Genomic DNA, 552,346 nt, shown 5'->3' on the forward strand with positions numbered 1-552,346 from the left:
AAATGCAACATCTTCGTATGAATGAAAAGAATAACCGTGTTCTCTTATGCGTCAAGGCACTCGATGTACTCTACCCGCGGCACTCCAATGGGAAAAGTTTCCTCAATTTGTTTTTGCAATGCCCCTACAATCGAGGCAATGTCAGCTTATAGCTCATTAAATTGTAGCGCCTTGCCTCTATGAATGTCCTACTGTGATGACGTTTATTCGAGCCGAGAAGTCGCAGCGAGGTCGCAACGGAAAGTGGGCGTACGGCAAGTCTGGCAGAGGCGGCACAAACTCTCGCGCAAGCAGAGCACGGGCTTTTTGTTGTCTTCCGAAGGCGCATACGCGTTGGTGCGTATGCTCCACTACAATACCCCCGGGATGAAGGGTAGCCATCCTGGCGACTCAGGGAGTAGGCACAATGATGGGGTCGTAGTAGGGCTTGAGACGGTCGACGTGTACGGTCTCGCGTCCTCGACGGCGCAAATCTGGTGATTGTGTTAACGGCTCGATGATGTAATTCACCGGGGAGGTCGCGTCAATGATACGGTACGGACCATGGTACCGGGCCAGAAGTTTGGAAGATAGGCCAGGAACGTGCGGGGGCACCCAAAGCCACACAAGGGAGCCAGCACGAAATGTAGGAGCTATGCGGTGAGCGTCGTCGTGTCGAGTCTTTTGTAGACCTTGAGCCTCACTTGTCAGAGACCGAGCCAACTGACGGCAGTCTTCCGCGTATCTGGCGACTTCCGAAAGCGGGGAGCACTCAGATGCATCAGGGCGGTACGGTAGTATAGTGTCGAGGGGGTGGGAAGGTTCGCGGCCGTACAATAGAAAGAACGGAGAAAAACCGGTAGTCGCTTGCGTCGCGGTGTTATAAGCGAAGGTAACAAAGGGCAATACAGCGTCCCAGTTAGTGTGGTCGGAGGAGGTGTACATCCTCAGCATGTCGCCAAGTGTGCGGTTGAACCGCTCAGTAAGACCATTTGTCTGTGGATGGTATGCGGTAGATTTCCGGTGGATAATGTTGCATTCAGCGAGGATAGTTTGGATGACCTCCGACAGGAACACTCGACCCCTATCACTGAGTAATTCCCGCGGAGCACCATGGCGTAGAATGAAGCTGCGGAGAATGAAGAGTGCAACTTCGTGGGCGGTCGCTGCCGGTAGAGCTGCAGTCTCAGCGTAGCGTGTCAGATGATCGACTCCGACAATAATCCACCGGTTTCCAGAGCTACTATATGGGAGTGGGCCATAGAGGTCTATACCCACGCGGTCGAATGGGCGAGCCGGGCACGGCAGCGGCTGTAACATGCCGGTAAGGTGCCGCGGAGGTGTTTTGTTCTGTTGGCAAGTGGTGCAAGACTGAATGTATTTCTGCACAAAACGATACATTCCTCGCCAGTAATAGCGTTGGCGCAGCCGTTCGTAGGTTTTCAGGACACCTGCGTGAGCACTTTGGGGATCTGCATGGAAATTCATGCAGATGTCAGAGCGCATATGAGTTGGGACAGCAAGGAGCCACTTCCGACCACCAGGCGTGTAGTTGCGGCGGTACAGAATGTTGTCACGTAAGGAAAAGTGGGCTGCTTGCCGGCGTACCGCTCTCGTGGAAGGGACAGAAGATGGATCGGTAAGGTAGTCGACTAACAAGGCAAGGTATGGGTCTTTACGCTGCTCCGAAAGCATGTCAGTGCTGTCGAGTGGTGACAAGGTGGTAAAAGGGGGTGACAGAGAAGCCACATCTGGTGTTAATGGCGATCGGGAAAGTGCATCGGCGTCCGCATGCTTGCGACCGGAACGATATACGACACGGATGTCGTATTCCTGCAATCGAAGTGCCCAACGGCCCAGACGTCCGGACGGGTCTTTCAAGGTGGACAGCCAACATAGAGCGTGGTGGTCTGTGACCACATCGAAAGGACGGCCGTAAAGGTACGGGCGAAACTTCGTAAGCGCCCAGATTATGGCCAAACACTCCTTCTCTGTCACGGAGTAATTCAATTCAGCCTTCTTAAGAGCGCGACTTGCATAAGCGACTACGTATTCGGTTTGGGTACCTTTCCGTTGTGCCAAAACTGCGCCAAGACCAATGCCGCTTGCATCAGTGTGAACTTCTGTGGCAGCAGTGGGGTCGTAGTGGCGAAGAATAGGTGGCGAGGTCAGCAGGCGGCGCAGCTGGTGAAATGCGTCGTCACATGCAGGTGACCATGCAGATATACCTTTGCTGTTGGAAAGCAGACTAGTCAGAGGTGCAATGATGGACGCGAAGTTGCGCACGAAGCGACGAAAGTAAGAGCAAAGACCAACGAAACTTCTTAGGGCTTTCAGTGATGTGGGCATGGGGAAGTCAGCGACAGCTCGAAGCTTATCGGGGTCCGGAAGAACACCGTCTCTTGTGATGACATGTCCCAAGATGGTTAGTTTGCGGGCTGCGAAGTGGCACTTCTTGGTGTTAAGTTGTAGGCCTGCAGAAGCTAGACACGCCAGAACCTCGTGGAGACGACGAAGATGTGTCGGGAAATCAGCTGAAAAGACTACGATGTCATCTAGGTAACACAAGCAAGTTTTCCACTTGTGGGCCCGCAATATGGTATCTATCATGCGTTCAAACGTCGCAGGCGCGTTGCAGAGCCCAAATGGCATGACTTTGAACTCATACAGGCCATCTGGCGTTACAAAGGCTGTTTTAGGGCGATCACATTCAGCCATTGGCACCTGCCAATACCCAGAACGCAGATCCAAGGATGTGAAGTACTCGGCGCCTTGTAAACAGTCAAGAGCATCGTCTATTCGTGGTAGCGGGTAGACGTCTTTCTTTGTAATCTTGTTTAAGCGGCGATAGTCCACGCAAAATCGAACGGTGCCATCTTTTTTCTTTACCAGAACCACGGGTGATGACCAAGCGCTTTGAGAAGGCTGTATGACTCCACGTTTAAGCATGTCATCTACTTGCTCCGTAATGACGCGGCGCTCTTCGGCAGAAACGCGGTAAGGACGCTGTCGCAGAGGCGAATGTGAGCCGGTGTCAATAGTATGAGTGACAGTCGTGGTGCGGCCCAAAGCAGGTTTCTGAAAGTCGAAAGAAGAGCGAAACTTGTTAAGGAGAGCAACAAGTTGGCTGCGATGCGAGGGGGGAAGGTCTGCGTCAATAGCATCGTCGAAGGCTGGTGAGCTTGATGGCTCAGACGCCTGAGTGATTGCGGCAATCTGACATGGCGTTTCGTCGGGAAGAATAATATCATTGATATGGTCGACAGGTTGCACATATCCTAACGTTTCACCACGAAGCAAGCCAATGGGGTAGTTGCAGTGGTTGGTAACCAGCATTACGGTTAAACCAGACGCAATCGTAAGAACGGCAAATGGGAGCACGATGCCCTTGCGTTCAGTAAAAACAGGGGATGGCGTAAATACCACCGTGGCGTCAGGTTGCGCCACACATGAAAGGCTAATAGGGACTGAAGCTTCCGGAGGCAAGGTGATGTCGTCGTCGGCGATGAGTTTGCAGAGCAGTGGTGAATGGTCGGGCGATGGAAACTCACAATTTGGCACTAGGGACACTTCCGCACGGCAACAATCGATGATAGCTTCATGACCTGATAAGAAATCCCAACCCAGGATGAGGTCATGAGAGCAAGATGGTAGTACGAAAAATTGGACGATGTACAAAACGTCTTGGATGACGACGCGCGCCGTACACACAGACGAGGGCTGAATGCGTTGCGCGCTAGCCGTGGACAGCACGATGCCACAGAGAGATGTGGTCACTTTCTTCAATTTGCGACAAAATTTTGCGTTCATCACAGAAACGGCGGCCCCAGTATCAATTAACGCTTGTGTGGCGACTCCCTCAACATTGACATCAACAACATTTTGCGGCGAAAATGGAGGCCTTGATAATTGCGCAGAAGTTGCAGTTCTTGCCTCTGGAACTGCACCTATTAGTTTCCCTCCTCAGGAGGTGGTCTACGACGCATAGGAGATGGTGATCGGCGACGAGGAGATGGGAAACGAGAAGTTGATGGGCGACGATCCGAGTCAGAGTGCCTCTGTTCGTATGCAGACGAGGTGGCCTGCTGCGACGCATAGGTAGGAGTTCCAAAGGAGGCGTACGCAGGTGTGGGACGGCGGCGGCAGTAGCGTGCAATGTGGCCAGCGATGCCACACGCGAAGCAGATAGGACGGTTGTCATGGGTGCGCCACTCATTAGATTGACGGAAAAAGCGAGGTGAGGGCCTGTAAACCGGTGGCGCTGCCGGAGGAGTTGGAGCCGATAAGGCGACTGGATGCGGTGGGGGCCGCGCGACCACAGCTGCGTAGCTGAGAGGTGAAGGCGGCGCAGTTGGTGCGTAGCCAGCAGTTGAGAGATCAGATGGCACCGAAGTGCACGGGTAAGAGGCCGGAACTGTAGGGAGTGCATTGCAAATTTCAGTGCGTATGGCCTGCTGCATATTCGAAGGGAGGCTTGTCGTGGGCGCGTCACTATGCGGCAGCAGGGAAAGCTGTCGGGCGACTTCCTCCCTGATGAAGTCTTTAATCTGGTTCGACAGAGTTCCTTGGTGAACGTTGCCATTGGTGAGTGCGACGGCCGAGATGGAATCTGGTGATGGAACACTCTGTCGGGCGATGGAACGCTGACGACGCAATTCATCGAAGCTCTGGCACAGGCTTACGAGGACCGCCACCGTGGTCGGGCTCTTCGCCAGCAACATCTGGAATGCGCCATCCTCGATGCCTTTGAGAATATGTCGAATTTTCTCTTCTTCAGGCATGGATGAGTTAACACGCCTGCAGAGGTCGAGCACATCCTCAATATAGCTAGTAAAGGTCTCACCAGGTTGCTGGGCTCGGTGGCGCAGACGCTGGTCAGCGCGGAGCTTGCGGACCTCTGGTCGGCCGAACGCTTCGGTCACGAGGGTCTTGAAGGTGGACCAGCTGGCGATGGCGGTTTCGCGGTTGGTGAACCATAGCTTGGCGACGTCAGCCAAGTAAAAGATGACATAGGCAAGCTTGGAGTCGTTGTCCCATTTGTTGCTGGCACTCACGCGTTCGTACAAGGAGAGCCAGTCTTCGACGTCTTGGTCACCACTGCCGCTGAAGATTGGTGGGTCCCGCTGACGGGTAGCACCGGGGCAGGTCGACGGGGCAGCCGATGGTGCTGGCTGGGCTGGGACGGGCTGGTTGGCGACTGCGTCAGTCATGTTTCGCGGTAGTCTTTCAGGCAACTTGCGAGAGCGGAGCTCCAGGTCTTCTTGGGGATCTCAGCACCCTCCACCAAATGTGATGACGTTTATTCGAGCCGAGAAGTCGCAGCGAGGTCGCAACGGAAAGTGGGCGTACGGCAAGTCTGGCAGAGGCGGCACAAACTCTCGCGCAAGCAGAGCACGGGCTTTTTGTTGTCTTCCGAAGGCGCATACGCGTTGGTGCGTATGCTCCACTACACTACCTTCGATCAAGCAACTATGTCGAGTGATGATGTCATCGTGTGACGCTATATGATGACAACAAATATGTTGGTGATAAGTAATGTCAATCCGACATCATGCTGTGGCATCAAATGGCCTTCTTCATCACGAGAGTGGACGTTTTCAATGCATTTTACGGGTGAATTTTTGGTTTAATGAGGCAGAAACATCCATGGCACACAAATATATTCTTTTCACATCATCGTAGGCTTCGATATGATCTGTTTGAATAGTCGTTTTTTTTATGCCACGAGGCTCAGATGTTTCCCTCATATTATATGTCATCTTCAGAGCTCCGCATGCGTAAAAAAGGGAGACTTCTTATTAACCACTATTTGTGCGGGCCATTGCTTTATAGATCAACTTTCCCAACCAGTATCATAGAAGGCACAAGGAGTTCTGACATTATTGTTACAAAATAGAACAGTCATCATAGAGCAGGTAGCCATTTTCTGTAAAAAGTTTGGTGATGCATCGTATTGGTCACTAGCCTCAGTGAAGCCGTTGGCATTGGTGACAGAAATCTAAAGATGAACGGGTATCTGAAGGAATCTAGTAAAGATAGTCACACTATTGGTGTATTATGTGTACAGGGCGTCCCAGCCAATAAGGACGACACCTGCGTGCTCTAGAAAGGCTGCACTGTTGTATACTAGTGTGCATAAAGAACCTGATTTCAATTCGTCTTCAATGAGAGTGAAATATGTTATCAACGTTTATTAGCCAACTTTCTTTTTTTTTTGCTAAAGTCGGTAAAGCATCTAATCTGTGTTACTTCGTATCGGGTATGCCCGCATCAAAGCATTTATTATTTTGCCGAAATTTACACGGCTGTTTGGAGGGAGAAAAAAATGGCAGACCCCACGTACAGAGGCTATCGATGATACAAAAAGCATGAATGAGGAAGGTAGATATGTCCCTTTAAAATCAGCACAACGTTACGACGCAGCTGTAAATTATGCCGTACATGACTCATGTTATGATTATCATGTTTGAGCCTGGCATTTGTGTTTCTGGTCCATACACTTCACGTAATGCCATATCTGGTATATGCGAAACTTTGGAAACGACCGTGAGCGTCCTATGAGCGTGCCCTGTACTCATATTTTACATGATATGCATATGATAATTATTATGATTGCACATGCCATTTAACTTTTCGTAAATTTGGTATATATGAAGCTGGTGAAACTGCCGTGAGCATGCTATATGTGTAGCATGTAGTCATGTTTTTACATGACACGCACGTCATTATCTATAATTTCGAACGTGTCATTTGCCTTTGTCGTCCATTCAAGTCACTTATTACCAAATTCAGTATATGTGGAGCTATAGCAAAACGACCACGAACACATCACAAGCGTGGCATGCAGTCATATTTTCACAGTACATGCATGCCAATATTATGTATGGACGTGTCATTCACCAACTTTGTCCTTTCACGCCACTTAGTACCAAATTTCGTATAAGTGAAGCTAGAAAAAATGGCCGCGACCGCATTACGAGCGTAGCATGTAGTCATTTTTGACATCTTCTTTAGTTTTTTGATGATGATAGTATTTTTTGGGGACCTTAGTCGCAAAAATTTTGATCTGTCTGTCTGTATGTCTGTCTGTAGGTATGTTTGTCTGTTTGTCCACACCTAATATATGTTAAAAGGCACCAAAGTGACCAAATGATACTCCAAACGGCCGGCCCCATCCGCAGCGCCCAACATTATTGCTCAAGACTCAGCGTTCATACTTGTGCGATTGTCAATTAAAAAGCAAATATTGTGCATATCTAAGGCACTATAACAATACGTCAATATTATGCATGTGTATGTTTTTACTAAAAAAGCATACATAAATAATTGTAAGAACCATAGCCTTCATCACGCTGCGCTGACCATGTACCGCTTGCACAAAAAGGTGAGTGTTTCCAACGCTTTGCCCAGACGACACAGTGGTGGCACCTACCCTTCGCCTTGTGTACTACACGTGATCACCTAAGAGGCGAGCTCACACGTTATTCACTTTGTTTTCCAGCATAACTGCCAGATAGCGCTCATCTCTCACAAAATAGAGCAGTTATCATATAGCAGGTAGCCATTCTCTTTAAAAAGTTTGGTGGTGCATCGGATTGGTCACTAGCCTCAGTGAAGCCGTTGGCATTGGTGGCAGAAATCTAAAGATGAACGGGTATCCGAACGAATCTAGTAAAGATAGTCACACTATAGGTGTTTTATGTTTACAGGGTGTCCCAGCCAGTAAGGACGAGACCCGTGTGCTCTAGAAAAGCCCCACTGTTGTATACTAGTGTGCACAGACTACCTGATTTCAATTTCTTCTATAATGAGAACAAAATATTTTATCAACATTTATTAGCGAACTTTCTCTTTCTTGCTAAAATCGGTAAAATTTAATCTGTGTTAACTCGTATCGTATATCCCCACATTAAAGCATTTATACTTTTTTCTTTAATTTTCACGGCCGTGTTGTGCGAAAAAGTTAGCAGATCCCACGTACAGAGGGGATCAATGATATAAAAAGCATGAATGAGGAAGGTAGATATGTCATTTTAAAATAAGCACCACGTTACGACGCAGACGTAAATTATGACGTACATGACTCAGGTCATGATTATGATATGATGTTTGAGTCTGGCATTTGTATTTCTGGTCCATACACGTCACTCAATGCCATATTTCATATATGCGAAACTTGCGAAACGACCATGAGGATCCTATGAGCGTGCCATGTCTACGTATTTAATGACTACGAAAACACCATGAGCGTGGCGTGCAGTCATATTTTCACATGACACCCATGTAATTATTATTATGTATTGACGTGTCATTTACCAACGTTGTCTTTTCACACCACCTAATACCGAATTTGGTATAAGTGAAGTTAGCAAAATGGCCGCGAGCATGTAGTCATCTTTTGCATCTTTTAGTTTATAAAGATGATAGTCTTTCTTGGGGACCTTCGACGCAAAAATATTGGTCTGTCTGTCTGTCTGTCTGTCTGTCTGTTTGTCTGTCTGTCTGTACGTTTTTCTGTTTCTTCATTCCTAATGATATTCGAAAAGGCACCAAAATGACCAAACGATACTCCCAAACGACACACTCCATCAGCATCGCCCACCAATATTGCTCAAGTTTCAGTGTTCATACTCATGCGATTGTCAATTAAAAAGCAATTATTGCGCATTTCTGAGGCACTATAACGTACAGCACATCAATATTATGCATGTGTACGTTTTAGTAGAAAATGCATGCATAAATAATTGTAAAGACTGTAGCATTTATCACGCTGCGCTGACAATGCAACGCTTTCACGAAAATGCGAGTGTTTTCGACACTCTGCTGAGACGACACGCTGGTGGCATCTACCCTTCGCCTTGCGTTCTACACGTTATCACCTCAGAGACGAGCGCGTACGCCAACTACTTCGTTTTTCAGCATAACTGCCAGAAGGCGCTCAAATCTCATGCGTGGCGAGACTTGAAAACTTTGGCGGTACAATACATCATCGTGGAGCACGAATGAGCGATGGGACTGATTGGAAGATGGTGATTTGAGGCGCTCAATGATAGCTCGCAAGGACGCATCATGGCACTGCTTGTCACCGGCGCATGTCATTTGCGAAAGAGAATGGCGCGAGGCTCGGTATTGGTGTCAGGCATAGTGCTTGACTCAGCGGCCGGGTAGCGGGACAGGCAGTCTGCGTCCTGTTGTAGGCGTCCGGACTTGTACGTCACCGTGTAGGTATACTCTTGGAGTCGCAGAGCCCAGCACCCGAGCTGGCCAGTAGGATCCTTCAGTGACGTAAGCCAACATAGCGCATGATGGTCAGTTATCATAGAGAAATTAGTGCCATGTAAATATGGGCAGAACATTGAGACTGCCCAAACAAGAGCAAGACATTCACGCTCTGTAATAGAATAGTAGCGCTCAGCAGCTGTGAGGAGGCGGCTAGCGTAGGCGACAACTCAGTCGTGTCTCCGTTGGCGGCTCCAATTCCGTGACCACTAGCATCTGTTCGAACTTCCGTCGGAGCGAATGGGTCAAAGTGAGCCAACATAGGTGGAGTCGTCAGTAGCATGATAAGGTGAGAAAAAGCAGCATCTTGGTCGGTACCTCATGTAAATGACGTTTTTCTTCAGAAGCTCTGTGAGGGGTCAAGAGATAGTTGCGAAATCTCTCACAAACCTTCTAAAATAGGAGAAAAGTCCTACAGAACTCTGGACATCTTTGACTGACTGGGCTACAGGAAAACTGGTGACTGCATGAATTTTCTCTGGGTCCGGCTGCACACCAGAAGCGTCGACAAGGTGGCCCAACACTCTAATTAGCCGGCTTTCGAAGTGGCACTTCGACGAGTTTAATTAAAGGCGTGCAGTGCGAAATATGTCGAGAATAGCTTACGAACGCTGAAGGTGGGTCTCATGCACTCGAACGTGGCTGGGGCGTTGCATAGTCCGAACGGCATAATCTTGAACTGATATAGGCCGTCTGAAGTTTCAAATGCAGTCTGCTTTTGGTCTTTTTCGTCGACAGCAATCTTCCAGTAGCCGGAACGTAGGTCTATTGTAGAAAAGTATCAGGCGCTGTGGAGACAATCGAGAGCGTTATCGATGTGGGGTAAAGGGTAAACGTCCTTACTCGTGATTCTATTCAGATGACGGTAATCCACGCCGAAGCGCCATGTGCCATTTTTCTTTTTAACCAGCACAACGGGGGACGCCCAAGGGCTCGAAGAGGGTTCAATAATTCCTTTGGCTAACATTTTGGTGACTTTTTGTTGAATTACTTTACGCTCGGTGGCAGACACCCGGTAGGGTCACCGATGAATGGTATGAGAATCACCTGTGTAAATGCGGTGCTTGACGAGTGAAGTCTCGCCGAGTGTACGGCTGTCGAAGTCAAATATGTGTGCGGTATGAAGCCAGAAGGCGGCATAGCACAGCTGATTTCTCAGGATTGAGGTCCGGGGTGATTATGGAGTGTGAAGCCGCATCGAGGCACGTGGCATCCTGCGAGTGATGTGAGTGCTCGGGACATACGTCTGCCGTAAAACGGGTGGCGTGGTGGTCAATTAGGGGCTTAGCATGGCGACCGAAATTCCTTGGGGTAGCACTTGTTTTATGAAAACGAAATTCATAACAGGTAAATATGCTCCGTTAGAGGCCATGGTTACGATGAAGTGTGGGACAGTAATGTCACGCGCCAGGAGAACATCAATAATCGGCGTCACGATATAATCACCATCGAGTCCGGGAGAGGGTGTTGCCGATGAATGTGAGAGCTTTAGGCGGCATTCGGAAGAAGTCAGTGGCGCAGAGGCTGTTCGGGAGTTCAGGGTGAGAATCCGGGAGAAGAGGAGGTTCTAGGCAGAGAGCACAGGCAGCACAATCTATCAGGACAGAATGCGTCTATGGGAAGTCCATGTCGAAGATTAGGTCGTGCGGGCAATTTTCACGTACCGTAAATAAAACTGGGACATGGCGTTCGGCAATGCTGACACGAGCGGTACACATCCCAGTGATGGCCACAGTTCCACCATCAGTGACACGCAGGGCTTTAGTTGCTGCAGGCGTGTGTACTGTTTGAGCAGGCGACACAGACGATCACTCATTATGGACACTTGAGCTCCGGTATCAACTAACGCCGTCCAAGAAATACCGTCCACATACACATCAATCAAGTTCGTATTAGTGGGGAGCGTCAACGGAGGATTTGGATCAGTCGCAAGTGATGCAGCACTACCTCCCGGAGCTGCATGATTTAGTTTTCCGTCCGAGAGGATCCATAGTTGACCGGCGACGGAAAGCGGCGTGGTTGGGGCGATGGGGCATGGTGGCGTTGAGGTGATGGCGAACGAGCGGTGGAGTGGCTGTTAGGGACGTCATAAGAAAGGTACACACGACTGGGCGAATACCGACGGGAGTCCCCGTATGGGCGAGAAGAGGTAAAATGGCTCCAGTTCGAGGGCCTCCAAGTGCTGCGGCAGTAGCGGGAGATATGGCCAACTCGGTGGCAACGGAAGCAGATAGGCTTGTCGTCTGCAGTTCTCCATTCCGCCGAATTGGGGATCGCGGAAGAAAATGTGACTCATGGCGTGGTGCATTTGTTGTCATTGTTCTGGAGACGGGTTGTCGGGAGACAGAGCAGGTTACAGGAATACCGAGCTTTCCAATTCCCTGCCTCACGACGGTTTGAATAACAGAGACTGCCGGAGGCGTTTGTGCGGCGCCATGGTCGAGCGGATGTGGAGGAAATGGTGCTGGACTTGACGCCTCTAGCTCCCGTCGAATTATTCGTGTCACGCTGTCCTGCATGGGTGCTGCGGCACCGGGATTGGTGCAGGTGGATGCAACAGCCGTATTTGGTAGCTGCGTAAATTGAGGCAGAACACGACCGCTTTTGGTTGTTTCGAAGTGGCAGCATTCCTTGATAGTCATATAGTGGTCGTGACGTTAGTGTAGACGAGCAAGTTGAAGGGGTCGTCCACGATGCCCTTGAGTATGTGGCCCACCTTGTCACTTTCTTTCATATGCTCGTCGACTTTTTCGCACAACGCGAGCACGTCCTGTATGTACGTGACATACTACTCTGTTGAGGACTGCGCATCAGTGGCGAGTTCTTTTCGCGCTTCCATTTGGCGACCGGATGGGTCCCCAAAGATGTCGCGTAGTCTCCCCTTGAAGGTATCCCTGCTGGTCAGCTTTGTCTCATGGGCGTCGAACTAGACCAGTCTGGTGCCGTCCAAGTAGAATGTCACGTTGGTGAGCATCATGGTAGGGTTCCATCTGTGTGTCTGGCTAACACGCTGGTACATACAGAGCCAGTAGTCAACGTCAAGCCCAGGTTGTGCGGAGAACGTAGCGGGATCACGGGGGGTGGGTATCTTCAGGTATGTAGGGGCTGGAGCTACAGATGGAGACGCTGACGGGCTGTTGTCATTGGTAGCCATGGTCGGAGACTGAACCGTGCGGCCACTACGAAGCTTCCTAGTGAAGACGGGGAACGTTACACCTCCATTAAACAAGTTACAGAAAAGAAGAGACGCCATATCGATGAGGCTGGGGATTATATATATTCAAAACCAGCGGTAATGGCGTGAGCAGTTCACCAGCGATCGAGCGGAGACAACCCTTCGTGTTTCTCGCTAGGCACACACGCGTGTCACCCCCTAGAGTATCAATATACATGCATATAGCAATATTGTATAACCAAGTATTGCATAATAAATGTGCACGTATAATTAATTACTCCTCTCTGGTAATGTCCAGATGTTCACTCTGTTGGTTATTGTGTACAAGCTTTTGCAACAGAAAATACTTTGCCGTTCAGCCATTGGAATAGACGGTGAAATAAAATATTCCTCAGCATAACCAAATTTATAGCAAGAATTACCATATTTTCTCCTTCCAGAGATGAATTTTTCTTTTTATTGTGGACGTAGGCGCTGTAAAAAAGCTCATTTTTACAAGTGCTCATGAAGTAACGCTGTGAAAATAGTAGCATTGTTAATTTCGCAAATAAGTAGTTCGGATTGTTCATGAAGTCTACCTTAGCCGAAACTGCGAATAGATATAAAGGCAGTAAATCAGTAAAAAAATGTTGATATAAACAGCTATGCATTCAGGTCCGCTTTTAATTTACAATTGTAATGACGTGGTCATATTGTACGGAGTAAGAAGGCAGGGAAGCGTGCATTCGAACATGACTGAAAATAATACAGAGTGGCATTAGGCGCACAATAAATAGCAATTAGGTCCTCTGAGCCCTCCGAACCCCCTTACTGGTAAAGCAAGCCCTCAGCACCGACCCACCCGGTTCGTCTAAGTAACAGGTATTCATCTGGTAATAAGACATATAGCATGTTCGACATATTTTCGAAATATACTTAACTCAAGCAGTCTGGGACGAGTTCTCTGGCCGTCCTTTATTCGCTTGCGGGGTGACATTCAAAATGAATAGATGGTCTGGTGTCATCATCATCATCATCATCATCATCATCATCATCATCATCATCAGCCTGACTACGTCCACTGCAGGACAAAGGCCTCTTCCATGTTCCGCCAGTTAACCCGGTCCTGTGCTTGCTGCTGCCAATTATTACCCACAAACTTTCTAATCTCGTCTGCCCACCTAACCTTCTGTCTCCCTCTAACCCGCTTCTCTTCTCTGGGAATCTAGTTAGTTACCCTTAATGACCAGCGGTTATCCTGTCTACGCGCTACATGCCCGGCCCATGTCAATTTCCTCTTCTTTATTTCAACTACGATATCCTTAACCCCCGTTTGTCCCCTAATCCACTCTGCTCTCTTCTTGTCCCTTAAGGTTACACCTACCATTTTTCTTTCCATTGCGCGCTGCGTCGTCCTCAATTTAGGCTGAACCCTCTTTGTAAGTCTCCAGGTTTCTGCTCCGTACCTAAGTACCGGCAAGATACAGCTGTTATATACCTTCCTCTTGAGGGATAGTAGCAATCTACCTGTCATAATTTGAGAGTGCTTGCCGAATGTACTCCACCCCATTCTTATTCTTCTAGTTACTTCAATCTCGTGGTTAGGCTCTGCGGTTATTACATGCCCTAAGTAGACATAGTCTTTTACAACTTCAAGTGCACTATTACCTATCTAGAAGCGCTGCTCCTTTCCGAGGTTGTTGTACATTACTTTCGTTTTCTGCAGATTAATTTTAAGACCCACCTTTCTGCTCTCCTAGTCTAACTCCGTAATCATGAGTTGCAATTCGTCCCCTGAGTTATTCAGCAATGCAATATCATCGGCGAAGCGCAGGTTACTAAGGTATTCTCCATTAACTCTTATCCCTAACTGTTCCCATTTTAGGCTTCTGAAAACCTCCTGTAAGCACGCGGTATAGCATTGGGGGATTGTGTTCCCTGCCTTACACTCTTCTTGATTGGTATTCTGTGTCTTCCTTTATGAAGCACTATGGTAGCAGTTGATTCCCTGTAGATTTTTTCCAGAATGGTTATATATACTTCATCTACGCCCTGATTCCGCAGTGTCTGCCTGACGGCTGATATTTCTACTGAATCAAACGCCTTCTCGTAATCTATGAAGGCTATGTATAGTGGTTGGTTATACTTTGAGCATTTCTCTATTACCTGATTGATAGTATGAATGTGGTCAATTGTTGAGTAGCCTGTTCGACATCCTGCTTGTTCCTTTGGTTGATTGAATTCTAATGTTTTCTTTACTCTGTTAGCAATTACCTTCGTAAATAGATTGTACACTACAGAGAGCAAGCTGATCGGCCTGTAATTCTTCAAGTCCTTGTCATCTCCTTTCTTAAGTATTAAGATGATGTTAGCGTTCTTCCAAAAATCTGGTACCCTTCCCGTCAGGAGACACCTCGTAAACCGGGTGGCTAGTTTTTCTAACACAATCTGTCCTCCATCTTTCAGCTGATCTGATGTTACCTGATCATCACCAGCAGCCTTGCCTCTTTGCATGCTATCCAAAGCTTTTCTGACTTCTATTATTACTGGTGGGGTGTCATCTGGGTTACTGCTAGTTTTTACAGTATTAAGGTCGTGGTTGTCTCGGCTACTGTACAGATCTCTGTAAAACTCCTCCGCTATTTTAACTATCCTATCCATATTGGTAGTTATTTTGCCTTCTTTGTCCCTAAGTGCATACATCCGACTTTTGCCTATCCCAAGTTTCCTCTTCACTGCTTTGACGCTTCCTCCGTTTTTCAGAGCGTGTTCGATTCTCTCCATGTTATACCCTCTTACGTCGGATACCTTACGCCTATGACTTAACTTCGATAGCTCTGCCAGTTCTATTTTGTCTGTTGTACTTGAGATATTCATGATTTGACGCTTCTTAATGAGATTTTTTTCTTTCCCGGGAAAGCTTGACAGTGTCCTGTCTAACTACCCTGCCTCCAACTTCCACTGCACACTCCGTAATGATACTCGTTAGATTATCATTCATTGTATCTACGCTAAGGTTGGTTTCCGCACTAAGAGCCGAGTACCTGCTCTGCAGCGACACTCTGAATTCCTGTACTTTCCTTCTCAAAGATAGCTCATTGATTGGCTTCTTGCGTAGCAGTTTCTGTCGTTCCTTCTTCAAGTCTAGGCGAATTCGAGACCGTACCATTCTATGGTCACTGCATCGTACCTTGCCAACCACTTCCACATCCTGCACGATTCCTGGGTGTGCAGTCATTAGAAAGTCTATTTAGTTCTTATTTTCGCCATTAGGGCTCCTCCATGTCCACTTGCGGTTTTCTCGTTTTCGGTAGAAAGTATTCAAAATCTGCAAATTATTGTGTTCTGCGAATTCTACTAGTAGCTCTCTTCTGGCGTTTCTAGTGCCGATGCCATAATCTCCTACTGCCTGGTCTCCAGCCTGCGTCTTCCCTACCTTTGCATTAAAGTTGCCCAACACTGTAGTATACTGTGTTTTTACCTTACTCATTGCCGATTTCATGTCTTCATAGAAGCTTTCAACTGATGCGTCATCATGGCTGGATGTAGGCGCGTAAGCCTGTACTACCTTCATCTTGTATCTTTTATTCAGTTTAATTACAATACCTACCACTCGTTCATTAATGCTATGGTATTCCTCTATGTTGCCAGCTATGTTCCTGTGAATTAGGAACCCCACTCCCAGTTCTCTGCTGTCAGCCAAGCCCCGATAGCAAAAGACGTGCCCATTATGTAGCACCGTATAGGCGTCATCTGTCCTCCTAACCTCACTGAGTTCTATTATATCCCATTTAACACCCTGTAGCTCCTCGAATAGTACAGCTAGACTTCCCTCACTAGATAAGGTTCTAGCGTTAAACGTTGCCAAGTTCAGGTTCCAAAGGTGGCCTGTAGTCCAGAGATTCTTAGCACCCTCTGCTGCGTTGCACATCTTACAGCCGCCGTGGTCAGTTGCTTCGCAGCTGCTGGGAACTGAGGGCCGTGAGTTATTTGGCGTATGCATGTGGGAGGTAGTGGCCAGACACTGCACCAGGGTGGCCATTCCTTCTCTTGTGAGGGAGTGTGTTCCCGGCGGTGGAAACCGGTGAGGCCGCACCTCAGGCCTCTTAATGCAGTTCCATCAACACGCGGATTTTTTTTCGGTTGGAACTGCGCGGCACCGGGATGTGAACCACGGACCTCTTGCATGCGAGGCAGATGCTCTAACCACTATGCCATCGCCGCACCCAGATATTTATTTTCTTAATGTTGGTTTCAGCGGTGTATCAGTCAAGTTTGTGGTTGTTTTTATAAAAATGTTTTATTGAAATGATATTTCTGCTGATTACCCCCTTAATTAAGGGTCTAGAGAGTACAGAGTTGGTCCTCCGATTAGCCTATGGGGTGCTGTTTATTGATATATTAAGCGGACAAAATTTCAATTCCTTTGTGAGGTGATGTTACCAAATAAATTTTTTTAGTGATTAGGATTAATTTTGGTCACGAAATATTTCCGGTACTATTACTCCTGTCCCGATGAATCCTGAGCGGCGACAGGTCTACAATTAGGGTTTTCCACTGTATGAGTTAGAAGTTTCCCGGTAGGTTATTAGCAAAGTTAAAGGCGATCGTAAGAGAAAAAAAAACAAACACCTTGTTCATGACCTCGATCTGACGGGCGTACCTTTCTCCCGAGCAGTGAGCCATCCTCCTCCTCTGAGCGAGGGAAGACGCGGGCGCCACACGTTTATTAGCGGTTTCCGTTATAATCTTTCTAACTCTGTATCTTCCGGTTCCCTTAAGCTATCAAAATTATCTTTACACGGAAAAAACCAGACTGTTGTGTTCTAAAAGAAGATATAAGCTATTTTTCGGTGGCGTTTGTTGCTCCTTTTGAAAGCTTGTTTTAATGAAATGAGCTTTTTGCTGATTACCACCTTAATTAAGGGCCTAGAGTGTACGAAATTGGGCCTCCTGGTAGCCTGGGGGGTGCAGTTTATTATTATATTAAGCGGACAAAATTTAACTTCGTTTGCGAGGTGATATTACAAATTTATTCTTTTTAGTAATTAGGCTTAATTTTGACTGCAGAATAACTCTGAAACGAATAAACCTAGCCTAATCAAACTTCCGTAGCGTCAGGTCTACCCCAAGGCCTTTCAACTTTATAAGTAAGAAGTTTCCCGGTAGAATATTACCGAAGCTACAAGCGATCGCAAAAAACACGTGGTCTGACTGTTGTCCTTTTCACAGATTCACACTGTTTTTCGCTCCTAAAATTTGAAATTTTCATTTGCAATAGCGGTATTTGTAGCGGTTGAACTCCTTGGATCTTCACAAACAAATAGACACCACTCTTACTCTCCTAGAACCAAAATTGCTAAAGTTATAGGCAGATATGTGCAGAGCTCACTTGCGTAGTAAACTTGAACGCATTTTCATTGTCCAATTCAAAGTTTGTGAGTGGGTGCTCTAAAATAATAAATGCTACTCAGGAATACCCTCACATGAGCTTATGATCTCCGCGCAAAGAAAACACATGAATGTAAGAATGTAGATGGTACAGCTACACTCGTCAGCATTCTTATTGCCAATAATCAACAGTGTGTCCTGAAGCAACGTGATTGACGCCAGAGTAGCGTAGCGTTGGGCTCTGTAGGCGCAATGTCAACTATGCATACCGGCATGGTCTCCAAACACACCAACGTATTCGCGACTTCAACTAAGCGCTCACCACCTAGCAGTCACGTTTGAAACCGGTGATAACAGGGTCAACCTTGAAAGCAAAGATGTTACCACGTTGAGCTCGTATATGTTACTCCGCTGTGCTCGTATTGCCACAGAGATTGCTCCTACTAATTATTTTACAAAGAGGACCAACGGGATGCTATGTGAGCGTCTACAGTGCCTCGCAACTAACCAGACGCTATGTGAGCGTCTACGGTGCCTCGTATCCAACGAGACGCTATGTGGACGTCTGCAGTGCCTCGCAACCAACGAGGCGCTATGTGGGCGTCTACTGAGTCTCGCGCCTGCTCACGCATCTTTGGGCAGAGCAGCTCATGCCTCGGATGGAGGAGCACGAGCTGGGAAGACTGAGGGAGGAGTTGTTCAGAAAGGGACATGTAGGTGGAACGCTTGTAGCAGACTCTTCTTTGTGACATAGCTACTTTTCTGGGCACAAGTTCGCCCTCAATAAATCATTGTGTGTGTTCCCCCTCTTGTATTACGTGACATCCTGGTGGTGGTGCGGGGTTTGATTTGAAGTCCCCTTGGCGCAAGATAAAGAAGCCCTGACCCCCAGCGATTGGAGCCTGGCGAACTTACTCCAGTACACCAGCGTTCAAGTCGCCGCCTCCCAGGTGAGTCACCTGAATTCGGACCACTCCTCACTACTGCAGCAACACGGGCAGCGGTAACCACCAATTTCAGAGAATTGGCCAATCAAGCTTCAGAATCTGAGCTCATCGTGTCGCCCCCGTGCTTACCTGAACCCTTCCACGGTGACGCGCACGAAGATGTGAAAGACTGGCTGGAGTATTTTGAGCGGATCGCAAGGACTAATGCCTGGGATGAGGCCAGGAAATTGGGCCGCGTGTACTTTGCGTTGGAGGATGGAGCGCAAATATGGTTTGAGAACCACGAAGGGGCAATGGCGACGTAGGAAAACTTTCGGCAGCAGTTGCTTGCTGCGTATGCCAGCCCGTATCGCCGGGAAAGGGCAGAAATTACCCTTCAATTAAGAAACCAACGCACGAACGAGAGTGTCAGCATGTATATTGAGAACATGTCCCGCCTCTTCAAACGAGCCGATCCGAAAATGACCGAAGAAAAACAAAGTGCACCATTTGATGCGTGGAGTCACACAGGACTCATTTTGCAGGTCTGGTTTGCAATCCTCCTCGTACCGTTGCTGAATTCCGCATAGAAGAACATAGAAAGAGCACTGCAGCAGCGTGCCCGTCACTACAATCGTGATGCTGGTAGTGAGCCCGCGGGCGTCCTTTTGGCGAAGCGAGACAGCAGCAACGAGACGCTGAGGGAGCTGGTGCGTTCCTTTGTCAAAGAGGAGCTTCGTAACATTCTTCAACCGCAGGTAATGCCGACAGTTTCATCTCTCACATCCGTCATCCGTGATGAAGTTTGGCAAGCCATTCTTCAGCCGGAACCAGAAGTGCAACCTCTTCGACTTCAACAACCCCTGCAGGAACGCCATCTATCAACGTACGCAGGCGCTTTACGCCAACCTGCCGTCCACAATGCCTCGTTCGCGACTCCCGGTGCCCGCCAGTCAGCTTCGACCAGCCCACCTTTTCTTGGAGAGCAGAGTCCACGGAAAAGCGATGTGTGGCGCACACCTGACAGGACACCGCTCTGTTTTCACTGCGGAGAAGCTGGACATCTTTACCGACACTGTCCATACCGAAGGGTCGGTCTGCGTGGGTTTTCTGTGTATGCTCCATGCCCGCGTAATGGTTAAAGGCCTATAGAAATAGAGGAGTACCTTTCAAGGCACGGATCTCCAGCCGCTAGCTTCCAGCACCAGCGAAGGTCACCAGTACCGAATCGTTATCGATCGCCAAGTCCGCGACGTTCAAGTTCACCACCCGATTCACGAAATCATCGGTCAACAAGCCCGCGTCAGGAAAACTGAAGCCAGCGAGCTGGGGAGGCAAGGCCGCTGATGTCCGACAGAGCAAAAATCCTCCGTCAAGGCCCCAGCGAAGCAGCGACGAGCAGAAAATGAGGACAAATATAAGTAAAGAAAAAATTTTTTCAGACTTGCGTGTTACTATGAATGGGCGGGAATTTAACGTATTGGTTGATACTGGTGCCGATTATTCAGTCGTAAGCTATGCAATCGCAAAAGATTTGAAGAAAGTTTTGACGCCTTGGAGTGGACCAAAAATACGCACGGCTGGGGGCCATCTGATAACACCTCGGGGAAGATGCACCGCCAGGACCGGCATTCAGGGTGCCACTTATGTCGCTGATTTCCTAGTTCTGCCAGAATGCTCGAGAGACGTAATAATCGGAATGAATTGCCTGCTAGATAACGGCGCCATAATAAACCTGCAGAATTCTAGTATTTCTTTTTCGACAAAGCTGGCCATAGACGAGGAGACGGGAAGTTCTGCGTTGCGTGTTATCGACGGCGACGTAACCGTGCCACCACGATGCAGCGTCCTGGTTCGCGTAAGGAGTGATGCATTCGTCGACTCTGAAGGAATAGCGGACAGCAATGTCGAGCTTCTGCTAAAGAAAGGTATTTGCATAGCTCGAGGCAATATTCGCTTACGTGGTGGGCTTGCTAACGTACTGCTCACTAATTTCGGAAATGAAGTTCAGCATGTCACGAAACACACTGCCATCGCTTTTCTACACAGATTTACTGAAGCTACCGATTTATGTGCCATTGCATCAGAGCCGCCTTCTTCGGAAACTACGCATGACCTTGGAACATCAGTTTCAATCAGCCGAAGTCTATCGCCAACCGAGAGGAAAATCTTGGAAGACCTGATAGATGAATTCGCAGAATGTTTTTCCACCTCATCAAAAGTACGTCGCACGCAGATCGTGAAGCACAGGATTATAACAGAGGAAACAACCAGGACAGTGTATCAACACCCTTACAAAATTTCGCCGAAAGAACGAGAGGTTATAAAGAGCCAGGTGCAGGAGAAATTGCAGGATGATGTTATTCAGCCATCTTGCAATTCGTGGGCATCGCCGGTAGTTCTCGTGAGAAAAAAAAGACAACACGTTGAGATTCTGTGTAGACTACCGGAAACTAAACAACATAACCAAGCGGGATGTATACCCCTTACCGCGTATTGATGACACATTGGATCGGCTACGGCACGCCAGATATTTCTCTTCGCTCGACTAAAAAGCGGATATTGGCAAGTCAAATTAGATGAAAGAGACCGTGAAAAGACCGCTTTCGTAACCCCGGATGGCTTGTACGAGTTTAAAGCACTACCTTTCGGCATCTGTTGTGCGCCAGCAACATTCCAGCGCATGATGGACAGTGTCCTCACGGGGCTGAAGTGGCAGTCATGCCTAGTCTACTTGGACGATGTTGTGGTATTTTCTGCGACGTTTGACCAACAAGTAGAGAGACTGCGGTCAGTGCTTCAGCTACTCAGTCGGCCAGCTTGACAATCCAACCAGAAAAGTGCCAGTTCGGCTCCGACAAGCTTCGTTTTCTGGGACACGTAATCAGCGTGGAAGGTGTTGGCCCTGATCCTGACAAGACTGCGGTGGTCGCAGAATTCCGAAAGCCCAGAGACAAGAAAGAGGTGCGTCGATTTTTGGGCTTATGCGCTTACTACAAACGATTTGTAAAAAATTTCTCGAAAATTGCCGAACCTCTAAACAAGCTCACAAAAAACGAAGAATCGTTCGCTTGGGGTGCAGAACAAGAATCAGCTTTCAACGAATTAAAGCAACGTTTGCAAAGCCCGCCGATCCTTGCCCACTTCCACGAGACCGCTGACACAGAACTCCATACCGACGCAAGCAACATTGGTCTCGGCGCAGTACTCGTACAATGGCAACATGGAGAAAAAAAGTGATAGCTTACGCCAGCCGAACCCTCTCAAAAGCCGAAAAAAACTATTCCACGACAGAAAAAGAGTGTTTGGCAGTGGTAATGGCTATCAGCAAGTTCAGACCATACCTCTACAGAAGGCCGCTCTGTGCAGTTAGCGACCACCACTCACTTTGCTAGCTGGCGAACTTAAAAGACCCATCGGGACGTCTTGCCAGATGAAGCCTCCGACTGCAAGAATACGACAATACTGTAGTATACCGATCTGGGCGAAAATACAATGATGCCGATTCCTTATCACGCTCGCCACTTGGCTCTACTCCTTCAGAAACAGACAACTCGACACTTCTTTGTGTGATGGAAGACTCAGATGTTGCGGAGCATCAACGAGCTGACGCAGAACTGCTCCCATTGATCGAACACCTCGAAGGGCGTGCCTGCCAGGTCCCACGTGTATTTAAGAGAACATTATCTTCATTCTGGCTCTGTGAAAGTGTACTATACAAAACGAATTTCGGGCATAGCAAAGAGAAGTTCTTACTCGTCGTTCCGTTAGCAAAGAGACCCGAAATCCTAGAAGCTTGTCATGATGAACCATCGTCTGGTCACTTGGGCGTCAGCCGGACATTTGCAGAATTCATCAGAAGTATTACTGGCCCAAGCTGCTGGCGTCCGTGAAACAATATGTGAAGACATGTCGCGAATGTCAAAGGCGCAAAAGACCACCGCTGAAGACGGCCGGCCTGCTCCAGCCCATAGAACCGCTTGCTACACCATTTGAACAAGTTAGAATGGATCTTCTTGGACCCTTCCCAATTCCATCATCTGGCAAGAGGTGGATCGCAGTTGTCGCCGACTACTTAACGTGGTATGCTGAAACCGGCTGCCTTTAGCGAGGAACGGCAGCTGAAGTAGCCAAGTTTTTTGTGCACAGCATAGTTCTTCGACATGGCGCCCCAAAGGTAGTAATCACCGACCAAGGAGCAGCCTTCATGTCAGAGTTGATGCAATGTTTGATGATAATGACGAACACCAGCCATAGAAAAAGCACTGCGTACCATCCCCAAACGAATGGGTTAACGAAACGCCTAAATCGCACGATCGCTGACATGCTGTCGATGTACGTGTACTTGGAGCATAAAACGTGGGATGAAATCCTGCCTTACGCAACGTTCGCCTATAATACGGCCCTCCAAGAGATCACCCGCGTCACCCCATTTCAGCTTGTCTAAGGTCGCATAGTCAATTCAACTCTCGACGCCATGCTCCAAGTCGACAATGACCACTACGAGCCACCTGACATTGACGAATTTCTGCAGAAAGCTGCAGAAGCACGCCAGTTGGCAAGGCACCGAATAGGTCAACAACAGTTCAAGGATGCGGACTACTACAACCTGCCCCGCAGGAAAGTCAAGTACCAGCCAGGTAATAAAGTATGGATCTGGACACCAATACGACACCACGGCCCGTCAGAAAAGCTCCTTCGACGGTACTTTGGTCCATACAAGGTCCTTCGCCAGCTAAGTGACCTTACTTATGAAATAATCCCTGACGAACAAGAGCACTCGAAGCGGCAAAACCACGCGGAGGTCATCCATGTTGTCCGCATGAAGCCATACCACGAAAGAGAATGAAACATCTACCCCCTCGACTATTAACCTTCCGAGTTCACGCATCGAGACGATGCGCATTTCGGAGGGGGAGTAATGCCACAGAGAGTGCTGCTACTAATTATTATACAAAGAGGACCAACGGGACGCTATGTGAGCGTCTACAGTGCCTCGCAACTAACAAGACGCTATGTGCGCATCTACAGTGCCTCGTAACCAACGAGACGCTATGTGGGCGTCTGCAGTGCCTCGCAACCAACGAGACGCTATGTGGGCGTCTACTGTGTCTCGCGCCTGCTCATGCATCTTGGGCAGAGCAGCTCATGCCTCGGGTGGAGGAGCACGAGCTGGGAAGACTGACGGAGGAGTTGTTCAGAAAGGGACACGTAGGTGGAACGCTTTTAGCAGACTCTTCTTTGTGACATAGCTACAATTCTGGGCACAAGTTCGCCCTCAATAAATCATTGTGTGTGTTTTCCCTCTTGTATTACGTGACAATATATCCTTCATATTTTACCATGTCGCACTCGCGAGCCCAAAAAAGAAGAAAGCGATGTCCAAATACATTTACGGTGTATCGCGATGCCATGCATGGCGATGTAAAATTGGCAAGGTATTGTTCCGTCACTTCCCGAAAGATGTAGACAGTGCATGACGGTGAATGGTGCAAATCTGGAAGTTACACATACGAGATAAGGTGATGGACACCACGCTTCTTTGTTCAAATCAATGCGCTCGCAAACACTGAATGCTTCTCGGTGAGTACACCATTATCTATCGTGTGGGCATTCTTAGCAATAATCCGGCATCATATGCACAAATATATGCGAAAAAGTCAAAACATAAACGCGTGCAAAGCAGTTTAATTGGCGTTTCGCTCGGGGTCCAAGCTCCTCAAAATAAAGTGTATAGCAACGTTACCGTTAATATATACATGTCCATATCAAGCACAGTGAACGAACGCTGACCACAACTGATATATAAACGTCATCGATGAAAACGTGTGAACAGCTCGAGAGAATTGCTGATGCAAATGATACACTGATGATGCTAACAGTATACACGTGTAAAAAAAGTAAAACCGGAAAGCTGAAAGCACTAAAATACAAAGGCACAAAAACTTCACAGTTCAATGAATAATGCAAGTACACTTACTATCACTAAGTCGATTACAGAGACAAGCAACCTAATTTGCCAGCGCATTCATTTAAACCAAACGCGATGGTATCAAACTTGTGAATTAGGAAGGATTTCCAGGCTTGCCAGTTATAATTAGAGGAAAGTCAGGTTTAAGTAACGTAACCTTGAGATTATTATAAGAGTGACCGGGGAGATGCACATAATTTGATATGCGCAGGTCCGACAACGTGTTAGTGTGTGATTTATTATTGTTAAATCATATTCAGAAAGGGCCTTCTGTTTGTCTAATATACTGTTTGCCGCATATTGTACATTCAAGCATATAAATTAGGTTTTCTGTCAACGTCAAAGTCACCTTTATTTTTAAACGAAATGTTCAAGACTTACTAGTGTCCTATTGGGAAGTACACATATGGGCACATACCTTACAGTGCGGTTTGTGGCATGGGTGGCATCCGATAGCGCTAAGGCGGGCAATCTTAGATAATGATGATGATGATGATAGTATGTCGCGAAGGCTTCTAGCTTGGCGGTACACTGCTCGGGGTGGTTCAGGAAAGATGTGTTTCAGGTGCTCACTTTAGATGAATATGTTATGGTGCTTGTTAAGTACAACCGATACGCGTGGGACTATTGAACAGCGGGTTAGCACTAGGTTTGTCTGGGATGGCTGAGTAGGGGGCTTCGCGGTGTAGAGAAGCGTTCTTCGGTCACATGTATCTGCACGCTGGATTGTATTGTCAACTAATTGCGGTGAATACTCTTGCTTCAACAAGGCGTTTTTAAGTGTTGCACATTTTTTTTAAAATTAGATGGGCTAGAGCAGATTTTTTCAAAGCATAACGATTGCCTATACGGAATGCTGGTCTTGCAGTATTTAACCTGGCTTCTGTCGAAATACATATACTGTTGTCGACCTGTCGGCTTTTTATAGAGTGTTGTTTCTTGTCTATAACGGAAACGGCCACATCAAGAAAGTTAATGGTGGACGCAAAATACACATGTAAAAATGATAGTGGTGGCTTGTCATTGTTAAAATCATTTATGAATGAAAGAAGCTTCTGTTCACCTAGTGGCCTAACAAGGAAGACGTCACTGACGAAGCATTTGTAATAAAATGATTTAAACGTCTGCTTCATCTAAAACCTATTTTCCAGGTGACCCAATATTATCTTTGCGTAATTTAGACCTATACGTGTGCCCATCGACGCTCCACTGATTTGGATGTGTGTATCATCAAATTGAAAGTTATTAGGGCCTAAATTAGGTATAAGCAGAGTTGCTAACGTGCTACTGTCAATCATTTCTTCGTAGGATTCGACGACAGCCCTGACGCCGTCAACATGCGGAATATTAGTGTAAACAGATGCTACACCAAGTGTCATCAATAGGATGCTGTGACATAGTGATGTCAAGCATATCAGACAGGAAATGAATAGTGTTTTTCACGAAAGACGGGAGTGTAGCCGGGATATTGCTGATGAGAGAATCTACAAAACTGAACAAGTTTTCCGTAACAGTAACTATACCGGAAAATATAGGACGGCTAGGATTGCCTTCCTTTTGTATTTTTGGTAGCAGGTAAAAGCATCCCGCTTCCGCTTGAAGTGGAAGAAGTGAATGAATTGTGTTGTCAGCCAGTTTTTCTTTGTGTAATTAGGTCTAGAATAGTGCATTTGAGCAATGACTTATGCTCTTCTGTGGGGTCATGATCAAGTCGTTTATAAAACCAGGTATCTGATAGCCGCTTGTGGGCCTCTGCAGTATAACCGGACCTATGTAGGACTACAACATCACCACTATTATCTGCTTGCTTTATGATAATGTCAGGGCGAGATGACAACAAATTTAGGGCTCTAGGTTCGCTAAAGGAAAGATTGTGGTGAAAATGTAAGCCTTATTTATATACTTCCATAATGCCACGCTGATCAGCTTTAATATACGTATCTAGGCATCTATCGCGTTTGGAAGGTGCCAACCAGTGTTTGCGTGAAGGCAGCTTGTTTTATATTACTTTTGTTTGGCTTGTCATGATAATAATCACGTAAACGCAAATCACAGGCAAAATTGTCTAAAAATTTAGCAGTTGAAATTCACTGCGTTCACCTGTAGTTGGACAAAAATTAAGGCCACGACTAAGAAAGCTACGTTCATCAGTCGGCAGCGTTGTGTCTAAAATGTTAACAATGTTGCTTTGCGGTTGGTTTATGGGATCCCCACGAGATCGAAACTTCGGAGAATCGGGGCACACTACTGCGGGATGGTTAACTAAAGCGACTGCAGCTGCGGATTTGCTTGCCCTTCTTTTACTGCAAGGAGGACAAAATATGCCGTGGCGGGATAATTTCTTCTTTTTTTTCGTGGTAATGTCATGACGCATTTTAGATGCTAATGAATCAAGTTCAGCCGACTCATCTGATGACAAGTCTGAATTAGCAAGAAGCGCGTTTTCTTATTTTATAAGACGCTCACTGGAATGTGTACAATGATCTAACACACACGAGTAAGCTCTAAAGGAACATCTTTAGAATGGCATTCCATCTGGATGAAAGCAGTTTTGACACGTCAGACAAAGCAGGTTTTACACAAATGTGGAGACCTTTTGAAGCGACCGATGCAGCTAGGTAGCTATTCAATGTGTCAGTGTGTAGATAACAGTGGACCTTTTTTTTAACTATCTTCATTTAGCTTTAAGAACCCTTTAGAACTGAGAAACGTAGCATTACCGGCAGTGAAGGTTTGTCATTTGGCTGGCGTTGCCTGGACGGCTTGGGCGTAGGTACTGCGAAGCTCCTAGCGCCGAAATTTAATGGAGGCCCCCGTTGGGCACAGAGCTGAAGTTGAACGTTCAAGCGGGGCAGCGAGTGTTGCGGAGCCTTCCGGACGATACTTCGAAGCATTGTTTGTATACGACCGTTGCGTCTTGTGGTGGATGGGCGGTGATGCATTTTCAGAAGGGCTTCAATTGACTGTCTGGCCTAATGGAGGCGTCGAATTGGAAGGTTTGTTCATTCCGGCCGTTTCCTTTTACGTCGCTGAAAACAACTGCTTAGAGTGCAGTCCGAGCAGATGCGAGACGTAACGTTGAACTTCTTATAAGAGAGGCAGCGTATGTGGGAAGCCATAGAATAAACGCCTTCAAAAATTGAGTGCACACCATCTGCGGCTAGCACCCCGTGCAAGGGCAGCCATTCCAAGCAGTGATCAAGAAATTATACTAGTCGAGAATGTGCGCAATTTTTTTTTCACCAATTCGTTGAAATAGTATGCTTATTCGTTGAAGCAACGAAGGATTGTCGCATTGGAATATCGCTTTCGGCGGTTCGTGGTTCTTGGCAGTGTGAGTCTGGTCTAGATCCTCCGAATAAAAAGCCGACACAACGACAACAATATTTCTGTTTCGACAGAAGCCAGGTTAAATACTGCAATACCAGCATTCCTTATAGCCAATCGTTACGCTTCAAACGAATCTGCTCTAACCCATACGACTTTCAAAAACATTGTGCAACACTTGGAAACGCCTTGTTGAAGCAAGAGTATCCACCGCAATTGGTTGACGACACGATCCAGCGCGCAGATACAAGTGACCGAAGAACATTCTCTATGCGGCGAAGCCACCTACTCAGCCATCTCAGACAAACCTAGTGCTATTCCACTGTTCATCAGTCCCTTGTGTATAGGCTGTACTTAACAAGCACCTTAACATTCTCATGCAATGTGAGTGCCTGAAACACATCTTTATTGAACCACCTCGAGCTGTGTACCGCCAAGCTAGAAGCCTTCGCGACATGCTATCATTTTCATCATTACCTAAAATTGCCCGCCTAAGTGCTATTGGATGCCATCCATGCCACAAACCGCGTAGTAAGGTATGTCTCCATATGTGCACTTCCCAACAGGTCGCCAGTTTGTCTAGCACATTTCGTTTAAAAATTAAGGTGACTGTGACAACAAAAAAGTAATTTATGTGCTTGAATGTACAATATGCGGCAAACAGTATATCGGACAAACAGATGGCCCTTTCCGAATACGATTTAGCAATCATATATCTCACGCTAACACGTTGCCGCACCTGCGCATATCAAATTATGTGCATCTCCCCGGTCACCTTTTTAATAACCTCAAGGTTAGGTTACTTGAATCTGGCTTTCGCTCTAATTTTGACAGAGAAGCCCGGAAGTCCTTTCTAATTCACAAATTTGATACCATCACGTCTGGTTTAAAAGAATGCGCTGGAAAATTGGGTTGTTTGTCTCTGTAAAATACTTAGTGATAATAAGTGTACACAGATTGTTCGTTGAACTGTGAGGTTTTTGTCTTTGTATTTTGGGCTTTTAGTTTTCCGATTGAACTTTTTTTACGCGTTTATACTTTTAGTATCATCACGGTATTATTTGCATCAGTCATTCTCTTGAGCTGTTCACACGTCTTTTCATCGAGGACGTTCTTATATCAGTTGTAGTCAGCGTTTCTTCACTGTGATTGCTATGAACATGTATATATTAACGGCACTGTTGCTACACACTTTATTGTGATGAAGCCGGGACCTCGAGTGAAACGTCAGTAAAACCACTTCGCACGCGCGTCTGTTTTGACTTTTCCGTATATATATATATATATATATATATATATATATATATATATATATATATATATATATGGGAAAGAAGTGTATACCTAAGGGCTAGTTTTTCCGTGTTTTGACACAATACTAATAAGATCTAACAGACAACAAGGCCAAGAAATGTATAGGGGAAGTTATTAGAACAAATGAAATGTAAATAGGAAGAAAGAAAAGTGGGTGAAAAAATAACCAGCCGTGAGCAGGAATCGCACCTACGACCTTCGAAAAACGCATTCGATGCTCTAACGCTCGAGCATTGAACGCGTTATTCAAAGGTCGTAGGTTCGATTCCTGCTCACGGCTGGTTATTTTTTCACTCACTTTTCTTTCTTCCTATTTACTTCCCCTATACATTCCTTGGCAGTATTGTCTGTTAGATCTCATATATATATATATATATATATATATATATATATATATATATATATATATATATATATATATATATATATATATATATATAAATTATCAGGTTCAAACATTTTTACTCATGCAGTTTTGAGTCGTGGAATATGGACTGGCTCCAGCAGTTCAAATGGTTAAAGACTTTCACTGAATAGTAAAGAGATGAAACAGGCATGTCTGCTTATATCTTCCCTGTTTGTGATTGTAGAAACTTTCATGTCACAGTTAGGCGCCTTGCTTCTGCGATTCGTAACTTCTTCAGTGTGTCTGCTCGATTCCCGTTTATTCCAATACAAAGAGATTTCTCCAAATAGGCTGGCATTTCAGGCTAAATTTTTTTATTCAGGCAAATAAAACAAGGTTTTATACGAGTAACCCATGTACTTCTGGCGCTTCTGATTCTCATTTCATTTTGAAGGTACTCGCATGTTTTACACTTCAGACAAGAGCAAGCCTTTATGAGGGCAGTATATTGAGGTATATTGAGTATTTTGAGCGAATAGAATGGCCCTTAACTGTTGATGACCACCCTATACGACCAATTGTACTAACACGTTTTATCAAGCATATACTGTTTGTTCATAGTGGCTAATGGTCGTGGAGCATTATATGTTTGCAGGGTAGTGCAGTGTAGCATTTGGCTAGGAATGGTACCGGCTGTGTTGGCTGCGGTGTTCTTGGTGCTCTTCTATGTAGTGTTGATTTCATTTGTAATATATGTACTTTGTTATGAGCCTTGTCTAGCACATCGCGTGAGTGATTTCACTAGACAGGTATTTTCTTTATGTAACCTAACTGGTGAATGTAGTCAATGTTGCATCTATAGAGCCTCTCTTACGCCTTTCCTGTATAAGTATCATTCATTCTTTACGAAGCCGCGGGTTATGACTATTGTACTATATTGATATTGCTAGCTCTCTGTGTGTTTTCTGTAGCGCGTTGTTTTACTTTTGTACTTGATTGATAGCATCGTGACTTTGCAGTTGTTTTTACTGAAAGCATAGTGCATGGTAAATCTATTGCTAGGATGAACTGTTTCGTAATGGTTAACAACTGCGTTTAATGAAGTGATCCATTGCTTCCACGTATAACGCACGTTGCGTATTTAGGAGACATAAGTTGAGCGTTTTAATAAATTTTACTTCAAAAGCTATTAGTTCAATTGTGCCATCAAAACGTCGCCATATGCTGAATCAGAATTAGTTTTCATACAAACGCTGGAAATCTGTCCGTACTATGACATGTCAAATTCAATATACCTAGCGAGGAGACGAATTTCCGAAATAAGACGCAATCTTCAGCCTTTTTTTTCCTCGCTTTATGTCTAGTTCTTCCAGAGGTTAGTCAACTGAGGCATTACTGATTCAGTTAACATCAAATTGTTTGAGAAACCTATGATGACAGTTTTCTGTTCTGGCATATTGTTAAAGCTTAAAACACAGTTCTCAAATACGACCTGCTTTCTGTAGCGTTTCTTGTTACTTTGTATATCCTGCATTTCATGAAGATGGCGAAAAGCGCATGACGATGGCTAGAACATATTAGAATAAAAAATTGTGACAGAAAGGAACATCGCCAACGGTTGTTGCCAAGTTCTTATTTTCGGGGTTATCGATGCTGCTGGCCCCGCCGTGGTGGTTTAGTGGCTAATGTACTTTGTTTCTCACCCGCAGGTCGCGGGATCAAATCCCGGCTGCGGCGGCTGCATTTTCTATGGAGGCGAAAGTGCTGTAGGCTCATGTGCTCAGATTTCGCTGCATGTTGAAGAACCCCAGGTGGTTGTAATTTCCGAAGCGCTCCACTACGGCATCTCTCATAATTATATGGTGGTTTTGGGACATTAAACTCTACATATAAATCAATCGATTGACGCTGCTGAAAGCTAAGAGCGTTTATACGGTTAGGGCTTGAGTGAAGCTTCACTTGATATGCCTTGCTTGTAGACGAAATCCATGAATGTGCAAGTCATGAAAGATTTCAGTTTTTGTACTGGCTAATCTGATCCATAGACTCCATAGCCGTGTGATCAGCTTTCCGATAGACTATGGCAAGCGGCGCCAGCACATTTCCAGATTGAGAGCGAAGGAGACCATGGAGCTTAAATGCGATAAATTGAACCAAGTCTTAACAACGGCGGAAGAGCTACAGTTGACATGTTTGTTTAAGAAGGAGCTTTGGTATATCAATGTCCATAGCGCTGTACATAAACAACCATGAAGGCATGGTGCTTGGTCAGAGTGGCGGTTAAGTAACTTGTATAGACGTAAGGCGGCCATTTGCTTTGACTTCTATTCAGCTGTATATCTCTGATGGTTATACAACCTACGATTTCCATTCTCCCATGCCAGCCGAAATGTCTGAAACCCTCGAGAAGTTCAAGTTAGAGACTCAGGAAATACGTCACTTTGCCACTGCAGTAGAGGTGTCTGACGGTTAGCTCTTAAACAAAATGGTCCTTGCATAACAAGACCACTGTCTGGGCTGTCTGACTATCCCAGAGGTATTTAGCATCTGCTATAGACCTAGCATCTAAAACAGCGCGGTGCTAGTCTGCGTACACTGTTACCACTTGCCAACGCTGCATTTCAGCATGCTTATACATTATCCTTGATTGAATCATTATATAAATCCGCCTATTCTAAGAACAGATCGATTCTTAATTGATATCACGGTTTATCACACTTAAGACTCAGTGAACTAACACCCAAAATAGCACAATATGCTGCTGTATAGAAGCTTCCAGTATATGCCAGTTGGATGATAAATTTTAAAAGTGATTGGAAATCGAAGGACGGCGGTTTCAGGAACTTGCTCGGCAAGCTTCTTATACTCGCGCCTTGTCCTGCAGCAGCGGTGCCGTGCACACTTTATGTTGATTTCTAAAATTCTGTCGGTACGTGCAATTTGTTTTTCTTCATCTGAAGCTCACACATGTCAAACATCTTCGTTACCACTCGGTGCCGTCATGGTAGTATCAACTCGGGCTCGCTGTGCCCACGGCCTGCGGTTAGAGCTCGGGAGGCAGAAGCGAAGAAAGCTCGCCATCAAGAAAGCGCGTAGCTGCGGAGCAGCAAAGAAGCGAGGTGTGTGCCATAAAGCAGACGCTGCGGTCGGAGTTCCCGAAGGAGAAGCATATCGAAAGTTGTGGCAAAAAAACCCCGAAGAATGGAAGGCGTAGGTTGCCGCTGCCTAGTGCCTGAAGTAGTCGCTACCTGATGTAGGCGGTGCCGATGCACAATTCAAGTGCGACTTTTTCAGCCACACGTGCGGCAGAGCTACAAATTGTGCAACTGGCTCTGTATCTGCAACAGCATGGCCACAATCGCAAGCGTCCACGACGGAGAATCTCGCGCCAACACCATCACAGTCCTTCAGTGAGAGTTCTCTGTTTTGCTATGCCCTCAGCCCCGCCCCCAAACTAGAGTTAGTACATACTTTGCAATGCGCCTGAAGGCTCTCTGCTGGCGGGAAGCGATCCTATGATGAGTATTACGCATAGGTACCAATATCCTCTCAAGCCCCTTGATATGAATGTTCTGAACCCCGTTGATGAGTGCTCTTTAGCTCCATGTCAATATCGGAGTGCCGTGCAGTTCATACGTGAATTCTAGTTCGCAGAGTTTTTTGTACCACGCACAGTATTACGCAAATAATGGTTGATGCAAGGTCGATCACCTCACACCACCACTCTATGCACTACGGCAAGAAAGGAGGTAGCGAACATTCAGCAATTCCTGTCGGTTGGGAAAGCACTATGGTTCGTCATGCATTAGTTTGACGAACAAGAGTTCATCCGGTGAAAGTGGCACGGGGAATACATCCGTGCGTCGTATCATTTCTTATGCGAATTCAGGGATTGATCATCCTTCTGTAGTCATCTTGGATTGATCTGCGAGCCACATATAGGCCGTGGGCATTGCGAATATGGTGAAAGGTGTGAGATAATGGTACTTGGTGTCTTCACTAGATTGGTGAACGGATGGACGAACAAGCGTACATACAGACGGACAGAGAGAAAAACAGACGGACGGACGGACAGAGGGACAGACGGGAAGACACACAGACAGACAGACAGACAGACAAACAGACAGACAGACAGACAGACAGACAGGCAGGCAGGCAGACAGACAGACAGACAGACGGACTGACTGATGTGTGGACGGATTGAATGGAGAGACAGAGAGACAGACGCACGAAAAGACGGAAGCACGAATGGAAGGATGCTCGGACGGACGGAAGCAAGATCTAACAGACAGACGGAAGCACGTATGGACTGATGAAGGCTTAACCCCAGTCATCATCATTTGCTCCGTGAATATGGTTTGATCTTATTTATTCCTTCGCCCCTCTCTTTAACATATATCGCTTGTAGAGCACAGATGTCGTTCAAGGAACATCGCAAAAGTGCACGAAGTGGCTTATAAATGAGCGACTATCTTTGCAAACAAAGCCTCTGAGCATGTGATGAACTCCTTAGGCCCTCAAGCATAGAAGCAGCTGCGTATCGTGACTACCGTCAGCCTATCATTTATTATTCTTGTGGCTGCAGGCGAACATTCACTGCACATTGGGTATTTATTCGTGTTAAAAAGGCTATTTCGAGCATTTGCAATAATAAACCATGTTCGATCCTCAATCACAAACCAATTATTGGTTGTAAGCAGTGTGCGTCAGAGTGAATAATTATGCACAGTTGAATAACAGTTCTGTAGTGTTGGCTTACCACGTTCACTTCTGCATGACAGAAGGATAAATGATAGCCTTACATCAACCTTGCGTGCAATAATAGAAGATTATGAAATCACTTTTCTTTTTAGGAATACGCAATGATGAAGTTGCCAGATTGATAGCTAAAATCTTAAGGAGACTAAAACGTGCAGAAGCCACAGGCAAAGTGATATAGATATTACTGCTGTTATATATACACAAAATTGAATTGTTCAAACTCATTACTAAACTTCTTCCAACTGCTGTCATGAGGAGGGTCTAAAGTTTAGACGACCAAAACGATTAAATGATATTAAAAATGCATTATGGGGACACCTAAATGCTCAGAGAAGTGCATATACGCAAATGAACCACATTAAAAAAGTGAAATTGAGGCTGTTGCAACGAGGATATCTAAACCAACGCGTAACTTTTAATATGGTGCATGTTATGTGATATTTTCCACATATTTGACGAATATACTTAGCTATTGCGTAATGTTCCTTATATCATGATACATATGTTAGCTCATGGCTTCATTAATTCGTTTTTGTAGAACAATAGGTTATTTGTCGCTTGACGATAACTGTTCAATGACATAGTGAGCGTATTATTAGCCCTCAAATGGAAGAGTCCATACTGCTGTATTACAAATGAATTCTGCGCAACCCGCACAGTGGCGGCAAGGTAATAAAAAAAAGAAGACAACCACCCATTTGTAGTAAGAAGTCACAATGAAATCCATACAGATTTCTGAAAAACCGAACATTTCAGTAACAGTAAAATTTGTCCTGGTACGAGTATTACACAGCTAGCATAACATTGTGACAAAATACGCATAGCCGATAATAATAATAATAATAATAAAATAATAATAGATTCGCAGCATCACGCACTGTAAACTCTTGCATTTGCCTTTTTTTTCATTTAAAGTGACCCCAACGAATAATACGTGCACTCTCGATCGTAAATGAAGCTTTTAATTAGTCTAGAAATACCCTTTTCACGGTAGTACAGCTGATAGGTTGATTCACCTATCCGGTGTGACCACACATTCGCAGCACCTGCTAAGGTGAACATGGCATTTTCTTCTGGTAAAAATCAATTACGTTTTGCACAGAATAGCGCAGAAAAATCAACTAAGCAAGGCTGAAGAAGTGTTTTTGAAAAATGCTGCACTTAACACGCATGTTTCAGAAATGTGTGATTTTGCAACAAATTCTAAATAGCTGTGAGTTTTATGAGGATCTGTCTTCTCGCAGGCTGCACTCTTCGTTGTGCAGAAGTTAGCTATCGGGTAACAATGGGACCATTAAGCTCGCAGAATCGACTAAGAAAAGGTGAGAATTTTGTAAGAGTGATTTGGGTCGCACTCTACTAAGCTTAATTATAAGAAGTTCAAAACGTACTTAATGCGTGGCCGAAAGAGTGGAGTGTTCTATGCCAGTCAAGCACACTTCAGAAAACGTTTGGTTGTCTGAACATTGATTGAGCACCAGTGTAATGCATTCTCACCTAAGCGTACGGTATTTCTTGTATAAAACCTATAAGTATGCTTGAGCTTCAAGCCTTCTGATTAGAGACGCAGAACAAATCAGAAGAATCCACAATTGACAGACAGCAACCACGTTTTCGTCCCGCCAAGGCTGCCTACCTACTGAAAAAATAAATCTTAATTTCACAAGTGCTTCGATGATAGAATTTTTTCTCGTTTCTAGCATGCTTTCAATAATTTTTTTGAAGGTGGGGGTTTTCATTTCCCCAGTGGCAGTCAACGTTAATTGTTTTCATCCTAACATTTCGCCCCTTACTTCCCTTCTCCAATCCTCACGTTGTCCTTTGCGTCGTCCTTCGAGGTCCTATTTTTCAAGAACGCCAGCCGCGTCAGTAATTCAATGAAGAACAAATATCACATCCAAGAATGACGAAGTGCCTTCAGTAAGTATGTCTTACGAATCATACTACGCCCAGTCTGTCTGAAACATTTATGGATGTTCATATAGTTTATTTAGTTCATTTTGTTTTTTTTGTATGCAATGGCTGCTTTTCTTTAAAAAAACATCGTATAGTAATGCAAAAAGCCTCTGACTGTTTGCTTACAAATAATGACAAACTGAACAATGAATATGTTAATTTTGTGTTTTATTTTTAAATAATTTTTCTGACAATTCACGATGCAATAACACTTAAAACTTCTGACCACTTCAGTTCATGAGCGTGCTTAGAGATACATGGGCTAACATGGCCTCAGCATAAAAATTTACAGCAATCCCAAAACCTTTCCAGTGGTATTTAACGGGGCATAAGCTAACTGTCAAAGCATTTCTATTTTCAAGACAATATATTCTTCAAATATGTGATTGATGAGAACATATGCGTAGAACCCACGAGAATCAGAACACACGTGCAGCTTTGAGGCACTATTCAATAAAGGGCAAATAACATTGAAAGCACTAGTTAGGGGTCGCACTCTGTCAACGTTTACGTCATCAGCGATTCTCATCGGTAACAAGAATGCTAATGGTTACGCATCACTTAGAGACAGAGAGGTAACTTATTGGAAAGCAGAAAGTTAGGCCTGATCTAGTGCGCTCTAGCTAGCTACTGTACAGAGCAAAATTTGCCTCAGTGACGCATCCTAGCTGCTGCTCGCTAACTTAATTTAGTGAGTGTCGCAAACAGCTTTTTAATTGCCCGCGCTCAGCGGACCCTTTGTACCAAGTTATGAGCACTCAACTTCAATTTTTCGCTCTTTACTCCACCGCTTTATTGCTGACAATGTTAGTGGAAAAGTCTACATGCCCAAATGGAAAAGTAAGTATGCTGATATGAGTTCAGAAATATAAAGCTTTGTGATTTTTTACTTACACATAGGCAACCAATTTGGCAGATAATTCACTTCTTTCCAAACAATTTACGGAAACTGTATCGCCGAAGGCAACTTATATATTCTTTGGAGCTCAGCACCGCTATACCACGTGGAGTGGGATACAAGAGTAGTTCCGATGCGAACTTAGTAATAACATTTATTTGCGTCTGTTTTATACACAGCTGACGCGTGTTAGTTTGGTAAGCCTGACTGTTTAGTACACTAGGAGCTTCAATTACCACTAGTGAGAAATACGGGCATTCACAGCCCGTAATTAGCAGTCTACAGAAGTTTCATCATCATCATCATTAGCGTGACTTCGTCCGCTGCAGGACAAAGGCCTCTCGCATGTTCCGACAGTTAACCCGCTCCTGTGCTTGCTGCTGCCAATTTATAACCGCAAACTTCTTAATCTCATCTGCCCACCTAACCTTCTGTCTCTCCCTAACCCGCTTGCCTTCTCTGAGAATTAATGTCCAGCGGTTATCCTGTCTACGCGCTACATGTCCGGCCCATGTCCATTTCTTCTTCTTGATTTCAGCCATGATATCCTTGACCCCTGTTTGTTCCCTAATCCACTCAGCTCTCTTCTTGTCCCTTAAGGTTACACCTACCATTTTTCTTTCCATTACTCGTTGCGTCGTCCTCAATTTAAGCTGAACCCTCTTTGTAAGTCTCCAGGTTTCTGCTCCTTAGCTAAGTACCGGCAAGATACAGCTGTTATATACCTTCCTCTTGAGGGATAGTGGCAATCTACCTGTGATAATATGAGAGTGCTTGCCAATTGTGCTCCAGCCCATTCTTATTCTTCTAGTTACTTCAACCTCGTGGTTGGGCTCCGCGGTTATTACCTGCCCTAAGTAAACAAAGGCTTCTCCCATGCGTGGAACTTTTACAACTTGAAGTGCACAATTACCTATCTCGAAGCGCTGCTCTGTTCCGAGGTTTTTGTACATTACTTTCGTATTCTGCATAATAATATTAAGACCCACCTTTCTACTTTCCTTGTCTAACTCCGTAATCATGAGTTGCAATTCGTCCCCTGAGTTACTCAGCAATGCAATGTCATCGGCGAAGCGCAGGTTACTAAGGTACTCTCCACTCTTATCCCTAACTGTTCCCATTCTAGGCTTCTGAAAACCTCCTGTAAGCACGCGGTAAATATTATTGGGGAGATTGTGTCCCCCAGCCTTACAGCCTTCTTGATTGGTATTCTGTTGCTTTCCTTATGAAGCACTATGGTAGCAGTTGATCCCTTGTAGATTTCTTCCAGGATGTTTATATATACTTCATCGACGCCCTGATTTTGCAGTGTCTGCACGACGGCTGATATTTCTACTGAACCAAACGCCTTCTCGTAATCTATGAAGGCTATGTATAGTGGTTGGTTATATTCTGAGCAATTTTATATTACCTGAGTGATAGTATGAATGTGGTCGATTGTTGAGTGGCGTGTTCGAAATCCTGCTTGTTCCTTTGGTTGACTGAATTCTAATGTTTTCTTTACTCTGTTAGCAATTACCTTTGTAAATAGCTTCTATACTACAGAGAGCAAGCTGATCGGCCTGTAATTCTTCAAGTCCTTGTCATCTCCTGTTAGCGTTCTTGTTAGCGTTCTTCCAAGACTCTGGTACTCTTCCCGTCAGGAGACACCTCGTAAACAGGGTGGCTAGTTTTTCTAACACAATCTGTCCTCCATCTTTCAGCAGATCTGATGTTACCTGATCCTCAACAGCAGCTTTGCCTCTTTGCATGCTCTCCAAAGCTTTTCTGACTTTTTCTATTATTACTGGTGGGGTGTCATCTGGGTTAGTGCTAGTTCTTATAGTATTAAAGTCGTGGTTGTCCCGGCTACTGTACAGATCTCTGTAAAACTCCTCCGCTATTTTAACTATCCTACCCATATTGAAGTTATTTTGCCTTCTATGTCAATTAGAGCATATATCCGATTTTTGCCTATCCGAAGTTTCCTCTTCACTGCTTTGACGCTTCCTTCGTTTCTCAGATCGTGTTCAATTCTCTCCATGTTATACCTTCTTACATCGGATACCTTACGCCTATTAATTAACTTCGATAGCCCTGTCAGTTCTATTTTGTCTGTTGTACTTGAGACTTTCATGATTTGCGCTTCTTAATGAGATTCTTTGTTTCCTGGGAAAGCTTGCCAGTGTCATGTCTAACTATCCTGCCTTCAACTTCCACTGCACACTCCGTAATGATACTCGTCAGATTATCATTCATTGTATCTACGGTAAGGTTGGTTTCCTCACTAAGAGCCGAGTACCTGTTCTGAAGCGAGACTCTGAATTCCTGTACTTTGCCAATCAGTGCTAGCTGATTGATTGGCTTCTTGCGCATCAGTTTCTGCCGTTCCTTCCTCAAGTCTAGGTGAATTTGAGACGTACCATTCTATGGTCACTGCATCGTACCTTGCCAACCACTTCCACATCCTGCACGATGCCTGGGTGTGCACTCATTATAAAAAGTCTGTATCGTCCTTATTTTTGCCATTTGGGCTCCTCCGCCTCCACTTGTGGTTTCCGCGTTTTCGGTAGAAAGTATTCAAAATCCGTAAATTATGGCGTTCAGCGAATTCTACTGGTAGCTCTCCTCTGGCGTTTCTAGTACCGATGCTATGATCTCCTATTGCCTGGTAACCAGCCTGCGTCTTCCCTATCTTTGCATTAAAGTCACCCATCAGTATAGTATACTGTGTTTTTACTTTACTCATTGCTGATTCCACGTCTTCATAGAAGCTTTTGAGTGCAGCGTCATCATGGCTGGATGTAGGCGCGTAAGCGTGTACCACCTTCATCTTGTATCCTGTATTTAGTTTAATTACGATACCTACCACCCTTTCATTATTGCTGTAGTATTCCTATATGTTGCCAGCTATGTTTCTGTGAATTAGGAACCCCACTCCCAGTTCTCTGTTGTCAGCCAAGCTCCGATAGCAAAGGACATGCTCATTCTGTAGCACCGTATAGGCCTCATCTGTCCTCCTAACTTCACTGAGCCCTATTATATCCCATTTAACACCCTCTAGCTCCTCTAATAGTCCAGCTAGACTTCCCTCACTAGATAAGGTTCTAGCGTTACGCGTTGCCAAGTTCAGGTTCCAATGGCGGCCTGTCCGGATCCAGAGATTCTTAGCACCCTCTGCTGCGTCGCAGATCGGACCGCCACTGTGGTCAGTTGCTTCGCAGCTGCTGGGGACTGAGGGCCGTGAGTTATTTGACGTATGCATGTGGGATGTAGTGGCCAGATACTGCACCAGGGTGGCCAATCCTTCTCTGGTGAAGGAGTGCGTTTCCGGCCGTGGTTACCGGTGAGGCCGCACCCCAGGCCTCTTATTGCAGTTTCATCACCGCGCGGATTTTATTTTTTTATCGGTTGGGAACTGCGCGGCACCGGGACTTGAACCGCGGACCTTTTGCATGCGAGGCGAATGCTCTAACCACTACGCCATCGCTGATTGCGATGGCGTAGTGGTTACAAGTAAACTCTACAACTCTACAGGTAAGTCCATTAAATATGAGCCCACGATCAAGTTTACAATTTTATTGCCACATGCACTAATGCAAGCATCCTCATAAGCCCAGTTCCCACTGATATTGGTATGTGATCTCAGGTAATGCAAAGAAATCATGAGAGAAGCATGTAAGTGGGTGTACCTTTGTTCCTTTTATTTTATTTATTTGAAATGAAGCTGAATTTAATTGAATTGCCTTTATTTGCTTATTTAAAATAGTATCCTCAGGTATAAACATATTGAAGGAACTGATTGCAATATAATTTTAGCAACTACTTCACAGTTACAGGTAATAAAACTTAGATTTACAGGTTTTTAGAAACCGAGCTCTCCAATATACACAAAATTCACTTCTGCAAGCATAAGTACTACAGCTACGGAGACACACAGTATCCCTGTGGCTGAATACATGGTGCAAATGAAAGCTATTTAGTTTTGAATTTAAAATAATATTTACAGTCATTTATGCACCTGACTTGAACCTGGGAATATGTGATAATTCATTCACTTACAAAATCAATATATGATTTGCAATCATACAGCAGTCATTTACCAAAAGCTATATGAATGATGGCTTGGTATGATTGTTTATCATTTGAAAGACTTCATTAGGTTTTTCAGTCTGTAGGCAAAGAAATTTTTAGCTTAATTGCAGCTACCTTTTAGCAATCTGCTGTGCCTTCACAGCAGATGCCAAGGAATCCATACCGAAAAGACAAGTAATATAGCAGTTAATGCTGTCTAAATAAGTGGAGTCTGTGAGCATGATGTGAGGCTTATCTAAAATGCAGAGGTAAGTTCAGGCAATATTACTATGCCAGTAATAACTGCTTGTCTTTTCCACCAAGTATTTATTAATAAATATTGCATAAAACAGGACACGCTTCATAAAGCGGTTGCTTTATTCTTAGCTATGAATTATTTTCCAAAAAATAACCTCTTAGTAAGAAAATAAGAAAATCATACAGAAGTTTATTCATTAAAAAACTACGATTGCTCAGAGTTGATCGGCAAATTCATTGTGATGGCTTCCGCAGATAAAAGAGACGACTAGAATTCATGTGCAGAAAACTGAAAGGCCATCGTAGAAGTAAGCAGATAACAATCATGCTCAGCAGGGTGCTGATAGATTTGTGAACGTTCTGGAATGTAGCAAGGAACGGCTGCTTAAACAGTGAGTGGTTAATACAGCCTCAACGTGAGAGCAGGTGAACTAGTGAGCGTATGACGAGCCGTCACCACAAGAGCGACGACGACGAAGTTGCGCTTGAGCTGCTGCACACGTTCAAGCCGAGTTTGAGAGAGGAAAGTTGCGCCATTTATAGTCAATTATTTGCAAACGACTCCAAAGTACTATACATTGGGTTGCAAACGCATTATGTCGCTCCCCTACTGGCAACCCAAAAATCTTACGTCAACGTTGAACCTGCTCGTACTTCTGTTAATCCGCGGAGGTTTATGACCACCATCAATTATTTGTTGAACGTGGCAGCAGGTAATTCCAGCTGACTGAGAACACCACGCCCAGCAACAAGGGTTGGCAGTATAGACACACAAAATATCACGACGCCGAGTTAGAGGTACTTCTGAGTATTTGTTTTTCTACATCAGAATACACTGCAAAAAGTATTTATATATAACTAGCTAAATATATTACAATGTATCGACTATACCACAATGCAGCGCCATACGCGGGTATCGTTAATGCTTTTTTCGGAAATTAGCTGATTTGTTTCATGGGGGCAACAAGACATTTCCGATCTAAGTAAAGATGTTCTACTGGTCAGAGACACTGTGACATCAGTGATGGATTCCCCACATACACATATTAGCGCATCTTGCAAACAATAGTCGCCACTGGTGGCAGAATTGCGGAAATAATATTTTCGTCTTCTAAGAAAGGTATAGCCCCTCAAGGCAAGAGACCCCTTTCCGTGAGCTAATGAATTATGTGATAATGCTGAACCAACGCTGGCTAAACTGCAGTCAATGGAGGATCTCTTCTGGCTTTAGAGACTTTAGTGCTACGATCTTTTATAAGGTGTAATTCAGCTTCTATAAGCTACAAATGTAGCGCTACGGCCTTCACATGAGCGAGGCCATCCAAGCTACGACTAAGGTCGTCACCACAGACATGCCTGTGTAGGAAAGATGAACATCAAACTGTGTCATTCTCTCGAGGCGAAGCAGTCTGCCCTGGCCAATTGGAAAGGGCAGCGCCTCAATTTCAGGCTGTGCAAAAGTCTTACCGATGTCAACAAAAGTGCGGAGAAATGCTCCATGCTCTTCTCTAAGCAGCAATGGGACAAGATTTGCAATTGGGCCGACAAACAGATGTGGAGGGCAGGTCCTTAGAAGCGCCTAAAGCCCATGTTGCTTGACACCACTAAATCAACCAAAATGCGTAGACTGACTCACATATTTCATGCAACTATTCAAAAATCTTCGGACAAGTATGTAGTGGCAGAACTTATTGGGAACGACCAGATTTCGCCTCCGGCCCGCCATTTCCTGCCTCCGTATACGAATCGCGTGCAAATCAGAATTGGACGCAGAATTTGGAAGCGAGGAGAGCATTGAGCAGCAATGCATGACTTAAACACCAGGACAGGCCCGGTGCAGATAAGATCACGAACAAGGCTTTGTGAAACAATGATACCAGGTCGGTGGAGTACCTGACGGATGTCGTGAAGCAGGCGTGGCAGAGTGGTCGGGTCGTGGAGACGTGGAAGTCGGCCAACACCTTTCTCGTTCCCAAACCGGGAAAACCTCCCAGCCATTGGTGATTTCTGGCCCATCTCTCTCACCTAATGCATGCGTAAGGTGGCCGAACATGCCATATTGATCAGGGTTACCGACTAGCTCGAGGAGACATTTATCTCCATAACGTTAGAGGCTTCAGGGTGGGTCTTCGACGCAAGCCCAAGAAGCTGATCAAAGGTAATTTAGAGACACCAACACAAAGAATTTAAGAGGCATACCGGGGATGACTTGAAGGGGGCATCCGACAACGTTCTTTATCACTTCGTGCTTAATCAGACCTCGAGCCCTGGGCTTGGCAAGCGCTAACACGACTAAATGATATCATTCTTGACTAATAGAATAGCCCTTTTCAAGATGTGTGATCTTGCTCTGGATGCCATAAACCTTCTATTCAAATAGACGCCAGAAGGTTGAGTGTTATCAGTGGCCCTGTTTAGTCTCGCTGTGGTTGGATTGCCTCGAAAACTCTTCAAAGTCGATGACAGTGGTAATACTATCTATGCCGACGATATCGCAATATGGTGTACTAGGGGCAGCAATAATCAAATAAAGGCCATGGTACAGGAAACCATTGGATTCATGGAGGTCACTCAAAACCAACAAGACTTTAGTGCTCTCCATGAAAACCGGAACTGCTTCTGCACAGACCCAAGTCCAAGTGCTGCAAACAGAAAGGGTACCAACTATCAGAGGACGTCGACACGACTCTTGGGATAGGTGAGGGTAGCTTGATCCCCAGGGTAGACTGCCTTCGTGTTCTGGATTTCACATCCCATCGAAGGGCTCCGATAACCTGACGTTTGAAAATTCACCACAAAAACTGACTATGCTATCAGACTGATACGAGGGGTTGCCAACAGGGAACAGAATCTTTCAGAAGACAACTTCGTAAGGGTGGTGCATGTTTTTGTGATGGGTCACTTCACCTATCTTTTAGCCTTGCACAACTGGCAGAGGTTGGAGCGTGACAAGCTCCACACGTTCTTCAAAAAGGCCGTCAAGAGAGCCCTCGGGCTTCTCATATACACAAGCTCGGAGAGACGGCATGCACGGCATGCTTAACAACACGCACTAATAAAAGGGGCACAAAAAATTTTTGGAAATGGATGAATAAATTGAACACAACGAACTAAGACTTCATTCAGGGATAAGCCCAGGAGAAACCTTTCTTGTTCGAAAAATTCTAGGGAAATTCGAAAAAAACCCTATGCAGACGTTCCTCTTGCTGTGTCCGAGAGAAGACGCTGCAAATAAAAGAATGCTTTGAGAATTAGGAATAATGCTTCGAGTTCTGAATAACATTTCTAAATGCTGTTTTGTTTCCAAAAGCTCGTGAAACGTAGGCAAGAAAGAAAAAATTATCAATGTTTTCAGGCTCCTGACAGTAAAAGCAAAGGAGAGATGGCACTTGAACAGACCTGTGTTAAGAAGAATTCAATTAGGAAATCCAGAAACAAAACTTTGTGAAGCACATTTTAAATTTTCGGGTGGGGCATCAAATAATTATTACTTCAAGCACAAGAAAGATGACCATATTTTTGAACTAATAACGTAATTTTCATGGAATCCGGATGCAAAGACGATCTACAGAAGGGCCTTCGTAAAAAAGACGGTATTAGTTACCATGAATATATCAAGACAATATAGATACCTCCTTGCGAGGGCTTCAGCCACTTCGTCTATAAATATGCCTCGATGACCTGGCACACATACTCACTGCACTGTACTCAAGTATTTAGAGAATAAAGAAGCCGAAACTTTTTTTATGGATGTCCATACGAAGAGCTAATCAGCAAGTATACCAACTGCCTAATCAGTTACAGGTATGGCGGTAAACCGGGAGTTCATTTCCAGGCCCACGACAATGATGTTGGCGCATTCATTCATTTGCTGCCATTTTGGCACCCGTACATGTGGCATCTTTTATTAGCTGTGACGAGTTATAGCAATCACGTGAAACCATTCGATCTGAAGAAATCCTGCCTTATTTGGGTCTATAAAACTCTATCAGGCTGGCCTATAAAGAATTGTCATTTTCCGCTTCCAATTCCTTGAGACCGCATTTGTAAATCTCTTCGTGATCGATTTTATAAAACACTTCTTCCATAATAGAGCTTGATGACTATTAAAGTGACGTTCTGAATTGGGCAGCGCAGATTTTCGTGTAGAGCAGCATTATCCCAAGTTGGTGCTTGCTCGAGAAGAGGTAAGCAAGATTCAATAGCCTCAGGCTGGGAGTTGACAGGATTACTGAAATCCGTGAAGTCATCTATTTTATTTCTAGCCAGCAAGAATTTGCGTCAACGTTTGTAAAACAAAAAACTGATTGTCCGAATTGGTAGTTTCTTAGCTTTCGGTTGTTAGGAATGAGGATAGTTTGTTCTCAATGGAAGATCGCAATGTTTCTAGTCAGCGCCAGTTCATCATCAGAAGGCCCCGGACACAACTCAAAAGACCTTCTTAACAAAGAGATAAAAAGACAATGCACTATATAATAAGAAGTGATCAAAATGAAAGCAAAGTTGGGGCAGGTTACCAGCAGAAAAACCTCGACCATCAAAACTGAACAAGTATGCGTTTTGAGATAGCATAGCACCTGTGCAAGGAAAAGTCAGCTGTTAAGTATTGTCTAGTGCTGTTGATTTGATTGACATGTGGGGTTTGACGTCCCAAAACCATCATATAATTCTGAAAGACGCTGTAGTGGAGTACTCCCGCAATTTTGACTAAATAGGCTTCTTTGACGTGCACCCGAATCTGAGCACATGGGCCTACAGTATCTCCGCCTCCATCAAAAATGCAGCCGCCGCAGCTGGGATTCAAAACCACGAGCTGTGGGTCAGCAAACGAGTACTTTAGCCCCTTAACCACTAGAGCGGGGTGGTATAGTGCTGTTTCAACTTTCCCTATTGAGCAGGTGGGTTGAAACATCGGCAGGTGGGTTCGCAACATTGGCGCTTGTTCGCAATCATTCGTTGCGAACAAGCGCCAATGATAATTGTACATTTTTGATCATCGTTCTGTGATTTCAGGAGTGAGTTCACGGACACTGCGCGTGCATGTGTTTTTGTTTTCCAGCACGGGCCAGCCAGAGATCGTTCACCTCACAGTCCTAGCAGATATCCGGTAAGTTGTATTCGAAGTATTGTATCCTTGAGGACCAAAAAAAGCGTTTTTTTGCAATACAAGCCAGACACGAAACGCGAAAAGAAGAAAAGCCTTAAGGGTGAGCCAATAGGCTACAACGTTTTTTGCGGAGCCTAAACTGGCCCGATAATTCTTGGAGAAAGTCACAGCGATCATACATGGCGAATATTGAAGCACTAAAGGCTATTCCGTAATGAAAACTATTTTCAGCGCCCCTGTCTGCCGCATGTGCAATGGTTCTCGTACGCGAAGTGATGTAACCCTGCCCAAATCTGGCTAGACCAAGTGAACAGGCTGGTAAGATTACGCATGACAATTAGGTGGCACGCTGAGGAGGATCAACCGTTTTGTAGGCAGATGTACAGATAGGACTGGCGGCCGTACCGCCCGTACCTCTTTCAAGAGGTGAATTCTTAAGACGCACTGAAGTCTACATGATACCAATATACACAGCGACACCATATAGGCTCGCCACCTAATTATTGGCCATGAAGTAAAAAAATATACTTCAGCTCGCTAACCGTCCATGAATGGTGCTTTGCGAAATCCTGGGCCTGCTACAAAAAGGTGCATTCAGTTCAGTGACGTATAAACAAAACTGCACTCCGACATATGTATGAAGCCAGTTTCGTGGGTTTGCCGCTAGCCAGTAGGACCATCGGTGTAGCGCGTTTCTGAATATTTCTGGAGGTGATTGTTTGCAAACGTAACACGCCATCAATATGTATGCTGTCAGGCCTACAGAGTGGCTTCTGCAAGGAAACAGAATCATATAACACGCCATTCAATATCGTTTGTGTCACAGCCATGCCTAAACTCTTGCAGGGCCAACGCAATTCATGGCACTCTGATGTTGCAGGTTCGATCAGAAGGATGAAAAAATCAATATCGACAAGAATGTACACTATAATTTTCAGTGGTGAAGAATTTCACGTTCCAGAATTTTTCTTGAAAAACAACGCTGTTCAAAAGTAGCCGCTTAAGCAGAAGGGAAGTTAGCAGAGAGGTGGAATTTATGGCAGTAACTGGTCGTTTCATCGCTCGAACAGTGGCGCTTCACTGACCAACCGCAAGCGAGTTGGCGGCAAGCGTTGCTGCATAATGTCCACAATATTTTATGACAATCTTGTAGAATCAATACACAAGAAACCTGGAATTTTATATTTCTCTTGATTAGGCATACAGGTCATTCAATCTAGAGTTATTTATGAGGGATAAATATTATTCGGAAGTGCCGGGACGTGATGTACAACACCCTGCAGTTGTGATAGCAGGTGTTAGTTAACCGTTACTGTCATATTCGCTGTTTTCACTGGGGCCTACGTTCAGTGAAATTGCTTTCTCGCAAGCAAAAGTTCTGTTAATATTAGTGGTGAAAACAATCTCAAGAACTTCCTCTATTGAACGACTTCGACCCTTTCTCTTCACCACGCTGTCTGGACGCGAAGATTTTTCTCACACTTTTACGAGAGAATATTTCTCCTCGCAGGCACCAGTTTTTTGTCGCAACACATATCTTGTGCTTGCACTGTATCCTATGCATGTTCTCATGTAAGGTACACCTAATTGCATAACGTCCATGAAAAAGCTCGGAGATCCCACGTACAGTGGGAATCGATGATGTGCGAAGCACAAATGAGAAATGTAGATGTGTCACTTCAAAATCAGCCAACGATAAGATGTGGAGGTAAATGATGCAGTACATGACTTCCGTGTCATGATTTTATTGTTTGGATGTGTCAGTTACCTTCATCTATTCACGTCACGTGATACCAAATTTCATATATGTGGAGCTAGCAAAACAGCCGCGAGCCCGCTATAAGCGTGGTATGTTGTCATGTTCTCACATGACACGCTTGTCAGGGTTATCATGTTTGCACCAGTCATATATTTCGCTATTAATTGACGGCACGTAACACTAATTTTGGTATATCTGGAGCTAGCGAAACGGCCGCTAGCGCATCATGAAGGGCCCATGATGCTCCAATGAAGCGTTGACGCGCACCCACGCTGGGCACACGAATGAATGTGAATGAATGCTGGAAACGCGAATGAATGGAAAACCTTATTAGAAATATTTTTTTTTGGTGAAGGTGGCACCCTATAGTCTGACGTTAGACGCGACCAGCGTCCGTCACGTGGCCTGATGGCAACCGGGGCAAAATGTGATATACTGCCTTTAGCGCCGATGTGTTACGCAGACAAAACTGTGTCTCCCTAATTTCGTGACGGAGGAACGCCAGACGCGCTGAAACACACATGCGTCGAAGCAACGTAGCGTGGCGGCGCCACGAGTATAAGGTGGCACCGGCACCTGGCGTGGGAACGCTAATGTGACGCGACTAAATAAACGCCGGCGAGTATGCGCTCCGCCTCACGTCGAAATGTATTGGCGCCTTGACTGTGGCTGTAGCCATGTTCTAACATGACACGAATCTTTTGATTATCAACTTTGCACCAGTCACATACCTTCGTCATTAATTCGCGTCACGTAATACCAATTTCGGCATAAGAGAAGCTAGCGAAACGCCCGCGAGCGCATTATCAGTGTGGCAAGTAGTCATGTTGTTACAGGACACGCATGTCGTAATTATCATGTTTGGATGTGTCATTTACCTTTGCCGTCCGTTCGCGTCACGTAATACCGAGTTTAGTACATGTGAAGCTTGCGAAACGGCCGCGAGCGTATCATGAGCGTAGCATCTATGACGATAGTTATAGCGCGAGAACAAAACGACGACACAGAGACAAGAAGGACACGAGAGACACTTCTTGTCTCTGTGCCGTCGTTTTGTTCTTGCGCTATAACTATCGCCATGCCATACCAACTAGCCGAAGCTGCCACACTTCTAAGTAGCATGTAGTCTCGTCGTTTCATGACAAGCGTCTCATGTTTGTAATGTTTGCACTAGTATCATACCTTCGCCATTCATTCACGTAACGTCATACTAAATTTGGCATAACTGAAGCTAGCGAAACGGCCACAACTGATCATGAGCGTGGCATGTTGTCATGTTGTTACAAGACACGCATCCCATGATTATCATGTTTGCACCAGTCATATACCTTCGTCATTCATTCTCGTTCTGTAATACCAAATGCGTTATGTGGGACGCTAGCGAAACAGCCGCGAGTGCATCATGAGCGTGGCATGTGGTCATATTGTTACATGACACGCATGTCATGATTATTATATTAGGGTCAGTCACTTGTGTTCGCCATGCAATCATCCCATACCATACCGGTTTTGACACTTGCGATGTAAATGAAACCACCGCAAAATTTGTAGGACTACGAAATGTCAATGAAGACATTCATGACATACATGTCATGATTTTCATTTTATGAATTGTCACATATGTTCTTCATACAGTCATGTTAAGCCATATCAAGTTTGGTATCGATACCATTTTCTAAACGGTCATGATAGGCAAAAGTCGTAGGTGGCTAGATAGATAGATAGATAGATAGATAGATAGATAGATAGATAGATAGATAGATAGATTGATAGATAGAGAGATAGATAGATAGATAGATAGATAGATAGATAGATAGATAGATAGATAGATAGATAGATAGATAGATAGATAGATAGATAGATAGATAGATAGATAGATAGATAGATAGATAGATAGATAGATAGAAACGCTCAAAGTCACCAAAGTTCGCTAAAGAATTCTTCGCATTAGAAATTTGCCAAACAGACGATGGCTAGCTTCGTCGGTGGGCAGTTAGCTCCACCGTGTTCACCACCTGGCTCCATCGTATGGCAGTGACTAACAGAAAAGCCATCGCCCGCGCACGCAACGAAGAGACATTGGCGCAACTGATACCTCCGTTCCCTGAACATAAAAACTTGATATTTTAGTCATTTGTTTTTCTTTGTTAACTAGAAGTAAATTTTGAACAAAATATGTGTTATTAGCGAACTTCGTCGAATTTGAGCGTATCTATCTATCTATCTATCTATCTATCTATCTATCTATCTATCTATCTATCTACGACTTTTATCTCTTCATGCTGTTTGGATATTGGTATTCGTACCGGAATCAATATGGCTTAACATGACTGTATGGCGAGAATGAGTGACTAGTCATAACAAGAAAATCATGGCATGTATATCTTAAAAGTTATGATTTACATTTCATGGTCTTGCTGCTCTTGTGGTGTTTACGTTCACATGAGATGTTTCAAGACAGGTATGATATGACATTGCAGCATGGTGAACACAAGTGACAGATCGAAACATGATAATAATAACATGCGTGTCATGTAACAATATGACTACATACCAGGCTCATTATACGCTCGCGGCCGTATCGATAGCTCCACCTATATGAAATTTGGTATTACGGAATGTGAACGGATGACGAATGTATTTGACTGGTGGAAACAATAATCTTGAGATGCGGGTGATGTAAGAACATGACTACATGCCAACCTCAATGCGCCAGTACACTTCGATGCGATGTGACCCGGCGCACGTGTACGCCGGCGTTAGTCTCGTCACGCCGGCGATGCCACGCCAGGCGCCGTCATGCCTGCCATGTACATGCAGGCGCATGCCAGGCCGCGTTGCTTTGACGCATTCGCGTTTGTGCACCACGCGCGGCCTCTATTCGTCACGAAGAGAGGCTGACGTAGTACTGTCTGGGTAAAGTCTTCAGCGCGAAATGCAGCATGCCGCATTTCATGTCGGTTGACGCCGGACCGCGCCGACGGACGCTGGTCGGGCTGGTCGCACCTGGAATCAGACTATAGACGAGAGTACGTCTCAGGCGCCTTCCCTCACTCGCAGAGACGGAATAAATTTTTTGGAACTGCCAAGGCGCGCCCCGCTATTATGACATGCAGTGGCTCTGGGAGTTCACACTGCGCCCGCTTATAAACTGGGATCTTGGTACAACTGGGCTGTTGCGCTGTTATCGGTTGTAAACTAGCGTAAGAGCCCTGCCGTGGTTGTCTAGTGACTAAGGTACAATGGCCCACTGGTCGCGCGATCCAATCCCGGCGTCGGTGGCTGCATTTCCGATACAGGCGAAAATATTGTAGGCCCGTGTGCACAGATTTGGGTGCAGGTTAAGATCCCCGGGTGGTCGAAATTTCCGGATCCCTCTACTACGCCTTCTCTCGTAATCATATGGTGGTTTCGGGACTTTAAACACCAGATATCAATCGACATTCAACGCAAGAGAAAGAGATTGCTGAGGACTTCTTTGAAGTTTACAGCTCATCGCGCAAATCGTGAGAGTGCGGCGTTTTGCGATTGCACATCTACAACAAAAAACGCTGAGCTCGGTCGTGCTATAAGATATAATCGCAATCAGCAAGAAAAACTACGAGAACAAGTGAAGTGTACGAGTGAGTATACTTATTCCGCTAATGGAAGTGTGACTCCAGCTGTCCACTCTACAGCAGCGATTTGTGTGCAGTATGCCTGTAGTATGCGGCACAAAACTGCTGCCGGTACCCTTTCACAGGCCGCATGCCAATAACAGGATACGTATTACGACTCACGCGTGAATGCACGCACCGCGCATGTTTAGTACAACTGTATCGGCCTACTATCACGATGAAAAGAGATGTGAACGGCGCGGAAAGTATCGCTTTCGACTCGGTCGAACTGCGACATGCCTTGACTGTCACTAGGCAAATCCACATGGGCTTTCGGCTGGCGTAAACGTAGCATTATAAAATCTTGTTCTGGCTGGCACTTTTGCACTTCTTGTGTGATTCGAGTGCCCGGCAGGACTGGCAACTGCTACACATGTGGTGCATTATCGTAAGCCGTATTCTAGCGGTACGTACACTGCGGCTTACAGCACAAGCTCTACCTTGTCAGAACCAAGGGACGCCGCAGATAACGCTGTTCGAGTTTCTTTCAGTCGGATAATACGTACCTGATGATGTTGCTTCCGCAGTCTGCAATGCACACGCTTAAGACTTCCCGGCCTGTCGAGAGAGGTCTTCTGGACGTTTCACACAAAATCAGCATAAATTTCCAGCCCAAGAACAGCGCGAAACCTGATTACAGCCGCACTCGGGTTGTGAAGTTTTGTGTTTGATTTGCAGAGCATCTGCTCGCGTGCCAGTTGAGGGTGTTTCTTCGCCGCGCTTGCAACAGATGGCGCCACGCGCTTTTCCATGTGGCAGCAAGCACTGAGTTCGCTGTGTTCTGGTGTAAAGAGGGCTCACGTTTTCTAGCGTTGCGTCGCTGCGGCCAGCGTGCGCACGCGTCAACATTAAGTCGGTGTATATTGGACCCTTCAAGATTCACTCGGGGCCGTTTCGCTATAGCTCTACATATACCATATTTGGTGTTAAGTAACGTCAAAGGATGACGAAGGTATACGACTGATGAGAACATGATAATAATGACACGCGTGTTATATAAAAACATGACAACATACCACGGTTATGATGCGCTCACGACTGTTTCAATAGCTCTCAATACACAAAATTTGTTGTCACGTGACGTAAATAACCAAGAAAGTAAATGACACGTTAAATCACAATACTTATTACATGCGTGCTCGCGGCCATTTCGCTAGTTACACTTAAGCCAAATTTGGTATACCGAGACGGGATTGGACGACGTATGTAAATGAGAGGTCGAAACATGATAATCGTGAATTGCGTGTCTTGATAAACATGACTGCATGCTGCGCTCATAGCGTGCTCGTGGCTGCGTCACTAGCTAAACACATACCAAGTTTTGTATCAGAGACGTGAATAGATGACGAAGGTAAACGACACGTCCACTCTTGATAATCATGAAAATGAACTCTTGTATGGCATAATTTACCTCCGCCTCGTAACGTTGTGCTGATTTTAAAAAGACATATCTACCTACCTCATTCGTGTTTCGCATATCATCGATTCCCACATTACGTGGGATCTCCCAATTTTTTTAATTAACCAATATTGTATAATAACAAAATTAGTTTTGCAATAATAATCAGAAGTTTATTTCGATATGATAGACGTGCTGAGAGCAAATTGAATTTACGAATACAAGAGTGCATGCGTGAACGTCTCTTAATACAACCAAAAAAGAAGGAAAGATGGCAAACGGTAGAGGGGATGGGTAACAATTACGTGTATCAAAGACCAGGTCGGTAAGGCTAGGGTGGTCACGCTTTCTAAAAAATCTCTGCACAGTAAAAAACACACCACCAAAAACCTGATAAAACTCCACAGAACAGTAAATAAAAATTGTTTTCATTGTTTTCCCCTGAATGGTAAACGCACTTCAGTGAAACGTGCTTTCCGAAAGTGCATGTAAGGCATTTATAAAATCTATACCGGGAAGATGGCAACTGCACAATAACTTATGTGCCGTTAAGAATCACCATTTACATAAAACTATAGTTTGCAATATTTACTTTTCTATTATATAGATTCCTAATGTATTGCTAACTCATTTCCAGACTGACCCCACCCAAGGTCCTGGAGATATCAGTCACCGAGGGGTCCAGGTGAGTTTTTTCTTTTAATGAAAATTTTGTAATAAGTTATGCTGACCGAAACTTGTAAGTAACTGTGCCGGAAATAAGGTTCATAACCGAGGCATGACACGAGAAGAGACCAAACGAGTGCAGATAACAGTGTATGACTTTTTTCGTACGTGTGAATTTTGTATATATACTGGTCAACACACACAAAAATAATGCCGACAATGAAAACAAACAATACATTGCAGCAATGTTCATTATCACTTCAACGTACAGTAAGCAAAACAGGTTTTGCTCGTTTAAGAATGAAATGAATCGATAGCCCACTATACTGTTACTGTTTTATTTCAACTGTTCAAAACAATTTATAACATAAACTGTCGAACGTTTTTGGATAGAATATGTCTAGATTGAAAGAAATATCTACGATCAGTATCTCTCTTTCGCCGTATATATATATATATATATATATATATATATATATATATATATATATATATATATATATATATATATATATATATATATATATACATATAATAAGGGAAAGAAGTGTATACCTAAGGGCTCGTTTTCCGTGTTTTAACACAATAGTAATGAGATCTAACAGACAGTAATACCAAGGAAAGTACAGGGGAAGTTCTTAGAACCAGTGGACTGTAAATAAGAAGAAAGAAAAGTGGATGATAAAATAACCAGCTCACGGCTGGTTATTTTTTCATCCACTTTCCTTTCTTCTTATTTACATTCCATTGGTTCTAATAACTTCCCCTGTACAATCCTTGGAATTACTGTCTGTTAGATCTCATATATATATATATATATATATATATATATATATATATATATATATATATATATATATATATATATATATATATATATATATATATATATATATATATATATATATATATATATATATATATATATATATATATATATATATATATATATATATATATATATATATATATAAAGTGTGTGTATATATACTGTGCTGGCATGCAATAGCAGTGACACGGAGAGAGTCCGCAGATATCACAGAGTGCGCCGAGGAAGCATACCTTGCCCTGGGCCGAACGTCTATCGGTACAATCTTTGTCAAAGCTTGCTTGCTTATACACCAGCAGAATCAGTCAGAGTTTGGCCACGTGTGCGACGGGGCGTCAATTCTTGAAGAAACTTTTACACCGATAATAAGTCTCTCTCTCTCTCTCTCTCTCTCTATATATATATATATATATATATATATATATATATATTTATTTATTTATTTATTTATTTATATATATCTATATGTATATATAGTCAAGTAGATCCTCCATGAGCGGTGACAACGTGGTTTGTTTTCACGCTTCAGCAAAGAGTCTGCGTTTCGGCCTAGAGTGTGGCCTTCATCCATCCTGATGAAGGCCACACCCTAGGCCGAAACGTCGAAATAAACCACGTTGTGACAGCTCACAAAGGATCTACTTGAGTCAGAGTAGACAGAGGGTAGAAGGAGGAGAGCTGTCTTGCTCAGTAGAAGAAAAAGAGAGCGAGGAAAGAAAGTTCAAGGAAAAAGAAATTAGTAGAGACATAATAGACAAGAAGAATGAAGAAGCGTATGGTAAATAGACAGAGGGTTAGACAAAGGTATGAAAGAAAGAGAAAATATAGTAACCAACATACGCAAGCAAGGGGGAAAACCGAATAAAGAGGAAAGAAAAGACAAAGGTGAAAATACCAAACAAACGAGACACAAAGAAGGCCACTAATGTTTTGTGTGTACCTCAACCCCTTCATGCACGGAATGCCATATTTGGTGGGAAAGAAAGCCATATTTGGTGGAAAAGAAAGTTTTATTGAAAAATTGGCGAAACATTTCCATAAAATAATTTTTGCGCAAGAAAGAAAACTCCACATTTTCAGTTTAAAAGATATAAAGTGATCACCTGAGGTGACCAATTTGCAGTTAGATAGTGCTGGTCTCTTTCTGTGAAAGTACAGCTGTTCACTTCTCCATTCCTCAGCTTTAGTTACTCATAGAACATGCTCACGTGCACCTTTAACTGCATAGTAAGCAAACATTATACCACAGAGCCACGTCACTGCTGCACATTAAACTGATGAGAACAGCAGGTATACTTTTTTATCTATGAGAAAACCACTGGTCTATAGTGCTCATCACGGCTCGAGTATGACGGCGGTCCGAAAAAAGCAGTTGTGATCTGTCGCATGGAAGCCCTGACGATGCGGCGTCATCTCTGTCAGATTGCGTAAAGCTTTAAAAAGTTTGGGGACCCTAACGCTTTGCCTTTAGGAGTTGAATGCGATAATAATATTCTGTTCCTAGTGCTTACTTCAAACACTTGGTGCATGAAACATTTTCAAATTTTCTATGCACCCACTGCGTGGTCTTAAAGAAGTAGGCGCATTAGGGTGTGTGCCTTTTGTAGTCAGGTACCAGCTTTACACCATGAAGCCATTATTATAATCACATATTTTCACGCCCACCGGTAATGAAAGCTTGTACCACGCATTATTATTGCAATGTTTTATGTTGCATTGTGAAGCATGTATACAGGACGCATGTGTTTGTTAAGCGCGAAACCTACTGTCATTGCATTTCTAAACAGAGGAAGTTATTTTCACTATTTTCTCTAGCCGAGGCAGTGCCATGTGATTGAACGAGCCGGGTTCGATCCCCGCTTGGACAAAAATAACCCTGGTTCAGTCCGCACTCCAATTCAGGAGTTTTGTACATTCATTCATTTTATTTGCATCATTCTAGATTTTTCGTTCATGCATAAGATGATTATTCACTAACAACCAACGATGCCAGCACTGGTACTGACGCCGACGACGCAAAGTTTGTGAACCGAGTTCTTTAACGTTATTGCATTGTTATGCGTTATTGAAAATGGGACATGCTGGGCTGACGTGTTTTACAAAAACAACACAAAGAAAAGGTTGTTACGCAGCTGACCTTCGTGAAGAAATTATAAATGAGTTGGCCGGTTAGCGGTGACTTGCCTATTCTCCTTTGTGCGAAGCTTTGCAACGCGTACTGCAAAGCTCCCACATTGCCAGCTGCCTTGCTATAACCTATATTGCACGCTTTGACAGAGAAACCGACAGTCCGGTGAAGGTCATCTTTATAGGCTCATGAACGTAGCGAAAGTGAGGTCAGCGTGAATCTTGCGCGCCTGTAGCGATTGTGGTGGTGGTATTTCGCTAATATTTACGTCATTAATCCGGTAAATACATGGCCGTTTTCCACGCAGACATATTCACAAGGACTTTAACTTATTCACCTCAGTAAAAAGTTTATTACATGGAATTATATTAGACAATGTACCTGATTAACCTTTATTGTTAGCTATGCGCTTTCCAGCCTGGCTGTCCCCAAATAGGCAGATGTCCCACAATTAGACCTCAAAGCAGTTTACCGTAAACGTAATTAGGCACTAATTGGTATAAGACAATACTACCACAAGATATGTATTGTTGCCACGTAAGCAGAAAGGCGGGGGTGCAGACATCGCCACTGCCTATATTGTTCATAAGCAGTCGTGTACGCGCACCAATATAGAAAAAAAAACAGGTTCACGAACATCATCGAGATAAAGGTAAGATAGTAGCAAACTGTTAATTCAGAGCCTTCTGGAGCTTTTTTTTATTAGAGAAACACAATAGCTCTTTGTGAGAGTGAACACGCGAACCTGCGGCCTGCGCTCTGCTGCCGTTGCCTAGCGCACTATCCAGGGGGAGCTAAAGAAAGCATGTTCGCTTCTGGCGACATCGCTCATTGAGATACCGTGGCATATTCTAGCAGCGCTTGTCTTTTTACTCTGTTCGCCAATAGATGGCACCCAAAGCAGACGTATTTTCCTTAGCTGTCGTTTTATGGGGCTGTAGACAGCGGCCACAGAACGCAGGCCATGCCCTGGGGTGTTCTCTTCCCCTGAGCTTTTGAGCATTGCCCACCAAGCCAATTAGCCGCTTTTAACGCAACACAACGGCAAAAAATGAGAATACTTCAAGGAGAGAGAGAGATGTAGAATTTATTAATTTTCGGTAGATGGCTGAGATCGGCTCCCACTTAGGGCCAACGGAGAGCCTGTGTCTCCCGGCAACTTGCTTGGCCTGCTGGATCGCCCAAATTTGCTAGTCCAGGCACGAACTGAGCAACGCAAGGAGGTTTAAGAAAAATGCTAGAGTGGGAGCTTTCCCAATGCTTTACAAGCAGTAGTGAAGCCAGCTTTTTCCCTCCAAAGATATGAGAAACATGCTATTTTATTTCGAAAACTTAATTCGAGCGTGAAAACTTGACTTGATCACTCACACATGCACACACCCATGCATAAAACGCTGTGTGTGTTTTATGCAGGTGTGTGCGTGTTTGAGTGTTCGGGTCAAGTTTTCGCGCTCGAATTAGCTTTTCGAAATGTTCTACCAAGTAGCCCAACAAGTTCTTTTAAACTGCTATTTTCTGGTGTGCCCACTCAGATATCTCGTGGCTTTGATAATTTGGTATATCGGCTACTTTAATTAAAAATTAAAAGATACCTGTTCCCGAAAAAAAAATATTCCGCAGAGACTAGTATCGGTGTCGTAATTTCCAATGAGGATTGCCTTTAATTCAATGCTTACTAAAGAAAACTAGTAACACAAGACGCACTTTGAGCATATGTGTCCCTAAAAGAATGCCACGTTAAACTCGTTCGGCGTGCGAGGAAAACGCTCCTTCTGAATCGCTGACCGTCAACAGCTCATCATGCCCCTATAGGATGGTCGCCGCTGCCGCCAATTACGATTGGCACGGCTTCACTTCTGGGCAAGAATTTCCACTCCAGCAGTTTTATGGACGAAGCTCTTTATAGTGGCACCCGTTCGTCCCTCGTAGTCGTTGTAGTATGTAACTAATATAACATTTTGACCTTCAAGGTGGTGCCGTTAAGAGATTACTTCTGTGCGTTGTTGAACAACAAAAAATAGTGCTCAATGTACATGACAATAGCTAATAATGGGGTATGAGAGACAGGAGCATTTGGCTTTCAGTTAACGCGCACGCTGCGATCCCCTTTAGCAGCCATTGGCATGCAGATCGAGCACTATCTGATAAGAAAGAGTTGCTACGTTATACTCGCTGGGTGTGACCTCCTTAGCGTTAGAAAGGTTTAACGAGTGTTGAGCAACAGTGACATGAATACAATGAACTAGTATATACCATGAACTCGAGGTGGTTAAAGGTGGCAAGCAGATATGAAGCGCAAGCCATAAGAAAGTAAAAGCCGAATTCTCCTGTCTCTCATTTTCCATTACCAGTCATTGGCACGTACATTGAGCACTATCTGACAGGAAAAGGTTGCTACGTTATACTTCCTGGGCGTAACCTCCTTAGTTTTAACAATGTTTAGCGAGCGTTGGGCCGCATTGCCATGAATACGGTGAGCTCGTTTATACCATGAACTCGAGGTGGTTAAAGGTGGGAAGTAAACCCGAAGCCCAAGCCGTAAGAAAGTGTGCGTGTGCCACCTCTCGTTTAGTCCTCGGAATGTCCGCTGGATGGCGGTGCTTCTGTATATATATATATATATGAACGAGAGGACACACGGACAGATGCATGGATGGACGCATGAACGGACGCAGGGGCGGATGCATTCACGAACGCAGGGATGGACGCACGAACAGACGCACGCATGGACGGGCGGATGGGCGCATGGACGGTCACACAGACGGACAAAAGGACAGACGGAAGCAAGAACGAATGAACGGACAAATGCTCCGCCCCATTCTGTATCATTGACTCCGTGGATATGCTACCATTTTTTTATAACCTGCTTGGAATACGTGTTTGTGCGCAATGAACCGTTCTGTGGATCTTTCTTCTGCTAATATGTTGTGGAAAACAGGCACCAGGGCGCCAAGAATTGGCATTTTAAACTTGACGGCTGATGCGGTGCGCCCATTCTGGTATTTGAAAATTGTCACCCTTCCGCATAGTAGGTTGAGACGCACAAGTGGTCACCGCTCTCAGGTAAAATTGCATCACCGTGCCATCTGAAGATGGCATATCGTAGCGTGCCTGCGCGTCCTTTCATTTTCACAGACATGTTTTCGTGGTCAGTTGCAGGGATCTGTCTGATTATATCTGGAATTATACCGCAAGGGTACTTACTTGGTTTGCATCTTACGCGCTCTGTTTGATGGGTGCCAGGTTGGCTTGCAATGCACAAAGCCTATGCTGCCCGAATACTGAGATCACATTAGTTGTCTTCTGTGCATGTTAACTCAAATAAAGAAACAACTGTGTGTTCTGAGAAACGATCAAGAGAACTCAAAACGGGGAGGCACCCAGTCGAAACTTTGCTTCAGTTTAAAAATTGGCAGATATCACGTACAGTGGGAATCGATGCTATGCGAAGCACGAATGAGAAAGTTGATACTTAACTCTAAAATCAGCACTACGTTAAGATGTTGAGGTAAATGATGCCGTACATGACTTTTGTGTCATAATTATGATGTTTGGATGAGTCGTTTACCTTCGTCACCTATTCACGTTTCGTAATATCAAATTTAGTACATGGGGAGCTAGCGAAATGGCTGTGAGCACGCTACAAGCATTGTATGTTGTCATGTTCATACGCGACACGCGTGTCAGGATTATCATGTTTGCATCAGTCGTATATTTCGTCATCAATGACGTAACACCAAATTTGATATATCTAAAGCTAGCATAGCGGCCGCGAGTGCATTATGAAGGCCCATTATACTCTAAAGTAGCGTTGATGCGCGTGCACACAGGGCACAGCGACGCTACACTAGCGAAACGTGAGCACTCTATAGTTTGACGCCATGCGCGACCAGTGTCCATCGGTGTGGATTGGCGGCAACTGGCGCGAAATGCGACATGCTGAATTTCTGGCCTATGCGTTAACCAGAGAACACTGCGTCTCCCTCTTTTTGTGATGGAAGGACTCCGGACGGGCTTAAACGCGCATGCATCAAAGCAACGGAGGGTGGTGCGCGCCTGCGAGTATATGGCAGGACCGGCGCCTGGCGTGGCAACGTCCAACGTTTATAGTAAAATATCTATAAACATTGGCAACGCCAGCGTGATGCGACAAAATAAACACCGGCGAGCCCGCGCACCACGTCATGTCGATATGCATTGGCGCCTTGACTGTGGCAAGTAGTCAGGTTATCACATGACTCGCATCTCAAGGTTATCATATTTGCACCAGTCACAAAGCTTCGTCATCCATTGGCGTCACGTAATACCAAATTTGGCATATGTGAAGCAAGCGAAACGGCCAAGAGCGCATCATGAGCGTGGCATGTAGTCGTGCTAGTACATGACGCAGATATGATTTTCAAATTACGGTCTGTCGCTTGTGTTTGCCATGCAATCATGTCATATCATACCAGTTTTGCAGTATGCCATGTGAGCGAAAACACCGCAGGAGCTGCAGGACCATGAAACATAAATCATGAAGTTCATTACATGTCATTATTTTTATGTTATGACTAGTCAGCAATGCTCTTAATACAGTCATGTTATGCCGTACTAAGTTTATTATCAATATCATTATTGAACCGGACAGGAGAGCTAAAGGTCGTAGGTGGCTAGATAGATAGATAGATAGATAGATAGATAGATAGATAGATAGATAGATAGATAGATAGATAGATAGATAGATAGATAGATAGATAGATACGCTCAAAGTCACCGCAGTTCGGTAAGAAATGCTTCGCATATAAAAAAAAACGCCATAAGAGGAGCTCCGACTGGACTTTTTAACTGTTTATAAGGGCAAAGGAAGCGGCGTGTACCTTCATTTGCTCTGATAGAATTTCTTGAAATAAACATTTAGCTGAGAATATCTGCCTGTCTTTGTCAATTTCTTGAATATTGTGCTATTCTACTTTCAACCTTCCAGACACCAACGTCTGGAGAGCGTAGTCCCTTGCGGATCTGCGGCAAGTGTTTTCCCCAACCCAAAATATAAGATCTGCTGTGTAGCACGAAAGTGTTGCGCAAGGTCTGAGTGGAATGAATCAAAAAGACGTTCCATGGCATTACAAGATCGCGAATATCTTAGTGTTACCGATGTCAGATCTAGTGGTAATTGAGATGTAGATCCAATAAACTTTACGAAGGAGGTCAAACTGATTTTGTTATTTTCTTCAGGACAATTATGTAGCTTTTGATGCTGCATCGCATCTCCTTCTACGTAGTAAACATAAAATGTGGAATAAAATTCAAGTGTGCTAATATAGACTGAAAAGTATGCGGAGCCTCGTCAGTATTGTGCTGTTTTGAAAGGCGGGGACACCAAGTACCTTGAACTGACTTCAGGGTTTATCTTGAGGCGCGTTCGCACTTGGCCTCGAAGGAAGGAAAAACAACAAAACTCAACCAGAAATGCACTCGATTCACTGCCTAAGTGGCCGAAAAAACCACGCAGCGTCCGACGCCATAATATGGGCAGGTCCCATATACAGTGGCAATCCCACATACAGTGGATGTAAGTGAGTAGTCGAATGTTTCTTAAAGTATTATACAACATACCTGAGTCTGTGCTAAACGAACTCTAATTTGATATAACGTGCACCTATTTCATCAGCCAAACCAAAGTAAGTTCTTAAAATGAAGAACTAGTAACAGCAGTTCACAAAAATTGACGCAGCACATGTGTGAATTCACCCAGATATATTTGCATGCAGAAATCTAGTGAGGCAGCATATGTTTCATAAACTTTAAACTAAAGACTAGCTCCACTAGCGCAGCCCTTTCCCACAGCCCCGCTGCGGTGGTCTAGTGGCTAAGGTACTCGGCTGCCTACCCGCAGGTCGCTGGGTCAAATCGGCGCTGCGGCGGCTGCGTTTCGGATGGAGGCGGAAATGTTGTAGGCCCGTGTGTTCAGATTTGGGTGCAGGTTAAAGAACCCCAGGTGGTCAAAACTTCCGGAGACCTCCACTGCGGCATATATATTAATCATATCGTGGTTTTCGGACGTTAAACCTCACCATTTAATCAATAATTCTTTTTCCTTATTAGAACATTCTACTTACAGTGCAGCAAAGTCACTTGAGTGTCGCTAACCAAATTTAAAAGGCTACTGTATTGCTTCTATTCCTTAAACTGGAAGACTATGCTGTTCTCAGTCATGAATTGCAGAGCTATGTACATACAACTTGCCGAAAATATGTCTTCGGTAAAATATGGGTCACTATACAATTAGTACTGTAACTATGTAAATAGCGTTGTCAAAATTATGCATACAACCATGCTTTTGTGCTTACAGCCGTTGCTAACTCTTCAATATCATGGTATACTCTTTTCAGTCTACAACATCATTAAGCCCAACGCCTGGTCCTAGTGTGGTAAGTGTTTCACTCCAAGAAAATTATGTTATTATTTAGGGTATTACAATATTCCCTATATTGTCTATTACTGATGCAAACCGGGATCACATTACTAAAGTGGTTTTTCACACTTATACTTATTGTGCGTGACTCCTGCCACCTGAAAAATAACCTAAAACTACTTTAGACGAGAATATTGAAACAACACTAAAAAACAGGACCGTTGACTTTACAAAATATTATGGCCTATCCGCCCAGCGAATGATGATAAGTTGGCGAAGTAGTGGGGACGTTTTGTAGTATTGTCCGTCACTCGTTGCGTAGACCACTGACGCGTGGAAAGGAGTTTCAAGTGGCGTAAAATAGTATGCAATGTTTATTGGTCAGAACTTGTGTGCTGTATGCAGTTGTCCATTTCGTTTTGCCTTCAATATTGTCGCTTTGTGGTACCGGTTATACTCTGGACTCGACAAAGTCGAGGTCTTCGCACGTTCCACTTAAAGTAGTTGGTTGTCTCTAGTCTTACGAAACAAGATGCGGGCGGCTCTTTTTGGCAGCTTTGGAATGAAGTAATGAAGAAGCTCAAGTGGAGGAAACTGTAAACTGGCGTTGTGGCTTGACTTCTTCGCAAATGCGGCAGCACTGCACACACTTTGTAGGGCATATTCAAATCGATGAGGCTCTGCCAGTTGGACAAGGCAACGTGAAATAATGTGCACTTTCTCCAAATAGTAGTCCACAAGGTGGTCGTTGTGTGAGTGGGTGCACCTCCTGACTATGTCCTGCCATTACAAGAGTGCAACTTTGTCTCCAAACTGGTTCTCGAAGTCTGTCGGGAAACTTTATGACATCAACCGTACTGAAACTGCAAGCTATGCAGAAAACACCGGATGTTGTGAAAACTGCTCTACTGTTTTCACAACACAAAGCACTTGCGTACTTGAAGTAATAACCGACTGCTTAGTGTTCACGTTGGGTACGCCAGACGGTCGAAGGTGGTTAGCGTTATCATGAAGAAAGCGTTCAGCCAATTAAATCTTCGCACCAGTCGTCTCCAGTTGACGGCACGAACGTTCTGTGCATATAAACTATGTTTAAAACCCGTGGAAGTCTCCCACAGGGGTCTTCCACCAGTTTGTGAGTGGCAGTGTGGTCGACGGGCTCAATGCAGGCGAATGCAGCTAGGCTGGCACATGATACCAAACATCAACCCTCACGAAATGAACTAGTGGCTCTCGTTTCCGTGGCGTGGTTCGTAATTGACTGCAGCAATTTTGAGGAAACGCGATGGGGACACGGTTATTATATAATGAATACTACTTCAAACGGCAGGGGCTATGGCATCAATACAGTCATGGTATACGTTCATGCCTGGTAACAACTACGAAAAAGCATCAAGACTAGCTCAAAATGTAAAACAGGTCTGCCAGAACAAGCGCAGCTTTATTGCATACAAGGTGTGTTGCTTCTGTCTGACATTGGTTTGCGGCTGTGAGTTGAGCAAAATGAACAATTTCATTCTGCATATGTTGAATGCTGTGGTCCTCACCATCATGACCACGTGACTAGCTTAAATCATATTTCCCACTGTCATGCTCAGTGGAAATTCCAAAAAGGCATTGCCCCACGGATTGTTACAAGATGTAGCAGATATCCGAATACAAAGACGTAACCACCAGAACAGACGCTCCTTTTTTAGGCGGATGTACGTCCAAAATGGTTAAAATATTTTGATGAATGGCGTACTAGAGTCCTATCAAAGTTTTTAACACGTGAAAATATTTAAGAGGCACACAGCTTCAAGCATACGGGCTCACTTCATCGAAAACCTAGCCCAGCTCAATGGCCGCGATACTGTCTGTGAATATTAGGCTAAGCAGTACAGCATCTTCAATGCTGCGCTGCCAGAGGAGCAGGAGTCGATTTTAAATAGCTCAAGCGGGATGAATTTAATAATTATATACATAAGTAAAGGCAATGTCATGGCTTCCTGCAGGTTTCTTTCTTTTTTGGCATTTTTAAAAGTAAAAGAGAATAAAATAACCAAATAACAGAAAGAGTTGTCTTCATCAGTTGGCGATAGCTACCCGTTCCCGCTTGATTTTTCGTAAATAAATATCAAGGCTATATTTTGCCGCGTATCTGCTTGCTTCGCTGCAAACGATAGTGAAAGACAATATTGTTTTATCGGAAGGTGCTGCTGCCAACGTAGACGCTATCTGGCAGTTATGTAGGAAAAACAACATTATGTGGAACAAATAGCCGTTGGTACTGGGTAGCACTTATTCATCATGTGTCGAAAAGTTCAGCGCAGCATAAGGAGGTGTAGCGTTTATTTTCCAAATTACGAACCAATAATTTTCTAATAAACAATCCCAACACGTTCTGCTTATGTTGTCGCACTTAGAATATGCCCAATGTTTGCTTTTCATCCGACAATGTCTGCAAGTTTCCAGCTAAGGATGACAATGTCTACAGATGAAGATGGCTTGGTGTTAAGCAACTGCCTAAACTTTAGCCGTGTGGCTGAAGCATTTGGGAAACAAAGAGAAATACAAACAGCCCAAAATTTCTGCGTTGATGTACCCCAAAAAGCACTATATTCCTCCGTAGCTTTTAAAGTCCTATATCAGGTATGAAAAACGTACTTGCATTAACAAATAAAGCGAATAGTCGCATGCTTTCTCTGAGAACAAGGCCATATTTTTTATCCAACTCAGTGCTCAGTAATGCAGGTACAATTCAAGTCACTGTGTATAGGTCACTGCTTTAGCACACAAAGACCACGTGCTTTGAATATAGTTGATGTCATTTTAAGCTAACCGTTACTGCGACACAACCCCAACATTTCTCTGGCAGTTCGTTAGGTAAGCAAAACGCATATGTACCATAGAATTTTCTAAACATGGTTATACATCTCTACTAGTTTGGTCAATAGAGGAAAGCCAGGTGGTCTGTTTTCTGGAAATTGTCTTCCTAGCTTTATGCGAGCATCTTCATAGTTTCTTTAAAGTTAAGGGGGAATAATTTATCATGCGTGCAGTAGTCTACTTTATGAGGACGTTGGTAGCAATTGATCAGTCAGCTGCACTTCTCCACGTCAGGAAAACGTACCAGAGTGTGATAGAAAGCTTCTTTATCCTGATATCACATCTACCTATGCAATCAGTCAAACTAAATTGTGTTCTCGTCACCAAGATGTAGTGATGTAGTACCTGCAGTTTACGACATATTGTGACAGCAATGCATGTCTGAAATCACGAAGGTAAAAAAACGGCCCCGTATCGGCATGTCATCTGCAAATGTCGTCAAAAGACGATAGTCTTGTGTGTGCAGAGAGGGAAGAAAACGTTTATTTGATGTTCTGTGCAAGAGAATCGGTGAATGGTACTCCAGAAACGCTGCATTAGAGTGTCTCGAGCGTGCAGTGGAGGCGAACGAGCGTATCAAGTCACGTCACACGTGAGACTTGAGCGCCTTCTAGTAGTTTCTTTTGGAAAACAAAGAGCGTGGCCGTGCGCGCCCGTCTGAGAGGTGATAAGGTGTAGAACACGAGGAGACGGGTAGGTGCCACCACCATCTCGTCTTGGCAAAGCGTTGGAAACCCTCCCCGTTCCGTGCAAGCGTTGCAGGGTAAGCGCAGCGTGATAAGCGCTACTCTCCTTAAAGTTACCTATGTATGCGTTTTCTAGTAAGAGATGCATATGCAGAATTTATGCGTGTTGTTATGGTGCCCCAGACATGCCCAATAATTCCTTTTATTGACAATTGCACACGCATGAACGCTCGATCTTGAGCAAAATTGGTGGTCGCTGCGAATGGGGTCGCCGTTTGAAGTACCCGATGCCAGTAAGAGTGGACAAACAGACAAACGTTCAGACAGACAGACAGACAGACAGACAGACAGACAGACAGACAGAGAGACAGACACACCAAAATTTTTGTGTCGAAGGTCCCCAAGAAACACTATCGTCTTTAGTACAGCCAGAAGGGTAATACCTTGGAAAGGCTACTGCAACACTTTAAGCCTGTCCTCTTCTGAGACACGTTGTGTTGAAGTGCAGGCAACCTTTCAAGAAAACATTTATTCAGTAAACTATGGGTTACTCCACAAGAAAAAAAAAACTAACCTACGCGACCGTAGATACTAAAAAAGAATCATGGTTGAAGGTCTTCTATGACCTACGGTCAATCTTTCTGTGTTTCCACATTACTCCGATACTCTCACTAACTCTGGCCCCTCCTTGCGGCAAGGTTAATTTTTACTAATGGCATAGTGAGGACATATAGCCCTGCATCTGTGAGTCTAAATGTTCTAGTTTGTAGAAGCGCCTAGACTCATAGCACACTGTCAGCCTACCGCGATAAGTCAGTACTGATGCGAAATCTGTGTGTCATCAAACAAAAACATTGCAAAACCTCTTGGTTTGTTGTTTATTTTACATGGCCTTGGGCACAGCACTTCTGCACCCTTAATCTGCAGCCACGTAGTTTTGGCTGTGCAGACATGCAACTATGTTGCAAGCTGAATCCAAAGTACGAGGGCGTTCCGATAAATACTCAGCCTTCAAATGAAAAATAAAGGCTTTGGATTGACATTCATTAATTTCTTAACATAGTTCCCTTTTACCTTTATACACTTTCCATTCCGATACTCCAACTTCTTGATCTGGCTAGAAAAATGTATTTTCGGCTGAACTGCATAGTAGGCTTCTGTGGCGGCAAGCCAGAGGTGACCACGTCTACATTCAACTAAAACTTTAGTGCGGTGAGTGACATTTTTAAATTGATAACCAAGAAAAGTGCTATTCTTGTTTTCCTGCTTGCAAAAGTATCCCCGGGCCAAAACAGAAAAAAGCGCTGGTTTAAGCACCACTTTTTCATTTAAGGAACCAGTTTGTTCAGTTTGGCCGTGGCAACAGTTCAGCTGTGAGCTAGCACGTTGTAATGATAGAAAAGCACCTCTTTTTCACAAAGTGTGAACGTTTTTCGCAATACGTCACTAAATCCACCCAGTAATTTGGCTTAAAAGGACCCTGTCACCCTTTTGTCTTTCTGAACGTCGTCGACGAAGCTAACACCTATAGAATGTATTAAAACGGTGGCCATCATCTTTGTGCCCGATGCTACAGTTTCCACCGTCTTCGGAGCCGGTTCCCCGAGTGCACCCGAACGTTTTGACTATTATTTTTCTATGGTGTGTACCAGTCCGTCCATTTTTGTCAACAGTCACAAAACAACGCTGGAACGCCTTCGAATTACGCTTAAAAGGATTTAAACACTGCTTTAAAGTGCTCTCGAGGACGCACTTGTTGTCTGAAGAGAGCGAACGCGGCTCGTATCGCGTTCACAGCTTTCTCATGCGCGAAATATCTGCAAGATTTGATCGACGCGGTCTTTTAGGATTCTGTCTCAGCTAACTAGCGCACATTCAAATGGCGGGCTGACAGTACGAGGTCGTGGATTTTTGCCACGCTATTGGTCATTATAGCCCTTTGTGTGGTCCCAAACACATAGTCACATGCTTTCTCTGAGAACAGGTTAATCATTTTTCCTCAATTAAGTGCTCAGTAATGCAGAAAAATTGAAGTCCCTATGCCGAAGCGGCTGCTTCCTGACACCCAGGCTACGTGCTGTTAGTTTTGTAGGTGTCACAATGAGCTAGTATGACTCAACAAGAACATTTCACCATCAGTTCTTTAGGTAAGCCTAACAGAGAGGTACCATAAACTTTCTATCCATGGTTACATTTATAATTGTTTGATGTGTGAAGGAAAGCCAGGTGGTGTTATTTCTGAAAGTTGTCTTCTAAGCTTGATGCGAACACGTTGATGTTTCAGTAGAGCTTAAAAGAATCAATTTATCATGCAGTCAGTAATCTAGTCTTTAAGCAATTGAGCAGTTGTTTACATTTCTCAACATCTCAAAAACATACCAGAGTGTGGCATAGACAATCTCTATTTTGACATTACATGCATCTATTCATTGACTGAAATTGAACGGGAAATGTAAAATAACGTACGCAAAGCTACATAGACAGCATGCATTGCGCAATTCAAAAACTAAAACGCTGCGCCAGTCAGTGAGCCTAACACCAGTTTTGGAATACTTCAATTGGAGCGCAGCAATGCAGTCAGAGGATACTAATTTTCAAAGGCTCTTGTTACACTTCGAAGCTTATCTGTTCTCAAACGTTTTGTGAAAGTTTATGCAACCTTTCCAGAAATCAAGTATTCGGTAAACTATACGCCACCCTGCAATTTTTGCTGTAGAATTGTAATTATGGCTGTATTAAAGATATGCACAATCTTGTCTTTTTTCATACAGGCATCAATAATTTCACATTGCATTTTTTTGTTTTTTAATATGCTCAGCGATTAAGCCCCATTCCTGGTCCAAGTGGGGTAAGTGTTTTATTCCAAGATAAACTACGCTGAAATTGGGGCTCCGAAATGTTTTTTGTGAAGTTTTAGCTTGGTAGTTGTGCAAGCTTGGCTTACAACATAAAGCGTTTAGGCGGACTGGTGCGAATTGTGCCTGACTCTACCTGAGCAAAAGTTTATCTATACCTACTTGAACATGCAGGGTTAGGATACGCGCTGGCTGGAAATAGTCTAACGGTAACTGTCTGCGCCCTGCGGAAGACCGTGCGTGGGAGGGGGAGTACCCATCTTCAGAGATGTAAACCTTATGTTATTGCTTTAAATGTGAGCGAGCGTTCCCCGCGAGGCAGAGGGACTGCGAAGGTGGCGCAATCAGTGAGTCCTTAAGCGGAATCGTGTGCGCCCTCGTTAGGGTTACAGGTAGAGCCCTCAACTGACCTGAGGGGAGCGGGAAGCCAAATGAAAAATGGGGCGTGGCACTCTTGACGCTTTCGAGAATGCGGAGGGCCTGAGGGGCTACAATCCTCGTTTCATAGGATTCTATAGCTGCCTCGCAGTCACTGTATATTGACTCTCTGCGACTATTTAGCATAGCCAGCGCAATTCTACCTTGTTCAGCTATAATGGGGTTCGATGTTGCGTACCGTGGCGGAGCAAGTAAGCCGGGAATTCGAGTCAACGAAGGAAACAGCGAATGCCTTTTGTAGGACATATCTCGCAATATCCACAAAGTTTGTGTGAAGGAAAACTACCAATCGGCGAAGAAACCACACCGAACGCCGTTTTTGATAACACAGGCGCGAAACGTTTGTAGATATACTTTCCTGTGATTTGTTGTGCCCCCGCTCAATGAATCTTTCTCACACAGCATAACTGATTGTGACGACACCATTTCTACTGTGCTGCCGGTAGAGTCAACTGGACGAGAAGGTGTCGCTGTTTCGTTCGATGTATAGTGCGGGTCGCACATACTTGATGCGTGCCTCCCGTGGCAACTCGAGCAGGTGAGTTTGACGTGGCAAGAACGTGCCAGATGTCCTCGCGACGTGCATCAATGGCAGTGGTTGTCTTGCGCAAGCATTCCTTTCTTCGAATCGATGGCAAGGTTCGCGTCACAAGCGCGGGTGCCATGTTTCTTCGACTTGCAGAAAAAACACTTACCCCAGCTGTTCGATGTGCTGTGTAGTACGGAAGCCGTGCTGGTGCTGCTGCGTCGAGTCCTCTGTGCACGGTCATCCAGCAGTCGGTCATTGAAGGGCTTGCACTGCTCCCGACTTTCTAGCTCTATACGTGTATAGGTGAGCAGCTCCTTCAACTCCGCATCAGATGTAGCAGCTGCCACGTTTGGGCCTCAATAGAATTGAGGCCCAAACCGGCGAATACGTTGCGGCCCAGTTTCGTTCCCGAAAGCCGGAGCAGCTGTTAGCGCTCTTGCAGCTCGATTATCTCTTTGAGTGTATTGTAAACACTAAGCTTGAACAGGTTTTCAGTGCGAGTGCTTACAGGCAAGCTGAGCTCAAGCTCAAAGACCTTTCTTATAAGAAAAAAGAGCTTACTCTTCTGAGTAACATGGCAATTATGCATGTCTGCCGAGTACGAAAGGTGGCAGAGCACAAACTCTTGTATGGTACAGGCGATATTGTCTTCCTTGATTCGCCAGTGTATGTTGATGATCCTCCGGATGATGCCAAAAGCTCTTCTGGTCTTGGTATTCTTCTGTCTGAGTGTGGCTCTGTTAGCGCCGTTAGACTCGATATACATCCTCAATACTCGAACGTGTCCCTTCAGGGCTCTGGGGACCCGCCATCATTGAAAAACCATATTTCTCTTTGAGACGCAGGTATCTAGTCATTGAGCCCGCCGCTTTAGGGTCTTTTCTTGTAGAGCAGGAGTTTCGCATTTGATATGGAGCACGTGAGTTTGTTAGGACGGAGGAAACGTTCGGTCTCAGCGATTGTTCGCTGTATGGCTTTCCCAACTTGGTCACGGCTCCAGCCGGTGCACCAGATGGATATATAATCGGCTTAGATGGTATGATTGATTTTTTGGACCTTCGAGAGCTCCGTGTAGAGGCCGCTGACCACGATGTTGAATAATGTTGGTGAAACAACTAAGTTGTAAGGCATGGCGCGTGAACTGAGGGTGAGCTCTTGCGAGAAGTACCTTTCTATCTGCAGCTTGGTTGTTTTCTGGCTAACCAAGGATCTCACAAAGTCATCGACTCTTTCCTAGCCCTAGGCTGGCAATAAACTGAAAAATGAATTTGTGGGAAATGTCGAAAGTCTTCTGCAGGTCTCATCGAAAGATGGCTCTGGTATGTCCCGTGTTCGTGTCGATGATCTGATGCTTTATCAGCTTGATGGCGCCCTGTGTGGTGAGTCCAGCTGTGAAACCAATCACACTGTAGGTGTACTTGTCATTAGTCTCGAGGTGCACCTTGAGGCGGTTCAGCAGGGAATACTCTGTGACCTTACCGACCGAATCGGTTGAAGAAATTGGTCCTAAAGTATCTATTCCTGGTGCTTTGCCAGGTTTCAGGATTATCTATTATCAATAAATCAATCGATCATTCAACCAAATTTTTTATTTCACTATTTTCCACACAAGGCGAAAAACAGAAAACTAGAGAAAAAGCCGAACTTCATCGGCTTTATTACCGTGTAGGCCGTCTTCCACTGTGCAGGGATCTCTCGTGCGCACCACACCTTATTAATCTTTTCGATGAAAGAGTCGATAGAGTCTTCATTAAAGTTCTTTGGCATCTTATTATGTACTCCACGAGGGCCAGGAGGGATTTGCCATTTAGGAAGAAGAAAGCCTGTCGATTCTCGGCCATAGTAAAGTCCTGGTTCAACTCCGGCACACCTTACTCGGGATATAATAATAATAATAATACGTTTATTTCATCAACATTGTGTACATGATGTCAGCGGCCCGCAGTAAAAGCTGCAAAATCCGAGGATCAAAAAACAGCTTGACTGAGCTGCTGACCCCTAACTTGGCGAACAGCAAGGATTCAATAATAAAAAAAAACACAACCAAATGTGCATAACATGACAGAAAAAGAAAAATGAAAGACACAATACAAGAAAGTACACTTTTAAGGCACAGAAATCGCGAGCAAACAGATAACAGGAATTATGAAAGAAAAAATGATAACAACTCTTTATTTGTCAATGTTTCAAGGGGTGCGTTTTTAACTGCGAAGCTATTGAGCAGTCGCGGAAGCTGGTTTTCCAGGGTTTGCGTGCCGTAAGTTGTTCTGTATGTTTGAACGTGCCATATATCTGTATTTCTTGTTCTGCATATATGTTTTATGTTTTCGCGGTTCTAGCAGAGCAATCTTACGAAGTAGAAATGTACTATACTTGATTTCACGCTTGAAGGAATGACAAAGACGATACTCATATAATTTAGTTACTCGCACAATTTCGTGCTTGGTGAAAAGTTCGCTTGTTGTGTGAAAGTAGTCAACAACGATATGAAGGTAGTCAACAACGATCGCACTTAGAGGATCTCAAAAAATGGTGCCAATAACATTTTAAGCCGATGCGAAAATTTTTACCATCTTAAGAGTAGGTTCTGTAGGTGCAGCCTACTGTTTCGACTGTTCTTTTGTCAAGTGTCTTTCAGTAGATCTATGTTTTATTGACGCTCACAAATCAAAGCTAAAACTCCGGCGGATTCAAACACTGACCTCACTTCGGAGCTTCAAACAATGCTCTGAGGTGATGTTGTGGACGCGCTAGTTGCCCAGAGTTAAAAAACACTGCTTGCATGGTGCCAAAAGCTTTCTTATGCCGAAAATTTTATGCAGGGTAATATACATGAGGCCATTATAGATTCTATCTCAGCTAACTTGCGCACATTCAGTCGGCGGTTTGTGAGTAAGAGGTCGTGGATTTCTGCTACGTTATCGGCCATCATAGTTTTTTGCGGGGTTCCTGGGCGAGGCTCATCAAGAACCAACGTGCGATCGCGTTTAAAACTGTTGAACCAATTGTGACAGTTGCTATAAAAGGAGAACACCTACCATAGACACCATTTAGTCATTCTTTGATTTTTTGTGGAGTTTCGTTTTATGAACCAAGAATTGATTTACCACCTCATCTCTTTTTTTTATTTTAACAAACGAACAAAAATTACCTGCTTCCTCAAGCTGGCAAAACAAAATCGTGTGCCAGATTGAACTAGTTTCTTGCAGGTGCCTGTCTAACAAAGCCCAATCAACGTCGGTATATGTCTCATTGAGTGCGTGGAGCTTTGGCAGTGAAGCTAAATACATATCGGTCCGCCCTCGTAAGAAGTGCTTTCTGCAAGCAGATTCGAACTTTAGGAGATCTATGAGAGAGTCGATATTTCTTGGAAGCTGGTGATCTAATTGGCTCCAAGATTAGAATCAACAACATATCGGATGTATTCATTTTTTTATCTGAGGACCAATTCATCTTTTCCAACAACCTACTTGTGACTAATGCACCAGTAATTTCAGTCATTTTCTCAAACGACTGGTTCCTCATACCAAGCCTACGTGCTATGAATTTTCTTGGCGTCACGATAAGCTTACTGCTACGTTGACGCCACACCAATTTTTCAGTGTCAATTCATTCAGTAAGCAGAGCAGAGATGTATTATGAATTTTTTAAACTATATTATATCTATAATAGTTAGCCGAATAGAGTGAAGCAAGGAGGTGTGTGTTCTGAAGCTTGCCATTCAAGCTAAATGCGAACTTCTTTATAGGTTCTCTAGAGTTAAATGTGGCTATTTCGCCAGGCGTGCAGTATTGCAGTCGTAAAGCAATTTAGAAGTAACTGGGCAGTCGCTTTCTTTTCCTAACACAGTAAAAGCATACCAGTGTGGCATAGCTAGACAGGCTGCATTTCGATATGAAACGAACCTACTTGATGAGACGAAAAAAACAGGTTCTTGTGACCAAGAAGTAGTCCCTGAGGGTGAAACATTTTGTAACAACATCAACTCTGTGAAAGTTGTAAGGTACTAACTGACTTTTAAATTCACTGTAATGGTTCAATTGCATCTACTTGACGACTGCAGTGTTCTCAGACAGACTTTGTGAAAGTACATGCAACCTGGCCAGCAAACATGTCTTTACTGAAATAGGGTAACTAGACGATCCTTACAACTTTGTCAATAGTGCAGGTAAAATGATGTACACAATAGTGCCCTTGCTGCATACAGGCGTTACTTATTCTAAATTGCCAAAATCCACTCTTTTCATGTTCTGGTGCCATTAAGGCCACTCCTGGTCTAAGTGGCTCAAGTGTTTCATCCCAAGAAAAATTGTGTTTATATTGAGATTGTGAAAATGTTTCTTAATTGTCTATATGGTACGAGCGCATATCAGACTGGATAAAAGCGGACAGTTACACTGGTACAAATTTCGCATGATTCGCACTATGTCTAGAATCACGTATTCTTAATTTAGGGAACACGAGTTAAACTCGCCTGTACGATACCCAGAACTTTGCCCACTTGTCTTAATCGAATTCATTAGGAAGGGCAAACTCGCCTGTACGATACCCAGAACTTTGCCCACTTGTCTTAATCAAATTCATTAGGAAGGGCGGATCTTTATAGCACACCAAGAAGCCACGGCTCCTCAGAGTAATCTTTTTCTGATTTGCTCTTCATTATAGTATAGCGTTCTAACATCTAGCAATGAAGTAGCGAGAATAGAATGACATTTAGACCGAGATAAATATAGAAATAAGAAAACATAGACAAGAACAGAGGCAAGCAATAGATTTGAGAAAACAAAGAATAAGACCACATTTCTTTGAAATCGAAGTTATTCAATGCACTTGCAGGGAATGTGACTGTTATTTAAACGTTTTATTTAGTGAAACCTTGCCAAATACTCGAAAAGTATGTACAAATGTGCACTAGTATTTATGTCGCCATCTTTTCAAGATGGGTTGGCGTTCAAGAAGAGGTAAAAAATTATTATATTAGCAAACAAAAACTTCTGCGTTTAAGTATTTAGAGCTAATGTCTTCACTAAAATCAGCAGAAATACGGAAGGCCATTGAGCAGCACTCTCCGTGGTTTGTTTTCTGTTTTTTGTGATTTTCTAGACCGATAGGCCGGCTTTCCCTAGCGATATTTCTCATGGCGTATTCAAAGTGGCAGGCTAACGAGAAGCTGAGAGCAAGTATGTTTTCATTCCTTGTTGCTTATTTTCGCATTATTCAATTTTCAGCAAAGAAGCCCCGCCGTCGCCGGAGGTGCCTTGATTACTCGTGTATGTCCTTCATCTTTTTGTAACTAGGTACTTATTTGTGTTCAAAGAACACATAGAATAAATATTAAATGGTACACGTCACGTACCACGAAAATACTGGCGCAATGAAACCGCTTGTGCCAGTGTAATATTATTGTTAATGGCCAATCGCATATACCCAGTATCATTGATTGATTGATTGATTCGTTAGGTTTAACGTCCCAAAACCAACATATGAATATGAAAGATGCCGTAGTGGAGAGCTACAGAAAGCTTGACCACCTGGGTTTTTTTGACGTGCACCCACATCTGAGCACACGGGCCTACCACATTTTGCCTCCACCGAAAATGCAGCCACTTTGTACACAATATTATGCAACACAAACAGAAAAATATACAATTGGAAATATAGGAGACAAGTGCTGATTCGAGGGCATCAACTAGTCTTTTGTGAGAAGGAGATATTGGGCAGCATTAAGCAGTGCACGAGGAAAACCACATGACAAACCACAAATTGGCAACGATCGTTAAAAATAACTTGAGACACTTGAGCTGCCAAGACAACGAATTGTATGTGCTAACAATATATTGAAATATTACACGAGCTAATACTACCAGTCAACGTCTTTATTGCCTGGTGTGGTGCAAATATATGAATTTTTGGTAGGAGGAAAGGCAGTCGCTTTCGCGAGTGCAGTAGGCTGGGTTGGTTGTTTCCTGAGACTTTTCTGAACCATTGGCACATGCTTTTTACCACTCATGTAAGAAATAAAAAAAGGCGAAGTAAAGAAAGTCCTCAGGACTTCTCATGGCTTCACGAAGGGCGCTCGTAATAGCGAACAGTCCTGAGTGTGCATATTTATTAACAATAATACAAGTGCATTAGGTGTACTTATTTAGTAAGGCGAAGCCTACTGCGATTCATAAAAAGTAAAACGTAACGTGTGTAAGCTCAAGCGATTTATTCCTCCTTTAGTTAGATTAATTGGGTACCAGTTAAGCTGTCCAATGTGGTGTACGTTGCAGTCTTTTTATGTGTTTATGAAGCTTTCAAACATGAAATGTCCCCGGAAACAAAGTGCAGAGTGGCAGCTTTTTCTATAAGGCTACCATTCGTATGTCGCAGCATTGAAGAAGGCATGTCGGCTTGAAGAGAATTAGCCTAAATAGGCACCCGATTTTCTAAATATTTTTCATGGTTTTCAATTTACTTCCTTCCCCGACTTCTCTCCTGATGTCACGCCTACGTGTGACGTACAAGTGAATTATGAGCGAACATGTTGAACTGGTCTCAAATTTATTAATCAGGTAAATATCAGTGAATCATCGTGATTGGCTTGGAAAGTTGCTCGGTGACACCGAAACTTTGTTATATCTGCGTGATTTGAGATGAAAAAAGGAAAAAAGCACTTTATAAAAAACACACGCATTTCTTTTTTCTCATGACACTTTAACAAATATCAGTTGTCTAGTCATAAATTCAACTATAATAGGGGTGGTAATGAAGAATTTGTGACCTCCTGGAAAGCAAAACATGATTTCAGCAAGAATACGCAGTTTTGAAGAAAATTTGTATATCATTCCGCAAGCTCTAAATAGGTTGAGCCAGCGTTTTGCATACGTTAATAAAAAGCAGAAATGGAAACCTTCGATAACCATTTTTTCTCTCAATAGACTTACAAATTCTGTTAGTACTGCACAGAAAGGCCGCCCTGAAATTATTTCATGTTCGTTTTCACCGATCCCAAATATCCTTATCCATCGCGAAAGATGTACACGATGGAGATTTATAACCAGAAGAAGGTGCAAGACTCTTAAGAACGAAACAAGTTTTTTCAAGCATGTAAATACTTTCTGATATTACGTTCAAACAATGTGCTTAAGACTGGCAAAATTATTCATGTAGGAGCTTAAAAAGTAGTAGCTCAAATAAACAGATAACTATTTACTGGCATGATAATGCATTACTTATTGACAACTACAACGAGTTAACCTAATAAATTACGAGAAAGTAATGCAAACTTAACTGGAAAGAGAGAAGTGCAAATGAAGAATAAACCCAAATCGGAAAAAATGCACAGGTTTGCAGGCTCCGCAGCAGTCATGAATAGATGGACAAGAACAACGACATGAACTCAGGGATGCTGACCAAAACTACGTAGCAGTACAGAGATATTATCTAAATGAAATTATGAAAACATTTATTGGTAATATAGATAGACTTATTGACACTATTATTGCAGTAAACACTCATTCTAAGCTTTGCATGTTACAGCAGCATACATTTTACCTAGGCCATGAAAAGATGAATTTCAGGCGTTTTTGTGATAAAACTATAACTGACTAAGGCCTAGGCAAAAGTACTGCTTAGATGTTATTACCATTTTGCATATTTATGTAACTGTGACACAAAAAGTGAGCTTTTCATTGAGCTGCAAAAATTTTTTAGATGTTTTATTACTGTACTTTGCAAGCCGCTGTCCATTCAACATAGCAAGTGCTAAGCTTGAATAAAGCTGGAATGAACTGTACAATAGGCACTTGCCAAGGGAATAACAATGAACTAGTAGGAAGTGCGAAAGTACAAGAATTCAGAGTAAATCCTCAAAATGGATTCCAGCCTCTGAACTAGGCAACCGACCTTACCGTTGACACATTGAACGGTCATCTAATTAGTATCACGAAAGAGTGTGCAATCAAACTTTGAGGTAGAGTCACTAGGCAAGACACTGGCAAACTGGCACATGAGAAAAAAAATCTCACTAAAAGAAAACAAATTGTGAAAGCCTCAATAGGAGCCGCCAAAATAAAGCAAGTAAACCAGTAGAGCTTGTGAAGTTATTCTATAGGGTTAACGTAGCCCACATAAGAAAGTATAGCATGGAGAGAATTGAGCACGCAAAAGTCGGATGTATGCGTTAAGGGACTAAGAAGAAAATGTTATAACCAATACGGATTAGGTAGTTGAGGGGACGGAGGAGTTCGACGGAGAACTGTGCAGATGCTGAAAGGATGAGCATGTATCATAAGAAGCAATGATCGCCTGGAGGAATTCGAAACCATACCAGTGTCAACAGTTGAAGTAAGGAAAGACCTAGAAGCAATGCAAAGTGACAAGCGGCAGGAGTGGTCAAGGTAATAATAGACCTGATGAAAAATAGATACATTGTGTTAGCAAAACTTGGCACGTGAAATTCGAAGTGTCTTTCGACGGGAATGGTACCAGAATCTTAGACGAATGCCAACATCATTTTGATTCATAAGAAATAAGACGTAGGGCTTTAAAACCTACAGCCAATAAGCTCTACAAAATTTACTTTGTATCCACAGCCGCTTTAGTTTTTCATCAACAAACGACAGAAACAACATAACGCAAGGAACAATGATCTCTCCAATGTTATTCGCCATGTGTTTAAAGGAGGTGTCCAGTACCTATATTGGGAAGCGTTTGGGTTAAGTGTTATTAAAAGTATCTTAGAAAGCCGCAATTCACTGGTGACATTGCATTGATGAGTAACTCAAGGGATGAGTCAAAGTGGGTGATTACTGAATAAGTGAAGCAGAACATTAGGCCTGAAAAGTTTTATGCGCAAAACTAAAGTAATGTGCAACAGTATCGGCATAGAACAGCACTTTCTTATAGATTGAGAAATGCTGCAAGTTGTAGAGGAATATGTTTTCTTAGCACATGTAGTAACCGCTGAGCCAAACGTAAAAAGTTAAATACCTGGATGAGTATGGATGGGGTGGATTTGATTCGGCAAGCATTCTCAAATTTTACACGGAATTATGCCACTAACTCTGAAGAGAAAGGTTTAAAACAGCTGCATCTTGCCAGTAATTAACTGCGGAGCAAAATCTCAACAATTACAAAGACGGTCCTGCGTAAAATAAAGACAACCAAGCTAGCGATGAAAAGGCAAACAATAGGCGTGACCTCAAGAGACAAGAAGAGAGCAGGGTAGGTCAGGCAACAAACCGGGGTGAAGGTTACTGTAGATGAAATCAAGATCAAATAGACTTGAGCCAGGCACGTACCACATAGCAGCAAAACCGCTAGTCCTTAGGGGAGCTGATGGTTTCCCAAAGAAAACATATGCTCGAAGGAGAGACAGGAAGTTGGTTGGACTGATTAGATTGAAAATTTTGCAAGTATAACATGGCAGCACAAAGCACAATACAGGGATGTTTGGCAAATTATGGGAGATAATTTCACCCTACTGTGACTGATATTAGGCTGATCATGCTGTTTTTTTTCAGAGGGTCCGTTTTTCATTCTTATCTTGCCACGGTTCAGCAGCTTTGAGGAGACGTGAGTCTCTACAAAACGAAATTTGTAATACGTTGTGCGCGCAATGAGGTGCGACCACTTCATGTTAGTATCCAGTTATTTATTGTTTTTCGTAGTCGACACGTCAGCTTTTGATCTTGAATGACTTCTCATGATGTATAAGAGTTTTTGCCTCACTGAGAGCATGCATAGTAGCTTAGAGCAATGCACATGCTTTTGATCTTCATTAGTCATTACCGGTTTATTACTTTTTGAGCTTAAAGCCCCCTAAGAACCACTGGTATCAGATTAGTTCCCGCAAGTCATTTGTCCTAATTATGCTTACGTGCTCATAAATGTATGATGCCCCTGGTGGACAATGACTACATGATAACACAATGTGTACTACAAAAAAGAGCACTGGGGCAACAACAGAGCTGTTTTAGGCGCATTACTCATTGTTTATGGAAACTTTTGTGTAGCCATCAATGTAAAAATGGGCCAATTGCACCAAAAGAGATAAAGCATAACTTCCTTTTTTTAAATCACTTTACAACGTTTTTCAGATACCGGGTAGCAGTATGTCGTTTCAGATAGCGTGTAGCATATAGCGTGTAGCAGCTTGGTATGTTACATGGATTAGGTTTATTGGCGAGCTGCTCCTCTGTGACAGTGCGACACTCAGTCGATTGCTCCAATCAGGAAACGCATTCATTCCTGTCAGCTTAGTACGTAATAAGGTCTTTTTTATGCGCTCTCTTTTGAGGTGGTAGAGCTTTTATAATTGTTCTTATATAAGCCGCCTGCTGGCTTAAGTTAACAAGAAGAAAATTCAAACGAGTGGCCATGTCTTCACAAAGCGATTTTGTAAATGCAAAGTGCACGGAACACACACTATTTTCTATAACTACTTCTTTATCCATCTATTTTGATAAATGTGCAAGTTATGCCTATCTACAGAAAAGTTATTCACAAGATGTCCATGTCTAACGATGAAATGCTCATGTTTTCCGTCATTAGATGGACACTAAAAACAAATATAGAGTGGACGTTGCTTTCTAGAAAAGCGGTACGGAAACCTGTAGTACTACTTATTTGTGGTTCAAGGAAGTGCTTAGTTCAAGAAAAAGTGACGTTTTAATGGTTTTGAACCACGTAAGCGCACCTAAAACTACCCGCATGAAAGCGGTATTTGGGATACCACTGTTTGCCATGACAACATTGCCCGTCTTTACTGCACGATGACCGACACTAGTTGCAGCAGGGTGAAGTAGTGTGCGCCACAGTAGCAACAACGGCCACTGAACATATGTCAAGACGTTATTTAAAAAACGAAACAAGAAAAAATGACCTCGTATTTGCATGTAACACTTCCAATGTCATCGAAAGACGATAGCCTTGTGCTGGAGAGAGAGAAAAAAGAAAGATTTATTTGATGTTCTGCGCAAGAAAAGCAGCGAATAGTATTCTGGAGGCGCTGCATTAGAGTGACTCGACCGTGCAGCGGAGGCGAACGAGCACATCAAGTCACGTCATGGATGGTTGGATGGATGGATGTGGTTGTACCCTTTAGATCAGGCATCGGCTAACGCCACCTAGGCGTAATACTTAGTTAACTAACCTTAAGCTTGACTGATGGGATTCCAGGTGAAGGCAAACGCACGAGAGGTTGACAGAAAGTTAGTTGGGTCGATGAGAATAAAAAGCTTACAAGTATAAAATGGCAGCAAAACAGACCAGACTAAGTTGATTGGCAGATTATGTGAGAGGCCTTTTTCGTGCAGAATGACCCAGTCAGGCTGATGATGATGCTGAGGGATGTTTTGAATGAAACGTTCTCCATTAGTGGGTGCAGTTTTTATTATTTCGTCGCCACTGTTCGACATTCTTGTGAAGACGTTTGTGTACAAAACAAAGTGAACAAGACGTAGTGCATCTCGTGCATAATTAGGTTTTATAAAAGGAAGTTATATTTATGTAATTCCATGATTGACACGTCGGCTTCTCACCACGAGAAGCTTCTCATAACGCAAGGAATGTTTTTTGTCTCACCGATAACATGCATAGTAGTTGAGGGCAATGCATGTGCTTCGAATCTTCAATGCTGAATGCAGTTATATTCCTTTTCAGCCTGGAAGCTCTCTAAGGTTTGGAGGCATCAGAATCAGTCCGGCAAGTAATTTTTCCTTTTCTGAACTACCTACTCACTGATGTTCGAAGCGCGTTGTGCAAAATGACTGCATAATAATATTTTATATACCACACAAACAACACCGGGGCTTAAGCAGAGCAGTTTTTTGGATGTAAGGTTCATTCTCAATGAGAAATTTTTGATAGCCATCACTATGAAATCGCACCAAATAGCCCGAAAGAAGATGTGGCATATTCCTTTTTTTTCATTCAAAGCGGTGCACAGTTTCAATTATTATATAATGTGTAGCGTGTCACACACGTACGATGACAACCACAGGACAATTTTTCAAGAAAGGAGTAAAATGAGGAAAAAAACAATTGACACTCTAGGAATAACGAAGCAATTACGATAACAATAAGTTACAATAATTAGGTTAAGTAGTAAACTGATCCGCTATCTGGCAGTGCTCCACTCAGAGAATTTTTCTCATCAGGAAACACACTCGCATCTGGGAGCATGGTAACATTCGTATGGTCTTTTCTATGGACACTATTCCTAAGTGGTGCACCTTTTATAAGCACTCTTAAAAAAACTGCGTGGCAGCGGAACTAGGGATTGAGAAAATGCTAATCATTAACCGTGTCTTTCCCAATAGCTCTTGTAACAGTGCAGTGCACAGAACGCCCACAACCTTCTATAACTACTTGTTTATCCGCCTATTTTGACAAGTCTTCAAGTTATTCCTAATTATAGAAATTGAATTAACAACAGTCGCATTTAAAAACGATATCATGCTCATTTTCACTGTCATTAGAGGGATGCTAATGGCAATATTCGAGTTTACAATACTTGCTGGTATACTAGTACAGAAACTCGTTTTGACACCTGTGAGTCGAGGAAGTGCCTATTTTGAAATATGTCACGTTTTAATGGTCCGCATCTCATTAGCGCTCTTTAAATCACCCGCCTGAAGGTGGTCTTCTTGGTATCACTGTTGCCCATTCCGAAATCGCTCGCCTTTATTGCTTGACAAACAACACCATTAGCAGCAGAGAGAAGGTAGTGGGAGTCACAGCGGCAACAACGGTCATTGAAAAATTTTCGGCAATCATGGAGGCCATCTAGGTGCTTTTTTTGAGCACCTAGTCCCCGAAAAAAGGCACCACCTATTTAGCCTTACCAGCGGAAACCGTAACTTTTGAACCACTCTCGTCATTCCCCATAGTAACCAGTCGGCCATTTCATACTCTAAACAAAAACTGACAAGCAGCACTTTATTACATCTCTTGAGGCACGGAAGGTTCTTTGTGTTAATGGAGCTAGTTTGATTACTAGTGATTATTTATAGTCGAACGCTTTCACGTAACCAGGTCATTTCGTAAATGTTGCATTTGGGGCACACTATTTGTGATACATTTCGCTTGGTTTCTAGATAAATAAGGCACTGCTGTTCATAATAATGCCGTTTTAGACGTTGTTATACATTCATTGAGCTTTCATTTTGACATAAATTTTCATTCACCTTTAGTGTACTTTTAAGGTGAATTCTCTCCGAGTTAGCTTCTTCTCGCCTGTTTGTGTACCACAGAGATAGTTTTTGCATTGAGAAGGTAAAATACCGGTTGCCAATTCATCAACATCAGCGCTGCTGCAAAATCATTGTAATAAGATGAATCCATTAGGCCAATTGTCAACACACACAAAGAAAATGGAGGAAAGTTCTGTATTTTCATGGAAGTTTTATTACTGTACATAACAAGTCTTTTTCGAAAGCAGCGTATTCCATAATTAAGAAAATAAATCGGCAGATCTCACGTATTTGGAAATCAACGTTATGTGAAGCATGGGGAGGGACAGTGACCGTGTAGCAATTTTTTTATTGATCGACATATCATGAATTGACCGCTAAATATATTGTCACGGGGTCGCGTCGTGGCCGAAGACAGGAGACTTCGTGTTGGGATTTAACTGTTTATTTTGGGGAACCTGTGCCCAGTAAACGGAAAGTCCGATTACAGCAGCAGTCTTGCACAGATAGCAGTCTCGGACTGATAGCGGCGAACGGAGCGTCGGCCTTCGTTCAACAACTGACAAGCGGCGAAGCGCGTCGGCATTTATACTCTTGCTGTCGAATGTTCTAGCGTTATCGCTGGCGGTGGCGTAGGTTCCAGAACAATGTGTACCGTTCGCACAGTGGGCGTGATCTTATCAAAATGATCTACTACAGTCCGGAACCTTCTCGAAAACTGCAGGTGCGGTTTGCGCTGAGTATCGTGTGGTGTTTTGGGATGATAACGAAAACTTGGGAAATGGAACGTGGCAATATGTACGATTGTTTTACGTACAAACATTTCTTGCAGAGTTGCATATGTTTGTTTATCCAGTATTTTGCCCTTGCGCAATGATGCCAACTGGAACATGCGTATAAGCAGCACCAGAAGTTGGTATGAAGCTGCTACATAAACCGATTTCAGCGCTTAGAACCTAAACACAATAGAAGTTAACCTGACGTGATGACTGTATCGAAGGAGTGCATATGCATTGTTTATAAAATTGGGCAGGTAGCACTGCAATTACTGTCGACATTTCACGAAAATTTGCGTCAATTTCAACAGTAGTTCCGAGACCTGGCGTGGATCTTTGGTAGAATGCTTCATTGCCACGCAGAATTATTTGGTTGAATTCCAGCTGGAACCTTCACATTTATTCTATGCCTTCTTTTGGTCGACGCTACCGATTTCGTGCATTGCTTAACGCTTACGCGTTGAAACTGCCCTTGGGTGTTCTCGTCGTTCCAGGGTTGCAGATGTTTGTTTATCCAGTTGTTTGCACTTGCACAACGATGCCAACTGGAACATGCGTATGTGCATGTTCCAGTTGACCCTTAGATACTAAGTGTCAATCACCTGTGGCACTTACCCACATACCAGTGGAACATGCCTGGCCGTGGGTATGTGCCACTGTATGGCGGAAAATGTTTAGTTATGTACGAGGCAGGATTGCTACATTATGGACGTCTTCACCAGCGCTTCATATTCGTCAAACCATCTTACCCTTCCTTGCTAATTTTGGTTCACGCGAAGTATAGGAGGTGACCACGAGAGCACCCAAACGTAAGAGGCTAGATGGAGGGATAGATATATAGATAGATACGCTCAAAGTCGCCGAAGTTTGCTGAGAAATGCTTCGAATTTAATATAATCTGGGCCAAATATTTTCCCTTTCCATTTTCGCAAAACATGCTTGTATTTTCAAACGAATGGGGCAACACATTGCTACCAACGCCTGAAATATTCTGAGTAATTGTTCTCTTTATTGCAAGGTAGTCCACGGATAACTTTATTGTGCACACAACGGTGCCAAGTTCTCATACGTTGTTGGGTATCACTTGTCTCAGCTTCTGGCGGCGTCTGCGCAGAGCTGATAGACGAAGTGCACAAAGCGATGGTGACTCAACGCAAAGTTTATGTACAGTATTAGCAGAGGCATTATAAATTTGGCACTGAGGCAACAACTTAACGACCTCGCACTGAGGTGCCACCATAATCCGGAATTGCTTTGGTCACTCTTTCTGTCTCTTCGCGCCATTTAGTTGTTTTAAATACCTTTGGGAACCCTTGTATCAGTTCCAAGCCTCCAGTCAGGAGTCGGCTGTGGCCGCTGGCTGGATTCGGAACCGTCGGTGAGGGGGGCTCTCCGCGCGTTTCTAAGACGCGCCGCAAGAGATGCCCTTGATTGCATCAGCCTTGCTTACTCGCTGGTTTTGATGATAACCGCATAAGCCTTTCTATCGATCGTGACGCCACTTGCTTCAGACGATACAACCTTGAATATTTTGTAGAAGCAATGAACTTTGGTTTGGACTCCCATGCATAACGGCGCCGAGATAGTGTAGTATGATAGTCCCATTTCATATTTAAACAGTATCTTGTAACACTGCCCAAATTGTTCAAGTTAGTAATCAAAAAGAAGTTTCCAAGGAAATAAGTAATATTCATGGCCTCTCAAAATTTAGCTTATCAACCATTATAAAGCCGGCACGAAAAAACAAGCCCCAGAAACGGCTAGGGACAATACATTACAGAGAACAATGCAAATGAGTACAAAGAGCACAAACGTAAACAAAAGCAAAGGTTGCACCAGGTACAAAACGCTCGTGGGAGGCAATTCATGTCTAGTGCAAAGATGCCATTACATGCGCACAGCGAAAAATATTTATTCTTTTGAACTTTATTCATCTTGGAATTATTTGCATTGAAATAGAAAAGCATTCTAAGTACTGCATAATGTATTTGTACGTAATTTATTGTGATCATGAAGAAGTTGAATTTTAATTTGATTGATAGATATGTGGCGTTTAACGTCCCAAAAACACCATATGAATATGAGAGACGTCGCAGTCTAGAGCTCCTGAAATCGCGACCACCTGGGGTTTTTTAACGTGGAATAAAACTTTATTACACGGGCCTACAGCATTTTCGCCACCATCGAAAATGCAGCTACCGCAATCAAGATTCGTCGCACGACCTGCGGGTCAGCAGTCGTGTATTTTAACCGCAAGGTGACCACGTTGGGGCAGGTTGTCTGGGGAAAACTATTTATTGTGTGTCAACTTGTAGAACGCAGCGGAAACCCAAGAAGCGCTCTCTTGCTTGCCTACGCAGCTCGTCACTTCTTCCTCTCAACTGGTTCAGTCCTCCATAATCCCATCCCCAGTGCCGAAGGCGCATGTAGTCGTGGCCGCTTCTTGTAGGTACAGCGTGCCGTTGTCTGCTAGGAGAGCACGCATATTTTTTGAACACTTTATGGTATTCGTCAATATGAATAAATTATAGTGAAAGAGAAGCCGCTTCCACCAGAAGGGACCAAATCTGCAATATTTATATTTACGCGGCCAATGCTCTCCCATGTGCGCTATGGGGGCAGTCACTCCATCATTGAATAAGAAGTCTTCGCCAAAGCACCTTCTGTGATAGATTCAAGCTGAGGGTCTTTTTCTGAATGATTTCATGTCTTGTGGTATTATGCGAAGGTTTATTGCTCACCTGCCGACTACATAAAATCACCTGAGTCGTCACAGATTGAAAATATGTTCCACACTTGCTGCTGCGATGACTTCGAGAGGCACTTTCCAGCACTCATATGTTCGAATCCGTAGAAATACCCTATCACTTGGCAGAAAGAATGACCAATAATATTCATGAATCGTTAGAGCATCTTATGTCAACCGAAGTATGCAAGTTGGATAGTTTCAGCAGGACATTGTCTTTGTTTCCTCGAAAGTTGCTTGCAACATATTTCACAATGTCAACAATCCACTTCAAATACCACAATCATGCCCCCTACAGCTTCTTTGGCTTCATATTTTGCTGATTTTACTAAAGCAATTAGAACGCACTCAACGAACCCTAAAAGTACCTGGTAAGCTGCCCAGTTAATAAATAAAAAGCGTGTGATCTGAGACGCCAGCTGCAAAAAAAAAAGAGCGTTACAAAGTCTGCACCACATGCTCCGCCGCGGTGGTCTAGTGGCTAAGGTACTCAACTGCTGACCCCCAGGTCGCGGGACTGAATCCCGGTTGCGGCCGCTGCATTTCCGATAGAGGCGGAAATCTTGTAGGCCCGTGTGCTCAGATTTGGGTGCACGTTAGAGAACGCCAGGTGGTTCAAATTTCCAGAGCCCTTCACTATAGCATCTCTTATAATCATATCGTGATTTAGGGACGTTAAACCACAAATATCAGTCAAAGTCTGCGTCACGATGAAGTACGGCGCTTACTAAGATTTCAAGTATTCCGTGCACATGAATAGTCGATAAAGTGGACAACAGGCGAAGCACCGCTGTAGCTCAGTTGGTAGAGAATCAGGCGCGCAATCTCTAGTTGGCAGGTGCGGCTGCCGCCATTGCCCAACTTTGACTTCGTCCAATTTGCTTTCTTCACAGCAGCTTGAAAAGTGCTACAACACCTTTACAACAATCAGACTGATGTACCCTCTACGCTCTTTTACTTCATTATCTTCTTTTATGCACATTACGATTGCATCATACTTATGAAGTGTGCCTTTTGTATGTAGAAAACGTGTTATTGTGCAAATACTACTGAATCTTTTTAGGCACCTAGTTGAATTAGGCATTAGTCGAAGTTTTATTTTATGAATCTGTGTCCTAATAACAATGCAATTATTTTTTTCAGCCTTCAAGTCCTTTAACTCTGGACAGTGTCATGATCGGTGGAGCTTTGGCAAGTTTTTTTATTCCAATACAAATATTGCAACATTTACGGTAAAACAAATGTTCTAAACATCAACCTGTTATGTGTCGTTAGTTGAGAGCACGACACAAAAAATAGTGGGGGACCCTTAGGCTTCGCCTTTAAGAGTTGAACGCGATAGTGAAATTAGGCCCGTAGTGTGCCCCTCAAACGTCAAATGCATGCTTATTGATATGTATTGTTACATACACACACACGCACACAGCAGATTGTACAAGCGTGCGCGCTAATGGTACATACAGGTCTTTGATCTAAAGCAAGACTCGCATGACCTGCAAGTCACACGCACCGCGCTCACCATCTGGAGGCCATAAAGCGTCTCACAATGCCTCACAAATAGCAGCACATTATCTAGCGCTTGCTTTTGCTTGGTCAACGCCTCTGGAAAGGCATGATAAGTTTTCTGCTAGATGGACATGATTGTTCATTTTTACAGCTGTTTGAAAGTTCCTGTGTGTTTTTAGCGACGATGGCTACACTATCCCGGCTTACTTCGACGTAGCTTGAGGCCTCCCAAATGCGCCTACAAATTGCCGAATAGGCTCGTTTTCGTCGTGACACCTGTCGAAGGAAATGCGCTAAAGGGGCCCTAGAACACGTCTTCAAGTAACCATGGAATGAATTCTTTTGGAGAGCTTATTGCCTCATCAATTTAACGCCACGAGAAGTTTAACCCCGTGTTCACAAATGCTCCTCGACTCGACTTTCACCCTTCACTTCATAGAGTTGACGACTGCACCGCTGCTCAGATGAAAATGACGCTGTGCTACTCAAGAATAGCAGCAAATTATCACTAATATGCAGTAAATTGCCCTGCCTTGAGATGACGCTCCCATCGGCTTTCTCAAGTGAAGGTGGAGCGTTGAGTGAAGGGGAGTTCTAGAATAAGAGGGTAAGAATCCGTCCAGTGTGAGTGAAGTTACAAATATTTGTCGCGTGCTCCAATTGTATTATCTCACCTCTCGCCCTGGCGAAAGCGCTGGAAGCTAAGCAGGAAGGGGTGGCGGGGGCAAAAAAAAAACACGTAATCCACACCTCATGACCTTGAGCACTTTTTTTTTTCTTCGCATGCGTGTTTTCTTTTCATTGTGATCGCTTGGCCACGCGTGAACAAGTGGCGGCCTTCCGCGGTGATCTCTGTAACTTGCTTTTTCTCTCACAGAAGATTTTTCGCTCGCAACCAATGGGGCCTACACTGACGGCAGTATTTCTGTGATCCCAGCTTTGTAATGCTCTTGCGTTAAAGCGGTACTATTACCAGTGCAAGATTGGTATCATTCAGATAAGTAGGTGCGCATGCGATCATCACACAGGAATGAGGTGGAGTATAAGTGTCACGGTAGAAACTCAAACCAAAGATTCACTCATTGCAGTGAACATTTTTCCAACTGTAAAAAGACTCAAAACAGCTCAGGCCAATACATGACTTTCAATTCGCATTTCAATTATTTCCCCTATCACACTTTATCTCTATAAGTCCCACAGTATTATAATTATTACATTGAATATAATACCTTGCTAAAGGTACTATAGGTGTCATTGTAGGCAGCTATTGCAGATTTGATATGTTATCAAAAAGGAATAAGGACTTACATATTATACGATAGTAAATAATAATTTGCTACAAAAACTAATTAGGGTTTGCCTAAAAGAAAATTTCATTCACATTGATCTCAAAACGAACTGCAAAAGGAGAATAAAAAGAGCCAGACTTTTCTAACAATTTTGTAAAGGCACAACTGTTCGTTGGCATTACAGGGTTAGAGGCGCGAAGGCTTTACATAACAGGGGGTACATACAGAGGTTCCGAGACAATACAATAAATGTAATTGGAAAATTTTCAAACAAATGTAGCATCCAGTACACAGGGACACTTTCACACGTTATGGTAGACGCATATTGTGACAGCAAACCACACGTCTTCTTTTGCGAAAATTCTCTTGTTATGAGAAGAAAGCAAGGCTATCAAAAAACGCTTTCGAGAGTTTTTCGTTAGAGAAGAAGGAGTTATTCGTCGCCTCTGTAAGACCAAATTGGTAGGCAATGCTACATGTGTGATCTAATCTCGAAGATTATCGCACTAGGTGCAATAAGATGCGTATCTCTTGTATGTGACTGATGAATTAAACAACAAGCTGCAAACACCAGGAAGCGTACAAAGTAATTTGAGGGCTCGAAGTGTCAGGGTGCGTTTCGAAGCACCAGTACTAATATATGATGAGTAATAGAATTTTTTAAACGTGTTGCGTGGGGTTGTATTGCTTGTATTTTTTCTGGAAGATATCGTTACGTGGAAAATAACAGTAGTCAGTCCACAGCCACAACGCAGCTCACCGACAACGTCCACTTCTTCACTCTCAGTCTGAGGCACCTTTAGGGGTATGTCCCACTTTGCCCTGTTTCAGTCAGCCAAAATCACATAACACAATCCCCGGCAGCAAAAGCGCCAACCCGGTGAGCTTACGGAGCCACAGCAGGAGCAGTGAGATAACGCTTGAGCCTTGATACGTAGACAATGTCCCGGGACAGCAGAGTAGAAGAGGTTGATTGATTATCAGGGACAATTTCATATGTAGTATCGGTCACTCGTCGAAGCACGCGGTATGGGCACGTGAAACGAAAAAAAAGTTTCTCTGAAAGGCCCACCTGCATTATTACGAAACGACTTCTGGCTATTTCATTTGCGAAGCTAGGTTTAAAGTTAACCACAGAAAATGTTCTAAATTTTAGTGCCTCTGTTTTTGGAAATTGCCACAGAGATGCATTCGATGTGGTGTGTAATTTTATTCAAGACTCTAAACGTTTTTCAACATAAAGCCTACGTTAACAGGTACTCAAAAAAAAAAGAAAACGTGTCGAAAAGTAATTTTTAAATCCGGATAAATCTGTGACATACCAAATTAATCGTGTTTGGCAAAAGCAGCTGTCTGGTCGGCTCCCAAAATCAAGGTATAGCTATTAGTGTCTACTTTCTTGTTGATTTTTTTCTCTCTATCTGAATCTTTGTTTTTTTTTAATATACTGTCTTCACTCTACTACTCCCCCCCCCTTTCTTTGTTGTAAGAGAGAGAGAGAGAGAGATAAAGATACAAGGTAAGGCAGGGAGGTTAACCAGACGCACATCCGGTTTGCTACCCTGCACTGGGGAAGGGATAAAGAGGAGAAAAGAGGTTGCAGAAAGATGAGAAGGTACACACAATCACGAGCACACTCGGGGAGCACACACAGTTTACAGGCGGTCGCTCAGGTTTGTTGACTTAAGGTAAAGTAGCAGTGCTTTAGTTGCTTTCTGCGCAACTGAGGCAGATGCCCAAGGTCCTAGTATCTTCTGCACACAAATGGTCCGGGGTCAAGTCGATTCAAAACCATCCGTAGCTGGCATCGCTGTGTGTCGTAGCAAGCGCAGCAGCACAGGACGTGTTCGATGGTCTCTTCATCTCCGCAGTAGTCGCATGTAGGAGTGTCTGCCATACCAATGCGAAAGGAGTACACCTTTGTGAATGCAACACCCAACCAAAGGCGGCATAACAGTGTCGCATCGGAGCGGGAAAGTTGTGATGGTAGCTTTAGCTTGAGCGAAGGATTCAGTTCATAAAATTGACACCTTTGGAAGCTGGTAGACGACCAGAACGTGCGTGTGAGATCTCGAGCCAGCAGGTAAAGTTGTCTTGCTGCATCATTCCTTGATAGAGGAATCGGGACTACACGGGTTTCTTCATGAGCTGAGCGGGCTGCATCATCGGCTAATTGATTTCCGGTAATACCGATATGTCCAGGCAGCCATTGATATATAATATCATGCCCTCGTGCTAGAGCTTCATGATGGCAATGTCTTATTTCTTGTACCAGTTGGTCATGGCTCCTCCTACGCATGGCAGACTGCAAACTTTGAAGCGCTGCCTTCGAATCACAGAATATGACCCATTTTCCTGGACGTTCTTGAACGAGATATTGTAATATATAGTGCAGTTATCGTCCATATGAGACTACATTATCTCTTGGCCAATCCCCCAGTGTGGGTATGAGCCATGGATTCTAGGCTAGAAACAAACAAACAAACAAAGACCCGCATGTCGCCTAGGGGACCAAAGAAGAAAGAACGAAGGAACCTTTCGGAAAATGTTCTTCGTGATGCCGCTCGTCGTAATGATGCTTCTGCAAGTCTTGGGACACCAATAATCTGCTCCGGGCAAACTGACGAGCATGGTCAGCTCGGGTAATAGCGTCGCGTGCATATTTAGAAGTAGACTGCGCAGTGGCTGGCAGGAAGTTATTCAACAGCACTGTTGGTTCGCGTCCAAACAGAAGGTAAAATGGCGAGTGCCCAGCAGTGTCATGCCGGGAGGAATTGTATGCGAACGTCACATAGGGTAGTGCAAGGTCCCAATCACGATGATCGGCCGTGACGTATTTCGATAGCATGTCTGTCAGGGTGCGGTTTAAACGCTGTGTAAGCCCGTTTGTCTGGGGATGGTACGATGTCATGAGCTTATGTCGGGTAGGGCAGGAACGCAGGATATCGTCACCTACTTTCGAAAGGAACGTACGGCCTCAATCTGTCAGCAGTTAACGAGGGGCTCCATGCTCTAAAGTGAGATCGCGTAATAGAAAATCAGCGACGTCTGTAGCACAGCTTATTGACCTGGCTCGCGTAACTGCATAGCGGGTCGCGTAATCTGTAGCAACAGTGACCCACTTGTTTCCGGAGGCGGATGTTGGGAAGGGACCGAGAAGGTCCAAAGCAACACAAAAGAATAGCTCCGATGCGATGTCGATGGGCTGAAGATACCCGTAAGGGAGTTCTGATGACTTTTTGCGACGCTTACAAATTTCGCAAGCGTTGAATTAACGACGTACGGAGCGTGAAAGGCCAGGACAATAGAGGAGGCTTCGCACATGGTCATATATGTGCGAGAGACACCAAGGTGACTCACGGTTGGCGTGTCATAGAGCTTGCGTAGGACTGTGGAGCACAGGTGCTTTGGTATGACCAGAAGTAGGTCGTGACCATTGGGCGATAAATTACGCCGATATGAGGTGTGGTCCTCTAAGGTAAACATGCGAACAGAAGCGTCTTGCGCTGAAGATGCAAGCTGTTGTATTAGGCGGCCGATATCCGGTTGGCGAGGCAGCTCGTCCCCGAGATAAAGCAGCTGGGAGATGGAAAGGACGCAACCCGCAGAATCAGTGCTCGTAGGATCGCAGTCGCGACAGCGTAGCGCGCCAGACAATCCACATCTTTGTGCAGTTTTCCTGATTTATACACTACGGTGTAAGAATACTTTTGGAGGCGGAGTGCCCAGCGGGCGAGACGACCTGTGGGATCTTTGAGGGAGGCGAGCCAGCAAAGAGCGTGGTGGTCGGTGAGAACTATAAATGGTTGGCCGTATAAGTAAGGGCGATATTTTGCGACTGCCCACAACAGCGCTAGGCATTCGTGCTCTGTGATGGATTAATTGCGCTCCGAGGGGGTCAGCAACCTGCATGCATAAGCTATCACGCGATGCTGCCCACGTTTTCACTGAACCAACACAGTGCCTGTTCCGTAACCACTGGCATCGGTGCAGACTTCGGTCGGGGCCGTAGGTTTGAAATGAGCCAGAACAGGAGAGGGAGTGAGCAAAGTGGTCAGGTCGGAGATTGCTGCTGCTTGCGAGGGACCCCAGGTAAACGTCTCATCTGGTTTGAGTAAATTTGTTAGGGGCCGAGCAATTTCCGCGAAGTTCTTGATGAACCTCCGAAAGTAGGAGCAGAGCCCCACAAATCTGCGGACATCTTTGGCAGTTTTCGGCACAGGAAAGTCCTTCACAGCTCGAACTTTTTCTGGGTCAGGCTGTACGCCGTAAGTGTCAACATTATGTCCATGTATTGTAATGCGGCGCCGACCGAACCGGCACTTGGATGAATTCAGCTGAAAGCTAGTGAGATAGAATACATCAAGAATTTCGGTCAGTCTCTCAAGGTGCGCTTCAAAAGCGGGAGCAAATACAATCACGTCATTCAGATAACAAAGACATGTAGACCACTTGAATTCATTGAGCAGGGAGTCCATCATTCGTTCAAAGGGGGCGGGGGCATTACATAAGCCGAAAGGCATGACTTTGAATTAGTAGAGGCCATCGGGTGTTACAAAAGCCATCTTTTCTCGGTCCATAGGGTCCACGGCAATCTGCCAATAACCAGAACGAAGATTGATAGAAGAAAAGTAGGCGGCACCATGGAGGCAATCAAGGGCGCCGTCAATTCGGGGCAGAGGGTATGCGTCTTTCTTGGTGATGTTGTCAAGGTGGCAATAGTCTGCACAAAATCATCCCGATTCGTCCTTCTTTTTAACTAATACCACCAAAGATGCCCAGAGACTGGAGGATGGTTCAATAATGTCCTTCGCTCGCATCTTGTTCACCTCCTTCTGAATGATGCTCCGCTCAAAAGCAGACACTCTGTAGGGACGGCGGTGAACATGGTTGGCATCCCGTGTGCGTATGCGATACTGGACAAACGACGTCTGCCCTAGAGGTCGGTCGCCAAAATCGAAAATATTCTGGTAGGCCTCGAGAAGATGCTGTAAGGCTTCAACTTGCGGAGGCGGAAGATCAGTGGCAATCATGTCTACAATTTGACGGCTGCCCAAATGTGTTGCGAGTGGTGTGCGCTGCGTTGAAACAAGGGTGTCTAAAGCAAGCACTTCAGTTTGTGAATCGAGCGACGGACTTAGGTGGGCCACAGAAATGCCTTGTGGAAACACATGACTGATGTAGCCGAAATTTGCAAGTGGTAGGCAAGTTCTGTTATCTGTGATGCTGAGCGCCATGTAGGGAACTGCAACATTGTTCGCAAGGAGTACGTCGGTGAGAGGCGTAGCGTAATAGTCACCATCGGGCGCAGCTGGTGAGCACAAAAAATCTATGTACGTCCCAGTTTTGGAGGGCAGGTGAACAAAGTCGCTGCATTGTAATCGGCATGCTGGTTGGTACGGGGCGTCACTGATTTGTGGCAGTTAAAGGTGGAGCACACAAGCGGAGCTATCAATCAGAGCAGAATTGGCAGCAAGAAAATCAAGGCCTATAGTATGAGGTCCTGGGAACATGTTGCAAGCACGGTAAAAAAGAGGACCACTTGATGACCGGCTACGGTAAGTTGAGCTGTGCACATACCGACGACAGAAACTCTTGCGTCATCTGCAACTTGGACGACACAGGTCAAGGGACCCTCTTCATGCGACGACGAAAATGCGAACAGACGTGAGCGCTCGTATCAATCAAAGCTTTAACAGGTGTGCCATCAACAAATACTTCAAGGGTGTTCCGGTTCAAACGTAAGGGCATCATAGGATTTTTCGGGTAAGGTCGACTGGACAGCTTCACGCCCAGAAGCTGCGCAACCTAGTTTTACGGTGACAATCGGCGGTTAACAATGGCGAGGGAGAGCGGCGACGCGTATTTGAACGAGAAGGGTGGCTTTGAAGCGGCGGCGGCGACGACGGGACAGGGCGGCTGTAGTCCTCAGGGGCAGTAAATGCTGTAGACTCAGTGCAGGTCGGATAATGGTAGTTCGGTGGACGGAATTAGTTACTGTAAGCGGGGCACGAGCCAGAAGGCATAGATGGCCAATGGCTGCGGCAGTAACGAGCGATGTGTCCTGCGCGACTACAGCGGAAGCAGATTGACTTATCATCAGCTGTCCGCCATTCAGACGGGTTTCTCGTTCGAATAGAGTACGGATGGCGACGTCTCATGTCCACAGAAGCTATCGAGGGATCAGTATTATCCAGGATGGATGCAGTGGACAAGATACCCAGGTTAGCAAATTCCTGGCGGACAACAGCCTGGATCAAGGAGACAGCTGGCGTTGGGGCGTTGGCAATGTCGGTTTGTTGGCAGCCGGGTAAGCGGCCTCGAGTTCACGTCAGACGATGCGCGTCACGTCTTCGGTGTTAGACGGATGACAAGAAGTGGCTTCGCTAGACGACGTTACAGCGGTGTTGGGTAGGCGCTGGTACTGGTGCAAAATGCGTCGACTCTTCGCCTGCTCGAGACGGCGGCACTCTTTGATAACGGCGACGATGGTCGTTACGTTCATAAATACAAGCAGGCTGAACGCATCGTCTGCGATTCTTTTTAAAACGAGCGAAATATTGTCTGCCTCAGTCATGCTGGGATCGGCCCTTTGACACAACGCTAAGATGTCTTGAATATAAGCCAAGTAGGGCTCAGTGGACGTCTGTGTACGCACGGCGAATTGCTTTCGGGCATCAAGCTGTTGACCAAACGGGTTGCCAAAAAAGGTCACAGAGCTGTTGTTAAACATTTTCCAGCTTGTGATTTCGTGCTCGTGGGTCTCAAACCAGATGCGAGGGGTCTTGTCAAGATGGAAATGTTATTTAGAAGCATAACGGTTGGGTCCCAGCCATATTTCTTGCTGACACGCTCGTACAAACTAAGTCACTTGTCCACATTTGCGTTGTCCTCTCCAGTAAAGGTACCGGGATCACGGGGTTCCGTTAGGGCGATGTACCGGGTTGCTGTCGTTGCCGAGGTAGGTGGCGAAGACGTATCCCCACCCGGAGTCATGGCAGCAGACTTAAGGAGGCATCCACTTCGTAGCTCCGTTGTCAAAAGAGCACCTAGCACTTCCACCAAAATGTTACGTGGAAAATAACAGTAGTCAGTCCACAGCCACAACGCAGCTCACCGACAACATTTACTTTTTCACTCTCAGTCTGAGGCACCTTTATGGGTAGGTCCCACTATGCCCTGTATCAGTCAGCCTAAATCCCGTAACAATATGACTGTGATGTGTGCCAAGTGAATGACGCGTACTCAAGCTTCGGTCGCACATACGTCAAGTAAACACGTTCAGGATGTCAACGGAAGTGGATTTGAGATTTTAACATTTCGCAACCAAGTGTGCGTGATGCCTCAGAACTTATTGTTTGAATATGTAATACTCCTGATAGTAATGGTGTTAAGTATACTACTAACTACTTGTGACTTTCGGATATTGCGATGGGAGACAAATTTATGTGGTATGTATGTTGAATCGTAGTGCATTCTCGGGAGGCTCTGATTGGTTTGCATTTAGGCTAGTTTCATGGCATGAACCTCTGCTCATGCCATGTAGCGGTATTGTCCAAATCATATTTAATAGCAGTGATATCATTCAAGTCGGGAATTCAGGTATGAAATGCGGACGCATCGCCAAAAGGCGAAGTATTGTTTTTTTTTCTTTTTCGAAGCTATATGAAGTGATACAAGTATCTAAAGTAGGCTCCGCTAAATCTGTCTGGTGACCATTCATAGAGGTGCACCAGCCACGCGATCAACGCGATCGCTAGCGAAGGTGGCTTTTCGTAGTGTCACAGTGTTTCGCCAGCTGCAACTTTTATTCAATAAAAAGGCCTCATTACGTCACTGGTAAAAGCAGGTGGCGTAGCAAGCTAGCATTGCCACTATGCCGCTCCGGCCACCGTGATGAGCCCTATGAGCTCGCACTGGCCACTGGCGATGCAAGGAATGTGTTTTGCAGAAAATAAAGGGTGCTGGAAAAATTCTCAGTTCAAATTGTCTCCTGTGCGTCAGACGATCGCAGCATTCAAAAGACTATTGCTACAGGGTAAACACTCATACGAGGTGGAGGTACAGAGTAAACACACCGCTGCCCATGCAATGCGAGCAATCAAAAGAGCGTCTGTGAACCGCTTCTTTAGTTCAAGTCTGTCACTCCGTAGCGTAAACTGCGCCAATAGTGGGCACATATTGTTGGGCGTGTGAAAAATAGCAATGTTTAAATGTGCACAACAGCTAATATTTCGTGACCGCCAGCAGTTATTCGTTCTAAAGCTGCACCATTATCTGCGGGGAGGCGAAGTGGCAGAATGCGGTAGCGCTTACGTGCCTCTGTTCTTCGCCGGTGCAGTTTTCTGAGATTGTGTTTTGTAGAATTTTGTTAATGATGAAATTTTTTACAACTTTGTAGAGCGCTGATAAAATATACAGTGTGTTGCTTACGCCCATACTAAAACATATAGGTAGTCTAAATGGTCGTGTTATACTTGTTTCAGACTCCACCGTAATCTAGGCCCATTCCCGAAACACAAGCGCAAAAAATCACACTGGTGCTGAATATGTATGAATGGATACACAAGATGCGTTACTTTATTTGACATCACAAAACCTAAATAGATCTAGGGTTGAACATAGAAGATGACTTTGCGCTAAAATAAACATTCCTTGTCATCTGTAGCAACATAATAGTGCAAAAAACCACATTTTGGCGACCCCACAAGGGAAACCTGTGGTGAGAAAATTGTTTCGCCACACGGGTGCTTTATAGACAAAAAAAGTTATGCGCAATGGTCTTCGGTTACGGAACTGTCAGTAGCTACTCGAGTGCTACTGCAGTGGTCTCGTATAAGTTGATGCGAAATGCCATAGGTCGGCGTAATAAAAGGTGGCATTGCACGTTGCCCAACGCCAGATAGACAAAGAGTCTGAAGTCTTCCACTATGGCGTGCCTCGTCATCATACAGCGGCCTTGACGAATGATAACCGAGGTCCAAGTGAAAATAAAGCGATATTGAAGAAATTTTTCGCTCTGAGATAAATTGCTCAATTGATGAATTCAAATGATTTGCCAGAAAAATGGTGCATTGACAACTCTTCTTTTACTTGTTCAACAGACATGGGTTAATTTTCGATGCGGCAAAAGTAAGTTCTGAGTCGGAACTTGCTAAACTTGAACGTGTTTTTACGTCATGAGTATTTAACTCGTTTTGTGTATTTTTGCCAGATTACTTAACGAATTTTAAAACATTAATATTTCGGGAGGTTAAATTTGCTATCCCTCATCGAAATACAGTGAGTGTGCGTGGCATACAGTATCATAATGGCTACTTACGCCACCCTAATCATTGATTAAACGATTCTCATGTAAGAAATGCAGTTGATTAGGAACCGCTTATTTTATTTGCGTTCTTCGAACAGAATTCATGTTTTAAAATACATGAGTTGAAGTACGTGGCATAAACTACTAAATTGTCTTAGTTCGCAAAATATGACCCAGAGTTGTACTGGTATTCTATCACACAAAAGGGATCCTATGAAGGTGCCGGCTGAGGATGCTCTTAAATCGTGCTTGTGCGCTTTGGCTGTTTGTGCAAAAATTATAGTGCAACCGTTACAAAATGTGCTTATCGTCTTCTTAGGGTTAAGAGAAACCCAACAACATCAACATTTGGGCGTGGGCTTCTATGCTTTTGAACTTTACCAAAAAGACGCCGGCTAAACCAGCGCGACGTTCAACGGAATTCGCGCCAGTGGCATAGTGCCAGTGGCTTGGTTTCGAAGCAGCTTGCCGGAGTGTGAACTGGCACTCTGAAGGCAGTCATCACGAATTCAGTACCGAAATCCATGTCGCAAATCACTAATGTCAATCATGAGCCCGTCTCTATTCATTTACGATCACCAATCACTCATGGACATTTGGGAGCGCAAAGTAGTGGCCGCAACGCTCAGGCCAGCCGACAGCCACATTTGATGATCGTGGAATACGCAATAGCAGGCGATCAAACGTGCGTGCCTTCGAAAGCATTGTTTAAACATGCCACTAACGAAATGATTCTTGTGCAACGAACGCACCAGCCAATGCTTCTACGTTGAAAGACCATGCTGAGGCTGCCAAGCAAAGATTTCAAAGTTGTAACTACATCAAGACATCCTATAAAGCTATAGAACATTGGCCTCGCTAAATATCTCTAAGTCTAAATAACAATGCACTCTATTGAAAATACCTGTAGAATAATTAAAGCCAGCATAAGCAGGCAAATCCTACCGTTAGCTGGAAGTACATAAAATCCAGACGTACAATATTCACTTACTAGTGGTAACCTGAATTAGAGCGGCTGACGCATCCAACCGTGGCGGCATCTGCAAAGCCTACACGGACGAATCCTACAAATATGTTTATGCAGAAGTATTGAAGAAAAACTCTGACATCGTTATCGTAAATGCCAAAAGATTAGGCGCATCAAGACACGTGGTAATCAGCTTTGCCAGCCAGGCCTCCTGCCATGATTCGCTACGGATATTTCACTTTGGAAGTATATCTCTTCCATAAGATGCCTGCTTCTACTTCAAGAAGCTAGAACACCACACTTACGTGTTTGCTGAACGCTGAACGCGCAGTTCGCTTAACGAACAGTGCAGCTGTCACACTGGTGTAGTTGTTGCGGTGCTCAAATTGTAACACCCTGGTGGAAGCATGAAACGTTGTCCAAGGAGGCCGCATTTTCCTGGAGCTGAGAGTGTAATGGTAATTTAGGTAAAGGCCTAACAGCCGATTACCGATCTCGACAACAGTACTGATCTCCATAACAGACTCCACAACAGACTACACGACAGACTTCATCATGAGGGCATTACAAAAACTGTGATTTAATAAAATTTCTAATAAAAGAAAAGTAACGTGGCCGTCTTTCTTGCACATTACCCGATATTCTGCTAAACAATGTGGATTGTCGTCACATGTGCACGTTGAATGTTCAAAATGTTACAAGTGCTTAAAATTGAGAACTACAAACTTCAGCCACCAAAATATCAAGGATACTGCAACGCACGGTTGAAACAAAGAAGAAATTATGAAAATAAAGAAAGAAATATGAGCTATGCTAAACAAGAAAGATAGCACGACAAGGCCGCGATTCATGAACTGAACCACATTGTGGTTTAGGCATGCAATCGAAATCTTCAATCTTTTCCACCAACGACACCAAAGGGTCTCCGAACAGGCGCTGAGTGGCAAAAGAAATCTTTGTCTTCTTTATAAACGAACAGTGTCCCGCTCCAGGGCATAAAATGTGGATCTAGATAATAACTTCCAAAGGACATGTCATCTGCTAAATATCATTACTAGAACTACTTTTGCTGCAAGCTTATGCACAACGCAGCTAAACAATATATGCAGTTCAGCTTATGTCAATTTACGCATCTCTCATTCCACACTGTCATGTTATACCATAAGTAAAGTCTGCACTGTAAAGTCAAGGATTAAAAAAAGTCTAGTTTTTTTCATCCTTAACTTTGCAGTGCAGCCTTTACCTTAAAGTATGTATGTTCCTACCCTCACAAGCTTCTCCGAATAATAAATAATATTTTTAGTCGCCGCAACAATTAGGCTGCTTTTCTGGCGCAAATGGTTTCTTCCTTCCTATTGTGGCAATTCATGCTTACTATATGGTGCTTATTTTGCAGGGATTCGCAGCAAGCATAGAATTTCAATGCAACCTACTGTACTAATCACTGTTCAATGTACTAATTTGAATCTACTTCAGCTAAGCTATATATCCAGCTCTAATTTTGTCCGTCTAGGTATCTGTCATTACAAATTGTCATGCGATACTCTTTTCAGTCACCGCTACAATTAGGCCCCTTTCCTGGCCCAAGTGGGGTAAGTGTTTCGATTATCAAATGATTTCCTGCATGTCACGTGGTGTTTTTTCTTATTTTGTAGAACTTGCAGCAAGCGTAGTCTTTCAATTCAATACACTCTATTTCTGCCCAATCTGATGACCTGCGTTCTCACTCATGTAAACAATATATGCAGTTCTGCATTCATTCGTCTTGGTATCTTCCATTCAAAACTCTCATGCTGTACTCCTTACAGTAGGCGTTACGTATAACCCACTTTTCTTGCCCACGTGGGGTGATTGTTTCTACAATCTTGTCATTTCCCGCATGTCACGTGGTGTTTTCTAATTCGTGCGGATTGGCAACAAGTAGAATTTTAATGCAATCTACTTTATTACAGCCCACTTTGATGAACCGCGTTCTATTTCAGCTGAACATTATATGCAGTTCTGCGTTTGTTTGCCTAGGTATCTCCCATTCGAAACTGTCATGTTGTACTCTTTTCAGTCACCACCACGATTAAGCCACTTTCCTGGCCCAAGTGGGGTAAGTGTTTTTACAATCATGTCATTTAGTGCATGTCACGTGTTGTTTTTCTTATTTGGTACGAATTTGCAGCAAGCGTGGAAGTTCAACGCAATGAACTCAATTACAGCCCAGCCCCACCGCGGTGGTCTAGTGGCTAAGGTACTCGGCTGCTGACCCGCAGGGCGCGGGTTCGAATCCCGGCTGCGGCGGCTGCATTTCCGATGGAGGCGGAAATGTCGAGGCCCGTGTGCTCAGATTTGGGTGCACGTTAAAGAACCCCAGGTGGTCAAAATTTCCGGAGCCCTCCACTACGGCGTCTCTCATAATCATATTTATTTTATTTATTTATTTATAAATACTGCGATCCTTCAGCTGAAAGATCATGGCAGGGTGGGAAAAAAATGTTCGAGAATCGGTACATACAAAAAAAATAATGAAAACACAATAAATCGTACGATTTGAATATACAAGGCGAAGGTTCACAAACGCTTATTTCAACAAATTTTTCGAGTAACATAACACATAATAACGTAACACGTAGAATACGGGTTATAGACTAACACAATAATTACAATAAAACAAATAATACAATGCAATGTGTAGTGATGGTTTAGGCGATGCTGTTTTCAAACAATGACAGTTTCTTCTGTAAAATGACATCATTTGTCAGGCTATTCCAGTCATTAATAGTTCTAGGGAAGAACGAATACTTGTGGCAGTTAATCCGTGAAGGTAAAGGAGTTATCGTTTTACTATGTCGCTTGCGAGTTGCGTAACCGGAAGAATACCGAAGAATGCCTGCATTGTCAACATTTAAATGACCATTTATTAATTGATAGAAAAACTTAAGCCGGCAAGTGCGGTTTCTGTCCACAACGGGTTGCAGACCGCTTTTTACCAATAATTCAGATACGGATGTTCTACCGTAGGAGTTATAAATAAAACGTAAGCCCTTGTTCTGCACTTTTTCTAATTGATTAATGTTACGTTTAGTGAATGGATCCCATATTATTACAGCATATTCCAACATTGGACGAATGAGTGTTTTATATGCCAACATGCGTACAGACGGGGTAGAATATTTTAAGGATCGCTTTAGAAAAAAAAGTTTCCGTAGACATTTACCTGTAGTTATATCGACGTGTTTATTCCAGTTTAGATCATTAGTTATCCATACTCCAAGGTACTTGTATTCTGCAACTTCTGTAAGATTGACGCTATTTGTGCCGTACTGATAACATAAAGGATTTTTCTTTAGTGTTATTTTCATATAAACAGTTTTGTTGTAATTAATTGACATTTGCCATTCCTGGCACCAAGAGACGACCTTGTTGAATTGATTATTGAGCCTTATCTGATCTCCAGCAGTTGATACCTTCGTGTATAATACACAATCATCAGCATAAAGCTTTACACTTACAGAAAGGTCATTCGTTATATCATTTATGTATAATAGAAAAAAAAGAGGTCCGAGGACCGAGCCCTGAGGTACGCCGGAATCCACAGGAAGTTTGCTGGAACAACTGTCATTAAATGAAACAAATTGTTGCCTGTTTTCAAGATACGCTCGTATCCATACTATAAGTTTCGGATTTTTCAAGATATATTGCAATTTATGAAGTAATTTTTTATGTGAAACTTTATCAAAGGCCTTTTGGAAGTCCATAAAAATGGCATCTAGCTGTTCACCTTCATTTAGTGCGGTAGCAAAATCATGGATGGTTTCAACCAGCTGTGTAGTGGTAGAATATCCACGTCTAAATCCATGCTGCGCTTTTGTTAGTACTTTGTGTTCATCAAGAAATGTAACAATCTGTTTGTGAATTATGTGCTCGAGAATTTTACAAGCTGTAGAGGTTAACGAAACTGGTCGATAATTCTTTATTTGAGTTTTATCACCTGCTTTGTGTAGAGGCTTAATTCGAGCAATCTTCCAGTCCTCAGGGAGTACACCTTCGTTCAAAGACCTAGTATATAACACACACAAATATTTCGCGCACCACTCTGCGTACCGTTTTAAGAAGGCAATCGGTATCTCATCTGGTCCAACAGATTTCTTAACATCCAGATTTAGCAATAAATTAAAGATACCCTCTTCAGAAATAGTGACATCTGATATTGGTGGTAGGTTCGCATCGAAAGGTGGGAGATGATTATTATCTTTTGTATAGACGCTGTTGAAATAGTTATTAAAGGCCGTACAGACAGCTTTTTCATCACTCTCTAATTTTCCATCTAAAAGAAATACATCGGTAGAGCACGTGCCCGGAGTGACCTCTTTCCAAAATTTTCTTGGACACGTTTTAATAAATGACGGCAATTTTTCGTTAAAATACTTTTCTTTGTCACGAAAAGATTTTTCTTTAATTTCTTCACGTATATTGCAAATAGTTGTTTTTAAATTAGGACTGTTAGCCTTGTTCGACCTTTTTTTTAACCGTTTCAACTTTCGCTTCAGCTGTAACGTCTCTCTTGTTATCCAGGGATTGTGATTCTCTACTTTCTTTGTAATTAAAGGGATAAAACGCTGCACACAATCTTCAATCATTCTCTTAAAGCAAAGCCACAGATCTTCAACGCTACGATTACTTGCATTGAAATGATCATATTAAAAGGCCAGAACATCAATTATAGATTCATCATCTGCTTTTGAAAAATTGGGAAATTTCTTCACCATCCTCTGCTGACTAAGTTCAACTCCCTTTAGCTTTAGTACCACAGCCTTGTGATCCGATATGCCATTTGTGACGCTGCACAACATGCTTTCTTTTATATTGCCACTTACAAGATATATATCTAGGATAGATTTCGTCCCCTGATCTATTCTGGCAGGGTCGGTGACTATTTGCGTCAAATCATATTGAAACATTATATCGGATATTTGAGTATCCGCAGCTTGACATGGGTCTGATATAAACGTTTCCCAAATCATATTTGGCATATTAAAATCTCCCGCTATGATTAATTTATCTTCAGTTTTTACGTGACAATGAAGGTAATCCTTAAGCTTTGCGATAACATCAAGGGAAGCATTTGGTGGCCTGTAAACGACACCAAGAAGATATTTAATATTGCCAATATACACTTTACAGAAGATGCTTTCTATGTCTTGAACGTCTGGCATTTTTACGACACGTGTATTATTCCTAAAAAGAATAGCAACGCCCCCTCCCCTCCCATTTCGATCCTTACGGAACACTCTGTAATTTTTCGGCACAAACTCACTATCAAAAACATCATCTCGTAGCCATGTCTCAGTTAGTAATACAATATCTGGGTCATGTGCTAAAAGCATGCCTTCCAACTTCTCAGCCTTATTAACAATACTGCGGCAATTTACATTTAACACCACTAAGCATCGTTCATCTAGTTTCCCCGAACCTTAATTTGGTTAGATAACTTATATCTTGTATTCTTATTATCATCCCAGCAAAAAAACTTTCCATCAATGCTTATTTTGTCAAAAACTAACTTCACTTTAGATCCACTTGCACGCTCGCGCGACGAACTTTGCCACAACTTTTTTCTGATATCACGTACACGAGCGGAAAAGTCTTCACTTATCGACAGCTCGGTGCCCTTCAGCTTGGAACACCTCTGCAGAATAGCTACCTTGTCTCGGTAATCGAGTATTTTTATAATTACTGGGCGTTTTTTGCCATTCTTTTTTCCCAATCTGTGACATCTTTCTATGCCCCTGACATTCACTCCCAGCTTTCCCTCAAACAAGTCCTTTTTTATTGTTTCAGTAAGGTCAGCAGTCGTTTCATTAGCTTCTTCCCCTAGGCCAAAAACAATCAAGTTATTTCGTCGACTTCTGTTCTCTAACTCGTCAATTTTTTGACCGCGAATTCAAAGTCTTTCTCAAGCTGTGTTGCTCTTTGCTTTAAGTCGTTTACATCTGTTTTCAGTTCAATCAAAGGTTTTGTCTGTATTTCGACGGAACTCATCCTTTCAGTCAAGCTAGCAACTTCTTTTTCGATTTTTTCTTGTTTTGATAAGACACTGTTCATCATATCAGTGATGTGTTTTTGTCCTGAAAGAAGCTGCTGCAGTATTTCTTTATCTGAAGGGCCTGGGTTTGCTTCAATATCCCCGCAAACTAACAAATCCACGCCAAAAGCACAAATGCATGAAAAAAAGCTGCCAAGTGGGCGTGGCAGCAACACTAAAAAGCGGTTTTCACTGCGGTAACATGGCGTAGGCAAGTAGGAACTAACCTGCACCACAAAGACGAATGGTTTGGTGAGCATTTCACCCTGAGTGCCGCTGCCTGGCCCACTGAAGTTCGACGGAGGTACGTGGCTTCTTATAGCCGTTGGAAGGTCCGAGGTTGCTGACGTCACCGATGTTGGCGCATGCGTCGGAGTCGGGACTAAGGAAAGGGCGGCTTCTTCGATAAGACAACGGTGACCACGCAGCGGAATCTCGATGCCGTGAAGCTCCTTATAGCCATATGGTGGTTTTGGGACGTTAAACCCCACAAATCAATCAATGAATTACAGCCCAATCTGATGAACTGCGTTATATTTCAGCTGAAGAATATATGCAGTTCTGTGTTTGTCTAAGTATCTCCCATTCTAAACTCTCATGTTGTAATCTTTTCTGTCGCCACTACGGCTAACGCACTTTCCTGACTCAAGTGTGGCAAGTTTTTTACGATCATGATATTTCCTGCATGCCACGTGGTGTTTTTCTTATTTCGTACGCATTTGCAGAAAGCGTTCAATTTCAATGCAATCCACTTTCTTACAGAACAATCTGATAAATTCTGTTCTATTTAAACCAAACAATATATGCAGTTCTGCGTTTGTTTGCTTAGGTATCTCCCATTCGAACCTGTCATTGTGTACTTTTTTCAGTCGCCACCACGATTAAGCCCCTTTCCTGGCCCAAGTGGGGTGAGTGTTTCGATTATCAAATGATTTCCTGCATGTTACGTGGTGTTCTTCTTATTTCGCTGAATTTGCAGCAAGCGTAGGATTTCAATGCAATACACTTTATTACAGCCCAATCTGATGACCTGCGTTCTATCTCAAGTAAACAATTTATGCAGTTCTGCGTTCGTTCGTCCAGGTATCTTCCATTCGAAACTCTCATGCTGCACTCCTTTTCAGTCCGCGCTATGTATAACCCATTCTCCTGGCCGAACTGGGGCAATCGTTTCTACGATCATGTCAGTTCCTGCATGTCACGTGGTCTTTTTCTAATTCGTATGAATTCGCAGCAAGCACAGAATTTCAATACAATCTACTCTATTACAGCCTAATCTGATGAACTGCGTTCTATTTCAGCTCAACAACATATGTAGTTCTGCGTTTGTTTGTCTAGGTATCTCCCATTCGAAACTGTCATGTTCTACTCTTTTCAGTCACCACCACGATTAACCCACTTTCCTGGCCCAAGCGGGGTAAGTGTTTCTACGATCATGTCATTTATTGCATGTCACGTAGTGTTTCTCTTATTTCGTACAAATTTGCAGCAAGCATAGAACTTCAGGCTCAATGCACTCAATTACAGCCTGTTCTGATGGACTGCGTTCTATTTCAACTAAAGAATATATGCAGTTATGCGTTTGTCTAGGTATCTCCCATTCTGAACTGTCAAGTTAATCTTTTCAGTCACCGCTACGATTAACCCACTTTATTGACCAGAGTGGGGCAAGTTTTTCTACGATCATGTCATTTCTTGCATGTCAAGTGGTGTTTTTCTTATTTCGTACACATTTGCAGAAAGCGTTCAATTTCAATGCAATCCACTTTGTTACAACCCAATCTGATGGACTGCTTTTTATTTCAGCTAAACAATACATGCAGTTCTGCGTTTTTTGTCTAGGTATCTTCCATTCAAAACTGTTCTTTTGTAATCTTTTCAGTCACCGCTACGATTAACCCATTTTCCTGGCCCAAGTGGGGCAAGTGTTTCAACCTACTGGTTCTTTCTCTGTTTACAATCGTTGACCCTTGATGATACCCGGCTTCGTCCACCGAAGCGCTTGAATAGCATCGGTGGGCAAGAAGAGCGTTTGAAAATAGCCTATCAAAATTTCTACACTTGCAGTCGAGCATTTGGCAAAATATATTCAAATAAATGTTCTTTCGAAATACATAAAAACTACAAGAGATTTACATGAACATTACGTACGTTCTTTTTATCTCAAAAACTTATAGAAAATTGTCCATATGCCTGAAAAAAACGTGAAAACTTTGTTCCAGTTTCAACGTTACGAGCTAGTAAATGAGGTTACCGGAAGCTTTTTGGGGCACAACGCTTGCAATCTTGAAACTGTTTATAGTGACAATTCATTCATGTCTCAAGGTGTTTTCTTTATTTCAATGAAACTCGCAACAACCGTAAAACACTCTAAATAAGAAAATGAGCGGTCTAAAACTTTAAATCAGTGGCTTCTCAAGCCAATGTACAGTTTTCCACATATACCAAAACTTCTCTCTGACCTCCCTTAGTTTAAAATAATGTATGAAGCTCTATGGCGAACCAGGTTTAACTGCTGCATAGGCGGTACTCAGCAGAAACTCGCTAGCAGAAGCTCCCTGTGTCGGCTTTGCGAGTTGAGAGAGAGAAATAGGAGAGGAGAAAGAGAGAAGAGACGCGCATGTACAGTGGAGGTAAAACTCCCTGGGGAGAAATGGTTAGAGGAGAAGGGGCAGTGAGCATAGGTGAGCAGACGCTCACAGCGTCGCTGTTGCGAAGAGAGAGGATAGAGTTCAGAAGAGAAAAGGGAGGGGGAGTGGACGCCCTTGCAGGTTGTAGAGAAGATGTTGAGAGAGGAACGTGCAGCTGTTGAAGAAAAAGAAGGAGGAGAGTTTCAAATGCGTAAGGTGAGTGTGTACTCCGACGTCACGGGACATAGACCCGAGCAACAGGTGCTCCACATCTACAAAGTTATTGACACATGCACATTGTTCATGAGTGCGTATTAGGTAATTAGTTTGGAGCTCATTTGAGCTTAAGAAATGGAGGGCCGCAAACTCCTGCTATAATCTGTGCGTAGTCACCAATAACGAAAGCTAAGAATGTTATACTGCTCTTGTGCAAAGTTAGTGTGGACTTTACGTAAATATCAAGATGAAGAAAATGCTTTGACTGTTTTCTTGACGTATCTGATAATCCCGCTTTCAGTTACATCATACAATTTTCCGGATTGTTCAAACTCAAATTCTTGATATTTTAGTATCTTAAAGGTACCACTGGCTTGTAATAGTTTTGTTTCTCTTTCGAAACCATGCGTTCCCTCTTTACTTGTTTGGAAGGGGTTAGGAAGCCTTCATTGAAATAGAAATACACGGTTCTGGGCGAAGTTAAAATATTTTCTTGAATGCACGAGAATCTCCAGGGAAACTTAGTTCATGGAAATGGCTGGGGGATTGGTAAGATCTTCATTGAGTTTTTTTTCTTTCAACAACAGTAATATGTGCACTCTCGAGAGGTTTTGCTATCGCCGTCGCCGTAAATATGAAGTTCCACTGAAGCCTTAATTGAAAAATCATCCCATGCAACGTAGGTTCAACCCGCCTGTATTAGGGTGACGTCACTGACGCGGGACACAGCTAAAGCAGGGAAACATGTCTGCCATGTCCGCCACATAGACGGCGCAAGTGATAACACGTCCCGTGTGCAAGGACTGGCATTGATTATTCCTCGAGTAGAGAGGATGTACTCTGCTCTCTTTGACCTATAATGAAAGAACTCGGGCGTAGAGGGGCAGCTGTGTTCCTTCAGCAGCAACATTTAGTTTTGATATACTCTTCCACGCACTGTGTTGCGTTCCCCCACTATGCGTTCACTCCATTGGCTGCACGCATATCACCTTTCCGTCAAGAGCGGCTGCGTTTGCTTTCATCCCGGAGCTAACGTAACGATGGCCCTTGGCTTAGTTCGCAATGCGTTGTTTAGCTGTATCTAGACAAAATACAATCATAAAGTTTGAGCCACCGGTTCACTGGACGGTTATAGCTCTCAGAATGAGGCAGCGGTCCCTTTTGGTTTCCTCTCAAAGAAGACAGCGACCCCGAAATGACCTGTTCAGATAAAATCTCCACCTATCTTTGTCTCTCTCCCCTTTTACATATTCGCACTATAACGCAGTGTTCATTTCTCTTGTCAGCTGCTCATTTCAAAATTTGCTTAGTGTGTTCAACCCCACTGCGGAATGGGTAACATCGCGTTTTAATGATGATGCACAGCTGCGGCTTGACAGCCATTTTTATTGTCAGGTCGGGTTCCATTTTCTGTGCTTGGTGGTGGGTGGCTGCCACTGTGATAGTGAATTCTGACATTCCCGAGTATAAATGCCAAGGTGTAACCTATGGAGTGGTAACACTTCATCGGTTACACTCTGCTTTATTCCGATTGATAGAACACAAATCGCCGATTCCAGGACTAGTCCCTGCCCTTGTAAACTTTTATTCGGTAACATTTCTATCTCAAATACTATAAATCATGTGCACTATGCTTTTAAAGAATTTATTATGTGTGGTTCTGAATAGGGCTGTGCTCAACAGAAAAAGAGAGCCATAGCAGTTTTTTACGTATTCTTTGAGATAAAAAATCTTTATGACACACACTTGCTGGTAAGAAATAAGGGAAGCCTCTCACACATATATGTACATGGTAGAATGTTGACGATATTGCGGCGAAAGTTATTAGTTCAATCGTGCAATACGAGTCCAAGTGGCGATTGTTTTGGGACGACTATTTTCACACAAAACACTAGTGGCATTAGGTGGATTGTAGAGCTTTAATCTATTTGTTGTACAAATCAAAATTTTGATTTTCCGAATTCCAAGTAGCGTGCTTAATGCAACACATTTTGCGGTTGAACTAATATCAGTTATATTCTTTTCCCCTAAAATTTCTACCAACAGCTGTAGCTAGCCATCAAAATTGTTCCTAAGTTTGCTGACGAGAACGAGCTCAGACTGTACACACAAAAAGAGTACAGATTCATGCTTATTGCGACAAACTGAGAAATGAACGAACTGGTATGCATTTTCATAAGGAGCTTTGAATATCGTGTGAACAGAACTCCCTGGTAAAGCAATTATGTTCATTTTTTGCCAATACAAACTGATCTCATGCACTCAGTGCATATTCGTAAGCGCCTAATTGCTTGCGCAAGGCCCTCACTTGTTTTTATGGTCTAAGGGTGACACACAGAACATTGGAAACATAATTGTTGTTTTAATTATGTACCGAATAATTATAAATCTTGCTATAAAAATATAAAGCTGTGAAGATTTGCTTGACTAAGCTTTCTTCTGGAGTATCGCCTTCAATTTTTACAGCAATCTCCTGCCTCAGCACCTGAAGTGGTCCTTCCTGGTCCAAGTTGGGCAAGTGTTCTTTTGTTCTGTGGCATATTTTTTCACCTATTCCTAACAAGCTCATGCAGTAGTGCTCTAATACAATATATTAGAATCTGCAGCCCACTCCATAACGAAAATAAACAGTGGCACAATCAAGGCCACGTGGATCGAACACAAAGAACGAACGCTGACACACAGTCAGCGCTTCCACTCTGTAGTTAGTTTTATGGCCCTGCAAATTTGCGCAAATCCGTAACAGTATGTATATCTAAATTGTTTAGTAATCCATACAGCATATTGTAAGTTCACCTAATAACACTTGTGTGGTAACCCGTTTGCGGGCGAACGCTCTGTTCTCTCCCTTAGAGGCTATTCTATAGTTGTCGGTGAAGAAAATTCTTTCTTGAAACAGCTGTGTTTATTCACCAAGGTCTGAAAAATCTCGTACCAAGACTAATGAATCGTAAGGCTCGGAAAAAAAAACGCCACGAGTAGTGTCACATTTAGATACAAATAAACAAACTATATACTAGTGCTTAAAAATGATTAATAACCAACCCGAGAACAACGTTATAAACAGCTACTGGTGATCGACGAGGATACCTACACGCTTTCGAAAGAGGCAAGAAAAAGAAAAAAAAACTCAAGATGCATCCCGAGTTCATGTCGGTGGGTGGAAGTGAAACTGGTAATTACCTGGATTCTGGGATAAAAAATAAATGAACAAACTGACTTCTTCTCAAGACACCTGTAGTATTAGCCAGTGGGGAAAAAACAGCCTACAAGATTTGCAAGATGAAGCATTGTAACCCTGCACCGTCATTTACGTAGAAGTTGTGTGTAATATGAAACAATACTATTTAGCCAAAAAGAAGAGCCTTGACTAAGCAAACTGATTGTAACCGGTGCTGCGTCAAGTATAGTTCCTTTATTCTTAACTTTGTTGCTATTGTCACGGCCTTTTACAAATGGTCTATGGAAATAATAGGTACTGTTTTGTTATTACCTAACTTGTGTTCTTTTTCTTAAGTATTGCGCTACACTTCTTGAAAACTTGGTGGTCTCCGATTCCCCGAACAGGTACTTCACACTCGGCAACTGTTTCATCTAATAACTGCTAAGTGATAAGTCATCATGCAATGCTCAATTAAAGCATGCCAAGGAATATCTCTGAGCATAGACATGCTAGCACAATTCTTACAATTGTAACTGTACAGAGACGTCACTGCCTGCAAATTTTCAATACAAATATGCGCGCTTGCTGCAGTATCTGAAAAGGTAATTAATAAATCCTAATTATTTACACCACTGGCAGTCACAATAATTTTCTCTCTTTGTGCCCCCCTGGATACGTGTGTTATCTTAAAGGGCCGTTTTCGTGTTCTTCCCACTGCTGAACTTATAGAAAAGGAGAAAGTTTAACTTAGGGCAGCCGGTATAGCGGAGGGCAGGAACCACACAGTAGTCCTAGTAGAGAAACTGCTTGTAGCCTTAACACACGACAATATAGATCCCATCAAACACACCATTCTTGAAATTCTTCCTGCCACAAAGATGGATCAGAGCCTTTTCATTGCGAACATTTAGAGTCCGCTGACGAACTTTTTCACGAGCTTCGATTAACTATTTTGTTCTAAAACAACAATCACTACGGCAGACCTTCCTGATGATATAGTGCGTGCCGTCCACTTATCACCATGGACAGGCACGCGTATATGCCCAGAGCAGCCCGCTAAAATTCGTTTCCTTCCACTCGCGACAATTGGGCGACACGCACTATACTGACGTGAATTCTTGCCTTTGTTCAGGTTGCATTTTGCGCTGACAGTACTTCCGAAAGAAGTGAAGAAATGTACGACAGATCACAAGCTCGTAGTAATGTAATATTTTCGTGTGTACCACCCTGCTTGCATTACCACAAAACTGACAAGAAATAAACCAATGTCCATTACAAAGCGAAACACCATCTGTTGAGTTCGTGGACGAATCTACTTACTCCTACAAGAATAGGACAAAAAAAACAATAAAACAATGTGGTGCCCATCTTGTTTGCTATAGCAAGATACCCCAACTGTGATATCACAAGCACAGCAAGAATATTTCAAATGGAGTAGACTAGATATGAAGAAACCCTAGGAGGTGACCTCTGCTAGTTGCAAATGAACGTAGCCTACGAAAGGACACTCCTCAAGACAGGTAAAGAGTATATCACGGACAGAACCGCTTTCCATTGAGAAGAGCTCACATAATGGATTGAAAACAATGAGGAGTGGACAAAACCTACAGCAGAAAAATCGCGGAACTGCACGAAAAAAACTTAACAGTTTTAAACAAGCAGTGCACCTCCACCTGTTCTACCTGTGGGAAACCCGTGAAAGCCATATCCAGCTATCGAAGTATCAGAAGGCAAACATGATCTTAAAAAACGAATAGGGAAGTCTACCAAGGCACAACTAGAACAAGATGTACAACTCTCTAAGAAGTATTTGGTACCCACAAAAGCTGCCACAACAAAATTGATAAAACCTGACAAAGTTCATCCACAATTACGTAATCTAGCAAGGCGAAAATCGGTTAGAATAAATAAGAGGTGATAGGAGCTACCCAAGCTGAAGTACATATAGCTGAGGAGCTGAATCGCACACATGCAAGATAAATAATGAACTCGATCACCCGTTCACACTGCAAGTTATTCAAATGCAATATTCAAACAACACATTTCAGTCCCTTGCAACCCACACTCAGGTTCATCCTACGAGAAATCAAATGTAGAAAATTCAACCATCGCAATTCTCAAGTCACAGAACGACTGTAAATTAAAGTTTGCATATCTTTCAACCTTAATGCATCATTAGTTGTTATGTGCAATGTCAGCACAAGGAGCGATGACCATGAATACGACATGCTTTCGCCAGCCCAGGCTCTCACCAAAACCTGCCTGTCGCAATTAGCTGCTCCTTCTCCAACTTTTATTATGTAAGAACACATTATATTCATTTGGTAACTTGGTCAACCTTCATGAACTAAAACAATCAAGTAGTTTTTCAGTGGAGCCTATAGTATTTCTTGGGCTGTTTTTCCATATGTTTGTATCGACAGAACCGCATTTCAGTGCGCGGGCACGCCCGCTGTACTGTAAAATCGTCACTTTCGCGAGAACATATTACACCCTATAATCAGTCCTGTAGACTGGTATTTAAAAAACAAGTCATCACGAAACCTTTGTAAGTTCTCACCATCAGAGAAAGCAGAAAATCGCTACAAAATAAAAAATGCCAGTGAGAGCCGACAAACAGTGGCTGCTCCTACGTTCATTTTATGTTCTTTTTAGTGTTAAAATATGAATACTTCAAAGCGCTTTGTTCTCATGCCAATATGTGCATTTTATTCTGTGCTTTCAATCGTTGGTTTGCGTCTAATTAGGACGCGAACGTTATATTGAATGTATATTGTACATATCTTTACTGTGTGACTTCTAATGTTGATACCAAATCTCGTGTACATTGGATTAAAAGATTGTTTCACGAACACTTCGCCATCTTCTAACGTAGTGTAGTGGATAGAGTACTCCGCTGGGAATAAGAATAGTTAGTTGGGAAAGACAACATTGTAGAGCGCAGAGCCACTGGTAGGTGGTGGTAGTTGGCAGCGTCATATGTCATTGCGAAGTGCACAAAACACCGGCTTTTTTGTGCATAGGATCAAATTGTCAGCACAGCGTAATAAACTCTAGAACATTAAGAAACACGTATCTCTGCATTTTCAATTATACGAACACACCACCTAATAAGTTTGTTTCGATTTCATGCGTCATATAAGCTGAATATTTGCTTTTTGATCGATCATGCTCATATTTGTGAACCCGGCAGCCATATAAATATAGTTGGTTATCCTTCTAAAAAGTTCTTACAGTTATGCTGGGTGGCTGATTTTTGTGACAGAAAAACAAATGAACAGAGAGCAAAAAATTTCTTTGTTCGAAAATCCAAAGACAGGATATCGTCTTTAATAGCACATATACTTTATTAAAGTTTTATAAATGGCAATTTTTCGCTTTCAGGTTTATTTACGTGGCCGCAGCCCTAGCATCTTCTCCAACGTCAATGTTTAATTCGTGTCTAACATGTGCAGTTCTTCTCCGAGTCGCCGTCAAGGTGTATTATGTTTTTAACATTCTAGCAATGGGTGATATATATACTCCTCGTCTTGGCAGAGAAAACTTGCAACCATGTTGCACATTGAGCCTACCAAGAAAGAATGTCTTGGCTATAATATGGGTAACTTGACCTTTCCTGCTGTAACTTTGTCAATTTTGCTGTCAAAATGATATATGTTATCACGTTTCTTAATTAGGCGTTACTTATCCTAAACTATCATTCTGTACTTTTTCAGTCTCCACCACCATTAAGCCCTGTTGCTGGTCCAAGTGGGGTAAGTGCTTCTTCCTAATATAAACTACGCTAATATTGTGTTTTATAGAATATTCCTCATATCGCCTACTTCTTATGATTGCGAAGGGAACACACAACACTTAAGTGGACAATCACACTTGTACTTACGGTGCATACTTCACAGTAGTTGAAGATTTACGTATAACTACTTTACAAAAAAAGAATCAAATAAGGCTAAGAAACTCAATCATTAGCCTTGCAAGGCACGACCATGATTCTGCGTAATTTTTTTTAATATTTCGCGCCACCGTGTTCGTACGGTAAAGCTAACGCGATACTATTAAGACTTGAAGGATGTACCAAACTAGGACGCGCTCGCTAAGACTTGTTTGGATGAAACTGTGCATCAAGATTTTTTTCCAAAGTTGCCGATATTTTCCTGTTTTCTTATACTTTGACTCACGTGTCACACTCATATACGAGTTTCCAATAGAAGTTGCGTCAGCCACTTACAGATAAACAGAATTCCTATGGTTTTTATATTAAGTTTGGAATGAACAAATTCATTCATCATCATCACCTCAAAAATGTCATGTCTTCTTTTTGGTGATCCACTAGCTCTTTTAAATACCGCTACAATTATTGCATGTACAATAGATTCCATAAAGCTGAACAAACATTGGTTTATCAACCACGCTCACAAGAGTTGTATGAAACCGACAATCTCTGTAATTTGCGGTAACGACTCATTCGTTTCGACCTGTAAACTAGGACTCCTTGATCCATTCGAGCCCTGCATCTTAATTCAATGGGGTTGCACACAATGGTCTAGTGCCTTTTTTTACAATTCGAACATAGTGGTGGCAGTCTCTAGAGCGATTCCCTTAGATTGCGTATTTGGCACATCCGGCGCTTCCAAGGTGATTCCCTAGCACGGAATTATTGGAAAGGACATAACTGTGCCACGTGCGCTTATAATCACGCGGCTGATCAAAGCAGATGCCGTTGGTAGAGCGTGGTGAACCATGCTTGGTGATTTCGTACACCAGGAATATAACCATCCAAAAAGGCACTTGACTTGCGAGCCTTTAGCTTAATATGAAGCAACCATCACTGGAAGGTTGTTTGTAGCGCGATTAACGCGGCTAATGCAGAGCGTCGAGCCAGTTCCCAACCAGTCAACTATTCAATTCAATCAGTTTCGCGAAGGTGAATGCGGAAGACTCGCACACAGGAAAGAAAGGAGACTGCTTCGTTCTCAAGGTTCAAGAGCAGAGTCTTCAAAGTCGCCCTTTTAACGAAAAAAAAGGGAAAGCTTGACCGGAAGAGCGTCTTGCAAGAATTACGTGAAGCGCGGTCGTCTGAGTTTAAGTCATTGTTGGCATGCACGTGTGCCATTAAAATGAAGGCTTACCATGTTTGCGGCACGGAGACGAGCATATCCTCCCCCGCTATAAGTCATTACTGAGTATTGTTATGATGGCGGAGCGCCTCGATGTCGCATGCATACCTGGTCAGCACACAGGGCCTGACAGTGTCCGGCCAACTGCGCCAGTTAATTTCATCCTCCTTGACTAGCTTCTACACTAGCATAGAGCGAAGGTGTTTGAGGTTCAGAATGGGCGCACCTTAATGACTCCAGTGCACTGTGGCAGCACGAAGGAAGAGCCGTAATCCAGTGAAGAGACGCTTCAATGTAGCGCTCTGGCGTCTTCTGCCCAAGTGCAAGAACGAACCTCTGGTCCTCATTTCACATTCAAACACACCCCTTTCAACCCTCGGTTGAACAAAGGCTATCCATACAAGCCAATCACACGTGTGGGCTCGCAACGCCACAACCAATCACAACAACACTTTCATAACAGGCACTGCATTGGTGAAAACCACGTTGCGAAATATAAAATGATAGCTTCTAAGCCTGTTACACTCTCTCCAAAGTCAGGCAGTGCTGGCCTTCGTCAGCTGACCTTTTGTTGGTAGCAGTTCTCACGCTCGAACTCCGTCATCTCTGTCAATAAACATTGCTTCTTAGAAGCCTCCTTAAGCGCAGTGAGTACGCCGTCAGTTCTTGTGCGCTGAACAGGTGTGCATGTGACAGTGAGGCACCCCGCCATCCTAACAAAACTCGGTAATGACGCATAGCGGGGGAGAATAAGCTCGTCTCCCTGCCGCAACCATGGTCAGCCCAGTGGTCACAATGCTGCTTCCTCTGCCTCCTCAATGGCAAACGTGCATGCCAACAATCTAAGACGACGACTTGACGTGATTCTTGGAAGACGCGCTTCCGGTTAAGCATTCCTAATTTTCGTTCTAAAGTGGGGCGAATTGGACGGCTCTGGATAGTTTTCAGAAACCGAGTTCAAAAATCTAGGTGCATGGTAGAAGGTTGACGATATTGCTGTGAAAGTTGTTAGTTCAATCGTTCGTTACGAGTCTGAGTGGCGAATGTTTTGGGATGGCCATTTTCGCACAAAACATGAGCGACATCAGGCGGTTTGTTGAGCGGTAAACTTTTCGTTGTAAAATGAAAAATTTGATTCTCCAAATTCCAAGTAGTGTCTTTATTGCAACACCTCATGGGGTTCAACGAATATGAGTTACATTCTGTTCCCCCTTAAATTTAGAGCAACAGCAGTAGCTAGCCATTAACAATGTTCTTAAATACGCTGGTGAGAGTGGGCTCAGGCTGTACGCAAACAAAAAAAAAGAGATTCGTGATTACTACGAGAAATTGAGAAATTTACCAACTGGTATGCATTTCTGAACAAGGCTTTGAAGTTCGTGGGAACAGAACCCTCTGGCAAAGCAAGTATGGTCGTTGTTGCCAAGATAAACTGATCTCTTGCACTCAATGCATGCTCGTAAGCACCCAGTCGCTTGCGCATGGCCCTCACTTGTATAAATGGTCTAAGGGCGACACAGTGAACATTGAAAACCTAATTGCTCTTGTAATTGTGTACCGCTAAATTGTAAATCTCGTTAACAAAAACATGAAGTTGTGAAAATTTGCTCAACTAAGCTTTCTTCATGAGTATCGCATTTACTCCTTCCAGCGATCCCCGGGCTTAGCACCCGAAGTGGTCCTTCCTGGTCCAAGTTGGGCAAGTGTTCTTTTATTATGCGGCATTTGGTGAATTGTTGGGTGTAGCACAATCGAAGTTTATATTCTATGCTGAATTTTCTTTCACCTGTTCGTAACAAACTCGTTCAATAGTGCTCTAATACAATACATTATAATCAGCAGCACACTCTTTTGTGACAATAATCTGGCAGACAATCAGGGCCCCGTGGAGCAAACACAAAGGACAAGTGCTGACACAGAGTTGGCACTTACACTGTGTGGTTTGTTTTTATGGATCTTCATTTTAGCCCCAACTCGTAACAGTATGTACATCTAAATTGTTTAGTAACCCATACAGCAGACTGTGTGTTCACCGAATAACATTTGTGCTATAACCCGTTTGCAAACGAGCGCTGTGTTGTCTCCTTTCTAGGCTATTCTATAGTTGTCGGTCAAGAAAATGCTTTCTTGAAGGAGCTGCGTTTATTGACCTACGGCTGAAAATTTGCGAAACAAGAACAATGAAACGCAAGGCTCGGAATGAAACGCCACGAGTAGTCCACATTTAGTGAAGAATAAACAAACTATATACTAGTGCTTAGAAAGCATTAATAAACAACCCAAGAACATTTTATACACAGCTACTGGCGATGTTCGTGGAAGTCTACACGCTTACGAAAGAAGCCAGGGGAAGAAAAAAACTCAAGATGCATCCCGATTCTATGTTGGTGGGTGGCAGTGAGACTGGCAGTAAGATTGATTCTGGAATCCAAAGTTAAATGAAGAAACTTCTTGAACGACACCTAGAGTATATGCCAGTGGCGAAAAAAATACAGTGTAAGAGATCTGAAAGATAGGGCATTGTAACCCTGCACCTTCATTTATGTAGAAGTTGTGCGTCATATGAAATAATATCTCTTTAGCAAAAACAAGACTCTTCACTAAGCAAACTGATTGTAAGCAGTGCTTCGTCATGTATAGATCATTTATTCCTAACTTTTATGTTATTGTAACAGTCTATTACTAAGAATGCATGGAAATTATTGCTAGTGCGCTGTTATTACAACGCGTGTATTTATTTTCTTGACAATTGCGCTACACTCCTTGAAACCTGGGTGGTCCCTAAGAACCCTAACAGCTGGTTCTGTATTAGTTTCATCTCAAGAATGCTATGTGATATGTCATCATGCAATGCTCAATTAAAGCATGCCAAGGAATATCTCAGAGCATAGACATGCTAGCAGAATCATTACAAGCGTATTTGACCAGAAACATTATTGCCAGCAACTTTTCAATACATATATGCCCGCTTGCTGCAGTAGCTGTAAAAGGTAATAATAAATCTTAGTTATTTCGACCAATGGCAGTCACAATAATTTTCTCCTTTTGTGTCCCCCTGGATACGTAAGTTATCTTCAAAGGTAGTTTTTGTGTTCTTCCCACTGCTGAATTTACAAAAAACGAGAAAGGTTAACTTTGATAAGCAGGTATAGCGGAAGGCAGGACCGACAAAGTAGCCCTAATAGAAAAACTGCTCGTCGCAATACCACAAAACATCGTAAATTTCATCAAACACACCGTTCTATAAATTCTTCCTGCCAAATGGAGGATCAGAGCCTTTTCAAAACCAACACTTAGAGTCGGTTGACGAAACCTTTCACAAGCTTCGATTTACTATTTTGTTCAAATGAAACAATAACAGCGGCAGACCTTCGTGTTGATATAGTGCGGTCCACTTATCACCGTGGACAGGCACGCGTATATTCCCAGAGGTGCCCACTCATATGTGTGCCCCTGTCACTGGTGACATTTGGGTGACACGCACTATACCATCGTGAATTCTAGCCGGTGTTCGGATTGCATTTCGCGCTGATAGTTCTTCTGAAAGAAGTGAAGAAATGTATAGCTGGACACAAACTCGTGATTAAGAGAGACCAACATATGATTATGAGAGACAACTTATGATTACGAGAGACACCATAGTGGAGGGCTCCGAAAATATTGACACCGGGGTTCTTCAACGTGCACCCAAATCTGAGTACACGGGCCTACAAAATTTCTGCCTCCATCAGAAATGCAGCCGCAACAGCCAGAATTTGATCCTGCGACCTGTGGGTCAGCAGTCGAGTACCTTAACCACTAGACCGCCGTGGCGGGGCCCACAACAATAAGGCACAGTGAACAATAAAACTATGTGGCACCAATCTTGTTTGTTATATCAAGATACGTCTACCGTGATATCACATTTGCAGCGAGAATATTCCAAATGGAATAGATAAGATTTGAAGAAACTCTAAGATGTGACCCCTATTAGGAGCAAATGGATGTAACCTAAGGAAGGACACTCCATAAGATTGGGAAAGAGTACATCGTGGACTGAACCTCATTTTATTAAAAAAAACTCACACAATGTTAAGAATACATTGAGGTGTGGACAAAACCTCAGCAGAAAAAGCGCTGAAGTGCGCAAAAAATAACAGCTCAAAAAAACAAACAGTGCACCCCACATTATCCTTCTGTGGGAAACCCGCGGAAGCCTTATCAATCGATTGAAGTATTACCATTCAAACAAGGTCTTAAAAAACGAACAGAAAAGTCTACCAAGGCAGAACTAGAACAAGATGTACAGCTCTCTAAGAATTATTAGGTACCCACAAAACCTGTCACAACGGAATGGATAACCAACTCCGAAAGGTCCTGACAAAGTTCATGCACAATTACGGGGGCTACGAAGGCGAAAGTTCGTAAGAATAAATAGGAGCTGATGTGAAGTACCCAACCTGAAGTAAATATAGCTTTGGAGCTGAATCACACATGCACCCTAAACGATGAACTCGATCGCCAGTTCACACAGCAAGTTATTTAAATGCATTGACTAAACTAGAACGAAACGGGACCCTAGCTAGGTAAAGACCGCATAAATCAGAAGTTACTATGCAACCTAGGCAAGAATCAGGGAGATTACTTCCAAAAGCTAGCAAAGACAGCTGGAAAAGTGGGACAGTTGCACCACTCCGTATAGACGCTGAGATTCTCGTGATTTTCAAGCTAAACGATCCCCTTGGAATATTAAATATGCAACTCATGTTCCTGACATCCTGCTTCTGTAAGTGGTATCAACATACGCTCCTCAACAAGGTTCATACTTGAAGGAAGTCAATGCCTTTCGGGCACGATGTATGAAATCCGCCATCAATTATCAGTGCAAGGCATCTTGTTGCAGCTAAAGGGGCGCATCCTCGACCGCCTAGGCAAGCGCAGTAAGAGCACAGTCGTGGCATTGGATGTCCAAAGAACACTGGACGATGTTTTTCATTGCGCGGTATTGTGGGACCTCCAGGACACGCACGGTGAGGAAGGAACATACCGTTGCAGACAACACATTATTACCACCGGAACAGGAGCATAGTGCCTTGGCATTCTGAAATCGGACCATTTTTAAACAACAAAGAAACTCCTCAAGGCTCTGTTCTCTCACCGCTACTTTTTTTAATATTGACTTGATAATTCTGCGGATATATTGAAAGGAATGCAGGTGATCTAACCATTTGGACAACCGTCGGCTCTCCCGCACCTCAGCAAAATTCACTCCTAGAGGTAGTCGACCACACAGAAATCTACCTCAACACTCGTGGGCTCATATCTGCGCCAGACAAGTTGGAGCTTCTTCCGCTCAAAATAGAAGACGGGGACGACCAGCAACAGGGAGAATCCCAGAACAAAAGTTTTGGATGAATGAAGTGCACATAGCTCAGAGTTCTTGGTCGCTCGTATTCACCATGGATCCTTATTCTACACTTCCACGAAGGCAAATCGAGCGAAGCTGTATTACCGAAGCTTCAAGAAACCGCAAAGAAAGTTCGAAAGTTGGTACTCACGTGAATCAAAGAAAAGGCCCGGCTTGGAAGAAAAAGAAAAAGTCGAAATTATGCACGCACTTATCATCAGTAAAACTACATAGGAACCTTTTATTAGTACCTCAAGGATACAGAAGTTGAAAACTGAATACACTCATATGAAAAACGACTAAGACTGTCAGAGATAGGGTTCTTTGAACGGGTTTCCGCACAGTGAAGACTTTTCTAAGTTCTCCGCAACACCACGGAGAAGTTCTTGGAAGCAACCCAGTCAATCAACTCGAACGGTTTAGACTTACTGAAACAGGGTGAGTGACACTTGAAAAATTGGCCTATTTTGAAGCCATGGAACAATACGACCTAAAAAAGGATATCCTGAACAGCAATTAAACAACAAATCTCAGTCCCTTGCATCCCACACTAAAGTTTGTCCTACCGAACCTCAAATGCGGAAAATTGAACTATCACAAACAGCGGCGCTGAGATCGCTGTTTCCTAGAGCTCGGACCAGCGAGTCTTTTATTGCGCACATTGGCTGTAACCCTGTACATGTTGCCGGTGATTTTTTCTTTAAGCACACGCAATACAAAAGTCACAAAACGACTGTATGTTGAAATTTGCATTTATGTTAACCCTAATGAATTATCACTTGTTCTGTGCGATATCGGCCTAGAGTGAGATGACCATCAATCCGACGTGCTTTCAGCCGCCCAGGCTGTCACCGAGAGCTGCTGGTTGCAATGTAGCTGCTCCTTCTCCAACTCCTATGTGTGAACGCGTAACGTTCTTTCAGTAATGTGGTGCGCCTTCATGAACTAAAACAATCGAATACTTCTACAAAGAATTTGATAATACTTTATTGGGCTGTTTTTTACATGCAGGTATTGACAGAACCGCATTTTATTACGCGGGCTCGCCTGCTGTACTGTCATGTCATCGCTTGCGCGAGAACATATTATTCTCTCTATTGAGTCCTTTACACACGTATTTATTGAACTAGTCATCATAAAACTTTTGTGAATGCTCACCAGCAGAAAAAGCAAAAATTCGCTATGAAATAGAAAATGGAATTAACAGCCGACAAACAGTGACTGCTCCTATGTCCATTTGATGTTTTTAGTGTTAAATTGTGAATTCTTCATAACACTTTGTTATCTTGCCAACATCTGCGTATCATTCTGTGCTGTCAGTCTTTGGTTTGGGTCTAATAAAGGCGCGAAGGTTATATTGAATGTAGGATTGTACATATCCTAACTGGGACTTCCAAAGTTGATGCCGAATGGTGTATGCGTTGGATAAAAAGTTGTTTTACTAACACCTCGCCATCTTCTGGCATAGTGTAGTGGATAGAGTACTCCGTTGGGAATAAGATGATCAGTTGGGAAAGAGAAGATTGTAGAGGGCAGAGCCACTGCTAGGTGGTGGTAGGTGGCAGTGGCATATGTGATTGCGAAGTGCAGAACAAGAAGAACATAAGGTTTATTTGTCGAATCGAGACGATTTGAGTCTGGTGTTTTTTAGTGTGCCTGGGCACTTACCGCGGATGTGGTTCCGAGACCATGTCTCGAAGCGGCTTCCTCGGCACGCTACACGGCCCAGAGTTGTGCTGTCAGGTTCGTGCTGAGAAGTGCGACCATCCAACGCGAGCGAAGGCTGGTGATTGAAGAGTGGGACGAATCGGCACTTTTCAAATTGTTTATTAGGCCCTGACCCTCCCACAGCATGTTACTAAGGGTGACAACCTTGCCACATGACGTGCATCTGTTAGTAGTGTATATGTCTTGATACATGGCGTGCATGAGTCTGGGGTTTCTGTATGAATCGTTTGTAATTGTCTGAAGTGTAACGCTTGTGTTATGTTTAGCCCTTCGTGAGGGGACGGGTATATGCGTCTTTGTAACTGGTAATGTGTGGTGATGTCTTGAAACCTGGTCATGCGATCCTCCAATGCCCATATGTCTGCAGTTCCCCGCCGGGGCTCGTCGTCCTCCGGTGATGCTCGGTGAGTGAGGCCTCGAGCAACGCGGTGAGCCGCTTCGTTGGGGGCGCTCAGTCCGGTGTGTGCCCGGATTCATAACAGGTGCCTTCGGTTATCGAACTCCACCTCTCCTGGATGTATGGGATGTCGTTGGAATATGCGAAACGCCTCTTGCGAGATGCGTCCGTTGGCTAAATTGCAAATTGCTGTGTGCGAATCAATAATCACGTATGTGGCATTGGTCTGTGTGAGGGCCAGTGCTATAACCGCTTCCTCTGCGGCTCCACCGTGTGCCGTGTTCACAGTGAGGCTTGTGATGTATTTGCCGCGATGGTCAGTAACTACCCCCACGAAACTATTTTTATTTGTATAACGCGCGGCATCAATGAAAACCGCTTCATTGTCGTTGGAGCAGGTTTGATTGATATGTGAGGTTTAACGTCCCAAAACCACTATATGATTATGAGAGACGCCGTAGTGGAGGGCTCTGGAAATTTAGACCACCAGGGGTTCTTTAACGTGCACCCAAATCTGAGCACACGGGCCTACAACATTTCCGCCTCCATCGGAAACGCAGCCGCCGCAGCCGGGACTCGAACCCGCGCCCTGCGGGTCAGCAGCCGAGTACCTTAGCCACTAGACCACCACGGCGGGGCTTGGAGTAGGCTTGAGTAATGCGTTGTGCCTTAGCTTTACGCCGTCCCGTATGGTGTCGGGGGTGCCTGTTGCGAGGCAATGGGGGTACGTGTACTTGCTCGCGTACCGATCTTGGAATTTCGACTTTGATGCCGTGCTGCGTATGGCACGTGATGCCGAGTTTTTCGAGTAGGTGTCGGCCTGGGCGGGCCTTGGATATGCGCTTGAGCTGGGAAACTTGTTGTGCCCCAACGAGTTCGCCGAGGGTGTTATGCAACACTAGCTCCAGGAGTTTGCAGGTGCTAACTCCGGGTGCCAATCCCAACGCGAACTTGTATGTCTGGCGTATAAGGGCGCTAATCTTGTTTTTTTCCGCAACTGTACATTTGTGAAACGGTGCCGTGTACGTTAGTTGTGAAATAACACAGGCTTGTATGAGTCATACGACGCTGCCTTCGCGCATGCCCGCATGTTTGTTCTTGATGCGTCGGATGAGTTGCATCGTGCTGGTGGCCTTTGCCATTATCTTGCGCAGTGATTCATCATTGCCGCCGTTCTGCTCAATCATCATCCCTAGTACCCGGTTCTTCCTTACCATTGGGATTCGTGAGCCGTTTGATGATGTTAGAATGATTTCTTGTTCTTCTGAAGGTACGTAGTCTTTGGGTGGGAGTCCCTTTTGCACCGATCTATATAGCAGTAGTTCGGATTTTTTGGCCGAGCAGGTGAGTGCCGTACCTACGAGGTAATGTTCAGAAAACATCGGCTTTTTTATGCACAGCATCGAATTGTCAGCGCAGCGTAAGAAACACTAGGGCGTTTCCGGCAGTTTAACTGTCATAAAAAAACACTAGGGCTGATTCGTGTGACAGGAAAAACAAATGGACAGAGAGACGAAAATTTCTTTATTGAAGTCTCACAAAACAGGATATCGTCTTGAATAGCACATATACTTTATTAAACGTATATTAAGGGTAATTCATCGCTTGGAGGTTTATTATACGTGGCCGCGGGCCTAGCATTTTCTCCAACGCAAATGGTCTATTTGTGTCAAGCATGTGCGGTTCTTCTTCTAGTCGCCTTCTATGTGTATTATGTTTTTAACAGTCTAGATAAGGGGTATATACATCCTCGTCACCTCGGCCACGCAGACATGCAACCATGTTGCACACTGAACCAATACAGAAAAAATTGTCTTCGTAATATTATGGGTAATTAGACATTTCTTACTGTAACTTTGTCAATTTCGCTGTCAAAATGATATATATCATCGCGTTTTTTTTTATATAGGCGTTACCTATACCGAACTATCATGCTATATTTGAACTAGTATAGCGCATTATGGGGAAAAAGAAACGGCTGAGCAGAGCGACACAAGAGAACAGAGCGCTAACTTCCAACTGAGCTTTATTGTCAAACTGCATCAAATATATAGACCGGCGCAAGCATACAAAACCACCCTAACGCAACGACAAGATAACACGCAACATCACACCGTCACATATCACAGATTCATAGGCGGTTATCCTGATTAAGGAAGGCCACTTCATGTTTAGATAAAACCAAAGAGGGAGCACTGATACACGTGCTGCCAGCTCTTGCTATACAATGCGCTTCTATAATTTCTCGAGTTAAATGTGACGGGTGCTTTTTGCCACTTCGCGTTGATCAAACATAGGGGTACATCCACAATCTCGGCAGTGAATTCCAATGTGGCCCTGGATTGCTTTGTGAACATTATAATGGTGTTCTTTTAGCCTTTCATTAGGGCATCGCCCCGTTTGGCCGAAATACCACATACCATATGAGAATGGAATCGCGTAAACAACCCCCGCTACACACGGCACAAACCGAGTTTTGTGCTTAGTTGTGCAACCAGTGGTACGTGATTTGAGAGGGTTGACTGCTTTGCAAAGCCGCTGTAACTTATCCGGCGCTAAAAACACCACTTTGATGCTAGATTTCTCCCCTATCGTTTTTAGCCGGTGGGAAATGTCATGCACATAGGGTAAAACTACGGGTCTTTTACGGTCGTTAGATTCCGGCTGAGCCTCAGAGTTGCAGCCTTTCTTTATCTGTTTTAATAGCTTTTCAGCTATAGATGCCAGTAGGATAGCTGCGTACCCAGCACTCAAAAGCCTTTCAGCTTGAGCTGCAAAGCTGCGCTGCATGACATGATGACACGATTTCCTAAGAGGATTGATGAGAGAAAGATTCGTGATGCTGCGCTTAACTAACTTGGAATGGGAAGAGTCACAGGGTAAAAGAGGTTTTCCATTTCTAGGTTCAAATAGCCAGCACACATGGTCAGGTGAAAGAATTACATTCAAATCTGAAAAGCGTAAGCTATTGTCCACTGGCAACTCGTGAGTCAATAAAAGCGGTTTAAAACATTCTTTAATAGTCATTACCATATCGTCGGTTAGTTGCTGGCAGGCAGCGTCGCTGCAGTCAATGAAAATTAAAAAGTCGTCTACGTAACGACATATTTTGGTGACAAGATTTTGGTCCAGCATGCTCATCAGCAACCGGTCATGATGTCCAAGGTATATGTCACTAAGGATCGGGGCGAGGCATGACCCGATGCAGACACCACTATTCTGTATGTATTTACAATCATTAAAAGACACAAAAAACATAACTTTCTGGAACATAACGACAGGGGCTTAAAAGCACTTTCGGTCGATATAAAAGATTTGTATTACTCTTTGCCGCATGAGAAGTTGTTACAGTGTGTTGACAATGCCATTGACTCATTTGGTGCTGTAGCCTTCCAGAATCTCACGGGTGTCCATAACAGTAACCTCTTAGAGCTGCTGTCCTTTTACATCCAGTCGACTTTTGTGTCTTTTAATGATTGTAAATACATACAGAATAGTGGTGTCTGCATCGGGTCATGCCTCGCCCCGATCCTTAGTGACATATACCTTGCACAACATGACCGGTTGCTGATGAGCATGCTGGACCAAAATATTGTCACCAAAATATGTCGTTACGTAGACGACTTTTTAATTTTCATTGACTGCAGCGACGCTGCCTGCCAGCAACTAACCGACGATATGGTAATGACTTTTAAAGAATGTTTTAAACCGCTTTTATTGACTCACGAGTTGCCAGTTGACAATAGCTTACGCTTTTTAGATTTGAATTTAATTCTTTCACCTGACCATGTGTGCTGGCTATTTGAACCTGGAAATGGAAAAGCCCTTTTACCCTATGACTCTTCCAATTCCAAGTTAGTTAAGCGCAGCATCACGAATCTTTCTCTCATCAATCCTCTTAGGAAATCGTGTCATCATGTCATGCAGCGCAGCTTTGCAGCTCAAGCTGAAAGGCTTTTGAGTGCTGGGTACCCAGCTATCCTACTGGCATCTATAGATGAAAAGCTATTAAAACAGATAAAGAAAGGCTGCAACTCTGAGGCTCAGCCGGAATCTAACGACCGTAAAAGACCCGTAGTTTTACCCTATGTGCATGACATTTCCCACCGGCTAAAAAATATAGGGTAGAAATCTAGCATCAAAGTGGTGTTTTCAGCGCCGGATAAGTTACAGCGGCTTTGCAAAGCAGTCAACCCTCTCAAATCACGTACCACTGGTTGCACAACTAAGCACAAAACTCGGTTTGTGCCGTGCGTAGCGGGGGTTGTTTACGCGATTCCATTCTCATGTGGTATGTGGTATTTCGGCCAAACGGGGCGATGCCCTAATGAAAGGCTAAAAGAACACCATTATAATGTTCACAAAGCAATCCAGGGCCACATTGGAATTCACTGCCGAGATTGTGGATGTACCCCTATGTTTGATCAACGCGAAGTTTCAAAAAGCACCCGTCACATTTAACTCGAGAAATTATAGAAGCGCATTGTATAGCAAGAGCGGGCAGCACGTGTATCAGCGCCCCCTCTTTGGTTTTATCTGAACATGAAGTGGCCTTCCTTAATCAGGATAACCGCCTATGAATCTGTGATATGTGACGGTGTGATGTTGTGTGTTATCTTGTCGTTGCGGTAGGGTGGTTTTGTATGATTTCGCCGGTCTATATATTTGATGCAGTTTGACAATAAAGCTCAGTTGGAAGTTAGCGCTCTGTTCTCTTGTGTCGGTCTGCTCAGCCGTTTCTTCTTCCCCATAATGCGCTATACCAGTCCAAGTACGACGAATCAACTCGCTCAATCTTCAACACTTGTGGTATCATGCTATACTTTTTTCAGTCTCCACCGCCATTAAGCCCTGTTTCTGGTCCACGTGGGGTAAGTCCTTCTTCCCAATATTGTGTGTCATAAAACATTCCTCATATCGCCTACCTCTTACGATTGCGAAATGAACTCAGAACACTTAGGCGGACAATCACACTGGTATTTACGGTGCATATTTCAGACTATGTGAAGATTTACGTACAGCTACTTTACAAAAGAAAAATGAAATAACGCTAAGAAACAAAATTATTGGCCTTGCAAGGCACAACCATGATTCTGGGTCGTCAAAGATCGACAGTTAAGCTAATCGTGTTTGCGCAGCAGGTCACAATTTTCGATAAATTTGTCAATTTTTCCCGCCACCGTATACTTACAGTAATGCTAACCCGATGCAATTAGGACTTCAATGGTGTACAAAACTAGGATGTGCTCGCTAAGACTTGTTTGGATAAAACTGTGCATCAAGATTTATTTTTCCAATGTGGCCACTATTTACCTGTTTTCTTCAGCTTTGACTCGCGTGTCACACTCATATACGAATTTTCAGTGAAAGTTGTGTCAGCTGCTCACAGATAAACAGAACTCTTGTGATTTTTATATTAAGTTTGGAATGAACGATTTCATTTATCATCATCGCCTTGAAAATGTCCAGTCTTCTTTTCGATGATCCACTAGCTCCTTTAAATACCATTGCATTCATTGCGTGTTCAATGAATTCCATGAAACTGAGCACACATTAGTTTATCACCCACGCTCAGAAGAATTGTAGGAAACCGACGTTCTCTATATTTTGCGGTAAAGGCTTATTAATTTTGACCTGCAAACTAGGACTCCTTGATTCAATTGAGCCCTGCTTTTTAATTCATTTGGGGTTGCACACGATGGTTAAGTCCTTTCATTACAATTCAGACAATGTGGTGATAGTCTTTAGAGCGATTCCCTTGACTGCATATTTAGCACATCCCATGCTTCCTAGGTGATTTTCTAGCACGGAATAATTGGAAGGACATAACTGTGCCACGTGCGCTTATCATCACAAGGCTCATAAAAGCAGCTAACGTTGGTAGAGCATGGTGAACCATGCTTGGTCGGTGATTTCGTACACTAGGAATATAGCCGTCAAAAAGCACTTGACTAGCGAGACTCCATGTTAGTATGAGGCAACCATCAGTGTCATGTTGTGTGCAGCGGAAATAATGCGGCTGATGCAGAGCGTGGAGCCAGTTCCCGACCCGTCAACTATTCAAGCCGAGGGTTTTCGCGAAGGCAAACGCGGAAGAACCGCGCACGAAAAAGAAAGGAGACTGCTTCGTTCACAAGGTTCAAGGGAAGAGCCGTCAAAGTTGCCCCAGTTTAACGAAATAGGGAAAGCTTAACCGGAAGCGCGTCTTGCAAGAATCCAGTGAAGCACGGTCGTCTGAGTTTAGGTCATTGTTGACATACACGTGTGCCATTGAGAATGAAGGCTTACCATAGTTGCGGTACGGAGACGAGCTTATCCTTCCGCGCTATAAGTCACTACGCAGTATTGTTATAATGGCGAAGCGCCTAGCTGTCGAATGCATACCTGGTCCGCGCACAGGCCCAAACGATGTCGGGCCAACTGCGCCAGTTGGCTTTTTCCTCCTTGATTAGCTTCTACGCCAGCTAAGGAGCGAAGGTTTTTAAGGTTCGGAATGGGCGCCCCTCAATGATCCTAGCGCACTGGGGCAGCGCGAAGGAAGAGCCATAATTCAGTGAAGAGACGCTTTAATGTAGCGCTCAGGCGTCTTCTCAGGTGCAAGCCTGAACCTCTGCTCCCCATTTCACATTCAAACACACCCGTTTCAACCCTCGGTTTAACAAAGGGTATCCACACAAGCCAATCACTCGTGTGGGCTCACTCGTGTGGGCTTTCATACCAGGCACTTCATTGGTAAAAACCACGTTGCGAAATATAACATGAGCGGAGATAGCTTCTAAGCGTGCCACGCTCTCTCCAATCTCAGGCCGTGCTGGCCTCTGTCGGCTGACCTTTCGTTGGTAGCAGTTCTCACGCTCGAGCTCCGTCATCTCTGTCAAAAAATACTGCTTCGTAGAAGCCTCCTTATGCGAGGTGAGTACACTGTCAGGTCCTGTGTGCTGACGAAGAGTGCATGTGACAGTGAGGCACCCCGCCATCCTAACAACACTCGCTAATGACGTAGAGCGGGGGAGAATAAGCTCGTCTTCTTGCCGCAACCATTGTCAGCCCAGTGGTCGCGTCCCTGCGGCATTCTCAACAGCACACGCGCAGGCCAACAATTTGAGACGACGGCTTGACGTGATTCTTGCAAGACGCGCTTCCAGTGAAGCTTTCCTATTTTTCGTTCTAAACTGGGGCGAATCAGACGGCTCTGCCCGTGAACCGTGTGTGTGAAAGAGTCTCTCTTTATTCCCGTGCGCGCATCTTCGGCGTTCGCCTTTGAGGAAGTAATTGGTTTCATTAGTTGACGTGTTGGGAACTGGCTCCACGCTCCCCTTAAGCCGCATTATTTCCGCTGCTCACAACGTGCCACTAGCAGCTGCCTCATACTAGCTCTCCACCTCTATGTCTACGCGATGAAGTAGCTCCTGGACTACCTCTTCCGATGACAAGCGTCTAGACACTGGTTTGCAGCATTGTCTTGAAGCACCCCCCCCCCCTATACGTGAATACCTCTACCGGCATGGTTGCGTAGGATAGTTCCGAGCAACCAAGTGCAATAAATCCTCTCATTTTCATTAGGACAGTGTCCAACAGGTTCGGCAACGAGGCCACGTCACTGGATGAATTTATTTACCTGTGCGTTTGCAAGTTCGCCAATCATAGTTGTTCAATTGTGTTCTTGTTTCCACATAAGTATATGTTTGTTAAAAAAGCGCTGGCGTGTTTGTAGGGCCCCTTCGTTGCTTGAATGCTATTGATGGCCTTCGATGCCTTTCCAGTTACATGGTTCTTCAATATAGTTGAACCATTCAATGTTCATCAGTATCAAGGTTTCATGAAGGCCGTCCTTGAAAGTTGCACATGCACCAGAAAGCTTGCCGTAGCATTGGGCGTTCATTCAAATGAGCATCTCAAAATTAGAAAGAAGAGAGCCGATGAGCACATATCTTATCTGACAGCCAAAGACATTGGTTTCCCCTTTGGTGGTACCAGCAGCGTCGTAATCATACTCTGATATGGAGGCAAAATCTTCTTCAATTTATTCATTGGTGAGGTGCGCTTCAAGCTGCACCCGCCGGTCATCGTCGCACACCTTTGAACTTTGGAGCTCCACACGAAAATCCGACGACGTAAAATAGTTGGTGTCGATGAGTTGTCATGCTTCATTTTGTAGGCACGCCTCCAGAGCTTGCTAAGTTTTTTTTTATTTCCTTGGATGCCCTCCATCTTCGTTGCGGGTGAAGTCTTTTCGTGGGGTCGCTTGGATAGCGTAGTCAAAAGCTTCAGGCGCCATGAAATGTTGAATAAAGGAGTCTTCGCCGGCAGTTTGGAGCAAAACTAAGGTTAGGTAACTGAAAAAAAGTCACGGAACATGGTTTTATTAGCAAGGTGTAGCAAACTTTTGGCTCATACTCACCCCGGGGAATTTGTAAATGTCGGGTAGTTGCATTTTAGCGCGCAGTTTGTTTTTTTTTGGTTGTTTGTAGCCTAGAATCTATGGCTCATACCCACTCTGGAGGATTGGCGAAGAGAACAGAGAACATAAAGTCGCATATGAACGATAACTGTCTCATATGTCGATAACTGTGTGGGACCAAGCCACTTTGAGGACAACGAGTCATATCTCGGCTTTTACACACCCCAGGACGATAAATCAGGTCTCAATTGAGTCGTTAAAATCCGGAAATAGCCGTAGAAAAAACAGCGAACGCCCAATTCAACTGAGAGCGTCAAAAGAGACTTATTCAGAAGACACAATCAGTGTTGCCGGACTGCTGTCACTGCTTGAGCTGGGTTTGGCGAAACAGCTTCAACAGCGAATTAAGCTCACCGGAACTGCTCCACCACCTTTTAGCCAATAAGCACAGATTATTCAAACTGCGGGAGCGGGAGCGGCTGCGTCAGCAGCACGGGTAAGTGAGCTCTGCACATATCTACCTATAACTTTAGCAATTTTGGTTCTAGGAGGGTCAGAGTGGTGTCTATTTGTTTGTCAAGATACACGGAGTTCAACCGCTACAAATACTGCTATTACAAACGAAAATTTTAAATTTTAGGAGCGGAAAACAGTGTGAATCAGTGAAAACAACAACAGTCGGACCACGTGTTTTTTTTACGATCGCTTGTAGCTTCGTTAATATTCTACCGGGAAACTTCTTACTTATAAAGTTAAAAGTCCTTAGGGTAGACCTGACGCTACTGAAGTTTGATCAGGCTAGGTTCAATAGTTCCAGAGTTATTCCGCAATCAAAATTAAGCCTAATCACTATAAAGATTAAATTGGTAATATCACCTCGCAAACGCATTTAAATTTTGTCCGTTTATATAATAATAAACCGCACCCCATAGGCTACCAGGAGGCCATATTCCGCGCACTCTAGGCCCTTAATTAAGGTTGTAATCAGCTAAAAGCTCATTTCAATAAAACAAATTTTCAAAAGGAGCTACAAATGCCACCGAAAAATAGCCAATATCTTCTTTTAGAACACAACAGTCCGGTTTTTTCCGTGTAAGAATAATTTTGATAGCTTAAGGTAACCGGAAGATACAGAGTTAGAAAGAATATAACGAGAACCGCTAATAAACGTGTGGCGCCCGCGTCTTCCCTCGCTCAGAGGAGGAGGGTGGCTTACTGCTCGAGAGAAAGGTACGCCCGTCAGATCAAAGTCTTGAACCACTGTTTTTTTTTCACGATTGTTTTTAACTTTGCTAATAACCTACCGGGAAACTTCTAACTCGTACAGTGTAAAGACCTAGTTGTAGACCTGTCGCCGCTCAGGTTTCATCAGGACAGGAGTAATAGTACCGGAACTATTTCGTGACCAAAATTAAGCCTAATCACTAAATAGAATAATTTGGTAACATCACCTCAAAAACGAATTTAAATTTTGTCCGCTTAATATAATAGTAAACAGCACCCCATAGGCTAATCGGAGGCCAAACTCCGTACTCTCTAGACCCTTAATAAGGTGGTAATCAGCAGAAATCTCATTTCATTCAAACATTTTATAAAATAACCACAAACTTGACTGATACACCGCTGAAACCTACATTTAGAACATAAAAATCCGGGTGCGGCGATGGCGTAGTGGTTAGAACATCCGCCTCGCATGCAAGAGGTCCGTGGTTTAAATCCCGGTGCCGCGCAGTTCCCAACCAAAAAAAAGGAAAGAAAAGAAAAAAATTGGCGTGTTGATGGAACTGCATTAAGAAGCCTGGGGTGCGGCCTCACCGGTAACCACCGCCGGGAACGCACTCCCTCACAAGAGAAGGATTGGCCACCCTGGTGCAGTATCTGGCCACTACCTTCCATATTCTTACGTCAAATAACTCACGGCCCTCAGTCCTCAGCAGCTGCGAAGCAACTGACTACGGCGGCGGTTAGATCTGCATCGCAGCAGAGGGTGCTAAGAATCTCTGGACTACAGGCCGCCATTGGAACCTGAGCTTGGCAACGTTTACCGCTAGAACCTTATCTAGTGAGGGAAGTCTAGCTGTACTATTCGAGGAGCTAGTAGGTGTTAAATGGGATATAACAGGGCTCAGTGAGGTTAGGAGGACAGATGAGGCCTATACGGCGCTACAGAATGGGCACGTTTTTTGCTATCGGGGCTTGGCAGACAGAAGAGAACTGGGAGTGGGGTTTCTAATTCACAGAAACATAGCTGGCAACATAGAGGAATATTATAGCATTAATGAAAGGGTGGTAGGTATTGTAATTAAACTGAATAAAAGATACAAGATGAAGGTAGTACAGGCTTACGCGCCTACATCCAGCCATGATGACGCTTCAGTTGAAAACTTCTATGAGGACGTTGAATCGGCAATGAGTAAGGTAAAAACACAGTATACTATAGTGATGGGCGACTTTAATTCAAAGGTAAGGAAGAAGCAGGCTGGAGACCAGGCAGTAGGAGATTATGGCATCGGCACTAGAAATGCCAGAGGAGAGCTACTAGTAGAATTCGCAGAACGCAATAATTTGCGGATTTTGAATACCTTCTACCGAAAACGAGAAAAACAGCAAGTGGACATGGAGGAGCCCTAATGGCGAAAATAAGAGCGAAATAGACTTTATAATTACTGCACACCCAGGAATTGTGCAGGATGTGGAAGTGGTTGGCAAGGTACGATGCAGTGACCATAAAATGGTACGGTTCGAATTCACCTAGACTTGAGGAAGGAACGGCAGAAACTGCTACGAAAGAAGCCTATCAATGAGCTAGCACTGACAGGGAAAGTACAGGAATTTAGAGTGTCGCTGCAGAACAGGTACTCAGCTCTTAGTGAGGAAACCAACCTTAGCGTAGAAACAATGAATGATAATCTGACGAGTATCATTACGGAGTGTGCAGTGGAAGTTGGAGGCAGGGTAGTTAGACAGGACACTGGCAAGCTTTCCCAGGAAACGAAGGACCTAATTAAGAAGCGTCGAATCTTGAAAGTGTCAAGTACAACAGACGAAATAGAACTGGCAGAGCTTTTGAAGTTGAATAATAGACGTGAAGTATGCGATGTAGGAAGGTATAACATGGAGAGAATTGAACACGCTCTGAAAAACGGCGGAAGATTCAAAGCAGTGAAGAGGAAACTTGGGATAGGCAAAAGTCGGATGTATGCACTAAGGGACAAAGAAGACAAAATAACAACCAATATGGATAGGATAGTTAAAATAGCGTAGCAGTTTTGCAGAGATCTGTAGAGTAGCCGAGACAACCACGACCTTAATACTATAGGAACTAGCAGTAACCCAGATGACACCCCACCAGTAATGAAAGAAGAAGTCAAAAAAGCTTTGGAGAGCATGCAAAGAAGCGAAGCTGCTGGTGAGGATCAAGTAACATCAGATCTGCTGAAAGATGGAGGAAAGATTGTGTTAGAAAAACTAGCTACCCTGTTTACGAGGTGTCTCTTGACGGGAAGGGTACCAGAGTCTTGGAATGACGCTAACATCATCTTAATACATAAGAAAGGAGATGACAAGGACTTGAAGAATTACAGGCCGATCAGCTTGCTCTCTGTAGTGTACAAGCTATTTACAAAAGTAATTGCTAACAGAGTAAAGAAAACATTAGAATTCAATCAACCAAAAGAACAAGCAGGATTTCGAACAGGCTACTCAACAATCGACCACATTCATACTATCAATCAGGTAGTAGAGAAATGCTCAGAGTATAACCAACCACTATACATAGCCTTCATAGATTACGAGAAGGCGTTTGATTCAGTAGAAATATCAGCCGTCATGCAGACACTGCGGAATCAGGGCGTAGATGAAGCATATACAAACATTCTGGAAGAAATCTGCAGGGGATCAACTGCTGCCATAGTGCTTCATAAAGAAAGCAACAGAATACCAATCAAGAAGGGTGTAAGGGAGGGGGACACAATCTTCCCAATGCTATTTACCGCGTGCTTACAGGAGGTTTTCAGAAGCCTAGAATCGGAACAGTTAGGGATTAGAGTTAATGGAGAATACCTTAGTAACCTGCGCTTCGCCGATGACATTGCATTGCTGAGTAACTCAGGGGACGAATTGCAACTCATGGTTACGGAGTTACACAAGGAGAGCAGAAAGGTGGGTCTTAAAATTATTCTGCAGAAAACGAAAGTAATGTACAACAACCTCGGAAAGGAGCAGCGCTTCGAGATAGGTAATAGTGCACTTGAAGTTGTAAAAGACCATGTCTACTTAGGGCAGGTAATAACCCCAGAGCCTAACCACGAGATTGAAGTAACTAGAAGAATAAGAATGGGGTGGAGCACATTCGGCAAGCACTCTCAAACTATGACAGGTAGATTGCCATTATCCCTTAAGAGGAAGGTATGTAACAGCTGTGTCTCGCCGGTACTTAGCTACGGAGCAGAAACCTGGAGACTCGCAAAGAGAATTCAGCTCAAATTGAGGACGACGCAGCGAGCAATGGAAAGAAAAATGGTAGGTGTAACCTTAAGAGACAAGAAGAGAGCGGAGTGGATTAAGGGACAAACGGGGGTTAGGGATATCATAGTTGAAATAAAGAAGAGGAAATGGACATGGGCTGGGCATGTAGCGCATAGACAGGATAACCGCTGGTCATTAAGGGTAACTAACTGGATTCCCATAGGAGGAAAGCGGGTTAGGGGGAGACAGAAGGTTAGGTGGGCAGATGAGATTAAAAAGTTTGCGGGTATAAATTGGCAGCTGCAAGCAGAGGACCGGGTTAACTGGCGGAACATGGGAGAGGCCTTTGTCCTGCAGTGGACGTAGTCAGGCTGATGATGATGACGGACGATAACTGTACTATTGCTTACAACAAAAAAGGGAGTGGTAGAGTGAAGACTTTAAATTCAAAAAAAGAAACCGAAGATTCATATATGGAGAAAAAAATCAAAATAAAATAGAAACTGATTGCTATACCTTGATTGTGGGAGCCGACCAGAGAGCTGGTTAAAACAGAATAATTTGGTATGTCATGGATTTATTCAGATTCGAAAATCACTTTTCTACCCGTTTTTTTGTACCTGTAATTGTGGGATTTTGTTGAAAAACGTTTAGAGTCTTGAATAAAATTACTCGCCGCGTCAAATGCATCTCTGTGGCAATTTCACCAAACAGAGGCACTAAAATTTAAAACATTTTCTGTGGTTAATTTTAAACCTAGCTTCGCAAATGAATTATCTAGAAGTCATTTTCTAATTAATGCATAAAACCGACATGAGCCAAAATAATGTTCAATAGTTTCTGATTCTTCGCAAAACGGACAAAGAGGGGAAGTGTCAGACCAGCTCTGTGTAAATAAAAATTTATTGGGGGGACACGACACTGGCATCTGAAGTATATATCTAAAGTTTTTTTGACGGACTCCACGGAGCTTTCCATGGAAATTTCATGTGCTGATGATCTATTCATTGTTTGACATTTTCTAAACTATCTGTAAAATAGCGAATTTTCTATATCTAACCCCTGATAAGTATTCTAACTCGGCAAGTACTGAAATGACTGGTCCTTCAAGCGATGCTCGTGCCAAGGCATCTGCCAATTCATTCAATTGTAATCCGCTGTGATTTGGGACCCACACTAAATTGAGGAGTTTTAAATGCAGTGGTGCAACTGTGCAAAACGCAGCTAGGGCTCAGTTGCATTTCTAACTCCTTTGTTTTCAAGCGTGAACTCTCTTTGTTCCTGTTCCCCTTGTCATTGTGGTACATATTCAATTTAAAAAAGCGGCCAATAATTCAGTGGTTTTATCACAGTATATATATTTTAGAATATTGTGGGTTATTTATTTCAAAAATTACAGATTACCTAGACAATTGTTGTACTTGTATAATGTGCCTATCTATATAAAACATTCCTCTCCGGCCCACACCTCGTTTTCTTCTTTCTCGATTGAATAATCGAGAATAATCAACAAAGCTGACACAAAGGACAAGTGATGACACACAGTGAGTGCTTTCGCCGTGTAATTTCTTTTAGTGGCCATGCAATTTTGAGCAGTCTTGTGACAGTGTAAATAACAAATTTGTCCAGTCATCCACACAGCAGGCTGTATGTTCACCGTAGAACACTTTCGCGATAATCTGCTTGGAGACGAGTGTCTCTTTGTCTCCTTCCGTTGTCCTTTCGTGTCCGTATGATACTACTTCCTAAAAAAGCTACGTTCTTTCACTAAAGGCTGATAAATTATCTGACTAGGCGGGTGAAACGCAAGGCACAGATGGAAAACCACACGGCCGACACGGAATGCGCAGCTTAGTGACAGCGAGAACTGTAACAGCGACTGTTCAGTCTCTTCATGTATTGAAGGCCCTTTTAGGTAACTGCTGCAAGCACATTTGATGAGTACCCACTGCGCGAAAAGTCATAACTTTCATGTTGTAGGGAGGCACTCACTATGCCAAGCTTCGTTATTTTTCTATAAACCGTAGTACCAGCTACTTACTTACAAAAAAATTGTGAAATTTTCTTAAGCTTTAGCTTACTACGTTGATGAATTATGCCTGTAGCCTTTCTAAGTGGTTGGAGTATTTCACGAATCAATCGTTAAGTCATTCGAATTGTGTGAGGCGTGGCTGTGCCTTTTCAATCCTAAAACGCTTTATTACTCATTATACCGCGATTGCTTTCACAACACCAAGCCCGCCTCACTCCGGTTTGCAAAGAAGTTTCAAGCACTAGCGTAGCAGTGATGTAGAATACTCGGGTGGCACGCTGGAGACGTGGGCCCGTGTGCCATTGTGCTCTTGGTGCTTTTTCATTTCGTAGTTTTTTGCCACTTCGCGCAATGATGGTTACGCACACCGGCGGTGGCAGCTGTGGCGGCCATTCACGGTGCACGCGATGCTTCTTGTGATCTCGAAACAGCTTACGCTGTAAAATGCCCTGGGCAGTCAAGAATTAGCAATAAATAAATACAGAATATATTTGTGCTTGAAGAAACATGGAAAAATAATCCACAAAAACACAGCCACTGCTGACCCTCGAGGAAGCCTGCATGCTTCCGCAAGAAGCGATGGGAAGAAAAAAAAACTCAGCAATCATCCCGAGTGCATGTCAGTGGGTGACAGTGAGCATGCTAATTTTTCAACTCTAGAATCAAAAATGAAATCGAGAAAGTTTGACTTGACAAGACACCTGAAGTATATACCAGTGGTAAGAAAAAAAAAACAAGCCTACAACGCCTGCAAAACGCCGTATTGTAATTCTGCACATTCAATCTACGTAAAATGTATGCGTCGTACGAAAAATTTCCTATTCATCCGATAACAGCGGTTCTTTTAGCACACAGATTGTACACGGTTCTGCGTCTTGTACTGCTTGTATATTATTGCCTTGCATTTTTTTTGTCATTATACTTTACACATTTCATGAGACTAATGATAATTTGTGTTTATTATTTTGTTTGTGTTCAATTTATTGATAATGGCAGTACACTTTTCAGCCTCAATGGCCGCCAAGTCCTAACACGGGTAGATCAAATCCGGTAAGTGGTTTATTCTATTGCACGCTATATGTTTTGTCAGGTTCAGGTATGTTGTTTCATAATGCCCCAGGCGCCTAACGTCTGCTACTTTATTGGGATCTAGCTTAGTCCTCGGAAAGCCGTTGGCGCATCTCATCGCACGCTGCTCCACAGTAATTAAAAACTTCGCGATTGCTTCAGACCATTCTGTTGAGGGTGACTGCAAAGCAACAATAACTGTGTTTTTAATAGAGCTTACGCAAGTCGCAACGATTACGTGAAGGATAAACGAGCGTATAGAAAAGTCGAGACACTTCAGAGAAAATGAAGTGCCGACCATTGTCTGAGCTTGGCACTATTATTTAAAGCAGTACTGCTTGTTGTTTGTCTTTTACTTTTGCTAAGGCTAAGTACAGCAAACAAAGAAATTTCATTTTTACCGGCTTCAGAATCACACCCTTCATTGTCAAAGCCTCATGACTGTAATAAAACCGGGGTAGTGCAAGTAGTGCAAGTGAAGGTAGTGATGAAGGTAGTGCAAGTGACAATTCAATATGGTTACCTTTATATTTACGAGTATGTATACCACGCAACATGTAGTGATCAGAACAAAAAAAACTGTTCAAACGAACGTGGATTGCTTTCGTGGCGAACAAACATAACTGAATACGAGGAATGATTATCTAATTTTAACAGACTTATCTCTTTAGGTAGCACACTTGCCTTATGGCAGCAGGTAAGTCATAGCGGTAAGAATATTTGGGTAAATCCGCATGACAATTGTCCTAAAGAATACGCCATATAATATGAATGTAAACAAAATTTCTTTTGCGATATGAGTTGAAAGAAGAAATAATGACGCATTGAGTTCAACTAACCGAGTACGTGATTCGATGTTTGCACGTTTGGATCCCCACAACGAGAACTGGATTATTGTTTGTTCACACCAGGGTTCCGGGCTATCTTGCGCGTTCATCTGCCTAATATCATGCCGTCAAATGGCTTCACGCATGCATATTCACGTATATGTAAGTCATATGCATTATGAAAAAGCCAAAGGGTGCAAAAAGGGTGAGTTTGAGAGGAGGAGATAGGCTGCAGTGCAATATATTACAGCCAATCATGAAATCTCACAACCGAAGCCATGTAGAGTATAGCTATGCATATTATACTATTCAAACGAAGAGAAAAGGGAAGTAAGTGTGACAAGGAGGCACAGAAGAAAGGGAGAGTATAGATACTTGCTTCACTTAGGATACTACCGCATAGTATGTAAAAATAAAAGCGCAAAGTTGAAGGCCCTTTTTTTGTTACAATATTAATGAGAACTTGTTACCGACAACTATGCTAATGAAAGTACAGGGAATATTCTTGCAAAGTATTTTCACCCAAATGTTGGTTCAGTAGACTTGTAAATTAAATTCATCATCTGCGGAATGTCCCTTTAGATCGTTATCCGATACGACACCATTTAACGATGTTAAATTTGTGGTGCGAAGTGATGGTAATGGGCTGATCACCGAATGTTGTTAAGTTGCACAGTTTCTGATATCGTAGATGATATTTAAATTCAAAGAACAGGTCACCACTTGTAGTTCTGTTGGCTTGTTAGCCCGCGCCTGGTGTTTCCATGATATACTTTGATACAAGGCAAGGGTGATATATCTCCAGCTTTCGTTTCTTCACTCTGGCACTGTATATTGTAACAAGTGGGAAAGTTGTCTAACTTAGTGAGCAGTAGTTCAGATATTGCGTCGGTGCACCGCCTCTTTGAGGGGCAGTCTTCTCGGAAGGAGTTAGGTGACTCCATCAATCATGCTATTGATTCGGCAGCCTTGCCAGCAGCCCTCCACGGAGCTTAACTATAGGGCACTACGAGCCGCGGTGAAATTGTGGGTGCCAGTTTACAGGTACGCTATGGCCTAATATATCTAATAAAGTTTAAGGCTATACAGTACGTTTACCATTGCAACCCAGAGAAAATGGAATGGAAACGAAGTCAGTCTAACAAGTTTTTTTCAACGTTTTCGATCTTCCTTCGTTGAAGGAAGATCGAAAGAGCCAAAAACGAAAAAGGAGGGAGAGATTGAGACAGGAAAAGACGACGACTGATTCCACCTGGATGGTCCAGCCTGGCGTGCCCTCAACGTGCCCTCTCCAGCAGGAGCGGCAGCGTTTGCTTCCATCACGGTGCCAAGCAAGCGATGGCCCCTAGCATACTTCGCAATGTGTTGTCTAGCTGTATCTAGACAAAAGAAAATCATAAAATTTGAGCCACAGAGTCACTGGACGTTTATGACTCTCAGATGGAGGCAGCGGTTCATTTGAGCTTGCGCCAGAAGAAGACAGCGCCCCGAAAGGGTCTGTGCTGAGTTGGGGGCTGTGTTGGGGGCTGGCTGGTCCCGACGAAGGAGAAGAAGAAGACGGCCGACGGAGACGTACGCGGCCGGCGGGGACGCCGACCAGCCCGAACACGCGGGTTGGCGCGCAGCGCCGAAGAGCACTTTATGGTTACCCAACACACCGTACTCCACGGTTACCCAACACACACTACTTTATTTTACAGTCGCCTTGAAATCCTAGATGCAGAGCGGCGCCCCCTGGCCTCCTCACATGTCATTCCGAAACCAAAACTGAAAACACAGAACACAACAATCATCCCCTCCTCAAAAAAAGTTCACCTATACACAGTTGATATTTATACAAGATCGATACCAACACATTTTACAAGGTGTGTACATTAGAACACATGAAAATTCAGAGCATGGCACACCGAACTCACACACTACGCGTCCTGAAAATGCACTGATAAACAAAAAAATGTACACAACTGTTCCGAACAAGAGTTCTACATCACGTAGTTTTTGAACCGACGCGGCTTCTGCCGCTTCCACTTAGGGCGGGTCCTTTTGGATGTAGAATCAGGTGTGTCTGCTCCTTGGTCACTTGTGCTCTGTTGTGACACATCAAGAGCAGTAGAAGATTGTGAAGGCTCTGAACTAGCGTTAAAATTCGCGGTCTCATCTGAGCTCGCAACATGAGCTTCGGAAGAATTTGGTGGACCGGAGTCCGGTTTAACGGTCTCAGCCGTATTTGAAGGTTCGAAGTGAACCGTATGACTTGGTGTACATGAACCAGTGACACCGACTGGTAGCTCCTCCCCCCTTGAAGAAGAAATGCCTGTACATGGAGGCCACATGTAACAGTCTGATGCGTAGTTGAAAGGCGTGGACGGAACGTGATGAGGAAGACTTTTAGGTGTTGAAGGCGAATCCGTATGAAACATAACAAGGCGCGAAGCATTCCAGATGTTACCATCACTTAGGTGAAAAGAAGTGGGGCTAACCTGGCCTAAAACTTTGTAAGGATCCCTATACTTGGGGCGCTTGCCTGGCACACGAACCTTGACTAGATCGCCAGTGCGAACTTTGAACTGCTTTGCACCTCGACGGGTTTCGGCATACTTTTTCATTGCTTGTTGATGAGATAAAACCCTGGTACTTATTTGATCAGGAGAAGACACTGCTATGTTACGAGGCAAAGAGACTATGTCGAGAGCAACTCGCGGTTGCCTACCGTGGAGAAGTCGAGCAGGAGACACTCTAGTGGTGCCTTGTGGTGTGAACCTGTATGAAGCTAAACATTCAGTCAAGACTTGCTTGAGGGGACGGTGCTCTAATTGGGCGATCTGGATATGATGCTTCAGAACGCGATTAAAGCGCTCGATTTGCCCATTTGATTGGGGATAGAAAACTGATGACCTCAAGTGCTGAATTTCTCGTTGTGAAAAAAAAAAGCCTCGAAATGTTGGGACTGAAACTGTGGACCATTGTCAAAAACAATGGCATCAGGAAAACTTTCCCGGCTGAAGATTGAAGACAGAAACTCAATGATGACCTCAGAAGTAACCGTATGTGTGAAACAAAGCTCTGGCCATTTGGAATGGTAGTCAATGAGAGAAACAAGGAACCGGGCATTTTGCGGAACATTATGCAAAGGACCGATGATGTCCATGCCGAGTTTCTGCCAAGGCCGATCAGGCCACTGGACTGGCTGCAACGGAGAAAATGCAGGTTTGGCAGACTTGTCAGCTGCCTGACATATATGGCAGTTGTAAACTGCATGCTCGACCTGCTTTTCTAAGGCCTGCCACCAGTACCTGTCTCGGAGATTCGGTTTGGTGCGGACAATGCCTGGATGGGCCTCATGGGCAAGCTGTATTAGCTTGTTACGGAAAGAAGCAGGAGGAATCACGCGTTCATCGCGGAAAAGCAAGTCCTCGACACAAGACAGTTCCTGTCGGACTGCGAAGTAAGGCAAGAATTCAGAAGCAAGAGCACATTTGGAAGGCCATCCTTCAAGTGAATATTTGAGAACTTGAGACAAAGTGGAATCTGCAGCTGTAGCTGCCTGAAGCTCAGCTTTAGTAATGCAGGAAGTAACTAATGAAACAACTTCCTCATCCCGCAATTCAGTAACCGGTATCTGAAGAGGAAGGTGCGACAGTGGATCAGCAACCACGTTATTAAAAAGCATTATAATAATGAACACTGAAATTATAATACATGAGTTTGGCACACCAACGAGAAACGTGAATGGGGCGGCGGCCTTCGGAGCCTGCAGAAAGAAGAGCAAGTAGTGCTTGGTGATCTGTACGTAATGTGAAGTGCCGGCCCCACAAGTAAACATGCCAATTCTCAAAGGCAAAAAGACACGCGAGAGCTTCACGCTCTCTTACTGAATATCGGCGTTCAGCAAGGGTCAATGTACGAGATGCAAAAGCGATAGTGATCAGCTGATCACCTCTGAGTTGTTGAAACACTGCTCCAAGTCCAACATCGGACGCATCCGTCGTGATGACAATGGGAAGCTTTTCATTGAAAATACTAACAGCTGGCATTGAGGGCAGTATTAACTTAACTCGAATGAAGCTCTGTTCAGCTTCAGCTGACCAGTTAAAAGGCTGTGCTTGACGAAGTAGAATACGCAGTGGTTCAATCACATCAGCATAGTCAGGAACAAACTTGGCATAATAACCAACAAGACCTAAAAATGATTGCAAGGTTTTGGCATCTGTAGGCCGTGGGGCATTGACAGTGGCCGGAACTTTACATTCAACAGGTGTCAAGCTGCGGGAACTGGTATTATGTCCGAGAAATTGAAAGTCATTCACAGAAAATATGCACTTGTTATTAAGTTTCATACCACATTCACTGATGCGGTTGAGAACAGTATGCAAGTTAGCATCGTGCTCTTCGCGAGTACGTCTCTACACCAAAATGTCATCCAAGTAACAAAGGGCGCCGTTACAACCCTTAAAAATAATTGACATCATTTTCTGAAACACTGCAGGGGCAGATGCAAGCCCAAAACACACGCGGCGAAACCGAGACAAGCGTTCGTGCGATACAAATGTGGTTAAGTCTCTACTGCACTCAGAAAGTTCAACTTGGTGATAAGTGGACGCAAGGTCCAGCTCGGAGAAACATACCGCTCCGGGGAGCTCATGAAGCAGTTCTTCAATGTGAGGAAGTGGAAAACCATCCACGACCATTGCCTTGTTCGGTTCTCGTATGTCGACGCATAGTCGAAGGGATCCATCTTTTTTCTTGATGACGACTAGTGGAGAAACTCAGTCGGAAGCAGAGACAGGCTCGATGATTCTGCTGGCTTGAAGGCGAGATAGTTCCAGAGAGACTTGCTCACGGAGAAGAAGAGGAATGCGGTGCAGCTTGGCACGCACAGGGCACACATCTGGTCGACGCATCACTTTATGCACAAAACCGCGCACACAACCCAGTTCACGGGAGAACAGGTGGTGGTATTCAGAAGGCGCGTTGGCCGGAAGATCATCTTGGACGTCGACTTGAGCACACGTCATAGACGCACCGACGATGTTGATGGACAAAGCCGTGATGGCATCACGTCCAAAAAGCGAGCTGCCATTGGCTGTTACATAAAAAGTAATGGAAGCAAGGCGACTGCGATAGGAGACTTGAGCTGTAAATTTACCTAAATTATATCAATCGTTCCCATAGAATTTGTTTGTAGAACGACGTGTGAAGGCAAAAGCCGAATGTTGGAAAAATGACTATGAAAGTCAGCGGCACCGATTAAAGAGACTGAGGTACCAGTGTCCGCGAGAAATGACAAGGGCACATGGCCCACTGAAGCTACCCTAGCAAACATTCTGATAGAAAAACTGATAGGCTATCAGGTTATTGACAGTTGTATAAGTCTATGAGTGTATCAGTCTATAGCTGTATCAGTATATGAGTGTATCAGTCCATCAGTGTATCAGTCTATCAGTGTACCAGTCTATCAGTGTACAAGTCTATCAGTGTACCAGTCTATCAGTGCACCAGTCTATCAGTGTACCAGTACTCGTGTGCCAGCCTATAAGTGTAGCATTCTACTCTGATAGGCCCACAACCGAATCGGTGCTTAGCCAACTGGCAGGTGCACCGCTACATCAGAGCAAGCAGGACACAAATATGAACACAGAAATCAAACAAAATATTTTATTTGATGTGCCATTCCTTGGTTAATCTTTTGATTTCATAAAGTCATTAATTTTGTTTGCCAAAGCTTTATTAAGGAGCTTCTTTATTTGCTGAACCTCTCCAATTAGAACGGCGTGCTTCAAAACAATGGTTGAAGAAATCTGCATGATCAAAACAAAGCAAGTTACAGGCACTTATTAGGTGACAAATATGAGCACTCTAAATAGAGGAGTCAATATGACAAGGAAATAAGTAGGAGTGCTACCAGTCTGCCTCTCTAATATTGTTTAAAATTAGTTTGTGGATTCTTGCATAAAAGTACCCAGCTCCAGTAGGCAAAAGCTACACTTGAAGCTTTAGTAAGTAATTATAACACAAGTTGGCAGTGAAACCTCGGCTGATTACGTGCGAAATGGAGCCACCAACTTCCCTGAATTTTGGTCAGATTGCAAAATTTCACCTACCTGAAAACAAGGCATATGTTTCTTTCTCCAAGGGAGATTTCGCCTCCCCTTTAGACCGATTGGAGGCTGCGTCAGTAACACTTCTACCGACTAGGCCTGCTGTATAAAAACGGCAACGGCCACCCCACGAACAAAACGGGTCTGTCTTTTTAAGCCTATGGGGTGATTGTACAATCTCTTGGGAACGGCAATTCCTTTGCTCCGATGCACCTATAAAAGAAGTCAAAGATGATGTGCAAACATTAGTTTGTCTATGCACATTTTCTCATTAAAGCAAAGCAATATATCTTCAAGACAAAGCATACTAGAGTTTTATGATACCTCTCTGTCAGTGGGCACATAATTCATAAGCGTACAGCCTCCCTCACACTTGAGTGGGCTACTTCAGGGCTGTCTGTGGTCGCTGTGGTGGTTCCAGCGTGGCAGCACATAGTGGTGGCAAAGGTGCTAGTCGTTTCTGTTCTTGAGGCTTGCGGCTGCAACACTCGCAAAGGACAAGGTTCTTTGCTGCAATGAAAAAGTAGAGTGTGCAGAAATAAAGTATATTGCACCCTCAATCGTCATGGTAGCATCCTAGGTGTGCATGGTGAAATAATATATATGATAAACCTAGCATGCAGTTGAGATATGCAGTTAAAGTGTAATGATACGTTGCATGTCACGTCTCAAAACTATGGTGTGATTTTAGGGGATGCCGTAGTGGAGGGCTCAAGAAATTTTGACCAAGTGGTGTTCTTTTTACTATCCACCACACTGTGAAAGTTGTAAAAGCACTTTTTCAAGTGATTAGAAAAACATGCATGTATCCATGCCACCCATGAACTTACATTGCATTCTGCTTTTAAGCAAACTTGCACGCTATAAGAATAGGGCAACTTGCTGCTGCATACAACCCTAGCAGCAGTGCGTTACAACAGCTTATGAAGAAATGATAAACCTGGTTGGAAATTTTCGCAGCGAAGGGCATTTTCCAGTAGGCTTATTCTTTCTAATGCTTTTTTATTTTGAGCCCTGAGCATATATGTTCACTTCTTTCAGAAGCTCTTTCTCTGTTCTTTTTTTCAGCAATAGCAAACAGCAGGCCTCCCTGCTGCTTCTTAAAACGGTTGCTGACGTGCTTTGTCTTCTGCTTAACAGCAGCTTGACGTCGTGTTTCTTACAACTGCAAACAACCCAACACACAAATTTCACTGCTAGTTCGCAAGCACAAACAGGGCGTATATCTGCACAAGAAAAAATAATTTTAAACCTGTCAACTGTACAAAAAAATGTGACTAAGCTGCGCTCATACCACGATAGAATAAAATAAAATAGCTCTTCAGCATACTGCAACTTTACTCACACCTTCAATACGACGTTCCGGCGCCCGCGCAGTAGTGGAGCAGCGATGCTCTGATATATTCGCTAAGGGGGCGGGGAGTATATCAGAGCATTGGTGCTTCATGTGTGACACGGCACCACGTGCAGAGCAAAATCGGCTGTCGATTGTAATTGCGCCGCAGTAGCATATCAGCCGCAATGTCAACGATAGCCAAACTTGGCTGACGGTAATAATTATGCTGCAAGTAGCATATCAGTTGCAGTGTGACCAATTGCAACTTACTTTTTAAACGACTCGTTGTCCACTTTATTTGAACTGCAGCTATCGGAGGAGTCGCAATCGGGTCTGCGGAATGGAGGGTCGTTTTTCTGTTGCATTCTTTGCATCATCCTCGGTGCCTAAGAAAATATGACCAGTAAATAACTTCAGAACGACTGCTTCTTCCTCTTTGTTTTTGTATTGGGAATACAAGAGGCGCGGACTTACCGTAAAGCCTAATCACTTGAGCGTGATAGTGGCCGCAGTGCGTGCTATCCTTCCAGAACACCCGGTACCAATTGTGAGGATCAAAATTGGCTGTATCCTTCGGATTGATGTACTTACATGCACTTACCAGGACTATTCATTTTTAATTATTATCGCGAAACCAAACTTCTTAGAGAACTGCGAGTTTACAGGCGCGATAATGAGCAATTAAGAGACGCAACAATGTTCACATGCACTACACACGCACCAAGGCCGCCACGAACTTGCTATTGATGACGATGGCAGTGGCATTTGTGGATCTTCCAAGTAGTTTATGCAACCACGAGTCCACGACTTCTTCCTCAAAACAACGCAATTTAGTTTTTGAAAACAAAAGTATTTATTTGCAAAACATTTACTTCATGTTTCAACAACCTTAGAAGGTAATTTTTTTAGAGCTCACAGCAAATTATCTATAAACAATGAATGCAATTACTGTGAAATGGTGACGCTGTGCATAGCCTCCGAGATGGCAAACGCGCAATGACGGGAGCGCAGCGGCAATTTCAGAGGTCATGCGCTGTGTCACCATATTCGCGTTGGTTAGGCTAGGTGGCGTTAGCCGCTGCCCAATTGGAAGGGTACACCCATATCAATCCACTCATCGATTTATCTATCACATTATTATGGCTACTATCATCTAGCCATAATGGCAGTCAGCGACCACCATGGCGACGACCACCTTCCTCCATGGCGACCACATACAATACACCTTCACCACGCGAGGGGTTCTGTAGAGTCACTACCTCGCGCCGGGATCCCACGGCACATGTTTAGGCACTGCGCCGTGCTCCCGACAGGGTTGCAGAAATTAGGTGCCTTTTCTCATGTTCTAACCACTACCACCACCACCACATGTTATAGTTAAAGACAAAATCCGCGCCGCGTGCTTAATATTCAAGGCACAGCAAGCAGGTTGTGAATGTGAAGCCTTGGTCGATGTAATCAATCTTTACCCGTTCTCTTATTATCAGTCCCGCAGCCTCACTTTGCGTGGACACCATCAAGCGCGCTACTTGAAGTTTGTGTCAAGTTTGACGAGAGAAGGATTCAACTCAACCCCAGGCTCGATCAAAAAGAAGAAAAAAACGCTATTTGGAGCCTGGATCGCAATATGTAGTACCTCGGACAAGGAACGGTGGAGGCGCAGTCGGCCAACCAGCTACACTCAGCAAGAGCATTCCTCAGTCTTTAGCTGGTAATTGATGTTCTGGAGTAGCGGCCTTCAACACGTGAAGTCTGAGTGATGCGCATGGTGACAGCAATGAAAATCCTGATCCAGACGACACTTACGGCTTCGAGGAAAACTCGCTCAGCGATTCCGACCGGACTGCAGATGCGGCTCGCGACAATGTTGGCATGAGCGACACTTTTTAAATGCAACAATGACATGTATTTTACACTGGTGCATGTCAATAAACTGCCAGGCTCTGTGTGTGCGCTCATGTGTGTGAGGCTTACATCAAAACTATTCAAGAACTCATCTCACATTGGTATTTGCTCAGAAACAGAGAAAAAAGGTTGTGCTTTTACCAAAGGATGTCGCCAGTGTGTTTGCACATAAACGTTGGATGTGTTTGCTATGTTGCTGATGTACCAAGCTTGTTTAAAACTTGTGGCATATATAGCCAGTCTAATATGAGTTTAGCAAGGTAAGACAGCTTAATGTTGGCTTGATCCCTTCTATTGTTGTTCTCTTCACAACTGAACTTTTCTCATGGTAGGCAGTTCCTTGTGTGTGTGTGTGTGTGCGTGTGTGTGCGTGCGTGTGCGCGTGTGTTTTGCAGTCCAATGCTTTGGCCTTAATTAGTACATGGTTTTTGATTTATCAATCTTGCGAGGATTACAGGCAAGTAATATAGCAGGTCTGTGCCACCGCTTGGGCTTTGTGAAAAGACACACCAGTGAATAACAGATGCTGCTATCAACATTTCAGTCAAATCTTGCAGCTGCTAGTGACTTTTTTCATATAGATGACTGTGCTCACTTCGAACTTTCGGATGCCTGTATGTGGTGTAAAACAACTGAAAGCATGCGATTGGCCTATAGCCAAAATAAATCAAGAGCAGCGTTTTAATCGAATGTGCTTCTTGCCACAGTGTGCTGCCACATGCTGGCACTGCTGTTTAAAATCTTCTAATATCGCGTAGTCACACTCGCACATGGGAATGGCAACACGAAAAAGCTACTGTGCATGCTCTAGCTCATAATTTGTGCTTATATATCGCACTTCTTTACTGCCATTCCTCCCTGTAGTTTTCGGCGCTGCTTGTTGGGACCGACGAGAAAAAAAAAGAAAGTGGTTGAAGTGCGCAATAAACCCCTCAACTTGCTTTGAAATATTTCTGGCAGTGGATTCGCGATGCATTAGGTTTTGATGATGAGGTCAATTAATGATTACTCAAAGGAGCATTTCATTGTTTATTTAAATTATCTCATCCAGTATAGATTATGACACTAATGTAGTGGCTCGTCATTAAAGGCAAAGTATGTGGGAGAGACAGCTGGGGTTGGCTTATGTTGTGAAACGAAGAAACTGCAGCACAAACTGAGGCTTTCGAATCCACGCCGTTTGGAGAAATTATTGTATCAGCAAGCTCATTTGACAGTAGTGGACTGATTATTAAGTTATCTCCCTTGGAATGTTTACTGGCCCTATAACTTAAAATTTAGAAATTATGTTATTATTGATCTGTGATGAGAAGTTTTGTTTGTACTCTTTCAAGTTACGTTTATACTGTCATCTGATAAGCTTTGGATACTAGTATCTTGAAATTTCTAGACGTCATCTATCATTGTCAGCATTAACTGTGTTGCTGTCTGGCACCTGCAATCCCATTTGTACACAGAATGAAGCGTTCATCTAGGCTGAAAGCTGCTTTGCATATTTAAAGCTAAGTTTGTCAATTATGCACCACCATAAAACATTGTACATTTTGTTGTACGCATCCAAAAGCTGCCAGTTGCACTCTTTGAGTCATCATATTATTTCACAATATGGTCGTCAAGTGTTCATCAGAAAACACTGATACACTAATACACATCCAGAAATGACCAATGACGTATATGTGGGCAGTGTGTTAAAAAAAGAAGTACCATTAAAATGACAGTAATGCATCTTGAAGATCCGATAAATAAACAAAAGACTAAAAACCTAAAGGCGAATATATGCCATAGAAATGACCAATCAAACTTATTCAAAAGATGGTAGCACTGGTAAGACTGTGTATCAGTCTGATATGAGACTGGTAGCACTGGTAAGAAAATGTAACAGACTGATATGAATGTCTAGAAGAACTGGTAAGACTTTGTATCAGTCTGGTACAAGACTGGTATAACTTATAGGAAACTGTATCAGACTGATTCAGACCTCTATCAGAATTTCCGCTAGGGTACGATGCTGGGCTCTGACGTAGTGTGGAGGCCATCCACATTTAGAACAGTGACCGTATTGGTTTGTACAGTGCTCGAAGGAGCGGACGAAAAACTGGTTCGGGAAGATTTGCAGGACGGGACTTGCATACGGACTGAAAATGTCCGATTTTTCCGCACGCAAGACAAGTGCGGTTTCTGCGGGACACTGCAAAATTGGCTTAATGCCGAGCCGATCCGCAACGAAAGCAATGCGTGGTTGCGCTTCGAGAAGAAAATTGCGAACGCGAGTTAGGAGCTCGGTTCTGTTCCGGAAACCCAGAGTTTGGCGGAATGGGGTCGCCATATTGCCGGCTTCCTCGCCCCCGCGACGCAGAGAGGCCGCCATGTTGGCCACCACGGAAGGACTGTGCAGGCGGGCGTCCATGTTGGCCGCCGCGCCGAGGCGAAGATGAAGGGCCTCCATGTTGACGCGTCCCGTGAAACAAAGAGCCACCGCCTTGGCCCCCCGCAGCAGAAAGTTGCTGCACTGAATGCGGGGCGAATTGCTCCAACTGGGAGCGAATAAGCTCGTCCTCTCGCGCAATCGACAGGGTTTCGGATAATGAAATCGAGGACCCTTTTTGAAGATTGCGGCAGCGGACAATTTGCGAGGCTACCCCGGTGAAAAGCTGATGGCGGATCATATCGTCCTCGAGCGCGCCGAAGCCGCACGACGCGGCAAGCGTTCGAAAAGAAGTAATGAACTCGGTGACTGGCTCGCCAGGCAATTGTCGTCTTTCTTGGAATTTTACGCGTGCGAGATAATTGCACGAGACATCTTTAAAATGGTCATCGAAAAGAGCAACAGCATTCTTGAAGGCATCGCCCGACGCTGGCGTCAGCGATGCGTTGGTGGCATCCAAAGTATAGAAGAGCTTTAACCCTAACCCGGCAGGGCCCAACGAGTTGAGCAGCAGGGCCTTGCGACTCTCGGGCTTGCTGGCGTCCTCCCCGGCCACGTCTGCGTAGGCCTGAAACATCAATTTCCTGTCCACCCACGGAAGTGGTGGATCTCCGGGCGAATGAAGAAATAGGGGAGGTGGAATAGGAGACGCCATTTCAAGCAAGAAGAATGGAGAGGTGCAGATGAGAAGAAAGTGACGCCAGTACACTGTTTGAAGAAGGCGACAGAGGTGGCGTAGCTGAATGAAGAAGGAATGAATCGACGCAGCACGCAGCAGCTACCTTGCTGGGAACAAATAGCGTCTAGGGTTAGCAGGGTAGGTCCGTTAAAAGCAGGACAAAGACAAACACGGAGAATGAAACGGGTTCTTACACGTCCTCGTCACCATTGCTGTGTTGGGGGCTGGCTGGTCCCGATGAAGCAAAAGAAGAAGACGCTGACGGAGACGTACGCGGCCGGCGGGGATGACGACCAGCCCGAACACGCGGGCTGGCGCCAAGCGCCGAAGGAAAGAACAACAACAGCACTTCTCGGTTACCCAACACACACTGTTTTTATTTTACAGTCGCCTTGAAATCCTAGATGCCAGAGCGGCGCCCCCTGGCATCCTCACATGTCATTCCGATACCGAAACTGAAAACCCAGAACACAACAGTCTGTTCAGACATAATCTGCAGCCGGAATTTTCTGTCTCTCTCCCTGTTCACGTATTTGCATTATAACACAGTGTTTACCTCCCTGTGATATGCTCATTTCAAAACTTACTGAGCGTGTTCAACCCCACTTCAGCGTGCGTAACATCGGGTTATAATGATGGTGCACATTTGCGGCTTGAAAGTCATTTTTAATGTCAGGCCAGGTAACATTTTCTGTGCTCGGTGGTGGATGGTGTTAGGTTCGACGAGCGGTCCTCTTTTAGGTTGGCGCCGGGATAAAAAAAAATGCATCCGCTGCACTATATAAAGATAAGGAGGAGCTCCAAGACGCTCGGCTGGTTTTCGTCTACTGGGAGGCAAGGCCACGACACCGTGTTTCCGCTGACAACGGAAGTTGGACTGCACGCTGTGCGTCTCTGAATGATGGGCCACCGACGCTCGAATCAACACCAGATATCTAGGCCATGGCCCTCGGAGATGCTGAGCAAGCGACCACCGTCCAACATGGCATGGGTCGTTGGTCGACCCGAACACCCCGCTCGTTTGAAGCAAGCTTCGTTGGAGGAGGCAGTATTGATTGATTGATATGTAGGGTTTAACATCCCAAAACCACCATATGATTATGAGAGACGCCGTAGTGGAGGGCTCTGGAAAATTCGACCACCTGGGGTTCTTTAACGTGCACCCAAATCTGAGCACACGGGCCTACAACATTTCCGCCTCCATCGGAAATGCAGCCGCCGCAGCCGGGATTCGAACCCGCGACCTGCGGGTCAGTAGCCGAGTACCTTAGCCACTAGACCACCGCGGCGGGGCGAGGTGGCAGTATCACCGCGACCATATCGTGTTTGTGTTGTGTATGTGTGCATGTTAAGGGCAGTGCCACCATGATGACGCTCGAAAGGACTTGATTGATTTGTGGGGTTTAACGTCCCAAAACCACTATTTGATTATGACAGATGCCGTAGTGGAGGGCTCCGGAAATTTTGACCAACAGGGGTTCTTTAACGTGTACCCAAATCTGAGTACACGGGCATACGACGTTTCCGCCTCGGGCATACGACGTTTCCGCCTCCATCGGAAATGCAGCCGCCACAGCCGGGATTTGATCCCGCGACCTGCGGGTCAGCAGCCGAGTACCTCAGCCACTAGACGACCGTGGCGGGGCACGCTCGGAAGGACTGTAAGATTTGTCATTAGACAGCGCGATCTTGACCCATTTACCGATCTAGGGACCTGGGGAGAAAGTACTCTATATAAAGAGCCCCCCAGCACATTCGGAGGCACTCTAGAAATACATACTAAGTGAATAAAAACTCCCTTCATGTCTCTCTTCCTCCTGTCTCGGCGTATCAATTCCAAATCCCCGGTGCTGGGAAGGCCAGTCGCAACAGTGGCTGCCACTGTGATAGTAATTCCCGACATTTTCGGGTATAAATGAGAAAGTGTAGCCGCTGTAGTTCATGAAACGACAGGCACTGCTCTGTTTCGATTGGCGGAGCGTAAGTTGCTGCTTCCATGCCAGGTCCCTGCTGTTGTAAACTTTCATTTGGTACCATTTGTAGCTCAAATACTACAAATTTTGTTCACCATGCTTTTACAGAATTTATCATGTGTGAGTTTGTGAATAGCGGTGTGCTCAACAGAAAAAAAAGGGGAGGCTTAGTAGTAATTTTGGTAGTCCTTGACATAGGACATCTTCATGGCACAGACTGGTTGGTAGGAAATAAGCAAGCTATACACATATAAATGTACATGATAGAATGTTGACAATATTGCGGTAAAAGTTACTAGTTCTATCGTTTATTACGAGTCCGAGTGGGGAATGTTTCGGGACCACTATTTTCGCGCAGAACACGAGCGGCATTAGGTGGATTGATGGGCTCTGAATTTTTGGTTGTAAAATGAAAAATTTTATTCTCCAAATTCGTAGTAGCGTCTGCAAAACATCACGGAGTTCAACAGATATCAGTTACATTCTGTTCCCTTTAAAATTTGGAGCAACAGCAGCAGCTAGCCATCAACAATGTTCTTAAATACGCTGGTGAGACTGGGCTCAGACTGTACGCACACAAAACAGAACAGACTCGTGCTTACTATAAGAAATTGAGAAATTAACCAACTGGTATGCATTTTTGAACAAGGCTTAGAACCTCGTGCGAACAGCACCCTCTAGTAAAGCTGATATGGTCATTTGCCAAGATAAACTGATCTCTTGCACTCAATGTATGCTCGTAAGCACCCAGTCGCTTGCGCATGGCCCTTATTTATATTTATTGTCTAAAGGTGACACAGTGAGTATTGGAAACTTAATTGGTCCTGTAATTGTGTACCGTTCAATTATTATTTTGTTAACAAAAACATAAAGTTGTGAAAATTTCTTGGACTAAGCTTTCTTCATGAATATCGAATTTACTCATTACAGCGATCCCCCGGCTTAGCACCTGAAGTGGTCCTTCCTGGTCCCAGTTGGGCAAGTGTTCTTTTGTTATGCGGCGTGTTTTTACTATGGTGAATCGTTGAATGTAGCACATTCGAAATTCCTAAGGTATGCTAAATTTTTCACCTGTTTGTAACAAGCTCGTGCAATAGTGTTCTAGTACATATATTAGAATCTGCAGCACACTGTATTGTGAAAATAAACTGTGAGACAATTTGGGCCACGTGGAGCAAACTGAATTTGGACCATTCTTAAATTAAGGAACTCCTCAAGGCTCTGTTCTTTCCCTACTACTTTTTTTCCTGAATAAATCAGCGAATATATTGAAAGGAATGCAGGTGACAATCTACACCTTATATGAAGATGACCTAACCATTTGGACAACCGTTGGCTCTCCCGCACGTCAGCAGGATTCACTTCAAGAGGTAGTCGACCACACAGAAATCTACCTCAACACTCGTGGGCTCATATCTGTGCCAGAACAGTCGGAGCTTCTTCCGCTCAAAAAAGGAGACGGGGACGACCGGCAACAGGGAGAATCTCAAATCAAAAGCTTTGGTTGAATGAAGTGCACATAGCTCAGAGTTCTTAGTCACTCGTATTCACCATGGATTATTACTCTATATTTCCACGAAGGCAAATCGGGCGAAGCCCTATTATCAAAGCTTCCAGAAACCACAAACAAAGTTTGAAAGTTCGTTTTCTTGTGCATCAAAGAAAAGGCCCGGCTTGGAAGAAAGAGAAAAATTCAAAATGGTGCACGCACTTATCACTAGTAAAAGTACTTATGGAACCTTTTATTAGTAACTCAAGGATACAGAAGTTGAAAACTGAATACACTCATAAGAAAGACGACGAATGCTGTCATAGGGTTCTTTGAACGGGTTTCCGCACAGTGACAAGTTTTCTAAGTTCTCCCCAATACCACGGAGAAGCTCTTGGAAGCAACCCTAGTAAATCAACTCGAACGGTTTAGACTTACTGAAACAGGGTGGGTGACACTTGAAAAATTGGCCTATTTTGAAGCCATGGAACAATACGACCTAAAAAAGGATATCCTGAACAGCAATTAAACAACAAATCTCAGTCCGTTGCATCCCACACTAAAGTTTGTCTTACCGAACCTCAAATGCGGAAAATTGAACTATCACAAACAGTGGCGCTGAGATCGCTGTACCCTAGAGCTCGGCCCAGCGAGTCTTTGATTCCGCACATTGGCCGTAACCCTGTACATGATGCCGGTGGTTTTTTCTTTAAGCACACGCAACGCAAAAGTCACACGACTGTATGTTGAAATTTGCATTTATGTTAACCCTAATGAATTATCACTTGTTCTGTGCGGTATCGGCATAGACTGAGATGACCATCAATCCGACGTGCTTTCAGCCGCCCAGGCTGTCACCGAGAGCTGCTGGTCGCAATGTAGCTGCTCCTTCTCCAACTCCTATGCAAGAACGCGTAACATTATTTCGGTAATGTTGTCCGCCTTCATGAACTTAAACAATCGCATACTTCTACAAAGGATTGTATAATACTTCATAGGGCTGTTTTTTATATGTAGCTATCGACAGAACCGAATTTTAGTACGCGGGCTTGCCCGCTGTACTGTCATGTCATCGCTTGCGCGAGAACATATTAATCTCTATATTGAGTCCTGTACACACGTATTTATTGAACTAGTCATCAAAAAACTCTTGTAAATGCTCAGAAGTGGAAAAAACAAAAATTTGCTATAAAGTAAAAAATGGCAGTAACAGCCGACAAACGGTGGCTGCTCCTAAATCCATTTGATGTTTTTAGTGTTAAAATTTGAATTCTTCAGAAAACTTTGTTATCTTGCCAACATTTGCGTATCATTCGGTGCTGTCAGTCTTTGGTTTGTGTCTAATTAAGACACGAAGGTTATTTTGAATGTAGGATTGTACATATCTTGACTGTGCGACTTCTAAGGTTGAGGCCGAATGGTGTGTACGTTGGATAAAAGTTGTTTTACTAACACCTCACCATCTTCTGTCATAGTGTAGTGGATAGAGTACTCCGTTGGGAATAACATGATCAGTTGGGAAAGAGAATATTGTCGAGCGCAGAGCCACTGCTAGGTGGTGGTAGGTGGCAGTGCCATGTGTCATTGCGAAGTTCAGTAAACATCGGCTTTTTATGCATAGCATCAAATTGTCAGCACAGCATAAGAAACACTAGGGCGTTTACGGCAGGTTTATTATTTGCTTTTTCTTCAGTAATGTTCACATGTGTGAAGCCAGCAACATTATAAAGATAATTGGGCGTTGAACTAAAAAACGCTTAAACATCCGGTGGGCGGCTGATTCGTGTGACAGTAAAAACAAATGGACAGAGAGACTAAAATTTCTTTATTCAAGTATCGCACAACAGTATATCGTCTTGAATATCACAGAGAATTTTAAAGGAATATAACGGTAATTCATTGATTGGATGTTTAGTCTACGTGGCCGTGGGCTTAGCATTTTCTCCAACGTAAATGTCTAAATCGTGTCTAGCATGTGCAGTTTTTGTTCTAGTCACCGTCTATGTTTATTATTTTCCTAACAGTCTAGCAACGAGGTATATACATCCTCGTCGCCTCGGCCACGGAGACATGCGACCATGTTGCATACTGAACCAACAGACAAAAAAATGTTTTCGTAAAAATATTGGTAACCAGACATCTCGTACTGTAAATTTGCCAATTTTGCTGTCAAAATGATACTAATCATCACGTTTTTTTTATATAGGCGTTAGTTATTCCTAACTATCATGCTGTACTTTTTTCAGTCTCCACCGCCATTAAGCCCTGTTGCTGGTACTAGTGAGGTAAGTGCTTCTACCCAATATAAACTACGTTAATATTGTGTTTCATAAAATATTCCTCATATCGCCTATCTGCTACGATTGCGAAGTGAACTCACAACACTTAAGCGGACAATCACATTGGTACTTGCAAAGCATATTTCACACTATGTTGAGATTTAGGTATAACTACTTCACTAAGAGGAATCAAATAACGCTAATAAACACAATCATTGGCCTTGCAAGGCACAACCATGATTCTGGGTCGTCAACAATCGACAGTCAAGCTATATGTGTTTGCGCAGCTTGTCACAATTTTCAATAAATCTGTCAATATTTCGCGCAACCGTATTCTTACGGCAAAGCTAACGCGATACTATTAAGACTTCAAGGGTGTACAAAGCTACGATGCGCTCGCTAAGACTTGTTTGGATAAAACGGTGCATCAAGATTTTTTCCAAAGTGTCCGATATTTCTCTGTTTTCTTCTGCTTTGACTCACGTGTCACACTCATATACGAATTTCCAGTGAAAGTTGTGTCAGCTGCTCACAGATAAACAGAACTCTTGTGATTTTATATTAAGTTTGGAATGAACGATTTCATTTATCATCATCGCCTTGAAAATGTCCAGTCTTCTTTTTGATGATCCACTAGCTCCTTTAAATACCATTGCATTCATTGCGTGTTCAATGGATTCAATGAAACTGAGCACACATTGGTTTATCACCCACGCTCAGAAGAGTTGTAGGAAACCGACGTTCTCTATATTTTGCGGTAAAGATTTATTCATATTGACTTGCAAACTCGGACTCCTTGATTCAATTGAGGCCTACTTCTTAATTCATTTGGGGTTGCACACGATGGTGAAGCGCCTTGCTTTACAATTCGAACAATGTGGTGGCAGTCTTTAGAGTGAATCTCTTTTACTGCGTTGCTCCTTTTAGTTGTGTGCCAACACAACTTTTAGTCTGAGTTTAAGTCATTGTTGGCATGCACGTGTGCCATTGAGAGTGAAGCCTTACCATGCTTTTGGCACGGAGACGAGCTCATCTTCCCCCGCTATAAATGATTACCGAGTATTGTTATGATGGCGGAGCGCCTCGCTATCGCACGCATACCTTGTCAGCGCACAGAGCCTGACGGTGTCCTGCCACCTGCGCCAGTTAATTTCTTTCTCCTTGACTAGCCTCTACACTAGCTAAGGAGCGAAAGAGTTTGAGGTGCGGAATTTGTTCCCCTCAATGACCCGAGTGCACTGAGGCAGCGTGAAGTAAGAGCCGTAATTCACTGAAGAGACGCTTTAATGTAGCGCTCAGGCCTCTTCTTCTCAGGTGCAAGCCCGAACCTCCGCTCCCCATTTCACATTCAAACACACCCCTTTCAACCCTCGGTTGAACAAACGGTATCCACACAAGGCAATCACACGTGTGGGCTCGCATCGCTACAACCCATCACAACAACACTTTCATAATAGGCATGGCATTGGTAAAAACCACGTTGCGAAATATGACTTTAGCGAGGATAGCTTCTAAGCGTGTCACACTCTCTTCAATGTCAGGCCAAGCTGGCCGCCGTCGGCTGACCTTTCGTTGGTTGCTGTTCTCGCGCTCAAGCTCTGTCATCTCTGCCAATAAACATTGCTTCATAGAAGCCTCCTTAAGCGCTGTGAGTACGCCGTCAGGTCCTGTGCGCTGACCAAGTTTGCATGTGACAGTGAGGCACCCTGTCATCCTAACAACTGTCGGTAATGACGTAAAGTGGAGAGAATAAGCTCGTCTCGCTGCTGCAACCATTGTCAGCCCAGTGGTCACGTCCCTGTGGCATTGTCAACGGCACACTTGTATGCCAACAATTTGGGACGAGGGCTTGACGTGATTCTTGCAAGACGCGCTTCCGGTAAAGCTTTCCTACTTTTCTTTCTAAACTTGGGTGAATCGGACGGCTCTGCTTGTGAACTGTGTGTGCGAAGGAGTCTCTTTTCATTCCCATGCGCGCATCTTCGGCGTTCGCCTTTGTGGAAGCAAACGGCTTCATTAGTTGACGGGTCGGGAACTTGCTCCGCGCTCTCCATCAGCCACATTACTTGCGCTACACACAACATCCCACTAATAGATGCCTCATACTAACTCTCCACCTCCAGGTCTACGCAATGAAGTAGCTCCTGCACTACCTTTTCCGATGACAAGCATCTAGACACTCGTTTCGCTGCAATGTCTTGAAGCACCCCACCTATACGGGAAGACCTCGACGAGCATGGTTGCATAGGATAGTTCCAAGCAACCGAGTGCAATAAATCGTCCGATTTTCATGTGCACAGTGTCCAAAATGTTGAGCAACGAAGCAACGTTTCTTGATGAATTAATTGACTTGTGCGATTACAAGTTCACCAATTACAGTTGTTCGGTTGTCTTCTCGGTCCCACATAAGTATATGTTTCTTTGAAAAGTGCTGGTGTGTTCGCAGGGCCCCTTATTTGCTTGAATGCTATTGATGGCCTTCGATGCCTGTCCAGTTACATGGTTCTTCAAAATACTGGAACCATTCAGTGTTCATCGGCATCAGGTTTTCATGAAGGACATTCTCGAAAGTTGAACATGCCCCAGAAAGCTTGCCGTAGCGTTCGGCTTCCATTCAATTGAGCATATCAAGTTTATGAAGAAAAGAACCGATGAGTGCGTATCTTATCTAACAGCCAAAGACATCGCTTCCTCCAATGGCAATACCAGCAGCGTTGTAATCACACTCTGCTACGGAAGCGAAATTTCCTTCAATTTATTAATTGCTGAAGTGTGCTTCAAGCTCAAATCTGAGCACCCGCTGGTCACCGTTGCACGTCTTTATACTTTTGAGCTCTACAAGAAGATCCGACGACGTAAAATAGTTGGTGTCGATGAGTTGCCATGCTTCATTTTGTATGCGCGTGTCCAGAGCTCGCTAACTTTTTTTGCTTTCCTTCAATGTCCTCCATCTTCGTTGCGGGTGAAGTCCTTTCGTAGGGTCACTTGGATTGCGTAGACCAAAGCATCAGGTGCCATGAAACGTTGATTAAAGGGGTCTTCGCCGGCAGTGTGGAGCAAAACTAAGGTTCGGTAACTTGAAAAAGTTAAACAACCTGGTCATTTTAACAAAGTGTAGCTAACGTTTGGGTCATACCCACCCTGGGGAATTAGCAAATGTCGGGTAGTTGCGTTTGGGCGCACAGTTTGTTTGTTTGTTTGTTTGTTTGCAGCGTAGAATCCATGGCAAATACCTACTCTGGGGGATTGGCCAAGAGAACCTATTCTCTCATATTGATGATAACTGCACGATTGCTTACAACAAAAAAGGGGAGAGTTGTATAGTGAAGACAGTATATTAAAAAAAGAAAGAAACCAAACATTCAGTTAGTGAGAATAAAATCAACAAGAACGTAGAGACTAATTGCTATACCTTGATTTTGGGAGCCAACCAGACAGCTGGTTTTGCCAAACCCGAATTATTCGGTATGTTACGTATTTATCGGGATTCGAAAATCACTTTTCTACCCGTTTTTTAGTACCTGTAAACATGGGATTTATGTTGAAAAACGTTTAGAGTCTTGAATGAAATTACACACCACGTCAAATGCATCTCTCTGGCGATTTCCCAAAACAGAGGCACCAAAATTTAGAACACTTTCTGTGGTTAAATTTAAACCTAGCTTCGCAAATGGAATATCTAGAAGTCAATTCCCAATTAATGCTTAGTTCTGACATAAGCCAAAATAATGTTCAATAGTTTCTGATTCTTCGCAAAATGGACAACGGGGGAAAGTGTCGGACCAGCTCTGTGTAAAAAAAAGAGTTTAAGGTGGGGGACACAGAAGCGTGATCTGAAGATTATAATTTCAAGTTTTTTCGACAGACTCCACTGAGCTTTCCATGGAAATTTGAGGTGCTGATAATCTGTTCATTGTGTGATAATTTCTAAACTATCTGTAAAAATAGCATATTTCCTATATCTAACCCCTGATAAGTATTCTAACTCGGGAAGTGCTAAAATTACTGGTTCATCAAGTGATGCTCGTGCCAAAGCATCTGCCAATTCATTTAATTGTACTCCGCAGTGACCTGAGACCCACACTAATATGAGGAACTTTGAATGCGGCAGTGCTAATGTGTGGAACGCTGCTAGGGCTCAGTTGCATCTCTTACTTTATTTCTTTCAGAGCGTGAACTCTCTTTGTTCCTGTTCCCCTAGTTGTGGTACATACCCACTTTAGGAAATCGGCCAATAATTGAGTGGTTTCATCACTATATATAAATATATAGAATACTGTGGGTTATATAATTTAAACATTACAGATTACCTAGAAAATTGTACTTGTATTATATACATATCTATAAAAACATTCCTCTCCTGCCCACATATCGTTTTCTTCTTTCTCGACTGAATAATCGAGAATAATCAACAAAGCTGACACAAAGGACAAGTGACGACACACAGTGAGCGCTTTCGCCGTGTAATTTCTTTTGTTGGCCATGCATTTTTGAGCAGCCCTATGAGAGTGTAAATAACAAATTTGTCCAGTCATCCACACAGCAGGCTGTATGTTCACCGTAGAACACTGTCGCGACAATCTCCTTGGAGACGAGCACCCCTTTGTCTCCATCCGTTGTCCTTTCGTGTGCGTATGATACCACTTCCTAAAAAAGCTACGTCTTTTCGCTAAAGGCTGATAAATTATCTGACTAGGCGGGTTAAACGCAAGGCACGGATTGAAAACAACATGGCCGGCGCGGAATGCGCAGCCTAGTGACAGCGAAAACTGGTAAAGCAACCTTTCAGTCCCTTTAGGTACTGAAGGCACATTTAGGTAACTGCTGCAAGCACATTTGAAGAGTACCCATCACGCTGAAAGTCATAACTTTCACGTTGTAGGGAGGCACTCACTATGCCATCCTTCGTTATTTTTCGATAAACCATAGTACCAGCTACTTACTTACAAAAAAATTGTGAAATTTTCTTAAGCTTTAGCTTACTACGTTGATGAATTATGCCTGTAGCCTTTCTAAGTAGTTGGAGTATTTCACGAATCAATCGTTAAGCCATTCGAATTGTGTGAGGCGTGGCTGTGCCTTTTCAATCCTAAAACGCTTTATTACTCATTATACCACGACTGCTTTCACAACACCAAGCCCACCTAAGGCCAGTTTGCAAAGAAATTTCAAGCACTAGCGTGGCTGTGAGGCAGAATACTCGGGTGGCACGCTGGAGACGTGTGCTTGTGTGTCCTTGTGCTCTTGGTGCTTTTTCATTGCGTAGTTTTTTGCCACTTCGCGCAATAGTGGTTACGTACACCAGCTGTGGCGGCTGTGGCGGGCATTCACGGTGCATGCTACACTTCGTGTGATCTCATAACAGCTTACGCTGTAAAACACCACTGGTAGTCAAGAATCAGCAAAAAATAAATACAGGATATGTTTGTGCTTGAAGAAACATGTAAAGGTAGTCCAGAAAAACACAGCCACCGCTGACCCTCGAGGAAGCCTGCATGCTTCCGCAAGAAGCGACGGGGAGAATAAAAAACTCAGCAATCATCACCGAGTGCATGTTGTTGTGTGACAGTGAGCAGGGTAATGCGTTCAGCTCTAAAATCAAAAACTAAATTGAAAAGGTTTGACTCAACAAGGCTCCTGATATATATACCAGTGGTTAGAAAGAAACAAGCCTACAACGCCTGCAAAAAGATGTATTGTAATCCTGCGTATTCAATTTACGTAAAATGTATGAGTCGTACGAAAAATTTCCTATTCATCCGAAAAGAGCAGTTCACTTAGCACACAGATTGTACACGGTTCTGCGTTCTGTAGTGCTTGCTTATTCTTGCATTTGTTGTTTTTGTTGTTCTACTTTACACATTTCATGAGACTAATCATAATTTGTGTTCAGTTTATTGATAATGGCAGTGCACTTTTTTCAGCCTCAAAATCCACCAAGTCCTAACACGGGTAGATCAAATTTGGTAAGTGGTTTATTCTATTAGATGCTATATGTTTTGTCATGTTTAATTATGTTGTTTCGTAATACCCCACGTGCCTAACGTCTGCTACTTTATTGGGATCTAGCTTAGTCTACGAAAAACCATTGGTGCATCAAACGCTGCTCTGCAGTGTTTGAAAACTTCGCGATTGCTTCAGACAATTCTGTTGAGGTTGCCTGCAAAGCAACAATAACTGTGTTTAAAATAGAGCTTACGCAAGTAGCAGTGATTACGTGAGGGTTAACCGAGCGTATAGCAATGTCGAGACAATTCAGAGAAAATGAATCGCCGACCATTGTCTGACCTTGGCGTTATTATTATAAAGCAGCACTGCTTGTAGTTTGTGTTTTACTTTTGCTAAGACTAAGTACAGCAAACAAGGAAGTTTCATTTTTACCGGCTTCAGAATCACACCGTCCATCGTCACAGCCTCATGACAGTAATAATACCCAGGTAAAAACGAGAAGCGAGTACGAGACGACATGAAGGTAGTGAAAGTGACAGTTTATTATGGTTATCTTTATATTTACGAAAATTTATACCACACAATATGTAGTGATCAGAACAAAAAGAACTGTTCAAACGAACGTTGAGGACACTGCTAGGAGCCACGAAGTGCAGACGTGTTTCGCGTCGGCTTCGTAACTTTGCTATGGTTTTGGTGGTTTGTCTAACTCATCGTGGAAACCATTCTCGTCATCGATCAGCGGAAATTTCAAGGACTCCTCTATCACCAAGTTTGCCAGGTGGGCCCTCTTTTTGGCCGCTTATCGGAGCCTTTCCCTCCGCTACGCTGGCACGAACGCCATGTCCAGCGTCTCTACGTACTGTGCCATAGCCCGGCCGCTGCGGTGGTAGGGCTAGTCAGCCTGAAGTGTCGCCGGACCTCCTCGGAGCTCCAGATTTCCAACAAAATCACACCAGGCCTTTCCAAGAGATAAATGGATGTCGTCTTGGTAGAGGGAGAAGAGATTCGGTCGGAAGATTTCGGCGAAGGAGCAGGATGGTGCAGCGTCCGGAAACAAAACAGGCCGATGGCGCGTACAAGTCGGCGCAAAAGCAGCAGGCGAAGACGCAGCAAGTGACGGCTGCCGCATCGACTACAGGAATAGCCCCAGCGGCGGCCACGGCTGCGTATTACAAGAAAAGGTGTGCCCGTCCATTGCGGCACCTCGCTAAGGCGAGTCGAATGCCAGAGCTCCCAACCACCCGATGATTTGAAGATCATCATGCGCCCTAGAGATGGTTTCAACGTTGCCGAATATGGAATAGATCGCCTTTCTTGCTGCCTACGTAACGCGGCGGGTATGGCAGAGAAGCAGCTAGAGAAGATTGCATCTGCCTCAATGTGATGCAAAATGTTGTTGTACTCAGAACACCGTCAGCAGACAGAGCCACACGCTACGGAGCCATCAGCAAGCTTTGCATCGGTGGCAAAGAGTTCGCTGCTAATGCTTATCAATTCGCCCTGCGAAACACTTCAAAAGGCCTGATTAGGAACATTTCCAAGGATGAGAGCCCGGCGGACATTGGTAATAACTTGGTGACGCAGCGCAACTCCCGGGTGGTGGACGCTAAGCGCATGGGCACCACGGACAACATAATCATATTGTTTGACGGCTTCCACGTACCCAGACATGTTTACTATGGACCTATGCTTGTCAGATGCTCCCTGTAAAGGAAGCATATCGACGTGTGCTATGAGTGTGGCAGGCTGGGACATCGCTCTGACGTGTGCCACAACCCGCAGGACAAGATATGCCGGGGCTGTGGCAGCAAAAAATTCCCAAGCATTTCCCCGAGGGTGAACATGATTAAGTTCGCATGCACGGGGTGATACAATGAGAGGTATTTATTAATTCGCACTATTATATTTATTATTCACACTATGGTGCCTTTATGGTGTAATGGTTCCTGGGAATCGCAATTTGATCACACGGGGGAGTTTACGTTAACTCACTGGCGAATGCCAACGGATTTTAACTTTACTCCCCCTCATAGCATCACCCCGAGCATTCGCACTTAACCATGTTCACCCTCGGGGAAATGCTTGGGAGTTCTATTACTGATGATGATGATTAAAGTTTAATTGATCAATCTAAGTGTTGTTTGTTATGAAGCATTTGTACACAGATACATTATATACGAAGTATTATTTATTTACGCTTCACGACGCGTCCGGACGAGCAAAGTCCAGGGCTCGCACCCTCTCCCGCGCGGCACGTTCACTGGCTGGAACGGCTTCGGGAACGTCCACTCGCCGTTGACGATTGCGAGCGGCGTCTTAAAGCCGGCCTTCATCGCCCTTCTCCGCCTGACGCTTGCGTTGTCGTTCCGCTTCTTGGGCCGCGTTCGCGGCTCGATGCTGACGCCTCATCTCGGCCTCGCGAGCGCGCAGTTCACCATCCGCTGCACGCTTCGCCCGCTTGTCCTCGGCCTCGCGAGTGCGAAGTTCGGCATTCTCTGCACGCTTCGCCCGCTTGTCCTCGGCCTCGCGAGCGCGCAGTTCGGCATGCGCTGCACGCTTCACCCGCTTGCACTCGGCCTCGCGAGCACGCAGTTCGGCATCCGCTGCACGCTTCGCCCGCTTACGTTCGGTCTCACGAGCCCTCCGCCGTGCCGCCTTGTCTTCCAACGTCGAGGAAACCACCGCGGTACCGTCACCTCTAACGACGGGCGCAGTGCTGGCATTCGGTTGTACTGCATTCGTTGTTGATGGTAGCGTTGCCTCCGGGACATCCATCGCACGACCCGCTGTCGACGGGAGACTGAGAGAGAAGGCGGGCGCGCGAGAGAGAGGGGTGCGCGCGCAGCTGCAGCGAGCGAGGAGAGTGGAGGAGCGAGCGAAGGGGGAGGGTGTATAAGGCGCGTTACTGACACCGATATCAGCGTCGCGTCCATGGCTTATTCGGTAGAGCGTCGCGCTGTGGCCCGCCAAGTCCTCTTTCTTTTAAAGATAGAGAGAAGACTGCGGACGCCGCCGACAGCGGTGGATGGTTTGGGGTCGCTTATAAAGTGTATTCACTTAAAACCCGCCGTCTGACCATCGATGTGAGCCGCGGTATCAACTGTGCGGCAAAGGCCACCTCACAGGAGACCGCAGCTGCAAAGCGAGATACAAGACTCCGTACATAGTCAAGCGTCGCCAACTAGAGCGAAGACAACGCGAAGAAGAGGAAGCGGCCGAGGTGTACAGCAGCACATACAGCAGCAGCATCGGCTCAGGAGGCAACGCAGGTCACTACGGTCATTATCCATCGTTTGAAAATAATTCATGTAACGGCAGCCCAACAAGTCGTTCGACTAGCCGAGACGCAAGAGGCGGCAGGGGGAACGCCAGTCCCGTTCTCGCAGCCGCACACCGACGCCTAGAAGCACGTCGAAGACGCCTGATGGTGCCGATCCAGGTACCGCAGCCTTTAACCAAGGCACACAAAGTCTGCAGCACCGGACGTGGCGGCAATCGCAACAAGGGCGCATGAGCACTGGGCAACAGGTGAGATGGGCGGATGTCGCCGCTTTTCCCGCTGGTGGCGTCGCTTCCGCGGATCGTTTTCTTGGTCCCGCCGTTGGTGGCGGTGGTGGGAGCGAGCTGGAGCAAGCAATAGGGCGAGCGCTAGAACAACGCTTAGGACTGTTACAATCGATAACTTTTGAGCTTAAACGGGAAAACGCTATCCTCAAAGCGGAAAATTTTATGTTAAAAGACGAGGCTCCACAATCGCAACCTTCGCAGCAACAAGTGACGCCGCTTCCACCTTCGTCGCTTAGGTCCTCAACTTCCACGCGACCCGGGGCGGCGGAGATGGACATGAACGATGAGAGCGGTTCGGGGGAAGAGGCAGACGGCCAAGACGACCGCCCGTGTACCGCGAAAAGAATTGCACTACATCCTGTGACATCCGAACCCCCCGGCAAAGTGAACGTTATGAGCTACTACAAAAACGCATCGATATTATAAAAAACAGCCTCGATGAGCGTTTTGGAAACCATGTGGCGCAGATGAATGACATGTTAAACGGTGCAATAACTAAACTGTCTGAGCAAATGGCTCAAATGCTCACCGCGCATGTGGCGCGCATAGAAAACAGGGAAGCCCGACTGCCGCTGGCTGCGGGCAGACCGATTAGAACGTTAAACAAGCCGTCCGCTAGACAGCAACCGAGTCAACAGCAAAACACGCTGACAGACGCAGAGACACCAATTCAGCCAAACCCAAGTCGCCTTGACGGCGATGGGTCAAATTAAATGTAACTGTCACCACGGCTAGACACGCACATAATCGCACTAACACTAGCCAACAACAGTATAAGATCTGGCAGTGGAACTGCCAGGGTTATAGGCGGAAGCGGGGCAATCTAGAGCAATATATTTGCGGCCGCGCAACGAAACCTGATGTTATCCTTTTACAGGAGACAAATTTTCCGGCAAAACTTGCTGATTACAAAGCCATAAACGCGGCAGCGACTGACAGCAGACAGAGAAAACAACGGGTGACATCCCGCTCACATGGCGGGTCACCGGAAGTGGCCGTGGGACGCCGGCGGCGGGGCGTTCCGCTCACGTCCTTGGTGCGCCCGTGGTCGCCACCGTCACGCTCGCCGTCTCCGGCACCGGTCGTCACCGTGCTTGTTAGACGTAACGTCATAGTGGCGTAGCGTGAGCTTGAGTGTGCAAATATACCACACGTTTTCGTAGAATTAATTCCTAGGCGTGGGCAAGGACTGTTTGTCCTTAACGTATACAGTAAACCCACGTTGCAGCACCGATTTGGGGAGCTGCTCCGGATGGCGAGCACGGCCGCCAACGGGGAAGCTCTGGTAGTTGCGGGTGATTTTAATGAACCGCACGGGGCCTGGGGATACATGCGTGAAACGCCTAAAGGCAAACACCTTTGGGAAGACTCGCAAGACCTACGGCTTGAACTCGTCATGCAAGAGGACTTGGAGAGTGACCACTCGCTTATAGAGATTATAATTGACACGGGCCCGAGTAATCGTGGAGCATGCTCAAAAGGCAACGGCCGTAAACTTAAACTGGTAAAGTGGGACATGTTCCGGAAGAAACGAGAAGAAGGAGGGCGCGGCGACGAGCCGATCACGAATATAGACGAATGGACTGCGACGCTCAATAGGGACGTAGATGCGGCAACGTGTGACATTCCGCCCGAGGCGAAGCTTGAAGTAATCGACAGCCGGCTGCTACATATTTGGGAAGCAAAGCAAGCCCAACTTAAAGGGTGGAAACGCCGAAGACACAACCGGGCATTGCGAAAACACATGGCACACTTAGACAGACAGATCAAGGAACACGCGTTCAAAGTATGTATGGCACAGTGGGAAGACACGTGTAATGGCTTGGAGAAGCAGATGCGTGGGGCAGGTGCTTGGCGTCTCTTTCGGCATCTCTTGGGTCCGGAGGAGACTCAGGTTGCCCAAGGCCATAAAACTCGGAGACTTGTTAAAGATTATGAAGGTGCGAATATCCTCGCCGCAATGTGAGACCGTTACTTTAAGGCGGAAGACAGCGCCCAACACCCTGATTACGATGGAGTTGATAATGATAAATTAGACGCAGACTTTATCGAGGCAGAAATTCAGGCAGTCCTTGTCAAACTTAACTCTCGGTCGGCGCCCGGACCAGGCATGGTTACCAACAAAGCTCTCCGAAACTTAGATGATCCGTCAATCTCCCGTTTGGTAACTTACGTCAACGAGTGCTGGAGAGACGGCTCCCTTTCCGAAGCGTGAAAAAGAGCTCGAGTTGTCATGATACCTAAACCAGGCAAGCAAAATGCGCTTGATAATCTGAGGCCAATTTCGCTTACGTCCTGTGTAGGAAAAGTCATGGAGCACGCAGTTCTTATTAGGGTAACCGACTTTCTCGAAGACCGTGGCGCATTCCCGCACACCATACTGGGATTCCGCCGCAATCTCTCCGCACAGGATGCCCTACTTCAGCTAAAGCACCACATTGTTGACGACACTACGAGCTCCACCAAGGTGATTCTTGGCCTGGATATTAAAAAGGCATTTGATACCGTCAAACAACAATCGATACTGAAACAAGTTGAGGCATTAGTTCTAGGTCGAAAATTGTACAATTAAATACCTGATTTTCTTGCAAGCAGGCGCGCAAGTGTTGTGATCGCCGACCAAGAGTCACAAGATTTTGAAATGGGCTCGACGGGCACGCCAAAAGGCCTCCGTAATATCACCATTACTTTTTAATTTAGTGCTAATGGGGCGACCAGAGAAATAAATGGAAATACCCGGACTGTATCACAGTATATACACGGACGATATCACCGTCTGGGTTCCCGGAGGAGATTGTGACGGTCACGTCGAGAGAACGCTACAGGCGGGAGTAGACAAAGTTCAGGAGTACTCGCAAGGAACGGGCCTCGAGTGCTCAGCAACCAAGCCTGAACTTTTAATATACAATCCCACAAGCAGAGGTCGCAAAACCCCACGTGGCGAGGAAAGGGAATTCTTCAAAATACGTGTTCTGTTGGCAGACGGCACTCCTATACCACACGTAGACGAGATTCGAATTCTGGGTGTACACATACAGGCAAATGGCCATAATGGTGAGACTGAGCGCCGACTCCGTCGTTCAGTAGACGACGCGATCAGACTTTTGCGTCGTATCACAAATAGACGTAACGGTATGCGCGAACACTGCGCGATTCGTCTCGTGCAGGCCTACGCAATAAGCCGAATAACATACGTTGCCCCTTACCTCAAGTGGATAGGCTGAGAAAAAAAACAAAAGCAACTGCAAGATATGAAAGGCTTTTAAGAGAGCTATCAGCCTCCTTATCAGCGCAAGTACCGAAAAATCTCTAGAGCTCGGACTTCACAACTCACTCGACGAGTTAATTGAGGCCCATTACATTGCGCAATACGAACGCTTAACCAAACCAAAGACGGGTCGCCACATCCTTGATTCGCAGGGCATTAGATATAACGCTCAGCAAGGAGAAAAGGTGGAGGTCCCTACCTCAGTCCGCGACCGCTTGATCGTTCCGCCGATTCCTAGGAATATGCACCCGATGCACCACATCGGACGGCTTAACGAGCGTGCTAGGCAGCTTCAAAAGAAGTTTGGCAACAGTAAGGACGTGGCATACGTAGACGCCGCGAGATATGGAGAAGAGAGAAGAGCCCAAGCAACTGTGGTCGTTGACCATCAGGCAAAACGCCTCGCGAGCGCCACAGTGACGACGGCACACACGGAGGTGGCCCGAGAAGCCGCGATAGCCTTAGCACTCGCCGTAGAGCCGCATGCAGAGATTGTGATAAGCGACTCGCAGGCAGCAGTCCACAGTTTCGCGCGCGGCCGTGTCACGCGGGAAGCGGCACGCATCCTTCAAATGTGTTGAGATGGCGACTCGACATCGCGCTCACAACCCCAAATTCCCACGGTTTTTCTCCGATGGACCCCGGAACACACCAACGTTCCGCTCGCGGGGAATGAGGCGGCCCACGCCGCGGCTCGAGGCCTCACTCGCCGAGCCACAGCTTACTATGTGGCCGCCGCCTCTGACTCCGAGAGCGGGGCGATGCATCTGCTGGATTAAGGCACTTTTATAAGCACGCAGCTACAAGATTCACAATGGTCATGGGGTGATTGTCTTACAACGTTCCGTGACATCACCCAACACTACAGGCTCGAAAGGCGTAGGTTCCCGCCACCGCACGAGAAATCGAACAGGCGAGATGCCTTAAGCTTTAGCTTACTCCAAACCCATTCCTACCCTAGCTCGGTGTTTCTACGCCACCTCTATCCGAATATATACCCCACTGATATATGTAAAGCGGGCGGGCACAGAAACGCTAAGCCACATGCTCTGTGAATGTGCCGGCGATGACAGACGTGAAAACGCCACCAATCGCGATGCGCCTATAGCGGTCGTCAATACCAAATCACAAGAAGCCTCGATGTCACTCGTTCCTGCCGTCGCCCCGGCTGCGAGAGCCGCGGGGGACCTTCTTCGTCCGCGGCGCCGCCACTGGGAGGCGGCCCTTTAAAGCCCAGAGCTGAACTACCAACTCTGGGCCATCCGGCAAACTGAGGATGCCGCCCGTGTCCAGGGACTACGAGCCGCCACCTAAAGCTACCGAGACCAAATTGCCGGTCCATTGGTCTAATACAGTCTTTTCTCTCACTCTCTCTCAAACGAACGTTGACGGCTTTCGTGGCGAAAAAAAACATAACTGAATGCGAGGGATGATGATCTAATTTTAACTGACATATCTCTTTAGGTAGCCCCTTTAGCTTATGGTCGCAGGTAAGTCATAGCAGTAAGAATATTTGCGGAAATCAGGATAACAATGGCCTAAAGAGTACGCCGTATAAATTGAATGTAAACAAAACAATAACAATTGTGTTAGGAGTTCAAAGAAGCAACAATGACGCATTGAATTCAACTACTTGAGTACGTCATTCTATGTTCACACGTTTAGATCTCCACGATGAGAACTGAAATAACACTTATTCACACCAGGGTTCCGGGCTATCTTGCGCGCTCCTCTGCCTTATATCATTTTGTCAAATGGCTTCACGCACACATATTCACGTATATCAAAGTCATATGCATTATGAAAATGACAACGGATTCAAAAAGCGTGAGTTTTAGAGGAGGAGATAGGCTGCAGTGCAATATATTACAGCCAATCATGAAATCTCGCAAGCGAAGCCATGTAAAGTATAGCTATGCATATTATACTATTTAAAGGGAGAGAAAAGAGAAGGAAGTGTGACAAGGAGGCACAGAAGAAAGGTAAAGTATAGATCATTGCTTAACTTAGTATACATTCGCATAGTATGTAGAAATACAGCGCAAATTTGAAGGCTATTTTTATTTGTTACAATATTATTGAAAACTTGTTACCAGACAGTCATGCCAACAAAAGTACAGGGAATATTCTTGCAAATTATTTTCGCCCAAATGTTGGTTCACTAGACTTGTAAATTAAATTCATCGTCTGCGGAATGTCTCTTTAGATCGTCATCTGATACGACACCGTTTCACGATGTTAAGTGTGTGGTGCGAAGTGCTGGTGGTGGGATGATCACCGAATGTTGTTAAGTTGCGCAGTGTTTGATATTGTAGATGATATTTCAATTCAAGTAGCAGGTTACCACTGGTAGTTCTGTTGGCTTGCTATCCCACACATGGTGTTTTCAAAATATACTTTGATACAAGGCAAGGATGATATATCTTTAGCTTTCGTTTCTTTATTCTGGCAATGAATATTGTAACAATTGGCAAAGTTGTCAATCTTAGTGGGCAGTAGTTGAGAGATTGCAACGGTGCACTACCTCTTTTAGAGGCGCTCAATTCGGAAGCAGTTAGGTGACCCCATGAATCACGCTAATGATTCGACAGCCTTGCCAGCCGCCCTCCACGGAGCTTAACAATAGGGCGCTACTAAACGGGGTGAAATTGTGGGTGCCAGCTTACACGCACACTATGGCCTAATATATCTACCGAAAGTTAAGGCTATACACTACGTTAACTCTTGAAACCCAGAAAACAAAAGAATGAAGACGAAGTCATTTTAATGACTTTGTTTCAACGTTTTCGATCTTCCTTCGGTGACAACAATGATCAAAAGAGCCTAAAACAAAAATGAAGAGAGGGATGGAGACAGTAAAAGGCGACGACTGATTCCACCTGGGTGGTTCAGCCTGGGGGCGCCCTCAACGTGCCCTCTCCAGCAGGAGCGGCTGCATTCGCTTTCATAACGGAGCAGAGCAAACGATGGCCCCTGGCATACTTCGCAATGCGTTGTTAGGTGTACCTAGACAAAACAAAATGATAAAGTTGGAGCCACAGAGTCACTGGACGTTTATGGCTCTCAAATGGAGGCAGTGGTTCATTTTAGCTTACGCTAAAAGGAGCCAGCGCCCCGAAAGGGCTTGTTCAGACATAATCTGCAGCCGATTTTTTTTGTCTCTCTCCCTCTTCACATATTCTCATTATAATGCAGTGTTTACCTCCCTGTCTTCTGCTCATTTTAAAATTTGCTGAGCGTGTTCAACCCCACTTCGGAATGCATAACATCGGCTATAGTGATGGTGCACAGCTGCGGCATGCAAGCCATTTTAATGTCTGGCCAGGTTCCATTTTCTGTGCTCTGTAATGGGTGGTGTTGCGTTCGGCGAGCCCTCCCCCTTTATGTGGGCGCCGGGATCAAAGAAATGCAGCCGCTTCATTTTGTGAAGATAAGGAGGAGCGCGAAGAAGCCCGGCTGGTTTTCATCTTCTGGGAGGCAAGGCCACGACACCGCGTTTCCGCCAAACACGGAAGTTGGACCACCACGCTGTGCGTCTCTGACTGATGAGATGCGGACGCTTGAATCAACACCAGATATCTAGGCAATGGTCCTCGGAGACGATGAGCCCACGACCACTGTCTGACATGGGTGGTTGGTCGACCCGAGCACCCCGCTCGCTTGAAGCAAGCTTCGTTGAAGGAGGCAGTATCGACGCGAGCATATCATGTTTGTGTTGTGTATGTGTGAATGGTAAGTGCGGTGCCGGCATAATGACGCTTGGAAGGACTGTAAGACTTGTTATTGGACAGCGCGGTCCGGACCAATTTCCCAATCCAGGGACCTGGGGAGAAAGTTCTCTATATTTTGAGCCCCCCAACGCAATCAGAGGCGCTATTGAAATATATACTATGAAAATTTAAATCTCTTCATGTCTCCCTTCCTCCTGTCTCGGCGTCTTCATCACGGATCTCCGGTGCTGCAAGGACCAGTCGCAAGAGTGGCTGCCACTGTGATAGCGATCCTGACATTCCCGGGTATAAATGACAAGATGTAGCCGATATAGTGGATGAGACGACAGGCGCTGCCCTGTTTCGATTGGTGGAGCATAAATTGCCTCTTCCATGCCCGGTCTATGCTGTTCTAAACTTTCATTTGGTAATATTTGTATCTGAAGTACTATAAATTTTGCTCACTAGGCTTTTACAGAATTTATCATGTGTGAGTTTCTGAATAGAGATATGCTCAACAGAAAAAAGGGGAGCCATAGTAGTTATCTTGGTATTCTTTGTCATAGAAAATATTTGTGGCACAGGCTTGCTGGTAGGAAATAAGTAAGGCATTCACATATATATGTACATGATAGAATGTTCATAATATTGCGGTGAAAGTTATTAGATCAATCGTTCATTATGAATCCGAGTGGTGAATGTTTCGGAACAACTATTTTCGTACAGAACACGAGCGGCATTAGACGAATTGATGAGCTCTAAGCTTTTCGTTGTGAAATGAAAAATTTGATTCACCTCATTCCTAGTAGCGTCTTTATTGCAACACATCATGGGGTTTAACAATTATCAGTTACATTCTGTTCTCCCTAAAATTTGGAGCAACAGCAGTAGGTAGCCATCAACAATGTTGTCATATAAGCTGGTGAGACTGACCTCAGACTGTACGCACACAAAAAAGAACAGATTCGTGCTCACTACGAGAAATTGAGAAATCAACCTACCAGTATGCATTTCTGAACAAGGCTTTGAATCTCATGCGAACAGCACCCTCTGGTAAAGCTGATATGGTCATTCTTGCAAAGATAAACTGATCTATTTCACTCAATGCATGCTCGTAAGCACCCAACTCGCTGGCGTATGGCGCTCACTTGTTTTTATGGTCTAACGGCGACACAATGAACAGTGGAAACCTAATTGCTCTTGTAATTGTGTACCACTCAATTTTAAATCTCGTTAACAAAAACGTAAATTGAAAACTTGCTTGACTAAGCTTTCTTCATAAGTATCGCATCTACTCGTTACAGCGATCCCCCGGCGTAGCACCTGAAGTGGTCCTTCCAGGTCCAAGTTGGGCAAGTGTTCTTTTGTTATGCGGCATTTTAAATATGGCGAATTGTTGGATGTAGCACAACTGAAATTCCTATGGTATGCTCAATAATTTTTCACCTGTTTGTAACAAGCTCGTGCAGTAGTGCTCTAATACAATATAATAAAATCGGCAGCACACTCTTTTGTGAAAATAAACTGTCAGACAATCAAGCACACGTGGAGCAAACTGAAATTGAACCATTTTTAAACAACAAAACAACTCCTAAAGGCTCTCTTATCTCACCACAACTTTTTTATTATTGCCTTGATATTGCTGCGAATATAATGAAAGGACTGCAGGTGACAATCTACACCCTATATGCCGATGACCTAACCATCTGGACAACCATCGGCTCTCCCGCACCTCAGCAAGACTCATTTCAAGAGGTAGCAGACCCCACAGAAATCTACCTCAACACTCGTGGGCTCATATCTGCGCCAGAAAAGTCGGAGCTTCTTCCTCTCAAAATAGAAGACGGAGACGACTGGCAACAGAGAGAATCCCAGAACGAAAGCTTTGGTTGAATGAAGTGCACATAGCTCAGAGCCCTTGGTCGCTTGTATTCACCATGGATCCTTACTTTATACTTCCACGAAGGCAAATCGGGCGAAGCCCTATAACCGAAGGTTCAAGAAACCGCAAATAAAGTTCTAAAGTTAGTACTCACGTGCATCAAAAAAAAGGTCCGGCTTGGAAGAAAAAACAATTCAAAATGATGCACGCACTTATCATCAGTAAAACTACCTATGCAACCTTTTATTAGTAACTCAAGGACACAGGAGTTGAAAACTGAATACACTCATGAGAAAGACGACTAAGACTGTCATAGCGTTCTTTGAACGGGCTTCCGCACAGTGACGACTTTTCTAAGTTCTCCACAACACCCCGGAGAAGCTCTTGGAAGCAACCCAAGTAAATTAATTCGAATGGTTTAGACCTAATGAAACAGGGTGGGTGACACTTGAAAAATTGGCCTATTTTGAAGCCATGGAACAATACGACCTAAAAAAAGATATCCTGAACAGCAACTAAAAAACACATCTCAGTCCCTTGCATCCCACACTAATGTTCGTCTTACTGAACCTCAAATGCGGAAAATTGAACTATCACAAACAGCGGCGCTGAGATCGCTGTCTCCAGAGCTTGGCCCAGCGAGCCTTTGATTTCGCACGCTGGCCGTAACCCTGTACATGATGCCGGTGGTTTTTTTTTTAAGCACATGCAATTCGAAAGTCACAGAATCACTGTATAGTAAGGTTTGCATTTCTGTCACCCTAATGAATTATCACTTTTTGTGTGCGGTATCGGCATTGAGAGAGATGGCCATGAATGCGACGTGCTTTCAGCCACCCAGGCTGTCGCCGAGAGCTGCTGGTCGAAATATAGCTGCTCCCTCTCCAACTCCTATGTAAGAATTCGTAACAGTCTATCGGTAATGTGGTCCGCCTTCATGATCTAAAACAATCGAATACTTCTACAATGGATTGTATATTACTTTGTTGGGCTGTTGTTTATATGTAGGTATCGACAGAACCGCATTTTATTACGCGGGCTCGCCAGCTGTGCTGTCATATCGTCGCTTGCGCGAAAAACATATTATTCTCCGTATTGAGTCCTGTACACACGTAGTTATTGAACTAGTAATCATAAAAATTTTGTAAATGCTCACCAGCAGAAAAAGCAAACATCCCCTATAAAATAAGAAATGGCCATAACAGCCGACAAACAGTTGCTGCTCCAATGTCCATTTGATGTTTTTTTTTAGTTTTAAAACTTGAATTCTTGAGAACACTTTGTTATCTTGCCAACATCTATATATCATTCTGTGCTGTCAGTCTTTGGTTTGTGTCTAATAAAGACGCGAAGGTTTTTTTGAATGTAGGGTTGTACATATCTTGACTGTGCAACTTCTAATGTTGATGCCGAATGGTGCGTACGTTAGATAAAAAGTTGCTTTATGAACACCTCACTATGTTCTGGCATACTTTAGTGGATAGAGTACTCCGTTGGGAATAAGATGATCAGTTGGGAAAGACAAGACTGCAGAGCGCAGGGCCACTGCTAGGTGGTGGTGGGTGGCAGCGCCTAATGTCTTTGCGAAGTGCAGAAAACACCGGCTTTTTTGTGCATAGCATCAAATTGTCAGCACAGCGTAATGAAAACTATGGTGTTAAGAAACACGTATTTACGCATTTTGTACTAAACAAATACACCACCTAATCATTTAGTACTGATTTCGTGCATCACAAATGATAATTATTTGCTTTTCGATAGATCATGTTCACATGTTTAAACCCAGCAACTATATAAATATGATTGGGCTCTGAGCTGAAAAACGCTTACAGAATCGCTGCGCGGCTCATTCATGTGACAGAAAAAAAAACAAATGGACAGGGAAAATTTCTTTATTCAAGTATCACTTAACAGAATAATGTCTTGAATAGCACTTATACTTTAAAGGTATAGTAACGGTAATTCATTGCTTGGAAGTTTAATCTATGTGGCCGAGAGAATAGTGTTTTCTCTAACGTAAAGGTTCAAGTCGTGTCTAGCATGTGCGGTTCTTGTTCTAGTCGCCTTCTATGTGTATTATGTTTCTAACAGTCTAGCTACGGGGTATATACATCCTTGTCGCCTCAGCTCAACCAACACAGAAAAAAATGTCTTCGTAATAATATGGGTAAATAGACATTTCTTACTGTATCTTTGTCAATTTCGTTGTCAAAATGATATATATCATCACGTTTTTTTATATAGGCGTTACTCATTCCAAATTATCATGCTCACTTTTTTCAGTCTCCACCCCCATTAAGCCCTGTTGCTGGTCCAAGTGGGGTAAGTGCTTTTTCTCAATATAAACTACGTAGGCGGACAATCATACTGGTACATAAGGTGCATATTTCGCACTATGTGAAGATTTACGTATACCTACTTTGCAAAAGAGGAATGAAATAACGCTAAGAAACACAATCATTGGCCTTGCAAGGAACAACCATGATTCTGGGTCGTCAACGATTGACAGTCAAGCTATCCGTGTTTTCGCGGCATGTCATAATTTTTGATAAATTTGTCAATATTTTGCGCCACCTCATTCTCGCGGTAAAGCTAACGCGATACTATTAAGACTTTAAGGGTGTGAAAAACTATGTTGCGCTCGCTAAGACTTTCAGAGTAAAACTGTGCATCAAGATTTTTTTCTAAAGTTGCCGATATTTACCTCTTTTCTTCGGCTTTGACTTACGTGTCACACTGATATACGAATTTTCAGTGGAAGTTGTGTCAGCTCCTTAAAGATAAACAGAACTCCTATGGTTTTTATATTAAGCTTGGAGTGAACGATTTCATTTATCACCATCGCCTTGAAAATGTCGAGTCTTCTTTTTGGTGATTTACTAGCTCCTTCAATTAGCACTACATTCATTGAGTGTTCGATGGATTCCATAAAGCTGAGCATACATTGCTTTATCAACCACGCTCAGAAGAGTTGTAGGAAACCGACGTTCTCTGTATTTTGCGGTGACGAATTATCCGTTTTGACCCGTAATTTAGGACTCCTTGATCTTGCCTCTCTTTTCAATTCGAATAATGTGGTGGCAGTCTTTAGACCGATTCCCTTAGACTGCGTATTTAGCACATCCGGTCCTTCCTAGGTGATTCTTTAGTACGAAAGAATTGGAAGGACATAACTGTGCCACGTGCGCTTATCATCACGAGGCCGATCAAAGCAGATGCCTTTGGTAGAGCGTGGTGAACCATGCTTGGTCGGTGATTTCGTACACTAGGAATATAACCGTTCAAAAAGGCACTTGACTAGCGAGCCTTCAAGTTAGTATCAGTCACCCATCAGTGGCATGTTTTGTGTAGCGCAATTATAGTGGCGGATGCAGAACGTGGAGCCAGTTCCCGACCGGTCAACTATTCAAGCCGATAGGACTCGCGAATGCGAACGTGAAAGACCCGCGCACGGGAAAGAAAGGAGACTGCTTCGTTCAGAAGGTTCAAGAGCAGAGCCGTCAAAGTCGCCCCAGTTTAACGAAAAAAAGGAAAGCTTAACCAGAAGCGCGTCTTGCAAGAATCACGTGAAGCGCGGTCGCCTGAGTTTAAGTCATTGTTGGCTTGCACGTGTGCCGTTGAGAATGAAGGCTAACCATGGTTGCAACACGGAGACGAGTTTATCCTCTCGCGCTATAGGTCATTGCCGAATATTGTTATGATGGCGGAGCGCCTCGTTGTCGCGTGCTTACCTGGTCAGCGCACAGGGCCTGACGGTGTCCGGCCAACTGCACCAGTTGATTTCTTCCTCCTCGACTAGCTTATACAGTAGCTAAGGAGCGAAGCTGTTTAAGGTTCGGAATGGGCGCCCCTCAATGACCCAAATACACTGTGGCAGCACGATGGAAGAGCCGTATTTCAGTGAAGAGTCGCTTTAGCGTAGCACTCAGGCGACTTCTGCTCACGTGCAAGCCCAAACCTCCGCTTCCCATTTCACGTTCAAACACGCTCCTTTCAACCGTTGGTTGAACAAAGGGTATCCACACAAGACAATCACACGTGTAGGCTTGCATCGCCACAACCAATCAAAACATCACTTTCATAACAGGCACTGCATTTTTAAAAACCACGTGGCGAAATATAACATGAGTGGGGATAGCTTCTAAGCGTGTGTCAGACTCTCTCCAATGTCAAGCCGTGCAGGCCTCCGTCGACTGACTTCCGTTCGTTACCGTTCTCACGCACGAGCTCCGTCATCTCTCTCATTAAACGTTGCTTCGGAGAAGCCTTCTTAATACGCGGTGGGTACACCGCGGGGCACTGTGCGTTCACCAGGTGTGCATGCAACAGTGAGGCGCCCCGTCATTTTAACAACACATGGTAATGATGTATAGTGGGGGAGCATAAGCTCGTCTCTGTGCCGCAACAATCGTCAGCTAAGTGGTAGCGTCCCTGCGGCATTCTCAACGGCACACGTGCAGGCCAACAACTCGAGACGATGGCTTGACGTGATTCTTGCAAGACGCGCTTCCGATGAAGCTTTCCTACTTTTCGTTCTAAACTGGGGCGAATCGGACGGCTCTGCCCGTGAACTGTGTGTGCGAAGGAGTCTCCTTTCATTCCCGTGCGCCCATTTTCGGCGTTCGCTTTTGCGGAGGCAATCGGCTTCATTAGTTGACGGGTCGGGAACTGACCTCGCGCTCTCCATTAGCCGCATTGTTTACGCTACACACAACGTGCCACTAATGGATGCACCATACTAACTCTCCACCTCCACGTCTACGCAATAAAGTAGCTCCTGTACTACTTTTCAGATGAAGGCGTCTAGACACTCGTTTTGCAGCGTTGTTTTGAAGCATTTCACCTATACGTGAAGACCTCGACGAGCATGGTTGCATAGGATAGTTCCGAGCAACCGAGTGCAATAAATCCTCCAATTTTCATGTGAACAGAGTCCAACAGGTATAGCAACGAAGCAACGTCACTGGATGAATTTGTTACTTGTTCGTTTCAAAGTTCGCCAAGAATAGCTGTTCGATTGTGTTCTTGTTCCCACATAAGAATATGTTTCTTAGAAAAGGGCTGGCATGTTTGTAGGGCCCCTTCGTTGCTTGAATGCTATTGATGGCCTTCGGTGCCTGTCCAGTTACATGGTTCTTCAAAATAGTGGAACGATTCGATGTTCATCAGCATCAGGTGTTTATGAAGGCTGTCCTTGAAAGTTGAACATGCCCCAGAAAGCTTGCCGTAGCGTCGGGCTTCCATTCAAAGGAGCATCTCAAGTTTATGAAGAAGAGAGCCGATGAGCCCGTATTTTATCTGACAGCCAAAGACATCGCTTTCCCCTGTGGCAGTACCAGCAGCGTTGTAGTCATACTCTGCTACGGAGGCACAATCTTCTTCAAATTATTCATTGGTGAAGTGCGTTTCAAGCTGCATCCGCCGGTCATCGTTGCACGCCTCTATACTTTCGAGATCCACACGAAGATCCGACGACGTAAAATAGTTTGTGTCGATGAGTTGCCATGCTTCATTTTGTAGGCACGTGTCCAGACCTTGCTAAGTATTTTTTTTTTTTGCTTTCCTTGGATGCCTTCTATCTTCGTTGCGGGTGAAGTCCTTTTGCGGGGTTGCTTGGATTGCGTAGCGCAAAGCTTCAGGCGCCATGAAATGTTGAATAAAGTTGTCTTTGCCGGCAGTATGGAGCAAAACTAAGGTTAGGTAACTGAAAAAATTTACAGAACCTGGTCATTTTAGCAAGATGTAGCGAACTTTCGGCTCCTACCCACCCCGTGGAATTCGCAAGTGTCGTGTAGTTGCATTTGGGCGCACAGTTGCATTTCTTTTTTCTTTCTTTTCCAGCGCGACCTTTCTTTGTTCTTGTTCCCCTAGTAACTGTAGTACATACCCACTTTAAAAAATCGGCCAATAATTGAGTGGTTCCATCACATTATTAAATTTTAGAATACTGTGGTTTATATAATCAAAAATTGCAGATTGCTTAGACAATTTTTGTACTTGTCTAATGTGCATATCTAATAAAAACTTTCATCTCCTGCCCACACTCTTTTGTCTTCTTTCTCGATGAAATAATTGAGAATATTAAACAAAGCTGACACAAAAGACAAGGGACGACAGAGTGCTTTCGCCGAATAAATTCTTCTGTTGGCCATGCATTTTTGAGCAATCCTACGACAGTGTAAATAACCAATTTGTCCAGTCATTAACACAGCAGGCTGTATGTTCGCCGTAGAACACTTGCGCAATAATCTGCTTGGAGACACGCGCATCTTTGTCTCCTTCCGTTGTTCTTAGGTGGCCGTATGATACCACTTCCTAAAAAAGCTACGTCCTTTCGCTAAAGGCTGATAAATTATCTGACTACGCGGGTGAATCGCAAAGCACAGATGGAAAACCACTTGGCCGACGCTGAATGCGCCGCATAGTGACAGTGAAAACTGTAACAGCGACCGTTCAGATCCTTTAGTTGCTCAAGGCACTTTTTTGGTAACTGCTGCAAACACATTTGAAGAGTACCCACTACGCTAAAATCAAAACTTTCATGAAGTAGGGAGGCGCTCCCTACGTCATCCTTCGTTATTCTTCGATAAATCGCGGTACCACCTACTTACAAAAATTTTGTGAAATTTTTTTAAGCTGTACCTTACTACGATGATGAATTATGCCTGTAGCCTTTCTAATTGGTGGGAGTATTTCACGAATCAATGGTAAACCCATTCGAATTGTGTTAGGTCTGGCTATTCTTTCGATATCCTAAAACACTTTATTACTCATATTACCGCGATTCCTCTCACGACACCAAACCTTCCTAAGGCCAGTTTGCAAAGGACTTTCAAGCAGCAGCGTGGCTCTGAGGTAGAACATTCGGGTGGCACGCTGTAGACCTTCGCTCGTGTGCCATTGTGCTCTTGGTGCCTTTTAATTGCGTAGTTTTTTTTTCCCTTCGCGCAATAGTGGTTACGTACACCGGCGATAGCGGCTGCTGTGGGCATTCACGGTGCACGCGACACTTCTTGTGATCTCATAGCAGCTGACGCTGTAAAATGCCAGGGGTAGTCAAGAATTAGCGAGAAATAAATACAGGATAGATTTGGGCCTAAATAAACATATAAAAATAGTCCAGCAACTTTTTACACGCAGCCACTGCTGATGCTCGAGGAAGCCTGCATGCGTCGGCAAGAAGCTACTGGGATAAAAAAAAAAAAAACTCAGCATGCATCCCAAGGGCACGTCGGTGTGTGACAGTGAGCATGGTAATACGCGCAACTCTACAATATAAATTGAAATCAATGAACTTTGACTTGACAATCCATCTGAAATATAAACCAATGTTAAGAAGAAAAAAACAAGCCTATAACACCTCCAAAGAGGCGTATTTTAATTTTGCGTAATCAATTTACGTAAAAATTGTGCGTTGTACGAAAAATGACCTATTGATCCAAAAAAATGATTTCACTAAGCAAACAGGATAGTACACAGTTCTGCGTTCTTTACAGCTTGGTTATTCTTGAATTTGTTGTTTTTGTCGTTTTTCTGTACACATGTAATGAGACTAATGATAATATAAGGTTATTATTTTGCATGTGTGAAGTCTTTTTGATAATTGCGGCACACTCTTTTCAGCCTCAATGGCAGCCAAGTCCTTACTCGGTAAGTGGTTTATTCTACTGCATGCTATATGTTTTGTCTGGTTCAGGTATGTTGTTTCATAATGCCCCAGGTGCCTAACGTCTGCTACTTAGTTGGGATCTACCTTAGTCCACGAAAAACCGTTGGCGCATCTCATCGCACGCTGCTCCGCAGTGTTTCAAAACTTAGCAATTGCTTCAGACGATTATGTTCAGGTTGCCTGTAAAGCAACAATAACTGCGTTTACAATAGAGCTTACGCAAGTCGCAGCAATTACGTGAAGGATAAATTAGCCTATAGAAAAGTCGAAATATTTTAAGAAAAATGAAGTGCCGACCATTGTCTGAGCTTGGCGTTCTTATTATAAAGCAGTACTGCTTGTTGTTTGTCTTTTATTTTTGCTAAGGCTAAGTACAGCAAACTAGGAAGTTTCATCTTTACCAGCTTCGAATCACACTATTCATCGTCAAAGCCTCATGACAATAATAATACCCGGGTAAAAACGAGAACTGAGTACGAGACGACATAAAGGTAGTGAAAGTGACAATTTATTATGGTTATCTTCATATTTACGAATATGTATACCACACAATATGAAGAGATCAGAACAAAAAAAAAAACTGTTCATACGAACGTTGATGGCTTTTGTGGTGAAAGAACACAAGGGATGATCTAAATTTAACTGACATATCTCTTAAGGTAACACACTTAGCTTATTGCAGCAGGTAAGTCATAGCGGTAAAAATATGGGCGGAAATCCGCTTGACAACTGTCCGAAAGAGTACGCCGTATAAAATGAATGTAAACAAAACAGTATCTTTTGTGTTAGGAGTTCAAAGAAGCAAAAATCACACATTGGAATTCAACTAACGGAATACGTAAATTGATGTTCGCACGTTGGATCCCCACGACGGGAACTGGATTAACACTTATTCACACCAGGGCTCCAGGCTATCTTGCGCTTTCATCTGCCTAAAATCATGTCGTCGAACGGCTTCACTCATGCATATTCACGTATACATCAAAGTCATATGCATTATGAAATAGCCAAAGGGTGCAAGAAGGGTCAGTTTAAGAGGATTAGATAGGCTGCAGTGCAATATATTACAGCTAATTATGACGCCTCGCATGCGAAACCATGTGAAGTATAGCTATGCATAATGTACCATTTAAAGAGAGAGTAAAGGGAAGTAAGTGTGACAAGCAGGCACAGTAGAAAAAGAGTATAGACTATTGCTTAGCCTAGGTAACTACCGCATACTATGTAGAAAGAGAAGCGCAAATTTAAAGGCCTTCTGTTTATTTGTTACAATTATATTGAGACCTTGTTAACAGACAGCCATGGCAAAGAAATTACAGGGAATAATATTACAAATTATTTTCACGTAAATACTGGTTCAGTACAGTTGTCGATTAAATTCATCGCCTGCGGAATCTCCCTTCATATCGTCACCTTTCGGTGTCGTATGAGACCGTGAAACGGTCTCATATGACACTGTATCACGATGTTCAGTGTATGGTGCGAAGGTATGGTGATGGACTGATCACCGAGTCCTGTTAAGTTGTGCATTGTCTGATATTGTAGATGATATTCTGATTCGAGGAGCAGGTTAGCACTGGTAGTTCTGTTGGCTCTGTAGCCCGTGCCTGGTGTTTCTATGATATACTTTGATAAAAGGCATGAGTGATATAGCTCTAGCTTTCTTTTCTTTACTCTGGCACCGAGTAATGTAACAATTTGGAAATTTATCTATCTTAGTGGACAGTAGTTCAAAGGTTGTGTCAGTATACCACCTCTTCGAGGGGCGATCAGTTCAGAAGGGGTTAGGTGACCTCATGAAACATGCTATTAAATCGGCAGTCATGCCAGCCGCCCTCCACGGACCCTAACAATAGGGTGCCACGGGACGCGGTGAAATCGTGGGCGCCAGCTGACTCGCACACTATGACCTAATACATCTATCCAAAGTTAAGGCTATACACTATGTTAACCCTTGCAACCCAGAAAAACATGGAAGGAAAACGAATTGATTAGATGACAAGAAAGAGCGAAAGAGCCAAAAACAAAAGTGAAGGGAGGTATGGAGACAGGAAAAGGCGACGGCTCATTTGACCTAGGTGGTTCATCCAGGAGCTGCCCTCAACATAGAGCAGAGACCAAAGGGGTGTATTTTCTCTGCCGGTGCATGTCAAATCACTCGGAAGTGGCATCACCTACAGGATCCCGGTTTTTGCGTACACGGCTCTGCTACGCACAGCTAAGCGTTGGAGAGTTACGAAACCCCCTTTCCCCGGTCAGATCAGGTCCACGGTGTCACTACGAGTTCTATGCATTTTGAGAGCCCGGCTCTTAAAGCTCGAGGCAAAATGCTGGTCTCCTAGAGAAATCCTTCCTACTGTTTTTCAACACGTGCCGTGGCTTTTAAGTCGCGCCAACCCACGCAGACCATCTGCGTAGCCACTGCGTGAGCCGAATGTGGGCGACGTAACGAGCGCGCTTGTACCGTGGATGTTTTATCCAGCTTGGAGCTTCATTTCTAGCACAGAAGTTTCGAGCTTCTTTTATCGTTTGTGACAGGCTTCGCTTGTACTCCACTGTGTCGATGCGAAGGAGATATTTTAGATAACTCACGAAGGTCACAAAAACCACCTAAGATAAAACGATTTTGCTGTTTTTTTAACTTTACACTACATGTGTACGAAGAAAAAAAGGGACATTGTGCGAAACAAAAAAGAACAGTACAAGATACTGTACTCCGAACAAATATACAGGTGCGGAAACTCTAAATACAAGGTGGTATTCGTTATATATTCCAGCCTAATAATTTTATTTTCACCTCAAGTACTACATTATAGCTTAAAGAACGGTCACTACAATATATATGAATTCTTGGCCTAGGTCACTGTGAAATGAAATTGGTTCTTCCAGTGCGCTGCAGTTTTTGTACACTTTACAGTTACTAGGTATTGTTCGAAACAAATGTCTATCGACACACACTGCCTTGAAATCATATGCTTGCGTATATTCTTCGGTCCTGATTATCGTGCCGTGGTCTTTGCAGCCGCTGCTCCGTGACACATTGCGGATTTTGGCGCCTCGTCCAGGTGAGGTAAGTGCTCTGTTCTAATGATCTGTGGGTTCTATCTGATGTTCAAAGAATTGACTTTATACAACGCCTTCGCAGCGTTTTTCACCTAATGAAGTAGCAGGCGCCTTGAACATACAGAGTCACGCGGCCCGTGAACCTCTCGTTTACAGCCCGTGTTTTGCGCATGTTCGTTGTATACTTTTTTGTATTATCTCGATAAGTATGTTCGTGAGCTACACATGCATGACAGATCTAAAGCATTTTTTTCGTGAGGCACACTCTCTGGGTCATCACGTGTTGATATAATATCTTAAAAAAAGGCTGTGTTTGAGAATCAACCTGCAGGTTGCAGTTATATTGAAGATCAGCATCAACGTGTTATTGAAGTCTTGGGCCAAGACCTTCTTCAGAAACCACACGCACTAGAGATGTGGCAAAGGTTTTCTTTTAAATGGCAACGTGTGCAGAAATTGTAAAACTACCCTTCCCCTCACTTTAGGCCTTTACAGGACTAAATTGTGTCATTGGAGCCTGCAAACTGAATTAACCTTGAAACCCCTGAAGTACAGAGAAAGATATGAAAAGCTGGTGCACAGAGAGTGCACCAATGCATCGCAAATAAAACTCCATTTTTCTCCTTTGATGTCAACAGCCTGCACGCATCGAATGCAAGCGTGCACTTGCTGTACGGCCAACAGATAGCGCATAACAGATTGGCAGTTCGTACATCTTTCAGTTTGATTGAAACAGCATACTTGTTACGACAACGGTGTGGCTATAAGAATTCTTATATCCCTGCCTGTTGCTAAGGGGTTCCAATGAATGCCGTGGTATGGTTACATTTTCGAAGAGCCAAGTTCTCGTTCTCACAAATTTCAGGCTGTAGCCGCAAATTCTTAACGTAAGACTCGATATATTTCTGAGGATTGTTTCACACACAGAACTAGTTATCAGTGTGATCACGACATAGTAGTGAAAGCTTCAGAGGTGGTTAGGTGGTTTTGGTGCTGGAATGCTGAACTCATGGAGGCGGGCTTGACTTCCGGCAGTAAAGGCAGTTCAATGGAAGCAAAATGGTAGTGTTTGTTATGAACTTTTTAGACGCAAGTCGAGCTCGCACAAGGAAAACATTTCCGGGGACCTTGTCCACAGCACCCAAAATTATCCTACGGCTGTTTTTAGGATGTCAAGCTCCAACACCTATGGTAATAGGCATTTAAAGTTGGAAGGTGATGGGTCAAGAAACGCCAATGTCAATATGCTGAATTAGATATTAGAATGTGCAACCAGAACGAGTACAAAGAAAAACACATTTCAGTTGACCCTACGACTTGCCTTTACATATTTGAATAGTTCAACTATTCGGTAATGCCAAATGAACTTATGGCTTAATGAGTCGCAATATTAAGCGAAACCCAACGACAATACCAATAAATGGCGCTTTTGGCGCACAATATTTGTGATGCTGGTTCTTAGATCCACATCGCTTCAGTTTTGCAACATTAGGATTGCATAATGGGCAAACATTTAAAAGTGAATTACACATGAACTGCAAGTGTGATCAGTTTAGGTAATCAAGACGACACAGAAGAGAGAATCTCAAACTTCAGAACACCATGGTTTTCGTGTTTCACTTTTGTGTTTTTTGTGTTCGGAACAATCGAACGTGCAATATTGTTGTAGAAACTTGTCACGCCTCAAAAACACGTCACATCCTAATTGACGAGTTCTTGTGAATTCTGGTTTCTTCGGTAATGGTAACCATGTGCAAAATTCAACATCAATGCATGCTAACCAGCTGCATTAGTCGCATTTGTTGTGGATACAATGTGTTTGACCTCATGCTTTTTTGCAAAATAAAATGTGAGCAGATGCTATTGTACTTTCGAAATAATATGTAAATAAATCTAGGCCTCATGTAAAACAGGTGACTTACTGTTTTATAAGTGCAACGACATAGTAGAAATCGCTGCTGACATAAAAAAAGCTCCAATGGGCACTCTCATCGCATATTTTAAAGACTCTCTCCCAAAAACTTTGGCTGTTAACATTCATTATTAAACTGAAAGCAATCAAAATGAATTTCACCCGAAGTTCACTATATTTGTTCTAGGGGCAATGATTTCAGATTCCACTGTTCCTATTCTTGTATTCTAAGCATCAATACAAAGTAGCCACCAAACATGGACAATGAATACACATAGTGATCCACGGAAGGCCAATGAGTTTCGCTGATGCACTCCAGAAAAATACAACAATTGGAGAATTTCAACACCAAGGTCCAGTGCTCAATTCATATGCCAACTAAATATTTCTGTCACTTTGCAACACTTTCGAAATAAAGTGTTCCAACGGAATTAAGCAATAAACATAATAAAAAGTAAATAATTTTCTTAATCTAGGTATATCAGCGGAAAACTACGTTCGAGCAGCCCATACAACGCGTCTTTCATGCAGCATTATGAAACAGATTATCACAGGTGGTTAATAAAAGAAGTACTGCTATTGTGAACCCATAGTTTTATGCACTCACGTCCAGGGTTCCTTATTGATTTTGATTGTCTCCATGTTTCAGCCTGGGTCAGAAGGCAATCCCGGAACTATCGAGCCTGGTCCAACTCAGGCAAGTGGTGTTCTTTATAAATCACAGCCACGAACATCTGCGTGATACTTGCGGCGTTGTCTTTCTTGTGGCAAAAGGCATCTTCCGATGAGTACAAACATAATTATGGCAGTATTTATATAAAACAACACAATTACATTTTTTCCATTTCTGATAGCCAGTCGAGTCATTAGAGTGAATTTATGCCCTTCCTTCGAATAGTCTATAGCCACTTTAAATATGAAAACGTGACCACTGGTAATCAAAGCGGAGCGCAGATTTAGCCTTCGCTGTTATCAACCGTTCATTTAGACTCTCCACTTCGAGGCCGCTTGTCGTCGCTCGTTAATTCTTCTCTCCCAAAGCGAGGGAAACAGCGTCGTCGTTGAGGGTGTTCTCAAAGCGAACAGTAGATGCGCTGTTTGGTGTGTTGCTTTGGGTCTCACCAGCTAAATTGGCCAGATTCGCCGCAAGCTTAATTTGCCACAAGAAATTGGCATGCTGGTGCTACGATGCAGATTCGTTCAATGCGAAGCATTTTTTTGGATCGTCAGCGACTTTGAGCGTATCTATCTATCTATCTATCTATCTATCTATCTATCTATCTATCTATCTATCTATCTATCTATCTATCTATCTATCTATCTATCTATCTATCTATCTATCTATCTATCTATCTATCTATCTATCTATCTATCTATCTATCTATCTATCTATCCACCTATGACTTCTAGCTGTCCTGGCAGTTCCAATAATGATATTGATACCTAGATGTGTACGGCATAACATGACATTAGGCTGAGCATAGGTGACTAGTCATAACAAGAAAATGAACACATACATGTCATGAATGTCATGATTTACACTTTATGGACTTGCTGCTGTTTCGGTTGTGTTCTTCACATGTCATGTTGCGAAACAGGTATGGTGTAACATGACTGCATGGCGAACACAAGTGACAGACCCTAACATAAAAATTTTTACATGCGTGTCATGTAAAAACATTGCTACATGCGAAACAATGGTGAGCTCGGGGCTGTTTCGCTACCTTCACAAATACCAAATATCGTATTACGGGACGTGAATAAAACATGAAGGTACGTAACCGGTTCAAACATGATATTCATGGGATGTGTGTCCTGTAAAAATATGACTACATGCCACGCTCATGACGCGTTCGAGGCTGTTTCGTTAGCTTCATGCATAACAAGCTCGTCGTTACGTGACGCAAATGAATGACGAAAGTAAATGACATATCAAAGCATGCAAATTATGAAATTCGTGTCATGAAGAAGCATGACTACATGCCCCACTAATGGAGCTTTTCATATTTTGAAGTATACAAAACATGGCATTATGTCACATGAATGGAATAATAAGTTATGTGACTGCAGTAAATATGATAATCGTGAGATGCTTGCCATGTAACAACCTGACTAAATGCCACGCTCATAATGCACTCGTGGTCGTTTTGCTTGCTTCACATATGCAAAATGTGGTATTACGTCACGTCAATAGATGACAAAGATATGTGACTGGTTTAAACTTGATAATCATGAGATGCATGTCATGTAACAGCATGACTGCATGTCATGCTCATAATGCGCTCGCGACCATTTTGCCAGTTCACATATACCAAGTTTTGTATTACGTCACGCGAATGGACCAAGAAGGTAAAGGACACGTCGAATTATGATAGTCATGAACTGTGTGTCATGTAATAACATGGCCACGTTCCACACCCACGAAGCGTTCGCGGCCATTTTGTTAACTTCAAGTACACCGAATTTGGTATTATGTCACATGAATGGATGACGAGGTAATGTGACTGGTGCAAATATGACAATCACGAAATGCGTGTCTTGTAAAACATGACTACATATCATGCTCATGATGCGCTCATGGCCATTCCGCTAGCTCCACATATACAAAAGTTTTGTGTTACGTGGCGCGAATGGACGACAAAAGCTTATGACTCGTTCAAACATGCTAATCATGATATCCATGTCTTGTAAGAGCATGATTGATTGATATGTGGGGTTTAACGTCCCAAAACCACCATATGATTATGAGAGACGCTGTAGTGGAGGGCTCCGGAAATTTCGACCACCTGGGGTTCTTTAACGTGTGCACCCAAATCTGAGCACACGGTTGTAAGAGCATGGCTACGTTCATGATGTGCTCGTGGGCGTTTCACTTCACATGTACAAAATTTGCTATTGCATGACTTGAATGGACCACAAACAAAAATGCCAAGTGTAAACATAATACTAATGTGATGGAAGTCATGTATGGCATAATTTACATGCAGACCACTGCTGAAGCTTGTAATGCAAATGTCAGCAGTGCCGTCGTTACACGACTATAACAACATACTTGCATCTTATCTAGATACCTGGGTGCGCAAAACATTTCTACTTGTGTTTACTCTGTACTACTTTCATGCGCCTCGTCAGGTTGTGCTGATTTTAATAAAGTGTCATAAAACCTCCCTTACTCTTGCTTCGCATATCATCGATTCCCATCATGCATAGGATCTGCCATTTTTTTTATTGCCTCCTACTTGCAAAGCTTAAGACACCGACGTCTTTTTGCCACGGGTCACGTCAAATCTCGTGAGTTATTGAATATGGCAGCGCCAGAAATTAAAGTGCCACCAGTGAGGACGTCAAATCTTACTTAGATCCGAAACTCCACTTACCGCTTTACCACTGTCTTGACTTTCATAAAGAACCAGTGGAGTCAATCCCGCCCTTTGTGTCATAACGACGAAGACAGTGTCCCGTATTTTTCATATTTTCTCTGTTTCTTCAGCCCTTCACTTTAAGTCCTCTGCCGGAATATATGGAAAACACTCTTCAAGACACTGTCAAATGAAGGCAACTACATTGTTGTCAAAAAGACAGCATGAAAATATAACAATCCCTAGAATACGTCTACCGTTTATGTCCGACAGAGCACATGACATTCACTGAAATTACGTGATAATGAGAAATCATGAAAGAAAGAAACATCGTCTATGGCTATCGACATGTTCAGTTTTTTTTCGATGTTGCCAATGCTGTCAACAACTAAGAGCGTTTAGACGGCTAACACGTGAGCGCAGCAGCCATTAACACCTGCGCTTACGATAATGGATGAATAAGTATTGAAAGAGTTTCACTCTTCTATACTGGCTACGCTGATTCACAGATTCCACAGGGCTGCAACCAGCTTACAAATTACACTACACAAAGTGGTGTCGCCATAACTTGAGATGACATCTTGCACAGGGGAGCACACAGGTGGAAAGCAAGAAGTTGAATTACGTGACTGAACAACTTTCTATCTAGTACTGGCATGTTTGTCTTCAAGTTATTTTGAAAGCTTTTGCCTAGCAGTGCTATTACGACATATTATCAGCAAGCGTGAATAGGCAGTGTTGAGCTTGGCAACAAGAGCACCTAAGTAACTTGCAATATTGTATTGAGGCTATTTGTTTCGAATCCTCATCTGCTGCGAAGATCTGATGATTGACCAGCCTACAATTTGCCCTCTCGTTTTCCAGCTAACATGTTCGAAGCCCTAGAGTAGTGCGCTTTAAAAAACTAATTAAAAATGTGAACTTTTGACTAGAACACATGTGTCTGATGGCTAGCTCTTGGACGAGATTGTCGCTCCAGAACAAGATTGTAGGTCATCACCACTTAAATGACAATACAGTTCTAGAGGCTGATCCAGTACCTTTGATTGAATTAGGATTGCCGAATATAACTATGTCGGAGCGTTTTGACTCTCTATTGCTTTCGTGGTTTCTTAGACTTTAGGTGCAGCCTAGGGCACCACGACGAATACATACTCTTCCTATAGGGGGCTTTCGAGTATGTTATGCCTTCAAATAATAAACTCCATTAACTCTTCCTAAAGCCTAGAGAGTTTCGTTTCAGGAGCTTCTTCGGCAAGCTCATGCTCGTGCCTTGCGCAGTGACGGTGGCTGTTTTACAGTCGCTAGAATAGTAAAGTGTGACAAACGTGCCTGCTAGTGCGTAGCGCCTTGAAAGAAAACCGTTGGAAGAACAAGTATCTGAACCTACAGAAATATCTAGCGGGCTTCGACAGGGATGTTTCTTGCCACCTTTGTTGTTTCGGTTGTATCTACAGGGGCTAGAAGCCAAATTATGGGGGAGTTGACTCGGCTTCAGCCTCTCTTTTGCCAAGCAAAGGAAACACAATGAACAGTCATTACCAGCCTTTATGTATGCAGATGATATTGTATTAATAGCCGAGAAAGAAGAAGATCTGCAGGGATTGATAGACATCTGTGGTAATGAGGAAGATAGGTTAAATTTGAAGTTCAGCTGGGAAAAATCGGAAATCAAGATCTTTATTGACGATAAAGGCAGTGAGCATAGGATACATGAAGTCACGCTAGAAATAGTGGATATATACAAATATTTGTACGTTGGAATAAATGACGGTGCTGAGTATTTAAGGGAGCATCAAAGACGTAATGACTAAGGGCACAAGGAACGCAGCTGTGATGAAAACTAGGGCACTGTGGAACTACAATAGGTATGACATTGTGAGACGGATTTGTACAGGTTTCATGGTCCAGGGTTTGACGTTCAGCAATGCGGTCTTGTGCAAGAGATGAGAACTTCAAGCAAGATTGAAAATTAAACAACGTTGCATAGGTAGACTTCCTTTGAAAGTGCACGGAAATACCCTAAGTCAGGAGGTACAGGGTGACATGCGATGGACATTGTTTGTTTGCAGGAGAGCTTGCAGCCGGGTAGAATTTGAGGAGTGATTGAGAAAAATGGGAGAAGAGCATGGGGCTACGAACTTTTTCAGCTACTTGTACATGAAGAATGTTGATACTAAATGGAGGAAGTGAACTCAAAAACTGTCAAGCAAGTATTTAGACAACAGCAGAATACCAAGCCAAAAGGATGCATCGGTTGAGAAGAAGGCGAATGAAACAGAGAGGGACATGTGAAAGATAGGAATGCTTACGAAATAATCACTGGAGACCTACTAAACCTTGAATCGGGAAATTTCAAGGGAAATATCTACGATAATTCTCGGCGAAGTTCTTTCTTCTTTGAGGCTTGAACGGGAGTATTGTGGACCATGATCTACCGAGCGAAATACGAAGGCAAAGACACGGTATGTAGTGCGTGTGGAGAGGAGGAGGAAATGGCTGAACATGTCATAAGGTTCCGTAAAAGGCTCCGCCCTGTAGCCGACGATAATGGCGCCGAACTCTTCAAAGCATGGGTGTTTAGGGACAGTTAAGGCAAACTAGACGTTAAAGGGGTAGAAATAACCAGGAGGAGGCCAACTGATTGGTGGCTACAATCAAGGCGCAAGTGAAATTCAATCCTTAATCAAACAGTGATGGTACTTAACTTTATGTCTAGGGGGCTTGAGCCACCACCAGATCTAAAGGGCACATCTGGATACATTCATGCATTCATCCTACGTTACCCAGGGCGGCGCTGCGCTGCGCAGAGACGGAAATCAACCACGCGCACGGGCAATGTGAAGAAGTTAAAATATAATTTATTTCTCGTGCATGACGTCAAATGGCGACTGTGCAGATATGTTAATTAGCTTCTGAATCTACAAGATGCCTACGCAGTTGTTCGACTGAACTGAAATATTGAAAGGATGCCAAAAGTCAGCGTGTGATGGCATGAAAGATGTATTCGTTGTGAAGTGGTAGAACAGTGGAACGGGGAACGCAGTTGTGAGTCATTGCTTGCAACACCTTCCACAGCGAACCATCATTTCCTCATGCACTCATCTGAAAATAAGGCGCCATTTTTCATAACATGCATAGCTCGCTATGGCTGCTTCTGATAAGACCATAGAGTTTCAAACAATAATACCTAACGCAAACTCATTATCAAACCCAGAGACGACAATCAAGAGCGGACTCTTGATGGAAACATTTTATTTTTTGCACACTGGTCATACAACGCTTTTCCGAGTAGTGACTCTGGTGTTTGCATTCTTATTATTTTATTGCGCGTCTTTTTTATCTACAAAAAAGGTGTTATAGTTCACAAGCGCAACATAGAACATTGTTTCCATTGGCTAGGTGACTTGCGTATGCGTTAAGTGCTTTCTTTTTTCACGGGAAAATGCTCGTTCCTTGTGTAGTGCCTTGTGTAACAATGAAAATGGTTGAGCAGAAAAAACTAGCTCACTTGAAAACTGAGGCTCGAACTATGTTGTGCGCACATCAGTGTGACACCTTTTTTTCTGAGCAGAAAACAAGCTTACTCTCCTAAGCTGTCACTGTGAAGTTGGTTGTAGCTAAACCACTTTGATAAAGTGATTTCAAGGGTGTCCACAAATGCGAAGAACTTTTCTGAAAGGCCTACCCATAGGCATCTGCACGAGGAGGCAGAGGGGGAGAGAGCCCCTTCTATAGTCAATCAGCTGGGAGGGGGGCGCTAAATCTGCTCTACACATTGATTAGGTGCACTCTTTCAGTCACCTAAAAGGGGGGTGCAAAATCTGCCTTATACACTGATATAATGGAGAGAAGGGCGCAGCAATGACCCCCCTTCCCACCTGAACGGGAATCCTGCACACGCCTATCGCTTTCGATGGGGACGATTTCTCGCCCTTCACAGTGTGCTCGAAGTGCAGTACCTCTCGTCGAAGTACAACTCGCACACAGCCGAGTTTTTTTGAAGCAGCTTGTCAGCGCGCGGAATCACTTTTCACCACAGCGCTACCAGAGCTTTGTTGTTTGGAATGCCGAACATTGCATGCTTCATTTTAGATAACTCGTAGCCCATAGTGCACCCCGAGGCAAGCAATGGCTTTGTTCTTGTGACTTGAGAGTGCATACAGTAGCCTTGGTGTCAGAGTGCCACCGCACAAAAAGAAACAAGAATGAACGCGCCTGACGAAACTGTCGGAAACGCGCAAACACCGTATAAATGACTGCGTGCGCCCCAACACGGCCGCTTCGCCGAGGCTTTAGTGCACTCCGTAGGCTCCACTAGCCGCTCATCACACTTCCCTATTCTAGCCACTGTAGCCGTGTGTACACTTTTTCGATGACTTCAGAAATTCAACCAGCGCGTTCGCTTTCTTTCGCTTTGCCGAGAGCTCACGCAGTTAACAATATTTTTCATCACTCGGCCACCTGGACACCTAAAAACCAAAGTGGCAACAGGGCGGCTTCCCACTAAGTCCCTGTGGCGACATCTCAGGAAGTCTTTAAGCGAAGGGAGCTCATTGCACATTCATGTTTTAAGACAAAATTGTAAAAGTTTGTAATGAGCGTATACCTGGTTAATTTTCTTAATTTTCTATGTCTTGCTTTGTTTGTAAAAAAATTTTCGTAGTGTTCTTGTGACTTGTTCTTTCATTATTCGTATTTTGTCTTTTTCTTTGTATTAACGTAGGAGGCCCCGCCTGCGGTTCACTACCTTGGGACATTGTCATGCATACTTACATCTAATGTACTACACTTCTGACGCGACTAAAAAAAATTTATTTATTGATTGATTGAAACCCACCAACTCGTTAACAAGTCTTCCTACAGAAAAGGTATCATCAAGAATCACCCGTACAGACCTGGCTCAAACAACTGGAATAGTAACTATTATAGGAATAGCTTAAAATGAATATTGACATGAGCCGCCTCGTGCTAGAAGAGAGATAATGGGAAGGTCATCAATACCGAGTTCTATATAGGAATTGATGGCCTTGATGATTTTTTACAGGCTTCCACCACACTCAACGTCATGCTGATCCCTTGGCATCATAGTTTGCTGACCATTTAGTAGTTATTATTATAAGCGAACGAGTCCCTGAACTCATCAAGAGACGATTTTGTTTGTACTTTGTGACATAACATGCCCTCTGTAGTTGTTATGTATATATCACTCAAAGTGTATATGGCACTATAATCTATATGGCACTATAATATGCAAAATAATTATTGTGCGTACAATATCTGTATAGGGACGTTGCCGCGTCTATAAATCACGGTGGATGGGTACGGAGGATTCGCGGCTTACTCAATTCCCTGAAGTACAGTGCAACTTCTCCATGGCTTACGTGCATGCGGCCTATACAGATTCTCACGATTCCGAGAAATATTTTGAATAAAATATAATTGCTCTTGAGAGGTTCTATGGCTCTACACTTTCCTTCATGTAATAAAATCTAACGGGTTGAAAGGTCAAGTTATTTCATTTCACTGTTGGCGATGGTAATTTTTGTTCTAATATTGACAAGCTCTGCAATGTTGCGGAACTTTTATCTGCACAATAACAAGTGTGTACAGCATTGCGTGTAACTCAAAGTGCCACTAACCCAATTACTCTGTAGAGGTGTGAAGTTGATTTGGTGAACCTGAGCTGAAAGTTTGTTGAAAATAGCATAATGAACAGTTCAACTGCAACCGCTAAACTATAAATACTTTTTCAAATGGCAATATTACGTAGTATGTGCCTGCTTCTAATTCCTTTCACTAATCGCCGTATCTTCCTCATTTCAGAAATGGATGGCCGCAGCATTCTACGGTGGCTTGATTCCTGTTGAAAGGGCAAGTCTTTATTTACTCAATCTGTACAATCAAAAATAGATGTTCAAACGAATTACTACTTTATTCGTTTGTCTAATTTTATACTGATTAAAAATTGGACCAATTGTTATGAGTCAGCACTTACATAATTGATTTGATTGGTATGTGGGGTTAAAGTCCCAAAATCACCATACGATTACGAGAGACACCGTAGTGGAAGGCTCTGGAAATTTAGACCACCTGGGGTTCTCTAACGTGCACCCAAATCTGAGCGCACGGGCCTACAACATTTCCGCCTCCACCGGAAATGCAGCCGCAGTAGCCGGGATTCGATCCCGCGATTTGCGGATCAGCAGCCGAGTACCTAAGCCACTAGACCGCCGCGGCGGGGCATAAAAATTGTGTAAAGTTGCCAAAAACAGAATTGTTGTTTTCGAGGCATTGAGTGTGAATGCAGAAAACTGGCTATTCGTGCTAGAGTAACTGATCTTGATAATAAAAAAAACTTAACATTGAAGTTCACAGAGTTAAACAAGACAAAAATGAGGGTCTGGTTGGCAAAATAAACGAAATTGCGTGCAAACTGCAGAACGCCCCCTGCACTGAGCAAACTGTCAACTCGATTCACAGACTTCAACAGTTAAATAACACGCTCCAAGAAATTATCATGTTTCTTTAACCAGGCAATAAGAGACATAAGGCTTCAGTAAAGGAAGGCTTTGGCTGAGAGCCACAAAGGGCTCTTCATGCCGGAAAACTTGACTGCGCAAGATAATTGATGCTATATGTGGTGTAACTTCGCAAAACTACCATACGATTATGGGAAAGGCCGTAGTGGAGGGCTTTGGAAATTTTGACCATTTGAGATTCTCTAACGTGCACTCCAAATCTGAGCACACGGGCCTACAGCATTTTCGCGTCCATCGAAACTGAAGCCGCTGCCGCCTGGATTTGATCCCGTGGCTTGCGGGTCAGCAGCCATGTACCTCTGACATGAGACCATTACGACAGGGCGACAGCGCAAAATCAGATGCTTCAAATAGTGGCGAAAGAGGGCGTGCGACTAAACAACTTTTGTTTTGCAAGGCACCAGGCTGAAAAGATATTTGTGCGAAAGAGCAAAGGGGAGCGAGCGCACATGATACGGTTGGCTGCTGATGGGACTAAGATGTTTTTTTGAGAACGAAAAAGAATACTGCTGCTAACATGGATGCATTCTCACACTCTAATACGTAGTTCTCAAGGAACCCTCCCGATAATATATGCGTGCAGAGCAGTGTCGTTCTAAACTGCGTGTACATAAATTGCCAATCTGCGAAAAACAAAGAAAAGATGAACTTGACGACCTATTCATCAGCCTGAACTTTAACGCTCAATTCATAATGCTTTCTGAGACGTGGTACAATGACTTAGATACCTTGCTGTCCTCCAAGATATAGGTGCTTTACGAAATTCCGAAAAATCTTACGTTGGCGCCGGGTCAGCTCACTTGTGTGCAACTCAAATATTGCAAAGTATGTTGACGAATTTTACTTTGTTACTGAAGACTATAAGATGCTGTCAGTATTATATGCGCATACAGTTTATTTCATTGCCTACAGACCTCAACGTCATCTGCAAGACTTTTTGTATTTTTTGAGAAATTTTGAAAGCACGTTTTTCAATTTAAATACAAGTTGGTTTGCCGTGGTGATTTCCATCTGAACATGTTTACTGACTAGTTTAACACGTGATTTCAATTTGCTTTTGGAAACTTATGGATGATTTAATGCTATCAACAGGCCAACAAGAGTTAGGTATGAAACATCGACATTCCTTGACTTCTTAATTGCTAATCTTAGGACAACTATAGTAATGGTGGCACTATACCTCATAGCTTAAGCAGTCATGTGCCTTTATTTATTTTTTCTTAAACGAAAGCCTAAAAACACCTCGAAGCATGTCTGTTCGCGCAAATTATTACGGAAGACAGACTTTTAAGCCCTTGCAATGACTTGCGTCGAATGATGTGGAATGAAGTTTTTGCCGGTACAAGTGCTTGTGGCGCTTATGATGTTTTTCTGGAAACATTTGTTCCATACTACGATAAACGCTTTCTTTCCTGTCGAAATGTTTGTCGCGTCAAGGATTCGTAAACCATGGGTGCAAGTGAACTCTTTGTAAAAGTAATAGAAAGGCAAAGCTAGAAAGGCAATATCAGAAAGGCAATAATAAAAAGGCGAATTCATCGCGTTCTGGAAATTAGATGATCTCAAACATTTCAAGTAATTTTGAAATGGCCTTTCTACGGAATTACTCAGTGCCAAAACGGCCTATTACAAGTAAGCCTTGTCACCTTATCGCAATCCCAGCAATAAAACTTGGCATTACTTAACTTCTTGTTAAACAGAGGGTCCATTCCAAGTGCATATATGAGTCTCACTTTGGATGGAATTATAATACCCGAAGATAAAACGACAAACCATTTCATTGATTACTTTACTAACCTTCCATTTAGAAATGGCAATGAAGATGCAAGCTGTTTCTTGAGTTAAATTGCGAGTGTTCAATCCTTCTGCATCCTTGATTGATTGATTGATTGATTGATATGTGGGGTTTAACGTCCCAAAACCACCATTGAGAGACGCCGTAGGGGAGCGCTCCGGAAATTTCGACCACTTTGGGTTCTCTAACGTGCACCAATCCCGCAGCCTGTGTGTCAACAGCCTAGTACCTTAGCAATTAGACCACTGCGGCAGGGCGTTCTACATTCATGAACTAATGCAAATTGTATTGCAATATTTTCTTGACTAAATATTAACAACTCTTGTGATGCGGATAATATCAAAATGAAGCCTGTAAGCCTCGGTGTAGACATATTCCCAATGGTACTTGCACATATACACAATATGTCTGTCCTATGAAACTTTATCACAAAGAAAGCAGATTGCGAATGTAGTTGCGCTATGTATACCGCGAAAATACCATGCTATCTAATTAAAGACTGGTACCCTTTTTTTGCAATAAGTCTAGAAAAAATTATATTTTTTAGAATCTCTGATGTAAGACTGATAGTTCGGCTAGTTGGTGATACTTAACGCACGGTAACAGCGCACGTACATACGTGAAGAAGAGTCTCTCAACACGGCCCCTAGCAGGCCTTTGTGTGTATGATCTGTATGTTTATCTTACGTGTTCAGACAAAACGTATATTTCAATAAATCTTTGTGTCTCTTCTTCAATAAAGTTTGTGTCTCTTCTCTTGGTCCCGTGAACTTGTGCGCTGTTACCGCCCATAAAGAATCTCTGACTTTCTGGACAAACATAGCCTGATAACTATACATCACCATGGCTTCCGTAAAGATAGATCAACGCTGCTTGCTCAGCTGGAACAAAAAGAATTTTAAACAATATTGAACAACGGTCGTACACAATGGGAGTGTTTGTTGATTTTTAAAAGATTTTGGCTCTGTAAACCATGAACTGCTCATAAATCTAGATTGTTATGCTATAGACAGCATCGCTTTAGATAAATTGAGGTCTTACTAAGGTAATAGACAACAGTTCATGCAGATCTATAGCGGTAAATTAGAAGTTAGTTCAGGTATTGTCGTCGTGCCCCAGAGAAGTATTCTGGAGGCTCCTGTTCTTTAATACTTCTATTTATGATATTGTAAACATTGATGACAACACACGCTACGCGGGCTGCGCGTACGATAATACGTTATTATCTTAATCTAGCAGTCCAGCCGAAACGGTCGCAAAAGCGAATGCAGTTTTGAAAAATTTACACTCATGGTCGCTCGATAACGGTCTCACCAATAATTCTGCAAACACCAAAGGCGTGTTGTTTCACAGTAAAAAAACACGTGTGTAATCTTTAAAGACGATTTATTCCGAATCATATCCAAAATCGAAATTCTTAATTTTCTAAAACTGTAAGGCGTTATGCTTGATCAGAATATAACTTGATGTAGCCATACTGATTTTCTTACAGGAAAGTTCTCGCAAATCATGGGCAGTGTGTATTATTTAAACTACCTTCCTCGCTCTATCAAGTGCCTAATTTATAATTCCCTCTTTGTTTGGCCACTTCAACTCTTGTTACCTAGCATTATGGAGAACCTCTCAAATTAATATAGAGAGGCCCTACGTTATGCAGAAAATGGTCTCTTTGAGCTAATTTCAATAAAGCACGTGAATTTTCTTCAGCATTCTTATTTCAGTATTTCAGCATACCGAAGGTAATGACCCTGTTAAAATACCGCTTAGTACTTGTGTACTGCGCACACACTGACATGCATTACCTGACGCAGCATGAAGCTGCTCATAATACTAGACAACGAGAGTATTGGTTGGTACCGCGTTCCCGTACCAACTACTGTTCACATGTGTTACGCGCAAGACTACCCCGTCTTCTAAATGCCCTGACTGTTGGTGGCATTGACATTTCGTCATGTTCTTCACGCGCAATTCTTCACTTTTGTTATTGTAGCATCCCTTCAATTTTTTTCGTGTTTTTAACAACTTTTCTTATGTTTTATGATATGTATTTAATAATTTCAGTGCAAGTTTAAAGCCTTTTTGAAAGTTGTATTGCGTACCGTTCTGCTGCTCCTTTGTTTTAGGGCTGATAAAACAGCTATAGCGGCCTTTTCCCTAACGTCCTTTACAGCACTGTTTTGGTGTTGTGGGAACTAAAGCATTCATTCATTCATTCATTCATTCATTCATTCATTCATTCATTCATTCATTCATTGGTTCATATCCACCACTGTTCTGTCACAACATTGTTGGTAAAGGGCAGTAATGCATCATGACCGCGTCATTCCCGATTAGCGCTTTCAACGCACCCTTTCTAAGCGTCTGTCACATTCGGCCAGTTTGTAATTGAAGTGCAAATTTTATTGCATTAACACAACCCCGGGTTCAAAACTTAGCTTAAATGTCGGTGGCATTCACAGCATTCATACATAACAAAAGATAGCTTTACAACACAGACCGACTTTGCCTGTCTTCAGCTCAGCGTTCTCCTGATACTTTCGCCCCGCGGAAAATCCCGGACGGCAAAATGGAAGAAATGACACCATTGCGTTTTCCTGTGTTCGGGAAGTAGTGGTCAATAACTGCAACAAGCCGTGAGCATGCAACCATAGCCCAAGTTTGGTGTCAAATCAGTCCCGCTCTTCTGGCTGCCATATCGCTTTTTCTGGATCCGCTCTCATGTACTACAGCTACCACCAGCATCCATGTTCATAAAGGTCTGTTTAATTGTTATGATGTTCGTTAGTCGTCAGGATGAAGATGCATGACTAAGCGACAAATTGGGTGCATCCACGTTAGACTGTGCTACAGTTACAATTGCAAACACCGTAAGGCATTGTGTGAGCTATCTTAAGATGAACTACTACTTTAAGGACACATTACACTTTCCCGTCATACGGATTACTATCACAGAGGAATCAATTGACCATAACTTTAGAGCTTGTGACTTGTATCTTTGGACGTCAGAACGCTTTTATGAAACTGTAAGAACCAGTATAAATCAACCGTATATTTACAGTTTATGACAAGCATGTTGGGACCTCCAATCTCTTCCTATCAAGTTGGATTGGTCAGTAGATATGTGATTACCTGCTGAATTCAGTATGCACGCTTTTATGCTCTAGGGACACTGGCAGCTTTGCTCATGTGCAAGAATGCACGAAGTGTAACCTGGGACGCTCTCTCGCTCAGTGTACTCGCCAGGATGACCAGCTGTCTGTTCCCGAGCTTTCGTATTGAAGGGGTTTGCTCTGGCTGCTTCCATGTTTTTTGCTGTTTTTTCGGGGGAGGGGGGGAGTGCTACAACCAGTCAACAGCTCTGACGCCTAGTTTCGGGACAAATGGTATATTGCCTTCGAGCCGCAGTAGAGCGTCGACTCTGTTACCACCTCAACCTGGAAGGCGAGAACAACCCCAAGCAACGGACACAAACAATCAACGTAGTAACGACACAGACCAGCGTCGCCGAGGAAGCAGGACGTTGTAAAGTCATTGTTGAGGGGAAGCCATAGGATGGTGACGAGAAGATTGATACACGCGCAGGTCACGTGGCTGTAACACTGCCAGTCCTAAGCCATTCATTGGCTCAAAGACAAGCCCCAGCAACATTGTCGCGCTGAGCACATCGTCTTGTCAGAGGTCTCTTTCCTGGCGGCACGAAGAATAGTAGGAAATATTCGGCATTTTATGAGGAGCAAACATTTGCTAAAAGAGCCAGTGAATATTGTGAAAGACCAGTGATCTGTACCTGTACATGTGTCAACACCTCTCACCAATTCGCGTCTCACACACCACGGTCAATGAAGGAGGAGGGAATAGTGCTGGAAAGCCTTATTGCTTCAGCAAGATAACGACATGAAGGCCGGCCCGCGCCGCACTCAAAGATGACGGGTTGGTGCTTTCCATGACAGCACTGTTTTCCTTGGGTATTGGGGGCAAAGCGTGCTTTTTACCGCTGTCTCTTGTTGTCGGCTGTCGCCGATCACCAGCCCACTACCCTCACTCCTCAGCTGTCAAAAGCTGAGGAAAAGTGTAATAGTTTTAAGTTTTTAAACCCTGGAGAAGATTGACGACCTGTGCCAAACATAGACCGCCTGTGACGCAGCCGATTCGTCATTCGAGCAGTCGCAAGCCTCATCACGTCCCGAAGTTCTACAAGCGGCAATCCTCCTCGGGCTAAACTGCAAGTCGTCTTGATTGACCGGCAGGGCGAAGAAGCGACACTTGCCATTCTGCAGACATTTGGTAGCTCCAAACGTTCCTGCACCTAACAATACTGACCTGCGCAATTCAAGCTCCAGTGTCGCTTCAATCCCCACAAAAACACAGTGCCGCGGAGTCGCATCGTGCTCTTCACTTGTTATCATACCTACATGTTTTGCATGATCAGTCACTAACACAAGTGCTTATTCGGACTTCTGGGGACAAAATCATCCACAATTTTCGAACATTGCTTTAAAGGTCAGCATCGATTTTCCTTTCTCATGTATTTTCTAAATATTATAGGGTGTATTCAATAGTTAACACTAATACCGAGAGGGGATGTGAATGTAAAACTTCGGTCATTTGTACACCCTTGTTAAACAGAAAAACCTAAAGGCTGAATGCACTCAAATTAGAGAGGTAGGCATCATGTAGCAAGCGCACATGTTACTCATGCTTCAATTCCCATAATCTCACCGCGTCTGACAAAATCTTTAAGCGGAGCTTTTATAGGCTCCCGATCTTGGCAGGGACAGTGGTATACTCCACAATAAACGTGGCAACTGGGAGCGTACCAAATGTGACCCTTGTAAAGTTGTCCTCAAAAGTGCGCCGTTCACACGTATGATCATATATGCCATTTTCAAATAAATAATGCTGCCTTGATTTCAGGCTTGTTGGGGGTGTCGATGTCAGACATGACAATCGGATATTTTATAGACGTAACACGTCAAGTCAAGCTGATGCCTGATTTTTATGCTGCCTGAAGCTGAATTTGTGACCATGGTTGAGACATGTAGCAACATGAAGGTTTCGCTGCTTAGTAGCTCGGTTCTTTGCATGTAAAAATAAAAATGTTAAAGTGGTTTTGCGTCAAGAAATACAACAGAAAAAAATGCTATTGCAGGTCATTCATTAGGATGAAAGGCTTCACTTGTACCTTTTTCTCCGACGGGAAGACGATTGTAATCTTGTCTGGCAGTGCACAGATTTGCTCCACATGTTACTACAGCAGAATAGTAATTTCTCCTTCATGTCATCATGTTCGTAAGTCTTGCTCAAGTCCGGTCAATTGTTCATTTCACAACTACACATTGCAAGTTTTGTGTTGTTGGTCACAGTATAGTAAAAGTTGCAACTGTATAGGCCACATCATTGTGTGCATAAGTTCCATCTCTATCTCAACTAGAAACTCCAAATCCTTCATAGCAAGCATCCGACGTTGACTCGGACGCCATCGAACATATTTTTCATACTGGCTGTGCATTGTACTACCTAATGACCATAGTGTTATTAAATATAGGCATTCGCAAAATTGGGTGTGAGCAAGATACGCATAAATAGGTTGCCCCATTGCAAAGCGCCAATGTAACTGTGCGCGTCTTCACGTTTGGCCATATACAACACAATTATGTCGTTTACTGGGGCCAAGTACAATTAAACTGTATAGTTGTTGTTTTTTCGTTTTGTAGTTTTTTTCTTTATGATTATGTATCCGTACTTCACACTTCTTCTTTGCACTTCCTACAATGCGCTTTTTAGACTAAAATAACACCGTCGCGCTGCAGGTGCATGAGTCCACTAATGTGTTTCATAGCGTTTGCTTGCTGGTTTACGGTGCTGATCACTGGACGACGATCCAGCCAGATAAGGTCTCTTGAAATCTGCACTCTATAACGGCTGCCGATGCAGCACTGATGACACTTCAAAGATAGTGCATTCCTAACGTTGTGGCTATGGCTCCTATCGGCAACAAAACAGCTTCATTCATTTCTTTTATCGCCATCATACTGAAACTATAGCTGAGAATTGTAAATTATTGAAGGAACACATTTTCTGGATAGATAATACTTTGAGTGTTTGATAATTATTCCTTTCACAAGTTATGTATTGTTGGAAACAAAACATCATAGATTTTTCTTCTTTACTGTGCTTCTGTGCGTTTTTCTTTCGTCATCACTATAGCTGAGGATCAAGAACGAAAAATGCTCCAAGCGTACCATCTGCGAAGAAGGGACATGTTGCCTTGACTTCGGCGGCGTACGTAAACGATGTAGACCACTAGGAAAACGTGGTGAACATTGTGTAAGGTGGGCTATTACTACTGTGTACGTCGGCGTTTGCCCCTGTGATCCAAACGAAGGTAACATATATTTTGTATTATCGTTTATATGGCGACAAGCCAGAGCTTTCCTCGTTAACTTGTGTCATATATAGCTTGATATAAGCAAGCAATAGAAACGCTTTTCACTATCAACTTGATTCAAGATGCAAGAACTTGTTAATAAAAACATACATAGCAAAATTTGCAGCTTTTTCAGAAGCCTTGCGCAACACATAAATAAAATATTCTTTGAGACATTGGTGTTTTCACCACTATTTGACCACGTGTAATGACAGAAGTACTTGTAATCTTTGAGAGCGTGAACCGGCACAAAAAGGGCCCTAATGCGACGATTGCGTTTCTACTGTGCAACGTGGCTAAATGTGAAAGAAAAGTTTTCTAAACGTACCGCTGAAAAGAAGGTCCTTAAGTGCACCCACATTGAAAAATTTTCAGTTACTTTCGTAACTGAAAATACTTATATCGTATATATGTGCCACGCAGCACGTTTACTCGAAACTGTCGCGCCCAGTGAATCTGGGGCAAGTCAGGCCACCTACCGCAGTGCTTAGATAGAACTCGGTACTGCTTCGGAAAAACAGTTATCAAGTGAACCATCCCATGCGATTAAATTGTTCACCATATAATTTTATATTAACATAATTAACGCTAGAAAGACTTTTTATAAAGTTGAGCAGCAAGCAATAGCCATGTATAGAGGGCCCCGTTATTATACCACAATAGGCCGCTATGTTTGAACTCCACACCACCGTTCAGAAACCGGCTATTGTTTTTGAAATATAACGGAAGCTCCTGTAAAATTGAGAGTGCCGACCTTCTCAACTACCACTGTTTGTGAACCAATGTAGTCGATGTCTTTGGTTAGCCCGTGTTGCTCCCAAAACAACCTAATTCACACAAAAACGTTGTTTTATCTCGTAGTACGTGGCCCTAAGTCAGAAAAATGAAAAAGAAATGCTGCGTAATAGGCTATGCGATGACTGCTCGCATGGCCCATAAATTTTCTTCAGTCTGTTGATTAACGTTGTTGACGCTAAATATGGTATATCTGCTATTGCTTCATCGGGTTCACAAGCAGCACCTTGGCATCTGCCTGAGTTCATCACAACAAAGCTGAAAAAATTCCGATCCAAACGGGTTCACACACAGTTACAGACCCCAAACTGTACGCAATTATCTACAAAACCTGCACTCTGTGATTTTAACACCATATATTTTACTGTTAAAACTTGACTGCTAGCGGAAAAATCAAGAATGAGGAGATATTTTTAATCATCACACCAAAATAACCACGCGCGACGCCAGAAATATGATTGTATATTTGTATCATCACAACATAGGATCGAATAAATATTTTGGTACGTTTTTATGATAGGCCTGTGGCACCACGAAATGACCGCGTACGTAATTTCTATCTAATAAAAGCTTTAATAGCCGCCTATCAACATCAGGCGATTATAGTTCACGGCTTAAACACATAGACGCTTCAACTCCTTAGGTCTTACGGAGTTTCACCGCGTGAATGTCCATATCAAATTTCTTGACCCGCGTTTTTATTTTCACGCGTTTTCTCGCTTACCAGACGTCGTGTCGCGCAGTGTTTTCGGAATAATAAAATTTTGCTTTATACTAATACGCAAAAATCATTTAGCTTTCTTCCGTTCCTTTAAGCTTTATTTTTGGTTAAGCATCCTCTGTGGCTCTCTGTGTGAATGGACAGGTGGTTAGTCGTCAAAACCCAAATTTAAGCGGCCGGAAATGCCGCCATTGTTAAAATGACACATTTCCTCCGAATCTTCATAGCCAAACAAATCACGCGTTTCACAGGACGAGCCGGCCGGTACCCTAAAAAGCCACGACAACACTTCAAATCTAAAAATGACAACTGCTTCGTCTCAGAAGTTGAGGAGAACCCGTCCTCACGAGTGCTGGCTCTAGAGCGCCGTCAACGCAACCACCTAATAAAGAAACCCTTAAACGTTTTTTTTTTAATTTTATCAGGGATTAGGCTAGAGCAACTATCAAAGCATTCGCACCCCAAGTTTTTCGACATGCCTTGTGCCTAGAACGAACATTTCTATCATACCCTTCTTCTCACCTCTACCTGGCCTCCTCAACTCGCGAGGCACACTGATGTCACTGGCTGTCACGAGCGCAGTCGACGATTCGAGCTTTTACCTCTCTAGACCCGGAAGATAGCATGTCGAGAGGTTATGCGCAGTCTGGGAGTCATTCGCACAGTGTGCCGCGCAGCTCTCACGGCACGCTGGTGGACGAACATCGCAGTGTGGTCCATATATCTGCTCTGATAGGTGCCTCCTCTTCTCCGGCCAACCTTCCTTCTGCGAATTTTACAGCCCACGACGGCCAATCAGATCATGAGCCATGATGATTCAAGTGGCTCGAGCATGCTGCTCTGTGAATCGGTGGGTGAAAAGGCGTTTGGCCGAGTAGCAGCGATCTGCAGTGATCTGGAGCGATCCGCCACAATCGCCGCTTTGAAGCTTTGTATTAAATTATGCGGTTTACGCACAGACCTCAAACTGGTTTCTAAATGACCGTTAGGACTTGATGTACCGGCTCAATTTGTTTTTACAGAATTGGCTAAACCGTTTCAGGGTCACTCTTACTCCACTGTTCATTGCAGGGACTCTTACCAATCGGAGATTCACGTGATTTATTTCAGCATATCGAATCCAAATCACTCAATAGAATTGCCGGGGCTTTAGGGCTCACACAAAGCGTCCATACCTTCAGCTTTTCCTAACAACATTTGAAAATTCTTCTACTCTGGTAATCTTCAGGAGCCAGGGAGTACTGCGACGCTCACAAAGAATCCTACATTTCAGCAGGGATTTTATCCTGCATCTGCGTGCTAAAATTATAGCGCCAACCTATTTATTTTGACCTAGACACAGAATTTGTAGGTGATGGTTACTCTGCTTCCGCTGCGTAAACAGAATGATTCATCGTAAGTGCTAAACATTTATTGCGCTCTGCGACTAGCCAACATTACATACGCCAATCTTCTTTGCCGCGCCTTATTGGCTGCTGGCAGTGACAAGAGAGGGATCGCCTGATGTTTGCGGGCGATTTCAAGTTCTTCAGTAGCCTTTGGGGGTTCGTGCGTTAAAAAAAAAAGTGGTCTTAAGTTGGCGGAGGTAATGTCCACGCTGGGTCTTACTTTGGACGTCGCCCCTGCCCACCAACTCGCGTGCATAACTTTGCGACTCAGGACACATGTCCACATCTTATGCTAACAAAAACTTGCAGTATGTGTCTTGGGTATACACCAAAGAGACAGTCGGCAGGGAGCAATGTTTGCTCAATGCAACTTTTTGCTCGCACCCTTTGGGAAGATAGTTGGTTCGACAACTATGCACCAATAAGTTCACCATTGCGGTAGAAGAAGACCATGCTTGGTGCCAGCAACTGGTGTCCACTTTTCGCTCTATACAAATGCACATTGAACTCTCGAAGGTAACTATGGTGGCATATAACTACCTCCTTCACCTCTGGATGGTCTGGCACAGTGTCATCTGCGTGATGGTGCAGGCCTTACCACAATAAAGAGCCGGAAATTCGCATAGCCAAGCTCACGTACTGAGCGACACAATACACGGCTCAGCTCGCTGACTCGAACTGGAGGGACCGAAGCGACATGAATGCTTTACAACTAAGTGTACAGCCGCAGTACCAGGCGCGTTTTGGCTCTTTTAAAATCTTACCTGAACTCGAACAAAGACGCGAAATCATCTTCGACGAGTGTTTCACAGTGTTATTGCATCCACTGAAAAATTCACAAGAGCACTCCGAAACTCCTATCTATGCACAGCGGGGCTTCTGAGGACTCGCATACTTGTATGCATGTACCAAGAATACGGAGCTGCATCAACTGTTTCACCTATGTGACCTAAAGGCGGCCATGGCGAAAATTGAGCGAGAAACTGCACCATAAAGGATAAAATCACCTTAAATTATTATCCAACCTTTCTGAGTATGCCTACACTATGCTGTTTTTACACATCAATTCATTTTGGATCAGAGAAAGACCCCTCCCGATGGACTGGAAGACCGCACTGGGGACCATCATCCCCAATGCAGCCAAAGCCAATAGCTTGGACAAACTGTGCCTCATCTTCCTCACTTTCTTAGGGAAGAAGATATAACGAAGAAGGCAGTGCTTGATAGGTTGTCCATGTTTCTGGAAGCCAAAAATCTATTGCAGACACAATGTTCGAGTTCTGCCCACACCGGCCCGCATCAGGATATATAGCTTCAGCGTAATACTGAGAACATGAATGAGATCCAGTATCCCGAAATGACAAAAGTGTGCTCGCTTTGGATCTGAAGGGGGCCTTCGATATAGTTATTCGAGACTTTATCCAAACACATCTCTCACAGATTCAATTTAGTCGAAACACATTCAACTACTTTAGGCTGCTTGAAACCAACCGACAATCACACATTCGCATTCAACGCTGGGAACATGACCTTTAATAATTAGCCATGAAGGCGGCCCCAGAAGTAGCTGTCCTCTACATACTTGAATTTAATATTGCAATGTTAAAACTCCCCAAGGTGGCCAAAGCTCAAAGAATGCAGCAAGCTTTACGCGATTACTCACCATATGGGCTGAATATTGTCAGAATAGCTGAAGTGTGTATGTACATTTTTGAAGATTCGAAATAGTTTCTACATGTGGGCCCTCTTCCGCCTAACATGCCCTGAAACAGCCACAGTGGGCGTCGCATTAGGTGGGCAGGAAGACGCCTTGGCTGACCACCATGGTCACCAACTCAGAGTTTTCGACGTGGCCGCGTTCAGGCCGAACCACGGAAGTTGGTGCATGGTCGTGGTCGTCCGCCACAACACCGCAGTAAATCGATTCACCTTTCGTGCACCTAACGTCATGCACGTGGAAGATATTGATATTGAGCTAGCCGCTGCAGATCCGGACTGAACGCGTGCCAGCTGCAGTACTGAACAAAGCTACCTTCCGTACTTGGCCTATACTAGTATGCAAAACAGTGACCACTTAGGTGCCTCCGTGCTCCGAATGATCGTTTGGCCTCCGGCTCACACGGGCCTCGATGATAAGGAGGATGCCAGTGCTGCTTGCTGTCCGTGCACTCAGTCTCCAGGCATCGTTCTTATCCCGAACAACCCGGAGCTCGAGAGCACTTCGGTTCACACCTTGAAAAAAAAAAAACCCGCTAAATATAACCAATCCAGCCATGACAACAATGCAAAACAATGTAAAAGCCCCATGATAACGAAGGAGCGAATCCTTCATCTACTTTACACCAAAGCTGTCTTTTGCCCGGTAATCCTAAAACACTTCCACTCCACTTGCACGAACAATGTCCGCACTGTGAGTAAAATTCCTGTGATACTGTCTACATAGTGTGGGTGTGCCGAAAAACATCGAACCTCATGTAATGGCCCAACGGGCCTTGAATGAGCGTGCCCGGGGTGCGGCCGACGCCAATGGTTTACCCTAAAGAGGATCCCAAGTAATGTTTGTAACCGGCAGTCCCATAAATACCACTCCCTAATCTTCCTGTGTATAACCCCTGCAATTGAATGTTTTTCAACGTTTTCAAGTGTGGATACATTGTAGTTGAATAAGGTAGAATGCTGGGCCAGTTGGTACAACATAATGTGGAAATTTATGAGCGCACAAGGTAGAAGCAAAAATCACTTGACAGGAAAGACGCTCAACTTACAATTCAACTTTTATTAAAGAACATTCAGTGCACGAAAACACAAACGCGCAGGCGCAACCAGATATCACTTCAAGGTGCCACACCTTCCCCCCCTCAAAAAAAAAATCTAAAAAACATGCCACGCTGTTTTTACTGAGTACTTCAGTGGTTGTGCACATAATGTCCTGCAGCTGCGGAGAAGTGTACATCGGCGAGATGGGTCGTTGTTTAAATGATCGACTCCAAGAACATGGGACTTCCTTCAAGGTTCTAGCAGGTGGGACGCAGTTTTCAATGCACCACAGGGATTGTGGGTGCAATCCACAGTTTGGCAGAACGAAAATTCTGGGCAAATATAAACACAGATTGACCACAGAAATCCTGGAAGCAGAAAAGATTAGGGCGAAAGCAAGTACGTGTATAAGTGGTCCCTCGGTAGCATTAACTGAAAAAGAGGTGCCTTTTTTGAGCTGTTGAAGTAGATACACATACCTTGTTCTTTTCTTTTTCTTCTTTTTTTGAAGGGGGACGCCATTTTGAGGTGTTAGTTGGTTGCACCTGCGTGTTTGTGTTCTCGTGCAATGAATGTTTTCTAATAAAAGTTCAGTAGTAAGTTGAGCGTCTTTCCTGTCAAGCGGTTTTTTCTTCTATCTTGTGCGCCCATATCCTTGTGGACACGTAACCAGAAAAAAAAACAATTCCTATTCATTTGTCATTTTGGTAATCAAGAGCAGTATCGATATCTTATTGCAATTTCATTCACCCGTCCTCCTAATAAATGAGCAATATATGATTGAAAAGAAGGACTTTGCTATGTAAAAAAATGTTTGACATATTGTACAACATGACCCACCCAATTTTCCTACCGTCTTGACTGTCTTGGCCCTCGCAGAAGTGAAATTCGTGACGGTGGCCTGTTAGCTGATGAGAGTTTGAAACCCTGGTTTGAGGCGTCGGGAACGTGGAGTTCAGAGAGAAGTCGCAGGCTGAACCCAATGGACCGGTACACAACATGAGAATCGAGAGAGTAGTATTAGCTTCGGGCGTAGCTGTGTATATTTGGAAGGAGCTGTCGAGGGAAGACCCCACGAGCCGAGCACACGTGGCCGGCACGATGGTGCAAAAAAGTATGCTTGGGAAAAATATTTCTTTTACTTTTACTATGTTAGCAAGAAAAGAAGAAAAGTATGAAAATATGTTCATCTTTTTCAGGTACCTGCCAGTTTGGTATTTGCATGTAGTTGGCGTTCATGAATTGTTCGCCCAATGACGTGCGGATGAATTAAACAGGCGTTGAAGTTATTCGCAACTTATGGGTCTTGAAGTCACTCCTTCTGTGTCCTGGTTTAAAGAATAAAGTGAATGTTGTTCATTAGGCCTTACATAATTTGCACTGACTGATGCCTTGAATAAAACGCGAGCGCATCTCACTTCCAACAAAATGTACGAGACTTGACGTTTCAAATTTATCATCATTTTTATTGGCGTGACTAAAACCACTGAAGGACAAGTGCCACTACTATGAGTCGCCAATAATCTTGGTGTGGTGCTTTCTGCTCGTACTGCTTTGGTTGTTATTTATGCGTGCCTCTTTAGCATGAAAACTGAAGATGCTACAAATAAAACACTTTTTACTAGCTAATTTTAGCAAAACTAACTTTGGCAGCGGACTTTAGCAAAAACTTTCGCACAATTTTTTCTCGCACACAGATAGCAACTGGAATGGTGCTCCTGAAACCATATTGCCGTCCTGTTTTTTTTCTTGAATCGCTAGTGGACATTTATTTCTTTTTTAATGTGGCATATTGGCATACACTTCTTTTTTTTTATAAATTTTCTTTCAAGTAGCAAATTTTCTTGCGCAATGATTGCTTATATATAAAGAATTCTGTTTATTGATTCGAACTTTTAGCCTGCAGTATCACGAAGCACTTACACAGAGATACGGACTGGCCGAGCAACACAATCACGATACCTGATTGGCATGCTGCATCACAATACACACGCCTATGCCTACCCAATGACAAGTTAGCTGAAGCATATAATGCGTTCTGCGGACGGTACAAAAGATCACAGTACCACAAATACAACATCTTCGTATTAATCAAAAGGATAGCCATGTTCTCTTATGCGTCAATGTACTTGATGTACTCTACCCGCGGGCCTCCAATAGGAAAAGTTTCCTCAATTTGTTTTTGCAATGCCCCTATGATAGAGGCAATGTCAGATTATAGCTTATTAGATTGTAACGCCTCGCCTCTATGAATGACCTACCTTCGATCAAGCAACTATGTCGATTGATGATGTCATCGTGTGACGCTATGTGATGATAACAAATATGTTGGTGATAAGTAATGTCAATCTGACATCATGCTGTGGCATCAAATGGCCTTCTTCATCACAATAGTGGACGTTGTCAATTCACTTTACGTGTGAAGTTTTGTGTTTAGTGAGGCAGAAACATCCATACCTCACAAAAATATCCTTTTCACATCAACATAGGCTTCGATATGATCGGTTTGAATAGTCATTTTTTTATGCCACGAAACTCCGATGTTTTTGTCCTATTATATGTCATGTTGAGAGCTCCGCATGTGGAAAAAAGGGAGACTTCTTATTAACCACTATTTGTGTGGGCCATTGCTTTATAGATGAACTTCCCCAACCAGTATCATAGAAGGCACAAGGAGTTCTTACAATATTGTTACAAAACGGAACAGTCATCATACAGCAGGTAGCCACTCCCTGTAAAAAGTTTGGTGGTGTGTCGGATTGGTTAGTAGCTTCAGTGAAGCCGTTGGCATTGGTGACAGAAATCTAAAGGTTAACGGGTATTTGAAGGAATCTAGTAAAGACAGTCACACTATTGGTGTTTTATGTGTACAGATGTCCCAGCCAATAAGAACGAGACCCGCGTGCTCTAGAAAGGCCGCAGTGTTGTATATTAATGTGCACAAAGAACCTCATTTCAATTCTTCTGTAATGAGAGTGAAATATGTTATCAACGTTTATTAGCCTGCTTTCTTTTTTTTTGCTAAAGTCGGTAAAGCATTGAATCTGTGTTACTTCGTATCGGGTATCCCCACATTAAAGCATTTATTATTTTGCCGCAGTTTACGCGGCGGTTTTGAGGGAGAAAAAAAATGGCAGACCCCACGTACAGAGGCAATCGATGATACAAAAAGCATGAATGAAAAAGGTAGATATGTCCCTTTAAAATCAGCACAAAGTTACGACGCAGGTGTAAATTGTGCCGTAGATGACTCATGTTATGGTTATCATGTTTGTGCCTGGCATTTGTGTTTCTGGTCCATACACGTCACGTAATGCCATATCTGGTATATGCGAAACTTTCGAAACGACCGTGAACGTCCTATGAGCGTGCCATGTACTCATATTTTACATGACATGTATATCATAATTATTATGTTTGCACATGCCATTTAACTTCGTCGTAAATTCACGTCACTTAATTCCAAATTTGGTATATATGAAGCTGGTGAAACGGCCGTGAGCATGCTATGAGTGTAGCATGTAGTCATGTTTTTACATGACACGCACGTCATGATCTATAATTTCGGACGTGTCATTTGCCTTTGTCTTCCAATGAAGTCACGTAATACCAAATTCGGTATATGTGAAGCTATAGCAAAACGACCACGAACACATCATAAGCGTGCCATGCAGTCATATTTTCAAAGTAAACGCATGCCAATATTATTATGCATGGACGTGTCATTCATCAACGTTGTCTTTTCACGCCACTTAGTACCAAATTTCGTATAAGTGAAGCTAGAAAAAATGGCCGCGACCGCACTACGAGCGTAGCATGTAGTCATCTTTCACATCTTTTTTAGTTTTTTGAAGATGATAGTATTTTTTGGGGACATTCGTCGCAAAAATTTTTATCTGTCTGTCTGTATATCTGTCTTTAGGTACGTTTGTCTGTTCGTCCACACTTAATGGTATTTTAAAAGGCACCAAAGTGACCAAATGATACTCCAAACCGCTGACGCCATCCGCAGCGCCCAAAAATATTGCTCAAGACTCAGCGTTCATACTTGTGCGATCGTCAATTAAAAACAAATATTGTGCATATCTAAGGCACTATAACAATACGTCAATATTATGCATGTGTATGTTTTTACTAGAAAAGGCATACATAAATAATTGTAAGGACCGTAGCATTTATCACGCTGCGCTGACCATGTAACACTTGAGCAAAAAGGTGAGTGTTTCCAATGCTTTGCCTAGACGACACGGTGGTGGCACCTACCCGTCGCCTTGTGTACTACACGTGATCACCTCAGAGACGAGCTCACACGTTACCCACTTTGTTTTCCAGCTTAACTGCCAGATAGCGCTCATGTCTCACGTGTGGCGTGACTTGAGGCGCTCGTTTTTCTCCGCTGCACGCTCGAGGCACTCTAAGCGCCTCCAGAGTACCATTCACGGATTTTATTGCACATAACATCAAATAAACGTTTTGTTTATTCCTTCTAGACGCAAGACTATCGTCTTTCGATGAGGTTTGCAGTATAACAGGCAGATACGGCGACAATTTTTATTCCCCATTCCTAGCTACACAGAAGCTCATACACAAATCATGTATGCAGTAACAATATATTCCCCTTCTTTTTTCTTCAGAAAACCATAATGGCTAACTGGATATGAGGTTGCTTGTAGTAAAAAACTATTCATGATTGCAATTGAGGGTTCCTTAAAATTACCTAGTAAATACTACCAACACAAAAATTGGTCGGTAGCTTGAAATTCTCATTGGATTATTATTTATGTCTATTATTCAAGCCTTGTATAATTTGGACCTTTCAGGTCATTTTCTAGGTTATTAGGATAAGACAATAAATCAGATTTGTAATGCGCAATCGTTTATTGAGGACATATTTATTATCGTCGTTATCTGCGAAAAGTTGATTTTTAACCTGTATATAAAATCACTGTTTTGAGAGAAAAGTGGGTGTAAAAGAGACAGACTTTGATATATAAGTAAGAGTGTTATTCAATGCATCGTAAGACTCAGGTGTATCACCAAGTGGTTTACCAACATTGACAAAGTACTTATTAGGCGCACAAGCTATATCCAAACAACGCAACTTTCCGTCCAGCATGCTTATCTCGTTCCACACTAGTATATATCTCTTTCGTTAGATTAGTTACTTCTCTCAATACTTTAGCACTGTCATTTTGGATTCTCCTAAAACCCTCAATAAAATACTTTTTCCTGTATAATTCGTTGCTTGTAATGTTTCGTTACCTATTCTACTGTTTTAGGAGAATAAGATTCCGATTGTAAATTAAAGAGCGGTACGTACGTTTCGTTCTGAGTGCAGATTTCTTTTTTTTCATGTAAATGTTTCCTCAATCACGACTTTCTGAACTTCTTCCTATTTACTGTTCTTCTACTTAGTGATCGACAAAGCGTCATTATAGGCATTGAAAAACTTTCTAACAGATTCTGAGTATGCAAGGATTACTCTATGTATACTGCATATGGTAAGGCAGTTTATATTCTAAATGAAGCACTGAAACGTTTTAAAACTCTTACCATATACTTGTCGCATCATACATATATAAATTAACCTTGCGTTTGCGTACTCTGTTATAAAGCAAAAAAAAATTAAAGTATGGTCTCTAATATTCGAAATCGGTAATTCAGGCTCAATATTACGTGGAATAATGTTTCTAACACAAACTTCTAAAAGAGGAGCTGCATCAACAGTAATTTTATTAGGCAAAGTAACGTGATTGTAACATGCGAATGATGCGATAAACCAAATGCACTGTTGAAATAGGCAGTGCAGGGCTGTGTGTGAAGAATGAAAAGCAGTGAGGCTGCTGGCCTTTTGCTCACGCTTTTTTGCCTACCTTATTGTCAAGTCCCATCATCTGAGCCGTTCGATCCTTTTCCGCCCATTGTCAATTGTACATATGAACATGCTGTGCTTTATTCATTCTAGTTCTCTATATCTCCCGCATTTTTTTTCTTTCAGCCTATTTTTCTGGTTCTTTCTTTGTCTGTCTCTCTAAATTTTTTTCGCACTCTTTTCTACATGAACGCAGTGCTAAGGTTCTGCTAAACACTTGATTGGCTACCACGTCAGGAGAGCCGAATTTTTTGATGCTGGACTTGGCACCTTCGCTCTCGGGTGCGAATGCCTCCTATCCAGGAAAAGCTATTCTTTGTATTTAGGTGCTCTTCTTTTCCTATTTCCTGCTCTTCTCGTCTTCTCGTGCCTTTCTTCGTTGAAAGTTATCTTTCGATACTCACTATCAACCATTCAAGTTATTGCAGACTAAAGCAACAAGTATGCCAGCAACTTTTGAAAGCAAAGCAAGCAATTAATGAAACGTGGCCTCGTTCTACAAGATGAATACTGGTACGCAACAGAAGCATCTCTGAGCTTAAAACATTCGGCAGCGTGGAACTCGCAGCACTGTCATAGCTTAAAAGGACCCTGAAACAGTTATGATGATTTTTCACAAACACATTGGGCCGGTAGACCAAGTCTCAAGGATAGATTAGAGACCAATCTGAGCTCTCTGCATAAACTATGTAATTTAATACAACGCTTTAAAGCTGCGAATCGGTCCAGAGTGCTTCAGATTGCAGCGTCTTTTAAACGCGTTTTCGACCGCCCATACACCAAGCGACACGCGCTGACAAACAGACTTCATCGTTTTCAGGTGATTTGATTGGCTGTGGAGCGCGCAGCACAGACTGCCGGTATCGGATCGGTGGCGGCATTTACGCGCATGCAGTCTCACGCCACAACTTGACGCAGGCGCCGTGAAGGCGCAGCTTCGTACCCGAGAGCTCGAAAGAAGAGTTGAAAGCAGATGAGGGTGAAAGGCGGAGCGGAAGAGGTGGGTACTTTGTTAGTACTCGTACCTCTGTTAATTATGGGTGTTTGGATTGAACTCTGGTGCCAATGATTTGCTCCAGTAGTGGTCTAATCAAAAACGGAATGTGAAAAACCGTTTCAGGGACCCTTTAAGCATGAATATAGGGCCTTCCTTGTGAGTGGGCGTCTTTAAATGTGGGAAACTGATAATTTGTAATGAGTATAAAGCTGAGCTGTCATTTTGTGCTTGCAAGTTTGTTTTTGCGTTGACGTGAACGCGTGACCACCATTGTTTCAAATATCATTTGCTGAAAAGCATCAGTCAGTTCACGGTTCGAAGGTTGGCAACCGGCAAAAGCGAAGCCCGTGCTCCTGTCTCAGCTCTCATCCACATATACAAGTGGTCATCAGTTAGTACGTCATCACAGTGGCCGGTCACACAATATTTTGGATCTATGAGTGCGTCAGCACAGCGCCAGGTGAAATCTATACTAGACACGGAAAATGAGATTACATGCCCGCAGGTGTTTTATTTTATTTCACTACCAAGATATTCAAGACATTCCTCATGCAAAGCGTTTTCCTCTAAGATATCTTTCCAACGAGCACAAGGCATGTATGTGGTTCATCTAATTCGGAGTTTGCAATCGATGGTGTTTAACCTAGTAATTAGGACTCTTCGCTTTGGAACGCAGTTGTCTTGGTTCAAACCACAGTACGTGTAAAATTCTCCCACCGTCGCAGAGAGCACACCGATGCGCACCAGTTTATCTCGCCACGACATGAAGGTTGTGAAGAAATCAGCCTAGATGCTTCTAAATGCAAAAATGTGCCCTCAAGGGCGCAAGGCTTTTCTTGTAGACTGCTTGCTTCCCGAAGTGTCTTAAGACGTTATCATACAATAAGCCTTGGGTTTTAGAGACATCATTTGAATGCTAGAAAGCTCCGCGGTAAACTTATGAGCAGTTCGTTAGAACATTCGTGATGGAAACATAGGAAGAATAAATGTCAATTCTAGGAATAAGTCATTCCGCAGCAGGGCGAAAAACAGGGATTGCAAATCGTAAGAAAAATGTAATTTGAATCGACACCCTATTTTGTGGTTTTTTAAAACTACTGTTCTTTCAGGCATCATAGCTTAAAAAGCATCATATCGTAACACCAAATATTGCCTGATAAACCTGCGCGGATAATTGTTTACTACTTTCCGGTAATGTCCAGGATGCATTCACTCTGTTGGTTATCGTGTGCATTTCATTGCAACAGAAAATACCTTACCATGCAGCCAACAGAATAGACTGTGAAATAGGACATTCTTCAGAATAATCAGATTTATAGCAAAAATTATCACGCTTTCTCGGTCCAAAGATGAATATTGTTTTTTATTGTGGAGGTAGGCGCTATAAAAAAGCTAATTTTTAATAGTGCTCATGAAGTAACGCAGTGAAAGTGGTAGCATTGTTCGTTTTGCAAACAAACACTTTTCATTGTTCATGAAGTCTCCCTTAGCCGAAACTCCGAAGAGATATAAAAGCAGTAAATTATAAATAAATGCTTATATATAAACAGCCATGCATTCAGGGCCGCTTTTAGTTTTCAATTGTAAGGACGTGTTCATATTGTACGGAGCTAGAAGGCAGGTGAGCGTGCATTTGAACATGCCTTTGAAAATAATACAAAGCGGCATTAGGCGCACGCTAAATAGCAACTTGGTCACAGCGTGGCAGTGGCAGCTGCTGTCAATTGACTGCTGTCACCTTCTCTATCCCTCTTATTCTCCGTACTGAGCAAGCAAGCCTTCAGAACCGACCCACCCAATTCATGTAAGTAAAAGGTATTCATCTACTATTAGAACATGTAGCAGGTTCCACGTATTTTCGAAATATACTTCACTCAAAGCAGCCTGGGACGAGTTCGCTGGCCGTATTTTATTCGCTTTGCAGGAAGACATGGCAAAAGAATAGATGTTTTGGTGTATTGCGTGGTTGACCCGAACGTATTTTCATTATGCTATCCAAAGTAAGTGAATGGGCCCTTCGAAATAATAAATACTACTTATGAATAGTCATCCCTCACGTGACCTTATGATCTCTGCGCAAGGAAAACACATAAATGAAAGAATGTGGATGTTACAGCTACACTCCTCAGCATTCTTAATACCAGTGCTCCACAGCGTGTCCTGAAGCGCTGTTATTGACGCCAGGGTGACGTAGCTTTAGGTTTTGTAGCCGCAAAGTCACCTAAGCATACCGGCATGGTCTGCGAACCGACCAACGTATTCGCGTTATCAACTAAGCACTCACCACTTATATGCCCCGTTTGAAAACGGCGCTAAGAGGGTAAACCTGGAAACTAATTATGTTATTACGTTGTGCTCTTACATCCTTTATTTTTGCCATGTCGCACTCGTGAGCCCAAAATAGAAGAAAGCCATGTACGATTACAATCGCGGTGTAAAAATGGCATCGTATTGTTCCATCACTCCCCGAAGAATGTAGATAGTGCACGACGGGAAGCGGTGCAAATCAGGAAGATACTTATACGAAATATTGTTATGGACAATACGCTAGTTTGTTCTAATTAATGCGCTCGCCACCACTGAATTTCCTCGGTGAGTACACCATTATCTGGCGTGTGTCCAATCATATCAATTTCGGGCTCACGTGGTCACGTATATATACACGTAGACGCACCTGCGACCACAAACACACACACACGCACACCCACAATATATATATATATATATATATTTATATATATATATATATATATATATATATATATATATATATATATATATATATATATATATATTGTGACGGAGCGAGGTCTTGGCTTACAGGACAGCGTCCACCGAGAGTCGGCAGCCGAACAAGATGTCTGAGTTGCCTCTCGTGCAAGCGCCTAACGCACAGGCGTCTTCTTTATCTTCGCTAAGTGCCACGCTTGCTCCTGTCGATGATGCACCGTAACATCACTCCCCTGCGGCGGAAGCGCCGTCACGGCGCTTAGTACAGCGGCGACGAACGAGGAGGGTGATACGGTTTCAGTCTGGAAACGTGTACAACGTCTGTCTGGAGTGAGGTGGTCGAAAAGGCATTGTTTAGGGGTGCGATCTCGTAGCTCACGTCACTAAGTTGTCGTAACACTTTGTAGGGGCCATGGTAGTGTGATAGTAGCTTCTCTGATAAGCCGACTTGGCGGTTTGGTGTCCAGAGAAGTACCAGAGACCCCGGCGAGAAGTGCACGCTTTGGTGGCGACTGTCATAGCGGTCTTTTTGCTGCGCTTGCGACAAGTGCAGCCGATCACGGGCAAGCTGACGGGCTGCATGGGCTCGAGAAACGACATCGCTGGCGTACTCAGTAGACAAGGGGGCAGCCGAAGGAAGGAGCGTGTCAAATGGTAATGCTGGATGTCGGCCAAATAGCAAATAACTCGGCGAATAACTAGCTGTGTCGTGCCGTGAAGAATTGTACGCGAACGTGACAAAGGGGAGTGCTTTGTCCCAGTCACGGTGATCTGGCGAAATGTACATTGACAGCATCTGCGTCAGCGTTCGGTTCAGACGCTCGGTCAATCCATTTGTCTGTGGATGATAAGCGGTGGTAAGCTTGTGCTCAGTGGAGCAGGCGTGGAGAATATCATCCACAACACGTCAAAGAAAGTACCTTCCTCGATCAGTAAGCAGCTGCCGCGGAGCGCCGTGATGAAGAATGACTTCATACAAGAGAAAGTCAGCGATGTCAGTGGAACAGCTTGTCGGCAGTGCTTTAGTGATGGCAAAGCGTGTGGCGTAGTCTGTGGCGACTGCAACCCATTTATTTCCGGAGGTGGACGTAGGAAACGGGCCCAACAGGTCAAGGCCAACACGGAAGAATGGTTCCGTTGGTATGTCAATGGGCTGTAGGAGGCCAGACGGTAGCACAGAGGGGCGCTTGCGGCGTTGGCAGCGGTCGCAAGCAGTGACGTAGCGAACCACAGAACGATACAGTCCGGGCCAGAAAAAGCGACGTCGCACACGATCGAAGGTACGAGAGACGCCTAGGTGACCGGCTGTAGGTACGTCATGTAGTTGTTCGAGAACGCTGGTACGCAGGTGATGGGGAAGCACGAGTAGTAATTCCGGGCCATCAGCGTTGAAGCTGCGGCGGTACAGTATGTTGTCGTGCAGTTCGAACAGGCGAACGGAAGGGTCTGTCGGAGCAGAGGTCAGACGCTCGATAATGGAGAGTAACGACGGGTCACGTCGTTGTTCGGTGGAGATATCACCCAAAGCGTGGATGGAGAGAACGTAGGGGTCTGAATCAAGGTTTGTCAAGTCGGGCGTTTCAACCGGATAACGTGACAAACAGTCTGCGTCTGTGTGGAGGCGTCCCGACTTGTAGTGGACCACGAATGAGTATTCTTGCAGACGGAGCGCCCAGCGACCAAGACGTCCAGATGGGTCCTTTAGCGATGACAGCCAGCAAAGAGCGTGATGGTCCGTAACAACGGAAAAAGTTCGGCCATACAGGTAAGGCCTGAATTCCGCCACGGCCCACACTAAAGCTAGGCATTCACGCTCAGTGATGGAGAACTTCCGTTCCGCAGGTGAAAGAAGACGACTGGCGTAAGCAATCACGCGGTCTTTCCCGTGCTGTCGTTGGCCAAAGACCGCTCCAATTCCATGGCCACTGGCATCGGTCCGAAGCTCTGTAGGTGATGCTGGGTCGAAATGGGCCAGTACTGGTGGCGTAGTCAGCAGATGAATAAGAGCCGAAAAGGCGTCCGCTTGCTCTATACCCCATGCGAAGGGAACGTCCTTCTTTAAGAGATCAGTAAGCGGTCGAGCGATGTCGGCGAAGTTGCGGACAAATCGACGAAAATAGGAACATAGCCCTACAAAACTTCGGACGTCCTTGGTTGAGCGTGGTTCAGTAAATTGTTGTACTGCTCGCACCTTTTCAGGATCTGGTTGAACACCTACGGCACTGACAAGGTGGCCGAGTATGGTGGTTTGGCGACGTCCGAAATGGCATTTTGCAGAATTGAGCTGGAGAGCAGCTCTTCGAAAAACATCCAGAACAGCTGACAGACGTGTTATATGGCTGTCAAAGGTGGGCGAAAAGACGATGACATCGTCTAAATAACATAAGCAGATGGACCACTTATATCCTCGGAGAAGGCAGTCCATCATGCGCTCGAAAGTTGCCGGCGCATTACACAGTCCAAACGGCATGACTTTGAACTGGTAGAGGCCGTCAGGTGTAACGAAGGCGGTTTTTTCACGATCCATAGGGTCGACGGAAATTTGCCAATAGCCGAATCGAAGGTCGATAGACGAAAAGTATTGGGCACCATGGAGGCAATCGAGGGCGTCATCAATCCGAGGCAAAGGGTAGACCTCTTTGTGGGTCACTTTGTTTAAATGGCGATAGTCCACGCAAAAGCGCCAGCTGCCATCTTTCGTATGAACGAGCACGACTGGGGAGGCCCAGGGACTGGATGAGGGTTCTATTACGTCTTTAGTAGTCATTTTATCCACTTCATTTTGGATTACTTGGCGTTCCTTGTGAGATACGCCATATGGACGCTGCCGTATAGGACTGGCATTACCAGTGTTGATCTGGTGAGTCACTGCAGTTGTTTGGCTGAGAGGGCGGTGGTCAAAGTCGAAAACGTCTCTATATGATGTTAGCAGACTACGGAGGCTGGCAGCTTGCACTGCAGTGAGGTCGGGAGCAATCATCTTGTTAATGTCATCTGCAGGCAGAGTGTAATTGCGGCCAAGACAGGGGGATGTAGTATCGGTGTCCAAACCAGTAACGTTGCAGCTGTCAAGTGGAGATAGGGTGGCCAAAGACATGTCTTGCGGAATAACTTGAGTCAAGAGACTCACGTTGAGTAGTCGTATAACCACTGTATTATTAGCGACGGCGACCACAGTGTGAGCAAGGGCGACGTCTCGGGCCATCAGTACGTCGACTATAGGAGTGACGAGGTAGTCACCGTCGGGCACATGACGTGAGCACGACAAAGTGACATATGTAGCAGCTTGCGGAGGCAAGCGAACGTGGTGACGAGAGCGTAAACGGGGAGAATAGTCTGCTGGAAAATCGGCAAACTGCGGCAGTTCAAGCTGGAGAGCACCAATGGCACAATCAATGAGCGCAGAATGACGTGACAGGAAGTCCAAACCAAGTATTAGGTCCTGAGGACACATTTCAATGACGGCAAACTGAACTAATGTAGGATGACCAGCAATAGACACACGGGCCGTGCACATCCCTTGAACATCAGGGGTCCTCCCATCAGCGACACGAAGTTTGTGGGAAGCGGCAGGCGTGAGCACTTTATGTAGGCGTCGGCGAAGGTTCGCACTCATTACAGAAATGTGCGCTCCAGTATCTATAAGGGCAGAAATAGGCACACCGTCAACGGCAACGTCTAACAAATTTTGTCTCGTCGGAAGCGTCAAGAGAGGTTTTGTGGAGGGAGTCTAAGATGCAGCGTCACCTCCGGGCGCTGCACCGTTTAGTTTTCCGGGTAGGCAGGAGCGGGGTTGAATGGAGATGACGGCCTGCGAGTCTGCGGTGAGCAAGACGACCGGCGACGTCCTGGAGGCGAACGCGACTGATGACCATGCGGTGACGGAGATCGGCTGTTGAACCTTCTGTAGTTGTTTTGCGGAGAAGGCTGCACGGCAGACGCGAAGCGGGTGCTGTCCTGTCGGTAGTGAGGTTGAGATGAAGTCCGAGGTGGCGAGGACCAGCGGTAATTGCAGTAACGGACGACATGACCGATACGGTGGCAATGAAAACAAATTGGTCGATTGTCGACGGTTCTCCACGCCGCAGGGTCGCGAGATCGGGCCGCGAACTGCTGCTCGCGATAGGACGAGGGTGGACGCCATGAAGCTCGCTGCGGGCAGGGCAAAGCGCACACCGAGGGAATACCTATGCTGGCGAGTTCTTGGCGGACGATGGCTTGAACCATGTTAGCAGTGAGTGGGGTGGTGTCACTTGCAGCGGTGTAAGCCGGAGCAGAGGCAATGGCTTCAAGTTCGCGCCGAACAATTCGGGTCACCTGATCCGATGAATCTAGAGGTGGTGGCTGTGTTCTTGCACGGTCTTCGCAAGATGATGTTGCAGCCGTATTCGGAAGGCGGGCGAACACGCTGTTAATCCGCCGGCTCTTCGCTTGCTCAAAGTGCCGACATTCTTTTATAATGGCGTCCACTGTAGAAAAATTTTTGCAGATGAGGAGGTTGAATGCGTCATCCGCAATCCCCTTAAGAATATGTCCGACCTTGTCAGCCTCCGGCATATCGGCATTGGCTTTGCGACACAACGACAACACATCTTCTATATAGGAGACGTAAGACTCGGTCGAGGTCTGCGCCCGAGACGCGAGCATTTTGTTCGCGGCCATTTTTCTTCCAATCGGCTTTCCGAACAGGTCTAGCATTTTCTCCCTGCACACTGCCCAAGTCACAAGTTCTGTTTCATGGTTCTCATACCACGATTTGGCGGTTCCCCTAAGATAGAATAACAGGTTTGCCAGCATAAGAGTCGGGCCCCATTGGTATCGAGTACTCACACGTTCGTACTCTGCCAGCCAATCTTCAACGTCAACTTCATCTGGATCGCCGGAACCGCTGAACGTGCCAGGATCCCGCGGGGGTTCGAGCACAAAGGTTGTGGTCGCAGAAGGAGATGTAGTTACCGCATCATCTCCGGCCGCAGGAACACCAGGAGCAGAGGCAGACGCCGTACCCTCCGTCATCGTTGTGGAATGACCTTTCAAACGTCGGCCGCTGCGAAGTTCCGTTGCGAGGCGGTTGCCCAGCACTTCCACCAAATGTGACGGAGTGAGGGCTTGGCTTACAGGACAGCGTCCACCGAGAGTCGGCAGCCGAACAAGATGTCTGAGTTGCCTCTCGTGCAAGCGCCTAACGCACAGGCGTCTTCTTCATCTTCGCTAAGTGCCACGCTTGCTCCTGTCGATGGTGCACCGTAACAATATATATGATTCAAAAAAGAAATTCTGTGGGTCCGGTGCAAATATAATTAAAAATAAAGGAGCACACGTACGAAAATTTGATAATTGTTTACTCTACGTTTCGGCCGCGGCACGGCCGAAACGTAGAGTAAACAATTATCAACTTTTCGTACGTGTGCTCCTTTATTCCTCATTATATATATATATATATATATATATATATATATATATATATATATATATATATATATATATATATATATATATATATTAGGAGTAATCATTCAATGGGCCAGTTAGTCTTCGTGAAGGTATGGGATATGGCACAACGGGAGCGTTGTCAAAAAGGATAAATATATTTATTTGCCAACAGTTTCGGTAGGGTCCTCCCTACATCAGGAGATATATATATATTGAACGAGGGTCTCGTAACGGGGGTCATTGAACGAGGGTCTCGTAATGGCAGACTTTGTGTGTTTTGGTTGAGTAAAAGGGACAATTATTCAGCTGCCCGCTCATAATAAGCTCACGTGCTACGTGACGCCAAACATGCGCAAAAGAGTGTTCTCACACTCGTCGTTTGGCTTATAGATGGCGCTGACTGTCACTCCTACTTCTAACTTCACATATAAACCCAAAAAAAGTGGATGGAGGGAAGGCCGCTGTGGTAGCTCAGTGGTTAGAGCATCGAACGCGTTATTCGAAGGTCGTAGGTTTGATTCATGCTCACGGCTGTTTATTTTTTCATCCACTTTCTTTTTTATTTACGTTCCATTGGTTCTAATAACTTCCCCTGTACATTCCTTGGCATTACTGTCTGTTAGATCTCATATATATATATATATATATATATATATATATATATATATATATATATATATATATATATATATGTATGTATGTATATATATATATATGTGTGTGTGTGAGGGGGTGCGTATGTGTGTGTGTGTGTGTGTGTGGTCGCACGTGCATCGCGTGCCAATAGGCACGTTCGTTCGTATATATGTATATAATGTCGCGTTACTTGGTCAAGTTCTGTTATCGCCCGCTACAATGTAAGTATTTCTCAGCACAAATAAGCGCCTGCAGTGTTTGACAAACTTCAGGGCTGTCGCACTAAGCACATATATAATAGACTACTATGGAACCTACCTGGCTGCTAGCAATAACGCTAGAATATTTAACGGGACTTGCTTGAATCCCGACGTGCTTCACCGCTTATGAGTTATTTTAAAGCTGGTGCTCTGTTCGCCGCTATCAGTGCCAGTGTGTAACACTGTAATCTGACTTTCCGTCACTGCCCACAAGAACCATGGTCTACTCCCTTCGTCAACGTGACGACCCCGTGACAATGTAATGTGCCTGAGTTGGTAGCATGCATAATGCGCGGGCATATATTTGCAATGAGTATCGCCTACTCCAAATACGAACAAGCAAGTGTTTGGAAGCACACGATTTCAGTCATTAGAAACTTCCTAACATGATCGCGAAAGAAAAAAAAGGAGCACTTCTATTACAATCGGAGCAGCGATTTGCCTTATCTCGAGATACACTGGCCCAAGCGTGGCTCCATTCTGTACTCTAGTGAACGGTATCCGTAGTTATCTTTTGACCGGAAACGGTACTCAATTTTATGTAGAAGTAAAATAACTTTCGAATAAATCATTATTGATTGATATGTGGGGTTTAACGTTCCTAAACCACCATATGATTATGAGAGACGCTCGAATAAATTATTACTCTGTTACAAAATGGAATATGCTTCATCTCTGTGTGACCCCAGTCAAGAAACAAGCATTCATCAGCCTCAATCTATCCAGAGTCAGACTGCTTGTTTCATTCTCTGTAACTGTTATCGCACCTCCAGCGCCACTTTCATAAAACAAACTTTATCATTACTACAGCTTTTACAACGTAGAGAAATGTCTCGCCTCTGATTGTTCCACAAGATATAATATGACAATTCAGTGTTGCAAAATAAATTAATAACCCCTTGTTTTTTACCTAGCCGCCCGAAAACATCATCGTCGTAAAGTTGGAATTCCCACATACCACGCCAACATTTTTACAATTCATTCATCCCTCTACGTCAGCAAGTAGGAATCACCTTCCCTGATCTGTAGTTGAGATTAGTGATAACTCTAAGCGTGCCTGTGACTAACTTGTTGTTGCCATACTTTATTATGATACCAGTATTTCCATTCTTCAGTTGAGCTTCACTTCCTGCTTTTCTGCTCGTCGGTATCTTGGCATATTCTACTGCAACAATGCAATATTTTTTTGTTGATTGTCGCATGCTTGCGCTTGAGTGTCATTTCGTTCACTTGACTCTTTTTTGTTATAAACCTGTTATCGCTGCTATTTTAAATACATGCGCTCAGTTAATATACCTTGCGCAATGTCCCTTTGTTTTCCTTCAGTTATGTAAGTAACTAATATTTTTCTCGATTTTTGAGTATTTTGTGTTAAAAATTAATGTTACGCAGTCCCCTCTGTATTGCTCTCGGGCTTTGAGGGTGCTGAAATAAAAGAATATATAAAGAAGTATGGACCATCTTTTTGAAGGAAACCATGATGAGATACAAAGCAACAGTGGTGCTGGAAGACCATCTTGAAGCGGAACTTATTTGGCCTTTACTCGGTAAACGTAGTTTTCAAACGGAAGGACAGGGGAGAAGTTTCGTGTAAGTTTCGTTGCAGATAATGGCCGAAAGAGTGCACTCGACGTGTGGTCGAGCTTTGCGTGCGGTGAAAAGAGTGTAGTGAAAGATGAATGTGTTGCGAGCGGGCGGAGGAGGAACACCACTCAGGTGTGTGTTGAGGGTAGCTGGCAGCTGCTGCAGGCGAGCAAGTGAGAGACGTCAACGTGCAGCTTTGACTTGACCTAGTTAATATCATTCCAACAACTGCGGCAGGAAAAAGTGCGGCGCGTTTGCACGAAGACACGGTGGGACTGCGTTACACAGGATAGTCAAATACTTGCTTCGTATTTGATAAATGGCATACGTGCATCGCCAGCAGGCGTCAAAGCGTAAAAACCTCGAAAACTGTTGAGGTCTTTCCTGCAGCAGTGTAAAAACGCAGCTCCAAAGTCTCAGCACCTCTCTAAGAGGCCCGCGCCACATAGGCAGTCGCCCTTTAGAGCCTCGGCCTCGCTGGACAGGTTCTTCAACTTGGAGTAAATCTGATGCAGTTAGGCGAAAAGGCTCGATGTTTGGACGCACAGCGCATCTGTTCCCGCTGTTTGGCAAGTAAAATCCTTTTCACAATGAGACTGAGGGGCCCGCGACCAGCTACCCATCGCCTTTGACAAAGCAACGTGATCCGACGCCACAACCAAGAAACATCAGCACAGCGATAAACAAAAGTGCCGTGTTAGCTCTGGCAGGCACAGCTATCTTTGTTTTTTTTACCAGTGTTACCACCACACAGAGCGTTTTCTGCAGTCGCGAATTACATCAGCAACAGGACCGAGCGCTTCTCGGCTGGTATCAGTTGCAGTAGTCGAAGTGGCGCGTCGGAGTACTCTAAAGCATTCTAAAGACAGTACCTGGGTCGTGTGTCCTGCACTATCGTTAGTAATTTAGTTGTGAACACAAACTACCCATAATGAATAGGAGCCGCTGAATATTACCAAAATACTGAAAATATAGATACCAGCATTGCTCACTGCTCCCGTGCACGCGCGATTCGGCATATCGACTTGAGTAGGTATCTGTTGTTTCCTGTCTGTGTATACCCAGCCGCCCTGGACAACTGATACAAATTATTTACGAGGGCAAGCATCTTGCATGTTTGGAGACAATGTAACAAAAATATCTGATGTTGGAGAGTAATTCAAAGAAGGCGCTTGCACCATAAACAAAAATTATTTTATCTCCCACAAAAGAGAACCATGTGTAGATGCGTATCTGTGGGTGGTATTGCTAAGGACGTGTTCACACTTGGCCTCGAAAAAAGGAGAAGCAGCGAAACTCACCAAAACCCGGGTCGTTTCACCGCCCAAGTGGCCGGTAAACCACGCAGCGCGGCCATTGCGTGAAAACCAATTTTCCTACCACGCGAAAGCCAATCCTGTTTCCGCTTCACGGCTTTGGTTGCGCCAGATCAAACCACGTGGTCAAACCATCAGATTCAACATGGCGACAAAGGCGTTGGCGGTGGCTCGCATCAGCTGTATTCACAAATTACCCGTGCAGCAGGACGAAGCGTGACGGCCTCAAGGAGTAAGCGTTGATCGAAAGCCTGGCTTAGATCGCAATCGCTGAGAATTCCGTATTTAGGTGGTGCAGCAGCAGCGGTCAGCATGCCCAAATGTGCATCACGTTTTTTCACAGCCAGATGAACTCACCACCGCCAGTACATTTGTTCGTGTCGTTTCTGCTGGCTTGTGTCCAAAAACAACGTTGGAAAAGGTGCGAGCTGTATATTTTAACTACTTTGCGTGAATGACTAGAATTTGGTAGAAAATTTTGTGATGGAAAAAACAGACAAAATCGAATTATGTTTCAAGGAAGTGACGACAGTGGCGACGGGATGGGGTACGACAAGTGTGAACATCGTCGTAGTTTTCTGGCCACTTTAGCGTTTTTTTTTTCGATGCTCAAGTGTGAACGCGCCCTTATAGTGGCGGCGACATTGACGCAGGTGCTAATCGAGGCGTTGCGCATGAGAGAAACCTGGGGAGGCACGAAGCACGTAGTGATGAGCCGATGTTTCTTACTAAAACATGGCAATCGCTGCTACTTGGCAGAGAGAGAAAGAAAATTCCGATAGAACATAGACACCCACAGTCCACGCTCAGGTAACGCGCGGGTTCCAAATTTTTATTTTTCAACAACGCGCAGAGGAAATCTCTCATCGGCCCCAGTTTGTAGGTTAGGACCCATTGCATATCTAAGCGGCGTGGCCAGTGAGAGGTTGTGCAGCGCGAGCAGTCAGTTTTTAAAGACGTTAGTCTTTCTTGGGATACTTCGTTTAGAAAAAAATTATTTACAGCATGTACAGAACACAAATTTCAACGCAAACATTTTGGTCTGTCTCCCCGTTTTTCTGTTCATCAAGCGAAATGGCTCAAGTACGCCCACATTCACAGTGGTCACCAATATTTCTCTGCTTTCTGCATTCGTACTTGTGCAATTGTTCAATAAAAAGAAATTATTGCGCACATGGGAGGCACAATATCAACATATCAATGCTCTGTGGTGCGTCTCTTTATACTACAAAAGACATTCTTAAGTAATTCTAAGAACTTTAGCCTTTGTTACGCTGAGCTGGAAATGCGACGCTATGCACAAAAAGGAGAGTTTCTTATGTTTTCGTAAAACAATACTGTGTTGCCACCTACCTTGAATTTGAGAAAATATGGCCTCCAACCTTGTGCATGCACGCTGCCCGCTCGCTACAAAGGAAGCCATCTTTTCATTTTCTGAGATTACGGCTTAATGGCGTTCATGTCTCACGGAGCGTCTGCGGATTCTCAATTACTAATTTACTCGCGCAATACATCGGGAAATAAATGTATTATTCACTCAAGACGGAAGACTATTCGCAACTTTCACCGCCTAGAGAGGACGTTAGTTCAAGCTCAACAAGGCTGTCGTTTGGGGGATCGTGCAGCCGACGCGACAGCAGCCGCCGCCTGTGTGCCCGTTACTTTGAACTGCGTTGTATTTTCGACTGCAGCCACCATGTTGTCTTTGCGAAGAAGGTGATTGACTCCAGCATGTATATTCGACACTGTTGAGAAACGCGTGTGCGCCGTATATTAAAGGAAAAGAAGTTTTGAGCGCCGGACATATCGTCTGCTGTGGTGTGAAGGAATGCACGCACAGCTTTGTGAACGCTGCTCGTGCCACGGCCGGGGAAGATCGAGCGGCTGCGCCCGTGCAAAGCAGGAAACCTCGTTTTTGACAGCACGGTGTCTTCACAGCGGCATCCAACATATCTCGCGATTCTTCTAGCTCAGAAAGCAAACGATGAAGAGTGAATCATTGCTTCTACAAATCAGTACCTGTCTGACTTCAGAATAACCGTAGTAGAAATTGCCAGTGACAACATATAAATCACCAGCGAACCACCAAAGTGAGGCCGACTGAACGCTGGCATGGGCTGGCTTCCTGGGCATCCCCTAAACGACAGTTATGACGGATGCCGCATGGCGACGCCACCATCTGTGAAAGTTTTGAATTGCCTTTCGACAACATTTGCAGTCAAACAAGCAGATATGGGGCCGATTCTGTCAATGAAGAAACTCGCTAGCAGACACTGCCTGAGTCGGCATTGCGAGACGAGAGAGGAGAGTGGACGCGTATGCGCAATGCTGGTGTACTGCGTCGTGCTCTCGACTAGGCTGCTGAAATTAGGTGCCTTACTTCTCCTCTAACCACTATCACCACCACCACGCCCAAGGGAAGAATATCTAGAAGAGAGGAGGGAGCAAGCGTAGGCAATGCCGCATAGATGATTTCAGGCCTGCTGAAACGTCATCCCATTAAGGCTAGTGTGCTTCGCTCGACAGACGTGCCTACGCTTGCTCTTCATGCCTGACAAAACTTTTTAGTCGCGTGCAGGTGTCATTGTTGGCAACTCGAAAATATTATGCTTTATCGCCATAGTGCTAGAGGGCTCGTGTCGCAGAAATTCCGCCGTCGGCGTCGGCACCGTTGGTTGTGAGCGAAACATTGTGAAAAAAGCGAATAAGATAAATAATAAAATTTTCGGTTCCAATAAGGATTGAACCCGGGCTGTTCGCGTGGCAAGCAGATGTACTACTACAAACCCACGATGTTGCGTGCAGCTCGGTCAGAAAACACTATATTAATGCCATGTAGTGGAAGGAGTCTCCTTAACGCAGTTTATTAGACCGGTGTCACGACGAAAATGAGCCAATTCGACGATTTTAAGGCGCATTTGGGAGGCCATCAAACTACGTCAATAAATGCCGGGACAGAGCAGCCATCACCGCTAAAAACACAGAGGAAGTTTCAAACAGCTCTAAAAATGGACAACTATGTCCATCCAGCGGAAAACATATGTCTTCCCAGGGGCGTTGATCAAGGAAACAGCAACTCGTAGATAATGTGTGTTTGTGTGTGTGTGTGTGTGTGTGTGTGTGTGTGTGTAACCAAACAAGCTAATAAATAAGCACTTAGTGTTAGAAGGACCAATAGGCGCTGGATTTCGCCATCGCGTTCAACGCTTTGGGGCAAAGCTCACGGGTCCCCCAATTTTTTTTTTCGTCCTTGAGCTGTAGCGTAGATATTTGATGTACTTTGTGCACTGGATATTCGCAATTTCACCGACTTCAAATCCGAATGGTTTGGCGATGCTACGTTGTGCACTGTCGCGACAAATGAACCGAAGTTGTCAGCGTTGTCGTTTCCTAAGAACAACCAAAGAACGAAATGGGATCGTGTCATTCGTCAAGCTCACGTGAACATCTGTTTTCTTCGTGACCTGAAGGAACCTGTCTCCGTACTGCATAATTACAAATTGTTCCAATCGGGCCATCTCCACCATGTTCTGTTCTTGCTTTAAAATGAAGGCATCATGTGTGTGTTTGCCTTGTTAGCGTAAGACTTTGTAATAAAATAATCCATGTGCGTGGCAGTACATTCTCGGAAGAGGCGTCTTTCGTTAGGGTCGGAATACAATTTGCTATTGGCGTCAAGCGCTGCGGACTTCTTGCATTATATATGTTCACTTGGTTGAGAACAGTGCAAGAAATGCTGTTGCAATGCCTAGTGCATCGGTTTTGTACATAGGATTTTGTTGCCGTTGTTCCAACAACTCCATTGCCGTATTATAATTGTGCGGCAGTCTTGCCAGCATCTTAGCCTAACATGTTTCTTCGAAATTCAGATGCGTGTTAACAGTTACAATAAAGCACTTGCTTAAACTGTTTTTAGGTGTGTGAGCTCTACGGCAAGGTAGCATATTTCAGAACCACCATCATATATACCGATTAAGGAACCAGAAGTGCAGGAGGAGCACTCACGAATGCTTCACGGTGTATTCTATACCCCGTACTAACATTTTTTCAAGGCCCTAAGTTAGAGGAGCGATACGCACCACTGCTAGAGAGAAACAGAAACGCTGCTCCTTGTCTCGATCACAAAAGATCTTTGTGAAATAAAAGACTTTGTTTTTGTTTGAAGTGGTCATCCCCCTCATATTGTTCTGAATAACATTGTCGTGGAAGCAGTACAGACTCTCCTGAATGATTACTTGTTTATCAGACAGATGTTTGGAGGAGTACAAATAACTGTGCAGAAACTTTAACAATGGGTAAAAACAGTCTCTCTGTATGTTCTAGATAGTACCTGTGTATGTGTTGTGAACAATGAATAAAAGTTACCCTGTTTATTTCATCAATTTGGTAGTCCACAAACTTTTCTTATATAGATCAACCAGACGTTCGATAGCGCACATTCTTTCAATTTTTCGTGGAAGAAATGACTCACAGATAACACTTTAAATGCTTTCAAGCTTACAACTGTGCCTGAACCAGCCTCTATTCAGTCGCAAAAGGCCCAATAAACATAATAAGCATGTAAAACTCACTGCGAAGGGATGACAATGGTGGCAATAAATGAACAGGCTCCCGTAGGTGCACTCGCTCAGGCAAAACGAGTGGCAAAACGAAGGCAGTAAGCATGGCTGAAACTATTTTTTAGGTGGCGTTGGTGTAAATAACCAGACGCTTCGTGCGATAGCGTTGCGCTGCTAAGGAGGGGGAGCGAGCGCAAGCTGGTTGTAGGCGAGAAGTGAAGAGATAACGCGCGGATGTTGAAGAGAGGGAACGAGGAGGGTCACGCATTGGCAATGTAAGTTCGGCCCCCGACAACAACGTGGGACATTCCGCCGTTATCAGCAACGTTACTAGATTTGTCTTCAGTTTGCAAACTCCGCGACGAGGCGGCGAAATGCGGTGCCTTTCGTTTTCCGCTCCCTAGGTGGCGCTTGCGATGCCATTTGACTGGTCGCCGCGGCGTAATGAATCTCATGCACAGTGTTAAACGGAGTTCTTGTGGTTAATTTGGCGTTGCGGGAGTTATTTTCTGTGATAGTGCACTAAGCTTATTACGAGTGGGCAATTAAAGAATCCGTTGTGCGGCTAATGCGCTGTCACATGGCAGAGATGTGAGTGCGATGCCTGAATTTCGCGGGCATTGCGTTACTTTAGCCGTATTGCGCTCCTGTTCGTTAAAAGTCAACCAGACATATTAAAAAATGTTGCAGTGGGCTTAATGGTAAATGCTGGAGGTCTATGTACTTGAAATCAGGTGCATGTTAGAGAAACCACAGGTGGTTAATATTTTTCAAAGCTCTTCAACACCACGTGCTTTGTAATCGTATAACATTAGTTATTGTTATATGGTGAGACACACACCACATTAATTTGTTGCCACCGGCAATATTGGAAGTGTAAAGCCTAGAACAACTTGTTAGTTCCAGATAACTCAAATTTACGATCCGAACGTTCTTTTTTTTTAAGGAAAGATAGCCCACAAAATAAATAAATGCGTGTCCCTTATAAGACTGTAATATGCAAAATACAATGAGTTCAGCAAAGTCTATTGAACACAATATATTGAACGCTACAAAAAACAAACTGGAAGTCACTTTTGTTCACGCGGTATCAAAATTACTTCATCACGTAGTATCAAAACTACTTCACCGCGAACATTGTGCACGTAGTTTTTTAATATATCATCCTTCTGGAAGTGGAGGTCACACACAGCGCAAGGTGTTGAAAGTTTCTTATTCAATCTCGGTATTGCTCGTTGCCACTGTTGAAGACCCACCTCAGCAACGGGTGGCTTGAAAAAATGCCTTTTTCTGGTCGCAGATTTCGTTGAGTCGTAGCCGCTTCGGCAACCAATGACAAAGCAGCGAGGCATGTTTTATAACATCGAAAAACTGTCACACGACAAATGAGAGCTATGCAGCTGACACCCGGCACGATAACACAACAGAGGTGATAGCAAGTGAGACACAACGTCAATTGTCACCATGATATCCCCGTAAGCAGAAGTGGGAGCACAAACTGTGCGAGTGTCATCGATCTCGCTGAAACAAACAATGATAGCGATTTTCATGGAACACACTTGCACTATACTTTCACGCTACGAAGAAGTGCCTGCTGTTTTGCTTCGCCGGCGTGGTCGGTGGCGTGCGCCTAACTGCCGTGATCCCCGTCAGACCGGTCAAAAAACGGCGAGCGCGCCCCCTCGTGGTGGTGCATACAAGGGTGACACATGCGGCGGCGCAGTTTGCAAGCTGAAAGAAGAATTTAGTAACGTTGGTTATCAGATGCTTTGTGTAGCACTTTGTGTAGTACTCGTGATTTTGCCGGCTGACACTACTGTGCTTGAACAACGCCTCCTAGAAAAACTATGCATGGAACGTCACTCTGTTTTCAATTGGTAGCTTCCTACCAGCACAAGATCTCGGAGGCCATGCCTCCTGCCGCGTGTTGCGTGCGTACGCCGCCTGTGACCTCTCGTCTCCGTAGCCCTCAATCACGTCGTTGCCGTACCGCTCCATCACGTGACATAACAGCTGCTCGGAGGCAACTGTGAGAGCGTTGGTGCGTTCGCAAGGGGCGGCCGCCAAAGGCGTTCGCCTCCGTACCGGAGAGGGGAGTGTAAAATCTGAGGGTGCGGCGCCACATTCCCAGCTCTCGTTCCAGGCAAAAATTTTTCAGAAGGCATTGGCTCGAATTATGTGCGTGGCTGTTGGGGCATATCACGCCATCCTGCCGGAGACCTTGTTGACCAGTAGCGGCCACACTGAGGTCAAAAGCACTTCCACCTGTAAGTGAGAATGACTGACACTACACACCGGTGCCCCATTGTGTAGTGTCAGTCGTTCAACAGCCCTTAGACGACGGACGTAAACTGCTTGGTTGAGTCAGTGGTTCTGCCAGAAGGCCTGAAGCTTGCGTCAATCAGTGCATCTGACTGGCCACCATGATTGCTCTCGGTGATTCTTGAGGTGGGGAACCTTGCAATACTTGTTCACCGAATTGAAAACTTAATCATTGATTGATAAAGTGGTTACTACCGAAGAGCATCGTATGCTTCTAGCAATCCAGTTAAAATGTGAGCCATTCTTCAACTTTTCACCGAGTGATTACGTGCCCTTGGTTACCGCGTCTCGTACTCATCCCAGGATTAACAGAGGAGTAGAACATTCCATCAGTCAAAATCCCTGCACACTAAGGCAAATTTTGTTAATTGGGTTGTAGTTTGGACCTCAGCCTTAGGGAAATCATGATTCTGCCACAGCCAATTATACCTTAGGTGAACGCGACCAGGTCTAACAAATTGCCCCCACTGATTACCTCGAAGCAAAAACTTTAGTAAGCACATTTACACCTTACCAGCCAACCATTAGACTTCACAGGGCACCTCGGTGTAGTAACATTTAGTCCTCACATTTACACTTTAAGAAGCAACATTTAGCCCTCACATATATACCTTAGTGTGCAGCATTCAGTGCTAAAATTCTCACATTCGCGGGTGACCGGTAGTTCCCACATTTCCACCTCAGCGAACTAATGGTTAGTAGGCGGGCGGACGTATAGATGGACGGACAAACCGACAAACAGGCTTATTGATAGATAGAGAGATAGATAGGTAGATAGATAAATAGATAGATAGATAGATAGATTGATAGATAGATAGATAGATAGATAGATAGATAGATAGATAGATAGATAGATAGATAGATAGATAGATTTAGAGTTCTGCAATCCTTTTGCTGCCATTAACGGCGCAAGAAGATATTTCTGGTATGTGTAGCAGTGTCATTGGTATTGGCAGGTACAAGCGACTAGTTTTCATTGCGCTCGACATAGTTTTTTTTATTTTACCATCATCTATGAAATACATGATAGTCGTTTAAAGTACTCGTCACACTTCCTGTTCACCAAAACAGAGGAGTTTTTTTAGCAAAACTTTGCTGCGTCACGAGGAGTGTTTATTTCGTTGGCTCCCCCTTTTTGCTGCTTCCTGGGGTGCCGCAATACCAGGCGCGACCACAACCAAATAGGGATTTAACGATGCGGTGGTTTCACGCCAACGTGTATAGGCCTATCTCATACAATAAACTATCACAGCATCGTGCAGTCATCACCGACCAGCCTTATCTAGTTCGGCAATCTGTACTCTAGTAGAGGTTGTCGAGCTGACTTTCCTGTTAGCGATGTTCCAACCCATGCCTGCATCTATATGAACCCACGATTGTAATTAATCCATTCAGCTATTGAGGCGTGCCGACGCTAAACTGGGAAATCACGGTTTGTTCTCCAGAAGGTAGAAAGTAAACAGAACACGAAGTTTTGCGATGTGAAATGAAGAAACAAAAAAGAAAAAAAACAAACGTTCACGTGAGGCACACACACGTGCCACCTCATTTTGTCGATGAGTGAATTACTCCTCAATTTTCTTTTCTGAATGCTTCAGCTCTCTTTCGTGAGCTAACATTGGTCATTACTTGAATTATTTGCCGATTTTGGCACGTTTAGTGACCTGAATGTTGCTATTTAGTACACTTGAATATCTCTTTTCGAAATAACGGACAAAGCCCCATAACTCTTGACAGGGCATTTAATTTCACTCCAATTTTTTTGCAGCAGTTAACAGTTGGCACAGTTTTATAAGTGGAAAAGCTTGCGCGCTGCATCGCTCTGTCACAGAATCTGAGCTTTAAGTGTGAGTAGTCTAGTGTTCGTGAGAAGTACGTTTTTTTCATTCGACTGTAGCAAGAAGCAGTAATTTTTTTATTTATCCGCACTTCCTTATAACATAGACTGCTGAAATAGCATTGCTTTCCTTTTTGTGACATCACTCTGTTCTTTTGCATGACTTCAAAATTAGTGACAATTCTTGTACAGAAAGGATGTTATCATGTGAAGGCAGCTTGGTGTGATCACCATCGTCAGTCTGTCATTTCTTACTCATTCTGGCTGTGGACGAATGTCCACAACAGGATATTCGTTGTATAACACAGACTGGCGTTGACATTACATGCACAAATATAAGATCATGACCTGCCTTTTTCTTTCAAGACTTCAAAGTAATCAAGTTTCTAAGTTTATGACTGAAAGCGTAAGAAGACTAAAAGATACAACAGTGAGACGAAGCGTTATAGATTTTCCCGTATCTATAAAGGCACGTTTACATCTGAGCGACACGACGCTGACACCAGCCCACCGAAGACACAAGGCAGATGCAAACAAGCAGCCGATGAGCCGCCCGCCGACAAGGCCATCAGACCTATGGTCACACTAGGCCGACAACAACGATGAAGCCTCAAACGACAGCATTTGATCGTAGTGTTACATGATGAGACACCGAAAGTACCAGCAAAATGAATTAGCAGACCTGCCATCGTCGTCTCCTCGGGAGATCGGTGGCTGAGCGAAAATTTGCCTCGCGTCTTTGTTTCAAACGATCACGGAGCGGTAATCTTAGGAGAGTAAACAATGTCCTCCACGAGGCATCCGCGGCGTCTGAATAGGCAGCTCGACCACCCAACAGAAGTGTTTCCTCCGCTTCTCTATTGTGTGCAGTACCCCAGTCTCTCGTTACCTTGGTATATGGATGGGGCGGCGCTGCATAGCCGGAGAGGTACAATGGCACAGTGGGGAGCATGACTGAAAATGAGATAAAGGTGCGCAAGTTTAGTTGGTGTCGCTGCGTGTGCCTCCACTGTATAGCTACAGAATTTGCCAACAAAAAATTGTGAGCATGAAAAGGCACGGGCGGAGTCTTCGAGAGACCACTCACGGACTGTTTGTGTTTTTGCAGTATGCATAAACCGAAGACGAGAGAAAAGACACGTCTAAGAACAGCCCGTAGACCATAATTGGTGTCGTGGCTCTCTAGTGTAAACGTGCCTTTAGTACGCAACGTCAAAATCTTCCAATCTATTACTAACCATCTACCAACTGCTGCTATGGAAAAGGTTCAAAATATGAATGGTCAGAACAATGAAAATGATAGTTAAAATACATGGCAAAGACACTATCTCAGCGATATGCATATATGCGAATGAATTCATTTTACAACTGTCAAAGTGAGGCAGTTTGGCGACAATTTTCAAACACCCATGAGACTTGTCATATGGCTCCAGTTATAATGTCATTTTTCACATATGTTACGTATATATATTTCTATTGCCTAATCTCTGACATTATTTGATGTATATGTAAGCTCAAGTAGTCAAGTATACACTTTAGTAGAACAATGCGGAATTTGTCATTTAAGAATAACTCTTCCATGACATTGCGGATGTATTATTAGCCGTGGAACTCGAAAGTAGGTACTGTGTTATTACATATCTGTCACCTCATTGTCATTGAATACGCATAGCTCATTATGATAGTAATAATAATGATACAATATTATTATTAGTAGTGTTGTCTTTCCAGATGTGGACTATAAATTTTTCCATGTGCCTTTCACTCAATTTGAAGTGACTGTAACCACCAATTCATGTACTTTCAAGACGAATCAAGCGTTCATATTGTCTGGCAACATTCTCGCAAAAATCAAGCACTCAGTTTATTTCACTAATCTTGAGTGGTGGCAGATTCACGGCGCCTGCGGCGCTTCATAACGATTTTTCGGTGTAAACAAAATAGAGTGTGTATATAAAAGCACCTGAAAAGTTACTAAGTTTTAGGAAATTTAAAAAAATGATTTTGCCTCGTAGCGTGCAATCAAGATAGGATTTCTAATTGCCAGTAAAACTTCTTTGATGTGGCTCCTTGCAGGCTGCATTCTTCATTGTGAAAATGTCTGCATAGAGCATAGTGGGACCATGATGCGTTTCCTGAAGCTTTTAGAATTGTCAATCCAGATTGGCGTTCTATCTTACTGGAAGTAAATGAACAGTTACTTCCAATCATGAATAATTTCATTTAATAGTCATAACACCCAAAGGGATGAAATGGGCTACAGAAATGCCTTCATAGGCCGATACTATAGATCTTCATGTACACTGGATTGGAGATTGATTGATTGATTGATTGATTGGTTTGTAGGGTTTAACGTCCGAAACCACCTGGGGGTTCTTTAACGTGCATCCAAATATTTTTTCTGCCTCCATCGGATATGCAGCCGCCGCAGCTGGGATTTGAACCCGCAACCTGCGGGTCAGCAGCCGAGTACCTTAGCCACTAGGCCACCGCTGCGGGGTGGTTTGGAGATAAGTTCACGTTGTATGGAGAAGATTAGCACCGATGAAGCACTCATGCGCATGTCGAGGAATCAAAAGCTGCCTAGAAAGCAGTCAGAGCAGTGATGCGGGCTTGTTGGCTTGCGTCCATATTCGTAGTGGACAGAATAACCAGGCGGAGACGCAGAAAGAACACATATCTTGGATGGGCGGTAGACATAAACTGATTTCTATTTACTATATTGCCCGTTGTTTCTTATGTGTTGACTCATCAACATGCCGCACAGCAACCAGAAGGGTGCCCAAAAAAATTTGAGCACTGCCAATAAGTGACTTTTTTCCCTGGCGGTGGAAATTGAGAAAAAAATAGAGCAACTAGTATTCGAATGCGTGGTATTCCGCATATATGTTCACGCATTGGTAGGTTAGTTTTTAAGTAGCCTGTTTGGGCGTAGGCCTAGCTGAGGACATTTTCTGCGTGAAGGTTAACAGCGATAACTGACTTCGGAACACACTGCCCTACCTGTCAATCCCTGTAAAACGTCATTCATGGTCCGCAAATGCTGTTGCTTTGCGAGTGCAGCCTCGCTTACTGGTCATAAGATTGACACGGAATCCGTTAGATATAATAGGATGTTTTCTTTTTTCATTCTTAATTAAGTGCATCTCCCTAAAAGACAGGAAGAGAGTAGGTCACGGAAGAAAGGGAGATCAAGGAACATGGACCGGGCACGTAGCGCGTAGGCGGGTAACAGCTGGTCATTCAGTGCTGACGAAATTCGAAGAGAAATCAAAACACTTGAAGGGGAATGACAGTAGGGTGAACAGGTGACGAAAAGAAATGCGGTATTATAACGTATCCACAGAAATTGAAGGAGGAGGTCTATTGGCAAAACATAGGAGAAGCCTTCGCACTAAAGTGGGCGTTGTCATATTGCTAAGGCTGCTGCTGCTGCTGATGATGATGATGATGGTGATGGTAAAATACCGTTCTTGATGCATTTTTGAGCAGACCACGTGATTTTCGAGGATTCACGTTCTACCACTTGCCCTGATGATCCAGCTCACAGAACTTGTCTGAGAGTGAGCGGCAATTTCGGAAGTGTGATTTGGGTCAGGCCCCCCTCAGCTTATCTTTGCTCAGTTTAAATCGTATTAAATGTGTGAGCAAAACTTTGGCATGTTTGCTGAAAATCGAGCACACCTGCGAAAAGCCTATATGTTTGCACACTGAGTTACACCAATTTACAGTGTTTCCAACTTGGCGTGCGTTATTTCTTATATAAAACTAACTAATACACAGTGAAAATGTTTACACCCAAAAGGGTGTAAAAAGGGTGCTTTTACGAGAAAGCATCCTTTGCAACACCCTTTATAACCCATAAATGGTCGATTGAAAAAAACCACCCCTTTGTTTGGGTGCTTCCCTCGATAGCACCCTAAAATAGGCTCTAAGGAAGCTTTTGTGCCTTAGAAGGGTGTAGGTGACGACTCATCAGATGAAATATGCAGCATAATAAGAACACACAATTATAATATTTGAGAATTTACGTCTCAAAAACCTCGATATGATTATGAGGGTCGTCGTAGTGGAAAGCTATAGAGATTTTGACCATTTGGTGTTCTTTAATGGGCGCTGATATCGCACAGTGCACAGGCTTCTACATTTTCGCCTCCATTTTATTTCGACTGCCACGGCCGGCATCGAACCCGCGACCTTCGGATTGGCGGCCGAGCAGCGTAGCTGCTGCACGAATATGTGGACCTTGCGTTAAATGACGGCCAAGACTTAGAATGTGTGAAGGTGCTCTCCGAACACAGCAGAATACCAACAGAAGCAAATCGCGTTTCTTCTATAATGGCAATTAACTGCAATCCACGTTACGAAAGCTCACCTTAGCGTTGGTTATAAGCTACATGTTTGCTATGGATTATATACATGAACATAATGTTCGCCCGAGTATGGGCGTGTATGCATGAGCCTGCGCATGTGTTCGCGTGTAAGCGCGATTGTGTGTACACCCATGCATGTATGCGTGCGCGTGTATGTGCGAGTCCGTGCTTGTGTTAAGCGTGCCTGTGCACATGTGTACGCCCATGCATGCGTGCGTTTACGGTCGCGTGTGTGTGTGGCCGTATGTGTGTATACGTGTATGTGTGTGCGCCTGTGAATAAGTATGCGTGTGTATTAGCCCGAGCGCCCTCGAATTTCGTGTGTGTGTGTGTTTGTGTGTGTGTGTGTGTGTGTGTGTGTGCGGGGAGGGGCACTGCTTCTTAGTGTTTAAGGTCCCACATATGTTCAGACTGGGAGTCTATATGGGAGGTGGCTTAAGGAATGGTGGTGGTCAACGCACTGTACACGGACTATTGAGTACATGAAAAACAGCTGCACATTTTCGTACCTCATCGTTGCTTACGAACTTACTGTGGTAGCTGATTAGGTCCGCTGAGGCGCTTCTATGCTCGAAAACGTGGGTTATGACCAATTCACACGGAAAGCTGTCACTGCACTTATGCAAAACCATCGTTTATATTAACAACGTTTAACAAGAACGTGCCCTGCCTTTGCTACAGGTGCTTAGCTAGCTTATTTGGCAACCATCTGGAATTATGTGCTCATCATGTGGTCAGAAAAAAGTTTGTTATAACAACTTCGGCACGTTTGGCGGTGCGTGACAAGCCTTTTAAACATCCTCGACTGTGGATTAATTTGTTTCAGCTTCGACTACGCATTCAGTGTTTGCGGCACAGTTCGCGGAATTGCCAGACACAGACAATGGGAAAAGAAATTCCTCTGGAAAAAGGTGTAGCGATGCTCTCCCACTAATGCCACCGAGGACGAAATAATTATTGCTTCTGGCCATTCCATGGTGCACTTTGTTTTCCGCAAGTTTTGATTCACGATTTTTCGCCCACTGCAAACGCATTCCGTCAAAATACTCAAAGAACCCGACGCTAGTAAGTAACCTTCGTCGCTGTGCGGCTGGCTGGAAGAAGAGTTCCCATTTACAAGGAGTCATTCTTGAAGCACAATTCGATTGCCTTCCGCGTCGAACCGCCGTCCGCCGTATGCGCCATAGCGTTTGCCTTTCGGCGCTGTCATGGCGGGTTTCCCGCTCTCCCCTCCGGCTCAGCCCGGCCAGCGTTGTCCCCCCCACGGCGGTGTAGATAAGCGAATAGTTGCGTCACCGAACACCTGCGTCGACAGCTGCGGCGCCGCCGCCAGTGCCTCCTCCTTCTCTCTCTAAACATTGCTCTCTCTGTCTCATCCGTCTTTCAAATGCGTTGCGTTGGTCTGGGGTCTTGGTCACTGTGTGAGTTCTAGCGAACAGGCGCATCTTCATTGGTGGTCACGCATGACACCGCGTTCAAAGTGACGCTCGGATTAAGCAATATTCATGGAGCGGTGCACACGGACAACATGGGCCTGTTAACGGTGAGTGTACTTTTTCGTAGGTAGTAATCATACAGCGCTAGCTGGGCGCCTGCAGCAGCTCTGCCAAAGTAGGCTGCCAGCCATTTACAACAGCATGCGTTCGTGGGCCTGTTGCAGATGCCCGATTAAACGTGTGACTTAACGAGTTCACACTGCTATGCACGATGTTGTGTAAGTGCCTGCATCACTCATAGAGTGAGTGATGTGATCTCTTAACAAGGGCGCGATTCGTTGCTGATCGCACATTGTCTCTACACTGCTCAAAGTGATTAATATTGTTTCATTAAGCGCTTTAGGCTAAATCGTAACAACATTTCTATTAATGGTCCCGCCGTGGTGGTCTAATGGCTAAGGTACTCGGCTGCTGACCCGCAGGTCGCGGGTTCGATTCCCGGCTTCGGCGGCTGCATTTCCAATGGAGGCGGAAATGCTGTAGGTCCGTGTACTCAGATTTGGGTGCACGTTAAAGAACCCCAGGTGGTCAAAATTTCCGGAGCCCTCCACAACGGCGTCTCTCATAATCAAATGGTGGTTTTGGGACGTTAAACCCCACAAATCAATCAATCAACACTTCTATTAATACGCAAATGTGCAGCGTGCTTCAGTAGAAGTAAGCGTAACAAAAGAAAAAGAAAAATTTATGTACAGAGGCGCACTGTACAAAATAGCTTTTTTTTTGCTTAAAGACGGTATAAGGTGCTGATATTCCGCGATGCTTCCAGAACGTGCGCGTCGGTATTTTAAAATATTTAGGACACGTGTCACCAGCAACAGAAAAAGATCCAGTAGAATTCCGAAGGCGCGTTGTTGTGGCCATCGCCGTGCATTGTTTTCCCTCGTTTATGTTTGCTGTTTTCGTGCTTTGCTTTCATCTGCGATAACGTTCGGCGTTATAACAGAATCGAGAGAGTATACGTGACTGTGGGAGCTATGTGCGGTAACTCTAGCACAAGCCATGGCCGCTGCAACGTAGACGGCGTCCGCGCGCGTTGGTGTCGTTCGAGCGCTCCTACTTGCTTGATTGTGTTTAACTGAGTATTTAGGCACGGGTTACGTTTGTAAATCCCGTGGTCAATAATCGCTAATAGCGTGCCCCTGATTGCCATCAGAGGATGGGCTTGGTTGTTGAAATATTCCAGACGCTTTTTCTGAAAGCAAGTTTTGAAGAATTTTTTTTCAAAAGAAATACTTTCATACGTGCTAGGCAGTGCCTATTGCAGATTGATTTGATTGATTTGTGGAGGTTAACGTCCCAAAACCACCATATGATTATGAGAGACGCCGTAGTGGAGGACTCCGGAAATTTGGACCACCTGGGGTTTTTTAACGTGCACCCAAATCTGAGCACATGGGCCTACGACATTTCCGCCTCCATCGGAAATGCAGCCGCCGCAGCCGGGATTTGAACCCGCAACCTGCGGGTCAGCAGCCGAGTACCTTAGCCACTAGACCACCGCGGCGGGGCAACCCTATTGCACACCCGCAACTCTTTAAAAAAAACTGGACGAGCTATCACATCTTTTATCAAATTACAATGAATTAAGATGATTTAATTAGAGATGACGAATTACCGTGCTAGCTTAGGTGCACAAATATATGTTCGCAGCCCTACGTCTAGAAAGCAGGCAAATAGGAAGCACAGCGTCCAATTTCGATTAGATACCATTGATGGAGCTTCTTGTGAGAGTAGAAAGAACGAGAAAATTGTTCATTTTGGATGCCCTTACAGAGGCAGTCAGAATTGCACTGATTGCTGAATTGTCACAATTCCTCAGATTGTTAGAGGCGTGATTAAAGTCGTTAAATCTTTTACTTTTTTTGCAGACCTCTTCGCTAGTGCCACGCCCAAGATCATTTGTTGTCATGTGAAAGAGAAAGCAGAGATGCCGTCACTGTTTGTGCATGAAGAGGTAAGTTTCTTGTGCGTTTTGATTAATGCTACATGTTCAGAACGTTGTGCTTTAAGAATTGTTTTTCGCACTGGCTCACTACCCTAGAAGGAATTTGATTCTTAGGTGAGTTCAGGCTTTCGTAAGTGCCATTTTTGAGCTGTAGTCTTACACTTCACCTCAATTCAGGAATTTGCAGTATGCTGAAAAACTCTTATCTTCATCAATCTTTATCATACGAAATTATTTTAATGTATGGGTTCTATGCTTCGAGTTCAGTGTAATGTCAATTGCACGCCATTTCAAAGGATACACACTACACATTCTTCATATATGGTGCTGCCAGAACAGCACGAACATCCCTTTATGAGAAGTCATATTTGCTCTTATTACAGGATGAGAGGGTGCCGCTGACGTCCTGCGTAGTCTACCGCGGCCCCAGCCTAGAGCAGGCCTAGTTCCTGAACCTCCACGTGGATGACAGAAACATTTTCTGTGTCTGTAATGACGAAGAAGGAGTGACAGCACTGATGAGTTGATTTTTTTAATTTTCAACATTGTCTACGGCCACAAGGCCTTTAACAACCACAGTGATTGAGTGGCTTTTTCTCGGCGTGAGTTTGGAGTTTATCAAAGAAGTTGTTCAGGCGCTACAACGCTAAAAATTTTAGTGTCCCAATGCCAGAACAACTTTTTCTAGTGTGGTCATGGTAGATGAACAAGTATTGTTATTTGTGTAAGTTATTTTGCTTAAATATAGCTGGACCATTCCGTGCCAAACGTCCCAGCCACTTTGACGACCATCCGAAATGTATTTGAAAAAAAAATGTGCTGATTACTGCGTTGAAAACAGTGAACTGCTAGAATATTTCAGCAAGAAAAAAAAACTTTTGTTCATGTGGCTGGCTAATAACTTCCTGGCATAATGGTGTCTGTGTGCTGTTTGTGGAAAATTTTGTTTTAAAACTACCGCTTATTTTTATAAAGCGAATTCGGTCTACCTGTTAAGTAAATGTGCTTCTGTAAGGTATTTGAAGCTCAATAATAATATTGCAATTTTTGCCACTTTCGCTTTTAGGAATAAAACGAAAATGTGTTATGTTTGCATTTTTATTGCAATATTTCACTTTGTATGAATATCTGAGCAGTGAATACTTTCTCCACAGATGGTATATTTTGAGGAAAAAAATGTCTTTTGACCTCTCAAGCTGCTGAAATATACGAGAAAATATCACGAATTTCACAAAACCGTGATTTTTGTCCCTATTGAGATGCAACTTGCTTCATGTTGTGATACAGTGAAAACTCATCATTATAACTAAATTGTACGAAAATGAAATTCTTTCTATAATAAAAAGCTTATCGCAAAAAGGACAGGAAAGAGCGCTGTCAACTAAATTTTATTGAAGGTGTTACGAGCATTTTTATACCGAGCAAAAGAACAGGGCTCATCTGCAACAACAGATGTGTGACCATGACAAAATAATTTTAACCGAAAAAAGATTACTGTTTTTCGGAAACGATAAGTGAACGTGTACTGATGCATTAATCCTTGGCCTTCCTGATAAAGAGTTCTAAAATCTCTCATTTTTCCTGCTTGCTTTTTTTTTCAAAAACCATGTTTTACGAAAGCTAGGACTACACTTACATTCTTTACGGTGTCGGACCATGAGACTACTATAGTCCTTCTAACATTTAAAGCATGCTGTCTTGCTTGATCATCGAAACATTGCCCAGTTTGTCCTATGTTTACTTTTCCACTTGTTAGCGGTATCTCATACATATTAAATTGGCATTCAGTAAACCTATTCTAGTGAAAAATGGTGCAAGATTGACTATTCCTGTTGCTGTAAGTACATGCACTTTTGAAAGCTTGCAAGGGGTGGAAAACAACAATGTCATATTTGCTGGCTCTTTTCCTAAAATTGTGAGAGACCTTATGTACGTAGTACCGTGTAACATGCAAAGGCCATTGGTCATTCTCTTTTTCTCTTGGTCCTGTTTCCTTTAACTTTACTTTCTGCAGGAGGGTTTCGCAAGCTAGCGTGATGATGCTGTTGGGGTATTGGCTGGTGCTATCAGCCCAGGAGGGCTAAGAATGTTCTGCCTTTTGATAGTGGGTATTCGAAATTTTAAGAAAGAGGAATTGATACCACATGTACTCCGGCCACCCTTCCAAAGTCATATTAGCACAAGGGTGATGTCAGGCTTAAAAACCAGATTAAAAGACTAAAAGATGCTCGATATCCCAACAGAATCATCACACCCGTTTGCAAAACCCTCCTGCAGAAAGTAAAGTTAAAGAAGACAGGACAAACAAAAAACAATGACCAAAACCTTTGCATGGTATACCACAACACGTGTCTCACAACTAAAAAAATAGCCAGCAGATATGATATTAACGTGTTGTTTTCCATCCCTTGCAAGCTTCCAAAGTGTGTGTACTAAACAGCAACAGGAATAGTCAATCTTGCACCATTCGTCATGAGAATAGGTTTACTCAATGCCAATTTAACGTTTGTAGAAGTATTTTTATCAGGTAAAGCAGTGATCAGTGCATCACTACACGTTTACTTATCCTTTCCGAGAGGGAGTATTCTTTTCACAGTGAAGATAATTTTGCAGTGCTCACACGTGTCGTCGCGCATGAACACGGTTCTTGTACTCCGTATATAAGCGCTCGTAGCACATTCATTAAATTCAGTTGACAGTCGGTGCTCGTTCCTGTCCTTTCTGTCTCTTCCTGAAGTTGTCGCGCTGTGACTAGCACACAACCACGATGAACCAACTCGCCCAAATTAGGCTCTTTTACGTAACACGTAGACCGAGTTTCGTATAGAAAGAAGGAGCGGTGCTTTTAAAATAAAATTTTTCACATACAACACGTAGACGGCATTCCAGGAAGTTCAGAAGACAGCCACGTGACCAAATATTTTTCCTCTCCTAAATATTCCAGAAGTTCACTATTTTCAATGCAGCACGAGTTTTTCGAATACAATTGAGATGGTTGCGAAAATGGCTAGGACATTTGGCATAAAGTGACCCAGCTGTGTCATTAGCCATAATTATGCATTACCTGTTTTGTTTTTTGTGTGTCCTGACTCAGTTTTGTGTTGGTTTTTAGCTTATTTTGTTTCTGATCATTGTGTTGGTTTTTTAAGTATTCGCTAAAGTTATGTGTGCGAAAACCCGTATATGTTTGCATGTACATCATTTCTTATAACCAATTGTTATACATCCAGGAATACAAAGCTTAAACCACTGTGATTGTATCATTTGAAAACACTATCCGTATATATTTTTGTGTGCATCACTTCTTGGAAACGATTGTGTACATGAAAGTGTATATAGTGAAATCATGGTGATTGTATATATTTGAAAGAAATGTAAGTATATATTTGCCTGTATTTCATTCCTTTTAACCGATTGTGTACATGGAGAAGTATTAAACTGAAAACCACTGGGATTGTAGATACTTGAAAGAATTATAGGAATATATTAGCGTGTATTTCATTTGTAGTCTCTCTGTACTTGACGCAGTATACTAAACTAAAACCAGTGTAATTGCATGTTGCGAAGAATTGTCAATAAAGTGAAACTGGAAAAATATAATAAACATTTGAGGTGTTCCACGTGTAGTGTACGTATACGTGAACATGTTACACATCTGGTGAAAAAGTTGTGTGGTAGAATAAAAGTTTATGAGTTTTATTTGCCTAATAAATAAATGCAATATGCAAGGGCAGCAAGACTTCGTTTTCTGTTACGCGCATTATGCATATACTGTGAAGTATATATAGATCCAGCACAAGTTCATACACGATTGTACGTGTTTATATTTTGCCCACACGCAATGAATAGAACTTGACAGGTGGCGCACCATTGATAATCAGAACCACTTTCTTCAAGTAGTGTGTAATCAGTGCATGCTGATATCTATTAGTGCAGTCTAAAAGAATACTGGCACCCCTGCCATGGGCACTCAACACCCTCGTGCACTCTTCTCTCACCCCCCTCAGAGGGTGCTAAAAAAGTGAAGGACATTGAAGACACCCTTCCTTAAGGGTGTTTTTGTAACACCCTACAGTTTTTTACATGTACACCCTATTCTAAGGGTGCATGGAAAAACACCCTTTTGGAAGGTGCTGAATTAACACCCTTAGGATATCGTCCACGAGACAAGCTCATTTACACCCTTCTGGGAGTAAAATTTTTTTACTGTGTATGCTTGAGCCAGTCCCCATCTGCTTTAAGGAGGACAAGAAGGGAAAACAAACCACCGCCGACCAGCAGCAACCACATTTTTTCAACGCGAAAACTGCACTCCTACTGCGCAAATATTTCAAATCTTCGCGTGTTTGCTCTGTTTCTTAATTTCTGAATGGCGATAAATTTTAATCGTAATTTTTTTTCAAGATTTTGTTGCTTACTGCTCCTCTGCTACCCTAACACAGCCACATTCATCGTTTCAAAAGTTTCCATTTTGCAGGATCATCAGCTTCATGAGCAATACAGTGCAGCACACTTCTAATAAGATAAGGATGACAAAGCACCTTGGATAAATATGTGTCTTCCGACTCACACTAGAGTCGCAAACAACTTTTCTTGGCAATGCAGTGAAGGCTACAGAACTACTACAGAACGAAATCGCCCCTATCTTACCACTGATGAATGTAGTCTTACAACTGTGTTTTTGATTTCTACAACCGATATGAAAAATGGTACCGTCATGTTTTTAGCGTGTAGCTCTCTCACCCAAGACGCAGCTTGCAGCAGTAATATTTCGTATTTGTTTTATCATATTCATTTCCGCTTCACGTTTTTAAACGCATGAAAAATTTGCGCTTTTTACGTGTAGCTCGAACTCAAAGAGGCATCTACGTCGATATGATCGCGCACAGCCAACGATTTCCAGAGTGGTACGAAACTCACGAAACTCCAGTAGTAGTTAGTACTTGTGCAGAAACATCCACTCCTGTAACCTATTTCCCTTCATTGCCAAAAAAAGTTGTCCACGAGTATAGGCCCAGTCTCTCTGAAATGCAAAATGGTATCCAAGGACATTGTTTAGGGGGTTATGTTCTCATAGGTTACCTTTAACTTTCAACTTGGGCGTCCCATCGTAACGTAAGAAAACGGCTACTCTCTGTTTACCTTGTATTGAGAAAGCGACCAAAATGTCTGCTTAATGTCTTCTTTTGTTTACATATGTTCATTTTGCAAACCACTATGCAATAGCATTCAAGACATGCAGCCGCTCGTACATCATTAAAAGATTGGAGATACATGAGCAATTATTTCCTCAGCAAAGTAATATACTGCAATCCCGGTGTCATTTAGAGCAAAATAAGGCTACCCCAAACACTTTTCTAGTTACGTGGCTATAGCATTTCTAAAAACGTTTTTGATGAACAGATAAGTGGGAAATTCATAAAGAGCAGGACGAATGAGCAGCTTCAAACCAGTTATTTTCTGAAACAAAGTAGAATTGAAAGCACTAGTTAAGTAGTATATACCATTGCCTTTTACGTTGTTAGTGATCCTCATAACTGATAAGAAAGATAATGCCCATGCGTCTATGAGAGGCGGAAAGAGAGCTTATCGGAGTTTATCGGAAGGCAGAAAGGTCGGCCTCAGATAATCTACCCTAGCCTGCTACCCTGCACGCGGGAAAATTGTACCTCAGTGACATTTCTTGGTAGTGCTTACAACTTCATTTAAACAGTTTTCCAAGAAGTTTTTTTATTTGCCTCTTTCAGCGGACCCTTTCCACCTAGATATGAGCACTAACTTCAGATTTTTTGCTCTTTACTTCACGTCAATATGGCTGACAATGTTAGTAGAAAAGGCAACGTGCCCAAAAAGAAAAGTAAGTATGATTATATGAATATACATACTATGGAGAGTTGATGTTTCTTAACTAACGGTAAATAATTTACGTGTTAGAAGTTTTACTTGTTTTCAAACAAATTACGGCAACGGTATTGTCGAATTTAGCCCACACTTTCGAGCTCGGTACCTCTATGCCGCAGCGAATGGACTACTACTATTATTCTGATGTAAGCGCATTGAGAACATTCAGTTGCATCTATTTCAGGCGTAAAAGAAGCGTCTTGGTCTTTGTATCCATATAACTTTTGTATATTAGTATCATTATTCAACAAACATAAGCAATAGACGCATTGACTGCACGAGATTAACATTCACCGATGTTTATTTACGAGCAAAGAAAGCTATAAGATGTCAGGAAATTGAAAGTTGTGGCTTGCGCAGAAAGATAGAATGACTACAATTTGCGCACAGAAAACTTAAAAGCCGTTGCACACGTACACCGATCATATGGGTGATCAGCTTGGAGAGCCAGTGTTGGAACCTCCTTGACGTCAGAGCAAGACAAGATGTGACAATTTCAAGAGCCGCCACCGCCCGGATGACGACGTTGAAGCTGCGCTTGAGCTGCTGCGCACGTTTTATCCTGAGCGCGAGAGACGAAGCATCCGATGTTTATGGTAGTCCATGTGCAGGCGACTATAGAATAAAGTATGTGTATTTGGAAACTCATCGCGCCGTTGTACTAGTGGTGAACCGGTGATCAGACGGTGACATTGTACCATTCTACAAAGCCCTTATGGCCACCATCACTTCTTTCATGTCCGTGGCATAGATATTCAGCCCCGCTCATTCCGGCTGGCCCCGCCCAACAGCAGGGCTAGGCAGTATTGTGGCACAATTGCATAGCAATACCATTTTAGAGAGATGAGACTTCAGCGTATCTGTATTTCTGTATCGAAATATATTTAAAATTGTTTTTTCATTTATTAGGGGAAATATTTTTACGATGTATAAATATATCACAATACAGGGCAGTACGCATATATTTTGTTACTGTTTTGCACAAGTAAAGTATTCGGTTTCTTAAGAGAAAGGAGTCGTTCAGCGATCATTCAGCTACTATGAGAATTATGGGTATAACATGCATTTGCTTGTTTTTGTGGTCACAGACGGCGAACACACTTTTGGATTTGTTTGGTGCTGCGTTCTGATGTTTTTTTTTCTTGAAGAAAAGAATAAACTGTTTTTCACTTTGTGACCCGATTCGAAACAGAAAGCTTGAATTGTTAAGGTGGGGAAGCGTAACTGCCGATCGTTAGCTGATTGTTGTTTAGTGACAAAACAGCTTCAAGCCGCGCGAAGCTAGAACTGCTGTGAAATATACGAAGACTAGGGAAATCCATGTCAAACGCATAATTCTCATGCTCGCTGAAGCACCATGCGCTGAAGCTCCCATAGACACTAGCGCCAGAGTTTCCTCTAGTGTTTATTTAGGAAACTCTATGCACTCCCTTATTGCTTTCGGGTAAAAGCCATTTCATAGGTCCAAGGCTGGACTTGTACACTTACCAATTTATTCACTTAAAAGAATGGAGAATCTTGTTCTGTATGTAGAAAAAAATAACATTTTGATGTCTCACCTTTGTCTTTCATTGTTGCCGTGACTGTGAAAGCAGTTACACATCGATGGCTAACTACTTTTTCGCGTGTTGTTGTCTGCGGAATTTGTTGCTCACTGCGCAAAAAACAGGCGAAAAAAGTATTATGCCTGGCGGAAAATAAACAAAAAACAAAGTTTGAACTGGGAACAAAAAGTTCATTTGATTGGAGAACTTGAGGGGATCAACCGTTTGTCCGGCAAGGTGCAACTCTGAGGATTAACGATTACCATGCAGATCAGCGTCAAAAAAAAGGCTGGTAACGAACAGTGGCTTTTTGTATAATTTTGGGAAATTCACAATTATATTTGCTTTTTAATAAAAATTCAAGCTTTAGAGGAGTGTGTATTGATGTACCTTATATCTTATTTATTTATACTCCTGTCTTTTTTTCAGGGTCCACCCCTTCCAGGTCCAGTAAGTATGCTTAAAAAGTTTACATTGCGAAATGGTGCTACCTGCATGCACGAAATATTACAATGGCTAATAATTATTTGGGGTTGACGTTCAAAAACCAAAATATCGTTTTGAGAGACACCGTAGTGGAGGGCTCCAGAAATGTTGAACTCCTCGGGTTCTTTAACGCACGTGTACATAAATATAGGCACATGGGCCTCAAGCAATTTCGGCTCCCCTAATTTGCGACCGCCATGGCGGGATTCAATCCCGCGACTTGCGGGCCAGCAACCGAGTGCCTTAGCCACTAGACAACCGTGCATGGTTAGCAATATGGCACTCTATCTTCAACAAATATACCATTTAACTGGGGTGACTGCCGAATCGTCCTTTAAACCCACCTCTGAGACCAATACTTTTAGTAGAATGAGTGGCAAGCAAGTGTATATAATTAGGAAGCCTATACTAAAAGGCTCCATTCATTGAAATTCAGTATCTATAGGTAGGTTTTGCGAAATGAGATGCTCATTTCGTACGGTTAGATTGAAGACAAGAGTTATTTGTAGACTGTTTACAATACTCCTGTCCCTAATGAACAGTAAATACAATTCCAATCATATCTTTCAATGTTTACATAAGCATGAACGTACAATACTTTAACGTGGAACCATCGTCAAAAAAGGTGCAGTGGCGTCCCTTAATTTTTGACGATTGATCTGGACACTTCTAGAAAAGTTCTCAGCTACACGCATTTGAAAACCCTTTAGTTATTGCCATTTTTAGAGCTCTAATATTTTCGATAAGTCCACAACATTATTTAGGATTGTATGAAGGGTGCCACACCCAACATATTTTTAGTGTAAATATTTATGAAAAAACAGGGACGATACGATGCACCTCCTCTAAAATATGTTACAAGAAGTATTCATGAAGATGGCAGTGGTCGCGTAAAAATTGCACACCTTGTGTAAAATGGTTGCTTGTGTCCATGCTTTGGCTCGTACCTACTGCAGGTGATTGGCTCTAAAACCGACGGTCAATATAATGGGAACAATAGAACTGAAATTTCATGAAAGAAAAGGAATGATTCAGATATCAATCAAATAAAAATACAATAATAAAGACACTTGAATATAAGAAGTACATAACTAATAATTTACATGAATCAATAACGTAATTCCAAAGAACTAGATTTTTATTAGGAATAAGATAACAAGAAAACCTTCTTGTGTCTCCAAGAAAATCACACACTGCTATGCAGACATTACTGTTGCTGTGATCCAGAGGGAAAATTGAAAAAGAAAGAATGTCTTCAGAATTAAAGAAAATTCTTAATTTGATGAACTAAAGTTCTAAATGTTTTCTACCAGCTTGTGAAATATCTGCAAGTCAGCGAAAATTGATCAATGTTTTCAGATTCTTGACAAGAAAACAAAGAGGAGATGGCACCTGATCAGACCTGTATGAATAAAAATCAAGGGGAGAAACACTGCAAAGAAAGTTCGTGAAGCACACTTCCAATTTGCGAATTTGGCACCAAGTAATATCCCAAGCACAACAAAGGTGGCCGTATTCTTGAACCCATAGCCTAACTTTCAGAGAATTTAGAACGAAAGAATATTAACAAAAGTGGGACGCAATAATAAAGATAGTATCATGTAAAAAGAATATTACAGGACTATCTAGAGACAACCGCGCGAGAGCATCAATCATTTCGTTTATAAGTATGCCTGAATGACCTGACAACCATGCCAACTGCACTGTACTCAAGTGTTTAGGGATTAAAGAGGTGAAAGCTTTCCACACAGAACACTCGAAAAAAAAAACAGCTGGAGTTGTCGATTTGCATAAGGACAAGTCAGCAACAACTGCCTAATAATTCACAAAAATTCAGGAGAACGAGGCAGCTCGGACTCAGTCCCACAACAAGATAGTCGTCACATTAATCCATTTGGTGTCATTTCGGCGCCTTTTCAAGCGGTATCTTTCCAAAGCCAAGACGAGATCTACCGATGTTGGGAAACCTTTTCATGTTTGGAAACTCAACGTTAAGTGTATATAAAATACTGCATTTGGCTGGCCTATACATAATCACTGTTTTGTTCTTACAATTTCACCAGACCCTATTCATTGATGCTGTTCCTGTGTGATGATTCTATAAAACACTTCTTTTAGAATAGACCTTGTTGACAGCAAAAGTGAAGCTCTGAGTTCAGCAGCCCAGGTTTGCATACAGTGCAGCATTATCTCATGGTGGTGCGTGCTCGAGAACAGGCAAGCATGATTCAATAGCCTATATACGGAATTTACAGGATTACCTTATTTCACGACCTCCTCTAGTTTCTTTTTCTAGCCGGACAGAATTTTCTTGAATATTACTGAAACCATAAATTGATTGTCCATATTGGTAGTTGGTGAGCTTTCGTTTGTTTGGATTCTGGAGAAATTGTTCTCGATAGAAGGCCTGACTTTGTGAAATCATCGTGAGTCAATTTTTGAGAAAGCCCCGTGCTCAACTCAAGATGCCTTCTTAAAAGGAGGTTGACGTAGACGATGCCCCATATCAGCATTTCAAGAACTAAACAGAAATCAAGCAAGGTGAGGGCAAATAATTAGGAGTAAATCTCGATCATCAAAATGGAACGAGTATTCGTTATTGAGTTGGCATACCACTGGCACAAGGAAAAGCCAGTGGTTGAGCATCGTGCTAGTGCTGTTTCAATTTCTCCTACTGAATGGATGAATTTTTGGGGCGCTTCAATATTTCTGACCGTCCATGGCATATCAGCAGGAGGGTTGAAACGTCCACCGTCAATTATTTGCGAACAAACGCTAACGTTAACGGCACAATCCGGATCATCGTTCTCTTATTTTGGAAGCAGGTTGGCGAGCACTGCACGCACGTTTTCTTTTATTTTCCAGCATAGGTCACCCCAACTTCGTTTACCTCACTCTCCTAGCAGCATTCCGGTAAGTGTTATCCAAACTATAATATCCTTGAGGACCAAACAAAGCACTACATAACATCAGCTTTTCTTGCAATGCAAGCCAGACTCAAAAAACCAGAATAAAAAATAACCGTAAAATCCAGCGAATTGTTTCAAATATTCTTCGCACCTCCCCAATATTGCACTAATTCTTGAAGAAAGCCATGAAAATTAAATATGGCGAATATCCTAGCGCTACACGCATTTCACATTGGAAAATTATTTCAGCATCCCTATCTAGCGCATGCGCATTGTTCTCGCATGTGAAGTAATGTAACCATGCTCAAGTCTTGCTCCACCAAATAGGCAGTATATGCACACTGTCCATTTCTTATAGGTGGCAAGCTGAACGATTCAAGACCGTGCGTGGAGGAATCTCAACCAATTTGTTAGCACAGGTAGAAATTGGTTTGCGGACCTATAGCCCCAGCCTCTTTCAGCGAATGAATTCCTGCGCCACGTTTAAATCTATATCATACGAAGATACATTGTGAAATCATAGAAGCTCGCCACATAAATATTAGCCCCATGGTCAAAGGAAATATTTCAGTTCAGTTACGCTGTCCATGGGTGGTGCTCTGCAACAATATGTGTGCGCTACAAAACGCTACATTAAGCTCATCGACGTGATAAAAAAACTACACTGCGACATACTATGACCGCAGCCGATTTCGCAGATTTGCAGCTGGTGAGGACCATTGGTGTTGCACGGGTCCAAATGTTTATCAAGGATATGGTGTGCAAACGTACTACGCCATCGTCATTGGTTCGGCTGTCAGTGTCACAGGGTGGTTTCTGCAAGGAAGCGGAAGCGTATAACATGCAATTCAGTAGCGTTTATGTTACAACCATGCTCAACCTCTTGCAGGAACTACGCAATGTACTGCATTTTGATGTTGCAGCTTCGATCAGCAGGATAGAAATATGAATATCAACAAAAACACGCACGTATGGTTTTCCTATTGGTGGAAAATTCGGCGTGTCTAAAATTTCTCCAAAAACGATGTTCTTGAGAAGGTGCCGCTGAAGTACAATAGAAGTTAGCAGAGAGGCGGGAATTGTGACCATAACGGCACGCTTCTTCACACGAATACTTGCGCTCCGCTTACCGAGCTGAATCTTCTTGGCGGAATGAGGCGCATGAGGCACATTATGTGCAATATTTGCGATTCATGCAAGGCACCACTTAAGCTTGCTGAAAGTTAATATACATTGAACAGAATCAAAGTTAAAAAAAATGTGAACAATTTCAATACTTCAGCTCTGAAATGTCCCTCCATTGAATATAACGAAACCAAATAGATAGACTACGTAGGGTACGCACGAAATCAGCATGCAAAAATTAGCGATGATTCGTTGCCAAACGACTCGCTGAACTGAACAGACGCCTTGGTAGAATATTTTAGACGGCAGAACGCTCCCACGTGCAATGCACATATATACCCTGCAAAACAAACCGGTAGGTAGAATACGTGGTAGCTCTGTTGGTACAACATCGCAGAACAAAAAATCTCAAGCAACAGCAAAGGCCTAAGTTCACCTCCAAAATGACATGATTCATTGCGCCAGCCATTATTTTTCCGGTAAAAAAGAATGTAAGCAAGCGTAACGAGTGAGCACTGCAAAGTGCACCAGAGAACTCTCGTTAAATACCTATAATTTCATTGCGCCTTGTAGAAGGTTGTTGAAACAAAATATGGGTAATGTGAATGAGTATTCTGAACAGAAAATGCTTGGGATGAATTTTGTGTGGTGGTGTCATAGCCCATTTGTCACGAAAGGTTCCGTCTGAATATATAACAATGTCGTAAATCCCTGTGCGATTCTAAAAGGTAATTTCAGTAGGCACTGACGGGCGACGACAAGATGGAGTAGGACCCTACATACGAAGGCGAATGAAACTAAACAGTCACTTCATGAGGTGTGAAGTGAATCATCAATTTTGAGGGATTCACGTTCCACTGGCCTCGTCAAGCTGTCCATAAAAAGCTTTTAGCCAGTGAGCTTCTCCAGAACCTGTTTCTTTCTGGCAAAATAAAATGATTTGATTTTTTATTTGATTTGAAATTAAGCTATATTATTTTGTAAATGACGTAGTGGCTTTCTCTCAATATTGTGCCACATGAGTGTTCTTAGAAGTAACGTAAATATAAGCACATGCCCATTTCCATCAATATGTATGGTTCCACTCAAGGGCAACAACTCTATCTCTCGGTGATTGGGTCTAATGTAGAGTACCTTCAAAGCTACGCCGCCAGCAGAGCAGGTATCGATTGTGTAGAGCTCAATTCCGATGAAATCCTAGATAAATATTGACCAGGACGTGGCATAGTCCGTGTTCTTACTTCTTTCGGGCACTCTTTAATTATTTGAAATAAAGTGCAAAGGAACGCATTGTAGCCATTAGTTTGCGACGACCACCGCTTTTCGCTAGATAATTGCGAAATAGTAATTAGGAAACACACTCACTTATATACATATATGCTGTCCAACATCAGTCAGTCCAAATCTTCTGGTTTGGACATAACGAGCAAATTGTCACATTTTGCAGTTTCAACTTTGTCTGTAAGGTTAGTTCTGGTAACAAATATTTTTGTCTTTAAAAAATTGTACAGGCTGTTCGTCATATTGCTGTTTTGTTTGTTCAAGATGGCCATGGGCCCAGCATTTTCTGGGAGCATTTGCTCCCAGTCAACCGTGTCGAGATGTTCTTCAAATCACTTTTTGTTTTGTCGTGGTTTGGATATTTGAGCAACAGGTGATATACATCCCTGTCGTCACGGCTCTGCATAAATGCAACAATTTCGCACAATAAATTCGAAGTGGGAAGTTTTTTTTAAGACGTCCCTGTATTTGGCGATGTATGATAGCGTCGATAAGCCTCGGGAGCTCATCACTTAAGTCGGCTCTCAAAATTAAGATCAACAGCTTTTAGGATCAATCCTTTTCTTTTATCTGAGAAGCAGGCCCTATCTTTACCACAACTCAATAATCAGTAATAGAGCAACAATTAAAGTCATTGTGTCAATGCGGCTGATTTCGCGCACCAATCTTTCCTGCTTTGAATTTCCCTTATATCAAGATAAGCTTACTGCAAATTAGACCCAACACCAATCTTTCGGTGTAACTTGACTTGTTACGCAGAGCACAGACATTTCATGGTAAGTTCCCAACCATGCTTTTATATCTATACAAGTTTTCTGAACGAAGAAAAGTCTGGTTGTGTTTCTTCTAAAACTTGTTTTTTAAGCTTCATGGTTTCAGTAGACTTTAAAGTGGTTAGTTCGTCATGTGTGCTGTGAGCTAGTCTTTAAAGAAATTGGTAGTCAGTGAGCAGTCACGTGCTTTGTCAACATAATAGAACATTGCAGTGTGTGAGCTAGACTGACTCTATTTTGGTATGACATGCAGCTAATCAGGGAATCAAACCAAAATAAATTGGCATTAGCAAAAACAATTACCTGTCATTGACGAAACATTGTAATGGCTTTGCATGCGTGAAATCGCTAATGTAAAACTACGTACATAATACTACTTAGGCACAATGTATTGCATACTTTAGAAAATAAAGCACAGCGCCACCCAGGCAGCCTTATCCCACTATAGAAAGCGTACTTATGGGGCACCAATTCAGCCAGAAGAACCGTAAAGTTTAAATGATTCTTTTACTTTTTTAATTGCTTCAACTTGAAAGCTGTACCGTTTCCAGACACGCAGTGTGGATATTTATGCAACCTGCGCGAAAAAAATTCTTCTGGAATATATGAGTGATTAGACAATACTAAAACCTGGTGAATTGGGCTAACCAAATTATACGTACAATCCTGCTTTTGTGTGTACAGGCGTTACTAATTCTACGCTTCCATTCTATATTCTTTTCAGCCTCTACCGTCTTTAAGCCCTATTGCTAATCTAAGTTGGGTAAGTGCTTAATTCCAAGACAAACTACATTATTATTGGGTTTCAGAGCTTACTCTTTGAATGTCTACCTGGTATTAGTGCGAAACCTACTCACAACATGAAAGCCGACAAGCACACTGGTATTAACTACGTAAGTATTCTTATATGAGGATATATGTGCTAATACTTAAAGCAAGCAAAATCAAACAACGCTAAAGAACACGGCCATCGAAAAAAGCATATGTTTAGGTGTCTATAATCCACAGTCATGCATTCTGTTCTTGCGCATCGTGTGAATATTGTCGCAAGCTATTGTCCATGTTTGGCGCCACGGCACCCTGCGACAGGGTTTATGTCATAATAACAAAAAGACGAGCGTGTACAAAAGCAGGCTGCCGTCGGGAGGACTTGTTTGCATGCAACATTTCATGAAGAATTGTCTTGCTACAGTCGCCATTTTTTACCTGTGTTCACTGATATCTACACAGGTTTCATCTTCATACAGAAGTTTTCAATGAATAGTAAATATAAGTTTACATTTAAAACATATGCCTAACATTTGCTCTCTCTCTTAGTAAGTTCACGTGGGGATTACTTCTTAGTGCTAGTGCGTTTTTTCAAGGTAAAAAAAGGCGTCGTTGCAAATATGTTTTTTTAAAACTAAGCAAAAATTGCGAGATGTTATGTGATAAATAAATAGGTACTGAATTTTTTCAGTGAATGCAGATCCTTGACTACTCATGACTAATGGTTTCATGAATGTAGAGAGTTTTTCAAAAATATATTAGTGACAATACCGAAAAACAGGAACGATTGGGCAAGACAAAGCGTGCTGAGGCATTTCGCTCGAGATCAGGTGTAGTCACCGCCTGATGGCTGCTGGCTCAACTGCACGTTCTGTTGAAGGCTCCCCGCCGTCTCCAGCTTGCTGCGGTTTTTTTTTTGCATGTCAGCGCACCTTCCGCACATATTCTAAGGCAAGTTTTTTGAGACGTGCCTGCACCATTTGAGCTACTTGTATGCACGCTGTGCACAACACAGACGTTTTCGAGAGTGCAAGGCGGTATATGCGTGGTAGTAGGTCAGTGAGTGCGCCTGTCGAGAGTGCTCTGCGTGGTTATCGCACTCTCCACTTCGAAAAAGCCTTCCAATGTGCTGTTTTCTGGTTCAATGACAAATCAGATTGCCCGTCGTCTGGTCTTGGACCTGATGGCTATCAAATATTATGAGAATTCTTTGGCTCAGGGCTCTGTAGAAAACAAAAATAGTTACACCATGTCCCGCTAAAGAAAACTATGCGTATATGCCAAGCAGTGGGCGCTAACGCTTACACTTGCGGTGTCATTGACGCTCGCCCTCATTGCGGCATTGCGCAGGAGAGAAACCTGAAAAGGCGCAAATTCAAAGCCACCTAGAAAATTCAAGGCTCCACACGGCGGCGTGACGTCATGATAGTGCGATGGGCCTACAAGTTGGCTTCACCACGCGTGCGTGTCGAAAAAATTGTGGCTTCAAAAACCTACCACTTTCCAAGTAATACCAACCCTGAGTAGTCAATATTTCATTTCCTTTCACTGAATAAAATGTATAACAGCCAAAGAAAAAAAAACTCTGCCACCTGAGTCAGTACAAAGGCCATCATGAAAAAATTGACATTCTTTTGACACGTTGCCTGCTTCCATCCATTGTGTGTGTCCTCAAAAGGTTCTGGGCAGCACTTGCCCGGTATGCTATTAGGCCATGTCTGCATAACTGATGGGCAGTGTTCATCATCACAGCACTCCCTTCTGGGAGCTAAACAGCAAACGATAGTTTTGAGGACTAGATTAAACTTCATGCACAAAAACTAATTTCAGGCTCAAAAAATAGAAAGAAAAGTACACCTAATATTCAGTTCGTCTTCGAACTTTTTTTGGTTCATTTAATGAGGACACTCCCACAAACAAAACGCTCCATTCATGATTTAAAATATCAGGTTATACAAGTAGAACGGGGTACAAAGCATACATACAGCTAAAAAAACAAGACATATACACAAATACTAGATGACAAAACAGTGGCATTTTTGAAGCTTTCAATGTTTTTAGTTTTCTTTGATTCTTCCCATGGGACAGCTTATCATTTTCTCTGCAGCGCAAATTGTTCAACAGTGTGTTCGCTGCAGCACTCAGGAGAAGCTGCATCACCTCCTCTGGTGTGTGACCAAAAACACGTATCTAGGTCCTCCATCTCTTCGAGGGCTGAAAGTACAAATCCCACAAGCGCATACTTCTGGCTAGAAAGACAGAAAAACTGTGTGGAGTTTTCTGCAGCCCTGAGCTTATCCATGATGATTTCTGTCAAAAGCATAGTATTCCCAACAGTGGCACGTGGGAACTTCAGCCCACTTCTAGACATGGTTGCGATTAGTGCATTTTCTGCGCCATCTACGTCTACATCATGCAGAACAAGGTTTTTTGGGCACGACGTGCATGCCAGCTTCTGCAAAGCAGCGTGCGCGCAGTAGCCATTAACATAAGTTACCGCTGGTAGCCTCGAGGCTTTTGCCTGAATGTCAGATTCTGACATGCAGGCACGAAATTGTCGCTGCAATGACTGCATGTCTACCTTCGCAGTTCTTTCTCTGACTCGTATATTTGCCTGATAAACACATGGTAGTTGGCCCCAGACAACTGCCGGTATTTACGAAACCGACCCTCCAGGCTGTCGGTTTGAAACTTTCCCAAGAGAGCATAAGGGAAATGAAGTTTTTCCAGGCAATATATGGCCAGTTCGTGCAAGGCTACAGTAGTGTGGCTCAAAGCAGAATGTGTTTCACGCGTGAGGCAGCCATTGTCACGCTTGATGCTCGCCCAGTGGTCGAGCCAGTGAACTACGGTGCTCAGGTATTCATTCGAGTTGAGGACAAGATGATGATGTTATTGGACCTTGCAACTCATCTCAAAGTCGCTGTTCTTTCTTTGTTGTCTTTACAATAACTATGTTCCACCACATTAAAATGGTGTCAATGTATACGGATTTTTCCTTTGCATGCTGAAGTGAAACAATGTTAGGAGCAGCAAATGTGGATGAGCTGAAAATCTTCAGGGCTAGCTTGACATTTTGGCACTCCATGTTTGAAGGATTCAGTGCTTTTTAGGTAAGCGTTGACACTACCTTTAAAGGCTCGTTTTTCTCAGCTTCGCGCAGCTGACTCAACATTTTAATGATGCTGTGAGAATTTTTGGTTGAGCGTAAGTACTTTTGGGGTCAGGGAAATACATGCACTTCCCAGAGTTGCGCTGTTGAGCCAGTTCTTCCTAATGCGCTTAAGCAAGTGAACAAGGTCTACTACAAAAAACAAACGCCGTTATGGAGCAGCAGGATGCTGCAATACAGTGCTGAGACTAGCGGGCTTAGCAAAGAACGAGATAGATTTACGGTTTATGGAGTTATTACCTGATATCAGTGCTGTGATCTTGACACCAGATGCCTGAATATCAATAATAATCTTCCGAAGAAAGTTATGCAGCACCCTTGCATCAATCTGTGCAACAGGTAAGATGTGCACAACATCTTTGTTCAAAGAATGCAGGCTCTGGATCATAAAGGCATGGGCTGTTTTTGCAGGGTTTAATGAATTAGCATCAGCACCTGCCACGAAGCCCGCCTTGTAATCAAAGTATGAATGGAGGTGCACTTCATCTATCATTACCGTTACAGTCCGTTCATGCTCTTTGTAGGTGTGCACAACCCGCTTCGCATAAGTAAAAAAAATAGATTCCTCTTGCTCTATTGCAGGACTTAATATGATGAACAGAGCCTTCTGATTGTGTCAGGGTGTGGCAACTTGAGTTTCATCGAACTTCTAAAGAACTTGTATGGGTGAGGACAAATTGTGAACAAAATGCTGGCCGAAAACCAATAAATCTGGATATCGGTTAGCGTTGCTTAAAAAAAGTTCAACTTGGCTTCTCACAAATTTTAGCACCACCAAATGCCATTCTTGCATTTTGCAAGCAACATATTCGTCACTCATTTCGTCCAGTAACGTTGATACCAACTGCAGAAGATTACGTATTTTAGAAGAAGAGTCAATGCAAATACTCTTCTAAAGCTCTTCAAGCATTTGCAGCTCTGCTTTCAAATCTCCTAGGTCATACAGCTTATCGGAGACAAGCACATCACCAGTATTGTTCACGCGTGTTTCACCAAAAAACACCTCTACGTGAAGGTCTGATGACACAATCACCGACGAACAAACTGCAGGTGCCAAATCCAAGAAGAAAACTTCCCGTCCTAGTTGATGATAGTCCAAACGTCCGAATTCAGAAAGCCTGGCAAAGCGCCGAGCAAGTCAGAGAAACAATCAATTTTATTTTGGCATCGTCTTCAGCTTTAGTCTGCTCCGAAAGCAGTATTGCCTCTTGCAAAGCAGCGGCTTCCAAGCGCAATCTTTCCTCTTTCTGCGCTTCTCGAACTGGAGCTTGTTGCCCCGATAAATACGCGGGGCACTTGGGAAACAAACTTAGAACTGCAGTTTGTTTCAAGCGAGCGGTTTCAGAGCAACTTCGGTAAGCTTTCGGTAACCTTTCCCAGTTTTGACATTTGTATAGACAGTCGTTTTCACATAGTCTGTTGGCAGGAAATGCTTTTCATAGAGCTGAAATAAAATAAAAATCAAGTGAGCATAAAACAGGACAAAAGCTGTCAATAAAACACTGGCCGATATGTTGAATGTCTCTGTGTCGTAGAGAAAGAAATAAAATTCAGTGCGTGCGTCACACTGGTTCCATTTGTAAAAAAAAACGTGCACGGTCAGTGAAAAAATTAAGCGTCGAAAGCTTTTTATCTGAGAACACCGAGCAACAACAGACAAGAGAACGCTTACCACTGTGTACTTCGTTGGAATGAAGTCCTTCCGGGAAACCGCCCTGGTCCACGCTGCCCGCATCGTTGGGTCAGTAGGAAATCTGTGCAGTCATACCGCCGTCATAATTTGATTTGCAATTGGGTGCACAGCAACAACCAGGCATTGTCGCATCGTTTGTTTCGTTCCAACGTATTAAGAACGACGCATAAAGCGTTGCAGCTATTGTTGCCAGCAACTGAGACAAATTCAGTCAAACATCGGACGAACCGGGTTACGTATCTATGTTCTCATAATTGTTACAAGATTATTTCCAGTTATTTCATCTATTTGTTTTGAATTGTGATCGTAATTATAAAAAAATGGCAGCATATTCACGGAGTAATTGATGGAGAATGGGGCGAAGCATCCATCCGTCCATTCGTTCTTGCTTCCGTCCGTCCATGCGTCCGTCTGTGAGGCCGTCCATGCGTCCGTTCGCTCGTCCGTGCGTGCGTCTGTTTGTGCGTCCACACGTCCATCTGTGCGTCCATCCCTGCGTTCGTCCATGCATCCGCCCCTGCGTTCGTCCATGCGTCCATCTGTCGGTGCAGCCATTCGTGAGTTCGTCCATGCATCTGTCTGTGTGTCCGTTCGTCCATCTATTCAACATTTCAAGTACCACCATCTCGCATATTTTCATCATATATTTCGCATATGCACCACCATCCAGCGGACATTCCAAGGACTAAACGAGAGGTGGCACACGCACACTTTCTTACGGCTTGCGCTTCGTGTCTACTTCCCACCTTTAACCACCTCGAGTTCACGGTATATACTAGTTCACTGTATTCATGGCACTGTGGCCCAACGCTCTCTAAACCTTTCTTTAACCAAGGAGGTTATGCCCAGCGGGTATAACGTAGCAACTCTTTCTTGCCAGATAGTGCTCAATGTCCATGCCAATGGCTGCTAAAGGGGAATGAGAGACAGGAGCATTCGACTTTTAGTTAACGCGCACGCTGCGAATTTTTTATTATTCAACAACGCACAGAAAAAATCTCTCACCGGCGCCACCTTGGAGGTCAAAGTGTGAGACTGGTTACACACTACGACTACTACTACGACTACGAGGAACGAACGAATACCGCTATAAGGAGCTTCGCTCCTAAAAATCATAAAGCTGAACGAGAATCGCCTTTTTGGTTCGACCCTACAATATTTTTGTCAAGCCGTAGTCGCCGTAATAGTCACGCTAAGCCAAGCCAACCAAGCAAGGACCAGCTGATTTGCGAGGCGCCCTGCGCGAGTTGGTGGCGCCGGCCAGCGCTGTCTCGCCGGCTCTCCCCGTCCGACACAACCATCTCACTACCGTGACGTAGCAACCTGAAAGAGGAGGGCGCGCGGGGGCCTTCTCTCTTCTAGGTGACTTTGGCAAAGCACGCAGTGATTGGCTGGTGTTTTCTAATGAAACATTTCAATTGCTGCTAATGGGCAATGAGACGGAGAAGACTCCAATGGGACACAGTGACCCCACAGTCCGCTTTTAGTTAACGTTGACGCTGCGAATTTTCATTGTTGAAGAACACACACGAAAACTCTTCCACGATCACTCCCTTGGAGGCCAAGATCCGCTACATGTATACACCGAGTGGCCAGTGATTCGCTGTGCAGCACGAGCATTCCGTTTTTTTTAATCAAGAGACTCTCTAGCAGACACTGCTTGCGTCGGCGTTGTGAGTTGGGGGAGCATAGAATGAAAGAGAGAGTGGGAGGGACACACATGCACAATTGGGTGATAGACACTGCTGAGAGGGATGCCCAGAGCAGAGAGTCGGAACGGTAGAAGAGGAAAGATGGGGAGAGGCTCACAACCACTGTCAGAGTGGTCAAGCCACACACCGGATCGAGCTTGACCATAATACCCTTCGAATCTGATAGAAGGCCGTAAACCATCCAATTACGCGTCCCACTTGTTGTTAGATGCCACAATTGTGCGATGGCCATTTATGTTGGTTACTCGATGCAATTTAGCTTTACTTGAACACTCCTGCTTCTTAGACCCAGCAAACTGCAGCGGAGTATTTCTGTGAAGTCTTGCACTACAATATTTAAAAGTCTTTTCAAAGATGACGGGCAAAGAAACGACGTGTGAGTGATAAAACTGTATTCTCTGGCACAGCTTCAGTTTTCATTTCATTTCATTTCATTTTTATTTCCTTAAAGACCCCCGAGAGGGTATTACATAAGGGGTGGGTAACATACAATCGATATTTTTGTCACAATGATAAATGTGAAGTTGCATTTGAAATATAATGCATGAAGAGAGAGAGAGAGAGAGATAAAGATACAAGAAAAGGCAGGGAGGTTAACCAGACGCACATCCGGTTTGCTACCCTGCACTGGGGAAGGAATAAAGGGGAGAAAAGAGGTTGCAGAAAGATGAGAAGGTACACACAATCACGAGCACACTCGGGGAGCACAACTAAAGCACTGCTACTTTACCTTAAGTCAACAAACCTGAGCGACCGCCTGTAAACTGTGTATAATGCATGAAGCTTGATGGAGAGGTGATTGTGGCGATATCATAGGAAAGACAATTCTAGTCTTTTGCTGCTCTGGTAAAAAAAGAAGCAGAAAATGTTTTAGTATGGGCACGCGGGCGAAAAACTTGAAGCGCATGGCCAGTGTGACGAGATATGTGAGCTGCAGGGATAATATAAGGAGGGCGGTTAAATGGAGAGTGAAAAAACTTGTGAAGTAATGAGAGGGTTGCGATGCGTTGGCGACATGATAAAGGAGATAAGGTATAAGTGGCTTTGAGGGATGAAACACTGATGTCGTGTGAGTACGAAGCATGAATAAATCTAGCTGCATAATTTTTAATGGATTCAAGGGAATTTGTAAGACCAACTTCAGGCGGGTTCCAAATGGGAGATGCATATTCTAACTTAGATCTAACTAATTATGTATAGGCAAGTAGTTTTACATGACACGGAGCGCTGCGTAAGTGGCGTTTTAAGAAGCCCAGGGTTCTGTTAGATGTTGATACAATCTTAATAATGCGAGTGTTCCATTACAAATTGTAGGATAGAGCGACTCCAAGGCATTTGTAAGTGGTTACTGATTCGACAGGGACAATAGCTATGTTATCGGAAAAGCGAAGAGGGTTTAGACGCCGAGTGAATGAGATTAGTTTGCATTTAGTAGGGTTCAAGGTCATAAGCTAGTCATCACACCACTGTAGAATATGGTTGAGGTCAACTTCAGGCAAAATATCCAGTTGTTGTTTCGAGTATATAAAGCCTGATATGAAATAATTGGGAGTTATCCTAAAGGAAAAGCTCCCTACATGTTTTCGCTGATGTCAGACAACACTAGTCCCGTGACGCCTTCCGTCCACAAGCTTGTAGCATCAGATACTTCACGCAATGTTACATAACACGATGCACGATTGCGTGTTTCGGCCTGAATCACCTAACTTTAGGTATGTGACGTTAAGTTACGCAAAACTAGTCACATTACATGCTCCAGCCAAATTTATAGAACACTGGTCACGCGCCCTATTTTCGCTAAAAAGAAGCAACACTTCTCACGAGATATTTCCCACCAAAATCAGTTAACGCTGGTCTAGTGGTAAGCTCCCGTCAAAACAATTTAGTTAAGCAGGACCTGCACGCGGGCTTGGTATGACACTTCGTTCTTAGTAGATCGAACAGTAGTTTCACTGTATGGTGCCAACCTTTAACTGCTAGTGTGAGTTGTACGTATTTTTATTCCTTCAATCTTTTAATATATATACGCCCCTTTTTCTATTTATTCCCTATGTTCGTGTTCTTCCAAACAAGTGAAAGCCTGGGGAACTCCCTTTTCAGACGTGAAGCACTCTAAGGGCGAGGTTTATCCAGTTTCCGTACGTTTCGCCTACATTATATGGCGATACGTTTGGGAGCATACGGCTTCGTGAGGCACGCACAAAAAAGTTTACCAATTGCCTGATATCAATCATTACTGGGATAGAACAATCTGATAGACCTACAAGCATGACCACTTTATTTCATTCAATTAGTTTAGAGTAGACATTAGGGAGCATAGGACTCAATTTCGTCACCCCCTCTTTGTCACTTTATGTCACTCAATTTACGTTAAATGTGGAACGCCTAATTGACATGCGCCTACTCAAGCATACGATGCCGACAGCTTCGGCCCGTAGTCCCGATTCCATTGTTGGTGATGCCTGGACATTTATGCACACCAAGCCACCAGGGCTGCTACGCGGCAACTTTGATTAAAGTGCTCCCCACTATTATTCACAATTCCTCAAAGAGGAATAAAGGAATGAACATATGAAACAATCAATACAATTAGAAAAAGACAAAGAGAAAGTGAAAATGGTAGAAAAAACTTACACGACTGAGACATAAAAAAACACAGAGTAGGACTGAGGGTAAGCAAAGATCGAGAAAGAAAGTTAAGGAAACGAACAGATGCCAAAATAGATATAGGAAAGAGAGACAAATAAAGACGATGGTAATAAGCACTGAGAGAGAGATAGAATTAAATAAAAATCTGGCAGATCCTCCTACCTTCAAAAGTCATGTTATTCGCAGCTTCCAAATAATTTTAATTGTGCCCTTATTATTTTATTAGTATAAACGTTAAAAATGTCACTGAAAATGTCTACAATACATTTACACGCATTCATAGGTGTAAACTTCTTTATTTTTTCTATTAATCAGTTGTTTACAGTTGCATAACGATGCCAACAGCCACGTGAGTATTGGAAATACAAGAAGCGTTAAGCCAACCAGTAGAGTTGTTGTACGCGAGCATGGTAGCCCTGGACGCTGCTACGCAAGTCAATTTAAGTAGACGGCACTTAACAACAGTTGACGTTAACCCTACGCAACGGCTAGTCATAGGAACACATGGGTAAGGTTTATAAAACCATTTGGGTCTAGCTGAAAAAGGTTTGCGAGAGCTGGTTGCTACGCTAAACGCTTGTGTTTGATCATTGCTAGGAGCATAACATTTTTTTTTGTTCCAACCGTGTGGTCATTGCTGCTGATGTCTGCATTTTCTTAACGTTAACGTGTCAAAATCATTTGTCTGTTTTTTGCCTTCCTTGGTATATGAACCACAAATAAGGTCTGGGAGTATGGGCCCCCATTTTCGACGGAAAGGGTGTGACATTGTTCGCTATGGGATTGTCGCATTATTCATGTCATTACCAGTGAGTCATATTGGTCACACCACACTAAGTGTTACCATCGCCTTCTAATTTTTTTTCACTCCAACCTAAAGGTGTGATCACAAGAGCACCCAGACGTGAGCGGTTAGATTGATAATATATAGATAGAATAATAGACAGATAGATAAATAAATAGATAGAGAGATTGATAGATAGTAGATAGATAGATATATAGATAGATAGACAAATAAATAGATAGATAGATAGATAGATAGATAGATAGATAGATAGATAGATAGATAGATAGATAGATAGATAGATAGATAGATAGATAGATCAGCCTGCAATACGCTCAAAACTTCTTCGCTTTTAAAAAGTTAAAGGTTACTTGAGTGAGAAAGTGATAAAAAATAGAAATAAAAATAGTAATAAAAAGTTTTAAAAGGCTAACATCAGCAAAATACCTGTATAAAGAAAAAAAGACGAAAATCAGAGGGACTGCTACCGCGTTTCACGGCTCTTCTGTTTGTTGTCACAATACAAGGCGTACCATCTGAGGCGTCTTATAGGTTGCCGTGGTTTCTCTCAAAAGTGTGTAAAATTTTTCTAACAGAATGATTCGATCTGCATTCAGCCTCCTTCTATACACCAGAACACAGCAAGCTCGGTGCTTGCTGCCATACTGGAAAGAGCGTGGCGTCATCTGTTGCAAGCGCGGCGAAGCAACACTCTCAACTGCCACGCGAGCAGACGCTATGCAAATAAAACGCGAAACTTCAGAACCCGAGTCCAACTGTAAGCTTGTTTTGCGCTGTTCCTTTGCTGAAATTTTGTGCTGTTTTCGTGTGAAACGTCAAGAAGACCTTTCTCGACAGTGCGGAATGTCTGCAGCACGTGCATTGCAGACCACGGAGGCAGCTTCAGCAGGTACGTATTATCCGACTGAAAGAAATGCGAACAGCGGCAAGGGTTAACTGCGGCGTGCCTTGACTGTGACAAGCAGAATTTGTTCTGTAAGCAAGCGTCAACGTAGAGCTAGAATCTGGCTTCAACTTAAGCTCATGCTTCGCATGCCTATCAGTAGCCAGTCCTGCCGGGCACTCAGAACACACACGCGGTGCAAAAGTGCCAGCCAGAACAACATTTCAAAATGCTATGGTGACTCCTGCCAAAAGCACACGTAGATTCGCCTAGGGACAGTCAAGGCATATTGCAGCCTGACCGGGTCGAAAGCCATAATTTCCGCGCCACTCACATCTATTTGCGTCGTGATAGTAGGCCGTTACAGCTGTACTAAACATGCGCGGTGCGTGCATTCACGTGTGAGCCGTAATACGTATATACTAATATTGACATGCGGCCGGCGAAAGAATATGGCAATATTTTTGTGCCACATACTACAGGCATACTGCACGCAAGTCACTGCTGTAAAATGGTACAGCTCGAGCCACGCTCAAATAAACGCAATAAGTATGCTTACTCGTACAATTTACTAGGCTCGTAGTTTTTTCTATAGATTGCGATTGTATCCTAAGGAAGCAGAGCTCAACGTTTTCTGTTGCGGACGAATATCTGTGCGTCACTAAAACACCGCACCGGCATAATTTCCGCGATGTGCTGTGAACATCACAAGCAGTGCTCGGCATTCTTTTCCTCTTGCGCTGGTTGTTGTCCCATCAGATTATAAAGTGGTGCACCGTCTAAAGACGCGTTTTTGCTTTTTAAACTCCCAGAGCCACTGCTTGCCATGTTAGCGAGGTGCGCCTTGGCAGTTGCAACAAATTATGGTGTCTCTGGAAACGAGAGTATGGCGCTGAAGGCGCCTAGGTGCGAGATAGGCGTGCTCTCGTCAATAGGTCGTATGGTCGTATGAATGTCCACGACACTCTGGTCGGTGGAGGTGATGACAGTTGAAAGACAGTCAATGTAGGTAGTTGAAGTCAAAAATTGAAACTACGCGTGGTTTTTGCAAGCGTCATCAAGTTTTCTTTGACAAAACAAGCACCTTAGTGGCCGTTTAAGGCAAGAACATACTTTTTTTGTTATCATTAGTGGCGGCAACCACCGTGCTCTCGTTTCTCTACTGTTTGCCGGCCGACATGCAGGCAAGCAAAAACACCACGGGCAGCGCCACCAGACACGTCATTGAACGCAGGATAAAAAAGCAAAAAGAAATTCGTAGCGCATCCTAAGGCTGCTTCAAGTGCGCTAATTACAACTTCAGGTTATACATGTTTCTATTTAAGCCACATAAGTCTACCTGCTAAGATTCTTTGTCTTACCAGTCAATTGAGCACGTCGCTGTTGGGGGACGCCAGTAGTTACCAATTTTTGTCGACTTTCGAAATCAAGTCAAGATATTCTTCATCTTTGGTCAGACAAAGACGTGATCGTTGCAGCCTATGTGATGAACGATGTTGTCATTTCAGCCACCAACTTCAACAATTTTTTCTGAGCGGTAGACAACCCATTTATTAAACAATGAAGGCCACTCAGCCATGCACTTCTCTAACTTAAAAAAAACCCAGGTTATGGTCTCATGATACGTAATTTTGTGAAGCAAGCACAAAAATAGGGTCGAAAGTATGCGTAAATTATTCTAAATAATTTTATTGCCAAAAACAGGCAACAGGCGCCACGGCCGGCATTGCCAGTCTCGCCGCCAACTGTGATTAGTCGAAGCTGCCATGACATCCCGCGTAGTATGGTGTAGACAGCTGGTGCACTCGCCCGCTGGCGATGCCAGGTTGAATATTTGAAAATTGATAGATATGTAGAGTTTAACATCCCAAAACAAACATATGATTATGATAGATGCCTTGGTGGAGGGCTCCGGAAATTTCGACCACCTGGGGTTCTTTAACGTGCACCAAAATGTGAGCACACGGGCCTACAGCATTTTTGCCTCCACCGAAAAAGCAGCCGCCACAGTCATGATTTAATCCCGTGACATGCGGGTCAGCAGCCGAGTACTTTAGCCACTAGACCACCGTGACGGGGCATATTTGAAAATTGAGTAGTTGCTGTTAGTATGGCGAACTGTGGAAGTCGTAACGTGTTCGCTGTGGATCGCTACATGTTCGAGCCGGTCGCCACTGACCCCGCCGTACTGGTCCAGCGGCTAAGGTACTCGACTACTGACCCGCAGATCGCGGGATTGAATGCCGGCTGCGGTGGCTGCAATTTCGATGGAGGCGAAAATTATGTAGGTCAGTGCGCTCCGATTTCGATGTACGTTAAAGAACCCCAGGTATCCAAATGTCCGGATCTCTCTATTACGATGTCTCTCATATTCATATGGTCATTTTGGTATGTTACACTTCATATACATACCAATCATTGGTCGCCACTGCAATAGCGACGAATGGAGACTATGTCAGCTGATGACACGGCACAGGAAAGCGAGTCCCGACCAGCCACCTTCAATCGCGTCGGAAACGTAAACTGGTAGGTATAAGAAGCATGTCGTTGCTCAGTTACACTGCAAAAAACTGATAGAAATTATACGTTCGACCGTGCAGACTTAATCTGTGAAGGAACAGCAGCATCGGCGGTTACATTTAGTCGAGTATTGACAACGTAGAAAACGATCAGCTGTGCTTAGATTTCAGTGCTCACAGTTGCTGTTGTTGATGCAGTCAGTATCGCCCTTATCGGGCAAAAGTCATGAGATACGTCAGTCCACTACCGCGAGAAAAAAAATGGCCCCTTATCTGCACGTTAATCTGCAAATGTCGTCGAAAGGCGGTAGCCTTGCGTGTGAAGAAAGTGAAAAAAAAAACATTTATTTGTTCTGGGCAAGAGAATTGGTGAATGTTATTCTTGAGGCGCTGCGTAAGAGTGCCTCGAGCGTGCAGTGGAGGCGAACGAGTGCATCAAGTCACGTCACACGTGAGACACGAGCGCCATCAGGCAGCTTTTTTTTTTTTGGAAAATTAAGTGGGTGGCTCTGAGACGGGTGTGCGCGCCCGTCTCAGAGGTGATAAGGTATAGAACGCAAGGCGACAGGTAGGTGCCACAACCGTCTCGTCTTAGCAAAGCGTTGGAAACACTCGCCATTTCATGCAAGCGTTGCATGGTCTGCGCACCGCGATAAACGCTACGGTCCTTAGAATTTTTTATGTGTGTTTTTTCTAGTAAAAAACGCACATGCAGAATATATACGTGTTGTTATGGTGCCTCAGACATGCGCAATATTTGCTTTTTACTTGACAATTGCACAAGTATAAACGCTAAGCCTTGAGCAAAAATGTGAGCGCTACTGATGGGGTCAGCCGTTTCAAATACCTGATGCCGTTAAGAGTGGACAAACAGACAAGTGTACAAACAGACAGACCAAAATTTCTGCGTTTGTCTTTAAAAGAAAGCCACAAGAGTGGCACATTTTGCCCCAGTGGTGACACCTGCTCCGAGCTGCGCTGCAAGCTTGCGCATGACTAGCTTGGTTCTCATGTTGCAGCTCTGTTTACAGTACCTTCACGTCTTCTCAATTCTGGTCAGTACAACAGTGATGGTGTGTTCAAATACAAGCGGTATGTTAGCTGCATTATAAGCATGTGACTGCTTTGTAGATTGCCCGATTTTGATACTGCGTACTCGTGTTTGTGTACACGTGCTTTCGCAACAGGTGCTCATGTACGCACTGCGCTGAAATAGGAAAATAGGAGAACGCGCGCCATACAAGACGTGCCTAAACATTAATGCTGGGATAATATTTTGCACTCTCACATTTCTTTTTCTGTGCACTGTGTGAAAAATACCGTCACCTCCTTTACAATATACTGATTTGTTCAATTATAGCACTTCTGTGTGCATATATTTCCAAACTACTCCCATGACTAGTCCCTTTCAGCTCAGTGCAGATTCTAAGCAGCAGAAAAGTTACCACACGGTCACATTCCTTTCACATTCTTCACATAACACCGATTAGCAACGTGCGTGGGATCTGCCGAATCTTTGTTTTCACGAAGACAACTCATGGTGGCAGCGAAGGCTTCCTCAGATTCCCAAGCACAAAAAGAATGTGTCTCTCTTCAGTCGGACATCATCGTTCGTCAATCAAAGCGACTTTACCTCGTAGGTCTGAATTGTTTTCTTTCAAGGTAGGTCACCACCTGCAAAAACGCATTTTCGAAAGCAGAGCTCTTTTGGGATTTGACATATTCAATTTCCTTAACCATTTACGAATATCTAGACAAACAATTATGTAGCTATCTTTAGTCGCTCAAAAGTTGTCACCATTTCTTCATCGCCTAATGGATGCACTCGAAATTGAAACTGAATGTTTCCTTTACCACAACACCTACCATCTCGGTATAGATATTTTTTATATACATAATACGTAGTGGTAAGTTATCTAAGTACGTTTCTCAGGTTGCGAAACATCGTGCTTTCTTTTTTTCAATATTGTAACTGTTTAGTTGGACCACTTTGGTTGGGGTCAAATTCCGCGTGTTTTCGTTCAGCAGTCATTGTTGCTTTCCATGCCATTAGGAATTCTTGAAATTAATTCCAGCTTTTTGAGGAAAAAGTTATGATGTGTTTGAGAAGAGTGAGTAACAATTTCGAGTACAAGGTACTCTACTATGGGAGAGCTAAAAGCCGTCCCGTGGGCCTCACACTTGATGAGACTTTATTGACAAAAGTTACGCCTGCAGCTGGTTGGTCAGCCTAACCACAAATCAGCAACACTGGTCCTCATTTGCCAAACCTTTAGCACAACACCTTTTCATTGCGTTTTAATAAACATGGCAAAATATAGAAAAAAAAGCGCAAATGCAAGTTAGCAATTCAGAATGCCAAGCGTAGACCCACTTTGGAGCACGAGGATGAGAGTCACTTATAGACACAAAACGAGCTAGAAAAATATTTATTCATTTGTCCTGCTCAAGAATAGCTAGCACTACTTACAATAGGTCTCAAGCTATAGGACTGGTGAATTTCAGGCGTATTGAATGTTTCTCCGTTACATGGACATTCGGTTAAAATCTTTAAAGCCATTTTTTAAACGTAATTTTTTTGCAACCTAGTGTTACGCGAACAATGATACCTCCACTTCTAACTAATACTTTTTCATGAAACTTCGCATGCTGTTTTTCTATAGGTGAAGCTGTGCATTGAAGCAGAAATATTGATAACAAGCGGTAACTTTTTGTCTTATGGCCAACTAAATGCAAAACAAACCTGCCACCCTATTTAAAATCCTGGGTTGGTGGGTGCTGAAATTATTGGTGGATATGGTGGAAAGAATAGTGGACCAGGTGGAAATATTTGTGGATATGGTGGAAACTATAGTGGACATAATGGCTGATAATGGCAAGTGTGAAAAAACTGATGGCAGATGGTGGTGGTGGTGGTGAGCTTATGGTCGTGATGGCGGGAAATGCTGGCTTATGGTGGCGAGGCAAAACGTGTTTGGTGGAAGCTTTGGTGAGCAAGGTGAAGGACGTCGGCATGATGGAAGCTTGGTGAATGACGGTGGCATGATGAAAAGCACGTGACACTAAGTGAATTCACCTATTTGTAGTGTTTTATTCTTGAATGCGCGAGATATGTGTTTTACAGTAAAAAGAAACCAATGCTGGTTGTTACGCTTTCTAGTAAGTTTTTTTTATTTCTGTGGTGTCAACAATGCTTCAATTTTTGTGGAGCATAGAATATGCGACCGGGAATATGTTTACATTTCGCACACGTACTTACATCAGTTTGACATCCACGATGTGTTTCTTTGTTGTGATGTTTAGAAGACCAGAGTTGTCACTGTGAGCATGACAATAAATGTTTTATATTGGCGAGCAGTCATCAACAAATAAATGGGCTCCAGTTCGCGATTGCCTCTTTCAATGTTAGAGTAGAACACAGTGGTCACTTGATGTTGCCGCGCTAAAAACGCAACTCCGATAAATCTTGCACACTTTATTGTTTGAGCCGTACTTTTAGGTTAACAAAGTGCGTGAGAATATGCATGAACTTTCACTTTCGACATGCGTGGAGATGAGCATTTGACTTTCACCCTTTTCTTTTACCACCATGATTTCCACCAAAGGTTAGCAATACCAACCAAGCCCGTACAAGTGTTATTGGCACTTCTGGGTTTCAGAATACACAATTTTGACGAGTAAAAATTACAGCACAGCACAGCTGCGGCATCATTTAACCTAAGTTAAGCCTTTTTTATTGTGAACGGTGTCCGCGCAAGAAGTGACAAACATCGATGCGACACACTTGCAGCACTTCCACCAAAGGTACGCCTCCCCTCACCGACAGCCGCCGGTCGCACTCGTCGGCACTTCTCTGGCTCTTATGCGAGAGCATAGACGCGTCAATTCGCATGCTTGCTGAACCAATATGAAAGCATAATGTTTCTGGCGCGCTTCATTTGTTTTGGACAAGTCGTTATGTAGCTGTTCCTAACGACAGAGCGACAGCGGTGCACTGGCATGACTGTGGTGTATGTTGCGCAAAAAAAATCAAAATCCTTTGTGGTGGCATATCTATCGAATGAGCATAGAAGCGTCATAGAGCCTAAACTGATATCGCCCTTTAGAAGGTGCGAGCAACGGATAATAAACTTGGCAGTAACCGCCGATAAACTTTACCTGCTCCTCAGTCCACTGAGTGGTTTGTTTTTTCTTGCGGTTGTACAATGTAACAAAAGCATAGCACTGTTGCCATTATCGCAGTGGCAATCGTTACAGGCAGCATTTGTTCGTGTTTATCAAATGTGCAAAGTTTAGTAGCAGGTGCAGATCCTGTCCCTCCCAAGTAAACTGCAAACATAACTAAAGTTATACAGGGATTTTGTGAGTTGTCTACTTCTTTAGCACCCATGGCGCCATCTGTCGGCATGGTGCAGTGTTTAGTGTCTTTAGTTCGAAATTCGGAGGTAACAGGTTCGACACCATGCTGTCGCACCTTTTTTACGGGTGCTTGGTATATTTTTTTATATAAACATTTTTACTGTTTCTTTAGTGGCAGCTCGTCACGGTGGTTCTGACGTGGCTTTGCGCTCTAGCATTGTTGGCCGGAGCGCGCCATCCATCATCCGCTACAGCATACGCCACCTTACACCATGTGCCACCAACATTTCCACTGCCATAATTCACATAAATGGTGGATGGTGGAATCCACCATTCCTACGATGCACATTTTTTCAATAGGGGACTTATCAACTTTTTCACTCTTTTGATGCCAACGCGCCTAGGCTACAAGAGGAGATGGTCGTGGAGAATGCATACACATGCTTTTGTCCTCACTAAAATAGCTGCCAAGCCATCTTTGAGTGGCAGAAAAAGATTCTTAGTTATCACTGTTGGCGCAGTGTGCATAATTTGCTTTTTAATAACTTATATTTGTTACATTTTTAGCCATTTTCTCATATATATTTTAAGCTTTCCCGAAGTCCACCCAACCAAAACTATAATTGTGACTTCTGCAAAAATAATCTAAAAGTTTCCATGTAAGTCAGCTTCTGATCGCAGGAAACATGTGAAAAACTACCTGATCGCGACAGAAAGTCCTGTGGTAGCCTTATGTGGCACTGTGATTCCACAATTAGCGAATGTCACTCAGAAAAAAATATCCAATCAAGAGAAGAAAACGGTGCAATGGCAAGACATCCCTGACATAAGGGGTTTAACGTCTGAAAACCGCCATATGTATATGAGAGACGCTGTGGAGGAGGGCTCCAGAAATTTCGACCCCCTGGTTATCTTTACCGTGCACCCAAATTCGAGCACACGGACCTACAGCATATTTGCCTCCATCGAAAATGCAGCCGCCGCAGCCGAGATTCAATCCCGCGACCTGCAGATCAGTAGCCGAGTGCCTTAGTCACTAGACCAACGCATTGGGGCGGTGCCTTAGGTAGCAGGTCACAGCAGAAACGAGGCACAATTTCGAACCTGACAAGCTTAGCGGCGTGCATGCTTCGGTGCGGTTCCGCAACCGACGTTACCTGTGTCTCTTACTCTTTTCCCCTGTGCTCTGCGCGCGCCAGGTGGTCCTTCCTCAGTCAAAAATTTTTCGCTTATGCCGTTGTTGTTTAATAAAAAATCGCAAAACCGAACCATCGTAAACATGATATGAGAAGTCAAAAATAGAGAATTGACAATAAATTCGTGGCTGCGAAACCACTTCAGCGTTTATTTAGTGCTTGGCACTGTTAGAGCAAAGCTGGCATAATTTTTAAGAGGTTGCTCGACAAGCTTCTTATGCTCGCGCCCTCTCCGGTGGTGGCGGCGTGTACACCGGGGTCGATAATGTACAAATGTCTGGTCACTGCTCTAGGTCACCACTCTCGTTGCCTCTCTGGTGATTGCAACCATTCTAACTGAATGGTGCGCCACCTCGCGTAGGAATATTGTAATAGAACAGAAGGAAGCAGAAAGGGGGTGGTAATGGCACATTTATTCCTAAAAGTACAGACTGGCAAAGAGTGAAGACTGGCAGTAGTGCAAGAAACATATATGGATAAAAAGGAAAATGGCAGGGCAAATGACACTCCTTGGTTTGGTGTACTTGTGGACGGAAGCAACAGCCAGAGAAGAAATCTAGGCAATAGTAAAGTGTATATAAAAGCACATTGACGAATTAAGAGGACAGTGCGAGATAAATATACTATGAGGTATGAATGCGCACATAGAATATATAAATGGGTATTTTGACCCAACAGACAAAATGATCATGGATATGTGTGAAAGGCATGATTTGATCATTTGCAACATACTGAGAAGTGTGAGGGGAAATAACATGGGAGGTAGGAAGGCTGCAGTCGATGATAGGTTATGCACTGATGTCACATAGGATGTATGATAGGCTGAGGCGAATGCACATAGATGAATGTGGCTCCACAAGTCTGGGTAGTGATCACAAACGTATCAAGCTAAGTTATGAAAGAGCAGTGAAAGTGGAAAGGAGGCCAGATTAGCAACTACAGGAAAACTTTGATTCTGAAAGGCAAAGAGAAATAACTACTAAACGAACAGAAAAAGTAATCATTGAGTATTATAAAATAGTGTGAACATACACGAATCTAAAGGCTGGTGCACACGAGTGACTAGCCGTGATCGCGCTACCATTTGCGACTGGTCGCAAAGAGTCGCGAACGGTCGCAAACGGTCGCAAAGCGACTGCTTTGGCTACTCACTTCCTGACGAATTTTTCAGTTGCGCGACTGCAGTCGCAAAGCTGCTGGAACCAATCAGCGATGCTCAAGTTTTGTTCTTTTGTTTTTTCATGGCTCTGGCTTCCTGCTGCCAGATACAAAGGAGTGCGTTCCTCAGGGTCTGTGGCACCATGGCCAACTCAGAATACTTGGCTTGGAGATTGCGGGGCGCAGCAGCTTAAGCAATGTGTTGAATTTACGTGGCGGCATTCGCAAGAAGCTAAACACCGTCAAAGTAAAGAGAAAATAAATTGTGCACTATCTTTTCATTGCATTCAGGAACGTTTTTTTTTTGTCTTGAACTTTACTTGTCACCGCCTTCAATGCAGCGCGTTTGAAACGCGTTTGTGCTTCATGTCTTGGCAACGACTTCAGACACTGCGTTCGAGACGCGTTTGTGCTGTATTGTAGGCTGTGGCAAGTCAGTTTAAATTCAAGGACCGTTTCTGAATACCTACGATACTCGGAAATACTTCTTTTCGTCTCAGCGGGAGGCAGGCGCATGTGGGAGGCAGGTGGCTTGCATTGCCAGCCAACTCCCGCGATCGACAGGACGGTCACACCCACTACAGGCTTTTTTTTCTTTGGAGGCATCGGTGATGCCAGCGCTGACACCATGGCACGGCGCATCAGCACTATGACAATGTCTTGTTCATCGCTTTAACCGAACTTGACACTGTTGGAAAAGCTGTGCGAGAACGGACGAAAACAATAAATGCGGCGCGCCCAGTTTGCTCCGCTCACTCAGCTGGCGGCGATCAGCTGATCGGCGCCAGTCTCCAGAGTTCTCGCTGATAATGAAATCTGGACGTGACACTCCGGTTTTATGACTTCCGGTTGCTCACATGCAGCCCCTGCCAGTGTGAACATCAGTCGCTTTTTGGCAGCCAGTCGCAAATGGTCACGCGACCGCTGCTAGTCACCAGTGTGCACCAGCCTTAATTAAACTGTTTGAGCTAGAGCTTGCTAAGGCACGTGACAAGTCACCCCAGAAAAGAAGACACATACCGAATTGTTCGTGAGATGAGGAAGTTAAGAGAGCCATAGCAATATGTCAGGAAGCCTCTTGGGAACACTGACATGCTAAGCAGCGGGGTGAACCGACAGATGACGTTGAAAGAAAATGAAAAATATTTCTAAGCTGTAGAAGGGAAGCATCGTTCTGATCAATGATAATATTAGAAGAAAGAGGCTCAGTGGCCGGCAGAAGTAAATAAAAGGGTAGAAAGGCAGCTGCGAAGTTTTGAAACCGTTCAAACTCCCTGAGAAATGAGATGGGCCTATAGCAGAGCTTTATAACTACAGCTCAAGGTGCTAGGCTAGAAGAAGACGAAGCTATTGAATATACAAGAACAAGGGTGACAGAAAAATATTAACAAAGTGCCTTATGCACTACAATAGACAAGAATGAAGCAGGTGGCAAAATGACTCCAGTTTCACAACGCGAGTGGGAAAAAGCTGAGAAAAGAATTCGTAGTTGTACATCCACAGACCCAGATGGCATTCCAAATATGCTGATAAAGACTTTGGGTCCAAAGTCTAAGCAGATTTTGAGAGAGGCAGTGAGCAAAACAATAATCGATGGTGAAGTCCCCGATGGATGGTAACTGAGCAGGATGCGCGTGATCTATAAAGGAAAGGGGAACGAAGCTGACATAAACAACTACCGTCCTATAACAGTGACATCAGTGGTCAACAAGCTAGCGATGCCGGTTATAGAGGAAAGACTGCTGGCATGGATAGAGGATGAGGGGATGCTAGTGGAACTACAGAATGGGTTTCGGAAACGCCCGAGTTAGGAAGACAATCTGTTCTCACTGACGCAGTGCATCGAAATAGCAGAAAAGGAACACAGTCCCGTGTGGCTAGCTTTTTTGGATATCAAGCGAGCATACGATAGCATGATTCAAGATGACTTGTGGGGGATGTTGAACACACTAGGTGTGGAAGATGGAGTCAGTAATCTTTTGAAGGATATTTCTAAAGGTAACGAGGTAGTTACAAAGTGGTAAAAACAGGTATCCAAGCCCACAGAGGTAAAATGGGGGCTTAGGCAGGGGTGTTCTCTAACACCCTTGTTGTTCATGATGTACCTACAAAGATTAGAGGCCAAATTAAATGGAAGTAAACTTGGCTTCAACCCCTCGTTCGTCAAACAAGGAAAACTCATTGAACCCACACTACCAGCACTGACGTACGCAGATGATATAGTGTTGATGGCCGATAACAAGGAAGATTTGCAGAGATTGATGGACATCTGTGGTAATAAGGAAGATAGGTTAGATTTGATGTTCTGTTTGAAACAATCCGCAGTCATGATTTCTAATAATAATGAAGGTAGTGAGGTCAAAATACAGAAGGTAAGGCTAGATATAACTGATAAATACAAATATCTGGGTGTGTGGATAAGCAATAGGACCGAGTACCTAAGGGTACACAAAATGTACGTCACGACTAAATCTAACAGGAATACAGCAGTGATGAAAAACAGGCCACTGTAGAATTACAATAGGTATGATGTTGTGAGAGGAATATGAAAAGTGGTCATGGTTCCTGGTCTGACGTTCAGCAATGCAGTCTTATGCATAAGATCAGAAGTTCAAGCAGGATTAGAAATTAAGCAAAGTGGAATAGGTAGGCTTGCCTTAGGAGCTAACGTAAATACACCGAATCAGAAAGTACAGGGTGATATGAGATGGGAATCGTTTGACGTCAGTGAAGCAAGCAGCAACATAAAATTTAAGAAGCGATTGAGAGGAATGGGGAAGAGCTTTGGGCTAGAAAGGCATTCAGCTACTTGTACACGAAGAAGGTCGATACAAGACGGAGGAAGTGAACCAGAAAATTGACTGTTAAGTACTTAGAAAACAACAGGGGTCCGAACCCGAAAGAATTATCGGCTAAGAAGCAGGTCAAGGAAGGTGAGACCATTATGTGGAGAATGGGCATGATTAAGAAGTTTACTAGAGATCTACAAAATTTATAAGCAGGAAATTGCCAAGGAAAAGATCAATGATATTACTCGGGGTAGTTCTCTGCTTTTTGAGTCCAGGACGTGAGTATTGCAAAGCAAGACATATCGGGCAAAATACGAAGGGGTAGACACGGTATGCAGTTCGTGTGGAGAGGAAAAAACTGCCGAACTCTTGATAATGTTCTGTTTTTTAAAGCACTGTGGTTTAGGGACAGGGAGGGCAAATCAGACTTTAAGGGGGTAGAATTAACTAGAAAGAGGTTATCTGATTGGTGGCTAAAGTCAAGGCACGAGAGAAAATTAAACCCTTCACTGCAGAGTACGGGTGCTCAACCTCTCTGTTTAAGGGAAAAAATAAATCTAGTTTATCGTTCACTAATTATTACGGCTTGGTGGCGTTAGCCACCCCCCGATCTAAAGGGTACAGCCACATAAATCCTTGCATCCATACATCCATACATCCATCCATCTATCGGTTTTGGATGGTCAGCGCACTTTCCTTCTCGCAACTACGTCCACTTCATTCACGTCACTTCGTAGGCCCGGCAGCACGTGACAAGTTCCTACGGTGCGCTTTACATAAGTTTACCAACATCCTCCCGAGCCCCCTCACCTGTTCGCTCTCAACCACGTCAAAGAACGCCTGATAGTCCCACACCTTCCAATTGGGAGCGTTAGGTATTTGGCTCACAGCAGCTGCCAGTATGGCAGACAGGGGCTGTTGGTAAACGGGCCGATCAACGTGGCCAACACTGTGCGGTGCAGGCCGCAAATTGTCCGTGATAACGCTGTTTTTGACGTGCCCATTATGCGCCGGTTCTTTTTCAAGTATTCCTACAAAATAGAAATGATCTTGCCAAGATATGCATGAGCACTTCCAAGCAAGCTCTTCAAAGATTATTCACTTTGTTGACGTGGTGCTGAATTTTTATCTGCGTTCTTATTGCGTATTTTCCGCATATTACCAACAATATATTTAGTGATGATGTAACGTGTCAGCAGGCAAAACACGCTGTGTACCATTCGCTGTAGTGGCAACAGGTGATGACTTGAATTGAGCATATACGTCTTATGAAATATATAGAGATATTACCGCCAGCTTAACCCAGTGGTAAAGCTTCGAATGCGTTATTTCATGGTCGCATATTCAGTCGCAGCTGGTGAGAAGTTATCTTACGTCCGCTTTTCTTTCTGCGCATTTACAATAATATTACATCTTATACCAACTTCTGTACTTTCCTTCAGAACATTTTTTGTTGGTTCTCATTATTGTACCCAACAAATAAATTGCCCCCATCATTTCAGCCTTCTTTCCTTCTTCAAACGAAAAGGCAACACAGTCACAGCGAACCCCAAAGTAGTGTTTTGAACTGATATACTTCAATGCGCCCAACCCAAATTTGATGGTAAAATAGACAACGGGCAAGTGTAACAAGGAGTCACCTAAAAGAACTTGACCTCTGATGAACAAAGCCCACACCTTGAACATTACAATAATGGCACACTTCTTTATCAACTTTCTTTATTGCCCCTCAAAACCAGCTAGTACTGCCCTGTGCAACAAAGTCGAATGACTGATAAACATGTTAGTCATAGAATATTGTTATTCAATTACGCCCCCAATGTAAACATTACAGATTCTTTTCAACGTTAGGGTGGTCACTAGATTTGACGCTGGAATATCTGATGACAAACAAAAAACGGGCTTGTTCTCACTTCATCAACTGCTCATCCGTTTTCCACCGCTATCAGTACCAACGTGTACTTCTGTAGTGTGATCTTCAATTTCTTGGCCACGTGGTCCCCCACAAAATTGTTTCTTTATTATATTTGGCGGTGTTTAGCGTTTCGAAATACTCATTTATAGTTAGGAGAGACGCGTAGTGGAGAGCCCCTGAAATTTCAACCACCTTGGGTACTTCAACGTGAACCTAAATCTACGCACTCAGGCCTCAAACATTTTCGCGTCCATCACAATTGCGGCTGCCATTGACGGCATTTGATCCCGAGACGATGAGCAGGCGAGTGCCTTAGCCACTATATCACCATGGCGGGTGGGTTTCTTTTTCGACCCCGCGCACTATAGCCTTCGTCGATGTCACGATCACTTGGCATCTGGTGGAGGTGCGGCGTATTGATGCCAAGCGCCCGGTACTTGGCAATACGGTAATGTTGCATACTTTAGAAGAATAGGGAAACAAACTTGACACAAAAGAAATGCGCGGAACAAATAAGCACTGCTTCTGATGACTTTGGGGCGGCGGTGTCATGCAACATTTTTACTAAAGCCCAAAATAAACGTATAACATTGTGTAACCTCCCAGTGCTATGCTAAGAGGTGATACTCATAGCCTGTCTCACACAGTGGGGCACAAGGTGGAGCAGACATCTAGATACCATGGCGTAGGGGCCGGAACAGTCGCTTCGTGAGGTACAGGGGGAATGAAAAAGCATCTTATCAAAGGTATGAGTATGATGAAGAGCGTACCGGAGGTCCCAGCAAATTTCAACCAAAGAGGTTTCCTTAAGCGCCCCATAAATGTAAGCACATGGGTTCACTTCCCCTGATATACATTGACCAGCTCAATGGCCACAATTCTATCTCTTCGCCTTGGAGTCTGAGGTGTACGTCCTTCAACTGTAGGCTGCCAGTGGAGCAGCATTCGATTGTGTATTGCTCAGTCCAGCTGAAATCCTACACATATTTGCATAATATCAGATCATGACGTGGCTTTAGGCGTCTGTTTCGTAATCGTTTGCAATTTTCTTTTTAAATAAAAACAAAAGACGGAGTTGTCACCTTTGATTGACGAGGGCTAGCCTTCTCCACAGTATTGTTATGGAATAAGAATTAGGAAACAAGCTTTTATATATCCATTTAAACAGTCCTACATTGGTGAGTCTGAAACTTCTCGTTTGGACAGAAAAAGCACATAGTCTTATTGCCCAATGTCAACTCAGTAGGCTCTGCGATAATTGTTCACATGTCTTTCTGTCTTCAAACAATGTTCTAGCGCTTCATCGCTATGAGGTTTATTAAACATGGCCATGGGCCTGGTATTTTTTTCACCGTAAACGTTCAATATGTGTGTCGAGTCTAGCATGTGGAGTTCCTCTTCGAACCACCATCTGCTTGTGTTGTGTTTTCGAGAGTCGAGCAACAGGTGGTATCTATTCTCCTGGTCATAGCAGCACAAACATGTGACGATGTTACACGATGAAACCGAAAGTAGAAGTGGTGTGTGTGAGCAGTGCGGAACCTTACGCTATGTATGAGAGTGTTGATACGGCTTGGAATCTAAGGGTATAATTTGCTTTCAAGGTTATGATGTACAATAGATAGAATGATTTGAATTTTTATTTGAAAACAATGTCAACTTTTTTCCCAGCTAAATACTCAGTAAAGGTTTAAAAGTTGAAGCCAATGTATCATTGTGGTTGATTCCTCGAGTTCAGTTTACGTGCTGTGAATTTCCTTGGCGTAAATATAAGCTTACTGCTAGTGTGACCTTAAAGCAACGTTTCTGTGTCAGTGAATTTGGCAAGCAAAGCAGAAAATTAGCATCGAAGCTTCAAACCATGAGCATATATATATTAGTTTGCTAAACGAAGCAAAACAAGAAAGTTTGTGTCTGTGCCTTGTATTATAAGCTGATGCAAACATCTCGATAGTTTCAGCAGAGTTAAAACTGGGTATTTCGCCATGCTAGCCGTTATCGAGCATTTAAGGAACCTCGCATCAAGGAAGCAGTCGATTACTTTTTTCAGCATTGTAAAAACATACCAGAGTGTTAGCTAGGCTGTCTCTATTTTGGCGTGGGGTGCTCACAATAAGCGAGTAAAACGAACACAGTTTCTTGTCATCAAGAATTTGTACTTGCCATTGAAAAATGTTTGTAACAGCATTGTTTGCGGGAAATCACTAAGTCAAAATTACATACACAAAACTGCTTAGCAAAAATATGTTGCGTAATTTAGAAACTGAAGTTTTGCGCCCCTCAGGCAGCATTATCTCACTATAGAAGATTTTACTTCTAGGGGGGCCATGCCCCCAGCGTGACAAAAACTTTCAAAGGTTACTTTAACATTTCTATTGCTTCGACTTGAAGACTGTTCTGTTACCACGCAGTGGGAAAGTACATGCAGCCTGCGAAAAAAAATATATCTTCTTTAAATGTGGGTAACTAGAAAATGCCTACCGTAACTTTGTAACTAGGGCTGTTCAAACCATATAGGCAATCCTGTTCTCGTGTATCCAAGCCTTCCAAATTATAAACTGTCTTGTTGTACTCTTTTCAGTCTCCACCTGTTTTCAGCCCCATGCCTAGTCCAGGTTGGGTAAGTGCTTCATTCCAAGACAAACCACGTTATTATTTGGGCTCACAAATTATACGTGACATCGTCTACTTGGTGCTAGTACAAACCTTACTCGCAAAAATACCACGGATAATATCACTGGTATACTGACTGCCTTAAAAATACTACAAGAAGATTTTCTTGTGAACACTTTCAATAGGACGAATCAAACAACGTTAACAAACACGGCCATTTAAGTTGCATTAATAATCATCATTCTAAGTTTTGCCACAGTCAAGTACCCAGTTCTTGCGCATCGTGTGAATATTGTCACTGTCTGTTGCCCATGTTCGACGCCACTACGCGTGGTAGGAAGGCTTATGCCGTAATATAAAAAAGCAACAGTGTACAAAAGCAGAGTGCCTTTGCTAGGAATTGTTTATATACAGCTGTTTTTGAAGGGTTGTTTTTCTGCAGTGTTTTAACTGTTTTGGGTGATAGTGGCACGCGCATGATAATCATACACGAGTTTCTAGTGGATCGTGAATAGCGAGCTCTATGTTTAAAACTAAGTTGCATATGCGCTACATTTGGTCGATCTATTAGTAATTTCACATGAACATTAATATTTCGGGCTTGTGGGTTTAGATAATAAAAAACGCGTGGTTTCATTGATGTTTCTTCAAAAGTAGTACATAAGGCGAGCTATTATGCTGTCAATGAAATAAACATTCTCCAGTTGCATTTGTTGCAGACGCTGTGCTACCGAACCCTAAAGATTTTATAGATGTACAGACTTTTTTACTGAAGAGTTTACTTACAATACTGAAATATACAAGCATTTTGTCAAAAATGAAGAGCGCTGAGAGCTGTCGCCCTGCTCAGGCGCAGTACCTTTTAGCCCGGTGGCTGCTGGCTGAACTCAGCGTTTTGTTGAAGACTCCCAGCGTCTTCAACTCAATTTGGTGTGTCCACGTACCTGCCATACACCTTCTAAGTCCAGTTTGTGTCAGTCGTGCAAGCACTATTTCAACTGTTTTCACACTTACTTAACACCATACACAAGCTTTTCACTTTGCGAAGCCATGTATGCTTGATAAGAGGGCAGTTTTTGCAGTGGTTGTTGTGATTGAACTTCCGTTCGCGAGAAGCACTTCACTCCGTGCCATTTTCTGGTTCAAGAACATATCAAAGTGCACTTGGTCGCCTTTAACTCTAATGGGTGTCAAATGTCGTCTGAAATCGTCGTCTTTAGAGATTTGTGAAAAACAAGTAGAACGCTGTAAGCCCTCTTGTTACACAGCACGTGCTTTATATTGGATATTATGATTGTGTGATTGTCGTTTACTATGGTTACGCAAAAAAACTTTAGTTCTTCTAAGGTCTCCCTTTATTATTAGTCCCGATACCACCGCAAAAAACATTTCTGTTAAGTCTGACACTTCGACACGATCAAATCCGTTTAAAAATGTCAGGCCTGCATGGTTGGCGCAGTACAGTCAAAGCGAAGGCTAGAATAGCGGCCTTTGAAAGCGTTTTCAAAACACTGATTGGGTAACATCTGCTAGCACACTTCCTTAGTACCCACTAGGGCAATAATAATAAGTTTTTGACTAGTATAGACCGGCATTCGCTATGCTATTTTTCGTCATTTTTCTGAGAAGCGTGGTATCCGCTACACACTTGCAAAGAGTTTTGTGCCAGTTGTTTATCCAGTGGCTGACGACGATGAGCAGTTAAGACTTAAGTGGATATGTGCCACAGTTAGTAGGGAAACAAGAGCAAAATTTTGAAATGGGTTGGAGCATTGAACAGACCACTCGTTATGCTATTGGCATTGTGCGACGACTGGTTGTTCTTTCGCTATTGTAAAACGCTTTATAAGTCATAATAACGCTATTGATTTCTGGACATTAAGCTTGCCTAAGGCAAGTTTGGCAACTTACAGCCACCGGTGTAGCTCAGTTGTAAGCAGAAGGTTGACCACCACCTGCTTACCACTGAGCTACACCGGTGGCTGTAAGTTGCCAAACTTGCCTTAAGCAAGCTTAATGTCCAGAAATCAATAGCGTTATTATGACTTATAAAGCGTTTTACAATAGCGAAAGAACAACCAGTCATCACACAATGCCAATAGGATAACGAGTGGTCTGTTCAATGCTCGAACCCATTTCAAAATCTTGCTCTTGCTTGCCATTCTTGACCATGTCAACGTTGGTTTTGTAATCAGAGATGGAGTATCTATGGCATACCGGAACTGCACGACCCGACTGGTAATGAATGAGACGCTAGGAGATACAATTAACATAAAGCGTTCTGTCCGTCAGGGCTGTCCGCTGAGTCCCCTACTTTTCACTTCATATATAGATTCGTTATGCTTAGCAATAACTCAAAACAGTTGCATTCGTGGCTTTAGATTACAAGAATACGAGGTTAAAATTTTGGAATATGCCGACGATGTGGCTGTTTGTTGTATCGATCAAGATAGTGTTACCACTACCATCAGTGTGATTAAAAGGTTCGGCAATGCAACTGGAAGTCTAGTAAACTGAGAAAAGTGTCTGGGTTTCTGGCATGGAGAGTGTCGTCAAAACCAGACTATTTTGCCAATGTTAAGTGGGTGACCACACCTGTCAAGTACCTGGGGGTGCCACTGGAATTTTATAAAGATAATGGGAACTACTGGCAAGAACAAGCGAAAGAAATCCGGACAAAAGCCTATAGATGCAACGGTAATAATCTGTCAGTGTTTGCTAGGGCGACTGTCTGTAATCTTTTCTTTGCCTCAAAACTTTGGTATGTGATGCAAGTATTGCATTGTTCAAGGGCAAACATACAGAAGTTCCATCGCATCTTCGCAGTGTTCGTGTGGGCTTCGAACTGGGAGAGATGCAGACTAACTAATCTGTTTCGAAAAGTGAAACACGGATGGCTTGGTTTAACACATCTTTTCATACGCCAAGTCGTAAATAGGTTCTTTTTTTTTCGCTACACAAGGGACCCTTTCTTACGTACAGTGTGCCAAATAAGACTGATGCGGGCTTTCCCTGGATATCTGGTTAGCACAAATGACATGACCGGTGCTGTGCACGGGTATCTTAAACAGGTTATTCTTAGTGTACGGTTTTTATCTGTTGGATTTTGCAATGAATATTTGTTTTCAGTGACTCGAAAGAAGTTGTACGAAGATGTATGCGATGTTGTTTTACCTGAACCGCTGTACCGTGCCATGTACGCTGGAGGTGAAGGGTAAAATGTGCTTAAACGAGACAAGAGAATGCAAGTGGCTCCTACCGCGAAGTCTTTCTTTTTCAACCTGCACACAGGTACATTATCACTCAGGACATTTCAAGCAGACCGTGGTTTTTAGTTACCTTGGGGGACAAATTGCCTTATCTGTAAAAAACCGGAAGCAATTTACCATGTTTTCTTACATTGTTGGGAGGGAGTATATTTTTGGGATGTACATCAAAGGACGTTACAGAAAAAATTACCTCTGAATTCATATGGTATAAGATTTCTGCCAATAGTGGATGAAGAGGGAATGCCTTTTGATTTGTTTATGCTATGTGGACTCCCCTATTTATGCCGGGCTCTTTTGGCGGGTCTCTATCGCGATCAGGATGCACGGCCTGCACGAATGTATTTCCGTGAATGTATGGCCAAGTTCGTTGAACTGCAGAAAACTCAGGAGATTTTACCTGAGTGGTCGTCGAGGGTGGAGACCTTGGCAGCACTTAGGGAATTTTAATTTCTGTCGGACTGTTACTGCTTGTCTTTGTTCTTCTTGTGGTTTGATGTACGCGCCTATAAACATGCAATGAAGCAAAAAAAGTGTAGCTCAGTGGTAAAATGTTCAGATGGTAACCAGCGGACCCGGGTTCAAGCCCCAAAGTTTTTTTTTTCTAATTTTGCGCGATTCAGTATCGGACACCAGGGGGCGGCGGTAGAAACATTCAAATGCGCGTGACCCGTTAAGGGATCTTATAACAGATTTTGATGTAAAAATGGCGAAATATGGAATGACGGGGGTTGATAAAATTGTGTTGATTGGCACAGGTTAACATTTGGAAAATTTTAGGCAAAATATCACCTTGCTATTTTCAGTATTTTAGGACCTATATTAAATAAATAACACCTTACTTGAAAGCAACAACTCGCGACACGTTTCTGCTGAAATCACGCTACACTAATCACATGACATCCTTCCTCCAGAACCAGGCAGCATCAGCCCGTTGTCATATTATCATCACCATAATCATCATCATCAGCCTGACTACGTACACTGCAGGAGAAAGGCCTCTCTCATGTTCTGCCAGCGAACTCGGCTCTGTGTTTGCTGCTGCCAATTTATACTAGCGAACTTCCTAGTCTCACCTGCCCGCCTAACCTTCTGTCTCCCAGTAACCCGCTCGCCTTCTTTAAGAGTCGCCCCGGCGCGGTGGTCTAATGGATAAGGTACTCGGCTGCTGACCCGCAGGTTGCGGGCTCGAATCCTGGCTGTGGTTGCTGCATTTCCGATGGAGGCGAGAATGTTGTAGGCCCGTGTGCTCAGATTTGGGTGAACTTTAAAGAACCCCAGGTGGTCGAAATTTCCGGAGCCCTCCACTGTGGCGTCTCCCATAATCATAAGGTGGTTTTGGGACGTTAAACTCCACATATCATATCAATAATCAATCATCTTTAGGAATCAAGATAGTTACCCTTCATGACCAACGGTTATCCGGTCTACGTGCTGCATATACGGCTCATGTCCGTTTCTCCTTCTTGATTTCAACTATGGTATCCTTTGCACCAGTTTGTTCCCTAATCTACTCTGTTCTCTTCTTGTCTCTTAAGGTTACACCTACCGTTGTTTTTCCATTACTCGCTGCGTCGTCCTCAATTTTGTAAAACACCAGGTTTCTGCTCCGTAGCTATATATCGGCAAGATGCAGCTGCTATATACCTTCTTCTGGAGGGATAGTGGCAATCTACCTGTCATTACTTGAGAGTGCTTGCCAAACGTGCTGCAAACTATTCTTTTTCTTCTAGTTACTTCAATCTCGTGGCTCGGCTGTGTAGTTATTACCTGCCCTAAGTTGACATAGTCTTTTGCAACTTGAAGTGCACAATTACCTATCTCGAAGCGCTGCTCTCTTCCAAGATTGTTGTACATTACTTTTGTTGTCTGCAGATTGCTTTTGAGACCCAACTTTCTGCTCTCCTTGTATAACTCCGAAATTATAAGTTGCGATTCGTCCCCTGAGTTACTCAGCAATGCAATGTCATTGGCGAAGCGTAGGTTACTAAGGCACTCTCCGGTATTTGTTATGTCTAACAGTTCCCTTTCTAGGCGTAGGAAAACCTCTTGTAAGTGCGTGGTAAATAACGTTGGGGAGATTGTATTCCCCTGCCCTACACCCTTCCTTATTGGTATTCTGTTGCTTTCTCTATGAAGCACTACGGGAGCAGTTGATCCCATGTTGATTCTTTCAAGGATGCTCATATATGCTTTGTCGACGCCCTGAATGACTGCTGATATTTCTACTGAATCAAACGCCTTCCCGTAATCTACGAAGACTATATATACTGGTTGGCTGTATTCTGAGCATTCCTCTATTACTTGATTGACAGTATGATTGTGGTCGATTGTTGAGTGGCCTGTTCAAAATCGTGGTTGTTTCTTTGGTTGATTGAATTCTAATGCTGTCTTAATTCCGTTAGCAATTACCTTTGTGAATAGCTCATATACTACAGAGAGTAAGCTGATCGGCCTGTAATTCTTCAAATCCTTGTCAACACTTTTTTATCTATTAGGATGATGTTGACATTCCTTCAAGATTGTGGTACTCTTATCGTCAGGAGACATCTCGTAAACAGGGTAGATATTTCTTCTAACACAATATGTCCTCTATCTTTCAGAAGATCTGATGTTACCTCATACTCACCAGCAGTTTTGCCTCTTTGCATGCTCTAGAAGGCTTTTCTGACTCCTATCATTACTCGTGGTGTGTTATCTGGGTTACTGCTAGTTCTTGTATTAAGGTCGTGGTTGTGCTGACTACTGCACAGATCTCTGTAAAACTCCTTTGCTAATTTTACTATCCTATCCATATTGGTAGTTACTTTCCCTTCCTTGTGCCTTAGTGCATACATCTAGTTTTTGTCTATCCCAAGTTTTCTCTTCAGTGCTTTGACGCTTCCTTCAATCTTCAGAGCGTGTTCAGTTCTCTCCATCTTAAGTACCTTCTTACATGGGATACGTTTTGCCTATTAATAAACTTAGGAAGCTCTATCAACTGTTTTTTGTCTGTTGTATCTAAGGCTTTCATGCTTTGACGCTTTTATTGATATTCTTCGTTTCCTGGGACAGCTTGCCAGTGTCCTGTCTAACTAAACTACCTTCAATTTCTTCTGCACACTCCGTAATGATCATCGTCAAATTATCATTAATTCCGGCAGCTCTAAGGGTGTTTTCCTTGATAAGAGCCGAGTACCTGTTCTGAAGCAAGGCTCTGAGTTCCTGTACTTTCCCTCTCAGTGCTAGCTCATTGATTGCTTTCTTACGTATCAGTTTCTGTCGTTCCTTTTTCAAGTCTAGGCGAGTTCGGGACCATACCATTCTATGGTCACTGCATCGTACCTTGCCAAGTATTTCCACATCCTGCACGATGCCTGAGTGTGCACCCAGTATAATTCTATTTCGTTCTTATTTTCGCAATTAGGGCTCCTCCATGTCTATATACGGTAAACTCGCTTTTGCTAGAAGGTATTTAAAGTCCGTAAATTACTGCGTTTTGGGAATTGTACTAGTAGTTCCCCTATCACATTTCTAGTACCGATGCCATAATCTCCTACTGTCTGGTCTCCAGTCTGTTTCTACGCTACATTTGCATTGAAGCCTCCCATCAGTATAGTATACTGTGCTTTTACTCTATTCATTGCCGATTCCACGTCTTCATGGAAGCTTTTAACTCACGAGTCATCATGGCTGGACGTTGGTGCATAAGCCTGTACCCCCTTCATCTTGTGTATCTTATTGAGTTTATTTACGATACCTACCATCCTTTTAATAATGGTATAGTATTCCTATATGTTGCCAGGCATGTTTCTGTGGATAAGGAGCCACACTCCCAGTTTTCTTTTGTCAGCCAAGCCCCCAAAGCAAAAAACTAGGCCATTGTGTAGCACTGTATAGGCCTCATCTGTCCTCCTAACCGCACAGAGCCCTATTAAATCCCATTTAATGATCTATAGCTCGTCAAATCGTACAGCTAGACTTGCCTCACTAGATGAGGTTCTAGCATTCAACTTTGCCAAGTTCAGGTTTCAATGGCGGCCTGTCCGGATCCAGAGATTCTTAGCACCCTCTGCTGCGTGGCAGATCTGACCACCACCATGGTCAGTTGCTTCGCCACCGCTGTGGACTGAGGGCCGTGAGTTAATTGACATACGCATACGGGAGGTAGTAGCCAGATACTTCACCAGAGTGGCCAGTCCTTCTCTAATACACAATCCATTTAACGTGACAGCATGGTTGAAGCCTCAATGAGTATGCAGATTCACTTGCATTTGGATCACATAATGGTCAAAATGTTTTCTAAAATGTCGACGCCAGCATTTATCTCCGCAGCATGATTTGAAATTTTGCAAATAACACTGAGAAGTCACGTTTCGCAACATCAAAGTTTCTTCATCTTAATTATCTTTGAAGAAAATCAGGATGTTGCTCCGGAACGCCGGAAGTATCAACTACGTGACTACAATGCTGACTTCTTCCACTGAATTTTTTGCCTGGTGTTTTAATCTCTACTATGCCTCTACTGCAGCAAGAGCGTCTTCGCATCATTTCCCCTTAACAGGCAGGTTATTTGCAAATCAAAGAAAAAAATTATTGTTAGTAGAAGCTCTCCATAAGATGGCTTTAAATTGACCCCTTCCGGTGATCCTTTATTTTGGAGCAACTGAAAAGGGCTTTAGCGACAGGAAACCTTGCGAAGCCGAAGGGGATTTCCTGTAAGAAGCAATAAAAATGGAACAATAAGGTAAGGCATAAACTCGCTTTATTGACAAGCCTATCAGCTTGTTAGCTTTTCTTTTACCTTTTGTTTGATTGCTCTACTAAATGCATCTTTTACCAACGCGTCTTTTTTAAACTTCTATATGTTAACGTATTCGGCTGGTAAAAATAATAATTTAACCCATAAATAGGGTGCCGTGCGTTCTATGGCCTCTCTCTCGTGGTCGTCCGCCTGGACTTAAGGAACAACCAATTAGCCAAGCATGTGGCATATCCTGGTCAGAAACCACCAATCCTGGTGTGTGACCTATATTCTCGCTAACCGTTACCAGCTCCAGCCAAATTAACGAAACGCTTGTCACGCACACTACACTCAAAGGCGAAAGGGTGTTAAAAGAATGCGTGGTTCGTTCTTTTAGGGACTAATGGGGCTGCCGCAACCATTATTCTCTTTAAAGACTAACGGCACTGGTTGTAACAGTTAGTCCCCACCGATGAGCTTAAGGAACTAACATTTCGTTCTCCCACTTGCGACTTAGTGAGTAACCGTTAGTTTCACAATTCACCTCAAAGGGCTAATTTATTCTTCACGTTTGCACTTTATGGAGCAACTGTTAATCTTCACATTTACACATTACCGGGCAACCGTTAGTCCTCACAGTTGCACCTGGCCGGACGGATGGTTGATCCACTCAAATACTCCAATCAGATGAACTTTTTGTCCCCAGTTCAAACATTCTTTTTTGTTTATTTTCCGCCTAGCCTAATACTTTTTTCGCCTGTTTTTCTGCGCAGTGAGACAAATCGTGCATAAAAAAACACGCGAAAAAGTAGTTAGCCACCTATATGCAACTGCTTTTGCAGTCATGGCAACAACGAACGAAAAAATGGAGACATGAAAATCTTTTACTTTTCTACACACACACGAAGTTTCGCCATTCTTTCAAGTGAATTCATGGTGAAGTGTACAAGTCTAGTCTCGTTGTCAAATCTTGTTCACTCCTTGGGGAGCTCCTCCGATGGAAGCGATAGATGACAGGCATTGCAGGCGCCAGCGCACGCGGCTTTCTGCCTGTTATGTTCCCAAGGCTGTACGTACAATAATATAGTTAAAATAGTTAGACACACGTGGCAAAAAAGAAGATGCACGCATATGACAAGTACGTGTACGTTAACATAAAAACAAGCGTTGAAATATGACAAACAAAAAACTTTACCTTCACATATCGCACAGTCCTTCTGAAGCTCCTCTGACAAAAGAGATGGATGACAGGCATAGCAGGCGCCAGTGGACAAAGTCTTCAGCACGCTGTGTGCCCACGGCTGCACAATAAGTATGTAAGAAAGTGAGTCACACGTGACAGAGGATGAATACAAGTGCATATGAGAAATACGTGCAAGGGGAAATGAAAACATACGTGAGATATGACATGCTAATAATTGCACCGTGATGTCACACATAGTCAAAAACTCATTTCGATCCCCGTAGGGCAACAGCTTAGGAGCGGTGGCTGCAGCGACAACTCCGCGAACCTCCGTGCCGCTAGCAAGTCGGTGAGTCCTAAGCGAGCGACGTCGTTCAGATCGAGCAAGCGAACGCGAGACCAAACACAGCGTTGCGCGCGGAGTGTCTGCCGCCAGCGAACTTCGAACAGGAAAGCGAGCGTACGCTTCGCCGCCGCCACGAACAGCGCCGAGCTGGTTTGGACCTAGCGCCGAAAAAATCGACGGTATTGCGGCCCTTTTCCACAAACTCCACCAAGTGCAGCGCGCAAACGCGAGTCCGCTGCCGCGGCCAGCGGACGGCGCCGAGGTGTTGGCGACCGACTGTAATGGAGGCCGATTTTCAGTGAATTCCGACGCTAGCGAAAGCCACGCCAGCCCGTGCTGGTGCACTTACAGCGCGCGACATACTACAACCAAGCTCTTTACGAGAACCTGCTACGTGTTTGCGACGACTGCCAACACAGCGACGAGGTCTCAGCCCAATATCGTCGGCCCGGAGCTCATCGCGGTGGCGAAGACAGGCGGGCACTCGATGAGCGAGCGTACGGGAGGCCGATGGCAACGGCGGCCAATTTCGAGGCAGTCTCAAAGCACAGACGAACTGCTGACGCCGAAGCTGACCTTCGCGATGCCTTTCGTGCGTGTGATATACAACACGACTGAGCCCGTAGCCGGCAAGCGCGACCCATATTGCACACGCGACAAGTAGAGTAGAATAAAGAATGATAACCTACTTGCCTTAGAGCACAGCGCTGTTTTCTGGCCTGAGTCAGACCGAAGTATATATCCGATAGGCCTGTTGACTTCTCGGTTGCCATATTGGCCTCCCCAACTGTTGCTGTCGTGTGTTGGTCGTGACTATGTTGAAACCAGAGATATACAGCGCAGAGTGGTGACGTGTCAAGGCTCGCTCCAGACTTCATAGGCGCAGCGAAACGCAAAAGCAGCAGCCGACGCTCTTCCAAGCGTACACACAAGCACCACGTTGTAATTCTTAGATCGTCGAATCCGGGCGGCCGTGGTCGAGCACTCCGAGCGCGACGCACCGTGAACCGTCGCCGGCGAAATACGGGGAAAGACTGAGCCAGCAGAGGAGGAGAGGGACATGTGTTCTACGGGGAAGGAGGGTCAGTCACCTTGGCAACGCTTTTTGCGCTGCCTGCAATCAGCGGGCGGTTCATCCCTTTGGAGACTAATTGGTTTCGCACTGCGCGCTTTTCTCTGTGGTTGCTGCTCAATGGTCTATCCATTCATTGCGCGCATTTATTGGGCTCCATTATTTATTTTTCCGCTAATTTTGCCTTAGAGTGTAATCTCCCTAAAGTGACGCAACCCTTTTCATGAGATTGGTTTCCGTTAAACGTTTTTAACACCAGTCCAGTGGTAAGTTCGCGTCAAACCAATCGCATTAAATTGGCCAGATGCGCGGGCTTCGTAGGGCAGTTTCCTCCACAGGAGATCGAACGCTAGCTCAACTCAATTGTTTCAATCTGGAGGTACTACTGTAAGCGGTGCATATCTGACAGCGAAACCTGTATATGGCTAGGAGAAACAGAAATTCGACCGGCAGCGGTGTCTGCAGTGCTCTCCCTTAGAAGTGTTATTAGTTACGTCGTTGTAAGCGTTCTACTCAAGCACGTAGGCTATTGGCTGCGTTGTGAGGGACGTCATCTGTCCTGCCACAGCCATGGTGGCGAGCACGCGCGCTCCATTCTCTCCAGACACTTTCCACGTGGATATGTCACGGACAACTGTATAGGCGGGACAAAAGTGAAAAGGTTAGAGAGCTCACATTTGGCGGGCTGAGGGTGCAGACGGGCACAAAATTATACTCGGCAGGCCGAGTACCGGCAGCAACCAAGTACCGATGATCTAGCAGCCTTCGTAGCTGTGCTAAATCATGGACGGGAATGGAAGCGCTGGTGGCGGAGGATCCTGCAAACCACGCCGCTTACTTAGTTCGCGATGTGAAATGCTTGCAACAACGCTATATGAGAGCCAATGAGAATATTGCGGTAACGCGTTGGGTGGGGCAACCGCCCACTGTCGGCAGGAGATTCTCTGGTGGCGTCTGTAATATGTGCGATGTCTGTGACCACCTAAGCACTGTAAGTAAGGCATTTCGAAACACATTTAACTGCTCATCACACACGAGCTCCGTGACCGTGAATATGCGAGGAACAATATGCGGCATATGAAATAAACATTGTGGTGAACCGCCGCCCGACAAGTGTGTCTAACTTAAAAAAAACTCTTAACCAATAGTTGAGATAGGCTTATGTAGCTGCCGGGTTAAAGCCACTGCAAAACATCGGAGACGCACGTTTCAGACTTCTCTGGTTAACCATGTGTACGAAATACTTGGGCGGTAATTTTTTTATATGCCGACAATTGCCTACGTTGATGACGTCATGAATACGTAACAAATGGTGAACATTTGGGGTATTGGTCCCTTTCTCCTGGTAATATATAAACTCCGTGTTGTGCAAGGTTAGTGAAAACAAACTCAAGGCAATAGGAAGGAGTGGAGTGACTGAGAAATGCATCCGATGGATTTCATGGGGTGCTGCCATGCAACATTTTTCACAATTTTTATTTATTAGTACCTCAAGGGTCCCGAGGGACATTACATGAGGTACCAATACTACTACTTGAACGCTACTTGAACATCTATCAATAGAGCACTTCCCAGTGCTTTGCTGCGAGGAAATTTCCGTAGGCAATCCCACAAGGTGTGTGTCAGGGTGGTCGTCGTGGCCACGCAAGCATGCCTCGATGGTACACGCTAAAACTGGAGTGAGAAGCGCTCTGAGTGGGCAGCTCTGAGTATTAGACAATCTATGAGACTGTTCAAGCCATTGTGTCAATTCAGGCTCTTGTGCCAATGTGGCAGATTTTTTGAATGAAGAATACGTGCTGTTATCTTTTTTGACGTAATGATAAGCGTATCACATATGTAGCCTGACACCAGTGCTTCCGCGTCAGTACATTTGGTAAGAAGAACACAAAAATACCATGGAAGGTTGTAACCATGCTTGTATGTCAAATAGTTTGCTGAACGAAGGAATGTCGGTGCTGTGTGTTCGAAAATCTTTCAGTCTGGAGGTCTCTGTCATCTTGTAGTCTTTTCAGTTTCCATCGTACTTTACCTTTGTAAACAGTGCTGTTAAAATGATATATACAATCCTATTTTTGTGCATGCAGGTACTACTAATTCTGAGTTGTCATCCTGTAGTCTTTTCAGTTTCCCTCGCCATCAAGCCCCATCGCTGGTCCAAGTGGGGTAAGTTTTTCATTTCTACACGAACAAGGATACCAAGGCGTAGCTGCCGCAACAGTCGCTTTGTAAGGTACATGATTATTATTGAAAAAGCTTTTAGAATTTAAATCCGGATTCACTGGCATAGTTATGGTGAATGGCGTACTGGAGGTCTCTGGAAAGTTCGACCGAGTGCATCTCCTTCAGAGGCACATATATTAACCACACGATCTCACTTACACAAAATGCATGACCAAACTCAACTAGCACGACCCTAGCTCTCCTCTTTCGGATCAGCTGTAGACATCCTTGAACGCAAGGCTGTCAGTGGAGCATGACTCGATTGCGGATTGCACAATCAAGCTAAAGTCCTACAAATTTTTAATGACTATGACGTGGCTTGGTGCATGTGTTTTCTTATCTCGTGCCACTTTTTTTTAAATTTCAATAAAAAATGAACACGGGGTGGTCAAATTAGGTTGTAGAGGGCTGTCTTTTTTCGTTATACTTTTGTGAAACAGGAAACGAAATATGCCACGTTCCATTTCCCAAGTTTTTGTTATCGTCCCAAAACACCACACGATTCTCAGCGCAAACCGTGCCTGCAGTTTTCGAGAAGGTTCCGGACTGTAGTAGATCATTTCGATAAGACCACGCCCACTGTGCGAACGGTACAGATTGTTCTGGAACCTACGCCACCACCAGCGATAACGCTAGAACATTCGACGGCAAGAGTATAAATGCCGACGCGCTTCGCCGCTTGTCAGTTGTTGATCGAAGGCCGACGCTCCGTACGCCGCTATCAGTCCGAGACTGCTATCTGTGCGAGACTGCTGCTGTAATTGGACTTTCCGTTTACCGGGCACAGGTTCGCCCAAATAAACAGTTAAATCCCAACAAGAAGTCTCCTATCTTCGGCCACGTCACGACCCCGTGATATCTGGTGGAGGTGCTGCTTCATTCATGTACCGGACGCCCCCGTCAAGCCGTGAACCCAGCCCACGTCGCGGAGAAGACACCGACGCCAACCAGGAGCAGTAAACAAGCCGCCGACAGCAAGGAATACCACCAGAGTACGGGCTTCTACAAGACAAGGCGCGGAAGACCAAGGCCATGACCGCGACTGCAGCGACAATGACAACCGCAGCGTCCAAGCCCACGATGGTCATGCATCAACCCAGGGAACCACCAATTCTCCATGGGTCATCGTTCGAAGACGCGGAGTCCTGGTTAGAAACATACGGCCGTGTGGCCGCCCTCAACCACTGGGACCATGATGAAAAGCTGCGTCGTGTGTTCTTCTCTTTGGAAGACACCGCAAGGACCTGGCTCGAAAATCGGGAGTCCACGCTCTGAACGTGGGATGTTTTCTGCGGCGCATTCCTGCAAACGTTCGCGAGCGTCACTCGCAAAGAGAGGGTCGCTGCTTTATTAGAGACCCGGGTTCTGCTACCAAATGAAAATGTCGCCATTTTCACAGAAGAAATGACCCGACTATTTCGTCACGCTGACCCAGACATGCCTGAGGAGAAAAAAATTCGTTTTCTCATGCGAGGGGTCAAACAGGAGCTCTTCGCGGGACTGATGAGAAACACACCGAAAACCGTCCAAGATATTGTAGCCGAAGCGACCACTATCGAAAAGACCTTGGACATGCGCACCAGACAGTATAATCGTCGCCTGACTGCAGACTGCGCTGCTGCTCAAGCCAGTAACTCCGGAGACCTGCGTGAAACGACCCGAGCGATCGTGCGGGAAGAGCTGCGCAAGCTGTTGCCTTCGGCGCAGCCTCAAGTGGATTCAATCGCCGACATTGTGCGAGAAGAAGTTCGGCAATCGCTTCAAATTCCCCACGCACCGTTGCCCGAGCCGGAAGCTATGAGCTACGCCGCTGCACTGCGCCACAACGCTCCTCCCCGTCCACGCCAAAACGCCGCCCCATCGCACTTCCGTCGACAAACGTCACCGCCGCCACCACCCCCACCGACATCATACCGTTCGCCAGCGGCCCAGCGCAGTGCACCGAGGAAGACTGATGTCTGGCGCACCCTTGACCACCGCTCTGTTACCACTGCGGCGAGGCCGGACACACATACCGCCGTTGCCAGTACCGACAGATGGGACTGCGTGGCTTCGCCGTCAATGCACCGCATCCACAGCCAGGAGAACGACCACGTGACATCGCCGACTACCTGACAGGAACTCGGTGGACACCACGAAGCCCTTCGCGTTCGCCGTCGCCCAGCCGCCGCACGTCACCGCACCACCGACAGTACTTGGCCCTACGCGGGGCCGGTCTCCTAGCCCGTATTCGGGAAACTAAGGGCAGCAACCGGTGGAGGTGCGGTTGCTGTGCGACGAACTACCGAAGATACTCCGACGACGACGACGCCGCGACAGAGCTTTCGGAACACAACGCCAACCAGGCAAAGCCCTGACGGCGAAAGCTCACTTACCGAAGGTGGCCTGACGACGCAACATGGAAGCAGCGGAACAACCCGACGCAGCCGTGACCCGACGCCACGCCCTAACTGTAATGCGAGACGGCAAACTAGCGACCTCGACGTTCTTATTGACGGCCACAGTGTGACCGCTCTCATCGATACTGGAGCCGACTATTCTGTCATCAGTGGGTCGTTCGCCGCGAAGTTAAAGAAAGTTAGGACAGCTTGGAAAGGCCCTGAAATCCGCACAGCCGGAGGTCATCTCGTAATGCCTGCAGGAATCTGCACAGCGATAGTCACCTTTAACGGCCGTATTTATCCTACAGACTTCGTAGTCCTACAGCGTTGCTCGAGAGATGTCATCCTTGGCATGGACTTCTTATGCCTCCATGGTGCTGTCATCAACCTATAATCAAAGTCGATAACGTTATCCACAGAAGAAGCACTACCGCCGCGCACGCCATCTGGACACCATGCCTTGAATGTGCTGGAAGAACAAGTCACCATTCCGCCTCGCTCAAGCGTCATTATTTCAGTCGGCGCTCCTAAATCACCTGACTTCGAAGGCATCGTTGAAGGCAGTCAGCATCTGTTGGTCACCCGAAATATTTGCGTCGCAAGAGGAATCGCAGAGCTACGGAGAGGGAAAGCAATGGTTATGCTCACGAATTTCAGCAATGAGTACAAACATATGAACAAAGGAACAACGGTCGCATACATCGAAGAAATTATCGAAGCCACCAGTGCTTTCGTCCTCGCCGATTCTGCGGAACCTGCTCAGAGGAACCAAGCCCCTGTCATAGCTTTCGACGTGAATCCCAGACTTCCGAACGATAAGCAAGAACAGTTCAAGGCCCTGCTCCTACAGTACGAAGATTGCTTTTCGTCGTCATCGAAAATTCGGCAGACCCCAATCATGAAACATCGCATCATAACCGAAGAAAATGCCAGACCACTCCGTCAGAGTCCGTACAGAGTTTCGACGCGAGAACGTGAGGCCATGACGAGACAAGTTGATTAAATGCTGCGGGATGACATTATCTAGCCGTCCAAGAGTCCATGGGCATCCCCCGTGGTGTTAGTGAAGAAAAAAGATGGGACCCTACGTTTCTGCGTCGATTATCTCCGCCTGAACAAAATCACAAGAAAGGACGTGTATCCTCTCCCACGAACAGACGACGCACTTGATCGGCTCCATAACGCCAAGTACTTTTCGTCAATGGACATCAAGACGGGCTATTGGCAAATTGAAGTCGACGAAACAGACCGAGAAAAGACGGCGTTTAAACACCGAACGGCCTCTTCGAGTTTAAGGTGATGCCCTTCGGCCTTTGCTCAGCGCCTGCAACTTTTCAACGCGTTATGGATACAGTACTGGCAGGATTGAAGTGGCAGACTTGCCTTGTGTACTTGGACGGCGTCGTCGTGTTTTCCTCGAGTTTAGACGAGCATCTTTGGCGTCTTGAAGCTGTACTTCAAGCCATCAAGACTTCCGGACTCACACTGAAGCCAGAAAAGCGCAGATTTGCGTATGAGGAGCTCTTGTTTCTGGGGCACGTTATCAGCAAGTCTGGAGTTCATCCCGATCCACGGAATACAGCCGCCATCGCCGACTTCCCGCCGCCCACTGACAAGAAAGCCGTGCGCCGATTTCTGGGTCTGTGCACCTATTATAGGCGGTTCGTGAAAAACTTCGCCCGCATCGCCGATCCTCTCACAAACCTTACGAAGGCTGACGTGCAGTTCAAGTGGGAAACGCCACAGGAACTCGCTTTCCAGGAGCTTAAACATCGCCTCCAGACGCCTCCGTTACTTGCCCATTTCGACGAATTCGCCGAGACAGAAATACATACTGACGCAAGCAGCGTAGGTCTTGGAGCAGTTCTTGTGCAGAGGGCTGACGGACTTGAAAGGGTTATTAGTTACGCCAGCCGATCACTATCCAAAGCAGAAGCAAATTATTCCACAACAGAAAAGGAGTGCCTCGCCATCATTTGCGCTACGTCGAAATTTCGCCCCTACCTCTACGGCAGGCCCTTCAAAGTTGTGAGCGACCACCACGCCTTGTGTTGGCTAGCCACTTTGAAGGACCCTTCAGGTCGCCTCGCACAATGGAGCCTGAGACTTCAAGAATATGACATTACTGTCATTTACAAGTCCGGCAAAAAACACTCCGACGCCGACTGTCTCTCTCGTGCGCCTGTCGACCAACCGCTACCCGACGACCCGGAGGACGACTTCTTCTTGGGAACGATAACTACCGACGACTTCGCTGAACGACAGCGGGCTGACCCGGAAACTAAGGCCCTAATAGAATACCTCGAAGGCAGGACCGCCGAAGTCCCGAAGGTATTCAAGCGCACACTTGCGTCGTTCATTCTACGAAACGGTTTTATACAAAAGAAAAACTTTTCACCGCTTCGAGCCAAGTACCTCCTTGTGGTGCCTTCAGCTCTGCGTCGAGAACTCCTGCAGGCCCTGCACGACGATCTGACAGCAGGGCACCTCGGTGTTTCTCGCACGCTCGCGAGGATACAAGAAAGGTACTACTGGCCACGTCTTACCACCGACGTCACACGCTACGTGAGGATATTCCGGGACTGTCAGCGACGCAAGACACCGCCGACAAGGCCAGCGGGACTTCTGCAGCCAATTGATCCACCTTGCCGACCTTTCCAGCAGATTGGTATGGACCTACTGAGGCCGTTCCCGACGTCGGCTTTCAGAAACAAGTGGATCGTCGTAGCAACCGACTACGTCACCCGCTACGCCGAGACAAAAGCCCTGCCAAAAGGAAGTGCATTCGAGGTAGCTAAGTTCTTCGTCGAAAATATCATCCTACGTCACGGCGCCCCGTGGGTCCTTATCACCGACATAGGAACGGCATTCACTGCCGACTTAACTCAAGTGATCTAGGCATACAGCCAAACAAACCAACGCCGGACGACAGCGTACCACCCACAGACCAACGGCCTCACCGAGTGGCTTAACAAGACTATCGCCGACGTGCTGTCAATGTACGTCGATGTCGAACACAAGACGTGGGACGCCATTCTTCCGTATGTGACCTTTGCATACAACACGGCAGTGGAGGAGACGACGCAGATATCTCCATAGAAATTGGTCTACGAAGAAGCCCGACAACTTGCGCGTCTCCGTATCAAGAATCTACAGACAACCAACAGCCACCGTTACAACCTTCGACGACGCTTCGTGGAATACCAGCCCGGTGAACGTGTTTGGGTGTGGACGCCGATACGCCGACGTGGTCTAAGTGAAAAGTTTCTGCGACGGTACTTCGGACCGTACAGGGTGGTTCGACGTCTTGGCCCACTTGTTTACGAGGTTGTCCCCGACGGCATCACGAACTCTCAACGACGCCGATCGCGACCTGAAGTCGTGAATGTCGCGCGCCTCAAGCCGTTTCATGCGCGTTAACAAACTGAAACAGTGTTTTTTTGTATTATTGTTGTATCGTAATTTATTCATTGTACTTTCTTGCATTATTATTGTACATTCATCTTTAGTTAAAGCATCGGGACGATGCCTTTTTTTCAGAGGGGGGCAATGCCACGTTCCATTTTCCAAGTTTTTGTTATCGTCCAAAAACACCACACGATTCTCAGCGCAAACCGTGCCTGCAGTTTTTGAGAAGGTTCCGGACTGTAGTAGATCATTTCGATAAGATTACGCCCTCTGTGCGAACGGTACAGATTGTTCTGGAACCTACGCCACCGCCAGCGATAATGCTAGAACATTCGACGGCAAGAGTATAAATGCCGACGCGCTTCGCCCTTTGTCAGTTGTTGATCGAAAGCCGACGCTCTGTTCGCCGCTATCAGTCCGAGACTGCTATCTGTGCGAGACTGCTGCTTTAATTGGACTTTCCGTTTACCGGGCACAGGTTCACCCAAATAAACAGTTAAATCCCAACACGAAGTCTCCTATCTTCGGCCACGTCACGACCCCGTGACAATATGTAGTAATGCAGTTTTTTTCACAACTGGTCAGGCTCTGTCACAGTCATGACTGAGTGTAAGTGACAGTGGCGCTGTGGCTTGTCTTGCATCGGTGAGTCCAAGAGTTCTCATTTGGACCGAACAATTGAGTTCTTAGTCGCCTTGTACAGTGTAGACATGGTCGGCTCTGTCTGTAATGGGCACCAATCTTTGGGTCTTAAAAAACTGTTCTAGCGCTTCATCATCGTGCGGTCTGTTCTACTAGCCTGGATTTTTTCTAACGTAAACATTCGCTCCGGGCCCCGAGTCTTGCTTATGGAGTTACTTTTCGAGATGGCGCCTGTGTGTGTCCTGTTTCCCACAGTCAAACAGCAGGTGATATACATCCTCGTCGTCGTGGCCACGAAAGCATGCGTTGATGGTACACGCTAAAACTGGAGTGAGAAGCGCTCTGTTTGGGCAGCTCCGAGTATTAGACAATCCATGAGACTGTTCAAGCCATTGTGTCAATTCAGGCCATTGTGTCAATGTGGCGGATTTTTTAAATGAAGAATACGTGCTGTGATCTTTTTCGACGTAATGATAAGCGTATCACAAATGTAACCTGACACCAGTGCTTCCGCATCAGTACATTTGGTAAGGAGAACACAAAAATACCATGGAAGGTTGTAACCATGCATGTATCTCAAATAGTTTGCTGAACGAAGGAATGCCGGTGCTGTGTGTTTGAAAATCTGTCTTCCAAGATTGAGGCAGACGTCTCGATAGTTTCAGTAGCGTTAAAAGTGATAATTTTCCCTGCGTGCAGTAGTCCAGTTTTTCTGCAAGTTGGTAGCAAGTGGGAAGTCGAATGCTTTCATAGACCTCCCACAGAATAGCAGTGTGTTATATTCTAGCTCTGTTTTGATGGCACATGCATCCATTCAGTGAGTGAAATCTAAACAGGTTTTCTAGATCAAGAACTAGTTGAGAACACATTGCAACATCATTCTGTGTGTGAAATTTTTAACGTAAATATACGTACTGAAAACTACTTCGCACGAGTAGCATAATTTAGAAACTGAAGCGCGGCGGCGCACAGGCAGCCTATTCCTACTTTAGAGAATTCTACTTACAGCGCAACATTGTAGCAAGACTGCCCGTCTTGCTACATTCAGAAACTGACTTTCAGAAACTACTCTAATGCTTTTATTGCTTCAGCCTTAAGCCTGTGTTGTTCTTAGAAAGGCGATGTGGCAGTAAATACAACCTGTCCAGAAAACTGTCGAGAAAACAATTCGTACTTTACCTTTGTAAACAGTGCTGTTAAAATGATATGTTTAATCATATTTTTGTGCATGCAGGTACTACTAATTCTGAGTTGTCATCCTGTAGTCTTTTCAGTTTCCATCGCCATCAAGCCCCATCGCTGGTCCAAGTAGGGTAAGTTTTTCATTTCTACACAAACAAGGATAATATTGAGGTTCGAACATTTCTTTTTATATTCTCTACCTGATGCTAGTTCAAACCAGACTCGCGCCACTAAAGGGGGCAATCAGACTAGTGCGAATTGTGCTTAACCCACTACCTGATCATTTACCTATAATTTTTCCAGAAATGAATAAAAAAATCGCAGCTTTGCCTCAAAGGCGTAGCTATGACCGTGATAGCAACAAATTTAAAGGTGACGCGGAGAATAGAAATCAGATAGAAACATGCCCCGTGTTTCTCACGCACAAATCACGCATGAAATGTACTCGCAAGTACAGATGCACGCGAATAGGCGTCTCTGTTGTTACTTTAGTGTGTCTGAAAAGCACGCAATTTTCGCAAACGAAGACTGCAATGATTGCAGTGACCTTTGTGCGCCCGGTAACTGCAATAGAATCGTTACAGGTAAAGCCGAGGCCAGCTAAGACGTTCGATTCTCTCCTTGTTTTCACCGCAAGATATTGGCGAGCTTGGGAAAGTCACTCCACATCCTATAAGCAGGGCAAAGTACACGTGGGAGCTAGATGAAAGCGCTGGCCGCTGCGCGATTAGGTGACGCGCGCTCCTTGAGCCATTTTGCTGGTATTGCTAAAAAAGTCACAACATATACTCGGAATGAATGATGGCGAGTGGGGTGAAGCGTTCGTCAGCCCGTCCGTGCTCCATTCGTCCGTTCGTTCTTGCTTCCGCCTGTTTGCGCGACCATGTGTGCATCCGTCCGTGCGTCTGTCGATCTGTCCATGCGTCCGTCCATCCATCTGTCTATCCGTTCGTGCGTCCATCCTCCAGTACGTCCGCGCGTCGGTTACTGTATCCATCTGTTCGTCTTCTGGTCTGCCTGTCTGTCCGTCCGTGCGCCCATCTTGTGAACACTCCAAGTACCGCCATCTCGCATCTCACATGCCCTGTGGCACATACCCGCTTCGCGCGTCCATCAATCCATCCGTCTGTTCATGCGTCCGCCCGTGCGTCCATCTAGTGAACTCTCCAAGCACCACCGTCTCTCATCTCGCATCTCATGTGGCACATACCCGCTCTAGAGCGGGTATGTGCCACCAGTGGTTATGTACATCATAGGAGGATGTAAGGACTCATGCTTTAAGGAGCTTCGGCCCTAAAACAAGATAATTCTCCTAACATTCCGGTCAGCGGCGGTAAGTGGTACAAATAAATAGCTTGCTGTTTAAACAGTTTAGGAGGTGCTCTTTGATGGCTCAATGGTTAACGCCTCGCACTAACGAAATAGAGGAGCCCAGTTCAATACCGCGTGCCGGAGTCTTTCTATGGTTTTGTTTGTTTTTTGCATTTTCATATACATACATGCGTAAACATATAGATGAGTGACAGCGACGCTGACGCTGGCGAGAAAATCAAGCCGAGGGTGCCTATATAATAGCTGTTACAATAAAAACAACCATAACGAACAAGATCATGGAGCCTAAAAAACAATCATAATTCTATGTTGTATATGACCCACTATTGCGCATATTTTGAGAATTGTCTCTAACTGTAGCCCCTCTTTGAGATTTATTTTTACGAAAGGCGTTGTGGAGATCTTCCGTTCGGAAATTTCGACAACATTGGTCTCCTTAAGAGGCAAAGAAATCTAGACATGAAGACTTACTTTCATCTGAACTGCAAGGCCCAGCACAACGTCCACGATTCTGCTCGTCGACCTTCGTGTGAACAGTAGAGTGCACTCCACGCCAGGCACCTAGCGGAGCACCTTTTTGTGGGGAGTTATAAAGTCAGATGAATCGCTAGACCTTAGTATAAACCAAGGCGTGTCTTCGTGCAGGTGTTTCCTTCTATTGGCCACGTTTTAAATAAAGAGCATTACCACAATTGTTTGACGATGAGTACCCGCTTTCCACATGATTGTGGATAAATTAGAATTAACAAAACACAACATTGTTTAAATATTTTTGTGCTCAGCTGCGAAAGTCTTCGAAAGACGATAGTCTTCTGTTTGAAGGTGCTGCGCGAAATATCGACCATATTTGATACTAGATTAAAAAATAAAAGCTTCTCTAAATGGCACAGTCAGTGGTAAGTGACAAAACCATATCGAATTAGTGAAGTTCAGGAAAGACCCAATTTTTTGTTTATACCGTCGCATGAGCAGCGTTATGTAAGAGGGACAAAGGTTTTTAAATCAAGCATCTATGAATTTTTATAAAAGAAACATGCGGCCTACTGAATACTGATCTATGCTGCGCATCATGCAGGTATTTGTATTATTTGCTCTTTGATCGAGGAAGTTTACAGATGTCAAGGCAGTCACCAGATCAAATTGTTGGGCGTTCAGCAGGTGCTTCAACTTTCGCTGGGTGACTGAGTCGTGTGACAGACAGACAAACTCACAAAAAGACCAACATTTTGTCGTTTAACACTCACAAGAAGTACTATCGTCAGTATCAGTATACATACATATACAGTTTTACATCACTGATTCAGAAACTTCTCCTATGGTCAAAACAAGCACGTAGACACAATGTGCAATTTCAACTCAGCCTGCTTGGTCAGTATGGTCATAAAAAAAACTTACAGCTCTTCGTCCCTTTTACATTTATTTTTCATGGAGGAGGGCGTATCGTTCTATTCAGTAGAAACGTTCCGTCAATGTTTAGCACGTGGCACCTTTTCTAGAAGCCGTCTGTGTGGGTCGTCTTTCGATTAGTCTAGCAGAAGGTAGCATACATCATCGCAGTTATCGCAGTGCAAGCATACAAGGATGTTACACGCTGAAGCCAAAGTAAGTTCATTGTTTAAGCAGTTTGAAGTCTTAGGTGATTTATGAGAGCGTCGTTCGTTTTGGGAACTGAGGCAAATAAATGGTGCGGAAGATTACCATCAACGGCATATAGGATAAGTTCTTTTCTTCAGTCTCAGGAGAGAGCCATCCGTTTCCCCCAATTAACAGTCAGTTTTTCAGCAACAATTCAAGTCAATGTGTTTGTACGGCTGATATTTCATACAAAGCCAATGTGTAGAAAATTTTCTTGACATCACGATAAGTTTACCGCTAATGTGGTCCATAACCATTGTTTCTGCGTCAGATTATTCGGTAAGCATAACAGAGAAGTGCCGCAGAGGTCTCTAATCATGCTTCTGCAATGCTCGTTTGTTGAACGGGTGAAATCCATGTGGTGTGTTTGCCGAATTTGGTATTTCAAGCTTCAAGATAACATCTTCATAGTTTTTTTACATTTATTTTTTATTTATATATTTGCGCTGAAACCTCATTACAAGGTTTAGCAGGGTGGGATACAATGCATGAACAAAAATACATAATGATTTTTGTTTAAAAGAGCATTGTAGCAATAATAATAATAATAATAATAATAATAATAATAATAATAATAATAATAATAATAATAATAATAATAATAATAATAATAATAATAATAATAATAATAATAATGATGATGATGATGATTATTATTAATATTATTATTATTTTATATTATTATTATTATTATTATTATTATTTTATATTATTATTATTATTATTATTATTATTATTATTATTATTATTATTATTACCAACAGGCCCCATTGTCCAATGGGAGTCCACAATCATACTCGTTCTCCGGGTTGGTAAGAGACGTTGTGAAGACGAGCGTTGTGCCACAGCAAGTCGATGCATTGTTGCTTATGGATTCGTTCAACTGTAAGCCTGCGAGCTGCATCCGCTAGTCTGATGAATTCGTTCGTCTTGATACTAAACTGGTACCTGTCTAGTAGAAGCATGACATCCAGCATTGTAGTGACCTCCCTGCCATGAAGCAACTGGAATCGTGTGAATTCAGTTGTTTCTTGCACAGTTGTGTTGTAAGCGAACGTGACGTAATAAGGGTGTCATTCCAGTTTTTGTGGTTTTGGCAACGTAGATGGATAGCATGTCGGCAATCGACTTGTTTAGTCGCTCTGTAAGGCCGTTGCTTTGTGGGTAGTATGCAGTAGTTTTTCGATCTATTGTTCCGCTAAGCGGCATGACGTCTTGTATCATCCGCGTGGTAAAAGCTGTGCCACAATCAGTTATGATCACTGCTGGCGCTCTCGGGAAAAGGTTCGAGCAGATTCATGCCAATTCGTTAAAGTGGTTGTGCCGTAGGAGCGACTGGCTTCAAAAAAATGGCAGCATATCCAGGGGGTGAATGATGCCAATAGGGGCGAAGCATCCGTCCGTCCATTCGTTCTTGTTTCCATCCGTCCATGCGTCCGTCTGTGTGACCATTCATGCGTTCGTCCACCATCCGTGCCTGCGTCAGTTCGTGCGTCCACACGTTCATCCATGCGTCCGTCCCTGCGTTCGTCCATGCATCCACCCCTGCGTCCTTCTATGCGTCCATCCGTCCACGCAGCCATCCGCGCGTCCATTCATTCATCTGTGTGTCCGTTCGTCCATCTAGTCAACACTCCAAGTACCACCATCTCGAATCTTTTCATCATATATTACGCATATAGAACCACCAGTATCTAGTGGACATTCCAAGGACTAAACGAGAGGTGGCACACGCACACTTTTTTACGGCTGGCACTTTGTGTCTACTTCCCACCTTCAACCACCTCGAGTTCATGGTATATACTAGTTTACTGTATTCATGACACTGCAGCCCAACGCTCGCAGAACCTTTCTAAACCCAAGGAGGTTATGCCCAGCGAGTATAATGTAACAACAAAAGATAGTGCTAAATGTACATTCCAATGGCTGCTAATGGGGAATGAGAGACAGGCGAATTCGGCTTTTAGTAACGCGCACGCTGCGAATTTTTTATTGTTCAACAACGCATAGGAGAAATATCCCACTGTCTCCAACTTGCAAGTCAAAGCGTAAGACATGTTACGCACTACGACAAGGGACGAACGGGTGCCGCTTTAAAAAGCTTCGCCCCTAAAAGCCGGCCAGGCGCTGATGTGGTGCTTTATGGAGGTGGCACTCGTGACACGTTTTCACGTAATGCTTCACGTCTAGATTGAGCTTAGCCAGTAGTAGTGTTGGTGAATCCTTGCCAAGATACGTGTGAATCCTAAGTGGCCTGAGGAAAGCTCATTGTAACAGGCGTACAAGACATTGTCTCGTAACGCTGGCGGGATGTTGAGCAGATACTCAGCCATTTAAGGGTCGAAGTTTCTGTTATAGAGGATGTTTCTTCGAACGCAGAACAATGATTGCGATCGTACAATACTGGTGATGGGTGCGGCCTGCGGCTTTCAAGATATTCAGTAAATTGTCGAAGCTCGGAATTGTTCTTCTGCGCTTCAGCCAAGCCGGATACGCTAACGGCGCAGAAAAAACGGCTGTCGAGATCGTGATCACTTGACGCTGTCGTGAGGGGAGCTTGGGAAAGGCAGTCCCCGTCAGTATGCTTCCGGCCAGACGTGTACAATACTGTCAAATTGAACTCCTGAAGGCATAAGCTTCACCTTCTCAGACGTCCGGAAGGCACTTTGAGGTTTGCAAACCAGCAGAGCATATGATGATCGGTAAGAACTCTGAATGGGATACAATGCAAGGCGACCATACAGCCACGGTCTAAATTTAGCTATTGCCCAGACAACAGCTAGACAGTCCTTTTCAGTGGTATGTAATTCGCCTCCGCAGATGATAAACTCTGGCTGGCATAAGCAATAATACGTTCAACGCCGCCTTGTCACGGGACGATGACTGCACCAAGGCCGATGTTACTAACGTCTGTGTGTTGTTCAGTGTCGGCATCTTCGTCGTAGTGTACGAGTAAAGACTCAGTCAGAAGCCGCTGCTAGAGCTCGGACAAAGCACGGCTTCGCTCAGAGCCCCACGCGAAGGCAACATCTTTTGTCAGACGAGTGAGGGGTTCAGCAATGTTTGCGAATTTTTGCACAAATTGTCTGTAGTATGAGCAGAGGCCTAAATATCGACGCACATCATGTTTGTTGGCAGGTGGTAGAAAATTTGCCAGAGCCAATGTTCTGTCTGGGTTCGTCCGAATACCATCGTGGCTAACAAAGTGACCGATGAATTTCAAATCGTTGTAACCAAAATGACATTTTTTCAGGTTTCAGTGATAGGCCTGCCGTGCGAATTGCGCAAAACACAGATCTCAGTCGCTGCAAGTGCTGGTCAAACGTTTGTGAGAATACCACGACGTCGTCTAAGTAAACAAGGCATTTTTTCCACTTGAAACTGGACAGCACTTTATACATCAACCTCTGGAATGTCGCAAAAGCATAACACAGACCACAAGACAGCACCTTAAACGCGTACAGATTATCAGGCGTTATGAATGCTGTCTTCTCTCAGTCGCGTTCATCAACTTCGATCTGCCAGTAGCCCCTGCCTGAATCCATAGAGGAGAAGTATCGGGCGCGTCGGAGGCGGTCTAGGGAGTCGTGTACAGCAACTTCGATCTGCCAGTAGCCGCTGCCTAAATCCATGGAGGAGAAGTATCGGGTGCGTCGGAGGTGGTGTAGGGAGTCATCGTTGCGCGGAAGAGGATAAACCTCTTTCTTTGACACTTTGTTGAGTTTGCGGTAATCGACGCAAAATCGAAGAGTGCAATCCTTCTTGTTTATTAGCATGATGGGGGACGACCATGAACTGTCCGAGGTTTGAATTACACCGTCTTGGAGCGTCTGTTTTACTTAAAAACGTATTGCCTCTTGGTTTTTTTTGTAATACTCAGTGGGCGTGCTGACATATGGGTCGTTTAGCATGGTCTATGACAATGCGGCGCTTTACGGTTGGCATTTGCTTCATCTTGGAGGTGACGCGAAACAGTCGCTAAACATGTGGAGAATTCCGCGGATTTGTTTTTTCTGCGCACACGACAGCTTCGGATTGACATCGGCTGTATCTGCTACCACTGTGTCAATTTCAACGGCTGCAGAAATCGGGGCAATCGTCGTACACGCTTCATCTTCAATGGGTTCGAAATGAGAGATAGTTGTTCGCTTGGCCAAAAGTTGGTATGCTCCACTAAAATTGCTGACCAACACCTTGGTCATCCCGCGTTTAAATTGAAATATGCCGTGGGCAATGCAGATATGCTGAGACAAGAGCACCGAAGGTTGGCTTCAGCGATACCACTACTGTCATGCTCTATGTCGCCCTTTACAGTAAAGAAGATAGTGTTTCGTGGCGGAAGTGTGACGATGTCGTCGACGATGCGAAGCGCAGTCTTCTGGAGATCGGTATCTCTAGGCTTCGGAGCATAGTCGTCAGCGAAAGTTACGAGGCAGTCTCGATGATCTATAACAGCACCATGCTTGCGAAGACAATTCATGCCAAGAATAACTTTCCGGGAGCATTCGGGATGCACAATGAAACAAGCAGTCACCGTCGACTCACATATTTGCAGCCTTGTGGTGCATCTTTCTATTGGTGTCAATAGATGACCACCTGGTGCCTGAAGATTTGTTTCGTGCCCCCAAGGAGTCGTAACCTTCCTTAGTTCAGCCACAAGTTTAGCGTTGATAACTGGGCAGCCGGCGCTTGCCTCGACCAGAGCAGTTACCGGTTGGTTGTCGACAATAATGGCAATGTCAGCAGAAACGGGTCCGTCAGAGATGAGAGGTGTCGGCTGAAAAGAATCGTCGAAGGTCGGCGGATGAGTGAGAAGATGCTGTTTTGACGATAGCGTAACTGTGGTTCCACCACTGGAGGCCGCTGATTCTAGTTTTCCCGGCGTGGACTTGAGAACCTAGTGGATCGTCCCGCAACAACATCGGCGAAAGTAGAGTATTGATTCGAGGATGTAGAGTGTAGAGAAGACGGAGAGCGTGATTGGCGCCACTGAAGATTCGGAGACGGCAGGCTTGCCAAGTATTCTGCAATAGTGCGAGGTTATTCTCCATTCCGGGGCCGACGAGCGTCTGGCCGAAATTGATTGATTTGTGGGGTTTAACGTCCCAAAACCACCAGCCTGGCCGAAATACAGACAGGCTCATCTGTATGTACGAGCACTCCCGGTACAAGTGACCTGGCACACCCGGTACAAGTGACCACAGTGGTTGAAAAGTGGTCGATTGTCGGAAGCGCGCCACACGTTAGATTTCCGCACATTAGGTTGCAGATTGTCATAGTGTAGCGGGCCCGAGAAGTACTGCGGCAACTGCAGGCAAGTCGGTCGTGGGTTTTTATACTGCAGCAGGCGCGGCGCGAGAAGTGTTGCGGCGTCTATAGGCTGGTCGTTCGCGGGAAATAGCTGGTTGCCGGCGCAGGAGTGCGTACAGCTTCCGCATACGTTAGCAGAGAAGCTTCAGCTAGAGGCGCCACTAATGGTCGTACCAGCTGTCGTACTTCTTCACGGACGACGTCTGTCAGAGCAGCACTGCATGAAGCTTTTGGAGCTCGTCGCGTATAATGCTACGAACTAGCTTAGCAAGGCCTCTCATGCTCTTGGCGTCAGGTGTTGCCAAAGGTGCTGACAAACATGCAAGGTTGTCCGAACGCTCATACCGCGAAAACCGCTGTCTTAGCATTCGCTCCATTGTCGCTTCATGCAGGAATCGCGTCACAGTAGCTGGTGGGTATTGCACAAGTCCATCAAACAGCTGCTCGTTGACACACTGCATCAGAAAGCGTACCTTTTTTTTCTCTGTTATTGCGGTATCAGCTCGACGGAACAGACAAGGCATCTCCCAAATGAGCATGGCGACGCTTTCATTTGGTCTTCGAATGCGAGAATCGCGGGGGCGTTCTGCTTGTTCCTTCCGGTTGGCGCTACCATACGTGTTGCGCAGCTCAATGCAAAACACCGGCCGGGTTGTGAGGGCAGCCTCATGGTTCTCAAACCAAATACGCGCCTAATCTTCCAGGTAAACTAGACACACCGGAGTTCGCGGTGCTCGTCCCACTTGTTGGCGACGGTGACCCGATCGTATTGGTCCAGCCAGTCTTCAACGTCTTCGTAGAGCTTCCCATGGAAGGGCTTTGGGGTTTGAAAGGCTGCTGGCCATGGAGCTTGCGGAGTCGCGGTTTCTTCAGTCTGGCTTGCAGTTGTCGCACTTGCCATAGTTCTGGAGCGTTCCGGATGTGATCCAAACTGGGGTGGTAGGCCTAGTTGCCACCGACTGCGCCGAAGGTCCGCTGTTTCTTCCAAGGCATCGATGTTGGGGCCGAGACCTTTCTTGTGGTAACAGTGTATAGACTGTTACCCAGCACCTCTACCAGTGTCACGTTACACCGCAACTGCAACCTGTATATAAGACCACACAAGGACGTCAGACTGATTCGATCAATGGCAATGCAACTTTATTGTCTTCTCCGCAACGGCATCATCGTCCTCTTTTGAACAGCGGCACATACAAGTCTGCCAGCATCTATGGAAACAATACTGGCAGAACTTGTATTAGAGGCAATATTATGCACAGAGCGCTCGAATGGTTGTCTTGATAGCAATGTCGGTGTAGTCGAATCTCTCAGGTAACGATACCACTAGACGAAGTGTAACCCAATTGAACACGACAATTACGCCTCTCCCTGGTTCTGGCGCCACTGCTGTGCTTCAACGTCGTCATCCGTTGGAGAAGAAGACACTGCTGTGGACGAAGAGCGCGTAATGCCGAACGTGCACGCTTGAAGCGAGTCGCCGATGCGGAACTCCGTGTTCGTGAAGCCGCTGTGTAACGCCAACGACGAGTCAAAGATCCTGACATGTCTGCCCAGCAGGCTGCTGTCCGCAACAACGGCGAGCTGAAAACGCTGCAAATGAACGTCAACGACAAGCCTAGAACGTTGAAGTGGTTAGTCTTCTAGAAGCGACGAGGGAACGTCAGTGGAGAGCCGCCGACCTGCGAGTAAAACAGCGGGAGGCCAAACGCCAAAAACGAGTGGCTGATCTCGCCAGTGTTGCAAATGCCAGCACTGTTCACCAGTAGTCGCTTCAAATCCCAGCGCTGATCACCCGTTGTTGCAGACCCGGGTCTACCCGACGCTTCCCCGCTGACGTGGGTTACCGATACGTCAGTGTTACGTCGGACATGATCTCTTGTGGTAGTGTGGTGTTACTTTCGGTGGAGGGAACGATCACTGAAGAAGATGGGAATACGAAAAACAAACAGGTTTATGGCACTATTTACACTTATTTACGGCATATAAATGTTAGAAGTTTGATGAACCACGAGCGGGGTGGCTGAACTGTTAAATAATTCAGAGGCCCCTTCAACACTTTCAAGCGTCTTTTTAAGCCCCGTCGGGCTCCTCCTCCCCGAGTGAAGCAACAATCACACACAAACACAAAATACCACTCTCCAGAGCAACAGTAAAATATACATGGTCCGCCGAATAGCTATTGCACCTCTTGACGCAATGCTCCTCAGGTCCATGTTTCACTGAGGAGAGGGGAAATGGGCTTCTCCTCCGGAACAATTTGGCGGTTGGGTTCTCCTTACGCCTTTCCATGGAAGGGAAGCCACGTAGTAGATATTTGAATCGCGGAGACACGACCTGTGCGTTCGGTATACTTCACCGTCTTAAACAAGGCGGCCCGGAGGATTTTCTTTTAGGGACATTGGCTCACGAACCTGTCTTCTAATCCCTTTGTGGCTCCCCGCCACTGGACGCTGATTCCGAGAGAACTGGGGTTCCGGGCGTGGGAGCGCTGCCCGGCTAAGTTTTTCGGGGTCAGCATGTCACCTACTGATGAGGGTCATAACAGCTTCCCCTCGCCAGATGAGTCATGGAGGGCAGCACTCACTGCTGCTGCTCGAACGACGAAAGGGCCGCAGCTGAATGCCAGGAACTCCAATTCGCTTGTCGCACTGTCTGTGTAATTGCCGAAAAGTTTGACGTCTTTGAAACTCGACCACATGCACAAAGAGGCACTCAGTTCCCTCCGAATAAACTAAGCTTGAAAAACAGGGATGCAAACCAATTTCGTTTACTGGCCTTAAACTAAGAGCTCACAATCAAAACTCTCAGGATTCCCTTGTGCTGAGAAACCAGACGTGCTCTTTTGAACATTCACATAATAGGTTGCACAAAAAAAACTCAAATATCAATTTTGATACATTGTAAAGAACACCCCGAATAGTTTAGAAAAAACGGCTGAGTGCGTCAGCGTTTTCATTCAAATTGCCCTTCTTGTACGTAACGTGAAAATGACATTTTTGAAAAATCAAGTTCCACCTCAAGAGGCGACTGTTCATCGATGTCACGGTTTGCAGCCACAAAAGGGGAAAGTGGTCTGTCCCTACTGTAAATTTAGCAGTTCCGAAATAACACTGCAACTTATGAATGACCTACACAATGCAAGTGCACTCCTTTCCTGAAGCGCAATACGTCATCTCTCGAAAACCCGATTTCTGACTAAGTAGAGCGCATCTTTTCTCGTTGCCACTGCCGTGTTAACATAATATGGCAACCAGGCCTCAATTGTATTTTTATCGCTGAACCCTTTCATCAGTTCTGTCCCGCGGAGAGCATCGGTCAAGTACGCGAACGCTGAATAAACTCATATTCAGCGAGAGCCACAATTTTCCAAACGTTTGTTTTTGTCCACAGCTGCCAACAATCATCTACTACTAAGACACTAGGCTCACCACCCTCCCATAACCTTAACCCTACATTATAACATTAGACGCTGTGACCTGATGGTCTACCTCAACGTTAAGGGAAAGCTCAATGATCCGCTCATGTGCTCATTCAATCAATCATTCTTCAAAGTAAAACAACAAAACATAGGAGACGAACACTGCTTTCTAGAAAGTTCAGTTGGTAAAAGTTAACTGCTTGTGGGAACACTTGTGAGTAAAAAAAACACTGGACTCTCCTGAGATTTTTAATGACTCTCATTCTTACAGTGTTGCAAGATACTCGGCACCACTAACCAAAATGCCTAATCTTTCACTGTTTGTCTAACCGCACATTCTTACTTTACGTTGAAACACGCGTACAACACAAAAATTATTCCTATGTTCATCAAAGCACCTCACAATCATTGCACAGGTTTTATGCTAAAACCGTGCACCAATGGTCCTAGATTCTCATAGCGCGTTACGACCACTCCACTGTGCTGTGCCAAACTTAATCATTTCACGTAATCATTGGGTCTAAGTGAACATCTTCTTGAAATGCTCCTTCATATCACATCAACATGACAGCAAAGGCATACGAGATTACACTAAATTAATAAACACTAAAAAAATAACACATTTCCGTACTAACGGTTCAAGCACTTCAGTTTTCAGCCTTTAGTTCGGCGCTTTTCCTTCTAAAATATTGACACAGCGTCATGTGAATTACGAAATTAAACTGGCTGAAATCTGCATCTCCAGTGATACCCTGAGTAACCATGTTTAACACGCTTATACAACACTCACTCGAACAGTCCGCTCCCCCTTTCTCTACTAGATTCTTTTGAATTGCACACGATGAGTTCGCGGTCCCCGTGGTTTTCTAGCACGCCAGAGGCTACAAAATGCATAAACTCTAAGCAGTGCACTGCCGTCACACCTCATTTTGAACTTTGGCCGGCTCCCCTAAGGAATTCGAAAGGGACGCCAGTAACATGTGGAAAGCCTGGGCCATTGGATATTTGTGTTCACCTCTACGCGGTATTTAGCCACTCTGCCCTTTCGACTTTGACCCTTCGGTCAAGGCCGCTTTCCCGAAGTCGCCGAACTGAACCACGCGCCTCGTTGCGAAGATGAACCTCGTTTGCCCCCTCTACTCTTGCCTCGCCGCTTGCACATCAATATAGGCCACTATTCACGTTATTTGAATTGGACTGAATGAAAACCCTTTCGCCTTCTAGCGACGGGATGGGGCTTATCCTAGGCTTACGCAGTGGCCAACGGTTTTGCTTCTTTCCTTTCTGGCGATATTTGCTTGTCTCCTTTTTCTCGATGCCGTCATCATGTCGCGTAGAAAACTGAGGGGTTTGGAAGCTCCTTCGAGCTAGTGCTGAATATTACTTCCCACTAACGCTTTTTGAACTCTTCATCACGACAATCTGTCGGGCCAAATTATCTTTGTCAATGCCGAGGAAACTATTAGCTGGGTCCTCTCAAATGGCATTCCTGAAATCCTGAAGCGTCTCATCCTCGCTCAGATTAGCCACTGTGCTAACCATATCTGCATGTGACGATCTTAAGACGACCTTTTGAAGCATAAAGTTGGTTTCCAGCTCTTTACTGAGCCCTTTAGGGCTGCTGGCACTCACTTCATCCTCGCAAGGACCGTCTTTTGATATCGTCTCTACCTAGAGACCGACCAAGGCCTTGTTCTTTACATGCTCTACATTGATGCATTCTAGAATATGTGGGCCCCTTTCTAGCGTGAGTTATGGTTCTGGCGCTTCATTACGCGTTCAACGTCCAGCGCTTTCCGACGCGCCTCACTTTCAGACTCTTGTCTTCCTGCTTCGCGCTTTCTTTCAGACTCTTGCCTGAGCTGCTCTTCTTTTCTACAGACAGAAGTTCTGAATATCCGGAACATCTCGGCCCTAACTACCTCGTAGTTGTTCACATCCTGTTCACTGAGTCGCGCAACAGCATCAACTGTCTCGCAAGGCAAAACCGTGAGTAGCCTTTGACATAATGTTTTTCGCCTAAATGACAGTTTCTCGCAATTCTGCTCAAAGATCATAAAGTACAAGCCAATATCCTCTGAATCTGTATGTGGCTGCATGTGCCTAGACATCCAGAACTCGGCCTTCAAGTTGCGATAAGGTACCACTTGCTGCAGAATACTGCCCGACCTATTCCTAAACTGACGTTCTCGTTTACGGATCGCAATCTCGTGTGCCAGTCTTTCTATTTCACGCTCGCTTTTGAAGCAGCGTTTCTCTCTTACAGACTACTGTCTTTGTTTCACAGTCGCGTTCAAAGCGACGTTCCTCTTTTTAACGCTCACGCCTCTTCTCCTCCTCTTTCTTTGATTGATGAGGTTCCATGTCTCACAGAGCTCCTCTTCGTCAGCCCCAAAATCAATAATCATTTGTATGATTATGGGTTTACGTGCCAAACCCCTTGTATAGATCCCTACTTTCTCACACAACAGTAACAAGTGCGGCTTCTGCAGCTCCCGTAAGTCCATGATGATACTGAGTGGTCGCTACTTCCGAAAAATGAAACTTCCCGAAATGGTGGAACTGAGTCTTTCGAAAAAGTTACCTAGCAAGTGTAACATTTGCCTTCTTTTAGGACCTGGTTCACTCAGAGGAAAGGCCAAGCTCTCATCCATACGTGATACATGTCTCGAGCCAGCTGCTTCCCCTGGGCCGACTGTTGTTGTCATTTGTACCTTTGTATCCCACCGCTGATCACTAGTTGTTGCAAATCCCACCGGTGCCACCAGTTGATGGAGACCGGGTTCTACCCGAACTCCTGTGGTAGCGTGGCGTAGTTTCGGGGGGAGGAAAAAAAGACTGAACAAGATAGGGATGCGAAGCTCAAATAACTTTATGGCACTATACACACTTATTTACAGCATAGAGATGTTAGGAGTTTCACAAACCACGAGTGTGGTGGTTGAACCGTTAAATGGTTCATAGCCCCCTCCAACACTTTCAAGCGTCTTTTTAAGCCCTGCCGGACACCTCCTCCCTGACTAAAGCACCGATTACATACAAACACAAGATACCACTCTCCAGAGCAACAGTCAAATACACACGGTCCGTCGAATAGCTTTTGCACCTCTTGACGCAATGCTCCCCCAATCCAAGTTTTACCGAGGAGAGGGAAATGAGGTTCTCTCACGAAACAATTGGGGGATTGGGTTGCTTCTTCCGCCTTCCCTGGAAGGGCAGCCAAGGAGTAGACACTTGAATGGCGAAGACACGACTTGTATGGTCAGTCTGCTTCGCCATCTCGCAAACAAGCTGGCCCGGAGGAATTGCTTGTAGATGCATTTGCCCACGCACCGTCTAGTTCATGTGTCACTCTCCACCGCCGGATGGTGGTTCCGAGAGAAGTGAGGTTCCGGGCGTGGGAGCACTGCCCAGCTACGTTTCTCAGGGTCAGCATGTCACCTACTGATGATGGTCATAGCACAGGCGCTCGTGAAAGGGATCCCGCTCATCGCGCAGCGATTCGGCTGCACCCAAATGCAATTGTATTTCCTCATGATCTCCTTCGGGGAGTTTCGTTTTTTTGCTTTTTGTCTTCAAGTTATGCGTATTTTTTTGTTCTCATTTCTGTGACTCTGATAGGCACGGAAGTCGTGGCAGATGACAGCATAAAAGACAATCATTTTAAATATCAAGTGATACGTGACACCACAGTCTCCGTCATGATAAAGTGCGGCGCTGACCTACACTTCCTGTTTGCATGTACATAAATAATCAATACAATGCAGGTATTATACGTATTGCAGCGGAACACGTGGGCCGGAATAACTATAACCACCTAAGCGGTGAAATCGTCGAACGTTGTCGTTACCATTACAATATGTAGAAAAGCGTAATTACAGCCATAAAAACTGCAATTTTCGCAGTATAAACTAAATACAGTATATACACAATTGCGTACATACACGCACTATATGCTGCAATTGTGCAATTGTTGCAGTATAAAGAAGCATTCTAATCTAACAGAAACGAACCTAAATATGATATGTTCATGTATATTACTCTTAGAAAAAAATACTATTTATGCAACTTACTGCGCTCGAAAAAAGTATTGGTTTGCTTGTTAACTAGGTGGTGCCACCGACATTCCACTGTACCAATATTTAAAATCGCGCTCATCTGGTGTGCGGCAGATTTCGCAGCCATGCTTACAAAGCGGGTTAGTCATATGCAGTGCTATATCACCGTGCGTTTCACCGCCATGTGCCAGCAGTTCGACTTGATGCGTCAGTCTCTCAATGCGAAGAAAGAAACACTTATGAAGCAAAAAAAAGATGCCAGGTGTAATTGCACCATACAGTGGACACTGCAAGTGGAAGTCACCTCAAAACAGAGTTTTGTTTCATCGCAGCGGTACGCGAGTGGTTAGAAATTTTATTTATGGAGCTTGTAGGAAGCTTTTCCTCTAGAGTCTCTTGATTAAATCTGGACAATAATGTGGACATAGGCGTGACCACCGGTACTGCTCAGTTGGTAGATATTGAGACGCATAATATGTAGGAGAAAGGCGTGGTATCTGCCGTTGGCAAGTTGTCGTTTCGTCCACTTTGCTTTTTTTACATTAGTTTCACAAGTACTACAACATACTTACAGCACCACTCATAATGTCTACTCTACGACCCTTCACTTCATCATCTCTTGATTTTTATTTAATTTGCATCATACCTATGAATTGTGGCTTTTTTATATATAATATTGATAGTTGCACAAATACTGCTTTTTTTCGAGCCCTGTTCCTGTTAACAATTCAGCTCAAATGTTTGCATATTTGTAGGTACACAAGGTACACAAGGATAGTTCAACACGCGATCGTCAGCGCATACTGTAAAAGCAAATGACAGGTACACACGTTTTGAAGCATTACAATAAATGAAATGGCTAACAATTCAAACAAAGTTTGTCCTTCTGTCTGTCCCCGTTTTTTATGCGCTCTTCTGCATCTTCCAACTATGAAGCGCAGTGTTCATGCTCCCTTTTTGTCTATCGTTACATTTAGTGAGGCAGCGGGAGGATGGATGAGGGCGTAGTTTGCTTCATGATGAGCGGACACCAGTTGTTGAGACGGAAGGGCCACGAAGAGAGATAGGCTGTTTGGTAGCAGGCTAATCAGCAGCTGGAACATGAGCATCGGTTTAAGCAATTTGTGGCTTGCGGTACCATGAAGTACAAGTTTCAATAGAGGAGTTGTGTAGGTGGCCGCTGGCTTAGATAAGCAGTACCGTCATCATAAACCGACACTCTCGTCGTGCTAATCATCTGTTGCTTCGCTCCCAGAAGACGTCAACCTTTTCACCGGCATGGTATAAGATATTTCTGTTGGGCGAAAGAATAAATGAACACAAATAGATAAACAGTAAAGTGCTTAGAAGAAAGATATAAAGCAAAAAATGTAGAATGCAGAATGAAAAAACATTCGGAGGAAATTGTGTAGGTAAAATTGGAACCAGTGCACCCACGATACGAATGCGACTGTCTTACCAAACTGGCTATCCACATTTACTACCATAAAACAGCGTATGACTTTGTGGTACAATCTACATTTCTGGTGGGAAAGAGAAGACAGGGTTTCAAGGAGAAAAAGTAGAGAGGAAAAAAAAGTACTGAGAAAGATGCATGTAAACTCAATATAATGAAAGAAAGAGAGGGTTGAAAGAAAAAACATACAAGATGACGCAATGAGTACGGATAGACAGGTCGTGAAAGACTTTATTAGAAATAAGGAAATTGTCCAGAATAAAAATAAAAAGAGGAGAAGGATCGAAAGTCAGAAAAGTGCTGAGCGAGAAATAAATATGAGGGCAGAGGCACGAAAAATTAGGAACAAAATAAATCATGTGCAACTACGTATTATATAGAATATCGAGAAATAGAATATCGAGAACTGGGAAAGCGAGAGAAGCGAGCGTGAGAACCATAACTATGACAGGACTAGCTGGATTATTCCCAGATATGCGGTGACCCAGCCTTACACAACCTAGTTCTCCCTGCAACTTTTTGTGGTCGAAAAGCGTTTTTTTAAAAATAAATTGAAGAACCGTCACTAAGTGGAAGTAAAATGGCATTAGGAGTAAATAATTGAGTGGTAAAAGTGGACAAAGATGTAACTTGCCACCTGCAGGATTCGAGTCTGCGTCTTACGAATAACGTGTCTGATGATCTACCACTGATTTACGGCGAGGCTCATCCGCTCATTACCCTAATAAAGTATATATGTGCATTTAAACTTGGCTACGTGAATCAGCGCACCTGTTGCCATGATGGTGAGTGCGGAACACTCTTTTCTGTCGGGTTGACATGGTATGTTATACTATTGTGAGTTAACAGCTGAGCAACACTTCCTTGAAGACTCTCTGAAGGCTTCAAGTCTGCTAGAAGGAGACCTATACGCTAAGAGTCAGGGAAAGTGTAAATTTAAGGGCTCCTTAGCCTATCAAATAATAATTCAATGAGTGAATTGCAAGTGTCCTTTCACTTTAGAAAATATGGTCCGCGACCACGTAGTCGAGCTGGGGCTGTGCCCCAGCTCGATTACGTGGTCGCGGACCACACAAAGAAAAGTTTTATTTGTTGCCTTGACACTTCGCTATAAATGTAATTTGAAATGTGTGGGCCGCCTAATCATTGAAAAACACTATGAAGCCAACATTAGGAATCCGTCGTCACATTTAGGGCACTGTGCCCTTCCAGTTGTCTACAGCACTCCTGGACCTTTTTGCAGTGAAGCTCAGTTCAAGCGAAAGAGGATGTTTAGCCATATTTTTAGGCTTCACAGCGCAGTCACACCACGCATCGATGCTTCAGATTCACAGATACTTTAAGTGCCTTTAGGCCGCGTTGTTGGGGTACTTTTTGTGATTTCCCTCTGCATATAAAGTTCAGTAATGTTCAATCTTGGACTCCAACGAGGCGCCTAAATCTGTTTGTGGCTACTTAGCGAATATAATTGAATATCGGTCACCACCATTTCTTCGCATGAATATCAATGCTTTCAAATGGTCTTGAAAGGTTTACAAGTAGCCATGGAATATATTCACTAAAGAATTTATTGCTTCAAAATTTTCCCGGGAGAAAAACCTTTACTATGCAACCATTCCATGTGGACTTCTCGCACGCTGCAGTAGCATTCTGTCTTTTCTCGTCCCTAGGGAAGCACTGGTAGCTTAATATGGAGAAGTGGCACGGGGAAAGTAAGTTTGTCACGCACGCCTCGTTAAATTAAGCCATTTTATTTTTTTCTTTTTCTTTTACATTGGGTATGCTGCTTTACAGTGCAATCACGTGCGCACGAGTAAGCAAATCACAGCCTTCCACGGTACTCCCAGTAACAAATAAATAGTCCATGAAAAAATCGCCCAATGGCTGATTTATTTGCTGTGATGAGTGATTTTTGAGCTCGTGTCATCTTTTGCCAAGCACAGAGACAATAGCTTTAGCAATTTGAGAAGTTGTTTTGAATTCCATGGCAGGTGCCGTGATATAACAATTGTTTTACGTGCTTTGAATAGCCTCGAAACTGATCGACAGGGTTTTCAGAGCTTGTTCAAAAACTGTTGCAAGGCCTTATTGAACTCCTCAGGGCACCTGCCAAATTGTTGTCGTGTTTATAGTGTTCTAATGATGATGCCAAGGTGGTGCTATTGAAGGCCAGCCACGGCAGCTGCATTCTGGTGGAGGCGAGAAGCTAAAGGCTTGTGCACCTAGAATAAAGCAAAAAGTAAACAACCCATTACCAGAGCTTCTCAACAGTGGTTATTTCAGCAGGAGTGCACCAAACCACTGCTGGTTTGAACGAAATTTATAATAAAGAAATTCCAATGTGGGCGTCCTTTTTCAGCTTCAAGCCACATTACCATACATTGCGCTAAAGTGAATGTAGATTGACACCATGCGAAAGCATTGAGTTTTCGAAATGGCACATCTTAAAAACAAGAACAATAAAATGTAGTCACCATAATGTTTCCTATAGTATAAGGCAATTCCGAAATAACGAGAGCAAAATCTTCTATGCAAAAGAACCCAGGCAACGCACCGATGCCATTATTCAGAACAAAATATTATATTCGGTCACGCAGTATTCGAAAATAAATTTTATTCAAACAATACCACCAAATAGCATTTAAATAGGCGTGCAAGAGAGAACTAGATCGTTGATTTTTTTATAAATGAAGGGTGTCTCACTCTCAGACATTCAATGCACAGCTACCTGGTACCGTCGTGGAACGTGTCGTCCGTTCAATATTGGTAATTGAACAAGTTTTACTGCAACTACATACATACTGTAGTTAAACAGTATGCACAGTTTTACTTATTGTTATTTACCTATCTCTCGCTGAAAAATATCATCCTATACTCTTTTCAGACTCCGCCACGAATAAGCCATCATGCTGGCGGGAGCGGTGTAACTATTTCACTCTAGGTAGACTGTGAGCACTGAAATGATGATGGAGATTCATGCACATCACGTGGTGTTTTCGTAATTTAGGGGAATATGCAGCAAGCATGAAACCCGGTACCTGATGAAATGAAAGGTGTAAATACTGAATTCAAGCACTTTTAGGCTGATATATTTTTCTTGACGTTACCAGCAGAGCTTTTGAATTCGGTACCCATTATTTTGGAAACTCAGATAGCTAGAACATGCCCTTTACAACCTGTAGGTTAGTGTGTTCAAAATTACTAAAGCCACCGTATTCCGGTTTTACTTGCTCATAAGGCGTTTAGTTTGGACGACACCTTATACAAAATGCTGCAAACAGAAGACCTCAAATGAAAGGAGATAGCGTCATAAGTAAGTTATGCAGCTTTTGATCTTCAAAAACATAGTGTCGCCATCGGAGGCCTCGCCAAAATCGCGTGGTTGATCACCAAGGCTTCAGCAGCCTTTTAAAACTCCTATAGTTTTCAATTCGTGTCCTCTTTCACAATCGTGTTGAAAGTGGTTCTGGTCAAAACTGCGACAAGCAGTAGTTTAGTTGTCACAGTGTTTTTTCTGAACTGCGCAATGGTGATGCATGATTAGGCACTAGTGCGTCAGATTTAACCATCGGAATACGTGGTACTCAACAGTTTTATTTTGAGTAATATATATTTATACTACTTGGAGTTTTAATCTAGCAAAACTTCATGCAGTTTTAGAGTTTTGTATATGGCACACCTCTGTGTTCCATGGTCTGGCTTACAGACCTAGCAGAGCCTTTTCAGGTCTTTTTTTCATGCACCTATCACATGACAGATGTCGAATAAAGTAAACTTAATTGAATTGACTCTGGATGGATGTCACCTGTGTGCCCTCAGAACTGCATAAAACAGGGATAGTGTCTGTAGCAATCCCGCTTTCATTCATCGCAGAGGCCAAACTGAATATACTTCTTCCAGCTTCTGGCTATGTGTGCTCAAATTAACAAAATCTAAACGCTGCAGAACTGCTGAAGGTTAGGAACGGCAGGTACGGCCCGCATGATAAAAAAACTGGCTTGTTTCACTTCACACGTTAAACGAAAATTGCTAGGCTATTTTGATGGCAATAATATCTATGCTGGCACGCAAGTGGTGGTAGAGTGCACATAAAGAATTTGTTCAGAGCAGATTTTAGCTTAGGACAGGGTGGTCTCGAGCTGCGGCAACACTGCTAATAAAGCCGTCTACGACAATATTACGGTGTTTATGATGCTGCTATTTATTGTTAGTACGAAATTTATGTAATGCTGTGGAAAATCATAATGCATTGATGCTAAAGACATATGTTGATCGCATTCTTCATTTATGTACTATGCGGGCTTCAATTACTTAGTGCGTTTTTTTTTCATTTTCACTTGAATGAAATGCAAAATGTTGACCATATACTGTATCTTATTGGTACGAGTAGCCAGTAACACTTATCGTTTTGTTTAAAGAATATCTGACCCACTATTTTTGTTTTGAAGTCATGGTGTTTTTCTTTTTAACGAAAGTCTTTATGGCGGGGTACACCATGCCTTTGCGGACATAATTTTTTCGCATATATGACGTTGTCAAGGGTATACTGACAGATTGGAAAGCGGAGAAAATTATCCGTGGTGTGGCGTCAAAACTAGAACTTCGAGCTCCACAGCACTCAGCACGAAACCACTACGACACAAAGAATAAAATGTCCACATAGCAAATGACTAGATATTTATACACCATTCGCGGCCCACTCAGCATAATAACTTCAGCGCGTTCCCGTCATCACCTGACAGATGGCACAAAGGGCTTGTAACTTTTTTTTAGCCTGTAACTTTTTTGGGCTTGTAACTTTTTTTCGCCACTTTTTTTTTAGCCTGGAAGCCTTCTAAAAGCCAGAGGTGTCACAGTCAGTGCGTCAAATCATTTATCATAATGTTAATGAGGTACTCATCGATTATAAAAAAGTGTTCCGCGTATTATCTACGTGGTATACGCTATACCACACAAGGAACAGCAGTGCAAAGACGGAGCTGTTTCCGGTGTATTAATGGGAAATGTCGTATGCCCACCACGTTAATTTGATAAAACAAGATAAACCAAGAGCATAAAATAGTACGAAAGTAAGTATAGCTACAAAACTGCTATTCGAAATACTTTACAACTCTTTATCCCAGAAGAACACTCGGTGCATCAAGGTCGACAGGCCTAGGCGCTACAAGTTATGTATTTTTGTGTTCACGTATACCAGCCATGACGAAGCAGATAATGTGCAGCAGTAAGGCACGTAGGACAAAAGCCATTTCACAGTTCAGCAAAATAGAAGTCAATTCAGGAGAAAAGTGAACAAACTTTAGAGATGATGAAATATATACGAAAGCCGTACCTTGAAATCTTACATGATTTAAGTTTATTAGCGAACTGCTCCACTATGTGACATGGCGCCACTCAATGAATTGCTGACACAAGGAAGCGCACTCACAAATTTGAGCGCAGTCACTTTCCTATGATTTTCACTAAGGACTTCATTATTGAGTGGTGCAGCTTTTTTGAAAAATCTTTAAAGAAATCGTAGAGTTGCTGAACTCAGGATTCGGAAAATCACTAACAATATACCGTGTCGTACCATTGCCTTTGTAACAGTGAAGCACAAAGAGCGCTCACAATTTAACATAAACTAAGCTGAAACCATTGAGACTTAATCTGCAACCATCGAATGGCGCCACCGATGTTTTTCTATGTGCTAAGGCAGTGTTCACTTTCTCGTCTAACGAAAGATTCAATGAAAACTCCCATCAATCATTCAGTGCCCGCGAGGGTCTCATTCCGGTGGAGGTGTTGCCTTCTGAGGGCATGCTAGAATTTTTTGTTCAGCTGTGTGCTCGATAAAGAATCACGTGAGTCGTCACAGCCGGGAGGATTTTTGCACACTCGCTGCGATGATTTGGAGTGGTACTGACTAGAAATATGAGGGGTACGTGCACATTAATGCCCATGACCTGGCTTAGGGTACGACCAGCATCGTAAATGAGTTGTTGGAGCATCAGATTCCCAATACAAAAGATACGGGTTGGTCCATGGCGCCAGCACTTTATCCTTTCATCAACAGTACTCTCTCTAAACTAGCAAAAAAGTATTACAATGCACATAAAGCACTAGACTTCCGTCCCTTATTCTTTCAATGTCTCCACAATTAGCTGGGTTTCGGTTAAGCGATCACCGTACATAAAAGGAGCCTTTAAATATATCCCTGAATTTGTTCATACCAAAGAGGGTATCGTTCCGGTACAGTTGATGACGTCAAGTTGTATGCTAAGGCTATCTGGTCAGCTAACCAGTCCGAACAAACAAAAAAGTCATGGTTCATCTCTTCGTCATAGAAATCGTTCAAACAGGAAAGTAAAACGTATCATTACAAAAGACGTTAATTGGTTTCTGTACAATTATTTCTGTACAATGTCTGTTGGTTTTTGGTAGATATAACGCCGTTTAATGTGCATACTTCTACGTTGACGCTTGCCCTGCTGCGGTGGTCTAGTGGCTAAGGTACTCGGCTACTGACCCGCAGGTCATCGATTCGAATCCCGGCTGCGGCGGCTGCATTTCCGATGGAGGCGAAAATGTTGTAGGGCCATGTGCTCAGATTTGGGTGCACGTTGAAGAACCCCTGGTGGTCGAAATTTTTGCAGCCCTCCACTACAACGTCTCTCATATTTATATGGTGGTTTTGGGACATAAAACACCACATATCAATTAATCAATCAATCAATCAGTCACGTTAACGCTTGGTGGTACAATTGTTCTCTAATCGGTAATGTCCATAATCAGTGATTACCCGAACGCTTGTGCTCACACATGTCTGAGTTAACGGTGAGAGCAAACCCAGAGAAAGCGATGTGGCAGCCAGAAGAGTGATACTGATGGGATGCTGAAGTTGGGCTAACGTAAAGACTAAGGTAGCCTATGCGCGGCATGTCAAAGCTATTACACTACAGTGCCCGACCAAACGTAAACACAACTAGTGTCGTGTCCAATGGTCATGCCTTTCCTTCGGCCAGCCGCCAATATTCGTGCGGTGAACGCTTGTGAAGAAATAAGAGTTAAAGTATATGAAAGAATGCTAAAAGCGCAACGAAGCTTCGAGTAAGGCTATCCCTGGGGGTTTATTAAAGGCGTTGACAAATTCAGATTTCTTTTAAAAACGCGCTGAATGCGACGGACACTCACATATGATGCGTTGAAGGAACCAATCGCGGATGCCACGGTCACAATGCAATACTGCACTTAATCAAGAAGGCTCTGAGATTACTGTGGTATATCTACTAAAGGCATATTTTCTGCATGTACAACTATGTGACCGTAGCGCACTGTATAGCGTGCCTATCATATGTGCTCGCAAACCCACAGGTCATGGGTTCGACTCTCATGGACGAAACATTGTTTATTCTGCCTTTAGATCATGCTTAAATTATTGGTGTCATTTCTCTGACGCCAGCATTCATGGAAGTCTTGGTAGATCCCAGCATAAAACACATTCCTCTTAAAAAGCATGTGATACGTGACGCCACAGCCTCCGTCACGACCAAGTGGGACGCTGACTAACACTACCAGGCTTGCATGCACATAAATTGTCAACACCATGCAGGTAGTGAACACATCTTATCGAAAAATATGGATCAGACTAGCTATAAGCACCGAGTGGTGAAATCTAGGAGTGTTGTCGTTACCATTACAATTAGTAAAAAAGCGTTAAATGTAACCGTTCAAACACTCTAGTTGTCACAGTATACATCATAAACAATCATTTTTAGCTATGACAAGTGAACGTAAATTATGTGATGTTTATATGTATTATTTTTATGGAAAATGGCTATTTATGCAAGTTAGCGCGCGAAAAGGAGCGTTATTCGGTTTGTTAACACGATGGCGCACCGACGTTATTCAGTACGAATATTTGAGGTTGTTGTCATTTGGCGTGCGGCAAAGAAAGCTGCCTCGTTTACGCACCTGAGCAGACTTATACTGCGCCATGTGAACGTGCGTTTTGCTGCCATGTGCCGGAAACTCGACTTAATTTGTTAGTCTCTTAATGCGATGCTACAGACATTTATGGGGCAGAAAAAAAAAATGCCCGAGGTAATTGCAGCATAGAGTGGCGAGTGCGAGTGGACGTCACCCGAAAGCTGAGTATCGTTCCATTGTAGCGGCACACGACTGGCTGTAGGTTTTAATAATAGACCTTATAGGTAGCTTTCGCTCTAAAGTCGCTTTTGTAACTACATGGACGATAATATGGACAAACGGGTGACCACCGCTGTTGCTCAGTTGGTATATATTAAGACGCATGATGTGTAGGTTAAAGGCGTGGTATCTGCCTTTGGCAAGGGGTCGCTTCGTCCATTTTGCTTTTTTTACATTAGTTTCACAAGTACTGCAACATACAACACCACAATGAACGTCTCCTCTATGATCCTTCACTTTGATATCTGCTAATTTTCATTAAATTTCCGACATACCTATTTACTGCGGCTTTGGTATATGTAGTATTTGTAGTTGCACAAATACTGCTTTTTTTCGAGCACCTGGTCGTGTTAAAAATGCAGCTCAAATGATTGCGTGCTTGTATCTGTGTCTTGAATGTCATATTTATTTACGTTTTCAGCCTTCTATTCCACCAACTCTGAGCAGTGTAGTCTTCGGTCAATGTAAGGCAAGTGTTTTGATTGATTGATTGATTGATATGTGGGATTTAACGTCCCAAAACCACTATATGATTATGAGAGACGCCGTAGTGGAGGGATCCGGAAATTTAGACCACCTGGGGTTCTTTAACGTGCACCCAAATCTGAGCACAGGGGCCTACAACATTTCCGCCTCCATAGGAAATGCAGCCACCGCAGCCGGGATTCGAACCCGCGCCCTGCTGGTCAGCAGCCGAGTACCTTAGCCACTAGACTACCGCGGCGGGGCGGCAAGTGTTTTAAACCTTTCTAACTTGTGCTTTAGTTAAAGTGAAACAAGGGTACTGCAGGCAAACGCCACAAGAAAAAAAAATAAACAGCAGTATTACAACTGAGAGACCCGAATCATAGAGGTAATTCTTCGGGCATGCCATGATCACACAGGAATCAGGTGGTGAATTAGGATGCCATAGTAGACCCTCTAAGAAAATCTTCATTCATTGCAGTAAACTATCTCAAACTCAAAACGACACTTGAGGAGTATAGATAAATACGCGACTTTATATTCACATTTATTTTTCTCATACATTCCATCATAATCACCAGAATACATTACTTAAGACGGGAATGCACAGGTCTTGAGAGAATGCACCAAATGTAATTTGCAATAAATCAATCAAAAGAAAGAGAATATAGAGAATATCAATCAAAAGAAGAGAAAAGCGTCAGGTACGTAAAGACAATTCAACTCGCTATCGTACGCGTATGCTGTAAAAGCAAAAGACAGATACTTATGTCTCAAAGCATTGATTGATATGTGGATTTTAACGTCCCAAAACCACCACTTAATTAGGAGAGACGCTGTAGTGGAGGGCCGCGCAAATTTTGACCACCTGTGGTGTTTTAACGTGCACCCCAATCTGCACACGGGTCTACAACATTTCCGCCTCCACCGGAAATGCAGCCGCCACAGCCATGATTTACCCCACGACCTTTGAGTCAGCAGTCGAGTACCTTAGCCACTATAACACCGCCGCGGGGCAAGTATCAAAGAATTAAAATAAAGTTAATCGGTAACAATTCAAACAAAAATGTCTGTCTCTCTGTCAGTCCCCAATTTTTTTGCACTGCTTAGCATCTACTAGCTATTAAGCACAGTGTTCATGCTATATATGGGTCGGTCGCTACGTTAACTGAGTCGGCTGGTAGATAGATCATGGCGTAGTCGACTTCATGCTTAGCGCAAACCAATTGTCCCAACAGAAGGGCCAGGAAGAGGGACAGTCTGTTTTATTGCAGGCTAATCAGCATCTGCAGGGTGAGTATCAGTGTAACCATTCTAGAGATTGCGATGCCACGCCTCTAATATTTCGTCAGAGGCGTTGTGTAGGCGGCCGTTGCCTTTAATAGACAGTATCATTCTCATAAACTGGCACTTTCTTCATGCTAGTCATCTGTTGCGTCACTTCGCGATGACGTTAACCACTTTCTCTCGCGTAGTATGGAATCGCCCCGTTTCGTGAAAGAACAAGTAAACACATCTACACTCTAAAAAAAGAGCGAGTAAAAAGGGTGTCTTTTTTCCCACAACAATAATTGTCATCTTTATTGCGTTCCATCCTTGCGCTATCGCCCCGCGCTCGACACATTCCAGTCGCGATCGACATGCCCATTATCAGGGTTACATTGAATTCTCAGTAGGAAAGTGGCCAGCGCCGAGTTTTCAAGAAAGGAAGCGCACGCAAGCCCGATGACGATTGTTGTTGTGGGACAAAAGGACACCCTTTTTACTCGATATTTTTTAGAGTGTAGGTAAAGAAAAACGTGCGGGGAACAAAAAAGAAAAAGAAAGAAGAATTAGCATACAGAAAAAAGTAACATTCGGGGAAAAACAAGCTGGCAAGATTGGAACCAGCGCACACAGCAATACGAAAGCGATCGTTTTACCCACTCGGCTATGCACACCTGCTATCATAGCAAGGCGTACGATTTCGAATAGTAGTGCACATATGGGAGGGAATGGGAAGAAAGGGTTTCAAGGATAAAAAGTAGGAAGGGGGAACGACTACCCACGGAGACATATATGTACACGATAAAATGAAAGAAAGAGAGAGACGAAAGAAAAAAAAACATAGAAGACGACATAATGAGTATCCATAGAGAGATGATGACATACATTAGAAAAAACTTTGAACTGTCCCGGCAGAAGGGTGCGAAAAAGAGAAAAAAAGGATTGAAAGTCAGAAGAAAAGCTTAGGGATAAATCAATATGAAGACAGAGATACGAAAAAGAAAGGAACGAAATGAAGCACGTGTATGTACGTATCATATAGAATAGCGTTGACCGGGAAAGAGAGAGGAGTGAGTGTGAAAAGACTAACTATACCAGGACTAGCTGCATTATCCCCAGCTATTCTGTGACCAAGCCTTCTGCAACCTAGCTGTACTTATTTTTATGGCCGCAAATCGACTTTTCATGAGCATTCATTTTATTTATCAAGTACTGCTGCGCAACAGGTAGTCCAAGCAGCGAGGGCAATAAAGTGGCACAACAGGGAACATTTTGAAAAAAGAACAAACCCAACAAGAATAATTATAAAGAAATAGAATGAATATATTTTAAAAAATGCCATAAAACAAATCAACAATGATCAGATATATGATGTAGATTTGATTACGCTATCCCACTTCGTTATCGTTCGAGGAAAGTGAATAATTCCTAAATACGTTCGCTCTCACAAAGTTGCCTAATATTGCATCTTGTCTTCGGGGACGAATGCTTCGGGTTAATAGGAGTGATAGATGTAGAGATTAGTCTAATGTTCAATTGTCCGTGTAAAGCAGTTTAAGAAGTTTCAGTTTCTCCTTTTGTCTTTTCATCTCGAGTGGCTGAATATGGTTAGCTTTTGTGAGTTATGTGGGTGAGCTCTGTCGTCAGAATTTGTTAATTATAAATCTTGCAGCCTTTCGCTCTTGCTGCCTCTCGAGATTATTGATACTAGTTTTAGAACACGGATATCAAACAATGCATGCATATTCTAGTATAGCTTTTATTAAGGTGCTTTAGCATAAAAGTTTTACATCATATGGTGCTGTTTCAAGTTTATGTTTGAGTTGATATGGTTTTCTGTTGGATGAAGTGCAAGTATTTATAATGTTGTTCTTCCATTTTAACGTTTTGGTAACGGCGACACATAGATGCTTGTATTGAATTACTTCATGCAGTAGGGTTGAACCTAATTAGTACACATGAAGCAAAGGTGATTTCTTGTGTGTCATTAGCATATATATGTGTTAAGTGTGCTTCCTCAGTTCATGCACCATGTAAGAGTATTACCTGAACTACTCTGTTAACTAATTTGGTCACTGACAAAACTATTGTCTTCAAAAATCACAAAATCAACAGCGTATATTTGAATCAGGACACCCCCTCCGACAATGATTACAATGTCGTTAACATGTATAATAAAGAGGAAAAGGCGGAGGCCACCGCCCTGTGGTAGAGCCATTCTGGCTGGAAGAGAGCCCTATTTTTCACCGTTAATCTCTGTAAATTGGTATTGGTTTGACAGATATGCAGCATCTAATGAAATAGGTGATAGAGAAATTCGGATGTTTTAAATTTCAATATATTATTTATCGTGATAGACAGTATACCCGGCTTTTCGGAAAACTCTAAAAGTTATGGAAATTTGTCCGTTTTTATCAAGAGCTGACGCAAACAAATGAAGATACAATGGAGAACAATAAATACACTATTGAGATCCATAACTAGGCAGCACTAAAATAGTAATATTGAGTGTATTATCGAGTGGAAACGTGTACGAAAAGATTACATTTCACCGGCAGAATTTGAACCTACGACCTTCAATAAGAAGTCCGTTGCTCTACCACTGAGCTAAGGTGGTGGTCATCCTCTCGTCCCCTTTATAGACTTTATATTTGCAATTAAATTTGGGAGCGTTAGTTAGCCCCACCTGCTGCTTTAAGGTGAGTGTGGAACACTAATTTTTCTTGTGACGGCATGACGTGTTTGGCATGACGTAGCATGTGATCTTATGGTAAGCAGGCAGCTGACAACAAGGCATCTAATCTATCAGAACAAGGCCTACGCTAATCATGAAGAAAAATGTCGATTCGAGAGCTCATTGGGTTATCAGAGGATATCGATAAGTATATTTTAAGCGTGCATTTAGCTTACAAAATTTCACCTGTGACCTTGTAGTCACGCTGGGAGTATTCCACGCGAAACGTAATACAATGAGAAGTTCTATTTCAGTCCTCGACAAGTGGCGATAAATGAAATTATGAATGTGTGTGCCACCTAATACTTGGGAAACAGTATGCAGGCTAGGTGCGCAATGCGACGTCACATTTAGAGTTTAGTGTACTATGCTCATCTAGTTGTCCCCAGCACACCTGAACATTATATTCAGTGATGCACAGTTTCAGCAAAGTCGGATTTTTGCCTCCCATTAGACCTCAGAACACAGTCATACCAAACATCGATGTTTTTTATCGACCACGCCTCTTACCATCTTCAGGCTTTTTCGTTGTGTTATCTGAAGCAGTTTCATTCCGCATATTGGGTTGAATAATGCTCAGCCCTGCACTACGCAGAATTGCTCAACCGCTGCTTGCAGCTACGTTGCAAAGCCAACTGAATATCGGGCAGTATACTCTTTTTTCACATGAGTACTAATGTCTTCAATGCGCCCCACAACACTTGTAAGTATTCAGAGAATATATTTACTAAAGAAGCTTAATGTCTCGCGATTTAGCTGGCACAAACGTTTAGAATCCAACCACTACGAGCAGACTTACGAAGATTAGTCGCACGCTTCAATTGCATTGTCTCTTCCGTCATCCCGACGAAATGGCAGGAAGCTAAATACGAGAGATGGCATGGGCGAAAACTATGCAACGTGCGCCTCGTGACATCAAACTATTCTTCTTTTTTTTTCTTTTTTCTTGGAATCTGATTTGCAGTGCGATCACGCGCGCACACGTAAACAAGTCGCGGCCTCCCATGGTACTCCCAGTAACAAACTAGAACTCCATGATCAAATCAGCATTTGGCTGATTTATTCGCAGGGACAAGTTATTCACGTGCTTTCTACATGATTGGTCGAGAGCGAAAACAGCAATTTCAGGGGTGAAGCTCCTCTTAGTCTAACCTTGTCATACGCCAAGCGTAACCGAGGGAAGAAGAGACGAAAATAAAGGAAGGCAGTATCAGTGTAATAGACGGTGCTGTCTCATAGAAGTACATATAAACTGCAGTTCAGTGAGGATGTTCTAGATAGTACTTTACCGCTACTCTCTTATTGCGTGCTGTGCAGGCTGTGCCTGGGAACACGGAGAACGAGTGCTTCTCTCAGTTTTCTTAATAGTTACCCTACGTGGTGGATTGTTGGTGGGGCATAGACGAAGCGCAGCGGCGGGCGCGTTTGGACGCTTGCGTTCGGTTTTCTTGGCTCTCGTCTTGTCGGTGTTACGCGCGCGCCTTTTGAATTTATGAACGTGATCGGACGTATGGACGTATGCACGGACGGATGCACATGCGGACGGATGAACTGATGTACGCTTCACCCCACTGATCATTCACTCCCTGGATATGCTGTGATATTCTATCTCAATTGAAAATTTATTTCAGATTCCAGGCCACGCGCCGCGATATATTATTTGTTTCCCATGGTCTCGAGAGCCTATAGCATACCAAATAATAGCGTTTTTGGAGCATGCTCAAAAAGTGTTGCAGGACTGCTGGTCGTGTGACTGTCGCACTGGTGTAGTGTTATTGTGTACGAATGGTGACACCAAGGTGCTGGGTTTATGTACCTAAATTTAAGTAAAAGGTGAATAGCTAATCAGCGGAGCTTCACAACAGCGCTTAACTCAGCAGGAGTGCATCAAACCAGTGCTGGTTTGTATCAGTTTAATAAAAAGGAAGTTCCACAGTGAGCGTCCTTTTTTCACTTTGAGCCACATTACCAGACTATGTACTGAACTGAGTGTAGATTGGAAGTACGCGCGCCAATTGAGCGTTCGAAACGGCACAACTACCCTAAAAATAAGAACTACAAATCGCAGTCGCCGAAATATTCCGTGTACTACAACGCATATCTGGAATATTTAAACCAATATTAGCTATGAAAACAAGAGAGACAATGCACCGATCCCGTGTTTCACCGATCACCGATCCCGTGTAGAACAGAAAGCTTTTTTCTAATTATTGCCCTATAACAATCCCCCCACTATTTAGTAAGGTAATTGAGAAGCTCATTGTGAATCGCCTAATGGACTACCTAACAACATTTAACCTTTTGTCACATTAGGAGTTTGGTTTTCGTGCCAAGTTTCTACGGATACTGCACTGGTTAAACTAACAGATACCATAAAACAGTCCATCGATAAGGGGCTCTGGGCAGGGGCGTTATTTATAGATTTACCTAAACCCTTAAACACTATAAACCACTCTTTTTTGTATGCTAAACTTAATTTCTTGGGAATCTGTGGGCCTACTTTAGCCCTTTTACAAAGGTACCACGCAAACAGAACCAAGGTTGTCAATTATGGCGGAGTTTTATCCTCACCTATAATAACTAACCAGGGAGTCCCACAAGGCTCAATTCTGGGACATCTCATGTTTTTTATCTACATTAACGACTTACCATCATCACATAACTCATCTGACTGCATCCTTTATGCTCACGATACTACGTTATTTGCTAGTGACACAAATCTTAACAATCTACTAGCAAAATTAAACACTGATGTCGCGAAACTTGTTTCATGTTGCCAAAATAACCTATTAAAAATCAATCTTATTAAAACAACCTTTATGTTATTTCACTCGTGCCAAAAAAGCGTTACGATTTCACCCGAAATATACATTGATAACTGCGTCATCACCCCATCAAAGTTCACTACTTTTCTAGGTGTCACATTAGACCCTCGACTCAAATATAACATTCACGTGAGTTCTGTCATCAAGAAGACTGCTTTTGGCATCCGCATACTCATTCGCACAAGGCATTGTTTTCAGCAACACATTTTAAAATCACTTTACCATGCTATCATTAACAGTCACCTAAACTACTGCATTTCATCCTTGGCCAATACCTACGCCACACACCTATCATCTCTCATTCCCCTTCAGAAAATAGCAGTCCGAATTGTCATACATAGTTCCTACACAGCATCAGCAGCACCCCTCTTTAGCACTCTCGAAATTCTACCGTTCATTTCCACCTTTCAACTCAAACTTGAAATTTTATTATTCAGAAGTAGAGTCAGTGACATTCCCACTGACATACTTCCCCTCACACATCTCCACAATACTAATAATACACGGTTTCCTGAAAATAGTAACCTTCTGCTTCCAAAAGTAAGCACTAACTAAGGCAAAATGACAGCCTTGTTTTCTGCAGTTTCTTTATGGAACTCTCTACCATCAATTATTAAATCAAGCCCCTCACTACTTTGTTTCCGGCGGCATCTAAAACAGTTCTTACTAACAACATGCGACATCTGACTATATATGTATGTATATATATATGTGTGTTTAATAACGCTTATATGCATTTATGTGTACGTGTATAGGTTCTGAAGTGACACTGTATTAGTTAGTGATGTGTATGTGTTATGTTATGGTCATTTATTTCAATTAGTTATCTCCTGTTTTATAACTCAAATGTAAATATCTCGAACTACCATAAGTTTGATAATAATTTTCATTACGTTCATTTTGTTTTATTCGCTTGCTGTTTTTTCCTTAGTTGCCAATCTTTGTTCTATATTTTTATACATGAATTCATAGGAGGTCCCTCTGACAGTTTTTACTTTGGGACCTCCTTCTGTATTATATCAACCTTTTACTTGCACTGTATTGTACTGACTAAAGGACCTGTTGTTGGAAGTCAACAATACCACCAAATAGCGTCGGAAGAAGCATCAATAAAAAGAATATTTGTAATCTTCAAAAAAGAACGGTGACCCACTCTGAGACATTCAATGCGCATTTACTGTCCATGCAACGCGTTATTTCAATACTGGTAAGGAAACAACTTTTATCGCGACTTTACACGTAACGGAGCTAAACAGTACGTGCAGTTCTACTTATAGTTGTCTAGGTATCTCCCAGCCCAAATTACTATGCTGTACTCTTTTCAGACTCCACCGCAAAAAACCCTCCAAACTGTTCCACGTCGGGTAAGTGTTTCACCCTAAGCGAAACTGCGAGCACTGCAATGATCATGACAATTCATGCACGCCACCTAGGGATTTCATATTTTGTGGGAATATGCTGCAAGCGTGGAAATCTATGTGTAATGGAATGAAAAGTAGAAGTTTTAATACGAGGCACTATTCAAACCGATCTATTTTTCCTCTAGTACGGATAGAGTTCTTCATTTCAGCACCGATCATTTCTGAAAATCACGTACTTAGGACACGTACTTTAGAATTAGTAGTGTTGTATATTGTTCAATAATACAAAACTCATGCTAATTCAGTCATGTTTGCCCATTAGCAGATTAGTTAGGACTGCACCTTATGTGAAACGCTGCAACTACGAGACGAAAAGGAATGAAAACAGCATTATGAACCACTCATGCAACTGGTGACCTTCATAAAGACGCGGTCAATATCTGAGATCTTGCCACAATCGTGTTGTTGGTAACCAAGGATACAAAAGCTAATGCACACTCCTTGAGTTTTTCACTCGTGTTCTCTATCGCAACAAGCATATAAATCGGCTGTGGTCAAAACTGGGTGATTTCACAAGAGATCGACACGGGTCCGAAAGTTGATATTTTAGATTTCATTGAGTGTATTATATTTCGTGCACCTCTCACCAGGTAGCCCGAAAGTCAACTTCGTTTTATGATTAACGGCATGACTTAAGAGAAAAAAAAATCAAACTTTACCAACACGGAGGCACAAATTTCGTCACCTGTCAATTTCGAAAATTGCAGAAGCTATAAAAAGACAAATATTTTTGTTTAAAGGAAGATATTTTTTACCTAAAACGCATGTATAATGAAGAATGAGTTCATACGATTTCAAGATTGTAGACGTTAAGAAAATAGCTTTTAAAAATGTTTATTTTCGCGACAGTTTAAAATAAAAACGTATTCCCCTTTTTTTTTCTCCGAAAGTAATGCAAGCAGTGTTTTCAAACTTGACACATTTTAAGGATATAGTGTGGTCATTAGGTGCATAAACTATTGCCGCCGTAGGGCAAATGTAAATTTTTATATATTGCTTCAAAGTTCCCATATTGGCAAAATGTACTCCATTGAAATTTGAATAATGAAAAAAACCCATCCTCGATTTTTCCTAAAATATTGTGAATAGACAACCGAAGGCCATCATACAGTAATATAGAAAAACATGTTGCATCATCTTGTTTTTAGTGAAAATATTTGTGGTACAAATCAGAGCTTTTTGAGAATGCGCTGATAAGTTGAGAAATTAGAAATCGGAACGGAAAAGCGGCAATAAGCTTCAAACGCGAGTAAACGTGACCGCATTTTATGAAGAAAGGCTGTTTTAGCAGATACGAGTAACTATTTTGAACACGGCATTCGACAGTATCTGAATTCACTCTTATACGTAGAGCACTGAGACTTCTAATATGTGGTGCCTCTCCATTACTGACGCACAAATGGAGCTGCTGTGACGGCCATGTGTTTGCAACACATTGGGTAAGAAAATTGAATGTTGAATGAGTTCATAAACGATTTAAAACAAATTTCCATCATTTGGGGCTTGAAGACTGCCGCATTAGACTAAAGAACACGCTTTAGGGCAAGTTGTCATCCGTCGTCTGCTCTACAGATAAATTGCTGTGTGCCGCATCTCGGAGGCAATGCTTCAGATCTTTGGTTCAAAGTAGAGACAAAAATTACGCCCCCCGTAATTGGATACTGTGGATACTTGGGCACAAGTATTGCAATAGCGAATGCAAAACTGAAGTATAGTACGTGAAAATGAATTTCCCAATGTTTTTGTCAATAAAATTACGGGAGGCGTGATCTTTGTCCCCACTTTGAACCATATGAATTAAAGCATTGCCTCCGAGATGCGGCACACAGCAATTCATTCGTAGAGCAGACGAGGGATGACAACTTGCCTTAAAGCGTGTTCTTCAGTCTAATGCGGCTGTCGTCGTGCCCCAAATGATAAATATATGTTATGAGTCGTTTATGATTTCATTCAACATTCAATTCTGTTACCCAACGTGTTGCAAACACGGATGGATGGATGGATGGATGGATGGATGGATGGATATGGCTGTACCCTTTAGATAGGGCGGTGGCTAGCGCCACCAAGCCTTAGTACTTAATGAACCAAAAACTAGATTTATTTTTTTCTCTTTCAACAGTGAGTTTGAGGATTCGTACTTTGCAGTGAAGAGTTTAATTTTCACTCGTGCCTTGACTTTAGCCACCAATCAGATAACCTCCTTCTAGTTAAGTCTACCCGCGTTAAGTCCATTTTTCCCTCCCGGTCCCTGAACCCCAGTCCCTTGAAAAACTCTGCGCCATCATCCTGAACTATAGGGTGAAGCCCTTTACAGAACATTATTAAGTGTTCGGCACTTTCTTCTTCCTCTCCTCACGCCCTACATACTGTGTCTACCCCTTCGTATTTGGCCCGATATGTCTTGGTTCGCAGTACTCCCGTCCTGGCCTCAAACAGTAGAGAATTACCGCGAGTATTATCATAGATCCTTTCCTTGGCAATTTCCTGTTTAAATGTTCGATAGATCTCTAGTGCGGACTTCTTAATCATGCCCATTCTCCACATGTCAGTCTCCGTTTCCTTCACTTTCTTCTTAACCGATAGTTCTTTTTGGTTTGGCCACCTGCTGTTTTCTAAGTATTTACCAGTCAATTTCCTGGTTCACTGCTTCCATGACACATGACCGTCACAGCAGCTCCATCTGTGTGTCAGTAATAGAGAGGCACTACATATTAGAAGTCTCAGTGCTCTACGTATAAGAGTGAATTCAGATATTGTAGAATACCGCGTTCAAAATAGTTACTGCTATCTGCTAAAACAGCCTTTCTTCACCAAATGTGGTCACGTTTACTCGCGTTTGAAGCTTATTGCCGCTTTTCCGTTCCGATTTCTAGAGTTCTCAACTTATCAGCGCATTCTCAAAAAGCTCTGATTTGTACCAGGAATATTGTCGCTAAAAACAAAATAGTGCAACATGTTTTCTCTATTACTGTATGATGACCTTCGGTTGTCAATTTACGAGATTTTAAGAAAAATCGAAAGTGGTGCTTTTTATTATTCAAATTTCAGTGGAGTACACTTTTGCCAATATAAGAAATTTGAGGCAATATATAAAAATTTACATTTGCCCTACGGCAGCAGTAAATTACGTACCTAATAAACACACTATATCCTTAAAACGTGTCAAATTTGAAAACGCTACTTGAAATACGTTCGGAGAAAAAAATGGGGAATAGGTAACTTATTTTAAACTGTCGCAAAATTAGACATTTTAAAGCTATTTTTTTAAGGTCTACAAACTTGAAACCGTATTAACTCATTCTTCATTATACATGCATTTCAGGTAAAAATATCTTCCTTGAAACAAAAATATTTGTCTTTTTATAGCATCTGCAATTTTCAAAAATGACAGGTGACGAAATTTGTGCCTCTGTGTTGGTGAAATTTGATATTTTTTTTCTCGTAAGTTATGCCGTTAATCAAAAAACGAAGTTGGCTTTCGGGCTACCTGGTGAGAGGTGCACGATATATAAAATACTCAATGAAATCTAAAATATCAACTTTTGAACATGTGTTGATCTCTCGTGGAATCGCCCAACTGTGATAAGCGGTAGTTTCGTTGTCGCGGTGTTTCATTCGAACTCTGTAATCACCATGCATGTATAAGGTTTATTCATCAGAATAGGCGGTGCTGAATAGTTTCATTTCTACTGATAAATATTTATAACATTGAATTGCAGTCTTGCAAAATTTTGCGTTATTTTCATGAGTAATTTCGGTTTTTTTTCTTCGTTATGCATTTATGTACCTCTTTTTTGCTTCCTAATTTGTTTGCTACTTTCTAACTTTTTATTTGATATGTTATCTACGCCATGTGTTTTATGGTCTCGTGCACAGACCTAGCAGAGCCTTTTCAGAACTTTCTTTTTGCCTGCACCAAACACCTGACAGATGTTCAGTAAAATGAATTCACTCTGAATTTACTCTGGTTGGAAGTTGGCTCAGCGCCCTGTGAACTTTGTTAACACTGGAATCGTGTCTGTATCAATCCTCGTTTCATCCTCAGCAAAGGCCACGCCTGATTGACTGCGTTCGACTTCGAGTTATGCGCGCTCAAATGATGAAAAATAAAACGCTGTCAAACTTCTGACGATTAAGAACTGCAGCTACGGCCGGAATGTCGACGAAAACTGGCTTGTTTTGCTTCGATGGTTGAACCAAGGGTGGCAGGCTATTTTCTGGAAATAAAAGCTATGGTGTCGCCCAAGTGGTGGTGGAGTGCGTATAAAGAATTTTTTGGAGCACATTTCAGCTTAGACAGGGTGGTCTCGAGCTGCGGCCACACTTCTATCAAATTCATCTATGACAATAATAACGATGCTGACGATGTTGTTATTCAATGTTAGTACGGTATTTATGTATTGATCAAGAGAATGATAGCGCATTGATGCTAAAGACGCCAGTTGATCGCTTTGTTGATGTATGTATAATGCAGCTTTTAATTACTATACTCGGCGACAGCTTTACTTGACAGCACTGTGGAAGCTATACAGCCGAATCGCCTGCATGCGCGCTCGCCAGGAAATAGTACGTATTTTATTTTCTGATTCTAATAGCTACTTGGTCCGAATAAATAAAACTTTCTTCATTATAAGGGTAGAACAAGTATGGTACGCTGTTCATGGAAAAGAAGTTATCATGCGCCCTAGTTTTTTTTCTTTTTTATTTCTTGGACGGCACCATGTTTTCCGCACGCCGGCTGCGTCTGCTGCTTGATCTTGCAGTAAACATGGCGTTAACATGGGAGGCGCGGTCTTTTATACATGACGCATCGAACTTTCCAGCCTTATCACTGGTAGCCACGCAAGCTCTGAAATAAGCTTCACTGTTCGCGTCTTGCGCGCAATCTTAACAACGACGTACAACAATTATGAGGCTTCTCGAACACTGAGGCGCAGTCTGCGCCAATCATTGCTGTCAGCTTTTGAGGGCGTAAATCGAATACAGCAAAACTGAAACAAGACAGGCCCGTGCCCGGATCGTGCCGCAACCGGCCTTCTATTTCGCCTGTACCAGGGCTCAATACCGTAAACATTAACATTCGATCACGTGTGGCGCGTACACGTATATACTGGGCTGAACACGGAACCTAAACTTCACTGTTAGAAAGGCTGGATAATGCTGGAAAAACGTTCTGAACAACGGAAAATTTTATATGTACCAGTATATAAACAGCACAGTAACTAGCTGCATGTATGCACTCTCATCAAAGTTTAACTCTGACGTTTTCATTTTGCATGCATACATTTTGCTAAACACACTAGCGCAGCGAGCAAGCGAGAACCGAAACTGGAACCGAAATCGGCAGCTTGAAGCCGATTTCGGTTCCAGTTTCGGTTCTCGCTTGCGTAGTAACACAAATGTGTGGAGGCCCCGCCTCCGTAGCCTTCGCTCCAATGTCAAGAAAAGTGTCGCCGAGTATGCGTACGTTGTTTCCACTTCCAAGAAATCCATGCTGTCGAACCTATACTGTATCCTAGTGGTACGAGTAGCGAGTAAAATCTTTCATTCTGCTTCAAGATTATCCGGTGCACTATTCTTGTTTTGAAAAGTTCCTTTTTGTTTTAAACGCAAGTGTTTTATGGCAGGGTACACCATTGCTCTGCTGATTTATTTCCGTTCCGGAAATGAAGTTGTCAAATTCGTACTAACAATTATCCGTGGTATGGCGTCGAAACTAGGATCTCTGGCTGCACAGCACTTGGCACAAACCAACTAGGCCGCAGAGTGTACGTTGCCCAGATAGCCTAAGGCTAGCTATTTATACACTATGTACTATTCGCGGTCCTCAGATCTCCATAACTTCCACACGTTTTTGTCATCTGTTGCCAGATGGCGTGAAAGGGACGAGTTGGGCCGTAAAAATTGTCTCCCCACGCTTTGCGATGACCGCGTGCCTCCACAGGGTATTGGTCGCTCTGTGTGAGCATGCACTTGCCTCGTGATTTAGAGCTTTGTACCTGTTTGTAGTTTTTTTTTTGAAGTTACAATTCTTTAAGAGAGCAATATGATCACTTCAATCACTGCTGTTTTCAAGCTTTCAAAAGAAGTGTGCTACTCACACACGAAGAACTAAAAATTGTGACAGCTCGCGCTCAAACTCTGTATCCTTGTGCACTCGTTTCATGCGTGTTCTTGTTGAGCAGCCTGCTTAAATAAAGCAGTTGATACTCTGCGCTCATCGTGTGCATGCGCAATTTGTGCGTGCTTTCTGCTTCAGGTTCGCGCTCGAAGTTTTGAGTTACTGGCCATTCTTCGCGTGACTGGCTATTTGATTTTACAACACTCAGTTATTCGACCTTGTGGTAAACAAAGCACAATAAACGCTCAAATTACTTTGTGACGACGGGTTTCACTTTTGTGTTCTGGAATGAGTCATGTTTTAGCAATGAGCCACGTTTTTTTCATCCGTGTTTTCATGGACAAAACACTGAACTAACTCCTTTTAGACACCCTAAAATGCATGCTAAAGCTTTCTATTTGGAACAGCTTCCCTTGAGCTTAATTTGCTGTATATTTTTCAGTTTCCAGGTGGCATTTATGAGTGGGCCCATACCATATACTCAGCTGTGTGTTCAGCATTCTACATTTTTAATGTGCGGCCTATTAGACTGGTACATGGTATTTTAAAATTGTCGACGAAGGCACAGAAAACTGCAAGGAGCGATAAAAGAGAAGTGAGGTGATTGATGCACAAAGACTTTGCTCGCCGAGGTGTATAATATAATGGTAAAAGGTAGAAAAAAGATAAGAAGTGGAGAGCCAGAAGATAGAAATAAAGCAAACGAAATTATCAGTTTTACCAGGGTAGTATTCAAAGTCATCCCGAATTGGTCTGAAAGTGAGTCCCACACATGCTCAACTATCGAAGTATGGTAACGAAAAAAGTATTTATACGGACACCAACAATCTTTTGCTATCAGCAAGAAAACAATTGAAAAAAAAACATTAGAATAAAGGAGGACGTTGAACACAAAGTGAGAGAACCAAAGAGAGACAACGAAGCGTAGCATAGCCATGACTCATCTGTGGTACAAAAAGTGGGCGTTCAAAGTAAGAAGTGGAGAAGGTAGAAAAAAGATAAGTGGAGAGCCAGAAGAGAAGAAATAAAGCAAACGAAAATATCAGTTTTACCAGGGTAGTATTCAAAGTGATGCCGAAACGGTCTAAAAGGAGTCCCACACATGCTCAACTATCGAATTATGGTAACGAAAAAAGTATTTATGCGGACACCAACAATCTTTTGCTATCAGCAAGAAAACAATTGAAAAAAAAAACATTAGAATAAAGGAGGACGTTGAACACAAAGTGAGAGAACCAAAGAGAGACAATGAAGCGTAGCATAGCCTTGACTCATATGTGGTGCAAAAAGTGGGCGTTCAAAGTAAGAAGTTGAGAGGGGAAATAAATTCAGGATTTGGAGGGTATCGCAATACTGAGTACTTTACAGTGCCGAAAGAGACACGCCAATAATGCGGTGTGTACATTTTCTGCTGTTTTGAATTTGGGTTTGAGGGGTTTGTCAATAATATACATTACCGTTCCACTGATTCGTTATAATATCCGGACAATACTAGCAACTTTTTGCTCCCACCAAGGCCAGACGGCGATGAAAGAAATAGCGTGCCGTGCTGGTACCATTTCGTTGCATTCAAGTGGCTGTACTACAGTTTAGCAAGATTTCAATATTAGAAGCTAGGGCTAGTTGATGTGTAGTCAAGCTGGCAAGCTTTCTTTCAGCGTGCAAACAAACGGAAAATGACAGAGAAGACAGGAAGAGGACTGACGTCATCTAGGTTTCTATCGCAGGGTGGTCATATATGTGTACAAAAAGGTAATAAGAAACTGAAACATAAAAGACAGGCCTAATCAATCTATCAGTAATTTAAGCAAGTGGGACGAGTTTTACATTGCTCTAAAAGAGGCCAGGTAATTAGGTTTTAATTGTGATAATGCAACTGATATGTACTTTATGCTATTTTTATTCAGTGTGGGGATTTTTTCTGTTTCATTAATATCGCAGGTTAGTTGGCTTCCATGCCTGGTCATTGTTGCACACCAATCACAGAAGGGGGTGCAATCGCAGTCTCGGCGGTGTATGCTAAAGGGCGCTTGCACCACATATTGTACGTTATGTCATTGCCCTCGGAGACAGTCATTTACGCACCTCCTGGTTTGGCCGACACAAACCATCTCAGAATTCAGTGAAATCGAATATATTCAGCTTCCATTGCGTATACGACGCAGCTTGATTTGCGCGCAATAGAGCAAGGGCAAAGCTAGTTCGAGGTGTGTTAACCTGCTTGAATCTGCCCCTGCTTTTTTTCAGACGCAGTGGAAACCACCTGAACGTTGGTGGCCTTCCCAATAATTTTCAAGCTGTGAGAATTGATATCCACAGAAAGCAGTACGACATGCCAGCTGTTTTTGATGCTGCTATGCTCTTCGGGCTTGCCCACTCTTTGCAAGAAAGTCACGAACACTTCGGTCATCAGAAAAAAAAAAACATCTGCAGGATATCTAGGTTTCGTCATATGGTATATTTGTAGAGCAAAACTACTATGCAGAGAGTGGGAGCAAGGCTTCTTCAAAGCGCTGGCATGTCAGAGTTTAGTGACACTCTGCTTCACCAACTTTGAGTGGGCCCATCGATTGCATGCAGAGATTTCTAGATTTCAAACTTTCTGTTAAATTATTCGATGCTCTCTTAACTTACGAAGCAGGAAGTGCCAGACTGTTTTTGCCTTTGAACTAGGTGCACTTTAAAGCGTTCATTAGCTTCACTTGTGACAGTACAATAATATGCTCCCTTGATTGGAATCGGCACGTCATAGGCTTTTGCATATTCCTTTACCCACAGGCGGTCATTTGTGAAGCAACCTTCTATGCACAACTGTTGCAAGAAAACTTTGATACAAATATATCATGCGTCATACTTAGTGTACAGCTTCATTGAAGTCCCGCAGGGGCGCCTGCGCAAGCAGGCATATGGTGCGTAGCGTCACCACGGATCCGAGCTTATGGGCGAGTTTTGACTCCTTCCCACGCCTAGCCCAGCGTGACTTTTCCGTGTCCTGGGAAAAGGGGATCTGGGGGGTGGAGGTGACACCAGGTGATTTAAGGCACCCCGGTAAAGGCAACACGCCCCTTTGGCCCCGGCTTCACGTTGACGGCACCCCTTGGCTGACCCAACCAGGGCAAATCGGCAGTCGCCGTTTCCTAAATTCCTCCCCGACAACTTCGCCTTCATCTCTCATATAGAGTCTCTCCTGCCTACTTCTCTCTTCTGTTTACTTCCAATGTTCCTGGCGACAAGGGTTAACCCTGTGCAAATAGCCTACTTTGGTCTAAGCGCATTGGGTTAGGGAATGTTGTATGGCTGACGTCTGCAAGCTTTCAGCATCCGCCAACTTGCAGCGTCCCCTTGTTGGGCACCGTGGTGGGTGGCTGCCAACGCTGTTAATTGAAAATAAGACCGGCATGCATAGAGCATTACCACTACTTACCGATCGTACCGCCGTAAAGCGGGTACCCACTGATGGCGTAATTTTTTTAACCAGGCAGTAGAAACATTCCCTCACTTCAACGGCATTCACTGTGAGAAAACTGGAAAGCAAGCCAGGACCGTATCTTCTTTTGTAGTTGCCAGGTGTCTTACTGAAACTCTCGGGGCTGTAATCAAGGTAACTGAAATGGCTAGCGGAGACCTTCTCCTTGAAAATCGGGACAAAGAACAGTGTGTAAAGCTAGACGGCCTCTCGACTTTGGGTGACGTACTGATCTCCGAAACACCACACATATATATGAACATACCTCGTGCAGTTTTATCAGATGGAGACTTGCTTGAACTGACCGAAGCTCAAGTTTTAGAGGGGTGGAAGAGCCAAATTGTGACTAGTGTACAGAGAATTATCATGAGAAAAGATAACACGGAAAGAACAACGAAATACTTAATACTGACGTTTGCCTCCAGTAAACTGCCGGAATCCATTCAAACAGTCTACACGAAGACCTCTCTCAGGCCGTACATACATAATCCTCGTCGTTGCTTCCAATGCCGGAGGTATGGCCATGGCTGTAAAAGCTGTCGTGGTCACGAGACTTGTGCACAATGTGGAGTTTTAGGCCACGTGTCTGAGAACTGCAAAGAACCGCCACACTGTGTAAATGTGAAGGAAACCATGCCGCATATTCACGCTCCTGCGCATACTGGAAGAAAGAAACAGAGATAAAAACATTGAAGGTGAAGGAGAACATTTCATTTAGGAAGCACGGCGAACAGTCGCACCATTTTATAGACCTACATATGCTGATGCGGCGTGACAGGGGGCACCAGCGCACCAGCACCCGTCACTCCTTCGGCCTGCGAATAGTGAGCCGGTGGTTGTGGCACCTTCCCCAAGGCGGTTGTAGTCCATACAACTCCGCCTACTCACAAACAGAGACGGAAGACTCCAGGATACTCTGGTCCTAAAGCCTCGCCTCACCAGGTGAGGCCCAGAATTCGAACTCCCAGCTCGCACGTGCGGGCATGCAGTGCCTTCTAGGAGGCGATGAATACGTCGGTAACCTTGGTGCCGAAACAGTGGCGTGTCTTTTTGGAGCGTGCCAAGAAAACAAAAAAAAACATATAATAGGGCTTTGTAACAGCCGTGACACTTGAACTCAAACTCCCCACCTAACAGCCACTCGCTTTTCGTACACACAGCACTGCTTTACTTTCATGAAGAACACTCAAATTACACATTGGAACATCAGGGGCCTTCTCAGAAACCTTGACGACGTCTCACCAAAAGTGCTGTGTGTACAAGAAACACACCTAAATTCAAAACGCACAAAATTCCTTCGTAATTACGTTATTTTCCGAAAGGATCGTGATCATACGGAGGTGTTGCCATTATCGTAAATTAAGGGATTGCTTGTACACACAACTCAAAACGTCTCTCTAGGCAGTGGATGTTCGAGCTGTTTTTTTTATTAAACTGATCACAATTTGAACTATTTACAATCGTCCAAGCTATTAGCTGCAAAAACATGATTCACAATCTTTAATTGAAGAACTTCTGGAACCTCATGTTCTTCTTAAAGACAGCAATGCGCATAGCAGGCTATGGGGCGACTCTCGTTGCGACGCACCAGGTCGACTGATTGAACAGTTCCTTCTGTCTTCGAGCGCAAGTCTCCTGAATCGAAAAGAACCAACCGATTATAATCTCGCTATTATTATCTACTCCTCTATAAACCTAAGCATAGTATCTCCGTCTCTCGTGCCTCTACTCCAGTGGAAAGTCATCAGTATTCCGTACGGAAGTGACCACTTTCCCGTAGTTTTAAGCACAACTGCAGCAATGGAGTGTCCACCACGGGCTCCCAAATGGCTCATAAACAGAGTCAACTGGGAACGGTTTTATACCATTGCTCGTTTAGCCTGGAGTGGCATATGTACTTTGAGCTTTGATGCTGCTGTCAACTACTTTACAGCGTTTTTGATTGATGCTGCAACAAAATGCTTCACAGAAACAAATGGACACCCCTGAAAAACCGCGTGTGCCATGGTGGAACTCAGAGTGCTGAAATGCTCGCAAGCAGCAAAACAGAGCATGGAGGTTGCTTCGGAACTCACCGACATACAAAAATCTTGACATCCTAAGAAAATGAAGTCTCAGGCCAGGAGAATGCGTCGGCAGGCCAGAAGAGAAGGTTGGCAGAATTCATTATCAGGGATCAATTCATATACACAGGAGGCAAATGTCTGGAACATGGTTGGCAGGGTAGCAGGAAGACCAGCACACACACTCCTACTTGTAAACATACAGGGTGACACCTCGGAAAATCAGGCGAACTTTCTTGATGCACACTTCGAGTGGGCGCCCAGCTCATCGTACTGTACTGACGCTTTTCGAAAATACAGAACGAAAATATAACAGCAAAAAAATATTAAAGCAAAAACTCGAACACAATTGTGCAACGTACGAGGCGTACAACAAAGCTCTCAGCTTGGCTGAGCTCCAAACATGACTGAAATCCTGCAGTGATTGATCTCCAGGTTCTTACCGTGTGGTTTACGAGATGTTAAAAACCTACCGATCAAAACGCAAAAACCTTGCTTTGTTTTTACAATGCTATGTGGTTCTCTGGCGCTATCCCTACTTTCCAGAAATAGGCTATTGTTATTGCCATTTTGAAACAGGGCAAGGACCCTTCTTCAGTTTTGAGTTATAGGCATATTGCGCTCACAAGCTGCCTATGGAAACTTCTCGAAAAAATTATAAACTGCCGAATTGTACATTTCCTTGAAACGAACAATATACTTGACCCATTTTAGTGTGGATTTCGATAGGGTAGATCCACCACATACCACCTTGTTTGTATCGAGGGACAGATCAGAAACGCTTTCGTTCATAAGCAATACTTCTTCTTTGTGTTCCTCGATATCAAAAACGCATATGATACAACATGGCGCTTTATAATACTAAGAGGCCTGTCCCACCTTGGCGTGCGGGGCAGAATGCTTACTATAATAAAAAATTACCTGTCAAACCGGACATTCTGAGTTCGAGTAGGCAGAGTCTTTCCCAACCATATAGTGGTTTTGGGACGCTAAACCCCACATATCAATCAGAGTCTTTCCCAAACATTTGTAAAAAAAAACAGGAGTGCTGCAGAGGTGTACTTACTTGCACACTTTTTATTATCAACATAAATTTTTTGCCCTTGTCATTCCGTCGGAATAGGTTTTATTGTGCATATGTTGATGACGTGCAGCTTGGCTTTAGATATTGCAATCTGGCCATGTGTGAGCGCCAGCTTCAGGTTGTTTTGAAAAAAAAAAACTCCAATCGGGATGAAGAAAACGGCTTCCGACTGAATGCACAGAAAAGCACGTGTGTCTCGTTCTCCAGGAAGAGAGGCATTCAGTACGAACCCAATATTCAACTGTTTTTACGTTAATACCCAACACAAATTCTTAGGCCTAATCATGGACTCCAAGCTAACCTTCATACCACACATAAAGTATTTAAAAAACAAGTGCATAAAAGCAATGAAGGTTCCAAAGGTGTTGTCACGCACTAGTAGGAACTTGGCAAGAAGTGTTTAATGACTTTGTATTAAAGCGTCTATACGTGCCCGCCTTGACTATGGTGCGATAGCATTTCAGTCTGCAACATTTACCGCCCTTAAAATGCTTGACCCTGTTCATCATCTAGGCATATGTCTCTCTACGAGTGCTTTTCGCACTAGCCCCGTGGAAAGCTTGTACGTGGAATCGAACGAATGGTCGCTCCACCTACAGAGATGTTACACGTCTTTTAAATATTATCCTAAAGAAAATGCAGACAAGGGACGCCTCTCACATTCGACAAATAATGACATGTCAAGTTCTGCCTTGTATAAAAAACAGCCTTTTATGAGACAGCACTACTCTCTCCGTGTTAGAGTTCTAGCGAAAGAAACTGGTGTGCCACTTGAGTACTGTTTGATGGCTCCCGTAGTATGCCTGCCACTGGAGCAGTGGCAGGCAATAGATTGTGACGTGGCTTTCTTAGAGGTTACAAAGCACGCGCCGATTGCACAAATTCAGACATACTTCTTAGAACTACAACATAAATACTCGTGTGCTGAATTCTTTACAGATGCTTCAAAGTCCAACACTTCTGTCTCGTACGCAGCCGTCCGCCCATCCTTTTCCAAAGTCGGTGTCCTGCACTCTGATACAAGCATTTTCACCGGCGAAGCTTATGCAATACTTGCGGCCGTCAGACACATTAAACAAATAAAACTACAGATGGCAAAAATATATACAGATTCCCTCAGCGTAGTAAAAGCTCTGAAAACTCTTAAAAAGCACAAAAACCCTGTTTTTGTCATGCTTTATTCGCTCTTATGCACAGTCTACTCGTCTAAACAACATGTAGTAGTCTGCTGCTAGGACACCGCGAAATTTAGGGCAACGTTCTGGTGAACCAGCTAGCTGGATCCGCCAACGAAACCGCTTCCAATACATCATTACCAGTTCCTGCTCTTGACTTGAAACCTTTTCTAAAACTAAGCCTCAGGGGCCATTGGCAGAGCACATGTGACACACACACAGGTAATAAACTGCATGTCACCAAGCTGCAACTTGGTGATTGGCCGCCAGTATCATCAAAATCACGCCACAGAGGAGTAATCCTTACAAGGTTAAGAACAGGACATACACACAAAAGAAGTTAATTTCTTTTGTCGGAGGGCGATCCACCTTTGTGTGATAGAGTCGGAGAAGCACTCACCGTACTTCGCATTCTAATCCAGTGTAAAAAATTAAACACGCTGAGAAGACAACACTTTCCGTTACTCTACCGACAACAGATACCACTCCATCCTGCAATGTTCGTCGGTAGGGAACCACGTATTGCACATAAATCATTGTTAGCTTTTTTAAGAGAACTTCGTATTTTTCATATCATATACCCGGGCACTCCGTAGCACGACCTCTCCAGAGAGGTCTCCGCTGCGGTGGCTACACTCAACAAACCACTTGCCTCATGGCCCTTGTATGCAAGGGTGTGAACAAGCGAGGTACTTGTGGGAATGTCATACAAGTCCATCATCGTTTTTAGTATAACAAACTTTTGTCATCCACTAACACCACACACCTTTAACGGCATGGTCATAGTACTATTACCTCTATGTTTTTACTCACCTTAGCCCGAGGAACTTTGAGGCCTTTATACAGCCGCTTAAGTAAGATGAACTGGCGTCTGTGGCCATGAAATGGCACTTGCGCCACGAAACATCAAACATTAGCATCAGCTTAATTGAAGAGATTTCAATCAGCTTGCTGTCCATAACTAATGAGTGGTGCATATTATAAGTTGTTGAATACGTTGCTAGATTGCTTTCCAACTAATTTTTTAGGCGCAAGTGTACTGATTTCATATGCGAAACTCCTTTTTCGGCAGATGTCTGGAAGAGAGATCGTCGTTGAAGCGCAGACCTGAGAAAGTGAAGGAATACGACGGAAAAAAAATGGCAGCATATTCACGGAGTCAATGATGGATAGTGGGGCGAAGCATCTGTCTATCCATTCGTTCTTGCTTCCGTCCATCCATGCGTGCGTCTATGCGGCCGCCCATGCGTCCATCCGCCCGTCCGTGCGTGCGTCTGTTCGTGCTTCCGCCCGTCCGTGCGTGCGTCCATCCCTGCTTTCGTCCATGCATCCGCTCCTGCTTCCGTCCATGCGTTCATTCATCCGTGCAGCCATCCGTGCGTCCGTCCATGCATCTGTCTGTGTGTCCGTTCGTCCACCTGTTCAACACTCCAAGTACCACAATTTGAATCTTTTCTTCATATATTCCTCATATAGAACCACACAATCCAGCGGACATTCCAAGGACTGCACGAGAAGAGACACAAGCACACTTTCTTACGGCTTGCATTTCGTGTCTACTTCCCACCTTTAACCATCTCAAGTTCATGGTATATACTAGTTCACGGTATTCATAGCACTGAGGCCCAACGCTCGCTAAACCTTCCTAAAACCTGGGAGGTTACGCTTTGCGAGTATAACGTAGCAACCCTTTCTTGTCTTCTGTACGATGTTGAACAATGAAAAATTCGCAGCGTGAGCGTTAACTAAAAGACGAATTCTCCTGTCTCTCATTCCCACTTTGCAGCCATTGGCATGTGCATTGAGCACTATCTTTTATTGTTCTACAACGCACAGAAGAAATCTCCAACCGGCACCACCTTGCAGGTCAAAATGTTATACTTGTTGCACACTACTACGTCGGCTACGAGGGACGAACGAGTGCCGCTATAAGGAGCTACGCCCTTTAAAGAAAGAATACGTTACGAGCTCGTGTGACTCAAGACAAGAGCGCGGAAAGGCAGCGAAAATTATCGTGTACTTCTTAAGCTGGTCATGAAGCCGTCTTGGTGAAACACAAAAGCCCGAAGAGTAGCTTTAGACTCGGCGAACCCAAAAAGTAGCTTTTGCAGTGTGAAGGCCAAGATGCAGCGGTTGAGCTTACTTCAATCCTAATGAATAGAAAAATTGCATCGGTGTTAAGTGGAGCTTAGGTGACATGCAAGCATGTGCTGTCCGTCAAAACTATTCTGAGAGGTCAACTGAGTGCCTCACCCACATAGACTTTTCCTTCTCTTCTTCTCCCATGGCAATGGAGCTGATGAATTCAGCACCTCTACCTGCCCTGTGTTGCCAGGCTGCGGAAATAGGAGTTCTTTACATGGTGTGACCACCTGTAGCTACTGGGGAAACAATAATTTGGTAGCGACGTAGGCGTGAAAACTGGCACATCTTAACCCGTAATGCAAGATGGGTGATAGGTGCGTGTTACCTCGGCATGACTGATCATTTTAGTTGTTCTGTATAAATTTTTCACCATTAATTTTGTAAGCCTTTTTTGTAACCATGTAACACAATTGCAAAAAGCATCAAGTCTCTGTCCAATAAACTCTGTTGAAAGTTTGTGCTTGTGTCCGTCTAGTCCTTCATCCCGAGTGTTCTTCTTTTGAACAGTGCACAATAAGATGGCAATTGAGCATGAGTTTGCAGAGGTTTTTGCGAAAAGCCGTCGCACATTGCACCGCGTTGCAAAACTCTCTCCTGAAATTGTTAGAGCACATGATTGTCATATTCTAATGCGCGCACTAATTTATCCAACATTATTGGATGGTCCACGCTCACTTCTAGTACAGAGCGGCTGGTGTCAGTAACAATCAGGCTTTAGGCGCCGCTACTGAACGCTACCGCTGAAATTGGGACTGTTTTGGGTAAGATAAAAGTTATTTTGGTTAACCTATATTGACATTTTATACTTGGGGAAGGCGGGTAAGTGCTGACTTGCTTGCGCATGCCCCCTACTGGCGACTCCTAACATCATAGCCTTTTTGTAGTCTAGGGGTGATACGTTGAACGTGGGAAGCCTGATTGCTGATTTATTTGTTTACTGCTGATTTAAAAATTGCGTTATAAAGTGAATCAAAAGTTGTGATTACTTGTTTGACCGTGGTTTTTCTCGAGCACCACGTTGTACTCGTTACAGCCACCGCCCTCCTCCACATCTGCACCGATCGTTGCTCGACAAAGTAAGGCAAGTATTCTTTCGTAGTGCGCACATATTTTTTTGATGAAGTGGTTGATGGACTCCACAGTCGCAATTTTCATGAAATCTTTGTTTTTTACTTATTGGTAATGATTTGGTGCTATAGAGTTCTACTACCAAATATTAAAATCGGCACACTATAGTGGTGAAATAAACAGCGGTAAAGGCACGGTCACAGCGAAAAAAAAAACAAATGACAGATGCTTACACGCAGTAAACTCTTCACCTGCGTGATTGTGCGGTTGTCCACCATTTTGCGCAGTTTTATCACAATGTGAACTTCCTACTTTTCTAGTAGGCTGTACAGCTGACTTTATGTTTACCGAACCGTACACTTGGCCTAATTCGTTTTCAGGCTAGTGCTGCTTTATCTCGTTTCGTAGCTCTTCTGTCGCTGAAGTAACTGTGTTGTCAGTCTAGAAACTGCTTTCTTAAAACAACTACGTTTATTTATCAAAGGCTGGTAAATTCCGTAACAAGTCCAAGAAAACGCAGGGATGAGAAAAAAACGACACCACTAGTCTCAGAATTACCGGCAAATAAACTCACAATATTCTATTGATCGAAGAACATTGACAAATATCCCAAGAATATTTTTATGCACCGCTATTGGCTATCCTATAAAGAGCAAGCCTATACGCTTCCAAAAAAAGCAAAGGCAAGGAAGAAGCTCTAGCATCCCAAGTTCATGTCAGTGTGTGGCGATGAGACTGGTGACACGCTATATACTGCAATCTGAAGTTAAAAAGAGCGACTTACTTCTTCACAACACACCTGGAATATATGCCTGTGCGAAAAAACAGACTACAAGATATGCAACATGCGTAATTGTAATCCTGCACCGTCATTTCACGTGAAAGTTGTGCGTCCTATGAAACATATTTTTACCCACAAAACCACATCAGTATGGATAACCAAGTTAAGAAGTTCGCTACGCAGCAGAATGTATACTCACTAAATGATATTTGTATGATATCTTGGTTGCACTTGAGCATTGCTTTGTCTTCTTTTGTGGCTACTCTGTAGTTGTCAGTAAAAAAAATACTCCCTAAGACAGCTACGTAGATTCACCGAAGGTTCATAATCACTGTGACAAGGCCAACAAAGCGAAAGGCGTGGAATAAAACGCGACAGGTAATCGCACAATTAACGACCAAAAAAGCGCAGTATAGAATGGCGTTCTAAAAACATAACTCTATTCATGAACTTTTTAGTCATACTGACCGGTGATCCTAGAGAAAATCTACATGCTTCTGAAAGAAACGAGCGAAAAAAAAACATTCTACATGCATCCCACGTTCAAGTCGGTGTGTGGCAGTGGGCCTGGTATTAGACTGAAGTTTGGAATCTACAATAAAAATGGCAAACTCACTTGTTCCAAAAAAACCTGAAGTAAATGCGAATAGAAAAAATCGGCTAATTTTCCTCGTAATTGCAAATGGGCGTTACGCGAAGCGTGCGGAGAGAAGATGACCGTGTCGGATTTTTTTTATTGAGTGACACGCCATGAAATGACGCCTAATATATGTACAATTGTTTCACGCAGAGACATATATGGAAGAGTTGCAGACGTTTATACGACCAGTTGTTGCACTTGCACCACAATGCCAACTGGAACATGCGTATTAGCGATACCAGACACCAGAAGATGATATAAAGCGCTGATGCTCGCGAGGATGCTTGTCCTGCACACTGCTACATAAATCAACTTCAGCGCATGGTGACTAACCACAATTGCTGTTAACCCGACGTCACGCTGTATAAAAAGAGTACATATGCAATGTTTATAAATTTGGTTAGGCAGCACTGCAACCACTATTGACGTTTCATGAAGATTAGGGTCTATTAAAAAGTAATTCTGAGACCTAGCCTAACACTGTGGTAAGATGCTTCATTGCCGCGCAGATTGCTTGGGTTTAATTTCAGCAGGGAACGTGATGTTTATTATTTGAATTCATCAAGTCGACGCCACAAATGTCTAGTTTTTTTACGCTCACGCATTGAAATTGCCCGTTAGTGTTGTCGTCGTTCCCGGGGATATACTAAGTGTCAATCACCTGTAGCACATACCCACATACCAGTGGCACATAACCGCCCGTGCGTATGCGCTGCTGTCTGGAAAGAAGGGTTTGATGACGTATGCGACAGGATTGTGACATTATTGCTCGTCATATTTGAGAAACCTTCTTATACTCCCGTGCTCATTTCTGTTCTCGCCAGGTTAAGGGGGCGACTACGAGAGCACCCAAACCTAAGCGGCTGGATAGATAGATAGATAGATAGATAGATAGATAGATAGATAGATAGATAGATAGATAGATAGATAGATAGATAGATAGATAGATAGGTGCGCTCAAGGTCACCGAAGAACTAAGAACTGCTTCACAGTTAAATTGGCAAGACAACAAGATCCGAAAAAAAGCGTACTGTAACGCTGCACAGTCATTTTAGGTACATGTTTGGCGTCATATGAAATAATGCCTACTTAACAAAAAATGCACTGGCCTTAGCAAACAGATTCTGCGCAGCGCTGCATATAGTATCATTCATTTATTGGCTTAGTGACTTTGGTCATGCTACTTAAGATATATAATGAAGATAATGATAATTCACAGTCAAGAACTCACTTGTAGGCTATGTATAAGTGTTGGTGGTATTCCGCACATTTCACAGTCACCTTCTTGATAAACTGAATACGATCTAATTTCTTAAACTAGCCAGTACGACATCCTTCTTGATTTTTTGCTCGGTGTCCTTGGTCACAGGCACACAAAAAAGAGGCGTCAAGCGGAGATGTCGGTTGAAGGCCAAAGGTAAGAAAAAATTTGGAAGAGCTTGTGGTGCGCTGCGTAGTGTATTGCACGCAAAGTTCACGACTGGCAGGATGGTGTCCCAGTTGGGGTAATCGCCGTGGATATACATAGAGGTCATATCGGACAGACTTCGATGGAAGCACTCTGTAAGGCCGTTAGTCCGGTGATGGCAGCTGAAAGTCGTTCTATGAATGGTGTAGCATGCATGGAGGACGTTTTGGAGTAGCTTTGAAAGAAATGCCGTGCCGTGGTTGCTCAAATTTATAAGGCGCACACCATGTCTCAGAATGATTACCTCCAGTAAGAAAGTGCCCATGTCCTCCACTGATCCTGAAGACAGAGCAACTATTTCGGCATAGATTGTCAAGCGATCAACTGCTATGACCATCCAACGCTTACCTTTAACTGAAATCGATAGTGGTTCGCCGAGGTCAATCCAAAAGGCTTCAAGGGGAGCGTCAGGACACGAAAGAGGTTGTATGTGTCCGGCCGGAAATGCAGTGGGTTGCTTGCGGCACTAGCAGAGCAAGAATTACGCAACATATTGTGATGTGCAGATGGAAAGTCCAGGCCAAGCAAGACGACAGCGGATGCGTTCATACGTTTTTTAAATACCAAGATGATCAGTCTTGGGGTCATTTATAAGATGGTTTCAATATCTGCGCCCTTGGGAAACAAGGAGTGACGAGAACGCAGCGCTGTCCTTCAGTATGGAGTACAAAGCGGTTGATGATTAAGCTTTCAGCCTTTATGATCTGCAGCTGTTGACGGGCATGGGCGTTGGGGGCAGGAGACCAGGTTAGCAAGGCGCTGCACTACAGAGCAACAGTAAGCGTCGCTGCGTTGGTGAGATGCAAACGTATCGCTGAAGAAGGTGGGACGAAAATGAACTGTAGCTTGTAAGGAACTGACCTTGGTGTAAGCACCGTGATCAGTTTAACGAAGACACAATGGCGGGGTTGCTCAAGGATGGCAGCAGTCTAAGAGTGTCTGACGAGGCTGGTAAAGGACAGCAGCCAAGGGCATCTGCATGGCTGTGCTTCTTGCCGAATTTGTAGGTAACCTTGAAGTCGTATTCTCGAAGACAAAGTATCCAACAACCGAGACCTCAAGACAGATTCTTTAACGTCGACAACCAGCACAAAGTGTGCTTGTAAGTTACGACAGTAAAGTGGCAGCCGTGGAGGTTAGCTCGAAATTTCTTGTTGGCCCAGACAACAGCGAGACCCTTCTGCTCGAAGATGGTGTCGTGTTTCTTGGCGGCCGGGAAGGTGGACTTGCGTGTCTAATCAGGCGTTTCTCAGAACTCTCTGCGAGTATGTGCCGCAGGTTATTGACACATAGTATTTACTCAGGAATGCCGAGAACACACATACGTAATTTTAACGAGTGATCGTTAGAGAAGCGCTGGTATTGGCAGCATTTACCTGATAAATGCAAAAAATAATTCTCAAGGTTACAGCGGGACTAAAACCCGATCATTCTGCGTGGCAATTAAGTATTCTACCACACAACCACGCCAGGTCTCCAAACTGCTTGTCTGATAGATTCCAATGTTCTTAAAACGCTTTCCTTTGTTGCAGTGCGGATAATCCCATCCTACAGTCAATACGTATGTACTTGTGCGCCACCGTGGTTTTTTACGGCTTAGGGTAATTGTTGTTATGTGCCATTCACTGAAGTTAATAAATGAAGCACTGTCTAGTGCTACAGCCCCACGAGCACCAGCACTTCATATCAGCTTATCAATTCTGATGTTGGAAATAGTTATGTTCTTATTGGCATCGTTGCGCCAGGGCAAACAACTGGTTATATAAATATCTACAGCTCTTCAGCATATCTTTGTTTAAGCAGCGCTTTTACCTATATTAAGTAGGGTTTCATAACGAGAGACTGAATGAAAAAAATACAACATGGTCACCTTCCCTCCACATTCTTCGCAATAATGTCGATTCTTCTGGTACGTGTCATCTGCCGAGGACTTTTGTTCAACTTCGTTGAATATTTATTTACACCACAACTACTACAAACAGCTAGAAAAAAGAGCTAGTGAATTCATTGAATCTTCGGCATATGTGGCTGCGAAATTCAGTTGGTTCTACCAATGCAATGTGCCTGTTGCACTTTAAATATTACTTTATATTAACTACTACTTCTTTGAAAACACATGTCATTAAAAAAACAAGTTGTTGAAACCTTCTGGTACAGTACATTTGTCAATTCTTATTGTCATGCTGTGATATTTGCAGGAGCCGCTTCACCCAACACTGCAGATATTGGTGCCACGCCCAGGTTTGGTAAGACCTCTGTCTAGTACTATAAGTGTAATATTTGATTTTCGAAAAAAATGTTCTATTCAAAACTGTGCTAGCGTATTTTAGCAAGTGAGGTAGCCGGGGTTGTAAATACTCAATTTGGCTCGTGGCCCGCACATGGTCGTTACATTATTTTTTGTTGTCGTGACAACTATGTTCGTGAGCTAACCAGGCATGACAGGCATCAAGGATTCTTTTCATGAGGCACACTCTGCGGTCTCCAAATTTCAGTAGATCACTGTGAAACAACACTGTCTCTCGGAATCTGCCTCGAGTTTCTATTCATATTGCAGATCGGTATCTATATTTGTCCGAGTCCTGACGCAAGATGTTCAGAAATAACCCGCTTGTGCTATGTGAGACATGTTTTCTTTCAAATTGCAGCTTGTGCTAGAATTGCACAAACCCACATCTCTCTGGATTTCGGCATTTGCAGGAATAAATGGTGTGAATCCAGCCAGATGACTGAGTTCAGTTTGAGACCCTTGGAATATACAGGAAGAGGTAAAGAGGTGGTGCGAAAAGAACGCACCTCTGCCTCACAACCAAAGCTTTCTCGCCTTTGTTTAACACCAACAGACCCCACGTATAGAACACGAGCATCCACTTCTCCAATACCAAGCGGTCGCGCAGAACTGCCTTGCGATTTCTTCGTCTTTAAGTTTGATTCAAACTGCGTACTGCTTAGGACAACGGTGTAGTTGTAAAAGTACCTATTACCCCACCCCGCCTTTTGTTTAGGGGTGGCAGTAGATAGCATGACATTGTTGTTATTCTCGCGCTGCCACAATCTACTTTTCATAATCGGCAGGCTGTGGTGCCAAGTTTTTCATTCATTACTGAATATATTTGCAAGAATAATACAAGTACAACGCTTGTATATTAGTACTACCTCTGCATAGTAGAGAAAGTTTTACTGGTGGCCTGATGGTTGTGATGCTGCAATGCTGACCTTGAGGTGGCAGGCTTGAATTCCGGCAGTGGTGGCCGTTTCATAGAGGCAAATAGGTAAATGGTCATTTTGGAATATTTTACGCGCACGTTAAGGGCGCGCACGGTCAACATTTTTTTGGACTACCAACACAAACCCATAGTTATTATATGGCTATTTTTAGGACATCAAACTCCATCACTTCCAATAATACAGCAAATGAAGATGAAAAGTGATGGACCAAAGGACACCGACACTAATTTCCTGAAATATACATTAGAATGCGCAGTCGAAACAAGACACATGAAAAAAACACACTTCTGCAGACTAAAGAACATACTTTTGTATAAATTTTTTTCTGGGCTGAGCCCTCAAATATCCAGTATTTCTTTGTGAAATTATGCCTTAAAGAGCGAGCCTTATCAAAAAGCCAAGCCACACAACATTACAAGTGTATGCTGCTTCTGAGTCAAAGTACTTGTGAAAATTGTTCACAGATCGGCATCGGTTCAGTAGAGCAGCATTATTACTCTATTGCGGGAAAACTTTGAGAGGTGAATTAAAGATGAACACCAAGCTGATCTATGAGTTCACAGATTCAGGAATCAAGACACCACACTAGGGAGAAGCTCAAACGCCCGGGCACCATTGTTCCTGTGTTTCCCCTGTGTGCTTTGTGATTTCTGAATAATCGAAGATGCAATATTATTGTACAGACTTGTGACGCTTCAGGAACATGAAAAGCCATAAAGTTAGGTCAACAAACAAGTGTTTTTGCTGAATCCCAGTTCTTCAATCACAAATCGCTATTCAAAATAAATACGTGCTAGCCAGCCACTGAGATTGATTTCGTGTTGCATTCGTTTTGATTGACCCTATGCTTTGTGGGAAAATGAAATGTAAGCAGAATTCGGTTGGCTTTAAAAATAATATAAAAAGCAATATAGCACTAAGGTAAAATGACCACAGTTGTTGCTATATAGCGTTGTTTTATATTAGAAATGTTTTCTGTTACAAAAAAACTATTTCACATGGGCCCACTTGTTGCACAATAAATAAACGCTTGTGGAAAACATTCGCTATTAACATAGGCTAATTATATTCACGCTATATTGAGCGATTTGAGCACAAATTCACAAAGTTTGTTCTTGAGATAATATTTTCGGCTCCAGTGTGAGGTATTTGTGCATTCAAAGGAGCAACAAAAATAGCCAGCTAATATTGGCATTAGATACACGGCAGGCTTAGCACAAGGACTATAAATCCAGCTGAGGCATAGCAGAAAAATTCAACTTTCGGTGCACTAAAATACCAAATGCCAGCCCGTACTTCATATGTTGAGCAGAGATTACTGTCATCCTGCACCTATTATAAAATACAATGTTTGAATGTGAGGACGTGTTAAACCTTGATAATTTATCAGCCTAGAAAGTAGCACTCATTGACGTTTAGAATTAAAAATATTCTAGATATAGCATTGGGTACCTATGTTCGACAAACCCGTACAACCCGTATATGGTACAACATTATTAAACATACAATCATAGCTGGTTTTCCAGAATTACGATCGGTAGGAAGAACATACAGTTAGATGTGCTTTCGTCTTGTGTTCCTTTTTTAATATGTTTGTCTTCGTATTTCAGCCTGGGTCACCTCAGAAACCTGGACATATCAAACCTGGTCCTAGTCAGGCAAGTGTTTGTGCCAGATGAACTCTTCGTGATTGCATATATATATATATATATATATATATATATTTTTATATATATATATATATATATATATATATATATATATATATATATATATATATATATATATATATATATATATATATATATATATATATATATATATATATATATATATATATATATATTGGGTTTCTGCCCACAGCAATTTATTTTTCGACTTGTTTTTGCATGGAGATGGCGTGGCGCTGGCGTTGCAAAAACTAAAGTAGATCCTCCGTGAGCAGTCACAACGTGGTTTATTTCGACGTTTCAGCCAGAGTCTGCCCTTCATCAGGAATATGGGCACAGTATGACGGTGCTCCCTTTTCACAATCTTAAAGGGGTACTGACACAAAATTTCGGGGCTTAGATAGCCTGCGGGGTCGATTCTCGTGAACATTCATATATCATCTGCAAGATATCAACAGCAAATATAGCTTGGAAGGTATTTTAAATTAATTTTGAAGTTTAGGTGAGCGACCAACTCCATGTTGCTATAGACACCATTGGAGGTGACCCCGAGGTGACCCCTGGCTTCCCTGACGTCACCATGCTGTTGTAAACAAAACAAGTTACGATGACGTAATAGCCGCCATTTTTCTTTTGCTGCGTTAGTTCCCGAAGTCTATATTTCTCGGCGGCTGGTTGTGAGTGCGTGGCCGTGGCGCACGCTTAGAAAGTTTTGTATTGGGAGACTTTCCTGTCCCGTTTTCTATTCGAAAGTAATTTTTTATGCAGATCGTGCGGAAGAGCGTCACAGTTCTGTGTACTGGAGTAGTCAAATGTTCCACACGCAAGATGGCTACAATTGCACCCACTTTTTGAACTCTCTCAAACCGAAACTGAAACTGATCGAGAATGAGGGGCTTCTAATTATTTATCTAACAGCCCTAAACCAACGCATTGCAGCAGAAAAACGCGAGGCCAAATTTTTTGTAAGTACCCCTTTAAAAAGGATAGGGTGCACACACACACACACACACGCTCACGCACACACGCAAACACACACACACACAAACACACACACATACACACATACATACACATACACACACATACATATACACACATACATACACACACACAAGACAGAGAGAACATAAGCTAGACGCCCCCCTCCCCCCCAAGGCCGTCGCTCTTCAACTTCCTTTCCTTCTTCATCAAGATTATCATTTCTTTATGCTACCTTAATGATTGAAGAAGACAACCTAACTACAACCATATATAGCGCACCTACGGGTCGACAGCAATACCTTCTTTACGAAAGCGATCACCCGCGCCACTGTAAAAATAGTATTCCATACAAATAGGCGCACCGGCCAAAGCGAATTCGCTCAAGACACGCAGATTTTTACACGAGCTCACAGAAGTAAAAACGTATGTTCTCTAAACAAAAATACGCCCCACATGTAAATTTTGACGCCATTCAGAAAGCTAGAAAACTGAAGCGTCATGACTTGCTTATAAAGCGACCACAGCAAGAAGACCCGCAATGAACAAAGCTCCGCCTAACTTACTGCGCGAACTTTCCCAATGTAAACGAAATCTTAACCGACATTACAACATTCTGGAACAAAGTGAACGTCTAAAACGCTCATTCCCATCTGCTTCTGGCGTCCTTTACTGAGAACCACACATTCTCAAAGACACACTTGTCGACTCTCAAATTATTACTTCGCCCCCTAATTATTCATGTGGACCTTGTTTAAAGCCACGATGTCTTGTATGTAAACGATGCGAGAAACAGGTGAGCCAACTAGCACAGGATCCAAGTTTTCTATCAACATACGAGAAAACCTCACATGCGATTCATCTATTGTGGTATACCTACTCGAATGCAACGCGTGCAGTATGCAGTATATCAAAAAAACAGAAACACCATTTAGGATTTGTTTCAATTATCACAAAGGCCATGCGAAATCAGCACAAGGTCTACTTCTATCAAAATGTCTTAACCTTCCCGACCCTGCATTCGACAAGCTATCAGTGACACTCATAGAAACAGGATTGAAATCAAACCAAGAACGTGAACAATGAGAGTACCACCTTATCCACTGATTTAACGCCTTATATAGAGGAATAACTGAGAATCCGGGTACACTTGCAGCAGTTAAAGCATTAGAAAACAATAAAGGCAATAATGACAATAATAACCGAGTTCCCGGCCTTGCAGCTGCGACGGTTACTGGAGAACTTAAAATACTTTCAAGTGTAACTACTCTTCCTGAGTACAGCTGTCGTCTGCTTCTGTTTCTACCTTACTATCCAAATAATTGTGCCAAGCATGACATGTCCAAAAGCGACCCTGTGCACAATCAGTGGGCCCTGCTGCATAATCCAGGAGCGGGCCAGAATTGACTTTGCGCCCGCTTGCTCGCCTCTGCTGCAATGCGCGGCGCCCCTATTTTACCGGCGAGACGTCCAGGAGCCAGAGTAGTTAAAGGCTTAAACTTCTCAAAAAAGCTATTTTTCCTCACACTGGACCGCAGGAGCCATGCGTTTAGCCAGGAACAATACGTTAGTGGAAGGAAGTATATGCAGACCGCGGACATCCTAAATGTGATCGTCGGAAAATGAATGGGAAGGAAAAGAAAGGAAAGGTCGGGGGGGGGGGGAGAGGGAGTCTGCCTCTTGTTCTCTCTCTTTTTTTGTGTTATGGGTACCCTCTATCTTTTAGATTGCATAAAGCTCAGCACCATCAAACTATACCCTGATTCCTGACAAAGGCCAGACTGTCACAGATATGTCGAAATAAACCACGTGGTGACTGCTCACGGAAGGTCCTCCGTGAGAAGAGCAACGTTGATATTGTGTATTTCATCGGTTTTTGCCAGATTCTAAGGTATGTGTTCTAATCTCTTTCTTGCATTTATGATGTTTTTGTGTCAGAATGAGGGAGCAAAAACGACAAAAAAAGAAAAGAAGTAGAGAAAAAACAAAGAAGAGAGAGACAGAACCAGGCATAGAAATTAAAGGGTTGTGGTGCTGTGCGAGTGGTTTCGTCAATGCTTATTTCCTTGGGAGCATTGTATTTAGTGCGTTTAGATGGCGGTGCCTTTAATGTAGATGGTGGCTGGCTGGAAGGTCTCGCTAATTGCGAGAAACACACGTCTATAGACTTACTCGCTTACTCAGTGTTCGTCTGGCCCCTTCATATTTTTTCTGACCGCCCATCGCTGATGAGGCGCCCTTGGCGGGGATTGTGGAGCTCTCGGTCAGAATTATGCGTCTATCTTTCCCGCTATGTATTGTTCCTTCCCAAGACGATTCGCAGAGGCTCCAATGTGGTGGTGTAGGAACAAAGCGTTTTTAAATAGACCCTGCGACAGAATTTGAGCATCTCTTTCTTTATATTGTTCTGGTGCTGTTGAATGCGTCGATAATGTTGCGAATGCCAAAATAAAAGCGGTTTTAATTTGAAATAAAGGAACCACCTATCTTCATCTGTGACTGAGGTGACGAAATGGGCTATTTTGTTATAGAAAGTGATGGCATGTACGTGAAGGGGTGACAAAGCCTGTTCCTTTTTGATTGGCTTGACAAGGCAAATACCGCGCAATATTCGTAGGTTGAAAGCCAGTCCACACGAGTGAATGCTAAAGACACTAAAACTGTAAGAACGGAGCTCAAGAGGCCTGGGTATACGCACGAGACACAACCAAGGGCAGGCCCCTTTGGAGGACTCGGGAGACCATCGACTAGAACTCTGTGAACTCTGCCTATCCCACGCGTAGGAGCAACAGTGCATGCGTCGACACACTATCAGATGTTGTGTTCATAGCGAACATAGCCAACGTGCTGCGGCACTACATGCAGGAAGATCTGTGAAGCAATCATTTCTAAAAGAGATTCGAATAAAGATGGGGCAGCACGCTAGGGGGTGTTAATTCGTGAGCGAATGGAACGCCAGAGAACGTAGGCTCCGTCTCAAGGAATGGAACGGAACGTAATGCGTAAGGCACGCAAAAATGCGAGTCGCCTGGCCGAGAACTATTATAGAAGAATGGTGCGAGACACTCAGGGCGGATGTAGAAGCAGCAACGCATGAGGTTCGTCCCGAAGCAAAGCTTTATGGTATCGATAGCAAGGTTCTGCAACTAAGGGAGACCAATCAGGCATTGCTAAGAAGATATAAACGTCAAAGAGACTAAAGGACACTGCTTAGGCGGAGAGTCGAACAGGAGAGGCATATGGAAGGACACGCCTTCCAGGTATGTTGAGCACATTGGGAAGAGACTTGCGATGGCCTTGAGAGACAGATACGCTGTGTGAGCACGTGGTGCCTCTTCCGGCGCCTTCTGGATCCGAAGGTGACCAAGAGCACTCAGGGGCACAAGATTCGCAAAGTCGTACTTGACATTAAAGTACGTCAGATGAAATTCTCGAGGCAGTGCGCGAGCGTTACTTTAGAACAGAAGAAAGAATAAAGCACCCAGTGTACGACTGAGACGACAACGAAAAGCTGGACGGGGAGTTCGGCAAACCCATAGTGAGGATCAGGGAGGCCTTAAGCAATCTCAACACCAGGTTGGCTCGCGGTCCGTATCGAGTGATCTACAAGACTGTGCGCAACTTCTACGACGAGTCAAATGTGACTGAGAGACTATTTTAACGGCTTCTGGCGATGGGGCTCCCTCTACGGCGCGAGGAAAAAAGGTCGGGTGGTTATGATTCCTAAACAGAAGAAGCAAGCGAAGGTCGGTAAATTTAGGCAAATCTTACTCACGTCCTGCAGGAGCAAAGTAATGAAACATGCTCTGCCGACTCGCGTGACTGACTACCGCAAAAACTCCGAAGTCCTCCCGCCCCCTTTTCCACCACAATAATAGGATTTCGTCTATACCTTTCAGCACAGGACGTGATGCCACAGCATGAATATAAAATTGTAGAGAACACTTCTGATTCTACCAAGGTGATTCTCGGCCTTGACTTGAAGAAAAAAAGCTTTTGGCAGCGTCGAGCATGCGGTGATTCTCGACCTTGTTCGATCACTCGTATTAGACCAAACATTTTTTTTTTCTTTATACGTGATTTCATCTCCAGAAGGCATGTGAGGGTCGAGATCGGCGATGCAGAATCATTCGAATTCAAGACGTGGCCGACGGATACGCCACAAGACTCCGTGTCCAGGAATTCTCGCGATGTACGAGTCGCGCACATTCGGCGGGTAAGTCCAAACTTGTGTTTCCAGCATTACAACAATTGTGCTTTCAGCATTACCAACAATATGGCACAGTAAGCGTGCGTTGACACATTGAGCGGCGACGTCCAATCTAATCTCCTAAACGTACTTTGACCGGCTTAGAAAAGGGGAGCGACGCTCCATCGCACGCCCATATCTCGCGGCGGTGAGGAGGGGAAGGTCGTACGCTTTGGCTGGCCTCGGGCTTTACCTGAAACAATTCCGCTGTACTTACCGGGCACACAGATGTCAGTTCAATTATTGCAGTCTCCGTTCACGAAAAGCGCGCGCTTTTCAGACCCAGAAGAGTAACGAATGGGACGCTTCTTTCGTGCTTCCGAGCCTGTGAGTACGTTGTGTGCGTCATTTGCGCGTAAAAACGCGACACACGTTTCAATCTGCTTTCCATTCTGCTCGTGAACTTTCGATTTGTTGCTATCGCGTTCAGTGCTTCACCTTTCCGGCAAAGCTGTGACTTTTACAAAGCATTTAGAGTTTAGTGTTTCCAAGTAGGCTGCTAAAAGTGTACTTTTCAGCCTGATTTCAACCAAGGTTCTCCCAAGTTATTATTACAGCTCGTCAGAATAAATGGGTTAGTGGCGGGTTGAAAAACAGGCAACGCTCTAAACACTTATCGTACGAGCAAGATTACTCTGCAGTGTTGTAGAACTTGTCAGTAATCGAAAGAGTATGGTTGAACTACACCACCCGACATTTCAGCATGTTACTCAGATAGTGAAATGTCTCAAGAACAATGACAACCTTTTCAAAATAGTCCTCTAAATATCAAAAAAATATATCAAAGAGGCATCCATCTATATAATTGGGAAGTTAGCCTGTACCTCGAAAACAAGACTCCTTGCACTTTAGGACTTTATGATCCAAACTGCATATGATATACTCCATTCATTGGGATGTGTGGTTTGCCTGTAGAGCAACAGCTTTGACTTGCCCGCCGAACGTTCGAGACTCGTACCTCGTGAGAATTTCTGGACCATGTCCACGCCCATCTGAAGTGTTTCTTCCACGTGGCCGCCACACCCTCTTCCGAGGACTCATAGGGTAATATCGTCCACGTATACAGACTGTGACACAGGCCTTATATTGGCTGGTTTTTTTTTGTTAGAACAAAAAGGATGAGAATAGGCAACATGGGAGATACGACGGAGTCATGTGGCGTACCCCTTGGGCATGTCTCGAATTCGGGTGATTCTGCATTGCCGATCAGGACGCTCGCACGCCTGCTGATGATGAAGTATAAATCAACCGAATCTTTGGTTTAATCACAGCGATCGAACACGGTCGCGAATCACCGCATGCTCAACGCTGTCAAAAGATTTTTTTTCATATCAAGGCCGAGAATCACCTTGTTAGAATCGGAAGTATTCCCTACAATTTGATGTTCAAGCTGCAGCATCATGTCCAGTGCGTGAAGGTATACGAAATCCAAATATTGTGGCAGAGAAGGGGGCAGGAGGAAGTCGGAATTTTCGCGGTAGTCAGCCACGCGAGTCAGCAGAGCGTGTTTCATTACTTTGCTAACGCAGGACTTGAGTAAGATTGATCTAAAGTTATCGACCGTCACTTGCTTGTTTGGTATGGGAATCATATCCCCCCGAGATGCTCGTGAGCAGCAGTAAGTGGTAGATATAAGTAGCTTGTCGTTTGAACGGTGATGGATGTGCTCCGGGGTGGCTCAGTGGTTAACGCCTCTCTTTCATGAGGCGGTGGTCCCATGTTCCACTCAAGCGTGCGATGATCCGTGCGCTGGAGTGTCTTTTTCTGCCTTTTTGTCATTCTTGTGTTTTAATATATAATAATACTTATACATATACGGTGCGTGACATCGACGCCGACGCTGGCGGCAAAATCCAGCCGAGAAAGTCCATATAATTGCTACCGTAAAAAAAGCAAATATTACGATGTATATGCTTGCCTGTATTCATTTCTTTATTGGCACACCATCACTTTTTCAGCTGTGGTTAGCCTCTGCATTTCACCGTGGCTTAATTCCTGCAGAAAAGGCAAGTCTTCAATTTCTCTACTATGTTCAATATTTTCGATGTTCGAGGAATGCACTACTTTATGCATTATTCTAATTTATATTGTGAGAAAATACCGTACTGCATAATATATGTAACCCCTACATACCCGCACCAGTAAAAAAAGAGACCTATAATGAGTTCTAAGAGGATGTCGAAAAAAAATCATGATTGTGAAACTCCACTGCAAATAAAAATGTCTATTTCTTTTTTCGCGGTACAATCAGCGCCGATGATGGCCCACACTATCGTTTATGTTCTTTCATTAGTATCTAGAATAATACTAGGATAATTGCTTTTTTTACTATGAAATGATATGATATGGAAGAACTCTATTTTTGTCCGTTGGGGTGTGAACTAGCACGAAGTGGGCCGCTCCCACGTCGGCACAGGTAGGCCAAACCTCTCCGCCACGTCGTAGGCTGGTTGAACTGGCCTTGAAGTATGGATGGCGAAAGTCAGTTCACCACACACTACATAATCCATGTCAGTAGCTTTAAACTATCAAATGTACTCCAACTGCGATCATGAGAGCATAGTTTCAGTACCTGTACTTGCGTAGGATTATAAATGGCTTGTCATATGGGGTGGAAATAATTGTTCTACTTGTTACTGCAGCATACTTTCTTGTGTAACGGTACTTTCTTATCCGACGGTTTCGAACGCCTGGAGGTGGCTATTAAGGCAACGACAATATTCACTTGTCTGAATAAATATTTGATGGTGGAACGAGAACAATACTCATTTGAACAACGCAAGACAAGATCGTTGCAGTGCTGTCTTTTTTAGAGTCCGACCGCGTCACGCAATGCACCAATAATTCAATAATATGCCGACATCAGGCACCTTGCCTGCCGGCCAACTTCTCAGCTCTAGCTTGGTCACCATCAATTTTAACACATAAGCTTTTTTTGCTACAGTCAACATGGCTTCAAAGAATATTACTATCACTAAATTGGCCTCCAAAAACACGAAAAAACGTTCTGCCAATACGAGTCGAACCTATGACCTTTGGGAGCTGGATAAACAAATGCTGGACACGCTATCCACTGCATGTGGTCACATACTGCGTAGGTTTCCTAAATAAAATAAATATTCTTGGTAAAGTGAAATATTTCATCATGACCATAACATTCGTGTGAATTTCTTTCAATAGGTCGTTCGTATGTGTCCGGTTCATTCGGTGCTTTTCCAATAGGAGAAGTGCAAATTGCTTAACGTTTTGGCACAACCCAGGTGGCGACGTAACCACAAGCGTCAGCTTCGCTGATATCCTTCATTCATACCCCACTTACGCTTGCACCGTGAATATTTGCCGCCAACCAAAGGGAAAACACGACACGCATTGTGTTTTCCTCAGATCGGGAAGTGAAGAGGCTGAAGGCTCAAAAAAGCAGCTGAAGGGTGGAGTCTAGGAGAGCGTAGAGTAAGCCGAGAATTGGGACGATAATGGTAGTACACCTCAATATATTGATTGCATGCAACAGATTCTCTCGCTGGTAGTGATGTCGTTAACGACGTAAATATGCACCTATGCAGTGTTAGGAGGACTACTTAGAGCTGAAGTGGTAGAAGCGCCATGGAAGCAGCTTGAAAAACAGGAAAAATTGTATACAGGAACTTTTTTTCGTAATGTAAGTGGTTCTCACCAGAGTACGCTGCGCCAACTGACGCAGATGAGGCCTTTAATACATATGTATTGTATTCAGACCACAATATTGAGACTGTCCTGGCGTCTCATGGACATAATTTTCATTATCCGCTTTAGGTCGCTCAGACTTTTCAATAAGTACCTGTTCTCAGTGACCCGCCAAAAGCAATTATTAGATGTGTGTGATACAACTCTATTTGTTACATGGTTCAAGGGCATGTACAGAGGAGGGCAAGGGCAGATTGTGTTAAAAAATGTTTAAAGAACACACTTGGCTTCTGCCACAAAGAACTTGTTTTTGGGGCTTCAGACTCGTACATCGCACGTCGAAGCATTACTTGAAGAGTAATGAAGAATAATTCAAGCATTACTTGAAGACTATTGTTCTCACTCGGGGGGTCAAACTGTTTCATTTCAATTTTCCGAAGGTTACTTGTGTAGTTCTTTTACTCTGCTATCGGTTTTTTGTGTATTGGCGCAAAGGCAACGTCTCACGCAAATATTTTCTTTTGCAGCCACAGCGAGAGTTTGTTCTATGCCAGATTCCCTTGCTAGCGGTGCCGTTTAACGAGTTGTATCGGGGAGGGCGCCTCGAGGAAGAATGAAAGCCTGAAGCGAAAGGGCTGCATCCTGTCAGTCACTGTGCGCTTTCCGCCAAAGCAGCCACTGCGCCATGCTTTCGACCAGACTACAGAAATTATGTGCCTTTCTCCTTCTTCTAACCACTGTGCCCCCACGCTTCAAACGAATGAGCCGCCGCTTCGGTCCTCCGGAGAAAAAGGGTACCGAAAGGGGACTTGATGCGAGTGGATTCCGTCGTTGACCCAGCGGAAGTCTCTCCACCACAAACAAACATTGTCGCGCCTGCACCGGACAGCCCCGTCGATGGCGAACCATCATGGAAAGCAGCGCCTCAAGTGCCTCTCGCCTACCATGTGGTCAACAGAGTGACGTCAGCGGACAGGCTTGAGCTTCAGCATGAAATCTGGAGCCATCTTCAGCAGCCTTTCAGTGGGCTCGGCAGCTCCGTGTTCAGGCGGTTGCTCATGAATTTCTACTTTTTCGTCCAGATCGCCACGATGCGGGTGGATTCCGTCGTTGACCCAGTGGAAGTCTCTCCACCGCAAGAAAACATTGTCGCGCCTGCGTCGGACAGCCCCGTCAACGGAGAACCATCTTGGAAATCAGCGCCTCAAGTGCCCCTCCCCTACTATGTGGTCAACAGTGTGGCATCAGCGGACACGCTTGAGCTTCAGCATAAAACCCGGAGCCAACTTCGGCAGCCTTTCAGTGTGCTTGGCAGCACCTGTTTGGGCGGTTGATTATAAATTTCTACTTTTTTGTCCAGGTGGCTGACAAACCTTCTGTCTGTTCTATTAGAGACGATTGGCTCACTTTACTAGTGCTGCCGGGCTCACAGAGTGTGCTTTCTTCATTGTGTGATTGTTTGCTTGTTATTAGGCTACTGCTGTTAACTTCAGGTGATGTGGAGTTAAACCCTGGACCCCACTCAGACTCAAAGTCTGGTTTCGAAACCACCTTAAACAGTCAGCGCCTCAAGAAAATTTTAAAGGAACAAACAAAGACCAATAAAACGCTCGCTGCTCTTTCTGAAAACTTAAAACATTTAGAAACCGTGGTAGGCAACGTACAGGAAAGATTAACCGCCATAAAAAGAGTTAGCTCGCCTAAAGCAATGCGAGGATAAACTCGTAGAGCATGAGGTGATGACCGTAGAAACAAATAAACTGGTGCGAGAGCTATCGGTTAAGGTAGAAGATGCAGTAAACAGGAGCCGCCGGAATAACATAATAATCTATAGCGTGGAAGAGGGTGATAACAAACAAAATGCAGACTTACAACAGCGGATTGTTAAGGGCATTTTCAAAGACATCCTCAAGGTGAATGTTACATCTGTAGAACGCATGCACCGAGTTGGCAGGAAAACACAAAATAGGTAGCGGCCAGTATTTCTTATGCTGTACAATTTCCCTGAAAAAATGTTAGTCCTTCGTAATTGTGCAAACTGAAAAGAACAGCAATATCAATATCCGAAGACTTTTCCGCATGAGTTCGGGACCTGCGCAAAAACTATGGCAATCAGCAAAGGAATTTGGGAAAATGGCGCAAAGGTTACTCTTGTATTCGATAAATTGAAGATCGATGACGACTTGTACGTAAGGAATGAAGCAAGAAATGCAAGAGTTTCCCTGAAAAGGACACGTCACGATGGTCGCGCGAAAGGCAACGCGTGACACCCGCAAGCCGCCACACCGTTTTCCTTGGTATGTTTGTATGCCCGTAGCATGATTGACAAAACTGACAAGCTAGAAGAATTGTTATTTTCGTAGATTGTTATGATAACTGTAACGTGGCTGCACCCAGACATTCATGATTTTGAAATTGTTCTTTCGTCATACTGCCTACTTCGGTCAGATCATGACAGTCGCAGGGGCGGGGTCGCCATTGCAATAAATAGTGGCTTGCAATATCGTAGAGATCGGTTGATTGATATGCGGGGTTTAAGGTCCCGAAACCCCCATTTGATTATGAGAGACGCCGTAGTGGAGGGCTCCGGAAATTTCGACCACCTGGGGTTCTTTAACGTGCACCCAAATGTGAGCACACGGGCCTACAACATTTCCGCCTCCATCGGAAATGCAGCCGCCGCAGCCGGGATTAGAACCCGCGACCTGCGGGTCAGCAGCCGAGTACCTTAGCCACTAGACCACCACGGTGGGGCTATCGTAGAGAAGAGGGTATTGCGAACCATGAAGGCGTTTGGTGCACAATATTTGCTTCCGATGCTCAAGTAATGATCGGTGGCGTCTACAGAAAGTCAAATGCGTCTGATGATTACTTTTTACAAGTACATGACTATCTGGATGATAAGGTTACCCCCTCCCCCCCGTACCAAATTAATACTTACTGGAGATTCCAATCTCGCTATTGACTGGGAAAACTTAACAAATACTGGAAATACCACCAACAGCGAGCTATTATGCAATTTATTGTTCAATTTTTCATTGTCGCAGTTGGTCCAGAAATTAACCCGAATTCAAGGAAACACTCGCTCTATACTAGACCTAGCTTCTCTTTCCGATAACTTATCCGGTAAAGCCACTGTAGAAGATGGAATATCATACCACAAAGTGCTAATCATAACATTTAACCTTAAATGCATAAATCGCGAACACCATAGCACAAATTCACGAATAGCCATGAAAGACTACACCAGAGCTAATGATGTTTGTGTTATTGATTACCTCGACACAGCACTAGAGACTTTTTCTCTAGAGGAATGTTAGGGCGTTATGGTATCTGGATTAAACTGAAAAAATAATTACGTTCTCTGAACAAAATTTTATCCCAATGAAATCGCCGTATTATTCCACACAAAAGAAGGGTACAGAGAATGCGCAAGAACAAGAGGAATCCAGTCATTTTAAAGGAGTTTGTATTTCAGCTTACGGCAGAAATTAGAAATGCAAAACAAACTTTTTTTTTACATACGCTTCCTCACTTCATGACGCATCAGTCACAAAATTTTTTGGCGTTTCTTGGCACGGCCTGAAAACCCAACAATTAGTGTAGAAATTGAGGGTACTAATGTTAATGACGCGCAGGCCGCTTCCAGTGCTTTCAATGGGTATTTTCAGTCCGTATTTACACGAGGTTATGCACCAAGCAGCCCTGCTGCTACGGTGCATCCTTTTTCCATGCCCGATGTCGTTGTCACTACGGAAGGTATCCTGAACCTTCTGTTGCGGATCGATGTTAAGAAATCAGTGGGTCCTGACAGTATTTCAAATGTATTCCTTCGACGCTACGCAGAGCAGCTATGTCGCTTTCTTGAAGCAATGTTTAAAGGATCCCTGTTAACAGCTTTTTACCTGCAGACTGGTTGTGTACAAAAGTAATTCTAATTGATAAAGGTGGCAGCAAGCTGTTCACAGAAACATTCAGGCCTATCTCCATATAACTAGCTGCTGCTGTAAATTATTGCAACATGTAATCAACAAGGCAATAATTACTTATTTAGAAGATAAAAAGTTATTGCACCCAAATCAACACGGATTCCGTAAAAACCTGTCTACCATTACTTAACTCTTGGAAATAACGCATGACTTCGTAACTATTATTAGGTCACAATTGCAAACCGACGCCATACTTATAGACTTTGCCGAAGCTTTTGATTGGGTGCCTCACAGTAAATTGATTGACAAACTTGTGTTTATTAGTAATAACAGTAACATATTAGCATGGATAAAATTTATCTATAAAATCGAACCCAGTATGTAACCGTAAACAACAGAGCCTCTGATTCATTGGAAGTTTTTTCCGTAGTACCACAAGGTTCCGTATTAAGACCCATCTTTTTTCTGATATATGTTAATGACATCTATATGTGCCTTGAACCTATCGTTAAAGTGGGATCATTCGCTGTCAACTGCGTGGTCTACACCACTATCCGCGCAACTGATCACCAGCTTAAACTTAACAACACTAGCTAATATTGCATGTTGGTGCCTTGAGTGGGGAATTGAAATTAACGTGTCGAAAGCAGCTTGCCTTAGCATAACTCGCAGAAAAACAATCCAACATTTTAGTTACAATTTGGTCGGCACAAATGTTGGAAAAAACGATGCTGTTAAATACGCGGACGTCACGTTTACAAGTAAACTGAAGTGGGACGCACATATAAGCAGCAAATACACAAAAGCCTATCACCAGCTAGGGTTCCTGCGTCAAAAACTTGCAGTCGCGCCTTTTAATGTAAAACTGACAGCGTATAAATCTCTCATAAGGCCAATCCTCGAGTGCGCCAGCAGTGTTTGGAACCCCCACCAAAAATATCTTTCCAACGAATTAGAAATCGTCCAATGCAAGGCCCTCCGCTTTATCTATTCGGAGTATTCGAGGCATGACAGTGTCACTGAGCTGCGCAGGTGGGCGTGCTTACCAACCCTTGCAGCCCGTCACTTTGTCTATTCCTTAAAGTTTCTTTTTCATTTGTATCACAACATAAAGACAACTATATAAAGCCACCTAACCATCAGTCCCTTCGTACCAACCCTAATGAGTGCATCAGACCATTCAGGGCACGCTGTGACGTTTATTTAGGTATTCATTTTTACCATCAGCAGTGGAAGACTGGAGCAAAGTGCCCCGTGAATGCGTTAATTTTTCCTCTGCAGATGCATTTGTTCGGAACGCAGAAAGCCTGTTTTATGAAGAGTGAAAGCAACTTTTGTTTTTTGATCTGTGTGAGCACTTCCGAACATACTGATCACTGTACCACCTGCTGATACCTCGATGATGTTTTGTGACCTGCCCATCATTTTGTGCGATTGCTTTATTCGTTCAAGCTTTCTTTTCATCAGCATCTTGTGATTCTTTTTTCTTCCGCTATGTGCGATATTGCCTGATTTGTACGTGACTGCGTATTTTTGCCGTCCACCTGTATGAGCTTGAGAAAGGCTGACAGTAATCATTAAATGAATTATTGAATTGGAGCAATTAATAGTGCACCAAGGCCGTTTCAAGAATGCGCCCGTTTCCAGAAGCTGCCGCAGTTTTGTTACGAGGCAGGCTTTACGCGATCATAAAAACTCGTGTTGGATTGGTTTTCCTGGGCTTGCCTGATTGGTCCGCGCACCCGTGGATGCTGGAAAACCCTATTTAAGCAGTGACTCAGGCCCTTTTTGCGATGAGTGGAGTCGGGGTCAACAGCGCAACTCACCACTGGAGACCAGTCATGCAAGCCGAGGGGTACGCCACCATTTTTCAAGTTTTGTATTTGTGACCTCGTGCATTATGTAAATTCAAGTTGTACTAGATAAATAAACCCCCAATGAGTGCTCCTCAAAGTCATCGTGTCGACTTGGCATCGCTTGCCTGTCCGGTTGTGCTCCCACGCTTCTTTGCCTCAATGGTCTGCAGATGCGTCTACCTTCAACAACCCCAAAGTTTCGCTACAGTATAGTAAGGAGAATATGAAAAAAAAATTCCTGCTTGACCTTTAATGTATCAAATTTCTCCCGGTAGATCGCGAGGGTGGTTTGCCGTATGTCTTTTTAATAACAACAGGCTTTAGCTGTTTATGATAGGCCCATACTGATAGGCCCACACTGCTATCTCTATGAAAGGCTCGTAAGAATGTACTTCCCAGAGTGTTTGTGAAAATCACCGACCTCCAATCGAAAGGCTGGACGACGCATCCCTGCTCACCCATGCGGGTGCTTGTGAAGCCACCGGAAAGATCCTTCTGGGTCCCGGAAGCTTGCGTCTTCTGGGCGTTTTAGGCGAGTAATTGACATGTTATCTGGGGAAAGTTGTTGGTATTGTAATTTTTGTGCATTATTTTTGTAATCTAACATTTTGTTCTCATCCAACGCTACCCAAAAAGTAACAGACACCGTAGCGACGCCACCCGAAACAGCGGAGTGCTGTGATCTAAAAGTGCATGCAACCACCTCTACGATTAGGCATCACTTGGAACGTCGGCTAACGCTATGCCAAAAATGATAGACGCCATAGCGACGCCGTTCAAATATGGCGCAGAGCTGTTACGCACTTACGTTACAATTAATTGTTATCCGGATGAAAAAGAAAAAAATTGTCACAACATTTTTTTACAAAAAAATGAAAAAAATGCACTGCTAACCTGGAGCGCAAATATTTGTCTTTTGTGGTTGATGCACGAAAGAAAACAACGTTGGAATACAGTATTTTGAAGGTGAGGTTTTGTAACTCAGGGGTAAAAGCATAACTTAAATATGGTCCCCGCCAAGTCTGCTTCTTAGAGCAGACTTCTTGTGTACTTGAGGCCTCGAGCATTAGAAATTGCATATAAAAAAAGCCAAACACCTTCAGCAAGCCTCAATAAAAAAATAGGCGGCCAAATACCACAATTTTGTTCGCAAAATGCGAAAAAAGAAATATAATTTTGAACTACTTATGCGTGGACTGTCTTAGCCACGACGTTACCGGCCACTTCATAAAGTTCAGAACTCTCTACAGGTCAGCATTTACTTAAAAAAGAAAAGCAAAGCTCTCGCGCCCGCTGCAGACGACTGTTCATGGTGGTGGCTTCCGGGACACCAACGGTGTCTTTCGGCTTCAACCGCGCGCGCTCAATGCGCCATCCAGCTGCCCTTAGTAGAAAAATCGCAGCAGTGTTACCTATGGAAGTGGTCGAAGCCGAAGAAACTGAGATCGCTCCTGAAGATGCCACCCTCGAAGCCGGATAGATCCCCAGCCACCGAAACAAGCAACACAAGCATGCATCGAACGCTCCGGCGTCGCCAACTGGCCAGGGAAGCACGTCCGATACCCCAATGCTGAACGGATCTGCCCAGCGTCTCCTTCGCAAACCTAGACAACCGCGTCTGCCAGATGATTACGTAAAAGTTGTGATTCGCCTGAGGGACAGCCTCAATCTCTCCAAAGTGGGGGAAGCACAACTGCGCGATACTATTCTACGCGAAGTTGATCTGCTCGCAACGCTGCTCAAAGAGGACATTTATTCCACATGCGCTTAAGCTAATCTCATCGTAGTAAGCACACCTCATCTATCCAACGCAAAAATCTACAGTCGGATCTCCAAACTACAGGTGGAAACTGAAACATATGACGTTCGAGCCTACGTTACTTCCCCTGAGAACACAGCAAAGGGAGTGATCGACAATATTCCCCCCTACGACTCTCCTGAAGACATCTCAGCAAGTCTTGTTAATGACCGCAGCCCCACGGTACTACAAGCTCGCCGAATGGGAATGACAAACACGGTACTTATTGTATTCGATGGCGACCAAGTCTCTTTCCATGTCTACTATTGAGGAGCCGAATACAAATGTCACCTACATAAGAAGCGCACCGAAGTCTGCGACAAATGCGGGGCAGTCGGCCACCGTTCGGATGTCTGCCCCAAACGAAATGCCATAATCTGCACGCTGTGTGGCACAGCCAACCCTGCTACTGCTCATCCATGCACCCTTATGTGTCTTCTGTGCCGCCAAGCCTACCAGGCAGGTGACAAAACCTGACCTCAACGCTACCAGACACCTCGCCTTCTCATTTCGCGTCGCCAAGAAAAAGCTAAGCTCTAACAACAACAGTACCTCTCAACCATGATTTCCACGCAAGATGCTCATCCGGAACGCCAAGAGGTCAACCCTAGCGACACCCGCTCCCGCAGTCCCAGTCCAACCTCGAAGCGTCGTACCTCACGCAGCCGATCAAAGCAGCGACACAAGAGTCAGCCCCAGGAGCTCCTATTGGGATCTGCGGCACCCGAGGCTTCGAATGGTCCCCCCCTTCAGCAGCGGCAATCCAGTCTCACCCTCGCCACCCCTACGGTAAGCTGGGCTAGCGTTGCCTCCCAACCTGCTCCCATACATAATACAGCGCCTACAAGTACACACATGACCACGCCTAATAAGGAAATCATGTTAAGTACTATCACACTGGAGCTGCATTCACTCCACACGTTAGTACCAGAGCTTCGCATTGAAAACGCTGCTCTTCGAAAAAAACTTGCCCAGCAACCTCCATACTCTTCTTTGCTTCACTCTGCCGACCTCCACGCCAATACCTCACCCCTCCAAACGAAAGGCTCCAGACAAAGAAGAAGCAGCCACACCACCGTCGACACCACCTACCGCCTCAACACCCATTTTGCCTGTATAATCTGTACCGCATCAGCAACTGCACGAGACGATTCAAACTGTACTTAAACGGAAGTTACTGATAATGTTTGAACAGACCATCGCGCAAACGCTTGAGCGATCCCTTGATTCAATCCTCACAGCAAAGTTAGAGCACCGACTCACCTTAGTGCTCGACGGAAAGCTGGAAGCCCGAGCGACAATTATCCAGAACAACCTTGAAGCTACACTTTCGAGTCTTCTTGCCAGCTACAATAGCAGAGTCACGGGACTTGAGTGGTGTACACATCGCTCTCGCTCACACTCGCATCAGAAGCCCTATGGCCGCATTGACCAAGATGGCCGTGAGTAATCCACACACTCAGAACAGCATCTGGCAGTGGAACTGCCGTAGCTACCGCCGTAAGAGGAGCGTGCTACAACAATTTCTATCGACACTCAAAGAAACACATACACCAGATATTATTGCTTTGCAGGAATCAGGCGAACAGGCTAAGCTGGTCAGATACGCCTCCTTTACGGCTGCTCAAGCCCCTGACAGTCGCGAAGTCCTTACCGTCCTCGTGAAATGAAATATCCCTGTAATTCAACACCCCTCGCTCTCGAATACAGTGCCACACATTATATTGGAAATACTCTCTTCATTTCGCCGGACATCCACCAGTATGTTCTTGATCAATGTTTACAGCAGCCCGCAACAATCACAATGCTTTCACAAGCCCCTGTCTTATGTCAAAAAGTTGACAAGAATTTCCCTCCTCCTCGTGGCAGAGGACTTTAACGCTCCCTCACCCGCTTGGGGCTACTTTCACGACACCAGTAAAGGGCGAATGCTATGGCAAGACACCCACAATCTTGGCTTAGCCCTTATCACAAGCCCGGCATATCCTAAGCGGTTGGGCAACAGCGTTGCCAGAGATACCACTCCTGACCGCACTTTAACTGCGAACATTACGCATGCAGAGTGGTCCAACCTTCATGAACATCTAGGATCTGACCACTACATAATACAAACAATCGTCAAGGCTGGCCCGCAGCGCAAGAAATGCAAACAGCCTGCCCTCGTTGACTGGGATGTCTTCCACGAACTGCGGGCAACGGCCTCTTCAGAATCTGCCACCTCGATCGACCAATGGACAGCTTCCTTACTACGAGACGTTAAGCGTGCTACCAAGACTCCCCCAGAAGGCGCCGTAGGCGACACGGTAAACACCAAGCTACTGCACATGTGGAAGGCCCTCACTGGTCTGCGCAAGCGCTCTAACTCCAACAAATTGAACCGCTCATTACGCAAACGCAATGCTATATCAACGCGTGAAATTGAAGATTACGCTCTTCAACTCTCCCGCCAGAACTGGCATCAGCTTTGTAACGTTATAGAACGCTCACCTAACGTGTCCAAAACGTGGAATATTCTTCGTCGTATGCTAGAACCAACACCGATGAAAACTGCTCAGCGCCACTCCTTAATCACCGCTCTGCACAATTATTCAGGTACCAATAAAGACCTTATCCAAGGCCTATCTAGTTGGTACATTGTAAGTGCTACTTCGGCTGATCTCCCATGCTCCAATGGGGTGGATAATCCAGCCCTCGACTCCCAGATTACAAAAAGCGAAGTGAGGTCCGCAGTTTCACAACTGAGACCCCAATAAGCGCCTGGCCCGGATAAAGTTACAAATAAAATCTCACGAAACCTTGATGAAGAATCTTTTGAAACGCTCACATCTTATCTGCAGATGATTTGGGAGTCGGGAGAAATACCAAGAACAAAGAAAACTGCCACAGTCACTTTGATACCTAAACCAGAAAAACCACTCACTATCGAGAACCTTCGGCTGATATCTCTCACATCTTGTGTCGGCAAGGTACTCGAGCATGTTATTCGCACTCGACTACAAAGGTACATGGAACAACATGCCCTCTACTCGCATACAATGTTTGGATTCCGCCCTAAACTTTCGACACAAGACACTGCAACTGAATAGTCACATTATCGACGGTGAAGACGGCTCTCGATATAAGACACGTGCTATTCTGGGGCTAGACCTTACCAAGGCATTTGACAATGTGCTACATTCATTCATCCTTGCCGCGCTCGCCACGCTCAACGTAAGCGCCGGTACCTACCAATACATCCGCAACTTTTTTAATGGACAGGACAGCCACACTCTCGGTCAATGGTTTGCCTGCACCTTACATCACTCTCGGTGGGAAAGAGACACCACAGGGGTCGGTACTCTCTCCATTCGTTTTCAACCTGGCCATGCTTCACCTTCCGCCACTTCAAAAAGATATCCCCCACCTCCACCACAGCATATACGCGGACGGTATCACCTTGTGGATTGCCAGAGGTAGTGACGGAGAGATACAAGATGCACTTCAATTGGCATTTGATAGAATCACAACTTACGCTGAACAACGAGGATTGTCCTGCTCGCCCCAAAAAGTCAGAGTTACTCGTCTATCGACCTAGATCTCCCTACAACAGAGATCTTCCCACAATAAATCTGCATGTGCAACATCACCCTATACGAACAGTCCCTACCATTCGCGTATTGTGCTTCCGCATTCAGCAGAACGGCGGCGATTCGGAAACAATGCAACTACTACACCATCATGTCTATCAGACTACTAGGCTCATCTCCCGCATCGCCAATAAACAGCACGGCATGAAAGAGGTCAATCTCATACGACTGGTGACCGTCTTCTCCATAAGCGGAATCCTTTACGTTGCTCCATTTATGAAACTTACGCTCACCGACAAAAACACAAACATATTGATCAGGCGCTGCTACAAGTGCGCGCTGCATCTCCTCATGTGTATGCCCAATGCGAAACTCAATGACCTAGGACTTCACAATACTATAGACGAATTCATTGAAGCCCAACGTATAACGCACAACGAACGATTAGGCCGAACTCCTAAAGGACGTCATCTTATGTGCGCGCTCGGCATACCTTACGTCTCCCAGTTTGGCGAGAAACTCCCAATTTCTTCGGAAATTCGCGACACTTTCGTGATTCCTCCAATACCACGCAATATTCACCCTGAATTTAGCGTGGAAAGACGAGTAGACCGCGCCAAGCAACTAGGCAAGCGTTACGCGAAAGCCACGTACATGGCGTATGTAGACGCAGCGGCATATTCTACGCATTGGGCCGTGGCCCTCGTTTTCGCCACCAGGCCGCAGTACATAATTACCGCACCTGGCCATGAATTTAGCAAAATTCGCGCAAACAAACCCGAAGAAGGCGAAGAAGCAGCCATCGCTCTCGCCTACGGTTCAACCCAAGCATCCTGCATTATCAGCGACTCCAAGACGGCCATCCGCAACTTTACCAAAGGTTTGATCTCCCGACCGGTGCTCCGAATTCTCACAGGTACATCTCTGTTACGTCGTCGCCATGTTGAGATCATCTGCACTCCGGGCCACTCGGGGCTCGCGGGGAACGAACATGCTCATGACGCCGCCCGAGCTCTCGTCCACCGGGCGCGTCATTCAACAGAGCACCACCCCTCGCCGCCTGACGCGGCTAAGCGAGAGATGATGGTCTCCTCGTTTCGCGACAATGCGAGGGACAGAATGGTTACCTTTGGAGAAATCCTAATGTATTACTGCAAGGCCAGACTCAAATACCCACCACCAGACAAGTGCCTTAGTAAGCAGCAGTCCACTACCTGGCGTCTTTTACAAACACGCACTTTCCCCTGTCCGTCACTGTACAACCGTATTTCTCCCGCTATTCACATACCACAATGCAAAACGTGCGGTGCACCTAACGCTGAGCTCGACTATATTATATGGGCCTGCCCCGAAGCTACTCACTCAGTTAAACACAGCACGAACCCTACATTCACAATCACCACGGCCGACCAGTGGGAGGCTTTGCTGCTCAGCCCGTGCCCGGAGGACTAGCTCTGGCTGGTCCGGCTGGCCGCAGACACCGCCAAGATTCAAGGCCTGGCCGCCGCCTGAAGAAAGGGGCTACAGAGGGGCCCGTGTCCCAGCCCCCCGTCATCTTTGACCCCAGCAGAGACACTTGCATAGAGTTTCTTCTCTCCTCTCTCTCGGCCCGTAGTAGAGATCAGTGGTCGAAATAGGTTGAATTTCCAAATGAAAGAAGCCTTTATCTGAGCGTTTTTCAAGGCGCAAAGCATTGACAACAATCAAAGAAGTTTGAAAATTGGTTGCTGTCTTGTAGCACTGACAATAATGGTGAACATAATCCCCATTTCTCTGTGGATGTACACAATGTCTGGGAACAGACAATACAAAGAAAGACATAAAGGGAGGAGGGCTCGCAGCATGATCTACGTGGTCGAGCAGAGAGGAGTTCCCATGGCACAGCACTAACGTGTGACTGATATGTTAGCAGTGATCAAAAGAAATGGTGTCAACAAGGTGGTTTGGTGGTCTGACATAAATAAGATAGAATAGACTGTAGCCAGAGGTTTCATGCTTTGCTGTGACACAAATGCAGGAATAGAGCGCTGACAACGAAGTGTGGGGCACATAACACAGTGTTCATCAGTGTGCCCTTCTCTTCCCCGCCTGTGTTAGTGGCGCTGTTTAGCCGCGATGCAGTGGTAGCTGTACACGCTTCAGAAGGACAGCATTGATGAAGCAGCGGTGGTGCTAAAAATAAAAAAAGAGCGGGAGGCACTGTAACACGACCACCTCAACTTTTGAACCCCATGATACTCCAATAATCGTTACAAATAGAAGCACACACTCTGAACGTTCTTGTGGACCCAGACGCTTAAGAAGTAGGGCATGCCGAGTAGACAAAGACATGAGAATTATAACATCATGGGAATAGCTACGAATCCGTGAAGGAACAGGCATACACTCGTGAAGTAATTGCCCTTATTGCCCTTTGGCATGTTCTGCAGTTTCGGCCACACTGACGAAGCGCAACCTTTCCCTGACCACTCTACGCTAGTCTTGCACACAATTTCACTGTTGATTCACTTTTGTGCTGTGATGAGGATCAGTCTACACTGCAACCATGGCCGGTCTTTCTGACGGCCGTTTCGCTGCCAGGAAAATAAGACTTAAATCTACAAGTGCGTGATAACACCGGTATGCTGGCCCACTTTCTTAGGCTGAAGGAATAGAGCACGTAGCCAGCAGCTCACCCACAGGCCCCTGACTATGACCACGGCCCTGTCCTCGCGAAGCTGGTAGTCTTCAGAGATTACCGGCAAGTGCACTTAAGAACAGAGCCGTTGCCATAACTATCTCGTAACCACAACAGTCGCTTGGCACTCAGCTTTTTTGCCCGCTGTCCTGGCTTTTTGTTATTGCTGTTTAGAGTTTTTTTTTTACAATTGAACCACTTTCTCATCCTTTTCAAGAGCAGTGCCAAATCACACCAGAAAGTTACGTTGGTATGCTTTGCTGGCTGTGGAGCGCACCATTTCAATTCCCCTTAATGATGGCAAAAAAACTGGAGAACCTTCAAAGCATGGTGAGCTACGTGGCCGCAGCAAATGGTGAAATGAGTCTGGTCATTTGTGTTCTCCCCGCCACCGTGGTCTAGTGGCTAAGGTGCTCGTCTGCTGACCCGCAGGTCTTGGCAATGGATCCTGGCTGCCGCGGCTACAATTTCGATGGAGGCGAAAATGCTGTAGGCCCGTGTGCTCAGATTTGGGTGCACACGAAAGAACCCCAGGTGGTAAAAATATCCGGAACCCTCTACTACGGCGCCTCTCAAATTCATATGGTGGCTTAGGGACGTTAAACCCCACATATCAATCAACAAATTGTTCGTGTTCGAGAGAAAAATCATTTTTAGATTATTAAGACCAGTTTTATGACGAAGACCACGACGATTACAAGTGATGGCGGATTAGCTTCCAGGTAATCTAGACTTCATTGCTACCATCTGAAGAGGGAAGTTGGAGTGCTGCAGTGCCTACACTCGTCATAGTAGGTCAGCGAAACAACTGAGGCCTCCATGGTCCTATCGAAGAATACGGCACCTTTAAAACGACCGCAACAAAAGCAATGCTAACTGCACATGACCTGCAGTGTAAAATATCGACCGCGGATGGCAAGGTGGCGGAGCACCACGGCTGGTCCTGATCGTCATCGGCGGCAATTGAGGGAGCCAGTCACCTAAATGAAATAGCACGTCGTCAAGTAGTTAAGGTTTGGCAGGGGGCTTTGGATGGTGGCGAGAAGACCGGTACGCTACCAGTCAGTAGCCCTGGCGCTACCAGTTCTACGTCACGTCTCAAAGACTAGCGCCCCAGCACTAGTGTCCAGCCCGTCACATCGGTTCGGTGGTATATGCTCTGCAGGCGCGAATGCTTGAGGGCAAGGTCCGGTGTCGTTGCGAAGTTATTGTTTGTAAACAAAATCAACGTTGCATATTAAAGACCAAGGCCCCGTACCCGAAGTTGCCACCATCCCAGTCACTGATGCGACACTCCCATATTCCTATCAATGAAGGAGGCGATGATAGTGTTGGGAAGCTTGGTGGCTTCCAGCTAGATGAGAAATGAGTGAAAGTCAGCCTAGGGCACTGTTATCCCCATATAATGGGTGATAAAGATGTTTCTTATGGTTGTCTGAACGTTTTTGTTGACGTTTCCGGGCTGTCACCAGCCCTCTGCCCTGAATGCACATGTCATACCACACTCAAGGGGCAAGAAGGGGACGAAAGCAAGGAGACGTGACGTCCGCACATGCCTTGCATGGTCAGTCTTAGTCACAGGAATACTTCTTTGTACTCATGTGAACACAAAAACTTATATTATTAGAAAATTTTTTAGCAACTCAGCTGCGATTTTTTCATCTCAAATTGTTTTCAAAGTTATTGAGAGTGCTAAAAATAAAAGCTTTGTCAGAGAAACGATGTGCTTGTAGGAACTTCGGCTGCGTTTACTCTTCTGAGTCAATAAAATGAAAGACCAGGTTTACTGAAATAATATGGTTGAGACTCTATAAAAAAGTGCACAGGTTCTTCATACTTCTATATCTCGAATTTTCGAAACGTTCTAGGTAAACTTTAGATGGAGCTTTTACAAGCTGCATACTGTGGTGGGGTCAGAAGTGTAGATTTCGGCAAACACCGCCACGGCCAGCGTATCGACATGTAGTCTTCGAAAAGTATCTCTGGAAAGTGCGCTGTTCACATGCATATTTGTGCGCTTCATGTTTCAAATGAATAATGCTATCTCAATCGAGGGCTTGTCGATGATCTCCCGCCTCGTTCACACGACACTTCGAAATTCTTCAGCGGTCAATTGAAAATTCACGTTGGCTGATTTTAGTGCTGCCTGGTTATGAACCTGCGATCACAGTTCGGACATGTACAAACAGGAAAGTTTTGTTGCTCAGCAAGCACACTGTGTGCATGGAAGAAGAAAAATGTTAGAACACCCATATCAAACGCTATTTTCAAAAATAATAGAGTAGGCCAGTTAATAAAATACAACGTCTCATTTAGGTAATTTTTCCCCGACAGGGGAGAGGCTCGTAACGTTTTCCCGAAGTGGGCAGAGTTACCACCCATGTGAGTGTATCAGGATAATGATGAATACTTCTTCATAACGTTTGTAAGTCATGCTCAGTCCTTCCAATTGATCGTTTAAGAGCGACACTTTGTAAGTTCCATATCCTAGACAATTTGATTGCAAAGGTTGCAAAGGTACAGGCCACATATTTGGTTGCCATAAGTTTTATCTCCCTCTGACCTAGACACTTCAGAACCTTCTTAGCAAGAACCCCACGTTCTTTCTGATATCATCGAACAGATTTGACTCTTTGACCATGTGCATAATTATGCATAATTGTCTAGCAGTCTAGCAATGTAAGAATGAAAAAAATTAGTGAAAAGAAAGATGCTCTTAAATATATTCTGCCGTAATAGAAAGCGTCATTCTAAGTATGCACTTCTCAGTTTTTGGCCATATATGCTGGATATATTTGGTTCACCGGTGCCTATTGTATGTGTAACTCTTTATATATTGTTCCTGCTATATATCGAATCTATTATGCTTATTATTAGAGAATATTCACACGTGTCATATACACTTCTTGAGTTCTGCAGTACAAGACAAAGGAACGTCGTGGAGATCGAGGAGTGCGAGCCCGCTAAAAATAACGCGTCCCACTTGTTTGCTCAAATACGGTGCAGATTGATATACGTCGATTCACCCAGAGAATGTTGCTGAAATCTGTTCTTAAAAGTGGCTGCCGATGTGGCGCTGATGACACTGAAGCAAGTGCATTCCTAACGTTGTTAGTACAGCCCCTATTGCCAGCAAGACAGCTTCCTTCATTTGTTTTATCGGCATCATACTGCACCTAAATCTAAAGAAAACTGTATATAAGTGAACAACCGCATTTGTTGGACACACAACAATATTTTGCGTAAATTAGATATTATTATTACAAGTGTTGTATTGTCGGAAAGAAACGTTAGTTATCATAGAATTGCAACACTATACTGCTGCGTTGTTTTTTTTGTCCACGTCACTATAGCTGAGGCGCAATAACCAACAATGCAGCAAGTATACGATCTGCGTAGAAGGAACATGTTGCCTGTACTACGGCAGCACCCGTAAACGATGTAAGCCACTAGGCAGTCGTGGTGACCGCTGTTCACTCAGGGCTTTGACTAATGTGTACACCGGCGCTTGTCCATGTGGTCCTAATCAAGGTAAGATTGAGTTTGTATTAGCGTTCGTATAAGCAACAAGCTAAAAGTTCTCTGATTAACTTGCTTCGTAAAGTTTATTGCCAGCAAGTAAGTAAAAAGTATTTCACCATCAGGTAGGTTTATCCTTGATGCAAGCAAGTGTGAATAAAAAAAAACACGATAAAGTTTTGAGGCTTTTTCTGGAGCATTTCACAATATAAAAAAACAATATTTGAGACAACAGTTATTTCACCCGAATTTCACAAGTCCTTATAGTATATAAAAATGTGAAGTGGCCGGAGGATCATATTTGAGTGATTGAGTTTTATCTTACTTATTTGAAAGCTAATATTGCACGTGGCTTATTGTGGTGGATGAGTTGAGAAAGCATACCAAATGGAGATAGCCCGTTAATGTAGGACCACAGTGAAATACCCATTTCCAATATTTTGAAATAATTAAGGCGTTCTTTTTGGGGACCTTAATAATAATAATAATAATAATAATAATAATAATAATAATAATAATAATAATAATAATAATAATAATAATAATAATAATAATAATAATAATAATAATAATAATAATAATAATAATAATAATAATAATAATATAATGTTTTTTCTCATCAATTCTTTGATGAAGCACAGCTGCAGGTAAAAGCTGCTCTCCGAAGAGGCAGCTTGACAAAGGCTCACAGCAACCTTTTAGCACGACAGCAGTGGCAAACAGTAAGCAATGTGAAGTCAACAACAAGAACAAAAACAACAAATATATAAGTAAATAAATAATGAATAAACATGAAAAAATCAAGCTTGAATTCTAAAAAATAAAATTAGCAACCAAGAATATACAGCAACTGCAAAGAATTATTAAAAACTAAATATGTTCATATTTTGCAATTGAGTCTCTGTACAGTGTAAAAAATCTATGCCAGCCTTCACATATTTATTATGTTACGTAAGAACTACGTTGGATAACCTATCTGTGGAATAGTTTGTTCTCGAAGTTTTTATCTTCCACGTTTTTTTACTTCGTGTTTCAAACAATGTAAAATTTGGCTGCAGTTTTGAGAGGTCGTACAATAAATGTCGACTCTCGTTTGATTCACGCCTGATTGCCAATGCTAACCTAAAATTGTAGCGACAATTTACGGGTAGTATTCCAGCCTGTTGAAACAATTCGCTTTTGTTAGCATCATACGACAAGTTAAAAATGATTTGAATATACTTCTTTTGCATCAGGTACAATTTTCGCCTTAGGTACCTTCGTACTATAATGCTGAAAACAAAGTTGCCGCAAAGTGAAACTAAAAGAGACAGAAAAATAGCAAGCAGCAAAAAGGATCTTTCTTCTAGTTAGCAGAAGCCTGGTCACTGTTGATAGTGAAGTGAAAAACAAGAGAGGCAAGAAGTATTGCATCTCCTACCACGAGTATTGCTTTCTATAGGATCCCAAAAAAAGAAAAAAATGTCAATGTAACTTTTTATACCAATTCGCGCCTTGCTGTTTGTAACACCTCTTTTGCGCTAAAAGAAACGTGTTTGCGTGATTGCTACTCACAATTTGATGAAAATTTCATGCGCTGTGCTGAGACGATGAATACGTCGCAAGGTCTCCTCTTTCAAATTGTCTAAAGACTATATGGCATGATATTATTTCAAAGACAAGATAGTATTTGTATATATATAGTATAATTCATAACACTTTAGCATTCGTGCATGTCCGCTGAGCCAAGAGAGAGTTTTTTAAATGTTTTTGAGCAGTAAGAGCACACGTTTTTTTTTTCACCTGCGCGTTTACGGCTTTTGCTAGCAGGTCCGTGCCTTAGTACGCGAAGCCCTTTTTAGGGATACAAGATATCAAAGACGCAGAAGCTCCTGGAGGAGTTCTATCAGGAAGAAAAGCTCACACTGGCCTTGTACGTCACCTTCGGGCTGCGCCAGGGAGTACAAAAGGAGGCCAGTAATGGGTCACCTCAAGACAAGCGGCCAGAACAACTGCAAAATGTCACAAAAAAGGCACATGCAAAAAGAAGGCCGAAAGAGAGCCGGCTAAAAGCCTTTAAAATCACTACCCAAGCGCTCCGTACAAGTACGTGGTTAAACTGGCGAAAGCTGAAACGGGGGGTCTTGGTGTTTAGCAGTGGGTTCAGTCCTATGCTGCAAAGAAGCATTTCACAATTATTGGTTATAGCTTCGTGCTTCGTGGTGAGATAAGAAAGGTGTCTGGCTTCAATTTATCACAGTGTTTATTCCACATGCCGTACATTGGGCGCCACATGATCCCAATCGTGGAGGAGTACGTTGAGGGGCTAATTGCGTCACGCAATGCGGTAATATATTGCATTCTTCACGAACAACAATCAGTCAAAGACGTCGCAGCCGAAGCCAAGGAGCCGCTGTAGATTCTCCTTTAGAAAGCGGGTGTTTGCCCTGAAGAACGCCCTCCCGCAATCACAGCTTAAGGGAGAAAAGTATGTAGTCTCTGCATGAGGTAGCTGGCTGAAGTTGAAAGCCATGGAGGCGTTCCCGATTGCCCGACTACTAACACGCCTGCCACGGTAACTCGGCCGCCACATCTTGACAAGATAAATCGAGTCGCACAGGCTCCATGCTTTCTCCACTCGCTGCGTCCCCGGCTGCTACACTTACTTGGGAGAAAGCTGTAGTGGCCACTTCCCGTTACTTCATTTCTCCATGCTGGACTCTTCTCGCACTGAGCTTTTTTGACTCTTCGACTCTTCTCGCACAAAGGCCCCACGTGAGACAACACTATTCAGAGAGGCCGCGGTGCCACCCTGCACCCTCATCGCCCACTCCTCAGACAGCAACACAACCGCGCCTTTCTCAGTCAATCGTAAAATAAATCGTTCAAGCAATCAATAAATCAATCAATCTTTATTGGCGTCAGAAATGTAGTATATTGAAAGAAAAATATGCAGGAGGAGGTCCCCAGATAACAAAGTGCAGGCAAGGCCCCCAATGTTAACACGTAAAAAAGTTAAAATACAAAGAACGAAAGAGCGAGTAGCAAGGCATTTCGAAGTGTTTAGTACTTAACCCTTAGAAATAAACAAACAAAGCAAGGTATCTGAAATCACCAAAATGAAGCAGCTATACATTCACTTGACATTACTCCAATTTTGTCCTAAAATAATAATGTACATTATATCTTAAAATTGATGAAAAAAAACAAAGCTTATATTTTCATAATAGCGCGAACTTTCAGTAATAACAGGTTATTGGCGCCCGTGAATGTAGTTTTATTGGGAATATTTAACAAGACAGTAGAATATATGCTGATGAGGGAACGGTAGATAACCTTGACCAACAAAACACACACTATATAAACGCACAATTCAGAAATGGGTAATACGCAAAGCTGATAAACAACAGGATGTGATGGCGCCGGACGTAAAGCGAAAGTTATGAATCACCTTGCTTGTTTTTGCAGTACCTTTAACGGCCAAATGTGCACAGAATATGGATAACTTCTTGGTTTATTGCAATAACTGAGATGATTTTCTACGAATGCATATTACAATGCGTTCAGAATGTCGATGTTGAAGCACAATCGTGACTTCACCAATGCCCTGATACCGAAGGAAATCTTTTTACAAATAGAATTTATATGTAGCAGAAATTTCATGAGTGTGCCCAATATAACTCCTGAAAATGAGGTATGATCACTGAAATCACTGCCGAATAACCACTTCCGAATTCTCAGAAAGCTTAACTTGCTAGCCGACCGTGCGCAGGCAAGAAGACACGATCATCTTTCGAACAGTTGAAAAAAAAAGAGAATTTCCTGACCACGACAATGGAAGCGATTGTTGGATTTCAATTGAGATTTCCCACTGTCAGACATGTGCGCGTCCACGACGGGTGCAACTTCGTGGCTATTGACACCAAACCCAATTCGGGCTTTTTGTAACTACTTCAAGTGGACAAGATCTATGAGACCAGGGTGAAGTGCAAACGTCTCAGTCGCAACACCTCTGTCAGCATGGTGTACGGCATCGACCCGCACTTGAATGGCTCCATGACGCACCGCTACCCGAAAGACATCGCGGCAAACATCGCTTCGGCAGCTCCGTCGTGTCGTGCACATGTTCGCGTAGAGAGTCAGCCGCAGGCTGACCACCGAAGACTGTAAAGACTGTTCGTCCGAAGGTCAGCCTCAGGGGCTCCTTCGGAGGAACATTCATCCCCTTAAAATTCTACGCTTTAAGCGGCAATGCCGGGTGCGTCCACGGCTGTCGAGGTTCCTTGAAAGTGCTCGCTGTAGTCATTTCGGCTACGCCACGGCGACCTACTGGCGCGACAAGTGCTGTCTTCACTGCGCTGGCAGCCACACCAGGGGATGGTGCACCACGAAACGCCCACACTGCCTAAATTGCAGCGGCAACGATGCAGTGAACGAGCCGCGTGGCCCGTCCTGGCAGGTCCAACGCAAGGCCGCCGTCATACTCGCCTTTTCGGATGGCTCCGGACGCGTCGCCAAGCGCCTGAACACGCCAGGACTACTGTCAGCAACGCCGAAAAGCAGGGCACTGCGGTGGTCGTGAAGGGCAGCTCGTTCCGTGATGATGTCACTTGTGGCCGCCAAACGATCTCAGTAAGCACTTCGAAAACTTCAATTAGTGTGTCCCAATGCCGCCATGGAGTTGGTGACAACCCAATGTCTTCGTTCTATTACGATGGCATCCACGTTCGGCACAAAATATACATTCGTAATTGAGCGAAATCAGGAAGGAGCTGTCGAGAAAAAAAATCGCGTACCGATAACAGGTGGCCGAGACCATGTAGCAATCACAGCATCAGCGTAAAACTATTTGCGGTGCTTCTACTGACCAACAAAAAAAAAGAAGGAAAATGATAATATATCTTCATCTTTTTCAGGTACCTGCGAGCATGGTATTTGCACGTAGTCGGTGCTCACAAAAACGAATTGTTCATCCTATGTTCATCCTATGCGGTGCGAAGTAAATAAAAAGGTTGTGATGTTCAGCGAAATATGTGAGTCTTGTTCATTCAGTGCCCTGCTTTAGTGGACTAATAGGTATTGCATAAATTGGACTCAATGACGTCACGAATAAATAGCGAATGCACCTTTCTTAAAAAAAAAACGCCGGGAACAATCAAGCTTGCTGTTATCATCATCGTTATTAACATCATAATCAGCCTTAGCATGTTCATTGCAGCAGAAAAGCCTCTGCTATTTATATTAACCAAAACCTCCACCAGAATTATGACGCACAATCGAGATGGTTTAGGAATAACTATTTATTGGAGCTAACTTGCGCCCGAAAAGTAAAGAAAAATGTAGCAGTGTTCCTAACAGGCGATCCGCAACAGTAATCAATCGCCCAGAAGACCTCGAGCGGTGCCCAACTTCTCTTTCGCAAAAATCCCGTTCTGAGGAGACGCGCGCCGTCACGGCTTTTTCTTTTCTCATCATAGAGCCACTGGTTTCTTGGGGAAGGGGGGCGCACGAACTAGCGCGCGTAGTTTGAATACCACGCCTGTTTTGCGTCAATATCATCTCTCAGTGCATGACAATCAACCAGGTCCTGGGGTGTCTGTTGCCACTGATATAGCTGTTGTTTATCAATTGCCTTTTTGCAAAACAAAAACTAAACCATAATGCGCAAATAACTGAGATCCAGATAAACACGCCCCAAAGGAAATAATTTCATCCACCGCATTTCAAGAAGGTGCGAAAATTTCCCGCCCCCCACTGCCCCGGATACTACCACTTCTGCCGCGGTAACCCCGCTCGGCGTTACCTTGCCAGGAGTAATCAAGTTGCACAGGCACTATGCCCTCTTCTCTCGCGGCGTTCCCGGCTGCTGCACTAACGAATATCTCACCACTCGAACCGAATTTACTCGCACTGAGCCTTATACACAGGGCCCACGTGTAAAAACACCGTTGGCGCAATATGTCGTCGCACATCGTTGACGACTCGAACAGTCTTCAGGGTTATATTACGTTTTTTTCTTGCCCATACAAAACTGTCACACTCGAAGGCTTGCTGCCTCGGGCGCATTAAACTGAGAAATATTTACACAGAAATGTGTCACATACGTGCTGAAAGTCCAAAAAAATTAGTGACCGAAAGTTGCCGAAACAAAACTTGCAGTAATAACACAACCTGAAAATCAAAATGCGAGCGGGGCTGTTTTCCGCTTGCGGCTGACACGGCGGTGAGGCGCTCGTAGAGATTGTAGCAGACGACAAGTAGCTCGGCTTTTCCTCCTCTCTCAACCGTAATTTTTATTGTTTTTATTTTGTTTCACAGTTTTGCCTACCAAGCACCTGGGGACAAATTGATGCGAGTCAGGCCATTATTGCTTACCGGGTCGTATACTTACTAGCTGACCTAGCCGTAACCATGCTGTTCTCAAGAAATTCTTCTAGCAAGGAAACGTGCGTGAGAGGCTCTGAAGGGTCGAAAACTTCCGAGACACCCTCACCTTAGTTGGTGTGCTTCCTGACGTCGTGGCGTTAGGGGCACACCAAATTAATCTAGTGTGGGCGGTAACCATCGACACCGGCGAAGCTGCCAAAAACTGGCTTCTTTTGACGACCTAAAGTTAAAGCACGTCTGTGTACCATCTTCGACCAAGAGGACCAGCAGGTAAAGTTTTGCCTCTACCGGATGCTTCACAATGTCCAATACGAAAATATCCGGACAACCTTTGTGGTCTTCGGCAACGTCACCGAGATGACTCAAGAGCATTGGCGGGCTCAGGTTATGAAAGAGAAAGACTCAACCACAAGAACCATCTCTGTTGTGGCGACTTCATTTTTGATGAAGGCGAAAATGCTGTGTGCCCGTGTGCTCAAATTTGAGTGCACGTTAAAGAGCTCCAGTGGTCAAAATTTGCATAGCCCCATACTACGGCGTTTTTCATAATCATAAAATGGTTTTGGGACGTTAAACCTCAGATATAAATCAACCATACGTACCACTCTGTTCTAACTGAAGCCTGGATTCAAAGTGGAAAACCTTCCCCATAAGTTGTTCGAGGTGTAGCGCATCTATGACGGGACAGAGAAGAAGACACAGAACACATACACGGCGCTAACTTTCAACAACGCGGTTTAATCCGAGAAACAGCAATACTTATACCCAAACATGGCGCGTCACAACCACGTGCTAGAACTAGAAAATTGCGATCTACTGCAACTCATGCGGCATCCAAATAATGCAATTCTTTCAATGATGATGATATTGATGACTTGCTTATACATGCGTCCCTAAACTTAGCAATGAATGTTGCTTCTGTGATGAGTGTTGTCATTTGGTTAGTGCTTCTTCTGATTATGCTGGTGCGAATAAAGAGGGGTTGACACCCGCATTCTTTGCAGCGAATTGCAAGAAAACCCTCAAGCTGTGCCTCGGCAACGTTGTTCTTGTGTTCATTCAGCCTATCATTGATGCATCTACCAACGAGGCCAAGGCACAGCCTGAGGGTTTTCTTGCAATTCACTGCAAAGAATGCGGGTGCCCATTCCCTCTATAATCGCGCCAGCATATTCGGAAGAAGCACTAACCAAATGACAAGGCTCATCATAGAAGCGAAATTCATTGCTAAGTTTGGGGACGCATGTATAAGCAAGCCATCGATATCATTATCATTGAAAGAACTGCCTCATTTGGATGTCGCAAGAGTTGCAGTAGATCACAATTTTCTGGTTCTAGCACGTAGTTGTGACGCGCCATATTTGGGTATAAGTATTGCTGTTTCTAGGATTAAACCGCATTGTTCAAAGTTAGCGCCGAGTGTGTGTTCTGTGTCTTCTCTGTTCCGTCCTGGATGCGCTATACCTCGAATAACATGAATCAAAAAGCCCGCCGTGCAACCTTTCCCCACAAGGTCCGAGCCGCAGGAAAATTGGCCCTTGTTGTGGTGCCCAGGCGAGCCATGCAGTGCCTGCGATGTCATGGCACAGGGCATGTTCGCCGAGGTTGCAAAGTGCCCCAATTATTCAAGGACTGGCGTTATAGGCATGCGGACGCGGACTGCGCCGTAGCTACGCGTCGGTGACAGTAAAGTGAAAGGCAGAGGAATTGATGGATGCCATGAAAAATTGAAGGATGCGTCGAGGCAGAGGAAACGGCGCGGGGCACCGTCGAGCGCTAAAAAACAGTCTGTACCACCACAATGGTTGGCGCCTTCCAGCAGTGATGGCCCAAAAGTGCACGTCCAGGTGGATCAAACAGCGCAAGGTGACTTGGATGGGTCTGTCAACCAGCCGGTGGCACTGGTTCTGCCTGTGCCTCTAGGAGGTGGCATCCGTAAGGGTGACACGTCAACCCTCCAAAGAAAGGTGGGCGATTCTACTGTGTCATTCGTGGCGCCGGCGAAACCCACCAAAAGGTCATCAGCACCCAAGCTCGGCGAACGCCAGGATTCAAACGAGCCACTGCCGGAGAAGAGTGGCGTTCTAGCACCGAACAATGTCGCCACGGCTTTCAAATGACCCCACCCGCCGGCCACCTACGACAGTGCTGAAAAAAATGCAGGTGGCCTCAAGAAATCACCAGCAATTACGTTACAAGGATGGCGGCCGTTTATTCGACTGCGTGTTGATGTTCCCGCCGAAAAGCATCGCCGCAAAGTGAAGCCCGCCACGGGCTGTCTTCAACAGCTCCTGCGGATGGCACCGGTGGTAATGGTACGGTCTAGCCATGGTTGAAATGTGAAAGCTGAGCCCAATGCTGCTGGTCTTTCCTTTCGTCAAAATTGTACCTGTCTTTCCGTTGAATGCTGCCATCCACTAATAATAGTACTGGCTGATAAAAGAAAACTAAGCCACCTTTAGCATGGAGGAAGAAGAAGAAGCCGAAGTGTGCGAACGCTTTCACTACGGCTCCTGCTTTTTTCAACGTTCTTGCGACGCCACTTTGTGATTTCAACGTTATATTATTGCAACGACTTCCCGAAGACACAAGGACTCTGCCGACACAATTGGGGCGCAGTGAGTGCTTGCTTCTTGCATTTTATTTTGCCTCCGCCATCGTCGCTCGCCCACCGACAGCTAGCCATGACGAGTGTCTTCTTTGCTCTAACGTGGCGCGTGCTTGCTCGCGCGCCCCGTAGCCGCACTGTCTCGCTGAGCGATGGAGTACCAAGTGACAGGGGAAGACATTGACCCTGAAGAAATCACGCCAGACTAAGGGTGGCAGACCGCCTCGTGTCGCCGAGCAAAAAATGAAGGCTCCAAACGTGTGCCGTCATATGGCGCTTTGAAACGCAACGAGCACAAGCCCCGCAACAGAGAAAATGCAAAGAACAAGATTATTCAAGCAAGCCGAATGCCTCACCTACCAAAGAACGACATCCGCATCATCATTAGGCCCAGAGGGGGTCTTAAAATCACTAGGTTTGGCCCAACGACAATCGCTGAAGCCATTTCGACTTCGGCAGGTATCATCCCATCGGATCAGCAAGCAGACACGGTCTGCCCCAACATTAAACAGAATATCTTAGTAGCAAGCACGCCGCAGAGAGAAAATGCTAATCGCTACGTGCGCGTTAAAGAAATCCGCATCGCTGACAAGACCTATGAAGTTAGTGCCTACGAAGCGGCACCACATTCTACATGCAAAGGTGTCATTCGAGGGATTCCCGTGCAAGACGGTTCGGCAGACATTGATGCGAAGATTGTCAACGACCGCAATCGACTACCTTTGGCTGCCAAGCGCATCGGAAGTACCACTGCAGTGATCGTGGCCTTCGATGGACATCGTGTGCCCACTTTAGTGTGATACGGATCGGTGCTACTTCAATGTACACTATGCCGTAGACAGATAGATATTTGCTACGCCTGGGGTCGGCTCGGCCGTCGAACGGACGTGGGCTCGAACCCTGGAGACGTTATCTGCAGAGGCTGCAGCATGCCGAACCCCAAAAAAGAACACCGCTGCACACCAACATGCAAGCTTTGTGGAGGAGCCCACCTCAATGCCGACAGGGAATGTAAAGAGCGCTACCACATTCCATACGTGGTGCGCCGACGACGATGGGAGCGAGCACACTCGACGTGACACAACAGTAACGAAGAAATGAACGAGTTCAACGCAACCGCTGACGACGACCAGGCCTCGAAGCTTTCTACAGATGGTCGATCCGATGGCAGCGGATCCCGGTCCCGATCCCGGAGTCGTCCCAGGAACCGCACCATGCGTGTATCGAAGTTCCGGAGCCACCCTCGGACCCACTCCCGCAGCGCGCGAAGTAGGACCCCAACCAGATCTGTATCGCGAGGCTACTACAGGTCTCGTTCTGGTTGATGTCACATTTCCCGTTCAGGTTCCCGGCCCGGGTCACGCTCCAGCTCCCACTCTGGTTCCGGGCCTCATGCCGGTTCCAGGCCTCACCCCAGTCTCACCGGGGTCTCGCGTCAACGACCGCCTAGCCCATCGGCACCACCATTGCCAGGCAACGCCAACAAGAATAAGCGGGGACCTTATTCGGTCGGGAGAAAAGGAAACACTACATCAAAGGTAGGGTCGGGTTCACTCCCAGAGCATGATGCACACACCACATCTGAGATAACGATCTTAAAGCACGAAAATGCGATCATGAAAGAAACAATACGCAAACTCACAGTCGCAATTGCTGAACTAAAAACTGATAAAAAACGCACGCGCTGCTACGCCCACAACCGACAACGACGACAATGCTGTCACCCCGTTGCAGCCGCAACCCATAGGCGCCGGTAACGACGACGGCGAAGCGCACCCAAGAAACGCGCGGTCGCATACGACCAGCCAGCTTTAAAGGCAGAGCTAGACAACATTCTGGCTAACCTCGCTGTCCTTCCTCATTTATTCCTCCTCCTGCTTAGACGACATTAGGAGCACGCTATCGGCGATTAAGGAAAGCCTTCGCTTTCTTGGCGAAAGCATGGCTCTCGTGCAGTCTACTCTCGCGGTACACGGCAATCGTTTGGGCCAAGTGGAGCAATATCTTGATCATGTCGTCGCCCCTGCCGTTGCTGTGGGTAAGCCGTTGTCGCAACGTACAGCCGTGCCCAGTCCACCGCATCACGCGGCCCTTATGCACACACCGGGTGCTCAGGCCAACTTCTAAATGCTTCATGATGGCCAGGCCGATTGACGAGTTGCGAATCTGGCAATGGAACTGCAGGAGCTTCACCCAAAAGAAAGCTTTCCTGCAGCAATACCTCCGTAGCCACGAAGCCAAACCTCACATCACAGTTGTACTACAGAGACTGTAGTACAACCGCCACGTTTTCCGGATACCACTGGTTGCCCGGCCCCTCGGGAGGACGCGGTATCGCCACCCTGGTCGCTAACAAGATTACCTGCACAGCGCACAGTCTCAATGTGCCCGAAATTGAGCACGTTATGGTCGAAATTCTCTCTGGCAACATATCACAACAAAGCGTATACATGCTCAATGTATACAGTAGTTCGAGCCACCATAGACAAAGATTCACACGCTTGTTCCAGAAAGCTGTCTGTCTCGCAGGACCTAACAGTGGTGCCAACAGTGGTCTCTCTTGAACTTCAGCAAGTTACCGACGCTGCTGGTGAGTGCCTCAAACCTCTGTGTTCTTGAGGAGCTTTGCAAACATCAACTCTTGCTGAGCGGGGGAACGCCGTCTCGTTAGCCCTAACGCCACCGGCACCGGCGTCGGGCTCGCGCTTCGACGCGCGCGCACAAGTTCATTCGGCAACGCAATGGCATACATGGTGAGTGGCATGGATTTACCTGCCACAGAATTCAACCCAGAAGAATAAAGTGTAGTCCTGAATGCCCAACAACGCTCACCTCGGCGACAGTCAAAAGAAACTGAAGGAACGCACTCAAGTAAAGCGGCGTCAGCTGCCGAAACGCCAGCACGCAAAACGGAATCACCGCCCAGCGTTTCCTCAAAGCTCGACAACACAGCTGTGGCGCGTCCTCGCTTAAAACGACTGCCACGGTTGCCAGTCGATGACTTTAAGATTGTCTTTCGTCTAAGTGCGGGCGTAGATCTGGCCCAATACAACGACGTAGAGTTACGAGTGGCTGTAGTCGCCAAAAGCGGACTGCACTCTGTGGTTGCCGACGAAGATCTTGTGTGCACCAATCTGGCCAAGAATATTTTTACCGTGTCCACATCTTGCGCCGACCGAGTTGCCAACTATGCAAAAATACGAGAACTCACGCTACGTGGTGAAAAACTGGGATTTCGCGCATACATAGCTCCTCCGGACGGGGCACGGGCAGGGATCATCTACCGCGCTTGGAATGGTGAATAACCTCAGGAGTTGCTTCAAGAATTACGTCGGGCGAATCCCCTTCTACCAATAGTCCAAGCAAGGGACATGGGGCGTACCTCACGCTCAGTGCTCATTCACTTCATGGCCGAGGAGCTTCCTCCGTCAGTCAAAATGTTTCGCATCCTCTACGCCGTTTTCCACTTTCGACCGAAGGTGGAAGCGTGCCTAAACTGCAGAAAAGTCGGCCACTAACGAGATGTATGTCCTTTGCCAAATCGCCTCACTTGCTCAAGCTTCGGACAGAAACACCCGGAGGACTATCCCTGCACCCCGCAGTGCATCATCTGTGGGGACGCTCACAAGACGGGTGACAGGGCATGCAAGCAACGCTTTCAGCGTGGCTTCAGCCGTCTCTCTCAGCCACGACAAAGGCCGCAACAAGAGCACCAGCAGGAGCAGCCCGAGTTCCAGCTCGAGAAGGAGTCTTTTCCAAGCATCGACAATAAATATCGTAGCAACAGTGGCAAGAGTCCTGGACGAAACCGTAGCAGCAGAAGCAGGAGTCCTAGACGAAGCCGTGGCAGCAAAGGCAAAAGCCCTGGAGGAAGTGCTTCACAAAGCCGCGACTTCAGCACCAAACCCGAAAAGGTGAGCTGGGCAAAGCAAGCCTCCTGCTCCTGTTGTATGCTCTCTGACGCTAAAGAAAATTCTAAAACTCAGGTGACTATCGAAGGTCTAATGCGAGAGAATCAAGAGTTAAAGCAACAGTTGGCTCTGGTGCTGGAACGTTTAAGTACACTTACAGCTGCCCCGCCCGCGTCTTTTCCACCCCTATCTCTCTCCCCCTCTGTCATTGAGCCTGATATGGCAGCAAAATCAGGGACCGATATTATAGATTCCTCTCCACAGCCAGCAAACAAGAAAAGAACAGAGCAAATCGAGTCGTCGGAGGACGATTTTAAAAGCACCAGTCAAAAAGTTCGGAAAGAACACCGCGAACTCAAACAAAAGGTTGATTTAGGTTTTACGCAAATTTCTGAACGCTTCAATAAGGTAGAGAGTATTCTAGACGTGTTAGTTGCTCGGCTTGAATCTCTCCCACAATCTCAACCCTCCCCAGCGCCTTCGCAGCCATAACCCCCTCCTGCACCCTTGCCTCATCTTCACCCTCTTCACTCTGCATATGGCAATGGAATTGCCGTGGATTAAGAAACAAGAGAGACAACCTCTCACTTTATATACAGTGGTCTACACGGGCCCCCGATGTCATCTCCGTACAAGAGTCTTTAAAAGCTTGCAAACTCCTCGGCTATCAGGCTGTACATTCGCATCCTAGCTCCCCATGGGCTACCACATATATACAGAGGAATATCTCGTTTATAGCGCATGATCTTTCTGACCTTTACAGTGACTGCCTTCTTCTTGAACTTCTCCCACGTCGTACAAGACAAGGCACATATTTTATTTTGAATATTTATTCCCATCCTAGAGATTGCCTCACTGCTGTTTTTGAAGCAATCGATAGGGCCATTCAAATAGCAAACTCTGCTTTCATAGTTGTAACGGGTGACTTTAATGCCCCGCACGTAGATTGGGGTTACAGGAGAAACACTCGGAAGGGCACCAGCCTTCTTCAATACATTCAGCGAAACAGGTGCACTCTAGTCACTGACTGCATGCTACCAATATGAATTGGCAACAGTGTGAGCACAGATACCACCCCTGACCTTACTTTCACTAAAAATGTGCGACAAGCTAACTGGACACACAGTGGGGTCAACCTCGGCAGTGATCATTACATCCTAACAATTACACTGCCCCATGCCAATTTTCGTCCACAGCTTCATTTAAAACATATTGTTGACTAGGATAAATGTCGCGAAATCCGAGACCGAAACCCGAAAAAAGAAATTCAATACTACAAAGACTGGGCGTCTCAGCTTAAACAGGATCTAGCTCTTAGCGAAAAAGTAGCCCCAGCAGCACATATCCGTGATCCAGTAGACAGCAGGCTACTCAACCTAAGGGAGGCCTATCAGAGCTTAGAGAAACGATGGCTCAAGCAAAAATATAATCGTAATCTAAAACGCAGAATGTCACAAACACTCCAGCTTGTAACAGAACACGCGGCCGAACTTTCACCGCAGCAATGGAACCAGATATGTAACCGGCTCGACGGTACTCTACATATGAAGAACTCTTGGACCTGCTTCGCAATATGTTAGATCCATGCTCCTCGCGATGTGAAAGTAATAAGCGAATTACGAAACTCTTGTTTGAAGTAGAAAAGCAAGGGCTAGACGTTGAAACTGCTCTTAAAACTACGTATTTCCCTGGCCCAAGGCGAGAATCGTTACCTACCTACAATGGAGCTCCCAATGCAGACTTGGATGCACCAATTGCAGAGGCGGAAGTTTGGGCTGCCCTAAGCAAACTTCGCATCACATCTGCTCCAGGACTAGATGGAATTACTAACAAAACACTCCAAAATTTAAACTCCAAGTCAGTGGCAGCTCTTACCGATTACATGAATCAACAATGGGAGCAGGGCACGCTGCCCCAGGAATGGAAGTCAGCTAAGTTGACTTTCATACCCAAACATAATAAGCCGTTAGACCTTGATAATTGGAGACCGATCTTTCTTACCTCATGTACAGGAAAACTGATGGAGCATGTAATTATCAATCGTCTTAATCGCTACATGGAACAAGAAAAACTGTTTCCCTCCACCTTGTACGGCTTCCGAGCGGGACTCTCCACTCAGGATGTCATGCTGCAGCTTAAGGAGGACGTGCTAAATCCTACTTTTCCACACATCACCAGAGCCATCCTTGCATTGGACCTGACTAAGGCTTTTGATAATGTTTCTCACTCCTCGATTTTACAATCTCTTAGTGAACTAAACGTAGGCTCTCGCACCACAGGTATGTCTCTGCCTTTCTCAGCAATAGGTCCGTCTGCCTACAGTTGGGCATTTTCAAAACCGATCCCTTCATGCTAGATAGCAATGGAACGCCCCAGGGATCGGTTTTGTCCCCGTTTATTTTTAACGTTACTCTCATACCGCTAGCACGGGAACTTGCCAAACTTTCTTCCATCAATCACTACTTGTACGCGGATGACGTCACCATCTGGGTCAATACTACAAACCATGGCGAAATAGAATCGAAGCTTCAGTTGGCCGCTGACATTGTTGTTAAACACGCCAACAATATTGGGCTCACCTGCTCGGCGGCTAAATCGGAACTCCTAGTAATTGACTTTAAAAAGCAAGATACATGTCACATTCAAGTCATGCTTGATGACACACCTATTCACAGGGTCAATAAAATCAATATTTTAGGCCTTAATATTTCCGACAATGGCTTTAACGCTGACACAATAAAGTTAATCCGCACCTCAGTTCAAAATACAGCTTCCCTCATTAAGCGCATATCCAATCGTCATCGCGGCATGAGGGAAGCAGACACACGCCGCCTCATACAGGCCTTTTGCCTATTCAGAATTACCTATTCTATCCCCTACCTCTATCTCTCACTTACGGAGACCGAGCAACTTAACAGACTCATTCGTAATGCCTATAAAACTGTGCTCCATCTCCCTAAATCAACAGCCACGTATAAACTACTTCAACTTGGGGTGCACAACACTCTGGGAGAGCTTGTAGAGGCGCATCTTTTCAGCCAATATCAAAGACTATCACTCTCAGAAACAGGACAGGTACTCCTGCGCTGACTTGGAATCAACGTTCCTGGTCACACCACGGCGACGCACGCAGTTCCCGTCACTGTTAGCAGCAACCTATTAATTCCGCCACTCCCCAAAAATACTCACCCAGAACATATTCGGGCGCGACGGGAAGCCAGAGCCAAGTCCCTTCAGAAGCGCTTCCCTCCTAATTCTCCCGCAGTCTATGTAGACGCGGCCGAATATGTAGATAATCAAGCTTTCGTGGTAGCCGTCGTAGATGGATTTCAAAAACTGGTCGCTAGTGCGTCCCTTCAAAATTCGGCAGAATCCCTGGAAGCAGAGGAGGCGGCAATTGCTTTACCCATTGTTCACTCCTCCGCTGAGTATATTTTTTCTGATTCAAAAACTGCAATTCGTAGTTTCGCCACTTTCCGAATTCATTCTCCGGCTGCTAAAATTCTTGAATCATCTCTTCCGCCTGATAGCCTCATCACCCTTCTCTGGGTCCCTGCGCACTGTGGACACCCCGGCAACACGGCCGCTCCCACCCAAGCCCGAGCACTCGCCAACCGGGCTCACAGCGGCCTGCCTTCGCTTCGAAGTGCCAGCGATCGACTCCTCAGCTATCACGATATCACGCTATTTTACCGAAATTCCTGCCAAACATATCCCCCGCCACATAAATCTCTCTCCAGAAGTGACCAGGCTTTGTGACGCAGACTTCAAACGGCCACAGTAACGACTCCTTTTCTTCTCTCTCTTTTTACACATGGTGAAACCTCGCCTCATTGCAACTTATGTCCTAGCACCAGAGCCGACTTCCAGCACATATTTCTGAATTGTCCAAACAAATCCAAGCCTCCGTGGCAAGGGTCAGAACACCAAGAGCGGTGGGAGGCTGCTCTGCGCAGCTCGCAACCGGGTTTACAGCTCTGGACAGTGAGCTGGGCCAGAAGGGTCGCTGAAGCACAGCTGTGTTCGGCCAACTAGAGCGGCCCGAGGGCTCGTCGTCATCCTCATTCCACTTCCCCAACCACACCCCCCCTCAAAGGATTCCTTCGTGAATCAATAAAGTTGATTACCTACCTAACTACCTAACCCGCTAGTGATTTCAGGCAATTTTAACGCTGCGCATAGCGCCTGGGGCTACACGTACGACACACCCAGAGGTAACGAGCTTTAGAAAAATGCGAATGACATGGGCCTTATTCTCATTACGGACAAGGCCTTCCTCACTCGCACTGGTACGTCCACGCAAAGAGATACTACGCCGGATCTATGCTTCGTCAAGAATATCTCCGACGCCTGCTGGTCCAACCTCGTGGTAGATCTCGGTAGCGACCACTTTATATTGGCTGTACGCTTCCCCACAGTAAGCAGGAAGACCAAGTCGTACACTTGGGTCGACTGGGACCTCCTTCACAAGACCCGTGCAGAACGACCTCCTCCCAATACCCCACTGAGCCTCGAGACGTGGACGGCCCAGCTTAAAGCTGATGTAAACAAGGCAACCAAAACTATCACCCCAGACCTTCCAATCGAAAAGATGGACAGTCGTCTCGCCCAACCTACTAGAGGCCAAACAGTCTCTATTGGCCCGCTGGAAGGGCCAGCGCCTTAATCGGAAGTTGCGCAAACGCATATCTCAGCTGAACAAGACCATGATGGATCACTGCCGCATCCTTTCAAAACAGCAGTGGGACGAAATTTGTAATTCGATTGACGGTCAGGTTCGAAATGGCAAAACGTGGAACTTACTCGAACACCTCCTCAATGAAACCAACACCCGCACAAACCAGCGTCATTCGATCGTGAAGATACTTCATCAGGCGAAACGGACAGTGTCACCGGAAGATGTTGTCAAGAACCTCATGGAAAAATATCTCCCGTTTCCCATGGGCCCTGTGACCCCTCACGGTGATTACTCTGGTAGCGACAACACTAACTTAGACGCCGACTTCTCTATTGAAGATGTGCGCCGAGCTCTCCATGAGCTCAATGGCCGCTCAGCCTCTGGCCCTGATGGCATCACTAACAAGCTCCTACGCAACCTGGACGATTCCTCCGTCAATTACCTCACTGACACTATCAACGAGATCTGAAAAAAGGGTGAGATACCCGATGTTTAGAAACTAGCTCACACGGTTCTCATACCCGAACCGGGAAAGGCGCCGAGCCTAGATAACCTACGCCCCATATCTCTCACGTCATGCGTGGGCCAAATGGCTGAGCACGTCGTTCTCAACAGGGTTGGCCGATACCTCGAAGATAACGACTGCATACCGCACCACATGATTGGCTTCCGACCAGGGTTATCCACTCGAGACGCGCATGTTACTCCTTAAGCATCAAATTCTAGACGGCGGAAACACTCGGGACACTCGAGCAATACTCGGTCTCGATTTAGAAAAGGCCTTCAATACAATAACGCACTGGTCAATCTTGAAAGCAATCGCAGCCCTCGGCCTAGGTCATCGATTTTACTACTTTATCCGCTCTTTTCTCAGTCGACGCGGAGCTGTCCTCCGCGTAGGAGACCTAGTGTCGGAAGAAGTGGAGCTCGGACAGCGGGGCACTCCTCACGGATCCGTACTCTCACCCCCGCTCTTCAACCTCGTGATGACCAGGCTTTCCGAACGACTTTCAAAAATACACGGGCTAAATCACACTATCTATGCGGATGATGTAACCATATGGTGTTCCACAGGGTCGGATGGCTTCATTGAGTCCGCCCTGCAAGAGGCTATCGACACCACCGAGTCTTACCTTGACCACAATGGTCTCAGGTGCTCACCTGCGGAGTCGAAGCTGTTGATATATTTGCCCAAACGCCGGAATGCCAAGCCCAAAGGGTGGAAACCTCCGGCGGAACGCAATAATACCCTCCACACCAGAGATGGTCGTACTGTACCCAGGTAGACACCATCAAGGTCCTCGGCATGATCATCGAGTCCCGCGGAACCAACACCCAAACAGTACACAAGCTCAGGACTAAGACTGAAAATGCCATACGACTCGAATGTAGAGTAGCCAACAGGCACCATGGCCTCATAGAAGACAACCTGCTGCCTCTTGTACACGCGTTTGTTTTGTGCCATTTCACCTACGTTGACGCTATACACAAGTGGCTGCGTGCTGAGCGCGATAAACTCAATGCGCTTATTCGCAAGGTGGTCAAACGAGCCCTTGGCCTCCCTATCACCACTCCAACGTACAAACGCCTCGAGCTTGGCGTACATAACACGCTAGAAGAGATCGCCGAAGCTCAGGAACGCGTGAAATCGACCCGACTCACTACCACCAAGGCGGGCCGCCATATTCTGCGCGAGCTCGGCTTCTTCTCCTCGAAGGCCAGGGACCCCCCACAGTTGACTGTAATTCCCCGTGAAGTCCGCGACCTTATCACGATCGCTCCCATACCACGAAATGTACACCCCGAATACAACAGAGGCAGGTGCCTTGCGCGGGCGACCGCCATTCTCAAGCGCATAGACATGGAAGCGCACAACGTCTCGTTCGTGGACGCCGCTGCCTATCGCAACAACCAAGCCTTCGCCACGGTCGCGGTATCATCCGCGCAGAAGACTCTTAACTCAGCCACAATCTTTTCCCGAAACCCTGAAGTAGCGGAGCAAGTAGCTATAGCTATAGCCAAGCTCGACAGCAAACGGGAATTCATCTACAGCGACTCCAGGCCGGCCATCAAAGCCTTCGAACGCGGAGTTATCTCCGACCAGGCGTTACGTATCCTGCGCAATGCGGGCCCGAGTGCCCTGAAGCACCACACAGTCATCTAGTTCCCCGCCCATCTCGGCCAGGTGCCGGGTGCCCTATCCAACCTCAACGAGATCGCCCATGATGCAGCGCGCGCACTTAGAGACCGCGCTGCAACAGGGCAACCTCATCTTGCTGGGTTGGATACCAATCGGGATGCACGAATTACATACAATGAAATAACAAAGCACTTTAACCTGGAACGCCGCATATTCCACGCCCACATCCGAAATTTAACCGACCGCAGGCATTACCCCTACGCCTATTACAGACACACACGTACCCAAACCTTGCCATGCTTCACGTTTATTATCCCGATGCATACCCCAGCGACACATGCCCATCATGTGGACACACAGCGACACTAACACACATGCTCTGGGAGTGTAGAACAACTCCTCCCGACTCTACCTCAAGCAAGTGGGAGAGGTTCCTCAGGAGCTCACTTCTCGCCGACCAGCAATGGGCCGTCCAGCAGGCCCACGAAGCGGCCGCCAGGTACTCCCAGTCGGTCCCTACGTGGGAGACGCCCGCTACGTGCTAAGCGCGTCCTGCAGGACTGAAATAAAGTTTTTTCATTCCATTCCACCTTTAGCATCTCGTAGCATGCTAATGATACTGGAAACGAAAGTAGATAACGATGCAGAGACCGCCAGCTCAGTGTAACGTTGTAAGTCACGCGATAACGCCGTCGCCAGCGTGAACTCAACGAAAGTACTAAGTGATATTAGGGATGTGTGCGTGTGAGTGTCTCGCGCGTTGTTATGTTCTCCAAAATGTTTAATGCGGCAACATCCACAACAAATAAAGTATGTTTTTACCTATGAATTTGCGTTCTTATTAAATCAATTTGAAATAAAAATTACACCTCATTGCGCTTCGTTGCAACACAGCCTATGTGTTTTGCACACGAGGTCATCTGAACAATGAGTTCCTCATTGCGAAATCAATTATAATGTGCCTGAAAGCTTGCACCACCCTTGCATATACTTACATTTATTCTCTGCAGAGTTGCACTGCTCTTAGAAAATTATATAAATTTTACGACTCGAAAGGTATACCACTCTAACAAAGCAGATAGATGGCAGAAATATGATAAGTATTTGAAGGCTCACATAAAAAGAAGTGCAAATTTGCTCAGATGGCTTCGTTGTGAGAAAGTAATGACACGGAATGTGGTGCTGAAATCGAAACGGAATCTCTAGGCTGACACGGCCAGACTACTTGGCGCATTAACACATGTGCATAAACTCCGCCCACGAATATTTGGCCGTGCTGCAAATAAAGTTGGTGTCGGGCTAATCGCACACCTATTTATTTCTTTATTTGTTTATTTACGCACTCACTGATATATTTAAATATTTACTTTGAGATGTTCCTGTATACTCTGAGACGGGCTTATTTGGCATTGTATGAGGGTCTACAAAATCCACGAAAAAAACATGTAACAGGATAACGGTCCTTCATGAAATTTTTACAAGTTAGACAAATTATACCACGCGTGCAGATTTCGATCGCATTAATCAATACTTTATAAAACCTCTACAGGACTAACAGATTAAGAATTGACTCTAAAAAGGCAGCTTTCATTGCAAACCGCCCTCCGAAGAATGTTTGAGAGATTCGCGCTTTCAGAAATAGTACTCTGGGCAAATTTTGTGCTTTCCAGCGTTTCCCTTAAGGTCCGTAATTCCGAAGTATTCATTATTATTATGCGTATGTTTTATTATTTCAAACTAATAAAACAAAAAAAACGTTATACTTCTTTTCCCGCAGATGGAACAAGGGAATAACAACGCTCTACAATAATTGTTGGGAGTGACTCTATATTCTGTGCGTTTGATATACAAACCCCTTCACTTTCATGTAAGCGATTCAAGCAGTCTACAAACGAAGAAGCTCCAGGTCTCCCATATTGAACGGTGAATCCAAGTTTATTGATTTCTTCGCATGACGTTTTTCAATCATCATTCCTCATGAACTCCCTCTATACGCAAGTACCCTCCTCGCACGTGCCTGAAAAAGTTCAAAATGTTTCCTTAGGCACGTAGAATTCGCACTGTAATCTTTGAAGGAGGTAATTACTCTGACTCTGCAAAGCGATAGGTGATTTGAAAAAGTACTTCAGACAGCTCTGTTTGCGTTATAAATAAGTGTTACTATTCGGTTTTCAGCTTACCTGGTATATCATATAGGTATCGTCACTGTGCTAGATGTGGTGCCAGCGTATAGTGTACTGGCACGACTTCTAGTATATTTACTACGTTTTAATAGGCACTCTTACCTATTTGGGCCACAGCCATAGTCCAAAACAACCAAGAGCTGACCATTATTGATTTCCCAGAACAGCAAAAAAAAGGTCGCTCAAGGCTGAGTTACCACAGAGTGCGTGGACACGTACCTGTACGGCAGGACTAATCGAGCAGGTGCTTGTTGCTGATCACAAGAACGTTTAATCTATGATGCGTGGCGAACCTCGAACATGATCACTTTTCCCAAAAGATGCAGAGACTTATTTCACACGCTCGCGGAACAAGGTTCTCGTCACCCATTTCCTCGAAATTAAATTATAATAATAGAAGAATAAGTGTGTGCATACAAATGAGTAGTCAATACCGGTTTAAGGCCGATGGCATACCACGTGACAAGGACTGTTCAAAATAACAATCTTTAGTGTATAGGATACATCTTGCAGTTATAGTTCTATGTATTCCAATGCTGTTATATGTGAAGCATTCATTTGGGTAGCGCAGGCTGTTAGAGCAACTACCTATCTATCTATCTATCTATCTATCTATCTATCTATCTATCTATCTATCTATCTACCTATCTATCTATCTATCTATCTATCTATCTATCTATCTATCTATCTATCTATCTATCTATCCGCCAACGCCTTGCTGCAAGGTATACAAAATTATTATGGCATTATTAGAGTTTAACGAATATCATTCGGTGGTCAGGACATCAGTAAAGCTGTAATCCTTTAGCGTACATCGTTAAACCCTTTTTGCCAGACCTGTGGCAAATAAAAGCTGGTGGGTATGTGCCAGAGCTTTTCTGGTATGTGCCATAGGTGATAATATGTGTATATCCGCCCATGGATCGTGAGGCCATACATGAGTAATTATCACGTGGGAGTGTAAAAGAAAACCTGATATCAGCTGCAGTGACCCGACGTATGAAAAGAAAAAATCTAAGGACCCCAACAGTGATCGGAACCCAGAATTCCGCGTTGCAATCAAGCATTCTACTCCAGGATTATGAACTACTTCCTAAATATACCCTAATGTTCATGAATCATCAATTGTGCTTGCAGTGCTGAATACTCCGTTTTATAAACAATACATATGCATTCCTATAATACAGCCTTCGCGTTGGGCTAATGTACAATGTAGTTGGATGTCATCCGCTGAAGCTGATATATACGTATCAGTGTGCACGGCTATTATTCTCGCGAGAACAAACGCTTCATATGAGCTTACTGTTTCTGGTGTTGCTAATATCAATGTTGTCGTTCGCAACGTACGCAACGCTTAACAACAATATGAAACAGAGGTGGCTGTCTAGCGTATGTCTCTGCGTGTGTTTTTGTACATGTTTTCAGTACCACTTCGTTAGAATTCAGTCATTAGGACATTATAAAACTGTCAGATTCCATCCCCATGCTTCACACAAAATTGATTGCTCATGGTACGTGAGCTTTGTTTACTTTTAATAAATAAAAGTGAATGTGCATCTTCGTATGAAATGATCTACAATATCTAACCCATGGCAACAGTAAACACGGTAAAACTATCACGGTAAAATACTATCACACTTTTGCCACTAGTGCAACGTAATGAATGAAACAGCTACAAATTCAAACGTAATATTAAGGTATAAAAACAGAGAAACTTTTTTTAAACGTTTTCGCGTAACATTACAAATTACCTGTGCAAGGAAATGCGGTCTCTCCGCAGTGCAAAGTAGTGGCTGCGGTATTGTTCAGACGTGCCAAAAAGAATTTCTTTGATAGGTACCTGATTATTACTGACTATGTATAAGTATAAGTACTCCCATTATGCCAGATATTTCTGTAGGTGAATCGTAGGATCAGAGCTTGACAAGTACAAATATCTGAGAGTGGTGCGCAATGGCATTGAAGTTTCGTCAAAATTGCAGAACCGACAACGCAAGCAAGTTTACATCGCTACGATAATAAAATTTCATAGAATAATACATAGCAGAAAATCTGGCGCTAGTGTCTACGTGGCCTTCATCAGCGGCGCTTGTATCCCCACGAGAACCATGGAAAGTACAGGCTTTGGATTTACTTCGGATTGATTGCGTTCTTGAGATTCGCAACGCTTCTTTTCGGATTGTAAAGCAAACCGATAAGAAACGTATATGTAATTGAAAATTGCTTCATTTACTTGTACACATATTCATTGCAAACAATCACAGCATATCTACGGAGTCAATGATGATGAGTGGGGTGATACTTATTGGCAAACCGTGAATCATCCGCTGGCTGCGTCCATCCTTCCGTCCATCTGTCTGTCTGTCTGTCTGTCTGCCTGCCTGCCTGTCTGTCTGTCTGTCTGTCTGTCTGTCTGTCTGTCTGTCTGCCTGTCTGTCCATCCGTCCGTGTGTCAATCCGTCCATCTGTCTGCTCGTATGTCTTTCGTCAGTCCATCCGTCTGTCCAACCATAGAATGAACACTCGAAGTACCGCCAATCGCATCTTTTCTTCATACATTCACTATATAGAAGTACCACCATCCAGCAGTTATTCCAGAGACTAGAACGAGAGGTGACTACACATACAGGAGACGCACGACCCACGCCTTAAGAAGCTTCCGGCCTAAAACGTTTCAGTGAAGAGACGGCAAAAGTGTAACAGGGGTAACTTTAACCATGATGGTGTGCATTGCTCTTTTTATAACGTTTTGCTTTAGTCATCAAGGTTTATTGAATTTTCACTTGAAAAGAAACATGCTTCCTTTTCTCTCTAAAATGCGCATCATGTATTTATCGAAATAACAGTACAGTATGAAAAGAGAAACACCTAAGGTTTTGTCTTTTGTGATGCTGGATGCGTTTGGCCAAGTGGTTTGCCCATAACACACCTTTGGTATTGTAGCGAAGTCGAGTAACAGGAGCGTGACGGTGCGTCTAATTAGCATCCTCATCGTCTTGCAGTCGATTTAAAACGAGTTTATGCAACATGCGTTCATGAAAAAATACGAACTTTATGCAACACCTTGCACGTCTAAGCGCAGTGGTGAGTGAACGATGCATTGTTTAAACTATCAACTACTGCTCGTAAATCTTCAAGGTCGCAGCAAATCAAGAGATCTAGGGGTCTTCAGCTTCTTCGAATAAAGAAACTGCTTTCAGCGCTTTTCAGCGTGCCCCACTACCAGCGCTGCGCGTAGAAGGAAACTGAAACTGAAGAAAAATATCAGCAGACAGCTCGCTAGCTAACCCTATCCAATCGAAAGCCTGTACTTCTCATATTTCCCATGGAGGTACAAGATCAGACCACCAGATTCCCCCTTGAGTGCTATTGTATGAAACTTGAAAAGTCGCGCGAAATACCAAGGAGCGAATGTGAACCAAAATACACTGCAGTGATGTTTCCCTACATGGATGGGGGGGGGGGGTGATTCATTCGTGAAAGTACGTCACGTTTTTTTTAATTTATCCCAATTTGTGTTTCGCAATGCGAAAAAAAATGACCTCTGGAAATCTTTGAACAACGCACTCGCAGCAGTTTCTTTAAGGACGTAGAACTAACTTCTCTAACTCGTTTGGTTTACAATAACGCAGTTTTCAGCACCGACGCAGAAAAGCGACAAAAACGAGATGTACCCGGTTATTAGTTTATAAAGTGAATGAATGATATACATTTGCGTCATGAGAGACTAATTTGAGTGGTTAAATTCTCTTAAATCAAAAGAGAATTGTAAAAGTAAGCCACGGAAGTGTCACTTTGCGTTTCTTAAAAAAAGGCAAAGATCTTGTCGAGCAAGTTCAAACAGAAGGAACCTCATTTTTGATGGACGCAAGTATTGTTCTTATATTCCACGAGAATTTAAAGTAAGTCTGAAATTTTTATTACGCGCATATCTTTTCGGATTCCTTTGTGCAGCGAATCAACTTCATGGAAAATATTCTTAAAGCGGAATCGTTATAATGTAATTACACTCACTTGTCTTTAGTGTAAAATAACATAAAGCACGAAAAATTGTGAAGCTCTGCATTGTCAGTTAATGAGCACAAATCCAAAACTTTTCTCACCTTGATTATAACCACAGTAGCAAAAGTCGAAATACAGATTAGTTAGCGACCTTAGCGAACAAGGATAACCACGCCTGGCAGTCGGTTGACAAATTGGAGGTTTCCCATAGACTAGCAGGCAACATGTACCTTCTTCGCAGATTGTTTCCTCGTCGCAGAGATGTCCCCGGCGGCGGACCTATAGTAAGAGTGATGTAAAATCAATGGCACAATTATTTAACAGCCCGAAATCAATGCGCCTGTGGACTACCCACATTTTGCAGTGAACAATCACACTCATTCGTATAGACACAACAAATAGTGTATCCAAAAGATGGATAGTTTGACTTATATGCAACTTGCATTCTTGAATTATTGTATGATTGCAATCAAATTGATTGAAAAAAGCCATCTTGTTATTGACCGGAGCGCCACGTAATGATTTAGCTGGCTCGACTGCGTATCGATTGCGTTACAGCAGTGAAGAGCTCTTAGGTGATGGTCTCTGCTTTGAGCGTTTTCCATTGGTCAACACCTAAACTCAGCAAACAAGCCCCATGTAAGATCTATAGCTGCCTCACACGCCCAGAAACACGGGATAGTCAAGACAAATAATAAACAAGAATAAAGCAGAGGCCTCACGTTATACCTCATTTTTACGATGGCCTAGGTGGTTCACTGGCCCTCTGGGACCTCTGTGACTGGCGGTGGAGTGCGACACTCCAACAGTCCCGACAAGCTGCCAGTGATGATCCTCAGATTACTGTAGCTTGAAGAGCCCTCACAGTAACCGTCATCTGAGCAGAACTTGAGTAAAGACAAGTCCTCAGATTGCATCAGTGGTTGTTGCAACTAAACAGACCTTGTAGTGTTGTTTGCGCCGACTGCGCTCTCTTCTTGGTGCCTGGAGTTGAACTAAATTGTGGGGGCAAAGACAAAGTGGTGGTGATGCCAATAATTCAAGCCTCTCTCTTTGACTGTAACTGACACTGCTTAATTTATCCTTAAAAAATTGTTGTGCTCAGTTTACTATGCATCGTAGATGAAAGTGCTACTAATGAGGCAACATAGGGCGACGAGCTGTGACGTATGTCAAAATCTTGGTTCACAGCGCCAAGTTTGTATTTTTGTATTATTGTTTACTTTAACGAAACTGAGGCTGAAATTAGAGCTGTGACATACGCATCCCTTTCTACATCGTCCACGTGGATACTCGTATTATCGAAGATCAATTTGTGAACTTGCCAAGTGTTTCTAAATGGTCCAGAGATCTGTTGTCGCAACAGACTTATTTGTCTTCCACTTTATTCAGAGGTATATCTGAGGTTTCCACAGCCACATCCTCCCTATGATTGACATCTGAGACGTCTATGCATTGCCTATCTCCCCTCCATCTAGAATCTAAGGGCGCACCATCACTCTCGTCATAATAGTCAATTTTTGAAGCACCCTTCTATGCTTCATTTTTCGGCCGCTCCTTGCTAGTTTAAAGCACCATCTTCTACTACTACGATCTGTTCACCTCAATTTCGCTGAATAAATTGCTCTTCTTAGTCATCTTTCAGCTTCTCCACGTCTTCATCAATGATCTCCTCGTCCACTTCAGTGCCTTCCTCACCACTCACTTTCACTGCGTCCTCATAAATAAACACACCTCTGATCTCCCTTCGGACAAGTTCGATGTCTCTCCGCCTAGAATTTTCCTTGGTTAATAGCTCCGAGAACCCTCATGGACACCTTGCGAACGCCCTTTTTCTGTCCCAACACTTACCACGTCATCCCGAGCCGCACTCTCGTGGTTTCACTCATCAGTCGTTTGGTTATTCCAATCTTACAGCATGGCTCGTTACCCCGTTGGTCCGTATTACTTTCGTTGCACAGTTAACTGCTGTAATCGATTCGAGAAGGCATGTGAACTTCGCATTCATCTTTACGGTAGGATATCGCGTTGCCATGGGGGAGTCATGGTGGGGACGCGGCTGGAACATTAAACAAAATGCAGTGACAGTCAGAAGAGACATAGTTAGTTTCAAGATTGGGGGCACACTGCCCGCAGTACTTTGAAGCAGGAGCTTAGACAAGGATGCCCTTTCTACTATTCTCTGCTTACTGGTAGTCACCAGGGCCCATAAAAACAACAAGCAAGCCCAGGATGTTCGGAGCATAATAAAAAATGTGCCAAACAATGAAACTTTCAAGCAAACTTTCTGGTGGTTCAATTCCCCGGCCATTAAGTTCAGACTATTTACAGTGAGCAGTCTAGAGCTAGAGAGTCGGCCTCTTGACAAAGCATCTGCAGTCACCACATATATGACTAGATAACGCACTGCGTGACGCAAGAGAAACACAAGAAATACCATACCAACCTGATACGGAGTATGCATTCCACAAACGAATCTGCGCCATTCATTATTCCAACAGTGCAACTTAACGTCGATACAGCAGTATCAAAGGCAGTGGCAGAGCTTTGAAACCACGTAAAAAAATTGCCTTTACTTCCCCGAAGATAATTGCGTGGAAATACGAATGCGCATTTCCTACTCGGCGTAGTTATTTTTATAGTGTAATTGAATGACGAGACGAGAGTATGTACCGCAACCATTTACTTGCACATTCGTCAACCAGCGAACGATGAAGAGTGAGGCGCGCCCTGCAATCTATGTACGAAATTGTGGACAGGAGATGAGGCACAAGGAGGAGAAAGAGCTAGCGGTTAGAGCAGTGGCGAAGCACTGCACCAAGCCTCTTCTACACAGCCTGAACACAAGCGAGATCTCCGTAGAGCTCCCACGATGCTCGTTCCGTCACATGCCAGAGCGAGATCCTCCTCTTAATTCACTCTCCGCTACTCTGCCCGCACCACTTGCTCCGGTTGTTAGAAGCGAGGTTAAACGTGCGTGTGCCGGAAGTGTAGCTATGGGAGAGAGAGAGCGAGAGCGGAGAGATAACACCTGCCGGCGCGAAGACGCCGTGGGATGCCTGAAATAGCCCGACTAGGAAATGCATTCACATTTATTAGAAACAATTCTACATTGAAGAAGAATGGCAACAACGACAAAGACTATTTATTTTTCCGCACATGAACATTCATTTATTTATTATTAATGGTATATATGGTTTTTCATTCCAAAACGAAAATAGGATTATGAAAGATGCCGTAGGTAACAGTTCTCAATTTACAACCATCTGGTCTTCCCTAACGTGTGCTGCCTTCGAGCAGTAGACGGCTCTCTGCCATTTCGCCCCAGCGAAATGCGAACGCCTACCTCCGTCGAAGCGGAACCATTTTTGTTCTTCTACCAATACAGAATTCATATAAGCTCTTATACAGCTAATAAAAATATTTTGACCATGGCACGCAGCTGACATGGTATGCATGAACTTCGGTTATTAGAATTATTCATATACACACATTCTGCTATAGGTACACGGTCATCAGCCTAGTATGGTCATGGAGACTAAAGAAGACGTTATTTAGTGTGGTTACCCACCAGCTTTGTTGGTAACTAAAAAGAAATTTTACATTTTTCCTAATTACACTCAATAAATATTTTTTGTTGTATAAAGAGCTCTTTAGAGCTATTTGATGGTGCTTTTGTTTCGGTGTTTACAGGCATGCGTACGTAGTTGGCCTTAAATGATAATTGACACATTTATTGTATACCAAAACCGAAATAGATAAACTAGTACGTTTTTTCAATGGCAGTGATATTGTACATTGCGACAGCACAAAAAACTTGCCCTTTCTCTAGGGATGAGGTTCCGGTGGAATGCAGACGCCAACCAGAGCTGAAACAATGATGAAATGGCAATCAAGAAAAAGAAAAACATTTCAGAAGCACATGGAACTTTACGCTAAGCAGTAGAAAAAAGCAGCTAAAACAAGCCACACATGTTTACGTTGGTTTACGTTGTGAATATCAGTCAAGAGCAATTGTTGAGTGATCTGCGATTACTTATATTAGCTTTCATCAACCGTTTTGTCTAGACCAAAAAAGAACTTGCGTATCTCAATCACGTAAAACAATGTTGACACCACTATCTTGCTTCTGGTTTTTTTCTTGAGCTTTTGTGCTTGAATACATGCAAGATAATTTTGTACCTAAATTGACGCCTATCCTTCGATGACTGTCAAGGCGCACTCACGCGACGCAGAATTCTAACATTTATGCATGTGTGTTTGTCAAAAAATTCTGAGTTGGTATCATGAAGCAAAAAAAAAGAAAGGAGTCCTTGTGGCATGCTTTGTGCCTTCGCAAGCCAGGCCGGTTTGAAGCGAGTGGTATCGACTCGACAGGTGACCTTTTACATCAAGATCTTGCAAGCAATTACATTTGCTGAGACTTTGAGGTATAGCGGCGCTATCTTTCATTCGAAGCGCGCGTGTTCGGCGCGGACTACCTGACTCAAACAGCAGCTTCAAAAACAGAACACCACCGAGACTACTAAAACCTACAGCACATAGTGACGTTTTCAGCCCGTTTTCGACCAAAAGGCTAGGGCATCGAATGAAATGGTTGATGCACACCGGCGACCAGCAGCGGTCACGCGCTGACCGGCAACCAAAAAGCAACTGATATTCACACTGGCACAGGCTGCATGCGAGCCACCGGAAGTCGCCAAACGGGAGAGTCACGTCCGGCTCTCGTTATCAGCGAGAACTCTGGAGACCGGCGCCAATCAGCAGACCGCCGCCCGCTTACTTAGCGGAGCGAACCGAGCGCGCCGCATTTAATAAATGCGAAACGTCTCTTAGTGAACTTCAGTGGGTTTGAGCGTATCTATCTATCTATCTATCTATCTATCTATCTATCTATCTATCTATCTATCTATCTATCTATCTATCTATCTATCTATCTATCTGTCTATCTATATATCTAGCCGCCTAAAACTATTAGCTCTCCTGGCCGTTTCAACAATGCTATCGACACCAAACTTGGCATGACATAACTTGACTGTATGAAGAACACATTTAACTAGTCATAACATGAAACTCATGGTATTGCCACGAAGCGTATTTCGGATAGTGTTACGCATGCCGATACCGCCGGCATGCGGCCTTACCGTAGTCCAGGATGCACCGCCATTCATCTGCGAAGATCGTGGCCCACACGTCGACCATTCATTGATTACGAGATAGCCCCAGGTTCTACTACGACTGTATCTCGGATGGTGAACGCGCCTTGCAATCCAGTGGGGCATTCTATTCCCCGACGGCCGTCGAACACGCTGTTCGCCACCCGCTAAGCCGATGTGCATACTTTCCTTAATGGGTGCAAGTTCGCCAAATAAACGGATTCTCTTCTATTTCTACGAGCCTGCAGTTCTCCTGTCTCCGGGCTACCCTCACTCTTACGTGACACTATGTATGTCAGGAATGTCATGATTTACATTTCACTCTCCTGCAGCTCTTGCAGTTGTTCCGTTCACATGGTATGTTCCAAAACTTCTATGATGTGACATGATTGCATGACGAACACAAGCGACAGACCCCAACATGAAAATCTTGACATGCGCGTCATGTAACAACATCACTACAAGCCACGTTCATGAATCGCTCGCGGCCGTTTCGCTAGTGTCACATATACCAAACATGGTATTACGGTACGTGAATGGATGACGAAAGTATGTGACTGATGCAAACATGATAATCATGAGACGCTTATCATGCAACAACATGACTACATGCAAGACTCACCAAGTGCTGGCGTCAGTTTTGCTAGCTTCACTGATACCAAATTTGGTATTGCGGGACGTGAATGAAAGACGAATGTATGATACCTGTGCAAATATGATAAACATGAGATGCGTGTCTTGTACCAGCATGACTACATGCTACGCTCATGATGCGCTCGCGGCCCTTTCGCTAGCTTTCGATTTACCAAAAACGGTATTACGCAACGCGAACGAACGACATAGGTAAATGACACATCCAAACATGATAATCACGACATGCGTGTCCTGTAACAAATGACTACATGCCACACTCTTGATGCGCTCACGGCCGTTTCGCTAGCTCCACATTTAACAAATTTGGTATTACGTGACGTCAATGGATGAACAACGTATGCAACTGGTCAAAACATGATAATCATGAGATACGTGTCATGTGAGAACATGACTACATGCCCCAGTGAAGGCGCCAATACAATGCGACGTGAAGTGGTGCGTATGCTCGCCGGCGTTCATTCCGTCGCGTCACGCCGGCGTTGCCACGCCAGGCGCCGGTCCTGCCTTATACACGCAGGTGGGTGCCGTGCTGCGTTGCTTAGACGCATGCACGTTTCAGCGCGTTCGGCATCCCTCCATCACGAAAAAAGGGAGACACAGTGTTGTCTGGGTAACGCATCAGCGCGAAATGCAGCATGTCGAATCTCGTGCCAGTTGCCGTCGGGCCGCGCCGACGGACGCTGGTCGCCCCGGTCGCGCCTGCCGATAAACTATAGAGTGCTCGCGTTTTGCTAACGTAGCGTCGCTGTGGCCAGCGTGCGCACGTAAACGCGACGCTGGGGTATATTGGGATTTCCTGATGTGCTCGCAGCCGTTTTGCTAGCTCCACATATACGAAATTCGGTGCTACAAGTCGTCAATGGGTGACTAATTATATGACTGGTGCAAACATGATAATCATGACACGCGTGTCCTGCAAGAACATGACAACATACCACGCTCATAACATGCTCGAGGTTGTTTCGCTAGCTCCACATATACTGAATTTGGTATCACGTAACGTGAATGAATGACGAAGTCATCTATTCACGATGACGAATAGACAACACATCTAAACATCATAATCTTGACACGGAAGTCATGTACGGCATCATTTACCTCCTCCCCATAATGTTGAGCTCACTTTAAAGTGACATATCAATATTTCCCATTTGTGCTTCGCATATCATCGATTCCCAATGTACATGGAATCTACCAATTTTTTTTTCGTTTTCGTCAGTTCTCCACAGCATTCCCAGCAGCGTCAAGGAGTTCGATTCAAACAAAAAAACGAGAGATTGTAATAGCTTTGAGCCGCTATGTCATGGTTATAGTCATCGTGTCAGCTCTAGCAACACAGCAGCGTCTAAAGAAAAGAAGCCGGTGGTTGGTGTGACCTGTAATCAAGTAGGCAATAAAGAAAAAAAAGTCTCTCCGCTCACGAGAGTTGACCGGTCATGCAAGCAACCTACTTCCCGAGCTGCGCTGAGACAACACCACCTAGTCTAGGTGGTGTTGGCTGAGATCCCGAAGAGTATTTACGAGAGCGGTACGTATTCAAAAACGTTCATTACACGGGGGAAGAACGTGAACTACCAAATTTCTCATTACTTTGACGGTTCTTAGATTTTTTGTGAATGCCGCCACCTAAATTCGACACTTCAGTCGAGCTGCTGCGTCCCGCCATCTCCAAATCGAGTACTCTATGTTGAGCATGGTGCGGCTGACCCACAGGAGCGCACTGGTTTGTATCTGGCAGCAAAAGCCAGCACCATCAAAAATAAAAAACATTGCGCCTAGACATAAGGAAATTCTTGCGTCACTTCTTGGCCTCGTTTATTCGTTGCAGCAGCTTTGCGACTGGGTCGCGCGACTGAAAAATCGGTCAAGAAGTGACTAGCCAAAGCATTCACTTTGCGACTGTTTGCGACCGTTCGCGACTGTTTGCGACCAGTCGCAAATGTTCGCGCGGCCGCTGCTAGTTGCTCGTGTGCACCAGCCTTAATGCTACATCTTTTTTTTTCTTCTTCCGCGTTTGGTACGTACTTCTTGTTTTCGTTCTTTTCTTTGTTTGTTCCTCTAACAACCGATGTTTGTTATAAATTGCAAGTGTGTTCTGTAGGCAAAAAAACAAATCTCAGTTTCAGTCGCCCTCCGTTGTTTCAGCCATAGGTGTAGGGGGACTGACTGTCAGCGGATGCTGTCCATTTCCTAGTTCTAGAAACTCAGCACCGAGTGGTTCACGGGACTTTTATTTTCGTATCGTTCACGCAGACTGCATCTGTAGCATCAGCCAGTCCGGTTTTTGCGATTTGTTAAAACCTGACTCTTGCCACCTCTGGCTCATCAGCAGCACGAGCGTGACTGTAAACGTTGTCGCCCCCTTTTCTCAGCAATGCAGTGCCTTGAGCATGACGTGCAGAGCTGTCGCGAATGCGGCAAAAACGCCTGTGCGCACCACAAAACTTTGCACTTCTCTTTTTCACAGGGTGTTCTCGCTATATGATGCAGCGTCATTTTAAAGAAGAGAAACGGCGTCATGCGACGCAGACCTATAGCACATATTTTTCTCAGTATAGTGTAGCAGCAGCTGATAATTTTTTCTTTCAGTAAGAAGTAAATAAATATTCGTAAATTTATTCGTTACACCAAAAATACTCACCAACTTATAAAATGCCAATAAAGCAAATGAGAGCCTGCTAGATTGACATCTCTCTTTGCTACTTTCAGCAACATACTAATTCAGAGCTACTTTGTTTTGAAGAAGAAAGAGAGCCCGCGAAGTTTGATAAATAAGACGTGACCATGTTCTCACCCACAAAAAGAAAATCAGTGCCCTGGAATAAGCTTACGGCAAGAAACCACTTTGCTCCTTTTTCGTTCAGGGTTCCGCTAATCGCGATGTCATCACGATAAATTTACACGGAAAATTCTGGGCCCCTTAGGCGTTAACCGTTGGGAAGTCCTCGTACTTAACAAGTACTTGTAATTAGGATTGAATTTGACGATATATGTCCCAAGAATGCTGAACACTTGCTGCATCATTATTTAAATAGCCCATCTAGAAACATACATCATAATAGCGACAGATGAATTCGTTTGTGAAAAGAAGGCAGGCCTAGGAGTTGTATCATCCTCTCTAGATTGGTCTTTGCCATTTTTATTACCCGTCTCTACCCCTACATATCAAGCTGAGCTTCTGGCAAAAGTCCTAACATTGCGCAATTGCCCAAAAGTCCATCAGCGGTGGTTGTTCTAACAGACTGTCTCTCTGGTTGTGCTTTCTTGAGCGCACCAAAGTTTCCGCGTACCTTAGATACATTCTACTCGCTCATTCCTACAAATGTGCGAGTAGTTCAATTAGTTTGGGTACCGGGCCACAAAGGTTTAGCTTTCATTGAGCATGCAGATGTGCTAGCTATATCTTTCTTTGATGGTCCTGTTCGGCCTATTTTGCCTACACCTGAATATATCGCAGCAGTGTGTTTTGAGAAACGTTAAATGGTCAATATCTTCAAAATATCTCGTTGGATTTATGTGACTAACCACAGCTCAAATCACCTTGGAAGTACAGGTCGTTTTCATCCACAAAGAAGGAAATAGTTACAAGGCTGCGTTATCAAGTCCCTTCATTGATGTTTTACTCTCAAAGGTCGGGTCTGGCAAAATCACTTTTATGCCTTCACTGTAATGTGAGTAAATTTCTAGAGCACTTCTTTTTGACACGCCGAAAATTTAAAAGTGAAAAAAAAAGACCACTAGAAAAACTTGGACTTTAACTTGTCACTTCCGGTGATTCTTTCATATGGCGCAATTGTATTTGGTTTTAGCCAGAGGAGCGTTTTTCACCGCAGTTACATTTTTTAGAAAACCTCAAGGAATAGAATGCTAAACGTAGCTAAATTCAGTTCTTTTAGACATGGACTTTTTCTTTGTGTTTTTAACGACATTTTTTTCAATTTTTTTTGAAATCCTACAACTTTGATTTATTACCTGTAACAGCTAATGAATTCAACCCTTTCTTTGAAGAAGTGAATTAGTTTAAAAAGCAAGGCATCGTCCGATTCGTATCCTATTCCCCTGGGTAGGTTGCACCAAGGTAATGAGAAACCAGCGAACCAACCAACATTAGCAAAGGCACTGCCATCTACATGTGTAGCGATTTTTGAGAGATTCCTTACGGCCAGTTGTGCGTTACTATCATTGCCCGTATTTCACGGCCAATATTTCACGGTCATTGAAGCGCTAACAGCACACTGTTCTGAATGCTGCCTGACTGTGTAAGGTGTGTCAGACTATGCGTACGGTAAGTGGCAGATACCGTGATCTTCCTTTTTTGAGGTTGGTTCCTTATGCGGGGGTCAGTCCGATGCCGTCCAGATAATTTCAGGCCGGCTAACTCTTTCTGTGGGGGCTCTGACGTCACTTCGTTTTAAACCACCGTGTTTCGGTGCACAGACGCGCCTACGCTTGCTCTCGTCGCTCGAGAGATATGGATTTCAAGCCTGAAGAATGTTTCCCTGGCGTGCCCGAGTGCTTGTTGGCGACTCTGTTTTTCTGTGTTCGTAAACTGCAGCGTGCATATGTGTTGCGCTTTGTTTACTGAATATTCACGATTTGTATGGTTGCAAACGCCAACAGTTGGACGATGCAGCGTGGTGAACTGTCACGGCAAATGAACGGAAGCTGCGAGTGTTCTCGTTTTCTAAAGACAACTGAAGAACAAAATGGTAGCGTGTAGTTCGTCGAGCATACGTCGACATCCGTTTTCTTCAGTACCCGATGGTACGTGTGCCCGTACTACATATATCGATTTCGTTCTCATGGCAACACATCCGTTATATTTCGTTGTTGTTCTAAAATAAAGGTTTATTGTGAGCTTCTGACTTGTTAGCGAAAGCCATGGCAATAAAATTATACATGCGTGTAACAGTACATTTTTAGAATAGACCATTTTTCGCTCAGCGTCAGTACACATTTTGCTACTGGTGATTAGAACCGCGTACTTTTTGCATTGCCTCTGTTTACTTGGGTGGCGAATAGGAAGGCTTGCATCTGCTTTGCTTATTGCATTGGTTTTGTGCATAGTATTTTCTTGCCGGTGTTTCTACCACCTTATTTCGGTGCTATAATTTTTCGCCAGTTTCGCCAGCACCTTCGGCTAATATGTTATCTTGAAATTTACCCGCCTGTAGAACCCTAGAGTAAAGCGCTTTTTTTTAAGGTGTTTTGAGGTGTTGGAGCTTTACTTCAAGCTATTATACTTAATAAACACTGCCAAATATAACAATTCAAGAACCAGTATTGCCGTAGAAATTCCGAAGGGGGCTACATGGTTTCATATAGACGCAAAACTAACATTTTCCCCTGGACCTAAGATATAAGAGTGACTACGCAGCAGTGCGAGAAAGGCAAGATGAAAAAAGTAAAGACCGCTCCTTGTTTCGGTCACAAAAGGTTTCGTTAAACCAAAGGTTTTGTTATCTCTTGCAATAATCATCACTCAGATATTGTGCTGAATAAGAAACATATGGGGGTGATATTAGGCTTAATAAGATACTTGTGGCAGCAGCACACACTCTTCTCCTTATCTATGTGTCTATAAATGTTCCAAAGAGTACGAAGAAATCTGCAAAAATTTGGCCAATGAGTAGGAACAGTTTTTCGCAAGTTCTAGTAAGTGTGTGTCTGCGAGCGTGTGTTTGTGTGCGTAAATAAGAAAATATTGTATAAAATTGACCTTAAATTTTTCGTTACTTTGTTGGGCCGCCAAATGTTGCTCTTACAAATATTCTACAAATGTTTTCTCGGTGTCATACATTACTTAAACAAGCACGTTTTTGTTTTTGACGCACAAGGCAGAATAAAGCTGGTAAGCATGTAAAACATGCTGCGAACGCTTTATTTTTTAACAGGAGAAGGCGGCGACAATGAATTGAAAGCTTTCCGCACGGGCACTCGCTCGGGCAAAACGAGTGATGTCACGGGAGTGGTGAGCTGCCCTGAAGCTATTTTTTTTATGTGACGTTGATGAGTCTCTTGCTGTTGCACCATCTGCGCTAGTTCTCATTTCTCTCACTATATGCCCAGCTGTTCTCTTCCTCCATTGATTTCCAAAGAGCTCAGGTGGACGGCACCACTTAGGCGGCGCTCCACTCTCGGTGCGTGTTCTATACTTTGACAGGATGGCACTAGAGGGCCGCGTATATGTATAGCACTCATTGACGCGCTTCCTCTCTCTTTCATCAGAAATCCCTCAGTGCGCTTTGATACTGCTATTCAGCTTCTACCACGAACACCCAAGAAGCGAAGGCTCGCCGTAAAGAACTGTTGTGTGAGCTCGTGAGACGGAGTGAGACGCAGGCGCCGGCACCGAGGCGACGACAGCGGCGAAACCTCGCGCTGTAGAACCAGCATGGCTCGTTTACAAGCGGGCCCCGAGATAAGGGCCTCAGGGTCCGAACTCTGTCAATACCCTGCCAGCAACAAGCCAGAAGACAAAATGAGAGAGGGGAACTTGAAGGAACATGGCATTCTCGAATTATGTAGTACGTACAGTCGTTCAAAAACCTTTTGCTTTGTTTTTCACAGACAAAGCCGTTATGCTTAAGAGGAATCGTTCCCTTGATCTTCAGGTCACAAAAATAACAACATACAGAAGAACTCTTTGGCCCGTAAGGTGATATGTAAGAAGCTAAATCAAAATGTATATTGTGTAAATACTGCATCGGTACGTAAATTTAAAACACTGCGTATATAGTGTATGTGTACAATTACACCACATTTCCCATGTCACGTCTTTGTAGAATGTCTGAAGAAATGTGCGAAAATTTATAGTTTACGAGTTTTAATTTCTGGATCATTCACCACCAATGACTATTGGTATGATGTAACTTTTTCTATCTGCATGATTTTTTGTTTTCAAACATATGGGCTATCTCTCAGTAAGCCAGTTTGGGGACGCTGCTTCCTCGTGCACGGATCAATGTTGTTACGTAAGGTATTTCATATTTTGTCGGCTTTGTACTAACCGGAAAAATAGGCTCGCAATCGGTACTTTGTTTAAATTACCAGCGGAAGATGTGAATACAACAGGGTCACATGTGCCTCACAGCCTTGAGTTACGAATACTCTTGAAGTTATTATTATAATTATGCCATTTTATGTCACATTGACTCATACCTTAGCAGCGGCTACTGCATCAAACTGGGAATAATATGCACTACACCTGCTTTGCGTAACGCTATTTTTTGTTCTTAAATGGCTTTGCGTAATGGCTAGGAAACCCTGTTTAGTGAGAAGGAACAGTCTGTTATATCATCCATTGACAGTACAACTTGACCTTGTATTCTTGTGATTCATTGTTTCAAGCATAGCAAATTTTAGCGCTACGATTGTTTCGGTCTGGTCAGTTGGTAGACCAACTGACCCGACCGAAGGTCATTATAACAATAATATAGAAGGTACCATGCCAATGTCTGTCTCCTTTCAGGCAGAAACTTCTTAGTCCTATCACTCAACTCATCGCCTTTTTCATTTTACTTTTCAACTCAACTATCCCATTCCTAAATCACGCTTTCGTATCTTTAGAAAGCAGTCTGAGGCGCCCGTTCCTACGGTGAACAGCCTTGCTACTGGCGTGGTCGGCATTGTCGTTACTGATAGCGCGAATGAGGAGGTGAACGAACGAGCGCTGAGTCACTCCTCCGTCATGTGCGCTGGCCCGTCGCTCTGAGCTCGTGTGCATACAGGGCTGGCACGTGCACCAAGGCTGGCTTTCCTTGTCCTAACGGGGCCATCGGCGTTTCGCTTAGGTCATGATCCCCAAATGCACAAAGCGGTGTGCGTCGCACTGCAGCACTGGTAGTTTCCGTAGAAATTTGTCAAGAAAGTTGTTTATTTATTTGAAGAATACTGCTGGCTCTTAAAGGCTGTAAGCAGGTGTCGGGATACAAATATAGAGAAATACGTACATACTAAGCCAAAAAAAATAAAGTCTGCGAATAGCCGGAGCTTGAAATTTCGTTGGCATTACCTCTACACACAGCTGGACTTATATGTCGCGTTAGTTAGTATTGTAACGATCAACCAATTTCTTCACAGACTTCTTCTGAACACCCAGAATTTGAAACCTCGGTCCATTTATTCAAACGTACCCCGTTTCGCAGTTGCCCCTTCACCGCTTTCTTTAGTGTAGAGGGGAGAGTAGAAATCACAGGACAACTAATGAAAGCAGCGACCCTTTTGAATAAGACTGCTCCACATGCACTTATGGTGGTGCCCCATGTAGACAAGTTTTTAATCCCTTAGACCTTCAACTTTCTTGCGAACATGCACCATTCTTCGATGGTTTGTGAATCTCTCTCGTTTTTTGCTTCGCATTCAGTTGTTGCATTGTGTCGCGCAGCCATGATAGAATAAAGACTTTGAACTTCGAACATCAGTCAAGTTTTATAATAAAACACTTGCCTGTGATGGACCAGGTATCACGTCTCCGGGATTCTCAGCTGACCCAGGCTGAAACCAGGGTGACACAAAGTTAAGAAGGAACACTGCGCAAGAAAGCGTACAATGAAATAGTGTCTAACCAATCGTTATTCTATTGAATCAATTGTTATCGTATACGTTTGTAAGTGTTACATTAAAAACAAATTGTATTGATAGCTAGAACTTGGCTGTATATTGGAAGACCTAGCATGACAATATTTATTTCATGCGAGAAGAGGTACTATTAAAGGAGGCCAAAAGGAATGTTGCAATATTGTTGCGTTAACGTAATAAATAAACAAACAGAAAAACTGAAAAACACTGTTATACAGACTGCTTGTGATTGTTTCGCAACTTTGCGTTTTGTTTAATGAATTATTATGCGCGCTGCCTGAGTGGCATGGTAATTTATTTTTATTTCTTTTGGGATTCCCTATGTTCGTAAAAACATGCCTCTTGTTCATATTAACATAGGATGTGCCGATGCAACTCACGGAGCTTCTGTGGTATTGGTGGCATGACAGGTACCAAGTGTCTGTTAAACCTGTTTTTTTAGGAGCTTGGAGCACACACAAAGTATATACCCTCAGACCTAATACTTCTGGTTGCTCTTCTTTGCTTTCCACTCTCCACTCTCCATCTTATGAAGAAGTGACTCTGCAAGGGATGTTATGAGGGAGCAAGAGAACGCCGCTAAACGCAGTCAATACAAGTGTCAGCAAAAGCTTCCCCTGACTGTGTGATGGCAGTACCTTATGAAATTTGATGGAAGGTCGGGAGAGACTGTACCTACTAAGCTGTTTTACGACGTGCTGGCTCTATGGGAACAATTCGTTCTTGGCCATTGCTGGTCATTCCAGTAGACATGATCTGTCGAAGGCCCAGTGCTGATGTTTCAAACTTTAAATATTCAGCGTATGGAGCTAATGTGTAAAGGCTAGTTTGTTTCCAATGTGGCGGAAGGCTCAGAGAAAGTCATTAACAACACACTAACACGCATAAATTTAATTGTGCTTTAAGCAACGAGGAAATCATCAACAGGCGTAAGCACTTCAAACGCCCTCCCTATTTGAAAAGTTGACACAACTAATGCTCCATGATATATACAAATATATACTAAGGTTACGGGGACACGTGAACCAATACTAATGTCTTGTCGAGAACTGCCTGAACTTCTTAAAAATAGATTTGACGTCTTTGCACTTTTTTTTTCAGGCGCAGGCATCTTAAAATGGTTAGCTGCATACCCTGTAACAGCGATTACAAATGTGTGTGATCCATTTTCATTTAGTGAACTCTGGCTGTTTTCTCAAATAGCAGAATTGAAGTTCTCTATGAAAAGAATGATTTGCACATTCGAGCAAAGAAGTGCCTTATACTAATTGGGGTCGCGTAATGACAATAAACCTTGTTTGTTGGCCAAATGGAACAGGAACACGGATTAGTGACACGAGCAGACGACCAGAATGAAACGACCGTACAACAAAAAAACTTCCTTAAAAGTAGCTCTTGCACACTCGTTAGCGTATACACGTACTGCATGATTAATGTTTCAACAATCCTCATAACGCCACACAAAAAACTCGTTGGATTGTTTATATAAGGATGCTCACTCTGTCTATAAGTTTCGGAGGAAATTGGCAGTTTACATCTTTCTCGTCTCCATTTTAGTTCAGCCGGTGAACTTAGGTGAACATCAATGCTTTCTGGTGTTTACTGGAAGCATCGCTTTCAATATCTTAAATTGTAATGCGTGTTTCTCATCGAACGCTTCTCTCACTGGACAGAACCGCCAAAGCCCACTGAATCCTAAACATGACTCTCCTTATTACGATTCCAAAATATATCTTCAGCTGTTCTAAGATGCCTGCGTTAACAGAAAAAGCAAGTCTGAAGACGTCAAACAACCATCTTCTTTCCTTGATTTTTGGGTGTAAATGAGACAAATAAAAAAGGCAGGTAAAAACCTGCTGGTAATGGTCGCAGCTGCCGCTGTTCCGAAAGATATTCTACTGCTTTCATGACTGCTATTCAGGCCGAAATATATATTATATATATTGATACGTGTATGGAACTGTCGCTCCGGCACAGCTTAAATGGCACCCAAGCTCCCCCCCCCCCGTTGTCCTGCAAGACTGTGCGCTCTGTAAGGTGTTAGCAAGACCCGGTGAATGAATCTTCCCCGTAACATTATTGTAACGGGAAGTATTTATTAAGTGAACGCCGGGTGGGTTAGCACTGCCCAGAGTGTGCAAGGATGCAGGACGAGAGGGCAGTTCAGACACAGCCCCACAACAACATCGTCGTCCTCATTCGGTCTGCATCATTTCTGCACTCGTGCCTAAGGTACCTTTCTATACCCGTGACCTTATCCCGGGCGGCAAAGAACCGTCCCGGTGCCTGCTGTTATTAGACGGACGGGTCACTGTGATAGGGCTTCAAGCAAGACACATGCACAATGTCACTTCTGGATGTAACAGTGAGGTTCGTACAAGAGAAATTTCATAGGTGAAAAGTGTGACTTGGCGCAGATCTCGGTAAGGCCCATTGTATTGTGATAAACGTTTCTCGCACAGGTCGAAACGACGGGATAACAGCCTCAGTAGCAAAAGAGAGCCCGGAGAAAAATTGACATCCCTATGTCGGCTGTCGTAGAGTGATATTTGTGCTCTCTGGGACGATAAGAACCTGGTGCGTGCTACTGTACGTGTGATCAGAGCACGGGAGATGGCATCTTTTGCGTACGAAGTGGTGGACGGAAGGTCAAGCGCAAGCAGCGTATCGAAAGGCGGTAAGGGATCACAGCCAAAGAGAAGATAAAATTGTTAGTAGATGGCAGTTTAAAAAGGGAACGAGTTGTAGGCGAAGGTTACGAATGGAAGGGTAGTGTGTCAATCGGTGTGGTCGTCAGCAACATACATAGCAATCATGTCCGTCAGTGCGCGGTTGAGGCGCATAGTAAGTCCGTTGGTCTGAGGATGGTAAGAAGTCGTAAAGTTGTGCCGCGTAGCACATGATCTGAAGGAGTCGTCACCCATACGAGACAGGAAGCAGCCGCCACGGTCCGTGAGTAGGTGAGAAGGAGCGCCATGCTGAAGAATGATGTCAGAGTAGGAAATCTGCGACGTCCGTTGCGCAGCAGGTTAATAGCGCTCGAGTAAATGCATACCGACTGGCATAATCCGTAGTGACTGCTATCCATTTGTTCCCGGTGGCCGATGTCGGGAAAAGACCTAACAAATCCAAACTCACACGATGAAACGGCTCGGCTGGGACTTCAATAGGTTGAAGGCGACCGGCAGGGAGAGACGTAGGCTTCTTCCGACGCTGGCACAGGTCACATGCTGCAACGTAGCGGCGAACAGAACGATAAAGGCCCTTCCAGAATACCCGTCGGCGGACGCGATCATATGTTCTGTTGACACATAAAAGTCCGGCAGTTGGGGCGTTGTGAAGTTCTTGCAAGAAGTTCTTGCGCAGATGACGTGGAACGACGACCAAAAGTTCCGTGCCATCGGGCTGTAAGTTGCGGCGGTACAAAACGTTGTCTTGAAAAAAATAGGCTCAGTGAAGGGCCTTTATGGCCGGATTGAAGACGGTCAATCATTGGTAGCAGCGATGGATTTCGGCAGTTTTAGTCGCGGCTACTGCGGAAACTTTGTTATGGCTAGGTTGTTGGCATCAGCTTCTAGCTCAGAGGAGTCAGATGGATCAAAAGGGTGTCGAGATAAGCAGTCGGCATTGCTGTTAAGCTTGCCGGACTTGTGCACTACAGAGAACGTGTACTCCTGCAATCGCAATGCCCATCACCCGAGTCTTTCTGTAGGATCCTTAAGGGTTGACAGCCAGCATAGAGCATGGTGGTCTGTGAAGACTGCAAACGTGCGTCCATATAGGTAAGGAAAAAATTCGCGATAGCCCAGATGAGAGCCAGGTAATCTCGTTCTGTAATTGAATAGTTCCTTTCCGTTTGAGAAAGTAGGTGATGAGCATACGCTATCACATGGTTTGTGCCGTTCTGCAGTTGTGAATGCATTGCCCCTATGCCGTGGCCACTTGGGTCAGTGTGTAGCTCCGTTCGAGCGGCTTGGACAAAATGAGCCAACACAGGTGGGGATGTGAGCGCAGAAATCAACGACGCACAGGAATGTTCTTGGTCTTCACGCCAGGAAAAAGCCACGTTCTCTTTTAGGAGATCCATGAGGGGCTGAGGAATTTCCTTGAAATTACTGACAAAACGGCTGAAATTTGAACGGGGTCCCAAAAGCTGCGGACTTCTTGTGTGGAACGTGGGACCAGAAACTCGTGCACCGCACGGACTTTATCAGGGTCGTGTCGTACACCAGCAGCGTCAACAAGGTGGCCAAGTAGCTTTATCTCAGGTTGCCCAAAGGTGCACTTAGACGCGTTAAGCTGTAGGCCAGCACAGCGAAAAACGTCGAGGATGGCTTACAGACGTAGATGATGCCTTTTGAAGGTTGGCGAGAAAACGATGACATCGTCTAGATAGCACCGGCACGTCGACCATTTAAAACCGCGGCGGCACGTCGACCATTTAAAACCGCGATGGAGGGAGTCCATCATGCATTCAAAAGTTGCTGGCGCATTGCACAACCCAAAAGGCATGACTTTAAGTTGATAAAGCCCGTCGGGTGTTATGAATGCCATCTTCTCGCAGTCACGGTCAGCGACTGAAATTTGCCAATATCCAGATCGTAGATCCTGGCAAGAGAAATACTTGGCACCATGAAGGCAGTCAAGCGCATCATCAATTCGAGGTAGAGGATAAAAAACCTTCTTAGTTATTCGGTTGAGCTGGCGATAGTCGACGCAGAACCACCAGGTGTTGTCCTTCTTTTTACCAAGCACAACAGGTGATGCCCAAGGGCTGGTTGAGGGCTCTATGACGTCTTTGTCGAGCATTTTTTCTACCTCCTTCAGGATTATTTGGCACCCTAAATGGGACACACGATGAGGACGCTTATCAAGGGGACTGGCGTCGCCACTGTAGATGCGGTGGGTTACGACGCTCGTGTGGCCCAAGGAACGGACGTCGATATCAAAAATGTCGATGTAAGAAAATAGAAAACCACGGAGTGCTTCCACTTGGGACGGCAACAGGTCGTTTGATATCATTTTGTCTAGGAGAGCTCTATTCTGTGTGGCTGCGACAGGTTTGGTTACGTTCTTGATATCAGAAGTAAGAGATGAAATTGTACATTGCTTTAGAGTGGCGAGTTCTGCTAAGGCAATACCTTGACGAATGACCTGGGTCAAGGCGGAGAAGTTGAGGACAGGCAGAAGCGCCTTGTTGTGGCTAATCTCCACTATAGTATAAGGAAGTATGATGTTCCGGGAAAAAGTCAGGTCAATGAGTAGAGCTGCCAAGTAGTCGCCATCAGGAACAGGTGGGAACGGCGACATTGAAAGGTACACAGCGGCCTGAGGCGGTAGTCGTAGACAATCCACGGACCATAGCCATGTGCAAGCTGCAAGAGGGACATCAGAGTACAAAGGCAACTCTAGCTGTAAAGTGCCAGTTGAACAATCATTGAGGGATGAATGGCGGGTCAGGAAGTCAATGCCGAGAATCACGTCATGTGGACAAGTGTCTAGAATAGCGAAGAGAACTGAAGTGTGAAGGCCGGCAACAGTAACGTGGGCAGTGCACACACCAAGAATCTATGTTCGGCTGCCGTCGGCTACTCGCGCAGTCGAAGACATGGCAGGGATGAGAACTTTCTTCAGGTGGGATCGAAGACGTGAACTGATAACGCATATGTGGGCACCAGTGCCTATTAGAGCTTTAATGGTCAGGCCAACGATAACAACACCAAGTAAATTTCGTCTGGAATTATTGGTCGGTAGAGGTTTTTCGGTCCGAGTTCTCAATGCAGCTTCACCTCCAGGAGCCGCATCAGTTAGTTTCAGGAGCCGCATCAGTCATCCGAGAACTGCCCAGAGTACGCCGAGGACGGGGAGCGACGGCGTTGATAGGAGCGAGGCTGGTGACCCTGAGGTGACGGCGAGCGCCTGGACCGGCTTCCCGGGGCGACGACATCGGCATAGGATAGTTTGGAGCGTTGCGTAGAACGACTAGGTGGCAGGTCCTGAAGGTGGTCATTGACAAATAGAGGTGGTGAATACTGCCCACGATCCTGTCGGTGGTCGTCTAGAAAACGTTGCCGGAAAGGCCATCTGTTGGGGCAGTGGCGAGAAATGTGGCCAACGCGATAGAAAGATAAGCATATCGGTGGATCATCTTGTGTGTGCCACTCAGATGGATTTCGGTAGCGCGATGAGAACCGCGGGACCAACGTCGCAGCAGCAACAAGTAGGGCGGTGTGGTAGTGAGCGTTAGGATTTATGGGCTGCGATGTGTGGCTGGAGCTTTGGGAGAAATAAGAAGCCCATGTTGGCAAACACTTGTCGCTCAACAGCCTGAATAATAGATGTTGGGGCCGAGTGGTCAGGCACAGGGGGTTAATAAGCGAAAAGTGCCTTGGCTTTCAGCTCCTAGCGCACAAGTCTTGTGATGTTTCGAGGAATAACGAATGCACGTGGCACCACAGGATCCTCACAGGAAGAAGTCGCAGTGGTGTTCGGGAGACGACAAAAACGTTGAGTGATTCTCCTTCTTTTGGCTTCTTCGAACCTCCGACATTCACTGACAATTGAGTCAATAGTGGTACAGTACTTGCATATCAGATTGTTGAAGGCGTCGTCGGCTATGCCTTTTAACACATTGCTGATCTTGTCTAGTTTGGTCATGTCCTTGTCTGCCTTCCCACACAAGGCCAGCACGTCTTGAATATAGGTGACGTACGACTCGGTGGAAGATTGAACTGGGGACGCGAGTTCCTGCCTGGCTGCCATTTGTCGAGCAACTGACCGGCCGAACAATTCACGGAGCTTCTGCTTGCACATGTCCCAACTTGCCAGGTCTTCCTCGTGCGTCTTGTACCAGGAACGTTCAGTACCTCGCAGGTTGGCCAGCATAAGTGTCTCGTCCCACCCGTATTGCTCGCTGACGCGCTCGTATAAGGCGAGCCACTCGTCAACGTTAGTCGTGTCGGTGCCGCAAAATGTACCTGGATCGAGAAGACGGGAAATAATCACAGGTGACAGAGCAGGCGTAGACTGAACAGACAGCACACTGCCTTCAGGCATCGTGGCTAGACAAAGCTGACGCGCGCTACAAAGATCCAGAGTTGGAATGTTACCCAGCACTTCCACCTAAAATTTGTAATGGGGAATATTTAATAAGTGAACGCCGGTGGGCTAGCACTGCACAGAGTATGCAAGAATGCAGGACGAGAGGGCAGTTCAGACACATCCCCACAACAACATTGTTGTCTTCAATCCATCTGCGTCATTTCTGCACCCGTGCCTGAGGTACCTTTCTATACCCGTGACAATATATTGAAAAAACATTATTGCATAACTGAGTGGCAATGCTTAGCCCTCGTTTGGTTCATTGCGAAATTCCGTCCAACTTATACAGACGTTCATTCGTAGTCATCACGGACCACCATGCGCTTTGCTGGCTGTCGATGCTTAAGGACCCAACAGGAAGACTCGGCAGTTGGGCACTTCGATTACAGGAGTACACGTTCTCGGTTGTGTACAAATCTGGAAAGCTGCACAGTGATGCTAACTGCTTATCCTGGCACCCCGTTGATCTACCTAACTCCACTAATTTGAAATAGGATGCCTGCGTTTTAGCCACCAAGCACTTTTTGAACATGGCCAACGAACAGCGCCGAGATCCATCGCTGCTCATCATCATTAACCGCCTAAAATTGCGTCATACTGATTCTTCCCTTAGCAGATTCCTGCTTCAAGAAAACGTTTTGTACCACCGCAACTTACACCCCGACGGCGCGGAACTTTTACTCGTCGTACCACATAACCTGCGAAAGGGTGTTTTGCGACAATTTCACGATGATCCAACTTCTGGACATCTAGACGACTTCAGAACTTACGATCACCTTCGACGACGAGTATTCTGGAAGGGTCTTTACCGCTCCGTTCACCGTTACGTTACATGTTGCGACCTTTGCCAGCGCCGAAGGAAGCTTACGACTCCCCCTGCCGGTTTTCTTCAACCTATTTTAGTTCCAGCCGAGCCCGTTCATCGAGTTGGGTTAGACTTGCTAGGTCCATTTCCTACTTCCACAAGTAAAAATAAATGGATTGCCATAGACACAGATGATGCACTCGATATGCAGTCACTTGAGCGCTGCCAACCTGTTCCGTAACTGACGTTGCTGACTTCCTGCTCTACGACATTATTCTCCAGCATGGCGTTCCATCTCATCTGCCCACAGACCGTGGTCGCTACTTTCTATCCCGTGGGGTGGATGACCTGCTTCGATCTTGTGCTACCCGTCACAATTTCACCCCATCTTGCCACCCTCAGACTAACGGCTTTGCGGAGCGCCTAAACCGCACATTGACAGTCATGCTTTCCATGTACGTATCTACTGACCACACCGAATGGGACATAGCTCTGCCATTTGTCACCTTCGCCTACAACTCATCACGTCATGAAACAGCGGGCTACTCCCCATTTCATTTACTCTTCCGACGTCATCTCTTATTCCCCTTTGACACACTGCTTTCATCAGACCACTCCTCATTCACTTCGTACGCTCAGGATGCCATCACCCGTGCCCTCACGGCACGCACGGTACCCCGCGCTCGGTTATTATTGTCGCAGTCAGCACAAAATTCTCTTGACGACCATTAACATAGGGATGCAAGTTTTTCTGCTGGATCTCTTGTTCTTCTTTGGCTCCCATCTCGACATGTTGGCCTCTGCGAGAAACTACTATCTCGACACTCTGAGCCCTACGGAGTCCTTCGTGAGGTCACCCCTGTGACCTACGAGATTGCTGCGAGCACAAATTCATCGGCTGCTTCACCCAGAACAGAAATAGTTCACGTTTCTCGCCTCAGGCCCTACAACGCTGACTGGCTCATTTAACAGGCACCGAGATTGTGCCTTACCGGCTGGGGTGATGATACGTCTATGGAACTGTCGCCCCGGCACAGCTGAAATGGCACCCAAAAGGAAGAGGACAAGGTTGTTGTTGCGATGTGATGTGCCATCATAATCGTCTTCTTCTGTAGACTGGCTCTACCCGTTCGTTTTGCGAGGTCTTTCCTCAAACAAACGCTGTCGCAACCAAGACTTCTAAGAATTATATATATATATATATATATATATATATATATATATATATATATATATATATATATATATATATATATATATATATATATATATATATATATTGACATAATACATACAATATTGCCAAGGAATGTATAGGGGAAGCTAGGAAGTTTGAATTTGGAGGTCGTAGGTTCGAGTCCTGCTCACGGCAAATAATTTTTTCACTCAATTTTCTTTCTTTCTATTTACATTACATTGGTTATAATAACTTCTTATATACGTTCCTTGGCATTATTGTCAGTTAGATCTCAATAATAAAGTGTCAAAACACGAAAAAGCGAGCCCTTAGGTATACAATTCTTTCCCTATATATATATATATATATATATATATATATATATACTCTACAGTATGGTACGAAATAGGTGTTCTAGATCATTGTAGACCACTTGTGCTTCATATTTTTAATTCTCTCACAAATGTGCCACCAACGCAAGTCCATGTATTGTGCTGAACTAAACAAAGGCTTAAAAATCTGCCAGGCCAAGCGTTAACTGAATGTTGCCCTAAAATAAACATTTGGTTTGTGAGTGTTGCTTGTTAGAACAGTGACAGGCAACACTTCTCAATATTAGCAACAGACCACAGAAGTATTGCCAGCTTTTTGTTTGTATAAAGCACCAGTCTGTCCCTCTTCCATTGCTTCGTTAACTTTTGTCCTCAGAAAATTCTGAAACGCAGCCTCAAAAGCCTTCGGTTTGTATGAATTCATCGGAACTACAAAGGAGTTGTGCCCCTGGCGGCTTCAAGAAGGTACAAGATCCTGGGTTTGAATGAAGTCACAACGCTCGTCCGAAGATCATAACGGCTGTAGAAGGAGCCACTATCAACTGTTTTAATGCCCATGCTTTCAAATATCGCGGTATTTGTTGTATTTTGCCGTTCCCGTCGAAGCTTATTATTTTATGAGTAGCAATCTTGAGGGAGCGAAAACTCATTGTGTCATGATTATTGGTTATCGGCTGAACTTTGGAGCCTTTCCCCAACATTCCAACAACGTTGTACACATGCCAACATTCCTCTTGAGAACTAGATTTTTTACCTTGATTCCTTGATTCACACGTGATTATTACACTGAGACACTGGGCATATTTCAGAAATTTTTATGTTCCAAACGAACAAGCTGCTTGGAATCTGAACCCAAAATGGAAACGATTTGCCAGGCAGCAATCCTTTTTTTCGTCTCCTTTACGTCTTTTCTTATTCCTTAATCTCCACGTTTTCTACCAACACAATAACACCTCTTCGCAGTACCCTCCTACACATCTGTATAATATGCATTTCTTTCTGCCAACCTGGTTCCCTTCGCAATATATCGTATCACCACACCACCCCTTTGCTCTTCCAGATCCTCGTTCCACTGCGCTATGAAAGAACGTGGTAAGATGTACATTTCCCTTTCTTCTAATGTTCCCTATTACTGCGGACGCTAAGGTCACCGGATCTAATTCCGGCCGCGGCGGCTACATTTACGACAGAGGAGAAATTCTCGAGGCCCATGTAGTATATGTCGTGGCACGTTAAAAAAAACGTGGGTGCTCTACATAAGCAAAGCCCTCCTCTACATTGTCTCTCATCATCATATTAGCACTTTGAGAAAAAAACTGAAACGCGAAATATTATCGTTATGAACCTGCTCTCTTCTTCACCCTCCAAGTTATTCTCACACTCCCTTTTATTTCACACCTCTTGCTATAGCAAGAGGTGTTATTTGTCGGGTTCCATCGTGCTTCTGACAATGTTCTGCAAGGGCACCTACTCCACTTCCATTTTTCTGATGGCCACAAGAATGACTTTGAAGGCGCTTTAGTCTTAGAATCGAAAAAGAATCTTGAAAATAGGAGGTTCTTGCTCGAGTCATGTTGCATACAGCACACTGCTGAACGTGAACCGGTCTCGGAAAACAATGCCTTCGATCTACGTGCACGGCCTCCAAAACATGGGCGAAAGAGAAAAACGGAGCCTAGGACAAGGCTCGTCGACGCTGCCTTAACCATTACAGTCAGCTTTGAAGAGGGAGGAGAGAAGAAGAAGTGTCTCTTTAGAAGAACGCTTGTTTCTGCGCTCTGAATTTGTTTAGTGAAATAATCAGTCTTTTGAGGTGCCTCACCTCCCCGTCTTGCGGTGATGGCCAAGGATCATGCCAGAGGCCCACCTTGTCACAGGTCCTCACACCCGTCAACCACAAGGAAGCGAGCTGGCTCTCTCAGTGACACTGAGGACACCGATCGCTGTTCTATGTTGGAAGACAACACATCCGATGGCAGCTTTATACCTGTCCTGGGTAAGAGGGCGAAGAGAAGGATGGCGAATACAGCAACATCAGCTCCTCCAAGCACAGCGACTGTGCAGTCAAGGCGTGCGTGCTGGCCGCACGTCATCATCTTCATGCCCGAAGATCCATCAACCAACCTACGGCTTCTGAACAGGCAAGCCTTTCCCGTTGCTCTCGAATGTGCGGTGCCACATCAAATTAAGGACGTACGAGTAAACCCAAGGAAGAACAATCTCGCTATAGACGTGCACGATGTGAGTGCGCTAGGACAGCTGCAGCAAATGGCTGAGTTAGGCGGCATTAAATTGCGACCCTTTATCCCAATGGTTGAAAAATCAATTGCTGGTGTAACTTATGACATCGACATTGCCATTCCTAATGCTGACTTGTCCACCCTCATCAAGCCTGCAAACGAGGGAACTGACATTACGCAAGTGTGGCGCCTTGGAAATAAGCGCTGCGTAAAAGTGTTTTTCAAGGGAGAGTGCATACCGTCCCACGTTAAAGTTGAACATTTCCGACATCCGGTTCGACCATTCATCTAAAAGCCACTTCAATGTCATCAGTACTTCAGGCTAGGACACCTCAAGGGTGTATGCCCCAACTTACGACTGTGTGCCCGCTGCGCTGAACCTCATGCTGAAGACGCTTGTCGGGCGACTACTCTGAAGTGCACCAACTGCAGCGGTCCTCATGCTGCCTCGTCGAAAGACTGTCCTCGAATCTAAAAGGAGCGCGCGGTTCTCAGACAAATGGCCCGAGACAACACGACACACTGGGAGGCAGCCGAAGTAGTCCGGCGTCGGCGTCGACGTCGGCATCATCGAAAATCTTCAAAGAAGGCACATTACCCAGACCCTACTTCCCACTCTTTAGCGGTTCCGTCCAATAGCGCCGAGAAAGGGCCCACCACTTCTACAAAAAAAAAAACAGAGAAGCCTCTACTTGAGAAATGGCCTACGCTCCCGACGTGCTCTTCTGGCAAGGAACCTCTGCAGGTTGTGGCCACACCAGAGCTGTCTCCTGCTATGGAAGATTTGCCTAAAACTGATCGCCAAGTTATCTCGGTGCTGCGTTACCTCATAGAAGCCATCCGAGCGATATTAGTCGACATGAAGGCACCGTCTGCTCGAAGCGCACTTGGACTATTGGACGCCCTAAGCCCAGTGCTTGAATCTCTAAACTAGGAAGATGGCTACTAACACCTCATCATTCCGTGAAGAAGTCAAGGCTGCATTCGTCATCCAATGGAACGCCAGAGGACTAAAATCACGCCTTTTAGATTTTCGTCAGTTTGTGTTTACAAAAGTGTTTCCAATTATTGTCATTGGTGAACCCAATTTGTCGAAACCAATAAGATTGTCGGGGTATGAAGCTGTCATGTCTTCGACGAACGGTGCGTGCAGCAAAATCATCGTCTTTGTTCGTCGTGAATTGGTTGTTCAACCAATTGCACCTCACGATGACAATCAGTATGTCTGCATTACTGTGAAAAAGAAAAAAAAACTCATATTTACTCTCATAGGCGTTTATATATCGCCGTCGAATAATCTCGATTCCAGGAGATTAGCGGATATTTTGAGCGTGTGTCCTGCAACATGGGTCATCATAGGTAATTTCAATGCGCACACTCACGCATGGGGAAGTACGCGGACAAATGCAAGAGGACGCAGGTTACCAAACATCGCCTACAACTATGGCCTTACTCTCCTGAACGACGGCAGCCCCACTTTTCTTCGAGGGGTGACATACGGCAGCTGTCTCGACTTTGCCTTTGTCTCTAACTTCCTCGCGAGATACGTCAAGTGGTTTCCAGATGTTGAGACACGAGGAAGTGATCACATTCCAATCTACCTTAACATCAAAGGCTTGTCTAGTGATGGTCCATGGAAGACCATTCGAGCAGTTCAATGGACCAACTTCACATCTGAAATGGAAGGTGATTGCAGTGATGGCCTACGATCTGGGTTAGAGCAAACAATTAGGAGCCAAATGCTGAACACCACTCGGACGGTGACAATATCTTCCACACGAAACGACTTTGATATAGAAGTGGAGCGACTCCGAGCACTGCGACGCCAGGCGGAGCGTCGGTATCGGCGTACAAAATTGACTCACGATCTTAGGGCAGCCAGGAGGATGCAAAAGAAGATTCGGCGTTGCATTGATAGATTAGCGTCGGAACGATGTACAACGTTTTGCCAGTCACTAGAGCCTCGCAAGCCACTCTCACACATTTGGAAAACGGTGCAAGGTCTGCGTCACCCTACGGAACAGCGCTTTCCATTCAAAGCGCTCGCGCTAGTTCAAAGGAGGCAAGACATCGATGTCGCAGAAGATTTCTGTGCGCAGATCGCCAACCAAGCCACTCGTCCAGATTCTCCAGTGAGAGGTGACGTCCCCCATTGTCGTGACTACCACATGGACCTCCCTTTTGCAATGGAGGAGCTCAAGGCCGCACTAGCTCTCTGCAGGTGTTCAACTTCTCGGGGCCTAGATGGTATTCCGTACCGAGCCTTGTGCAACCTTGGGGAAGGTGCAAGGAGAGAACTGTTGTGCCTCTACAACATCTCGTGGCAGGATGGCAATGTTCCTGATGACTGGAATGTAAGCCGCTTGTTATCCATCTTGAAGCAGGGCGAATCTTCACTCGCACTCACCGCATACCACCCAATCGCACTGGCCAGCTGCGAAGGGAAGATGATGGAACGAATGATTCTAGGCCGCCTGGAGTGGCATCTTAAATACTACAAGATTTATCCGAATTCAATGGCTGGTTTCCGACGCGACCGCTCTTCTATTGACAATGTCGTTGATTTAGTTTCGTACGTTCAGCACGAAAGATCCCGTAAGAGACTATCTGCAGCTCTGTTTCTTGATGTGAAAGGCGTTGATGATAATGTACTACATGAAGCCATTTCGGGTGCTCTTGCGGTGGTTGGCCTTGGTGGTCGAGACTTTCGGTAGATTTCTAGCACCGTTAAATCTTAATATACGCAGACGACATCTGTGTCTGGACTTCGGCGGTCACACGTCCTCAGATACGTTCCCGGCTTCAAAAAGCAGTAACTATGATTGCCAAATACTTGTTAAGACAGGGTCTCAGCATATCACGAGAAAAATGCGCGCTGGTGGCCTTAACTCGCAAAGCAATGACCCCTTATGTCATCTCAATCTTCGGGCGACCGATTTCTTACGCCAAAACCCACCAGTTTCTGGGCATCATTATTGATAGGGACCTCTGTTGTAGTCCGCATGTGACCTATATAAAGAAGCGCCTGACCACTATTTCCCAACTGTTCAAGTTCCTGGCAGGAAAAATGTGGGGGATGTCAGTACACGGAATGATGGCTCTACAGAGCCCTGTTTCTCGGTTTTCTCAGATATAGCTTGCCCGTGCATAGCAATACCTGCAAGACCAATGTTCATGTTCTACAGGCAGTACAAGCCCAAGCGCTGAGAGAGTGCCTCGGTCTGCCCAGGTGTGCGTCTACGGAAGCAACAATTGCAATTGCTGGTGACTATCCGATACAAAGTCACATTGTTGTAGAAGTCCTGAGAACGCACATCAGACACTTCGCTCGTGCTCCCTGTCATCACTTTGCACTGTTGCCTTTAGAGAGGCGCCAAGCATCGTTCGCCAAAATGATTGTGAAATACAACGATAACCTTCCCTCAAGCTTCACTTCTGCATCTAAACCATCCATACCGCCTTGGTGTCTTATTCGACACACAGTGCATCTTAGTGTACCAGGGGTCCGGAGGAAATCTGAGCTATCGTCGCCTGTGCTGAAACAACTGTCTCTTCTTCTTTTGCACGAGAAATATTCAGACAGCGTACATGTATACACCGAAGGTTGCACGAACCGCCAGTCTTCGTCAGGGGCAGTAGTTGTCCCAGCAAGAGGTGTTACCACAAGCTTTAGGACTGACCACTCCACGGCATCTACAGCAGCGGAACTAGCTGCTTTGCGCGCTGCACTTCGTGTGGTCAATTGGGAACCACCGCAACAATGGTCAATTTTCAGCGACTCAAGGGCTGCCCTACAATCTGTGCTCTCAGCACTGCGTCGCGGGCCATACGAACAGCTTGTTTTCAAAATTCGATGCCTTCTCCACACTTCACACGAAAAAGGGCATCATGTGTTGCTTCAATGGCTGCCAAGTCACTGCGGCATCATAGGAAACGAACATGCCGATACTGCCGCGCGGGCAGCCCTTGAAGAAACACGAGAAGAAGCCATACCACTTTCACGGATCGATGCTGCCAGTAATGTTCGGCGACTTGCGCGCGAAATCACGTTATCACTATGGTGCCCACCAAGCATCGATACGAATCGTCAACACCACCTGTTCTCTTTGATGCCTCTCCACATGCCCACTGGACTCGACCGAGGAGAAGCCACCCTTCTTCATCGCTTAAGGCTAGGAATGGCATTTGCGAAATCTTATTCCTTTGTCATAGAAATGGCCGACAACGCTCTCTGCGACGCCTGCCATTGCGAAGAGACGCTACACCACGTCCTGTGTGACTGTCCGTTGTATGAAATCCAGAGACAGTCACTGGCGTCCGCTTTTGCGCGCATCGACAACAGCCAAATGTCTGTGGACACAATTCGGTCAAGTGCCCGAGAGAAGACATTGCAACAGAAGGTGATGAAAGCTCTGTTGAAATTCCTACGCGACACGGACTTGAACAAGCGACTGTAACAGCAACGTCAGACACTGCGAAAGACAAGACTGGGCTATGACTGAGTGTGCGCGCGTGTGCTGTCTAATCTGCTGTGTTTCTCTCTTCGCTCTCTGCTCTATATTTTTCATCTCCCCCATCCCTCTCCCATGCGCAGGGTAGCAAACCGGCTGCCTATAGGCTGTTTAACCTCCCTGCCGTTCTTTTCCCCCTGTTTTCCTTCTTTCTTTTGAAGAAGGGACCAAACCGGTCTCATAACGTCGGGTTTTGTGCGAGATGGTGACTGTAAGTAGTTGCACTTCCCTAATCTTCCAACCAGCCAGACAGACTTCTATCAAAAAGTTCACATTATTGCTATGCTGTGCATGACTGCGCATGTTTTTGCCTTCTGCATGCCTCCTTTTCCCCACGAAAGGGCATGACTTGAGAGGATATGACACATGACTTAAGATGACACAGAAAACGACAGGTCGGTAAGGCGCGTAAGGTGCGCCACACATAAACGCGACTGGATTGACCACTCAGACCAGGGAGACTCAAGAAAGCCAAATAACTGTTATGTCGGCAACCATGCGCTCCATTCGTACTGTGAAGCAGTGCTAAGTTCGGAGAGCTTTGGGCGGGGCCTGCCGTGCTTCTAGTGTTTCATATCACATGGTTACGCAGTCAGTCACGCAATTTCAGGTAATACAAGCCTAAAAATGGTAACAACGCTCGAAATCCACGCAAAATACGATATGTAGGCATGATATATTACAAAATACAGCAATAGCTTATATCTATATCAGATAACTCACTTGAAAGTCTGAAAACTCTTCTGAATGACCCAGCTGATACCCGCGACGTGCCATCGAAAGAACCGGCGCCTTAACAAGCTCGGGATTGTCAGAGACAAAGGTCGCAAACTTGCGGCCCACAGGCTGCATGCGTTCTGCGACATTCTTTTGACTTTTCAATTTTCGTTTTGTTTTCATTGCTCATTGTGCTGGTTTGGTACTAAGGATATAAATTATTATTTTACTGCTGTACCCGTGTGATCACGGTGTCCTGAAACATTGTCATTTTTTAAATTTTCGCATATGTACGTCATTTTCCTGTGCAACAAAGCACGCATAGTTTGTATGATTATACTTGCTTCACTCCCCGTTCCCTCTGATAACATCTACGTTCTTCGAACGTGAAATTTGATGAAATCAACTATCGCATAAAGCACTTACCTCACCTGGACCAGGTTTCAGTATCAGCAGGGTTGGATGATTGAGCTGCGGAAAATATGGCAGCGTGACAATTACCACAGAAGAATTCTTACATGCGCATGGTTTCAACAAATTGTTTTCGTATCGAGAGCTGTTTTTACAGAAGCAGTAGAAATTTTGATGTAATTGCTATTGCGCGAAGTTTACATTGCATCGGTATAGCTAAATGATTTCACTAGGTTTATTGTCTATTAAAACCATTGGGAAAAACAAATGGTATATATACTTGGAATGCAGTATAGTTGTGTTAAAATACAAATGAATTTAAATATTACCAAAATTCTGTGCAGTTGCAATCGACGTGAAGCTTTATAAAGTGCAAAGTGATTTGCCTACTGTTCAGTGACGCGGGCATTTATGGGTGAGCGCTCTGTGGTAATAGAGAAATTGCACCCGGCGCAATGCCCATGACGGTAAATGGAACGTTGATTTGTTATGCATGGGGGCCTTTCCCCTGCTTCTCTCAGTTTCTCCTCTTCATTTTCCTTTGCCTTAGTTTTTTTTTACTCTTTGTAAACTAACCAGGCTATGCATTATCACATCCTTCCTCCGTTTTTTTGTCATCCCTAACACATCACACGTTTACTTACTATTTGCATAGCAGTTGCGGTCCTACACTACGCAAGGTCATGCCTCATTTTCCCTCCAACCACCCTTATCACCAACATTTCGCTATTTCAACATTTGCAAAGCTATGCTGAAGTATCCACATTTATGTACAATCTCCTTGGCTTCTTTTTCTCCTCCTCACTCTAAACTTCTTTTTCTCATGCCCTTGCAGTGTACACAAATAAGCAATGCATATTTTTCCCTGCGCGATGCCAGGCGGCTCCTCTAGATGACGGTAGATGGCACCTTAGGAACCTCTTGAGTGCTCCTAGCTCAATACTCTTTCACTGTCCTTTTCTAGTGAAGGTGGTGAGTGTTGAACTCCCCTTTTCCCATAGTGAGTCACATCAATTGTTTTATTTGGACGAGATTAAACCCGACGAATAAGCCCTCGCATGCCAACCTTAAAGTACGTCGGGTGGTCAGAATTTTCAAAAGCCTCTACGACACCCTCCGTCATAATCGCATAGTGGTTTACGGGCTGTAAACACCACCATTTGTCGTTAATATGTAATAGCTAAAAGCGTGATCAACCGATTGCGCTTCATTTTGTGCGCCGCCGAATACGCAAACAGCAATAGCAGCGTGTAGCTGACAAGCAGATAATCTTCATAGGCTCAATGACTAGTGCTGTCATTGTACAGATGTTTCAAGAATTGGTTGGTGACGAGGTGATATCGGGCCGCAGAAACTCAATGCTAGTTCTGGTTTCAAAGAACATGCACGCTCTCAGCGGGTGCCACGCTACCTAATATCAGGTGCGATGAAGAGAGGTTGATGTGAATGTTTGTTTATTTGACTTTCACAATTTCTAACAAATAGAAAGTTTTGATATTACTGTAAAGAACTTTTTTGTTTACATGTCTTATTCCTTATTATGTCAATTTTAAATCGGGCGAACAGCGGGAGATAATTGATTTGCGTTCGTAGCACACGCCTCTGTTCCTTTTCGCCCCTCGCTTAGCGATATTAGAAGTCACATCACGCTCAGTTACCTCTCTTGGTTGCTGTGTAAAGTATAGAAAAAACAAAAACAGCAAGTTGTTGCAGGAAGAGAACAGCAGCCGCAGTGAGCTAGCCGAACAAGTCGACCATGCATTCATCGAAGATGGCTTAATCGGGCAACACATGTTTTCCGCTGCTCAGCGGTTTGAAAACCCGAGGGTTTTAAGTATCGCGAAGGTTTTACATTATTTCTTAAAGGCTACGGGTGAGCACAAGAGGTTGGACCAAAAATGTCGGCAGGTGTTGATTTTGCATGAGTACACAGGAGTAAACCCAGTTCTCTGCAAGCCCGACTGGACTGACAGAAGTGCACTGTCGCTTTACTAACTGGTGAAGACAGCAGTCAAACTCCCGTTGGCGAAATGTGTTTATTGAAAGGCTTGAATTCTTGTTTCTGGCTAGAATGTTTCTAGGAGCCACCAAAACCTAATCATTACTGCCATCCTGCGTCCTCTTCACAAGCCGGAGCCTCAACGTTGTGATTCCGTAAACGTCGCCGAGTGCTCAACGATAGGGTGAGACTCAACCATTCACGCCTGAACTTTGACGCTCATCTGCGCAACAACTATTCTGAAGGCCTTGCATATCTGAAGTGGTGTTTTCATGTGTTCACGAGTTTTTTACCGTGTAACGCTAACCTTTGTAGATTGTGTAACTCTATGCATACATAGAGTTTTCACTTTGATTGTGAAACTCTATGAAACTTTGATTGTGAAAATATTGGGGGTTGTTTTTTAAAGCAACGGGTTTTTTTTTCTTCATAAAACTCTCAGTGGCCCATGACTGAAGAGCTCGCATAAAAAAAGGAGGAAGCTGCATCATATCCTCAGGGAAAAACGGAACCCATAGTTCAGCGTTACATATTGCTGGTGGCCCACAGCAATATACATTGTACATAACTGTGCAACGTTTGCCACCTAGTTAGATGAATGAGTTGGCAATGACCCGAGATGATTTACGGAAATACCAAATGATCACTATCATTCGGGTTGTTGTGATGCAGTGAATTGTTTTTCATTATTCGCCATATAGACTGACGTGCATGCTGATCAGTTCTGTGTATTCTGAAATTTGCTATTGCAGAGCTTTGACACAAGAAAACATGTTTGCCTAAAACAGTGCTTACGGTTTCACAATTCTTGGGTTTCGCTTGTATCAGTATTGTAGTTTTGTGTGGTTCACTTGTTTTTTTATGGTGTCTGCATGTAACTGGATAGATAGAACAATTAATACTACGTTAACGGCAGAACCTCTGCCTGTTCTCGTGTGGTGCACCTAGTATGCACTGATAAGAAATATTTCATCCGCAGTACGCTTTTTAACAACTCCGACAGGGTATATTGAATAGAAAGAAATACTTGCTCCGGTATACAGCCGCTTATAATAATGTGGGCGTCCTGTCTGAAAATAGATTGAACGACAATTAAGCATCGAAGGATGAGAGAAACACACGTTCTTTCCAGTAAATGTTTTACAAGTGCTTATATAAATACTAATATAGTGCACTTAGGACTAATATATTAAAACGACATAACAAGCTAGACGATGAGGGGGATTACCTTTAAACCACAGGAACTGACATTATCTTCACTGCAATAATTTTACCCATCCGGTCTGAGTAACATAGCCTATTTCTACAAAACTTTTCATGACTACTCGGTTAATTTTTAAACCATTTCTATTTTAATGCTTTCAATAATTTCAAAATTTTATACGATTGTTAAGCTGAAGGCGTCAGTATTGCAAGTGTTATGGTTGTTTCAAAGGCTGCCAATAAACAAGGTATCCTATTCGTCGCTCTGTAACAGAATAATGAGTCGGTGATAGAAAAGCAACAAACTTCTTCAGCGAAAAATGAACAATGTTGTCCGCGACAAAAAAAAATCAAGAAACTTGCACACAAAATACATATTAAAATTTTCCTTTCTATAGCGAGAATCTAAACCAGGCCGTTCAGTCAGCAAGCAGTTGTCCTACCAATCAGCCAGGCATCTGCTTGGAAATGCAGTGAAAAGAACTTGTGTTTGGAAATTAACTGAAATGACTTTATTGGTTCACATACTACAACCTTTTATATCGCAGTAATATTGCGTGGTACAACCGTACATGGGAATTGGGTGTCAGAACAAGTCAATTTGACTATGACTTCGTTGGTAAAAGCTGGCCACTAATAATAAAAGGCAGAGACGTTACTCCACAAACTTTGTTTAGTCTATGTAGTGGGTGCCTGAAAACTTCAGAAACGTTTCACGAGCATAAGCGCTCGTTGTTAGAAATATGCTTCCTATTACGAAGAACGCCACTGTAACGAAAAGCTTTACCGAGACAAGGCACTTTCCAATACATTGATCACAATGTAGTTATCCCGAATTCAGACTTCTTGAGTAACACTATAAAATGAAAGTGCGCACTGAGTGTTTGAGGTACGCACTACGAAGGAGATATCGCTATTGCGTTTTCCCCTTCTTTCACCCTTCCGACTACACTCCCCTTGAAAAAAAATGCTAAACAGCAGAGCACGTCGTTCCAAATCTGCTCGAAGTTTCATCATCGAGATTGTGAATTCCACTACAATAAACATAGAACGGTACACTTTATGTCATGGTAAATGAAGTGTCGAGTTGCGTGTACACTGTCCACCATATTGGCAAGCATGTATAGTAGAATCTACTAAGGGGAACTACTGGATGCATCCTGCTTGGCTATTAAATCCACAGTAAGTGGTTATTAAGAGGCGGTAGGCTTTGACATGATGGTACAACATGATATAGTGCTAGCAGCGCATACGACAGAAGGGATTAGAAGGGACGAGACAGAGTGCCCAAATAAGCGCTGATTTCCTCTGCTCAGTCCCCTTCTGTCGTATGTGCTGCAAGGCACTCTTTCTCACGAGCCTTTTTTTAAGTTTACTTAACATGGAAAACTTGAAAAAAGACTTTACTTTTAGTTTACTTTAGTTTTCGGCGTATTATTTTCAGACCAACTTTTCTGCTTTTCATGTCCAGTTTCGTAAACATTATTTGTAATTCGTCCCCTGAGTAACTCATCAAGCCAATGTCATCAGCAAATCGCAGATTACTAAGAGTTTCTGCATTACCTCATATCCCCTAACTCTTCGCAGTTTAGGGTCCTGAATACCTCCTGTAAACACGCGGTGAATAAATAGCATTGCAGAGATCGTGTCTCCCAGCCTTGCACCCTTCATTATTGGGTTTCTCTAACTATATTTATGAAGAACAATGGTGGCTGTGGATCCTCTGTAGAGTTCTTCCAGTATGTTTATGCAGGGTTCTTCGATGCCCTGAGTTCGTAGTGCCTGCATTAGTGCTGATGTCTCGACTGAGTCAAACGCCTTCTCGTGATCTATAAAAGCTATGTATAGGAGTTGGTTGTATTCAGCGCATTTCTCTATTACCTGATAGATAGCATGAATATGGTCTATGGTGAAGTAGCCGGTATGGCATCCTGCTTGGGCATTTGGCCGATTGAACTATATTATCGTCTTCATATTATTAGTTGTATTTTTGTAAGTAGTTTGTCGAGAACGGAGAGTAAACTGAGCGGCCTGTAATTTTTCAAGACCTTGACGTCTTCCTCATTATGGATTAAGATGATGTTGGCATTCTTCCAAAATACTGGTACTATTTCCGTCAAAAGACAATTTGTATATAAGGTGGCTAGCATTTCTAGCACGATTTCTCCGTCATCTTTCAGGAGGCCCATTGTTACTTTATCCTCGCCAGCGGATTTACCTCTTTGCGCTCCCTCTAGAGCTGTTCCTATTCCCCTCTCGTTACTGGTAAGATGTCAAATTCTCTTCGACTAATATAGTTTCTCACAATACCATCTTGGTTGTTTTGACTTCTTTACAGCTCTCTGTAGAGCTTCTCCACTATCTCGAGTATCCTATTCATATTGGTTATAACATTGCCTTCCTTTTTCTCAATGCATGTATCCAATTTCCGCCTATGCACAAGCCTTCCGTCACAGCTTTTTAGCTTCTGCCGCTTTTCACAGTCTGCTCAAATCTTTCCATATTATACCTCCAAATGTCGGCTACTTTACGCCTATCGATTAACTTCTAAAGCTCCACTATCTTTCATTTGTCAGTTGCATTTGAAGCTTTCATCGTTGGTCGTCTTTCATTAAAAATTTTTTACTCCTGAGATAGTTTGCCAGTTTCCCGTCTAGTGACTGAACATCCAACTTCAGTTGCACACTCTTTATTCATACTAGCAATATTATCGTTCATTCTGTGAACGCTAACGTCAGTTATCTCATTTTTTTGCCTCGAGTTGATTCTGAAGCAAAACTCTAAATTTCTCTATTTTTCTCTTACCACCAGTTCATTATTTGGCTTCTTGTGTATCAATTTTTGTCTCTGCTTTTTTTAAATTTAGAAGAATACGAGCCCTTACCATTCTATGGTCACTGCAACTAATCTTGCCAACTACTTTTCATTCTGTAAAATGTCTGAGTGTGCAACACAATGTAGTCAATTTCATTGAAGATAATTAGGCATACCTTACGTTCCAGTGAAATTTATTCTAGTTTCGGTTTTTGCATTTGGCTCTTTAAAAAACACCTCAAATATACATAAAACTTGGGTCATAGATAATCTATTCTAATGCGAAATAGGTTGATACTCATACACCTATTATGTACACATTCTTTGTAACCGGTGGCGTTCTCATTAGCTCTTGAATAAACAGAAAACCTGGTCTTATGTGTAATGTCAAGTAGAAGAGAGTCTTCATTCGACTAAAAAAGTCGCCATTATTGCAGTCACTATTAAAAAATGTCTTCATCTTTCAGAAAATATAAGCAACTTGGTCGATCGTGTTTCAGAAAATAATTGCTACTTTTTTCGACACATTGACTGGAAATTGGGAAATACGACACTTTTCTGCAAGCTACAGATTGCACCTTATATGGGCACATGTGTAAACTAAGATATAATTACATAAGTTGAAATAAAATGCGAGCCTGATGTGCATCTGGCTTTTTTACTTATTAGGAAGCTTGTATAAGAGACAATCTTATTTTATCAGCAATTGTAAATAAACACACAGTTGTAGTTTTTGTCGGAGGCTGATCCGCTTGTGTAGAACTGTATTAGAGACATATTTAAAAATTCACGACTCTCGGCAGGCAGCAGGTCTGAACCAACAAGTATGTAAGTAGAAAAAGTAATAAAAGAGACATAACAAACGCTAGACAAAAATTGAATTGAAATTCGAGCTCCAACTTCACCTTTCAAATACGTTGGCGATTTCAGAGCCATAAAAGTTTTCGTCACTTCTTACACCCAGACTTCGCAACTAAATCTCAAAGTCCGAAAACTTCTTAACCAAATACTATCTAGTGTGGATACGCTCTCAAACAATGTGGCTCGTCCTGTGACAAGCGATGGCAACAGCATTTTGTGGCTGAAGTCACATCACATTTGTTTAATACATACAAGGAGGCGTGGTAATATGTAACATCTTTCTATAACAACAGTGATCGCGTAGATTGCATTAGGATATAAAATGATAAACTTGCCCAATACGGATCGAACCTCTCTGGACTTCGGGTGCGTTCACGCTGAAATAATTCGAACGAAAAGAGAAAAAAAACAGAGGCAAAGAAATAATCATAATCGGTACGTATTTTGTTTTGACAATTGTGAAAAATAACCAAAACAAAAAACGTGCAAGCTGGCAAAAGAAACCTAATGCAGCGCTGTGTCTCATCTGTTTGTTTTGTCCACTCTTCGTTTTGTAAAAATAATGTAATACCTGAAATAAGCAGTTATCTGTCTTTAAAACGACCATACTCAATGACGTTAGTGTTATGTGCGTATCATGTAAGCTTGATTGTTTGGTGCTCAGATATATACCGAGGGTCTTTCCCATGTTTAGTTGGTAAGTGTTTTTCACTCGCACTGCTGGTAACACAAATGACACACAGCCAAAAGAACAACATAAAATCAAGATATCTTACAATTCTCATGCCCTGCTCACGAGTTTCGGAAGCGCACAACAGGGCTTTTTGAGGAGCGCGGTAATTCGCCGTGGGTTACTGAAGCTAAACTTATAGTCTATGATGCAGTAATGAGAGCTTTCCTTGAAGCATCTTGACAAGTCCCACAGGAGCAGCTACCACGTGGGGCGAGTTAAGCTTATCTCACCCGTCACACCACACGCTCTCTGGACAGCCCAACGTTCATGATCACCCTCGCAGCACTTCTGCTTGTGCTCTGTGATGACCTTGCCCCTACATATTGAGGGGTACAGCTAGAGCGCGCCCTACAATTGTCTTGTTCTCATGTGGTGACGCCAAGAGCTCTCCACAATTTTTTTTTTCGCATTTTGTGTAATTGGTTCCCTTTCGTTGCATTTGCATACTTTGCCAATGCCGTTGATTCTCAGAATACTAAGTCATGTATTTCTTTTTTGTTGGTGAAGTTCTATTCAATACTTCGAGCTTGTTGTTCGCTGTGTATTTATGCCCCACTCCTTCTTAAGACCTCCATATGAGGCCAGCAGTATGTAATAAATAAATAAAATAATTAAAGTAAATAAGTGTATAATAACACCACTTAGCATTTTGTTTAAAACGTTGCTTGTATTAGCTTCATCAAATAATTTATTTGGTTTCCGTGAAGTGCCTTATCGAAAAGCGTGCTTAGTGGATGCTAGAATCATTGGTGAATAAGGTGAATGTATAAGTGAGCAAGGTAAAAAGAATTGTGGATGTGGTTGAAGCTGAAATAATCATAACGGCTGACGTTGGCGAGGCAAAAAAATTGGCCCCGCATCTGCATGTAATCTGCAAATGTCGTCGAAAAACGATAGTGTTGCGTGTGGAGAGATTGAACAAAACATCTATTTGATCTTCTGCGCAAGAACATCGGTGAATGGTATTCCGGAGGCGCTGCGTTAGAGTGCCTCGAGCGTGCAGCGGAGGCGAATGAGCGCATCAAGTCCCGTCACACGTGAGACATAAGCGCTATTTGGCAGTTTATTTTGGAAAACAAAGCACGTGGCCGGGCGCACCCGTCTCAGAGGTAATAAGGTGTAGAACGTGAGGTGACGGGTAGGTGCCACCACCATCTTGTCTTAGCAAAGCGTTGGAAACACTCCCCGTTCCGTGCAATCGTTGCATGGTAAGCGCAGCGTGATAATCGCTACGGTCCTTAAAATTACTTATGTTTGCGTTTTTTAGTCAGAGATGCATATGCAGAGTATGTGCGTGTTGTTATAAGACCCCAGACATGCGCGATAATTGCTTTTTAATTAACAATTGCACAAGCATCAACACTCAACCTTGAGCAACATTGGTGGTCACTGCGGATGGGGTCAGCCGTTTCAAGTACCCGAAGCCGGTAAGAGTCAACAAACAGACAAATGTACAGACAGACAGACAGACAGACAGACAGACAGACAGACCAAGATTTTTGCGTCGAGGTCCCCAAGAAAGACTATAGTCTTTATAAGTGGTGACTGATGCCAGTTGGCGGAGACCATTCTTTGGTGGTCTTTAGGTGGGTGTAGTGAGCCAATGAAGGTCACAGTCAGAAAGACTTGTGAGTGTTGCCGACGCAGAACATGTTTTTGCGGACGGCGTGGTGAAGGCGTACAGAAGGATAGTCGTGCGATAGATGTGAACATGACAGTGTGTGAAATTACTGTTATATTTATATTCCCCCTCGGCTGGGCAAAAAATTGCGCTGGGCATAAAATGAGCTTGTTTTATGTCACTGTGTTTAGGTACCACTTTAAAACAGAAAAGATGGCATGAAAAATATGAAGACAATGCTGTCGTGCATTTCCACAGATGCATATTTGATGCAGTATGTAACTTTATTCAATAATCTATACGTATTCTCAAAAAAAGTCAGTTTTATTATATGCTTAAAGAATACTCGCGATTAATTTCGTAAGGTGAATAAATGTAGGACATATATTTCATTTTGATCGGGTGAGGTAAACTCAACTGGTTGGTCACCTCGAAATATCTGTCTATAGATATAATAATAGCTCTCACTTTCTTTTGATTCAATATCTTAATAATAATAATAATATTACTAATAAAAATATATTGCTATTTATTTATTTATTTAATCCTAAAGGCTATTTCGCAATTTCTTCTTTGTACATTTTAGTATCAGCCTTACAATCATTGGATAGTGTTCACATATAGGCTACTAGAAGATTTCTTGGCGTATACCTCAGATTGAGTATGAGTCGGTGTTCAAAGGCAAGAAACGAACTAATTCCTAGAACTAGTAGAGGTCCAAGGCGACTATGGTATAAAGGTTAATGAAGTGGCTAATTGGTTTACCCGTGCATCGCTTCGTGGACGTATACTTTAAGCACTCCCAGAAATATTGTGCATAGCATCTATTAGACATTAAAAATAACCAGTTTGTACAGATATGAAAGAAAGTATTACTGAACGAACGGATTACCAGCATTTCCACTTCTTTTCGGAATACTCAGTGAAGTCCAACTAGAAGGTTTAAAGTTATGTTGAAATAATTTACATGCCGTATTCCTCAAATAAACTTCTACATACACAGAGCTGGTCTGGCGATATCCCCCTGTGCCTGTTCTGGCGAAAGAAAAGACTGTTCAGCGTCATTTTATCATGCCGTAACTGTTATTTAACTGATCAAGGCTTCCAGTTCTTTAGTTTTTGACAGTAGGTGCAAATTTAACTGCGAAAAGTTCTCAAAGCTATGGTGCCTCCCTTGTAGGACACTCCCACTGATACGTACTTGATGCCATATTTCAGCATAACTTCTGCTTTATTAGGCTCTAATTACTAATGTGATATAGTTCTTAATGTGAATAAATGTAAGACAAATATTTGATTTTGATCAAGTGAGGACAGCTCTACTGTCTGGTCAGCTGAATTTTTTTTTATATGATAGCACTCATTCCCCTGTATTGAGTTATTTTTATATTATTATTCCTACTTTGTTACTACTAGAAATATAAGCTGCAATTTTTTTGGACATTTTAGTTGCTAGAGAAAAATAATTGTGTAGTTACCACATTTAGTAAACTACAAGGTCGGTTGGCCAGCAACCAGAGAGGGTATGTGCCACAGTCGACAAGCAACAACAAACAATGAATCATGTGCTCCTTTTGAATCTTTATTTAAACGGAGTTGCTCTCATGATTTTGCCCCATTGCCAATTCTGCGGGGATATAACAAACACCAAACGTTACTTTTCACATGTGTCAGATATTAGCATATTAGCAGAAGACCACTCTTTACTCTGCTGTAGAATATAGGGCTACTTTAAGCAACTCAACACAATTTATACTATGCTTTCATGCGTCAGTTGTTGGACGTTACCGAAAAGATTTTTTTGATGCCGTTAGCTTTTACGTTTACTCTCTCTTTTTCTCTCTTTCTCTCTCTCTCTCTTTCTATATATATATATAACTATATAAATAAATAAATATATATATATACTTATTGCAGGTACCTTTCTTCACCGGTAGTTCAACAATCGGCTACTACCATTCCCCTCTCATCCGTCGAGCGATTGAGCAGGAAATAGCGGAGGTAATGCCTGAGTACCACCCCAACAGCCTCCGGCTCCTGCGCTCCTGAGTTACGCCCAAGTGGTCGTCAGGCCACCTCAAGTCGTTCCAGCACCCACCACTCTGACCTACGCCGAAGCTGCTGCTCGACCTCCGTCCTTTGCAGCGTGTATGCCCGCTAAGTATGTTGACGTAACTTCTCAGCCTCAGCTTTAGCCCATCATGCAGCCACCGTTCCGGTCATCAGCCCTTGTGACATGGGTGAGACCTACCCCGGTGAACTAATGGCGCACACCCGAAAACCGGCCCATCTGCTTTGCGTGCGCTTACGCCGGTCACGTAGCCCGTTATTGTCATCGCATACAGCCGGCTCCAATTTCTTCACCTGTTGCTGGCCACCTCAGCCGTCCCTATCACAAAAAACCGTCGTCTATGTCACTACCGTCTCGCCCAGGTCCGTCTTCTCGAAAGTCGCCGTCTCCGTGACGTTGTTCCCTGTCCTCTAGCGGCCAAGTTCGGCTGCTCATGAGCGGGAAAAATAGTTTTCGCAGTCCCCGAGGCAAGCACTGCGACGATACCGCAATGTGAAAGCCCTCAGACCAGCCCCTCGAATGTCATTGACGTGCTTGTGGATGGTGTTTGTGCATCGCCTCTTATTGACACTGGAGCTGTCGTATCAGTTATGGACGAAAAACTCTGCTCTTACTTCGAAAAGTGACGACGCCACTTTTTTGGTTGTCCCACCGTACTGCTAGTTTGCATCGTGTTCGTCCTACAGCAGGTTGCACAGCTCGCGTTGTCATTCAGGACGTTCTGTATGTCGCCTAGTTCATCAACATTCCGGCATGCTCTCAGGACGTCATCATGGGATGGGACTTTCTTTTCCGCCATGGCGCCGTCATCCATTGTGCCGCCGCCGAAATTAAACTCTCACCCTTCTCGCATTTGACGCGAGAAGACAGTCCCTCGACACTGAGCAAGATTCTAACGAAAGACAATACAACAGTGCCTCCAAACTCGACGATGGCTGTGTCTGTCTACTGCGCCGGTCTCTCCGACACGATTTCACTCGTTTCGTCATCCGACCGCGCTTGTAGCAGGAAAGGGTTGCTAGCACCTTTCGCGACCCTGCAGGTCAACCAGGGCAACTCTGCTATCTTTATAACCAACCCAACCCCGTACACTGTTGCCTTGCTTCGAGAAGAATGTCTCGTCAGAGTGGAACCAATCGATGACGCACAAGTCCTGGACGTACCCGATGACACGCCTTGTCCCAGGTCACGTACAATCAATGCTGTTTCCGCTTGTGATCCGTCATCTGCTGATGTATTTGGTCCCTCCATCGCTGACAACCTTACGGCGGTACAGCGTTCCCAGCTTCTGGACCTGTTGCAAGAATATCGTTCTTCTTTCGATGTCGGGCGAAGTTCTCTTGGTCGCACGTCCGCTTTTACGCATCGCATCGGCGCCGGTGCCCATCTACCTTTACGGCAACGTCCTTATCGCGTGTCGCCTGCTGAACGTAGGGTAATTAGGAGCAGGTTTATGATAGGCTCCGACGTGACGTTATCCGGCCCTCGGACAGTCGATGGGGGTCTATTGTTGTTCTTGTTGCGAAGAAAGACGGTTCTGTGCGGTTCTGTGTGGACTACAGACGGCTCAATAAGATCACTCGCAAGGATGTTTATCTGCTGCGACGCATCGATGACGCGAGTGACAGCCTTCATGGAGCCGATTTTTTCCCTATCTCGATCTGCGCTCCGGGTACTGGCAAGTACCCATGGCTGACGACGCTCGACTGAATACCGATTTCGTCACGCCAGACGGCTTGTACGAGTTCAACGTCATGCCATTTGGTCTATGTAATGCATCTGTGACCTTTGAGCGCATGATGGACGCCATACTGCGCGAACGAAAATGGTACACGTGCTTGTGTTACCTCGACGATGTCATTGTCTTCACTACGTATTTCTCCACCCATCTCCAAAGTCTGAAAGAAGTTTCCGCACGTTTGAGCAATGCCGGCTTCCAACTTATTCTGAAAAAGTGCCGCTTTGCAGCACACCAACTCACTATCTTAGGGTACGTCGTGTCCAAGGACGCCATTTTTCCTGATCTTGCCAAGCTTCGGGCCGTGGCCGAATTTCCCAAACCTGCATCTGTCAAAGAACTGCATAGCTTCGTGGGCCTGTGCTCATACTTCCAACGCTTCATACAAAACTTTGCATGATGATTTCACCACTGATGAAGCTCCTTGGAAGTGACGGGTCCCTCAATTCATGGTCATCCGAGTGCGACGACGCGTTCGCAAAGCTCCGGCATTTGTTGACGTCGCCTCCCGTTTTACGCCACTACGACCATAAAATACCAACAGAGGTGAACACGGACGTCAAAGGTGTAGGCCTCGGCACTGTACTGGCGCAGCGCAAACCCATATTCCCTGAATATTCGTAGCATATGCTACCCGAACGCTCACGAGCACCGAGACAAACTACACCGCCACGGAGAAAGAGTGCCTGGCGATTGGCTGGGCCGTTACTTAATTTCGACCTTATTTGTATGGTCGCCCATTTGATGTCGTCACCGACCATCACGCACTACGCTGGCTTTGATCATTGAAGGAACCCTCAGGCCGTCTCGCCCGTTGGGCTATTCGCTTACAAGACTACGACATCCGCGTGCTGTACCGCAAGGGACGCCAGCAATCTGATGCCAACGCCCTCTCGCGCTCCCCTCTACCTCAAGGCGACGTGCCCTGCTCAGTAACCTCAATTACAGTATCTGCCATTGATGTTGACATCCTCGCTGCCGAACAGCGAAAGGATAATTGGATCGCCCCGCTCATCGACTTGCTCTCTGATCCGTCCGCAACACCAACCACGCGTGCCTTGCATCGTCGAGCTCACCATTTCGCCATCCGTGACGGCCTCCTACACCGACGCAATATGACTCCGATGGCCGGCAGTGGTTACTCGTCATACCCCGCAGTGTGTTGTTGGAGATATATGAATCTTTCTATTCTGATCCGCAATGTGCGCACTCTGGGGTATTCAAAACTTACCACCATATTCAACAACGGTACTTCTGGCGCGGAAGGTACCGCTACGTGCAACAGTTCGTTCGCTCTTGCCTCGCTTGCCAACGCTGCAAACCGTCAGCACACATGTTTCCAGCCAGTCTGCAACTGTTACTTTGCCCTGAGCGTCCGTTTGGGTGCATAGGTATTGATTTGTATGAATCACTTCCTCTGGCGTCGGCTGGTAACCACTGGGCTATCGTTGCCGTAGACCATTTAACACGATACGCCGAAACCGCCGCTCTCCTGGCAGCTACTTCGCGCGATGTTGCGTCCTTCCTGCTGCACCAATTCATACTGCGCCACGGACCACCCCAAGAGCTTCTCAGCGATCGAGGCCGTGTCTTCTTGTTTGAAGTCTTCGAAGACATTCTGACTGAGTGTCATTCTGTCCACCGCAAAACTACTGCTCACCACCCGCAGACGAATGGCCTCACCGAATGCTTTAACCGCACCCTCGGCGACATGCTTTCGATCTACGTCGCCGCCAACCATACGAATTGGGATACTATACTGCCCTTCGTCACCTACGCCTACAACACCGCCCCTCAGAGCACGACAAGTTTTTCACCTTTCTACTTGCTGTATCGAAGGCACCCGTCACACACCATGGACACGATACTCCCGTACACGCCGGATCTATCTGAGCGTGCAGCTATTTCTGAGACAACCCGGCTTGCTGAAGAGTGTCGCGAGCTTGTGAAGACTTTTATGACACATGAGCAAGAGTAGCAGAAGAGTATTCGTGATGGCTCCACCACTTCTGAGCCCACGTTCCTTCCTGGTGCGCTTGTATGGCTCTCGATCCCGACCCCTGTAGCTGGTCTCTATTCCAAACTACTACCCCAATACGAAGGCCCCTACCGTGTCATCGAGCGCACATCTGCGGTCTACTATCTGATCGCACCATCGAACAATCTTCGGACATGCGCCACCATGGGTGCAACATCGTCAACGTGGAGCGCCTGAAGGCTTATTATGACCCGCTCATAGTAACAAGCTGCTAGGTTGCCAGGCGGCTCCCTCTTCGACCCCGGAGTAATTGTAGTGAAGCCTCCAAACTCTGAAATGGGTCAAACACTTGAATACCTTCTAGTGGGGCTACCCAATAATGACGACGCTCGCGCAGAGAGTCCGTGCTTGGCCGTGACCGCTGGTCGCCAGCGAATAAACGCCTTAAATATATATATATATATATATATATATATACCTATAAATAAATAAATAAATATATATATATATATATATAAATATATATATATATATATATATATATATATATATATATATATATATATATATATATATATATATGACGCTATGATGACTGGGATGGGAGACGTGTTCTGGCTCATATGAAATGTTAATTCTACTGTTAATTCCTCCTTCTCTGCTTCTACAAACCATCCATTCCACCTTACGTCACTTGATTCCCCCTCTCCCTGAAAGAAAGCATGAGTTACAACTTACAAACAAGAAAAAAGAAACAAGGAGTCGTTTGGAAGTCACAAATGTCAAAATGAACAGGTAGTTTCACAAATTTTGAAATGCACGCATCTTAATCTTTGTCGCTAAGACTTGAAGGGAGAGTGCAGCGGTCCGGTGATATCAATAAGACATCTGGTGGGCGAGGCTGATGCTTGCGTCCTGAATAACACAAAAATGATTTGGACGTTGAGATAGCGGAAATTGCAGCTTGCGTTCTTGTGAAAAATGGACGAAGTTCGAGCACCTTGCAGAATCGACAGTTCGGATTTCGTAGGCGTCGAATTTGTCGTCATGCGTGATACACAGGCCATACAGGCAGCTTGTGTTTGTGTTGATCGAGGTTGATTGGACACTGGCTATATTCCTGACGAGTACAAGGGGTGGTTTTGTGGCTTTTTGGGAGTTTTTTATGACGATGTCGAAGATGTTTTGATCGCAGATGCAATCTTGATTTTTGGTGCACAATGTATTCACGACGACGCGCTTTTTTTGCAATGCTCTGTAAGCCATAAGACTGGTTTTGATGCAGTTTTCTTTTGTCGTTGACAATCTTCAAGTATACATTGACGTTGTAGTATTTTGGTTTCCTGTGAAATTGATCGTGGTGTACCAGCATTCTCAGCAAGTCGTCCACAGGCTTCTACGACGCGAACCAATGCAGATGTTTACGGCACAAGACAATGTGGGAGGTTTCGTGCACTTGAATCTTCTGTATTTATAAACCACTCATTGTTGGTGGCTACCTGAATCCTGAATAGTACTTGTGTCATCAGAAGTTGCACCTGCGCTTTTGTTTTCCAGACCACGTCTCCCGGTCATCATAGAGTCATATATATATATATATATATATATATATATATATATATATGTATATAAATATATATATATATATATATATATATATATATATATATATATATATATATATATGTATATATATATATATATATATATATATATATATATATATATACAGTTGATTTAGGGCACTGGAGCTGTTGTTTGATCACGCACAGTTCCGACCCCACTCCGGGTCTAGCTCGTGCCTCTGCTACACACGCGATGCTGCTGTCGTTGCGCCGATCTACTTTCTCTTCATAACAATTGGCCCCCGTAGATAAAGGAGCCATCCCGGCGACTTAGTCGTATTCTGGTGTTGTGGAACTATAATACGGCTTGAGCCTTTGAACGTGTACGACCTCGCGGGTGCGACTTCTAACAGACAGTAATGCTAAGGAATGTACAGGGGAAGTTATTCGATCTTATTAATATTGCGTCAAAACACGGAAAAACGAGCCCTTAGGTATACACTTCTTTCTCTTATTCATTAACGAGGGTCTCGTACTGGCAGACTTGTTGTCATTAGGTTGTATACGAGCGACTATTAATCAGCTGCCCGCTCGTAATAAGTTGACGGGCTACGTGACGCCAAACATGCGCATAAAAGATTGTTTCACACTCGTCGCTTGGCTTATAGATGGCGTTGACTGACACCGCTACTTCTAAATTCACATATAAACCCCAAAAAAGTGGATGGGGGGAAGGCCGCTGTCGTAGCTCAATGGTTAGAGCATCGAACGCGTTATTCGAAGGTCGTAGGTTCGATTCCTGCTCACGGCTGTTTATTTTTTCACCTACTTTTCTTTCTTATTTACATTCCATTTGTTCTTATAACTTCCCCTGTACATTCTTTGGCATTACTGTCTGTTAGATCTCATAATTATTGCGTCAAAACACGGAAAAATGAGCCCTTAGGTATAAACTTCTTTCTCTTATTCATTAACGAGGGTATCGTACTGGCAGACTTGCTGTCATTAGGTTGTATACGAGCGACTATTAATCAGCTGCCCGCTCGTAATAAGTTGACGGGCTACGTGACGCCAAACATGCGCATAAAAGATTGTTTCACACTCGTCGCCTGGCTTATAGATGGCGCTGACTGACACCGCTACTTCTAAATTCACATATAAACCCAAAAAAAGTGGATGGAGGGAAGGCCGCTGTGATAGCCCAGTGGTTAGAGCATCGAACGCGTTATTCGAAGGTCGTAGGTTCGAATCCTGCTCACGGCTAGTTATTTTTTCACCTACTTTTCTTTCTTATTTACATTCCATTTGTTCTTATAACTTCCCCTGTACATTCTTTGGCATTACTGTCTGTTAGATCTCATATTTATTGCGTCAAAACACGGAAAAATGAGCCTTTAGGTATACACTTCTTTCCCTTATTCATTAACGAGGGTCTCGTACTGGCAGACTTGGTGTCATTAGGTTGTATACGAGGGACTACCAATCAGCTGCCCGCTCGTAATAAGTTGACGGGCTACGTGACGCCAAACATGCGCATAAAAGATTGTTTCACACTCGTCGCTTGGCTTATAGATGGCGCTGACTGACACCCCTACTTCTAAATTTACATATAAGCCCAAAATCTTGGATGGAGGGAAGGCCGCTGTGATAGCCCAGTGGTTAGAGCATCGAACGCGTTATTCGAAGGTCGTAGGTTCGAATCCTGCTCACGGCTAGTTATTTTTTCACCCACTTTTCTTTCTTCTTTTTTACATTCCATTGTTTCTAATAACTTTCTCTGTACATTCCTTGGCATTACTGTCTGTTAGATCTCATATATATATATATATATATATATATATATATATATATATATATGAGATCTAACAGAGAGTAAAAAGAGTGTTTCACAACACTCGTCGCTTGGCTTATAGGTGGCCCTGACTGAGACCCCTACTTCTAAATTCACATATAAACCCAAAAAAAAAAGTGGATGGAGGGAAGGCCGCTGTGAGCACGGTGGTTAGAGCATCGAACGCGTTACTTGAAGGTCGTAGGTTCGATTTCTGCTCACGGCTGCTTATTTTTTCACCTTTATATATATATATATATATATATGTATATATATATATATATATATATATATATATATATATATATATATATATATATATATATATATATATATATATATATATATATATTGTAGGCATCTATTATGCGCTTCATCCTCATCTGAACAGCAGTCAATCATCAACATATGTTCTGGCTGACAATCATCATCTTCTTGGCACGAGCGCTTCTTTGTCGGGTCCGTTGCGCTTGTTCGTTCCCGAGTTCACGACGAATAAACCTCGTTACAACCGAGTCGTCATACGTGGTGGAGGTGGATTGACGTTCCCAGTACCTCTCCTTACAACGCCTACTCGCTGGAGCTCCGTTCAGGCCGCCGCTTGGACCCTCAGTCCGCCAACATGTCGTAGAGCGAGTGAGTGGATGCCCTTTCTGCTCCCATCTCTGCGCCGTAAGCCGTCACTGCGCCGCAAGCCCCTCCTCTTTACATCGTAAACCACCAACGTGACCCTCCGATCTTCGCTGGTCTCCGCGGCGAAGATGTGGAGGACTGGCTCGATAACTACGAGCGAGTAAGCGCAACTAATCACTGGGACGACTCTAACAAGCTCCGCCGAGTATCGCTTTACCTCACGGGCGTTGCCAAGACATGGTCCTTGAACCATGAGATCGACCTCACCGACTGGCCTGCCTTCAAGCAGCAGCTTCGCCAAGTATTCGGCACGCCAGCCGTTCGATCCGCTCTAGCGAGGAGGGCCCTAGATACTCGCCAACAACATCCCGGCGAGTCATACACATCTTATACCGAGGATGTCCTTGCGCTTTGCCGGCGCGTCAATTCTTCGATGTCCGAGTCAGACAAACTGCGCCACAACCTGAAGGGCATGGGAAGCATTGCCTACAATGCCCTTGTTGCCCAGAATCCTTCTACTGTCACTGACGTCGTCTCTACGTGTCAGCGTCTCGGCGAACTTGATTCTGTTCACCTTCAGTCGGGCAATAGTGAACACCGTACAGCAGACCAGGACCTGCGTGACATGATACGGGAGATCATACCAGAAGAACTTCAATCAATGGGCATCTCACAACCTTCTCCATCTGTCACACAGCCTTCAAGCATGGCCCTTCGTGACATCGTAAGGGAGGAACTAACATCATTCACCGGTCCAGCCTACGTCCAGCCACCTCCGTCTAGCCCTCCAACGTACGCGCAAGTTGCGGCCGCACCTCCTCGCAACGTAAACTCTACTTCACCGCTGCCATCATTCACGCCGGTTGCTGCTGCACCACCGGTCCACTTCCGGCCAATCCCACCCGACCCTCCGTCAGTCCACTTGAGTGCGCGATCTCCCGGTGCGCCGAACGCCCTCTAGTACCCGCCTTGGCGCCCGTCTCGCCCAACATGCTTTTACTGTGGATATCGTGGCCATATATCGCGCTTCTGCTGCCGGCGCCAGCAGGACGAGCGTCGCGGGTGCGACTGCGCGAACGGGACTTTTCCAGAGGGGATTCTTACGCTCGGCGTTATTCATGTGGACAGCAGCGGTCTCCATCTCTGCCCGCGTCGACTGAGACGCGGAACACTTACCGTTCAAGCCGACGTCGATCACCTTCGCCCTTCCGTCGCTCCTCCTCTTCTCTTCGGCCAGCCTCGTTTACTACGGACAACCGGTCGGAAAACTAAACGATGCAGTTTTCGGAGGAGAAACTGCATGTAACAGTAGGACTCATATTCCTCCAGCACGCCCGTTTAACATGGTTTCTGTTATGGTGGAAAGAGTTCTCGTGGACGCTTTGGTGGACACCGGTGCTACAGTTTCTGTGATTAGGTATGATTTGTGCAAACGCCTGAAAAAAGTAATGACACCTTATAATGGACCCAATCTAGTCGAAGCCCAGGGGAACGCTATCCGCCCTTTTGCTCTTTGTACTGCTCGTGTGTTTATTGATGACATTTTGCATTACATTCGAGTTCACTGTGCTTACCCGGTGCTCTCACCAGCTAATTCTAGGGTGGGACTTCCTATCTTCTTCTTCAGCCGCTATATGTTGTGGTAAACGGATTCTGTACCTCACTAATACGGACTCCATGTTCGATGAAGGCGTCTACAAGCCTCTACGCCTTTTCGCTCGCGAAGATCTTGAACTACCGCCACATCAAGAACGAATTGTGACCCTGATCTCTAAGGACATCGACCACGGTGACGTCTTGGTGTCCCCTTCGTTGACTTGCGTCGCAAAAAACATAGTCCTTGCATCAGGTGTCGTACGCTTTCACCATGGCTCCGCGCTCGTCATTGCTACGAATAAAACGCCAGAGAAAGTTCTCCTGCCAGAGGGCACTGCAGTAGCCTGTGTTGTGGATGCTGAGCCTGTCAGCGTCACGCCACTTAACCCTGCCTCTACCAACGACCGTTCTATGAGTAAGCCTGCCTCATTCTCTCCCTTCACAGCTCTTATCAGTGATGACTTAACAGCTATGCAGGCGCAGCAGTTGCTTGCGTTATTACCGAAACACGCCGATTCTTTCGACGCCTGCTCCTCAACGTTGGGGCCGAACTACCACTGCAGCGCATCGCATTCAGACGGAGGGAACATATATTGTACATCGCCGCCCGTACCGCGCGTCTCTCGCTGAGCGAAAAATCATCGAGGAAAACGTCGCTGACATGCTCCAACGAGAAATAATTCGTCCATCAACTAGCCTTTGGTCATCCCCTGTTGTTTTGGTACGAAAAAAAGATGGCTCCGTGTGCTTTTGCGTTGATTACCGGGCACTTAACAACATCACACGCAAGGACGTATACCCCATGCCACGCATCGACGACGCCTTTCATTCACTGCAAGGCGCCGAATACTTTTCAAGCCTTGATTGGCGTTCGGGATATTGGCAAATTCCCATGCACGATGACGACAAAGAAAAAACGGCATTTGCAACCCCCGATGGCCTATACGAATTTAACGTGATGCCTTTCGGGCTCTGCAATGCGCCCGCGACGTTTGAACACATGATAGAAACCGTCCTGCGTGGTCTGAAATGGAAGACGTGTCTCTGCTACCTTGATTACATTGTCATCTTTTCATCAACGTTTTCTCAACACCTTAGCCGCTTGGATGACGCCCTAACATGCCTTGCCGGTGCGGGTCTGCAGCTCAACACTAAGAAGTGCCGTTTCGCCACCAAATCCATCAAGGTTCTTGGTCATGTCGTCAGCAAGGACGGTATTCGCCCTGACCCCGAAAAGATCGCTGCCGTCCTTCGATTTCCATGCCCCACAAGACTTAAGGATTTGCGAAGTTTTATTGGCCTCGCATCATATTTTCGTCGCTTCATACGAAATTTCGCTACAATAGCTGCGCCACTTCACACACTACTTGCATCTAATGCACCCTTTGTGTGGTCCGAGGAATGTCAGTCGGTGTTTCACCTATTAAAGAAAGCTTTGACGTCAGAGCCTGTACTCTGCCATTTTGATGACACCGCCCCAACACTCCTGCATACCGACGCCAGCGGCTGCGGTATAGGTGCTGTTCTCCTCCAACGCGATAACTCTGGACGGGAAAGGGTCATCGCATATGCTAGCCGAGTGCTAACTTCTACCGAAAAAAACTATACCATCACTGAGCAGGAGTGCCTCGCTGTGGTTTGGTCCATACAAATGTTCCGTCCTTATCTGTACGGCCGTCAATTCACCATCGCAACTTTACGCCTACAGGAGTATCAGTTTGAGATTATTTATAAATCGGGCAAAAAAAGATCAAGACGCCGACGCTCTTTCTCGTTGCCCACTACCTACGGCGTCGTTCGACACTCTAGCTGCCACCTCCAACGACACCAGTGCGGACGTGACTCCCACTTCTGTTGCCTTGATCGCCTCGCTGTCCGAACCGCCAATCGACGATGAACAACCCTTCAGTTCTCGCCAGCAGGCTGACCCGTATTGTCGGCGCATTATAGACCACCTTTCAGGAACTACGCGTCCACCCAATGCACGCCTTCGTTGACAACTCGAGCACTTCAAGTTTCAGAACGGTGTGCTGTATCGTCACATATATCATCCTGACGGCCAACGCTGGGTACCTGTTCTGCCACGCGCTCTTCAACATCATGTACTTAACGCCTTTCATGACGATTTGACTGCTGGCCACCTAGGCTTTCACAAAACCTACGAACGCATTCGAAGCCGCTTTTATTGGCCTGGGATTTCTACCAGCGTAGCAAAGTACGTGGGTTCCTGCTTTCCATGCCAACTTCGCAAACTTCCGACATCTCCCCCGGCTGGTCAGTTACAGCCAATGACGTGCCCTACAACACCTTTCCAGGTCGTCGGTGTCGATCTTTATGGACCCCTTCCTGTTACTGGTGCTGAAAATAGATGGATAGTCACCGCCGTAGACCATATGACACGCTACGCCGAGACAACTTCAGTAGCTACTGGTTCAGCATCGGAACTTGCTGACTTCGTCCTTCAGGCCATAATACTACGTCATGGTGCTCCTCGTGTACTTCTGAGCGACCGTGGAAAGGTGTTCTTATCACAGCTCTTAGGTGAAGTTCTTCGCGTTTCTCGTACCACACACAAGATGGCATCTAGCTACCATCCTCAAACAAACGGTCTGACCGAGAGATTTAATCGAACCCTTGCCGACATGATCGCCGTATACATTCAACCGGATCACAGAAACTGGGATAAACTTCTACCGTTCCTCACTTTCGCCTACAACACCGCTGTTCAGCGCACAACCGGCTACTCACCGTTTTATCTCGTTTACGGACGTTCACCTACATTCTTTATCGATGTTTCCTTCTTCACCAGCAATGGCCCTACATCATCATCTTCTTGCGAAGAATATATTTCTTGCCTTGCCCAGTGTCGCCAGCGCGCTAGTATGAACACGGAAGCTACGCAACAAGCAAGGAAGGCCGTCTACGACACCTTTCATCGTGTGGTATCATTCCGACCGGGTGACGAGATGCTGCTATTGACACCAATTCGCACACCTGGTCTCTGCGACAAGTTCAGGCCTCGATTCATCGGCCCATATGTTGTTTTAGAGCAGACTTCACCTGTCAACTATCGTGTGACGCCTCTTGTCGTGCCAACTGACCGCCGTTACCGCAGCACCAAAATTGTACACGTTTCCCGCATGAAGCTTTTCACACGACGTTCCTCGTCACCTTGACTACCCGCCCGCAGCGGCCAGGCTGGCCGCTTCCACGGGGGGGGGGGGGGATCAGTGTAGGCATCTATTATGCGCTTCATCCTCATCTTAACAGCAGTCAATCATCATCATATGTTCTGGCTGACAATCATCATCTTCTTGGCACGAGCGCTTCTATGTCGGGTCCGTTGCGCTTGTTCGTTCCCGAGTTCACGACGAATAAACCTCGTTACAACCGAGTCGTCATGATATATATATATAAATATATATATATATATATATATATATATATATATATATATATATATATATATATATATACATACATATATAGCGTTAGAATACCTTAAACATTGCTAAGGTCAAGTTAATTCAGTTGTCTAGTCTGCTAGTGCAACTGCAGAGTGAAAGCAGAATTTCATTGATATTTTACGTGGTATTTTTATTATGAGTTCAATATTTTTCATTCATCACCGCTTAAAATATGTGCTAGATATAACATTGCAAATTGTTGACCAATCCCCCGCAGTGATTATGTGCCATGTTCTGCAAGGCACAAACAGAGGATCATGTTTACAGTGACCACTCAATTCTTGGCGAAACCCACCTCCGGGGATGTGAGCCACAGAAGAAGGTGATCAAGAACACGAATCTGTTCGGTTGAAAGCCCAGTGTTCTAAAAGACATAGGTTAAGTGTTATTTTTGATAACGTGATATGTTTATGGTTCAATCAAGTCAACGCGGATTATTACTTTTTTATCCCCGCGGGCGGTATTTCACCTTGCTGCCGTGCTAGCACGGTCATTGTTTGATGCGCCGTCAATAAGCACCTCAGTGGTTCCTGGAGCATAGCAGCCGTAAATATTTACATATTGCATTCTTGCTTTTGTATTGTGGACTATTCAAATGTTCTACCTCTGTTCGCCCTCAATCCTCCCCTGGAGGCCAATGACTACATTATCCGTTTCTATGGGTGGGCTTACCACCAGTACCGGAAGCTCAATTGACTGCAGCTGTAGTGGGCATGTTTATGAGCGACCACTCTGGCAAAGACACACCTTGCACCTCGTGAAGATAAAAAAAATGGCACAACCTGGTTACTAAGCACCACACTATTGCCGAAGAAAATGTACGTCACAGCATCGGACCCCGTAGTATTCGTTTCTATGATGAACTCACGAATAAGTAAAGCGAAGGCTTGACTCGAAGCTGCATGATCGAATCAGCCAAGCATTGTAAGCAATGTCTGATTTGATTTGATTGATATATCGGGCTTAACGTCGCAAAACCACCATAATATTATGAGAGATTTCGTAGTGGATAACTCGAGAAGTTTCGACCACCTCGGGTTATTTAACCTGCACCCAAATCTGAGCACGTGGGCCTACAGCATTTCCACCTCCATCGAAAATGCAGCCGCCGCAGCCAGGATTCGATGTCGCGACTTGCGGGTCTGAAGCCGAATTCTTTATCGATTAGACCACCGTGGCGGCACGTAAACAAAATCTCCGATAATGCCTTGGCTATTGCCGTTTGAACTGAATCACGAATAAGAACGCACACCACCTCCTCCCTTCTCCCTCCCACAGATAGACTTCCTCCCAAACACAGCTCTTGAACACATAAAAAATTTGTTGAATTGTGATAAAACACTTGCTTGACTTGGACCAGCAACAGGCGCTTCACGACTTGGCACAGGCTGAGGCTGTAAAGGCAAGGTGATGATCAATCACACCAACACACCACGTAAGAGCAAACAATAACAATTTATATATTTCATTAAAATATTTATAGAACAGCTATGAACAATTACATTGAGCATTTTAAGAGTTCTACGTTCAAAATCTGCCAACAGAGAACAAACACAATAATGAAATATTATGGTGTGGGTCATTATAATTCTTTATTCCTTGCGCATTGGCCGCGCAAGAAATAGGGCGTTACTGAAGTATGCCCTGGTTGTAAAATGCACTTCACATTAACCAGAGTGTTACCATTGTCTGCCTTATGTCTACGCAAGGACGCCACAGACTACCATGACAGTTCCTAGAATTGCATTTAACACTCCCATCAGAAGCATCATTGGCTGCAGTGGTAGTGAACGCGCCGAATCGAAAGAAGATTTGCATAAGGGATGCCAGGCCCTTCAAATGCGAATCTGCAAAGAAAATAAATGGTTTGGCACAAATAGAGGCAGCTGTCAGAACTTAAGAGTCATGTGTCCTAGCATTTTTGAAAAGAGCCTGGCGACGTGCTGCGAGGTTTGGGAATTTTTAATGGAAATGTCGGTAATTTATTGCTCCTCTCCGCGCACCCACGTGTTCAACAGAACTATGTCTTGTTAGCGCTTGAGATGGTAACATTCTATGTGGAAATTCTGGCACTGTTTCGTGAAGCCACGGTGCAAATGCAGGATAGGTCAGCCTGGCTATACAGAGTGTGATGCGGGTTCTTGTTGCTGATTTGTTTCTCCCGGGCTGAGCCTCAGAGAGTTTTTCTAATAAGGACAAAGCCGTTCGGTTTCCAAGAAACACACAAAAAGTTTAATTGAAAAGAAAAAAAGGCAAAGATTCCTCACAAAACAAAACACTTAATAAACAGTTGACTGGACATGACGAAACACATCTGTAAACACCCAACAAAAACGTTCAAAGTCAGTAACCAAACCTAACGTTCGAAAGGGGCTGAGTGATGGGAGTAGCGCAAGATATCTGTTCGGTCTCACCCACACGCTGAATTCCGCCGACGATGAGCAAACCGGAACGCGGTGATTCCGGCTTCAGGACGCGGGCAGGACGGGGATGAAGGAACGCTGGCTGCTGACGACACGTCGAGAAACCAGGCCGGAACGTGGTGGCTCTGGCTTTAGGAGTGTGGACCCGTCTGTGACGAGAGAACGCAGGCTGGTGGTGACGCGTCAGAGAACCAGGGTCGACCTAGTCAAGCAGCTGGGCGCACAGCTCGGGCCCGGAGCCCGACGGCTGTAGCTCGCCTGCCGGAACCAAAGTCCGCAGGCCCTGGAAAGGAGTTCAGGACCGGATGGCCACGGTCCTTTGGAGCGGGAACACGACGGCAGGAGGCCCCGGCCGGTTGAAGACCTGCAGGCTCGGGTCCTACGCCCGACGGCCCATCTTCAGCGCCCGGTCCGGTGACGACCTTCCGCTTGCCCCGTCTTCTTCGAACTCCCCTTGCTCTGGTCTGCTCAGGCTCCTGCTTCAGCTCTGGCCCACTTGTCTCGTTCTCATTGGAGATACTGCTGTCTCGTGGTGTCAAGCCATTGGGCCTTGAAATCTCCGTGTTCGCTGCCCATTGGATGTTTTACCTTTTGTTTACTTCACGTCCTGCCACGCATCCTCGTGCTCGACGCTCTTTAACGTCGTCATTCTTGTTTAAGCAGCCCCGCACGTGCACTCTGGTATTTCTCCTTTTGTTTTTTTTTTTTTCCGTGACGCGCACTTTTCGAAGGCGCGCACTTTGAACGCGCACCACACATCACATACGCCCCCCTTTCATTCAAGTTTTTTTTTTTAGAAAAAAAAACTGCCGATGAGTGCGCGTTCTGCACTACGTCACAATTACACCACATATTTGCACCACGCAGTTCAACACATCACACCGATGGCACCACACTGCTTCTTCGTTGACATGTCTCACGTCGAAACACCGAGTCCACAGAACGTAACATTCAACCAACAACAATAAGAAAAGTTTTTTTTTTTTTTTCGAGAAGAAAAAAAAAACTGCCGTTGAGTGCACGTTTCGCACTGCACCACAATTTACCCACATATGTCCGCCACACAGTTCACTGCATTGCCCAAAGGTCCACATTCACTAACCTCAAAATACGCAAGAAGTGAGAAAAAGTATGGACACATCTAGCGGATTGTGAAAATCCCCAAATTAGTAGTACACCACCCCTTTTTTTTTTTTTTATCATATATACCCTATCATCTCAAAAACTATACATCATGTTAATGTTACATTGCATGTAACTTCTTCAAATATTTACAAGCAACACCCTTCCATGGTCCGCAAGCAAGATCCAAAAGAAACCAGCGGGAAATCGAATTTGACGCTTAAGTTATAGCGTCCCGTACAAGACGTTTAACTGCTCTAACCATTTGACAAGAGTAAGGAATCGGAAGCCAGTGGAAGAATTCTCGACCGTAAGCTCGTATGAACCTAAAGCTGTGTATCACCAGGTTCCCAACCTCGAAATCACAAGCATACACGCTGGAATGTCTGTATGCCAGTCGGAGGCGTTGCCTCCAGGCGCACCAGTACAACCACGCCTGAATCATTTCATCCTTCCCACGAACGCCTTGCTTGAGCTCGTAAGCCGCTAATCGTTGAGACATCTTAACAGAAGCGACCTCTTCAACCGAAGATGCCAAAGAGCACCAGTCGGCGTCCTTCCTCGTACAATAACCTGCTGGACCATTACTGCCTTCTGGTTCACTTTCCATCCCTTCAGCTTTCTGTATTGCTTGTTCATCAATACTTTCAACCCTTCTGCCTGGGTCATCGTGATTACCCTCATTGTCACATATAGCTGACCTACATCGCAACTCTACTCTCTGTTCTTCAACAAGTGCTTTTGCATTTTGCTCCAATATTCTTCTAAAAGCATCATCTACAATTTCCCGAGAACACAAGCCATCTCTCTGTATGGGCAAGTTATAATCATGGTGAAAAACCATGTCCGTAGCGTCTGTTGCTATCTCCAGTGGCCCAAAACAATAGGTAGCTGCTACATCAGAGCTTTCATTATGGCATTCGCCGGCATTACCTAGGAGACCTTTTATTGCTCCTTCAGCGGAGCTATTCAGAGGCAATCCTACCTCTGAATAAAGTGCGCTTGACCTCTCACAGGTTTCAAAATACCCTTTACTCTGAATGGAACGTTCTTGTTCCATGCTCACGAAGCATTCCTGCGCTTCAATAAGCTTATCGAGTCTCCTAGTCTTTTGACTGTTTACCTCCCTGTCATACTCTTTCAGAGTTTCTTTCTCTAGCGAAAGGTCATGACGAGGTACAGGGTCAGTCTCACGTAAATTCAAATCGCTCCCGATGTAACTGCTTTCAGAGCACACCTCATCCACTGGTTGACTACTCTGGCTCTCAGACCACGTATATTCAGCGTTTTCCCTCTCAAGCCACTGCTGCAAATCCTCATATTCTAGTTCCAACAGTCTCTTCTTTTCGCGCATCTCTATCTCGAGCAGCCTTTTCTTTTCACGCATTTCTAGCTCAAGCTGCTCCTTCTTAGCGCGTGTCTCTCGCTCGAGCTTCTCTCTCCTAGCCCGTGTTTCTCGCTCGAACTCCTCTCTCTTAGCGTGTGTTTGCAATGCAATCTGCTGCTTTTTAGCGTCACATATCGCAGCCCGTTCCTCACGCTCCCTCTCCATCCGCTCCTCGTACCATACTCTAAACTCCGCTCCCGTCAGTCCCATTTTATCCGCCAACTCAATTAACTCCCACGTGTTCGTCATCGTGTTAACCGCGTCAAAAAAATCTACTGGAAAAACAAACGACTTTGTCCTGTCGCTGCGGACGCCAATTTGTGATGCGAGGTTCTTGTTGCTGATTTGTTTCTCCCGGGCTGAGCCTCAGAGAGTTTTTCTAATAAGGACAAAGCCGTTCGGTTTCCAAGAAACACACAAAAAGTTTAATTGAAAAGAAAAAAAGGCAAAGATTCCTCACAAAACAAAACACTTAATAAACAGTTGACTGGACATGACGAAACACATCTGTAAACACCCAACAAAAACGTTCAAAGTCAGTAACCAAACCTAACGTTCGAAAGGGGCTGAGTGATGGGAGTAGCGCAAGATATCTGTTCGGTCTCACCCACACGCTGAATTCCGCCGACGATGAGCAAACCGGAACGCGGTGATTCCGGCTTCAGGACGCGGGCAGGACGGGGATGAAGGAACGCTGGCTGCTGACGACACGTCGAGAAACCAGGCCGGAACGTGGTGGCTCTGGCTTTAGGAGTGTGGACCCGTCTGTGACGAGAGAACGCAGGCTGGTGGTGACGCGTCAGAGAACCAGGGTCGACCTAGTCAAGCAGCTGGGCGCACAGCTCGGGCCCGGAGCCCGACGGCTGTAGCTCGCCTGCCGGAACCAAAGTCCGCAGGCCCTGGAAAGGAGTTCAGGACCGGATGGCCACGGTCCTTTGGAGCGGGAACACGACGGCAGGAGGCCCCGGCCGGTTGAAGACCTGCAGGCTCGGGTCCTACGCCCGACGGCCCATCTTCAGCGCCCGGTCCGGTGACGACCTTCCGCTTGCCCCGTCTTCTTCGAACTCCCCTTGCTCTGGTCTGCTCAGGCTCCTGCTTCAGCTCTGGCCCACTTGTCTCGTTCTCATTGGAGATACTGCTGTCTCGTGGTGTCAAGCCATTGGGCCTTGAAATCTCCGTGTTCGCTGCCCATTGGATGTTTTACCTTTTGTTTACTTCACGTCCTGCCACGCATCCTCGTGCTCGACGCTCTTTAACGTCGTCATTCTTGTTTAAGCAGCCCCGCACGTGCACTCTGGTATTTCTCCTTTTGTTTTTTTTTTTTTCCGTGACGCGCACTTTTCGAAGGCGCGCACTTTGAACGCGCACCACACATCACACAGAGAGAATAATAGAGGCAATGGTCTATGTAGTCGAAAGTCTATGCTGGTCTCTTTTGGCAGCTGCGACAGAGCCCGCACTCTCTTGCGCTGACGAAGCTCCGTTAAACGGCGCTGAATTTAGTCACTTTGGGAGGACAGAAGAGTATAACATCCACTTCTTGCTTTCAATGCTACCACAGTTATTGTTCGCAGTCATCGAGTCACACATGTTCCTTAGTGTATCTTCAATCAAGAAACCTTGCTATGTTTGTAAGAGCGTGCAAGCATCGTCTCTCTGCTCTTGTTGTTTTGACTCACACCGACCTCCATAGTGTGCTTCTTCCGAGTCGTATTGTGTTTTTTGTGCCTCTTTATGGCATTGCCTTGCCGGTGCATGAGCGATGGAAGCAATTGCACATATTGGTAATGCACGCTAGCGTGAACAAAGATAACTTGATAAGCCAATGCGGAACCAATGTTCTGAACAAATTAGAATCTGCAAGACGTTTAAAAATCTCTAGTCAACAAACTCCCAGCCATCCTAAAATACACATTTTTAATCGGGAATAGAAAGTAATGAAGCCACAAAAGTTAATGCAGGCGTGATTGTACCGTTTTAGGTGTAGTCTAGTAATTGCTATATAGGTTCTAAGAATATAGTCGAGGAAGAGGAGAACCGGACGCCGGAGGGCACCGAAGGTGCTACCATTGGATTACCCACAGGGTACTTTACATATTGAGCCCCTGTGGCAGTCATCCTCTAATATTGGTAGTTCTCTTAGTGGTGGTGTAACTACAAAGAGGGAAAGAACGATACAAATAGCAAAAAAGCAATAAACCAAAAAAAGATAAGAGGTGAAAGGAATGCAATGAATAAAAAAACAATAAAGTAATCCAGAAAAAGAAACACACTCATGAATGAAGACTTAGAACGAAACAAAAATATATAAAAACACCAGTGTAATATATATATATATATATATATATATATATATATATATATATATATATATATATATATATATATATATATATATATATATATATATAAGAACACAGACACAAGAAAGGTACGGATGAAGAAAAAAACAGGGAAGACGAGAGACTCTTAGAATAACAACTATTCTCACAGAGCAAAAGAAAGCAGGACAAAGAGAATGAAAAAGGTGATCGCCATTATGGAGCACGTTTCTTGGCGAGACCATTTCTGCAGGTGAGCTTGCACACAAACCGGCGAATGATGTGTACGTCTTAGGCAGCGTTGTTTGGCACGCTTCGTGGCATGCCCTGCACCGTAGTGACCACGTTGATCGGCACGTTCACCACCCGCCTCTTTATGCCATACTGCCAGCTGGCATGAGTCAAGTGCCCAACGCTAATTAGTGGCAGATGCGGACCTATCAGGCATTCTTCAACAGGGTTGAGAGAAGGCAGGTGAGGGGTCTTGAGAGGATATCTTGTACCCGTGCGTAACACTATAGTCTTGGGAATTCGTGGCGTGCCGCCATGCCTACGAAGTGACGATTCCTGTCCTGGTGGCATGCGTGACAGTTTTTAAAATCTGAAACATTTAAAAAGCAGTGTCGGTGGGGCCGTCTACACCTCCACTGCGCATGCTCGCGTCTCTTGTCACGTGCTGCATGCTCGCCTACTTATTCCGCTTGCTCTCGAGGCGGACCCTCACGTATTCATGCTCGCATGAAATAATTTTAGGTTAGATTATCTTCTGACATGTGGTCTTCGCTGTACGCCACATAAACGTCATGCTGTAAATATCTGAGATGCCATAGTAGCGTTAGTTACGCACACTTGCCCGACTTGGACCAGCCACAGCAGCTCCAGGACTTGATGGAGGGCTAGGCTAAGAAGAATATAGTCTATGTCAATTAAATTGAATCACATTCATGGAAACATTGACAACCTAATATTTCTTTTAATGAAACATTTAGACATGTCCATTAAACAATATTCATTATTTTCTGTGTTTAGCACATAATTATGTAGGATGAACAAAAAAAAAACTGTTATCGCTATAGTCCTCACATCATCAAGTTTTTGTGTCCTCGGTTTACTCTGTCTACAAAGCACGCCAAATAGTCTCTAATATATTTGGTTTCCGAAGACTGTATTGCAATAATAAACTTACCAGAACTTGACGACGAGGTGTCACTGGTGAACTCGGACGGTGCCCAATCTGCAAAGATCATATCACGACGAGCGCAAGTGAAGAACTTACGTGCATATGGTCACACAAAATCGTTTATACTCTGGATTACAGTAATTGCGTAATTATTATATTTCTGTAAAATACACATTGCATGAGTAGGCTAAATAAATATAAACATTTCAATGTCTCACTGGTGTCGATCTAAATATGAGAAGTTTTTTTTCGAAATGGGCCTTTATTCGCGCACATATACTCTAAATGTTTTTTTAAAACATTACTACTCATTATTAAAATTCGTGAGTAATCGCGAGTAAGGCACATTTTGAAAACAAAGCTCCAAATAACTGGTTTTTTATTGGTAATTATAATCGTCTGCCAGTGGTGCTCCAGTCATCAACTGTGAGTCACACTTCTCGAGATTCAACCAAATCAAAGTCAAAAATTATTATTGTCTTCCAATTTATTATATACGTTACATACATTCGTTTCTATTCCTTCAAAACTTTGTAGCTCTTACTTCATGAGATATTTAATTAGTCAAACAGTAGTAAAATATTTAAACAGTGAATTGCTTTTGCAATCACATTTGTTATGTGGGCAATATACACCATTACACATCATAATTATGCTTTCTGCGAATTAGCAAAGGGCTAATTACGCGTTCGCAGTGCGACAAGTGAACTTACGAAGCACTTCAAATTGATGGTGGTTTTGCTGCTGACGATGATTAAAGCTCTCTAAGCGTTCTGCAAGGAGTGGGCATTTAAAACACACACTCGCTGTTCAACGGACATATTTTGACGCCTGGTGCTAATATACGCTTCTGCTACACAATACATCATTCCTCAAGGAGGCTCCTCTCACTGCACGCCCTTCACGTAGTGTTTTTCCTGAGCAGATTCAAAAACATTTCATGGCTCTATTGTAGAACACCAACTAGCTACGCATACAGCCGAAGTTCGCTTCCGACACAGGCTCAATAATATTTATATTGATTTTATTTACATGTTTATGGATTTTTGATCATGGACAAGAGGGTTTTTTGATCACAATCAACAAAGAACACTTGATAACCTGAACCATCGCCAGAGTTTCTGCGAAACTAGCTCTTCGACGCTATCGCGTTAAAAATCATACACACCATGGCCAGCAGCAAAAAAACACGGTACGAAGAAAGTGTTGTTTTAAATGGCTCATTCACTTTTCCCTGGCTCGCATCGTAGTTCGTTTTATTAGCCATCACGAATCAAGCACTTACCCCACTTGGACCAGCGACGGGACTAGCAGGGTTTACTGGTAGCGGAGACTGAAAGCAGTACAAGACGGCACATTGAGTGAGATGTTGACCTGCACACGTAATCACAGCAGTATGTTTCTTTTACAGTAGCATTGAAAATGTTGGAGTACGAATCGCCTAGTTAGGGTTCATGATACAGCACAAAGGTTAAACCTCACTGTCCCAATGTGGAACCGCCTACGTCAATCTAAGGTCTGGATATATTTTACCATACCATACCAATACTATATTAGAGACGTATTTCTCGGGTAGCTTAAAACGATTTCAAACTTTATGTCTCACAGCGCTGCAACATTTACATACCTAATGTACAAATATTTATGTTGCCTTTCAACGCTTAGTCGCACTTTAACTTACTCCTACACTACAAGATAAATGTTGTCCAAAGTGCATTGAACGTACGAGGGTGACCTGGTTAGCAAGCCAGGCGTCTAAAATTTTGTGCGTCCTTGCCTCAAATATTCGGAAATTCTTAGGCTTCTAAATTACTCTGGCAGCCTTGCTTCAATTGTTCTGTACTTTTAATCTATTTTCCTATTTTCACGCATACGTAATAGTATAAATACCATTTCGTCCATTGCAATCACTACGAAATAATTTGGCACGTGTTTTTTTAACAATTGGCGAAGATGGCGTTTTGTTTTTAAAAAAAGAAAAAGTGTTCTGTTAAGAATGATTCGTAATGCTTGCAGTGACGCACCAATATTGGCAAGGCAATGGTGTGAATTGTCAAAACTTTGTTTACAGTTTTCTGGCAAAAGCAGATCCCGAATTCTCAATATTTTTAGTGTAGTCACGCGTTATAAATACTTCGCAAATTTGTAGTTTTCGTAATTCCTATCAGTTAAAAGGTTAAGACAGGTGGATATTTTTTTCTTCTGTGAAGCTTGTAACCTCCCTAATACCAGTTGTGTCCAGAGATATATTCAAGGCAATTATACTTGCAAAATTCTAGTGTGCCCTCCTAAACTAACGTTAAACGATGCTTTCTCTTTGCTACGCAAACGATACATTGTGAAAAACATATATTTCTTTCTTAAACTAGAACTCATTCGAGAACGGTGCCTCTGCAACGACTTCTCGCTCATTCATCGTCCGTGCGGTGGAAGTCACTGTCTTTGTTCGCCTGGTGTTTTTTGGCAGAAGCCTGTGTTTTGGCTGTAGGTACTGCTGCCTGAGGCTGTTTTGACGATGAAGGTTGTTTTTGAGTTTTCTTGTTCGTGGCTTGGGCTGGGTTCACGGCTTGACAGTCGTCTTCGGTACATGAACGAGCAGCATATCTGCAACTTCTCGTGTGAGTCGTAATGTTAACGAAGGCAGCTGTTGATATATCGAAGATCAAACTGTTTAGATTGTCAAACTTGTGGCCGGTCAGCATCAAGTGTAATTACCGCAATACATTACGGTACTGACAGAGGTGAACAGAGCGGTGGCCCTTGATCAACTGACAGGCGGTGAAACGCGTGACGCTATTTTCGAATGTGACATCGAATATTGCAGAATTATCCCTAGCAGCCAGGTTAGTTCGTGAATAATCTGTTCTGTTCGCGTAGCACGAGTTATCTTGACCAAATTATCCACTACAGCCCTCAAGCTTGTTGAACACTGCAGGTATGGTTTGCGATAAACAATACCTAAAGTGTTACGGGACGCTCACTGAACTTGAGGAAGTAATTTGGCAAGATGTTGTCATGGGCTTCGAGTCAGAACCTTTCAGGAAAGTTGTTTGTCGTGCTCCTTAACCTGAAGTTACGCGTATCGTAGAGTTCTAAACAATCGTAATTCTCCGTGTGCAAGCGCTGATGTTATTTCCAGAGTAATAACACGTATGATAACACGAGTGATACCAGTGTGATAACACGTACTCACAAGGCCACTGCCTTGTGAGTATGTCTCTTTTTCACTTTGGAGCACACATACACATACAAACACACACACACGCAAACACACATACACACTCACAGGTAGACTATAAAAGACTGAAATGACAGTTAATATGCATAGTTAGAAAATAATCGTGATTGGAAGCTCCAACAGAGCATGGCACGAGCCTAGGAATATACGACGTGGTTGTGTCGCCTTTTCCTGGCTAGCAGCTTGTTGCAATTCGTTCGACATTATAAAGAAAGCACTTACCCTACTTACATCACCAGGTGTTAAGGGCGTTAATGGTGGTGGAGACTGAAAGGAACATAGCATGACAATCTTGAATCAGATCCACACGTGCACATAATATTTACTGTATGATGATTTTAGATGCAGTATTTACAGAGTTGCAGTAACCATTGCTTTGTATTCAAATTTTAGAAAATATTCATCGGGAGAGCATTTTATGTTTACCTCTGAACTCCCCGTTCTATAACTATCTACGTTTCAAACATAAACCCTCGATAAATTATCAAGCACGTCTTTTCAGAGGCAATCAATGGGCGAAATGATCAATATTTGACTTCAATTACCCATTAGAATAACCCCTCACACGTATTAGGTTATTTGTGTGCTGGTAGCAGCTGTGATGCCGTATTAATGTCGACGACAAGCTCACCTTCGAGAACATTCAAGGTAGGAAATGTTCGCACTAATCTGCCTTTATCACTTCGTCTGTTGAAAACGTTTAGGATTCCTGTGCTGAAGATGATGTCAATTGATCAGTGCTATACAAATTTGAAAGCAGCAGGGATAAGGCATTCCTGCTGACCGGGACTTTTTGTGTGCTGGTCTTTGAAACTGCTATAACGTTTTATTAAATTCAGGATATTTTAATGCATCTAACGATTTCCATCTGCGTCACTCTGGTTAATAAACCTATCATAAGTAAGCCAAAATTATCTTTTTCGGGGCACTGGGATGCCAGGCAACTTTGGTACAGTGAAGACCAACCAGCAACTTTGTGAGGGGTTCTTCATTTAGCTTCACGTTAAGTAAGCCAAGGTAGCTAAGTTATTGTGGTGTCCAGCCATTATGACTCTTTTCTGTAACGAGATGCTTGTACTTTTTTTAAGAAACAAATAGCGGTGACGCTGTCCCTTGGCGCAGTCTCATAAGTACAAACTCGCGAACCGGTCGTTCGTTTGCGGCCTGCTTATTCTGGAAATTTATGCGGTGATTCACTGAAAGCCGTCGGCAAAATACTTTCTCCATCACGAACGTACCAGGTGACACAGCTGCCGGCATAGTGGCTGTTATAATATTGAGTACGGGTCCGTATTAGGGTCGCCAAAATCTAGCTCGTGTTGTGCCTGATAATGCCGTGTGTTGCTGTTATCTGCGTTACATCGGCTGAGTTCACAGCTTCGAAGTTGCATCGGGCACATGAACTGGCCTGCGAAATTCCCCGTGGCAGTGTCCGCCATAATCCAATGTATGAAACATTATTGTTTATTTTTTTGTTTGACTGGTATTGCGCGCAACACGCCAAAATTTTTGAACTTAGATACATAAACCACGCCTTATCATGTAATGACCAGCACTCTTTTCAGCACCCGGTTAACGAAACACTGGTGGTTTTTTGTGTATTGGTCGTTAAACATTCTAACGTTATCTCTGCCACTAGCATGTGCTCTAGAACATGCACTAGTGTCACGCGCCATATTGGTACTTTATTATAACGTCCTTCAACAATTATGGTTCTAGCTGACATGCCCTGCGCTGTGTGTTCGTACACGTTCGATGACAACGTTAGAACAATATTTGGGCCGCATATGGTAATATACGACGCAAAAGCCACCCCATTACTTAACGCTTGTGCCACCATAAGCAGCGTCTACCAAAAAGTGCGTGTACTCAATTAGCACAAAGCCATCAAATTTTCAGAGAGGCCCCGCACCACCCTTCTGCGTAGCCATAGAATTTATTAACTAAAGTGCCTAATGGCTCATGAATTTGTCACCTCAAATCTTTTCTGAATTCATCCAGTACAAGCGGACATACGAAGGTTTTTTTTCACCCTGCAATTTCACTCTCTCCTCCCGTCCCGTCGAAAGTGCTGGAAGCTAAGCAGGAAGGAATGGCATAAGTAAAGAAAATATGTCACGTGTGCTTCGTGAATTCGAGCATTTGCTTCTCTTATCCGCTAATGCGCGGCTTCATATTTCGATCGCGTGTGCCGAGCTGGACAAGTTGCGCCGTCCCGCGGTTGCCCCACTACCGACCGAATGCGCCATGCTGAAGTAAGCCAATGACTTGTAGTGGGCCTGGGACGTTGTGATTTTGAGCATATAGCGTCATTTGTCGACAGAAAACAAAGCGATCTTGTTTTGCTGATTTTGAGCACCTCTTTGAATTTCCAAACCGCGTGCTATTCTGTAATGTTTCCTGCAGGTGTTGTCGGGAGCTTCAACTGCCGATCGGCTGCACTTTCTGAACACGCTGGAAGAGTGCTGCATGACATCTTCAAGTCTCAATATCTATGAAAACAGGCTCTTTCACTGAAAAATCAAAACGATGGCAATACTACGTAAGCGTGATGTGCAGGAAAGCATTTTTAATTGGTTACTTTAGTGACAGTTCCTCAGTCTTCCTTTAATAATCTTTTCTGGACTGATTAGGCTGTGCACCTCTCCTTCTCTAATATTTCTTCTTTTCTGTTTGTAAGCCACTTTATATTTGTCGAATTCTGCTCAATAGATCTGAGCTCAATAGATCTGACCTCGCGTAGCCTTCCATTTAGCGGGCTACAGCTGAATATTCTTGGCTTTCTGTATATAAGCAATTTTTCTGCTTGTTGTTCATCTACTTTGTTGAACCGCAGCTTCTAGAAGCCCGTTACTTCACTGATTGGAGTAGCTATTGCCATCTCCTTTGGTGACGTAACTTGTAGGTATGAAATGCAGCTGATCAGCTTAAAAAGGAAAGTGAGAAAAATTCTTCATCAATGAGTGTGATTAGCACTGAGCATCAAAGCTGTTCTGCTTCTTCAATCTCGCTCGCACAAATATCGTATGCAGGCTGCATATCACGCAACGATTCGCATCAACCTATGTATTATGACCTGGCAGAATAGTAACCTAAAAAAGCGCAAAATAACCAACTCTAATTGCATAAATTTAGTTGAACGAGTGTATTGTTAAATGTTTCCTACGCAATGAATACTTCTCACCCGTAATACTTCTCTGTCATAATTCACGTGATGAATCACTAGTGTGCTCATTATATTTTACAAATACGCAGAGAACAGTTCACTTATCCGTAATAAGAAGAATACTGGCGCAGCGGTTGCTGCCGTATACCAGAAACATTGCGAAATATGACGTATGCGATACTTCAAAGACAGCCAAAATTTCAAACAAGTTCACCTAGCCGCAACACAAAGCAGCCATCGGGATTCGCATTAGGCAAAAGCGTAGTCATTGGTGAAATTTCTGGCGACTATTACAGCGCGAGCTCAAAACGACGACAAAACAATAGGAGGGCGATCACCCATCTTCTTGCCCTTTCGGCATCGTTTTGAGCGCATCCTTTAACACTCGTCATGATCTACCCTCTAACCCAAACAACCATGCAATTTCTGTTTTTTTTCAATATTTAACGTTTCTATAGAGGCCCATGTTGTATAATTTTACAGCAAAGCGCATGGCTGTGTACATAGGCATCTGTTTTATTGATCTTCGGGGAATCGAATAAAGCGTACCAGGATTATCACAATACATTGTGTATCGACAATAGCAACAAGCATTGATGTGATGTAGTCAGTAAGGTCTGCACAGCACACGAGGGAACATTTGTAGTAGCGTCAATGATGACTTTATCGGAATTAGCATATAATACTCGCCCAAGTTGGAATAGGACCGCCAAGTACAGGCCTCATGGGGGACCCAGGCTGAAAAGTGTATTGTGTCACAAATAAGTGAAACTGGAACAAAAAATGCACACAACCACATAGCAAGTAGAATATGACTTTTGCAAAATATACTAAGATTACAACAGAAGCAACGTTCCAAATGCCAAAACTTTGCTAGAGATTTATCGCACAAAACATATATATTTTGATGGCTCTTATCTGCCCACGAATGGTTTGCTAATTATGTAAAAAGAACACGAAGAGTTTCGCAGCAAAAAAAATTTCAGTAAGCGGCAATTTTCGGTAAAGATGCCTTGCAGCCAGCAAAGCTTTTTCTCCGAATTTCACCCTCTTCGTTTCAGGCGAGGACAAACTCGGACTACGCATGCTGGCACTAGAAATAATCCTGTTGTAGTAGCACAAGCCCTTCTCACAAATGGAGACGGTGCTACGAGTGCAGTGGCCATTGTGTGCCTGGTAACTACAACGGAATTGTTACCGTGGAAGCCCAAAGTGTACGATTGCCCACACCGCGAAATAAGCGAGTGCACGTGAGAGCGACCCCTCCTTGTGGCCGAAAGTACACGTGGTGACAGTCTGGTGACGTGCGCTCACTGTGCCATCTCGCTGTTAATGCTGAAAACGCGATAGTAGTTTCCCCGAGGTGCCCAACACAAGCGGGAAGTAGAAGATATAAATAACTTATCGTTCGAGCGTTCAAGGAGGTGCTCTTTTGTGGCTCAGTAGCTAATGCCTCACACTCACAATTCAGATGTCGTACGTTCGATTTCGCGCACTGGAGACTTTCTGGATAAATTTTCTTGTTCGCGTTTTCATATATATAGCTACTTATACATAAACAGTGAATGACGTTCATGCCGACAGTGACACTGACGCCAGCGGCAAACTGCCGCTGAGAGTGTCCCAATAATTGCAATCAACACAGTACAGGAAAGAAATCATGAACGCAGCATAGCAGAGGCCTTTACACAGCTGTGTAAAAGCTCAGACTGATCATGATAAAATAACTTATTTTTCGTTATTTAGGGCCGATGCTCCTAAAGCTGTGGGTCTGTACGAGGTGTTCTGTCTCGGTATGTGACCGCCTAGTTTTATGATTGACTCAGCAGGTGATAATGGACGAACGGACGAAGAGACAGACAGATACACAGACAGACAGACAGACAGACAGACAGACAGACAGACAGACAGACAGACAGACAGACAGACAGACAGACACACAGACAGAAAGACAGACAGACAGACAGACAGACATGCATGCAGAGACAGACAGGTTGACAGACATGGAGAGAGAGATAGACACATGCACGGACAGACAGATGGATGGACAGACCGAGAAACGGGCGGATGGTCACACAGACGAATGAATGGCTGGATGGATGGATGAACGAAGGGACAGACAGACAGACACACAGAAAGTTGAATGGATTGAAGGACGTTGGATGCATGGTTTGCCTAGCAAACCCTCTTGAGCTTCCGCGGCCCCCACACCATCAGTCAATGCGTGAATATGCTGTGATTTTTTAATCGTCTAGAAGGATTATAAGCAAACGTCCTTATTCAGACAAATTTTACTCATAGAGGTTAAGTGCGAGTGTCAATGACTTCCATGTGAGTTCTTTTATCATTTTGTGTCAGGTAAACATATTGTGGCGAGTTCTTTGAAGACCTAAAATAGAATAGTTTTTTTCATGATGAAATAATAAATGGTTTAGCGAATAGGGCAAGTTGAAATATATTCATAATTGTTAGCACAAACAGCACAGGGTATTATTAGGTAAGAGAGGCACGATGTGTCTCAGTGGACTGTTTCTCGTCCGCATGTTTTTTTTTATTCGCTCGCAATCACAAATGAAGCAGTTACCCTAATTGAAGAAGAAGGCGGAAGTACGGGAGATAACGGCAGCGGAGCCCGAAAAGAATATAGTGCAGCAAGTTTGACTATACCTACACACCTGCACATTGTGTCTGGTGTATGTTCATTTGAGCACTAGTGTTTACACAGTTGAAGTAAATATTGTGTTTACCACATATTTCACAAATTAGACAGGCATGCACCTGTAAATAGGTGTATATTTTACGCACACAGTTTTCTTTGCTAGACAAAGTATCAACGAAAACCGGTGGACATGACTGCAAAGTGAAGAACAGAGGATGGTATTATAAGTAAATGTAATGTAAACATGAAGAGAGACCAAAAAAAAAGAAAACTTGTCGTGGGCAAGGAACTGAACTGCAACCTCCAAATATATAGGTAGTAGCTGGGTGCCAAAATTACGTTGGACAACCATCCACGATTGAAGCGTTCACATTTCAGACATATCACCCCTAAACATTTAATTAAGGTCACTTAAACGGTATTGTTGAACTCAAGGTTGAGATTTTAAATTTAGAATTCGCCTTTCTAATGTAGAGTTTAATGTCTTAAGCATTTCTAAACATGCAGTGTGGTATTTTTTTATATTGCGAACCCAAACACTATAGTACGTCATCATAAGCGAGGGTTTTCGCAAACGCTGAATGGTGGTAAGTGGTGTCAGTCTCTATTCAGTCGTCACTCTCGACGGTGCCATGCATGTCTTCGAGTTTTTGGCTGCCATACATTGCAGAAGTATTGTGTAATGATTGTTGTGGAGTAAAAGACAAGCCCCCTGTGACTGCGCTACTGGCCCATGGCGATACCCGCCCGTCGATCTCTTCTTGTTTGCTGACAGTGATCTAATTCTCTGATAATTAAAACGTCGCTTCTCGTCTCCTACAAAACTTTTAACATTTTTAAGGCCCCCACAGTGCCACCTGACGACAAAGAAAACTGAACGCTTACGTGAGTTCCGAGTACAAAATGTCCGTCTAAGAGTTCCACGTCGGCCATAGTATAGTGTCAACCCGGTAATATCTTCACTTGATTTTCTAGCGGTGTTTTTGATGGTTTGGCCACGTTCAAGCTCAAAATTCCCCTTTCTGCTCTTCTGTGCTCCTAAAGCCTCTTTGGCAAGCAGTATATGAACGGAACGTTCCAACGTGGCCTCACAAATCTCGTATATAACGTCATAACGAAGTTCCCTCCCACAGGTAAGTACACAACTCGTGGTTTTAAAAGATATAGCTTAGATGATCCGGGTAAGGAATATTCGAAGCCGTTTTTCTTAGCGTAGTTAACACCTGCGCTTCATGTTCTTGCTGCTTTAAAAGGCTGTGTCTACAGGACTGGTGTCAGAGCCAAAATGTGTATCATGGGCATCATGAGTCTCCAAGGTGTCATTCACGAGAGAATGTTGTGATGAGTAGACCTATGCAGTTGGCTAGAGTTGGTTGGATTTCGGTGTTTTCCTGTCTATGTGCACATCCGTGCATTTCGTACCTCGGTGAGCTGCCTTGCTTTGCGAATATTAGGCCGTCGTCATGAAGGCCAAGTCGGAATGAAGCCGAAGTAGACATGAGAGCTCCTGTCTGGCCAGCCTTCAGATGATGCCTGCATTTTTTGTGGCTGCACCTTCAAGATATACGTAGTCGACCTCGATGGACTGCTTTGCCTTGCAAATATTGCACTGTTGTCGTGAATGGTGAGTCAGGATGCAGCCGAAGTAAACACCAGGGCTCCCGTCTCGTGAGCTTTCAGGTGATGCGAATATTGCGCCGTTGTCGTGAAGGGCGGGCCAGGAGGAGCTGAAGTATACGTGAGGGCTCCGGTCTCGCGAGCCTTCAGGTGATATGAATATTGCGCCGTCGTTGTGAAGGGCGGGCAAGGAGGAGCCGAAGTATACGAAGGCTCCGGTCTCGCGAGCCTTCAGGTGATGTGAGTATTGCACCGTCGTCGTGAATAGTGAGTCAGGACGGAGCCAAAGTAAACGTGAGGGCTCCCGTCTCGCGAGCCTCCATGCGATGGGTATATTGTGCCATCGTAGTGAAGGGCGATTCAGGACGGAGCCGAAATAAATGTGAGGGCTCCCGTCTCATGCGCCTCCAGACGATGCCTGCAATTACGGGGCTACACGTCCAAGATGTACGTATTCGACCTCGATTGACTGCCTTTCCTGGCGAATGTTGGGCCGTTGTCGTGAATGGCGAGTCAGGACGGAGCCAAAGTGAACAAGAGAGCTCCCATCTCTTGAACCTTCAGGTGACGCGAATATTATGCTGTCGTCGTGATGGGCGAGTCAGGACTGAGCTGAAGTAGACGTTAGGGCTCCCGTTTCTTGAGCCTCCAGGCGATGAGAATATCGCACCGTCGTCGTGAATGGTGAGTCAGGACGGAGCCGAAGTAGACGCAAGGGCTCCCGTCTCGCAAACCTCCAGACGATGTCTGCACTGAAGTCAGCTCAAGAGTTGTATTAGTATTCTCAGTTCAAGTCGGAGTCGTGCTGCCCGATCCCGGCAGTGGTCAGGCCTTGTTCACAAGCGTAAAGTGACGGTGGCTTCACAAAATCCTCCAGGATACACATGGGTCGAGAAGTCGTGAAATCCTCTCTGTTTCACCACTGAAGGCCCTTTCTAGCGGGTTTCGCGTCACCAAAAATTTGTGGAGAAAAGAACAAGCTGCCGTCCCAATGACGAAGCCCACCCCTCGACCTCTTTTTTGTGCACAGTGAACTCGTTTCCCGCTTCTTCTCTTCAAGCAATTTTTAACACTGGCGACTTCAGCATTGTTAATACTCAAGGAGGAGTAATCGATATACTAACGTTCCTTCGCCTACATCCAGCTTCAACAATTTTTGCTGGTGTGAGGCCTAGCTTGCGTTGGCACCGCTAATTGCCGATTAAGGGGAGGGGGGTATACTTTCAGCTGAGAAGACAAAATTGTTTGCACATTCACATAAAAAAACGCGATTCATGTTCATTTTCCACAACCGTGTGACAAGGTTGTAATCTTGAAACGTAAGTTACTAGTGTGAAATTTATTGGAGGTCTAAATTTTTTTGTCGGACATTAGATGGGAAGTGAGAATGAAGGATGCGTGCTGATAGCGTGCCCGGGCCTGCATTTAACTCTTCTGCAGGGCGCAATTTCTCGGCCTCTTGTCGATAACGTTTTCATACATATTCCCAATTAAAGAAATGTACCACGTGTACTTCTGAAGATAATGCTTATGATCCTGCAAGCAGTCCCAAGCGACTACGAATCCCACAAGACAGCACGATATTTTAGGAGCTGCGATTTTGGAAAGCGTCATTGTGTTCCACCAATCTCAGAAGTTATGGTGGTCCTGAGAATAATTTGTTTTTCTGAGGTTCACGCTTAAGGACGAAACCAAGTCGGATAAAAAACAAGCTTCTACTGTTGATAAACAGGTGTGCTACACATCCATTGTCCCATGAAAAAGCCCAACGAAGTATCTTTGCCCATGGCACGCATGCTCATAAAACCCAAACAATGCAGTGTTCGGCAGAGTGGACTCGCATTTCTGTGACAAGGTCACCGCTAATTTTCAAAGTAAAATCGTAGAACCCGTGGTCACTTGTGCAGTTCCCTGCTGTCTGAGCGATGGACCTTGTTGGAATTTTCCTGCCAGGGTTTCGCAACTTCGTACGTGAATCCATGGAAATGAGGTTAGTTCATTACAACCATATCAAGGCACACAACTACCGACATCATGGTTGTTGTTTTATTGGGTGTCTCCTAATCTGGTTGAAAAATTTAGTCGGTGGTATGCCTGATGCGGCAGTACCACACTTTTTTCGTGAAATTGACTTGGTTCACAGTGTCTAACGGTTGTGTAACTAATTATTCGATTAGCTCAACCTGAATTTAGTTATTTTCATTGCTATAATATTCCGCAAAATGAAGATTTTCAAAGAAGCTATAATATAATATTGATGTATACTATAATATTGATGTATACAGTTACCAGTCACCAGTAATTTGACGCTGGTCATTTTTTGTATAAGCGTAACAGAGCATTCTAGGGTGATTTCTGGAGCTTATCTGAGCTCTATAATTATCTGAGCTACAAGGCTTGCGTGACAAATCTTACGAAAGCGTTCTAAAAAAACGTGATCCTTACAGGCGTATCATCATGTTCCTGCTGTTGTTACAGGTCTGACGATCACGAATCAGTAAAACGACAATATTAAAAAGCATAAAAATATGTAACATACATACCTCTACATACTGAACGCTTTCAACTCTTTGAGCAGGCTCTATCGCTAGAAACTTAGACTCAATTAGCAAAACGCAGTGTTATCTATAACCGTTGTGATCTATTTAAACAAATAGCTGCCCTGAAAAGGAGCAGTGACCATAGCGCTTAAGATGTACATATGTTTATTGATTTGATTTAGTGCCCGAGAGAGCTTGAGAATTTGCCTAATTACCTCGTAGAGCCTAGAATACTATTTTTAGAGACTATCCATGATGTGCGTTGTTGATCTATAGTCTCCTAGTTTTTGTTCATACTCCGAATGGCTGCTTATTCATAGCACTCCTACGGGAAATTGTTTGTCTTGTCTCACATCTGCGGTTTTCCCAGTGTTGCTTAAGCTCCCCTGGTTAAGAAGGATGTTTAGAGCAACAGTTTTCTCATATAAGTATGGCAGTTATGTTGGCTGTTCTTTTCATTTTTTGTGTTTTATGTTTGCAGGTATGCGTAACTTGCCAGATACTACAGATCGTGAACTTATAATGAGAATTTGCTTTGCTTTAATATGAGATTTGGCGCATGTCACTAAGCAAACGGGCAAATATTCAAAAGCTAAGAGGCTAGGAATAAATAGCATGGCCTTCGCGCAAAAGCAAAAAATTGTTAGAGGAGTAATTTTTTCATTATTGAAAATAATTTTACATTTACCAAAGTGCATTCCAGTGCAAAGAGGAGTTGAAAAAAAAATTAGTTTACTTTGTACCATCAAAATACATGAAGTATAACCGAAAGCATATATTTACTTTTTAAGAGTCAATCATCAGCAAATTCCGTTGGCTGATTGCGTGTTTGCCACTGAACCATTAGCCCTGCTTGTTGATTGCTCGAAATCATTTTGTTTAGCTTCAACACACACATTCACAGAGTGATCAGCATCAGCGCTATCTTCAACGTGGGGAATCATATAATGGCTCTATTTGCAAGAAAACTGCAAATAGGTACAAAAACGCGACACGCAACAACACATGTGACTCGGCGAAACGAGGAGCCCTATCAGCCCATCGAAAACGAAACTGTCACCCTTTCCTCAAGATCAGAGTGCGGTTGGCGTAGCATGCTTGGTAGACATAGGACAGAAAAAATCACAGATGCTTTTGTGTGCATCAGGATAGGATACTTGCCCATGGTGGAATACCAATATGTCCAGGACTTACAGGTGGCCCGGGCTGAAAAGAAAGTAGCGAATATAATAAGCCAAAAACAATGAACACATGCGAACAAATGTGTAACACGAACAAAACACAAGCAAAAGTTTAGTTTATTTGGGAGCATTAGTACTAGCCTAATTTCTAACAATACACAAGGGAGCTATTTAAATGCATTTTATGGCTACCTGGCTTGTACCATTTTGAAAATCATTGGCTCTTGAAGTTAAAATTAAAATATTGCTTTTGCATCCAGGAGATACAAAACCGTTCATTGTTCGTAAGCTTACCCGCCGTCTTCGTAGTCATTTCATTCAATACTACATCCTTCGCTCCAGGTAAGGCATAACCCACACAGCGAAAGCCGCCGCACTAGTATTAGCCAGGTAATAGTCGTACTTGCCAACTTTATAAGCCAAGCAAGTTGATGAACCTTGCAAGTGTCTATTATTGCGTGGCAAATTGCTTGGAAATGAAGCAGGCTGTCTGGGTCATGTCAGTATAAAAAACAAATTGAAGAAATAGTTACGAAAGCCAATGTTTCGTAATGTATAGCTTGTTTTGGGAACTTCACAAGGACGTGGCAAATGAAACCTATTTGAGCCCCTGCGTATTGTTAGGTAGAAGGTATTTTCGGTAGAAGGTATTGAAAATCCGTAAATTATTGCGTTCTGCGAATTCTACAAGTAGCTCTCCTCTGGCGTTTCTAGTACAGATTCCATAATCTCCTACTGCCTGGTCTCCAGCCTGCTTCTTCCATACCTTTGCATTAAAATCTCCCATTAGTATAGTATACTGCGTTATTACCTTACTCATTGCCTATTCCACGTCTTCATAAAAGCTTTCAACTGAAGCGTCATCATGGCTGGATGTAGGCGCATAAGGTTGTACAGGCTTCTATGCTACTATTTTAAGCTGTGTCTGGGGAATTACATAATATGGTTCATGTGCTAGTGAGACCTCCACTAGGATTCTCGTGAAGCACGACAGCGCGTCCCTGGCATGGTGTAAAATTGTTCATCACAGACGAACTTTTAATGCACCAGGCTTGCCCCGTGGTGTTCCTGCTCTTTAGCCAGCAAAACAGGCGTTTTGCCGTTAATTTTAAGCTGAACTAATTCCACAACCACAGAGCTTGGCCTGAGTTTTCTTGATGCGGGCCGCTAATGAAGAACAATTATAATGACAAATATTTGTTTCCTCGCTTGGCTTTCAACACAGGAGAACGCGTTAAGGAAGCAAATGCCTTGACCACTGGGCTACGCGCGCATGCTTGTCCACTCACGCTAAAATTTTGCTACCGATGGCTTTGATTCGTTCACTGCTTATTGAAACCAAAAAAAAAAAAAGATTGCCTAGTTTGAAGGAACTAAAGGCGGATTACCTCTGCCTGACTGAAGTTCCTCCACCCTTACATTTGCTCAAGGAAGAAGTGGTACAATAAGTTACATATTTCCTTTCTTTTTTTGCAGAAGGTAACACAAAAGCGAAATGGAAATGTGTAACACACGTTCAAACACACACTTTGAAATAAGGCGTTAAAGTTAACACCAATGTGCTATTGCAATTTAGAAAATTATATACAAAAAGACCATCAGAAATGTCTAGACCGAAGACTAAGCTGGACAGAAATTCATTTGAAAAAAAAAGAGCAACATACACACAATTATAGAAAAGTGCGAAAGAAAAACTACAATAAATATTTATATTGTATAGTAATATCATGGCATGGTACAAGTAGGGAAGTACATCTCAACATTCTTTCACACTGTTTTCAGCATTATTTGTTCTAAAAGTTCATTGCTCGGCTTTTTGATAATGTTTATTTCCCATAAGTTGTCCTGAATAAAGGTAGTTAAGAATGGTGAAATTGTAGGTCATAGAAAGTATCACTCGGGTATTATTGACACTTATAACTGCCGACGAGGTTTCGTATTTCACTACTGACATATAAGCTATGTTTAAGATGGGAAAAATAGCAGAAAGTTAGTATCTGAAGCTAGTCCGAAAATTGTGAGATATTTTCCTTAGGCTGAAGACTTTCTATGAAGCATACAACCCCATTTTGAAAATCTTACAGCCTGTCTTGTTTCGTTTTAAAGGTTTGATTCACCATTTTTTTCTTCTTGAATAGTAACTCATCATGTTTTTAACCGTAATTCATGATTCCTGTGATATATATATATATATATATATATATATATATATATATATATATATATATATATATGTATATACATATATACACAATGAAGCACACTTACGCAAATCGGATACTTTCTTACTCTACTTTTCGGCCGTGGCATGGCCGAAACATAGATTTAAAAGGTATCCAATTTTAGTAAATGTGCTCTTTCATTTCTTGAGTTACGTGCACCGGACCCACACAACCTTTTGGAATTATATATATATATATATATATATATATATATATTAATATATATATATATATATATATATATATATATATATATATATATATATATATATTGTTACGGATAGATTTATTTACCGACAGCAGGTCTTGCTGACGGCTTAAATCGCGCACAATCATGCAGGCCAACGGGGGAAACTCGAGAGACCAACCCACAACAACCACATTGTCGTCTTCCTCCTTTCGTGTGCCAATTCAGCTGTGCTGAAGCGACAGTTTTATACACGTATCATCAGCCCGGCCGCTAAGGCATCGTCTCGGTGCCTGTTAAATGAGCGAGTCCGCGTTGTGGGGCTTGAGATGGAAAACGTGGACTACTTCCGTTCTGGGTGCAGCTGCCGATGAGTTTGTGGTAGAAGCAATTTCGTAGGTCAGAGGTGTGACCTGACGAAGGACTCGGTAAGGCCCAGCGTATCGCGATAGTAGTTTCTCGCAGAGGCCGACACGTCGAGATGGGAGCCACAGGGGAACAACAGATCCCGCAGAAAAAACGGCACCTTTATGTCGATGGTCCTAAAGGAACTTTTGTGCTGTCTGCGACGACGATCACAGAGCGTGGGCTACCGCGTGTGCCGTGAGAGAACGGGTGATCGCATGCTTAGCGTACGAAGTGGGGGATGGTCGGTCTGATGAAAGCAGTGTGTCGAAAGGCAGTAAATGATAACGTCCGAAGAGTAGATAAAATAGGGGGTAGCCTGTTGTTTCATGACGTGACGAGTTATAGGCGAAGGTGACGAACGGCAGAGCTATGTCCCAATCAGTGTGGTCGGTAGATACGTACATGGAAAGCGTGTCTGTCAATGTGCGGTTTAGGTTCTCTGTAAGGCCGCTAGTCTGAGGGGGGTAAGATGTGGTGAAGTAGTGACAGGTAGCGAAAGATCGGAGTAGATCATCAACCACACGGGATAGAAAGTAGCGACTACGGTCTCTGAGCAGGTTATACGGAGCGCCATGCTGCAGAATGATGTCGTAGAGCAAGAAGTCGGCAACGTCTGTTGCGCAGCTGGTTGGTAGCGCTCGAGTAATTGCATAACTAGTAGCATAATCTGTGGCCACTGCAATTCATTTATTTCCAGTGTTAGAAATAGGAAAGGGGCATAGCAATTCCAACCCCAATCAATAAAACGGCTGGGCTTGGACTTCAATAGGTTGAAGAAGACCGGCAGGGGGATTCGTAGGTTTCTTTCGGCGCTGGCAGAGGTCGCAAGATGCGACGTAACCGTGAACGGAGCAGTAGAGACCTTTCCAGAATACTCGTCGTCGAACGTCGTCGTAAGTTCTGAAGACTCCTAGATGTCCAGAAGTTGGAGTGTCGTGGAATTGTCGCAGAATATCCTTTCGCGTGTGATGTGGTACGACGAGAAGTTCCGCGCCGTCAGGGTGTAAGTTGTGGCGGTACAAAACGTTGTTTTGAAGCAGGAATCTGATAAGAGAAGTGTTAGTATGACGCGATTGAAGGTGTTCAATGATGGTGAGCAGCGATGGATCTCGGCGCTGTTCGTCGGCCACGTTCAGATAGTCAGTGATGGCTAAAACGCAGGCATCAGATTGCAAATCAGTAGAGTTAGTTAGATCAACGGGATTCTGGGATAAACAGTGAGCATCGCTGTACAGCTTTCCAGATTTGTACACAACCGACGACGTGTACTCTTGTAATCGAAATGCCCATCGGCAGAGTCTTCCCTTAGGGTCCTTAAGCGTCGACAGCCAGCAAAGCGCATGATGGTCCGTGATGACAGCGAACGAACGACCGTATAAGTACGGACGGAATTTCGCAATGGCCTAAACGAGAAATAAGCATTCCCTCTCCATGATGGAATAACTTTTTTCCGCTTGCGACAGAAGGCGACTAGCGTAGGCTGTTACACGGTTGGTGCCATTCTGTATCTGAGCAAGTGTACCACCAATGCCATGCCCGCTTGCATCAGTGTGAAGCTCTCTTCGAGCCACTGAGCCAACATAGCCAACAAATGAGCCAACACAGGTGGTGATGTGAAGGCTGTAATCAACGACGCGAAGGAAAGTACTTGGTCCTTCCCCCAAGAAAAGGCCACGTTCTTTTTGAGGAGATCCGTGAGGGGCCTAGATATATCGGCGAAGTTGAAGACAGAGCGGCCAAAGTATGAGCAGAACCCAATAAAACTGCGAACTTAGTGTGTGGAACGCGAAACCGGGAATTGTCGGACTTCACGGACTTTGTCAGGGTCGCGTTGAACACCAGTGGCGTCAACAAGGTGGCTGAGTTGTTTAATCTGCCGGCGTCTAAATGAGTGTTAGACGAATTCAGTTTGAGACCTGCGCAATGAAAAACGTCAAGAATTGCCGAGAACCAAGACAGGTGGCTTTCAAAGGAGGGCGATAAAATGATGACATCGTCCACATAGCATAGGCAGGTCAACCATTTGGAACCGTGGAGAAGAGAGTACATTGTACGTTCAAAAGTAGTCGGGGCATTGCACAACCTAAAAGGCATGACCTTGAATTGGTAAATGCCGTCGGGTGGGATGAATGCTGTCTTCTCGCGATCGCGGTCGTCGACCGAAATTTGCCAGTATCCGGATCGAAGGTCAAGGGACGAGAAATAGTTCGCGCCGTGAAGGCAGTCGAGTGCATCATCGATTCAGGGTAGAGGATAAAAGTCCTTCTTGGTGATCCAATTCAGGTGGCGATAGTCGACAGAAAAACGCCAGGTATTGTCCTTTTTTTAGCTAAGACTACAGGAGATTACCAAGGACTCGATAAAGGCTCAATGACGTCTTTGCTCAGCATTTTCTCGACCTCCGTCTGTATAACTTGGCGCTGAGCATGTGACACGCGATAAGGGCGTTAGTGCAGTGGACTGGCGTCACCGCGGTGTCGATGCGGTGGGTTACGGCACTTGTGTGGCTCAGCGGACGGTTGTCGACGCCAACGATATCCAGGTAAGAAAACAGAACACTCCGGAGCGCGGCAACTTGGGAAGGTAAGAGGTCGCCGGATAATATTTTGTCGAGGAACGCCTTATATTGCAGGGTGATGACAGGTTTCCCCACGATCTTAGTGTCAGGGGTAAAAGAACAAATCAATCATTCATCAAGGGTGCAAAGATTAGCTAAAGTGACGCCTTGGGGAAGAACTTGGGTCGATGTAGAGAAGTTCAGAACTGCAAGTAGTGCCGTGTTGTTAGCAACAATTACTATAGGATGCGGTGGTGCGATGTGGTACGTAAGGGTAAAATAATTAGGGGAGCCACCAGATAGTTTCCATCAGGAACGAACGGAAAGGCCAACACAGTAATGTAAAAGCAGCCGGGGGCGGTAGCCGTGGAGACTCCACAGATCGTAGCCGAGCTCAACTTGGAGGAGTGAATTCGGTGCACAAAGGTAATTCGAGCCGTAAGATACCTGTCGAAGAATCGATGAGGTCGGAGTGAGTGGTTAAGGAATCAATTACAAGGATGACGTCGTGTGGGCAAGCATCAAGGACTGCGAAGAGAACGGAAGTGGGGTGGCCGTCAAAAGTGACGTGGGCAGTGCACATGCCAAGCACCGATGCTCGGCTTCCGTTGGCCACTCGACCAGTAAAAAACATAGCAGGTGCGAGAACCTTTTTCAGGTGAGATCGAAGTGTTGGACTCGTAATAGATACTTGGGCACCAGTGTCAATTAAAGCAGTAATGGCGTGGTCATCAACAAACACTCGAAGTAAATTGCGTGTTGAATTTGTAGCTGATTGCGGGTTCTCGCTCCGAGTCGTCAACGCAGCACCACCTCCAGGAGCTGCACTTGTCAGCTTCCCGGGGTTTGACCAGAACAAACCGGTGACAGAGAGCGGCGGCGTTGAGGAAAGCGTGACGGCTGACCCTGAGGTGACGGCTAACGCCTAGACCAGTTTTTTGGGCGACGACTTCAGCGTAGGACGGTTCGGAGCATGGAGATGAACAGCGAGGTGAAGGGTTCTGAACATGGTCATCCGGAAAAGCGGGTTGCGAATAGTGTCCATGGTCCTGACGGCGGTCGACGTTAGAAAAACTTGGCCGGAAATACCATTTGTTGCGGCAATGGCGGGAGATGTGCCCTATTTGAGAGCATGAAAAGCAGATGGGTCGATCATCGTGCGTGCGCCACTCAGATTGATTTCGGTAGCGTGGTGGAAACCAAGGAGTCAAAGCGGCCGCTGCGACAAGTGTGGCAGATGTGGTGGTCCGCGTTGTGGACGGAATTGTTCATGGACTGCAGCATGATTCTGGCGGGATGGGCAACCTGGACGCCCAGGTTAGCAAACTCCTGACATACGACGGCTTAAATAAGCGAAACTGTATCCCATTTATCTCTCGCGGTGCCTGATAGGATGCAGGTGCCATGGCTTCCAGCTCCTGGCGACCAATCCTTGTGATATTGGCAGGAGGTGCATGTGAACGGGGCACTGCAGAATCCTCGCAAGACGAAGTCACAACGGTGTTTGGTAGTCTCGTGAAGTGGTGGGTTATTCGCCTGCTTTTAGCTTGTTCAAACTGTCGGCATTCAGATATTATGGAGTCGACAGTGGTGCAGTTCTTACACATTCTTATGTTGAAAGCATCATCAGCAATGCCTTTCAACACGTTGCTGATCTTGTCCGCCTCGGACATGTTTTTGTCCGTCTTCCGGCACAGTGCAAGTACGTCTTGAATGTACGTGACGTACTATACCGTCAATGATTGGACACGCGACGCGAGTTCCTGCCTGGCTGCCATCTGACGAGCAACTGACCGACCAAACAAGTCGCGAAGCTTTTGCTTGCATGCGTCCCAGCTGGTTAATTCTCCTTCATGCGTCCCATACCAGGCGCGTGCCGTACCCCGCAGGTTGAATAGAATGTTTGCCAGCATAAGCTTCTCGTCCCACCTGTAGTGCTTGCTGACGCGCTCGAATAATGCGAGCCATTCTTCAACGTCCGTGCTGTACGTCCCGGAAAACATGCCAGGGTCAAGAAAATGGGGGGGGGGGGGATAACATGTGATGGAGCCGGCGCGGATGGCGAGGCCTGAGTGCCGATTTCAGGCATCGCGCCTGGACAAAGCTGGCGTCCACTGCGGAGTTCAAGATCCGGGTTGTGTGAAGACCCCGCACCTTCCAGCAAAAATGTTACGGGAAAAACTTATTCACCGACAGCAGGTCTTACTAACTGCTTTAAGAGCGCACAGTCATGCAGCCAACGGGTGAAACTAGAGAGACCAACGAACAACAACCACGTTGTCGTCTTCCTTCATTCGGGTGCCATTTCAGCTGTGCCGAAGCGACATTTCCATACACGTATCAATATATATATATATATATATATATATATATATATATATATATATATATATATATATATGTATGTGTGTGTGTGTGTGTGTGTGTGTGTGTGTGTGTGTGTGTGTGTGTGAATTTCAAGAGACAATAATGCCAAGGAAAATATAGGGGATGTTATTAGACCAAATGGTAATGTAAGTGTAAGGAAAAAAAGTGGGTGAAAAGAAAGACAACTTGCCCTGGGCAGAAACCGAGCCTGAGTGACCTTCGAATAACGTGTCTCATGCCTCTCCACTGAGCTACCATGGCGGCTATCTCCCCAGCCACTTTTTTGAGTAAAAATGTGAACTTATTTGTGGGAGTGTCAGTCATTGCCACCAGTAGGTATGGCGGTGAGTCTGGCACACTCTTTATGAGCCTGTTTTGGCATAACGTAGCACGTGAGCTTATTACGAGCTTGCAGCTCACCAATAGTCCCTCGTATAGAACCAAACGGCACCAAGTGTGCCAGTACCAGACCCTCGTTAATGAATAAGGGAAAGAGGTGTAGTTTTAAAGTCTCGTTCTTTCATGTTTTGACACAATGTCTATGAGATCTAACAGACAATGATGCATTAAATGAATAGAAGTTATTAGACAAAAATTTAACGTATATGTGAAGAAAGAAAAGTGGGTGAAAAGATAACTTGCCGTTAGCAGGAACCAAACCTGCGACCATCGTGTAACGCAGGTTTGGTGCCTGCCCACGGCAAGTTGTCTTTTATGCCTCTTTTCTTTCTTCACATTTAGATTACAATTTAGTCTAACAATTTCCCGTATACCTTTCTTGGCATTATTGTCGGTTTTATGATGCGTGAGGTAGAAGCATGTGACAAAGCACTTATTTTGTTCGCATAATGCATGAAAGTAGCACTTTCCAGGTGTCATCGTTGCGGCAATCATATTACCTTGTAAGCGAGGTCAATTCACATAATATTCGAAGTAATCCTTCTGTATCATGATTGCACTTTCTGGCTGGTCTTATTGAGTACAACTTGCAAGCTGATGTGTTGATGTACAGGCTTTTTGTTTGTGCGCAGTTTCTTCAACACACGCAATTTTGCGTAATGCTTTTTGTATTAAAAAGCATGTTTAGGTTTTTTGACGGGTCGTGCCCCGACTATACAGCAATTGATTAAATTAGAAAGAAATAGTGCATTGCAATTGTAAAATTTGAAAGCTGTTGGCAAGTGAAACTCAAGTTTAGCCAAAATTCTCGCTACCTCTGCTACCTCTGTGACGACATTGTTAAGCAGAATGTACCAAGAGAGCTTCTTTTGAAAAAAATGCGCCAAGTCATTTTACTGAGTGAACAATTGCTATACGACAGTTTTCTAAAGTAACTTCAAAAATGGGTGGTGAAAATGATCACGGGAGGTAAAGATAACGGCTTTTGTTTTGGTTGTGTTGATATTGTGATAATGGAATTTCCCCCACTTGTGTAGGTAATCTAGACCTGTGGTAACGCTACTTTGAAAAATATCATAAGAATACCTGCAAAAGAAAATTGTTGTATCGTCAACATAAGTGATGTATTGTTATTCGTGTCGAGTTCGAAAATTGTCATTTATGTAAAAGTAATTAGCAGTAGTCCGAGAATGTCTCTTGAAGTGCTTTCAACCGAGATCGATTGCCTTATTTTATGCAAGCATATTGAATTTGAAGTTGAAAATAGGACGTTATAGGTTCCAGTGTTGGGCCTATAATTTCATATATTACATGTTTATTTTGCAGTGTTAAATGTTTAGAAATTCGAATCCCAGAGAAAAATTAATGAATATACTAGCTAATAAACTTTTTTCACCAAGGGCTTTTCGAATGTTTTTTTTTTGCATGACAAGAGAGTGTTCTGTTGATTCCGCGTTTCTGAATCTGCCTGCGGTAAGGCGGATTGAATTGCATTTTTTGCAAACGCAATTATTTTGGCGTAAATGACCTTTTCTTAGTCTTTGAAAAACACTGTGAGTATAACAGTTGACCTGTAATTTGATAAATTGTTCACTTCTTCACTATATAACACTGTAGCCATTTTTCTATCTTTAATTTCTTCATAAACAGACCTTTTTTGTACATTTACACGTGCTTGCTTCCATGAAACAAATTTCAGTCGTCGGTGAGCGCTTGTCTTTGTGTGTCTATTTTTCGTCAGTGTCTCTGAGTGTGCTGTGAATCATTATGAGTACGTTAATTACTAAATAACCATGAGGGATACTTACGTATTTTTTCAACCGTTCACGGTGTAAATGGCATGATAATATGCATTAAAATATGCGTCTCAATAAAGTTTTTTATTTATTTAGGTGTTCCTGGGGGGACGGCAGCTATGATGCGGAAAGGATGTAGCATGGTAATTGCACGTTTGAAAAACACTCAACGCGATATGATTGATCTATTTATGTATGATTCTGCCAATCACTTTGTACTTCCACGTCGTTGTCGTACCGACTCTAAAATCTGTGAGTGTACCCAACGGAATAAGTAATAGAGATGACGGGCCGTTACGCCACATCGTGTGAAACCGCAAGTATAGAAACGTAGAGGTCTTCTGCTCGCAAGGTTGGTCACGCTTCGGCGTCTCGCTGATGTGCAACTAGCGTCAGCAACGAGTAGGTCAGCCGCGCGAGCCAATTTCGGATGCGCTGAGCGGCACTGCCGGTACGAGCTGCAAGAGCGAATGTTTTCTGGCGATCAAAAGCAGACGTGTTCTGCTACTCGCCTTTAGAGTTACTGTGGCATTCGAAGCCTCGTTATGACTCATATTGTGCATTCAAAACAATTTGGTAGCTTTACACTTCATGTTTATTTCGCTGAGAACATGAAAGTAATGGCGCTAATCGGCCGAATTATCGTCAAGGGCAGGATGTTTTCTTCTGTAGGCAGCGTAAGTTCGGTTCACGGAACACAAACTGATAGTGAGATGTTATTCGGTCTTGCTATTCAGCCAGATGAAACGCCTCCAGATCATTCTTCGCCCATGTGTGATAATACGGGCGCACGAGTATCGTTCGGAACAACGTGGGTCGGCCGACGGCGTCCAGGTCGGAAAAAATTGGGCAAAAATGAGGTTACCGCGTAAAATACGTAAAAATAATACCATAACGCAAACAAAAAAGTCACTTTGTTGTGTCACGCACGTCTCTAATTCTTGACTCAGCAATCTGCGCTGAGCACAGTGGACCGACGTACTGCTTTCCAATAGTAGTGATCGTCGTACACTGGAGTGTCTCGTCTTGGAATTTTTGCCTTCCATGACCTAGGTGGGCAATAGTACTGTGCCCATGAAAAACAGTGAAACTGTGGCGCCAGTCCTTTTGGGACAAGTAGTTGCGAGTTTTTAAAACAGCAGCTTTCGACCGCAAGCGATCTCATCATAACTCAAAACCGTGAACTCTAACGCTCTCTGTAAGCTTCGTAAACGTTTCATCATCTTTGAAGTGCAACAGCTCCATATAAATGCACATAGCGAACTCCAGCCGCCACTCAAAAACGGGGATATATAAGCGGCGATTCAGACGACATGATACGACGGCGTGACCAGGGAATTGCAGAACCTGCGTTCAAAAGCATGCGACTTCCGCCACACTTTTCCCGCTGCAGCTCGGACTGCGAGGGCCTCTTCTAAGCTTTTTTTTTCCTGCATGGTGTACCTGTAGGCTTATAAATTTAATGCTAATGATGGCATCTATTGAGCAGGGTCATACAATCAGGAAGCCCACAATATAAGTTTATACTTTTGGTGTGCCTATTCACGAAAGAGTTCTTATCTTTCACTGTCTTCGGAACACTTCATGGTATTCCAGAGCAGCCGCTACCAGCGGAAACCAGCAATCACCCAGCGGAACGCAATCAATTAATTCATAGTCGTGCTCTATTTAAATTCACTGCAGCGCAGAAAATAAGCACTTATGATGGCAACCGAGAGGTAAACAAGCATCTTGATTTCGTTTATTAGCTCAGATGGCCTCAAAGTTCTTTCAATTAGCCTATAGAGCCCAGAATATTATTTTTATACATCGTTCAACGAATGTTGGTTCTTGATCTAGCGTGACGTTGTTTTTTCTTCCTTGCACCGTAGAGCTGCCTATTGATGGTACGTTTACGGGAAAGTATTTGTTTAGTCTCTCATCTGCATTTCTCCTACCCTTTTGAGCTCTACCGATTTATACACCTCTTCAGATCAACATTTTACTCGAATGAGTGTGGCGCTGTTGGGTCTCCACTTTTTATAAGTGTTTTATGACTTACTATAGTGGTGCGTAGCTGGCCAGATACAACAGAATATGCTATTTCTATTTCGTTACACCTTGCTCTTTAGACAAATTTGCCACATGCTGACGAGCCAGAGAGAAAATAATCAAAATGAAGGCAGCCCCGAAAATCTGCGCACAAAAGGAGCTCTTACCTTTTTAATTTTCACTTTCTTCAGTATATTTTAACTTTAAAACGTCACAAAGAAAAAAAAGGAAATAAAAGATCAGTTTATTTGCATCATACCACAAAAATATTACGAACGAAAAACGGATGCGCATATAGCTTTTAGGAGTCAGTCGACTCGGCTGAATAAATATTTCTCACTGAATCTTTACCTATATTTGTTCATTGCCGTAATTTACACTTGACTTGAAGGCACAACAGCAAATTCATTGACATGCAATCTATTGGTGAACGTGAGCTTCACTAGAATAACTATTGTTGCGTGAAAATTACGAACAAGCAGGCAAAAAACAAGAGAAGGCGCAAACTGCCTTCTTACACGACTAAGCAAAACAAGAAGCACAAATATGCTTATTTCAAGTGAAACTAGCATCTTCTCTTGTTGTGAGTATGTTTTTCACAGCATACGAGGTAGACATAACACATCAAAAGCGCAACCTGGCTGCCTTGATCAGGATGAAATACTTGCCCATTGTGGAATATCACCGACATCTTCAGGACTCAAGGGTGACCCCGGCTAAGAAGAAAACAAAAGGACACGTACGTCAAGCAAGAAACAAAAACACTTATCACAAAAAATCACAAATAAAACTAAGTTTGACGAGAATGTTTTCAGTATGTAGCTATTGAAATCGCCCAATAATAGCACATTGCATTTGAAACAATTTAGGAGCATTTAATACCCGTCTTGCCTTTACGCGTAGAAAAGCAATTAGTTCTTCAATTAGGTGATAATTTACAATTACATTTATATTCAAGGAATGCGAAAGCAGCTGCTTTGCAAAGGTGACCCGTCATCGCCAAATTCACTTTTTTGAATGCTACTATAGGCACTTCAATTCACACCCAGCTCGTCATACCCTGCTTTATGTGGTCATGATGTCTGCACGTACTGCTCACACTGAATGACAGCGTGTATACAATGGTGCAAAGAAAATAGTGACTGAGCGTATCCACCAACGTTCTTACTCGCCGCGTATTTATGCATTCGCGCAAAAACACATTCGTTCGTGTTACGCAGAAACGGCCGCGAAACATTTGCCTGGTGCTCGTGGCTTTCCAGCTTCATCTTGCATCAATTCGTTATTCTTCATGGTGCACCACGTGAGCTGCTGACTGACAGAGGTCGTCTGTTTTTGTTAGAAGTTCTGGAACACCTCCTTCTTGCATGCCATGCGGTACACCATACATCTACAGCCTACCATCTTGCAATGAACTACCTAACCAAACCACCCAACCGTAGCAGACACCATCTTTTACAACTTCCAGTGTCTTGCCACCATGTCAAAGCGCTGTTATCTGCTGAGACTGTTGCACATTACTTTCGGTTTATGGTTATAATTTTTAGATCTACTCGTGTGCTTTCCATCTTTCCATGTACAGTCGCATGTGAGTAGTAAATAGTGCCCTAATTACTCATTGATGCAACGCCGACAGTGAATCGTAGGTTACTAGCTGCTGTCCATTAACCCTCACTTCTTACTCTTCCCAATCTTCAGCATCGCAAACGTCGCGTGCACAGGTTGTGAATAGCATTGGCGAGACTGTAAATCCTTGTCTAACACCTTCATTAGCGAGATTTTATCGCCTTTCTTTGTGGAGGAATACAGTAGGTATGTATACGCAGTACATTTCTTTCCGTGTGTTTTATAGGAATTGCCGATGCCTTGTTTCTTCGCTGCGTGCATGATTGCTTATATATCGACCAACTAAAATGTTTTCTCGTAATCTAAGACGGTAACATATATATATATATATATATATATATATATATTAATATATATATATATATATATATATATAGGGGTCTGTTGTATTCTGCGCCATTATCAATTGTCTGACTGATAGCACGTATAATTTGCATTGTTACGTATCTTTTATGGAATCTTGGTTGGTTTTGTTTCATTGAACACATATGTTATCCTAATTTAATTTCATTAGCTATGTTTTCCTAAAAATATTTTAGAGAACAAACAATACGCTGATTGGCCTGTAATTTTATAGGTTCTTGGCATCCCGATTTTTACGGGTTAAGAGGATGTAAGCATTCTACCAAGATTTTGGAACGTTCCTCTTTAATAGACACTTCGTATACAGGGTGCCCAGTTTTTTTTCAATAGAACCTCTCCATCCTGTTTACGCAGGTTGGATGTTATCTCATTGTCACCAGCGTTTTTGCCTCTTTTCATTGCAATGACCAGTGGCGACCTGCTCATTGTAAGATCAGTGGCAATATCTCTGGAGATAACGCTGCTGACACCTCCAACCAAAAAGATCAGATTTGTCAGATTCCTCTGTCATGGACAGACGCTGCAAGGCAGCTTCATCACCTGGCACGTGGTCTATGTCTGCTAGAGTGGAACACACCAAGGATAAGACGTACGAGACTCCACCAAATAACCCTCAACAGGAACGTAGACCTCCATCTGGACCTTGTCAACGTAAAACTTCGCTTCTTTGTTTAACTTTGGTTGGGGGTAATAAACTTACGCGAATTAAGTGAACTCATGTGAAACTTAAGACATTTAAGAACCGAAACTATGTGGAATGGCCCTACATTTGCTTTCTAAATCAAAATAATTAGTTCTGTCACAGTGTGTTATTGACATTGCCATAACCAATGCTTTGGCTTGTTAGTACTGTTTTCTCACCATTGCATAGAGATATATAAGCGTCATTTGCGCATAAAAGAGTTCCTGCCTTTATAAAGGTGCTCCCTCTGTGTCGTTTTGATTTATGCTTTCAGCTTGAATATTATTTCATATGATCATGTCGTAGAAGTTTGGAAAGGAATATGAAAAATGATGCATTGAAATAAAATACTTGCCCGAACTGGACCATGAATGCGACGGCGCCGTTCAGACTGAAAATAATTCAGTATAACAATAAGAAGCCATGAATGAATGCACGCTAATAGTTTCAACCAAATTTTTATAAAAAAACTCTACTGTTGTTTTATGAATTGTGTCCGAGTTACCTTAAAATCGGGGAAATTTGATACTTGCTGGATACTTTCACGACAATTTCTGCAGCCGCAGGAATCATTTACAAGTTTAATCATTGGGACAGGAGTTAAAAAACCAAGTTCCTTACATTTTAGTTAGTGGAGTAGGCTGTTGTGTGAAGAGAGAAAAGAAGGTATCGAGGTAACTCCCTTTAAAGGAGCCACTAACCTGCCACACCCATTGCACTATTTTCGGAGTAAATTAGAAGGAGTAACCACAGTCTCGCGGTTACTCCTCAAAATACAAACAGCTAGCAAGAGGAAAATCGAATTTTAGTTCACTTGACCAGCCTTTGATGTGTGAGATAATTACATGTACAATCTATGTTAGGGGAACGCAATCAGAAGGTAATTTCGAAAAATTTCCAGCAAGCACTGAGATTTGATCTTACGACCACTCAATCAGTATGCGCGTACACTGATCACTACACCACACGACGCTAGGTCACCGTCTAAAAAGAAACAGGCTTGTGTAGGCACTGATGGGTCGTTTTTAGACGGCGCAAACATTCCTGCAGTTACTCCAAAAAAGGTGCTTTACTCCACAAAGAAGAAAGTGCCCCTCCTATACGTGCCGTGTGCAATCTTTCGAGCACATTTCGTCTTTTGGAGCAAAGAGCCACTTTCGGGGTAACTGAGCAGCTCCTCTCGAAAACTTTAATTTATATGTAGTTTACATGCGATGCTCCCAATGTGCTCGCGGTAGCTTGTCTCAACAATTTTCACTAATGTTGGCATTCTGTATTTTGGCTGCGTTACGAACATGATTCATGAAAAGGAAGCATAAAAATTGTCACTTGAATATTGTGGACAACATGAATTGCATGCCGCGTTCATGCTGTGCTCACCACCAGTTGGCTAGCTTGATATTAGCCGAAACTGATATTACGTGAAAGAACGGTATGATAAAGAGAAATGATAGAATCTAGCACAGAAAAAATGGCAGGAATGCCGCGCACGACGTGATATACATGACGTGCTCATTGCAGACTAGTCGCTGCTTGAATAGCCTAATTTTCAAATAAATTGGTATTGTTTCAGTTGACTGTATGAAAACAAGAAGAAAATATGAGAATATCACTAAGATGGTGTGAGTTTATTGTGCAATATTATTTGCATATGGCGCTTATGGTGTGCTCGCGGCCAGTTGGCTAGTTTATTATTCATCACAGTTGGTAGTGCGTGACGTGACTTTATGACGATTATGAACAAAAGGTAGAAGCATCCAAATCTTGAATCTATTTATATGTGAACATGACATTGGTGTACACACGTTGCTTATTTGCTTGTGGCTGGTGGCTGGCTTGGTGTGCACGAAAATTTCTAATGCGTGAGATTACTGTATGAAGTACTTGAATTACAAGTGATTACACTAAATATATGACATCTATGAACTGGTATTTGTTGCGGTGAAACACTGAAAACGAAGCGACCACTTGAGTGCGGTAAATGGCAATCTTTCTTTCCATTATTATGTTGTTTTACCTCGATACGTATGACATGACTCCACAACCTGAAAGTATTTTGCTCTTCTTTCAGTTCTGTGTGTCTGTTCACATCTGTATAATAAGTATAAGTGATATATTGACTTGTTGAATAATATAACATCACTATTTTCATTGATATAAAATCACTTGCCTCAGAATAAGGTTGAGAGTGTGGATGACCAACCTAAAAAGAAAATAGCATCACCATTCTGAAGGCAAAGCATTTACAAATGCGCACTACGAACTACATCTAATATTGATCAAAAGCGATTATCAAGATGTCGTATCAAGCCAACAATTTACAACGTTCCTGAAAATTCATCATATCAGACTGACTTCTTCACTTCAATTAATATACGAGTACCTTAAGGGCCCAAAAACGGCAATTCATACGAGAGGGGAAGGGATAAAATTGTGCATACAAAGAAGTGTGTGAGCATAAGCAGGTGAAAATGAACACTGAAATGACAAAATAGTTTAAATAACAAATATTTAGAGTTCTATCATATTTAGCATCGTCAATCTCGTGAAGAAATGAATACAACTTCATGCGAAAAGTTGTAAAGCACGAAACACAATTATGAGGAGGCAACAAAAAACGCTGAAAAAATGCACCATCAAAAGCCTGGAAGAGAATCTTCACGACTACAAGCCTGGACATCCAGCTCCGTGCCATTAAACGCACTGACGAGGTGGCGACTAGGCATGGCCTGACAGCCCGCCCCACTTAGGAAACCATCAGCGGCCTTAACAATGTTGTCAACATGCTATAATAATTCCTAGCGTTTCTTTTTACTTTTTGGACGTTAAACGCCACATCTCAATGAACGCTTATTTAACGAAATATGGAGACACGTTTAACCTACAAGGGATAAAAAAATGCCATTAGAGAAGCTTTCAATCGCGAGAATTCTGTAAGTGAGGCGATAGACGAGGCAAAAGAGTTTCATTCTTCATTTCATAGTAATGACTGTGAAGTTCAATAAAATTTTGTCGGGGCAAATATACCTTTAATATATTAACGTGGTGTTGCCGTATTTATAGTCTTGGAGCTGGCAAAAGTCTAGCTTGAGCAAATGGGGCGTAACGATGATAGATGTTTTGCGAAAGGACAACCAGGCATTTGTTCTAGGCAAATCTAAACATGATACTTTGTGATTCCTTCAAGGCCGATGCACTTTTGTAACGGGTATATAAACTCAAGCTGAACTGGCCTTCTTTATTTTCGACTTATTTGAGTACGTTAGACAAATAATCAAGAAGTGGGTGCCAAATGCTCGAGGCATATATTCCAAATACCACATCAGCGATTTTAGGCTGCAAGCCTTGTAACAGTGCCTGCAATGTGGGAGCATCATTTAAAATAGGTTAAGTTTTTCCCGCTTTAGGGGTGACGTGTTGAATGCGCGCGTTCCGGCCTCAATTCGATTGCAAGTACCAGTCGTAGAAGTTGTGATGACGTTTATTGAACCAGAGAAGTCGCAACGATGTCGCAACGAAAAATGGCTGTACGTCAAGTCTGGCAAAGGCGGCCGAGGTTCTCGTGCAATCAGAGCATGGGTTTTTTGTTCTCTTTGGAAGGCGCATACGCGTTAGTGCGTATGCTCCACTACAATACCCCCGCGGTGAAGAGTAGCCATCCTGGCGACTCAGGGAGTAGGCAGAATGAGGGGGTCGTAGTAGGGCTTGAGATGGTCGACGTGTACGGTCTCGCGTCCTCGACGGCGCAAATCGGGCGATTGTGTTAGGGGCTCGATGATGTAATTCACCGGCGAGGTTGCATCAAAGACATGGTATGGACCATAGTACCGGGCAAGAAGTTTAGAAGACAGGCCAGGAACGTGCGGGGGCACCCAAAGCCACACGAGGGAGCCAGTACGAAACGTAAGCGCAATGTGATGAGCGTCGTCATGTCGGGTTTTTTGTAGACCTTGAGCCTCACTTGTCATAGACCGAGCCAACTGACGCCAGTATTCCGCGTATCTGGCGGCTTCCGAAAGCGGGGAGCACTGCGATGCATCAGGGTAGTACGGGAGTGTGGTGTCGAGTTCGTGGGATGGTTCGTGGCCGTACAACAGAAAGAATGGGAAAAAACCGGTAGTCGCTTGCATGGCGGTGTTGTAAGGGAAGTTAACAAAACGTAAGACAGCGTCCCAGTTAGTGTGGGCGGAGGGGGTGTACATCCTCAGCATGTCGCCACGTGTGCGGTTGAACCGTTCAGTGAGACCATTCGTCTGTGGATGGTATGCGGTAAATTTCCGGTGCATGATGCCGCATTCAGCGAGAATCGATTGGATGACCTCCGAAAGGAACACTCGACCCCTATCACTGAGTGATTTCCGTGGAGCCCCATGGTGGAGAATGAAGCTGCGCAGAATGAAGAGTGCAACTTCGTGAGCGGTCGCTGCCGGTAGAGCTGCAGTCTTAGTGTAGCGTGTCAGATGATCGACGTGGACAATAATCCACCGGTTTCCTAAACGGCTATATGGGAGGGGGCCATAGAGATCGATACCCACGTGGTCTAATGGGCGAGCTGGGCATGGGAGTGGCTGTAACATGCCAGTAAGTTGCCGCGAAGGTGTCTTGTTTTGTTAGCAAGTGGTGCAGGACTGAACGTATTTCTGCGCAAAGCGATATATTCCTCGCCAGTAATATCGTTGGCGCAGCCTTTCGTAGGTTTTCAGGACACTTGCGTGAGCACTTTGGGGATCTGCATGGAAATTCATGCAGATGCCAAAGCACATATGAGTTGGGACAGCAAGGAGCCACTTCCGACCACCAGGCATGTAGTTGCGGCAGTACAGAATGCTGTATCGCACGGAAAAGTGGGCTGCTTGTCGGCGTAGCGCTCTCGCGGAAGAGACAGCTTACGGATCGCTAATGTAGTCGAGTAACAATGAAAAGTAATGATCTTTACGCTGCTCCGAAAGCATGTCAGTTGTGTCTATTGGTGACAAGCTAGTAAAAAGTGGTGACAGAGAAGCCACATCTGTGGTTAATGGCGATCAAGAAAGTGCATCGGAATCCGCATGCTTGCGACCGGAACGATATACTACACGGATGTCGTATTCTTGCAATTGAAGTGCCCAACGTCCCAGGCGTCCAGATGGGTCTTTCAATGTGGACAGCCAACATAGAGCGTGGTGGTCTGTGACCACGTCGAAAGGATGGCCGTAAAGGTACGGGCAAAACTTCTTCAAGGCCCAGATTATGGCCAAACACTCCTTCTCTGTCACGGAGTAATTCAATTCAGCCTTCTTGAGAGCGCGACTTGCATAGGCGACTACGTATTCGGCTTGGGTGCCTTTCCGTTGCGCCAAAACTGCACCAAGAGCGATGCCACTTGCTTGCATCGGTGTGAATTTCTGTGGCAGCAGCGGGGTCGTAGAGACGATGAATAGGTGGTGAGGTCAGCAGGTGGCGCAGCTGGCGAAATCCGTCGTCACATTCAGGTGACCATGCAGATATACTTTTGCTGTTGGAAAGCAGACTCGTGAGAGGTATGATGATGGACGCGAAGTGGCGCACGTAGCGACGACAGTAGGAGCAGAGACTGACGAAACATCTTAGGGCTTTCAGTGATGTGAGCAACGGGAAGTCAGCGACAGCTCGAAGCTTATCGGGATCTGGAAGAACACCATTTCTTGTGATGACGTGTCCCAAGATGGTTAGTTTTCGTGCGGCGCAGTGGCACTTCCTCGAGGTTAGTTGTAGGCCCGCAGAAGTTAGACACGTCCGAATCTCGTGGAGGCGAACAAGATGTGTCGGGAAATCAGATGAAAAGACTACGATGTCGTCCAGATAACACAAGCAAGTTTTCCACTTATGGGCACGCAAGATGGTATCGATCATGCGCTCAAATGTGGCAGGTGCGTTGTAGAGCCCAAATGACATGACTTTTTACTCATATAGGCTATCTGGCGTTACAAAGGCTGTTCTAGGGCGATCACATTTGGCCATTGGCACCTGCCAATACCCAGAACGCAGATGCAAGCATGTAAGGTACTCGGCGCCTTGTCAACAGTCAAGAGCATCGTCTATTGGTGGTAGCGAGTAGACATCTTTCTTCGTAATCTTGTTCAGGCGGCGATAGTCCACGCAAAATTGAACGGTGCCATCTTTTTTCTTTACCAGAACCACAGGTGATGACCAAGCGCTTTGAGAAGACTGTATGACTCCACGTTTAGGCATGTCGTCTACTTGCTCCGTAATGACGCGGTGCTCTTCGGTGGAAACGCGGTAAAGACGCTGTCGCAGATTCGATTGTGAGTCGGTGTCAATAGTATGAGTGATAGTCGTGGTGCGGCCCAAAGCAGGTTCTTGAAAGTCGAAAGAAGAGCGAAACTTGTTAAGGAGAGCAACAAGTTGGCGGCGATGCGAGAGGTTAAGGTCTACGTCGATAGCATTGTCGAAGGCTGACAAACTTGATGGCTCAGACGCATGAGTGATTATGGCAATGTGACATGGCGTTTCGCCGCGAAGAATAATATCATCGATATTGTTGATAGGTTGCACATATCCCGACGTTTCACCACGAAGTAAGCCAATGGCGTAGTTGCAGTGGTTGATAACAAGCATTACGGTTAAACCTGACACAATTGTAAGAACGGCAAATGGGAGAACAATGCCCTTGCGTTCAGTAAAAAACAGAGATGGCGTAAACACCACCGTGGCGTCAGGTTGCACCACACATGAAAGGCTTATAGGGACCGAAGCTTCCGGAGGCAGGGTGATGTCGTCGTCAGCGATGAGTTAGCAGAACAGAGGTGAATGGTAGGGTGGTGGAAATTCACATGTTGGCACAAGGGACACTTCAGCACGGAAACAATCAATGATAGCTTCATGACGTGATGAGAAATCCCAACAGAGGATAAGGTCATGAGAGCAAGATGGCAGAACAAAAAACTGTACGACGTACAAAACGTCCTGGATGACGACCCGCGCCGTACACACAGCCGAGGGATGAATGCGTTGCGCCCTAGCCATGGACAGCACCTTGCCACAGAGAGATGTGGTCACTTTCTTCAGTTTCCGACAAAATTTGGCGTTCATCACAGAAACGGCGGCCCCGGTATCAATTAACGCTATTGTGGCGACTCCCTCAACATCAACAACATTTGGCGGCGAAAACGGAGGCCTTGGGAATCGCGCACAAGTTGCAGCTCTTGCCTCCGGAACTGCACCGATTAGTTTCCCTCCTCAGGAGGTGGTTGACGACGCATAGGCAATGGCGATCGGCGACGTGGGGATGAGAAACGAGCAGTCGATGGGCGGCGATCAGAGTCTGAGTGCCTTTGTTCATATGCAGACGCGGTGGCCTGCTGCGGCGCGTAGGTAGGAGTCCGAGTATGCGTTCGCAGGTGTGGGGCGACGGCGGCAGAAGCGTGCAATGTGGCCAGCGATGCCACAGGCGACGCAGATAGGACGATTTTCTTGGGTGCGCCACTCATTAGATCGACGGAGAAAGCGAGGTGAGGGCCTGTAAACTGGAGGCCAAGCTGGAGGAGGTGAAGCCGATAAGGCAACTGGATGCGGTGGGGGCCGTGCGACCACAGCTGCGTAGCTGAGAGGCGAAGGGGGTGCAGGTGGTGCGTAACCGATAGCTGGGAGATTAGGTGCTACTGAAGTGCATGGGTAAAGGGCCTGCACTGTAGGAAGAACAGGGCAAATTTCAGGGCGTATGGCCTGCTGCAGTGTCGAAGGCAGGCTTGCGGTGGGCGCGTCGCTATGCGGCAGCAGGGAGAGTTTTCGGGCGACTTCCTCCCTGATGAAGTCTTTGATCTGGTTAGACAGACTTTGTTGGCGAACGTTGGCATTTGCGAGTGCGACGGCTGAGATCGAATCCGGAGTTGGGACACTCTGTCAGGCGATGGAACGCTGACGGCGCAATTCATCAAAGCTCTGGCAGAGGCTTACGAGGATTGCCACCGTGGTCGGGCTTTTCGCTAGCAACATCTGGAATGCGCCATCCTCGATGCCCTTGAGAATCTGCCTAATTTTCTATTCTTCAGACATAGATGGATTCACACGCCTGCAGAGGTCGAGCACGTCCTCTATGTAACTAGTAAACGTCTCGCCAGGCTGCTGGGCTCGGTGGCGCAGGCGACGGTCAGCGCGGAGCTTGCGGACCTCTGGTCGGCCGAACGCTCTGGTCACGAGTGTCTTAAAGGATGACCATTTGGCGATGGCGGTTTCGCAGTTGGTAAACCAAAGCTTAGCTACGTCTGCCAAGTAAAAGATAACGTAGGCGACCTTAGAGTCGTTGTCCCACTTGTTGCTGGCGCTTACGCGTTCGTACAAGGAGAGCCAGTCTTCAACGTCTTGCTCACCACTGCCGCTGAAGTTTGGTGGGTCCCGTTGGCGAGTAGCGCCGGGGCAGGTAGACAGGACAGCCGGTGGTGCTGGCTGGGCAGGGATGGGCTGGTTGGCGACTGCGTCAGTTATGTTTCGCGGTGGTCTCTCGGGCAACTTGCGAGAGCGGAGCTCCAGGTCGGCTTGGGGATCTCAGCAGCCTCCGCCAAATGTTATGACATTTATTGAACCAGAAAAGTCGCAACGATGTCGCAACGAAAAATGGCCGTACGACATGTCTGGCAAAGGCGGCCCAAGTTGTCGTGCAATAAGAGCACGGGGTTTTTTTCGTTCTTTTTGGAAGGCGCAAACGCGTTAGTGCGTATGCCCCATTACATAGTCAACAATTGTTTAGGCCGCTGACGGTTTTCTAATTGGCGAAAGCTGTCAGGCCATGCTTGGTCGCCACCTCATCAGTGCGTTTGATGGCCCGGAGCTGGATGTCCAGCCTTGTATACGTGAGGATTCTCTCCCAAGCCTCACTTGAAGGTGACTGTCCTAAGAGGTTTGGTGCGGGAGGGTCTTTGCTGCATCCCCAGATGATGTGGTTCAAGGTTGCGGCCTGTGTCTCGCAAAGGGTGCACGTATTGCAAAAATTAGCGCAACTCCATTTGGTGTGTAATGACGAGAAAGTGAAGCTAGGCCTTAAGGTCCCTACTCTTCCCGTTGAAGTCACCCACCAGTAGAAAAGACGGACAGATGGACGGATGAATGAGCGCATGGCCACACGCACTCACAGACGGATGGCGCATGTGATCATAAATTGTACTGTCATCGGTGTCGCTGTCATTCCCTTATTAATGTAAAGGAGAAAGAAGAAGACAACGTTGGCTGGTGATAAAAAACCACCCTTTTCGCCAGTTGTATTTTCCGCAGTAAATATCTCTGCAATAAACTCGCAACATTGTACTTGATTGATGTACAAATAAAGTCGTTTTTTACAGTGATGTATGCGCAGATGTCAAAGTTTGGTTTCAATTTTGTGGATAGCGACGGACTCGAACAAGGCTCGCAGTAATATGGGCAGGCGGCCTACCTGCTCTGGCTGCGTAGTGATGCTTTACCGGACACATACAAGAACGCTGACGAAAACGTCACAAGGACTAGCGCAGAGTAAAAACCGAATTTTAATGAATAAGGAAACAGAATATATAAACTTTTCAGCACCTCATAATCAGTGCGCATGAGCAAAACAGCATCGTACATTCTTTCAAATAGGCCGAAAAATCATTTACCAGATGCAGCGTATTAACTAACATTTCATTTTCTTTTTTATTCATCGATACTGAAGGTTTACTAACGCACATGAGCTTAAGTTGAAAATGGCATATTGCTAGACTTACACATGTGCGCAAGTCATTCTTCAGTACTGCTGAATTGAACAGAAATTGAAATGCTGAGTAACATGTCATATTACACTCCACTCTACCGGCGAACACATCTTTCTTCTACAGGAGTACGCAACTCAAGACTTGCGACCGCAATGTGTACGTGCCATTGTTATTGCCGTAGCTAACTGGTGGCAGCATACGCCTGAAATCTTCAAATATTAGATATAAATCTACACTTGAGCCTGCCACTTTTGATAGTAATTTAATCACGGCATATCGACGGAGTGAATGATGATGATTGGGGCGAAGCGTCCATCAGTCTATTCGAGCGTCCGTCCGTCCGTGGTTCAGTCCATCTTTCGTTGTTGCTTCCGCCCGCCTGCGCATCCATTTGTGCGCCCGTTCATGCATTCGTCCGTGCGTCCATCCATGAGTTCTTCACTCAAGCGTCTGTTGGAGCGTACGTGCGTCCGTTCATCTGTCTGTCAGTCTGTCTGCCTGACTCTATGTCTGCGCGCTCGTGCGTCTGCCTGTCTGCCCGTACATCTGTCTGCCGGCCTGTATGTTTGTCCTTCATCTGTCTGTCTGTCTGTCTTTCTTTCCGTCCGTCCATCCATCTGTTCATCTAGTGAACACTCCAAGTACCACAATCTCGCATATTTTCATCATATATTAAACATATGCAAGTAACGCCATCCAGCGGACATTCCAAGGACTAAACGAGAGGTGGCTACCTTGTACTACTACTACATACATCGGGAACACACGACCCGCGGCTTAAGGAGATTCGCTCTTAAAAGCTGCAATACCAGCAACCACATGCATAACTGCAAGCACATGTCCGTGAATTCTGGCTTTTTTTGTCGTCCGAAGGTAGTGCCTGATAGTCATATGATGCCTATCGCAAGTGATATGAGTACTTGCTTTACACTGTGGCTTCACTAAGAAGGAAGGATTCAAGTGTTAAATTATCTTCACTTCTTATACAAAGCCTGAAAACTCAGATGAACTCATGACTTCGTTGACAGACAACAATATTCATGGACATCGTCTAAGTTACGAGAATAAGTAGTTGCAAATAACGCTTAAATATTTGAATCTCATATTCAAAAAGTAGTTTGATCGTTATATTTTTATTATTCAGTACTAATAGATACCTACTTACTTTTTTCTCCTTAGGACATACTGATTTCCCCACGAAGAATGTCAGCAATAATACGATAAAATAAAACAAAAAGCAGCCAACTTTCATGCTCATAGTGTGACCAACAAGTTCTCCTCATATAAGCGAAGTGACAATTTCTTCATGGCACGTGCTATATATAATTTGCAAGCACAACTAAGACATTACACTGAAACATCTGGAGCAGTTCTATACGGTATGCTGTTATGCCTGTTGATGACTTGAATAATAACAGATGTTTTCTCAGTCGTTATTTTTAGTTTTTTTACAGTGTATACCTGCCTAAAAATAGCTGTGTATATTTGGAATTTCATGAATAATTTGTACATGTATCTATGCGCTGAACTTTACAGACTGCGCTGCCTTGAAGGTTAAAGTGTGTTAGAGATAAAATTTCTCATCATACACTCCACTGCAGAGTTTTTCGTGCAAATACTTGAAATTTTCGTCCAGGTGTTTTCTCTACCCACAAATATCCACGCGAAAGTGCTTGCACTTCTTACATCATATGTCCTAGTAGGTTGCCAGCATTTCAATCGCACAAGAAAGGGGATTTTTGCAGGTAACGTTTTTTTCTTCCGTTTAGCTAATAAATATAATCTGGTAGCTAAACGTTGCAGCAATACAATAGCATAAACGTTCTATGCTACTTTGACTTTGGCGAGTTGGTGCATAATTGGATAGGCTTCAGCGGAATTCAGACGAAGACAAATAAAGACAAACAGAACACAGGTGAGCGCTGACTTCCAACTGAGTTTGTTTGCACTTGACCAAGTTTTTTATGCGCCAAAACCTGCATGTATTACCTATACGCAGAAGAGCAAGATAAAAAAAACAATATAAACGGTACTCCAGATATATAAGTAAAAAGACAATGCAAATGCTTACAGTGGGAATAAATTTAAAAGATAATGCACATGTATATCACACAAGGCAAACTGAACTTCGAAATCAAGACGGCATATGATTTATACTAAAAGAAGGGAACCTTCAAAATAAAAGCTGACAAAGAGCAGGACGTAAAAAGTTTAACTTGTGCAGGTGATAATTCCAGTTAGTGCCTAAAAGAAGATAAAACACGGAAAGCACGTGGTAATGAAACAACGTACGTAACAACCTAGAAAACAGAAGTCGGCGTCACTTACTAGAACAACTGTTTATAGAGCTCACGGCTGACCCGCGCTATACATAACCAAATGCAAGTAGAAGCTATAAAAAAGACCCACAAGAACGGACTAAAGTAAAATAAAACAGCTCGTACCAGGGTGTCAAACATGCTCTGTTAATATGATCTAAACCCTGTGAAGCCAAACGAGCGTGAGGTAGAATAAAAGACCCAAACACGGAAAACCTTGCAAAAGCGAGACGACACTTCAAATAAAATCATCTAGAAAGTCAACCTCATCATCCGTTTGGGTGACAGAAGGCATGGTTACACACTGATCACCAGCTTTTTTAATGAAAATGCTTCAACAATTTCTTGTTCAGTTTAATCTTTTGCTCTTACTTACTCAAAAATTTGGTGCCGTTGAAATTCCGTGTGAGACCACATCACTTACAGAGCTCGGATAGCTGGCTACCAGCTTTATTGTGTACATTCAGGTTGTGCTCCTCAGCGCTCGTCTGTGTTCGGTGTTTCCATTTGTCTTCGTCTAAATTGTGAAGAAGCCTATCATATTTCGATTGTACCCTCCTATACCCCTGACAATATGACAACAATGTTGTTAAAATATAGGGTTTTGCGTTCCAAGACCTGGTACGATAATGAGGAACGACTTAGGAGAGGTCTTCGTAAACTCTGACCATCTGGTGTTTTTTAACGTGCACTAACATGGCACAGTACTGGGCCACCATCGAAATGCGACCACCGCGGTCGTAAATAAATCCGTGACATCTGGTCAGCTGCCTAGTGCCGTCTCAATATTTGTACAATGGCTGCCACAATTTCTGTCAGACTATACTCCGCGACAACTTTTCTTGGCATTGGAGCGAAAGCTATTGACCCAAATCACGGTATCCTACCACCAGTGAATGTAGTTCCACAACAGCGTTCATATTTTCATAGAGAAACATAAAAGTTGCCCTTTATTTTCTACGTGGAGGTATTTGGGACAGAACGCAGCTCGCACCAACAATATAGTCGTATTTACTTCAATTTATTCGTTGTGACTTCACCTTTTTTAACGGGCGCGAAAGTACCATCTTTTTACGTGCACCTCAAACTCTAAGCGGCGTCTGCGTGTACATGAAACGCTGATGGTGCGCCCCCGTCACTTTCCATATCGTTACGAAACGCGCGCTAAAGCGAACTATTTTGCGTAGTGCTACCCGCAGATGCGTCTGCGGAAGCAGGCGTTTGGTGTGTAGCGACACCACGGCCCCGAGTTAACGGGGTGGGGGGGGGTTCTTACAAGAGGAGAATTGACCACCCGTGTGCAGTATCTGGCCACTACCTCCCACATGGATACGTCAATTAACTCGCGGCCCTCAGTCCCCAGCAGCTGTGAAGCGACTGACCAAGGTGGCGGTCAGACCTGCAAGGCAGCATAGGGTGCTAAGAATCTGTGGATTCTTAGCACCCTATGCCAGGCCGCAATTAGAACCTGAAGTTGGCAACGTTTAACGATAAAACATTATCTCTTGAGGCAAGTCTAGCTGTACTATTCGAGGAACTAGAGGTTGTTAAGTGAGATATAATAGGGCTTAGCGAAGTCAGGAGGATCAATGAGGCCTATAGGGTGCTACAGAATGGGCACGTTCTTTCCTATTGGTTTTTGGCTAACAGAAGAGAACTGGGAGTGGGGTTTCTAATGCACAGAAACATAGCTGGCAACATGAAGGAATATTACAGCAATATTGAAAGGGTGGTAGGTATCATAATTAAACTGAATAAAAGATACAAAATGAAGGTGGTATGAGCTTATGCACCTTCATTCAGCCATAATGACACTTCAGCTGAAAGCTTCTATGAAGATGTAGAATCAGCAATGAGTAAGCTAAAAACGCAATATACAGTAATGATGAGAGCCTTTGATGCAAAAGGAAAGAAAAAGGAGGCTGTATACCAGGCAGTGGGAGATTATGGCATCGGTACTAGAAATGCCAGAGAAGAGCTACTAGTAGAATTTTAAGAACGAAATAGTTTATGGATTTTGAATACTTTCTACCGAAAACAAGAAAACCGCAAGTGTACATGGAGGAGCCCTTAAGGCAAATACAAGAACGATATAGACTTTATAGTGGGCGCACACCCAAGCATCGTGTAGGATGTGGAAGTGGTTGGCAAGGTACGATGCAAAGACCATAAAATGGTACGGGCTCGAATTAATTTAGACTTGAACAAGAAACGACAGAATCTGATACGCAAGAAGCCAATCAATGAGCTAGCACTGAGAAGGAAAGTACAGGAATTCAGAGCTTCGCTTCAGAACAAGTACTCAGTTCTTATTGAGGAAACCAACCTTAGCGTAGATACAATAAACAATAATCTGACGAGCATCATAACGGAGTGTGCAGTGAAAGTTGCAAGCAGAGTAGTTAGACAGGACACTGGCAAGCTTTCACAGGAAACGAAGAATCTAAGAATCTCATTAAGAAGCTTGAAAGCATGAAAGTCTCAACTACAATAGACAAAATATTACTCTCAGGCTTTCGTTATAAGCCACGCGGCATATGTGGAGGCCTTCCACCACGGGACCGGCGTAGAATAAGCCAAAATCGACGCCGCCATCCAAAAGGCTTACGCGGGGGCTCTCGGGCTCCAACCAGGCACAAAGACAACAACCTTGCTGTCTCAGGGAGCACACAACACGCTCTCAGAGATCAGCGAGGCCCAGAGAGCTTCGCAGCTGAGCCACCTGAGCAACGCAGCCGCGGGCAGAAGATTACTCGATCGGGTGGGATTACTACCTCCTGGAGAACGCCCGGGAGCAGCACCGGACGGGGAGCTAGAAGAACAAACCCCGCTGAGCGACGAGGCAACGAGGAAGATCATCGTCTACCCGCTGCCAAAGAACATGGACACGGAAAGGGATGCGGGCAGGCGTGCGGCGAGAACAGCGGCGCTGGCCCGTCAACATCTGAGAGACGAGGGTGCAGTCAACGTGGACGCCGCAAGGTATCCGGAAAGATGCAACGCCTTCGCAGTGGTGGAGGTCAGCGCTACTACCGGTAAACTACTAACAGCAAGCACCGTGCGTGTCCGAACAGCCGGCCAGGCAGAGGAGGCGGCGATAGCCCTGGCCACAAGTAGGCCGGGCACGCGCACGGTGCTAAGCGACTCAAAGCAGGCAATGAAGAATTTTGCCCGAGCCATGGTGTGGCGAGGCACGGACCGGCTAGTGAGGTCCATCGCGGCGCCGCTGCAGGACCAACCATCCCCCTCAAATGGTTCCCAGCCCACATGGCATGACAACTGTCTTGCGACATCGAGAACCGCAACGAGGAGGCGGACGCTGTGGCCCGTGATCACATCACGTGCCGGACCTCGGTAGCCCGTCTCCCCGAAACCAGCGGTGAAGAACGTGAAGAAGACCTCGATCCCTTCACCGACTACGGAGGGATCCTGGCGCATACAGAGAGGCCAGGAGAGCCTTTCTGCCCCCGCATCGTGAACTGTCACGTGCGGAAGCAGAGAAGCTTCGTCAATTGCAAACGGAATGCGTGTTTACGCCAGCAATTGCCCGGCACGTATGCCCCGACATTTTTGTGGACGCAAAGTGTAGCGTGTGCGAGCGTGAACTAGCCACCCTCCGCCACATCATGTAGGGCGAGTGCAACAGTGCTGTGAACAAGGGGAACGGGCAGTGCCAGGACGCCACGTATCCCGAAGAGGTGGGAGCATAGGTACGCTCTGAAGCCTTAACGACGCATCGAAGGGAGATCGAGCGGGTTGAGGAGGCGCTGGCAAAACAGAGGAGAAAGGGAGCCGACGCCCCGGACAACGGGAGCGGAGGAGCCCGAGTATCCAACGCCTAACCGGAGCACTACGTCCTCAAAATCTAAAGTCTGGCACTTTAGGACTCTTTCAGCCATAGTCTTCAGATAGGGAAGAATATCCTCACCCTGCGTGGCCGGTGACTTCCCGCACGCCGGATGCGTAAATAAATGTTGTTTCTCTCTTTCTTGGCTAAGCTCTCTTTTACGCTGTGTTCAAGTCATCATGCTTTTCAAATTTAAGGGTGCTATTAGCGGGTCCGGACTCGAACTCGGGCTCGCGATGCAGCAGAGAGACTTGATCTACCTCTTCCGATGTGAGAACAGCGCGCAACGTGCTAGAGCGCGTTCCGAAAGACCTAGTAAAGTCCACCCGTTCATCTACTCATCCCTTCACTCATCTTGTTCGAGTAAGTTTCACGAAACAAAACATTATTGTTCTGCTATGAATGTGTCAGTGACTGCACACAGCTGCACAGCTCCTCTAAATTGTAGAATTTTCACAACAGCCACTTATCTTCGCAAGGGTAGATGGAACCTTCAGGCGTTAGTACACCCCCGCCGGTGCCTTGTGGGTTTGTTATCAAGGCCTCGCATTTGTACGCGTTATTGTTTTTCTTTCAAAAACAGTTTGGGTGACGGCGGCAGCAAAGATAAGTGCTGTTTTCAAGGCTCCGTAAAATAAAGTGAATCTTCATCTCATTTTCAAATAAAATAAGTACTCTCCTTGAATCTGACGAAAAGGGCGAATTTGAGTAAATATTTGAGTTGTTTCAAGACAAGTGTGATTAGTTGAGCAAGTTAAAAATTGAAATTTATGCATCGCTTTTGCCTAAAGTTTTCTACAAAAAGAAGTATGATGCTTGTTGAAAAAGTTACAAGAGGTCACGGAGATGCGAGAACTTCCAAAACATTTCAGTAGCTTATGCTTCGTAAGCGTACCGTTAAGGACTGACAAATGTAAATCAGAGCTGCTTTTTGCCATCTCACAAGGTTGGTACTAGACATGGTGTCGGTGGAGTTTCTTTTTTCTCAGAAGTTTCATTCGTACTGGTACTGTTATAAGGCAGGTGAGCTGGGCACAGCGCATTACTGCGTCTAGCTCCGGCTAAAGAAAGGCACATTCTTCATTCTTTCTTGGGCTTCACCTGTGTTGCTTCAAATGACATAAAACATCACAAGGAGTGACTGTGGTTAAATAAGGATTTCATCAGTGATTTGGCTTCGGACTGACTCAGCTGAATCTTCATGAGTTCATCCTATGATGACGCATAAGCACAAACATAGCGCATTTCACTGAGATTGAGTGGGCCTGAAGAAGTATTTTTTTAACCTTCAGGCCGAGTGCGTTCGACTGACGACAAGCTCCGTGAGAGTCGGTGTCAGTGTGCCCTGTTTGAAATAGAAAATTGGACAATTCATTTGAGTATATGAGCGAGCCTTTGACAGCTTTCGCGCGGAAAGATATGCAAGGTTTCTCAAACGCTAAGGTGCCTCGTTACTGCGCAAACTTTTGCACTTTTCTCGTGTTTTTGCTGTTTTTTCTTTATTGCTAATTTGTCTATTGATCGCTGCCTTTCGTCATGGCTCAACCATTGTATACATTAGGTTTTTATACTTACTAAACTTGTTTCCTGAACACTATCACAGGCGCAAAATTTGCATGCGCATCGCCTTCCCAGTGATCTTCAATCATGATTGGAAGCTTCAAAAGGGGCGCAACGTTGACGTCACATCAAAAACGTAATTTACATTGAATTATCTCAGCAAGAATTGCGAGATTTTTTAAACAAGGATAGGTCATCTTATAAACACTTCGACGAGCCACTTGATGCTGTTCGTGCAGCTTGTGTAGGATAAATGTATCCGTTGGGCCGCTCTCTTCCTTGCTTCAGGCTGTTAATTCTGTCACTAAAGAAAGTAAATCCTCTATTTTTCTCAGTGAGATCAAAACGCGCCCGACCCGGCTATTCACCACCCCCATGTTTTGCCATTTCATTCTCTTGCCCATGACCTAGCTTTCGTTTATGCTTTGTGTTCATGGTGGAGAGAACCTTTTATGTGATCCGTCATGGTGAAAGTCCTAAGAAGTAGATCTTTGTGTATTTGTGTGGGGATATATGGGTTGGCTTCTTGCAGTCCTTGTATTCACAATGTTGGCTGTCATGCTGACCCTATACGGTGTCTTGAGATGGCGAGGCGTCGTTCATTGCGCTATGTGGGGCCATCAATGGAGAAAGGTGACTGTGACAATGCTGCATACGTTGACTTTAGAAACATGCAAGGCAGTCGCATTGTTTCAAGTCAAAAAGAAGGAGCACGACAGAAGAAATCTGACAGACGAATGAGAGCAACACGTCTATCGAATATGCGTGAAAAAGTACTCGGACGCAAAGTTTGACGTAAGCGGCTCGACCCTAACTAAGGCGCACTGACGATTCTCGTTGAGAAGCATGCATTTGCAGTGACATTGAGAAAATACAGTAGGCATTGTGGATCTTCCTAAAAAGCAGAAACATTCACTTTCCTGAGCGCATAGTACCAGCATAGTTAACGAAAATAGCTGTCAAGTAGGTCTTTTTTTATATTCTTTTCGTGATTTACTATTTATTAGCAGATGACACAATAGAACAGTTGTGTCTTCAGAGGCGTCTATAAAGAGAGTATCGGTAGAATTATTTCTAGCAGGAACATAAAAAAAATCACTTGGCTTGTTATGCTGAATAAGGTTATCTCGAACGCAGCTTTGTTGACCGTGAAGTACGAGCGTAAAACGCACATGATGAAGAAAAGTGCGTAAAAACAATAACGACATGTGTGCGGCTATTTCAGCCACTCAGATACTGAAATGAAAGGAAGAATAACTTCACTAGTCAGGTAACATATATCATTCTAGATGGAGCCATCTGCGACGTACCATCAAATGATATTCTCAAAGCTAGTGCTGCCGCGTCAATAAAATTCCTGACAGTGCTTGCTAACAATAAGACGGAATCGTAACAATATTTCTCATACGTCGTCTTCAGCACAACCTTTCGAACTAGATATGAACACCAAGTTAGGCTGGTTTACATTTTACTTCACCGAATTGTGGCTTACAACTTTGTAGAAAAGTCAACGTGCCCTAAAACAAATCTGGTGCGCATCTCTGAACGTGGAAAATACCTAAAGAATGGTATTTGCAATGTATATAATGTTTCTTTTTTTGGATTTTTGGTATATGAGCGTCAAGCACTTGAAATCACTAGAGCTATGGCATTATGTAACAGAGATCATTTATGTACGTTTTTTTTTCTGCCGTTGGCAGCAAACACCTGCCGAGGAACCTGGCATAATGCTGCTGGTATGCTAGGTTTTTGAAGCTTAAGTCAGGAAAAGCAATATTTAGTTGTTTTATTTCTAATAATATTTCAATTTGGCAAGTAAGTGCGCACATGACGTGTTATCATAGTACGCTTATCGAGTTCACAATGATAAAGAACCAAGGAAGGCCTGGAATGTGTTAGCATGTGCATGAATAATGTGTTTGGTTGACTTTACATTTATTGCACAACGGAAGTGGTAATCGTTATGAAGAATTGGAACTATACCTCCTCCAGTCCTTTACAAACATTGTTCTGTTTCAACATGCATTAGCCTCTCTGTCAGGTGCATGTGATAAACCTTGGTTTTCTCAGCCTTATTATTGTTATGTGATAGAGGCTCTGTTATACACGCTTGGAAAATCTGGGAGGCTTCTCATTCTCAGCATAGAACGTTTATTTACCACACAAACTAGCAGATGTGTCGAATGTACTGAAAAAAGGCCTAATAGCGCGACGGCGCCTCTCGTAAAATCAGTGCTAAAATTTAGTGCATCACAAGACAAGAGAGAATATTAAAGGATCTTTGATCGAGTGTCGCAAGCCTGTAGAAAGTACGGAGTGGCCAAGCATTTTAGAGCGAGAGCAGCTATTGTATCCCAGCACGGCTCACGTGCGTCGCAGTTGTGCGCCGCGGGTGTACGTAAGCACTATCGCTCCAAAAAAAAAGTCAGGCCTGCACGCAACGGCATTTATTGGTATTTAGGTTCAATATCAAACCATTCAACCAAAGTTCGAGTTAATTTAGGCATGTTTGTAAGATATCGTCGCTATGGTATCCTTCATCGTTCCTTGGAGAAGTGTGGTATACCATACACACTTGAAATGAATTTAATTTCGTGCGAAATGTGTTAGATCCACTGTTATTAGGTGAAAAACAACAAGCTTTTGTAACTGGTTAGAGCATTCGACGACCCACGCGTTACACCATCTGCATTGTATGACACATGAGTGTTCTTTTGCTGTTATAAAATGCTTTATTAGTATAATGCACGTCGTTGCAGTGGCAAGGCTTCTCGCACAACTACAAGAAAGTTATATCCCGCTTATGAAATACCTACATTGCACCACCCATGACGCAGATTGTTTCAATAAGAATATTTACATCGCTTGTACACACACACACACACACACACACGCACACACACACACACACACACTCACACATACATATATATATATATATATATATATATATATATCCTCCGTGAGCGGTGACCACGTGGTGAACGTGGTTTCGTGGTTTATTGCGGCGTTTCGGCCTAGAGTCTGGCCTTCATCAGGATTGAGAACACAGTTTGTTGGTGCTCAGATTTATGCCATCTTCAATCAGAGAGAGGGAGAGAGAAAGAAAAAAAAGAAAAAAGAGAATATAAGGTGGACTCCCTGGGCGCCCAGATTCACTCTTCCTTCCACTTCCCCTTCCATCTATCTCCCTTTTCTCCTTTTCACCTTTAGGATGTCTGTGGTCTGTGTATCCTCACTTTCACAAACGCATTGTTCCCGACCAGATGGCGGCTCTTGGCTCTGGCAGTTCGGTGTGGGGAAAAAGAGCTTTTTCAAGAAGTTTATGCTTTTAAATACTCAGCACCTCGTCGAAATCTCGTCGTAGAAAGAGGAGCGCCGCGTATTGCGGCAGAGGCTGGCAAGCGGGTGCAATGTCAATTCTTGCCCGCTTCTGGAGTACGCGCGCAATAGGGGCCTCCCGATTGTGCACAAGGTTGCTGTTGGGCATGTTATGCTTGGCACAATTGATCGGATAGTAAGGTAAAAACAGAAACAGACGACAGCTGTACTTAGGAAGAGTACTTACACTTGGAATTACTTTGAGTTGTCTAGCGCCATTCGCAGCTGCAGTGCCGTGAACTCAGTAATTATTTTCATTATTGCCGTTAATGTTTTCTAATGCTTTAATTGCTGCAAGTGTAACCGCACTCTCATTTATTCCTCTATTGAGAGTGTTAAATCGATGGATAAGGTACGACTCTCGTTGTTACGTTCTCGGTTTGACTTAAATCGCGTCTCTAACAGCGTCACTGATAGTTTGTCGAATGCGCGGTCGGAAAGATTGAGATGTTAAGATAGAGGTAGACTTGGGGCTGATTTCACCTGGGCTCTGTGATAATTGAAGTGAATCATAAATGGTGTTTCTGTTCGTCCGATGTACTGCATACTGCACACGTTGCATTCGAGTAGGTATACCACAATAAAGGAATCGCATGATAGGTTTCCTCGTAAGTTAATCGACAACTGGGCTTGTGTGCTTGTTGCTTTGTGTGTTTCTTGCACCGCTTTACATACAAGACATCGTGACTTTCAAAAGTTCGGCGTGAATTATTAGGGGGTGAGGTGTTGATTTGAGAGTGGACAAGTGTGTCTTTGAGGTTGCCTGGTCGTCGGTAAACGACACCAGGAGCGGATGGGAATGCGCGTTTCAGACGTTCAGCTTGTGCCAGAATGTTGTAATGTCGTTTTTGGATATTGTTTGCATGAAAGACGTCTGTGTTGTTAGTTAAGCGGAGGTTTGTTTTTTGTGGGTCTACTTGCAGTAGTTGCTTCGTAAGTAAGTCATCATGCTTCAGTTTTCTCGCTTTTTGAACAGCGTCATCAATGACATGTGGGGGGGTATTTTTTATCGATCATAAGTTTTAGCCTTTGTGAGCTCGTGTCAAAATCAGTGTCTCTTGAGCAGATTCGCTTAAACCGGTGAGCCTGGCTGTATGGAATACAGTATTTACAGTGGCGCGGGTGATCGCTTTGGCAATTGAGGTATTGTTGTCGATTCATTGGATTACGATATAATGCCGTAGAAAGGTTGTCCTCTTCTCTCGTTATGGTCACATCAAGAAAATTTACGGTTGCTTGCGAGTAGGTGTGTGTGAAGTGTGTGTTCGGATGTACCGCTTTGTAAGTGCCAATGAAGGCGAGAAGTTCATCCTCCCTGTGGGTCCAAATAAAGAAGACATCGTCCTTGTATACTCTGTATAACAATGGTTTCAAGGTACTTTGTTCAAAACTTCTGATTCTAGTTTTCCCATGATTATGTTGGCCTAATTGGGTGCCATTTTGGTGCCCATAGCGGTCCCGCTGATTTGTCAAAAATACTCTTGGTTAAACTCCAATGAGTTTATTTTGAGGACCATCCTCGTCAAAGATGCGATGGTAGAGAAATCTAAGGTGTTAGATTGTGTATGGTCTGTGTACATTCTTTGTATTGCAGCTTTTCCATCATCGTGAGGAATATATGTATACATTGAAGAGACATCAAGAGTAACCAAGTACGAGTTTTTCGGCACACATACTTGCAATGTCTCGAAAAAAAAGTGTGTGGTGTCTTTTATGTACGACGCGAGTGTGCATGGAATGTGGCTTATTAGTTTGTCCACGCACCCTGATTGTCCAGGGTAGGTGGAACAAATTACTGATTATTAGTTTGTCCATGTACCCATGGGCAGGTTCAGATCCTGTCCATGGCGAGTTATCTTTTCACCCACATTTCTTTCTTCATATTTACATTACGATTCGGTCTAATACCTTCTCCTGTACTTTCCTTGGATTTCTTGTCTGTTATATCTCATTATTATTGTGTAAAACACGAAAAAACGAGCCCTTATGTACACACTTTTTTCCTTAATATATATATATATATATATATATATATAATAAATGTTGAATCTGGATATTTATATCACATAATAGGTTGAATCTAGATGGTTTGGTAAAAAAGATGGATGGTGGGAAAAACCTTAGCATGGAAATTTTTTCAACGCAGAAACGCTCAAAGGCAACTTTCTTTTCCATGTTATAGTATCAGAGGCTAACTTGTGGCAAAAAATCCTGAAACAATTTCTTCAGGGTAAACTAATGTTATTAAGCATAGACGATCCGTTTCTAGCTAAAAATTCCGATGATGTGATTTCCGTGCTGAAAGATAACATATTTTCTGCCTGCCAGGCATGCTCAATAGATATTAAAAATCTGTACTGCTTAATGCCACACGTCTTCTAGCTTGCATTTGTGGGTGCATTGACAGTTTTGGTGTAGTGAATAATCAGATACCAGTAGGCATATCTGTTGAAAGTTTTATGGAACAGCTAGAGTATTACCTAGGGTCAACATTTGCTCGGTAAGATAATCGTATTTACTTGCAACTTCGAAGGGTGTGCATAGGATCATGCCTTGCGCCCACTTTAAGTGATTTATTTCTAGCCAGCCATTAACTTGCCATTCATAATTGCTTGTAGTCCACAACAGCTAAGAAAGTATTCCCCTATGGTGACAACTTCCTCATGTTGTTTCAAGCTCGAACCTCGTCGGGCGTTTCACCTTTGACTATTATTTTAGAAAGTTTCAGTAAGTGCATTTCTCCGCTTGGTAAAAAGCAAGAAGTTCCGGACAGAGGAACCATCAGGTTCCTTGATTTGATGTTAACGTTCAATCATTTCCACGTGTGTTGGGCCTATGAGCCACGCGCAAACAAGCCAATGCTTCCTTTTGGATCGGTACATTCAGAAGTGGTGAAGCGCGCTATTGCCAAGACCTGCTACAAAAACGCTCTGCGAAGGTCCTGCCATTACATGATTCGGTACAGCTTTTATCAGCAAACTAAACGCCTCACTGAGGCTGGTTTCCCAATGTACGTTTTGACTGTCGTTGCTGAGTTACTACTCCGAGAAATCAGACTGAGCTAAGAGACTAATGCTCAAACTTGTACAAAGGGTAAAGGACGGGACAAACGGAACTTTGTCGTTATTCTCTATATCCACGGCGTCACCCACAACCTCAAAAAAGTGGCCAGCAGGTGCGATATAGACATGATTTTTTTCTGCCTCAGAAAAGCTGGCTAGGTTGGCAAAACCGTGAATCCTGGTTCCAGGGGAGAGAGAGGCTGCAAACTCAAGCATTGGAAGAAGTACGTTTCAAGCATCAAAGGGTTGGTCTACTCTCTACCCCTGTCCTGCGGCAATTGGTGTACCAAACAGGCAAGTGTTTAAATGAACGGCGGAGAGAGCACGCTCACAACGTCTCTTCTACAGTGTCGGGCCACCTCGGCATTCATTGCCGAGACTTCGGTTGTGTCCCCGACTTTCAGCATTGTACCATCATTAGGCGTCATCGGGACCAGATGATACGCGAAATTTATGAGGCAGCAGAAATAGAAAGGCTTGGCAGTGCTTGTGTCAGCAGGCCTTCGATTGCTCTTTCAGAAAAAGAAATAGATTTTCTTCAGAATGTCGGCACACGTGTTGCTCATGGCGCGTTATCACGATGAATACTCGGTTGTTAGGTGAATTCTGTTTTCTTTGATTTGTCTTCTCTCTTTTTTTTCCGATACTGCTCAAGTATTTATTGCGTGGTTACAGCACATAAATCTTATTGTAAGTGAGTGCCTTAGTCGGTCTCCTTCTTTTTTTTGTCCCTCGTTATTGGCGCTGTTTTTATGTGAATCCTGTCGTACGAACTCGCCCAAGCAACCACGTTAGCCTTTAGGTATGCTTCGCACCTGAAAATTTCTGCATTCTTAGTCACTGGTCTGCATGCTATTCAGCGTCTTACATGATTGATTGATATGTGGGGTTTAATGTCCCAAAACCACCATTTGATTATGAGAGACGCCGTAGTGGAGGGCTCCGGAAATTTCGACCACCTGGAGTTCTTTAACGTGCACCCAAATCTGAGCACACGGGCCTACAACATTTCCGCCTCCATCGGAAATGCAGCCGCCGCAGCCGGGATTCGAACCCGCGACCTGCGGGTCAGCAGCCGAGTCAGCATCTGACATGGTGTAGCTTTGTGAAACATACCCACTTGTAATGACGTTTTGGAATAATTGGTGAATATAAAATTACTCATTCTTTACAAATAAGTTTCTTACATTGAACAAATACTTCACCGTTCTTTTTTGGAACATTTTGGACATTTGATTGTCATGTCTTTTTTTCAGCTTGGTGGTCACCCAGCACATGCAAGACACCATCGTGTTCCAACTCCAGCAAGTTGTTTATGCGGATGTAAACTTTGGAACCATTGATCACCATAGAAATCACTCACTCATGTATACGTGAAGGGAAGCATATATCGGAGTCCCAGAAGGAAGATAAAAACAATTAACTGAAAATGAGTATTTTTGTGACTTTGGGTCCAATCGTTACGCATATTACTGCACAGTTGGCAATAGAAACAAAAATAGTATTGGGCAATATAAAGCAAAATTGGTATTGAAGGGTCTGTTCTAATAGGAAAACAAAATTTCTTTTTTTTTACACAAAAAAAGCTTACAAATTATTCCACAATATGAAGTTTAACCAGTTCGGGCAAAGCAAATTGCACGACGCATAGAAAAATTACGTAAGGAAAAAAGTATGAGATTTGCCACAAGGGCGAACGAATGATTCCGATAGCAAGATGTTTAAATTTCACAGGAGGAAAACAAATATGCAAAAATAGGGATTGCTGCGTAAACGTAGTCTATATTGCTTCACAATAGCGCATGTGAGCTGTTTGAGTTAGCTGTTGCTTGCTTCTCAAGGTTTTTACTTTGAATCATCAGACCATAAAATCATCCATGGTGCGCAGCTCTATCGGCAGGCATCCTCTAAGTTGAACAAATAGTTACCACTGTTCTTCGAGATTAAGGCATATAACAGCTGCATCTCACCGGTGCTTACTTAGAGACCCGGAAGCCTAAAAAGATGGTTTAACCTAATTTCAGGATGATAAAGTGACAAATAGAAGCGAAACGAATAGGTATATTTCTAAGATGTTGTAGGCCCGTGTGCTCAGATTTGGGTGCACGTTAAAGAACCCCAGGTGGTCGAAATTTCCGGAGCCCTCCACTACGGCGTCTCTCATAATCATATAGTGGTTTTGGGACGTTAAACCCCACATATAATTCAATAGGTATATTATTAGGAGAGAAAAAGGAAACAGAAGTGGTCATGGGAGAAAGAGGTTTAGGAATATTTTAGACACAAACAAGTAAAAAAAATATAGCATATTCAAGGGGTGAGAGATGATGAAGCTCTAGAGGTTCCATAGATACCCTTGAATCTTCCGAGAATTTTTCTTAGTCCCTCATAATGCAAAGATGCGGAGCGCATGCTGCAGTCGTTTTTCCGAGCCTTGCGCTTCACCGCCTTGTCTTTGTCACTCATACTCGAAGCCCTCAGACTATCGCCGAAAGAGAAAGCGCACCAAGAGCGAACACATTTTAACGCAAGAGCGAACGTGGTCTCCTATCACATGAGAGCACATAGCGAGCGTCACAGCCCCATCTCGTATTCAATTTTTCGCTTATGCCATGTGAGACCCATATAGTGATCTCTGATCCCACTATGCGCCCCCATGCATGAAGCCGCAGCGTTATCTAGTGAACACACCGAGATCCACAGGTGGATATAAGAACGTTGGGCTTTATTATGTCTTAAAAAGCTTCGCCCTAAAAAATTTACGTAGGCACGACATGTAGCGAGTAGATAAGATAACCACTGGTGATTGAGAGTCACTGACTGAATTCCTAGAGAAGGAGAACGCGTGTTCGGCCAGTGTGAGAGTTGTGTGTGGGCATAATGTGACCGCATAAAGCTAGTCACCACGTTTATTGGTGGCAGATAGGAGAGGTGTTTGACTGCCAATAAGAATGTGTTGGTTGATGATGATGATAATGATGATGATGCTCGTTTGGCCTCTAGTTTCTCTTTCACTACATTGTTAAATACCCATGAAGCTGGGAGCATTTGCTCCGGTGTTCTCTTCATTACACTTTCTTATTTCCAGCCTGAGCCCATCAGAGATTTCAAACGTGCATCTCCTGGTTTTGTTCGGGCAAGTATTAAGCTGTTACAAAAGCGGCGTCTTATATGGCGTTGGAAGATTTCTTCACGTTACTCTATACGTCGAACACCACTTGTTGCGACTCATAACGCGAGAGCGTTATGGGTCGAATACGCAAATCAAATTATAAATTATTCATGACATTATGAATATGAAATCGTTCATGATAAATTACGAATGAATTATCATTAGTGGGTGACATTGAAGGAGGCGAAAGTAGAGACTTGGGTGTATAAGAAGAAATCTTTTTGCTGCGAGATCATGTGCCCAGGCATTTAAAAGTGAGAATAGAAACAATCGGACGTCTGCACACACACATATGGCCGCGATCACAAATGTTGGTAACCTAACAAGTGGCACAGTGAAGCGTCTTTCATGCGTCACTCGTCTAACCTTCTAGTGGGATTTTTAATTATCAAGTGAGCTCCAGAATTAGGTCAGGTATTTTTCTCCGCTGCGTACTATTGAAAACGGTTTGAAAACACTGTGGAGATTGAAAGCATTTTAGCGCGACTTGCTGTTTCTGGTGGCAAGTGTTTCGTCTGTGTGCATGTTTGTGTGTGTGTCTGTGCAAGCGTGTGGGAACCCCATAACAATTAAATAAAAATATCGGCGAGTTACATGTATGTAAGATACATGTACATCAAGTTGGCAAAATAAAAAAAAATGTTATTGAACAGTTAGCAGTCCACATAAAAAGCTGTAAAACGCGCTTCACAGGAGACTTCAGCTCTTTCGTAGCTCATCTTAGAGGTCCTAATGCTATCAGGGACAACCTCGATTTCAGCAGACAAGGACGTCGCAGCACCTTGTGTGACTCGAACTAACGTTGAAGATGTTGCTCGCTGATATCGCGGTGGCGCATAGTTGTTCGCACCTTAATACTAACGCCTGGTGGGCAGCCATCTGGAGCTGTGAAATTTTTTTTTTTTGCCTTGAGCTTCCTTGAGTTTGGGAAAGTTGTTCATAGAAGAATGGCGCCCCATTTATTGTCTTAATTTCGACACATTCAACCTTCGTGTCAGGGATAGTTTTAATGAAGCGTTATGTAGGGTGATCTATTGGCAGGTTTTCGCGATGATAAGTCACCATCTCGCATGATGCTTTGATCTTTATTGCCCCTCTCTTACTGCTGAACATTTGCAGGGCAGCGTGCACTGGAAAGATGTCCTCTACGAGGAACTTGACTATGGCACCCTTGCCCTGGGAAGAAAATTTTTTTTCTTTATAGCATATCAGGTAGTTTCTAAAGATAACAAACTAGCTGTTCCTGTATTTAACGCCGGAAATCCTGATTTGCTAAGATAGTCAGCAAGGTGTCTTTCAGGTGTTCAGACCTTGGCTTAATCCGCAGACCTTGTCAGTATTATCTTTCATCGCTGGCAATTTTAGCATGTTCTGGCATAATGGCAGACATTGTTGTTAATAGCTACGACGTCCCGAATAATGATACTCCTGTATCTTCGTGAGCATAAGCGAGTAACCAATGCGACTAGAAGCCGCGTCATCATTCCAGGCCGCAAAATATCCCGTTTAGAGACCACAATGAGACGGCATGTAACTCAGTGTATTCAGAAGCTCTTTACAAATACGGCGTTATGCAAGCAGGACAGATATAATACAAACTTTAATAATGTCAAAACGACATCATTCATGCCTTCTAGGTGTTTTTCATGGCTTCGTATTTGGAAAATATAGAGCTCTAATACGAAAAATTGTCAACGATTTCTGTTAAAGACATCAGGAGCGAGTGAAAAAGGCAGTAGGCTCAGTCACGTGGAGACACGTTTATTTGAAAGGTTATCCAGTCCAAGCTACTTGCCACGAATACATCGAGCGAATTATATGGCAGCATCTACAACACTTTCCTGCCCCCCCCCCCCCAAAAAAAAAACATCCAAGGGTTGGTCAGCCTTAACATGGCCGCGATTAAAGGAGTGTCTGTGTCAGTGTTTCCGTCCGCACTCTGCCACCACAGTGACATAAAGTTGGCGGAGCCAGAGATGCCCCTTAGTGAGGCGACATGAAGGGTCTTGTCGTTTGTCTGAAACACAGGGCCTGATGGTCGCTGACTGCTCAGAGAGGTATGCATAGAGCGGGGGTGATACTATGACTTGTTCATTGTGATCGCAGCACATTGCTCTTTCCTTTTGGCGATTACATGGGTTTGGCTTCTGAAAGAAAGCGGCTGATGTAGGCGATCACCTTTTCCCGGCCCTACTTTTCTCTTTGAGCAGGGTGTTGAGCACTGCACAGCTTCCGTTGGTGTGCATTTTGATTTTCGTTTGTTCGTTGCAATGAAATTGTTTCTTATGTCGTCTGTTGTGCTGATGCTCCGTCTAATGAAAATGTTATTGACTCGAATCTCGGAATCAGAATCCGTTCTCGGAAGCCTTTGTTCAAGATGATGAAGGCCGCATAATAAGTCCGGTCATGAACAAATGTAGTATATTTGCTTACCATAATTGTCAGAAGTACGGTCACTAAGGACACGTATTTACGAATCATCATTATTAGGTATAGGTACCAAAATATCAGCGCACTACATTCTTGTTGTCAAGGTAATAAATGTTTGCTGTGGCTGCCGTCTCCTGCAGATATGGGTTTTAAACGGACTCCTTATTGACATGAAGCAAAAAGAGCAGCTATTTGTCAACATAAAGGCGCTTCTCTGGTTTTTGTTAGCGCAAGTACAAATTGATATCTTGTGAAATTGCCTCAAGGGGCGTCATGCAATCATCAAATTTGGCTGAAAAGAATTGTGGTGTCGTCCAGCTAGACGATACTGTACCGCTATTTTTGGTCCGCATTACACTATCCATTACACGCTGGAACGTACCAGGTCGAGAAGAAAGCCCGAAAGGCATAAACCTTGAACTCGAACAGGCTGTTTTACTTGGTCAAAGCCGAGTTGAGAGATCTCTCGATCTCTCCAGTCGACGTCATCTTGATACATTCATGATTGATATATAGAGTTTCACATCCCCAGACTACCCTATGATCATGAAAAAGGCCGTAATGGAGAGCTCCGGAAATTTCGACCACCTGGACGTTTTTAACAATTACCCTAATAAAGGTGCATGAGCCTACAGATTTTTGCCTCTATCGTAAATTCAGCCGCCACAGCCGGTATTCGGTCCCTAGATTTGCGCGTCAGTAGCCGAGTACGTTTGCCACTGGACCACCGTAGCAGGGTTGCTTGAGATGTAAAATAACTTAAACTACGCAATAATTTATATGATGCTGTGGCTTGGATTATTCTCGCCATCAATGGGCACCACAGAATTGATCTAGGGAGCCTAGAAAGGTATTATTTGCACACCTATGAAAACCCAACGTCCTCTCAATTGACCTTTCCTCTTACGTTCTTCTGCTGTATTACCTGAAACAATGATGCACCAGAGTTTTGCATGAGTATCTTGAATTCAGCACGCAAAAACATCTCAATAATCAACAGAACACGATGGGCTCTCTCCACTCAATATATTGGAAGGTATTTTGCAGTGGTCCAGGTCGTTGCGGCGGTGGTGGCGGCGTTATGCAGCAGCACCAGACCCAATTTGAAATTGTGCCCCGCTCACAAACACAGATTTTTACACGCTTGGATGTTTGTGCTTATTTTACGCTCCTGAGTTATAGATGCAGCTTACCTCTAACACTCCACTGTAACTTTCGAAGAAAGCTAAAATCAAGCGTGTACCTAATAAAGCAGACCACGTTATCTATTTTCTTTGTTTTTGACACGATTCTCTTTGTTTTTAAAAGACAATGCAAAAATTGTAGAAGAGTAGCCCGAATAATTGAACAGCTTTGTTTAACACAACTTCTAAGCTACGTATACGTGGCTGTTACATGTCATTTGCTTCTGTTTCTTTTTGATATGCTGATTAAAATGTCATGTAAACTACATGCGGTTTTTTGTCTCCACAGCGAATCATTGTAATGATAGGATGGTCCTTTGAGACAGCCAGTGGGCCTGGGCCGGACTGTAGCTCATAAACAAGGCCCATGCACGGCTCCGATAGCGTAGTATAAGAATAAATTAACAAGTGGTCGTATAATAGTACAAATTGCGTAACTTGCAGGTGATTGAACGCTTTCAATTCATTAGAATGGGCAAAGCCATAATTACTTATTGTAAGCCAGTAAATAAACAAGTGCACATGTTCAATTACATCTTTGCGTGTCGGGCACCGTGCTTCTCGGCTAAATACCAATTAAAGAAATAGCTGGTGCATGCAACCTTCGCAAACCTTATGATGATTTGTGCCTAAGTGAGTTCATGCAGGCCTACCTTTTAGAAAGTGCCGCAAGAGAGCATACAGAAGGCTCTTGAATGATTATTTTCCGGTTTACACACGGACTGCGCTGCGTTGTCCGCATAAAAGTGTCTTTTTTTTGTTTATTACTGTATCTGACTATGTCACTCCGGGACGTTATACGGGGTATTTTATGTTCTCGCCATGACCTCCAAATAGTGGAGAGTTTGTGCTTGCGGGTACTCCTCATTTATGTGTCGTTGTTGTTGCAGTTCAGCCTGGTAAGATCTCTGGACCTCATTTGTCCCTGCTAGAACTGGTAAGTGGTTTCTCCTTAGGTTTATTATGTGGTCATTGAATTTCAAAGATCGTATCACAATGCATTCACTGCGAGTGAGACAAAAGCCAGTGCAAAAAAGACAACGCAATTGACCATGTAAAATTTATAACTTACGAACAATTTATTGACGAAACGTAGATCGTCGCCAGAAAATAGCAATGGGTGGCACCGCGTACGGGCGATGTATTTACTTACTTTTTCCTAGAATTCAATTTACGCGCATTTACAGAGAAGTAACAAAACCGAAAAATACGGCAGGAAGCATGAAGCGTAACCGTGACAACGCACCGTACTTTATTGCATGCTGACAGTTTTTAGCCGTACAAAGTTTGGAAACCAGCTCTGAACTACCCTAAACCGCATAACTGAATTTTGGTGTATACGGTTAGCTGCTCCGGTATTCTAGGTAAGAGTAACCAGATGTCATGTTAGCTCGTTATGAGGGTGCGCAAGGCAACGTGATAATTGAATACATCGGTCGTGTTAAAACAGAGCACCTGTCGCCCCACCGTGGAGCTAGCGTGGGATGCCACCGGGTAAAATTCTTGCACTTCAACAAAAAATGGCACCTATCTGGTAAAAGGCTACATCCGACATGTTGGCGCGCAACTACAGCTTTCTGAGCTCAGCACACAAATCTGGCCGTCGTTGGTGGCACATAAGCTAAAGTAAGAACTGCGCAAAAGACAAATACACTGACGAGAGTAACACCTAGAGGGTTGCGTGCGTCATCTTCGTCATTATTGACGGCGTGTTTACTGTATTCTGTTATGATTGTTCGCACACCCCGAAATTTCAAAACAATAAGTTTTAAGAAAACAAACAAAGAAGAATTCAAACCGGAGCAGTGGTTTGTTGGGGTATCCAAAAGTCTTCACGCGATTGAAATTTTCCGCCAGTTACAAGTGTTTGCCATGCACGTGCTGCGGTTATCTGGTATATATTATGCTACGGGAAAACATGTCCTTGTGCACACACAACCTGTCAGTCATGTTTCCTACGCTCGCAACTCATCTCATGCCAATTTCGGTAAATTCATACTGAACCAAAATGCGTGACACTGCACCGACTTAGTATCATGAAATGGAGCCGTACATGTCAGGAGTGTAAACATTAGCATCTTGGGATTCGCAATTCATATTCATAATTCTGTACCTTCCCTCAACACCAATATTCGCCTATAAAAACGCTTGGAGCGTGTCATGACCATTCCTTGTAAATGAGTAAATTATGGCGTAAAAGACAAGATTTATACGTTCTATTTTTCTACGATTTGGTCAGTTCTTTAAATAATGACATTTTCAGGACGGACACATTGTGCTAATTTTGATGATTTTGATATGACGCTAATACATGTAACATTGTCGTTCTATCCTTTATGTTTTTCATAAATTCTCGTCAGGTAATGAAAATTCGGTGTATAGCAAGCTACCCAATTAACTGCGAGTGCACCAAGAGTACACAGCATAGAAACCATGCCGCACACAGCATGCATGCCATAACTTTCCTACAAAAAAAAAACGCACGAGTTCGCTAAAATTTATTTCACATATAAAGACAGAGAACTAATAGTAATGAACAAGAACGATGAGAATCAAGAAGAACAAAGAAATAGAGAGAGCGAAGCGAAAAAAATTGCGAGGAAGGCCACTCAGGTGGGCTCTTCTAGCAGCTTGATTCCACCGCGCGAATGCACAAACTTCTTTTTTTACATATCAATTGCATGTACATCTCGACGAGCTTTTGCCATTTTCGTCACCGTCACATTGCATATAAATTACCAATCAATGAACCCCGCCCCCCTTTCCTTCCACGTCCCATATTCTACCCATAGGCTAATGCGTGCGAGTGGGTGTGACGAACGCAACTGAAGCGGAGATTGAATGAGCCAACCCTTCTCTATTGCTTGAACTACGCGAGCAATAGACCACGTGAACCACGTCGGCAGGGTTGCCATCACCGTGGTTATTATATCAGATCTGGAAGACTGCTAATATTTAGCAGCGATGATTCTATTTAGTGGTTTGCAGAAAATTTAGCAGAATTCAATTAGGTTTAGGTAGATAGCGTCATTCAGTGTATTTCAGTCTATGCTAGAGAAACGTTAGTTAGTTTATTAGAAGAGGTGTGAAGCCAGTGGTTGCGCTGCTGTCTAACCAGAAACGTTTCTGATTTCGACGCGCAACACGTGAGCAAGTGATCCAAAACCATGCCGAATGCCGAGAAAGCGCTCTGCATTGAGAAATTCTTCAAGGAATGAATGAAAGGCGTGGAATTGTGCACATGGCTTGTTTACAAGATCAACATGAAGTCAAGCAAGTAATCTAGCAGTATAAAATGTGACCTACCTGATAAAGCCCGCGTTCGCACAGTGAAAGCAATAGGTATTCCGCGTAATAACTGATACCTTAGAAAGACAATGGAAAGGATCACGACTGTAGCGTGAGCAGACACGTCCACGACGCAAACGTTCCGGCGTGCAGTGTATAAGGCCTGCCGGTGATCTCTGCTCAGACCGAGACAAAAGGAAACACCGTCTGGGGCAAGTATGAGCGGATGCCGGAAATGTCACTAAGGCCGCGAGTGTGCACTTTGATTGGAAAGGCGTGGTAACAATATCTTGCGCACTTGTCATCTCGTTATGCATAAGCAGGCGCTTGGTATACGTGCTGCTCTCTATCAAGGAAGGCTCTTTGCGAAAACTGTATCTTTCCCAGAAGTGGCCGAATGATCCTACACGAGTGTTTCAGAAAGATACGCTTTACTTAATCCATATGAGTTAGCTGCCAGCTATAATTTTCATACTGTTACAATTCACTGCTGCAGCACTTGTGATCTTTTAAAAAAAAACTGTTGGGCACGTCACAGATTGTGTATCCTCGTTTACATTACTACAGTGATCTCTTTGCTAGAATTCTAGACTTTTTTTAGAATACCAATGGCAGTGTTGCAAAATCTGTCTTCTATCTACTAAGCATGTGGTGAGTGCCGGGGTAATTCGGGCCGACTGCTCGGGATACTTCAAATGGGTCCAAAGTAGGCGATCACGGAGATAAGTCCTAATGGTTGCTTAAATATATAGATT

The 552,346-nt window shown here is 44.2% G+C and overlaps 2 protein-coding genes and 1 long non-coding RNA gene across 8 annotated transcripts; 2 read left to right on the forward strand and 1 right to left on the reverse strand.

The window, feature by feature from the left end:
• Positions 1–36,975: 36,975 nt before the first annotated feature.
• LOC119167424 (uncharacterized) lies at positions 36,976–216,575 on the forward strand. 4 transcript variants are annotated; one of them, XM_075866399.1, is made up of 28 exons: positions 36,976–37,244; positions 46,673–46,720; positions 54,172–54,219; positions 63,532–63,570; positions 69,927–69,956; positions 76,159–76,200; positions 82,580–82,621; positions 88,777–88,824; positions 102,259–102,297; positions 102,765–102,803; positions 107,648–107,686; positions 108,157–108,195; positions 112,091–112,138; positions 116,504–116,542; positions 119,556–119,603; positions 130,248–130,286; positions 141,324–141,365; positions 157,557–157,604; positions 160,362–160,400; positions 166,319–166,360; positions 178,196–178,243; positions 181,057–181,095; positions 186,397–186,423; positions 189,465–189,512; positions 192,067–192,114; positions 200,603–200,650; positions 209,321–209,498; positions 216,401–216,575. In XM_075866399.1, exons 1-28 carry the CDS (start codon positions 37,155–37,157, stop codon positions 216,427–216,429), a joined length of 1,353 nt encoding a protein of 450 aa, XP_075722514.1. In that variant the 5' UTR covers positions 36,976–37,154; the 3' UTR covers positions 216,430–216,575. The 4 variants fall into 4 exon arrangements, with proteins under 4 accessions (XP_075722514.1, XP_075722515.1, XP_075722516.1 ...); XM_075866400.1 differs by lacking the exon at positions 69,927–69,956; XM_075866401.1 differs by lacking the exons at positions 119,556–119,603; positions 130,248–130,286.
• Positions 216,576–223,664: 7,089 nt separating this feature from the next.
• LOC142765419 (uncharacterized) lies at positions 223,665–403,503 on the forward strand. 3 transcript variants are annotated; one of them, XM_075866403.1, is made up of 16 exons: positions 223,665–223,874; positions 256,312–256,421; positions 258,439–258,459; positions 261,361–261,408; positions 265,308–265,346; positions 292,783–292,821; positions 305,523–305,570; positions 313,324–313,371; positions 347,252–347,290; positions 351,848–351,913; positions 364,435–364,482; positions 369,557–369,604; positions 372,197–372,244; positions 379,445–379,492; positions 398,329–398,506; positions 403,390–403,503. In XM_075866403.1, the coding sequence occupies exons 2-16, from the start codon at positions 256,332–256,334 to the stop codon at positions 403,416–403,418; spliced, it is 837 nt and encodes a 278-aa protein (XP_075722518.1). In that variant the 5' UTR covers positions 223,665–223,874; positions 256,312–256,331; the 3' UTR covers positions 403,419–403,503. The 3 variants fall into 3 exon arrangements, with proteins under 3 accessions (XP_075722518.1, XP_075722520.1, XP_075722519.1); XM_075866405.1 differs by lacking the exon at positions 351,848–351,913; XM_075866404.1 differs by lacking the exon at positions 305,523–305,570.
• Positions 403,504–420,113: 16,610 nt separating this feature from the next.
• On the reverse strand, positions 420,114–424,654 carry LOC142764851 (uncharacterized). Its single transcript, XR_012883924.1, has 2 exons — positions 424,484–424,654; positions 420,114–420,214 (listed from the first exon to the last, which is right to left on the reverse strand). It is a non-coding gene; the product is annotated as an uncharacterized LOC142764851 (long non-coding RNA).
• Positions 424,655–552,346: the final 127,692 nt, after the last annotated feature.

This window comes from Rhipicephalus microplus, chromosome 6 (assembly GCF_043290135.1).
Source record: "Rhipicephalus microplus isolate Deutch F79 chromosome 6, USDA_Rmic, whole genome shotgun sequence".
Taxonomy (NCBI): domain Eukaryota; kingdom Metazoa; phylum Arthropoda; class Arachnida; order Ixodida; family Ixodidae; genus Rhipicephalus; species Rhipicephalus microplus.

Bases quoted from the DNA above. Each gene is read 5' to 3' on its own strand.
- LOC119167424 (XM_075866399.1), top strand. From the start codon at position 37,155: ATGAGCACTCAACTTCAATTTTTCGCTCTTTACTCCACCGCTTTATTG. The intron at 102,804-107,647 runs GTAAGTGTTTTT...TACTTTTTTCAG, and splicing joins ACTTTCCTGGCCCAAGTGGG to TCGCCACCACGATTAAGCCC. The intron at 200,651-209,320 runs GCAAGTCTTTAT...TCATCACTATAG, and splicing joins GCTTGATTCCTGTTGAAAGG to CTGAGGATCAAGAACGAAAA.
- LOC142765419 (XM_075866403.1), top strand. From the start codon at position 256,332: ATGAGCACTAACTTCAGATTTTTTGCTCTTTACTTCACGTCAATATGG. The intron at 256,422-258,438 runs GTAAGTATGATT...TCTTTTTTTCAG, and splicing joins CAACGTGCCCAAAAAGAAAA to GGTCCACCCCTTCCAGGTCC. The intron at 261,409-265,307 runs GTAAGTGTTATC...TATTCTTTTCAG, and splicing joins ACTCTCCTAGCAGCATTCCG to CCTCTACCGTCTTTAAGCCC.